The sequence below is a fragment of the Dipodomys spectabilis genome, unplaced genomic scaffold, assembly GCF_019054845.1.
Source record: "Dipodomys spectabilis isolate Male_0828 unplaced genomic scaffold, ASM1905484v1 ptg000034l, whole genome shotgun sequence".
Lineage (NCBI taxonomy): Eukaryota > Metazoa > Chordata > Mammalia > Rodentia > Heteromyidae > Dipodomys > Dipodomys spectabilis.
This window is the reverse complement of record NW_024870711.1, coordinates 5071086-5647801: the sequence shown is the minus strand read 5'-3', so window position 1 is coordinate 5647801 and position 576716 is coordinate 5071086. Positions and strand designations below refer to the sequence as shown.

The 576716-nt window shown below is 39.3% G+C and overlaps 8 protein-coding genes and 1 pseudogene across 9 annotated transcripts; 2 read left to right on the top strand and 7 right to left on the bottom strand.

Annotated features, from left to right (window-relative positions):
• The first annotated feature begins 183473 nt into the window (after positions 1-183473).
• Tpk1 (thiamin pyrophosphokinase 1) lies at positions 183474-421419 on the top strand. The gene is made up of 9 exons (XM_042677185.1): positions 183474-183555; positions 183753-183808; positions 222353-222424; positions 263247-263316; positions 288890-288962; positions 313214-313309; positions 335174-335320; positions 361236-361347; positions 420546-421419. Exons 2-9 carry the CDS (start codon positions 183766-183768, stop codon positions 420662-420664), a joined length of 732 nt encoding a protein of 243 aa, XP_042533119.1. The 5' UTR covers positions 183474-183555; positions 183753-183765; the 3' UTR covers positions 420665-421419.
• Positions 421420-443689: 22270 nt separating this feature from the next.
• Positions 443690-458749, top strand: Nobox (NOBOX oogenesis homeobox). Its single transcript, XM_042677100.1, has 13 exons — positions 443690-443837; positions 445584-445651; positions 446860-446995; positions 450733-451278; positions 451563-451669; positions 451964-452070; positions 452320-452408; positions 452644-452875; positions 453206-453540; positions 453784-454046; positions 454460-454645; positions 456728-456786; positions 458632-458749. Exons 1-13 carry the CDS (start codon positions 443690-443692, stop codon positions 458747-458749), a joined length of 2394 nt encoding a protein of 797 aa, XP_042533034.1.
• Positions 458750-463411: 4662 nt separating this feature from the next.
• Arhgef5 (Rho guanine nucleotide exchange factor 5) lies at positions 463412-488570 on the bottom strand. Of its 2 annotated transcripts, none has more exons than XM_042677265.1 (15): positions 488517-488570; positions 478616-481682; positions 478076-478133; positions 477599-477663; positions 477124-477380; positions 473476-473636; positions 472743-472895; positions 472367-472496; positions 472113-472187; positions 471638-471727; positions 470194-470351; positions 469413-469574; positions 467535-467605; positions 465287-465391; positions 463412-464612 (listed from the first exon to the last, which is right to left on the bottom strand). In XM_042677265.1, the coding sequence occupies exons 2-15, from the start codon at positions 481668-481670 to the stop codon at positions 464455-464457; spliced, it is 4698 nt and encodes a 1565-aa protein (XP_042533199.1). In that variant the 5' UTR covers positions 481671-481682; positions 488517-488570; the 3' UTR covers positions 463412-464454. The 2 variants fall into 2 exon arrangements, with proteins under 2 accessions (XP_042533199.1, XP_042533198.1); XM_042677264.1 differs by having other exon boundaries at positions 488474-488550.
• Positions 488571-514095: 25525 nt separating this feature from the next.
• Positions 514096-514947, bottom strand: LOC122105930 (olfactory receptor 2A1/2A42-like). The gene has a single exon (XM_042677223.1). It carries the CDS (start codon positions 514945-514947, stop codon positions 514096-514098), a length of 852 nt encoding a protein of 283 aa, XP_042533157.1.
• A 10957-nt stretch (positions 514948-525904) lies between these two features.
• On the bottom strand, positions 525905-526814 carry LOC122105844 (annotated as a pseudogene).
• A 5642-nt stretch (positions 526815-532456) lies between these two features.
• On the bottom strand, positions 532457-533393 carry LOC122105843 (olfactory receptor 2A1/2A42-like). Its single transcript, XM_042677099.1, is given in 2 exon segments — positions 532457-533303; positions 533305-533393. Coding segments are annotated over 2 exon segments (936 nt in total).
• An 11534-nt stretch (positions 533394-544927) lies between these two features.
• On the bottom strand, positions 544928-545860 carry LOC122105842 (olfactory receptor 13). The gene has a single exon (XM_042677098.1). The coding sequence runs from the start codon at positions 545858-545860 to the stop codon at positions 544928-544930; it is 933 nt and encodes a 310-aa protein (XP_042533032.1).
• An 8813-nt stretch (positions 545861-554673) lies between these two features.
• LOC122105841 (olfactory receptor 2A2-like) lies at positions 554674-555603 on the bottom strand. The gene has a single exon (XM_042677096.1). It carries the CDS (start codon positions 555601-555603, stop codon positions 554674-554676), a length of 930 nt encoding a protein of 309 aa, XP_042533030.1.
• Positions 555604-572855: 17252 nt separating this feature from the next.
• Positions 572856-573788, bottom strand: LOC122105940 (olfactory receptor 2A5-like). Its single transcript, XM_042677239.1, has one exon. The coding sequence runs from the start codon at positions 573786-573788 to the stop codon at positions 572856-572858; it is 933 nt and encodes a 310-aa protein (XP_042533173.1).
• Positions 573789-576716: the final 2928 nt, after the last annotated feature.

The following is a 576716-nucleotide window of genomic DNA, read 5'->3' as shown; positions in this document are numbered from 1 at the left end:
TATTCACTTGTTCTCCTACATTGATTAAGATTATGCATTTGTCAATGATATATAAAACTAACTAATGGGCCATCTAATCTCACTACAAGAATCAATTCTATTACCAATGATCACCAGGGACAACAATAATCAATGCGGCTAACTGTAAAATGGATGGAGAGAGTTAGATGAGTAGTTTTATCTAAGACAAATAAGAAAATCAGGCAATAGGCAACTACAAGACATAAAACAGATTGAATAGAAAATAATATCTGAAATAATTGTCTTATTGAAGGCCATAATACTTTGCACATTAAATCATAAACTTGGGTATCTTGACGTTATATCATAATTAATGGATTTATATTATATAATGATTTCTTTATTTTGCACCAGACTCCTCTTAACTAAACCATCTGTTTGTGTGTGTCCATTGTGTGTGTTGCTTGAACTTGTGGCCTGGGCACTGTCTCTGAGCTTCTTTTGCTCCAAAGTAGTGCTCTACCACTTCAGTGCAGCTCCACTTCAGCTTTCTGGAAGTTAATTGAAGTTAAGAGTCTCATGGACTTTCCTGCCCCAGTTGGCTACAAAACTTTTTTCTGATCTCAACCTCTTGATTAACTGGATTACAAGTATGAGCCAGCAATGCCTGGCACTATTTCTATTTGTGGTACTTAGGAATCAGCCAGTTTGAAAATGAATCAACCTCTGACCCATTTTTTGCCTTTTTCCTGGATATTCAGTAGCTCTTTTAGACCATTATTAGTTCACATTTGACTTTTTAGTATAATTCTGCATTTCTTGGCCAGGTTAAGATGGAGCAAATCTGAAGAGATGTATCAAAAAATACCAGAAAGTTTTCACTTAATCTTCATGCAGGCCTAAGTGGATGATTTTCTTGAAGCCCAGAGGTAGTGAGGGAATGATCAGGCATCATCTATGATGCAATGATGGTAAATGGTATAAAGTGGAAATTCTCACTGTGGAAATCTCCCTCACAACATATGACTTTCAGCCACATTCTGTCTATATTTTTCTGCCTTCAGTTTTCTTTTCCTCAAGAGCTAATTTTAATTCCTCAGTATTTTCAGTGACTCTTCTTTGTCTGAAAATACAATCCAGATTTCCTATCACACAAATATGTAAATTATCTGACTATACCTTACCTACCATAATTCCCCAGTCAGCTCTCAAAACAAATCTCAATCTCTCTCTCTCCAGTATCATCATTTTCAGTATACATCATACGTAGCAGCTACAAATATTTGCTTATGATGTTTATGATCATGATGTTTAAATTGCCTTTTACATCTTCACCCCCAATCCGTTCATTTCTCAACTTAAATAAAGCTAATTTCATTTCCATCAAAACATTACTTTGTTTTCACAACAGTAATTTACCTCATGTTGAATTCTTGCTGATTTCATATATTTAGACAAGATAGTATTATAACTTCCTAAATAATTTTATTGAGTAAATAAAGTATCGCTGATATGCTGCTTCCCAAATGGCTTTGTTCATTCATTCATTCATTTTGTTTATTTATTTTCTATTCTGGAACCATGACTTGGCCTCAGAGCCAGCTAATCTCTTTCTTGGCTGTCCGGTTCTCAGCTGTTCTTGGCCACTTGAGCCAAACCTCTAGCCCAGATCTGAGCTAGTTAACTGGAGGTGGAGTCTTGCAGTTTTCTGCCCAGCTGGTTGAATCAATTTTCTCGAAAAAGATATTCAATGTGCATAGTTTCACCAAACCTACCTTTTCTATGAACATAATAAGCTGCAAATCTATAAACAATTTTAGAAACTGTCAGAAGAGAGGTCTAAATGAATATAGTAGTGGCTATATAACCTCAAAGATTGTTTTCCATATAATGTCATTTGACACTCATCAGACACCGCCCAGAAACGTTGCAGCTGGCCATGAGTGATAGCGTACAACACAGCTGTAATAATGTTTATCACTTCCTATTGGCTAAATGAAACTACAGTTATTAATTTAGGTATTAATTTATTGGTGAAATGTCTTCTTTTTTAATTACTTTAGGGCCTTAGCTCAAGGTATAATGACACCAGAAATCCTGCAGTGTTGTTTGAAAATGTAAGATCAAATAACAGACACAGAAAATACATAAAAGAAAACAGCTCAAAGGTAGACAAAAATCCGTAAGCAGAAATTCCCTGGGAATTTGAATTGTCCACCGAGATGATCAAAGCGTCCTTCATGGAAAAATTCTTTCTCTTCAGTTTTTCATTTTTTTCTCTTTAAACACTGGATTCCAACCTTATCTAATTAATTATACTGAGTTTTTTTTTTATCAACTACATCTTCACATGTTTCTGCTCCTTTCCTACTACTTTTCAACTGCCTTTTCTTTTGCTATACAATGGCCATCTTCATAATTCTACAATATAGAGTCCCTCTGTCATGCTGCAATTCAAATGTGCCTGCTTTCACTGTATTTGATGTCGGTATAATTTGTGGAGGGGAAAGGCAAAAACAAATCGTTTAAATAGGGATACAGGTTGACCCATTGCAACAATGAGATGTACAAGTCATTATGTCAAAAAGGAATTTTACAACTTTGTGGGGGGTGGGGGGAGGAAGACTGGGTGGGGGGTCAGGGGGAAGATGGGAAGGGATGGGAAGGGGAAACAAAGGAGGAGGCAACAATGCTTGATAAGGAATGTACTCATTATCTTGCTCATGTAATTGTAACCCCTCAGTACAGTATTTTCACAATAAAAAAAATAAGAAAAAAATAGTAATAATACAAATAAAAAATGTGTTAAAAATTAATAGAGCCCAAATTACTTGCAATTGTTAAAAACTCACTAGAGATGTAAGGTATTTTTATCTTACAATAGAAAGCATCTATTCTAGGATAGAAAGCATCTGTTCTAGGATAGAAAATACATTATGTGTGTTAAAAATAAGAGAATGTTTTAGGAATACAGAGAACTATGGATGGAAAGAGTATCTTCGAATAACTGCTCAAGTGCAGCAAAGATAGCAGAGTGATGAATAGCAGGGAATCACAGGTCAGACAAGTGTTAGTATTCAAGTCAGTGAGGTGAAGTGTCTGATCAGGCTGCCTGGCTTGACTGCTACCATCGAAGGGCCAGCCCTTGGTCCATTTTTCTTTTTCTCAGTCCCTTTGGAACTGACCTTCTTCCCCTGGTTATTCCAGAAGCATTCTCTTTAGTCTCCATTTTCTTCAGAACTGAACACCTTCTCTCATCTCCAGTGACCTCTTCCCTGCAACCTACATTTCTGGTTTATCGGGGATAAACAGATCTTTCCACCCAGAGCCATTTGATTTCCCTGGAGGGAGAAGCAAGTCCTTGTTTACTCAATGGAATGAGCCAATAGTATTTTCCAGAAAACTTCAATGGTACTTCTATGAAGAAGGTCAGTCATTGACATAGAAAGGGTCAGATTCACCATCTAGCTGCAAATATAGGTATGTTGTACAAGGCTGCACACAAAACACAAGGGTATAGTATAAATTTCAGTTGATCATTACCTGTCCAAACATGCAGATCAAAGATTAAAAGCAGATAAAAAATAATATCAGATATGAATACTTACAAAAGAAAAAATATTGCTGCATTAAGACCCCTGAAGTCTGAAATCAATTCTTTAATGAGATTCTCATCCTGGAGTAATGTTATTTACAGGAGGGATTTATTTTTCCTTCTAGTAGTCTATTTTAATGCTAGTGTGCACAGATAGCTTTCTATGGATATTCTCACATATTCTAAGGAATAGAATGATGAAATGAGCATTTTGAGTTACAGATGTAAAATATCAATTTATAGACTTTAAACATTTGAGTTGACAAAAAGTAGGTAAATGTAATAAAGCTATAAAAATGTTCAATTCTGCTTCAGGAGGGCCTGCTAGACCCTGGGCAGATTTAGGTTTCTTAAAAACACACATTGCCAAAAATCTCTAAACTATATAATTTAAGAACAGAGATAGCTTGGTGCTGGTGGCTCATACCTGTCATCCTAGCTAATCTGGAGGCTGAGATCTGAGGCTTGTGGTGCCCAGTCCATGAGACTCTCATCTCCAATTAACCACCAGAAAAAAAAAGTGGTGCTGTGGTTCAAGTGGTAGAGCACACACCTTGAGCTGAAGAACTGAGGGCCAGTGACCAGGCCCAGTGTTCAAGCCCCATCACCAAAAAAAAAAAAAAAAAAAAAAAAAAGGAGCACTGAGATAATTTGAGTACTGGAATGAAAACTGAATATTAGAATCAAATATTTGTGATATCTCATTTCATTGGATACATTCTAATGATCCATGAGCATATCTCCAAGTATGAATAACTTGGCTTCATAAACTTATTTTAAGAATAATTCACCAAAGCACAATATTTCCTTTGTTTTAAACCTAGTATTACTATACTCCTGGGCATCTCAATTTTCAACTCTGTCATTCACTGTGATTTAATAAATTTGCTTTTCTAAAAAAGGCCTGGAAATTTTAATTACTTCTCTCTAGCTCTGTGTGCAATTTCAACAACTCTCAGGAGGTATTAGTGACTGCTAAGAGCAAAGACATGTCAGGTCAGGAATACGTGTCTCCTCGTGTAAGGATGTAAGATCCCAATTATAACCCAATCCAGACCACAAGTCACTTCTGTACAAAAAAGGAGGATCTTAAAATTAATGGCAACATAGTCTCTTACTTTCCCTACTAAGTATAAAATGGAATTTGCAAAGATATCTTTTAATAAGAGAGAAGGTATCTATTATCTCTGATATGCAAGTTCCCTCTATACTCCATTGTTCTCTTTGAACAAAGTAAAATTTAGTTTCTTCTCGTGTTTTCTTACAGAGGGACACTTGCCTTATGCATTGAGCATCAAAACTGCTTTTCTTTTCTTTTCTTTCTTTCTTTCTTTCTTCTTTTTTTTGGTTGGTTGTGGGGCTTGAACTCGGGGCCTGAGCACTGTCCCTCAGCTCTTCAGCTCAAGGTTGACGCTCTAACACTTGAGCCACAGCGCCACTTCTGTTTTTTTGAATGGTTTATTGGAGATAAGAGTCTCATGGCCTTTCCTTCCCAGGCTGGCTTGGAACCACAATCCTCAGTTCTCAGCCTCCTGAGTAGCTAAGATGACAGGCATGAGTCACTGGTGCCTGGCTTGCTTTTCTTATGTAGCTGAAATAAGTACCACTTTGTAACTCTAATCACCTAATCAAAACTGTTGTCCTCTGCTACTCTACAGGTGGAAGTTTCCCATATGCTCTTATAGGTTATTTTTGTCCTGAATTTTTCCATTCCACTGTAAAATGGAAAATTACAGTTTCAATGTACATGTTCAAGGAGCTATAAAAACATATAAAATCATATCACTTATATAAATATGTAAAAATTATCCTAATATCATACACATAATGAACTATGATCTCTAAAATTTTTAAAGACCTAGTACATGAATGGTGTTATTTACTCACTGAACACAGAAGAACATCCAGCAGTAGAAACCTACACCATTGATTTGGAAGTGGGATGGTGTTTTGCTTTGATTCTTTTTGCTGTTCCTTTGAGATAGGATCTCACCCTATAGATAAGGCTGACTTCAAACTCACAATTTTCTTTCTTCTTCTCTCTCAGTGCTGGAATCACAAGCATGTGTCAGAAAAGAAATATTGAAGAAGCCCAAAACGCATCTGAATGTGCTAAGAGATTCCAGTCCCACTTGGAAATGCTATGCTGCAGTTAAAGTTCTGCCTGTAGGTGATACCTTGAGGATAAAATGGTCTCACCTAAATCTGCCTCAAAGACACTAAAGAGCCCAACTCTATTCTCATCATCAGGATGATCAAACAAATGCTTCCAACTATTTTCGGTCACCTGAGTATAATACGAACTTAAATAATAGTCTTAGAAAGAGAGAACACAGGAGTCTGAGAACATGGAAGTGAGTTATTAGCCATCTTCTAACCTCAAATTATGAATCTCTGCTCCAGATTAAGACCTTATGTTTCCATATTAAAATGCTAGCTTCCACCTCACTTGTTTCTGATTATCCTGGAAAATATCCTCCTTGGTTTACTTCTCTTTATCTCCTACCTGCTATCAGATTATTCAACCACAGGTATTTATTCAACTATAGATGATTGAAGCTTTTCTAGGTGCTCTTATTCTTTGCTAAACTTTTTGAACACATGAAATATATTTATGCCAGCTATTTTAACTGTACTGTTTTAACTGTACTGTTTCACCCTAAAATTGATTCTTCTTATTATTGTAGATTGTGTATCTCTGACACTTTGTAAAGCTAGAAATCTTTCATTGGATGTCAGACATTGTAAATTTCCCCTTTTTGAAGCTAGGAATGTTTGTATTCCAGTAAGTATTCTTCAATTTCATTTGGAACAAAACAACTTCACTTTGAGATAGTTTGTTCTTCACAAGTCTTGCTTCTTATGGGGTCATAATTACAAGTCAAGGATCAAGCTACCCTAATACCGAAGCAAGCCGTTTCAGAATGCTCTATTCAGCACCTTGTCAATCATAGTTTCCTGTTGTGGCTAGTGAGAAGAGGCATTATACACTGAGCTCCTTCTCGGTAAATGACCCTGTCTCTAATCTTCTTGATGTGCTTGTTGTCTCCCAAGCCTCAAGTGGTTTCCTCATAAGAATCCACTCATCGGTCTTCAGCTTGAATATGCAAAGGGGACCCTCTGTAAATTTCAGCCATTTGCACTCTGCTTGCCCTTCTTGTCTCTTTCTCTTCCCTCCTCTTCTCTCTTTCTCTTGCTCTGCCTATTCCTCCCACTCTCTTTCTTCTCCTCATTTAGTTTATCTTCTTTTCTCTTACACCTGTCGTGTCACTTTATCCCTCACTCACTGTCTCAAATCAGGGTCTCCAGTAGACTCTTCCTGGGTTTCATTTCCCCACCATAATGAGGGATTCGGCTCTAATTCTGAGCTCAGCTAATCACCTGGTTTATCTCCCTTGTTTCCTATTTCTCTAGAATCAATCTTCATCATTACCTAATTGCCACTATCTCAAAAGCCATTGTTTACCATGTTATGTGTCATTTTATTCTTTTATTCTTTTCTACAGATCCATCTTGGCTAGAGGTAGAGGACTGTTGTCATCTTGGTAAATACTGAACTGAATTACAGTGCAGTGTAATCCAACGCTAAGTCTAATGATCAGATTGATAACGTGAGGCAAATTATTAAATGCATAGTAACCTTCTGGACACATTGGATCACACCTATAATTCTAACTACTGGGGACTGAGATGCAGATGGTCACACTTCAGGGTCAGCCCAGGATAATAATTCATGAGATTTCTTCTCAATGGAGAGCTGTACACTGTGGTGTACATTTGTACACCATAATATATAAGAAGCATGTGTCTGGGCAGGAATTACAACCATGGATTTAATTTAACCTCCATAAAAACAGATTGGAGTTGTAGCTTAGTGGAAGAGAGCTTGACAAGCATATGGACCTGATTTCAAACTTTAGTACTGCAAATCAAATAAAAGTAAAATAAATCGCAACTCAACATTGTGGACAAGCTAAGATGCTAAACCAAAAGATTATGAATCATTGTGTCATGGAATTATTTCAGATCTGTCCAGGACTAAACTTCTCTCTATTGTGGCTGTCTTTCCTAACTAGTCATCTGTGCTTCTAACTAAAACTTTAGGGTTCTCTTATGAAGCAGAAGATGGAAAAATCGATACTATTGGCAACAAACTTCAAGCTATAAACTAAAAAATGAATTAACGTATCATATGTGCTCTGCACATATGCTTTATCTTTTCCAAAAAATAAATTGTTTAAAAGTTTAAAGACAATTAAAAAATTCCTAGAGATCATAATAAATAATTATTACGATCAAGGGACTTTCATGCATTTCTATATATTCTTTTCCTCTGCCTAGTACTTGGTGATTCACATGAAGTTTGAGGGAGAAAACAAACGTGACAGGATGGATTTTCTGCCTTTAATCTACTGCGAGTTTTGTAAAAAGAAGTTCCTGTTATCTTCCTGGGTACTGTAATCACTCCTGTAATCCTTTGTTGGATTCTGCAGACCGGGTGATTGAACAATTAGTGTCTCCTTATTTCATCACGTCCTGGACAAAATGAATCCAGAAGCTGAACTAGAGAGCCATGCCTTCACAATCAATTGGATGAATTGCATGAATATTCCAAATTCTAGAAAGATCTGTATATGGAGGTTTATCAGTCCACCTAAGACAACAATTAAAGGTGTATCATAGGTATGTGTGAAGGAAATCATGTACTAGACAGAGGCTGTTTTACTTTTATGTAATTAGAGTGTTTGCTGGTAACATGATCTGTCCCAGGTTTCTCTGACAACTGCCTTTGTACCAGGAGCCCTTTGCCAGTACAGGAGCTCTTAGATACAATAAAATGTTTGTCCTTGTTTTATTAAAAACCTTCACAGGCTTGAAATCTCTTTCTACACATGTTGAACAGTCTGGTTAGTTAGTTAGAGTTTAAGAAAAGCCAGTCTGCCTCACATTTTCTGTTCTCCCTGAAAAATCCGAATCATATTTTAGTCAGGATATAACCCCAACAAATCCCCAATGTACAACTTTTAAGAATCTCACACATTGATTGTGAATTCTACTTGGGGAAAGCATGCTTAAAAGTTTTGGGGTTTAGAATCAATGTGGAGCTCAGTCAAAAGCACACGTCTTTTCGTTTTGTTTTTGTGTTCCATAGAACAAGAAAAAGGGAAGGGACTTGAAAGGAAGTTGCTGTGTCTCTGTAGTGTACACCAGAATGGAGCCTGGGAATGGGGGAGGGGAGCAGAGAGACTCGGGATACTAAGAGCTTGACTTCTCACGGGAAGAGAGAGTACAGTCTAAAGCGGTAGCAGGGAAATATTAAACCAACAAACTACATCTTTGAAAGAAAAGATGTGCCTCAGGTCTGGGAGCAGGGAGGGTTAGGAGAAGACAATTTGAAATTTGTAGCTGAGAAAACACATCTGTTCTGCTGAAAGTTTTCAGCTTTCTAGAGCTGAAATCTTGAACCATTAACAAAGAATCAATCTTTTTCATTTAGAGAATTTCGCCATAGCAGAGACAGATTCCCTTGACCCTGGCAAAAATAAGTCCTTTTTCCATTGAATTCAAGTGCCTATTATTAGCTTTCATACTGTTGAGATGCAATGTTTTATGTGCTGTGAGAATGAGCTTAGATCTTTTTTGAGAGAAGGCTGTGCTGTGTGTCATCTTTATGTTTGAGATCAACTGTGGTGGCTCTGTATTACCAACCCTCAAGAGTCAACTCTTTTTATTCTATGTACTCAGTTTTTTTATTGTTTGTTGCTTTTGTGGGCCCTGGGGCTTGAACTCAGCGCCCACGTGCTGTCCTTGAACATTTTTGCTCAAAACTAGCACTCAACCATTTGAGCCATAGCTCCACTTCTGGCTATTTTGGTAGTTCACTTGGAGATAAATGTCTCATGGGTTTTCTTGCCTGAGCTGGCCTTGAACCATGGTCATTAGCTCTCAGACTCCAAAGGAACTAGGGTGACTGGGGTGAGCCAAGGCTACAGCCCAGGCTATTCACTCTTTTATAAAATAGAGTATCAAGATGATTTTTCACCTATTATTTAAAAAATAAAGAAAAAACCCACAGTGATCCACTTTTGGGCTTTCAAGTTCCTTGTCTTGGCTCCAGCATTTACACATTAGATGCCTTTGGATGGATCCGTAACCTCCCAAGTTCTCTCTTTCCACATTTGTAAAATGGGGTGATGGTCATTGTTCACTAACTACACACATAGACACCAATTGAGTCCAATCCACACTAGAGCTGAGAGAGTCCACAAACAGATATGTCTCCTAGCCTTAAAACTTTGAAATTTAGTCAGTTCTACTCATCGGCTTATCTTTCTCCCAAGGATTTTGTCAAAATAACACAGTAGAGAACTCTTACGAGAGTTCTCCAAGATCTTACTGGCTTAATGCATTTACTTATCTATTTTTGTTCATTGCTAATGTAAGTATCATCATCATCATAGTTATTTTTTTACATTTAAATAATTATGTATGTGATATGATTTCATATGTATCATAGAGACACAGTGTAAGGAAAATGGAGTGTGTTAGGCTTCCTCACTATAACTTCAAAGAGCTCCGAGCCTGCCCTTCCCAAAAGACGATGATTCAGCTCATTTGGTGTAGTCATATAACCCTGAGTTAAGCCTCCACGAGCTACCTTAGGTAGTCTTAAGGCTGTATTTGGCCAGATGCAACTTTTGTCTACTAGGAGTATCACCAGGCACATCTGAAATAATCTGTGAGTCTAGGCTGTTGAGATTCTTATGTACAGGATACCGTTGGGCGACAATGCTGTATGCTGCTGCTACTGAATCTGTAAACAGGATATCCTGTAGATAAAGTATAGGCCACCATTTCTATTTGCTCGACATTTTCTTTGGCCTGCCCAAATCCACAAAATAGCCATATACAAATAAAATGCTCATTCTTACACACTAAAAGGTTGCTACCTTTGACAGTGCATTCAAATTCAAGATGACTTGTCAGTTGTTGGCACCTGAGTTTCCCAGGGAAAAAGTGAGTGCATAAATTGAGGGAAAATACATACTTTTGGGGAAGGACTCTGAAGTTATTAAGTGAAATGCCATTGGAGCTGATAGTTGTATGAAAACCCATTCATAAGGTGTGGTGACTTGTATTTGAACAACAGAAGCATATAAAGCTTTTTCAAAATAGATGTGGCCAGGAAAATGGAGTTGAGGCTGGTTTTAAGCAATGGAAATTCTACTAAAGTTTTATTTACCTTCACCAAAAGATCAAGACTTGCTGCTGGGTAAGAATTAAGAGACAACAAGTTTAAGTTTATAGTTTCTGTGTGGAAATTTAGCCATCAGTGTAAATTATCAGCACTCTTGCCAATGTCATAGTCTAGAAGTTTCCTTAGTGATCAGAAGTCTAGTCCATGTACTTGCAACACAATGCCAAGATTTACATTTATGATGCTATATTTCAACTGAATACAGCAACACTATTTTTTCATTAAATTGAACACAAATGAGGCCAGATAAATACAACAGAGAAATCATCACTATCCCAAGGGCAGGGCAAGTTCAAGCTTATTTGAGAAATTTATTCCAAATGTGATAAGTTATCCAGCTGAAGCTCTTTTATCTAGATTACCAAGTTGAGATTTTAGCTTTCTTATAAGCACCCAGAAGGGAATTATAAGACACACACTGAATAGACAAGTATTTTTCCTCCAGGAAATTGCCTGACTTCCCTTTAATTAAAGATGTTTTTTTCTCTTAGAAAAAGAATCGTATTTCTGATTTTATATTTTCCTGCATCAAGCAAGGGACTTGTAATGTTTAGCTTCCGCAAGGGAAGTATAAACTGAAGTAAACACAGAGAAAGTTTTACATCTTGACCCCTGGGAGAAATTGAGCAATGACTGTGAATGAGGGGGATCAATCATTTAAAGCCTGAACCTATTTAAAAATTATATTACATGTAGCAAGCTTCTTGGTTTGAGAAGGGTGTGGCATATTATTTCTGTTGATTCCAAATGTATTGAAGAATACTTGCCTCATATAGAAATATTTCCAAGTGGAGTAAAGGTTTTCAACAGTTTTCTTTAGATCTAGCAAAGGTGAAATCTGTACATGAGTACAACACTGTGATTGTACATCGAGAAGGCTTCTTCCCTTTGATAGAGAAAATATTAGAAATTTAAGAGAGAGGAGATTAAAACAGAGATTTTAAAAGTATCTTGAAATCTTATAGATCAGTGAAGTAGGAGTAATATATTACAACTAATTGTTCATCTTATATATTAGTCCAGAAAACTTCAGGTAAGAATATGACATGTGATCTAGATATCCTAATTATCACTATCATAACCAGATATCTTCATGGCAATTTTTTGGAAAACTATTCATACTAGACAAAGATAACCTAAGTCCATCAACAGATGAACAAATAAAGGAAACAAGCATGTGTATATGTGTGTGTGTGCTTATGTATGTCTGTATACATACACACAAATTAGAAAGTTAAGTCATTAAAAAGAAGAAATCCTGCTGCGCATTGGTGGCTCATGCCTATAAATTCAAGAGGCTGAGATCGGAAAATCATGGTTACAAAGCCAGGCCAGGCAGGAAAGTCAGTGAGATTCATATCTCCAAGAAACTACCAAAAATAAAACAAACAAAATAACAAGAACCTCTTGTTTCCATTTCTTTTTTTTTTTTTTTTTTTTTGGGTCCGGTCGAGAGGCCTGAACTCTGGGCCTGGGTGCTGTCCCTCAGCTCTTCAGCTCAAGGCTAGCGCTCTACCACTTGAGCCACAGCACCACTTCTGGCTTTTTTCTTTTTGCTTATGTGGTGCTGAGGAATCGAACCCAGGGCCTCATGCATGTAAGGCAAGCACTCTAACACTAAGCCACCTTCCCAGCCCCTTGTTTGCATTTCTTTATGTACATTTTGATAAAACAGCATTTTATATGATCATATGCACATAGCTATTGAACATTTGTGTTTCTCTCCTAAGAATATTCTCCTTTTGTCTCACTGTGTAAATGTTTAGAGTCCTATGTAATTTATGATTTCCAAGTATAACTTTTGTCTTTTACCATCTAGTGTGTTTACTTGTAGATTTATAGGCACATTCTATTTACTACAAATGAGGGAATATATGCGACCTATGTTTCTTTGGATCTAGTTAACTTTACTTAAAACAATTTTTTCCCAATATTTTCTGTTTCCTTATGAATGGTGCAATATCATTCTTTCTGATAAAAGCGTAGAATTCCATTGTATGTGTGTGTGTGTATATATATATATATACACACACATATATATGTGTATATATATGCACACACACACACATATATATATATATGACATTTTCTGGATCCATTAATCTATAGAGGTGCATCTCAGTTGATTCCATATCTTGACTATGGAAAACAATGCTGCAAGAACATGGTTGTGCTGGTAGCTTTAGTATGGTGGTGTTGTGATCTATTGGATAAATGGTAGCAGCTTGGTATTGGCACAAGAATAGGTCAAAAGATTATGGAATAGAATAGAAGACCCAGAAATGAACCCACAGACCTACAGCCACCTAATAGTTGATAAGAAAGTCAAAAACACAGGATGGAAGAGAGACAACCTCTTCAACAAATGGTGCTGCATAATTGGCAATACACATTCAGAAACTGAAGCTAGATCCTTATATATCACCCTGCACCAGAATCAATTCCAAATGGATAAAAGACCTTAATATAAGACCAAATACCATAAAAATATTACAAGAAAGGTAGAGAAAACACCAGGGCTCCCTGGCACAGGTTGAGACTTCCTAAGTAAAGATCCAGAATCACAACAATTAAAGAAAGACTGTATAAATGGGATTTCATTAAACTGAAGAGATTTTTCATGGCAAAGGATATAACTAGCAAGATAAATAGCTCATAGAATGGAGCTATGCATCATACAAGGCTTCATATCTAAAAGATACTTAGAGCTCAAAAATTTAACCCTTCCCCCAAAATAAACTCTCAAAGAAACAACAACCCAATTAATAAATAACTTAAAGATTTCAAGACAAACTTCTCATAAGAAGTAGGGAGGGCCAATAGACACATGAAGAAGTGTTCATTATCTCTGGCCATAAAAGAAATGCAAATCAAAACAATATTGAGATTCCATCTCCCCCTAGTTAGAATGGCCAATGTCAAGAAAACTAACAATAAGAGATGCTGACAGGGATGTGGCCAAAGGGGAACACTAGTACATTGTTGGTGGGAATATAAACTTGTTCAGCCTCTCTGGAAAGCAGTATGGTGGTCCTTCAAAAGGCTAAACATAGAGCTTCCTTATGATGCAGCAATTCCACTCCTCAGCATTTATCCACACTAAAGCTACCAACACAACCATTGTTCATTGCAGCATTGCTTACCACAGCCAAGACATGAATCAACCCATAGACCTCTTAGTGGATGAATGGATCAAGAAAAGGTGATTTATTTACACAATGGGATTCTATGCTTCCATCAGAAAGAATGCTATTGCACCATTTGTAAGGAAATAGAAAATCTCGGAAAAAATTATTTTAAGTAAAGTCAGCCAGATCCAAAGAAACTCAGATTGCATGTTTTCCTTCATTTGTAGTAACTAGAATGTGCCTATAAATTTACAAGTAAACACACTAGATGGTAAAAGACAAAAATTACACTTGGACATGATAAATTACACAAAACAACCGGCATACAGTGAGATCAAAGGAGAGTATTGTTAGGAGAAAAACACAAAAGTTCGATAGCTATGTGCTTCCAATCATATGAAATGCTGTTTATCAAAATGAACTCCAAGAAATGGAAACAAGAAGCTCTTGTTATTTTGTTTTGTGTTTTTGTTTGTTTGTTTGTTTGTTTACTCCAGAAATGTGTGCCAAATGAATTCCACATGCCCTCTTGCTTAGGCTGGCTCTACTTCTCCTAGGAACTTTCCTCTGCAGAAATTTCTGGCATTGAGAACTTTCCAGAGTCTCTCCTGTATCTCATTTCATTCTTACAATTTCATACAATACACCCTCAGGGGATGCCTATAGGAAATGTAACCTAGCTGCACATGGCTTGGCCTCTGAAGGCTTCCTTTGAAATCTGTGTGGAAGTTTCCAGGAACCCACAATGTACTCATTCTGAATTCTTGTAAATCCAGCATCAGATGAATGATGACAAAAATCTACTCAAATGATGGCTGGGCCTCATAGATCATGACTGATACAATCTCTGAGTTTCTGGGTTGCTGAACACAGTAAAATAAACACTGCTTTTTAAAAGCACCAACAACTTTATAAGCAGTGTGCTCCATAGAGCTCTTCTCCTAGGGGAAAGTCCTTTAAGTGATTTGCATGAGTGGAGTCCAGCCTATTCCTGAGAAGCTCTCAACAGAATTATTTTATTTTTCCTGCAGGGAAGTACTCGGCTTCTTTATAATGGATCGAATATCTTCAGTAGCTACCCTTTCCTTGGCCCTAACTTTACAAGCACATCTTTTCTTAGCAAACTCTGTGTTTTTATACTTTTCCTCCCTGAGTTTTGCTTACAATTTTCTATAAACCTGACTAAAAGAAGCCAATAATATCCACATGATGGTCTGCATAGTAAGTAGCTTTTCAAGTTCAGAAAGATACTAGATATTTACACTGAAGGAGTGAATTGAAGAAAGTGGAGATGGATGCTCAGTCAGTCTTTGTCAGTTCTGTCACCCATTCTCAAAGGTGAAGGACTCTTGGCGATCTGTCCATTTGGTTTATCATTCTAAAAGAGAGCACACACATCTCCCACCACCTGGCTTAAATTGCTTACTTGCCTAAGCCTAGATAAAAAAAAATAGCAAGTTAGAAATCCTACAGATACCAAGTGGTCTAAAGAAAGTTGCTAAGACACAGAGATTGATTTACTTTAGATGAGCTATTCTTAATATTTCCTTTGTGTTGCATAAATTCACAGGAATGTTATTAATTGAATGGAGTTGATAGTTGATAGAAAAAAAATTTTTCAGCAGTAATAAATGTGGCCCAGAGCTAAATTAAGACATCCTCTCGCTACTTTGGGCATAACATTTTTTCCGAACAGCTGGTTTCTGTTAATAGGCGCATTCTTCCTGCAGAGCTAGCAAATTTGTAATCCTCATCATGCTAGCTGGGTAACTGCCCCACAGCACATAATCACAGAACACATTCCCGTTGCTTTACAAGGCTGTTTTTTGTGGTGTTTTTTTTTTCCTTTTGAAGTTGTACTTTTGGGAGACACACCATCTATTTTGTACTCTAGTTCCATGCTTTTCTTTAATTATAGCAGCTGATATTTATGGTGAGGAGAAGAAGATAAAGCTAAAGGTGTACAATTGCCTATTTAAAATATATGTGCTCACAAATCTTCAAAATGTGAAAAGTTCTCTTAGCTAGTAAAGAAAGGTACTTCAATTACAGAAGTATCTCCAAGTGCACAATTAGAAACTATTTTAGGAAAATTAGACCATGACCATCCTAGACTCAGGATTTTACAGGCTCTGCTCTGCCCCAAGAGCAAGATGCAAACCCCACTGCTCCTTCAAGATTTCATCAAGAATCTTCAAAACTTTATTGGGACTCTGAGCCTGGGCGTTGTCCCTCAGCTCTTCAGCTCAAGGCAAGTGTTCTGCCACTTGAGCCACAGCCCCACTTCTGGTTTTCTGGTGGTTTATTGGAGATCAGAGTCTCACAGACTTTCCTGCCCAGGCTGGCTTTGAACTGTGATCCTCAGATCTCAGCCTCCTGAGTAGCTAAGATTACAGGTGTGAGCCACTGGTGCCCAACTGCCTGGGATATTTTTTGAGCTTTAGACTTCATAGTAGTTAATGCTTCTAGTCATACTTTGATAGTAGAAGAGCAATCACATCTCTTTACTTAATTCACCTAGTAAATATGGTCCACTGATCCTCTGTATCGATAGCTATTTCCTGGTTTGTTTGAGTTAATTCCCTAGGAAAGGGGTTACTTAATTTTAAAGACATTCAATGACAATGTATAGGTGGACACCGTTTTTATACATAGGAAGAAAAACTTAAAGGAAAATTGAAAATGGACAGGTTAAGATGATACTAAGCAAAATGAACCCTATTACACAAGAGGTTTTATCTTTCTTGCTGTTATTTTAATGTTCTTATAATGTACTATGTGATTTTTTTTGTTTCTTTTGTATGTTCTTTCTCCATGGCATAACTCCTGTTGTCACTGTATTTGATTTCAATGCCCTGCATCTTGTATATACATTTTTCTAATATGGGAAGGGGAAGGGAAATAACAAAATGCAGAAATAAGGATACAGGTTGACCCATTGTAACAATGAGATGTATAAGACACTATTTTGAAAATGAACTTTACAACTTTGGCAGGGAAGGGAGGAGTTGAGGAGGTGGAGAGGGAAGGGACAGTAGCGGAAAATCAAAGGAGGGATAACAATGCTCAATAGGAACTGTACTCATTACCTTACTCATGTAACTGTAACCCCTCTGTACAGTATCTTTACAATATAAATATATATTAAAACATAAAAATAAATCCAAAAGCAAAAAAAAAAGAAAATGGATAGGTAGATTTAGTTTTACACCTAGGAAGGAAAACTCCCTTAAGTGGAAGTTGAAGGTATATATTCATTAACAAGCAAAACAATATGTTTTCAGCCATTTAAATAAAAAATATAGTATTATTTTTAAACCTATAGGAAAGTTTTGTTTTGTTTTTAAATAACAACCTGGAGAAATCAGATAGAAGACAAAACAGAATAGAGACACACCCATCTTCCTAATTACACACAAAGCCAATAAAAGTTTGTTCTGAAGTATATATAGAATATTGAGTGTAGAAATTTACAGAAGACTGTATCAAATTTTCTTGAAAAACTTCAGACATTATTCGGATAGGTTGCTAGTTTTGTTTCATTTCTGCTATTGACATATGTTCCATATTGCAATTTCTTTTACATCCAATTCTGGAAGAGCAATGTCTATGCAGCTCACCCCTCAACTCTTCTTTTTTGTTTTGGTCAGTCATGGGGCTTGAACTCTGGGCCTGGGCACTGTCCTTCAGCTCTTCAGCTCAAAGCAAGTGCCCTACCACTTGAGCTACAGCACCACTTCCGGTTTTCTGGTGGTTTATTGGAGATAAGAGTCTCACAGTTTTTTCTGCCTGGGCTGGCTTTGAACCATGATCCTCAGATCTCAGCCTCCTGAGTAGCTAGGATTACAGGCGTGAGCCACTGGCGTCTGGCAACCCCTCCACTCTTGACCTTTCCTATAGAGCAGTTTTGGAGGAAAACCAGGGTACTACAGACCTCCCTGTAAATAATTCATCCTGCTGAGCCTCCACCGGATCCTCACCAGCTCTAGTGAGTCTTCTGTTCAAGCATATTGATTTCATAGAAGAAATAGAGGCTGCACCTACTCTTTATTGCCAGGAATCAGTGTTTCTATGTTCCATCACTTCTACATCCAGAAAGAGAGAGAGAGAGAGAGAGAGAGAGAGAGAGAGAGAGAGAGAGTGAGAGAGAGAGAGAGCAATCATTTTAAGCACAAGTTATGGACTGAAGGAACTTTGCCAGTCATTCTGTCTAGGTCCTTTCACTTCACAGCTGCTACAGCTGAAAGCAAGAAACTAGAGGACCAAGAATGTCTATATCACAACCTATTAATTCTGTCCTTTCCTAAAGAAAGGTGTGTGTTGTTTAGGTCTTTCCTTCCCTGGCACTTACAAACTTCAACTCCAGCAACTATCCTCCTCCCATCTGAAATGTATAATTAATGTATTCCTTCCAACCGGAAGCTTTTGTTACACTGCTTATGCCACTGTATTAATCATAAATCCTTTAAAATATAAGCAAGGAAAAATATGACCATTGCCTTAGAGTCTGATGCTTTGCTTTCATATTATAGATAGTCTGAAGTTAGGGGGACTCTCCTGCCAGCTGAAAGATGGTAAGGCTGCCTTATTTACAATTACTTACTAATTTACACATAGTCAAAAGAGAATGAATGCCAAATGGGGTGAGGTATGCCTGTAATGCCAGCAGTATGACAGCTGAATCCAGAAGAGAGTAAGTTTCTGGTCACCCTGGCCTACACAGTAAGACTCGTAGCCTCAGAAAGAGAGAGAAAGAGAAAGAGAGTTCACTAAGACATAGTTGAATACCATGAACAGAAACTATCTCTAAATAATTACATCAACTTATAATTATTTGTTCAAAATATTGAGACAAGAGGTCTAATTATGAAGAAACAATAAGCTCCAAATTTCTATGATATTTCTCTCTGTTGAAATAAAGAGTCGATGAAAGATAAAAATACTCACCAAAAGAGGACTTCAGTGATACAAATAAAATCAAGAGATGATATCAGAGCAGATTTTATAGTCTTACTAGTCCAAGGAAAGGAACCATGGGTCACATTTATCTTCAACCACTTTGGTTTATTGGAGAACATTTTTTTCCCGTTAGATCCATTAGAAAACTATAAAATTTGACCATGCTAATTAGTGGAATACAGTGTTTCTTGAATAATGCTCCATAATAGATGATAATTATAAGGCATTACTTTGCCTGAACAGGGATAAAATAGAATGAAAACTGTTGCTTGCAGTGCTTGTCATGATGAAGTGTAATGTTGGGTCTATAGGACACTTTTCCAAAGTTCTCAATATTTCGCACATGTATAGACAAAGAAATCAATGGGACCTTGAACCATTTCCAGGCCTACTCCCAGTTTCTTCATTTGAAAATTTAGTGTAATAATTCATAGCTTCGGAGATTATTACCCTTGACAAGGATGAAGTACTTTTCATGTGCAACTTAATGGTTGTGTGTGTATATGCATACATATATCACTATCATGGAACTTTAGCAGACCTGAGATCTAATTCACTATACTTTTGTAGCACATTACATCTGTGTCTTTTATTTTTATCCATTTCACTCTGGTTTGGCCAGCTAGATTATCTTTAAAATTACAATTTAATTTTTTATTACCTCTGCAATGAAGTACATTAACCACGTAAAAAGTCAGAACACAAGTTTACTTATGTTAAGAAAACTAATGATCCTCTAAAGCAAAGCAACATCTTGTGTTTGTTGTTGTTGTTGTTGTTGGTTTCTTTTCCATAGTCAATGTTTGATAATTGCTGGTTATGGGACTTAATAAGCTCATGGGAATTAGATCTGCCTTAAATTTACAGAAAAATACCATTTTGCTGCATATGCTTTCCCCTTTCCAAATAACTTTATATAATGAAACTATTTTTGTGCACTCATCTCGAAAATTATTATTTTGAACACCTTCTGTGCACTTAGCTCTGTGCTTGAATAACTGCCAAGGTTGTCAGTGATCACCTATGAACTGATTGTAAATTTAAAGTAGAACAAACAGCACTTGACACAACAGGATTTTCAAGATCTTTAGACTCTGCCTCACAGAAATTGTTATTAGGACAAGGTCAGTCTCCACCATGCATGGACCATATAGAAGATGTGTGTATGAGAATGTGGTCAGGAAGCAGGCTTCCACCGTGACTGATTCAGTGAAATGTGTCTCTACATTCCGGACTAAAGGATGGGAAGGAGGACAGGAGAGATGCTTGAAAGAACCATACTTAGTGTGTGCCATTGCTATTACAACTTGTAGAAATCTGATGATGACCAAATCTGTAATTCCTATCACATATACTTCATGTGAAATGGAATTCTGATTCATTTTCTTTAGGCTAAATGGAAGAATGATGACTCAGTGCTCTTTGAGATAAAATATGCATCTCCACTAATAATATACTCAAGTGTTTATGAATATCCATGAATATTTCCTTACATTTTCTCCCTAATTATTTCTTTGGGAGGGTGCGGTCATGGGGCCTGAACTCTGGGCCTTGGCGCTGTCCCTCAGCTCTTCAGCTCAAGGCTAACACTCTACCACTTGAGCCACAGCACCACTTACAGCTTTTTTTTTTTTTGCTTATGTGGTGCTGAGGAATCGAACCCAGGGCCTCATGCATGAAAGGTAAGCGCTCTACCACTGAGCCATCTTGCTAGCACCTCCCTGATTATTTTTTATCTCTGTGGTTACAACATACTTCCATCATTAGGGACTGCTTGTTTTCTGAGTGACATCCTTTACTAAAGACATAGGGTTCAGTGATATTATGTCCCCTGGGTTGCAGTGATATTATGTCCTCTGGGTACCAACATTAACCTGCTTATTAAACCCAGCTGAAATTAGCCCTGAGCCCAGTATACTGGCATACAGCAAATACACAGAGCCAAGGAGACTCTTAGAAGAATATTACGGAAGATAAACATTATAAGCATTTTGCATAAAGTTGAGAAATTCTGTTCTTGCAGATACTTGGTTTCACACTCCTCTCCAAACAGATGTAAATAGGAAAGATGTAGAAGAATGAAATTCCCCTTAACAGGACCCTACTCCTCCATATGTGGTCAAGGCTTTGGCATGGTACATAGGACTCAGAACTCCATGATCTCTACCTCAATATGAATATGACAAAAGGATTTCTTTAAGGAATCATAGTTAGAAACACCATAAAATTACTTCCTTTGTATATAAGGAGCAAATAAACATAAAAATTAGTGTTTTATCCCCCATTACAGTTACTATTCCTTAGTCTCATTTAAAGATACATATGTGTACCCCAAACATGAGTGCAGGAGGCACAAAAATATTATTAATATTATTATTATTATTTGCTTAAGACCTAAAATAAAGGAGGTGAGGATTTAGCTAAGTGGAAGAGCACTTGTCTGGCAAGTGCAAGACCCTGACTTCAATCCTTAGCTCAGAAACAAAGCCATAAAATAAATCCCTAGAGTGACATATCACGTGGCATCCTTTCTCAGAGAGCACTGAAAATAATCAACAACTGTACATAGGTTTGTTGTGTTTTCAATCAGTCATCTTTGGTATCAAACTCAGTTCCCTATGCAAATAGTTTCACTATTCTACAACACCACAGTCAGAAAAAAAGTATTCAGAATATTTAATTTGAACATTTTCATGCTTACTCTATCATTGAAAAATAAGAAAAGATTTTCCAAATTGATTTGTTCATTTTAATGTCCTATATTCCAGTTATTTCTGACCACCTTGGCTATCAAAAGCATACATGCATAATCATTTACTTTAAACAAAACGAAGTACTTATTTTTTTTACAGAGACACTCTGATAAGCCTCTGACTGTAAGTCATACTATTTCTTCAAACGTTTATTCAGATTTTCAAGATTATAGTTGATAATGAAGCAGGTGACAGAAGCCTTGCTTTTACCATTTTGAGAGTTGATTTCCTCATTAAAATGAAATCGAAAGTTGGGTGCCCAAAGACTCAGAGCTGGAAGATTACAAAGCATGAAAGTAAGAATGACATTGCACCATTTGTTAGGAAATGGAAAGACTTGGAAAAAATTATATTAAGTAAAGTAAGCCAGGCCCAAAGATACATAGGTCACATGGTTTCCTTTATTTACAATAACTAGTATATGTCAGAGTCAAGTAGAAAAGGTCAGATAAGGTGATGTTAGGGGAATGAACCCCAAGATAAGTATTCAAATGTTTTTTTTGTTTTTTTCTTTCATGCAATTGTTTCTAACATATTTATAAGATGATTTCTATGTTGCTTTGTATGTCCCTCCACCACTGTATAACCCATGTTTTCGCTGTATTTGATGTTGGTATAATTTGTGGAGGGGAAGGGCAAAAACAAATCGTTTAACTAGGGATACAGGTGGATCCATTGCAACAATGAGATGTACAAGTCGTTATGTCGAAAAATGAACTTTACAACTTTGGTGGGTGTGGGGAGGATCGAGTGAGGTAGGGGGGAGTATGGGAAGGGATGGGAAGGGGAAACAAAGGAGGAGGCTACAATGCTTGATAAGAAATGTACTCATTATCTTGCCCATGTAATTGTAACCCCTCTGTACAGTATTCTCACAACAAAAAAAATTTAATAAAAAAGTAAGGATGAAAGAATGAAAAAGAGAGGCAGATGAGAAAATAAATACATAAAATTTTAACATTAAACATCACCACATCGAAAGTTGTATTAAATGTAATTAGTCCAATGTTTCACTTAGAAAGCAGAGGTTGACAGATCAGGAAAAATGAATCACATGCTGCCTTCGCATTTCAAATTGCAATATGTAATGGAAAACGTAAATAGGTTGAAGTAAATATGTTGTAAAATACATGTACCACTTTTAGTATGAGAAGACTATACTGCCGAGATGAATACCAGGTGGAGTAGGCTTCAATATATGAGGTAATGTCAGCAATAATATGTCAGAAACATAGCAATTGTAAATGGGTGTACATTATAAAAGAGTTCCAAATTAGAAGGTTAAAATGAAGGAATTTTTCAAAGAAATAGACTATCAAAGGTAGCATTTAATGGGAAAATTGAATTGAACATCTATCAAAACTGAAAGATTTGTATAACATTGTCTCTGTCTTGGTAAGTCCAACATTTACTGAATGATACACCAAAGTGTACTGTGTACAAGCTTTCTTAGTGTCCATCCTTCATTTATCTATAGAAATTGTAAAAAAAAAAAAAAAAGAAAATTCTGGAAGAAAACACAAGGTGCACATGATTTCTGAGCCATCAATTCTATTTAACAATCAAGGCAAAGTTTGGCACACAATTTTTCAAAAGTTTCAAAAGTGGAAGGAACAGCAAGTACCATAACCTATCAATGGTGTAATGCCTCTCCCCCAAGACAGAAATATTCCTCATGAATATAGATTCAGAATTCCTTACAAAATGCTGCAAATTAAACCCATTTTTTACTTAGTGGATGCTGTGCTAACTTGTGACCAGATAGAATTTGCCAGTGAATACTAAAGTAGATGAGGTATTCCAAGGCCTACTGGGTGATATAAATCACCCAGAGAGAATAAAAGGGAACATGCATCTATTTCAAAAGACACCAGAAAAAAAAGCATTAGAAAAAGCCAGCACCAATACTTTACCAACATATGTAAATTTTGTAAGAATTTTAGGAAAGGTTTTATTCTTAAAGCTAATGAAAAACTACCCCTCATCCTATGACTACTGTAAAAAAAGAGAATTCATTTTATGTTAGGACACTAATAACATCGTGCTCTGTTGTTATAAAATTGAAACTAAACACATTTGGAATATGCTAAAGAGACAAAAGAAAAAGAAAAAGCCAGCACCTATTTGTGACAGAAGAAAAAACTAGCACTCAGCAAACTAGAAATTAAAATCATATGTAATGATATACAACTAACTTGTTTCCCTCTGAAACTGGAAACTAGACAAAGATGTTTTGTTCTGTAGAAACATTTTGTATACTTGTATGTATGGGGGGCGGGGATCATTTGTTGGGCCTGAACTCTGGGCCTGGGCACTGTCCCTCAGCTCTTCAGCTCAAGGCTAGCTCTCTACCACTTCCCACATTTTTTGCTTATGTGGTGATGAGGAATTGAACCCAAGGCCTTATGCATGCAAGGCAAGCACTCTACCATTGAGCCACCTTCCCATCCATTTCGTATACTTTCAAAGGTTCTAGCTGATGTTCTAGACAATGAAGAGTCAAAGTATCAAAGCTAAGAAAAGCAGACATACAATTGTTTCCATCTGCTAATAATATAGTTGTATGTAGAGGAAATTCCAAAGACTCTATGAAATTATCCTGAGGACAAGCAAGGGAATTCACTTGTTTCCTAAGACCCTAGTTGCAAAAATTGGAAAACTCTAGTTTAAAAGTAAATCCATTGAAGTAGTATCATAAAATATTAAATATGAAGGAATAAATGGGATATAATAACCTCAAGAAACTGCAAAACATACTTGAGATAAGAAGAACTTAAATAAATGGTCATCGTTTTCATGGGTTTGGATGTTCAGAATAACTCAGATGGTAAATATTCTCAAGGAGATCTACAAGTCAATCAAAGCAGATCTACAAATCAAAATCCTAATAAATTTTTTTTCCAAATTGACCATCTGGTCATGTATGGACACAGTGAATCTTGAAGAAATATTTTAATTTACTTGATTGTAGAAATGGTTTCACAGGTATATATGACTGTCAAAATTGATAAAAAAATACATTTGGAGTATATAGCACTAAATGAAAGACAATTATAACTCAATAAATGAAATGTAATGACAACAGAATCACCTAGCTACAAATGTAAACCAGTTAGCAAAATCTCTAATTCATTATAAAATATAAGGACTTCTAATACAGAACAAACCAAAACAGAAATTCTAAAGCCAGGAGCCGGTGGCTTACGCCTATAATCCTAGTAAGGAGTCTGAGATCTAAGGATCATGCTTCCAAGCCAGCCCAGGCAGGAAAATACATGAGACTCTTATCTCCAATAAACCACCAGAAAACAGTGGCACTGTGGCTTAAGTGGTAGAGCACTATCCTTGAGCTGAAGAGCTGAGGGACAGCACCCAAGCCCAGAGTTCAAGCACCAAGACTGACAAAAAAAAAAAAGTAAAAAAGAAAAGAAATTCTAAAGAGCTTGAACTAATAAATTAATTTGCTTTAAAAAACTCTGATCACAAGAAATATGAAAATATTAAAGAATAGCTGCATTTGCAAATGAGTTTGGTCAATCCTGAGAGGAAAAATATAATTCAAATACTAAAAGAATACTAACAAGAAGCCTCAGACCCCAGTTCACTCTGTGAATCCAGGATAATTCAAACAGAAAGCAAACATCAATAGTAAGGAAATGAAAAACAAACTCAGTTTTGCACACAGTGTGGAATTCTTCAGCAGATTAATTGCAAGACAGTTTCATTTGTTTTGCTGTTTAGAAGTAAAGTGGATCATACCAAAATAAAGTGTATTCTGAGATTCTAGAAAGAAAAGATATGATAATTTTAGATTACTGAAATAATCATTACTCGCTATGGAAAAGATATATGGAATCCAATGTTTTATTATTTTTTAATTATCAAAATAAGCATTAAAGAAAAGTCCTTACCTTCTCCAATAAAGACTATTTTCAAGTTCTCTTGGTACCATTTTTTAATGGGAAAACATTAGAGGAATTTGAAACTAGCTATTTTGGCACTAATGTATGAATTAAAAACAGTGGTATTACAGCGAGAGTTCATTTATTTATTAATATTAAATTGAGGATATAATTTATTCAATAACAACTACTGCTAGAGGCATACAGTCACTCCAATTAAAGGCAACTAACCTCCTGAACATAACAAATTAGGAATTTTATTTATAATAGAAATCCAAAGTCGTATATAAGCCCTTGTTAATTAACTATGCATTTTGGATTTCGCTAGAATAGAATTTGTTCTGACACCTGTAGCATTTATCCACTCCAATATATTATCTCACATAGAAATAGTCATTTACTTCATAACTTTTGTTTATGTAGATTTCTTGACAATAATGAGTTTTAATGGCTTTTAACTTGGCAAAATATGCCCGCACTTTCTCTCAATATTGGTAATTTTGGAAAAGTTGGAAATAGTGTAAAATGATTAAAGTACATAAAAATATTTTCCATAAATTGTTGCTGCAAATATACTGAGAACCATTTCTCCGGTTTTCCATGTATGGGGTAACAGGCATCCATAATAATGCCTGGCCCCACTTTTTCTTTAAAATTAATTGCTGCTTTTCCAGTTTGAAAACTTACTTTGAAATGAAAATTTCATTTCTGTGATTATATACAAGTTTTGTCATGCCAGATCAGAAATAAATGTCAATGAGAGTCAAAGCCAATAATATGTCAGTCGTTGTCAATAGAACATTGATAGAAATATAATAATCACTGGAATGTGTTATCAAAGAATTTAAGTGAATAGAATTTTTTTGACAACAAAATGCCTCGTAAAGAAAAAAAAAAGAACTCGGCAAGTGAGGATAAGAGCTTTTATATTTACTGAGATCCATCCTGAATATTACACAGTTACTTAAGGACAACATTGAGTGTTGGATAAAGCAATATTTATATGTGTCAAGAGGCAGGGTAAAATGAGTTCCTTGTACCGTTCAAAATCCTTCATAATAAAGGATGGTGAACAGCTAGAGCCCTTTGCTGGGCTAGTAATTTATATTCATGAAGAAGGTGCACTCAGCAATGATCATTTAATTAACAAATGTAGAGTATTCAGAAAGAGCAATGCCACTCTCCTTATGGCAGACTTGTCATGCCATACCGGTGCCACTGCGGAGGTATCATAATGTCAGATAAATCTTCAGGTATCTTACACTTTGTGCATTGCAAGTCATTTCACTTGGAGATAAAAACCACCATTTGGTGCAATTACCTCCCTAAAATCTAATTCTAGAAGGCAGGCGGCCACTCTTTTAAACATTGAGAGGTTTCATCACTAGTTTGATTTCCCAGGATGGGAAATGTGTTTCAATGTTAAATGCAGCTTAAAATCAACCCATCTTTGGGGAAGAGTTTATGTGACAGTTTCAACTCCTAAGTAGATGCAGAGCAATAAGAAAATGTGGTCACCCTACTATGTTACTGGTCAGATGTTTTCAACAAGCTACAGATGTAGGGTCATGTTGTATCATTGGATTGTGAAGCCAGTCATTCATACAAGGTCAGCAGAGGTTTATGGTGCACATAAGACAGCTACTCAAAACCCTGAAGTACTGGCTCAAGTTTATAGTTCATTTCACCATGAGCTGTGTGTGTTCCTCGTAACCATAATACATCGAATTTTCCATTGACACAAAACACCTTACAAGAGGAGGGAAATTTAAGATCACATTCAAATTTATTATTCAGCTCAGGAGTCAATAATGTGTTTGCTTAAAAAATAATATAGCAATGCTACTGCACTATATGTATAGCATGTGTAGAATTTTCTGTTTGTAAAAGGTAGTCTTTATGAATGAAATGGATGCTTTTGACATTTTTATTCTGTTATTGTTTCTTTTTATTCATGTTTCTTTGCTGTGCTGAGAGCAGAACTTCAAGCCTTGACATTCTAGCATAAAGCTCCACCCCTGGCCTAAGCCAGGTGAATTTAAACAGACTGAAGAGTATGCTCTGGCCTAGAGAACCACCAAAACCAAAGCATTTAACCACTATCTAATAACTTCATGTATATTTTTTTATTCATTTATGTTGTGGAGTGGGGGATACAGCCCAAGTCCTCATGTGCTAGAAAGCACTTTAACACTAAGCTACACTGTCAGCCCCCTACATTTACTTTTTAAAGGCTTTACCCAAATATTCAAAGTGTTTTGATTCTATTAAAAAATAGAAGCATATTCTCAAATTCAGTTGTTTTTGCCTTGAAATTTTACCTGTTAATACCTTGCTGAAGTAAACAAATCATAATAGTTAAGAAAGAAAAGGTATAAATAGGAGGCTAATTATGTTTAGGTTCTTTGCTTTAATTTCTGAAACCCTCAAGATGCTGTATTTAAATTGAATTGACTTCCATAGTACATAGTACACACACACACACATGCAAAAATGGCTTAGGTGCTGCAATTGTCTTTGAAATTCAGGATCTTGCACTTGCCAGGAAAGAATTCTTTCACTATCATTATGGCTTCTGCCCTTTTTGCTTTAGTTATTTTTCCTCGGGGGTCTCTTGTTTAAGCCTAGACCAACCACACTCAGCCCACAATCATCCTTCCCCTGTCTCTCAGATTTTTACAATTACAGGTGTCACTATCATCTCTGGCTTTTTAAGGTAAAATCTTACCAATGTTGCCTTGGGCAATACTCCCTATCTCTACAAACCAAGTTGTAACTGTCTTTTGTACTCTGAGTAATCACTGAGTCATAAGAAATTTCCAAATATGCAGTGATGTATTCTCATACACTTCCAGGGAGAAATAGATCTTTATTTTGTGCAAATTATCCTCTCATACCTCTTTTTTCCTTTCATGTACAATGTCAGTCCAAATATCTTTCAATCAGAAACCAAGGAATATTGTTATTTACTATATAGCCCCCAAAATGGAGGAGAAAAAAATAATATTTACTAGAAGACCATTAATTCCACCTATGAAATTTAAGAAAATAAAAGCTTATCTCCCTAGATCCAATGTGATCCCAAAGGAAATTAAATAAAAGGTAGTAGTTCACTTTGATGAACAAAGAAATCACTGGAGAATCAGTTTTTCAAAATGTTCACATCCTTTTGTAATTTAATAAACTCAAACCAATCCCATTTCATTTTAACTTTGTTTCTGTTATATACTCTAAGTTTGACAGTGTGGTACTGCTGTGTGTCTATTTTTAGAAAGCTCATTGAGATATATAATATTAAACGTGGACACATAAAACTTTGTAATTTTCCAATTTTTATAAATTATTAACAGCTTTCCTTATGATTTTTCATAACCACCTTTATTGCTCATAAATTATGGGCATTGCGGTATTTTCCATGCGTACTTACTGAAATAATCTCATGTTCTACCCTCATGTACCACCTGCCTCATCATTATGACTGCTCCCATTTCTTTTTTTCCTTTATTTTATTGCCAATCCTGGGGCTTGCATTTAGGACCTGGGCACTGTCCTGAGTTTTTTGTTGTTGTTGTTCAAGGCTATCACTCTATCACTTGACACACCGTGCCACTTCCAGCTTTTACTCTTTATATGGTACTGAGCAATCGAACCTAGGGCTTTGTGTATGCAAGGCAAACACTCTACCACTAAGCCACAATCCCAGCCCCTCTTATTTATCACTTGTTTGGGACAATCTAATTTCCCTGGCTTTCTCAGAGGTCTTGGACCACTGAGAGTCAACTGTAGCTGCCTGAGGCTCTCTAACTTCCATGCAGACCAGCTTGTATCCATCCACTTAGTTAACTGTTCTAAGTTCTGAGCAGAAAATAAGAATACATTTTTTACACCTGGAAGCAAATTGCCAAATTAAGTTCTGAAAATATCAGGAAGACAATGGCCTGTCTCCATAGACATTTATGCTTCAAAAAGTATGGTGCCTAGACCCTGAAGACCATTCTAAGTCCTACAAATCAAAGACACCCAAGAAATGTGTTACCACATTATGAAAGTTTAACATGAGGGCACAGGACTTTTCCCATGTCTTTTAAAAGGAACAATTTTCCTCTCCTTTCTTGGGATGTGGCCTTCTAACATTCTATCATTAATCTATGACAGTATGGGGTCACTTGTGTTTAAGAGTTTCTACTAGCTTTCCTTGTAGGCTAAAAGCAGTGAGAGGTAGCCACGTTATTTACTGTGAGAATATTGAAGAGGTTTCTGATTTAGAGCATATCACATGTCCATTCAGGATAAAATTAACAAAGGAACATATCACACAAGGTGCTCAAGTAACAAAAATGTGTGAATAAACAACTGTGTTGTACATCCTTGAAAAAGGTGATGTGTGCAATGTCATGTAATGTCACTTAATGCAATGCTATGGGACCCTGTTCTCCCAGGAAAACTTTTAACTCTTAGCCATCACTGGGAAAGAAAATCCAAAGAGAAACCTTTCGGGTTCTGCCTAAGTGTGAATTTGGAATTCTCAAATATACAGGGTTACAGATATAGCTCCTAAAGTCCCCTAAAACCAGTTCTCTTTTCTTCTAGTGAAAATAAGCTTTCACAATAAGCATCTTGCTTACCTTTCATAGGATCTTCCATTTCCTGTATTTATTGTTTATTCTCTAGTCAGCAATTTAAAATTTTAAGAGGCACTTAAATTTTTATTTTGTCTTTTTAATATATTATTAATTTTTTGTCTCCTATAGTGCATTAAAAGTTAATAGAGTGTAATTGTATTCTTCTCTGTTTTATCTTTCTTGGGCCTCATGATTGTCAGACAAGAAAGGGCACAGGGGTACCAGGTGCAGGGATCAGTCTGAAGGCTGCGGGGCTGGAAGATTCATAGGAGAGCACAGCAGGAGATAAGCAGGTCAAGCATAGCCAATCACGCTGACGCCATTAAGTCATTTTAAGGTCTATGTAGGAAGAACAATAGAGAGGTCAGTGTTTTTTTAAGTTTCATTCAGCAGTAATTTCAAACTAAAGCTATGGTTTTTAAGTTCCTCTTTCACTATACATTTATTTTCATGACAAAAAAATTCTGCTCCTTCCTAGCTTGTCATTTAGTTAATTTGTTATATTTAATCATAGTAGAAACTGTTAGATGCTTGTTGGGGTCACTTAATTCCATTTAGAGTATGACAATACAAATTCTAGTCTGGTTGGTGTTTGGTTTTGGTGAAGACTGAAGCAGCTCCAGTGTTTGCTTTTCATTTCTCTTTCCTTTTTACAGCAGCATTGTTGCATATGATTTTTTTTTTCTGATCCAGTTCAGAATTTGGGATGAATTGTTGGGCAACAGTTCCTTCTTTTCCTTTGTGCTGGGAAAGTAAACTTCCTGAGAACATAGTATCATCAGTAGAAGGAGTTGGTAGCTTGTGGTTCTCTACTGCTTCTGTGGTTCCTCCCTACAGTTCTTCCTTCTCTTTTCCTGTTCACCAGTATCACTTTTTGTATCAGCCATTCAGGTCCATGAACATTTAAGACCCTTCCCTGTCTATACTTCTGGGTTAACTCTGCCTGTTAGGCCTTCTTTGGTCTGATGTGGATGTGTCCTCTTCATCCAGTCCGCTGGTCTCAAGGCCATTCTGACCATCCAGCTTGCCTCTCCATAAATTAAGAGTGACAGTAGGTATCAATAGGTCCAGAAATAGCTCTGTTGCTATTACTGTAATAGATTTCTTTGGTGAAGTCCTTGCTAATCTGGATTTTGAAGAGAGCATGAAATGAAATTTGGATGTAGACAGACAATTAACCCAAGACCGACCAGAATTACACATAACAACTTTTAAATAGAGAGTTCACATGAAACAATTTCATTTTCAACAGGGCCTCACTCTCTGAAGATAAAATGCTGAAGGAATCTACAGTGAATTGAGGAAATAGTCTTAAAGAGGACTACAGTAGCTTTACCTAAAAGAGCTCTGTGTTTTGACCAAAGGTTTGGGCACCAAACCTCTCAAATTAGGGAGAGAGAGCTAGAAACAAGAAATGTCTGAAGATAGCATGAATTAAAGAGATGTAATGATTGACCTCTGGTTCATGGAATAAGCCCCAAGCTTACATTTTTCCCATTGTGTGGAATGGACATTAGCATAGATAACTGAAAAAACACTGTCCCTCAACCATATCCATGTCTTTATGCCCCAAACCTACAAACGTGTTCCCTAACAGAGCAAGTGACACCTTGCAGATGTACAGATTTTTGAGACTGGAGGGATGATTGGGAATTATCAGGGTTGGTCCCGTAGAGTCACAAGGAACCTATGAAGCAGGAGCAAGAGGGACCCCGTTAATGAAGGAGATGTGATAAATGAACCAGAGAGACTTATGAAGAGGAAAAAGAATTAAAGACGTAACAACGTTGGCCTTGAACAAGAGTCACGGAAAGGGGCAGTCTCTAGAAACTCAAGAAACCCAGAACAAATTCTTCCCTAGAACCTCCAAAAGAAATTCAGTATGTTGCCTGCCCCTTGATTTTATCCCTGTAAGAGATATTTTTGACATCTTACTTCTGAAACCGTGAGGTATGTTTCTGTTATTTTATGACACTACGCTATTGACTTCTCCGCACCAGCAATGGGAAAGCATCACACATGAATTCACTGCAAGCTACCTTCCTCCTTTCCCCGGAACTCAGCTCAACTTTAACTCCTAAGCGACTCTTCCATCTAGCTTTCTGACCAGCCTAGCTAAGTAAACCTTTCATCCCGTTTTCCTCTAATGTGAGAAAGGGCTTGCTTTTATTCAATCCTGAACTCTAGCACCCCAAAATAGTGCCTGGCATGTGATAATAAGTACTTTTTGAATATACTAATAAAAGGAAGTAACTCTTTAAATGACTCTATCCATCTCTAACATGATTTTTGTGGCTGAAATGACAGAAGCAGCTCTTCTAGAAACAGGGAACATCCCATTGCCTCTTCTATGGTCATTCTACCAAGATCTCGATCTATCTCAAAATAAACTTACGTTGATTTCTAACATCCAACTATGGTTTTCTCCTACTAACTACCAAAATAGAAATAGTGATACTCCCTTCTTCTTAATATTGGATTAATTAAATTTTAGTGTTTCTGTTCCACATATATCTCTAAGAATCCCATCTATGTGTCTCCCTTTGCTGTCGTTTGATTATGCTCCTTTGTTTTGTCCTCTACACATAGCTAACATTCAGATTTGCTGTTTTCTGACAAGAACACTCTAGTGCACTCCATGAGATTTGGTATAGTCAATTTAAAACCTATGTTTATTTTAAATCTTATATTTCTATTTTCATAAACACAATTCCAACAATCACAGCCCTACATTATGAAAAAGCCATAGTGAGATGATTTTGTGCTTTTGCAAATGCAATGCTTCTCCATAAGCCAGGCTTGACTCAGCCTTCAAAATCCACCTCAAAGTCTGTCTCCCTTGCAAAACATTCTGTCACTTTCATGACCTGTATTGGATTCTCCTTCATGTCTAACCCTGTGATCTGGGGATATTTACTTTCTGTTGTACTTCTCTCATGGCTCTGAAAGGTTTTATTTGCATGCCTACATCCTCTGCACTGAAAACTTTTTATTATATTTTTTTTCCTTTTTTTTGCTTTCAGATGTCTGGCATAGTGCCTGGCCTATATTAACGCCAAAACAGAAATGTGGCAAACGAATCAAGTCAAGTTCACTAAATTATATCCTTGAAAATAATGGTATGGCAGAGCTCTAAAAATGTCTTCTGAAAGGGTTCCAGAGCCAACTTGTATCTTTTCATTCTTTATTATCAAGTGGTATTGTACAATATGGGTTAGAATTATTTTAAAACAATCAGCTGGAAATTGGTGCTAAATTTTTCAGCACAATGGAGCTAATATAATGCCCAGATGATAGCCATGGTGGTGAAAGCATAAAATGGGGAAAATCAGTGGGTCAGTAGCAATGAGATGATGACCTTGACAATGACATCGCAGCTTCCCTCCAGCCTGTGGTGTTGCATACCCTTATGAGCAATAATTGCACAGAGTCTTACCACAACCGCTCTGCCTTCCCTTACTTTATGCCTGATCCACAGCAATCCTGGTCAAGCTGTTGAGACTTCCTAAAGTGGGAAGTCTTAAAGCTCCAGTGCACATAACACATAGAAGATTTCAATATGTTCCAACCCTTATCATCCACAGTGGGTGCACTGGTGAATATATACTTTGCACAGGCTTTTCCTAGTTCTTGCTTACTCTTCCCAGTCCCTCAATCTTCTTCCCTTCAGACATTCCCATGTAATAAGCTACCCTTTACATGTCCCTGTTTCAGTTGATGGTTTCTAGCAAAATCCTGACCCAGAAAGCTGGTATAAATATGGACCATACAAGACCAACTCTTTGGATGGACTCTCTTGGAATTCTGCACAGAAGTAACAGTGGAAACACTCACCAGCACATGGCAGCCAATGCCAAGAACTTAGCCTCCCACACATGGAAACTAGAATGGAGTAGACCCAATAGATGAATGCAGGGACTGGCAGTAAACAGTTTGGGGTAAAAAAAAAATGTTGAAATGTTGTAGTGTTGGTTACTTTTGTTCATTTCTTTAGGAGTCTTGAAAATAGGCTTAAAATTAGTCCACTTCAACTTCAGATACAATGCACAGGTCAAAAAATTTATAAAAGCAACTACTGTCCCTTGCAGTCATAAAAAAACACGGCTGAAAATCATACCCCACCCATAATTGTACAGGGAACAGATTTATTTAAAAAGAAATGGCTCAGGCCCTAGCTGAGAGCTTCACCACCGAAGTTCTGGGCCCAGGAGATGAGGCTGCTGGTGGCTGCCAGTGAACAAAGATTCCTGAACCACCAGGGAGTGGTTCAAGTGGTTCCCTCCTCACCTTCAGCCCTTCGAGTCAGCACAAGTGACTCCGTCTCTACTGCTGGACAAGAAAGGGCTGGATGTCCTGACGCCCTGAAGGCACTCTAGCAGAGCAAGTCCCTGCTCTAAGGTGTTGTCCTTTAGCGTCACCCGTGAGAAACTCAGTTGCCTATAGACCAAAAGTGGGAGTTAGGTCACATTACAGCCTCAGCAGAGAAATATAACCCTCGCTCCAGACAGAATGAGCATTCAAGGTTAGAAGACATGGCTCCGCATTTACATACAGAAATCTGTGGATAGCATGGTGTAGAATCTTTTTTTGGCGGAGGGGGGGGAGAGGGGACACGGTCCCGTCATGGGGCCTGAACTCTGGGCCTGGGTGATGTCCCTCAGCTCTTCAGCTCAAGGCTAGCGTTCTACCACTTGAGCCACAACACCACTTCCAGCTTTTTTTTCCTGCTTATGTGGTGCTGAGGAATCAAACCCAGGGCCTCATGCATGCAAGGCAAGCGCTCTACCACTGAGCCACCTTCCCAGCCCCCATGGTGTAGAATCTTAATGGCATAGCTCTAGGAAGTACTAGAATGTGAATACAGGAAAGGATCAACATAAGAAGGCTCCCCTATGATTTGGCAATTAGTGTCCAGGCAAGGACACTTAGCTAGCCCTAATACGTTTCTGAGATCACTCTTTGAAACCTAGACATACTATTGTCCTACAACAAGTATTGTGGACGTTAGCAAAATACTAACAAACAATTTGGTGGTGCAAAAATACTAGAATGGATTTATGACTCAATATCAGAAAAACTGCTCTCTGATTATATTTCCAAAGAAGATCCAGAGAACAAGTCCTTAGCTAACACAATAAGGAAGACACAGGGGATACAGGAGGATTATATACTTTGAGGAGATTGATAATGATTGTCTTCTGTAGGCTGCAAAGAACTAAGTAACAGTGTAAATCATGGCTTTACTGGCATGAACTAGGCTGAGAGTCTAACTGGCAGATTGCAATGCAGGCCATTATTGTAATGGGAAGAAAGGCCAGAGCAGTAATACCCAGAGTACTTTAACCCACAAACATCTGTCTATGAAAGCTAATAGACTATGATACTCAGAAGGATTAAAAGATGGGAACCAATTATTTGTCTTGCTTAAGAAATCTGAAGACTTCTTTAGCAGTGAGCATCAGCCACCAGATAGAAAACTTCGGATCTTGTTTTCAAATCTAAGCGACTTCAGAGACCCAGACTCTAATAACCGATGGAGTGGCAATACTTCCTTAAAGAGGACACTAATGACATCTCAAGTCCAAAACAACACCAATGCTCCAATCTTTCCTCAAAACAGCAACAAGAAATCTGTTAGCTCTCTCCTTTAGTAACTGCACCTAAGGAAGGAAATAAATATGCAAACAATATGAAGGTTGTTGTTGTCTGGTGCCTGGAATTTCAGAGGACAGTCTAGCTGGATAGCTAGAATGAATAGTAACTTAAGGTAGCCAAAGGAGAAATAAAATTCTTGGCCAAGACTCCCCAGAGAGTCAATGGATCAAAATACTCATTGTATCATCCTTTCCCTAGCCTTCCAATGTGTAAGTGGGATGGAGAGACACAAGATGTATCCAAATCTTGACTTGTTCCGCAGAGACTCTATAGGGAGAAAGGACCCATGGGAAATCCTCACCATGTGTTCTATCCTCTATTCAGGGTTAGAATGTGCTGTTTTACTTGAAATAATTAAGGAAAATTCTACCTCATAGAAATTTGAATTAGGAAAGGCAGAAGTATTTTTATAGCCATTTAGATCATTAGATTGTTAATCTGTGATACTATACCCAACTAATGAGTAGTAGCCATTAAAATATTAGTCACCATGTGAAATCCCTAGCACATCAATGCCCTTTTTAATACTTAATAACTTTGAAATCTATTGGTCTAGCTTATGCCTCGAACGGATCTTTTATTCTCCACGCTTGATTTTTTAGAACATCTTCTAAATGCTGACAGAATTTCATGACAGACTATCCAAGACCCACATTCATTAATATTACCACCAATCTCCTCAGGAAGATCCTTAAATATTGAGAAGCTGTCAACCTCCAAGTGACAGTCAACATTTCCCAGAATTCTAATCGTTACTTAAGTACTTGAAATTTGTCCTTCCCAACCAAGCTTGTCAGTTGTTTTTTCTTAAAGTCACCTGAGTTGGGATCACCTTAGTTTGTCTATTAGCTGGGTCACATTGCAAGGGTAGAAATTATTTTTCCTGGAAGTGACTTGAGTTACCCTGTCAAGTTACAAGTTACAAGTCCCTCTCCTGAGAAAGTCTTTGTAAACCGACAGAAGTAAATGCAACAGAAGTACTTCATGCGTCCATCCTGTCTCTTCACAAAAAGGAGTTAAGACACCCATGGAATATGAATGCAAGAGTTTATGAAAAATTGCTACGTTTCCAAAGGTGAAACGTGATGCATGGATTTGAGGACAGTCTTATCAGGACAGTCTTATCGAAGACTTTATTCATCTTATCTGAGACCAGGGGGGTGAAGAATAAGAAAACCCCAGGGTTGATGCAAGGCTTTGATCTGCATGCAGCAGAAGCTCTGCCCGCCGTTGCCACTGCATCACTGCTATAGATAGTCACACACTGAAAAGCACCAATAATGTGTTTCATCACAAAAAATGTTTGGGGACCATAAAGACCTCACAGAGGGTCCTAGAATCATGCTCTTTTTAAGAATTACTGCCCCTCTGCCAGTAAAGACTAAGGCTTGTGAAGACCTCAAATACAACCTTCATAAAGGACCAACACAGAATAACGATCAAACTCTTCAGCAAAACTTTTTGAGAATACAAGCCTAGAAGCAAAGGAGATTCAGCCTCAGGATTCCTTTCCAGCTATCATCGTCATTGTAATGAGATACCTGAGGCAGTAATCTTATTAGAAGAAAATATTTAGTTTACAGTCAAAGCTCCCAGGAAGACTCATACCAAATGGGGGTTGGCAATGGAAGAAGCTAGTGTCTAAGTGAGTGATCATGTCTCAAGCCTGAAACCAGAGAGGTGCATCCCAGGTATCAGGTCTGCTCTGTTCCCAACAATCTTCTGACAGAACTCAAGGGATTACACCTATGTTACCTAGTGAACAGAGAACCTCCGGAGTGTCCTACTACTTCCCAGCAGCGCCATCTATGGATAGAACCACTGCTAACCATAGAACTTTGTGTGGTGTAGAGAGGGAGGTGTCTCAGACTACTTTCTTAACGCAAAAACAGCTAAGGTGAACACAGCCATAGGTCCTAGTTGACAAAAGGAAAAGTGATGTTGAGAAGAAGCTAGTTGTAGCTGTTTGATTAAGTGCAATGAATCGATGAACTTGGGGAATTCACTAATGTATCCCCCATCCCCAGCCCATGCCCCTTGGAGCCATGAACTGCCTGGTAAATAGACTTCCAAGCTCAGCTGAGATATTACCCTAAGTCCCCCAAGGGTCCCATGCTAAGTAAACTCTAGCCTGAGTCTAGTAATGGTTTCTCTTCCCCAATGGGCATGTAGTTTCCAAGGCAGGGAAATATATCATTGACTTTCTAAAGTGTCCCCACAGCAATGGCCTTGCAATAAGTCTTAGATAGATACTTGATTCACTGTTTTATTGACATAAGAAGAAGCTGGGTTAATGTATGCAGCGAGCAGTGGAGGAAATCACATCTGAATAAAAATGGCATAGGCAGAAGTCCTGTTTGCTGAAATAATAGAAAATTTCCCCACTTTGAAGAGAGGGTCATTTGTATGGCAAAGGCTTTTAGAACACCAATCAGGCAAGATCATATTTTTATTTTAACCACATTTTTACCATTTTAACCACAGCACTGGATATTCTTAATAAAGAATCCCAAAAACTGAAAAGGAAAGGAGTCAAGCTACTCCCAATGGTAAAGCCAAAAGAACATCAGCAGATTTCCCGGCACAACCTCTCAATGAAAGGAGGGTACAGAAGAATATAATTCAACCCTGAGACAGCAACTGACCATCCAAACTAGTATATCCAGTGAAACTACCCTTTGTAATTGAGGAAGAAGTGAAAACAATCCATGATCCACAAAACCTAAAGGAATGTAGGAAGAACTTCCAAATATACTTAAAGAATTTCTATCCTCAAAGGAAGAAAAGTAAAGAAGAAAAATAGCTAAGGAGATTAGCACAGCAGGAATAGGAAACACATATCATAAAAACCAACAAAATGACAGGGGAAAGCAGCATATCTTTCAACATTAACATTGAATGTTAAATGATCTGAACTTGCCAATTAAAATAGTATAGAATGATAGTTTGGATTAAGAAGCCAAGATCCATTTATTTGACACCTACATGACAAAGAAAGATTCACAGTGAAAATATAGCCATAGAATGAAAGGGTGGGAAAAGATTTTCTAAGCAAATGGAACTTATCCCTCCCACAACAGGCAGAAGAAGTAGCAATTCTCTCATCTGATAAAAAATAGGATTCAACCAAAAATCAATCAGAAAAGACAAAGAATCTTACTTCATCTTGATAAAGGAAGGAATGTATAAAGAAAAAATTACAGTTGTTTACATGGTTCAATAAGCAAACAAACACTTTTGGATTTACCTTCACAGATAGACTTCAGCATATTAATAGTGAAAAACAAAACACCCAACTCCTGGGTGGTCATTGGTGGCTCATACCTGTAATCCTAGCTACTTAAGAGGTTGAGATTTGAGGACCACAGTTCAAAGCCAGCCCAGGCAGGAAAGTCCCTGTGAGACTCAAAAAAATTGGAAATGGAGCTGTGACTCAAAGTGTTTAGAGTACTAGCCTTGAGCAAAAGAGGTCAGAGACAGAGCCCAGGCCCTGAGTTCAAGCCCCATGACTGACAAAAAATAAACACTAACACACTCAATCTCACCAATAGATAGGTGGACAAAGCCAGAAAAAGAAAAAAAAATCAACCAAGAATACTCAAAATTCAGTAACACTCTAGACTAAATGAATTGAGAAGACTTTTACAGAGCACGTATTTCATTCAACAACTGTAAAATAAACATTCTTCTCAGAAGCCAATAGGACATTCTCCAAAACAGATAATATGTCTTTTTCTGTTGGTCTTGGAGCTTTACAGGACATTCTGTCTTAACTTTAGCTCAAGGCCGGCACTCTACTACGTAAGCCACACCTTCACTTCTAGCTGGTTAATCAGAGATAATAGTCCTGGAGTTTTCAGCCTGGGTTGGCTTCAAATCACAATTGCCAGGTCTCTGCCTAATGAGACCTCGTATTACACGTCTGAGTTACTGACACCCAAAAATAGATCCCATTTAAAAACATAAAGCAAGACTGAACAAATATAAGAAAATGCCAGCAATTTCCTGTGTTCTCTCAGGCCATCATGGAATTTAAGTAGCATCTCAAAAGACACTACAGAAAGTACAGGAAAACTTGAACACTGAACAACACATTACTAAACAACATGTGAGTCATTAAGAAATAGAAAGGAGGAATCAAACAGTTCCTGGAATTTAAAATAAAAATCACAAAGCCGAGAGGAAATCTGAAAAAGTTAAGGGTGCCTACATAAACCAACAGAAATTTAGAGATGAAAATTATCACTTGAATGTCACAACCAATTGTTAGCAAATTAATCTCTCCACAAACGAAGACAAGTAGTAAGAATTTCATCTCATAATTCTATGACTCCATCAGAAAGAATGACATTGCCCCATTTGTTAGGAAATGGAAAGGCTTGGAAAAAATTATAGTAAGTGAAGTAAGCCAAGCCCAAAGAAACATAGGTCCCATGGTTTCCCTTATTTGCAATTACTAGTATATGTCTGAGTCAAGCAGAAAAGGTCAGATAAGGTGATATTAGGGAAATGAACTCTAGGATATGTATTCAAATGTTTTTTCTCTTTCATGTGATTGTTTCTAACACATTTATAAGATTATTTCTTTGTTGCTTTGTATGTCCCTCCCCCACAGTATAACCCCTGCTTTCACTGTAGAAAAAAAAAAAAGAATTTCATCTCATAACTTCATAGTTCCCATGACAAACATGCCATTAGTTCACACATTTTGACAATTTAAGTGTCATAACCTTTTGGTTGCATTTGGATTTCAGTTTGATGAGTCCTGATTTCTAAATGTGATTAACTTTGTTTTCTTCCTGTTGAATTGATATAGAGATTTTGAGTACTCTTAAACTTGAATATCTAAATCCAGTAGTAATGGCATTTTGGAATTTTTCCTTTTGCCTTTATTGCATGTCATGTAATCTTATTACTGCTTGAAAGACTGTTTTCTTTTTCTTATTGTTTTGGGCTATAGAGTGTTAAAACGATGGAAGCAGTTGTTTAGAATAATAACCCTTTTTAAAGAAGTGTAGAAGTTTTACTCCATGAAGAAAAGTAATTCTGAAGTTTTAATGATGAATCCATCAATCATACCAATTATATTGTTGCTTGAATCTGCACTGCCAGAAAAACAAAGCAGAATATTTCTCCAAATCAAATTTTAATGAATAACAAGTTGATATTTATTACATTTTTATTGTGTTCCACTAGCCTTTAATTTTAAACTTGAACTTGATAGAGCATGTACTTAATTAATAACTAAGGGTCTTCCTCAATCTAAAAATGAATTTTATTTTGTTTAATGGATTACCCTGAAACTCAAAGCTTCTGTTTTCATAGTAATAATGCCATTTTATAGTACATTCATAATCCATAAGGATAGAAACCGAGATAATTTAAGAATTTACAGAGCTAGGAATAATAAGAAACTGTCATTTAATGTGGCGTTTGTCTTAAAAGACATGTTTAAAACATTTGAACCACAGTGACCTTAAGAACATACTGATGAACAAACTGACCTCTTCAGAACATACCGTTGACCTCTGGCTGTGAGAATGTGTTCTGTTAGTATTGTCTCAGAGTTCCTTTACGTTCTTGCTTACAAAGCATGCCTTCACATCTTTGATCACTTGGAACAGTGACGTGGTCACAGGTAAATCAGTGTTTTTTTTTGGTAAAAGTGATGTGCAGAGGGGTAAGGAAATAAGTACAATTCTTGTCAAATACCGTCACCCTCTCTCTTATTTTCTCCTGCCATCCCTACCCATTCCCCACCCTCCACTCCCTCCTCCCCCAAGTTGTAAAGTTCATTCCCTACATAGTGTCCTGTGAGGATCACTGTACCCACTTCTTTTCCTTTTCTCTTTTTTATTTTCTGGTCCTGGAGGGCTTGAACTCAGGGCCTGGGCACTGTCCCTGACCTTTTTTCTCTCAAGGCCAGAATTCTACCACTTGACCACTTGAGCCTCAGCCCCACTTCTGTTTTTTTGTTTTGTTTTTTGCTTTTTTTGGGGGAAGCAGGTTTTGGTAGTTTATTGTAGCTAAGAGTATCATGGATTTTCCTGCCCAGCCTGGCTTCGAACCTTCATTATCAGATCTCAGCCTCCTGAGTACCTAGGATTAGAGGCAGGAGCCACTGGCGCCTGCCTAATCCACTTATTTTTCTGTCATTTAGTCTGTTGCTGTCAGCCTTAAGCTTCCTGTTTTCCAGATTTTCAGCTGACATTTTATCAGTTCATCTGTGCAGATGAAATAAGGCTGTATCCAACTCAATACAAATTAAAACTATGTCACCCCTCGCCCAGAGACCTATTCTGTTGCTATTATAAAGGTGTCCATCTACTGTCATGAATAGGCTGGTTCTAGTTCATCCCTGAATAGATGGCATTGATTCACTAAAGCCCAAAGATGGGTGACCTTTTTAAAAAGAGATTCCCACTGCACGAGGTATTTTACAAAGTGACAAGACTTCTGTGCCTTCAGCTGAAATCAGTACCATTTAAAATGAGTGTATATCTTCAGGAGAGTGTTGATGATGTGGCTTTCAAATACTGCATTATGTTAAATGAGAGATATCTTTAATAATTTCATTTGTGCTTTTTTTTCTGGAAGGAGGGAGAAATAAATAATGTGAAAAGTAAAATGCCACAGCCTAAATGGAAATTTAAACCAGCAAAGGGATTAGAAACTTAAGCTATTGATTGATATTGCTTGATTGGGAAGCTGAAGAATGCTTTTGGTTTCAGGGGTACAGAAAGCAATGACACGATGGATGACCCCAATTGGGATGTAGAATTAAGGCAGGAAAGTGTACGTGACTTAAAGGCAAAAGATGTGAATTCTATTCCCACCACCTGTGTCACCTGGAGAAAATCACTTCCCTTCTAAGGTCTAAATTGCCTCACCACCTCCCCTCCCCCTTAATGAATAGGTTGAATTGAAAACCTCAAAGGTCATCTTCAAATCTGAAACTCTGCCTATCCAGATCAATATAGCATGTGATAATACTCTACAGTACTATGAACAATGTAAGCAAAAGTCTCACATGGATTTGTTCACAAAGTATTTAAGTTGGTGATGTATAAGAAGCATCATCACAGTTACCGAAAATGCCATGTTTATAAAACGAAATCTGAGGTTAACAAATCTTTGAAACCTTCCAGTAGAGGGATCCTGAAAACCAGCAAAAGGCAGGCACAGAGGTGCAACCTGAGCTAGGAAGTTTAGAGTGGTAAGCATTCCATTCCCTTTCCAGTTCCTTGTATTTCAAACCCTTTAGGCTCAGAAGGATGACAAGAAACATGAGAAGTCACGTTTAGTAAAACAATTCATGCCTCATGGTTTCCATAAGAGCTACTGGATCTGACAGCAGGTAACGCTGCCACTGATTCTTAATTTGCTAACACAAACGACCTTTTTATGGTCCCGTGTTCCCTATAACTATGATTCTTACCTCTCTCACTTAAAATCTTCAGATCCTATGTACTTCAAATAGGAGTAATTATTTCAGTAACTTAAAGGGATTAACTGGTGATGAGAGTAGGTCAGCCATTAGCGGTGAGTTCTTATACAGAGGTTTCTTCGAGGTAGGCTCATCAAAGCTATAATGATCACATTGAGGTGAATCTCACCTCTGTCAAAGTGAAGACTGTCTCGACTTGGCATTTGCGAACTGTAGCAAATCGCTCTGCTCCTGGGACTTGCCAAGTATGCTCTTCCATCCTTAATGCAGATACACACAAGTAAGCCACACGAGTATTTACTCTAGTATACAGACTATTCTGATTTTTCCTTTTTACAAGTTTTTTTATATGCACACATAATCCAAAGGCTCCCAAATTTAATGGTACCACAATTGATTTTAAAATTCAAAGTTTAATATTAAAATCAATATGTGTAATATTGTTTTATTTCCTCTCTTTTCTCTTATGCAATGCATCTCTCTCTCTTTTCTCTCTCCCTCTCCCTCTCCTATATCCATTTTGAGTGAATATGAAACTGTACCCATTTGAAGAATGCAGAAGTGGGCATCACTTGTGGAAACTGTCAAATAGACTGGCTTCTAAACCAGATGGGACAGTTCATGAAAAGAGGAGGTGACTGATAGATATTACTGCATGTAGTTAAAGGGAATAAGGTTCTCAGTGAAGTATCAAAGACTAGGTGTAAACAATGAAAAAAACTGGAAGTACAATTAATCATAGTGAAAGAATAGAAGAGCTAAGGTTGTGGTTTCTAAGATGTTACCTTTTTTTTTTGGTCGGTCGTGTGGCTTGAACTTTGGACCTGGGCACTGTTGCTGAGCTCTTCAGCTCAAGAAAAACACTCTATCACTTGAGCCACAGCGCCTCTTCAGGTTTTCTGGTGTTAAATTGGAGATAAGACTCTCATGGACTTTCCTGCCTGGGCTGGCTTTGAACCATGATCCACAGTTCTCAGCCTCCTGAGTAGCTAGAAATATAGGCGTGAGCCACTAGCGCCCGGCTAAGATTTTACTTTCTAACCACCAAAAGCATATATACCCCCTTTGGAGAAAATAAGTAAGTCATCCCAGTATTCTTCCAACTCATTTTCTTTTTTTCTTGTTTACATTTTTATTTTTATATATGCTTTTAATGTAAAAATACTGTACAGAGGGGTTACAGTTACGTGAGTAAGGTAATGAGTCCATTTCCTACCAAGCATTGTTACCCCCCCTTTGTTTTTTTCCCTACCATCCCTTCCCACCCCACTTCCCCAACTCCTCCTCCCCCACACAAGTTGTAAAGTTTGTTTTCAACATAGTGTCTTGTACATCTCATTGTTACAATGGGTCAACCTGTATCCTTATTTCAGCATTTTGTTATTTCCCTTCCCCTCTCCAAATTAGAAAAATGTATATACAAGATGCAGGGCACCGACATCAAATACAGTGAAAACAGGAGTTATTCCATGGGGGAAGAACATACCAAAGAAACAAAAAAAATCACATGGTACATTATAAATAAATTAGAAACAATAGCAAGAAAGGAAAAAGATATTGTGTCCCTATCTTGGGGTTCATTTCACTTAGCATCTTCTTATATGGTCATATGTTCATAGCTTTTGACCTTTTCTGCTTGTCCTAGACATATACTAGTTATTGCAAATAAGGGAAACCATGGGACCTATGTTTCTTTGGGCCTGGCTTACTTCTCTTGATAAAATTTTTTCCAAGTCTTTCCATTTCCTAACAAATAAGGCAATGTCATTCTTTCTGATGGAGGCATAGAATTCCATTGTATAAATATAACCACATTTTCTTGATCCATTCATCTATGGAGGGGCCTCTGGGTTGGTTCCATATCTTAGCTGTCTGAATAATGCTGCAATAAACATCCAACTCATTTTCTTTCACAGTATAATTTGATCATGAGGTGAACCTCAAATGCACAAATTTTCTCTGTAAAGAGTCAAAACAGTCTCAGTTACATGTAGAAAACTCTGTATATGTTATATAAAATATGGAAACACAGGTGGGCACGGCTGAATTCATTTTCTAGCAAAGGCGATGGGCTACACGGTGCATGTGGGCTGTCATTGGTGGATATCCTTTCTAGATAGTCTACAGAATGACAGGATGGCACCACGTTGAAAGAATTCATGAGCAGAAGAAGACAAGAACCTTGGACACCCCAGTGAGATGTCAGAGCCCCCAAGGTTTCTCTGAGGGGTCAACCCAAGCCCAGAGCAAAGAAGTGACTGCCATAGACTGTTGTATCTGTCTCGCAAACAAACCTTTAGCCCTCGAGATTGTGTAATCTATCAGAATTTTAGAAAACTGGCCAGGTTCGAGTAACTCACGTTCTAATCCTAAATACAAGGATGAGAGCTGAGGATTGCGATTTGAAGCTAGCCTGGGCGAGGAAAGTCCATGAGTCTTATCTCCAAATAACCACCAAAAAAAAACTGTAAGTGGAGCTGTGGCTCAAGGAACAGAACACACACACACACACACACACACACACACACACACACACACACACACACACACAGAGGGGACAAAGAGACAGAGACAGAGAGAGAGAGACAGAAAGACAGAGAGAGAAAAAGGAAAATTCTATAAGGCAATGTAAAGCATAACTCTACTACTCACCTCTCATATTTGGTTCTATTTTCATCATTACAGATAATTCTTAGACAACTGCAAAGTTTCAAGAATAAATAGTTGAAGACAGTTGGTCTTCAGCAAAATTGAAATGTTCATTGACTTCGGATACTTGCTAAATGAAATTGATCTCAATATCTACCCAGACTCTCTGCAAACCCTTTAAGAAAATCTTATCTAACATTATATGGAAAGTCATATTATGCATTAATCTGGCCAAATAAATTTAAAAGTATATTTCAATTGACTCATGTGGGGATTTCTTTGAAGATTCTTACTGGAAGAAATTGCATGAAATAAACAGAGCAAGTTAAATTATTGGCACAATGAATGAGAAGTCATAATTCAAGAGCAAAAATCAAAGACAAGACCCATATTTGATTAAAGTGCCCACAGCAAGTTTCTCTGAAATTGTAGAAAGAAATAGAAATTTAAATGTCTGGAAATAAAGGAAGATAAGAAATTAGTTACATTACAAATTGGAAATAGTTTGGTCTTAAAATGTGTACTGTATTTCCCATTTTAGTATTTCTAGATCATTATGTCCCCTAAAAATATTTTACAGGACTGTGTTTTGTTTCTTGAGTTTACATCGATTTTGAGTTTTGCATTGCCTGGTATTACCTTCTGTGTGCCTTGCAGGAGGATTCCACATATACAAAACGTTGTCTTTACAAAAGCTACAATATCAGAACATTGCTTTCTACGACCAGCTAGTCCCCACCTCCAACCACGAGAACATTGCTTTCTTAATAAAACCCTAAGAATTGCTTAATTGTAAATGGCTTTCACTCCAAAATATCAAGCTTCACTGAATCTTTGAGCAAATGTGTAATTCTGTAAACTAAAGGATTTCTACTTGAAGGGTGAATCTTGTGCTTTGGCTGACACTGAATGGTGATGGTTATTCCAGGTACTCAGCAATAGCCAAGACGGTTTCATCCACAGGCTTTTCTCCATGGAGAGCCCAGTTCCCCAGAGGCACCACTATTGAAGAGAGTAAGAAACTAATTAACATAGAAGTCGATGGAAATCCATGCCCTCCACATTGGTGCTGAGATCATGAGAAGATTTTTTCTGAATGCCTTATGGAGAGACAGGTCTTTCTCACACACGCAACCAAGGCCCTGCTCCTTAGCAGGAAATGAAAAATGCTTTTCTACTTTCCTCTTTGGAGTTTTGGAAGATGGAACTCTTGTCTATTCAGTAACTCAAAGTTTACAAATTGAAACTTTGTAAGAGTAATTTTAGATGGTCTGGGCCAAGTTATTGAATGTACTTCATACTGCTGGCATGTTATTTTATACTTCTCAGAAAATTACTATGAAAATTTAAATTTCTTAAAATCTCTTCCTTATTCCCAAAAGGCTTTTTAACTATAGGACTTCAGGAATGGTTAGATTAAGTATGTGCACAGATCAAGCGAGAATCAGGACTGCAGCCTGCATGAGGCAGAAGAGCGCTAGTGTGACATACTTGCAGAAATTGGCGTCTCAGAACTGATTGCGAAGTGACAGCTAATAAAGGTACTCTACATCCTCTAATAAAGAGGACTAATATCTGACAAAATGAGACCCTTACCACTATTTGATCTACAGTTTAGGGAGCCATTCTCTAATTTGTTCATTTGAATCATAAATTTGGTGTCCCAGTTGAAAGAGAAAATAAAGTGGAGCTTTGTTAAATGACTATATCTATTTGGAAATAGAGTAATTTGCTATACAGAATGATATAAAATTTCTTTATCTATTTCTAATACATATTATGTAGGCATTTTCAGAGATATTAATCTTTACTATTTATTCTGAAGCATGTAGATTTTATCATTATTATTTGTTTTACATTTTCAATTCCAACAAATTACTGCCAATAGAGATGAGATCAAGTAAATTATCGGATTTTTTTATCCAGCCAGATTACTACCAGCTCATATTATTTATAGGAAAGTTACACTAGTGTAAATATTTTTAGTAAATCAAAAACATAAGAATCACAGATAAAAAGATAAAATATATGTTTTTGACACATCAAAAGCACTCATAAACTAATAAGGAAAAAATACAATAGATCAAATAACATGAAAATGTTATTCTAAAACGCACACTCAAGGATAAGCAGAAAACCCCTCAGTAGATGAATAGATAAAGAAAATGTAGTATATGTACACAATGGAATTCTATGCCTCCAGCAGAAAGAATGACACTGCCCCATTTGTTAAGAAATAGAAAGACTTGGAAAAAATTATATTAAGAGAAGTAAGCCAGACCCAAAGAAACATAGGTCCCATGGTTTCCCTAAATTTGCAATAACTAGTATATGTCTGAGACAAGCAGAAACAGTCAGATAAGTTAGAAATGGTCGGATAAGTTGATGTTAGGCAAAATGAACCCCAAGATAAGGACTCAAATGATTTTTCTTGCTTACTATTGTTTCTAACATATTTATAAGATGATTTCTTTGTTGCTTTGTATGTCCCTTCCCCACGGTATAACCCTTGTTTTCACTGTATTTGAGGTTGGTATAATTTGTGGAGGGGAAGGGAATAAACAAATTGTTTAAACAGGGATACAGGTGGCCCCATTGCAACAATGAGATGTACAAGATGTTATGTCTAAGAATGAACTTTACAACTTTGGTATAGGGGAGGAGGGACAGGGAGGGGGAAGCAGGGGGGGAGATGGAAAGGGATGGTAAGGGAAAACAAAGGAGGAGGCAACAATGCACTCATTACCTTGCTCATGTAATTGTAACCCCTCTGTACAGTATTTTCACAATAAAAAAAAAGAAATAGATTATAAATGTTGAAAAGATGATAAAGTTCATAGTGTTAAAGAAAGGCAAATTAAAAGCACCCAAATTTCACAAGTTTTCTAGTTTATTACATAGTTTTAAAATGGCAATAAATTAAAGGTATTCTTATTGACATTCTTAATTATAACTTAAAGTTAAATTTGATTTAAGCTCTATTGTTACTTCTCAGACACCTACTCTGGCACATATATTCATTTATTTATTGGCAATAAGTAAATAAACATTAATAATCTCTCAAATGGAGTCTTTTTATAAGGAATAATTACCACACATCTGTTATATTCAAAAACAATATAATCAGTTTGTTCAAAGTAGAAGCATTCCTACAGGACAAATATCTAACACACTATTAATATGTAGAATATGTAGATGTTGAAGATGCATACACAGAATGAGATTATGTAATGAAAAAGATGTATATTCCCTTTCAGCTCCAAATTATTCTTGAGGACTTGCAATGAAGTGCATTAACAGAAGAGATTGAATCTTTGGTACTTGAAAGTCATTGAAACATGCAGATAAGAATGTATCCTCATCCACACAAGAGGACCTGTGCTCCATAAATGATAGCTACTTCATTTCAAGAGACTTCTCTCCTTCCTTCACCTCCCCTAAGTCTTTTCTTCTGCTCGTCTTTGACTCTGGGACTCCAGGGAACATCTTGAAGGAGTCAAGTGAAGAGGTTTGCTGCAGAAGCCAATCAAGTTATCCCTAGATGGGAATAGAGTTTTCAGATTCTTAAGTGGAGAGTATCTCCAAGGCATAAAACCTGTCTTCTTAAACACTCTTTCCTGTGATCAACTAGCTATTCTTTTTCTACTAATAATCCCAAAGGATTTCCATGAATCAGAACTGCAAATGGTTAGCATATGGAAGGGTTCAGAGTCACCAGATTATTACTTCAAATTCTGGTCTTCACATTTCTATCCAACTATCTTTAAAGCTGCCTCTGCGTATTCTTACTGTATCTAATTGATAAGTACTACTCACCTTCAAATTCCACTAACAGCAACAAACTTGCCATCTCCAGCCTTTACCTATGCTATACTGATGAGAGAAACCATTTTGTTGTCTTTTCTATCCAAGATTGCCTCTTATCATAGTACACATTATTTAACTACCGTTGATGGCAGAAAGAAAAGCGCCCAATCAAATTTTAACTAGTAATAATATAAATAGAGTCTGCACATAAACATCTTTAGGAAAAAAAATAAATAGAAAATAAATTATCTTTTTTTCTCCATTTCTCATCTTGTCACCTTAATCATTTCCATTTGATTCTCTGTCCTTGTCACTGAGTTTATCTTTTAATATGATTGCCATATGGCTCCAGGGTTTACTTAAGTGCCCCCATACTGTTCTCCGATGTATAATATATCCTTCAATTTGTTTATCACAATTAGTGCAATAGAATGGAACTCTCTTGAGAGAAGACACCATAACTCACATATAACTTTTCACTACACTATGTACAGTTAGGGCCTCTTTGTAAGTACCTGTGGTTGTCAAACCATTCATAGATTATTTTATCAGGATGAAAATATATTTTCATTTTTCATCACAGCTTGAGAAACTTGAGTTGAAATCACAATAATATACGGGATGCTTGAATGAGATAGACCAAGAGAGTACACATAGATTGTGTGTGAAACTCCAATGCGTTCAGCTCATATAGCAAAAAGTTTGAGTGTGTGCATGTGTGTATGTGTGTGCGTGTATGAGTGTATGTGGGCTTGAACTCAGGGCCTGGGTGCTGTTCCTGGTGCTTTTTTGCTCAAGGCTAGCACTCTATCACTTGAGCCACAGCACCACTTCCAGCTTTTTGTAAGTTAATTGGAGATAAGGGTAGCATGGACTTTCCTACCTGGGCTGGCTTTGAACTATGACCTTCAGATCTCAGTCTCCTTCGGAGCTAGGAATACATGTGTGAGCCACCATCACTCAAGCCCAAAGTAATTTTTCAAATGAGCTTTGAGCTCAAGCATACCAGATCTGAGGAGGACTGTCCCACCTTCTAATTACAATATGTGGGCAATATTACTTAACTGATAAATATAACTTTGCACATCTATCAAGAGGATAATAAAATTTCATACCTTTATTTTAAGGTGAGAGAGGGATTGTATGTGCAGAGTGCCTGTCAACTAAGAAAAGAATGAAGGAGATTTCTTCTACCCTTTCCTTTTCCCCCATTCTTTCCTCTAATACAGCTCTTTGAAGAAAACTGATGTTATGGAATATTTAGAAGGAAAATATCAGAAGGCGTAAATCAAATCAAGGATTCATTAAAATTCATTATAAAAGAATTGAGGAATGAAAGACGGGTGAAGACATTTGAAGGAAGTTTAAATGTAAAGAATTTAAACACTTAAAACACAAAATAACACTATACCTCGCAGGGCTCCACTCCCTTATCAAAAAGTGAACGATTTGAAGTTCTTCGGTATGAACTGCAGAACTGTTCACAAAGATAGATAATAACCAGGACTGAGCGGGATTTCCTAATGACCAGTTCAGTGCTCCGAGAAGAGGAAGGGCAATGACCCGAACCTTTGAGAGCTGCTTCTGTATTTTAATTTACATGGCCGAAGTTTAAACTTCATTTGTACGACTCCCATCCCACCGCCCCTTCGTGTTCTCAAATGGCGTGCCTGGCCTGGCGCGCGTCTTCAACCCATGCTTCCTGTGCTCACAACCACTCAAAACTGCTTGGAAATCTTTCATCCTACATCCCACCTTCGGCCGAATTCCCCACCCCTCACAGACTTCCAGTTCTTTCTCACCCGCTTCCTGCACTCTAGAATATCCTGACCATTTCTGGGTCATTAATTATCTCCTTTCTTTTTCCCCAGCCAGCATCCCTCCAGTGCTTTTTATTCTTTCAATTTTAACCAGGATTTCATGATGTGCCATAAAGTTATTTCTTTTTATTTTTACAATCATCTCAAACCCATAACCAAGGGTTTCCAAAGCATGGACAGCAATACCATCATCAGTCTCGTAATGTTTCTTCTCTGCTTCCAATACTGGGCTGAAGAGGTTTCTTGGATATGAAATCTGCAAAGCGAGGAGCCTGGTTACACTTTAAATGGTGCTATTCCAACCTTGGTTACTATTTCCAAGTCACTTTCATTTCTTTCATTTGCATCCTCAGAACAGTATCCACTTTACATATCACATTGAAATGGAGGCTCCAGGTAAAATTACCTGTCCTGCTTCCCCCCTGCCCACCAACTCCTCTGTTCTCCTGGGATGAAATGGTGTTACACCCATGGAGATTAACTCCCCACAGTATTCTCTGCATTACAGCTCTTCTGACGCTTGTAAACCTCTATTATCTCCCCCTTCAACTCCAACAAGAAAGTGTATAGTTTAGAAACATACCCAATCCATCTTATTTTACAAATGAGGTGACAGTATCTTTTAAGTCCTCTCTTCGATGCTTTTTCTATTCTCCATAATCCATTGTAATGAAACATTATTTAATCATAAAGAAGAATGAATTACCTATAATACTATCATCTGGATGTATCTGAAAATCATTATATGAAATGCAAGAAGGCAGACACAGAACAACACATATAAGATTTATATAAAATTTCCAGAATAAGCAAGCTCTAATAGATAGATTGTGTGCGCAGGAGCTGGAGGGAAACCTGGATGGAAAATGGCTTCTAATGGATATGGATTTTTCTTTTAGTCTGAGGACCATGTTTTACAATTCACAATAGTGAATGTACTAAAAACTACTGAATAATAAACTCCAAAAGGATAAATAGTAAGTGAATTGTATTCAATATATTAGTAAAGTTCTTATCTTAATGAAAACAACCAATAGAAAACTAATACCAGTATATTCTGACTAGCTGTATATAACATTGGTTCTGATTTTCATGGACAGATTTCTGAAGAAATTACAGCTACCAAGAGAGCAACGCATAATAGGAAATGTTCAATACCAAACATAGCTACAATACCTCATTCAATAATTTCCTGTTGACTAATGAATCCAAGTAATCATAAATAGCAGATGAAATGTAAAAACATCAAGAGCATTTCATTTTATGTCTCTAAGTCAGTTGATGAAATTGATATACCATATGTTAATTGAGCTTCAGAGACAGGTTATCATTAATTTTCTATTTACATTTTCCTAGACCAAGTTAAAACCATTATTTTAAATTGGATATAATTTTAAATGGTAGAATATAAATAAAGTGAGATGTCTGAAGAGGTCCTAAGGATTTACGTTAGACTGATGTAACCAAATAAAATTCTTTATGAACATTAATAAGAAGATACAGTTCCTGGATATGAAAATTATAATGAATTTAAAATAAACTTGTATCTCATTAACATTCAAGTGTATACTTATTCATCTGAGAACTGTTGAACGTGCATTGTATTCTAAACACTGAACTGGGCTTAGCAAATCACTAATGCTTCTTCAATACTGCATCATTGATTCAAGATGGAAACTAATGAAGTATTCATTTGTGGCCCTTCTTAACTGAAGGAGGACACTTGTCCTATAAAATGAACATCAAAACCTCCAGGAGGATGAGGCTTGTACTCAAGTGAATCGATTTATCCTTTAAAAAACGGTTTCATGTTCCTCAAGTCCGAATATCTTGAAAAAGATTTTTAAAATTATACTGGTCACAGTTCTGCCAGTAGGTTGAAATGAAGAGTTACCTTTTGATCAGGGAAGCTTATGAAGTATTCATTCATCTAACCTCTGTGATCAACTCCCTTCCCTTTTCCACACTTGTACACTTGCTCAACATGGGGTTTAAATAGAATTATTTTTAGTTTACAAGATTTCTTCCTCCCTCAAGTCTCTTTTTTAGTAAAACCACAGCTCTCTTTTGTGGGTGAAGATTACATTTTCTTTTTGTCTCAGTTATTGATAGAATAGCAGAGTCCCTGAGCCCAAACCAATCAAATACTCTATTTTTCTGTGTTAAGGCATATTTTCCTCAGGGATTGGATACTTTAATCATACGAGAACCTATGAAGTAAGGTATATTGTCTTTTAGTGAGGAGATTCATTTGGCCATCAAATACCAGTTCTGTGACAAACACTCCACATATACTGCCACCCATGTGGAAAGTTTATTTCAATCCACAAGGAAGAGTTGGAGCTCATCACCAATTGAAAGAATGATTTGTAAATTGGAAGGTAAAGTCAGGTATTCCTGATGAGAAAAGGCACCCGACCCTCATTTCGTACCAAGTGTCTTTCTCTGTGCTTTTGGCCCAGATAAGAAAGAATAAAACATACAATTAACCAGTGAAATAAAGCACAAAGAAAAAAACAAGGGAGATGATTTTAATACAATTTTCTGGTCATAAAAGCAAGAGTGAGTGAGGGATTTAATTTTTTTAAGTTCCAGGTATATTTTAGACATGAGACCCTTGTCCATTGTATGGCTAGTGAAGATCTTCTCCAATCCATAGGCTTTCCATTGATCTTGCTAGCTATGCCCTTTGCCATGCAGAAGCTCTGCAACTTCATGCAATCCCATTTGTCCAACCTTTCTTTGATTTGTTGTGTTTCTGGGTCTCTATTAAGAAAATTTCGGCCTGTGCCAAGGAGACCTAGGCTTTCTCCCATTCCATCCTGTAATGTTTTCAGCGTGTCTGCTTTGACTCTGAGGTCTTTGATCCATTTGGAGTTGATTCTGGTGCAGGGTGATATATAAGGATCTAGCTTTCGTTTTCTACAAGTAGTTAACAAATTTTGCCAGCACTATTTACTGAAGAGGTTGTCTTTCTTCCATTCTATGTTTTTAGCTCCCTTATCAAAGATTAGATGGCTATAGGTCTGTAGTTTCATTTCTGGGTTTTCAATTCTATTCCATTGGTCCTGAGGTCTGTTCTTGTGGCAGTACCAAGCTGTTTTGATTACTATAGCTTTGTAGTAGAGTTTGAAATTTGGTATTGATATTCCTCCAGCAAAGACTTAAAGAGAAACTTCTCTGAAGAGGAAAGAAGGATGGCCAATAGACACATGAAGAAATGCTCAACCTCTCCAGCCATAAAAGAAATGCAAATCAAAACAACATTGAGATACTACCTCACCCCAGTTAGAATGGCTATAATCAAGAGCTCTAATAACAACAGATGCTGGAGGGGATGTGGACAGAAGGGAACCTTACTTCATTGTTGGTAGGAGTGTAAACTTGTTCAACCACTTTGGAAAGCAGTATGGAAGTTCCTCAAAAGACTCCACATAGCGCTCCCCTATGACCCAGCAATCCCACTTTTGGGCATTTACCCAAATGATCACAAACAAGACCACACTAAAGCTACCAGCACAACTATGTTTATTGCAGCATTATTTACCATAGCTAAGATATGGAACCAACCCAGATGCCCCTCAGTAGATGAATGGATCAAGAAAATGTGGTATATATACATAATGGAATTCTATGCCTCCATCAGAAAGAATGACATTGCCCCATTTGTTAGGAAATGAAAAGACTTGGAAAAAATTATAGTAAGTGAAGTAAGCCAGGCCCAAAGAAACATAGGTCCCATGGTTTCCCTTATTTGCAATAACCAGTATATGTCTGAGTCAAGCAGAAAAGGTCAGATAAGTTGATGTTAGGGGAATGAACCCCAAGATAAGTATTCAATTTTTTTTTGTTTTTTTTCCTTTCATGCAATTGTTTCTAACATATTTATAAGATGATTTCAATGTGCTTTGTATGTCCCTCCCCCACAGTATAGCCCCTGCTTTCACTGTATTTGATGTTGGTATAATTTGTGGAGGGGAAGGGCAAAAACAAATCATTTAACTAGGGATACAGGTGGACCCATTGCAACAATGAGATGTACAAGTCGTTATGTTGAAAACAACTTTACAACTTTGGTGGGGGGGTAGGGGGAGAGCCTGGTGGGGGGAGAGAGGGAGTATGGGAAGGGATGGGAAGGGGAAACCAAGAGGAGGCAACAATGCTTGATAAGAAATATACTCACTATCTTGCCCATGTAATTGTAACTCCTCTGTACAGTATTCTCACAATAAAAAATGAAAAAAAGAAATAATTTAAAGAATGAGGACAACGGAAAAAGATGTTGACCTAAGTCTCTTTGGAAATGAATGGAGAGAGTAAGATTAAAAGGAAATATGTATGCATCAATTCTTCTCACTAATAAAGTTGATTTTTACAAGAAAAAAAAGCAAGAGTGATATTTGGTTTCTGGGAAAGACTGAATAACAGGGATCTCACTGTCTTTCTTTTTCTTTTCTTTTTTCTTGAAGTACTGGAGTCAGAGGTACTGGTGATGTTCAGGGAAAGGATTAATCCTCAACAGAACCATTCAAAACTAAACTGTGATCTGAAGCCCAAATTGATTTGATAACAATCTAAAAAATACTGATGTTGATAGAATGAAGCACCAGTAAATATAAATGACTTCTATACGTGTGTGTATGTGCATGTATATATATTTGAGACTCCCTCCTTCTATCCAACTGAAGTTTTGTAGTTTTGACTAGCAGCATCTCAATCCCTCACCCAATTCTGCTCATCTAGATCTATAAGATCAATTCTTTCAAATTTTTTGTCCAAATAGCTACATAGGCCCATTTTTGTGGTGTTTTTCTAATGGAAGGAAAACATCTGGTGTCCAAGGTTGGGAGAATGGGAGAATGTTCCTGTTTCAGGAGAAAGAATGTTGACTGTAAGTGGTCAAAAACAGTAAAGTTTTGGGGTTTTCTTTTCTTTTTCTCTCTTCTTTTCTTTGGGAGAGTGTTCTGGGATTTGAATTCACATACAAAATGCGGTGATCTATCACTTGAGCCACCCCACCAAGGATTTTTTTTCTTTTTCTAATATATATTTTTTTATTGTAAAGATACTATACAGAGGGGTTGCAGTTACATGAGTAGTGTAATGAGTCCACTTCCTATTGAGCATTGTTACCCCCTCTTTTGTTTTTCCCCTACCATCCTTTTCCTCCACACCTCTCCAACTCCTCCCCCCACATACACACACACAAAGTTGTAAAGTTCGTTTCAACATAGTGTCTTGGATCTTGGATATCTCGTTGTTACAATGGATATATCTTGTATCCTTATTTCAGCATTTTGTTATTTCCCTTCCCCTCCCCAAATTAAAAAAATGTATATACAAGATGCAGGACACGGGAATCAAATACAGTGAAAACAGGGGTTATACCATGGGGGAAGAACATACAAAGAAACAAAAATAACCACATAGTATATTATAGGTACATTAAAAAGAACAACAGGTAGATAAAATTTCTTGTGTCCCTATCTTGGGGTTCATTTCGCTTAGCATCAGGTTATATGGTCATATATACATAGCTTTTGACCTCTTTTGCTTGTCCTAGACATATACTACTTATTGCAGATAAGGGAAACCATGGGACCTATGTTTCTTTGGGTCTGGCATACTTCTCTTAATATAATTTTTTCCAAGTCTTTCCATTTCCTGACAAACTGATTTTCAAGTAACAGTTATTCCCAGACCCATCTTCAGACTGTGATCCTTCCACCTAAAGCCTCCTGTTTAGCTTGGATGACAGATGCACTCCAACCACCATATTGGTGGAAACGGCATCTCACTAACTTTTTACACTGGCAGCTCCACATCTTGATGCTCTCGATTTCTACCTCCTGAGGAGCTGGGATTACAGGTGTGAGGCGGCAGGAGAGAATCAAAAGGATGATGGAATTGTTCTGTTTCATAGCTATCGCTATCAGATTATGACAATGTGTTTGTTAAAATACAAAGTACTATTCATCACAAATAGTATACACACACACGTTTGTAAGATAAAATACTTTCCAATAGCCTCTGTAATAACAACTTCATTTACATAACTTTTAAAGTTTTACAGATCTCTTCTGCTTTTGTCTCCGGCCTTGCTTCATTGCTCACTAAGCCACAGCAAGGCACTTATTAATAAACTAAGAGCTTTTTAGCCTCCAGCTATTTGATTTTCCATCAACTTCCTGGAACACTTTTTTCCCAGGGTAAGGACTTAGCTGATCCCTTGTTAATCTTCACAATTCAACTTGTAATATCAACTACCAGAGATTCTCTTTTTATTAATGATTGAACATTGATTGGTTCCCTATTCACTTCCCTGAAAAGCATTATCCTGCTCAGCTACTTCATAATAATGATCAAAAGTTCAAAAATACCTTGCTTATTCATCTATGTTTTACTTATTTGTTGTGTGTGTCCACTAGAATATAAGCTCTAGGAAAGTATTTTTTCCCACAAAGAATAAAACCTCTGCACTTGTTTTATACAAAAAAGAAAAGGAGCTTTAGAGCATTTGGTATTTCTAAAATGAAGTCGACTTCTAAGTAATTGATAAATAATTATAAAAATGGCTATTGAACAAGATTAAAATCTCCACAGTAGCCCTATGGTCTATGGTTCCGTTACAATTTTGTTTGAATACAGCCTCAGACATTAGCTCACATAGTACCTTTGATCTAAACATCTATGCACTAAAAGTTATCAGGAACCACATGAGTGTGCAGGAGCACACTAGATGTTTGACCAAGGCATTGAATAACTGTTAGCAATCTGCCTAGGCAAAAGCCTGTTACAAATCTGCACCATGATATAATGAGGGAGTCTGCAAGACAGGATTCTACTGTCAGCTCTGCAGGTCACTCGCTCCTCTATCACATCCATTCCAACCCACTTTCTACAGAATGAAAAGCTAAGCGACTTAACTCCTTATGTTTAAATCTAACTGCTCAGATTCGCTTTTAAATACATTTAGCGCAGAATTTCACTGTAAGATGGTTTTAATAACTGGAAAGGCTAAACCTTGTCTCTCTGCAGGTATAAAACACAATTTTTTGTCTTTTTAGGTTTCACAATGCAGTAGTACATTAACATCTTTTTTTGTTTTTAAAGAAGCAAAATCCATCAACTATCCCAAATTAAGTCAAATAAATAAGCATATGTGTGTTTGTGTGCAAAACCAAGCAATATGTTTTCAAAACTGAATAAAAAAGTATGTGTGTTCATATACTGAATGTGTTTTCAAAACTGAATAAAATGGACATTGTATATCTTGAAATCTTCTAGGTTGAAGAAGGTTTCATTATGCAGGATGAAAATTTTAAAAATGTTTTGAGTGTTTTAAAGACAATTTATATCTCAGTGACATTGTTTTGCTTATTATTACTATTAATCAAGAGCTCAAAATGCATAACTTTTTTACAACAAACATCTCTGTCATAATACTTTAGCTTAACAGTTGTATGAAATTATTCTTTGACCTCAACTGAAGAGGAAAAAATGAAGCTGATTATAGATTTTCCTGTAGCATGATGCAGGATTATGAAGAGGCAAAAAAGTTATTGTTTAGAATGAGAAAGCGACTGAAATAGACTAATACTTTAACCATAAAATACAAAGCTGTAGAATTAATTTAGCACTTAGGACAATGTAGAGAGACAGTTGAAAGGAACCAGAGTCAGTTTACCACCTGGGTCCCCATGGATCTAATTTTCTGTGGAAACTAGAAGGCTTGCTTCATTTAGAATAAATTTTCACTTTTTAAATTTGTTTCCTTTAAGTATTGTGTCCAGTAAAATTGAATTTCTTAACTCCAGAACAAAGCTCTTGCTTTCATAATTAGCAGCATCTCCTGATTGCTATAACATCAGAATGAAGTCAACTTCAATGACAATGGGAGATTATATTATCACTGAAAATAAATTGTTGAGTTCCTCCCCCTTTAATACAGAGTATTTGTGTAATTATGACTATACACCTGAAAAGCAAATCTGGAAAGGCAAGACTGTAAATAGTCAGGGTGACACACTGTTGAAGACAAAGAAGATTCTGACGACATAGAGACAAGAGCTTGAAGTCCTTAATCCTTGACACACAGTTGGGCAGGATCTGAAGTCCAAGTAAAATAATAGTCATAAGAATAAATAAATAAATACACAAACAGAGCCACAATACAGTACATTCTAATAAAAATCTAATAACGTATCAAGTTAATCCTCCTTGGTCGAATGGGTTCTATGTAACCTTCGAAGCGTGATTCCTGGTCTCCAGGCCCAGGCCCAGCTGCACTTGTTACAATGCAGATGCGCGAACTCTCCAAGAGCTGGTGAATCTGACTTCTTATTGACAGCGCCTGAGGTAAGCTTCAGCAAGCTTTCCACTTTATATTTACGTTTGCTCAAATTTCAGAGTCTCTCATTTCATACAAGAGCCAGTTTTGTGGGAGCAGGCGCTCCTCCATCGCTAGTGTGGGCATCTATTTACGCAGAACAAAGGAAACTGCCCTTCCTGTATCCTGGGCACCCCCTATGGGGCTCCCGGACTTTTCTTGCCAATAACATAGATTCCTTCCTTCCAAGTACTCAAAAGCCCAAAGGTTAATGAGGCATCTCATTCATATTTCATGATTGCTGTTTGCCTTTCTCTGCCTTTGGCGCAACACAATGGAAAAGCGCAATCAATAGACTCATATCAGATACTTTTAAACAATTAGAAGATGCCAGAAAGAATCCAGAGATTCCTACTGTATTTAAAGCAAATGGCCTCGACTCATAAATGATCCACAGCACTAATTCTTTCCTCAGAAGTTGCCAGCGTGGAAAGGTAGACATATAAACTTTAGGAATGAAGAACAGTTGCCAATTTCTTTTTCTTCTCTTTTCCTTTTCCATTATACTAGTCTCAATATTCAGCCTGTTTTTATAATGTCTTCCCTGCTCTGCATCATTGAGGCTGTTCGATAGATTATGCATAAATACTATTCAAGGCATTTTATTCTTAGGCTAATTGTTCATGCGTGGCACTGGGATGGGAAGCAGGAGAAATCTGATATGCATGTCTTGAAAACTAGTATCTAACAAAAACCTTCAAGTCTCTAATCTTTGGTACATCTTAGAGCTCACTTACTGCAAGCCTTTGGAGGAGACTTCATTATTACTCTTGTTTATATTCCATCTTTTCTATTGACTTTTAACTCTCCATATAGCACTTGATGTACATTTTAAAGGTTGATTTATATTAGTCACAAAAATGACTATCAAGCACTCCAAATATTTTGCACACATTACTGCTAAGCCTTACAGTAGTATTTTTTAGTATTTTTAGTATTTTTATTTTTAGTATGTTTTCTTTCTTATTGCCCTCTAATAACTGGTTTCTTGTGTTTATTAGTCATTTGCACAGTTTGGGAGAATGATGCATTTCATTTCCCTGTTTATTAATTGGACTTTTGATCTCTTGGAAATGTTTAATTTTTGGAGCTCTTTATATATGCAGGATATTAATCCTTAATCTGATGAATAAGTAGCACAAGATTTCTTTTGATTCAGATCATTGTTCCTTTGCTGTGCATAACTTTTGAATTTGATGCAGTCCCAACTGCTCTTATTTCCTGAATAGTCGTTCAGAAATGCATTATCCATGCTTTTTCCTTCAAGAGTTCTCCCTGTGTTTTCCTGTAGCAGTTTCAAAGTGTCCGGTCTCACATTAAGATCACTCATCAATCCATTTTTGAATTCATTTTTTGTACAGTATAAGAAATATGGAGTCGAGTTTCTATCTTCTCTATTGGGATTTTCAGTTTTCCCATCACCATTTGTTGAAGAGGCTGTCTTTTTGCCAATATATTTTTTGGTATCTTTGCTATAGATAGGTGGGCTTTTTTCCCTGGATCTTGCCATTTTTTCCATTCTTCCACGCTGTTGTTATTTAGGTACCATGCTACTTTTGTTACTACATCTCTTCTCTCTCTCTCTCTCTCTCTCTCTCTCTCTCTGTTTCTCTCTCTATATGGATATACTTCATTTCTTCAATATATATTTGAAGTCACATATTGTATTGACTCTAACACTGTTCTTTTAGCTAGGATTGCTTTGGTTTCCTGGAGCCTTTTGTGCTTCCAGATGTAGGTCTCATTATAGAGGTGTTTCACTCCCACATTAGGTTTAATCTTATATATTCAGTTTTGTGTAAGGCTATTGTGAATGGTATTGTTTTTTGGCCTTATTTTCACAGACTACATTGGCAGACAGAAAGCAAATGTTCTTTGTATGTAGATTGTGTATCATCCTATTTGCCAGATAGTTTAATTACTCTTAAATGTTTTTATGACTTCTTTAGGGTTTTTTAAAAAAAAACTATAAATATAGAAAACTGTAAATATAAAAATATAGGATCTTGTCATGTAAATATAGAAATATAGGATCATGCCAACTGCAAATAGGGATATTTGACCTCTCTTCCTTTTTGTAATGTTCAAAATTTTTCCTTCAACTCATTCCTGATTTTAGAGAAAATGGCTTGTTTTTCCTCATTAAAGATGATACTGGCTATTGGTTTATAATAAATTGTCCTTTACTATGTTGAACTACAATCATTTTCCTAATATTTTCAGAGCTCTTATGATGATGGGCATGCTGAATTTTTTTTAATTATCTAAGTAATTTTTTCCCTTTTTTCAGCTTTTGTTGCTTTTAGTTAGTTTTTACAATTATTGGTTTGCCTATTTTGAACCATACCTGTATTGCTAGAATGGAACCAACTTGATAGGGTATATGATCTTTCTAATATGTTATTGAGTTCATGTTCTAAGTTCTAAGTTCATGTTTATGGCTATGTTCATCAAAGAAATTACTCCAGAGTTTTCTGTTTGGGGTCCATTCTTTTCCAGGTTTGATATCAGAGTAAAATTGGTTGGACAAAGGAGTCTGATTGTGTTGCTTCCCTTTTTGGACTGGTTTGAGGAACATGTTAGATCTTTAAAGAAAAAGAATAGAATTTAGAAATAGATTTGCTTAGTCTGGGCTATTCTTTGATGATAACTCTTTACTACCACTTCATAGATTATTTAGGTGCTGTAATTCTCTTAGCTTAATGTGGTAGGATATATATCTCTGCACAATTTCTCAGTTTCCTTGCCTATAAAACCTTTTCTTTAAGTTTGAGCAAAATTATTTGGAAAATGTAGCCTTAGATCAATTTGAAAATATTTCTTTTTTGAAAATGGAGTACTAGTTCAGTAAAAACTCAAATGTTCTGCTGAAAGTCACACAGCTGTCAGAGGCAGGGCTGAAATTAAAATAAATCTGACTTGAAATTCAATTTCCTTTTAATTAGAATAAAGTTTGTCTTTCTGTTTCCCATCGTTTAGAGGTAATGAATACCTGAGACACACCCTTAGTGATGTTCTACAAGTAAACTACACATAAATTATACATAATATACCTTTACCCTTTTGTTTTAGTTTAATCTTTTAATTCATGCTCCATGAATATTTACGTATGAAGTGCTAGTTTATTCACTTGAATTATATTGATATATACTTACACAAACATATGAAAATCAACCTATTTTCCCACAGTTGGGCATTTATGGTTTCTACAGTATAATTGCAAGGAATATGGCAATGAATAACCATATATCTACAAATGTACATATGTGTACATATCTACATGCACACATACATCGATATTCTTCAGTTTTCAACTCCTGGAAATGAAGTATATAATTAACTGTTGGCTTTAAGGGTTATGAATCTTGAGACTTATTAGATATTTCCAAATCATTCTTCAAACTCATTGTGCCAATTTATATTGTACCACTTTTATATGAGAGGGTCTAATCTTACAAGTTTAAAGTTGTGGCTTGCCTTTGCTTTTTTGTATTTTTTTATTGTAAAAATACTGTACAGAGGGGTTACAGTTACATGAGCAAGGTAATGAGTACATTTCCTATCAAGCATTGTTACCTTCTCCTTTGTTTTTCCCCTGCCATCACTTCCCTCCCACCTCCACAATTACACTCCCCACTCACCCCCACCTAAATTATACAGTTCGTTTTTCAACATAGTGTCTTGTGCATCTCATTATTATAATGGGTCAATCTGTATTCCTATTTAAGCATTTTGTTTTGTCCCTTCCCCTCCCCAAATTAGAAAAGTATATATACAAGATGCAAGGCACTGACATCAAATACAGGGGTTATACCGTGGGGGAGGAACATACAAAGAAACAAAAAAATCACATGGTACATTATAAATATATTAGAAACAGTAGCAAGAAAGAAAAAAACCACTTGTGTCCATTTCCCTTAACATCATCTTATCTGGTCATACGTACATAGCTTTTGACCTTTTCTGCTTGTCCTAGACATATACTAGTTATTGCAAATAAGGGAAACCATGGAACCTATGTTTCTTTGGACCTGGCTTACTTCACTTAATATAATATGTTTATTGTGTTAATAAAATTGTTTTGACTTTGTCATTTTGCAGATGACATCCATTAAAAGAAACATGCAAAGCAAACTGAACACATTGGTATAAAATTAGAATTGATTTAAAAATGATTTAAAATGATAATATAAATAACAGTGGTGTGAATAAATATTAAATATCTATTATGGGATGTTTTACACAAGTGGAATTATGAATTTTATTTGAAAATTCAACCAAATGAATTGCCAAGTCGCATCCACTTTGCATGGGTATGGTGTATATTATACTCAATTCCATGATAACTTCTCTTTTATTTATTTATTTATTTAGCTAGTTAATTAGTTATGTATTTATTTAGGTCAGTCATGAGGCTTGAACTCGGCCTGGGTGCTGTCCCTGAGCTCTTCATCTCAAGGCTAGCTCTCTATCACTTTGAACCACAGCAGCACTTCTAGTTTTCTGGTGCTTAATTGGAGATAAAAGTCTCACAGATTTCCTGGCTTTGAACTGTAATTCTCATATCTCAGCCTCCTGGGTAGCTAGGATTACAGGTGTGAGCCACCAGCACATGGAAACTTGTTTCTTATGACATTGTATAGTACATACTAGTTAAAGATGGCAATCATTGCTGATATTGTACTTATTAGCTAGAAAATAGAGACAAAACCTAGCATTTTTGTAAGTTGGGAATGTTATTTTAGACAATTTTTATTTACTAGGTTTCAATAACTTTCATATGGGGCCATTAAATTTCTCATTTTAATCCTTCCTCTTTTGTTCACTTTTTCAAAAGTCTCCAAATCTAATAGTCTATGATCTAAGGAAGGTCAAGAATTCACATTTCCCTTTAATGGGCAATTAGGTTTCCATGACTGTGAACTTTCTATTGAATCCTAGATTTCTCTCAAGTCGTATTCAGTTGGGCTTTTCACAGTCTGATACTGATTTTTCTTCTCCTGGGCAATATATCTTTTCATGTAGGAATGCATTAAGTGGAACAGAGATTCAAGAAAAAAATTGAATTTTTGCCCATTAGATACTTAGTTTCAAAACTTCTACACAGGAAGTAGTGCTGTGGCTCAAGTGGTAGAGCACTCGCCTTGAGCTGAAGAGCTGAGGGACAGCACCCAGGCCCAGAGTTCAGGCCCCACGACCACCACCAACAACAACCAAAAAAAAACCTTCTACATATATTCTCGGTGTCTTTCATAGCAAATGAACAGGGTTAAGTCATTGTCTCTTAGAATTAGATTTTATATGGAAGGTTAAGAGATTAAAATGGCAAATGTTTTTGATAAACATGCCCACAATGTGGAGAGACAAAATATGAACATATTAAAAATAAATAAATAAAAGCCCCTACCAACACCCATGTGTCTTTATTTTAATAAGTGTTTTATTATGAAAATGCTGGTTCAAAGGGGTTACAATCACATGAGTAAGGTAAAGAGTACATTTCTTATCAAGCATTGTTTCCTCCTCCTTTGTTTTTCCCCTACCATCCCTTCCCTCCCATCTCCACAACTACATTTCCCACCTGTCCTCCTCTGCCCCCCCACCTCCGCCTAAATTGTAAAGTTCGTGTTTCAACATAGCATCTTGTACATCTCATTGTTGCAATGGGTTAACATGTATCCCTATTTAAACAATTTCCATGTGTCTTTAAAGATGGCAACCCTTGCATTTGCTATAGTTCACACCTTACAGGCTGCTGTTGCTGATTTGTCAACAGAAATGGTGGCATGAACAAAGCAAGGTGAGAATCCCAACATGGAGATTCTCTGTGTGAGGACAGGCTGCAGGGGGGCCCATCTCTGAAATCCTTTAACTGGTATATTTTCCCTGCAGATATGCTCTACAAATGCGCTATGGCTGTTTGGTGAGCCAGAAAACTTGTTCTTAAGTCAGTTCTTTTGCATATAGAAATTCAAAGGAAAAAAAAAAAGCAGAGAATGACAGTTATCTGCTGGACCCTCACCAAAGCCCCAATTTTGAAAATAAATTATGTATGAAAGGCCATCCAAAAGCTTCTCCCAAAAGGATTTCCAAGGTGTTCCTATAGGAGAAAATTAAGTTTTCCTCAAGATCTTCCCCCAAATAAAACTGTAGGCCCAGAAAAATTCACTTGAGACTCACACGAAACGTTTAAAGAAGGAATAGCACCAATCCTGAATATTCTCCTAAAATACTGAAGAGGGAAAATTTTGCAACGCATTATATGGGGAAACATGATTTTGGACCCAAAATCCTAGCTTTACAGAAAAGATGGCATGGTATCTCTCACGACATAGATGCAGAGTTTCTAAACATTTCAGTAAATTTAACCCAGAAACATCTAAATGTATAAAATATTCTAACCAAATATTTCTAGTGGTGGTGTTAGTGGTCTCTCTCTCTCGATCTCTTCTTTTTCTCTTGCTCTCCAAAGTGTGTGTGTGTGTGTGTGTGTGTGTGTGTGTGTGTGTGCGTGTGTGTGTGTTTCCGTGCTGGAAGTTGAAAGCAGGATATGTAAACACTGTACCATTTGAGCTATGCCCCAGGCCTTTTAATCAAGTTTTTGACACCAGAATTTGCTGTTGCCTTTACCCTATACATAAAATAAAGTTATTCTCAAATAGTAAAAAGAACTCTTGTATACCAACCTACTTTGGAAAAAAATTTCACTCAACTGAAGAGGGGAGACACTTACAAATGCTGGAAAACAAGCACTCAATTTTAAAGATGAGTATCTCATACTTGGCTTGCTTGCAGAAAGACCTGAAAGATATCATCTGATTTTTTTAAATATAGAAATACTTCGTATTAAAGTAGATTGTGTTGTTAGCAGATGTAGCTTTGATTTCAAAAACCCATTTGATTTTTTAAAAAACCCATTGTTGTTTTAGTTTTATGACTTTTTTTTTTTTAAATTTTATTTTATTTTATTTTATTTGAGAACATACTGTACAGAGGGGTTACAATTACATGGGCAGGATAATGCATACATTTCTTACCAAGCATTGCAGCCTCCTCCTTTGTTTACCCTTCACCTCCCTTCCCAGCCTCCCCCCTCCCTCCCACCCAATCATACCCCCCCTGCCCCCCCCACCGACATTGTAAAGCTGGTTTTGACATGACTTTTTGTACTTCTCATTGTTGCAACAGGTCCACCTGAATCCTTAAATGACTTGTTTGTCCCCATCTCCTCCACATGTTATACTGACATCAAATATAGTGAAAGCGGGGGTTACACTGTGGGGGAGGGACATACAAAGCAACAAAGAAATAATCTTATAAATGCGTTAGAAACACATGCATGAAAGAAACAAAAACATTAAAATACATATTTGAGGTTTCGTTTTCCTAACATCACATTATCTGACTTTTCCGCTTGACTCATACCTATACTAGATATTGCAAATAAGGGAAACCATGGGACCTATGTTTCTTTGGGTAGTTTTATGACTTTTGTTACCAGTATTTACTTCTAACACCAACAAAAATTGTAATTCTTCTGAGAAATGAAGGGGTGTGTGTGTGTGTGTGTGCTTCAATCTCATAGGCATTGTGAATTGTGAAATCCATTATTTTCCCACCTGACTTAACTCCTTCTAGTTTTTATTTTCAATTAAACCAACATAGGAAATACTTTCTATCTCATGACACTTTGCAGACAAATTCCTTCCCCCCAAAATGTTTATGATTATATGCTTAAATGCATCTCTGTTTCCACTACTAACATAGATATTTGTATAAAAGAAAGAAAAAATTTCCCTTCTCAATCATATTCTACAACAAATAAAAGTATGCACAGAAATAAATATTTCATCACACTGGAAAAAATGATAATCTGTGAATACAAAGTTTTAGAGAGAAAGCAGAGCCATGCAAACTCAAACGTGATTGTGAGACTGCAAGTTGGCACACTTTAAGGAAAAATTATTCAATTATCTTGTGAAAGGAATCATTCACACCGGCAATCAATCAGAAACTCCAGCGTACCCTTCAGCTACTCTCCTAAAACAGAAGCTACTAGCCAAGTGTGGCAATACAACATTTTAATTCATTAAAGTTAAAAAGAATATATTCAGAAGTAGCTGGTTGCTGGTAGCTCATGCCTGTAATCCTAGCTACTCAGGAGGATTATGGTTCGAAGCCAGCCCAGGCAGAAAAGTCCATGAGACTCATCTCCAATTAACTATACCTCAAAACTGGAAGTGGAGCTCTGGCTCAAGGTGGTAGAATGTTAGCCACAAAAGCTTAGGAACAGCACCCAAACGCTGAGTTCAAGCCCCATGATGGACAAAAATAAATAAATAAATAAAAATAGAATATATTCAATAGTAATGATCAGACCTAGATTCATAATTTGGTGGCTAGTTCTAAACATCGCTATGTAGATAACACACACACATATGTTCACACATATATAGTTAATTTTAGATAACACACATATATATAGTTAATTAAAGTCTGGTTAAAAAGTAGGTTAATTAAGAATTCATTTTTTCTGCCAGACTAGATGCCTTGCAAGTGTTCAATAGTCCACGTGCATACCTGCTGTGATGCAGGAGGATAGAAATGGAGAACATTTCCATCACAACAGAAACTTTGGTCCAAGAGCACTTCCTCAGCTATTGGAGGACCAGGGAGACAGCCCCAACCTGACACCAAATCTGCTGAAATGCTGTTCTTGGACCTCGAAGACTCTAGAAATAAAATCTGCTATCTATAAGCCAAAAACCAAAAGGAAAGTCCTGAGCTATTATATATGCTTTTATAGATATGTTTAAGCAGATGTATTCATGTGAGAACTGTTCAGAATTCTAAAAATTAATGAAAAGAGTGCAATACCAATCCATGAAAGAAGAAATTTTGACCTATTCAAAATATATAAACATAGATAGATAGGTAGGTAGGTAGGTAGATAGATAGATAGATAGATAGATAGAGTAGACTCATTCAACAACATGACTAGGGCCAGACACCATTGGCTCACGCTTGTAAGCCTAGCTACTCAGGAGTCTGAGATCTGAGAATCATGGTTCAAAGCCAGCCCCAGAAGATAAGTCCTTGTGAGACTCTTATCTCCAATTGACCACAAAAACCAGAAGTGGTGTTGTGGTTCAAGTGGTAGAGTGCTAGTATTGAGTACAAAGAGGCTCAGAGATAGCATCCAGGCCCTGAGTTCAAGACCCACAACCAACAAAAAAAAAATGACTAGGTCTATAAAAATTTAATTGATAGAAGAAATTTTCAAAAGGCATATAGAACATCTTACACTAAGCAAAAGGAAAGAAATGTACATATCACCCGTTGTGTTGTCAAAGTTTGTGTTGCCCAAGCTTTATAGACCATGATAATGAGAATTCACCTTGTGAAGGTTAAACTGTGTTTGCGATTTTAGCTAAGTATCACTATTCCACAATATTGTGAAATTTATGTCATCGCTCAATCTCAATAAAGAAATAAAAAGGTATATACACCCACATAAATATATGCCTTTCAAAACTTTTAAAAGTTTTGGAATTAAAAAATTTAAAGTTTTTGGGCTGGGAAGGTGGCTCAGTGGTAGAGCGCTTGCCTTGCATGCCTGAGGCCCTGGGTTCGATTCCTCAGCACCACATAAGCAAAAAGAAAAAAGCCAGAAGTGGTGCTGTGGCTCAAAGTGGTAGAGCACTAGCCTTAAGCTGAAGAGCTGAGGGACAGTGCCCAGGCCCAGAGTTCAGGCTCCGTGACTGGACCCCCCAAAAAAAAAAATTAAAGTTTCAAAATTTTGAAATTTTAAATGGCCACATTGAATTGAATGATAGATTGTTTATATAAATATTTACATATACTAAAATTACCAGGAGAAACTAAGAAATGGCATGTGCAAAATTCAGTCCAGTCTTCTGGGTTGGGGCCCACAGGGGTCTTTATTGAGATTACTACTTGGAGTTTCAGCAGCCCTGGAAAAAGCCTTGTTAGCACTAGTTGTACTTTCCGTGTAAGCTTTGTTTTATCCTTGTGTCTTGCAACTTTCAGTATCAAAGGGATTTTGAACATATCACACACTGAAGCTTGTTACAATGTCTCCTTTTGTTACCACTTTTCTCTATTTCTTACAAGCAGTGTGCCACTGCTTAGAAACTGAAGCAAAAACTTTCTGCTGTTCAGTTTTTTGCTATTTGTTCCCTGCCCCTTAAGTATTAGTTACTTTACCTCCAATTTAGTATTGCTATATTTCAGTCTGGATTCATAGCCTAATTTGGTACTTCAAAACTCAAAATGATTATTAATATGTGCTTCTCAATTCAGGGTATAGTATCCTTCCAGCCAAGTGAGCAATGCCAATTCAGCAATCTATTGTTTAATCTCTTGTCATCCAAATATTGACCCTTCTTATAGTGGAGCATCATTACAAGAATCAACAGCACTTAGGATGCACAAAGTACTTCAGAATTCTCTTTGCAGACTTTATTATTCTTCTACAAAATACTGTTGAGGGTATTTCATTCATATTTTAAAATGCTCTCTTTGATTTACTTAACTAAACCTTTACCCAGTCTCTCTAATTCTTTATTAAATATAAATTGTTTAACATCCTGCTAGGATTTCAAACATAGTAGTAATGTGTAAAAGCTTGCTTGAAATTATTATTTGAGTATTCCCATGCTGATTTTTCAATTACTATATTTTTCATAAACCTATTTTAAAACAAGTTATATATTTAAGCATGCCAGATGGATATTCTAGTTATTTTCAATAATTCATAACTTTTTAAAATTATTTAATCTATTTTACTTTAAATTATAATGCCTAAAATGTACTGTGATTCAAAAATTAAATACAAAAAAGAACAATCCAAATTAAGCTAATAGAAAAGTAAGCCTCAAACATTAGGTCAGTTAACAAACAGGTCTAGCCCATGTAAATTAGAGGAGGGAAAAGAAGTTTCATAATCCAAAGCTATAATCATAGATTTCCACTGTATAATCATTATACTTTTCTCTTCTAGACACAGTGAAATTTATGCTGATTCTTTGGGGCCAGGAGGGGGGATGGTGATAAATATCCAATTTTGACATAAAATAAAACATTTTGCTCACTATAGGTACTATGTAGTTTTAAGTGGCTTACATTGAGGGACTGACAACTTTGACCTCATTGCTACTTTCAAAATATGATACCAAAGTAAGAAAAAGCTGAGAAAGTGAAAATTAATTATTCCGTAATTTAGTAATTCTGCAGCCAGAGGCAGGGCTGAGAAGCCAACAGAGGTTTTACAGGCTGAGGCTGCCTAGTACAGGCCGGGGCCACACACTTTTGTGCCCCCTATCCGTTTAGAAACTCCAGATTTCTGTAGATCCGTGGATGGTGAAGACTGGCAGTGTCAGGCTGACCACAGGAAGCTGTAAGTCCACAGATGGTGAGAGGGGTGGGAAATGCTGGAAACAGGAACTCCTCAGGGCTCAGGGCTTAGTGCATAGGGACTTTCAAAATACTAGTTTGTCTATCTTGTGATGGAGCTAGCCATTAAAGGAAGAAGAATGCACACTTGATGACTAAATAAACACCTAACAGACCATCCATGTAGCTGTCATTTTTGTTCCTGAGTCCTCAGCCTCTGTTTCTCTCCAGTGCTGATCAGCATATACTTTACTGAGAGCCCATTCTTTCCCTAACCTACACAGTGATGGTGTTTTGATACCATGGGACAAGAATCCCAGAGAGGCAGCGACAATGGGTACAAAATACCTGGGCAAATGAAAGCACCCTTCCTTCTTTAGACTGGGAATATGATTTCAGATTGTATTGATCCTATGAGCAACATGACTATCTTCATCTCCAGAGAAATCTTCTGAGGGCTAACGACAGAGGGTCTAATAGCTTCAGACTATGCCAGTTGGAAGGAAAGGCAGCTGGAAAAGTAGAGTGATGAAGGGGGAGGGAAGGGAGAGGAAGAGGAGAGGCAGAAGAGGAAGAAGAAAGAAGGGGAAGGAGGAGGAGGAGGAGAAGGAGAAAAGTAGAAAGAAAGAAGGGGAAGAAGAAAGGAGATGAAAGATGAGAGAGAGAGAGAAAAAGAGAGAAAGAAAGAAGAGTTGTGAAGAAGAAGCCCAGAGAAAGCTCAGTAGCATTCTGTTCTTGGCTCATTGTTCTATGCTCCAGGCTACAGTTCTGTGTGATCCTGTTAAATGTTGTTTTGCTTTAACTTAAATATCCTCTGAGAATTTCAGCTACTTAGAGCTAATATAGTTCAAGGATATGTGGTGCTTGTTAGATATAGCGAGAAATTAAGTCTGAGTGGGACTAGCCAAACTATGAAACATCCGAAGAGAATTTCTGCTATTTAGAGAGAATATAGTTCAAGTAAATATGTGGAGATCGTTACATATGTTATAGAGACAAAATGTAAGTAGGAGGAGAGCTTGCCAGATTGCTATAAATGTACAAAGGAATTTTAACCTCCTACCATATAAAGTGACATTAATGTGAGGGAGTGTGTGTGTGTGTGTGTGTGTGTGTGTGTGTGTGTGTGTGTGTACGTGTGTGTGTGTGAAATATTGCTGAAAACTACAAAAAGAAAGGCTTTGAGAAAAAACACATTTCTAAATGTATTCCAAAATTAAGAGGAGGAAGGGAATGAGGTGAGTGAGCGAGAACTTTAGGGGTGGCACTGCTCAAGGTGCACTGCATTCATAAACTGCCTTGTTAAATGGACACTCCTTTGTAAACTATTTAAAGGTAATTTTTAAAAATATTAGAGAAAATAATAAGATGGCAGGATCCTCCTCCTCCTCCTCCTCACTTCCTCCTCCTCCTCCTCCTCCTCTTTCTTCTTCTTCTTCTCTCCTCCTCCTTTTACTCTTCTTCTTTCTCCTCCTCCTCCTCTTCTTCCTCTTCTTCTTTTACCCTTCCTCTTCCTCTTCTTCCTCTTTTTCTTCCTCTTCCTCCTCTTCTTCCTCTTCTTCCTCCTCTTCCTCTTGTTCTTCATCATCATCATCTTCTTCTTCTCATCTTCCTCCTCCTCCTCCTCCTCCTCCTCCTCTTCTTCTTCTTCTCCTTCTTCTTCTTCTTTCTCCTCCTCCTCCTCCTCTTCCTCTTCTTCTTCTCCTTCCTCTTCCTCCTTTTCTTCTTCCTCTGCTTCCTCCTCTCCCTCCTCCTCCTTCTCTTCTTCCCTCCTCCTCCTCCTTCTCCTCCTCTTCCTCCTCCTCCTCCTCCTCCCCTCCTCCTCCTCCCCTCCTCCTCCTCCTCCTCCTCCTCCTCCTCCTCCTCCTCCTCCTCCTCCTCCTCCTCCTCCTCCTCCTCCTCCTCCTCCTCCTCCTCCTCCTCCTCCTCCTCCTCCTCCTCCTCATCCTTCTTCTTCTACTGCTGCTGCTTTGCAGGTCCTGGGGCTTGAACTCAGGGCCTGAGTGCTGTCCCTGAGCTTTATGCTCACAGCTAGCACTCCACTACTTTGACCCACAGATCCACTCCTGGCTTTTTTTTTTTTGCTTGTTAATTGGAGATAAAAGCCTCACAGTCTGTCCAGCACAGGCTGATTTCAAACCAAGAGCCTCCGATCTCAGGCTCCTGAGTAGCTAGGATTACAGGTGTGAGCCACCAGCACTTGTCTAGAAGGCAGTTTTTAAGAGAGGTAGAGAATATTAGACTTGTATTTAAAATTGAATTGCACAATAACAGCATTGCAATGAATAAAGAGCAGCTATCAAGTTGGAATCAGTGATGTGGAGAATCCCTTATTTCCTTCACACACAGCGATCATGATGGCAGGTCCTTCCTGTGGGTGTGGGTTCTAGTTCTTCATCTCCAAGGATCCTGAGTCTAGATTTTCATATGTAGCTCTATTTAGGGAGGCAGCCTGTATTGATTCTGGGCTGTTTACAATGAGGCAACAAGAACTCCAAGATAAACACAGTTATTCCCAGAATCCTGTATCTTCTTTCGCACCTCCTTTATCTGAAAGATTCCCCACCTCCTTCTGATGATCAGCATTCCAGTACATCTCCAAAGAGAAGAGCCTCTTCCTGCCTGCAGAGCCTTAACACAAGAATCCACAGCATTCCAATTCAGTGGGACTCTTCCTCTCGCTGTGTCTCCTGGAAATACTCTTCCCAGCTTAGACAAAAGGCTCTAAAGATGAAGAATGCTGAGTTAATGGAAGGAGAAGAGCAATGTTCCTGAGAAAGTCACTACAAGTGAGGGAAACAGGACACACGGTTACAACCCACCTAGCTGACAGGGTCCATGTCATCTCTCCCTAATATTACTGGCAGAGATTTACGTGCACATAGTGGGTCTTTCTTCCCCGGCGTCTCTTTCTCCTCTAGGGCATCTCTCTTAGTGTGTTTTCTCATTCATGATCCTTGAAGTCAGGGCTTTTGGAAAGGTGGGTGATTCTGAAATGTCCAGACTCAGAGCTTCCCAAGTCAGTCACCAAGCGCCTCCCACTTTCCCTCGAATTCTGGTGCTCATCTCCCACTCCACCCTGCAGACAGCACACAGCATGGGATTTTAGGAAAAGCATCAGAGACAGAAATAGTCTTTTGTCGGTGATATTTCATCTGATGTTGGCCTAGATGGACAAAAGGAATTTTTAGAAGTGAAGATGGAAATAGGCAAGGCTAGACACAGAGAAGAGGAAAAGCTAGACTCCACACAAAATGCTGAACAAATGCTTCCACATCCCACATAATGTCTCATCACACGCTAGACAAGTGGGCTGCTTTGCTGTTGTCTTGAATTATTTTCACAGTCTTGATAAATACTGCATTTTATATACGGATCAGCCATCTAATTGGAAAAAAAGATACTTATCCCTTGAGACATATGGGTAATATATTAGTTAACACTTTCTCCTACAATATTCTTCCTTTTGTTGTAGTAGTCTCTTGTGGGAAACATATCAATTTTTTGAAAGCAAGCATCTAAGCACCCTTATACACAAACACACATACATCAATGAATTCTAGCCCACAACTTTCTAGCTTATACCCTGTTCTTTTCCTTCAGGTTTGATCTTTCCCTAGTGAATTGCTTTCCATTTGTCTTGATTAAAACTCACAATATTGATTTCTGTTCTTTCTCAGAAACCTGCAGTATATTAATTCTATTTTCTGTGAAATTAGCCATCCCTTCTGGCACCGGGTAACATTTAGGGAAGTTTTGAAATCTAGCATCATTAAGTAAACTCCTTTTAAACCTTTGTGTGCCACATTTAATTCCAAAAGGAGAAGAAAATACACACACACACACACACACACACACACACACACACACACACAAACACACACACACACACACACACATATATATGCATGTGCACATTTTACCTTCATTGTGTGCCTATAACTTGTTCTTGGTTTATCGAATAAAATGATAGTAATTAAGAGTCCTCTATGGAAAGATAAAGCTTTAATGTATGTTTTCCTTTGCAGTAGGACAAAATGAAGAGAAACCTGCATATCTTAAAATCAAAGCATACTTGATTTTATTGGGTAGCATGTACTGTGGATACATTTATTTAGCCCTCAATATAGTTCTGAGAATTGACATTTAGCTAATTTCTTAATGTAATGCAATGAGGTGAAATTTGACTCCTGATAAGGTATGATTCTTCTGCTAAGGTACTTTCCACATTTGGTTCAGATATTCAATTCAACAACTATTTAGAGGAGTCATTTATTTGCCACCCACACTGTTGGAAGGAAGTTGGGGATACATTGATGAGCAGATAGTCCCTGTCCTCATGAATCTAAACATCTGTGTGGAAGACAAGTCATTAGATCATGCTCATCCACATTCAAACCATCAGACGCAAAGTCCTTCAACGGAGCACCCTTCCACTTGACAGCTGACGGAGCCTTTCCCAGCCATGTTGCTTTCAGTTTCACAGGAAGATGTGGTCCTCCTCCTGGAAGCATCTGCTGCCGCCTGATGAAACTGTGTTGCATGTACAGCGCACGTGCTCTCAACCTTGAGGAAGAGTTTACCTCTCCATTACCCCAACCCTGTCTCGCAGCTGTCTCCATTATTCCCTCCTCTGTCTTTGTCACCCCTCTTGCCTTTTTCCCCCTTTCCTCCTTTTGGCCAATTGATTTGTCCCCTCCAGCCAAGAAGAACTCCAATATCCCCCCCACACACACAAAATCTTTCTCAAGCTACACACTTTTCTTTATACACATTTAACAGATGTTAGACTCACCTTTATCCTTTCCACCTCACCCCTCGCCCCGGTACTCACCTCACTTCCCTATTTTTTTCTTTTGGTCAGTTGTGGGGCTTGAATTCTGGGCCGGGGCGCTGTCCCTGAGCTCTTCAGCTCAAGGCAAGCGCTCTACCACTTGAGTCACAGCTCTACTTCCGGGTTTACACTAAGTTAAGAAGTCCCAAGGTAAGGTCATGTCTTATTAACATTCTTGTTTCTCATTACTTTCTACAATGTCTAGCAAGAATTATTTGAATAAATGCATGCATGGCTAATTAGGTGGCAGAAACTGGCACGAAGAGAAGACCGCAGCAGGTGTTGCTAGCCTCCATCCTCCTCCACCGCAATGAAATACAACGAAGATACAGATCTCATTTTAAAGCAAGTCTCAGGTACAATAGCATATTAACACAAGAAGGGCACTCCGACTCTCAGAATTTCTCTCCGACAAACTTTCCAACCCATGAAAACTTTGAATAGGACAGAAACTTTTTGTATTACTATGAAAAGTAAAAATGGTTTAGCTGAAATAAATGAATGCATTTATGCAACGTAGTTTTCGTTCTGAATTATATAAAATTCCACTTGCTTTTTTAAATTTTGTTTTGATTCTGAACTTACATCGTAAGCAAGTTCCCTATCACTTGTGCCATGCCTCCTTCTCTTTTTGCTTTTGTTTACTTTGGGGTAGAGTCTCATGGGGCACACATAAGATGATGACCCGCCTACTTATGCCTCCTACATAGCTGACATTACAGGTGTGTACCACAAAAGCCATTCTGTTGTCTTGAGACAAAAGAAATGTGTGCAACAAATAATTATAAGATTTTGTGTGTGTTTACAGGCATGTTCTATGAAGTTTCAAATATATTCATACTTCCTGCTCCACTAAAATACCTCCAAAAATGTCCCATTTCTTTAGGCCTCTTTTCTGCTCTTCTCAGCACAATACCAGTTAAACTTGGGTAATCAGATCGGCTAAGTCAAAAATCCTCAATCTTGCTCATTTATAGGAGGGCTTAATTTTGTTTCTGTCTTTCAATAAAGTTGTTCAGCTCCAACTCCTTCTCAAACCCATTTGATTTAAAAGTCCAAGGAACTTGCTGTGGAACCTAAGGTTTAAAAAGAATGTATGCCCAGTAGATGAATGGATCAAGAAAATGTGGTATATCTACACAATGGAATTTTATGCCTCCATCAGAAACAATGACATTGCCCCATTTGTTAGGAAATGGAAAGACTTGGAAAAAATTATTTTAAGTGAAGTAAGCCAGGCCCAAAGAAACATAGGTCCCATGGTTTCCCTTATTTGCAATATCTAGTATATGTCTGAGTCAAGCAGAAAAGGTCAGATAAGTTGATGTTAAGCAAAATGAACCCCAAGATAAGGATTCAAATTTTTTTTTCTTTCTTGCGATTGTTTCTAACATATTTAAGATGATTTCTTTGTTGCTTTGTATGTCCCTCCCCCACAGTATAACCCCTGTTTTCACTGTATTTGATGTTGGTATAATTTGTGGAGGGGAAGGAAAAAAACAAATTGTTTAAATAGGGATACAGGTGGACCCATTGCAACAATGAGATGTACAAGTCGTTATGTCGAAAAATGAACTTTACAACTTCCGCGCTTGGGGGGCACGGGGAGGGGGGGAGGTTAGGCGGTGGGGGGGGGGGACCGGAAGGGATGGTAAGGAGAAACAAAGGAAGAGACAACAATGCTCATTACCTTGCTCATGTAATTGTAACCCCTCTGTATGGTATCTTCACAATAAAAAAAAAAAAGAATGTATCCCAGGAAATTTTGATGTTCATTTGTATAGGAAAATCCCTAGGCTGATAGCTATATCACAGTTTTGTAGTACTTCACTTAGATAATTTCAATTAGAATTTACTGCTGGCTGATAACATTGTTTGCATGGTGATAATATACAGCATTTCACAGTATATATGAGGTGTTCTTTGACCAATGGTTTCCAAATCATAATTTGGAATTCATGACAGTGAGAATGCTGTTATGAATAAACCAGTTGAGAGAAACAAAAGAAGTCTCCATAAAACATGGAAATGTTGAAGGATGAGTTATTGAATACTGTTTGTCCTACCCAACTTCTCTCAGTTTCTGTAGTGCAGATGAGCAGGGAAAAGACAGAACACAAGGTAAATGTAAATATTCATAGGAAGAGAGGTTGAAAAAAAGACCTTGAAGTCATGTAATCCTAGCTACTTGGAAGATTGTGGTCTGAGTTCAGATTGTGGCCAGTTCAGCTAAAGTGTTGTCTAGGCTCCATCTCAACCAGCACAAAAAGCTGGGTGTGATGTCATACATCTCTCATCTCAGCTACTCAGGAAGTATGAATAAGAGGATCATGGTCCAGGCTAGCTTGAGTATATAAACAAGACCTAATTTAAAAAATAATAAAAGCCAGGTGCTGGTGACTCACCTATAATCCTAGCTACTCAGGAGGCTGATATCTGAGGATCATGGTTTAAAGATAGTCCAGGCAGGAAAGTCTGTGAGACTCTTATCTCCAATAAACCACCAGAAAACCAGAAGTGGCACTGTGGCTAAAGTGGTAGAATGGTAGCCTTGAGCTGAAGAGTTGAGGGATAATGACCAGGCCAAGAGTTCAAGCCCCAAGACTGACAAAATGATGATGATGATGATGATGATGATGATGATGATGACGATGATGATGATGATGATAAAGCAAAAAGGCCAGGAGTAGTGCTCAAGCACTTACCTACTAAGTGCAAAGCTCTTGAGTTCCAACTCTAGTACTACCAAAGAAGAAAAGGAGAAAGGCTGAAGAGTAGAAGTTGTAGGTGACACTATCGCATAAGAAATTGAGTTTCCTTTTCTTTCATGCATTTGTTTCTAACGCATTTATAAGATTATTTCTTTGTTGCTTTGTATGCCCCTCCCCCACAGTATAACCCCTGATTTCACTGTATTTGATGTTGGTATAATTTGTGGAGGGGAAGGGGAAAAACAAGTCGTTTAAATAAGGATACAGGTGGACCCGTTGCAACAATGAGAAGTACAAGTTGTCATGTCGAAAAGGAACTTTACAACTTTGGTGGGGGGGGAGGGGAGGATTGGGTGTAGGGGTGGGGGAAGGCTGGGAAGGGAGGGGAAGGGGAAACAAAGGAGGAGGCTACAATGCTTGATAAGAAATGTACTCATCATCTTGCCCATGTAATTGTAACCCCTCTGTACAGTATTTTCACAATAAAAAATAAATTAATTTTTAAAAAAAGAAATTGAGTTTCCTTTCTTATATAGGAAGCAAAAGTTGCAATGGAAGATCAGGCTTTATGTAAAACAATACTCTTAATTTCCATTCACTCACTTCTTCCTTCATCTATGAAATGGGGGTGTTTTTGTCATTAAATAAGAGATAAAAGTTAAGAAAAATCTGATACCTGTTATAATTGTCCAGTCTTTAATTTCAAAGAGCTTGTTGATCTTATTTTAGAGGCAATATATATATAAAAGAGAGAATAATCATGCTATGGTATAATCACTCAATCTCATAATTTCCTGCAAAGCTTGATTTTCTTGATTTCTGCCACTGCTTACATCTTTGGGCACAACATGATGTTCTATTGAATATGTAGGTAATGATTTCTTCTCTTCCATAAAATTCACCAATGGAACGGCCACTGATTTTACCTGCTCCTAAATTTCTTAAATGTTTAAATCAGAGCTTTAGGCTGAATTACTCTGGTTACAATAGGACCATAGCACTAATCTGTATTATTCTGATTATAATAGCGGGGAGCAGCTTTTTATATCTGCTGAGTGGTAAGATTCTGTGCTGCTGAATTTGAATTGTAAAATCCTCCCAAACACGCCCTTTTGAAGCACAGGTCTCTGAAGATGGAGGAAATGAAATGAGTTTCCTAATTTATAGTCAGTATTATGATGCACAAGGTAACCATAGCTTTCAGGTAAGGAAAGTGGGAACTTGACACAGCAATTTAGAATTTTTATAGTTAGTATCATTTCCTTGTTAATGGGCCCATTGACAATCATAATATTGGGCCATAAAAGCTGGCGTTAACTTTCCATTGCCATTTCCAAATTTTCAACTTCTATGTTTTTTTTTTCTTATTCAAACAGTCATTGACTGTTACAGCCAAAGAGGATGTTAGATACCACTGAATTCAGGAAGAACAAAGTGACATTTTCCATCCAACTATAAGGGTGACTTTATATCCACCCCCCCAAAAAAAATCTTACCTTTTTTCTTCTTTTCTTTGTTCTCCTTCCATTCTCTATACTATTTTTATTCATTTTTTTCTCCTTTCAATAGTTATGCATGATATACAGTGAAGTACCCTCACCTAAGTGAATTTTATATATGTTTATGTCTACATAAGCAGTCAAGATAACAGGAGATTCTGAAAGTTGGTTTATAACCCTTTTAACAAAAATAACCCAAATAGTCACTATTTGGAGAAATTTATCACAGACTGCTTTTACTTGTTTTGGACCTATCTATCTATCTATCTATCTATGTATCTATGTGTCTATCTATCTATATTGCATTGCTAGAATCCTAGTGTCTATGGCCTGCTGTGACTATAAGTCAAGCTGTTCTCAGTATTCATATATATGTATTTTGTTGGATGCCAATACTTATTTCTGCTAAGCATCTTTGAAAGTGTTAAACAACTAGGTTACAAATTGTATTTTGTACATTTGTGTGTGGAACTGCAAAACAGCTCTCCAAAGTGATCAAACTAATTTAAATGCTCATCAGTAATATATGAGCTCAAGTTGCTTTACATCCCTACCAATACCTAGCTAAGTGTTCATAAAAAATGTTCATTTGTATGTTCTTAGGGTATGTAGGCACCTTCTACTGTTCATGCGATTCCTCATTATTTTATGCAAATGATTGCATGTCCTTGTTTTTTATACCCAATGCCCTCAAAGGATTTTGAGTGTGTCAGCTACTAATCACATTTCTGGTCTCAGAAAATTCATTTGGCTGGCCCAGCACCACATGACATGTGACACAGGATGAGTTACAGCTAAGACTGAGCTACTGCCGTCACAGACACCTGCTCGTACACCGTCTTCTTTCTTGCCTCAGCGTTGCTTGACAATTCCCCCTTCAAATACATGTATCCAAAGAAGTGCAGCCCTAACTTGGTCTGTGTCATGGCACCTTTGCTCACTTCATCTCATGAACAATAGATGAAAAGCCAAAATTCAAATGTGTCGCAAAGGAGGGAACATGCGGGGTCAGAAGACAGAGAAGAAATCAGTAGGCCAGTCTCCAACTTCCACAACCTCATTCAAGGAGGGAGGAGCCTCCTAGCAGTAAGAACCAATGATTGCCTTCCTGCCTGTTGCGTTAATACCAGATTCGCAAGCTCTTCATAGAAGAGTGTACTGATTAACTGGCAGGCATTTCTCTCACAGCCTCCACTGTCTTCATCTATGCTTAAACAGCTGCTTAAAATCAGAAAAAGATAAAGAAAGTCATGGCATCAAAAATGATATCAATTAAATTAGGCAAATGCCATTAATGAGAGCAGGATATTATGACAATAATTCTGAATTTCTTCCTTCATTTTCTCTTATATAAAATTAGGAGATGGGTCTGGGAAGGTGGCTCAGTGGTAGAGTGCTTGCCTTGAATGCATGAGGCCCTGGGTTCGATTCCTCAGCACCACATAAGCAGAAAAAGCGGAAAGTGGTGCTTTGGCTCAAGTGGTAGAGTGCTAGCTTTGAGCTGAAGAGCTGAAGGACAGCGCCCAGGCCCAGCAGGCCCCATAACCAACCAAAAATAAAAAAATTAGGAGTTGCTTAAGTTATTTTCAAGATCCCCTTCAGCTTAGTAGTCTATGAATAAGTTAAACATAAATATAATTTTATGAGCGAGCAAACACATAAGCAAACCCAGAGTTTATTTATGAATATCTTGTTCAGAAAACAGACTTAATTATATAATACAGAAACACCTGTCAAATGATGAACTGGCATTTCTGTTCATTGGTCATTGACAGGAAGTTGATCTTAGCTTTTCTTAATCCATCAAACTCCTTCCCCCTCCTTTTCTGTCTTCCAAAGCTATTTGATTAAACAAATTTATGCTTAGTACTCCATACAAAGACATGTTATTTTCCTACAGAAATGCACTGTATCAAAATGATATATTCCTAACTGGTTTATATGAGAAATATGAGATCAATTATTATGCTATACAAGAGAAGAAATCTAAAGGTAATAAATCCATCTCAACCAAATAATGTAAAATCATATTTATAGAATCAGAAATGAAATTAACATTAGTCATCTTTCCACCAAATGACTGAGGCATATTTCTTTTCCTAAAGTGATTTCAAACAGTAGAATAAAAATTCAAAAAGAGCATTTGGGATTTCTCCTACCTAAATGAGAACAGATTCTATTAAAAAATAATGATGAGCTTAAAATTACTGCTGAGTGTTTTGATTTGTTTTGACAGAGTAGGAATTACAGAGACAAGACCTTCTGTACTTTACTTAGAAATCACCTTTTCCCCTTGTCATATGACGATTCATGCTTTCTTTAATTAGAAATTGATCAAAAGCCTAATAAAGCTTGAAATGTGATAGCACTAAAAATTCCTTTCCCAAAAGCTGAATTCGATCCACTCGTGAATTTTCTTCTCTAGACTCACTGCACGTCCCCAGTGCATATCTGAACAGAGAATGAGATGGAAATTCAAATTAATTTTCTTTATATGGTTTCTCACTAAAAATCTTAATTGCTAGGTGTATCTCTGATGAGTAGGTCATAGTAACTGAAACAGTGTCAGTAATCACCTTGTGCCGAGAAAAATGAATAAATATGAAGATATCTTTGAAAGCATTTCCAGAGATTTATAGAGGTGGAGGAATCTAGGCATATTGCAGACAAATAGTTCATGCAGTAGGCCCTGTGGCTTGTCATTGACTCAGTCCCAAATCCTCTACTGTCCTTTTTAGGAATGAGACAAAAACCAGGAGCCAATAAGTAGATTGTTAATAAGACACCACGGAAACAATAAGGGAGGGAAAGACTGTGAAGTCAAATTCATACTTTAATAGCTATAGATGATAGTGTGAGGGTAGTGTGGGAAGCCTCTGGGGTTTTTTCCGTATATTTTGATGGAGATTTCATATATGAAATACACACAAGCACGCACATATACAAGTACACGCACGCACTCATGCACGCACGCACACACACACACACACACACACACACACACACACGCACCTGAGCTCATGCACACATGCATCGTTGTCTCAGACTAAGCAGAAGGAATAATTGAGAAGGAAGCAGGCATTCTTGATGTTGTGACCTAGAAAACTGCATGGCTTTGAAGCACTGGGGGACCCAGGAAACATAGTCTAGGTCTGTGATATTCTGAGGAAATGGAGGAAAGGTGACTGTAGAAGTTGTACCAGCTGGAGTCATAGAGATAACTCCAATGAAGCAGAGAAAGGCAGATTCCAGGCAGGGCCACTGTCACCATCTCTAGAAGCATAAAGAGGTTTTCAGGATATAAGACAAAATTGAGTCCTAGAAAGTGGTATCACTGCATAAGGATGGAGGACTCTTTATGAAGCATTGTGTGGGGAGGGGGCTGGAAACTTCACTGCCTGGGACTAGAGAAGAAGGAAGAAAGCAATGATGCCATCCAATGGCAGGCCATTTGTGTATTCTGAGAATATTTACAATATTCTTGAGGACTCTGGGGAACAACAAAAGGCCAGATAGAATGACATTTTCTTAGCTAGAGATCTTGTATAGCAAATGGGCGTAAAAGCCAGTGATAACTCCCCATGTTCACAGAGCTAAAATATCCAGTCATGGGAATGTACATTGGCAAATCCGTTCTTACAATATGTTACAGTATTTATTGAAGTAATGTGTGGGTATATTTAATGATCCCATAATAAAACCAAAAGAACATATACTGTCCTGTAAGAGGACAATTTAGTTTATAACAGCAAATTTTTGAAAGCAATCTTGTGTTCATTATTTGATTATTGAAAAAGTAGAGTAGATGCATATCATAGAACACTGGGTAGCATTCAGAATGAGGAATTAATTAATTGTGCTTAACAGCAACATGGTTTAATGTTAAAAGTGGAGTTCAGAGAAAATACACATAAAGCAGTGACAATAGCTAATACCCAGGACAGTATTATATGTCAGACACTGTTCTCTGCACTTTACATTTATTAACTTATTTGCTCCTTGTTAAACCACTGTAAGATAGCTGCCAACATTGTCCCCTGATAGGTACTCACCAGCTATTTGAAGAAACTGAAACACAGAGATTAAGGGACTTGTTCAAGGTCATATAGAAAATAACTTATTAAGAAAATATTGAGTGACTGCCCACCTAGCTCTAACTACAACAAGATATTGACATCTTGTATAAATAGAAGACAGGAGCCAGACACCAGTGGCTCAGACCTGTAATCCTAGCTACTCAGGAGGCTGAGATCTGAGGATCAGGTTTAAAGCCAGCCTTGGCAGGAAAGTCTGTTATCTCCAATTAACTACCAGAAAACCAGAACTGGCACTGTAGCTCAAAAGATAGAGAGCTAGCCTTGTGCTGAACAGCTGAGGGACAGTGCCCAGGCCCAGAGTTCAAGCCCCATAACTGACCAAAAAAATAGACAGGAACCACCTTTGGGTCAAGTAATTATATTGCAATTTCAAAAAATATGCAACCTAATATGAGAACAAATGCTACGAAGATGCATTTGTATCTACTAATATATAAAAGCAATGACCAAACTCAATAGTATGAATGTCTACTTGGGGTAGACATGAAAGTGAACTCTGCAAGAGTGCTAAGAACACATATTAAAGAAATTATAATCTCTTCAACAAAATGATGCTGTGGTACTGAGAAAACTTGATACCCACATTCATAGAGTAAAACTAGTCCCTAGTCCCTTCTTCCACTTCAAAATTCAAATTTGTTAGGGATTTAACACAAGAGTTAGAACTATGAAATTACTATAAGATAGCACAGGTTAAATATTTCAAGACATTGAAACATTTTCTTCAATAGCCTATCTTTTATAAGACTCCAAAGGAAAGTGTGTGTCTGTGCGTGCGTGTGTGTATGCGCGCACGCGCGCGCTGCATCTTGAACTCAGGACCTGGAAGCTGTCTCTAAGCTTCTTTGGCTCAAATTTACCATTCTACAACTTTGAGCCACAGCCACAGAAACTTCTGGCTTTTTCTGAGTAGTTTATGGAGAGACGACTCTCACAGACTTTCTTGCTCAGGCTGGTTTTTAAGTGTGATCCTCAGATCTCAGCCTGTTAAATAGTTAGGATTCCAGGCATAGTGGAGTATAGAATAGTACAGGATTACTGGTGCCTAGCTACAAAGGATTATTTTTTTAAGACAAGAACCCCAAACACAGGAAACAAAGGCAAGCAATGGACATAGAATGACATCAAACTGTAATGGTTACATACATCAAAGAAAATAACAGCAAAGAAAGAATCTACAAAATTGGAGGAAATATTTTCAAACCATAAAATCTGACAAGGGATTGGTATCCTAACTATATAAGGAACTTAAAAATGTTAATACCATAACAATGAACCAATTTTAAAACTGGAAATAAATTTTAGCATTTCTCAAATCATATAAAGGGCAACTAGACATAAGAAAAAATGTTTAGCATCATGCTAATTGAAATCAGCAAGAACAGAAGCACACACCATTTGATCTTACTACATGAATGTAGAATCTATAAAGTCACTCTCATTTTTTTTTACTAGGAGTAGGGCTTGAACTCAGGTCCTCATCCTCTCACTTGGCTTCTGCTTTTTTAAAAAAATAATTATCTTTAAGCAGTTGTACAAAGGAATTGACATATAACAAAGCCATTTATGAATAAAATATATTTGATCAGTGTCACCACTTTCAATATGCTCACCTGTCCCTCTCCTATCCCCCTCTTCCTTAACTCTTCTTAATTTTGTAGAATATTCATTTGTTCTTGACTGCATTTCCCCTTTTCTCTTCATTCCTCTACCCTTTTTCTCTTGACCTCATCCCACACCTAGTGAGTACTAACTTCCTAGTGTTTCATTTTGCTAAACTTTGATTTTGGAATTACACTATTTGAGGTCTCCAAAACTTTGATGTTGGAATTACACTAGTTGATGTCTCCCTTGAATCTACCATAGTTCAGTTAATATATTTGTATATACTTGCATACCATTCAATGCATTTACTTATGAGTTTGTAAGTTAAATCTAGCTTCCACATATAAGGGAAAACATACATCCTTTGTCTTTCCAGGCCTGACTTGCTGAACTTAACATAACTTTTTCTATATTTTCTAATGGATGGGTAAAATTCCACTCAGGGGCATCTGGGTTGATTCCATGTCTTGGCTATAGTGAATAGTGCTCGAATATTATAAGGGAATACTTTGTAAAACTTTACGCCAATACATTGGAGAGCCTGGCAGAAATGGAAGCATTCCTAGAGGTCATCAATATACCTAAATGTAGCTAACAAAATATAAACCAATTAAATAGACCCATAACAAATAATGAAATTGAAATGGCAATAAAAGACCTCCTATCCAAGACAAGTTCAAGACCTGACAAATTTGCAGCTGAATTCCCTAAGTCTTCTTTAATGGCCATAGATGCAAAACTTCTCAAAAAAAAATTCCAGCCAACTTAATTTAACAATTAAAAAATCATAAACTATGATCAAACAAGATTCTTCCTACAGATGCAAAGCTGGTTCAACCTATGTAAATCAATAAATGTAATAGAACATGCCAACAGAGTAAGGTTAAGAATCACAAGGTCATCTCAATAGAGGTAGAAAAAGCTTTTGACAAGATTGCTTGGCATTTTCACTGAAAGCTTTTTTACTTCAGGCCTAAATTTCCTTGCTGATTACATATAAATTAAGACTAGAACAGTGGTTGTCAGAGTCTAGGAAAGACAGGTAGGAAGTTAAAGGTTGGACTTGGTAACCATTGAAAAAGAAAAAAATAAGATCTGGTGGTCTTTTGCATAACACAATGAGAATAAATAACAATAACTTATTACATGCTTCAGAAAAGCTAGAAGACAGTGTTCTATACTTCCTTACCACTAAGAAACAATGAATTTTTTTTTTGGGGGGGGGGTCCAGTCGTGGGACCTGAACTCTGGGCCTGGGTGCTGTCCCTCAGCTCTTCAGCTCAAGGCTAGTGCTCTACCACATGAGCCACAGCGCCACTTCTGGCTTTTTTCTTTTTGCTTATGTGGTGCTGAGGAATCGAACCTAGGGCCTCAGGCATGCAAGGCAAGCGCTCTACCACTGAGCCACCTTCCCAGCCCCGAAACAATGAATTTTTGAACACATAGCTATGATTACATTGATTTAAACATTACACAATGTATAACTATAACAAAATATCACACAGTATTCTACAACCCTGTCAATTTTTTTCTTAGCTTTAAAGTATTGTTAACTAATGAAAGTTATAAAACTTTAAAAAAAAAAGAAAAGAAAACTTGAGGAAAAGAGAATACTTCAATACTTAATTAGACACTACAGGATAGAATCCAATAATGCCATGTGGACAGACTAAAAGTTCATATAAAATATCACTCGAGGAAAGAGAAATTCTTTGAAAACCACTTGTTCAGAGACGTGAACCTCTGAACAAGTGAGAGAAATTTGCAACTGAGAGTACTTCTACTTTCCCACCTTGATCCAGCTCATCATTTACTTCCATGCAAACATCTGTGGATTTGGGACATTAATAATATCAGACTCAGTGCTTTCCTATCTCCTGCTGAATCAAGGTACCTGTCATTGTACAACAGAGGACATGGCTCAGGTCAGCTCAGCACTCCAAGGCTTTGTAACAAAGACACTTCCCTTAACCTCTATGGGCCTCATTATATTGCCTGGAAATGTATGAAACTGACCCAAGATGACCTTTAGGTCTCCTTCAAGCTGGGAGATTTTGTGTCTCTAAGACATTACTTTAATGAGCCACTCTAACATTTTCAGAACCACATTGTCCCGAGCAAGACAAAAAGTGTTTGGCAGCAAGTGATGAGTCCAGTAGAGAGGTGGGAATTGCAAGTACTTGAAGCAAAGTTAATTTTTTCTATACTTAATTTGAATTATACCTTGCATATTTACCTGTGTCTTGTATCCTTTGTATTAGCATATGTTATTTGTACAAAATAATGAGTTTCGTTAGGACATTTCCATATTTATTTGTAATCTTTACTTAACTCTATGTAGGTGAGCTGGCTGAAAACAGGCTATTTGGGACTCCATACCATTCTGCTGTACAGATTAGAGATGAAAAACACCTAATTGTCTTCTGAGTCTGTTTGGAAAACTAATCATGACAGAAATAAAAGCTGATCCATGTCATAGAAATTGAATTCAGACAAAACAAGTTTTTATTTGCTAATTTTGGCAACGCTAAAATTTGAGCTCAGTGCTTCATGTTTGCTAAGACAAACTATCTACTACTTGAATGAAGACTCCTAGCCATTTTTTGGTATGGTTATTTTTGAGGTAAAGGCCTTACTTTTTACCCAGATTGGCCTGGACTAGATTCTTCCAGATCTCTGCCTATCTCTGCCACCCTGTCTCTCTCCTTATCATGTGGGATTATTAAGGCAGCAACTTTTAAAAGAGTGTAAATCAAAAACTAAAAGTACCATTAGCTACAGAAATATATCGATTGTACCCCGGAGTTTTAGAAAGCAATGACAAAACAAAAATATGTAGTCCTATGATTAGCTATTAAAATGTAATGCAGGCAAAATTTATAAGTCGAAATGCCATTCTACTTAAGAAAATATCACCAATGGAAAAAATAAGCATGCTTCATCGCAACCTACAAATTACATTGTGTACTTCCAAGTGGAGACCACGCAGTTGTTCCCTGTGAAGAAAGAAATAGCCACATAGATTCAAAAATAGAAAGTTATATTTACACTTGAAAATTGAGTTATTTAGGCACTTTGAAGAAGATTGGCAAAAAGCAGCTATGAAATAGCTATTGGTGAGTAGATTATTAAATTGAAATACATACTTAAACATGTTACCATTGGAAAATGGGAACAGAAGTGACATTAACTTTTTTCCCTTTGTTCTTTTTTCCTTCTCTACAACCTAAAATTTTAATGAATACATAGCACTTTGTCATCATTATATAACATAAAATAAAGAATATCATAAAATGATTCAACAATATTTAACGCAAGACATGGCACATGCCTGTAATCCCAGCATTCTTGAGGCTGAGACAGAAGGATCCTGAGTTTGAAGCTAGCCTGAACTACAGGGACTCTATCTTAAGTCATCAAACAGCTATTGTGATCTGCTGCTAGGATTATCCTAGACATGTACAAATTATTACAAATGAGGGAAACCATGGAGCCTGTGTTTCTTTGGGTCTGGCTTACTTCACTTAAAATGTTTTTTTCCAAGGTTTTCCATTTCCTTACAAATGGTGTGATGTCATTCTTTCTGATGGAAGCATAGAATTCCATTGTGTATATATAGCACATCTTCATGATCCATTCATCTACTGAGGGGCATCTAGGTGGTTTCTATAATGAACTCTAAAATATGGAATCAAGAGGGTTTATTTGTCTTTTGTTTTCATTTTTGTTTTAATGCACTGTATGTAGTTATTTCCTTTTTTCTTTCATTTTTTTTTTCTCCTTTGGTTTATCTCCTGTTGTCACTGTTTTTGATTTGGGTACCCTGTGTCTTATATATACGTTTATCTAATTTGGGGAAGGAATCTGGGATAACAAAAGTATAAGATGAAGGACAAAGGGTGAACCAAAGCAACAGTGATACTCACAAGACACTATGTTGGAAGATGAACTTTACAACTTGGCGGAGGGATGATAACATTCCACAAGAAATGTATACATTACCTACTGATCTAACCGTAATCCCTCTGTACATCACCTTTTTTGTCAGTCATGGGGCTTGAACTCAGGGCTTGGGCACTGTCCCTCAGCTCTTCAGATCAAGGCTAGTGCTCTACCACTTGAGCCACAGCGCCTCATCACCTTTATAATAAAATTAAATTAAAGTAAAAATAAAACAGATCAAAAGACACTTAAATACCTTTTCAATTCATTACCGTGATGGATAATTGCTGGCTAGAAGTTGCTACTCACAGCCAATAAACTGAAGACCAAACTAAAGGTACTTTTGATTTAAATGAGCCAATTTTACCTGCATTTGCTCATAAATAAAGCTGAGTCATGTGGACTTGTTTCCTTTCTCTAAATCCCAACCTCAATGTCTCTTTGCTAACTTTAATTAATCATGACAATAAGTAAGTTGATAGTTCATTCACTCAGTAATTATGAAATAGCAAGATCGTGCTGTACACGACTCTACTGGTCTGAATGCAGTTTCTCCATTCAGAATGCCTAGGCCTAAAACACTGATGTAAAAATTGATTGGAAGGGGAGAAAATACATAAAAACCAACCCAGCCCCTAGATGTCAACTCCAGGAAATCCTCACCTGATTATTCTCAGAAACTGACTATGGATTAAGAAGAATGAAGAAAGGGTAGATGGGGAAGGGTACGTGAGAATGTTGAAAGGAGTGACACTGATCAGAATACATATTCATAAACTCTTTGCTAAATGACAACGCCTTTGTATAACTACTTAAAAACAACATTTTAAAAATGAGTAGATATGGATCATTCTTACTAATATAAAGGACAACTCACATCTATAAACCAGAGAGGAGAATGAAATAAACTGGAAAAAATCTCAGTAGGGGTTGCGAACATTCAAAAACAATCTAAAAAAATTAGGAAGCAATAAAGGAGGCATAAATTCTAAATATGAGACAAAGTCATTGAAATAAAAGGAAAACAGTGGGTAGTCATTTGAAGACTAGAACAGATATAAGTGAAGAGAGAATTGGGACTTTGGAAATGAAAAAGACCCTTCCTTGTGTATAGTATAGAAAAATAAATAAGAACACCGTGGAGTGTACTAAGAATTGGGGGACAATGCGAAGTCACAACATTTGTATACAGGTAGTTTTGGAAGACGACAGGACTAAAGGAAAGTATATAAGGACACATCACTTACAATTTACAAATCAAAAACAAAACTAGTTAAAAGACAGATACTGATGTGCAGATAGCTAAACACAGTTAAGTCTTTTAGATCTACACTGCGACACATGTAGTAAAAATGTCAGATTATCAAGTATAAAACCCACAAAAATAATTTTTAATCACTAGGGAGAAAATTGATATTCTCTATAAGCAATAAATAATAGACGTAAAAGCCACATGAAAAAAGATGCTGGAAGGCTGTAGAAAAATAATTTCAAAGTATTAAAGTAATTTGGAATATTAAATGCTTAAGCAATCATACCATCCTTTTAAGGAAAGAATAAAAAAGCCATTTTAGAAACAGAAGGGTACAGAAAGCTCGGCAACTACAAAATCACAAAAGGTGTTTCTGCTTAGGTCAGATGGTTTCAGAGGTGAGTTTTACCAAATCACTGTTATTGAAATTGCCTTCAGAGGATGAAAATAGGAAATCTATCTAGTCCACTTTATTAAACCCCTGTTAATAGAATACCAGAAACCACTGTGGAAAGAACTCAGTAAGCCAATTTTCTTTGTAATGTTTAGAAAAATAAATAGATGAAATTTATAAATTATTAATAAGTCAGATCCAAGTGAGTGCACATGTATTACGATGAAATGGAATTTATCTCAAGTATGCAAGGACTGATTTAGCATTAAAAATGATTATGATGGTTGGGTGCAGTGGCTCACACCTATAATCCCAGAAAAAGATAGTAGGCAAAAGACAGTCTAGTAGAAAGTAAATATACAATAAGTATATAACTCAATGAATAAAAACATGAGATACCAGTTCTCATCCATTAGTAATGGAAGTGGTATTGTACCATGTATGAAAGTGGTATTGTACCATGTGAGGGAAGTTACAGAAAAGAGGAATTCTCATAGAGGGCATGTGGGAAAAGTCATGCCAGCATGCAATTCCTCAGAATCTAGTCATATTTTAAATACACATTAAAGTCCCAGGCATCCTTTTGAGATCAATAAACTTCTCTTCAGCAGACTTCCTCCAAAATCTCTGAACATGGTCACAAGGAAGCATATACAAAGATTCTTGTTACAACCTATATTAATAATGAAAATAACACAAAGAAAGGATAGAAATCTAATTGCCCATAATCCAATCACAATATTGTAATGGCAGATTATTACACAGGGATTAAAAAGAATAGATTTATGCATACACATAGATTGAATCTGTCATGATGACAACTTACAAAAAGCCAATCCAAAATAGTGTACTATATGTGACATACACATGCATAGATACATAAAACAAACATGAAGCTAGTGTCCAAGTGCATGTGTCTTCCTTTTTTAAAGAACGAAATGCAAATCAAAGCAACATTGAGATTCCACCTAACCCCAGTTAAAATGGCCATTATCAAGAAAAACAGATGACAACAAATGCTGTTGAGGATCTAGCCAAAAGGAAACTCTTAACAAACTGTTGGTGAGAATGTAAGCTTGTTCAATCCCTCTAGAAAGCAGTAGGGAGGTTTCTCAAAGAAACTAAACAAAGGGCTAACCTATGTCCCAGTAATACCACTCCTGAGCATTTATTCAATAGTATAGAAACAAGGTTACAGTGAAGCTATCAGCACAATTATGTTCATTGCAACACAATTCACCATAGCCAAAAGAAGGAATCAATCAAGATGTCCCTCAATAGATGAGTAGATGAAGAAATTGTGATATATATATATATATATATATATATATATATGCAATTTTACTAATGCATGAGAATGACAGTGTGCCATTCATAAGAAAATGAAAAGACTTGAAAAAATTACATTAAGTGAAGTAAGCCAGATCCAGAAACACAAGGGTTGCATGGTTCTGTTCACCCGTGGTTGCTAGAATGTACCTATACCTCTATAAGTAGACATGTTGGGTGGTGTGCAAGTGGATACAAATGAATTAACGGAAGTAAAACAGACTCTATGGAGAGCTCAAATAGTGTAATCACAATTTAGAAAGACGAGGTCAATGCCTAACCAAATCACTAAGCTATGGATCCATCCAAGAAAGAGGGAGGGGTCAAAGGGGGAGGGGTACACAAATGAAGGGGGAAGAGGGAGAGAGTGCAGTAAGAATGCATTGTATATGCCACAAAATAAAGAGATATAAGGGAAGGGGAGGTTCTAAGGGGCGTGAGAATGTTGAAGGAGGTGACACCAATTAAGATGCATCGCATTTATAAACTGCTTTGTTTAAGGCACTTCCTTTGTACCACTACCTAACCATAATAAAACAATTTTTAAAAAGAAAAGAAAAAGCAACTGTGAGAGAGTTTATTCCAAGATCAAAACTGTGGATAGTTTTTTCTAAATCTATGATATTTCTTTTAAGGAAAAAATATACCAATACTTATAGTTTACAATAAAGTATCAACATTTATCAATACTAGTTTAAAAATGTAAGAGATTGTGTATTATTCTTTACCATCTCTTTTTCTTTAAATGTCTTAAACTCTTAAAAAATCAATTGTATAACAGGCAGCAGAAGTCAGTGATAAATAATTGAAAAAATCTTGGGTCATCATCTATACAAACGGGGAAAAGAAAACAAAGTCATAAGTCATTCAGTTGAGGAATCTGGCTTTGCTTGTCAGCTATAGCTTGGAGATATCTAGAATTTCTTTTTTATATGGCAATGTAAATTAGAATGATTAAAGCTTCAAAACAAAAAATAGACTTTGGTTTTTACTCTATATAATTCCCATCTGAAATATTTGTTGACAACACATATACTTGAAAGAATTCTTTTGGTCCCTATAATCAGGCCATGAAGTTTTCCCCAAAACATTTTGAAGCAAAAATCAGATAGAAGGCCTTGCTCTAATGGCACCATTAAATCGTATAGCACTTTGTCTGGTACTTACAGTAATACTGAAAATATTTCCTCCAGACCCATCAAAACAGAGCTGAGATATTATGTTCATTCAAACAAATGTCTTACAATTCATATCTAATGAAAATGTTCTCGAATATTGTTTCCCTCTCTCTTCCCTCATTAATAGATTTTTAAAAGAGTGAAAAATACTAACTGTTGCATAATTTGAGAAGGTTTCCAGCATTCTAGAACCAGATGTGAGTGATATACCAGAAGTGGACAGGAGAAATTAATGTAGACTTGGATAACACAGCATTGCTTAATACTGTACAATAGCAGATCTGGGATTTTTTTTTACTTCTTTGATTTTGAAATTATTGGATATTTTTATGAACTTTGCCAGTGAAATAATTCTTTTTTATTACTACCCATATCCTGTGGTTTTATTTCCTAATAAAGAGACATGTACTGTTAGTGTTGTCCTGGAATGTAATTGATTTCTGAGAGGTATAATTTGTTACCTGGGAAATGGTCTTTTTGAATTTCTATAAAATAAGGCGTGGATGAGTGAACTACTGAGAAAGGCTGCAGTGTCAAAAAGTAATAATGGAGATAAAATTATTTTCCTTATATTAGCATTTGATAGCTTTTAGCTTAATTTACTGAGCTTTTTAAAACTTTCATTAAAATGGTATTACTCAATGGAAGACTTCAAGCATTAGTGTGATGGTATTCAATATTTTTCTTCTCTTATGATTACGGCATCTGTAACTTTAGTTTTGGTCTTTTTTTTGGAACACTATGTGGATAGCTATACATAGGGTGGTATCGAGAAAATAGAGATTTAACTTAAGTATAAGAATGCAAGGTCTACGGAGAAGCAAACATGGGAAAACAACCTATTTACTAAGGGCTTTAGTAAAGGGCAAAACCTAAGCATTATAAAATGCACACAGATAAATTTCAACCTGGACAGAAAAGATGTCATCAACTGACATTGCTGCCTTCCTTATGAGTAAGATTTTCCTCGACTCCTCTCCACCTTCCTGACCCCCAAATTCCAGTTGCTTCAACTTCAGTTTCATATGCCCAGAAAGAATCTACTATCTCTTGTTATGAAGCTAAAACAAATCACAATTTTAAAAACATCTTCATAGTTCTTTGATCTCCAAGACCACACCTACACATTGGCTGAATTCTTCAAAAGTTATATTGAGTTTTTGTCCAGTTTTATAGCTTTTAGCATAGTAACTGATTGTTTTTACTTTTTTGGTTTTGCAGTTATTGGCTGCCTTGATGGACTTTGCTGGTGAAATAATTCCAATAGTTCCAACTAGAATTGTTTTCTTCTCCTTTCTGGTCAAGGTATCTCTTATTTCCTTTTCCTTATCACTTGGAGAAATGGACACTGAATGAAGATAAAGATTTGAACATTTTAATTGTAACAGATAAGCCAGGACCTTTTCAAATCTATCATTTGATCATATCCTCTAAAGAAATATGAGTTTATTTGGGTATCTCTTCACAAAATAAGAAGACAAATATCAGATAGACAGATATGTATGTATGTATGCATGTATGTATCTATCTATCTGTCTATCTAGCCATCTATCTATCTACAAATCTACTATTATTCACCACAACTTTTGAAGACCACTGACACCCCAACTTTGTGTAATTTTGTCTCAAAACTCATCTGGCAGCGAAGTCAGACCTGAGCAGGAATGAGTCCTCAGTTGCCTCTAATAAGCCTCTCAGTAACTTGAATCAATAAACATTATCATGCTGGGTGCCAGTGGCTCATGCCTGTAATCCTAGCTACTCAAGAGGCTGAGATCTGAGGATCACAGTTCAAAGCTAGCCTGGGCAGGAAAGTCCATGAGACTCATATCTCTAATCAACCACCAGAAACCCAGAAGTGGTGCTGTGGCCCAAGTGGTAGAGCTTGCCTTGAGCTGAAGAGATGAGGGACAGCGCTCAGGCCCAAAGTTCAAGCCCCATGACAAACAACAACAACAACAAAAACAAACATAATTTTTCCTGTTATTTTTAGACTAACTCTATGGCCAGAAAAATGTTAAGAGTTAAATGTTGGGTAACCTGGAAAAGAGAGGAAAGCATTTATTATCCATAGTGTAGAAAATGGAGTTAATGGATGAATTCAAAACATCTTACTACAAGTTATGAAATCTCAATGTTACTCTATATGATTTAAGGAAAGTTCAAAAAAAAGCTAAAATAGGTAATTTTATGATAAAACTGGTGACAAAAAACACTGGAAATAGGGAAATAATTTCAGAAAATGAGAAATAAATAGCCTACTGGGCGCTGTTGATGGAGGTTCTGACTGTAACAACAAAAGCACAAGTAAGATAATAATGGGATTATTTTCCATCATGGGTTTATCAAATTGCATGTCCAACAAACCAATCATATTTAGCTTTCTGCTTTCCAAGCAATGGATGAGCAAGAAAATGAGACATTGCTCAAGTACCAAGGTGAAATGGAAGGAGGAACGTTCCACTGTGCTCTTTTCAAAAGACAGCCAACTAATACTGGATGCTTACTTCATTCTCAGAGTGAGGCTAGGCAGTACTACTCTTACTTAGCATCCCAAACATTATTTTTGATACCTACATATGAGTGTATATAAATAATATAAAGGACAGCAGAAAACTCCTGAAATGTTGATTAGCAAATAACTGAAATGCTTTATGAACTATAATATGTGGATTTAGAAATATTTATGATGGCCGTGTATTAACAACAGGTACACCATTATGAGAAGTTGAATTTTCCTGCCTTCTCTTGGGATCTGTTTGCATCACAGTTAACATGGGTGGAGAAGCATAATTGGGAGACAACGGAAAGGGAGATGCTATGGATTTTTGTTAACAAGGCTTCTGTATTATTGTGAGGCTAAACTGAAGGCAGCCGTGGAGAAACATAGAGGGGTTGATCAATTGGCTCATAAGAAACTGACTCTTTTATCCCCAACCTTGTCTGTTTATGCCATTAACTATGTCTAATATTGTTAATGTGAGATCACAGTTGGTAGAACATTCTAGCACATTTTCTACACCATATTAGATTTTAAGGAGGCTTCTCGATTTTCACTTATTTTTATAGAATTTTGTTTGTATAGATGCAGCCACAAAATGGATTATTTTGGCTCTCTGAATTTAATACACCCACCCTTGATCCCAATTGCTTTTTGGAGAACTAGAAATTTTTTTAAATTTATTTTTATTTCCATAGTCTAAATGCAACTCTGAAAAATGAGCTTAAACTTCACAGCTTATTTTCTAACTACATGAACTTTTTCCTTTTATATTCAGAGGTTTAATGAAAAATATGAAATCAACTTCATCTTTCTGTAGTGAATATTTAAACGCCATGCATATTGGGTGACAAACACAAGCAAGAGTTAGTCAGTTGCTCAGGTATAATTCCAAGTGTTTGGTATTCAATGTCTTCTCCAGTCGCTGAAAAAAAAATTGAGGTAATCAGTTCACCTTAACAAATTTTAAAAAGAATTTCTAGCTTTAACATTGCTGAAGATATGGTGAAATGAAAATACCTTCAGTGCTATAGATGGTCCTAGTTGCTATCTGCTTGCTTGTTTAAGTTTTTAGTTGGTTGGTTTTGGTGACACAGGTTTCCTTGTATGGCCCAGGGTTGGCGGAAACTCCAGCTTCTCCTGCCTCCAACTCTCAACAGTGAAAATGACACTGTGCCTCACAATGACCAATTCATTGCAAGATTTCTTTTCTTTCTTTTTTTAAAGAAAATATTTATTGAAAATGCTAAAAATGAGATTTCTTAAAGAGTAATGAACAACAGATATTAAAATATATTAATAATATATTTTAATGTTAAAAATATTCATCTATCAAGTATATTAATGAAAGATAGACTATGATTTAAAGATATTTAGTGTATTATGTGAAATAAAAGCATAGCAACTGTTGACCATCATGACAACTGTAAGTGAAAGAGCAAAATCATGAGCTCATACAAAGAAGGAAGACAGAAGGGCTGGGAAGGTGGCTCAGTGGTAGAGCGCTTGCCTTGCATGCCTGAGGCCCTGTGTTTGATTCCTCAGCACCACATAAGCAAAAAGAAAAAAGCCGGAAGTGATGCTGTGGCTTAAGTGGTAGAGCGCTAGCCTTGAGCTGAAGAGCTGAGGGACAGCGCCCAGGCCCAGAGTTCAGGCCCCACGACCGAACCAAAAAAAAGAAAGAAAGAAAGAAAGGAAGACAGAGCCTTTCCTGTAAAGAACAACAAAAATATTGCCTGTGGACTTCTCTACATTAATAAAATTACCCATCATAACTTTAGACATATTTTTGTATTTATTGCATGCTCAAAAGAGTGACATACTTGACTTGCATTTGGTGACCTCAAGTCAAAACAATGAGGTTATTAAAATTCACTTGACCCCAGGTCCGGAAGGTGGCTTAGTGGTAGAGTGCTTGCCTGAGGCCCTGGGTTTGATTCCTCAGAACCACATAAGTAGAAAAAAGCCGGATGTGGCGCTGTGGCTCAAGTGCTAGGGCGCTAGCCTTGAATGAAGAGCTCAGAGACAGCACTCAGGCCCAGAGTTCAGGCCCCATGACCGACCAAAAAAAAAAAAAAAGAAATACACTTGATCTGTCTCTGTATATTTTAAAAAGTTACTTACTAGATCAGTAAACCTGATTTGTGACTAAAGGAAGCCCTCGGGCAAATAATTTGTTTCTTAAGGTGAGGGGTTCATCAAAGTCACAGGTGACCTGTACAGTGGATCTTAAGGAAATGTTCAGGCACCCTTAGGGTTGAGTTCCTATGAGACGCTCCAATTGCATGGTCACCAGTCACTGGTGGAGTCTGTGGAGCCTTTAAAAGGTAAGGTGTAGTTGAAGGAAGGGAGATCGTTGGGCAGTGAGCTCCTTCCTGCTTCTCCTTGTTTCCCAGACACTAGAGCAAAGTGCACAGCTGTGCTCCATCGTGTGCGTCTGCCCTGTCTCACCCCCCAAAGCAACAGGGCCCAGTGATCAAAGACTAAACCCTCCTATAAGTTGACAGCTCAGGTACTACTTGATGCTTCCTTCCTCAATGCTTACCTCTATCCTTCTGTATAAAATGTCAGTTTCATCATAACAAAAAAAAGTCCCCTAGTTCTCCAATGGTAGCGAGATGTTTGCTGGTATTAATATGGGGCTCCTTGCAGACCAACCAGTGTCTTGTATGAAAATTATGATTTTACTCTTTTAAAGCTACTCTCTTAAAGAGGTTGTTTCTCTCCCAGAATATTTGCTCACAAATACCTCCTGATACCTCATTAGGCACAATGTTGACTCGGCCTCATCTTTAAACCAATCATTGCTGCCAAGAATGAAGATAAATTGACTGACTTAATGTAATTAGAGATAGCCATGTGTACTTGGGAGCTTGGGATTCTGGAGGTCAGTAGTATACAAACTGCACAGCAGGGAAATTCAGAGTTTTTAAGAGAAAAATAAGAAGGGGAAAAATATGATAGAAATGTGAACAACAAACACGCATTCTATAACCTCAGGCATAAACACAATTCTAATGGGAATCTTAATTAACATCTAAGCATAAGAAAAAAATGCCCATGAGGGAAAATGATAAACTTTGTGGGATACTGTTAACTTCATACCATCTCAACTCTCTCTTCTCATCCCCTCTCCTTTCTTCTTCTCTTTCCTCTTTCCCCTTCATCTTGTAGTCCCTGCCTATAACTCTGAAACTGAAAACATATAAATGCTCCTCACTAGGTAGGAAGTACTGAGTCGCTATCCAGCTAAAAGATTGAGAAAATACTGACTTAAGTATAATGTTTGAAAAGAAGAATGCCAAGTTCTCTCTCCATATGCTTTTTTTTACTAAGTTTTTTATTGTGAAAATACTGTACAGAGAGGTTACAGTTACATGAGCAAGGTAATGAGGACATTTCTTATCCAGCATTGTTGCCTCCTCTTTTGTTTTTCCCCTCCCATCCCTTCCCTCCCAGCTCCTCAGCTACACCACCTCCTTCCCTGCCTAAATTTTAAAGTTCGTTTTTCAACATAGCGTCTTGTACATCTCATTGTTACAGTGGGTCAACCTGTATCCCTATTTAAACATTTTGTTTTTTCCCTTCTCCTCCCCAAGTTGTACCGACATCAAATACAGTGAAAACAGGAACAAATCAAAGAAAGGTTGGACAAATGGAATTAAATGAAGCTGCAGAGCTTCTGCATGGCAAAGGACATAGCTAGGAAGATCAATAGAAAGCCCACAGATTGGGAGAAGATCTTCACTAGCCATACAACAGACAAGGGTCTCATATCTAAAATATACTTGGAAATCAAAACATTAAATCCACCAACAACAAATCCTCAAAGAAATAACTGCCCGATAAATAAGTGGGCTAAAGACTTAAAGAGAAACTTCTCTGAAGAGGAAAGAAGGATGGCCAATAGACACATGAAGACATGCTCAACCTCCCTAGCCATAAAAGAAATGCAAATCAAAACAACATTGAGATACCACCTCACTCCAGTTAGAATGGCTATAATCAAGAACTCTAACAACAACAGATGCTGGAGGGGATGTGGACAGAAGGGAACTGCATTGTTGGTGGAGTGTAAACTTGTTCAACCACGTTGGAAAGCAGTATGGAGTTTCCTCAAAAGTCTTTCCATACGCTTATCTTACTGTGTCTTAACTAGTTCTCACCAAAAAAAAAAGAAAGGATTCAAGTTCTGAGGTGTTGAAGGCTGTTACATGCCTGCACCATGATTAGTGGTGGATGTGCTTTCTCTACGTTAAACACAACCCTCTCTGAATAGAACGTCACACATACTTCATTCATAATAGAAGAAAAGTAATTTGAAGTTTTTCCTATAACTCTGTCTCTGCAATTTCGTTTATCAACCATTTTTAGGATTGAAGGCTGCATCATGATTTCAGTCATCCTAGAGAGAGAGGAGTATAAAAGAAGCCACAGTTAGAGTCAAGGTGTCTATTCCAGCTGACATTACAAGGTCTCCAGTCCAACCACAATATCGAGGAGTAATAAGTGTTCGGTCTGCTATTCATACAGATTTACTCTCTAATTCTTCATACTCCCGTCACTTAACAGAACCGATAGGAATGAGTGCATGGAAGGATTTCAACATTGATTCACAAACATAAATAATTGGATGGATAGTCCCAAAGAAGAAAAATGCAAGTCAACATTGAACTCAAGACCCCAGTTTCAATTCTGGGATATTGGCAGAGATCAAAGATGACTCTGGTGGGAAACAAAATTGAAAACGTAAGGATTTTTGTTGTAGTAGTTTAGTCAGTCATGGGGCTTGAACTCTAGGCCTGGGCACTGTCTCTCAGCTCTTCAGCTCAAGGCTAGTACTTTACCACTTGAGCCACAGAGCCACTTCCAGTTTTCTGAGTGGTTTATTGGAGATAAGAGTCTCACAGACTTTCCTGCCTGGACTGCATTTGAACCACGATCCTCAGATCTCAGCCTCCTAAGTAGCTAGGATTATAGGTGTGAACCACAGGCTATGTGAAGTTGAAGTTTTTTCTATAGCTATATCAAATTTAGTGTTTTGTTTACTGAATTACTAAACACTTAGAGATAGGGTCTCTTGACACACACAAGCCAACACAGAGAATACTGAAAGAGGAATTCACCTCGTTTCCCACTTCCTGCAGCTGGCAAAGTCATTGACGTTCGGAAGGTGGATATATTTGTGAATAAAGATGAGTTCCACAACTTGGCTGGTTGTGAAAAGACCTAAGAAGAGAAAAAATTGGAGAACCAGAAAATTTTAAAAATGTGAAAAAGACATAACTAGGGGACCAGGAGAGTCTCCAGAAGAATCTATTGCATGTGACGTTTCTTGTAGTGCACCTGTGAATGCCTTTGTGGTATGTCTCAGGGTTAGCTGCATAGATGCTCCCCCACCCCACACCAGAAGTCCCTTTCCTGGATGCTTCCATTGAGGATGGGCTTCAAGCGAGATTTTTCTCATGAGAGTGGAAGATGGAAGGATGGAGCAGATGTTTCATAGCTATTCTTCTCTTCTTATTTAATCAAACACTATTCTAAATGCTGCTGTAATGAAAACTTCCAGATCATCAAGGTCCTAAATTAGCTCATTTGAGTTAATCAAAAGGGAGAATGTCCTCAGTATCTGTGACTTAATCAAGCAGAAGCCGTTTAAAGAAACGAGATCTTCCCTAGGGATCAGAGACCCTGGGGAGGGGAGTTGTTTAAAAGGAAAAATTGGGAAAAAATGTCTGTTTTGACGTGCGTATAGTTCACTTCTTATTACCAATATACCCCAACTCACCATGCAGACACGGCCGTTAGCAGCCTGCCGTTCAGCTCTCTTTCGACCATACTTAAAGGTTTCTTTGATGCATTTGTGAGGTCTGTGTGTAAAGCCCCTATACTACCAAGCCTGTAATATTCTTTGATCACCAAGGTGAGAGGCAAAGATCACACATAGGGCTTCAGAGGGTGCTCATGGGGTCCCACACACGCACCTGCGTTTCCAGCCTGCTCAGTGTCTCCCCTGCTGACTTTCTGCAACCCTTCCACTCCAGCAGGGGATGTTGAGACACCCTTGGAGGGAATACTGGCCTGCCTCACCTTGCAAGCTCGCTCCCTGGAATAAAGCATGTATGTCGTGGGTTAGGATGATGCAGGAAAAGAAGTCCGAACAGGTAAGTCTGGGATTTGGCTTTGGTTTATTTCCTTGAGAGATTTGTTGGATTACATCCATGGCTGAGAAACTCAAAAGACTAAGCTGAGAAGTTAAAAGAATAAGCATAGCTTTGACTTTCATAAAGCTTCAAGAGTATATTTTTTCCCTTAGAAGCAGAAATATAATGTCCATGTAAATATCTCACAAAGAATTAGACAGTAAGAATGACAATATACTGTTGGTAGACCAGATTTTAGGCCTAAGGACCAACTTTTAGTGGGCTAAGTTTCTGATTAGATAAATGTGATCTACCTTGAGACAAATGGCAGGAGCAAATGGAAATCTTCACTGGAGGAAGAAAAAGCCAAGAAAAAATTAACAGACAACGGCACAGGAGAAGTATTGCCATTACCAGACAGAGATTATAAAAGGCTGATGGAATGTGCAAGATACTTAAAAAGAAAACACTGGCAGAGAAAGACCAGAAAACACTGGCAGAGAAAGACCATGGCTACCAGTGGCTGGGAGCAGATACAAAGTTTCAATTACACAAGACAGTTTAGTTCTAGAAATATTACCAGTGCTGTTGCACAACATTGTGATTTTAATTAACAACACTGTATAGTATTTGAAGTTTTTAATAGTACAGATCTCCTGTTACATATTCTTACCACAATTTTCTCTATCTCTGTCTCTCTCACACTCTTCCTTATCTATCTCTATATGCATCCATCTATCTTAACTATCTACCTAATATCTCTGTCTATATATTCAACATAGACAATCAGCTTCAAGCAAGAATTATGATAAAAATTAAATAATCTAAGGACATTTTATTCAAACCAAAAGAAATGAAAAATTAGAAAGCAAGCAGGAAAAAATGATGCCTTATCTTCAAGCACAGAGAGATAGAACTTAAGATAATTTCATACTATAAACCCCTGGAGGAAAGTAACTGCCAGATTGAAATGGCATATATGATTAAAACACTCTCCATAAATAAATATAAAATGAAGTCTTTTCAAACAAACTAAGCTGAAAAAAATCATTAATAGCAGAATACATACAAGGAAATAAAAGGATTCTTCAGAAAAAAAATAAAATGACTGGAAACTGACAGCAGCACCTGGAAAACATGTGGATAAGTCTAAGTGAATATTAACTGACTGAACATTAGGAATAATGAAATGTCGATCGAAATAGGTACAACTCGCCAGTGCTAACTGCAATAAAGTTGTCATGGCTATAGTTTCAGATGAGGCAGACTCTCTCTCTGTCTCTGTCTCTGTCTGTCTGTCTGTCTATCTGTCTGTTTCTCTCTCTCTCTCTGCAGTATGGGGGTTTTGAACTCAGGTGCTCTTATTGCCTAAGGCCCACCTCAGAGGCCCTAACGTAGACTGTTGAGCTCAAAGTATACCAGAAATCAAGGGAGACACTTTTGTACTTTCTAAAGATAGTAAGGTCAATTCCTCACACAAAATATTTTAAATTAAGACTTGTAAGTACCTAATAAAGTGGCTCCAAAATATCTAAGGCAAATGTTCTCAAATAAAATAAAATAAAATTTAAAAAAAAATATCTAAGGCAAAAGATGACAGAACTGTAATAAAAACAAAAACCATGCAACTTCACAGTTATATTGGGAAATTTCATCATATTTGTCTCAAAGCATCAAGAAACATTAAGAAAAGAACCACTTGTCCAAATTGACATATCTAGAGCACCTGAATTACAGACTTTGCACTCTTTCAAGAATACAAGAAACATTTTCCAAAGTAGATGAACTATTAAGTCAATCTATTGCTTAATCAAAGTTGTATCTATTTTAAAAAGAAAAAGGTTCCAAGAAAATCTAGCGAGATGTAGAAAAGGATGATGCATCATAATCATGTTGGTTTTATCCCAGCATTACAGGACACACAAGTTCAAATTAATCTGTGAAAACTTAAGCAACAATTTAGCAGTTAATCATAAAGGAAAATGTATAATCATCTCAATTTATGTGAGAATAATTGATAAAATTTTGCATCAACTCAAAGATATTAACTTATAATACACTAGGCATACAAAGGTTATCCCTTTATCAGATAAAAGTATCTATAAAAATTCTATAACATAAATCAAATTAATAGTCAAATATTGAAAGATATTGACTTAAGACTGCAAACAATATAAAGATGTGTGGGAATAAAGCAAAACTGTTATTATAGTTAGATCATATGATCATGCATGAAAAAAATCAACATATTTCTAAATAAAGCTTAACAGTTAATGTGACTATATTCATGCGAATGTAACAAGATTATTGACTTTAAAGTCAATGCAAAAATAAATTGCACATGAAGTATTTTAACCATATTTACCTTCCTTCATCCTCTCTGCGGTCCACTTTCACTAATTCTCTCAGCCTGGACAGAACCTGTTTCTTATTCCTGTCATTCACTTGTTTAATCTTTGCTAATTGTTCAAAGTGGTTTTGCCTTGATTCTATAATGAAGGCTTTGTTGAAATTAATTTAACTAGAAGGAAAGGAGATGAGGGAGAGGGGAAGAGGGATGTCTGATCAAGGTATATCATCTGCATATATGGGCACGGTAAAAGAAAGCCCTTTTGTACAACTAATTGATTCTAATACGTTTAGGAAAAAATGGAATCCTACTGCAGGTGAAAAAATCAATTAGAATTCTGAAAAATGGGAAATTAAATGTTAAAAGGCAAAATATATTAAAATAGTACATATCATGTTCTTGATGTAGAAAACAACAATTTGGTCCACATTTCAACACAATTCTGATCAGAACTCCCCAATTTATTTTGTGTACCTATATATGTATTAATATCAGGGATTATAAGAAAAATATTGGAAATAAAAGGGCTATGTTTATAAAAGAATGGCAAATAGAAGAGCATAGTAGAACAGAAAGTTCAAAACAGATGTACAGATAAACAGAGATTTGAATTATGACAGAAATGTTATCACAAAGCAATGTTAGTCCACAGTCGCAGAGAAATAAAATTCCTTTTAGATATCGGTAGGAAGCCCTCAGATGAATTGTAACTCTAAATACAGAAATCTTTTTCAAGTGAATAATAGATCAGAATACTAATGCAAAGATTAAATTACTAAATGATAATATTGAGACTATTTTCATGACATTGAAATTAGGAAAGATTACTCTGGAAGGACACAAAAAAGTACTAAACTTAAAGATTGATGAATTATAGTACATTAAAACTGAGCCCTTCAACTAACCACAAATTGAATGAAAAATAAGCCAGAAGAGAAATGTGTAGGTATGTACGTGTGTGTTTGTGTGTGTGTGTATAATACCTGTAGCTTTAAAAGGATGACAGTTGAGATTCATATGTATGAAGAATGTATAATGAACCCTTCTAATTCAATAGAGGAAATGAGTATGGAAAAGAAGAGAAAACCTAAGAGAATTTAGCAAAACTTCAAATTATGAGCAAAATCCATGAGCGAGGCTCATTCCTGTGCTTCACTGTCTTTGGAAGGCTGAGATGGATGGAGGGAATCATGAATGAGGCCAGTCCAGGTCACGTTCACCAAGATCCCTTTCTTAACCCACAGCCGGGCTCGATGGCAGCCAGGTGAGATGGGGGGGACTGCAGTTCCAGGCTAGCTCTGGCAGAAGAATCCATGTGACTCCATCTCCCCAGAGAGATGCCTGACACCATGGTGCATAGTGTAAGCCCATCATCAAGAGCAAGAAGCCCTGAAGTAGACATGTCTTAGTACAGGCATTCACTTGAGGGAGAAGTGAGACCATAACCTAAAAAATGAGCAGGGAAAATGAGTCTGGAGGCATGGCTCAGCAGTAGAGCACCCATATAGCATGCATGAAGACTGAGGGCAAATGCCAGTATCACCAAAGGAAAAAAAAATGGAAAAAATTTTAAAAATCCAGATGACAAATGAACAGTGTCAAAAAATGTCAATTATTTTGATCACCAGAAAAAATACAAATGAAAATTACAAAGAGACAGATGATCAGAATTGTGACAGTAAAAAAAAAAAAAATGACTGATAATACCTTGTGTTGCAAAGTAAACAGAATTCTTAAAATCTGCTGCTGTCAATACAAAGGTTACCTTCCCTGGGAAAATGGTTTGAAGATATCTGCTCCGTTATGTACGTACATACCCTGAGACCTAGCAATTTTGTTCCTAGGTATTGTTGGGTTTTTAATATTTGTTTGAATAATTGTATCTAGCATGTACACATGAGGTGTACCAGATCAAAGATAAGTTTTTAAATTTATTATGCTTCACAACAAATATTAAACGTGTTGTTTAACCTCCCTCTGCTCATCATGTCCAAGACTTAGTAGCCAGGGAGCTGGGCACATACTCGTGACAACATTTTCCACGAGGCCAAGGGTGAAGAAATGAGCTTCTCGCTTCTCCTTACAGTATTTCCTCCTCATTGGAGACCTTTTCTATGTGACGAAAATGTCCCCAGAAGTCAGATAACAACCTGGTCATGTCAATCTCTCAGCAGACTGCGCTCGCACCTCCCAATTATGAGGTTTCCCTCAGAGCCTGCCCTGTAGCTCTAAGGTAGGGAAAAGAACATTTTTTTAAATCTTTTAGATCCTTCATTAGAGAAATGTCTGCTGTCTGCTAATGTACCCTCAAGGCACCTGCAAATGTTACTCAGATCTGAAAGCAAACTTTTCCTTTCGTATATTTGTTTGCTTGCTTAGGCTGCTCTACAAGAACACTGAGAATCCCATGGACATTTTATTTCTCCAGATTATGTATCCAAGAGAAATATTTTCACACACACACACACACACACACACACACACACACACACACACACACACACACCACAAAGACACTTTCAAGAACAGAAGTGTTATTAGAGGCCTTGCAACTAGAGATAAATCTAATGTCTACCGAGATTGGAAATAATTATTATAGTACAATGATACAACAGATCATGTGTGTGAAAATGAATGAGCCTCTACTACATGCCAGAATATGGATGATTCTCACTCATGTAGCTTTAAGCAAAAGCCACAGGCATAAAATAGCATATGCCTTATGATTACACTGAAGCAGACACTAAAACCAGGTAAGGTTCCGTGACACCACCTGGAAGTCTCAGTTTATTGGGAAGCTGAGGAAGGACGATCTCTTGAACCCACAAGTTTGAAACCCGCCGGGAAACACAGTGAGACCCCATTTCCAATCTCCAAAACAACAGCAAAATGAGTCCATGATGCTACGTGTTCTTAGGATGTTTACACTGGTAGAAAAATGAGAAGGGGAGGGACAAAATCAGGACAGTAATAGCCTTTGTCTTGTAATGGATAGTGACCTGCAGGAATGTGTTTATTTTGTCAACAGTGATCAAACACATTCAAATACAGTCTTTTGCTCTTTTGTGTTTCTCTCTGTATGTTTATATTCAACGCTTTCTTTTTTAAGGGCAAGTTCTCTTTAGGCCTCAGAGGTTCCCTGGAACACAGCTGAGAGGATCACTCAGTCCCAAGGTAGAAATGCATTATCAGCCACGTGCTCTTTTTTCTCTGTGTCTCCTCAGCTTCTGGCTCTCCTCAATTCACCCACGTCTGACTTTCTTTCAAGTCAGCTTGAAACAGTTAGACAGATGAAGGCATCAGAGTAGCTAACATTGTGGCTGCTATGTTCTCGTTCCTGAAGGCTCTTTTACATGACGATCACATACATGTTGGAATTCTCCCTGTGATTTCTCCCCTGTGAATTAGCAAAGAGCTGATGTCTTTAGCCTGTTTACATATATTGCATACATTTATTTTTTTCTGATCAATATTACCCATGCTATACCTTATGTTAAATATTTAAAATATGACCTCTGGCTTAGATATTTAAAACAGGCATACGAAAAGGCATTTCATTCCAAAGCCAAAAGACACTAATTCCAAATGTAAAGTTTTAACTTTCCTATGATGAAAACATTCTGACCACTGAAAGAATAAAATAAAACAATCTGACAGTTTTCTACACCAAAGGGACTCCAAGTGATAGCTAGTAAATTGAGAGGTATCTCTAATGTTCCAAAGCAATTTTCTAAAGCCGGAATCATTCCTTCACACACCTGCAAAAGATTCAAGAGCCCATGGGGAAGTAAACATTTACTTCAAAAATAAACTTTAAAGTTTGGAAATAAAAACAGACAAGCTGTTTTCTTGCATAAGAAAATGTGGCTGGAAGCTACCAGGGGTACTGTAATTAGACTTTCAAAGAGTAAAAATAACAGGTGACAATGTACTCAGAGACATTCAAACAAGTGAACCACTAAACAAGTGCAATTTACATCCATTAAACACAAGAGAAGTACAGAGGACTAGAAATCAGGAGGCAAGAGTTCCACTGGCTGAATTTCTTCCTTGAATAAGCACAGAAAGAACTTCTGTTATAAGAAAACAAGGTAAACATTCTCCCAAGGAAGTAACTTAGACATTACAATTATAGTCATTATTAAATCCTGCTGAAACCTTTTTGTCTCCTACTTTTGTGCTCCCCATTTTCCTCCCTCTACATTTTCTTTCTTTTTCCCCTTTCTCCTTCTTTTACCCCGCCTACCTTCTCTACCACGCTCTTCATTGTGCATAGTAGATTATTTTAATTGATCACCTAGTAGAGATGTTTATAATTTCTCCTTGGAAATTCTGCTAAATTAAATTACTTGTTTTTAAAAAAAATTGTCAAGATGATGTACAGAGGCAGTTACATAAGTAAGTTAGTGAATACATTTCTTGTTGAACTTGTTACTACCCCCCTCATTTTTCTCCCACTTTGCCCACCACCACCCCCTTAAGTTGTACAGTCCATTTCCAACATAGTGTCTTGTGAGTATCGCCATTGCATTGGTCCACCTTTTGTCTCACCATTTTGTTGTCCTCTGTCCCTTCCCTAATTCAGATAAACATATAGACAATACCCAGGGTACCAAAATCAAATACACTGACCACAGGGGAGAAACCATAGGAAAAAGAAAGAAAAAAAAAAGAAATCATGTTGTACATTAAAAGCAACAACAACAAATAAAAACCTCTTGTGTCCATGTCTCGGAGCTCATTTCACCTAGCATCATCTTACATGGTCATATGTACATAGCTATTGGACTATTATGTTCATTTGCTAGAACTGTCCTAGATATATACTGATCATTTCAAATGAGGGAACCATGGCGTCTAAGTTTCTTTGGGTCTGGCTTACTTCAATTAATATGATTTTTCCAAGTCCTTCCATTTCCTTACAAATTGGGTGGCTCCATTCTTTCTAATGGAAACATAGAATTCCATTGCATGTGTGTATTTGTATATGTGTGTGTGTGTGTGTGTGTGTACCATATATATATATATATATATATATATATATATACCACATTTTCTTGATCCATTTGTCTACTGAGGGGCATCTGGGTTGGTTCCATATCTTAGCTATGGTGAATAATGCTGTGATAAGCATAGTTGTGCTGGTAGCTTTAGTATGCGCCTGTTTGTGGTCATTTGGGTAAATGCCCAGAAGTGGGATTGCTGGGTCATAGGGGAGCTCTATGTGGAGTCTTTTGAGGAACCATGCTTTCCAAAGAGGTTAAACAAGTTTACATTCCCACCAACAATGCAATAGGGTTCTCTTTTGGCCATATCCCTTCCAGCATCTGTTGTTATTAGATTAATTGAATATAGCCATTCTATCTGGGGTGAGGTAGAATCACAATGTTGTTTTGATTTGCATTTCTTTTATGACCAGAGATGTTGAACATTTCTTCATGTGTCTATTGGCCATTCTTCTTTCCTCTTCAGAGAAGTCTCTCTTTTAAGTCTTTGGCGCACTTATTAATGAGGCAGTTGTTTCTTTGAGGATTTGTTTGGGGGGATTTAATTTTTTGAGTTCTAAGAGTATTTTAAATATGAGGCCCTTGTCTGTTGTATGGCTAGTGAAGATCTTCTCCCAATGCATGGGCTTTCTATTGATCTTGCTAGCTATGTCCTTTGCTATGCAGAAGCTCTGCAAATTATTTGTTTTTGTAGGTGTCCTCAAATGGATTTGGTTTCAATGAGTCATTGGTTTACATAAGAAAAATAAAAGAAGTTTTCTTTTTGTAGCCTAAAAGAATCATCCCTGGGTTTATTGGAATAAAAAGTCGATTTGTTAGTGAACAATATTTCAGGGTCACAGAGAAGGAACCTACTAGTGATTTTCTTTTCAGGGACACTGAACCAAACACCACCTCATTTCTTCCAGCTGCCCTCTAGTCTCCCTTGGGTGAGTATGTATCTAGAATGGCTCTGCTCTCTGTCCACTTTCTGAATGTTAAATTAGTTCCTTGGGTTTCTGATCAATAGTAATCAATCAATAAACACTTTCTTAGCATTAACAATATACATAGTGCCTTTGGAAAACTGTAGTTAAGAAAGATATAGTTTTTCTTCTTTTAAATTCAAAGTAGCAAAAGAGTGCATGTATGAAATTACATAAATAGGAGCAGATATATTACATTTAATTAATTCTATTTGTTTATACAGAAAAAATAATATACCTACTTGTGAGATATACAGTGTTATTATAATATGTTTACCATGTATAAGTATTGAATCAAGCTAATGAACATATTCATATTAATTACTTCTTTATCTCTCCTGTCTAACTGCAACTTTGAACCTTTTGTCTAACATTTCTTGAATCTTTCTACCACATCTTCTATTCATTAGTACAAAAAAAATTAAGAACACTCTGGGCTAGGTATGTGGACTCGAGACAATATCAAGAACTTCAGGAAAGGACCCTAATTTCCTAGCCTCAGGGATTTATCCTCTCAAAGGGAAGAAATAGAAATAAGCAAACAAGCATATTGAGATGGAGTGACAGGGGACTATGGCCGGAAGATGGGAACAGGAGGTAGAGACATGGCCGACTCTGGCTCAGTGAGACAAGGCTTCCTGACACAGGAAGCTCTCCAGGGGAAGGTAGAAGACACAATAGGAAAAGTTGATTTGGTCATTTGCTGGCTCTTCTTCTTCCACCTACCCACAAAGACTGGCCTTCTTCACAGTTCTCTGCCACATCTTCTTTATTTCCTACTCTAAATGCTCTATTCGAGTGATTTCTTCAGCTCGTGGGGGGGTAGGGGGAATAGGGCTCCAGAGCCAGGGCTGTAGACTTACCAACTTACCATTATTGTGCATTCACAACAGCCTCCACCACCAGAACTCCTATATAGAACCCAAACTGCCCTGAACTTCCCAGGGTTTTAACACATCTACCCTTAACTCAGTGCTCACCACTGGACAAGAATTTCAAGAAACAAATTTAGACTTAACTGTTCCATAGGTAACTCTTTCAATATGTTTCCATTGTTCTTTGTAAGAAGTTAACTTGGTTTTTTTCCCACAAGATGCTGAATGATCTGAACATCGCCTTTTTTCCCCCTCTAACCATGATTTATTTTTCTCTTCTAACCTCTCATTTCTGCCCAGATGTTCCAAATTGGACACACACTTACTTGTGGAGGTTCATTCCTCCTGGTTCTCTGCCTTGTCCCATTCTTCTCCTCTATTTTGTCTGGGAACAGACTTCTCATTCTCAGATGAAAGGCATCACTCCGCAGATGCAGGCTAGATCTCTACACCATGTGCTCCCCTTCAAGAGTCTGACTATACTAAGTTCATGCTTCCTTTCACTCCATTGAGAATGTTAGTTGGCTTCTACCACTATAACAAATGACTGAGATAATTGACTTAGAAAAGGATATTTTTATTTCAGTCACTTCATAGTCTGGAAATTTCTTCCCTTACTTCGGATGAGCTCAGTATGGCAGAGGGATATGAAGGAACAAAGCAACTTACTTCATGGCAAGAGAGCAAAACATCAAGACCAAGAGAACAGGTTCATATAGTATCTTTCAAGGGCACACTGCCAATAGCCTAAAGACCTCCCAGGCCCATCTCTCACAGCACACACCACCTTACACACCAAGCCTTAAACAGCTGGGACAGTCAACATCTGAACTATAGCGAAGAAAGTGACCATGTCTGTCTTCAATGATGTTCTGCCCCAGGAACTTGGCACATAGGACCACCACAGGTCAGAGGCAAGATAGAACAGGACTGTTGAAAATAAGGTAGAAGGGAATGCAGAAGACCAAAGGTTAAAGCAAGTGTATTCATGTGAACTACAGACTAAAAGCTGGCTAGACAAAGAGTGCACAGAGAAAGTATGTGGAAACTAGCTGACTGATTCAGAGGCAATGCTGATAAGTTTATATCTCAGTTGAAGCTGACATAGGTATTCACAATCTAAATGTCTTCCTCTCATTGAGATGCAGGTTTTTTAACCTTTGTGATGTTAAGGGTCAACCACAGGCCTTGCACGTGCTAAGCACACTGCTGAGCTACATCCCTCATCCTTAAAGAATCGGTTCTAAAGCTAAAGATCCATTAAGGACTCCTGACTACTTGTCCTTCAAGGTATTTTATTCAGTTGCTCATGTACTGAGCTCTTGGAAGGCTTCTTCTATCACCAGAATTAATACTCTGTAGTAATATGCACGTAGATGCCATAAAAATCTAACACATAATCAGTGAATCTAATGGCCCACACATCTATTGTGTGCTTTCTAGTTAGGTCAGGCATTTGTTCCAGTAAGTGATTATTCCTATTTAATAGGCTTAAATCAATTTACCCATGTATACATGTAGAGCAAAATAGAAATAGGCATCAAAAAGGAATTCTATTCTTGAAGGTTATCAACTCATTAGTGAAGTGAGTGCTTGTTATGTCTCATTAGATTCGTCCATTTGAATTATAACTCTTTGAAGGAGAACTGAATCTTCAATATTGCTATTATTCATAACCAGCTGATATTAGTAACCAATCACAACTGTATCAGTTTGGATGAGCCATACTTGAAAACTAACCAGTTCTTCTGTGCACTAATGTAGCATTCAAACAAGTGATCTCCTGCAGAGTGGCCTGAAAAAAATAGTTCACTGAAAATTGTGTTAAATAAAAATTTTTTCTTGTGTGTGTGTGTGTGAGTGTGTGAGTGTGTGTTCTTCAACAGAGAAGTTGTTATATTTATTTGGATGGAGCTTCAGTTTGATGGTAACAGAAAAATGATCAGTGTTCAATAACTGTGTACAAAGAGAGGTGCTCAAGGTAGCAAAACACTTGAAGCCTGTTTATCATAAAGTTTCTATCAAATTTCTTGAAATCTCTTCTCATGTCAAAAAAGAGGTGATGCTCCTAAGAATGTTTCTAAGGTGGCTCAACTCAACACCAGAGGTAGAATCCAATGCAGGTCCTAGCACATGACTTCAGGCTTCCTTCAGAGTCCTCTGAGAGGGTCTCCTCCGAAGCAGGCAGAGGAATAGAGAGCTACCAGCCAACAAAGTATCTGATCTGTAGTCTAGATAGGCTGCCTTTGATTGAAGATTGCAACCTTATCTCTTTAGTAGCCTGAATTCACTCACATTCTTTGCTCTGACTTTAAGATTGGCTTCATTTGTTCAATTCTTCTCTTAAAAGATTCTTCTCTTGAAACCCTAAAGTAACTTCTGCATTTCACTCAGTTACATAATTCTAGCATCAAATTTCCAGAATGCCTTCTTGAAAAAACCAAGCAACAACCACCTTGGTTTAGCAAAGTAGGTTCCAACTAAAGTTCTTTTCCACCTAAATCACAGGGCTGGAAAATATGGAGAATTGAGATAAGAGGGAGCAAAAAGAACACTGGGTTCTGGGGAAGGATCCAAGAAATATTCTATTTCCTATTATTTCAGTTACAGCAAGCATTTACTGTACGCTTAGAATATGCCAAGCACTGTGCTAAGTGCTAAGGTTGGGAGAAATTTGGAATGAGAAGCAAGCAATGTGCAAGATATAAAGATGGATATGATCTTGCTGCTGCTCCCGCGAGACGTAATACACAGCATAGGGAGGCCTGAGGCTGCCATGTACATAATTTCCTTGGGAAATCATGTAAAGCGAGTTGACTTCAAAGCAATTTGGCAATGGATTTTTGGTCCCTTTCCTCTTTTGTTCCCAGGCTTCTTCTACTCCCTATGTTGCAAACTGCTGACTGGCACTTTCTGACAGATTGGGAAGTTCCCAGACTGCTGGGAAATTGTGGTAAGGAAATGCAGAAAGGAGCTAGCATCCTCATTGGTAAATTATTAAGGGTTTTATGAACCCTGTGGTTGCCAGGGATAATGGCACTCATTAATTTAAATCATCTTCTATATTTTCCTACATAGTTTTCTTTAAATTTAATTTAAACAGCTGTCATTTGTTCTCTTGCATTATGGCTTCCCTGTCTCCCCTCCTGCAGATGGTGTTTTTAAGCAATGACAAAATGATATTAAATATTCAATCATAACATCTATTTTTATCACTATTTGAGTAGAATGATGAATTAACAGTGAAGAATAGCCTTTTACTTCCATGTGAGGAAAAAGATTCTCAAACCTATTGTCACAAGTAACAAGATTTTTCTTGAAATACCACATTCTTTGATTTCTTTAGGTCAGAGTTTGTTTCTTTAGGTCAGACTAAGTATGTGGTTATCTCATGAATTGCCAAACATGCTTTTGTTTTTTAGTACTCATTTAAGATTTCTAAGTACTCATTTATACCAGTAAAAACATAAACAATGAAAGCAAAGTGAGATGAGTGGAATTATATCTACTTAAAACACTGCACAGCAAATAATCAAAATGGTGGAGAAGAAACCTATAGAATGAGAAAAAATGTTTGAAAACCATCTATACCATAGGAACTCCAAAATATACAAGGACTCTGGCAACTTGGAATGTATTATTATCAGTTCGATATGAAGGAAGGCTTGAACCAACATTCCAAAAAAGAAGATAAACAATTCCCAAAGCTACCTAAGATGTTCAACATCACTAATCATCTAGAAAATGCAACTCCAAACCACAACAAAGTATTATCTCATAGTTATTAGGATGGCTATTCATATTAGTGAGAAGGAGAAATTGAAACATTAGTAACTTCTAGTTGGAAAATCAAAGGTAGAACCAGTATGTGAAGCAGTATGACAGTCTTTTCAAAAAGTAGAATTATCTGTATCTGATTCCAGTGTCCTGCATCTTGTATATACATTTTTATAATTTGGGGAGGGATATAACAAAATGCTTAAATAAGGATACAGGTTGACCCATTGTATTAGTGAGATGTACAAGACACTACATTGAAAATGAACTTTACAATTTCGGGTGGGGGGAGTGGGGAAGGAGGAGTTGCGGAGGTGGGGAGGGAAGAGATGGTAGGGGAAAAACAAAGGAGGAAGTAGCAATGCTCCATAGGAAATGTACTCATTATCCTTCTCATGTAATGTGACCCTCTGTACAGTATTTTACAATAAAAATATACATGAAAAAAGTAGAATTATCATATGATCCAGCAAACCTACTTCTGTGTGTATATACAAAAGAAATGAAAATGAGGCCTTTTAGAGGTAGTAGCAGTCCTACTTTTATTGCAATTTTACTCACAAGAATCAAGAACCTAAAATGCCCATTGACAGGTGGATGGACACAGAAAATGTTAGATAGATAGATGGATAGATAGATAGATGATAGATTGATGATAGAAATATATACTAACATGTATGTCATAAAATTATATATTATACACATATATATTACATATATAAATATATATGTAATTTTACTCAGCCTTAGCAGATCATTTCATAAGTAACAACTAATCCAGACAAGTTTATGCTGAAAGAAATGTCAGGCACATACAAACAAGTAGTTTGTAATCCTACTTATTTGACAGATCATAGAAATAAAGAGTAGAATGGTAGTATCTAGGTCTATATAAGGGACATGAGGACTTGCTATTAAGCTCAAAAATAAATTTCACTATGTAAGGCAGGTAAGGTCTAGGTGGATATTATTTTATCTGTTATTTATACAACACTGTGTGTATAGTTAAAAATACTGAATGTACACTTAAAAACTTGTTGGAAACAGATCTCATTTTAAGTGTTTTTGGCACAATAGAAAATAATAGAATAAAATGAAGATGGTCAATAGACCAAAACAAAATGAAAGCCAAACAGATCCCAGATATTGTGTCTACTATATAGGTGTCCTATAATAAAATATTTCTACGTAAAAGGGAAAATTTTGCTAGAAATAAGAATTTAGTGTAATACTATAAAACATTGTACACTATAATATACATACTTAATAGTTACATTTTTTTGATGGGCCTGGGGTTTGAACTCAGGGCTTTATGCTTACTAGCTAGATGCTATACCATTTGCACCACACCCTCAGAACTTTTGCTCTGGCTTTTTTTTTTGTTGGTCCTGGGCTTGAACTTAGGGCTTGGGTGCTGACCCTGAGCTTTCTTGCTCAAGGCTAGCACTTTTCCACTTTGAGCCACAGCTCCTCTTCTGCTTTTTTGATGGTTAATTGGAGATAAGAGTCTCATAGACTTTTCTGCCCAGGCTAGCTCTGAACAGAAATCCTCAGCTCTCGGCCTCCTGAGGAGCTAAGATTATAGGCATGAGCCACTGGCAACCAGCTCTGTTTATTTTTTAGATAAAGTCTCACTCTTTGCCGGCGTTTGGTCCATGATCCTCCAACTTACATGTCAAGCATGTCATCACTATACCTAGCAAGTTTGTTTATTTGTTTGTTTGTTTGTTTTTGAGATGGAGTCTCATGATTTTTTTTTGCCCAGACTGAGACTGGACTCGATCTCTGCCTACTGAGACAGGCATGAGCCACTGCTACTTAGCAATACATAATTACGTTTAAACAGAAGATACTGTAATGATTCTGTTGTCCCCACATACCATCACCCATCATTGAATGAGATGAAAGTAGAGATTCAATAAATTCCTAAGGATGAATAAGCATGAATATTCAAAGAAATCCTGTGTGAGAGAGGACAAAGGCTAATATCATAGCAGACCTGAAAGAGAGCTATCAACATCTGGGTTAAGAGAAGGAAGAACATGGGAGGAGAATGTGAGAATGGCCAGGAAGAGAATGGCTCCTACTGCAGGAGCCTCTGCGCCAAGAGGGAATGCCCTCAAGAGAAATGAATAAGCATATCACTGCTTATGAATCTCTGGTCCAAGCATGCATAGAGTTTTGGCTGGCTGATGGTGGTAAGGAATTCACCCTTACAAGCTCAGCTCTGAGGCATTGGAATTCTGTCCATAGGAAGACTGCTGCTAATGTAAGAACAGCCATAAAGACATAAATTCGAATGTTCAGTCCTCTTTCATCCACTTAATTAACTCTGAGACCCAGGTTACAGAGTGACCCTCTCTTACTTCTCAATTGTTCTGTCTGAACTTAGAGTAATAATATGACTACTGCATTTCTCCTCCCTGTCCAAAACAGAGGACATATATCACCTCTCTCTGTATTTGCATTCTCTCCTGCTGCGTGAATATTCACAGGTTTATTTTGCTCAGAGGGAATGTTTGTTCATCTCTCTGCTTACTTACTTAATCCAGGAGCCTCACTGATATATAAATTGAAATTTCCCAGGGGAAATACAATCTGTTGAGTTCTACCAGCTACAGCATTATAGCTGGAGAAATGTATTTAAAAAGTGCATTTTGCTATGAGAAATATATGCAACATCATGTGATAGGTTTGGTGTGTGTGTGTGTGTGTGTGTGTGTGTGTATGTGTGTGTGTGTGTGCGCATATGTTGGTTTTTTGGGGGGGGGATGCTCTACTTGTTATTTTCTACAATTCATCTGAAAATGAGCTCTCTTCTTACTGTCTTCTATTCAGAGGAAAAGAGGCAATAATCCTCCAGGAGGAAAATAGCATTCAGGCTCCCTTCATCTCTGCATCACAGACTTCTGTGGTTTCATTCTACCCATACCCAATGAAGACCATCTTATGCAGGCCACATTTCCCCTGAGAGTTAAGGTGGTATCTTTGTACCCTATCACCCACATCCACATCTCAGCATGCCAAAGCTGTATCTCTCCTCCTGTTTTTCCTGCCTTATTTTTCAAATGCAGAGACTGAGCTCCTTCGAAGTTAGAAGGCTTGCTCGTGGGACATAGCTAATTAGCAGATGTGTGACATCATTCATCAACCTAAAAAAAAAAAACACCTTTTCAAGATCTTGTCAAGTATACCTGTTACCCTTTAGGAAGCTCCTGTTCTAAAAGCTAGGAATTTCATCAATATTGCCCACTTTTGTTTATAATTTAGTGTTCTCTCTCTAAATAGAGTCCATAAAATGGAAGACAAACAGCAGTAGCTATTACAACCTATTACAGTTTTTGCGTTATTAAGCCAAATATAGGACAATGTGAATTACTTAAGATGAAAGGCAATTATAGTCTCATCAACATACAAAAAGCACAACTATCTCATTTTGTATGTGTGCCAGTAATGGGGCTTACAGTCGGGGCCTGGGTGCTATCCCTGAGCTTTTTTGTTCAAGTATAGTGCTCTACCAGTTGAGCAACACTTCTACTCCCAGCTCTATTTTGTCTGTGTGGTTAATTGGATCTAAGAGTCTCCTGGACTTTCATGGCTGGGCAGATTTCAAATCGTAATCCTCAGAAGTCAGTCTCCTGAATAGATAGCACTACAGGAATAGCCACTGGTACCTCGCATGGCACAACTATCTTAATTTTACATCTCTTCCTAGTCTTATATTTTGTCTGCGCATCTATATTTTAGAAGATTGTACTATGCTATTTATTGTATGTATATTTATTTATGTGTGCTGTTTTATTTCTCTTATTATCTTGTTAATTTCCTGTTCTTTACAAAAACTCATGGTACGAGGTAGGAGAGTGGTATTTAGCCTATTTATTTATTTATTTATTGTCAATTGTGGAGCTTGACCTCGGAGCCTGGGCACTGTCCCTTGGTTCTTTTGCTCAAAGCTAGTACTCTTTCATTTTGAGCCACAGCTCAATTGGAGACAAGAGTCTCATAGACTTTCTGGCTTTTAACCACGATCTTCAGATCTCAGCCTCCTTGGTAGGTACAACTGCAGATGTGAGCCACAGTTGCTAAGCAACCTCTCACTTATTGTTGGACACCGTTTTTCACTAATATAAATGATTCAGAAGAAAGTCCATTTCTACAAGTAGAAGCAACCCTTACACAGAACAATAAGTATGAAAAGAAATCTTACATCTAGTGAAAAAATTCAGTTCCAAATGTTCTTGCAAATATTGAATACTGTTTTGTCCTAGTATAATACACTTATTTTGGCATCACATGGGGGAAGGTAATTTAGTTTTCTTTGACACTGTAAGTTTAATTCCTTATAAAAGCAAAGTCAAACTTCAGCAAAATGAATCACCAGGAAATAGGTACTTGAACAGATTAGGGTGAGGTCAAAGGAAAAAGAGTAAACATTATAAGGAGAAGAGAGGGAAAGTTGAAAATGCAATGCTAAAAAAATTAAGAAGGGTGAGGGAAGAGACGTGTAGGGGAGGGGTGGGTGAACAGGTAGAAAGATGCTTTGTATTCATACCTGCTTTGTTAAATGCCAGGTCCTTTCTACAATTACTTAAAGATAATAATAAAAATCCATTGGGAAAAGAATTTTACTACTTTATACCCTATGAGTAAATATGTTCATTCTGTTTGGAAGAGGACGAGCAGTTATAGTTAGACTATTAGGTTATCCAGTTTTCCGTAACTAAGACAAGAGTAAGAACAACAACTTAAGCAGGAAAGGGTTATTTCAGATCACAGTTTCAAAGGTTTCCATCTATGGTCTGAAACATGGGTGGCTCCAATGCTTTGAGACAAGTTCTGAGGCAGGAACGTCATGGTAGAAGGCAAAGGTTGAGGCAGTCATGGTGGAAGGGAAAGATTGAGACAAACTGCTCACCACATGTGGACCAGAAAGGGGGAGAGAGATGGGGAAGGTTACTTGGGAAAGAAGGTATACTCTTTGGTTCTCAAGGGCACTTCCCAGGCACCTCCTTGTTCCAGCAAGGCCCAGCTTCCTAACAGTCCCTTTAACCATGAACTCAGAAGAGGATTCATGTCAAGAAAGATACAACCACTTGTGTCTCTATCTTGGGGTTCATTTCATTCAGCATCATCTTATATGGTCATATGTACATAGCTTTTGACCTTTTCTGCTTGCCCTAGACATAGACTAGTTACTGCAAATAAGGGAAACCATGGGACCTATGTTTCTTTGGGCCTGGCTTACTTCGCTTATTTTATAAATTTTTCCAAGTCTTTTCGCTGTTGTTTTTAATGTTTTTTTGTTTGTTTATTTGTGTCAGTCATGGGGCCTGAACTCCAGGCCTGGGCACTGTCCCTCAGCTCTTCAGCTCAAGATAGCACTCTACCACAGCCACAGCGCCACTTCCAGCTTTTTCTGCTTATGCTGAGGAGTCGAACCCAAGGCCTCATGCATGCAAGGCAAGCACTCTACCACTGAGCCACCTTCCCAGCCCTTTTTAATGTATTTTTAATGTACCATGTGATTTTTTTTTTGGTTTCTTTTGGATGTTTTCCCTCCCATGGTATAACCCCTGTTTTCACTGTATTTGATTTCAGTGCCTTGCATCTTGTACATACATTTTTCTAATTTGGGGAGGGGAAGGGAAATAACAAAATGCTGAAATAAGGATACATTGTAACAATGAGAGGTACAAGACACTATGTTGAAAAGGAATTTTACAAGTTAGAGGCAGGGGAGGAGTTGGGGAGGTGGGGAAGGAAGGAATGGTAGGGGAAAATCAGAGGAGGAGGTAACAATGCTCGATAGGGAATGGACTCATTAGCTTGCTCATGTAACTGTAACCCCTCTGTACAGTATCTTTACAATAAAAAAATATACAAAAAAGAGGATTCATGCATTCAGTTAAAAACCTCATGACCCATTCATCTCTAAGGCCTCACCTCTGAACCCTGCTACACTGAGGACTAAGTCTTCAATAGATGAGTCTTTAAGAACTATTTCAGATCCAAACCATAATACTTATTGTACACCTAGTATCAGCCAAGTATTTAATCTACATTATACTGACCCCTTGCAGTAAGGGAAGGACTATGATCCTACGTTGGAGATACAACAATAGAGAACCTGAGGCTTAGAGAAGTTCAGTAACTATGAGAAACCACCTGTGGTTATTTGACTTCAAGCCCATAATCTTTTGACATTTCACTCTCTCAAATACTATAATATACATGAATGTTTAGCAGTAGTCTCTTAACGCTATGAAGACGTAACCAAAAAATGGTTGATTTTTTGGTTTGATGACTTGTTGGTGAGAATAAGATAATGGAGACTCAAACTATCTTTGTGCTTTGGTCTGTTTGTGGCTTCGAGTCCAATAGTAGTGGTTTAACAAAGTTGGATGCTATGATATTTGGTATTTAGATGTTAAGAATTGTTATACCTTTTTGATAGAGAGTTCACCTTATTAAATTAAAATCTACTTTGTAATAGTACAACTACTCCTTCCTGCTTTCATGATTTTATCGAAAGACATTTCCCAGTCTTTTTTGCCAATAGTTTTGTTTCTTACAGATAAAAGATGATTACATCTTTTTATCCACCTAGTCACCTTATGCCATTTGATTTGAGAATTGAATTCAATGCCAATCTTTGGAAAATTTAAAGATATGTATTAGTTCTTGCCATTCCCTACCAAAAAATAAAGTTTCTTTTCTGTAACTCTTATTTATATACTCATGTAATAGGATATGTTTTCTCCACTTTTTTCCTGTTTATGGTAATCATCTTCCGTAAGCAGAATTTCTTGTCATAAATCTTCCTTAGTGCTAGTCTGATGGTAATAGATTGTTTTGGTTTGGTTTATCATGGAATGTTTTTATTTGTCCATCAATTGTGAAAGATAAATTTCCTCCTTAGAATACTCTTGGTTAGCAGCTGTTAACTTACAGTGCTTGAAATATGCCATTCTAAGGCCCCCTTGCTTTTAAAGTTTCTGATGATACATCTGCTGTTTCCCTATGTAAGCAATCTGATTTTTTTCCCTCTTACAACTTAACAACTTGCCTTCAGTGTTGACTCATTTTCTACTTTATTTTTCATCTGTTGACTTCAGTTTGACTATTATTCAGTTTTTATATTTATTTTGAGGTCTTTTCTCATGGCTTCTACTGACTTCTTTACTTCGATAATTCATCTGTGTTTCCCTTTATCTATTTTAGCTGTTTAGCTCTATTCTCTTTGAGCTCATTTCATTCTTTGTATTTAGTTGGAATTTAACTTTTTATATATTTTTCATTTCATTCCTTCATTTTTTGTGTTCTCTTTATGTTCAAATATCCTGTAGATGTCATCTTTCATTGAATATTCTTATTAACCTTCATCTGAACTCAGGATATGGAGCTAACTCCATTTTGCTGTCATATTCATTCTTTGTTGTACAATTGTTGATTTCCTGAAGTGTTGAATTTTCCTTCTTTGTCCTATTTCTGATATTTCTATATTGAATATTACTCATTTGAAGACTGTGGTTTAGGATTTTTGTACATGTGTGCTTGTTCTGAGGCTTGAACTCAGGACCTAGGCACTGTCCCTTAAATATTTTGCTCAAGGCTAGAAACTCTACCACTTAAGCCACAGTTCCATGTCCAGCTTTTTGGTGGTTAATTGAAGATAAAAAGTCTCACCAATTTCCTTCCTGAGTTGGTTTTGAACTGAGACTCTCAGATCTCAGCCTCCTGAGTACCTAGGATTACAGGTATGAATCACTGGCAAACAGCACCCAAATCATTTTCATCTCTATAATCTCACTGGTTTGGGCATTAGCTGGATTGTTGAGCCATTTCTGGGTATGTATCAGCTGTACTAACTTCTCCTGTCCAAAACCAAAAGAAAAAATGTTACATATAGTAAGATTCAACTGGTAGATCAATCAATACCAATCATGATTAATGTACTAGTGCCTGGGTTTTTTTGTGTACTACTGTAAGGGCGAGGACTAAGCTCTTAAGATCAGGAAGAGTTATGGAAGAAGTAAAATGGAAGGGGAATGTGTACAGGTATCTGATATACTCATCAGTAGGCAAAGAGTTTTGTTTTTGTAGAGGAAGGTGATACTGTCAAGACTTTCAAATGTGTACAAAAAGGAAGTATAAAAGAGTAAGGAAAAAGGAGGCCAGTGAGAGTAAACAAAAGGAAAAAGAAATAAGCATAAAAACAAAAAAATTCCAAAACAATTTTCATTCCTTAGTGAAGGTTAAGGTTTGTTGTCTGCTGGGCTCTTTTGTAGAAGTAGATCTGACTTTCCAGTTCTAAGTCATGCTCCAGGAGCTAGTTAGTGTGGTACTTTACTGGAAGAAAAAAACACCCTGACACTCTTAAATCCTTTTCTCTTCCACTTGCTCGTGCTTTGCTCAGGTTGCCCCAGGATGAGATAAAGTACAGAAAAATCTCTAACGCTGCTGTTTGAAGGAGAAATAACTTTTCCTTGCCCATTTCTTTTTAGAATGTCCTGTGTCATAAGAGACTTAGCAATTAACTACCACCTCTCAAGGATATTTGTGTGGCAGTCTGTGCCACTGCTGATGCTGAAATTTCCTTCTGACCCTGTTTCCTCAAACCCACTGGATCATCTGGGCTTGAGAGGGATTGTACAAATGACCAGTGAATAAAGTCATAATACTCAATACATATACCTGAAAATGGAACTAAGGAATCTGAGATGAGTAAGGATAGTTTAGATGGGTAAGGGAGGGAGGAGGACGTAAGGGGTGACACCGATATTGATGCATTACACACATAAATGGACATGTTCAATTGAAACCTATTTGTATAACGATTTGAAGTTAATTTTAAAATGAGAAGGTTCTAGTGAAGCCATATTTGTCCCGACAAGGAAAGCATGCTGTAGTAAGAATTCCCAAGGGAGTGTGGTCCTTGCCCAACAGAAACATATATTTAATCACACTTTCTGAGTACTTTTCCAATCAATTATTATTTTTTAATTAGAATAAAAATTAAATCTTAAGGTTTTACTGTAAGGTATCATTTATGAAATTCCCAAAGAAAACTTAATTTGCAAAGACACCTGGTTAAAAATAATTAAATAGCAGCCACATTAAAATAAAAACCAGCCAACTTGCTTTGCCCAGCCCCAGTGGGATCATGGGAATTCACTGCTACCACTCTGTGAAGCAGTTCCAGGTAGGAGCTAGCCATGTGACGTTTTCCTCTCATGGAACTGGGGGATTTCTGTTCTTCCTTTTGTATTGAGCTGGCTTGATGCCCTTAACTGACAGTGACCAGATGAGCCATAGTACACGGAGGAAAAGGGTATATTTGCAGGTTTGAGATGCTTCAAACCAAACCCAGATGTGCAGTTTTCTACATAGTTGAACTGTTTCACAAAGGTGCTGGGCACAAGGAGTCATGCTAAAAGAAAAATAGAAAAAGAAAAGCAAAGGGGGGGAAAAACCCACAAAGGATTCAGTATTTCCCTCAGGCTACAGCCACCACCACCACAAAGAACATTCTCTCCCTTCCAGGTTCTGTTTGAATGAATAAGGTTTGTTTTTTCCCTCCATATTTTAGAGGTTTAAGATTCAAGAGATTTGATTTCTACTAGTCTCTGTCTGTCTGTACTTTGCCTGGCATCCTGACTTGAGGTGAACTTTCCCATCTTAACTCCATACCTCCCATTGGTCCATGGATATATCAAAAGGTGGCTTTTGATGATCTACCATTTTCCCGGGAGAGCCTCCATTTCTTGCTGTACTTTTATATGAATGAGAATGGAGTTGGTTTGTTTTAAGCAATGTCACCAGAAACATGAAAAATGCACCATACTATGACATTACAATGGCTTCAGTGTTACCAGGAGATATGAGTATTTCCTCTCCATTATAGTCTTGTGACTCTGACACCAAACAAGTACACCATTGTTGACAGAAATATCATCAATATGGTATGTGGTCACCTCAACATGAAATCCATCTTCTCTCTCCATAATGCTAAGTAACAAGTAATCCATTTTCATTCTTTTCAGATTTCCCTGTGTAAACTTTCATATAAATTAAATAATATAGCATATTAGCTTCACTTGGCATGTGTCTAAGATTCATCAAACTAGCGCTATATATATATATATATATATATATATATATACACATATATATATATATTACAATTTCATTCCATTTTAATGATCAAATAATGTTATTGCATAGTGTGATAATTAATCCTTTTGTTTTGTTAAACAGTGATGATGAGCCAGGTGCTGGTGGCTCACACATATAATCCTAGCTACTCAGGAGGCTAAGATCTGAGGATCACAGTTCAAAGCCAGCCTGGGCAGAAAAGTCCATGAGAGTATTGTCTTCAGAAAACTGGAAGTGGCACTGTGGCTCAAATGAGAGAGTGCTCTCCTTGAGCTGAAGAGCTGAGGGATAGCACCCAGGACCAGAGGTCAAGCCCTACAACCAACAAAAAAAGTAAATAAAAAACAGTGATGATGAGATTTTTTTTTTGTTTGCATGTAACCCAAGATCATAATATGAATGCTAGAGAAGCACTCTACTACTAAGCTACATCATTATCCAGTGTGTGATGGTTAATCATAGGTCAGTTTGAAGGGTATCCAGATAGCTAGTAATATTCCTCAGCATGCTTGTTTACAATGTTTCTGGAGAGAGCCACATTTGAGCCGGCAGGTTGTGTAAAGAATATCCTCACCACCATCCAATCCCATGGCAGTCTCATCAGTTGAGGAAGTGTTGGGAGGGTGAGTTTGTTCTTTTCCTAGACAGTGGCACCTTTGCATCTGGGGTTTTCAGATTCAAACTGAATTGCATCACTGACTTTCCTGATTCTCCACTTCACATAAATCAGACCATGGTTTCCTTAATTTTGTGTGCCATTTCTTATAATAACCTCTCAGATACAATATCCTATCAGCTCAACTCCTCTATTGTTCTCACAGTTATACCACATTTTCCTTGCCCACTGATCTACTGGTGGACATTTGAACTACCAAACTTCACACTGTCATCGATGCTTGTATACATATCTTATAGTCATGTATGATTTCAATTCTCTTAGATACATACCTAGGGGTAGAAACACTGGGTCACATACTAATTCTGGATTCAATCATTTGAGGAAAGAGTACTGCTTTCCAAAGTGTCTCTAGCATTCATGGTTTCTGTCAGCAGTAGACACACATTTTCATTTCTCCCCATCCTCATCAACATTATCTGGATTTTCTTCTGGCCATCCAGGTAGATATTTAAACCTAGGTTAAAGATTTCATTTTCACTATATTCTCAAGAGGTGCCAGAACTGTATTCACTTGGACCTGAAGAACATCCATTGCTGTCTCCTAATGTTCTTCTTTGAAGAAGAAGCAATTCTGTTCAATTACAAAAGAAAATGTCAAAAGAAACATTTAAGGGCAAGGTAGCTGAAAAATAAGCATTCCTACCCAACATGTAGGCTTCAGTCTAATAACTGTGTCTCCAACTTAGATATCAACATGTCCTTATATGTTAAAGAACCTCATGGAGGGTCTTTACCTCAGTTGCAAAATGGTAATTGCCAAAGATGACCCTTTACCCCAGCTTCATTTCCTACTCTGTCATCGAAAGTCACTAGTGATGTGTTAAAGTTGATTCTCTGAACAGTCCTTCCACTTGCTTTCTAGGATTACAAAGCTATTTATTCAGTGCAAACATACTAATTGCAACACCTTCCCTCTGACAGACATTGATAGTGAGGAATGTTCAAGCTACACTTGTGAGTCACATCAAGAGCCTTGTCATCAAATAGCCTACTGCAGAGCGAGGAAGATAATCAATCAAATAATCACACAAAGACATGTAAGCCTGCACCTGGTCTAAATGCCAGAAATGATAAGTACTTCATTTCAAGATTGTAAAAGTGGTGGGGATTGGGGAAGTGGGAGTAAAGTAGTTATTTTTCAAAAATGTTCTTCACCATAAGCTGTTGAATCTATTTCTAATTTTTTGTGAGATCACACAAATAGCTCCGAGATGCAACTTCTAGGAGTCTAGAAAATGCCAATTCCTCATGTTTTAAACAAAAGCAGTTTTACTAAAAGTAAAACTCATCATGTAATAGATATGTATAATATATTGGCCTCTCTATAAATCCATCCCAAACAATGATACGTATTGCTATAGTCCTTGTTCCATGAAGTCTATTCTCTTTACATTTATTTTTTTTCTACCATCCTTCTGGCCTTGTTATTTTCTTTCTTTCTTTTTTCTTTCTTGCTTTAAGTTCTGCTTATTTATTCTGAACATTTTTGGTTGTACTAGGAATTTGAATTCAATATTTGTTAGACAGGTGCTTCCACAATTTGAGCCACAAAGAAAGGTTTTTTTTATGCTTCAGTTTCAGATAGGATTTCATGTATTTTTTCCCTAAGGCTGAACTTAAACCTCACTGCTCCTATCTATGACTGCCCATGGAGCTAAGATCATATGCATGTGCCACCTTGTCTGACTTGTATGTTGACAAGAAGGGTCTCTCTGATGGTTTCCCTGAGCCAGCCTTCAACTGTGATACTCCTGTGATATAAGCAGTGCACTATCCTGCCAGGTCTCGGGTGTTCATTTTTTTTTAAATTTTTATTTATTTTTTATTGCGAAAACACTGTACAGAGGGGTTACAATTACATGGGCAAGATAATGAGTACATTTCTTATCAAGCATTGTAGCCTCCTCCTTTGTTTCCCCTTCACCCCTTCTCATCCTCCCCCTCGCCCCCCCACCCAATCCTCCCCACGGCCCCCCCCTACCAAAGTTGTAAAGTTCGTTTTCGACATGACAACTTGTACTTCTCATTGTTGCAACGAGTCCACCTGTATCCTTATTTAAACGACTTGTTTTTCCCCTTCCCCTCCACAAAATATACCGACATCAAATACAGTGAAAGCAGGGGTTATACCGTGGGGGAGGGACATACAAAGCAACAAAGAAATAATCTTATAAATGCGTTAGAAACAATCACATGAAAGAAAAAAACATTTGAATATATATCTTAGGGTTCATTTCCCTAACCTCACCTTATCTGACCTTTTCTGCTTGACTCAGACATATACTAGATATTGCAAATAAGGGAAACCATGGGACCTATGTTTCTTTGGGCTTGGCTTACTTCACTTAATATAATTTTTTCCAAGTCTTTCCATTTCCTAACAAATAGGGCAATGTCATTCTTTCTGATGGAAGCATAGAATTCCATTGTGTATATATACCACATTTTCTTGATCCATTCATCTACTAAGGGGCATCTGGGTTGGTTCCATATCTTAGCTATAGTAAATAATGCTGCAATGTTCATTATTTTTAACACTTGCTTTATTATTATAGATGTGTGTGACACACAGTTCTGATCTCTTTTTGAATATTTGAGTTTTATGTGTTATTGTATCTACAAATAAATTGAAAGTTTATGTTTAAAACAATGTAATTCCTCAGAGATACAAGATCGGCTTAAGAAGAAATGGATATGATCCTTTGTAAGCGTATATCAAAACTAGCTTTCCTATTTACAGGCCTGAAGTTACCAACCAGAAAGCTAGACTTTCAAGCAGACCAAGTGGCTTTACCTGACTTGGGAGTATCTTAATGTTCACTGTATAAGTAATAAAAGATCTGAGGCCAGCAGGGTGCCGGTGGCTCACGCCTGTAATCTTAGCTACTCAGGAGGCTGAGATCTGAGGATCACAGTTCAAAGCCAGCTGAGGCAGCAAAGTGCATGAGACTCTTATCTCCAATCAACCACCAGAAAACCAGAAGTGGAGCTGTGATTCAAGTGGTAGAGTGCTTGACTTGAGTTAAAGAGCTGAGGGACAGCAGCCAGGCCCAGAATTCAAGGTCCAGGACTGACAGAAGAAAAAAAAAGATCTAAGGCCAGATGAGAACCTCACTCCAAACTTTATTATGATTATTGGAATAATCTTCAGTAAGATATATAACCACTCTGAAACTTGGCTTTCTGCTTTTAAAAAATCAGTGGCATATATCTTTGCAGAACTTTTAACATCTAAAACATTCTGAATATTGTCTAGAAAAAATACTATGGGAGAGTGACCTATTACATTATTACTTTGCTTTAGAATTCTACAAGGTATTTCCCTTTCAAGTACTAATTCCTCTTGACCAGAAGAAGGCAAGCAGACTGTTGTGAGCTGAAGGTTTTAAAATTTGACTTTTTAAGAAACCAAGCCCCTCTCGATCAGTCACCAAATTCTTGGAAGAAGAACTGTACATGGCAAAATTGGGGGGGGGGGGTTTCTTTTATGCAGAGAAGGGAGGATGGGAAGAAGAGGGCAGTGGTTTTTGGATAGATTCTTGAAGTCTTTAGGACAGGTGGTACAGGGATGTGAAGGGGCAGAGAGTAGAGCTAGTGAAGGTGAAGCCTCAAGGTCAGTAGGGTCTCTTCATCACCAGCCCACGCTAAGCCAGAGATGACTGCAGGGCACAGGACATCAGTGACAGAGTGGTAGTGGAGACCAGCTCACTGAGCTCACAGTGGGAGAAAAGGGAGCCTCAGCAGTGGTGGCAGACTGAACCTCTTCCCATGATGGAATCAGAAAAATGATGCAAGTGTAGGTCAATCGTCAGACTTCCTGCTTTTCTGTTTTAAGGTTTTTTTGTTTTGTTTTGTCTTTTTTTCTGATGGTGGATAACATAGGAATGATCTTATGCTTTTGCTAATTAAACAAATAGGATCCTAAATGGGACATATTTTTATATTCTATATAATGGAACTATGGAGAGCCAGGGTGTGTGTGTGTGTGTGTGTGTGTGTGTGTGTGTGTGTGTGTGTGTGTGTGTGTGTGTGTTTGTGTGTTATGTCATTATGTATGTATATATGTGTGTATGTGAGTATACATATATGTCTACAGATATAAATAATTGTGTATATATGAACATGCCTATGTATAATAAGTATTGGCCATTTTATTCTCAGAAGGTCTGTATTGCATTTCAGTCAGAACACTGAAATAATGCCTGATTTTGTGATCGTGTTATAATTCTGTCTCATAAGTCTATTTCAAAGTAAAATTCTTTGCTCTGAAGAACCAGTCTGAACGGCAGACACTCGGTTCTCCTTTGGTTCTGAGCTCCCTACCCCGATCTCTGCCTTTTGCTTTGTTTCTCCTGGTTTTCTTTTTTTCTTCTTCTGGTTCTCCTTTTAATCTCAATGCCTTTCTTTTCTTTTTGCTTCACCCACACTGTACTTCTTGTCTCCATCTCTTCTCTGTCCTGCATATCTCTGTTACATTAACTTTATATTCACCACCCCTCTTTTTCTCATTCTTCTCTTTCCAACTCTTCTCTAACTTTTCTACCTTTGTCTGCTACCTGCCTGCCCTTGCCATTAACCCCATTCCATTTCCGTGTCTTACACTGAATTGTTCAGAGGACAGTTTTCTTTAAATAGAAGCAATGATCTAGATCTCTTCCCTCCATTCATCCACAGGGGAACTCTTACCACTCAGACCACAGTAGGTAGGAAGTTCCAAATGGTAGCACCGAGTGTCCTATATTCTGGACAATGACTCTGAAATCTGCCGGGGTCTATAAAGAAAACTTTATATCTAAAAAAATTGCCTGAAATGTCCACAGAGCTCTTGTCAAGTAACTTGTTTTTCAGGCAAAAGAAAAAAAAATGGATTTGGTCATTATTAGCAGAAAATGTTCTTAGGGGCTGAATTTAAGAAGCTGAAAAAGGGACATATTCAGATTCAGTTTCTTCTGAGGCAAAACCATCACATCCCAGTATAATAAGATTCTGTATTAAAATAGCTGAAGTAGAAAAAGTATATAATACTCTGCCTACCTAAGTAATTATGACTCACAATTTCCTTTACTACTGCACCTTCCAGGCCTGACCTTGCTTACCCTTGGAACTTCTCTTCCAGAGGTAGAAAGAGCATCGTGTGGGCTGTGGAGAGACAGCAGGATTCCTGACTTCTCACAATGGTGTTGATTTGAATAAATGGACCTAATGTTTCCTTTTGCTCTTTTAAGGACTGAAATTATTTTTCTGAGAGGCTAATCAACTGGGACAGTAGAGTAAGTTAATATACGTGTGTTGTGCTTTTTACCTTGAGACCTTTCAAATAAATGCCTAGCAGGAACTTAAAAAGTGTTTTCTAATAAAACACCCCCATAAACTGAAAAAATAAAAGCTTCCAATGAAAAGAGCCAATGCAAGGAAGGAGAGAGATATAAGAGGAAATTTTATGCATTCCTTGTAATCTCTCCACACATTTTTTTAGACAAAGAGTATTATCATGACGACCTTATAATTAGGTACGCGGATATCGTCTCTTATACATTGTTATAAAAGGTCAAAAGAGATTTTCTTATATTAAAACTCATACCCACCTTTGCCTTGCCTGGTGTTTTACAATTATGAACTAATTATATTGGATAAATCTTGCTTTTTGTTAACTGAATATAATATGTTAGAAGGTGCAACTCAGATCAGATCCTATCTGAGCATTATTAGTATCCTTAGGAACTGACTTTCTACATTCATATGGCCAATAGAAATATGAGGAGTCCAGCAATCCCATACTACACAAAGAACAAAATCAACAAGTGAACAACTTCTTCATTTCAAGGCAGTGACAAAAGAAAAGGAGTAGAGCTCAGAGAAGAAGAGGAAGAAGCCCTGTAAGACAGAGTCCTGAGATAGCAGCAATTACAAGCTGTATCCCTGGCCAGGGGGCCAGGTAAGCATCACACACAACACACACACACACACACACACACACACACACACACACACACACACACACGCACACATACACACACACACACACACACACACACACACACACACACACACACAGAATGAATATAGCTTCCAAGACTTATGGGATATCATTAAATGAACAAATATTCTTTGAGAATTCTAAATGGCAAAGGGAAGGAAAAAGGCACATTAAAACGAAGAGAGGATAGGTGAGTGAGGACAGTCATAACATTCAATGTATATAGGTAAAAACAGAACTAGGAAAATTGGGGTAGGTGGGGTTGGGAGAGATGAGGAGATGGTGAAAAGAGTGATCAAGGTGGATACTCATAAACTGACGTGTTTGTACAGCTACTTAAAGATAATAAACATTTTAAAATAAACAAACTTATTGAAGGAACTCAGATAGAAATGTCTCAATTTGAGGAAGATGTAGACCTCCAGGTAGAAAACACCCAACGCCTGAGATTTGGCCAAGAACCATTCTCCTCATGGTGTGTCATGTTTAAAATACAAAAGTATAAGATAGAGAGAGAACTCTAAAACCGCAAGAGGGAAGCACTAAGACATAGGAAGACCCCTAGTAAACTAATAAGAGATGTCTTAGCAGAACACGTATGGATCCAGAGGGAATGGACTGGCACATTCAAAATGAAGAAAAAAGGAAGTAAAGGCAAGGGAAGGAATACCAAGAATACTACACCCAATATAACTATTGTCGATCTAAGTCTTTAGCCCACTTATTAATGGGGCAGTTGTTTCTTTGAGGGTTTGTTTTGGGAGGAATTTAATTTTTTGAGTTCTAAGTATATCTTAGATATAAGGCTCTTGTCTGTTGTATGGCTAGTGACTTCTCTGAAGGGGAAAGAAGAATGGCCAATAGACACATGAAGAAATGCTCAACTTCTTTGTGTTTCTTAAAAATGCAAAACAACATTGAGATTCCACCTCACCCCAGTTAGAATGGCTATAACCAAGAAACCCAATAACAACAGATGCTGAAGGGGATGTGGCCAAAGAGAACCCGATTGCATTGTTGGTAGAAGGGTAAATTTGTTCAACCATTTTAGAAAGCAGTATGGAGGTTCCTCAAAAAACTACACATAGAGCTCCCCTATGACCCAGCAATCCCACTTGTAGCCATACTGAAGTTACTAGCACAACTATGTTTATCGCAGCAGTGTTCACCATGGCTAAGATATGGAACCAACCCAGATGCCCCTAAGTAGATGAATGGATCAAGAAAATGTGCCGTGTGTGTGTGTGTGTGTGTGTGTGTGTGTGTGTGTGTGTGTGTGTGTGTGAATTCTATGCTTCTATGTGAAAGAGTGACACTGACCTATTTCTTAGACATGAAAAGACTTGAAAAAATCATATTAAATGAAGTAACCCAGACCCAAAGAAATATAGGTCTCATTGTTTCTCTTATTTGCAATAACTAGTATAATCTTAGCAGATGAGCAGAAAAGCTCAAAAGCCATGTACATATGGCCATATAAGACGATGCTAAGTGAAATGAACCCCAAGATATGGAACACAAGAAGTTTTTCTTTGTTGTTGTTTGTAATGTACTATGTGATTTTTTTGTTGTTTCTGTTGTATGTTCTTCCTCCAATGGTATATCTCTGTTGTCACTGTATTTGATTTTGGTACCTTGCATCTTGCATATGCATTTATCTAATTTGGAGAGGGAAAGGGGAATAACAAAATGCTGAAACAAGGACACAGGATGACCCATTGCAACAATGATACAAGACACTATGTTGGAAATGAACTTTACAACTTTGGGGCGGGGGAGGTGAGGGTGGGAAGGGATAGTAGGAGAAAAACAAAGGAAGAGATAACAATGCTGGACAAGAAATGTACTCATTACCTTACTCATGTAACTGTAACCCCTCTGTACAGCATCTTTACAAGAAAAAAAACTTAAAACTATTGTCGACAAATAAGGGAAATATGTATAAAGACAAACAGAAGCTAAGAACATTGGTTAGTACAAGAGAGGCCTTCTGATAAAAATGAATACTTCAGAATATCCTATACTAGAAGCCAAAGGATGTTAACAAACATCATGAAAACACAGAAAAGCATACCATACAAAAGCACAGCAGATACACAAAGAGAAAAAGAAGAGAGTCAGCCTCTATCATCGCAGAAAACTACAAACTAAAAAGACAAACAAGGAACAAAAGACTTGAGAGAACTAAAAAAATTACAAAATTAAATGGTTACCTTTACATATGGATATCAACTTTGAATGTAAATGTAAATGTAAATGTAAATTTCCTAATTAAAAAATACAAATAACCAGGCATGGTAACATATCTTGTATTTCCCAACATTTGAGGCTGACGCCTCAAAGATCATAATAGATGTATTATACATGATAAATATTTTTTAAATATTAATGAGCTATTTTAATCTTATTTTCACCTTACATCTTTTAAACCTGGTATGTTTGTATATTTACAAGTTCTGTCATCTCAAATTGTCTATTTTGCATATGCTTGGTAGCTAAATGTGTTGAGAAAATTTTTCAATATCATTATTCATCCTCAAATGTTTACTGTTTCCTTCTCAAGAACAATATTTTTATATATTTTTCACTTCCTACACGGAGAGTGATTCATAAAATTGTTGATCTTATTCAAAACTCATTGTGGTCTAAATGTATATTAATAGACGAATGAACAAAGAAACAATAATATGCATATACATTTATTTGACTATCATGTTCCCTGCATAAGGAAAGAAGCTCTGTCAATGGCAACAACACAAAAACAAATAAGACAAAGGATATAGTCTGGGTGATTCCACTTGCATGTGATACCTGGATGGTTAAAATTCATAGAGATAGAAAGTATTATGGTGAAATGCCAGAGTCTTAGAAGAAGGAAATAGAGGGCTTTTTTTTAAAGTAAGTTCAGAGTTCAAGTTCAGGTGATGAAATACTTTTAGAGATGAATAACAGTGATCTTACTAACTGCCAATGACTATAACTTGAAAATAACAAAAATAATACTTATACTGTAAATATTTTTCCTATAACTAAAAGGAAAGAACATTCACAACTACTAAATACTCCCTTTGTTAATTTTCAGCCTGTTGCTTTGAGTTAATGTCCTTTACTTTTGAAAGATTAGCTTGTGCATATTGCTTCATAATCATAGCTTAGGATGCATTGTTATGTTATTAATTATAAAATGACACCTTATTTTCTGTATAGTTGAGCAATAGGTGGTTTGTGTAACAATTAGTAGGTTAACTTTCACTTGCAATTAGCAAAGCTAGACCAACTGTGACTTCCAGCAGTGGATGAGAACTGGATTCCTGTTCCAAGGGTGGCTATGCTTAAAAAGGAAAGAAATAATTCACTTCACTGGAAAATGTGTTATTTTAAGAGCATAGCCAGGCACCAATGGCTCACACCTGATATCCTAGCTACTCAGGAGGCTGAGATCTGAGGACCATGGTTCAAATCCAGCCCAGGCAGGAAAGGCCGTGAGACTCTTATCTCCAATAAACCACTCAGGAAACCAGAAGTGGCGCTGTGGCTCAAGTGGTAGAGCACTAGACTAGCCTTGAGCTGAAGAGCTGAGGGACAGTGCCCAGGCCCACAGTTCAAGACACACAACCGACAAAAAAAGAAGACGACGAAGAAGAAGGAGAAGAAGAAGATGTAAGTATGTGAAATCCTGGCTTTCAAGAAGACAAACACTTTGTTAGTAGTGGATGAACAAAATGAATCTTTACCACATTGATTCCTATCAACATTACACTCAGCCTATAAAAATGGTGTGCATTAAAAGCAGAACATCAGTTGAATTTTTCTAACTTAGAAGACAATTAATTAGGTTAGAGGCATGGCTCAGATGGTAACGTGGCTGCTGAGGAGGCACAAGGCCCTGAATTAAAAACCCAGTACCATCAAAAAAAAGTCAAATTAAACAGAACATATTTACTGAGCATAAATATAACCCAGTATCAGAGCTCAAAGCCAAGCTAGACAACACTCAGTGTGGCGCACACGTGTAGTCCTAGAGACTCGGGCGGGAGGCGGAGCTTAGAAAGACTGCTATTTGAGGCCAGCCTAGGCACAAAACCTAGCAAGACCCTGTCTCAACCAATAGCGAAGCGTGGTGGCATGGGCCTGTCATCACAACGACTGAGTGGCACAAATCGGGTACTGTAGTCCCCACTGCAAACCAGTCAGACTCAGATGAGATAGGGGCCTACCAGTTATGAAGCCTTGAGTTCAAATTCTCCAGTACAAAAAAAAAGGAAAAAAAATTCAAAGCTAAAGGAAACTTCATATGTAGTTCTGACTTTGCCAGAGCTTCAAGTGTTATCTTGTTCTGAAGCAATGTGGTAATGACTAAGAGGGTCTGTGTTCAAATGCTCACAGTGGCCTTATTATTAACTAAAGCACATTCAAAGGAATTCAGTTAAACTTCTGAACCTCTGTTTACCCATCAAATGAGGACTATTTACTTTTCAGAATTGTCATGAGAATTCCACACCATGCATATGATATGTCTGACACTGACAAGTGGTCCCTTTCATTACTCTCCTTTTGGAAATTAAATTAAGACTTCACCATCTCCTAGACCTAGTGCAACTAAGAGAAAAGGCAGAGTTGTATTTTACCTTCTCTGTTAAAAACACAGCAGTAATTAACTAATTGTGGCAGTACTTCTATCTGTATGTCCTTCTATGACGTGAAGTCGGGGTCCAATGTATTCCCAGGTACGCTGACAAGTGACATAAATAGATAAGGAGTTCTGAGGTGAACAAGAAGACAGTGACAACCACAGACTATGCATGGCGGCACATGTCGAGGGCTCCAGAGGCCGAGGCAGGAGGATCACAAGTTCAAGGGGAGACTGGGCAACATGACTACAGCCAGTCCGAGAAGAAAAACAATGTGAACCATGATTTTGACAACAAGTTTCATGCTTTACCAAACTAAGTCACCAAGGCACAGATTGCACAGAGCCACTGAGCTCACCATCCTTACCTCTACCTGCTCCACACAGTTCATAGGCTACGTACACAGCTTCCCAAGATGCGGATGCACGGGGCCTATCACGGAGGTAGGCACTCCTGAGCATTAACAGGTATGTTGAATACATCCGTTAGAAGCCAGCCTTGTTTATGTACCATGTGAATGGGGTCTTTGGTCTCTGGCCTGGAATGATGTCAAGGAGTCTACTACTTTTATAGAAACAACTACATGTTGTTCTCGATATAAGGTTCACCTGTAGAAAGAACACTAGATCCCATTGTGAAGAACACTTGGGCCTCAAGTATTTCCTTTTTGTCTCTAAAATCACAGAGTGATCACAGCATCCATACAGAAACACTGCTACATGATATTTAAGCAGCCATATGTGTCATCCACACAAGGAAAACGTAGGAAAATGCATAACTAAGCCACTGAGTTTTTTTTTTAATGGCTCAAAGTAATGTAGAGGTTTGTAGTCACCAAGGTGTTCTGGGCAGTGTATTTATATCCATCAAGTCTTAATTAACTACTTAAATCAATACATGTTTAAAATGCTGGTACTAATTACTCTCTTACCAACTGAGAACTCTCAGAAAAGTTCTCCACAATGCTTTCCATGGATGGAAGAATATGGGAACAAGTAAGTATTTGTGTGTGTGTGTGTGTGTGTGTGTGTGTGTGTGTGTGTGTGTTTGCAAGATAAAACACTCGAAAACAGATCCTTGGAAAAGCAGAGCTATAACTGCATCCACCTCACTGTTCAATCCATTGATAACTCATACAGCACACTGTCCATGCAAAAATGCTATGATGTTACTTCTCTAGCCCAGTAGTACTCCACCTTCTACTATGAGGGTAAGCAGAGAGCGTTATCTCTCTTGCTACATTCTCCCTACAGCTTTCATTTAGCTTATAGACCTTGGTTCTAACTGCCATTTTCACTGCAAATTCTCTAAAATAGATATGATCAACCTAGCAGGAGCAGCTCATTGGATAGGTTACAGGGCTGCCTGTCATCAACACAACAGGACCATCTTTTTGATAGGTTAGAAGAGCTGACTGTCACCAACCCAGGAGGAACAATTTATTTGATGGGTTGGAAGGGCTGCCTGTAACCAACCAATTCATCAGGAACAGCCTATTTGGTAGATTAGAAGGTCTGTTTCCAGTGGATCATAAAAAAAGGGAGATCTGAGGATCACAGTTCAAAGCCAGCCAAGGCAGGAAAGTCCATGAGACTCTTATCTCCAATTAACCACCAGAAAACCGGAAGTGGTACTGTGGCACAAGTGGTAGAGTGCTAGCCTTGAGCTAAAGAGCTCAAGGATACCACCCAGGCCCAGAGTTCAAGCCCCATGACCGACAAAAGAAAAAAATAAGACATAGGTGTAAAATAAGTGTTACTCTCCCTTGTTCTTTCTTCCAATTTTAGGTACTGGAATTTAAACTCTTAAGTCACCCTTTTTTGCAGTTACTTTTGAGATAGGGCCTTGAACTTTTACTCTGGCCAGCCTTGGGCAGAAATCTTTCTACAGAGGATCTTCCATGTGGCTTGGGTGACATATGTGTCCCAAAATGCCTGACTAATTAATCAAGAGAGGGCCTCGGTAATGTTTTGCCCCAGCTGGTCTCTAACTATGACTTTCATGATATCTACCTTAAGAGTAGGTGGGATTACAGGCACAAGCCACTATTCCTGGGCCCCCTTTGGTATTACAAGTACAGTGATCTATACAAGTAACTGGATAGAGATAGAGCTTACATTTACAAGTAATTGGATAAGCATACTTAGTGCTGAAGGGCAGTTCCAGAAGCTCACTGATAGGCAGCTATTTACCATTCACTTGCTGGGTTCCGAGGGGAAGCATTTCACATTTCACAGTGTTGAGTCTACAGTGGCTAAGGTGTGGGCATCAGGATGTTCAGAGGTTCTTTGGAACAGTGTAACAGAACATGAAGAAGAATTTAAGTATTTTCACAATAAGAATGGACCTAACATTCTGTACTGACAATATCAAGTGTACATGAACTGCTCTACTAAAGCATAAAGACAATTTTGAAGGTAATTATAAAAGAAAGGAAAAGATCTAGCTTAAACATTCTTTTCTTTGTAATGCTAAAAGTGAAGGCAGATGAAAAACATAAGCCCCAGTCTTCAGGTCCAAAATGCCCACTTTTTCCATTTCTTTCCTCGGAATTATGAATCATTTCCTAAGAAGATCCTTACATCATTCTGCTGAATTTCTAGTCCTTCATCCTAAACAAAGTGCTAGCAAACTAAAATCAACAGCTTATTAAAAGGGTCATACACCATGCTCAATTGGCATTTATCCCAGGGTTGCAAGAACTATTCAACATATACAAATCAACAAATGTGAGAAACCACAACAAAATGGGGGATAGATCATATTACTGGGCTCATATTACTGAGTATAGCTCAATGGTCAGTCACTCTCTTGTCTAGAATATATAAGGCCTTATGCTCAAACTCCAATATGAGAGACAGAGAGAATCATATGATTGTCTCAATAGACACAGAAAACACAATTGGCCCAAATCATCCTTTTATGATAAAAAAAAAGTATCAAGAAATTACATACTATAAAGGAATATATGTTAACACAATATAGACCACAGATGACAAACCTATAGTTAAAATTCTACTCAATGGTGAAGTTAGGAGTTTTCCTCTAAGATTGCCAACAAGTCAAAGATGTCCACTCTTACCACTTCTGTTCATCCCAGGACTGGAAGTCCAAGCCAGAGTTATCAAGTCAGAGACTTGATAACTTGATCGCCAGGCTATTCTGAATACCCATCTATTCTGATCAAAGAATCTAAGTAGGGTCAGGTTGGACCAGAGAGTAAAATGAAAGGCAGACTGAAAGATAAGACATGAAAGTATCTACTTACATGCAATAAAACCTTAATTGGAGACACCATAAGAATCCTAGAAGAGAGGAGAATCTTAATATTGGTCTAGGCAAAGATATTTATTTTGAATATGACCCAAACTACAGACAACTAGAGAAAAAATGGACTGAAGAGATTGTATCAGTCTAAAACACTGCATAGCAAAGAAACAGTCAACATGGGGGGAGAATGGGAAGGGATGGGAAGGGGAAACAAAGGAGGACGCTACAATCCTTGATAAGAAATGTACTCATTATCTTGCCCATGTAATTGTAACCCCTCTGTACAGTATTTTCACAATAAAAAAAAAGAAACAGTCAACATCATGAAGAGAAATCTGGGGAATGAGAGAAAATATTTATAAACCATACATCTGATATATCCACAATATTATGGAATTCAAATAGGTCAGTATCAAGAACCAGTAGCCTATGTAAAAAATGGTGAACGTCTTTACAACATTCTTGCGAATGTAAACCACAGGTCTCTATGTCTTAAAGTAAGTACAGCTACGTAATACTCACATTAGCCATTTTCATATGTTGTGGTACAGAGAAAGAAAATACTTTCAAGTGTGGCCCTGCCATGTCCTGTGAGCTAAGTTATCTTTCTTCTAGAAAAGAACCATGTCTTTTGTTAGAGATCAGTTTAACTGTCCTCACCTAGCACCTCTTTAAATTTTTTAAAGAACATAAATATTAGTCTTACTGACTGGTTTTTAAGCCTCTGAAAGAGTTTCAAAGAGATGAGGGGGTAAAAGTCAGGGATTTTGTGGCTCATTCCATACCAAACATTAATAATAATAATTTTCAAATATATGCACTCCCTAGAGCTCACATTGAGCTTTCCCTTGAGTTTTTACAAACTCTGAGGCAGATTCTTTTCTTATTGTCAAGATAATAAAACTGACAATGAGAGTAATTCAGAAATTTGCCAAAGAATAACATACTTAACCAAGTAGAAATCCTGTAACACAAATAGCAAATTAAGTCCTCTCACTTTGAGACCTAATACCTTCTCTATATACCATCCTTTTTCCCCCCTTACTTCCACTCACTTTTTTGAACCAATCTTTTCTCTCTTGGAATATTAGGTCTAAAAGAACAGAATGGTGTTATACCACATCTCATGATATAGCTACTTGAATAAACTTAATTAAAAAATACTTATTGAGCATATACTACAGGCAAGGCATTCTATTATGCATCCTAAATTCCATATTATACATCTTCCCTGAGGCTATAGAAGTTTATAATTAACATCTAATGGCAATCTTTAGTAGAATGATGTTTTTAATAATACATATTTTATAGAGTCTTAAATGACTCAGGAAGAAATGAGGTTTAGTCATCACAATGGACCACTATGATGTCTTGCTAGCATACTTTTAAATTATTAAACCCATCAAACAATTTTGGTAACAAGATGCTGACTGTCTCCTGCCTTGTATGAACTATCATTGATCACTACTATAATTGGTTCACTATGTGTACCTGACCGAAGGCAGGTTTTAGAATTTGATATCTAGAGTTAAGTTTCCATGTTCAGGCTGAATATGTAAAAAGTAACTGCTGGTTGGTATTTATTGTGCATCTCACCAAGTGGAGAGAGACATGTTCTGAAGAGTGAAAGTCTCCATACTGGAGGAATCTGGTCTCTCTTCTTTCAGATCCTGAAATTCTTCCTGAGAGTTGCTCCTACATTTAAATTCCATTAAGTGAGCACCTGGGGCTCTTTGTTTGATTTGTTGTGGTTGATTTGTTGTTGCTGTTTTCTTTTTTTAATACAAGAATTGGGTTTTGTTTCTTTCCTTTTTGTTTTATATTTTGACAATTGTGGGCCTTGAACTCAGGGCCTGGGCATTGTCTTTGAGCCTTTTTGTGCTCAAGGTTAGTGCTCTACAACTTGAGCCACAGCGCCACTTCCAGGTTTTGGTTTTGGTGGGATTTTTGTTTGCTTTTGAGTGGTTAAATGGAGATAAGAGTCTCATGGGGACTTTTCTTCCCCAGGCTGGCTTCAAACTGCAATCCTCAGATCTCAGCTTCCTGAGTAGCTAGGATTGCAGGCATGAGCCACCGGTACACCGTTGATGTTTGCATTTTTTTGACATAGCTAAGCCCAGTTGAGTTTGTGATTTCTGATCAAAAGCCTCAACTGAAACAAACAGCCTGATCTTGTTATTGATCCACATATCATTTTACTTTTTTAAAAAAGCAGGAATACTTATTCAACTCATTATAATCCTACATTTTAAAAAAAGTCATAAAGAAGCCAGACTTGGTGTTCCATACTTTAATCCTAGCACTATGGAAGCTGGGACAAGATGATGAGTGAAATGGCATGAAATAATCACAGTATTTCTTAATGATACCTACATTGTCACTTGCATTGAAGACATAATTTCACAGAGGAAAACAAATTTTACTCTAGGAAGGACAATTAGAAGGATAATTAGAAAAGTATTTCATGTCAACATTCAAGCCCCCCATGATCCTGATTTTTACACAGGAGGGTCACAGACCCAGAGGTGGTTGGTCAGGTTCAGCTACAGCCATTATGGAGGTGTGCAACTGGACTCCAGGAAAAGTGTGCTCTTCCACCAACATACAAAATGAGAGTTCGGGAACATATAAGATGACTACTGAGGAGAACCACAGGACCAGACAGTAGAGGAATTACAGTATATGCAGTTCATGATATACAAATCAGTCTAAAACATGAATATTTCTAGTCACAGGGTGATGGAAGACAGTCTTTTCTACCTATTTCCAAGTTCACTGTGGTATGGGGTTGACAAATAAAATTTACATATATTTAGTCTGTAAACATGATTTGATTATCTTTATTTTTATTTTGTGTTAGGGCAATTTTGTTTGTTTGTTTGTGATAGGGTTGTTCTGGATGGCCTAGTCTGTATAGGCTATCCTATATCCTGTATGTAGAGTAGGCTATACTACTGCTTCACACTCCTTCCCCTAAGTACTGGGATTACAGTTATGTGCTATTCTGTACAACTCATCAAACCAAACAACTGGAAACGCAATCATAAATATGTGTTTTCCTACTTATTGTACGCTTAACATACTTTATAGATTGTTTATTATATTTATTCATGACACAATGCTATATGGAAACTAGAAGCAAAAAAACCCTACATATCCCTGGTAAAGTTTCACAGGAAGAAGACCATTTTAATAAATTATTCTAAAAAATATGATTATTTTCTAATGAACATGTAAGTGAAACAATGCTATCAAATATTACAGAGAAGTCAAAAAGAATCAAACATATATACTTAGCACTGGATTAGTAATGTTTGAAAGTTTATAATGTCTTTTTAATCATTTGATGTCTGAACTTAAATTGTGCCTGTCTTAGAAAGATATGTGCTGGATTCTCATGTTGAAATAGATCTTTGCATGAATTCACAGGCATTTTCTTTAAGCATTTTAGCTGAAAACCCTAAGTTTTGTTTAAAATAAACACTCAAGTGATTCAAAGATACTTTATTTAATATCTAAACCACCAACACATATTTATTGATATCCTGTTGGCTCAATATTGTACTAAATACTGAAAAACAGCTCTGAATTTAGGACAAAATAAACTGCTAGCTGTGTAAAAATATTTTACCAGTAAAGAAGATAATAAATATTGCATTACTCTCTGCTATTTATATGTGCGTTCCACCCACTCTAGTGAATAATGAAGGGGCTGTTAAAAGTTCGGTAAAAGATAAAATACTAGTGATCCTGAACCCCAATTTAATTAGGATCAGGCAGGATTTATTATGAGTATGGAGAAAGCATCAAGAAGTTTTAAGTAGTGAAGCTCAGTGGAGATTATCTATGCAGTGTGCATATCTATTTATAACCCCAGTGGGTTCTTTGAGCTCAACAAATAACCTTGTATTTTCTGTTGGCCAAATAACTTTCTCTTTGGGAAAAATAAGTAAATTTCCTAGGACAATACACTCATTTTTAAGTGTGGAAACTAGTTTTATGGAGGGTCAAAAGAGGCTATATATCAAGTAATTCCTAGTATATCTTTGAAAGCTATGACCAGCAGTTTGAGGAGTTGCACAGCGTCCTGCTGGATTGGTCATCCTTGAAGATCCGTGTTTTGCCCTGTCAGGGCTCCATTAACTTGTGAAATGGCAGTGATTCCTTTTGAGGACAATGCTACTGGGTTTTATCTCACACTAAAATAAAGTGACTGAATTATATGAGGGAAGCAGTTGACTCAGTCACATAAGAGACTTCTCTAAGAGGGCATGCACAGCCGGTCTCCAGAACAAAAGTGTCACTAACTAGTAGGACACCCTGTTTTTGCACGGCTCATCCAGGTCCATGCAAAACAATACAACAGCTTTTCTAGAATTCTCTTATAGAGACCAATATATTCCATTGAGGAGGAATTTGGATTTTAAATGCCATCTGTTTTCTTGATACCTAATTTATACCTTTTTCTCTAGAGAAAATTAGCATGAGTCAATGTACTCCAAGAGTTTACTCTGAGTATGGAAGATTTCCAGGAACTTTAGATGCAATTAATTAGATAGACACTCAACACTCTCATTTCTAAAAGATTCTGTTGTTATGTCAAAAGTGTCTTTCAATATTTTGCTGGAAATCTGGAACAGTCAGCCCTTGAATGTTCATTACAATCACAGAATAGAACTCAGGGGATTCTTTTCCATTTTATTTTTTACTCTTTGTTTGAACTTTTAACTAACCTATTTTTTTTTCACCCTACTCCCTTGCCACCACTACAGGGGTATTTATACAGCTGTTCTCCTCCTTCAGCTAGTGAATAAGGCCCTGATTATTTCAAACAACTTTTGTAATTAGCTTTCAAGAAGCAAATTATAATGTTATGTACTGTATCTATGATTACAATAAACTGTTCTATTTCATAACATTTCAATGTAAGCTTTAATTGGCAAGCTCCAGCAGTATGGATTGCAGGCTATGAATTCAACATATACATTAACGAAGAGGAAAAAAAAAACAAAACAGAAGAATGTTTGACAATCAATAGGACAAATACATTGCTGTTAGCTGGATTTGGTTTTTAAAAAGAAGCTATCTGAAAAGAACAAACAAACTTGAATTGCAAGGTTGTAGTTCTCTTGGGTACGATTCTTATGGTTCATAAGGGGTATGAAAACTGAGCAAACCCAATGTTTACGGCCAATAAGCCTCACAGGTGTGACCATGCTTTTCTGTTTCTTTATTTAAGGACTCACTCCACAAATAATTTAGCAAACACTTTGCATCTCTTAAGAAGTTGTCCAAGCATCTGTCAGAAACATGTTCCCTGAAAGCAGATGGGGAGATCCATGCAGTGGAGACTGAGGAAGTTTGGTGGACTCAGCCAGAGCTGAGTAGACATGTCTGGGCAACAGAATCTTCTAGACTCTCATCCAGAGATGGGCACTAGACTCAAGCAGATCAAACAGATTCCTCTTCAAGAAATGTTCTGCTTTCTGGATAGTCAAAAATGGATATGGAGTGCTGGAGACTGGGGAGGCCAAGCAGGATGATAGCCCATAGCCCATAGATGAGTTTGGCATGGCATTAGCTCACAGAGCTTTCTACAGCAATAATGAATGATCACAGCACCTAGATAGGAAGGACAACAGGCAACAAAGCTGTCACTGTGGAGGACCAACATCAGTTGGGACCATTAGGAGACTTAGCAGAGCAGTAAAGGCAGTTAAAGAAGTCCAGTTTGAGGATACGTTAAGTGCATAGGCTGAGGTTTTGGCTTTGTGTTTTTGGTGCACCTCAAATGAGGATTTAGTGAAAGTGGTTTATTTTGGAAGAGATTCTAGGATGCAACATGAGGAGGGGTGAGTGCTGGGAAAAATAGTGATGAGAATAGTAAAGATCAGGCTACTGCTTTGAACATCTGGACTGCATCTGACTCTTAGAACTTTTCACCTTTAGAAAGTACATAGAGAGCCAATGGACAGAAAATGTTTCAAGTGTATTTATCAGTTCTTTCAACTGTGGGTCACTGCTGAGAATTAATATCTATGGTACATTCAGTTTTCCCCACAAGTTATTCACATGGCTACAACGTGGTCCCAGATAAAGACAGAAGCTCACCTGTTGGCCTTCCAGAGTGGGTACTAGACCTATGTACAGAGCACCAAAAGAACCTGCTATGGTCACCAATCTTGTTGAATAAAGTTCTATGTTCTTTGATTCAGAAAAATAAAGGTTTAATTTTAAAAGCCAATTCAATAACAGAATAAGCCATTTTGTTTTTCCCTGACACCAAACTCCTGTCCAATTTCAAATACTTTGTCAAAAATGTTTTAAATTAAACAAAACTCAATAAAAGAAAAATAAAAACCAAAGAGAATAGGAAATATCTGGGTGACATAAAAAAGTAGTAACTCAAAACCATGATTTGAAGTTATATGGTCTGTGTGGATAATCAGATATTTGACAGCTTAGAAGTATAATATTGACCAAAGAAAATACAATGACCATTTTCAAGGAGAAAACTAGTCATCGGAATAACACAACAGGTCAACAAGTTCAGGGCTCTGAGTTCAAACCCTAGTATGGACAAAATAAAGAGAAAGAGAGAGAGGAAGACAGGGATGGAGGGAAGAATAGAAGAAGAGAGAGAAGAAGGGGAAAAGATAGGAGGTCATGGGAGGGAAAGAGGAGATTCCTACAAAGAGCAGTTCCAATTCCAGAGTTGCCTTGGAGGAAGATCTGGGATGATAGCTATGCCACAGGCCTAGGGGACATTCAGTTCATAATGAAGGAGTACATACAAAACTCCAAATCAACAGGAAAGTGGAAACAACATTTTGTACTAGAAGGATACAGCATCCTGCCAGACACATGAAAGGCACTGTGTGTTTGAACAACTTCCAGCACACCTGGGTTTTGACTGGGATCCATCATGTAATTGGGAGTGAAATTTCCCACCATTGTTCAGGCATTCTTAAGGTATTGTCATTAGGAGCATTTTCAGATTTGGGATTTGGGGATAGGGAGTTCCTCAGAATCATATCATTACAAAGGTAGTATGTATATAAACGTGTTCTACCACAAGGTGACACATATGAATGCTGTGAAGTAGCAAGAAGAACATCAGGGCAGAATCTTCACCCTTAAAAAACACAGTAACTTACTTCTTTGGAGAGGTATGACCAATTCAGAAAAATTAGATAACATCAAGAATTCCTACAACTCAGAATTGAGATTGAAGCTATGACCTAATTACTTTTGAGTTTCTTCTATTCTAAAATATATGACTTTCTGTAGTGTAATAGCCATTTGTGGCTATGGCTTTCAATTTGTTAGTTAACCTAATTCTGTTTTCCCCCCACCAAAGGACGTTTTGTCTTTGCCTTTGCAGTCTTAACACCATTGTTGTAAATGACATGTAGGGTGACCAGATGATTTATTACAGATGACATGATCTTGTATTCAAAGAATCCCATGGACTCCACTCCCAAATTACTCAAGCTGATTCAAAACTTTGGCAAAGTAGCAGGGTATAAAAATAAACCTCAAAAATCAATGGCTTGGGCTGGGAAGTTGGCTCAGTGGTAGAGCGCTTGCCTTGCATGCCTGTGGCCCTGGGTTCGATTCCTCAGCACCACAGAAGCAAAAAGAAAAAAGCCAGAAGTGGTGCTGTGGCTCAAGTGGTAGAGCACTAGCCTTGAGCTGAAGAGCTGAGGGACAGCGCCCAGGCCCAGAGTTCAGGCCCCATGACTGGACCAAAAAAAACCAACAACAACAACAAAATTAATGGCTTTTCTGTATGCCAACAATGAGAAAAGTGTGGCTGAAATCAGGAAAGCAACTTCATTTGTAATAGCCCCACAAAAAAATAAAATACCTAGGAATTAACCAAAGAAGTGAAGGATCTCTATGATGAAAACTTTAAAAACTTGAAAAAGGAAATCAAAACAAAACTTAGAAATTGGCAAAAAAAAAACTCCCATGCTCCTGGATTAGAAAGAACAACATCGTGAAAATGGCAATACTTCCAAAGGCTTTCTACAAATTCAATGTGACACCTATCAATATTCCTCATTCTTCAAGGAAAGAGAAGAGGCAATCCAAAAATTTATATGGGACAATAAAAGACCCTGAATAGCAATAACAACCCTTAATAGAAAGAACAGTGCTGGAGGAATATCAATACCAAATTTCAAATTATACTACAAAGCCATAGTAATCAAAACAGCATGGTACTGGCACAAGAACAGACCTCAGGACCAATGGAATAGAATTGAAAACCCAGTTATGAACCTACAAACCTATAGCCACCTAATCTCCCATAAGGGAGCTAAAAAACTAGAATGGAAGAAAGACAGCCTCTTCAGTAAATGGTGCTGGCAAAATTGGTTATTCACTTGTAGAAAACTAAAGTTAGATCCTTATATATCACCCTGTACCAGAATCAACTCCAAGTGGATCAAAGACCTTAGCAGACACTCTAAAAACATTACAGTATGGAATAGGAGAAACCCTAGGTCTCCTTGGCACAGGCTGAAAGTTTCTTAATAGAGACCCAGAAACACAACAAATCAAAGAAATGTTAGACAAATGGGATTGCATGAAATTGCAGAGCTTCTGCATGGCAAAAGACATAGCTAGCAAGATCAATAGAAAGCCCATGGATTGGGAGAAGATCTTCACTAGCCATACAATGGACAAGGGTCTCATATCTAAAATATACCTGGAACTCAAAAAATTAAAGCCCCCAATAACAAATCTTCAAAGAAACAACTGCCCAATAAATAAGTGGGCTAAAGACTTAAAGAGAAATTTCTCTGAAGAGGAAAGAAGGATGGCCAATAGACTCATGAAAAAATGCTCAACCTCCCTATCCATAAAAGAAACGTAAATCAAAACAACATTGAGATACCACCTCACTCCAGTTAGAATGGCTATAATCAAGAACTCTAATAACAACAGATGCTGGAGGGGATGTGGACAGAAGGGAACCTTACTGCATTGTTGGTGCAAGTGTAAACTTGTTCAACCACTTTGGAAATCAGTATGGAGGTTCCTCAAAAGACTCCACATAGAGCTCCCCTATGACCCAGCAATCCCACTTTTGGGCATTCACCTGAATGATCACAAACAAGACCACACTAAAGCTACCAGCACAACTATGTTTACTGCAGCATTATTTACCATAGCTAAGATATGGAACCAACCCAGCTGCCCCTCAGTAGATGAATGGATCAAGAAAATGTGGTATATATACACAATGGAATTCTATGCCTCCATCAGAAAGAATGACATTGCCCCATTTGTTAGGAAATGGAAAAACTTAGAAAAAATTATATTAAGTGAAGTAAGCCAGGCCCAAGGAAACATAGGTCCCATGGTGTCCCTTATTTGCAATTACTAGTATATATCTGAGACAAGCAGAAACAGTCAGGTATGTTGATGTTAGGCGAAATGAACCCAAGAGAAGGACTCAAATGGTTTTTTCTTTCTTGCAATTGTTTCTAACACATTTATAAGATGATTTCTTTGTTGCTTTGTATGTCCCTCCCCCTTTTTTCACTGTATTTGATGTTGGTATAATTTATGGAGGGGAAGAGAAAAAACCAATTGTTTAAATAGGGATACAGGTGGATCCATTGCAACAATGAGATGCGTCGAAAAACGAACTTTACAACTTTGGCTGGGGGGAGGGGAAGTGGGGAGTGGGACGGCGGGGTGGGGGATGAGAAGGGATAGGAAGGGGAAACGAAGGAGGAGGCAACAAGGCTTGATAAGAAATGTACTCATTACCTAGCCCATATAATTGTAACCCCTCTGCATGGTATCTTCACAATGAAAAAAGAAAGAAAGAAAGAGCAAAAGAAAGAGATAGAGAGAAGGATGGAAGGAAGGAAGGAAAAAGAAAGAGTAGCATATAAGGTGAGGATTGATTTTCGTTATAACTAACATTGAAAGTCATTTATATTGTCAATACAGCTCAGTATTATTCTTCAAAATATATTCCTTGAGACGTTCTTATGCATATGAAGGCTGAAGAAATATCAAATTTCCTATGAGAAACAAGTGAAGGTAAAGTGAGCATGTACTTATCTGACCATTCAAACCTTTCCACTACAGATGACTTGAATGCCTAAAAATCATTCGACATCTGTTCTTGTCAAAGTAACTATGCAATCAGGAGGCTAAAATGAGAAAGGTGGCAATACTCAGCTTGCCTACAAGAAGTGCCAAATTTGGTCTCAAAATTAAATAATCACAATGCACGCAGTTAGATTATATGATGTGATTTCACTCTGTTAATTAAAATAACCTGATTCTGAATATGCAGAATAAATTTTATAAAATATTTAGGATATAGAGACTTAATTTATGGTATATAATTTATACTATAAATGGTAGAACACATCTGAACCTGGAAGGCAATCAGAACTGTGGTTGAAAGCTAGCCTGGACAATAAGTTATTGAGACCCTATTTCATTCAACACACATGGCTGTCATACAGGTGGTCCCAGATGCATGGGAAGGCTTGCCTGCTAGCTAGAACATAAGATCCTGTCTCAAAACCAAAGTGCCTAAGGAGTACAAGGTAGCTCATAGCTATAATACTAGCTACTCAAGAAGCTGAGATCTAAGGATCATAATCCAAAGCAAATTTGGGCAGGAAAGTCTGTGATACTTATCTCTCTATTTAATCAGAAAAAACGTCAGAATGGAGTTGTGGTTCAGTAGTAGAGTGCAGGCTTTGAGCTTAAATGCTAAGAGACAGAAGCCAAGCCCTGAGTTCAAGTCCCACTGTAAGCACAAAAATAAAGTATAAACTCTGGGTTCAAACTTCAATAATGCACTCTTCCCCATAAAACAAGAAAAAAGCTTACATTTGGTGAACTAACTGCAAATTCTGAATGTACAAGAATTTAACATGAATTTAGTTTACCTATGAAAGAGATACCATTTGTATAGTATATTTATATTGAAACAAGATGGATTACCTACTAAGAATAAACTTGAATTACAAATAATTTTAAAGTATTCTTATGTAAGTGAAAAGTTTTAGTTATAAAACAGCATTAAAAGCTACCACTTTGAAAAAAACTTTAATAGCAGTTAGCTGCCAATATACTTTTTAAAGACTTAATATATTGCAGTTTTTCACTACTCAAGCTAACTCATATATTGCCCCTCCTACCATTGTGATGTAACTAAGATATTGATATTTTTGCCTATCACATTCTAGTCTGCTAATTAAGAATATTAGGAAAATGAAATTCAAAATAAACTGAAATGAAGAAAGAAATTCAAAATAAACCAGGAACAGCAAAGTTGAAATATAAAAATAGTTAACCTGCGAACCAAATAAGTGAAGAACTGTAACATAATTTTTTAAGACTCATTTTAAATGATAGATTACCCATGATTATTGCTGATGTGGGCTGAATTCTACAAAATATTTTTAAAATAGCAGAGAACATTCAAGCTACCAACACAGAATGTAAAACTCAGTAAATGCAGTAAATGCAGACAGAGTGGAATGCGGAACATAGAGATAAGGCATTAGAATAAATTATCTATTCTGTCTGTTATTTATCTTTACTTGGTGCTTTTAAATTAATTGTACTGAGCTAATGGAAACATGAAATTAGCATTATAAAGAGAACTTGAGACCTAAAGTGAGTAAATATTTATTGAGTGCCTCCCATTTAATGATAGCAGACAAAGTACTATACAGAGGGAGTATCTCAAGTGCCTGCAAAGCAATAATTTTAGAGGTTTTAAAGAGAGCATTCCAGTACAGTCCATGGGGGGAGAGGTCCTTAATTCTTAAAAAAATACATATGTGTGTGTGTGTGTGTGTGTGTGTGTGTGTGTATCTATGTGTATGTATATATATATATGCCATCTTCCTCCCCAAAACAGCTTAAAATTGCCAATTTTTGAGAGTTCTCCAAAAAAAAAAAGCCAGTAGACACCATATGAACTCTAGAAGCATGGCACAAACAGAAGTACTGCAGTACTGGATTTGAGAAAATCAAACACAGTCTTTGGCAATTAGAGAAGTCTTTAAGGAGTCAGGATTATTTGAATCTTATTTCAAATGACAAATAGAACTTCAATGTAGGGGTGTGGTAAGATTAGCATAGTTCAGATTACAGAAAAAATAGTGTGGGTAAATGTCTAGAGATCTGCAAGCCCAGAAAGCATATGGATAGTGTGGACATCTCCCTTTTGCTGACAGTGATTCATTAAATTCTTAGTTGGTTAGGAAGGGGTAGAAATGGGACATTCATTGCTCTCTCTGCCTCCCTTCTTTTTTCCCTCCCTCCCTCCCTTCCTTCCCTTTCATAGATTTTCTGTAAAGGAAATGATGACGTGTAGTATATTAAAAGTGGATTTAAAAACCATACAAGGACTGGAAATGTGGCTTAGTAGTAGAGTGTTTGCCTAGCATGCATGAAGTCCTGGATTCAATTCCTCACTACCACATAAACAGAAAAGGCCAGAAGTGGTGTTGTAGCTCAAGTGGTAGAGCACTAGCCTTGAGTTCAGAGAGGATCAGGGACAGTGTCCAGGCCCTGAGTTCAAGCCACAAGACTGGCAAAACAAAAAACAAAACAAAACAAACAAACAAACAGAAAACCCAGGCAGACCGGGATCAATGTAGGAGAAAGCTGCCTACTACTTACAGACCTCCAGGTTTTCTTGTAAAATCATACTAACAGTTGGCTGCTACACCATTTAAGTGAGACAGTTTATACAGAGCCTCTACTCATGGTACAGATATAATTTTTTTTTATCAGAAAGACAGAAGTTAGTGACTATTTTCTTGAGTTCAGATTTCTATTTAAAAACCTTTAGCAAGTGTTGATTTACAAGGAAGTGAGGGTACAAATCCCTCCAGGTCAGAGAACTCTAGTATTTATTTGTACACCTATACTTGTCCAAATAGAGTTGCTTATTGAAAGGCTCTGGAGTTGGGCTCTGTGAATCTTCTCAATTTCATCACTGTCTGTGTGACATTTGCAAAGTAATAACCATTTCTGTGCCACGAGGTTTTTTCATATGTGAAATAAAATTAAATGCCTCCTATAAGTGAGTCTTTGTTCAATAAAACTTTATAAAAAACAAGCAGTGGGCCAGGTTTGCCTTCCAATATACAGCATAAGACTATGGTGAACCCTATTCTAACAATAAGAACAACAACAACAATAACAAAAACATTAGCTGGATGATATTTAGAAAACCATTTAGCCAAGTTTAAGACTCACTTCTCCTTTCTGCTCTATCAGGCCAAAAGTATAGCACAATTGTGAAGACAAAGTTAAATGGTGTGTGCAGAAAGGTTTTGTAAATTCAAAGTACGGACTTCAGATTTTATGGTATAAAGTCTACAATTTGTAAATTATTTTAATAGAAGGTGGACAAGGTCCATTACTATGGGAGATCTATTGATCCCAGGGTCCACTGCCTTGGGATCTCATACTTCACTGATGCTTGAAACAGTTCCTCCCCCCAAATATGTAGAAATCTATGACCAGTCTCAAAGGCTTCCAAGAGAGCTGGGGATGCATTTTCCTGTAGAAAGGTAGCTTAATTTCCTAGCAAGTGCAAGGCTCTGGCTTTGATTCCAAATACCACCCAGTTTTCCCAAAAATTTTTATTACTTTTGACCTCTGAAACCAAGTCGGTTTTCTTTCTTCTTTCTTTGTATCCTCTAGGGCATTCTATTCTAGGAATAATCAGGTAAAGGCAGAAGTCATTGACATATGATTACTGATACATGGTGAAAAAAATCCAGAAATGGGAAATGTTTTTCCTTTACACTTACTTGTATAGAGACTTGGCTTCCTCCTTCAGCAAAAGGTTCACGGAGCATGCTGTGCACGTGAAGCAATGGACACTCTGGAGTCCACTGGCAGATTGAGGTGGATCCTCAAAGAAAATCTTGTGAGATGTACAAGACCTAGTCTCTGGTCTGTGTAGACAGGCCCATCATATTGATGTGAGTTGTTGTAGAAGATGAAACTCTCACACCTGTCATGGTTCAGCAAACAAGCAACCATTGAGCTGCACATTTAAAGATTTGATCAAGTTGAAAATTAATGCATGCACAAAGGCAGAGTCATGAGAGAACAATGTTTCACAAACTGTGCTTGTCTGAATGACAGCTTGTAAATATTTCCATGTCTACCTACAATGCTTCACTATTTAGTCCACCATTTTGTGTAAATCAGTTCATATTTTAAACCTATGTAAACTTATTCATGAGGAAAATTTCAGTTCGGTTCTATTGGTTATAATATCTTTTCCAATTAAAAGTCAAAATAAGCTGGGTGCTGGTGGCTCACACTGTAATCCTAGCTATTCAGGAGGCTGAGATTTGAGGATCATGGTTCAAAGGCAGTCTGGGCAGGGCATCTGTAAGACTCTTATCTCTAATTAACCACCAGAAAACCAGAAGTGGCATTGGGGTTCAAGTGGTAGAGTACTAGCCTAGAGAAAAAGGGTTCAGGGACAAAGTCCAGACCCAGAGGTCAATCAAGCCTCACAACTGACTCCAAAAAAATTGAAATAAATTTATAACTCTGTAAGTTAAAAATAATGAGTAAACCATGTTAGTTCTTATGTTATTGAAAATAAGTTCCGGGAAGATGGTGGAGGGAAGCTGGAAGCTAAACAAGCTCTCGCATAGAAAGCAATTTTAGAGTTCCAGTGAACAGTCCTAAGCCAGAGAATGACACCAAGTGTGCCATCACAGTACAGAGAGTTAGGCCAGAGAGGAAAAACCCAGGCAAGGACATATCTGAGCATTTGCCAGCAGCCTCCGCTGCTAACGGCCACAGCAGTGGTGACGACCGTTGGTAGCCACCATACCTACAACCCAGAGAGTCCGGGACAAAGGCTTCAGAAATAGCAGAAATAGTTGCAATAGTTGCAATATCAGATAAAATAGACTTCAAATTAAAATTTGTGAGAAGAGATAAAGAAGGTCGCCACATACTAATTAAGGGAGCTCTCCTTCAGAAGGATATTACAATTCTAAATATGTATTCGCCAAACAACAGAGCACCCAAATTTATCCAAGAAACACTACTTTCCCTCAAATCCCACATAGATCCAAAGACATTAATTGTTGGGGACTTTAACACACCACTTTCCCCACTAGGTAGATCAACTGGGCAAAAACTCAACAGAGAAACCGCAGATCTAAACAACTGCATAGAACAACTAGATTTAACATACATCTACTGAATATTTCACCCAGCAGCATCAGAATACATGTTTTTCTCAGCAGCACATGGAACATTTTCCAAAATAGACCACATTTTAGGCCACAAAGCAAACTTGTCCAAACTCAGAATCATTGAAGTTATACCTTGCATTCTCTCAGACCACAGGGAAATAAAATTAGAACTCAACACCAAAAGCCACCAAGGAAAGTCCTGTAACACATGGAGGCTGAATAGCACACTGCTGAATCACGAGTCGGTCATGGAAGAGATTAGAAAGGAAATTCAAATGTTCATGATATTCAACAAAAATGAGCACACAAACTACCAACTCCTCTGGGACACAGCAAAGGCAGTACTCAGAGGCAAGTTTATAGCTCTGAGTTCCTACATCAACAAATTGGAGAGATCTGAACCCAACAATTTAATGAGACATCTGAGCCTCCTTGAAAAAGAACAGCAAGATAAACCCAAATCCAGTAGATGGAAAGAAATAATTAAAATTAAATCAGAATTTCTTTAATTGTGAAAATACTGTACAGAGGGGTTAAATTACATGGGCAAGATAATGAGTACATTTCTTATCAAGAATTGTAAGCCTCCTTCTTTGTTTCCCCTTCCCATCCCTTCCTATCCACCCCCTGCCCCCCCACCAAATCTCCCCCCCACACCAAAGTTGTAAAGTTCGTTTTCAACATAACTACTTGTACATCTCATTGTTGCAATGGATCCACCTGTATCCCTATTTAAATGAATTAAATCAGAATTAAATGAATTAGAATGCAAAAAACTATAGAAAGAATCAACAAAACAAAGAGTTGGTTCTTCAAAAAAATTAACAAAATTAACAGACCCTTAGCAAATCTTATCAGAAAAAGAAGAGAACACACCCAAATAAATAAACTCAGAGATGAGAATGGAAACATCACCACAGAAACAACCAAGATTCAGAACATTATAAGGGAATACTTCTCAAAACTTTATGCTAATAAGTTTGAGAACTTGGCAGAAATTGACCTTTTCCCAGCAAATATTGACATGCCAAAACTAAACCAAGATGAGTTAAACCATTTTAACAGGCCTATATCAAGCATTGAAATAGAAACAGCAATAAAAGACCACCCATCTAAGAAAAGCCCAGGAGATGGTTTTACAGCAGAATTCTACAAGGCCTTCAAAGCAGAGCTCACAATACAGCTCCAACTCTTCAATGAAATTGAAAGAGAAAGTTCACTACCGAAAACATTCTATGAAGCCATCATAACCCTCATCCCAAAACCAGGCAGGGACTCATCAAAGAAAGAGAACTATAGACCTATTTCTTTGATGAACATTGATGCAAAAGTTCTCAACAAAATTTTGGCCAACCGACATCAACAATTCATCCAAAAAATCATATACCACAATCAAACAGGATTCATTTCAGGGATGCAAAGCTGGTTCAATATACACAAATCAATTAATATAATTCATCACATCAACAGGACTAAGGATAAGAACTACATGGTTATCTCAACAGATGCATAAAAAGCATTTGACAAAATCCAACACCCCTTTATGATAAAGGTTCTGGAAAAATTAATAATCCTGGAACATTCCTCAATAAAATAAAGGCTGTATATGACAAACCTACAGCCAACATTATACTTAATGGTGAAAAACTAAGCCATTTCCTCTTAACTCAGGAACAAGACAAGGATGTCCACTCTCTCCACTTCTCTTCAATCTAGTATTAGAATGCCTAGCTGCAGCAATAAGACAAGATGCAAACATAAAGGGATCCAAATAAGGGAAGAAGAAATAAAACTCTCCCTCTTTCAGATGACATGATCTTGTATTTAAAGAATCCTACAGACTCCATTCCCAAATTACTCAAGCTGATTCAAAACTTTGGCAAAGTAGCAGGGTATAAAATTAACCCTCAAAAATCAATGGCTTTTCTGTATGCCACCATTGAGAAAAGCGTGGCTGAAATTAGGAAAGCAACTCCATTCATAATAGCCCCACAAAAAATAAAATACTTAGGAATTAACCAAAGAAGTGAAGGATCTCTATGATGAAAAGTTTAAAAACTTGAAAAAGGAAATCAAAACAAAACTTAGAAATTGGCAAAAACTCCCATGCTCCTGGATTGGAAAGAACAACATTGTGAAAATGGCAATATTCCCAAGGCTATCTACAAATTCAATGCGATATCTATCAATATTCTTCATTCCTCAAGGAAATAGAAGAGGCAATCCAAAAATTCATATGGAACAATAAAAGACCCTGAACAGCAAAAATTATCCTCAACAGAAAGAGCAGTGCTGGAGGAATATCAATACCAAATTTCAAACTCTACTACTAAGCCATAGTAATGAAAACAGCACGGTACTGGCACAGGACCAATGGAATAGAATTGAAAACCCAGTTATGAACCTACAAACCTATAGCCACCTAATCTTCCATAAGGGAGCTAAAAAACTAGAATGGAAGAAAGACAGCCTCTTCAGTAAATGGTGCTGGCAAAATTGGTTAATTTCTTGTAGAAAACTAAAGCTGGATCCTTATATATTACCCTGCACCAGAATCAACTCCAAATGGATCAAAGACCTCAGAGTCACAGCAGACACTCTGAAAACATTACAGGATGGAATGGGAGAAACCCTAGGTCTCCTTGGCACAGGCCAAAATTTTCTTAATAGAGACCCAGAAACACAACAAATCAAAGAAAGGTTGGACAAATGGGATTGCATGAAATTGCAGAGCTTTGGCAAAGGACATAGCTAGCAAGATCAATAGAAAGCCCATGGATTGGGAGAAGATCTTCACTAGCCATACAACAGACAAGGGTCTCATATCTAAAATATACTTGGAACTCAAAAAATTAAAGCCCCCAACAACAAATCTTCAAAGAAACAACTGCTCAATAAATAAGTGGGCTAAAGACTTAAAGAGAAACTTCTCTGAAGAGGAAAGAAGGATGGCCAATAGATACATGAAGAAATGCTCAACTTCCCTATCCATAAAAGAAACGTAAATCAAAACATCATTGATATACTACCTTACCCCAGTTAAAATGTCTGTAATCAAGAACTCTAATAACAACAGATGCTGGAGGGGATGTGGACAGAAGGGAACCTTACTGCATTGATGGTGGGAGTGTAAACTTGTTCAACCACTTTGGAAATCAGTATGGAGGTTCCTCAAAAGTCTCCACATAGGGCTCCCTATGATCCAGCAATCCTACTTTTGGGCATTTACCTGAATGATCACAAACAAGACCACACTAAAGCTACCAGCACGACTATGTTTATTGCAGCATTATTTACCATAGCTAAGATCTGGAACCAACCCAGATGCCCCTCAGTAGATGAATGGATCAAGAAAATGTGGTATATATACACAATGGAATTCTATGCCTCCATCAGAAAGAATGACATTGCCCCATTTGTTAGGAAATGGAAAGACTTGGAAAAAATTATATTAAGTGAAGTAAGCGAGGCCCAAAGACACATAGGTCCCATGGTTTCCCTTATTTGCAATAACTAGTATATGTCTGAGTCAAGCAGAAAAGATCAGATAAGTTGATGTTAGGGAAATGAACTCTAAGATATGTATTCAAATGTTTTTTTTCCTTCATGCGATTGGTTCTAACACATTTATAAGATGATTTCTATGTTGCTTTGTATGTCCCTCTCCCACGGTGTAACCCCTGCTTTTACCGTGTTTGATGTTGGTATAATTTGTGGAGGGGAAGGGATAAAACAAATTGTTTAAGTAGGGATAAAAGTGGACCCATTGCAACAATGTGATGTACAAGTTGTTATGTCGAAAATGAACTTTACAACTTTGGTGGTGGGGGGGAGGAATATTGAGGGGGAGGAGCAATGGGTGGGGGGATGGATAGAGGATGGGAAAGGATGGCAAGGGGAAACAAAGGAGTAGGCTACAATGCTTGATAAGAAATGTACTCATTATCTTGCCCACGTAATTGTAACCCCTCTCTACAGTATTTTCACAATGAAAAGAAGAAAATTTCTTTGACCAGTGGTGGCGTGCAGTTCATAGTTGAGATGAGTGTTTGAGAGAGTGGTAAAAATTCAAGCAGAGATTTAAAACCACCTAATAGAATGCCAGAACGTTCAGTCTAGAAGGAACCTAAGAAGCCATGCAATTTAATTGCCATGGTTTACTAAGGTCCAGGGAGACTGCATTTCTCCCAAGTTGGCAAGATAAATCTGGAATTGGAAATTTCCTCCTTCTAATTTAATGTTCTTTACTGCACCTTACAGGAGTAGATTTCACTTTCAATACTTAATGACTCTGATAATAAATTCATAAATCTCCAATTTTAGGCTGAGTCATCTAGAAACTTGTGGGACAAATAATGATTCAATATGCCCTGTTCTTTGGAAGTGACATTAAGGACTTCAAATGACAATAATGAAATTCCTAGTTTCACTTGATACCATCATTAGCCTACTTTCCAATAACATTCCTTTCAAACAGATCATGGTATTTCTAAATAAGCTTGTTATTTCAGAACAATATGTGTTTATTCCTGTCACCAAAATATCAACAAACAAATAAACAAAAAGGACAGTTTTCCCCTCCCTAAATAAACAGACACCACTAACTTAGTCCTGTTTTAGTTCTGATATCCTGTTTTCATCTCCTTCCATTTTGGAATAGCTATAAAAGGTAGTCAGTTTCACTCACTGTGAGGTCTTCCCTTTTCTGTTCAGTTCAGGGAGGGGCTTTCTTTTTCTTCAGGGAACACAGACCCATCATGCCTTGACCTCTTCTGATCTAAGATGATCTATTTCCTATGGTCAATCTCACTGTTACATAGCTTCAAGTTGGCCACACTCCAGAATCAACCAAAATATGCCACTTACAAAATATATAATCTCACTCTCTGCAATCAACCTGAACTCTGATTTTGCACTGTGCCGTAAGGAAAGTAATGCGTCTCACAAGAAGTGTGTACTTACTTAGCACATGATTCTACCTTTTACAAGGAGTTTCTCTTTTAATTCCCAAACTGACCTTATGAAATATATAGAATAATGTTCCCCATTACACAGGAGAGATCTGAGCTAGGGTAGGGGAGGTGAGTATTGTGCCAGAGTTACACAGAATCCTGAGGTAGAGGCAAGGACCTCCTTTGGATTCTAAGGTACCACATTACAGGGATTTTTTTAAAAAAAAATGAAAACACCCTTTGACAGATAGTAAACCATATGGCATATCATATGCACTCTGAGTCCCAAGATTTCTTGGTGAAGGATGACCAGTCTAATGGAACACTGATTTTAAAAATTGTTTTAAAAATGCATCAACAATAGCTATTCTCTAGGCAGAGCCAGAAACCGGCAAAGCAGATCAGCAGAATTGTTCCACCAAGCAGATGTGGCCCCCACAGGCTGAGCTTTAATGAGCTTTCTCTACCATGTTATTTCATTAACCACCAGATGCATTATGCAAAAAAGTTCACTTTCACTTCTGAAATCCTGGAATTACAGCAGTTTCCAGTTCATTATCAAGCAGAACGGCTCTCCACCTTTACCTCTCCCACTGGCTTTTAGAAAGCATGCAATGAGAATGTGTGTGCCCAAGTCACAGGTCAACCCCTGAGAAGAATCTGAAGCCACTGAAATGATGAGATCTACCTAACTAAGCCAAACCCCCAGGCCTCATGTCTAGAGATTTAGACTCCTGTGTGTTCAAGGAAGGCTCCCTTAACCTTGAGGCTGATGACCACCCAGGTATGGGAATCAGTGCTTCAAGCACTGAGCTCAGAGATCATGGAGGAAATGTCTGCTTCCTTTGCTTCCTGCCTCATTCCCATAAAGAACAGAGCTCAGCTGACATTCTTCTTCTCCACCTGTTCTTTTTTGTATCTTGACATCTGTCCAAATGCTAACCTGTATGTTCTCCATTTAGATCCTTCCTGATATAAAATCACAAGTTGATTTCTCTGCAGACATTTCATTACCATGTACTATTTGCCTTTCAAATAGATTTTTCTGAACTTTTTCTGTCAATTCTCCATATTAATTTCCATAGAAACATCCCAAATTCTCATTTTCCGACCATTCACCTAAACCTTTAGCTCTGCCTACTTTGTTCCCCTAGCTTTCCTATTCCCTTCTGACTCCATACTGAATGCCCACTGGACTCCAGCAGAAAGAATAAGGATGACCAAGAAAAGAAAGTTATAATTAGTATGTCTAGGATAATCCTAGCAGATGAGCAGAATAGCTCAATAGCTACTTACATGTGACCATATAAGATGATGCTACACGAAATGAACTCCAAGACATGGAAATAAGAGGTTTTTCTTTGTTGTTGTTATTATTGTTAATGTAGGATGTGATTTCTTTTTTCTTTTGTGTTTTTCTTTCTTTTTCCTATGGTTTATATCTGTTATCATTGTCTTTGATTTTGGTACCCTGGGTATTGTATATATGTTTATATATATATATGTTTATATATATATACATATGTATATATGCATATATGTTTAGGGAAGGAAAAGGGAACAACAAAAGGGTGAGAAAAAGGACAAGGGGGAAATCTATGCAACAGTGATGGTCACATGACAATATGTTGGAAATGAGCTGTACAACTTGGGGGGGGGGGTTGTAGGGGAGGAAAAGTGGGAGAAAAATGAAAGAAAGGGTAACAAGTTCAACAAGAAATGTTACTACCACCTTACGACTGTATATCGCCTTAACAAAATTTTTTTTAAATAAAAATAAAAAGACACTGAACAAAATTTTTAAAAAGCTGCCTAGTTATCAAATTCTCTTCTACCTTCTCCCCTACCCCTTGTTCAGCTTTCCCAACTGGAAGTAAATAAATAGAACATAATAGTGGGAAGCTTTTGTAAGATCAAAAATGGAGAGAGGACCAGAGGACAGGTCAAAAAAAGCCATTATCAAGAGATTGATGCCTGGTATTTTAAGACTAGAGAAAGACTGAGAAAAATAGATGGAGGGAGCGAAGGAGGCAGATATTGACCTGGATTAAGAGTAGCAAAGAGGTTTGGGCCAGGCTGTCAGAAAGCATGAACCTCATGACCTCAAAAAAGTGTGATTATTTGTTGTGCTACGCTAGAAGTAATTTTAGATTAAGTGTTTGAAGTAAAATTCCTCATTTTGAAATAAGCAGGAAGCTGAGTCTCTTCACACTGATGGAGTAGGTGGTAAGAAAATAGAGTTGTTAAGCTGGTCAGGTGAGTGTTTTCTTCCTTCTCAAAGGAATGACTAGGTAAGAATCTATTCCCCTTGACTTCAAAATTACATTGTTGGCCCAATTCTGTAAGTGTCTACTTTGGGATGTTTATCAGTTCATATATGCTTCAAGCCAAGTAAAATTATTTAGGTGGCTTGCTCTTGGGGTTTCTTCTCTGTGAGTATCAGAAGCTGGCATGTTATTCTACCTGGGCACCTTTTCCCATGGACAGGACACAGAACCCTGACCAGAGGAGTCGCATGTAGAAGGACGACGGCATCATTTCTTTTGTAAAATGCTATGAAACCAACACCATGGCTACACATAAAGGCTTTCACATAAAACCATGGGGAGGTGGCACGTGGATCACTTTCTACCTTGGTGGCTAACTTTTACTCAATTTCCATTTACATGTCAGGCTGACTTCCACAGTAAAGTATTTTCTAACCCTTTCCAGGCATTGGATCTGGTTTTCTCATTAATGTCATAACCATTTTGGCACACTGTACAATATTCACCAAGTACAATGATCACCATGGTGTCTTTTGGATTAATCTGCCTCTCAATTACATTTGGAGCTTCTCCTAGAAGGGTAATTTTATTCCTCTCACTTACAGCAGTGTAGTGACAGAAAAGAAACTTCTAGATATACATTAGTACACCCAGTGAAAATGACAGTTCCAAATATTATAAAGATACACAGGTCCAAGATCCTAACCAGCACCCCTCCAATTTAAAATTCTAGCTCTGAGATTGACTAGGCAGAAACCCAGTTGCAAGATAAAGATACAGAAGATTTGCCAGCAGGGCTCATCAATATGTTAACTTTCCACCTCATAAGGGTGAAGAGCTCTGGCTTTAAAGTCAGACAGCCTGGAATTTACCAACTAATAAGGTTTTCATAAGCTACTACCTCTCCAAGATTATCTGTGAGCAGGGATAACTCTCACTTGTCTAGGTTGGCATAAAAAACAAGAAGTAAGTACAGTCATTTGACCTCATATTCAATAAAGTACTACCATGATCATTGTTATTATTTATGTAATTATCCTCCAGCAGGAGTTGCAAAATAAGGAAATACATTCCTTGGGAAAGTCAGTCACTAGAAATTTCAACAAATAAGATCTATCACTAAACATGCATTATAAAATCAGCAACGCTTGTATAAACTCAGAAGTGGAGACAAAGTATAGAGACAAGGTTATCTGTGTGCAGGATGTCCAATGGTCTTGTGTGTGTGTGTGTGTGTGCGTGCATGCGTGCACGTGTCATATGTAAAAGGAGAGTGAGATGGGAGAGGTGATCTGTTCATTTCATCCTGTACCCTATGAAATGAAAGCAATGACTTTCTGCATGTTGTGTGCTGAACTGTTGGAGATAGGGTCTATGAAGAGGTAGGGAAGGGTAAAAGAAGTCTCAAGTATGTTCTCTTAATCCAGTAAGATTGGAGTCCTTATAAGAAGAGAAAAAGCACAAAAGTAATTCACCAAGAAGGGTATGACAGAGGGCACAGCATGAAGCCAACTACAAACCAAAAATGGATGTTGCCTTAAATCCAACCAGCCACCACTATGATCCTGAATCTCAGCCTCCAGAATCACAATAATAATAGTAATTTCTGGTGTTTAAGCCACTCATTCTGTAGTGTCTTGTTAGGTCAGCCCTAGTAGAGTAATAAACTGCATGAATAGGAGGCCTGTTTCCTACAGTTTCTCCCTCTCTGGAAACAGAGATTTGGGGACCATCTACTCTTTTTTATTTTATTTTATTGTAAAGATGCTGTACAGAGGGGTTACAGTTACATGAGTAAGGTAATGAGTACATTTCTTGTTGAACATTGTTACCCCTTCTTTGTTTTTCTCCCACTATCCATCAGACCTTAGTTTCCTCTCTAAGTCTCACCAACCTGGTCTATGAGACATAATCAGACACTAAGATTAATGCTTAGCCAGATATTAAACACTGCGGTATATTACTTGGAACAGGAGCAAAGACAAAACTTAAAAACCACAAGAGGATACACTTGAATAAAGAAGCTGAAACACAAAATTATCAAGAGACTGCACAGAAGAGCTGAAAATTGCTAACAGCATGTTTTTGCATTGCCCTTCTAACGTTGGATTTAAGTCATTCACAGATGTACTTTTTTATTTTGGTCTCTCTTTTTGTGTGTGTATCAGGATCCGTGTTTACTTTCTCCCTTACCTTTAGAAAAAGCATCTGTTTGGGATTTTCTTGCGTTCCCAAGGCTACAGCTAGAGCCTGGATTAGCTGCTGCATGGAGGGACTGCCATGTGCCAGTGCTGGCTACCCCCACCCGCCCCCAAGCTATTACACTGCTGCTGACTGGGCAGGGATTCTGCTTTCCTCCAGCAGCAAGGAAAAATCAAAAAAAATGAACAGGATCCAGCCCACCTGTCTGTTTCTTCTTTAATGCACAGGACTCTTTTTTTCCAAAGCTGTGAGTTTCTAGCTGCCTGAAGGGAAAAAAGGAGTCATTAATGTCTTCACATTTTTTAATAATACTTTATGATTCTGCAGATTCACATACGGTAATTAGTTGTTGTCTTACTCTGTTTAGGTTGCAACTAAATAGATCTGAATAACTACTTCCACCGCCTAAAAAACCTGAGTTTATCTTCGTTTTCATTCATGGCCAACAAAGAATCCAAAACAAACCATCTCTCAGGCAGACACCTACCCTCTAATGTCCATTTCCTGAATAGTTGATGGAAGAGGGAAGTAGTGACAATTCTTATTTTCCAGAATTTCTCTTTTTGTTTTCTATAGTTTCTGATGGATGGTCCTGAACTCAGACCTTCTTCCTTTTTTTATTTTTCTTTTTAAAGCCCAGCTCTTCCTAGGCACTTAAAAAATAGAATAAAGAGATGGGCAACTTTGACATTAAATAGAAACTTAAGTCTTCTAAACATATCATCAAAACTTTTAAGGAAAAAAATAAAAACTTGTAAAGAAATCATCACATTCAAGGGTAGCTATCCAAGCAAAAATGATTCAAACTAGTAAAAATAAAAAATATGTTAAATATTGCTATCAGAATCAATTATCTGCTTATAACCTTGGTGGAGATTGTTTCAAATGGATTAGATTCCTACCATTTAAGAAGGGGACAGAGATGACACTGAGAAATGGTGTTTTGAAGCAATTATAACCAACTACAAAAAAATAGATCAAAGTAATATATCCAGTAATACATTGAAACCACTTTTGATTATTCTCAGTATTGCAATGCAAAAACATATGTTTCAAAAAAATAAAATGGTATAAAAGCACAAATTTAAGGGGTGGGAAGGTGGCTCAGTGGTAGCGTGCTTGTCTTGCATGCATGAGGCCCTGGGTTCTATTCTTCAGTACCACATAAGCAGAAAAAGCCGAAAGTGGCACTGTGGCTCAAGTGGTAGAGTGCTAGCCTTGAGCTGAAGAGCTGAGGGACAGTGCCCAGGCCCAGAGTTCAGGCCCTATGACTGGGGAAAAAAAAAAAGCACAACTTAAAACTAAAAGTAAGGAATGAGAAAGAATAAACATTACTAAACGATTCCAGAAGCAGATATTTGCACTACCAAGAAGACTAGAAGAAGAGCAATATTCTAAAAAGCTAATTTACAAATGACTTGAGAAAATTTTAGATTTTTTAGTTTCCAATGTCTGCTTAAGTGACAATAGTTAACCCAATATTGCACAGTCATGTTAAGTAGAAAGCTAACTAAAAGTATATAGGAGTTTGGGTCTAGATTTTTCCCCTTGATAAGAAATAGAGAAAGAAAAGCTATATGAATATTTCACATATATGGTTTATATGCAGAATTTTCTTTTCTGTTTCTTTCCTTTCCTATTGTGATTGAGTATCCTTAATCCAGATGTCAAAAGGCACAAGTGCACATGATATTATTCAGCACACATAAGTGTTCAGGCACATTGGTTATGTATTGGGGAACAGAAAACCTGTACTCCAGCTCTAGACAACCACAATCCAGCAAAAGGATGATTTCAACATTTCTAGTAGCTCTCCACTCCCACTCTCGTGAAAGTATCTTCACGCATAGTTGTTAATACTTTGTTATTATATCAAGAACACACCATACACTACTATAAATTAATGAGTTCAACAAGCTTGTGGGATGCAAGATTTAACATAAAAAAGCAAGTATCTCTATATAGTTACAAAGAATAATGTAACAATGAAATTAAGAAATCAATCCCATTTATGATTACATCAAAAAAGAATAAACTATGTAACAGTAAGTTACACATACATAATGCCAAACTTAAGACTCTGAAAACTGCCTACACTCTTGAAGTAATTTTAAAATATATAAATTATGGAAAATCTCTGACTTTGTAGATGACAAGATACTGGTAAATTGGCAACTCTCCCCAAATTGATCTACATATTTAATTTCTATCAGGATCTTTCAGCTGACACCTTCATAGAAATTGGTAAATTAATTCTACTTTGTATGAAATTATAAGGAATTAAGAATATCCAATTGAGCTTTAAAAAACAAGACCCAAACTTTCAATTTCAAAATTTAACAATGCAAAAGTAATCAAGAAGTCATGGTACAGGCATTAGGACAGATGAGTAGAAGAGAACTGAGTCCAGCAGCAAAATCATGTGTCTACAGTCAAGTGACTTTTTTGTAAAACTTTTGATCTAGAAGACAGGGATTAAGTCTACACTTAACAATTTCTCTACAGCCATGTGCCTTGACTCAAACTAATAGAATAGACGAAAGTAAAGTTTGCTGCAGATCTATTTGCATTTCCCCAAAGAAGAAATGCCCCCACTCCTTTAGCCTCACTATGCTACCTCAAAATTTTGAATATGTTTTAAGATAAGGTTGGTGATTCATAACTGAACTTAAATATAACTGTCCTAAGTTTGTCTGCCTATCTAGTAGGCTTAATAATATATATTTGCTACATTAAATTAAAAGACCTTCAAAGTGCTACCTAAGAAATGATAGCCTGGTGGGTATCAATGGCTCATTCCTCTTATTCTAGCTACTCAGGAGGCTGAAATTTGATGATCATGTTTAGAGACCAGCCTGGGGACTGAAAGTGCTTGAGACTCTTATTTCCAATTAATCATACACCTACAGAAGTGGAGATGTGGCTCAAGTAGTGGAGCGTTAGCTTGCACAACCCAAACTCAAGGGCAAAACCCAAGCTCTATGTATGTGCCCCCACCCCCAGCAGTGACAGATTGAAATCTTGTATTTGAATACCTTAATATTTTTCAGACATATTCATTATAGACAATCGAATGCTTCACTGATAGAGCTTCAACTGCAAATCTAGAGATGATAAGCTATTTAGTCAGCAATTTAGTGAGCATCTCATTACTTTTCTCTCAGCCAGGGACATGGAAGCTCACTCTATTAACCACAATAAGCTTGCTTTTAGCTTGTTTGCAGAGCTCTTTACTTGGAACATTGAAATAAAAACTGTCTTCTGTTAGCCTACAAATGAACTTAAATAACCAGAAGAATAAAGTAAATAAAATGTGCCTTCTATAGATGAGTTGGGTATTCTGTTCAGTTAAGTGTAGCTACTTACTAGAAACTGCTGGAGAATGAAAACTTGAGCGAAGAATTTCAGCTCATCCTTTTAAGATTGTTAAAACCTTCTCTCTCTCTCTCTCTCTCTCTCTCTCTCTCTCTCTCTCTCTCTCTTTCTCTCTAACCTCCTTAAACTGAGCCCAGGAAGGGATTATAAACAGCCTAATTTTTAAATCTATGTATCATATACAGTAAAATTTAAATGACCAAGAACTTTTCTGTTTAAAATTGGAATAAGTATGTATTAGATAAGTAAGATTTTATACGGCCAGCTCAAAGATTGGTGCTTCATACAGATGAAAATAATAATGCTTTGACTGCATTTTACAACACAATAAAATAACATTCAGAAGTGTCATCAGTTTTTAATCATGCCAATGACAAAATTCTAAAGTTCTAGAGGCTAATTCATTTTGTTATTTAACCACATGGACACACCCTCTTGTCTAACCTCTGACAAGCTGCTCCGCCTTTACTGGGAAAAGCTGAGTTACAGGAACTAATACTTCATTATTGGTAAATCCCGATCAAAAGGTCATCTTTGTGTTTAGGTGAAAGCAGCTTTCTGGTAATTTCATTTTCCACATTAGCAGATATGAACTGGACTAAGTGTAAACTCAAGAAGCAAATCAAATTATGGCTGACAAAAAATGCCCTGGAAACTTAATTTTCTTCACTTGTAGATAAAGTGATCCATCATAATTTTTCCAGCTAATCTAGAAATTTGGGGGACTAAGAGAAGTGGAAACATGAATAGTGGATATTGTGGGCATCTGAAAAATGGAGGACGTATTGTGAATGTTTCCTTGTCTACATTTATGCCCTTTCCTCTATTTTCATCATTATTCCCTTTAAATTAGAACTGCTTTTTCACTAGGAATCATTTCATCTGGTTCCACTTTGATGAAAACAAATGGTATTGTTATTCCAAAAAGATGTTTGTTAAAGTCCCAATTAAACATAGGTTGCATTGTTTCCTTCATTTGTAGTAATTAGAATGTGCCTGTAAATCTACAAATAAACACAATGGATGGGAAAAGACAAAAAAAAATTACACTAGGACATGATACATTAAACAGGACTCTATTCACACAGTGACACCAAAGGAGGCTAGTCTTAGGAGAGGATCACAAAGGCTCAATAGCCAGGGCATATTATTGTATAAAATAATGCTTATTGACATGAACTCCAAGGAATGGAGACAAGAGGTTTTTGTTATTTTACTTATTTTTGTTTTGTTTTTCCCCTTTATCACTATTTTTGATTTCTGTCCCTTTTTTTTGTCTTGTTGGTAAGTTTATCTGTTTGGGAGAGGCTATGGGGGAGCACAGAGATGGTGGTATAAAAGGTGAACAAATAGATACTAGACACTGTTGAAAATGAGGGAAAACTGGGAGAAAATGAGGGAAAAGGTGGCGTTGTTCGAAAGAAATGTATTCATTACCTGACTTCTGTAACTGTAACTCCGCTGCATGTCACCTTTATGGTAAAAATAACTTGAAAGAAAATAAAAATTGGAAAAAAAGAGTGAATTTGTGATGGTGAAATGTGGACAGTGACTCCCACCTCAGGGGAGTTACACACAGAGCCGCCTGCCTTGCTCTGCAATGCTCAGGGGCATGCTACTTGAGAGCAGCTGAGCATCTCACAGGAAATAATTCCTTCATCACTGGTTGATAATATGATAGCTTCTACCTCGCTGGGAGGAGGTTATCCTCAAGTCACACAGTTAAAGGCGTTCCTCCTTCAAATGTCTGCATTCCAGTTGAATCTGTCATTTGTTTGCACAGGGCCGAATCAAACAAACTCTCAGTTTACAAAGCCACTCAGCATCTGAAAATGTCTTCTTTGCAGGGATGCAATGAATGAGGAACATGACTTGAACTTTTTTTTTTTTTTTGCCAGAGGTAAAGGGTCTGTGTGGAGAATTTGCTCCAGACCAAAGCCTGACTCGACATTCCGACATTAAAAGTGTCAGGAGAATTGTACAAGATGTGTCCCGTGATTGTTTTCTGGGCCAGTGGACCTTCTAACTGTACTGTGTTTCAAGCATTATCCCACACTTGGAGGCTGTTACAGAGCAAGGAGACATGAAATGGTTGACACTAGAGGATGTAATGGGTGTAGTAAAAATAATCCATTTGTTTCTGTTATATGTATTTTAAATGTTTGGGTCATAAGGCCCTTGAGAATGTGCCGACAATCAAATTTCTGACAGGCTTCACACTGAAATTAGTTATGGGACATACACAGATACATTTTACCAACTTCCTATAACCTTACTACTTTGCTTTGACTGCACCCTAATTTAAGGGTTAAATTCTAAGTATTTTTTCAGTGTTTTTAAAAATAATTTTTATTGAGATTAATAATTACATACATTTTATAAATTTCACAGTATTGTTGGATAGTGAGATTTAAAGTTACAAACACATTTTAACCTTCACAAGGCAAATTGTCATTATCATGGTATATAAAGTTTGTGAATTCTAGAAACCTTGACAGTACAACTATTTCTTCCAAATTGGGTGATAGGTACATTTCCTTCCTTTTGCTTAGTGTAAGCTGTTCCCTCTAAGTATTCTTTAACAACTTTTTTTGTGATAAGGCAAAACATTTTATTTCCTTTATTCTAAGTAGCATTCTTTTTATTTTAAATGCATTTATGCATGATACCCTCCTTGTATGGTAATAGACAAAAATATGTGTGAATGGTTGTTGAGAACAATTGAGAAACAGTGAATAAGTGAAAGTATCACTTTTAGTTTTTCAATTTAGAATATAAACCAACATAAGATAGATGGAGTGATACTCTCTTGTGCTTCCTTAGAAATTTTTTCGTAGCCTTTCTGGGCCTCAGATTACCTACTCAGAAAAATGGGTGCAAAATGATTTATCAAAAGTAAGACACTATTCATTGAAATATACATCATTATTATATGTACCACTAAGGAAAACAAAATTTACCTGAAATCATAGAGATGGTTTATTATATCTTAAAAATTGTTGTTTTCTTCCTTTCTTGTTTTTTTTTTTTTTTTGGTGGGGGAGGCAATGTTGGTACTGGGAGTTATACTCTTGCTTGGCCTTTGCACTCAAATCTTGGAATTCTACCATGAACCTAGCTTGGCATTTCTGCTAGCTGTTTGGGGATTGAGAATTTTCTGCCATGGCTGGCTTCAAACTGCAATCCCCCGAGTCTCAGTTTAGAACTAGGATTACAGGTGTTAGCTACCATTACCCAATTAGCTGTTGCCTTTTTAATAGACATTTTTTCTGTGGGTGTGTGTATGCGTGTGTTTGTGTGTGTACCAATACTGGGGCTTGAAGTCAGGACCTGCATAATGTTCCTTAGCTTTTCTGCTCAAGACTGGCTCTCTACTACTTGGGATACAGCCCCATTTCTGGTTTATTTTGGTGGCTAATTACAGATAAGTGACTCAGAGACTTTCTACTCTAGCTAGTTTCAAATCTCAATCCTCAAATCACAGCCTCCTGAATAGCTAGGGTTACAGGTGTTAGCCACAAGCAATTGGTAAAATTGTTTTTTTGCTATTGAAAGTCCTTTTTAGTCTTCTTTTAGACACATAAACAAATTAAGTTTTTGATTTCTATGTGTACAATAACAGCTATAATTAAGCAGTCGATTAAGAAGCAATGAAAAATTAAAATGATTATAACCAACCATCAAGTACAGATGCACCCAAGGTTAGAGGTGAAAAACAGGAAATGTTCTTATGACTTCATGAATCATTTAAATCAATGACTGTCATGAAAAATCACTTACTTGTATAAAACAGGTCATCATGTAACTGAGGGAGCAAAATTGGACATACTAAAGGTAATCTAATTCTAAACTATAGAACCTAATAATACACTCTAGAAATTCTATACTATGAAGTTAATTGGGGGTATAATTTTTTAGTATAAAAGAGAAAAATGACTTGTTTTCTCAGCATAATTGTTGCAGGAGCTACTCTGTCAATCTGATATCTAGTACTTTTTTTAGATTCTTTGTTTTTGTACATAAGATCTATAAAAAATGTATAAAAAACTTCCTGATACTTCTAGATAATGATACTCTCAACTAGATTTTCTTGTTAATGTGGAAGGCCATTTACAGTGCTCTCTAATAGTGAGTTTTCCTTGTGACTGACACATAAGTACAACCTAGTATAATACTATTTGCTTTCTTTTCAGCTTCTACCAACATCCTCCTCTGATGGGTATCTTTAAAGAAAATGATTGCTCCATCTTTCCAGGTGTACAGACTTTAGGGCTTTCTATAAATATCATGGAACTTACTTATTCCAACTTGATGTACTCATCCTAGCCAACTGCTGCACTGAAGTGCTTCTCAGCCAAAAGAAGTATCTTTGGCATCATCGGACACGTGCTGCAGAAACTCACTTTGCAAGGTAAACAATACCAAATTATTATTATTATTATTATTATTATTATTTTGGTCCGGTCATGGGGCCTGAACTCTGGGCCTGGGTGCTGTCCCTCAGCCCTTCAGTTCAAGGCTAGCGCTCTACCACTTGAGCCACAGTGCCACTTCCAGCTTTTTTTTTCTGCTTATTTGGTGCTGAGGAATAGAACCCAGGGCCTCATGCATGCAAGGCAAGCACTCTACCACTGAGCACCTTCCCAGCCCATGATACCAAATTATTAACTTTCTGGTTCACTCAAGGAAATAACCCACTGGACTACCAAAGAGAAAAAATAAGTTCCTAGGTAAGAGCTCTCAATGGATCAAAATATTTATATTTCATAGTTCAATCCCGATCATCTATGTAGAGAATGTGAATCAAACTTGTGAAAAGTCATCACTTTTGTCGTCAATCATTAAAGACAGAATCAGCTATTGTCAACATTATATGTATTCTTGTCCATGAGAATGAGATGTAAAATTTATACTTGGAAAATCAACACACTTAAAATTCCTTGTCTTCTATATCTTAGAGCCATATGTCCTCTCAACTTGTATCTTCCTGAATTATAGAAGCCTTCCTTTAAATGACCTAGCCACACACCCTTCCTTCCAGAGGGAACTCTAGCATAGGGACATTGGGTCAGGGTCAGTAAATTCATCATGTGCTCCTCTGCTGCCCTCTACTGGAAGTATCAATAACTTTGTATAAGGCTGCCTGCCAGAAGGTAGATGGTGTGTGTGTGTGTGTGTGTGTGTGTGTGTGTGTGTGTGTGTGTGTGTGTGTGTGTGTGTGTGTGTGTGTGTGTATCTGTCTGTGTGTGTCTGTGTGTGTGCGCGCGCAGGTCCTGAGGTTGTCCCTGAGCTCTACTGCTAAAGCCTAGCGCTCTACCTCTTGAGCCACAGCCTTACTTCTGGCTTTTTTGGTGGTTAATTGGAGGTAAGAGTCTCAAGGATGTCCTGCCCAGGCTGGCATGATCCTCAGATCTCAGCCTCCTGAGTAGCTAGGATTATAGGCATGAGCCACCAGTGCCTGGTGCCAGCTGTGATTAATAATTGAAAAGGCATATGCTGATAAAATCGCTACTTTGGAAAGAAGAAATCACAAAGGTAACTTAAAAAGAATAAGGGGTATTTTTGATAATTACTCAAAAATTGCTACTTTGATCATTATTATAATATACTATTCCCCAAACATGATCCATTATGCTAGACTTGGCTGCCTTTTTAGTAGCTGAAAAAATTTCTGAAGATCTTGTTAGGACATCTTGTCTATTCCTAGATAAGTAAATGAGTTGAAACAAGTCATAAACTCCAACTTTCACTTAGGGTCCTAATCTTCATTTCTTTCTAAATATATCATTTTTTTTCCATTTTTATACTAAGGATTGAACTCACGGCCTCACAACTTTTAATCAAGCACTATATAAATGCCTCCTTTCTTTTCTGAGAAAAGAAGTTTGTTTTCTTCTTGTATCCAAACTAAAATGGAACTGATGGTCATTTTTCCTCCCAGTTTATAGTCTGACCAATTTATCTTTGATGAAAGCACAACTTTCCTAGTTTTCCATTTCCTTCCTCCTTCAACAAATATATTTACTGAGCATCCTCTACATCCTAACTACCTTGGAAAATGGGACTACTGTCTTCATGGAACTTACAGGAGATACAGAGATATTTTAACAGAAATAATTTCAAGAATAATTATTTAATTATGTTTTATTGGAACGATATCAAAATCAGAATAGACAGTCTCTATACAAGGTCATGAATGGATGACCCCAATGAATGGAAAAGTGTGCCTACAAAGAATGGGGCTACTGAATGTTACCCTTGACTAGCTATTCCCCTAGACCAGAGGACAGTTTGCCTTTAACAGTGATGCTGTTTGTGACCCAGCCATAAACAAAAATCATGAGTAATGCTACCTGCTCTCATTTGAACTCCTACCTTATGTATCAGGGAACCTTGAAACAATAATTGTGCCATCAAACTTTAGGGCTTGATATAAATTCCACGGGGCCCACATATTCTACCCTGATGGTTTTTTTTTTGGTCGGTCGTGGGCTTGAACTCTGGGCCTGGGCGCTGTCCCTCAGCTCTTCAGCTCAAGGCGAGCGCTCTACCACTTGAGCTACAGCGCCACTTCCGGTTTTCTGGTGGTTTATTGGAGATAGGAGTCTCACGGTCTCTCCTTCCCGGGCTGGCTTTGAACCGCGATCCTCAAATCTCAGCCTCCTGAGTAGCTAGGATTACAGGCGTGAGTCACCAGCGCCCGGCTTACCCTGATGGTTTTATCCCAGCTGTGTGCAACACCAGAGAAGAGACACTGTTAGATTCACAGGACATTCAGTAGAACCATAGGATAACAGGGAGACTTTAGTACTGGGGGTCAACAATTCTGGAGTAAAGAGTACTTTAAACTCGCAAACCAAAACTGAAGTCAAATATTATAGGATGCAGCAGGTAATGTAACTACCAGCTACCACAAAATTAAGACTCTTTAGGAAGTAAGTGAAATGGAAACATTCAATAACTTAAAAATAGTGATGTCCCCACAATACTTGGTTGACATTCAAGAACCATAAATATCTAATCCATGTCAGAACATGGGGAAAGGTAATGAAGAAACCAGGGAATGTCAGGGACAACGGAATTAACAGACAAAGACCCTAAGGCATCTATTCCTATTTCTACCAAGGATGTATCGAAGACATGGAAGACATATAACAATAAAAGAAAATAACAGACATCTAAAAATAATAGAACACTTCTCACATGGAAAAATGGAACAATGCATAGGGGTAATGTATCAGACAATGAGAATTTGCAAGAGAAAACTGCATTGAATTCCAACAACATGTATAAACTATATGAACTGAAGCACAGAGAAAATAAGGGCTGAAAAGAATGAATGGACTTCTATAAACTGTCTGACAGTATATCAAGGCTTAATGTGTGTGTCTTTCGAGTGGCAGGGAGAGGTAACAGAGAAAGGAAAATTTTAAATACTCAAAAAATCTACAAAAACCCAGTGGTTGGAAGCAGTGTGAATTTGATTCATACTCTAAATGCGTAGATTTGAGAAGCTGCATAAACTGCATCAAGAGTAAATACAAAGGAAATTATGCACAGTAGCAAGAACAATGCTGAAGATTAACAATAAGGAAGACATTTGAAAAAGCAAACGAACAAAGGAAAACTCCTGCACACATTCTGTGCAGGGGAGCAATGATCAGAAACAATGCAAACTCAAAGACAGTGGCACTCTATCTTTAAGACATGGAAGGGGATGTGAAGGGTAAACCAAAGGAGGAGGCTGCAATGCTTGGTAAGAAATGTACGCATTATCCTGCCCATGTAATTGTAACCCCTCTGTACAGTATGTTCACAAATAAAATTAAATTAAATTAAAAAAAAGACATGGAAGGGGAAGTACTCAATAAATTAGAAGTCTATACCCTAACAAAAATATAATTTAAAATTTAAGGTGAGTGAAAGATGCTTCCAGAAAAGCAGAAGCTAAGAGAATTCATCCCAGCAAGGAAAAACAAATCATTTGAATAGGGATACAGGTGGACCCATTGCAACAATGAGATGTACAAGTCATTATGTTGAAAACGAACTTTACAACTTTGGTGCGGGGGGGGGGGGGGGGGGGAGGAGGAGTGGGGGGGGAGGAGGAGTGGGTGGGAGGACAGGGGGAGGATGGGAAGGGGAAACAAAGGAGGAGGCTACAATGCTTGATAAGAAATGTACTCATTATCTTGCCCTTGCCCATGTAATTGTAACCCCTCTGTACAGTATTTTCACAATAAAAAAAAAAGTACTTCATAGTAAATGTTACTGGAAGTCAAACAGGCTGAAGGAACATCTTTCCAGATAGAAATTTGAGCCTGCATTAAATAGTAAAGAGCTTCACAAATGGAGGAGAATACATATAAAAGGATCACATTTCTGAGTTTACTTTGGCTTTTAAATACAGAATACCATTTGGCTTTAAAAATCATTAAAATTATAACCAAGTAAAATAATTGAACAAAATACCACAAAAGATAGGAACACAGAACTACGCTTTTAAAGTACCCTTATGTCGTATGATAAGTGGCATAATGTTATTAGACATACAAATGATACATTAAAGATACGTGGCGTTGATCTTTAGAATGTAAATCTGTAAGTAAAGAGGAGGAAAAGGTAGAATACTAAAAATTACTCAGTCAAAAATAACACAGGAAAAGATAAAGAACAGATTACAATAGAAATAAACCCAACAATATTACATGCAAATGATCCAAACATTCTAAGTGGAAGTTTGAGATAATCATATTGAATTTCAAAACTGCTATACTGTACATACATCTATATGTATATGTATACATACATCTATATGCCATTTACAAGTAATGAAATAAAATGTAAATGCAAACATAGATTAAAATAAATATATTCCATGAATATGTTATTACAAAATAGAGTAGATGTATAGAGATGATACATAATAGATATATCATCTATATCATATGTACGAGATATATATATATATATGTATATATATATACATATATATAATTTTTTGTCAGTTGTAGGGCTTGGGAAATCTCCCTGAGCTTCTGCACTCAAGGCTCGGGCTCTACCACTATTAAGCCCTAGCACCATTTCTCGTTTTCTGGTGGTCAATTGGAGATAAGAATCTCATGGACTTTTCTGCTCAGTCTGGCTTGGAACCACAATCCTTAGATCTCAACTTCTTGAGTAGCTCTTGATTACAGCCATAAGCCACCAATTCCTGGCTTATTGTTTTAACATATATTATATATTAGAAAATATTTGTGTCAGTCTTAGGGCTTCAACTCATGGCCTGGGCCACTGTCCCTGAGCTTTTCGGCTTACGACTAGCCCTCAACTATCTGAGCCACAGCTCCACTTCTGGCTTTTTGGTGATTAATTGGAGATATGAGTCTTAAAGACTGTCCTGCCCAGACTGGCTTTGAACTGTGATCCTCAGATCTCAGCTTCTTAAATAGCTAGGATTACAGGTGTGAGACGCAAGCACCTAGCAAAATTCTCATTCTTGCAAAGCCTAGATAAAATATCACTGTCTTTGAAGGTCTTTCCTGAGACTTACTAATATCATCACAGTGAATCTTGACTTGCTCTGTGACCTAATTATATGCTTACATGTCTTTTATAAATCTTAGGTAGTTCATTTTAAATTGTAGCCCCAGAATGTTGCTTGAACTCCAGCATTAAGAAGTAGTATGGGACAAAGAAAGAGAACATAACTACTCCTCTAGAAGGATGTCAAAGACAACTAAGGAGATGACTGTATTCAGGCTGTTTTTAAACAGAACATCCTAGGTCTAAGGTCACAGGGCCATAGAGTGGAAATATGGAAATAAAAGGCAACTTGAAGTCCTATGGCTTAGCTCAGAAGGATAATGATGCTAAGAGGAAGGAAAGAGGAATAAATCAAGGACTTTAGTTTTAGTCACTGGAACCAGAGATAATCATGAAATATTTCAATGGAAATCAGTTAAAGATGTTAGAAATACTACTTGACTTGTTGATGATGAAATGAAAGTTGGTATACATCTTGAGGTTGATCAAATGGTTTCATTTTCTCAACAAAAGGTGCCAAAATAGATAAGCTGTGGGTTGAAGACTTGAACTACCTATTGGCAACCTTAAGGGGAATAGGTTGTGTACAGAGGTATTTGTAACTGGGCTCAATCATGTCTTGTAGTGTTTCTCCAAGGCTGGAGAAAGATTGTCCTGCACTGATTTATCGAAGTGCCCAGAGCACAGTATGACATGTTTCAATGTCTTTGGAACATTCTGGATTTGGAGACAAAGGTCTTCTTTACTACTGGTCTTTACACGTTTCTTTAAGAGTACAGTGCTTTTCATTTTGGGGAAAATATACATGTAATTTGTACTTCACCCATTTCCAAGTAATGAAGGTAGATTGCAAGATGAGAGTGAGGGAAATGGGCAGCTCTTTTCTATCTTGGAGAAAACCCAATAGGCTTGGGGTTCAGAGTCAAGGTAGAGCCCTGATAAAAAATAAACAAGCAAATAGAATCAATAAGACAAATAAAGCAAGGAGATTATAAAGAAAGAAATCTTGTGCATTTAATCTCTTGTCAGACATTGAATTTCAGAATGTACAAGGAATTTAACTTAGAGCAAAAAAGACCCCATAAAACGCAAATTTAGAAATGCAATTAACATCCAATTCAAAATGTATCAATGAAGAATTTAGAAATAGTTTAACCTCAACAATCATCACAGAAATGCATCAAAGCCACAATGAGAAATCAAATGATATGGGAGGAGAGAGACAGAGACAGAGAGCAAGGGAGGGAGAAAGAAGAAGAAAGGGAGAGAAAGAGGGAGAGAGAAGGATGGAGGAGAGAAGGAAAGGAAGAAGCACAGAAGGGAGGGAGGGAGAGAGGGAGGGAGAAATGTTGGCAAGGGTGCAGAGAAGGGAAACTCTCACATACTGTTTTGGAAAACACAAAGTAGCATGGTCACTATGGAAAACTGGATAAAATCTCCTCAAAAAACTAAAAAGCAAAACAAAACAAGCCTATGATCTAGTAATCCCACTACTAGTATGTCTCCAAAGGAATGGAAAAGAGTCTTAGACCATTGCAACACGCTTGCTTACTGCACCCTTGTTCACAACAGACAAGACACAGAATCAACCTAGGTATTCATCAAGAAGAATGGATCCAATTAACTCTACAAACATAATTGGATAGGCTTCATTTATAAACCTTCTGAACCTCTATTATTTACAGCACCACATATAGAACTAGAGGACAGTGAAAAAAAGTCAGGAAAAGAAAAGACCACATGCTCTCACTTATACATGGGAGCTATAAAGTTGATCTCAAAGTAGAGAATAAAATAGCGTTTATTAGAGTAGGGTGCAGGGGAGAGAATGCTAATACAGGCAGGCAGTTGGATAGAAGAAATAACTTGATGCTCTATATATAGCACAATAGGATAACAATGGCTGACAACAATTAATTAACTATTTTGAAGTATCTAGTAGAGAGGATTTTGAATCATCTGAAGCCAAAGGAATAATACACGCCCAATTACATACACCAATTACTCTGATAGATTGCACATTAGACACATGAATTGTCACAATGTATCTCCTATACAAACATATGCATTTAGTAAGTCACTTACAAACAAAACTAAACATAACCAGATACCAAGTGTTCTTGCCAAGAATAGCTCCTCAGGAGGTTCCATATAAGGATCAATGTTCAAAGTGCCAAAGTATTATCAACTGTGCAATAAAAAGGTAAAAAATTTCCAAGGTAGTTACATTTTCCTGAATCTACTTCTTACTGTCCACCCCATCCTTACCCTCAGAAATAAGAGATAAACAAACAAACTCATCTTCGAAGAACTTTCCAACACAGTTAATAATACAAATAGATTATTCTTCTATTTGCATTTGTATTTACTCTGTATTTTCCCACGAGAGCATATTGTGTTTGTAGGAGGATCGGACACATCCATCCCAGGGGACCACACAGAGGCAGGCAGGCACAGGAGAAAGATTATAAGGTTTATTAGAGGAGCCATATTTCCCCCAAGAGGGAGCACATGGCCTCTGTCTACATCCAGGTAGCAGGAGGCTCTGAAGGGAAAGGAAGTGAGGTAGATGGGAGTTCAGGTGGGTCTGGGCAGAGAGAGGGAGGGACCAGTTGTATCATGGGAACTCCAGGAAGGGGAGGGGCCCAGGTCTGGGTGGAGCTGAGGACCAAAGGTCAGCATAATACTAAGTGTTCAATTTATTACCTTTACCATTTCCTCCCACCAATGTTAATTATTTCACAAATATTCACTGAACCTACATTCTGGCCATACTGTTGAATAAGATTGGGATTGCGGGGGAGGAGGGAAGCCGGGAAGGGATGTGAAGGGTAAACCAAAGGAGGAGGCTGCAATGCTTGGTAAGAAATGTACGCATTATCCTGCCCATGTAATTGTAACCCCTCTGTACAGTATGTTCACAAATAAAATTAAATTAAATAAAAAAAAAAGAAATAGTTGAATAAAACAGGTGTGATTCCTGTCCTAAAGAAGCTAGCAGTCTAGTAGGAGATGAGAAATCAAACAAGTAGCTACAGATTGTGATTTTTAGCTTTGACAGGAGAGCAATCCTAAAATGAGCTAAAGAGTAAGTGTGTGTGTGTGTGTGTGTGTGTGTGTGTGTGTGTGTGTGTGTGTGTGGAGGAGAGATGGGGGGCATCAGGTTTGAGGTCTGCTGTGAAAAAAAAAAACTGGAGAAGTAGAGAGACAGACTATTGCAAAAGCTTTCATTATGATGCCCAATGATTGTCTTTTATTCTGTAGAGCCACCATTTTTGGACAATCAAATAAGGTATCACAGCTCTCTGCACTGAAACATAATAATTGTTCAATAAATGTAAATGTTTTAAATTAAAAAAATTGTTTTTCGACATAACGACTTGTACATCTCATTGTTGCAATGGGTCCACCTGTATCCCTATTTAAACGATTTGTTTTTTCCCTTCCCCTCCACAAATTATAGCAACATCAAATACAGTGAAAGCAGGGGTTATATCATGGGGGAGGGGCATAAAAAGCAACAAAGAAATCATCTTATAAATATGTTAGAAACAATTTCATGAAAGAAAAAAAAAACATTTGAATACTTAACTTGGGATTCATTTCCCTAACATCAACTTACCTGACTTTCTGTTTGACTCAGACATACGCTGGTTATTGCAAATAAGGGAAACCATGGGACCTATGTTTTTTTGGGCCTGGCTTACTTAATATAATTTTTTCCAAGTCTTTCCATTTCCTAACAAATGGGGCAATGTCATTCTTTCTGATGGAGGCATAGAATTCTATTGTGTTTATATACCACATTTTCTTGATGCATTCATCTACTGAGGGGCATCTGGGTTGGTTCCATATCTTAGCTATGGTAAATAATGTTGCAATGAATATAGTTGTGCTGGTAGCTTTAGTGTGGTCTTGTTTGTGATCATTTGGGTAAATGCCCAAAAGTGGGATTGCTGGGTCATAGGGGAGCTCTATGTGGAGTCTTTTGAGGACCCTCCATATGGCGAACTTTACAACTTTGGTTGGGGTGGGGGGAACTATGGGAAGGGATGGGAAGGGGAAACAAAGGAGGCAACAATGCTTGATAAGAAATGTACTCGTTATCTTGCCCATGTAATTGTAACCCCTCTGTACAGTATTTTCACAATAATATAAAAAAAATCGTTTGCAATCTAGCAGATTAATCCATCTCATTAAGTCTGTTCATCTATAGTGGTATGTTTTTGCCACCTGAATATCAGGTTACTGCCTGTGTATAGGACAGCAGAAACCAGAGCTTGGCTAAGCAGTGAAGACATGGTTGTGCACCCTTCCCCATGGTCTTGAGCAGTGGAGCATGCAAACTCCTGATCCTCATGTTGTGGTGCGAGTGGCTTGACCGGCCCCCAGAGGTGTCTGCTAACACGGGACACCCAGTCCCAGGGGGACACAAGATGCGTGAAGAGCTCAAGCAGGCCGAGCCTCTGATTTGAGTCCGGAAACTGATAGAACCTGGGGCTGTGCAACAACCTCAGAGTCCCGCAGCTGTCCACTAACCAACCCCCAGAAGATGTGTCTCAAGAGGGTCGCTCTACCTTGAGATCCTCCTGGGGGTGAGGGGGTGTGTGTGTCTCTGCTTGTCTTCAGTTCAATGACCCTGTGACCCTTTGGCTTTCCCTGTGTCCCTGGCATCGCTGTTCCACCTCAAGCCGACCAGGAACCCAGCCTGGGTGCGGCGGCTCTGCCTTGGCGCGGGCTGCGGCCCGGACCGCGCGCCGCGGCAGGCACGTGGCTGCGCGCCCTGCATGCTCGGCCGGCCGCCTGGTCCCTTCCAGCCCGCACTTCTCGGGCGCGGGTGAAAATCCGGGTCTGGCTCCGGGTAGTTACCGACTGGCCCGGGATCGGGAAGGGCAGGCCCGGAGCCAGCAGGACGTCTGTCCGTCTGCCCGCGAGGCTTCTTCCTCCGTCTGCTTTCCTGCCCACGAGGCCGGCGTGGCCTCGGGAAGGGTCCGGGCCCAGGGCGGAGGCGGGCCGGCCAGCTTTCCCCCGAGCCGCGCCGACCGGCCGGGGTCGGGGGACCCGGGGAGGACGAGCGCGCCGGGGGCCGGGGGAAGTGGGCGGAGGAGGACAACTCGGCCCCGCGGGCGCGCGGGGTGAAAGCCGGGTCCCAGCCGTCACGGCTCCGGCACACGCGCGTCCCCGGGGCTCAGCGGGGCGAGGAGCGATCCGCCCAAGCCAGGGGCTGCAGGGCCGCCCCCGAGCCCGCCCCGGGGCCGTTCCCCCCGCCCGGGGTGCCCCGGCCGCCGAGGTTCCGGGAGGGGGCGGGGCCTGAGAGCGCGCGCGCCGGCGACTCGGCCCGGGCCGCGCGCGCCAGGCCGCTCAGCCGCGCGCCGAGCGGTCGATCCGGGGCTCCCCCGCAGCCCGAGCTCCCCGCACGTCGCCGGCGGCTCCACCCGCCGTCGTGTAAGTGCGGGAGGGCAAGGGAAGGGAGGGGAGGACGGCGAGCCCGCGCGGCGCAGTGCCCGGATGGGCGGGCTGGCTGGAGGGGAGGCGGGGGGGGGGGGCGTAGGAGGGAGGGGTCCCGCGAGCTCGAGCCCCCGCGGCGCGGAGTCAGGCGGGGGGCCCGGACCTGACGGTCGGTTCTCTCTCTGAACGCACAGGTCCTACCCCGTCATGGAGCTCGCCTTTACCCCGCTGGAGGCCCTGCTTCCCGCCGGTACGGTATTCCTCAGCGCGCCCCGCCGCGGGGTGAAGGGTTAACCCCCCCCCCCCCGCCGCGGGGGTGAAAGGTTAAAGACCCCCCCCCCCCCCCCGCGAGTTCACGGTGGAAAGGACCAGGACGCCCTCCAGTCCTGCGTCCCTTAACTCCCGGCCTCTGGGTGCGTGGCCCAGCCTGGCGCGTGCCTCAGTTTCCCTGATGGACACCTTGAACCCCGGCCAGGCCGAGGTGTGGTGCGGACCCCAGCGCGCACCGGGCCTGGGGGATGCACTTCCAGCCCGGGCGCCCACCCAGGAAACCACTCAGTCGTCCGCAAGGTGTCCAGCAGGTGCACCACTCACGCAAGGGATTCTGTGGGTTTTGTTGGGGGAGAGGCTGAGCCTCGAACCCAGGGTTCTGAGCTTGCCAAGCAGACTTCCCCTGCCAGTGAATTACACACACACCTGCAGCCCTGCCCCCGAAGGGTTAGTGTCCCTTCGCCCTGTAACCACTCGGGTGGCTCGAGCTCAGGATCTGGCTGCCTGGATGCGGGCTGACACTCTACCACTTGAGACCCTCCTTCTGCCTGGCTTTTTGCTGGCTAATTAGAGAAGAAGTCTAGTGGATTGTGCTACCTGGGTTTTGGAGCCTCTTGTGCAGGATTAAGGATTTATTTGTTTTAAAAACTAGACTTGGAATCAGTTGAGATGAGTTCTGTTGGCAGCCTTCTTTAACTTTTATTTCTTGTTTCTTGAATCTTTGTGCAGTGACTCAGGCGTGAACATAGTGCCTGAGCTTTTTTTGCTCACAACTAGCACTCAACACTTGAGCCACACTTCCATTTCCAGCACTTTTGCAGAATAATTGGAGATAAGAATCCCATTGATTTTTTTTTTTTTTCAGCCCAGGCTAACTTGGAACTGTAATCCTCAAATGTCAGCCTCCTGAGTAACTAGGATTATAGGCCTGAGCCATGAGTGCCTGCTGAAGCATTCATCCTTACGGCTAATAATGGACTTCTTTGTGATAAATTTGTAAGGTGATATGCATTTTTAATCAATGTATTTTTAGTATGTTTCCACTGAGAAGGCTTTTTAAAAAAATGTTTGTAATTACTCCTTGTAAATACATGAACTCAAGGGTCTTGTTTGATTGGATCTACATCAGGTAGTAATAGTGAAACACTTAAAGTAGGTGATGAAGATTCCTTACTCTTCATTGACTATGATAAATTCTTTATATGTACAGTCATGAATACCATAAGGACAAGGATGCATTCTGAGAAACCTGATCTTAGATGTGCCCATCATAATACCTTCACAAGGTAGATACCATGTCTTGAATCTCAATCTTAGGGGACCACTGTTGTGTGTGTGGTTCATTGCGGATGGAAATGTTATTATATGGTGCATAACTCCATGTTATTTTGCAGATTGAGGAAAACAACATTTTCTTTTTCCTTGGCTAAGTGGTGGCATATGTATTCTTGCAAACATTTACTTCTTTAGTTTTTCCCAAGTTAAGGAAAAGTGTCATCCAGTAACCTTTTGCAAGTTAAATTTCAGTAGTTGTCAGTTTTCCAGTAGTCACAGAACCAATAGCATTTCCCCAAATAAACATCTGATGAGGTGGACTGTTGACTTTTAGACCTGTTAACTAAAACCCAAGGAGCAGTTACTGATGGCTAATGTGTTCTGGATTTAAAGATTTAGAGACTGTGAGTGCTGCATAATACAGATCGCACTGAAGAATTAGAATCTTTGGGCTTCAGTCCTATCTTTACCATTTAGTAATGACCTGACCTTGTATTTCTGTTTCTTCATGTGTAAAATAGATATATGTCACAAGTTCTTGTGAGCTTAAATGAGTTAATACACATAAAACACTTAGCTTCAATAGCTGGAAGCTATTATTTTCAGCAGTAAGTCTGAAGGGAAAACAAAAAGTCAGTTTTCAGGGTCAGTGCTGAGATGGAAAAGTTTGGAGTAATATACCAGGAAAGGCAACTCTACTGCTTCTATGAGAGTCTCAGTGGGGAAGGCCTTAACTCTGTGAGTCCGGGCATTTGAAGCAGCACAATGGGGCCAGGCCCATGAGGAGCAGTGGTATCCTGTATCCCGTGCCCATTACAGATCCATGGAGATGGAATCTAGTTCTTCCCTGGTGGTTCTCAGAGGTAGTTCTTTTTGTACAAGTGAACGATGTAGAGATTCCTGACTCATTTCTAGGTCTGGTCTTAAAACAAAGGTCCCATAGCTCCCTCTACCCTACCCCTTTTCGATAGATAGATAGATTGATTATAGACAGATGACCATCCCTATCATAAACTTTTAGTAAATTAGAGTAGGAATGTAAAATGGTTACATTTTGAGTCCTGTGTATTTGTGTGTTTTGTTGTTTTTCACTGGTCCTGGGGTTTGAACTCAAGGCCTGGGATCTTGTCCCTGAGCTTTTATACTCAAGGCTAGTGCTCAACCAGGTTGATCTACAGCTTTGTTTCTGTCTTTCTGGTGGTTAATTGGAATCTCCAGTACTTGCCTGTTAGGAGCTGGCCTTGAACTGCAATCCTGAGGTCTGAGCCTCCTGAGTATTTAGGATCACAGGCCTGTATTGTATTGTCAAAAATGCTTCAGTAATTTTTTTTGGGGGGGTGGGGGGTTGGTGGCGGTGTGCTGATCCTGGGGCTTGAACACAGGGCCTTACTTGTTCCTTAGTTTTTCACTCAGGGCTCTCTACCAGTTGAGCTACACCTCCACTCCTGGCTTTTTGGTGGTTAATTGGAGATAAAGAATCTCATGGACTTTGCTGCCCTGGCTGGCTTGGAACCAAGATCCACAAATTACAGACTCTTGAGTAGCAGGGATTCCAGACCTGAGCCGCCAACACCCAGCAAAACACAGTTCTTGGTCACATTTTCCTAGCAATTACGTACATTGCTTAGGAATGCCTATAGTTTTCTGTTTTTGTTTTTTCCTTTTTTTCTGGTTTCTGGATCTGTGCCGCCCAATATGGCAGTGACTGGATAAGAAGCTGAAATGTGGTTTAGTCAGGGGGGATGAGACTCAAGGAGGGGGGCCAGATAGGTGAATGGGTAGATACTCAATGTGCACATGTGAAAGCGGTGCCAGGTTGCTTGTGGAGATGGGCTGGGTTGGGATAAATGGGGTGGGTATGATGGAGAGGTGACACTGAGCAAGATGCATTATATTCAGAAATTGATGTGCATATATATGTGTGTGTACATTGTGTAATGTGTATTTATAAAGAGATGGATTGATTGATTTGATTTTTTTTTTTTTGGGTCCCGTCCTGGGGCTCGAACTCTGGGCCTGGGCGCTGTCCCTCAGTTCTTCAGCTCAAGGCTAGCACGCTACCACTTGAGCCACAGCGCCACTTCCGGCTTTTTTTCTTTTTGCTTACGTGGTGCTGAGAAATCGAACCCAGAGCCTCAGACATGCAAGGCAAGCGCTTTACCACTGAGCCACCTTCCCAGCCCCGTGATAGATTTGATTTTTTTTAAGAAATAAATTTTCATCTCTTTGTGGTACTGTAAAGAAATTTCTGGCAAGCTACTGCAAAGAAATTTCTGGCCAGCTACTGCATAGGGATATAATAATTTGTTATCAAGACTCATCTAAAGAAAGTCTTAGACTCTAAGTAGTGGATTTTAGAGTTTCAAAGACTTACTCTATTTTAGTTTCCCACCCCGTCGTAATTCTGTTTTTTTCTTCAGTGTTCTAGGAAATGTCCTTTGTGTGACTGAGGACGGTTTCTTTGGTGTGTGACTCATAATTATTGATTCTTCCTTTTTATTGTCTTCTATTTATTTATAATGCACTAAGACTTAGTGAAGTATCTACCCTTCACTTTATATGTGTGGTGATAGTTTAACTTTTTCCTGAAATTGCTTTTCTTTTCTTTGTATTTGCTTTGTTTTATATTGGACTTTTACTTAGTTTCATTATATTTGATGACAGTTTTTTTTTATTCCTCTTCTTTGTTAATGACCAAATTGTTTCTTTTGCTTTGAGTAATATCTCGTCAACTTTATACGCCATCTTTTTCCACATCATCTCCAGAATCAACTTCTGTGCTTCTGTGGTGTTAGTCTCTGTCACACCCCTCCCTGTCTTTCTAGCATTGTAATAGCAATATGCTTTTAGAAACTGAAACTACTTAAATATAAGAATAATCTCAAGTCTTTTGGAAAACCAACTTGTAAATTGATACTTTGTCACATTGCAAGAAAGAATACTAATCTTTCAGCTGAAAGATTGGATTGAACCCATGATATTAACAATGCTAAAATGTTAAAGCTTAATATAAATGAGAAGAAAATCAAATTTCTAAATTTTGATATATGAACACCAGATGCCTTGTGGTCTTCTAGGAAAATACGGTGGATTTAAACAATGTGAGTTTGTTCATTAACTTTCTATCAATTGAATTTTATTACTTGTTTGTTTTTTTCTTGGCTAAATCCATCAGGAAGAGTTATTCTTGCTGGGTGGCAAACAGATGTTCAAACAAATGGATTTTGTTGGGAAATTATTCCTGTGTCTTTATCACACCATTGTCTTCTGAAGTATTCATTTTTCACACTGAGATAGTTTCCTTTGTTTTTATGACTTCTAGTGAATTTAAGCTTTTGATATATTCTTAGGTCATGTGCTAGAAGGTTTTGGCTCTCAGCTCAATTTCTCTTGAAAATCATTCTTCCAAAGCAGGAAAACAGCTCTTGAGGTTTCTTCCTATCTGAAGCAACAATGCTATGATAGTGAGCCCTATGAATGCATAGGGGGTCTCCTTTATTCTTAATCTTCCATGAGTAGTTCTTCCTGCTGGTACCTCTGTGGTGCTATCTTGCTTTTCTGCTTGAGCATGCCCAGGTAACTCTGCCGTACACAGAGACTAATATCATAGTTAGACAACTCATTATCAAAATCATCTCTATTTAAGACAAAGGGAAGGTTACATTTGTGTGTCTTTATTTTCCAAATTAAATAGCGTAGAAGACCCATGTCTGTTTCCTACATGTTTGCCCCCCCCCCCCCAAAGAGGAATCCCCATGAAATGCTTACTAGAGCCTGCTTCCCAGTAGTTTAAATGACAACATCTACAGGATATTGAGATTCCTAGACTGCAGGTCCTAGTATATCGTCAGAGGAAATAGTAGTGCTTTAGGACTTTTTACACACACACATCCCTAAAACCATCACCTCAACAAAAAGGAGGAAAATGGGATTGTTCCATACCCTTGATTTTACTTATAAATCTTTTTGTGTGGTGTTCTCAAACCTTGCCCAAGCTCTGGTTCTTATAAGGAATATAAACTCCCAGGTCACCCACTTCAGAGTCACTCAAAAACAAAATCTACCTTCTACTTACTTTTCCTTCTTTACTTATTTGTTGCTTGTACTCAGATCCTAGTGCTCACTAGGCAGGCACTGAAATGCTCAAGCCATATCTTCAACTGTGTTTGCTTTAGTTTTTCAAGTAGGGTCCTATACTTAAGATAGTCTCACTAATTACTCATTTATTGTGGCCTGGCTGACCTCCAGACACAATGCTGTTGATGTAGATTGCTGTTGCTGTTTCCAATGGGCCGAGCCCTCACAGCCCTTCTGGCATCACAGCTCGAAGAAACTGCTAGGGTGGCAGCCCTCTATGTTAAGTTTTGTAGCTTAACGGCAGGCAAGCGGGCAATGCCTGCTAATGTTAAGTTCTATCTTCAGTCATTGCCTCTGATGCTGTAGCCTTCTTGGGATCTTCTGTCAGGAATTGGATGAATGAAATTCACAGATAAAGAAGGGTAACTAGAAATATTCAAATATATTCAAAAGACAAGTATCTTGGCTGAAGACTTCTACTGCTCTATCTTGGTGTATATCTGCTCTGTCTGAGTGGCCCAGAGTCTTTGGGTTCTTGTACTCTGGAGTATGATCTGATTGGTTGCCCATATTGTAATTAGTTTTGGAAGGTAACTCTTTATTGGTTGGATCCCACAACATTCAGATAGGTTATTAATTTGTAGTTCAGGTTCCTTCTGCAAATCCTATACCTAAGATCATGAGAAAGTTATGGAAACTAGAAGGTGTTAGGGAGAACCATAGACAAGATGTTTGGTAACAATGTCTCCTTTGCATCTGGTTTTGACTTCTTAGGCTAAGATGCTGTCTGGGGACCCGGGATCCAAAACAATATTCTCTTTCACCATATCAGAGGACTTTTTCTTTACTTACATTAGTACTACAAGAAACATTCTCACCCACAGGAAGCTCAAAAAAATCGACTAGGAGACACAAAGTACAGTGTAATGGAGACTTCAATGGTTAACCACCGTCTTTCAGGATCTGTGAGGTGGACAGGAGCATGGGTGTAGCTAGAACAAGTTTTTCCTCCTCTTGGGGTGAAGTTCTCTCTCCCAGTTCCTCCTTGGCTGAGACTGTGGGGTGTTCATTCTTCTCAGACATTGCCTAAGTTTTACTATTTTCTTAGAAGTTACCTTTCTATCTCTCTTCCCAGATGTAAGTTGTTATTTCTTTACAGTGGTATTTTCTTTGTTTCCCCTTCATAGGTATCCATTCTCTGACATTCTTTGTGCTTGAGGATTTTCCAGGTGCAAGAACTTTATGATTGCATCTATGCAAGCAAGCTCCTAGTAATTATTAGTTCAAGGTCAGGTCACATCCCTAGCTTTGAAAATGAACCACTGATAATGATCATTTCTTATAGTACCAATGCAAATCTAAGCTGGGAAAATAGTCCAAGAATGGGACATAAGCAAAAGATATTACTACATGTCCTTTCAGTAGAACACTGTGTTTTTTCTAGTAGATCTTGAAGTGATAATATACAGGTGAACAGTTTTGTCATTCTTTTGATAGACCATTTTGTAACTCTGTAGCAGAAGTTAATATTTATCCCAATGATTCTTACTCTTAATACCACAGTTCAGTGGGGATATAACTAACTTATTTTTTTTCTTTCTTTCCCTCCTTTTCTTCTTCCCTTTCCCCCCTTTTTTCTCTCTGTATCTCTCTTTCTCTCCCTCTTTCTCTCATTTTTTGCTACTCAAGATTGAACCCAGGGCTTCAACACGTGCTCTACCACTAGAGACACACCTCCTTTTGCTTTTTTAATTTGTTTCTTAGATAGGGTATGGTACTTCTCTCTAGCCATCTTCAGACTGTAATCTTCTTACATGTGCCTCAGAGTGAAACGATCATAATTGTGAGACTCAATACTTAGCTCAGTATAGTTGATTTCTTCTCTGAAGAAGAGATTTTCTGAGCTCATTGTTTTATAATAGGGATTATTAACCATTAGTTTTATGGTACTCTTATATAGCAGTAATTCTTTTCATGGTTCTACCGGGATTTAAAAATACCTAACACTTGATTTTTGTTTTTAAATTAAGGTAAAGAGCTATTAATTTGTACAGTGTCCCCGTTAGTTCATGGATGCCTGAGTGCTTTGGTACTAGGTTTGGGAATATCTATTAGCAAATAGGTTTCAGTGATTGCCTGCAAGCACATTGAAATTTGAGCTAATATACTCATTAATTGATTAATAAAATCTCTGGCATGTATTAATTTTATATATGCATGAAAGTTATAATTTTAAAGATTTTGGAAATTACGCTTTATTGGTTGATTTCATTGTTAATTCAAAAGGTGTGTAATTAGGTCATCTTCTTTTGAACTTGATTTTTTTTTGCCTGTTAATGTTCTCTTACAGGCCATGGATATTGAAAGTTATAATTCATCTCTTAAAAATAACATAGAAGCCGGGTGCTGGTGGCTCACGCCTGTAATCCTAGCTACTCAGGAGGCTGAGATCTGAGGATCACGGTTCAAAGCCAGCCCGGGCAGGAGAGACCGTGAGACTCCTATCTCTAATAAACCACCAGAAAACCGGAAGGGGCGCTGTGGCTCAAGTGGTAGAGCGCTAGCCTTGAGCTGAAGAGCACAGGGACAGCGCCCAGGCCCAGAGTTCAAGCCCCACGACCGACAAAAAAAAAAAAATAACATAGAGCAAAAAATAAATAACGTGGAGCATGTCAACCCAGTATAGTGTGCCGTGGGCCTAGACGCATGGCTTAGATGCTTAATGCAATTATTACTATCAGTGAAAATCCATACAAGCAGAGAAGTAGCAAAGGCAAGGGCTTGCTCTGTTCTTATCTTCTAGGAAGGTGTGCATGATATTGCAAGCTGTCATGAAAATGATTGTGGGAGGAATTTCATCTACGTAAGTTCTTCAGGTTGGCTGGGTCACCCAGCAAACCTGTGCCACCTGGAACTTCTAGCTCATTGGAGAGGGAGCCTTTTTTCCTCAGTAGCTAATTTCAACCTGTTCGTTCATTAGCATGGACTGGCTGAGCTAGCACCTGGAAATGACCCAGACATGGCAGAAGGGAAGAAGAGAAAATGAACCTCCCTGGGCCTCTCTGTGTGAATCTGTATTTCCTCACCTGTTTCCTAAGGGAAATGAATGCAGCATTCAGTACTCCTACATTTGAGCAACACTTCCATGGTTTTATGCATTTCAGTTTTTGTAAGCTCATCTCCATGTATTGTTTTGCTTTCCAACTATAGAAATTATCTTTTCCCCACCAAACCTGGAAATGTTGCAGTGAACTCTGAATATTTTTTTCATTCCTTAACGGTTTTAAATTTTAGCATTTTAATTGCAATTTGGAAATAGAGTAGAAGGTAATTGGTGTAGATAAGATGCTCAAGGAGAAAGGGTGACAGGAGCTGATGTGGGATATCTGGGAACATTGACCTGGAACTTGAGGAACACAGAAGAGGCAGGGAGGGAGGAGAGGAGACACTAGTGAACATTCCCAGATGTCTAATGTTCAGATCAGTCCGGCAGTTTTCAAAACCAGGGTAGTTTGTGCATGGGAATCCTGGTGGCAACTTTTTATAGCTTTTGTTTAAAGCTATAAGACAGTTTATACCTCTGATTTTGGTTATCTTGAACCAAACTAAGAGTATCATGGGTATAATTGGTCTGAAAGTTCTCTCTTGACTATTATCAACTCACCTGAGGGAGTGTTAGGGGCTAAAACAGATCTATCAGAATATGCCTGTAGTAGCTCTTGTAAATGAAGGGAATCTGATCTCCCAGTGACATGGTTCTCTGGAAACAAGTGGTCTTTCTGAAGTATGCACTGGGCTGTGGCATTGGATAACTGTGAAAAGATTATGCACATAGCAGTATTGTATGCTTGAAACCTATCCTGAATTTAACCTCTCTATCACTGTTAGGAAGAGAGTTACTGATTCCACTTACTGGGCAGGAACAATTCTAGAGATAAAACCTTAAATTATACTTTTTCCCTTCCATTGTTTCTTGAAGTAGAAACAATGTTTAGTCAATCTTCTGGTTGAGAAACAGATTCATTTCTGTGACATCTAAGACTTGGAGCTGCTGAAGCACCACTTGATTGACACAAGAACACTGGAGGTGGCTGATTTCTGTAGAGAAATTTGTTCTCGCCCTTTCATGCAATTTGAAGCTCATAGGAACTGCTCAAAGTCCATACTAGGTTGTCTGTATTTCCTTTTACATAATAAAGGTGGTCTTCAATGGTTACTGAGAAATTATTTATGTTTTTAATAGTTTTTATTCTAAAGATACTGTACAGAGGGATTATAGTTACATGAGTAAGGTAATGAGTACATTTCCTATTGAGCTACTGAGCATTTATTGCAATGAGCTTTTTCAAAAGTTTTCTAATGTTTAGTCTCTCAAGCATTTAAAAAAATGAATTTTAACAAGACTTTATTATAGTATAACAGGGCTAAAGTATGGAGAAATAGAAAAGAGAAACATTTCCTACTCCCCATTCAGGAAATAGAAGTTAGTTTCATAATTGTGAGGCACTGGTCTTGAATGTATGGCCTCAGGCTCTTGCATGTTATTTTATTCATGGTTAACACTATACTACTGGTACCATACCTCCAATTTTAACAGCTTTCTGGTTAATTGAAGTAAGAGTCTCTCAGATCTGTCTGCCTGGGTCTGGCTTCAAACCTCAATCCTCAATCCTCAGCTTCCTGAGTAGCTGAGATTACAGGCATGAGTCACCAGCAGTTGGCTTTACAGTCTTTCTTAAAAGGAACTTTCTGTCACTCTGACTTTAGAGATGAGAATATGGAGGTATTTCCCAGGGTCAGGTATCTGACTGCAGAGCCTGAGAGACATCCACTGCACAATGGGGTTTTGTGTCTGTATGGATACAGTATAGCTGAGGTAATTAGTTTTACTTCTCTTTTATGAACCTCCACCCCATCTGGCCATTGCCTTATCCCATCCTCTGTACTAGCTCCCTCTTGAGAATATTTTAATCTCATTCTTGCTGACTAGGAACATGACTGTTATCCTGGGCCTGGAAGAGGTCTAGTATTTGGGAATGTATTTGGACATAAGTTTTAGAAAGAAAATCATTTCACAGTAAACAAAACAATCAGTCTGTTTTTCTTCAATGATGAGATATCGTTGGTGGTGGTTTGTGGCTGGTGCCAAATGCCACTGAGAGTGATTCAGGTAGTTGCTAGTTCATCCTACTGAGCTGTCTGTTACCTTGTGCTGTGTCCCACAGAAGCAAAATGATGATTACTGCAACCCTGAGCAGTAACCCCAAAGTTCTCTCCTAGGATGCATTATACATAGAAAGGAAGAATGGAGGGACTTACAAAAGGGCCATGCTAGCCTGGCTTCTTCCTTTATATTACAAAAGATAAACCTTCCAACAAGATCCATGTAGTTGGTTTTTATTTCATGTCATACTGGCCAGAACAAACTCATGCAGCCATTTCTAGAGACCAGTCACTTGGAAATCATGTTATGACTGCTTTAGACCATGAGAGGTCATCTCCCAGGGTAGATGAGGACATAGTACCACCCAGACAAGCTGAAGTCTTCTACACAGGCAGTGAGAGAGAATGGAATTGTGGAGACAGTAGGCAATATTAGCCATAGGATAACTTCCAAGAGTCTCTGACAGTATGGCACAGTTGGAATCATTGTAACCATGCTTGTAGCCAAGTTCTCTCTTCCTAGTAAATGTTTCCAGGATGTGTTTTCCATTTGTGATCTCATACAATGCAGCTCAATTCCTATTTTCTTCTTGAAGACTGTTTTTTTTTGGGGGGGAGGGGCAATACTCAAGGGCTCTCCTTTCTCCTTGGAAGTTTACTTTGCTCTGTCTTATGCCCATTGCCAGGCCTCTTGAACATCAGTCTCCTGTTCTGAGTCCCAGCTAATGACTGAAAGGATTCTCAGATGTTGCCTTTTATCCACAAGGATCCTTACTTTGTTTTTATTTCCTACTGAGCTGAATTATAATCCAACACTACTTTGTTGCTCAAAATTTTGTAGCTTTACACATCGGGAGTTGGACTTTTACCCTGCACATTTTGACAGATTCCCATTGGTTCTGGACATTTCCTAATTTCTGCCATCAGGGAGTTCCTCTAGCCTTACCTTGTGTGCTGCACCCTGTCCTGGCTATGGAGTTAACTACTTCATGGAGGCTTGGTCCCATTTGTCTCCATTGGCCCCCACTGGTGGAGAATGAATGGTGTTTTGAAGCTAGAATCTCCTTTGCTCAGTGCCACCTCAGTGGTACCTGTCCACTCATGACCCTATCAGGGCCGTCCTCAGGAAACACACAGATCTGTCTGTATGTGTATAAAAGAAATACGAATTCATACTGATGTCTTTAATACCAGAGTTGATCTTTGCTGTCCATTTTCATCTTTAATGTCTCAGGGTGGAGAGAAACCTAGTCATCAATGTTTACATATATGTTTACTTAGTTGTTCAACTCAAACAAGAAGTGCCATATCCCTTTGGGACATAGAGTTACTAACTGGAAGAAAAATTCTGTGTATAGGTTATCTATAATATCTAGTCCAAACACTGTTTTCCAAAGTTACTTTTAATGTGTTATGATTTGCCAAGCCAAATAGCTGTTAGAATTGTGTCAAAAATAGGAGAAAATGAAGGAAAATAGGAAAAATAGGTAGCAAATGAAAACATTAGGGCTTTTTTTTTTTTTGAGGGATTGTGTGTGAGCTGTTCTTAGAGCTTGCATCTTTGGACCACTGAATTGGTTGTGCAGAAATCTATATTTCATACTGTGTTCAAGCCTACCTTAAGAGACAGGTGAGATGGTATTTTCTATTTCTTTAATCTTGTGTATTACCCATGCATCATTAATCATCATTGAAACATGCAAGACTTGAAGGTGAATGTGCAAATATAATAAGATTAAGTATTTCATATGACAAAGACACTGATTTTAGTTTTATCCTTTTACTAATTGTTTTAAAATAATTAAATAACCTATCATTAAGTTAAAACGAAGTACCCTACCATTTTTCATACTCCAAAGGTAATTTTAGAAGCATGTTCTAGAATTTTTGCTGAATATCAACAATATAATAAATTAAATCTTTCCCTTACAGTGACTAAATTTCTGCTTTATTGCTCAGTTTCCCAAAAGAGGCTGTTTGTAAAAGATAAAAGAATACTTTTATTCCTGGTTACAAGTAGATAGCCATATTATTAAAACAATGAAGGCTATAAAAGAAAAACTTTAAACCCAAGAGATCCCGTATCTTCAGTACAGTATTTAGTTGTTTTTTTTTTGGGGGGGGGGGGTCCGGTCGTGGGGCCTGAACTCTGGGCCTGGGCGCTGTCCCTCAGCTCTTCAGCTCAAGGCTAGCACTCTACCACTTGAGCCACAGCGCCACTTCCGGCTTTTTTCTTTTTGCTTATATGGTGCTGAGGAATTGAACCCAGGGCCTCATGCATGCAAGGCAAGTGCTCTACCACTGAGCCACCTTCCCAGCCCCAGTATTTAGTTTTGAGTGTACATAGCAGTAACTGGAATGCTGAATGACTGAATTGTGGGTGAGGTACAAATAATTACAGTAAGACAAGGATGGGATTTCTGACTTAGGGAAGCATTTGAACTAGGAAGTGAGATGTAGTGATTACATATTTAAAAGAATTTCAATAAATATGGCCATTATAATTTCTTTGCTTCACATTTTCTTATATAAATCACAACTCACAGAACTAAAAAATAATTTCATTATCCAGGTATGGTAGCTCATGCCTGTAATCTCAGCTGCATCGAAGGCGGAGATCCAGAGGATTGAGGACAACCTAAGCAAAATTTTTAGTGAGATTCCATCTTCAGAAATAGACTAGGTGAGCTCAATTGTGCAGGAGGCATAGGAAGTCTGAGTCTGGCCTGGGAAAATGTGTGAGACCTTGACTGAAAAAATAACATAAAGCATAAATAAAATGAACAACAACAACAACAGACGACCAAAAAAGCCGAACGTGTCACTCAGGTGGCTTGCTGTCAAGCTTAAGTCTCCGAGTTCATACCCTAGCACTGTCAAAAGTAAATAAGAAAGGTAGGAAGGCAGGCAGGCTCATATTGCCTGTGCTTATTAATTTTAATTAGCAATGTCCATCTGCAGATCAACCAAGTCAGTATTTCCTGTGTAGTTTTAAGCTTAGAGTATATTTTCTCATGGCAACAAAGCTGCAGTGTTGGTTAAGGTCTTAGTCCAGCAAGCAAAACCCACCCATGTGCAGTGCACCAGAGTTACTGGATTTCTAGAAAGCTGGTGTGGTCCCTAGCCTGTGAACTTTTCACAAGAGGTGTGAGAGGAGGTCTTCAGACTGGAAGTGTAGAAAGTTGGAGACTGAAGAGGGCACCTCAACCTTGAAGTCACGATTAGAAGTCCTGACTTATTTTTGTTCATTTCTTTTCTTAAGGGTTTTTCTTATTTGTTTCAGTGGTTTTTGGAGGAGAATTCAGCTCAGTTATGCAACACTGGCCTAGATGTGGAGTTCAATCCCGAGAACTATGGAAAGGAGAAAACGGTTTAAGCAGTAGCCTTTACCCATGTAACTTCTAAACCCTCCTGATCACTTCTTTTATAATCTAACCAGTTTTGCTGTTTGGGCCTCATTTTTTGCATTAAAGCTCTACTTACTCAATAAATCACAGGCTGCATTGTAATATGGTAACTTTCTCCCCCTTCACTGAGTATTGCACATGAGCAATTGGAACTTTCAGTTTCTAAAAGCTAATTATAATGTGAAACTGAAAGCTGAAAGCTCCTGAAGAAGCTTGGAACCTATTGACAGTTTTTCCTTTGGAAATTACTTTAATTTCTTTTATCTTTGTTCAGTATCTGAACATGCTTTAAAATAAGACCTAATTTTCTAAAGAGCTGTTCTTTTTTCCCATAATGTCAGAAACCTATGTAGTAATAGCAGGCTAAATTTCCACTGAAGGTTGAAAGTAATTCTCTCTCTTTTTTTTAATGGTAACACTGTCAAGATCATGGTAGACAGATGCAAATAATTCTCGTGGGCTAATCTGTTACTATCTGCCAGACATAATTTCAGGTAGATTCAGTCTCAATGATACCTGATCATGCCAGGATTTTAGTTTAACATAATCTTTTATTGAAAGCTCCTGTTTTTGTACAGGTTCTCAGCACCAGATAGATTGAACAATGATTTAGGTAGAGGAAAGAAAATGAGTAGCATGGTAAATAGGCATGGTGGTCATGCTTTATTTAACGTTCTCTGTCTACAATTTCATCACCATCAGCAGCTGTACCAGCTTCTATCCAGCAGTGATATCTGTTTATACTCCCACAAGACAAAGCAGTATCAGTCCAAAGATGGCCTCAGGGTTACCTAACCTATGTATATAACTCAAGGATACATGGGTATATTGCAACAGTCCTTGGGAAACACAGACTCAAAGGCCTGTGGAAGTTTTGGAGAATGAGCTTAACTTATTTTCCCTTCACTGTGTGTGTGTGTGTGTGTGTACATATACATACATTCATATATACTTATAATGTATATAGGTATATACATATGTAGGTATATATGTATATATAGGCATATATGTATATACCTATACATATATACCTATAAAACATGTTTTAAAATGTAGATTCCTGCAGAGCCAACTTCTGTTGAATATCTATGCACTCATCATAGAGATGGTGAAGTTTCCAAGAATGACAAATAGGCTGAGTTTACTCCTGAGTTGAAAAGTTTCATGGTTTTCTATATGGGGAAGATTTTCTACAGTTCAAAGAAACAGTGTCAGAGGGTTTCTTCCAATACTTTTTACTTCAGATTCCCTTTTCCTTTTCCCCCTCTTGTCTCTGTAAATGGCTGTCTTGATAACACTGTGATCAGCCCTTGAGAGTACAAGATTTCCTTATTGTAAAGAAAATAATTACCTTAGAATGTGAGTACTATTTAAATGAAGGACTAGCAGAGCCCAAAAGTAATCAGAGAGCTGCAATTCTATTCTGGTTTGTTCTGACTATAGATTTAACCTGTGCTCTGGATGTGGTAACATTAGTGTCTGATGAAAAGATCCATCCAAATTCCAATGGCATTTCTTTTGTCTACGTTTTGCTCTGCACATCTGTATCTATACAAGAGGGACATTTCTCTTGTTATTATTCTCTGTGTCATTTTCCTGTGCATCATGACTTCTTGAGAAAAATTAGAGTTGAACTGTATAAGTGGTTGGATTAGACTGTAGTAATTTGATCCAAGGAGCCTGAGACACTAGCTTGCCTCTGCTCTGTCAGGTGAGGTAGGCTGCTCTCTGATGGTCTTGGGGCGGGGGTGGATGGAGATTCTGGAGAGAATCAATGTTAGTGAGAAGAGAAGTATAAAAGCATCTGATTTTTGTCACTGAATTTTTGAATAAAATTCTCAAAGAATAACAAGACAATGTGAAAGGTGATAATCTTTGAAATATAATACTAAGAAAAAGTCATCACATTTCTTTAAAATTGTTTGCTGCTATGTGTTATTAAAAGAAAAGACAATGCAATTTGCATGGAGGCCCAGAGATTTTTCAGGGATTTCTAGATTCAAAATAAAATCTTACTATGAAACTTTATTGTAATGTACAGGGGGGAAGTAACTATTTCTTTACTGTTACTGCAGACTAATTCTAAGGGAATGAGTATAGTTTCTATGACAATATTTTTATTTGGAACTTCCCATGAATGTGTGTGTGTGTGTGAGTGTGTGTGTTTGTGTGTTATATAGTTTATATTTCTTTATACCCGACTTAGAAACATAGAACTGAAACTTAAATTTCAGGAGGATAAATTATTTTAATAGACTGTCATCACCACAAGGGTAAATACCAGCTTAACATTTATCTTTTATAGTGAGAATTTTCATTACTATAAAATGTTGCACATAAAAGGAGTCTTGCAAAAATCTAATTGGTTGCTTATTAACAAACAAATTCAGAAATATGAAATTGCTCAACTTGATGAGGAAAGAGATTCTGGGTAGTTACCCTTTCTTGAATTTGGTGATCTTCACTAAGGAATAGTATAATGATATTCAATATATACAAATATTTGTTTGCAATTGCTTTAGAAACATTTCCTTTTTATTAACTTTAAATGGAATAATTTTGTTCTTTAAAAATAAACTTTGAAATTTAAAGTCTATTTTTTAACTTTTTAATAGAAATATTGGAGATTTTATGCTGCAGTCAGTACTTGAAATTTGCATAATGCTGATTGGTAGAGGTTGGAGGTAAAAATGCAAATTAGCCTTTACAATTAAACAAAACAAACCTGGTTACAACTTGATTTTTTTTCTCCTGAACTTGGACATATAACCTATAAAACTATGGGAAATGAACATATTCCAAAAAATAGAATTTTTATTAGAATGCCTCATACTGTAATATAATTCTTTTATGAGTGTGTATATAAGTATAATTTTGTATTAAATGTGAAGCTAGTTCAGTAGACAGCACTTTGGAGAGGGGAGACTGCTTGTGAATATGAACAAAGCTAGCTCTAAGCAAGTGAACCAAAGGTAACAAGGTTAACTACATGTAGTTCCAAGTAGCTTTAATACTGACAGCAAGAAGTTAGCTATTGGTGAAAACAGTGTGAAATGCAATTCTGCGCAGCTGTCTGATTTATCAGCCAGAACAAACCTCTTGTGTTTCAGTGTATTCCATCACTCTAGGTGCCCACTATTGACCTGTTCCATCTACAAATGTTTGCTCCCCACTACTGTTTTCTAGTTGTTTAGAAGTAAGCTAAATGAACCTCTTGCATTTCTTTTAAGTACTTTTTTTCATTTCTTCTGAGTTTGTAACCCTGCCCCCTACACACACACAACACTCTTCGAGGCATAATAATCAAGAGTGCCAAGAGTAGACAGTTTTCCTACTGAATAAGCCATTGTCCTCACCACCCACAGTCTACCTTTATGCATTAGCGCTATGGACTATAGAGACCTGTGTCTCATCAGATCCCTTGATTGGGTCCTAGTTATAGACTTTTCTAGTCTATTTTTTACATTAACTCATTCATCAAGCTATTAAAAATTAGTTTGTGAATATTTTTCAGTGATAATGAAAAAATTTTTCATTTTTTCAGTGATAATGGCAGATGATGATGGTGGTGGTGATTTGCCTCTCACTTACTCTCTACAAATTCCATTTTAACTAAGACTTTGTTGTGTTCTGAACCAGGTGTAGTGCTGAGTATTGGCTGATAGGAGTTTTCCTTCCTAGCTCTGTGATCCAACTGGCTAAACACAGGACCTGGCTAGACAAAATTGAGCACCTGGCTAGACAAAATTGGGCTCTAATAGAATTACAGTTCAAACATTTTAGCTCCCATGGGATAGGAGCTAAGAGAAATCTTTTATGGAAATGATGAAGTTGAGGAATATTGTGGCCTGGCACATGGCTGATCCAGTCACCAGGTTTTTCTTCATCTTCTGCTCATATAAAGGTCTACTTAGGCTGCTGTGGGGACATAGAAAGGGAGGAGAGGATCATGATTCTGACCTTGGGGGCCTGGGATAGAGATAGTAGCACAATGTGGTGTTTGCCAGAAATTAATGGAATCTACTTTCCACACTTTTTAATCCATGGGGTCAGAGTACTCAAATTGAGCATTTTGCTCTTTAAATATATTGTGAATAGTCTATGCTTGATAGAAAACAACCTTAAGATCTGCATTTTATTGGTTGTGGAATCTCCATGCTTAACCAGTGTTTACCCAACTGATTATAATTACATTTTCCAGTCATATAACATTTAATCAACTTAAAGATCCTATTTTGTGATCAAAGATGTGATTAATTCAGAAACTGTCATGTACCATCAAGCAAGCTTCAACTTTTGAGCTTTCTTCTCAAACTGGTATTTTTTTATATGTGCTTGGTGAGTGACTGAGAGATGCTTAGCCTCCGTTCTTAAAATAATATTAGTCATCCTTTCTAAAGCTGCCTTTTAAAGACTGTAATTTCATTCTTGACAAGGACATACGATTTCAAGTGTTGAGTTTTGTGTTTTGTACTTATTTGTAAGTGACTTTTATTACTGTTAAGAAAATTGGTGAATATTTGAATCAAGATAATGCATACTTCTAGAGTGGGCTTGATCTTCTGTTAAATTTGCTTCAAAATGGTATCTGAATGTGGTGTCATCATTTAGTATGACAAATTGTTGAAATAAGGGTTTTTAGTAGCATTTTAATATTTCATGGAAATGAGTAACCATAAAATGGGCAAAATAAAATAGCAATTATTACCTGACTTAATGGTTACTTGGACTATTAAGTCAAGATTAAGTGGAGTTTGGAGCACAGCATGATGATATTTAACTGCTTTTTGGAAAGACCACCTTAAGTAGGAAAAAAACCCCAGCTATTATATAAAAAGGCAGTATCAAGTGTTAGGGAGTTTTCTGATTTCAATGTAAGGTTTTTAATGCTTTTTTTGGTGTCAGATTTATTTTCTTTTTGGTGTACTTGCTTGTTTCAATGAGGATAAAATATTACTTTCTGTTTATATGCCTTTGAAGGAAAGGAATGTGCTGGCATTTGGCTTTTCCCTTGGAGCTCTGGTGGAGGGCAGGTGATAAACGTTTTAACACGCTCCCTGTGCATAGCCATTCCCTGGAGGTTTGTGTTATCCAGAGCTCCTAGGCCCAGTTCCCATCAGTCAATCAGTAAATAGTACTCGAGTCTTTAGTATTGGCCCCACACTCTGGAGACATTATAAAAGTTATGGAACTATCGGCCCTACCAGACATAATTGACATACAGTTCTGTTTTCAGCTCAACAAGCACATCCTGAAGTGAATAATTTTGTCGGGCTAGCTGCGACGAAGTGGCTATTTTTATTTATGTTGATGTTGGCACTGGAGTTTGAACTTGGGCTTCCCTGTCTCCTGGGCACTCTGCTTCTTGACCCAGACCTCTACTTCCCAATACTTGCTGGCTAATTGGAGATTATGAGTCTCTAGGATTTATCTGGCCTCAGTATTCAGGTCTCATCTTCCTATCCACACCTGGCTATGGAGAGGTTTTTATGAACATAATGGCATTAGCTGGTGTTTTCCTATTTATTCATATTTTCTTCTATTTTTATACATTCAGACTTTTTAAATCTTTGTATATTGCCTTTGTAGACGGGTGTCCACAGGAAGGTGCCATGACAGACTTTATCTTTCTGTAGGGAGAGGGGTATGCTAATTCAAGAACAATTGATGGTGGAGTTTCAGAGGTATTACTCTGAGAGAGCCACACGTACTACTCTGCAGTTCTGAGCTTTGATATGCCTGGGAAACTTGTCCAGGGTGAGATACCTTCTGTGGGCAATCATCTTGGAGGCCTGCAAGGGATATACTGTAGAAGACACCTGTGGCAGGTACTTGGTGAGACTGGCCTTTCAGCCTAGGTGCTGGAGCCTAGAAGAGGTAAGTCCAGTAGGTCCAGGGAGACAAGCCTTCCTTCTGTGTGTCCTGTCCTTCCTCTACTTTGGCCTGACAGAACCTCATTCTGAGGCAGCTTTTGAGGGAGAAATATTTACTGACCATAAGGAAGAATGGATTTAGAGCTGGAAGCCAAGAAATTGATACTCATACAAGCTACCAGCTTCTGAAAAATCCCAGAAGATGCGAACTGATACCTTTAGATACAGTCAGCAGAATCTATTATGGGATAAACAACCTAGTTACTTCAGTAAATAAATTGTATTGAAACCAATAAAAAGTCATGGAAGGAAAATAGTGATTAAAAGAGAATAGCCATTCTTATTTGAGTGCACAAGGATAAAAATACATTTTTGTGTATGGTTGAACTCGACCATTGTGGATATTTGATAACAAGTAACCTTATTTATTTTTAAGTCTGTTAATCATGTGGTGGTGGTATATATAAATATATTTTAAAAAATTATCTTTTTTTTGAAAATACCATACAGAGGGGTTACAATTACATGAGCAAGGTAATGAGTACATTTCTCATCAAGCATTGTTGCCTCCTCCTTTGTTTCCCCTTCCCATCTCCTCCCTCACCCCCGCCCCATGCCAAAGTTGTAAAGTTCATTTTTTGACATTACATCTTGTACATCTCATTGTTGCAACTGGTTTACCTGTATCCCTATTTAAACAATTGGTTTTTTTTTCCCTTCCCCTTCACAAATTATACCAACATCAAATACAGTGAAAACAGGAGTTATACCATGGGGGAGGGACATACAAAGAAACAAAGAAATACCTTATAAATATGTTAGAAACAATAGCAAAAAAGAAAAAAAAAACATCTGAGTCCTTATCTTGGGGTTCATTTCACCTAACATAACTTACCTGACCGTTTCTGCTTGTCTCAGACATATACTAATAATTGCAAATAAGGGAAACCATGGGAACTATATTTCCTTGGGCCTGGCTTACTTCACTTAATATAATTTTTTCCAAGTCTTTCCATTTCCTAACAAATGGGGCAATGTCATTCTTTCTGATGGAGGCATAGAATTCCATTGTGTATATATACCACATTTTCTTGATGCATTCATCTACTGAGGGGCATCTGGGTTGGTTCCATAGCTTAGCTATGGTAAATAATGCTGCAATAAACATAGTTGTGCTGGTAGCTTTAGTATAGTCTTGTTTGTGATCATTCAGGTAAATGCCCAAAAGTGGGATTACTGGGTCATAGGGCAGCTCTATGTGGAGTCTTTTGAGGAACCTCCATACTACTTTCCAAAGTGGTTGAACAAGTTTACACTCCCACCAACAATGCAGTAAGGTTCCCTTCTGTCCACATCCCCTCCAGCATCTGTTGTTATTAGAGTTCTTGATTCTAGCCATTCTAACTGGGGTGATGTGGTATCTCAATGTTGTTTTGATTTGCATTTCTTTTATGGGTAGGGAGGTTGAGCATTTCTTCATGTGTCTATTGGCCATCCTTCTTTCCTCTTCAGAGAAGTTTCTCTTTAAGTCTTTAGCTCACTTATTTATCGGGCAGTTGTTTCTTTGAGGATTTGTTGTTGGGGGATTTAATTTTTTGAGTTCCAAATATATTTTAGATATGAGACCCTTGTCCGTTGTATGGCTAGTGAAGATCTTCTCCCAATCTGTGGGCTTTCTATTAATCTTGCTATATGTCCTTTGCCATGCAGAAGCTCTGCAATTTCATGCAATCCCATTTGTCCAACCTTTCTTTGATTTGTTGTGTTTCTGGGCCTCTATTAAGAAAATTTCAGCCTGTGCCAAGGAGACCTAGGGTTTCTCCTATTTCGTCCTGTAATGTTTTCAGAGTGTCTGCTTTGACTCCGGTCGTCTTTGATCCATTTGGAGTTGATTCTGGTGCAGGGTGATATATAAGGATCTAGCTTTAGTTTTCTACAAGTGATTAGCCAATTTTGCCAGCACCATTTACGGAAGAGGTTGTCTTTCTTCCATTCTAATTTTTTTTATGTTAGGTGAAATGAACCCCAAGATAAGGACTCAGATTTTTTTTTTCTTTTTTGCTATTGTTTCTAACATATTTATAAGGTATTTCTTTGTTTCTTTGTATGTCCCTCCCCCATGGTATAACTCCTGTTTTCACTGTATTTGATGTTGGTATAATTTGTGAAGGGGAAGGGAAAAAAAACCCAATTGTTTAAATAGGGATACAAGTAAACTAGTTGCAATCTAATCTAAAAAAAGATTAGATTAGATTAAAGATTAGATGGCTATAAGGAAGAATTATCTTTTGAAGACATTTGTGGATTCAATTTTATCTTTTAGAGAAGCATGTGGACTTAATAATAGAAGAAATGAATACAATTAGTAATGTCTTTGTTGCTTTTTTGTTGAAAAATTCAAATAATGTGAGTTTATTTTTTCAAATGAACTAAAGAAGCTATTACTATGTAGTAGCCGCCTACCTTAGCTAAGTATGGAAGTTGTCAATCAAGAACAATGACCTGTCTTTAAAATAATGTAACTTTAAATCTTGTTCCTCTGTTTTATTTCTAATGAGCTGTTAGAAATTTATGACGCTGATAACTGACTTTTACTGAGACCTATTCCCTGGCCATCTTCATCTGTATATAGTTTGACTTGGTGGTTTACGGTATGAACAAGTCTGTTATACTTTATGGGATGGTTGATATTGTCTCATGGAAGGACAGAAAATCAGCTATTGTTTTCTACAGCCTTGTTGACACAGACATATGTTTTCTACCCGCAAGCCTGAATCTGTATCCTTATGACATGTTTACTGTTCCTATAAACTAGAGTATTCTTCAACATTTCAGAAATGTGACTTCTATGCTATGTATCCTCTGCTGCTTTGTTATTTATAGCATAAATGGAGGTGTAGATTCTGAGAAACATGCATATTAGAACAAGTAGACATTCCTAAGAGATATTTTAGATAGCAGTACTTTTACTAATTCTTGAATTTTTTATTTTTACATAAGTCTCATGGTTAATTTTCTGATGTTCCTCAGCTCGGTGCAAGTTCAACCTTGTTCATTTCATAGTAGAGAGTAACATATTATATTTTATACAGTCCCAATGATATGACAGAGATGATAAGGTTTGGCATTAACAACTACTGATGACACTTGAGGACAGGGAAAAGCTAAATAGAGTATGCTCTTTTTTAATTTATTAATTTTTTTCAATACTGTGGTTCAATCTCAGGTTCTCATGCTAGGTAGGTTAGTGTGATACTGTGGAGCCATGCATCTTGCCTTGTTTTTCACTAGTTCTTTCTTTCTTTCTTTTTTAAATAAACGTTCTCATTTCCGTCATGGGCACTTACCTAAGCTTCTATTCACCTGCTTTTCTGCTTTCTATTGTTTCTGATTTCAGAGTCATGTGCCTACCACATCCTGCTTTCCTCTCTTGAGTCAGAGACTCTTGGACTTTTTGCCTTGTCTGGCCCTGCAATACGGTCTGCCTAATCTCAACTTCCCTTCTAGCTTGGGGTGACATGTACATGCCTCTGTACCCAGCTGTGGATTGAGAAGGAATCTCATGAACTTTTCTGCTTATGCTGTCCTTGACCCATAATTCTATTCTCAGCCTCCCAGTAGGAAGGATTATAGGCTGGAGCCACTGGTGCTGGGCTTCTTACATTTTTTAAAAAAGACTTCACTAAATGCTTATAGGCCACTCCTTTTTCTACCTAATACCACATTGTTATTTGTGTGTGTGTGTGTGTGTGTGTGTGTGTGTGTGTGTGTATGTTGCCATAATTAATAATTGTGGAGATACGCTCTCCTGCAAGCTAACAAGTTAGTCACAAATTCTTGGGCACTGGTGGAAGTTAGGAAACAGTTTTATTTTTCCAGCAGTAGCAGTAGTCAGAGGATGTGGGTTTAGGGACCAGTTTCCCAGAATACCTTTTCTCTGGCATTGATATACAGATGATCAGATGATACTTACATGTAGTATGGAAGAAACTCAGTGCTTATGAACCTCTAGTTTCTTTTTTTGTTTGAATGAGAAGGAAATGCCCTGGAATGTAACATCTTTAGTAAACCTTTTATTCCAGATCTGACAATGCCTTTACCTTACAAACTATCATTAAAAAGATAGTCTGGATCAAAACTAGTCAATACTAACTTACAAGGCAAGCTGAAATGGTCACTTCCTCCCTCCTTCTCAAGACATGTAGAAATGTGAGAGTCCTGCAGAGAATTACCTCTCATCTGCATGACACTGTCTAGACTCACATCAATATCCTTCTCTTCCAGGCAATGTGATTATTCATATCTAAAGAAACTCAGTTCAAATCTGTTCAATTGGTCTCCTACAAATTTAATTGAGAGCCTGGGCAATAATATTCCAAGAAACTGGATGAGATCAACCTGAGATAGGACATTGATATTAGCTGAAGGGTCAGTAATAATACAGTAAGTTTTGGGAAGGAAACTACTGGCCTGAGCTGAGAGAGGGGTTTTGAGCTCTGCTCACCCAGTAGAGACACTATTCCCATTTTCACATGTGCATTGCTAGTGCCGGGATGCAATAGCTTGTAGCAGCCCACTGGGAATTGGCATGCAACTTAGAAAACCTCAGAGAACCAGTACAAGCAATTGAGATGAGGCATCTATAAATTGAGGTCCAGTGACTTCATTTTAGGTGCCAGAGTTAGGGATAATGTTTTCCTCACTGAAATAGTTTCTACTTTCTCTAAAGCTGAGATATACCTGGTATCGGGCTAGTAGTCTTTGAATCATTTCTGACAAACTGCGACTTACTGAGCCCTTCTCATTGATCCTACCCCTCAGTGGGACATATCAGACCAGAAAGTCACAAGGCATCTAGTATCAAGAGTTCCCAAGCAAGCTTATAGCTGCTATTTAAAAGCTATGCACCTGGTGGCCCTGGCAGGTGGGTGATGCGTCCAAAACCCCTAGGGATGCTTCTGGTTGGAGACTACTTTGGTCTGCCCAGTCCTCCAACTCACAAACTTTTGGCATAGACGACTTAGTGAGCTGTGGAGGCCAAGAGGTTGAGAGCATGCCACAGTCTGTCAGGCAGCTTTTCCCAGGGCCTTTTCTGTTGGGCAGCATCTGAAAGCAGAACATAGCAGAACACAGAAAGTCGACTTACTTAACAGACAGCTGATTTCCTTAACTGGTAGGTTTCAGAGTGGGAATCTGACCCAGTAGTCTGAGGCACTTTTACTGGGAAGACACTGGCAGGTTAAGGCTTTCTTTGCCAACACTGTTGAGAGTAAAGCTTCCGACTTGGGACTCCACAGCAACTTCCCCAGTGAACTATGACTGTCACAGACACAAAGACCTGACCCATCCCCAGGTGCCAAATAGTTCTTCTGAGGAGTTTAGTTCCCCCAAGAGGAATGCTGGACGCCTCACAAGGGAATGGAATTGGTTTTGCTGCTCAGGTATCTGGGAGGTGGAAAGAAGTGTTAAGAGAGCAGAGACTGTGTGGTAAGGACCAGTAGTCCGAATCGTGTTCTTTGTACTCAGGATGGCTGGATGGATTCTCTGGGCCAGGGGAGCAACCACTGAATTTAGTAGAATGTGATTCATGGTCTCCAACCTGTTAGCTTTTTTCTGTGGACACATGAGCTGTACGATGAATTGCGACAGGCCGAGGGCGAAGGGTTGGGAAACCATTAACACACTTTACATGTGCTTTTCTTCATCTGCATAATCCCTCACATAGACCAAAGAAGTAAAAGCATATAAGACTGAATTCTTACTATATATCCAGATATTTGGATTGTAGGATTGTAAAAATATTTGGACATATAGTAAGAATTGTTACTTGCTTTAGAGGGCGATGCATCTACTTCAGTCTATACAAATAAAATTGTTTTTATTCAAATTTTAGCATATGCAAGAATTTTCATTCACAGCTATATCTTTCTATGAGGTAATATCTCCCATGTAGTCTTTTTATTACCAAATTGCATTCTCCTGTGGAATGCTAACAAACCCAGATGCAATATTATTATAAACTACTATTATAATATTTTTTGGTGCCAGTACTAGTGATTGAACTGAGGACCTTGTATTCTTGCTGTTTTGCTCAACGCTAGTACTCTACCGCTTGAGCCACATTCTCACATTCTAGCTTTTTGCTATTTAATCAGATTTATTTGCCCAGGCTGGCTTGGAATTTTGATCTTTAGATCTGAGTCTCCTGAACAGTTAGAATTCTAGGAGTTGGCCACCAGGGCCCAGCTTAGATTAATATTTTTAAATAAAAGAACTCATCCAAGTCCACACTTTTGAAACACACCAGAAGTTCTGCTTGTTTTTGGTGTTTGTTTAGCTTTTGCTTGGGGCTCTGATTTGTGTGAGCAAAATGGCTCTGTTCTGCACTTTCTCTCTCTTACACTATTTGTTTTCACTTGGTATTTGTTTAGCTTTTGTTTTGGACTCTGTGTCTAACTCTGAGCAAAATTAGCTCTTTTCTTGAGAAGCACTTTCTCTCTCTCCCTTTCACTCTTAACTTCTTCTTTTTCTATGGATTCTTAAGTACTTTTTTTCTTTCATATTTAATTGTCTCTGAGATTAGGATTAGCACTCACCATCATCAAAGTAGCAGTCATGACCGAGTGGTGTGAAAAATTGCTGACTTGCAATTAAATTGCAATAGTTTCAAAAGATCAGAATCATGTATTAATATATCATTTGAGAAAATATTTTTAAAAACTGATAGAAGTTAATTAATACTGTTAAAATTTAAAAAGCAATCTAAGATACTCAAACAATAGAATCTTTAAATGAGAAAATCATCACCAAAATTGTCCTGTATCTCTAAGGCTTGTAGAGCAGTTAAGAAAAAATTAGCCATGTATATTTCTAAGTTTTTAACTAAGACCCTTAAAAGAGAAGGTAGATTAACAAGAGGAAAAGAAACACATTTATTAACTGAGTATATCCTGTATACGTGAGAGAAAACTGAAGGAAAGGGTAACTTGGATTTAGCTATTTGAGGTCCTATTGTATTTTCCACAAAGAACATTAAACTCTTGGAAGTGACAAGGCGCAGTAAAGGGCTGTAGGTCTGTAGAGTTGAAGTGTGTGTGGAAACTATTGGTAGTAGAGGCCAGTTAGTGATGATCGCTGGGTGGATTTCTCTGGGGCCATCTCCAGGCTAATGAGGGCTCACAGTCGTCACTTGTGATTAACATTTTGTCCTTCTCTCGTGGAGGACGATGGAGAATATCTTTATAATAAATTAATGTCCTAGTATAGAGAATGGGGTAAGACAAGAGAGCATTTCTTGAGTCTACTTCTCCCTGGCCTTCTGCTCAAAGACTCCTTTTATCAAAATGACTCATTTTGAAGTAGCATGTTCAGCTACCCTGACTCCTTTCATTTTCCTGTATATTTCTGTGTCATCAACAGCCCACAGGCAGTCGATATATTATTCTGGTGGGAACTCTCTTAGCTGATAGGTTCTGTGAACCACCTAGCCTTTCCTAAAGTCTTTCTTAGGTGAGAACCAGCGCAGAGAATTACATGAAGTACAATCATAAATAAGAAATCACCTCTGATAAAGAAGGGGCTGCTTAAAAGTTGAGCCTAGACATTTCCATAAGAAATCCTGTGCCACTTGGTAATAGGACCTCAGACAGGTTACTTTGCTTCTGAGAAGCCTTAGTTTTCCCTTTGGAAAAATGGAAAAAAAATAATATGATTGTCCCCCATAATTGGTAAAGCTTACACGCATAAGCACACATACAAGGCTTTGATTTCTAATGTTTCCTTGGCTTGTGTTCTTGGAGTTACTGATCACTTATTAAGCACCTTTCTCTGTTCCTGGTATTAGCGAGAGACAAACTTTTCCCCATTGGGCTTCCTGTAGAGTGGGGAGAAGTTCAGTACTGGATGCTGGATGCATAGTAATTGTGCTGTACTGCAACTGTGTAGTAAAACAGTAGCACGTGGGTATTCTTTTGGGACAGCAGTACCTGGGAAAATGGGAGGTCTAATTATTTCTCACTCCTCCCTGCTTCATCCATACCCAAAGGAGGAACTGCCAAGAGCTTCACTGACAGCTTGCTGTGTTGGCATTTGCTATTCACACATTAATGGCATAAATTTTATGGCTTTTATACTGATGAGCAGATTTAACCTGTCTTCTTATGATTTCATTCATAATCTCATTCATACATTCTTTCTCGCTTGCTTGAAGAGTCTTTGATTTTAGAAGCGCTAAGCTGCTGACTCATACAACTGAAAACTTGGATTGATTAACCAGCACAAGTTAAGATTGATTTTATTTTAATTTCAGTGTGTCAAATCTAAAGAAGAGGTTCACAACCTTACAGCTGTCTAGAACACTTTGACACAGTTCCAGGCAAGAAGGCCAATAATCGGCACATCATCATGGAGACTGAAAGCCAAACCAATCCTTTGAATGGTCTCAGCTGAGATTAGGGAGAGAAGAAGCTAGTGGCCGTTACTTAAAAATTGATCTAAAAGCCAGGAGCCTGTAATCTTAGCTGCTCCACCAACAGAGATCTGAGGATTGTCATTTGAAGCTAGCCCTGGCAGGAAAAAAATCCATGAGATTCTTGTCTCCAGGTAACCACCAAAAAACCAGAAGTAGAGCTGAGGCTCAAATGCTAGAAGGCAGACTTTGAGAGAAAAAAAAAAAAATGTCAGAGGCCAGGCCCAGGGCCTGAGTACAAATCCCAGGACCAGCAAAATCAACAACAACAAATCCCTCAATGGGTGTATTTTTCTCTATTATTACCACAACGCTTGATGAGTTTTCTCTGCCATTACCGCTTCTTCTGCATCCGTGATTCTGGACACTTTTGTGTGACCTTTGCACGTGGTGTGTTTTTCTACCCGACGCGCAAGTCTTCCTTGCAGAACGCTTAACCTGTGGCCTTGCACAAGTCATCTATCGTCCGTTAGTGTCAAGGATCTACCTACTGAATGCCCACTAGGTGTAAGTGTTTGCCTTCCCCCAATATGGGTTTTACTCTTAATAGTGTGGATTGCATCTGTGTAACCAAAATCCATTCATCAGTCATAATTTTGCTTGTTAATTTAAACCTGTGCATTGAAAAAAATCAGATAATAATTGCATTTTATTCAAACCTTTTAGTCACGTAGTGAATTATATAACTGGTGCTAATTAAGGAGAGTGTTTGGACCTACTCTGTAACTTGAAATAATTGGCATTTGTTTTCTCTCAAACTATTGATCATTAGAGCACATTGTCTTTTGCTTGAATACGTCCAGGTTAGCATAACTTGGACTTATTCTGATCATAAATATTGAGAGGAGATTTGGATCAAAATTCTCCTTAAGGAACATTTAAAACTGAAGTCTCTCTTCTATCATTATTTGTTCTCCATGTTGTTTTACGTACAGCCCACAAAGCTTTGAAGGCCACTATTCCTCACCCCATCTCACTGAACCTAAGAAGGCCTAGAAAAGGGTGCTAAGGGGTCACTTTGCTGCCTTGCTACGTCTCTTTGGTGTTCTTTCTGTTGTTGCTCATAAAGGAATTCTGTGATTTTGGTGTGTTTAGAAATGGGTTGATGTAGCAGGAGTTGCCTATGGGTAAAAGTTAGGTTGTGTTTATTTTAGAAGCATAATCCCAATTTACTTAGAGTCTGCCTGCAGGAAATGTTTTGATCTGACTTTTCAAGTGTGAAAACTATTGTGGACCCAGCTGTCAACATGTCAGAACTGATGTGATGGACTATAATTTTTTAGTACTTTATGAGAAATCCTTAGGGTTATGGCATTACATCCACAGTTTGCTAGGCAGTGATTGATTTTCTTGATTGACAGGGAACATAGTTCCTTGTGGTCCAGGTCAACAGGACTAGGGACAGGTGGTAGAGCAGCTTTGTATACAGTCAGCAACCCCAGAGTTTTCAGTGTGCCCAGAGAAAGAAAAGAGCTTCGTTCATTATGGTATTAGTGAGTATGTGTTTAGCAGAAAAAAGAAAATGGCTAATTTCATGAGAGTAGAAAGAACATATTTGTTATAGCCCTTCCTCCTTTTATAACCAGAAATATTTAAAACTTTTTCAGGCTTATCTTTCTCTTCCCCCATTACTCCTGGAGTATTATTATTATTATTAATTTGTAGTAGTAGTAACATGGATCTCTAGGCTAAGTGGATTCTTGTGAAGATGTATTGGGAAAATCTTGTTTATAATGAAAAGACAAAAGAAATAAAAACAGGAAGTATGGTAGTAGTAGTAGTAGTAGTAATGGTAGAATGTTGGTCTTGACCACAAAAGCCCAGGAACAGCACCAAGGCCCAGAGTTCAAGCTCCAGGACCAGCAAAAAAGAAAAAGAAAAAAAGAAATAGCAAGAGATTTAGCTGACCCATTGAGAATCTAAGAGGAGGTTTGCCATGAAGTCAAAGAAGCCTTCCAAGAATGATTTACTCTCATCAACATACTGAGATGTATTATGAAAAATAAAAATGGAGAATTGGCCATTGAATTGTGTAGCAAGAGGTCACACAACGCCACAGGCATTGTGTCCAGGGGGTAAGAATGATACCTCACTTCCTTGGTACAAGTTTTGCTGAAGATTCAAATGGAGATATGGGATGAAAGGATATAGAGACCACCTCATATATTTGCTAATGGTCTTTCATTAGCATTTTAACTTATAATTAACTCCATGCAGCTGGAGAAAGCCATATGTTCACTTCTGGTGGAGGCCAGAGAGAACTCGGGGAAGATGGTCTTTGCTTCGACTCATTTTACTTTCTTTGAACCAATTCATTACGTAAGACTTACAGTTCCTAGTCCAATGGCAATTCCATTATTTTAATAGGCTTTGGTATGGAATGTTTATTCAGAGCTTTTTGTAGTTCTGCTTTGTCCAGGTGTAATTTATTTCCTCAAAGAACAAATTGACTTGACAATTCTGATTTCCCTATGTACACTTAAAAAAAAAGTCTGTGCTTAAAACGGAAAAGTTTGTGCAATTTGAATATAAAGCTCAGTGCCCTAGAGTTTTGTTGTTTAATTGAAATGCTTTTTAGGGATGAGGGATTCATAGTAATGGTTTCAGGTTCTTTGACAAAATAGCTATTTGATGTATAGTGGCTGGCATGTGTTTTGACTAATATTGATTTTCTTTGAGTTCCAGTATTTTTTTTAAGAATAAGAGTGTATAAACCCTTGATAACTTGGCAGTGCATTTCAGTAATATATTTTTTATATTGTCGGTGGTATTTATATGTCCAGATAGGTCACTGGTATGTTATTTTTGCTTTAAAAAAATCTCATACCACATCGGATTTTTTTTTAAAGCAAAACCTTTTCATGTTGATTTATAAAAACATACAGATAGTTTATTATTTACTGTTTTCTTTATTCAAATACTACTTGGTTCATCATCAGCTCTTTTATATGTTTTTATTATTAGTTTTCTATAAATATTTCAGGAAATGACAATTAAAAAGATGAGATCATGATGAAGTAACAAAATGTTGTTATTTATGAAGATGTTATATCATCATTAACTAATACCACTAGGTATTATTTCAGTAGTTCTCAACTTTTATTTATTCTTTTTATGCCAGTACTGGAGCTTTGACTCAGGGCCTGGCTGCTATCCTTCTGCCTTATCACTCAAGGCTCCTGCTCTGTCAATTGAGCCACAGCTTCATTTCTGTCTTTTTGGTGGCTACTAAGCTATCACAATCTCTCCAACTTTTCTGCTTGGTCTAGCTTCAAGCTGTGATTCTCAGATGTTAGCCTCCTGAGTCATTAGGATTTGAAGGTATGAGCCAGCAACACCAAGTGGCTCTCAACTTTTATTTTCCATTAGACTGTTACTTCCTTCCTTTCTTAACATCTACGTACAGAAGCTAGAGCTATGTAGTCACTACATATTTATTCCCTGCACTGGGTGAATGCAGATGATGAAATGGCAAGAGAAAGAACTAACTCTAGGGAAGTTTTCCAAGAAGTCTCCATGGAGTGATCATACTCTGTCAACACACTGAGATGTGTTCAGCAGGATGAAGAGAGGATTGGCTATTGAATTTTATAATAGGAGTTCATCAGTGGCCTTGACAAGCATTGTTTCCAGGCTTCCACACATTTTTTACTCTCCCCCGCCCCCAGCCCCCTGCAGCTCTCTTCTCTTCCTCCCTCCCTGCCTTCTGTCTGAAGTGTGTTAGGTGTTTAGGGAGAAGTAGTTGGTTTTGCCATTTACCTGTATAAATATCTTCTGACAGAATTTGTATTTAATATGCTTGGAAGAGTATTTCCAAGTTAAATATTTTGTGAAGGATACTGAATGTAAAACAAATGGTGTGTAAACTTACTTTACCTCACACAGGTAAACTCCAGGTTTCCTTACCTGCTGCAGAGAAGATGAGGATGCCGGAAGTGCATTGTATGGTGGCACTCCTTTTTAGGAGAACTCATTCACAAGAGCTACTCCATGACAATGAACTGAAAGCACAAGCAGCCCCTCATGTTGATTTGCATAGTAAATATCATTAAATCTTATTTAAAATATATATAAACCTTTTGCTCCTTGGTTCAATGACTGTATTTTGAAATCATTGACTTATGAATGGGGTTGTAAACAGGGTCAACTTCTGTATATAATACAAACAGCATTCATTCTCAGAAATCTGAAATGAAAAAAAATCGGTTTTCTTGATAGTTTCTATATTCTTGTCCTTATTTTCTTAAATAAAAGAAGCTAGTGATAAGATTTTCCACATATAAACACAATTGTCTTTGCTTTCTTGGGTGATAAGGCGATTTTTTTTCTTTAGCTTTATTCCTCAGATCTCTACATACTTGAGGGCTTCTTTCATGAGGGTAAACAATTTATTCAATGGAGGCATTCCTAAATGAATTTTGCACAATAATTTTCATGTTTCCTTTTCTGTCCCCTTGCCCAAGCCTTTTTAAAAAATGAGCTTTTATTTAAAAAATGTAGTTTTAGGTTTTCAGAAAGTGTGAGAGAATCAGAGAGCTCTTTCATAGCCCACATGGACAATTTCCCCTATTGACATTCTACATTGGTATATTTGTTAGGACTAATAAATCAATATTGGTGTTGTGCCACTAGTTTATTCTTAGCTCCATAGTTTGTTCACTTTTCATAGTTTCTGCCTGATGTTCTTTTTCTGTCCCAGGATTCTTGCCAGCATACCATATTACATTATTTAGTTGTCATGGTCTATGACAAGGCTTTCTTTGTCTTCAGTGACCGTGGCATGTTTGAAGACTCTGGGTAAGGCCCATTGTAATTGAAGTTTATTAGTTTCTATTAGGGTTATTGTGAGTTTGAGGAAAGAATACCACAGAGATGGGGTGCTCTGTCATCCCTCTTATCAAGTGTCCATTCTTCCCTTGTTAAAAATGAGTTCAAGTTCAAGGAGGTAGTTTATCCTACCGGATGAATTCGGACTGTTGCTTTTGACCTTACTCCATGCTGAAGCAGAAGTTATTAGATATGTTCAATGTAAAGGTCCCCTCCCCTTTTATGTACTGTGCTTTTTTGTTCTAGCAGTACTGTGGTTTGAACCTCATGCTTACTGACCTGTATTATATTATACTTTTTAGAAAGAAGTTACCAGCTTTTTTGAGGGGTGGAGTGGGGATTGGGGCAGGGAAGGGATAGTAGGAGAAAAACAAAGGAGTGGGTAACAATGTTCGACAAGAAATGTACTCATTACCTTACTCATGTCACTGTAACCCCTCTGAAAAGCATCTATACAATAAAAATAATTTTCAAAAATCAGAAAAAAAAAAGTTACCAAGTATAGCCTACATCTGTGTACTCTTTTGGTGCAGAACATTCTTATGGCTAAATTTGTCTCTTCTCCCTGTTCATTAACATGACATTTTGTTCAGTCAGTCAGTATAGTCTCATGTATATTAATTTTTATCCTTTGTGTTGTGATCCAATTCTTCTTTATTTTATGGCTCACATGGTTTTAGTTTTGGCTGTCAGTTTTAGTTTTACCAGAAATGTATACAGCTAAACCTCATAGCATGTCACTAAAACTTTACACAAATTAACCTTGATTCTTTTGACCTGTTAGAGAAAAATTCAAGACAGAAAACACAATAAAAATAATAGGAATTTTATTAAAGAGAATATGAGATGCTTTGCAGAAAGCATCAGGCTGGAACAAGGCTCCAGAGCACCAAACCCTTTGTCTGTTGGGGATTTTAAGGGTCAGGAATAAGTGTGGACTGCCCTTTCTTTGGAGTGAATTCTGATGGACAACTTGACAGTTGTAGCAAATGCTCATCTGTGCATGCCTCAATTTGTTGGAACCTTGCTCTCAGACTCTAGCGATTGATTAGTCTCCAATTGAGTTCCTGGGCACTGGAGGTCTCTGTAGGGGCATTGCTCACTTTCTGTGCATGTGCACTTACTGGATGCACCTCCCTGATGACCAGGACATGGTATCACCCAGTTTGACATAAGGAACTGGATCAGCACTGTGATCAGCACGTTGATGAAACTCCAGGGTAGATCATCTTGGGGTCATACATCAATAGGCAAGGAGCATCCATGGGTCTGTCAAGAGGCTCTGGCATGGTTGCCTTAGCAACTTGGGACCATAAAAAGTCTGCCTGCCTGAAGGAGCTCCGTCACTTGACTGTTGTGACATACTCCTGTCGCTATGAGAAATACTCCCAAGTGGCACTGCCGAGTGCTCCAAACTCTTCTTTATTTCCCTCCTTTCATCTGGATGTACCAACACCCTTTTGTAACATGTAAATTGCTGATTCTAATTAGTCTTTCCCCTTCAAAGGGCCTCTCCTGTTTAGTGCAAGGCTTCTAATTTGACTTTATTATTTTCATGTCATAAACATGGACCTTTGTAAGTAATGAGGGATTTTGATCCAATTTGAACCATATACATTCTAGTCCACACATGATCAGGGATTCTTTTTTTTTATTGCCTATAATTAAAGCCACTTTGAGAAAGCAGTTCAAGGACTTCTGACTTAACGTTCGAGGAATTAAGATTAATCTGTTTTCTCCTTGTTCTTTAAAATGGAGTGCATCATGCATTTTTATATATAATGAAAAAGGTTCTATTGCTATGAAAACTGACAGCCTTCCAGTTTTGCCTGCATTTGTCTTTGAGATTGCCTAAGGACAATTGATTTTAAAAATTGTATTCTTCATAAAATTATAATGAGGAAGTAGTTCATTGTCTTTTTCTTAAATCTTTTCCTGTATTCCAGGAATAGCATCAATGTGACAACTTGAGAAACCTTTGAAATAAGACAAATTTATTTCCTTGCTTCTATAGTTAATGACTCTTCTAACTACCTCAATATTTAATGCCAGAGGTATGGTCCCCTAGCCGTCAGCGTCTTAGAGTGAGGTGGGGCTATATTCTGTTCAAGTTTCTGTACTGAGATACTCCTATACCTATACTGTTTAGCAACTATATTGGTTCTGGATTCCACTTTATCTATAATCTGTTGGATTAATAACTGTGAGGGCTTTCAGTATAAAATAAACAATACACTGATTTCATCTAGTGACAATTCCAGAGGGAACTAGATTAGAAAAGGAAAGACTATCAGATCTTATTCCCTAAATAACTTTATGTATTAGCAGTAGCCCTAACATATGTATTACGGGTAGACATAGCTAAATTCTAAATGATTAGTAATATCACTAATGAATCATAACCAATGCATTTTTTCATACTGCATACTGCCTTTGAAAACTGAAATGCTTTCTTAATTATTAACTTAAACTATTGGTTTAGCAAAATCATTATGTGGCTAATACTGTTTACCTTTACTATCAGTTTGTTCTCTGAGTCACAAAAATTCTTAGTTAACCTAATAAAAAAAATTACTAACAGGAAAAAGTTCCATTCAGTCATTTAAATTTCTGTACAATATTGTTGAGTACTTTCTTTGATAGCACAGTCTTTGTCAAAGAGAAAACAAAAACCAAAAAAACCATGCGATTATCCCAGTCACTGGCTTTTTACCATCAACATCTTACTGAGAACCTGTCATGAGCCAGGTTCTGAATCCCTTAAACTCATGCCCCAGCCAGGCTGAACAAGCAAATCAGTTAATGTTTTCATTCCTAGAAAAAGAAAGGTCTCCTTCATTTTACAACATTCCCTAGAAATAACATGTAAAAATTTTATATGTATCTTTTCTATTTCTATAGAAATTTCACAAAAGAATCCCTTTTGAACAACAAATACATGTTAATATGTTTTAGAAATTGTGGAATGTCAGCTACTATAATTTATTTATTTTAAAGCAGTTGTTTTCTGAGTTTTGATATTCCACTCTAAGTGTTCTCTTTATTTGTTTTTACTTCCTATAGATATAAATATGGCTGGGTGCTGGTTGCTCACAACTGCTTTCCTAGCTACTCAGGAGGTTGATATCTGAGAATCACAATTTGAACCAGTCCAGACAGGAAAATCTATAAAACACCTTTCTCCAGTTAACCACCACAAAGCTGGTAATAGAGCCATGGCTCAAGTGGTAGAATACACTAGCCTTGAGCATAACAGCTCCGGGACAGTGTCCAGCCCCTGAATTCAAGCCCCAGGTAGGCACACCCACACCTTTCCCCACCTCCCACATACTTTGTTTATCTTATTAATGTATCTTCACATACCTTAGTTTGAGTTCCTTTATAATAAGTAATGTGTGCCTGTCATGAGAATTTCATTTCTCTGTTTACAACTACAATGAGCAGAGTCTGGGCTTTTTCTGTGATTAATTAAGAGCCTCATAGACTTTCTTACCAGGGCTTCAAAATGCAATCCTCAGATCTCAGCCTCCTGATTAGCTAGAATTACAGGTGTGAGCCATTGGTGCCTGGCTTGATGGCCGGGGAGGGGGGGGGTGCCGGGGGGGGGGGGGGGGGAGTCTGGTCATGGGGCTAGTGTTCTACCACTTGAGCCACAGTGCCACTTCTGGCTTTTTTTTTTTTTTTCTGCTTATGTGGTGCTGAGGAATGGAACCCAGGGCCTCATGAATACAAGGCAAGCGCTCTACCACTGAGCCACCTTCCCAGCCCTTGAAAACTTTTTGTAACAGAATTAAGTAGCTGTTTTCCCCTTCTTTTCTTTTTTCATCCCTATTTAAAATGTAAGAATGTTTCTGTATTTTTACTTCTTAAGAATAGGTGTCTGTATCTGCTTCTTAATCTGCTGTTTACTAACTCTTCAGTCTCTAGTACCTTGAGTATAGTTTGTGTATTTTCATATTTTTCTTTCAGATTTCCACCTCTATTTTATGGTTCTTTTCACTGTTCAGTCTTCTTGCTTCTCTGTAGCACTCTGCTATTGACAGCACATTCTTAGAAATTCTCATAGTTATTTGACCTTTCTGGCTTTCCTTTGTCCATTTGGTGGCTCACTGACTTCACCTTCCTTCTTTGTTCTTTCCTCCTTCTGTCCTTTCCTTGAAGCAAATCTGTAGTTAGTCTCCTCTTTTACCTTCAGCAACTATTTCTACATGGGAGCTTCCAGATGTCCTTAAAGTACTTTGCTGGTCATTCCTGCACCACTGTTGCATACTTTCTGGGCATGTTGACTTCACTTCCATGGTATTTCTCAAAGACTTTGTTTAAGATTTGCTATGTTAGTGTTAAAGGGCCTTGCTTTCTAGACTTGTCCTTTAACTTACCCTAATGGCTAAATGACAGCAGTCCCCTGTGAGCTATTTTCATTGTCTGTTATGTCCTTAACTTTATTCTTTCAGGCTTCATTTTCTTTGTAAGAAGTTCAGAAGTCTACATCTCACAAAGGTTTTGGACATGACATCAGTCTTTATTGATATCCTACCCTTTGAACTCCTGCCTCCCATTGATCTGTTTATCTGGCACCCATCATATTCTTGTTTTCCTGAATTTTATTATCTCAAATGTAGCCTGTAATCTTATTGCTGTCTGTACTTATATTACCTAAGACACTATTGACACTGAATAATGTTAGCTCTGGATGATGGCATATTCTTTACGTTTCTTTATCTCCTTCTATGTCTAATAGTGAGATTGCTTTACAAACAATTAATTGGCCTTATCACCAAACAAACATTTATTTTTCATGAAAGAAATGAAGAATTCTTAAACTGAACTTAATGACAGATTTTTATCAGCTGGATTATATCTTGCTTTATACTATTTAAAGCTCATTACAAAAGAAGTGGAACAATTGCTTGGGAAGTAATTTTCCCTCATATTTTTTTAGTTTTCAGAGAATTGCTTAAGAATGTGGAATAAAAAAAATCACAAAAAGAAAGACCTAAGAGGCTTTTAAGGGTTTTGCACTGAGTTGTAGTTCAAGAATGGATAGAGATAGATAGAAAGAATGAGAAAGATAACAAGAGAGAGTAAATGTGAAAATGCATACCTTTAAGTCAACACCACTTGGTAAGTGATGTTAAGTTGGAATAATGCAATCCAGATGTAAAAGTAGTTATGAATATAAGTGGCTAAAATTTATGTCAAGCACCCTTCACCTGCTATGAAAGTTTCACCTAAATTTTTGTGATGAATTGTTTTCATAATAAATTTCTCAGAAGCACAGAAATAAACACACACAGCAAAGTAGGTCTTGTTAATATATAAGATTTTTTAAATGAAGGTATAGAAGGTAATGGCTTTAAATTTAGCTCTGTGTGTATTGAGAATCTGGACGACAAGGTTATGAACCCAAACACTAATTTAATTTTTTTCCATAGGAAATTTGAAGTATTGCCTTGTGATTCTTAATCAGCCTCTGGACAAATGTTTTCGTCACCTTTGGAAAAAAGGTAAACAGGTAGCCATTATGTTTCTTTACTATTTTACAGTTTGGGAGTGAATAACATAAATATTAAGTACCCTGGAAACTGACTGAAACAGCAAAAAAAATGGGATCAAAATGAGATGATCCAGTTATTGAATTATCAGAATAATTCACTATGGCTTCTCTGTTAATCTGGGTCTATATGTGATTTCCAAGGATTAAATACAGTATTTCAGAACTACTGCATAGGTATTAATTCTGAATTACCTACAAGAATTTGTTCTGCTATAAATATTTTGGCACCAGTGTCAGTATAAAGCATCTACATGCACGCTTGTCTTACCTTCCAATACTAGACTACATGTAAAGCAATCAGACATGAAATTAGAAAAACAAGGTATTTCCTTATTATGTTCTTGTAATGTTTGTGCTGAAAATATGGTTAAAAATAATATAATTTCATGGAATTAATACTTCTGGGATGTTTCATGTAAGAATGCAATGTTCCATGTAAGAAGCAGACCTTGTTAAATATTTAAATATTTTTGACTTTTATAGGATTAACTCTAGGCTAAAAATATTACTGTCATTTGGTGTTTTGAAACCCAGTATTTCTGAGTGGACTAACTGTGGTTCACACCTGTACTCCTAGCTAGTCAGTTGCTGAGGTCTAGAGAACATCCCACTTTAAGGTTATACCAAGCAGAAAAATCCATGAGACTGCCTCCAAAGTAATGAGTAGAGAGAGGAAAATGGGTAAATGCAGTTATACTACTCAAGTTACATATGTGAAAATGGACTAGGAAATTTGAGAAATAGTGGGGATTAGATCAATTCTGTTTAAATCTAGGGATTATAAAACGCAATATAGATAAGATGATAGAGATAAAAGGAAGTGTAGCTAGTGTTGAACATCACTGTAAATGTCAGAGATCATTGGAATTTGAGGATGGATATGGCTCTCAAAATTGTTCTGTGTGAACACCTTCCCATTCAGTAAACAGTTTTCTTGATAGTTTGTTATAAAGGAAAATCATAGAGGATCCATGCTTGAAGGGCTCTGCTTGTTTCTGCCTATAAGGTTATCGTACTACTTTAGACTTAGTACAAGTAGTCTGAGAGCTACATAAAATTAAAGATAGATCGGTGCAACAAGGTTCATGTAGATCTGCCATGTATCATGTTTCTGGGAGTGTGGTCTCTTAAATAAACACAGGGTGAGCTCACAGCCTTCTCCTGTCTTTTCCATATATTCCCCAGGACAGTGCTCAGAATGCTAACTAGAATGTAAACAGATGACCAGATTCTATGAAATAAGGTGTTTATCTAGAGTGAGTCAGTTTTCCCTTGAATACAAAGTTATTTTCCTTAGGCTGGTTAAATTCTTGATGAGCATTTTTTTGCCCTTGGTAGCCATCCCTGAGATCATACCAGCTTATAGGCAGCATACCCTGATTCATTTCTAGGAAGATGTCTGACATGGTCCTCTGACCAGGTACTGGTGGCTCAAGTTTATAATCCTAGCTACTTAAGAGACTGATCTGAGGAACATAGTTCAAATCCAGCCTATACAAAAACATTTTTTGAGATTCTTACCTTCAGTTAACCACCAAAAGGCCAGAGTGGATCTGTAGCTCAAGTAGTGAAGCATGAGGACAAAGTCTGGGCCCTCCCCCACTACCTCCACCACCAGTAGAGGAAGGAAGTTTGCTAAGTCCAGTGTGCATTCTTCACATGGTTTGAATTTGCTGGTGATGTTTGGAACAGACTGAATGGGGTGACATGGGGTGCCATAGCGTGAGATACTTGTTAAAGCTAGCAGGAGAGTTGCTGAGAGGAAAGATTCTATTTTTGAACATAGTCAATAGAACTGCACAATGGGAACTCTTTGGTAGAGATAGAGGTCAAACTGACACCTCGCTGTCTAAGTGTTTTTCATGAATGTGGCTTTTAAGGATTCATTGCCTCTGACTGCATGGATAGGTAGAATATCACATACATTTTCCATTTAAATATATCTAGACAAAGAGCTGCCACATCACCTCAGCTGGAAAAATGTCAGACTGCAGGATAGACAAGCTGATCTTCAAGGCATCTGTTGGAATAATGATTAGCCTAGTTATTAGCTTAACAATTCTGTAACATGGTAGTTAGACTTATCACAGTTTTATTGAGCCACTGAGTTAACACACTTGTGCCCTTTTCTGTCTTTTGTGCTTTGCACAACTTATACTTTGAACACATTTAAAAGAACCATAGCTTTGATGAGCAATTTGCATACTTGGTTCAAGTCCACTGAACAAAATCATTATGTACAAGCTGTAGTTTCTGTAAATAAGGCTGGTGGAAAAGATTTGTTTCAGTCACACAGAAATATGTGTGTGGGGGGGGAGTTGTAGTCTACAAACAGATTATTTAAATGACTATGATCTTTCATATATTGATAGCATAGGATGAAATACTTATTGTCCATAAAAGATTGGAGACATATTGTAGCATTCCCTTCTCCAAGATGAGGGCCTGTTTCTTTAGAATATTTAACCATTCTGGATATCATGATGTAAATATTAAAAGATTTAAGAAGTCTGATGTTACCTTTTTCCCATGGATGTACTTAAATGAGATGGCATCCCTTTGTCTTTTTGGTCACATTTACTAATATCTCTTCCTTTAAATTTTCTTGTTTCTTGTCAATAACTATTATCATAATAGCATTTATTTTCAATAATTACTCCATTGTAATTATCTCTTACATATGAAGTTATTCATTCAGGATTATTTAAGTGTCCTTTATGAAAGCTGTGCAACAGACTTGTATTACTCACATTCTAGAGAAGAGTAGATCTGACACACTGAGAATTTTAATAACTTATTCACATTCATGCCTGCAGTAAATGGGTCAACTAGAGATTTAAACTCAATGCAGTTGGGCCAAAACTGTGTGCTTGAGTAGAATGTGCCATATAATTGCTTACTAAAGGGGTGGGTAGAGGGCTTGAACTCAGGGCCTGTATGCTTTGTTCAAGGCTAGTACTCTACCACTTGAACCACAGTTCCCCTTCCTTCCTTCCTTCCTTCCTTCCTTCCTTCCTTCCTTCCTTCCTTCCTTCCTTCCTTCCTTCCTTCCTTCCTTCCTTCCTTCCTTCCGTCTTCCTTCCTTCCTTCCTTGTTTCCTTTTTTCTGAGATAAATAGAGTCTCATAAGCTTTCCTTCCCAGGCTGGTTTTTAAAATTTATTTTTTATTTTTTTATTATGAAAATACTATACAGAGGACTTACAATTACATGGACAAGATAATGAGTACATTTCTTATCAAGCATTATTGCCTCCTCCTTTGTTTCCCCTTCCTATCCCTTCCCATATCCCGCCGCCCTCCCCATATCCCTTCCTCCCCCCCCAAAGTTGTAAAGTTCATTTTTCTACATAACAACTTGTACATCTCATTGTTGCAATGGGTCCACCTGTATCCCTATTTAAACGATTTGGTTTTTCCCTTCCCCTCCACAAATTATACCAACATCAAATACAGTGAAAGCATGGGTTATATCGTGGGGGAGGGACATACAAAGCAACAAAGAAATCATCTTATAAGTATGTTAGAAACAATAGCAAAAAAGTAAAAAAAAACATTTGAGTCCTTATCTTGGGGTTCATTTCACCTAACATCAACATATCTGACCTTTTCTGTTTGTCTCAGACACCCAGGCTGGTTTTGAACTGGGATCCTCAGATCTCTGCCTCCAGAGTAGTCAGGGATACAGGTGTGAGCCACTAGCACCCCCGCTTTGTGTGTTGACTTTTTTTGTGAAAGAAGAAAATGTAGGTATTTGTCCCTCTGTGGGCCATGTGGCTCTGTGGTAACTTTTCAGCTCTACTGTTATACAAAAGCAGCCATAGAAAGCACACTAAATAACTGACAGGGTTGTGTTCCAAAAATAATAATATAAGAGCAGCATTGAACCTGGACTATAGAACATAGCTCGTTGACCTTTTGTAATCTATTTTTACTACTCAAAGTACTTCTACTTTAGCTGAGAATCTCTTGTTCTACCCACAATATTACAATTTTATAACTCTCTGTCTGGCTATTACGTTTCTTTTTGTCTTCCTCCTGTTATTTGATACCTATGCCATCTACTGATTTCTTTGATCAGTTCATTCACATATTTATCCTGTGTTGATTTTCATAGTACATTGGTTACTAACTACTTTTTTAAAAATATAGTTTTATTGTTACTATTAAGATGTTATACACAAGGGTTACCATTTCATAAGTTAGGTAATAAGTACAATTCTTTTAGGATAATATCACCCTTTCCTCCACTTTTCCTCATGTCCCCCCTCCCATCCCTGCTGATAAGTTTCACATTTATTTTCCCACAATGTATACTGAATACATCTTTTTGTATTTGTTCTCTCTCCTTCCTCCATTTCTGCCCCCCACAAAAGAAAGACAAGCAAACACCACCGCCAATAACAACAAAAAAGCATGTTTGCATTTTCTGGAATTTATTTCCTTAAATAGTATTTTAAATGTTCAGAGGAGTTAGGCCTTTGAGTTCCTTCCCTAAGACTATCCTCCTTTAGTGTGATGGTGTGAATGCCTAGAGTCTTGTATAAATTATAATGTCTAGTTGTATTTTAGGTCTAGCTTCCACATATGTGAGAAAAAATATATGCCATTTGTTTCTTCATTGCTACTACTGTTAGTTTAAGTAATGGCGTTTATTTTATGATAATTCCCTTCTGCATCTTCCCTATCTTTTCTAGCAGCTGAATTACATATTTACTCTGCTTCTCTTCTCTCACTCACATAAAGAGTTACCAAGTCTGCTAGTGGTCCTGGGGTTAGGAAAATTGACGGTGTGTTATTCATCAGCAGTCAGATCTTCACCAATGTATAATAACCAGTGTCTTCACTGTACATTTTGCTTGGCAGCTGTGATTGGAGTCAAGGTTCATTGTCTGTTTGAGAGAAGGAAATATTTATTACTTTGCAGACTGTGTCTGTGTGTGTGTGTGTGTGTGTGTGTGTGTGTGTGTGTGTACCTTGGCTTTAAAGCCTTTAAAAGGTTAAAGACTTTACAGGCAGGTATGTATTTGTAACATAATATGTCTGTGTAAAAGCTACTGCTCCCACATCTTAGACACCCTCCTTCCTCTGGGTAGTCAACAGATATTTTGACTGAAAACTGCGATCTGGTTTCTGTAACCCTGCAGGCACTTGGTACACAGTGAGACAGACGCATTCCTAAGACACTGTCACTGTTGTACTGAAAAAGAGGATGCCATCCAGAGAGCTCTCCAGGCATTGCTGCACCAAGTGCATTCATTGCCATACTCGCCTTCTCCAGTCTCATCCCATTTTGGCCCATCTTCTGCCTCAGTGCGGTCTCTTTTTGTTTTTCTTTCTTTCTTTTTTTTATTAATAATTTTTTATTGTGAAAATACCATATAGAGGGGTTACAATTACATGAGCAAGGTAATGAGTACATATCTTATCAAGCATTGTTGCCTCCTCCTTTGTTTGCCCTTATCATCCCTACCCTCCCATCCCCCCCACCCCAGGCCAAAGTTGTAAAGTTCGATTTTCGACATAATGTCTTGTACATCTCATTGTTGCAATGGGCCCACCTGTATCCCTATTTAAACAATTTGTTTTGTCCCTTCCCCACCACAAATTATACCAACACCAAATACAGTGAAAACAGGGTTTATGCCGTGGGCAAAGGACATACAAAGCAACAAAGAAATCATCTTATAAATATGTTAGAAACAATCACAAGAAAGAAAAACCACTTGAGTCCTTATCTTGGGGTTCATTTTGCCCCTAACATCAACTTATCTGACTGTGTCTGCTTGTCTCAACTCCCACAGACTCCACTCCCAAATTACTCGACCTGATTCAAAACTTTGGCAAAGTAGCAGGGTATAAAATTAACTCTCAAAAATCAATGGCTTTTCTGTATGCCAACAATGAGAAAAGCATGGCTGAAATCAGGAAAGAAACTCCATTCATAATAGCCCCACAAAAGATAAAATACCTAGGAGTTAACTTAACCAAAGAAGTGAAGGACCTCTATGATGAAAACTTTAAAAACCTGAAAAAGGAAATCAAAACAGAACTTAGAAATTGGCAAAAACTCCCATGCTCCTGAATTGGAAGGATCAACATCATGAAAATACTTCCCAAGGCTATCTACAAATTCAATGCAATATCTATCAATATTCCAACCTCATTCTTTAAGGAAATAGAAGAGGCAATCCAAAAGTTCATATGGAACAATAAAAGACCCCGAATAGCAAAAATAATCCTTAACAGAAAGAACAGTGCTGGAGGAATATCAATACCAAATTTCAAACTCTACTACAAAGTCATAGTAATCAAAATGGCTTGGTACTGGCACAATAAAAGACAAATGGGATAGAATTGAAAACCCAGAAATGAGCCCACAGACCTATAGCCATCTAATCTTCAATAAGGAGCTAAAAAAATAGAATGGAAGAAAGACAGCCTCTTCAGTAAATGGTGCTGGCAAGATTGGTTAATCTTCTTTTTTCTATTCCTTCTCTCCTTCCTTTCCTTCTCTCTGCCTTTTGATATATCTTATATGTCTTTTTTTTGTGTTAGTTTATCCTCTGGCAGAAACTGTTCACATATGCTCCTGCACATATTTGCAAATATACTATCATTTTTTCTGGCTCTTTCTTAATTGATATCAATATAATTTTGTATGAGTAATTATTATAAAGCTGATTACAAGCACTTATTCTTTTAATTTGTTTCTATAAGAATTAACCATGTGTAGCCAGTTTTCAATATATTAATTTCAATTTCATAGTACTCTGGCTATATTTGATTTCTTTATTAAACTGAAGTGAATAATAGCAAAACCACACAAAAGACTCAAGGATCACAGTTTGGAAAATACATATATGTATTTATTGCAGTTTAGAAATATATAAACATATTTAAATATTTTTAAATCTGTGTATTTTAATTACTATCTTTAAGTACTTGTGTGTTCATATAGATGTATATGACATCTTAGTTACAACTATTAATGTGTTTTCTGGACTCTGTCTTGGAGCTACATGTTATAATTTATTAATGAGTCACAAAATCAGTTTAATAGGGGTGATGCTAGTATTTATAAAAAAATGAAATTGGAGATCAAAAATGCGATGTCATGCACACTTAGATGCCTGTTGTTTCTTGAAACACCCACAGGTATGCACACACATGTTCATGTGTGCTGGGAAATGCATTTGGTCCTTAGGACATGAGTAATCACTGCCATATGAAAAATAGCCCCATCCGCCCCTCTGTGTTGGGTGTCCATCGCTCTGCTGACAAGGTGGAGTGAGGCCTCACTGAGGTCCTTTGGTTAATTATTGCATGGTTCTTGTTTACCATTGAGCCTATTGAAGCACACAACTGAAGCCAGGGCTCTCTGCTCCCAAATGTCAGTGGTTAGTGGCCACTTCCTGCGCTGCCCCTCCTTTTACCCAAGAGGATGAGAGGCTTTCTCAAAAGCCAAGTGGTTCATAAAAATACACAGATTTATAGGCTGTGGGGTGGACTCCTCGTCCACACATGTGCTGAGGCCTCTGTGGACGTTCTCCCTAGCCATAGCTTTTAACCTCACACTAAGTATTTTCTTATCTCGCAGATTATACATTCCAAAGCTTATTTGTTAAGGAACATTGCCAGGAGTCTAAATCTCTTTTCTATTAAGTGTTTTGTCAGAACAAATATAAAGCAAACATTTGAAAGCCATAAAAACAATAACTGAGTGGGAATATTTGTAACCTTTTATTTTAGAATAAGTGAAGTGAATGAGTCTCAAATGAAGTAGCTAGCTTCCAACCATCATTTCCCACAGTCACAGATCTGTATATAGAATCTTGTTTATGGAATTTTATAATCTTATGTCTTATGTGTTTTGCTTAATAACCACAATAGCTTAGGACCTTACGGGAATTTATGCTAAAATCTGAAGAACTTCGTATTTGAAGTGCATTTATAAATTCCGCGTCTTATTTTCATTGTAGTTTATATGAACTAGTTTTTACTTGATATGCTAAAAGAGAGTCATTTTTCAGGTACCAAGCTTCACATTTTTTCATGTTTGCAGTTACTTCTCTATTCAGTGATTTTGGAGCATGTACTGTGTTGGGCAGTGTGGAGACAACACAGTAAGGAAGACATAGGCCATGTTCTTACAAAATTGCAGTCCAATGGGAGACTGGCCCAGTTCCACTGTATATATCATAGTGTCCTCTGTACACACAAGCATGCTCGTGATAAGGCCTCTTTCTCCTCTGCTACTCTGTCTTCTCTGCAAAGGAGCACAATCTCAGAAGACCTCCTCTTTTATGAGCCTGGGATCTTATAGGCACTCTTGATCTTACCTTAGTCCTCTGTGTCTCCAATCAGTTACTGGAAGACATCCAACTATCCTTTGGAATCTTTGAATCCAATCAGAATCAACCAGTATTGTAACCCAGGATATGGGTTTCCCAATATGTACAGAAGACATTGTACTAGACTGTGTGTGTGTGTGTGTGTGTGTGTGTGTGTGTGTGTGTGTGTGTGTGATATGGGTTTCCCAATATGTACAGAAGACATTGTACTAGAGTGTGTGTGTGTGTGTGTGTGTATGTGTGTATTCTCTTTTGCCTGTAAGTCTTGAACTCAGAGCCTGGATGCTGTCTCTGAGATTTTTTGCTCAAGGTTAGCACTCTACCACTTTGAGCCACAGCTCCAATTCCAGTTTTCTGGTGGTTCATTGGAGATAAGAGTCTCATGGACTTCATGGACTTCCTCCTTGCGCTGGCTGTATCCTACATATAATGGTAAATGTGTAGAACACAACTCAAACTTATAAAAGTTAATGGAGATCTAACAGACTCACCCCTCTAATATTTAGCTTTTGAAATTATGACTCTTCCATGAAAGAAAAGTGTTTATGAGATATTATTTAGAAGATCAGTGTATCCAAAATACAGGTTTCTCTTCCACTTCTCTCTTTAGTAAGTTGCACAGGTGTGTTTTGACTTGCTCAATAGTGTGGTTTGCCTTCAGGAAGTTCTTGGGATTTCAAAAGAGGAGACAGTGGAAGATAAACATGTTTTTAAATTGTCATTGTATTTGGTTGTATTAAAAAAAATCATCTGGAATGCTATATTTAAGATGTGTCTGTCATCACTAGTAGGATCTTTCATTGGTGGAACATTATTGAACATATAACAAAGCTAGTTACAAGCCCAAGCGGGACTTGTTTCTTTGTGATTACTTAGCACATCCTATTTACAATGGTGTGTTTAGTATAAATTTCAGTCTATTTCCTGGGGTTTCTCTAGCAGGTAATTATGATACACTACAAAGGGATCTTCACATTCACTGGAGTATAAATCACTGCTAATAACAGCAGGGAAATAATTGTGGTACTGCTGTGAAATAGACTGAGTTTATCATGTTAGAAAGAGGAAACGAAATTTAAATTTAAAGAAATAAAAGGATGTGAGAGTTCATCACAAGTGAATTCACGATCTTAAAAAAATAAACAGAAAGATGCCAAACTAAAATGCTATATTTGTTTAAACTAATAGAATGGCAGGTTTCACTTATCCAGATGGCTCAGCCATGTCTCTGGGCTTCACTTTCTCTGATCTTCTGTGTGTTGATTTTATAGACAAATTATTCATTTTGTCTTTCTATTATGTAAGGATCTCAATTATCAAGGACTCTAAGATCTTTATGAAAAATGATACATTCTATCAGTATGTTTAATAGGTGTTTAGTACTAGATTCCAAAACTTGCTGGTTATATAAATACCACTTCATATGGTTATGAGATGGTGATTCTTTAGACTATTATAAGTGGAACCCCTTTTCTAGTTTTTATTGGGAACTTTTAGGAGAGATGTCTAATTATTTTTATCACATTGGTACCTTTTTATATCTTATCTTACAGAACAAAGCCAAAATATAACTCATCAATACTATAGATTAATCTGAAACTAGGATTACAAACCTTAAAAATAACCTATCATATTAAGTGAAGTAGATCTTTTCTTCTACTCACCCTTCTTTTGGCACATTATAAGTCATAGAGGTCAATCCCCAATCATAATAAAGACCTTAGTAAATATTTAGTCCATCCTTTTCTACTTATTCAGTTTCAACAGGAATGATGTTTTATATTCTGAGTTCTGGTCTTGATATTTAAAGACATTTTTGCTATTAAATTTGTACACACACACACACACACACACACACAGTTGGTTGTGGGTCCTGAACTCTGGTCCTGGGTGCTGTCCCTCAGCTCTTTAGGTCAAAGCAAGCACTCTACCACTTGAACCAAGTACCACTTCTGGCTTTTTCTGTTTATGTGGTGCTGAGGAATTGAACCCAGGGCCTCATGCATGTAAGGCAAGCACTTTACCACTAAGCCACCTTCCCAGCCCCAGTTTAAATATGTTTCTATGTAAGTCTCTATTAAACATTTGAAATCATCTTCGTCTTTTTTTTTTTTTTTTTTTTTTTTACCAGTCCTGGGGCTTGAACTCAAGGCCTGGGGACTAACCCTGAATTTCTTTTGCTCAAGGCTAACACTTTACCACTTGAGCCACAGTGCCACTTCTGGCTTTTTCTGCATAGTTTATTGCAGATAAGAGTCTCACAGACTTTCCTGCCCAGTATGGCTTCAAACAATGATCCTCAGGTCTCAGCCTCTTTGAGTAGCTAGGATTGTAGGTGTGAGTCCCTGGCACCAGCCTAACCATTTTTCAAGTTTTTGTTGTTGTTGTTTGTTTTTAATTGTTTGTAGATGTTGTTATTACAAATACCCTCACAATTCCCTTGATGCTCTTTTTCCCTTGGTGTTTCAAAAGGCCGAGTCTTAACTTCCCTCCCCTGGAAAGTGGGCTACCCTTAGGAACTCACAGTTTGAAGATCATTGTGTATGCGACTTCTGCAACCAGGTCTTTAAAAGACACTGTGGAATCTGTACTTCTTAGGCCCATTCTTGGATCACTAATGCCAGTGAAAGGCAGTTGCCATGTGGTATAGGACTCACGGGTCTTCATGGGGCCAAGAGCTGTCCTGTGAGTCCGTGCGGGCCACCTGGAGGGGGATGTGCAGGCTTGGCAGGCATTCAGTGACTTCTGGCCAGCCAACACCCTCACGGCCACTTCAGAAGACATCATAGGGTAGAACCACCTGCAGAATGTGGTTCCTCAGTTCCCAACTCACAGAAGCCATGAAATGAAAGAGCTTAAGGATTCTTTCCTTTTCCTTTTTCCTTTAGTGGTCACCTGATGGAGTGTTAAACGTAGTAACACGCAGCAATCTGCTCAGTTCCAATCTATTGCTTAGCTGATTGTATTTTTGCTAAAGCATCTGACACAGACCCCTTTTCAATTCTATACTTCTTTTCTTGCTGTCTTACTCTCTTGTTTGTTTTTCCTCTTGGGAGCTTCATTTAATCTAGCTTGGCCAAATTGCATATGTCACCTCTGTGTAATTGGCAATGGGCAATGCCATGGACAATGTCTACATGCATCATACATAAGTAGCATTATTATCCATTTGTTGATTGAGGTTATAATTGAATATGTACAGAAACTATTTCTTTTTAAGTTAATGTTTTCATTATTATCTCTAAGTAGTTGTACAAAGGAATTCCGATTCAACAAGTCAGTTAAATACAATGCATCTTGGTCAATGTCATCCCTTTCTGAATGTTTTTTTCTCAAATAAGTTGAAGATGTAGAGTAATACATATGGATGCAGTAGAAAATTGTTCATTAACTTTGCCAAAAAAGAAGAGACTAGCAAAAACCATTTCATTGTTATCATTCCCTTAGTTTCAAGTGTGTGTTTTTCATAACATAATTACAACTCTGCCTGTAACTACTAGCCAAAGAAAATTGTCGATGGCCAATTCCTCCTGCAGGTATTATCCACTCTGTCCCTTTCTACTGCTGTTCTTAATTTTCTTCAATTTAATTTTTAGCTACTTAAATACAGTTTATATAAATGTCCCTAAACTTTCATTATGCAGTTCTTGGTATCCTCTGCAGTTTTGGCACTCTCTCTTTGCTTGCTCTCTCAGCTCTCTGCTCGCAGATAATATCATATTTCCTTCCACTCAGCCTAGACAAGAAACATCCCCAATGTATGCCGCTCCCTACTTACATATGCACATATAAATGTTCATACATATACATACAAATATGCATCTGCAGGCTTATTTTGGCTTCATTTTAGAAAAACCAACCTTTGCATACTGGCTTCCCCCAATAATAGCCTACCTAAATTCCAAAACAAAGAGCATAACTCTAATTCTGTTTTTGAAATGACATATCTGTGACTCAGATACAATATATGTATTACTCAATAATGGATAAGCATTTGCTTTGTTTTCCAATCTCTGCCTCTATTAGGGGTGCTGTGTGATTGATTGCATATATGTGAATATGCATTTATTCATACATGTATATGTACATGAGTGTGTTTTCTTCCCATTCTGACTCATATTTCTATGACAGAGGCAACTGTAATCACTGGAATTATAGGACTGTAAAATGTATATTCTTAATAATAAAAACAGTTACGAGACTAAAGTCCAAGCAAAGAGCCTAACAACCCCATCCCTAATAACAAAACCCCATTAGCCTGTTCCCTGTGCTTCTAACAGCAATGTTGATAACTCTCATTTTTGTCAGTCTAAAAGGCAGAAAATGATACCCCCTTGTTACTTTAACATGTATTTGTACAACTACAGTGAATTTAGACATTTCTTCATATATTTTTGGTTCAACTGAATTATTTATACCATCAAATAAATTGGGGGGGTCACTTTAGCTTTTTTATTTAATCATAAAAGTTATTTCACACTATAGTGAATAATCACCTGTTGCCCATTAACATCTATAATTCTACATTTTTTGATTTTTTCTAATATTTTATATTTTATGCTAGAGAAAATTAATTAACTTTTATATAGTCCAATATGTCTATTGAGTACTTGCTTCCAATTCTGGATGAGAAAGCCTTTCCTAATCTTACACTCAGTTGGATACTAACTAATTGTCCCAAAAGACTTTTAGTTTCTTCCTTTTCACATTTCAATATCCCATACATTGGGAAATATCTCCATAAGTTATGTAAGGGTCCAACATCCTCACTCCGCCTGTCTTTGTAAAGAAAACCGTTTGTATTCCATATCCTCAGAAATGATGAACCATTAGTAAGTCTGATTAATCCAGTTCTCTTCATTACTTATTGAAATAGGTTAGAACAGGTCAATGTGTATTATCACGCATTTATAAGCTTAACAAAGTTACTTTAGCAGACTTCTCTCTTCAAACAAACTGGGTAAATGGAAGGGTCATGTTCTTGTGAATAAAAGTCACCAAGTTAGATTGATTAAATTAATATAAGAAAGCAAGCACAAAACTTTGACTGCTACTCAATATACCTACATGAAAACACCTATAAGGTATGCATAAAGTGTCAGTGCCCTTCAGAGTGCCTCAGCATCCTGTCCACAGCAGTTGCCACACAGCTCTTTCTCTGGCTGCTCTACAAAGGGGAAACACTAATTTGCTTGAGTGATTGTGACCTAAGGCTGTTCCATTGTTCAAATGTGATGGAGGAGTCCAGGTTAGAAGATTGCTTCTAATATTCTCCCCATGACTCAATTCCTCGTTATAGTTCTACCTCTCTTCATAATCACAGTGGGTTCTTCCTACCTCCTTCCACACTGTAAAGTGTAAGGGGGCAGATATGCTCCTGAAACACCCTTTGTAACACCGGCCTGCCTGCATCTGGACTCCTCAGTGTGGGAACAGCTCTTCTCTTCCACATCCACGTCAAAACCTTCAAGAATTCTCCATCCCGGCAGGCCTGGTGGTTTTCTTTGTGAAGTATAATTTTTTACCTCCTTGTAATTTATGATGGGAGAATTTAGCCGGCAGCAGTTTTTCAGACAAACCCTGATCAGGCACCCACACTGAGCTGATCCCGGAAGTCCCTTTTTGAACTCCATGTGTATGCCTAGCCCCTGCCTCGAAAAGTGCAGCAGGCACACAGCTCTTCTTTGCAGTTTAGGTTAAGCAGTCTCAAGGGTTCAGGCCTCTTACCCACCTCTCAAACTCATGTTTGAGCCTCCTGTTTTAAGCTTCCCTCCCAGGACACTGGTTAAGAAGAAGGGCCAGACGAGATCGGGCGCGTTCAGGGTGGTATGGCCGTAGATATGGGGAGGGAGGATGGGAAGGGATGGGAAGGGTAAACAAAGGAGGAGGCTACAATGCTTGATAAGAAATGTACTCGCTATCTTGCCCATGTAATTGTAACCACTCTGTACAGTATTTTCACAATTAAAAAAAAAAAAAAAAGAAGAAGGGCCAGGTGTTGCATCAATTCTTGCAAACGGAACAACACTACCTTACCAGTATGGAAACACCTCCGGTGGAGGGATCTCCTCTGATTGTCTGTAATCTCAGTGAACTGCAAACTCCCAGCTCATGGCTCATTCATTTCCTAATTTAATGAACATTTTGAAATGTCATGAATTCACAACCATACCTCAGGGGCTTAAGGATTCAGGGAGGAAGGAACCTAAGGATATTTCTTTCCATGAAATATATTGTTGGCAAGCTTTAAATCAAGGAGATAAATTTCCTCAGAAAATTATTCCCCTCATTAAAAATTGAATGCGCATAATGAATGCTTGACATGCTCTTCCAGGGAGAGCTTAAAAAATATTTTTAAAAAGAATGCTCTCATTAAAGTAAACTAAAAGTTATACTTTGCTTTGAGAGTAAAAATAATAAATACTAAGAAGAGCAAAGTACACGAAAATATGGCAACATCTGACAGTTCTGCCCAGCTTCCTAAATCTGTCACCTGATAAAAAAATAAGTTTTCATTCTCTTTCAACAAACTTTATGTTGGGTAGCATTATAGAGCTTCTCAGTATCTGAAGGCATGTTCACAAAGCAGCAGCTTCTATAAATGTTAAATAAAAAGATTAAAAACTTGGACAGTAACAAATAAAAAAATTAAGTCTTGCCTTTCATGTTAACATCAAGCTCCGAACACAGAAAGAGGGTGAGAGAGTATTCACAACAGTAAATAAAAATATTCCAAATGCGACATTAAAAAATTCTGCGTTCTCACTGGCAAAAGACAAAACAAAAATGGATTGCTGTATGGGGTTCTTAGGGTTACACTTGTTAAGTAAATAAAAAGCTATGCTTAAAATAAAAAAATCCAGAAGTAGTATGGCAAATATTTGTAATTCCAACATTCCGGAAGCTGAAACAGGAGGGCCATAAGTTAAGGCCATCCTGACCTACACGGGGAGTCTCTGTCTCAAAAACTAAATTAAAGCCAGGCACTGGTGGCTCATGTCTGTAATCCTAGCTTTTCAGGAGGCTGAGATCTGAGGAATCATGGTTCAAAGCCATCCTGGGCAGGAAAATCCATGAGACTCTTATCTCCAATTAACCATCAGAAAAACAAAAGCAAAATCAGAAGTGGTGCTGTGACTCAAAGTAGTAGAGCACTAGTCTTAAGCAAAAGAGCTCAGGAACAGTGTCTAGGAAGGGTGGGGGTTGGGGGCGAGGATCTGGGTGATGCAATCTGAACATATAAGCTAGATGCAGTGGTTAATACCTATACTCAGCAGCTACAAGAGACACAAAGATAGGAGGATTGTGATTTGAAAGCAGTCATGGTTAAATCTTAGCTAAATTCTATCCCCGAAACAGAAACAACTAAACAAGAAAATCAAGCTAGGCATGATGGTTCACATCTGTAATCCCAGTTACTTGGGAGATAGAAGCAGAAGGATCACAATACAAGGCTGGCTCTAAGAACAAGCTTTAGGCTCCTAACTGAAAAACGAAGCACAAGGGGATGGGCCTGTGACTGGCTGTACCTTCTGGCTTGAGAATCCATGGTAGGCTCTGCAATAGAAAGCCACAAGTTTAGGAATTAATTTTGTTAGTAAATCTAGCCTGCTATTTCAAGTTGAGATTATATTGTGGGCCATTGAAATTCAAAGTATAATTTTATCCTCTTTCTTGGTTTTCTGTCTTCATAGTGAACCATAAAACTCGTGTCACCCACAGAGGCTGAAGTATTTTTGTCTTTTGACTTTGTAACCAATCTTGTTTTTTCACTAGCTTTTTCGTCCTGTGGTTTTCATTAGATTTTCTGTATGTTTTTCTGAACGTTACCGGTATAGTTGGGAAAGAAAGTACCTCTAAGATCCACTGATAAATGAGTTTGGGACAGATAGCTGATAAGAAAGGAATGATAGTAAATTATTAAATATCTAAAATTAGTTTTCAAGAAAATAGTTCAGACTTTAGGAATTGCCTAGTAGTTCACATGGTTCATCTTTGGCTTTGACTGAACTTGTTTGACAGAGAAGAAATATGACTTTTGGAGTAAGGAAAATTGAAGTTTAGGAAGACCAGAAATAGGAAGTAACAAATAATCAATTCATGTTCAGGATATTTGTTGTGCTAGGATTTTGCCAGTAGAGATGGTTGCTCAGGACAACAGTCAATTTGGATGTAAATTTTAATGGAAATATTTGTATGCAGTTTACACAAGCAGTAAAACTCCACATTACTAAAATGTTCCCTCTTAGTTTCATTCTGTTTGAGTTCATTCCTCAGCGTTTTGATCTCATATGTATATTTTTTAAACTACTTTGCACATGTTTTTTTCTTTAAATGATATTTTGCTTAAAATATGGTTTTCTATATGCTCACTGTGGCATATTGAATGTGATTGATTTTTTTTCCCACCTAGGGGTCAGGAGATCTGATTTCATAGTAAACTGTTGGTTCTCTTAGCAAAAGACTTACTACTTTGGTGAATTCCTACATTTTTTTTGTAGCTTTTTATGTTATAAAATGTTCAAAAGTAGACCTATGAACCATTATAAATATCACTTTATTTTGGATAAAATCTTAGAAATATATTCATTCATAGTTTTTTTTAAGAATACAATAATGTGGTGCATGAGGATTTTGGAATAATTTGTTACAATGTATGCAAGAAGAATTATTTAAATTTAATCTTTTCTGTTATTTACACTACACTGTATTTTGCCTCTAAAATTACACAGTATACCTAATTCCATGTAGCCATGTGTTCAACATAATGACTTAATGATTAGTGGCTTGTCCATAAATTGTACATATCGACTTTGCTTATTCAATTATCCATTATCTATTTAAAATACATATTGCGTAAATTCAGTAGTCATGCAGATTTATATCTGAAGTCTTCTGTTGGATTTATGTGTTGTTTTCTCAGTAACCTAAGGCTTACTCGTAACTTAGTTATTCTCTGATAAGACCTGCTTTGATTGGTTAACATCGACCTTGCTGCCTCTGTACCATATTCACTGCCAGTCCTTATGGGCTGCAGAGTTACGACCATCATAAATAAAGCAAGCATAGAGAGAAGGAAGAGATAGAACAGACCATTTATTGTCTTGCATTTCTGGCTATCATCTAAATCACAATTGCCAGGGGAAAGTGGAATTTAATGGTCATTCTCAACAAGGTTAGAGATGGAATGCACATTTTTACTTCCATGTTGTGTTTTGTGTTTATATCACAATTTGGTTCAGAATAATGATGATTCCATAATGACATTTTTATTATTCAGGCTTGATGAATTGGATTGGGAACAGTAGTTTATTTTATCTTTCCAATTCACTGTGACTAACAGTTGACAAGAGTGAGAGACGCTAACTCTTGCTGTAGAGAGACTATGTTTAATGGTTTTTAATGAAATGCTAGCGTTAAAAAGGAAACATCTTTAGTCTAATTATGCCCCTGGCAGATGAGGCTTGCTCCTTCTAGCGTGGTTATCGGGAGCTCCATCTAGCTTTATTTTGCATGTATACCATGAGAATGACAAGTAGAAATACGTAAGATATATATTCAATAAGCTCTGTGTGTATTATGTGTGGGTGCCAGTGCTGGGGCTTGAAATTGGGACCTGGGCACTGTCCCTTAGTTTTTCCACTCAAGGCTAGTACTCTGCACATGAGTCACAGTTCCATTTCTTGCTTTTTGGTGTTTAATTAGAGGTAAGAGTCTTGTGGAGTTCCAGCATGACTGGCTTTGAACCACATCTTGAGTAGCTAGGACATAGATGTGAACCACTAGCACGAGACTTATTCAGTCATCTTAATATTACTTTCATTGTATCTTAACTGTAAAATCATCTTTTCTTTTCTTTTTCTTTCTTCCTTTTTTTTTTTTTTTTTTTGTCAGTCATGGGGCCTGAACTCTAGGCCTGTGCACTGTCCCTGAGCTCTTCAACTCAAGGCTATTGCTCTACCACTTGAGCAATAGTGCCACTTCTGGCATTTTTGTTTCTGCTTATGTGATGCGAGGAATCAAACCCAGGGCTTCATGGATGCAAGGCAAGCACTCTCCACTGAGCCACCTTCCCAGCCCCCAAATCATCTTTTTCAAGTCAAATCAGAAACCTGCAGACAAGAATGGACTTTCTTTTAGCTTTGGCTGCCAAGCCTTCCCTCTGCTCAGACGCTTCCCTTTTGCCAACCTGTTACCATAAACATAAATTACTGGAATTCTTGCTGATTTCTCCTGTTTATGTGTTGAAACACATGGTAGGTAAATCAGTAAGTGCTTTTTATTATATAAAAAGGCGTTTAAATCTGCATTGATGCTTTCAACATGTTTGAATGGAAGAAATCCATAACTACCTCATTTTAATTAATTTTTGAATGGATAGCATGTAGGGAAGATAACTATTTAGAGATAATGATTATTGCTAATGAAGTGAAAGATTTAATACCTCCATTGGAAATGGAGCCAATCCAAAATAAATACTCATGATTCTATATGCTTACTAGTTTGGTAGTTGCTAAACTGGTTTCTTTGTGTTCTTTGTCTTGACAGAATAAAAAAGAAAAAAAGAGATGTTTTATATGAATTGTCCTGTAAGTTTAATAATGCCTTATTAGATACTATTCTGCTAATAACGTTTTTCAAGTTTGTATTTGACTTTTTAAAAAATTAATTTACTTGACTGTTATTATAGAAGTTATGTACAGAAGGATTATATTTACATGAGTCAGATAATGAGTACATTTCCTTTTGCAGAATGTCTAACTTTTATAGACACTCAGATACTATTGGAATCAAAATTATGGAGCATAACTTGAAATATAATTATGAGGTATGAATTAATATTCTTTACATAAAACTTTTTAATTATTTTTATAAGACTTTGACTATTTACCCTTTGAGTAAAATATTCAGCAGGTGTGCAGCCATGCTAGTGTGGCCCATCTTTCTGCCAAGATAGGCTAAGGATAGATGCTTCTTGGCTTCAACAGACTGGGCAGTGAACAACCCTGGTTCTTAATTAACCCTTCATCTTTTTCCTACAGGAGAATACTCGTAGGACCCTAGATCCATGTTAAGAATAGCTCTTTTGCCATGATTTATAGCTATTGGAATATGTGTTAATTGATGATTACAAGACTTTGTTACTGTTCATTTTTAAGTGTTGTAGCAAAGAAGATTTAGTCATTGCCACCCTAATCTTACATGGGGTTTATAGTCATAATCTTGGTGTGTTACATGGTCTAGAATTTGAGGTCATGATCGAAAGAAATGTGTGATCACACTGCTCCTCAGTTCTTAGAGGTATTTTTTTCCTAGGACCCTTTATGATGTTCCAAGTCCATGATGTAAAATATTTGCAAAATATTTTCATATAACCTATGGCTGTCCTCTCTTGTACTTTAATCTCAAGATTAAAGAGAAAACACTATATTAATACCTGTTATACTCTTGTTTGTATGCTTTATTATATTGTAATAACAAGCAAAAATGTCTTCACATATAGTAGTTTTCTCCAAATATTTTCTACCCAAGGTTGGTTGAAACAATGAACAAGAAACCAACCATATTTACATGGCAGCTAATTAAAAAAAATAAGCTGATAGAGTTTCTCTGTTATCTTTCAGATAATTGGATTTGTTAACATCCATAGCAAGAGTGTAAGGACAGAAAGAAACAGTCAGAGAAAGTGTGTATTTGTGTTTTTATGGTTTATCCTGGAGCCCCCTTGTATTTTCTTATGTACAAGTCATGAGAACCATTTATCATGACTCTGGGGATCTTGAAGAATTTTGTGTCTTACACTTGTGGTTCTAGTCAGGAGCTTAACATGCCCCTGTTCCCTTGTTCTGTTTAAGGATTATACTTACATCATTTCTGTCATTGTATCCAGTATCCCCTTGGAATGGAAGTGAAAGTAAAACATTAGCAACCCCACTATTTTTACAAAGATGACAGATGCAATTTATAAATTTAGACAAAGCAAATAAAAGGAAGAGCCCTTCAGAAATACTAATATGTCTATAATTATACAGTGGAAATAGCCCCTTTGAACACCATAGAGGATTTTTCTCTTCTCTTGTCTTGGTATGTGAATGTACTTACTAAAAAAAAATTCATACACTAGATACAGTTCCCTCTAGATCTCATTTCATTTCACTTGATGTAATATTTTTTGAAAATTAATTCTCTGCTTTAGTGAGTCAATGTAAGCAGTACTTGGTGACTGTTGTCTGATATCAGTGGGAAGCAGGGGACTTTTTTTTGTCTCTAATACAAGCACCACTTTGACAGTGGCTGAGGACTGATTTCTGCTCATCTCTAATTTTTTTTCCTTAGCATTTTTTATTTTCTTAATTTTCCTTTACCATACCCCTCTGACATAACAAAAGGAAGAATTTTTGAAATGTAGTTTTATTATTTGATAGGTCTTAATCTCTTCAAGGACAGAAAAATTGACATTTTCATAAAATGTGCAATCCCAAGGATATTTACAAGTACTTATAGCTTCTTGAGTGGAAGAAATAGCTATAAATGTATAGCAGGTCGTCTAACCTTTAATTCTTGGGCATTTGAAAACTTAACAGATATGTAGGTAGATGTTGCTGAGCAAGGCAGCATCTTCCTTCTGGATCCTAACTGGACCCATTTGAACAAAAGAAAACATAAAAAGCAGGTAGCACTCCACCCTAAAAACTTCACTATGTTTATGAAGAGAACAGATGCAATTAGTAAATTGAGGCAAAGCAGCTTAAAGGAAAAGCCCTCCCATAATTGCTTACATCCTTCTCAAATCTGAGGCCCGGTAGTAGCTAAGACAACATGGCATATGCTGTAGAGGGGATGGGAGTGAGGCAAAGAGGAAGAAGTCATTACAAAAGCCATTGAAGGAGCATCTGTGGTGGGGACAAAAAGGTAAGCTGTTGGGGAGGTGCTTCTCTGGAGAAGTCACATTTACGATACAGTCTAAACATCAGAGGAATCTAGCAGGTGGGCTGGGAAGGCAAAGCCTCCCTGGCTACTTGAAATACCAGTACAGAGGCTCTGAGGATGGGATAAAGTTGGTGTACCTGAGAAGCAGAAAGAGGGGTAAAGGTTACTGAGTGACCAAGATGTGTAATTTCTCTATAAGTTACAATGAAATCTTCACAAGTTGTTTTTTTTAAGTAAGAGATTATTGATAATTTTTAGAGCAATTATTTGCACACACAATTATCCATTTATGTGCTACAGAAACACCAAATCTGACCTGGTGTACTATGCAGAGCAAAGCACACTTGGTTTTTAGTGCCTGGCTGCTTTCACTGATGAAGATTCCAAAGGATTGCTTGTCCAAAATTCCAAATTTGACAAGAACTCTCAATCACTTTCATGTAAGGGATGCCAGGAGCAGTTCATGTTTTGATGATGATGATGATGATGATGATGATTCACGGTTATGAGATTTTTCAAAGACTGTCTTAAGTGACTCTGAGCCTGGGGTGTAGGTGCTCTCAGCTTGCAGGCGGTGTTTGTCAGGGAGGGGTGGTAAGTGACTTGCTCAGCTGCACAGCAAGTCATACCTGCTTCAGGTCACCCACAGAGTGTCAGATATGGGGTTCAACTGGTAATTTGTGTATACATACCCAAAATTTAAAAGAAAACTGAACAAAACAAAAACTTAAGCCATTAAGTCATGAGGAATTCATTTCCCTTAGACATATAAAAAGATTGTGATTACAATAAAGAAGAGTATCTTGTAATTTAATAGAATTTTTGGAAAAATGTTTTTTCAAAGAGTACATAAAACCTAGTTTGGGGCATATATCAAAGCTTACTAGAGAAAAAACAGAGTATAGACTCTTCTATAATGGCATTGTTCATTGTAGTCTTCAGATCCTACAGTGTTTAAATTTGCATCAGTAGTTTAAATTTGCAGTGTTTGGAACACAACAGGCTCAGAATTAAACATTGCATGGTACACATCCAAAAACAAGGATACAACAGCAAAGAGATTAGGGGTTTGTCATGTTTTAGATGATGTTAAAATCTCAGTGAATTGCTTGTGCTTTGTATAACATAATTTGATGGATTCAAACTCTAGTTTAACATGAATAGTTAATATATCTTTTTATATTTAAAGGTATTCTTACGTCTACCCAAGTTCCAAACTTTCCAAAATATGATAGTGTATAAATGGTGGCTACTACAGTACCAACTTTTGCTGATTCTGTGCCCTATTGGCGGCTATCTGTAAACATTTCATACAACACAAGATTTGAATGATTGCTTTCTGGTCATTAATTTTGCTGACTTTAAAGCTCATGGTTTTATAGGAAGATAGTGTCTTAATACAACAGGTTTTTCAGTTTGGTTTTTGTAGGTTTCCCCCGCCCCCCAGCTAGCTTAGTGATTCCTGCAATGTGTTATACTTCCTTTTTTAGTCAAAATTCTTTATGAATGACTGTGTCAAATTTTTTAATTCTTTCTCTTTAGAAGGAAGCTTTCAGTGAATGACAAGATTCATGGATAAATACAGAAGAAGTTTTTGTTCTTAAGTGTAGAGAGCAAGGAGTTAATATATGTCCTACCCATCCTTAATAATTGCTAATTCCTGATCATTTCTTCTCCTCAAGAGTTCTACTCCATGCATATTCTTTCCCGGGGATTAATTGAAGGAAAAATAAGATTTCACCTGTTTTCCTCCATGAATACAGCATGATTTAAAATGATATCTCTAGTTCTTATGTGCTTGATAGAACTTAGTATAGAACTTAAGCCCTTTCCTTTGAAAGATGCTGGAGGGTGTCATCTAGCCTGTGTGGATTCAGCCAGATGTCCACGGAAGATGTGAAAACAGATGCTGTGATCAAACGTGACAGCAAGCCTTCCTGCTCTCTTTCTGGATTGAAACGTGGCACCATCTTTGTACCTACCCTTTCTCCTTCCCTTTTCAGATACATCTTCAAACTGAGTTGGTCTTTTTTCAATCTTTTCCTGTCTTTTGTTCCTCTTTCACTCAGCAGGGTCTCCACGTTGCCACTTTATTTCACTGAATTCTTAGAAGTGTTTTCTCTGGTTATTTTTTTTTTTATTTCTATTGGAACTCATCCCATTGATGGCCCTTCTTAACTCTGCCATCTCCCTTCGCAGGATCTCTGGTGTGATCCCAGCCTGCTTAAATTCTTTTTTCTGGTATTTCTTTCTCCCACCATGACCCTGGGATCATCTTGTCTTTTCTGCTTCTCTACAAATGCCTTCCGCGGCTGTCCCGGATTCTCTTCATGTACACTGCATCATGGGCGCCTGGGTGCTCTGCTTTGATGGGCACACTTGGCTCACTTTCTGAATCTGTGCTCTCTTGCTCTCTTGCGCCCTCCCCACACCCCTGGTTCTTTGATCTACTCTCTACTTTTCCATCAGAACTGACCTAATCTTCGCCCTCTATTCTCAGGTTCTTCTTGATGACTCCAGGCCAATACTGATCTTTCCCCTTTGAGAATTTCCAAAAATGTCCATTGTTGATATTAGGAATTGAGGTCTTGAGTTGTGCATTTTGTGTTTGTGTGTGTGTTATCTCCAAATGATGTATGTGTGTCTAGAATGGATAAATATAACAACAGCTTTTTCAAAGCAATGGTGAATACATGATATGCCCCTCATTAATATCCATTGACTACAAATCTTCTATAATGTAGATAATTTAAATGATTAAAGCCTACCTGGTTGCAGGTAGGCTTTATTATATCACGTTGCCTTTGTTTTTAGGATCATTTTCTTTCTCCACATTGTCTTACCCTGCTCATTATTACAGGTCAGTCAACAGACCTTATTTTTCCAGGTGGACTAGGAAGCAGCTCTCAGCATCACCAGCAACCTGGTCTTTGTTCTCATAATCATCATCATCCTGCCTATGGTATGGTGAATACATGTTTATGAGTGCTTTGATAATGACGAGTCCTCCTCAGTCTCTATGTCCAAGTATCCTATTTCAAAAAGCAGGAAAGAAAGGAAATTCTGAGATGAATTAAACCTTGTTCAGAAAACTTTCCCAAAACAGTAGGCTTATTAAACGTAGACAGAGCTTTATACTTTATTCCACATTAAAATATGTCATAGGTGAAAGAGATAGGGTGGAGATGAAAGGTAGGATTATAAGGAAAGTAAATACAAAGGGATTATGTACGAGCAGATACAGTATAGCGAGCAATAAAACAGACTACAGCTGTAGGACTATTTGGATTGATGACTGGAGAGGAAAAGAGAGTTAGGAAGGTTAAAAAATATTGAAATGTAAGAAATGTATGCATTATCCTGCCCATGTAATTGTAACCCCTCTGTACAGTATGTTCTCAAATAAAATAAAATTAAATTAAAAAAAAAGAAAAAAAATATTGAAATCCTGCATCTATGTATGAAGATGGCATAAGGAAACCCATTGAAAGCTGTTGGGAATAGAGGGGTGGAGGATGAGGGAAAGAGCAGAAAAGGCTAGTTAATCTGATTAAGGTATAATGAATACTTTTGTGAAATAGTTGGTGAAACCCCTTTAAACCACTAACATATCCTAAATAAATAAATGATAGGAAAGATAAAACTGGGTCTGGGGGCAGGGGTGACAGGTGGGCCGGCCGAGCATGAAGGAAGGTAACTAGGGTCAAAGTACTTTATATGCATATATGGAAATAGGACAATAAAACTTGTGCAAATTCAATAAATATGTGGGCTAAAAACTTAAAAAACTTCTCTGAAGAGGAAAGAAGGATGGCCAATAGACACATGAAGAAATGCTCAACCTCTCTAGTCATAAAAGAAATGCAAATCACAACAACATTGAGATACCACCTCACCCCAGTTAGAATGGCTAGAATCAAGAACTCTAATAAACAATAGATGCTGGAGGGAATGTGGACAGAAGGGAACCTTACTGCATTGTTGGTGGAGTGTAAACTTGTTCAACCACTTTGGAAAGCAGTATGGAGGTTCCTCAAAAGACTCCACATAGAGCTCCCCTATGACCCAGCAATCCCACTTTTGGGCATTTACCTGAATGATCACAAACAAGACCATACTAAAGCTACCAGCACAACTATGTTTATTGCAGCATTATTTACCATAGCTAAGGTCTGGAACCAACCCAGATGCCCCTCAGTAGATGAATGGATCAAGAAAATGTGGTATATATACATAATGGAATTCTATGCCTCCATCAGAAAGAATGACATTGCCTCATTTGTTAGGAAATGGAAAGACTTGGAAAAAATTATATTAAGTGAAGTAAGCCAGGCCCAAAGAAACATAGGTCCCATGGTTTCCCTTATTTGCAACTACTAGTATATGTCTGAGTCAAGCAGAAAAGGTCAGATAAGTTGACATTAGGGGAATGAACCCCAAGATACATCTTCAAATGTTTTTTTTTCTTTCATGCAATTGTTTCTAACATATTTATAAGATGATTTCTTTATTGCTTTGTATGTCCCTCCCCCACAGTATGACACCTGTTTTCACTGTATTTGATCTTGGTATAATTTGTGGAGGGGAAGGGTAAAAACAAATCGTTTAACTAGAGATACAGGTGGACCCATTGCAACAATGAGATGTAAAAGTCGTTATGTGGAAAAACGAATTTTACAACTTTGGTAGGGGGGAGGGAAGATCGGGTGGGAGTGGTGGGGGGAGGATAGAAAGGGATGGGAAGAGGAAACAGAGGAGGCTATAATGCTTGATAAGAAATTTACTTGTTATCTTGCCCATGTAATTGTAACTCCTCTGTACAGTATTCTCACAATAAAAAAAGAAAGAAAAAGAAAAAGAAAACTTGTGCAAATTGTTTTAAAAAGAGGGAGGGAGAAGAGGCACTGGCATAATGGGGATGAGTTTTATGAGTTTACATTATATACATGTATTGAGATATCACAATGAAACTACCTTGTTCAACTAACATACACTAATACACATGTTTAAAAAAACAGTTTTTAGTAAAGAGAAGAAACCTGATGAAATAGTAATTTACGTTAAAAAAAGAAAAGAAAAGAAAAGACAACACACTGAAAATGAAAAGTCAGTGGAGGGACAGCTGTGCAGTTCAGAGGTTTAGTAGGTAGGCGTCCTTGTTTGGGATGGGAGTCATGTGTTAGATGTATATCATTTCTTTCCTACTGTTTGGCAAAGGGGAACCTTACCAGGAGAAAAGCTAATAAAAATCCTCAAGAATTATTACCAGCAGTAGCTCCTGGGAATGCCAAAAGCAATGTGATGTGAAGAATCTCCAGCTGTTGGGACCAGTGGTGGTTCTGTTTACTTTAGCTTGCTTGCTGATCACACTGTCTCATTTGAGATCTTAAACACAGCCTGAATCTCAGATTGGTTAAAGTAAACTTGGAAATAAGAAACCCCTTCATCACCTGGACAGATCTGTGCTGTTTCGAATAAGATCTCACATACCTATCTAAATTTGAATTAATTAAAATGAATGCATTTTGAATTTTTTAAATTTTATTTTATTGTAAAGATGCTTACAGAGGGGTTACAGTTTCATGAGTAAGGTGATGAGTTACATTTCTTGTCGAACATTGTGACCCCCTCCTTTGTTTTTCTCCTACAATCCCTTCCTTCCCTTCCCTAGTCTTCATCATTCCCTATGCTTCTTTGATGGCCTCAATCTCAAGGAAGTGTCCATTTTGGACAGCATAGGATTTTGGATTTTTTTTTTTATTTTCACAAGGCATTTGACCAATAGAATGGTCAAATCTGTGAACACTTGAAATTAGGTGTAATACTAAATATGATTTAGATATGATATTAAATGAGCAATCATTTTGCTTCAATAATTAGAATAAAACGTTCATATGTTAAGCATATAACTTGCTCTTACTCTAGGGAAAGAGCAGAATGGCTGAAGAAGGGATGTTTCTCAGTAAGAACAAATTTCAAGTACTAAGTTTTGTCATTTTAGACACCTTCCTTAGGTTTCCCAGAATCCTCCAGTGGAGTTTGAATATGCATGTATGTATCCAGGCCACTTTTTTGTTACAAGATTTTAAGCACAGGAAGATCAAATCTCTTGGATCTGAAAGATCTGAGCCTTTGTAATTAGTGACATGGTGTGTGTGTGTGTGTGTATGTGTGTGTGTGTGTGTGTGTGTTCTGAGATTTTTACATATTTTCTCACAGTGATCCCTACTTTTTCTATTAATAACATTACTCCTTGGCATGACATTCCAAAACTCACTCCAGATAACAATATCCTTTTCATGGGAGGGCAGGAGATGGGCATTTTTAACTAGTGCCCTGAGCTTCTCATCAATAAAACACTAAAGTGAAGACCACTCTGACTATTGGCTTTTTGGGATTCATGATGCCACGGAGGCTTCTGATCTCCCCGAAGCACAGCCAGCATTCATCTACCATTAGAACTTGAGTACACCTTCCGAGGAGCCCGAAGCCTGACATTCAGTGCCCAGTGATTTCCCTTCTTTTATTTTTTATTTTTTCTTGAGGACTGGATCTCACTGTCTGTGCTATTAGTGTCACAGATGAGTTCACGCTGAGTAAAGGAGCCATGGCTAGATGTGAAGACTCCCTGTTTGGAGGGCTCACCTTGTTACTGCATTTATTAAAAATACTGTAGGGATCAATATTTCCATTTCAGTTCATTTCTCTGGCTATATTGTATTTCTGTAAGAGGCAACTTAAAAGATGATTTTGCTGGGCCTGGAAACTAATTGAAAGCAGGATAAAAGCAGGGCACCCAGCCCTCCACCCTTTGCATCTGTGCCCTTTGATCTGCCATTCTCTCCTGTTCATTTTGTAGTCATCTTGGGCACCAGGAAGAGCAGGATGTACCTATAGCCATTTTGTGACAAAAAGCAAACTGCCTTAGACAGGTAATGCCTTCTTATCCTCTTGCTGCAAAACTGCCCCAACAGAAGAGTACAGCCAAAACCCAGACCACCCATCGGGTTGGGAGGGAGACAAAGAGAAAGCTTCATCCAGGTCTGATCTGTGACTTTGGACTGTTGACAGATACCTTTTTCAGTCCCTGGCACAAATCCCTAAGGTCAATATCTGTTGCCCCTAAAAGAGCTGACCTGGTACTGCACCAGTCTTTCCTTGGCTGTTATGTAGGAAATCTTCTTTCTCAACTGACTTCTCCCTTGGATGATGGAGGAAGATAGTGGACAGGATTTCCTTGACCACGGGACTTTGGGCCTAGAGTCACTACCTTGAACATTTATTAGCCTGTATTATGTATTGTTAAAAGACACCGGAACACCTCTTTAAAATGTTTTATTTGCTTGCCTGTCTCTATGGAGGCAACATTTCTCCCTCTGTCGTTGAATTCTTAGTATTAGCAACTTATTGTTGGTTTTGAAATTCTAAAGATCAAAGATGTAATTTAAAAGAAATAACTTCTGAACTTCAGTAGGGGAGAAGATAACTACTGGTCATCATTAGATAGCAAAAGGTTATTTTCAAGTTAAAGACTTTTAAACTGAATAAATGAGTAATACAAATAAGGAGAGGTAGCTGGGCATTGGTGGCTCATATCTGTAATCCTCGCTACTTAAGAGGATGAGCTCTGAAGATTGCAGGCAGGAAAGTCCATGAGACTCTTATCTCCAGTTAATCAGCAAAGCACTGGAAATGAAGCTGTCTCTCAGCCTAGAGAGAAATAGCTAAGGGAGCACCTAGACCCTGAGTTCAAGCCCCAGTATTGATGCATTTGCACACACGCATGCGCATGTGCGTGCACACACGCACACGCGTGCGCGCACACACACACACACACACACAGGATAAAGAAGCAGACAACACTAAACGCAACTGAGTAACAATCACCAGCAACATGTACTGCAATGTAGGACTTGAAATTGCTTCAGATTTACGAATTCAGCAGTGAAACACACTTTGCATAATGAAATATTTATTTTTATCCATCATAGTTTCCAACTGCTCTCCATTTATCATGTTTACAAACAGCAGCCAACACATTTCTTTAACATGAGCCAAACATAATTTCCAGCTGTTCAAATGAATTCTTTTCAACTCATTGAAAACTGTCATCCAACAGCAAATCTCAGGAATCTCCTTTTACCTCTTTTTGCTTGTCCATTCACTTTTTTCTTTACATATTTATCCTCATGAATGAATGTGGCTTTCAGAGATACTTGGTGCTTTAGACATGAGTAGAAAAAATAAAAATCCATCCTTATAATATTTATCGTGTCATTCATCTGGTATTAATTTTATTCATGTGCCTTTTTTTAATGTGCCTTTTTTAGAGCTTGAACTCAGGGCCTGTACACTGTCTCTGACCTTTTTGCTCAAGGCTATCACTCTACCATTTGAGCCACACCTCCATTCCTGACTTTTTGGTGGCTAATTGGAGATTAGAGTCTCACAAACTTTTCTGTTTGGTCTGGCTTTGAACTCAGTCCTCAGAGCTCAGCTTCCTGTAGCTAGGATTACAGGTATGAGTTAACTCAAGCATGACTGCGTTTTTCTTTACTCACAATTTGAAAACACTACAAAAGCTTCCAGGCTTTAGAAGACAGAAAAACTAACTATAATATTATGTAAATTTCAAAATTGTCCAAATATGGAAATTCTGCTGTTCTGTAGAGTATATCACAATTATTTTTTATGTTGAGAATTCTGCCTGGTATCCTCATTGTATAATGGTAGAGACAGAGGCAAACTTTTCAAAACATGCTGAAATTAATAAATCTGACTGCGATATTTAAAAATATCTAAGGATTGGGGTCAAACACTGGTGACAGAACTTGCTGAGCCTGAATGAGACTCCGGCTTCAATTTCTAATATAAGTGTATTTATTCATTCACAAATCAATAAATGACTGGGACTAATTTTTTCTCTCTTAATTTTCTACCCTGAAACTTTATTGAATTAGATGTTCAGTTTTAAATGATGTCTGGTACATTAAGATTGTGTGTGTATGCATACACACACACACACACACACATCAGCAGCAGCAAATGGAGATAATTTCACCTCTTTCTTTCCTCATTGAAGACATTTTTCTGGCTAGGATTTCCAGTATTTTTTAAATTAATAAGTTTTTTTTTCTTGTGAAAATACTGTGCAGAGGGGTTACAATTACATGAGCAAGGTAATGAGTACGTTTCTTTTCAAACATTATTGCCTCCTTTGTTTCCCCTCTCTGCCCTCCCATTAACATCCCCTCCCCCGCCAAAGTTGTAAAGTTCGTTTCTCGACATAACATCTTATACATATCATTGTTGCAGTGGGTCCACCTGTATCCTTATTTGAAAAATTTGTTTTTTCCCTTCCCCTCCCCAAATTATACCAACATCAAATACAGTGAAAACAGGGGTTATACCGTGGGAAGGGAAACCATGGGACCTATGTTTCTCTGGGCCTGGCTTACTTCACTTAATATAATTTTTTCCAAGTCTTTCCATTTTCTAACAAATGGAGCAATGTCATTCTTTCTGATGGAGGCATAGAATTCCATTGTGTATATATACCACATTTTCTTGATCCATTCATCTTCTGAGGGGCATTTGGGTTGGTTCTATATCTTAGCTATGGCAAATAATGCTGCAATAAACATGGTTGTGTTGATAGCTTTAGTATGGATTTCCAGTATTATATTGAAGAGAAGTGGTTAGACAGGGCTTGTATATCTTCTCCTGATTTGTTTTTTCTTCTCTTGGGAGCAGTGTGGTTTGAATTCAGGATCTCTTGCTTGCTAAGACACTTAACACACATCCTCAGCCCTTGTGGTTGTGGTTGTTTATTTTGCTTTAGTGTTTTGTTTTGGGTCCCATACTTTATTTGCCTTAATCTGTTTTAGACTTTGATCCTCCTTCTGATATTCCCACATAGCTGATTACATCTTTGTGCACCTTCACAGCCCACTCATTGTTGCCATAGGGTTCTTCCTAACTTTTTCCACAAACTGGCCTCAGAGATTGATCCTCTCAATCTCTACCTCTGAAACAGCTGGCATTATAGATTTGTACCACCATACCATTCCTTTGAACTTGATCTTACAGGAAAAACAATTAGGTTTCACCATTGAATTTAAATAATACTAGTTGTGGACTTCTCATATGTTGCCCTTGTTGTATAGAAATACATTCCTTTCATGTGTAGTTTGTTGATGTTTTCTTTTTCATGGAATGTTGACTTTTATCAGATGCTTTCTTTTCATCGTTCATGTTTTCATGTGATATGACACACTTATTGATTTACATATGTTGAACTACCATTATAATCCAGGGGTAAGTCCCATTCAGCCAAGGAAATGATTCTTTTAATATACGATTGAATTTGGCCTGCTAGCATTTTGCTAAGGATTTGTGTATTTCTGTTGATCAGGTATATTGGCCTATAATTTTCTCTTACTGTCTTGTAAAGAAAGATCTTTATGGAGTAAATTAGAGTGTAAAGTTCTTCACCTGAACAATTGAGGGAGAAACCTGTAAGAGCTTCCTTTCATATTGACTCTATAGCTTACATAATGTTTTTGACTACCTCTTAGCTTTATCTTTTATAAACAATACCTTTTCTGACTAAAGCAAATAGCCTTTTAAACTTATTTTAAAATAGAAACTTTCCCATGACTTGATAAATTATATTTTAATGTTTAAGATTGGTTAAGTCTTAAGAATGCTCTACAATCACATAAATGCCATAAACTCCTCCGTGTTCTGCGAACTGAGATGTATAACAGATAAAGAGAGTCCTTGTTTACTATTTAAAACGCTTTGCATTAAACTATTCTTTGCTCCATGGAGCTGTAACTCTTTGCCTACAGAAGGCCCACTATGATATTTGGGTAATAATCTGTTAATTAATCTGTAATTAACCTGAATGCAGTTATTTCTGGTTTCCTAGGAAGCTGGTTCTTTATTAATCCTCCTGCTTTCCATTTATAGCCTTTACCTACTCAACTCATTTTTTCCCCTCTACGGGAAGGAAAATTAGCTTATGGTTATGCTCAGTTAAGTAAAGAATCTAAACAAGGTATAGGACTGTAATATGTGGAATTCTTGAATTAGCTAATGGTAAAGATATTTATTTATCAGTTTCTAATTATTTGCCATTAAAGTTGAATTGCTGAAAATAACCTTTTATTGTTGTGCTTTAGATTTAATGATCATTGTTTGTTATTTGATGAAGATAATAGCTACATTAGCTAGAAGGTCTCACTTCTTAAATCATATGTTTATATTCATATATACATATAGGTACAAAAATGTATACACACACACACACACACACACACACACACACTTTTTCTTGGCAGAACCCAGCATTGAATTCATGACTGGTACTTGTTAGGTAAGTGTTGAACTCTTTCACCCACACCATGGGCTCTTTTTTCTTTGGATTATTTTCATACACCTTTTCATGCTTTTGCTTGAGTTGACAACTGTCATATCTCTGCCTTCCAAGGAGCTGGTATAGACATGTTACCATAATGCCTGGCTTGATTTTGAGGTGAGGTAATAACTTTTGCCAAAGTTGACCTTGATCCATAGTCCTCCTGTCCATGTATCCCCAACATCTGGGATTACAAGTATGCACTGCCATATCTAGTCAGGTGCATACCCCCACACCTGGCTTGTTTGTTGAAAAGAGCTCTTGCTAATGTTTCAACATGTTTGATCTCTAATATTTCATCACATTCAGCCAATAACAGAGTCTTAAAAGAATAAGTGGCACAAGTAGACACTGCCTTGGGATCCTGCTGAAATGGATGCCATATATATATATATATATATATATATATATATATATATATATATATATCCACAGATTGTATTAGAAGTCTTGATGAATAGTCAGCAAGTCTAAAATAGAGGATATGTCAACACATGATCAAAGTCACCTTAGCTAGGGCATAATTATTTTGTTAATTTACTTGACTGTGGTAGTTGGATGGAATGCAGTGTCTTGGAGACAGACTTGCTTTTCACATGGGAAGTTTAGAGAACAGTAATGAGCAGTCTGCCTTTCCACTTGGTGCTGTGGGACCGGCAGCCTGCTGAGGCCTACACAGCTCTGCATGTAGACTGCTCTTCTCAACTGGGAGTGATTTTTGCCTGCCAGGAGATACTTGGCATTTGCAGGTAGATTTGTTTGTCATAATGAAGAAGCACTGTTGGCACAGAATCGATAGAGACCAGGGACACTGCTGACTACCCTACAGTACTCCAGACAGCGTCTCACTCCAAGACCCCATATGTGAATCATGCCAACGTGAAAAGCCCTGCATTCCGGCAGCATCAGTAATGACCTTTATTCACGAGAGATGGCATTTTCATGTTTGCCATTCTGCCCCTAGAGAGTATCTGGTCTTTGCTAAAAATAGACTGATTGACAAGGATGCAATTTTAGGGTTATTTGTTTTGTTGCTGTTATTGTCTTTTCATCTCGTACTTGCAGGAGGGGCACCTATTCCTGCTGAGCCCAAATGCAGGCAACTTTAATTGGTGCAAAAATTCATACTTGGATAGACATGCATATGTCAGCTTCACACATTCAAGACCATGGTAGTTTTCTGTTTTTAGGAGCATTAACAATTTTGTATGTTTGAGGCTTTATCCACATTTTAGAAAAATTTCCAAAGCCACATTAGGATGAATAGCCAGCTTGATGTTTGCCCATTTTCCTTAAGATATTTTGTAATGAAGTAGTCCCTAAAATTCAGCGTTGAAGAGGTATTTGATGATAGACTTTATAGATAAGGTCTATGCTGACTATATGTCGTACTCTATCTCTATAGTGCATTGCTAGGGGAGGAGATAGAAGATGGCAGGCAGAGGGAAAGGATAATAGGATTTACACAGAAATATTCACTAAGAGGTAATAAAAAATTGTCATTACATGACATAAACCAATCCGTAGGGCTAGCAACAGCACTAAGCATATAGATGCCCAATATAAGTACCACTTGATTTTTATTTGAAATAAGAATAATTTTGTGACATAGACTTGACTAAAATTTAAGTGTGCTCCACTCATTATCTGTGGAATATTAAAAATAATGTGAGCTTTCTTAGTAATTGCACATAAACATTCTATAAATAACAATTTCAATCTGAAGCCCTGAAAGAGTCCTGTAAACTGTAGTTAATTTCATGTGCATTTTAGCACTCCTGTGAGCAAAGTACATTATTGTTATCTCTCGAGGACAGCATATATTTCCATGAAATGCCTGACTGAAAGTTTTTCCACATGAAATAAAGTCTTGAAAGGGAAAACTTACTTATCCTTCCCTGCTAGCCATCCCCATGAACTCAGTGATCACAGTCCCTCAGGGTTCCCTGGTGATTGTATCTGCCGTTTATGGATGAGTACCTCTGCTTAAGGGCTTGCTGCAGTGCAGATTTGAAGAGTCATGGCTTCCAGGTCCAAATTAATATTATATGTATTGCAATTCTTTCTTGTTTCAACTGACAGAGACCCTAACTCAAAGTTGCATCAGTCCAGAAAGATATGTTAGCAGCTCCCATTGTTGGAAAGGCTTGTGGCTGGCTTGAGGGCCTGCAGTGGGAACTCAGATCTTCTCGTCTCCACCTTAATCTCTGCAGGTCCCGTTCTCATGGTTGCTATATCCAGCCTCTCAAACCGTATGGCAGAAGAGGAACTTACCTATAGCTTCTTTAGTCCTCATTATCTTTGGGTCACATCTCTATCTCTGAAAATCCATCAGTGCGGTGCTGTATTTTGTTGCATAGATTGAACTGTGGATTTGAGTGTATAGCCTGAGAGCACAAAGTAGAATTCTTGTGAAGAAAATTAACTCGCACACAAAATCAGTCTTGTCTTAACTCTATCTATGTCTCAGAAGCACCATTATAATGAATTTCTTAGACTATTCATTTTGGGTTTTTGTGTTGTTGGGGTTTTTTTGCTTTGCTGGGGAATCAGAACAGGATTTCCTCATCCTAGACAAGTGCTCTGCCACTGAAGTACACTCCTAGGCCACAAATGTAATTCTGTAAGTGTAAAACGTATACACAAAAACATACATATGATGGCACCATACATGTATTTTCCCTTGATTTCATTATTGACCAGTATTTTTAGCACCTCATGTATAATGATCACCAAAAAAAAAATCCCATTACTTCCTTTTAAATAACAAAAATATCTTAAACAGATGTTCTATATTTTTTCTGAAGTGTCTAAAAACTAGCAAGAGTGAACACCAGTTGTTCTTAAGGATAGTAGTTCATCAAATAAAATCTTCAGAGAGGGGCTGGGAAGGTGGCTCAGTGGTAGAGGGCTTGCCTTGCATGCCTGAGGCCCTGGGTTCGATTCCTCAGCATCACATAAGCAAAAAGAAAAAAGCCAGAAGTGGTGCTGTGGCTCAAGTGGTAGAGCGCTAGCCTTGAGCTGAAGAGCTGAGGGACACCCAGGCCCCACGACCAGACCCCCCCTAAAAAAAATCTTCAGTGAATCCTCACATCACGTACATTTCTCATTATGCATCATTTCTTTATATTGGGGGATGTTAATATAGCCAGAAAATACCTCTAGGTAAATTTGCAGATTTTAAGCAACATATAGTTCCAAGTTGTTAAAATGCTGTAGTTATGAAAGTTGGTCAAAACACATATCATCAATACAAAATAGGTTAGAGATTACATGAAAAAAATCCAAGAAAAACAAGTACTTCATGAGTCTAGATATATGACAAATCTCAAATATGCAGATTCATAGAAATAGAGAAAGACATAGGGGAAGTGGTAAGTTACTGTTTAATGGATATAATAATTAATACCTGATGAGTACGTTCTAGTGATCTGCTCTGTACAGTGGTGCGCCTATAGCAAATTACATTATACACTTGAACAGTTAAGAGGGTCAATAAGATCTTGTATTCTTATTATAATAAAAATTTAAAAAGAAGTTCAAGTGCCTAGTGCCTCTAGGAATGATGATATATATTGTATTATTGAGAAGGGCTGTCAGAGTTAAGCTGTGCTTCACTACAGTAATGATAACTGTGTGAAGTGTTACATAGCTTAGATAGATATCACCATTGCTCAGCATACGTATGTATCTACATATGTGTAATATATAGATATACACCAAAAAAACTTTAATGATATCATAGTAGTGACATTTAGTCATTTCCCAATAGTGTATTTTTTGTTGTTGTTGGCTATGGGGCTTGAAGTCTGGGCTTGGGCGCTGTCCCTGAGCTCTTCAGCTCAAGGTGAGCGCTCTACCACTTGAGCCACAGTGCCACTTCCTGAATCGTGGATTTTAATTGTTCCAGTTACTCCCTATTTGGGATGCACAATGATGCTGAGACTATGGATTCTGGGTTTTCCATAGCTTTTATCTCTTGGTAGTTGTCATATGTTTCCTTAGGTATATGAGACTACTGCCTATTTTACATTGAAGAGACATCTTTAGCAATTCTGACTCCTGATTAACTTTTGCCCTATTCTCAATTTTCTTATATTTGGTATATGTATATATATATATGTATTTTTTTTATTTGAGGAAGACTTGGCCAAGGATTAAACTTTAAAGCAATAGTGTGTAATATATATGTAATAATATGTATCTTTAAATACATAGATAAAACATATAGCTATCAGTACTAAGATACATACTAATATAATAAAAAGAACTACTTCTTTTGCTGCTCACATATTAGGGCCAGTGATCATCTGAGCTTTTGAGTTTCTTTCATAGTTACACATGATGGCACAAAGACTATCTTATATTCCCTTATAAATTTGGACAGTCATTTATTTAGTCCGCCTAGAACTTTTGAATTGGAAAGCATAAAAATTTGAAATTAGTGTAAATCTGCCAAACTGTCCCTCACCATTATCTTCTCATCTACAGAATGAAGATATTTCTCTCTCTCTTTCTCTCTCTTTCTCTCTCTCTCTCTACATACATATATATATATATACCCATATTATTTGCTATTTGCAAATTTTCTTTCAAATCCAGGTTTCAATACATACTTGAAAACAAATGAAAGTGGTTAAATCTTGTTAGTAAAATGTAAAAAGGAGTAGGGCACCTGAGAGAATGGCCTGTAGATGTCATCATCTTTGCAGTTTATAACATGGGCATCAATGTGGACACGTGTAGTTGCTCTACTTTGTATGTTTCTCTTTTCATAATTGCTCTAAGATATCAATTTAAATGTAGCTATTAGATATAACAAGCATTGTGAAAGATTTTGATGGTAACAGGAGCTTTACCTGAACTAGATGTATGAGTAAGCAGTTTTTCATAGATTTCCATTGAAATTCACCTCTCTTCCTTATCTGCCCATTTTGTCTGGTACTTTTTTTTTTGTCGGTCACGGGGCTTGAACTCTGCGCCTAGGTGTCTGGTACTTTTATTATGGCACTCATCATAGTCCACAGGTTGCATCCACTTCTGCTACCATAAATGTGGGCCTAGAATGCTAAATCTCCTTGCTCTTTCATCTTTCTATATTAGAGACTGGCAAGTAGTAGATATAAATGGGTGATTGTGTATGTGTATTTATATGTGTACATATGTATGTGTGTGAATGTATGTATATATGTGTATATATGCATAAATAATATATATATAAATATATGTATACAAATATATACATATATTTATTTATGTCATCTGCCTAGAGATCACTTCCGTTACATATTTGTGCTAGGCAAGCCTTCTGCCCCTGAGTTACACCCTAGTAGTTTATACATTTAAATGTAAATCCCACTGATCTTTGCTAAGCAATAAAATGAAAAATATTGGCAAATTCTACTTATTAGTGGTTAGCCACTAAAATCTACTATTTCTTGTGTTTTTATATTACTTCAGTGAATCAATTTTTATAAGAGAGCATCCCGTATTTTTGTTAAGTTTGTCTATAGAGAATTGTTTCCATGCTCTGAGGATTTACTGAGAGTTTACCATCTGTCTCTATTAATTAGTCTTTTCAATTTGATTGTTGTTTTATGCTAATTTTATACATGTGATAACTTCCTATTTTTTATAGTTTTGATACATAGGAAATGTGTATTCTCTATGTTTATAGAATTCTGAACTTGAGTACTACTTCTTCCAGTGATGATTGGCAAAGTCAATCATCCCTCTTACAAAATTTCTTACTTTTTTGTCTTTTATTTTTTATGAAAATTAAGCTTGTCTTTACTGAAAATACAGGAGTTTTGATTTTAGTTTTACTTCAGCAAAAGAAGACTAATGTTTATTGTTCCTTATTTTGGTATTTGATAAACACAATGTATAATTATTTAATCAGTATAATTATTTAATCAGGCTTTTGTTTCTATCTATATTATCCCTTAACTATTCTTTAAAAAATTTTCCTGCCTTTAAAACTTTAAAATTTGGAACTAAATTTTATATGAATATAACACTTCTTAAGCGTAACGCTGCTAACTGCACTATAAACATTCTTAAATTTGCCAAATATGTCATGCTTTTATAGTATCATAAAATGAAGAAGTAGCATAAAAGAGTAAGTTGTTTCTTTTGAATTCACTACTTTTCCTTGTCAGTAGTAAGGCTTTGGTCTGTGAGAGGTGGAAATTCACATAACATCCCCCAGGAAGAGAAAGAGTCTGATTTGAAAGCATTAGGGAATTTTTTTTTAATGAAAGACTGAATATATTAGCTGCAAGTATCTGCTGCAGTCCCTGAGACTGAAAAAAGAACCAAATTACACTTTTTTTTTTTTACAAAGAATCAGTAAGACTGTCAAATGACTAGATGTAATTGAAGAGAGACTTTATACATTGAAAGGTAGGTAGCATTGAAGAAAGAATGAGAGAAAGGAGCAAAGAAAAAAAGAAAGAAATAGGAGATAATAGAAATGAAATAATGAGAAATTTGAAGGACAGAATGAGATTGTCTCATTGTCTGATTGCTGAAGAGTGATGGGTAGAGAGACCTTGAGATAGGAAACAATTGAGCTAAAATAGCTAAGAATTATCTAGAATTGAAGAAAGACAAAGTTCTGCACATTTAGGAAACACATCGAAGTTCAGAAACCAATGATGTTAAACATATTAGACAGATTAGATACAGAACGGTTAGACTCTCAGCAGCCCTCTGGAACTGTCAGTGAACCAGTGGAAATCAGGAGCCAATATATTAATATACTGATGATGTTAAAATTAGTTAATTAACCCATTATTTAAAGTTAAATAAATACCTTTGCAGCCAAACAATAGTAATTACCCCCAAGAAAGTTTCCCTAACTGTTCTGTGAAGGGCGGAGGGGAATCAATGTAAGTTTCAGGAGGTGGCTAGCTCTGGAAAAAAGTTGTCTTTCTTCTTCAAATGCTTTCCTAAATTTTGCCACCTTGGTGAGTTGGTTACATTTGGAGAAAATTCCTTCTCTGGAAGTTGCAGATTTTTGTTTTGGCAACAATTGCATGCTACCTGTAACTTTATACTTCCTGAAACAAGTCATATGTCATTGGCTGCTTTTTTGGATAACAGATTCATCTGACATATTTTGGTTCAGATATCCAAGGAAGACACAAATACACAAGGAAAAGTACCCCCTTTGCTTTCCTCTTCCCATTTTAATTACTTATATCATTAATCTTTGTTTCAAAGAGTTAATTCCTGAATGTACCAGTCAGTTCTTAAAATGGACTTTAATCACAGGATCTTCTAGTCCTTTTTGTGATGTAGAAAATGTTTAACTCTGTCATGTAGTTGTATGATTTGTTTGTTTTACACTTCATAGTGTGAGGTCAGAGCTAATGCTACGAACATTTCTATAAAGAAGAGCATTTTCATTTCTGTGACAGAAGTGGCACCAAGAACAAAGATAGCATTGCATGGACTGAGGATACTTCCTGAATGCGTGATTAGAAGTGTCAAATCCCAGGGCAAAATCAATCGGTCGAGAGATTATAAAAACCTGAGGCGGAAAGGCAGCAGGTGTTGCTTTCTCGGCATTTCCGCAATTCAGATCTTTCTGAACATCTCCACACATTTTCACATGGATAACATGTTTAAATGATTTTCCACTTGTACACAAATCACAGTTTAAATCATTATCACAAATGATGTAAAAAATCATGAATCACAATTTAAACAACGGAATCCTCCTCCTCATGGGCCTAAGGCCTACTTCCTGTTATGAAGGAGGAAATGCACTTTCCAGGAAATATATAGACATGCTTGTTTCTCCACCATGTCTTCCTGAGCTGATGCAGAGGAACTGAACCAGTGCCCAAAGGGAATAAGAGTAGTGTAATTACTGATTTCCTTGTCTCCTGTTCTAAAGAATCAGCTCGTGAGCAAGAATATCACTATCCGTGTATGTCATAACCCAATAAGGTGGACTTGACTGTTCTCATTTCTGAGAGACTGCCTTCTTGTATTTATCATTTGCAAAACACGCTTCTGGACTTCCTTATTGACATGATTGTGTTCTTTCTCTTCAAAGCTCTTCTAAGAGCCTGTGCTGATGGAGGTGCCAACCGATTGTTTGATCTCACTGAAGGCGAGAGAGAGAGGTACGTTTTCATTTAGCCACAAGCCATGGCACCATTAATCAAAGCACTTCTTTTGTCTTATTGTCTTCTTACTAAATGAATACTGTAAATTTTCTTTTCAACTCTTAAACAAAAAAAAAAGTGAGAGGGAATAAATGTTGAACCATGTTTTATTAATTCTTCCTTTAATTGGAATCTCTTAGTAGAATTAGTTACATCTATTCTTACTCTGAAAACCCTTATTCTCCTACTTCGAAGCTTCATTAAATAGCATTATCAAATATTGATATTTGCAAGGACTTTGAGCATTGGATGCAATAAAACTTCAAATGGTAATTTGAGTTGTTATTCAGACACTTTAAATGAGTAAAATCTGGTCTCGTATAAAAGAAATATATGTTCTGTTGAAGATGTGGGATTTTATATTAGTGTTGAGTAAAGCTCTGTGTAATTTACCCTAACTTAATTACTTCAGAGATAGTTTATCTCTTAATGATTCTCTCTATTTATGGCCTGGCTATGTGAATCCTCTCATGAGAGACTATTTACAGATAGAGAATGGGTTTGAGGAAAGCAGATTTTAAATCTTATTCAGTGTGATCATATTTGTAGTCTGATCCCTTTGAAAGCACCAACATTTATAGGGCACTGTTAAGTAGACTAATTATAAAACATCCTTCCATCTTGTCACATGGGTTATTAAATATATGGAAATATTTTATGTTTTAAGAAATCACTTACTTGCTATAGAAATCAAAGTCAAAACATTATGATGTACCTTACCCGTAGGTGTAGGTATTTTGAACTCGTGCATTTTCTTTGTGGCCTCAAAAGGTTTAACTTGAGGTTTTTAATACCCGGGCTGCTCTTTGAAAGCAATGACTTGCTTCCTAGGAGCAGAGCATGTTTCCCTGGAGATCAGATGTGCTAATGCCTGGGGACTGAGTGTGATATCAAAAGTGCTGTAATAGTGACAGCCTAGGAGACTATTTAAATTCACAACCTATGTTTTGCTCTTTTATTTTGTAACTTTGCAAGTTCACCTGACAATATTCTCTAAGACATGACTCGGACAATGTGAAAAAATATCCAAGTATATGTTGTAAAAAAATGTCTTGAGCGTGTAGTTAAGATGCGGACATGACGCCCAGGAGGCCATGTTGTGAGTTAGGCACACTACACGTTCCAGGTCTCTAGCCTGCTTGCTGGCAGAGTCTAGTGGTGAGCATTATTTCTTATAAGTGAAATATATGCATATTTTATATAAGCGTCTTCAAATCATGAAGTGTTATTTTAACCCACTGCTTCCTAAATTGATCCACCTAAAATACCTTGGCGATATTAGAACTTGAACTCAGAGCATTGTGCTGGTAGGCAGGTGGTCTACCACTGAACCAGCCATTTAGCCCTTTTGTTGCACTGGTTATTATTGACATAGGCTATCACATATTGCCAAGGGCTACACGTGGATCACAGTCTTATTTTTCAGTTCCCACTGTATGTGGGATGGCAGGCAGGAACCATCATGCCCAGCTTCTTCTACTGAGATGGAGTCTTATAGGTTTGGCTGAAAGCTGGTCTGAAACCGTAATCCTCCCATCCTCACTGTCCCACTTAGCTTAGATTACAGGCACAAGCCACCAGCATCTGTTTTATATTATTAATTATAATTGTAAGGTTGGGCTAGGCACTAATAAGAAAGATAGCATGGAATACTTTTATTCACATGTGAAACAAGGAAGATTAGCAGATGTTAGGGAGTGAATGTCTTTAGGATTTTGCTACTATGATTGTTATTTTCAAAATAAGCCTTTTTAGCCAGGTGCCAGTAGATCATATCTATAAGCCTAGCTATTCAAGAGGCTGAGATCTGAGGATCGTGGTTCAAAACCAACCTGGGACAGAAAAGTTCAAGAGACACTTATCTCCAATTAACCACCAAAAAGCCAGAAATAGAGCTTCGGCTCAAGTTGTCTATATAGCACTAGCCTTGTGCAGTAAATCTCAGGGATACTTCCCAGGCTGTAAGTTCAAGATTCAAGACCAGCACTAAAATAAAGGGGGGGGAGGGGCTTTTTAATGTTTTCAAACACACTTGTAAGTAATCATGTAAAAACTTTTATAAAACATTGATCCATTTCACAATTTTTGTCAAAATTTTTGATGAAGTTCAATGGAACGATGTACTTTTCCTTGATTTTCTGGTTGTATTAATGATTCACCCTCTGGTGCCTTGGGACATGGTGGCGGGGGTGAAGGTAGAGTCTCTAACGGGGCATGAGTGGAACTAACTGCCTCCTAGGGGAGTTTAAAACTGAGAATAAATCTCATTAAACCCAAGCCCCAACCAGTAAAACTAATTGGATACAGGTGACTACACATAATTCCCTTTAATTGTATTTTTAAGAGAAGCGCTTCACAATGGAAAAGGAAAAGAATATTCATGAGTTTTAAAAAGCCAGTGCATAGTTTGTGGACCAGTATTTCCTTTGTTCTCATTCATTTTTTTAACAGCCATATCTAACAAGGAAAGCCCTGTAATTACACAACTAAACATGAATGTCTAAAGAACCTTCTCCAGTTGAAGGCAGCATGAAATACTCATGTATTTGGCCAGGAGTGAAGAGAGACTGATGCAGACACAGGGCACAGGTCTGTGGAGGGGTGGAGCTGAGCTGAGGGCAAGTCAGCGGTGGGACCTTTCTAATGCTCAGCCTGGGACAGGACCAGGCCCCTTGTCATGCCACATCTCTATACCTCTAGATGTGTTCATCATGCAGCCAGAAGCCAGGAGGGAGCCTGCAGAGGACCCATGGGGCTCCCAAGTTTGGGCCTTGGCTACCATCTGCCTCTACTCCTTCATAGATCCAAAGGAAAGGAATTTGGGCATTGTGGAAGGAGTGGCCAACAAGTGCTCATGGGGAGACCCAGAGCTGCGGGGCCGTCAGAGGCAGCATCCGAAAAAGGCACCAAGTTTATACGCCAGGGAAAAGCGTAATAACGGTGTAAGGGAGGAGGCTGAAGTGGGGGAGGAAGTGTGTAGGGATTGGGAGTAGGACAGTCACCTGGGATAGAGGCCATAAAGATGCCTTGAGGCGTATTCATGGATTTGAAAGGCAGGCTAGGACTTGACACACTGCAAATACAGTGCTGACATGCTCTGAAGCTCAGAAAGTCTAAGATGAGACCCTGAAAACACAGCTTAGAAAGGAGAGGTCTGTTTAACCTCTCTCACTGTCCACTTTCAAAATAATAAATCACTCACCTTAAAAGGCAAATGGCTTTTTTTTAAGACACAAACTCTTAGCATATATATGAGTTTCAGTCTATTGCAAGTGTCACTCTTTTAATGGACAAATTGTCCCATCTTTTTTTTGGTCAATGGAAACTTCTTTAGGTTTTATCTTATGTTCCTTTTTAAAAGTTATAATAATTTAATAAAAACATAATCATTGCCAGCTAAGATCTTATCCCTGGGCATCAGCTTCTGGTTTACATCACTTTTATTTTACTTTTTTACTTTTTGGTCAGTTGTGGGCTTACATTTAGGGCATGGGCACCGAGGTGTTTTGCTCAAGGGTAGTGCTCTACTACTTGGAGCCACAGTTTCACGTCCAATTTTTTGGTGATTAATTGATGATAAGAGTCTCATGGATTTTCCTGTCCAGGCTGGCTTCAAACCCTGATCTTGAGATCTCGGCTTCCCAAGTAGCTAGGATTACAGGCATGAGCAGCAGTGCCCAGCTACGTCCATACATTTGTTTACTTTGTTTACTTAGAAGTTCATACCAAAGAAATCATATAGTATGTGTACGTTTGTAACTGGAATCTGGGGATGTTAATTTGCCTTTCCCTCATGATTTATAATGCTGAGCCTCATTCCATGTATTTATTGACCCTTTAAATGTCTTGATCTGTAAATATTATTTATTCAGTAATTTTTATAACAAAATCCTTGATTTTGTCCATAAAATGTATCATACCTTCTGTATGAATCCTGTAACTGATGCATTAAACATTTCCACACAATCTTTATTTTAAAAAGTACCCTTTTAACCCATTGCAACAATGATAAGTTCAAGTCGTTATGTCGAAAAACGAACTTTACAACTTTGGGGGAGGGGGGGAGGAACGGGTGGGGGGAAAGTGGAGGGAGTATGGGAAGGGATGGGAAGGAGAAACAAAGAGGAGGCAACAATGCTTGCTAATGTACTCGTTATCTTGCCCATGTAATTGTAACTCCTCTGTACAATATTTTCACAATAAAAAAATTAAAATTAAAAAAGTACCCTTTTAACACATTTTAAGTATCCTGCACATTATTATTACCAACAAGAACAATATTGTGCAACAACTCTCTAGAGCTTATTCTCTTGTTTAACTGAAACTCTATCCATTCATTAGGAAGTTCTTGTTACCTACCTATTTTAGTTTCTGAGGACTGTTGTTCTCCAACCTGAGTTTATCAGTTTAACTAGTTTACGTACTTTTTGTCAGTGATTATCTTTTTGCATTTGACTAAGTTCACTTTCTGTAATTTTTTTAAGGCCATGCTAATGTCATAAAGTTTTATATGGCTTAATTCTCAAAGCTACTCACTTTCATCTATCAAGTTCTGCTTTGACTAAAAGCTCAATTTATTTCATTGTAAAAACAATAAATGGCAATAAGATATGTGTTAGGGAAGAAGAATAAAACAAACAAAAGAAAATCACCTATTACTGGTTATTTCCTTCTGAGTATCAAAGAGATGCTTTGAATCCCCCTGTTGTTTCTGCTCCTTGAATAGTAGAAAATGTGACTCGGTTTTCTCTAGTCATTTGTTCAAATAAATATGTTTGATAAATGAAAGCTGCCTTTTTCTTAGAAAACTGTGTAGGAATATTAGTATATACATGTTTGTTACTAAACGGATATCTGATTATTCTGTCACCCCTTCCCATAAGGTTTAGAATGATTTTTGACTGATGATGTTCACATTTTTGATAGTTTACCTCCGCTCTGAGCACTGTCAGGTTCTGAGTGGTATGTATTCAATCTGTACATCAACCTGAGGCAGGGTGAAGACCGGGTCAGGAAAATACAGAATGGGAGACCTCGGCCTTGACTTTTTCTTGAGCTGCTCATAGCCAGTGTGAAGCACTAAGGTGGCTGCCAGGTTTATGGGCTTCCACCTTGGGTTCTACAGCTCCTCCTGCTACTGACAGAAACTTAGGTTTGTCCTCTCTACCAGCCTGTGATAAAAGGGCCTTGGATGGCCTCCTAACATTCTTCTCCTAACTTCTTTCAAGAAGGTAAAACTTACCATTGGCCATATCCAGGACTGTGAAGCAAGTCCTGCCTCATTGATCGGAATAGTTACAGGCTACTGAGACGAATCAGCAAAGATGAAAAAGAATGAAGAGAAGCAGGGCAGGAGGTTCTGGTGGGCTGCTGTGGAGGAGACTGTTCTCAGCCTTCTCTGACTGGCAGGCACCGAAGGTTGAGTTTCGTAGTGACGATTTCAAGGGCATGGCATTTAGTTGGGCATGTATAAAATTATCCACTTTAAAAGAATACTGAGAGGTTGTTATTTGTGTGTGGCTGACAAATAATAACTGGAAGGCCAGTATTGCTCTTGTCCCATGATGAAATAAATCTTATTTCCATTTTGATGGATTATCTTAATGAACTTTCAGCCTTAGTTAATATTTGACTGATATCTGAGTTCTAAGGCCATTTATCTGAGGGAATGTTAAAAACAAACAACCATACAGAAAAGTACACAAATGCAAAGTCTTTAGCCCAGGGAAGTTGTACAGTGCATCAATAAATAGGAAATGGCCCTGCAGTAGCAATCCTTAGAATTCCTACCATCACTGTCTCCCCAGAAGATAAACACTATTTCACTCCTTTACTGGAAACCTTTGCTATCTTTTCAACTTTTATAGTTGAATTGTTATGTATTGAACTTTTACTATATAAATGTTTACCTGGGTAGGAATTCACAGAAATCTGAGTTTGAACATTAGTGTAGATTAATGATCACCACAATAATTGGTAAAGATAGAAAAAGATAGTCAAGTCCAAGAGTGTTAAAATCATACCAAAGCAAAGAAGAACCAACCATAAACCATAAAATTAATAACTCACTCAAAACACTCTATGGAATACATCCCCAATACACAATAGCTTATTTTGATCATATATATATATATATATATATATGTATATATATAATTTTTTTTCTTTTTTCCTTTTTGCTGGTCCTGGAGGTTGAACTCTGGGCCTGGGCACTGTCCCTGAGCTTCTTTTTCTCAAGGCTATCATTCTACCACTTGAGCCACAGCTCTACTTCCAGCTTTTGGGTAATTTATTGAAGATAGGAACGAGTCTCATGAACTTTTCTGTCTGTGCTGGCTTTGAACTGCAATCCTCAGATCTCTGCCTCCTGAGTGGCTAGGAAAGCAGACCAGTGCCTGGCTGTAATGGTTTTTTTTTTTTTTTTTGGTACCAGTATTGGAGTACTTGTAGAAGACTAACAGTCTGTCACAAGCCACAGCTCCACTTCTGGCTTTTTTATGGTTAATTGGACATAAGAGTCTAGGGTACTTTCTTACCCTGGCTAGCTTTCAACCATGGTTCTCAAATCTTATCTCCTGAATAGCTAAGAGCCACTAGCACCCTGCTTGATCATTGTGATTATTTAAAATGCAAATTTTAAACTTCTGTAAATGATAGTCTGTTTTAAAGTTGAGGTAAACTTTAAAAAAATAACACAAAACAAAATCCAAACTTTGGAATGATATACAGAAAAAATCCAAAGACAGGAATAAGAATGCAACATTTACCTGCTTTCAACTTATGTGCTAATGAATGCCTTTTATAATTAGATACTTACTTAATGGAATTAGTGAATATATAAATTACTGTGAATATATAAATAAAATGTTACTGTGAATATATAAATAAAACATGGTTTCCACATTAAAGAAGTCTACTGTGTAGAAGAAGAATATAAAAAATATTCGAAATTCTAGCTCAGTATGATATATTCTATTACAAAGCATTTGTAGAGAATGGACAATTAAATCAGAATAGAAGTATTAGAAAATAGTCAGAGAATATTAATGGTAGTTAAGAGATTAAGGCCATAGTGTGTGAAGTAGGTGTGTGTGTGTGTGTGTGTGTGTGCATTTAGTTTGAGAGGATAATTTTGTTTTCTTGGATAAAAATTAAATATAGTACTTTCACATTTAAAGATAACATTTAAGCATGCCTAACATCCCTTTTTGTTCTAGTCAAACAGAACTGTTTTCTAAACATGACACACGCTTTATCCTCTCTCCCGTGGCCTAGGCCTTTTCTCATGACAGACCTTGTACACATCAGCACTGCCCACGATCAGTTCTGATTGATTGGCCGTTCTGAACAATGAGTGCTTGTGGACCCTGTGCTGTGCAGGTCCCAGGTGGCTTTAATGGAACGTACAGCATTTCTTGTAGCCATGCTATTTGTACACCAGTAGTCTGCTAATGTTCTGTGAGCTCTCTGAGTGCATCCCATTCCTTCCAGCATCCTGGACTTGACATCTCTTACAGAGTAATATTACTTTTAAATCACAATGTTGGGGTCACATTTTACATTGATTTAGGGCTGGGAAGACTTACATCCTTTACTAGATTATAAATTTAGAGTGATCTAGTGCCTTTTAAATTTGCATAATACTTTGTAATTATTTACTTTCTCATTTTATCTTGTGATTTAGCTATGTGTAGATGTGTGTTATATCCTTCAAGATTTGGTGAACTCCTGGAAGACAGCAATCATAATTAATCATATTTATATGCCTCATACTATCTAGTGCCTGAGAATTTATTGAATTAATGATTATGCATTGATATCTTACCAGAGATGTCACAAAGTCTAAGCTATTTTTCAGCCAAGGACTACTAAGATATTATACCAGCTATTGGAAATAATTGGATATTAAAGAAAGGTTTGATAATTATGTATCTTATTGGTATGTATAGACCAGACATGAATTATATCCAAATTCATTATACACGTTAGCCTAAAACCACTTGTAGTATATATTACTCTTATTTCCAGAATGCCTTTCACTAGTTTTTTTTTTTTTTTTACATTCTGTCAAAACAAGTCTTTTAAAACTAAGATACTTTCTTTCTAATCCTTTGGTATTTTGAGAGCACATGTACTGGGAACCTCAGTGCTAAGTATGAGAGGCTGTGTGTGTGTGTGTGTGTGTGTGTGTGTGTGTGTGTGTGTGTGTGTGTGTGTGTGTGTGTGTATGTGTGTGTATACAATTGGTGACTGGGATTTCAAGCCTTTTAGACTCATAATTGCTAGGCAGGTACTCTACCACTTGACAACTCCAGCCTCCCACCTTTTTGGTTTGTTTTGATTTATTTATTTTTCAGATAGAGTCTTCTCTACCAGTCTTCCTACCAGTACCTCCTATGTAGCAGAATGTACAGTTGTTCACTACCATTCCTTACATATTTGTTAAGATAAGAATTCTAACTAACATTCTGTCTGGAATTAATTTCATTTAATTTGTCTGGATTTAACTTTTATCTCCTCCCTGTTTCCCCCTCCTAGTAGCTGGTATTATTTTAGGTAAGCACCATCATGCTTGGCCCTGGTCCTGTAAGACTTTTATAATGAAATGACAAATAATCTATTTGTTGTAGAATGAGTTGGTATCAAGTATTGGAGCATAAATTGTGTCCTCAATAACCTCTAATACACCTCTAGTATATGTGATACTTTATTTCAGTCTTCATGTGACTAGTTTTCTTACTATTTGGAATTTATTTTCATCTTTTTTGAGCATAATCAATTTAATTTCAATATTCTTCCATGTATGTAGGATATATGTAACAGAGTTGGCTTAGCAAAACCAAATGTCTTCGGTTCAGCTTGCTTCCTGGAAGCCTAGCCTTAGGATTAGGTACTTGCTTTGGCAATTTCTATTAAAAAAGTATTTTTGCAATCAAATTATCAAGTTCTGTAAGCAGGTCAACATTATTGGATCTTTGAATCAAAATGATGGAAGGTAAAAATGACTAGCACATTTAAAAGAGAATTTACAATCGTGTTGATATTAAAGCACCTTACACAACAAATTGTGAAGGCATATTTATCTGGAATTATCGATTGGGTTAGTTTAGTCATATATTTTGGTCTGTTCGTTATCAAATGGTATAAATCAGAGATCTCAATGTTAGCCATGGATAGCTATGAATCATCAGGGTCTTAGAAGAGGAGAGGTGTATATGGGAAAGTACTATGTTTGTCAGAACATGTATGAATGCCAAATAAATTTTGAGAGCAAGATCATTTTTAGCAGCTGCAGGAAGTCGGTTTACAACCAAATTTAATCAGAGGCATTGTTTTATATGTCCATTCTATTCCATAAATATATTTCTGACAGACCCTTTTCCCTTCCTGCTCTGTGGATGGAGTCTTCAAAAATAAATTACCTTTTAGTGATTTTTGCAAGAAAGACTGAGATTGTCAAAAGTTTTGAGTACCATGTGGCTCTTTTAATTTTATGTTTCAAAACAGTAGGATTGTTTTAGTGCTTTAGTATATTTGTGTACTTTAAAAAGATTATTGGAACATTGAGCTAAGAAGTATCATTTGGAGTATTCACATACTACCATAAATCCAATGTTTTGTTTTTTTTATTATTACGTTGTGAGTGAGTTCCTGTCTGTTTTTCATATATATGTGAGCACACACAGATGTCTGCTTGTTGACATATATCATGCTTCCTGCATGCTTTTCTTATCATTAAAATCAGGAGTTTGTATCATTGGACCAAGAGCCAGCAAGGTAACTCCAACTCTGGACCAAGTGGCATGGATTATTTGTTGACAGATCATTATAGAGCCCAGAATTTGAGCAGATGATGGGAATACAACTAAGCCAGCCTTGTCTTCCCATTGTTAGGAGACAAAAAAAAAAATGACAGCTAGAACTCTAGTCATGCAAGGACTAGTTAATAAATTTTATTGGAAAATACTCAAATGACAATGACTCTGTGACAGTTGCTTGAACTGTTTTCCTTAAAGATTTCAGTTTAACTTCTTAGCCATGTAGATGAAGAATAATTCAAGAATCTTAGCTATGAAGTAGGATTTAGATTACAATAATGGAATATTTTACCATCTTAATAACATTCTTATATCTATATTTATACATATAACAGGTTCCAAACCATACTTAGGTAGGAAGAATAATGAGAATAGGAGGAACAATTCCTAGTGCTCTATATCAAAATAAGGTGGGTATAGCTTATAACAATATTAAAATCACTAGAAGACTAGAATCCAAATCTTCCAACACAAATACCCACTAATTAACCTGGTTTGATCTTCAGTGAACTATCACACATTATTCTTCATAATGTTCTTAATGAGTCAGTTTAATTTTTTTAATTTTGATATTCTTAAATATTAAAATATTTTCTAAAGTTAGAATTAGAGTTGGATTGGATAGGAGTAAAAGCAGCCATTCAGGAAATTGTGGCCTGCCCTGCTTACAGATGGTATGTTAAGCTGATAAACCAAAGCCCAGCTAACAATGAAATGGCAGCAGGGGTCTACGAAAGAATGAGGAAGTGAGAAAGATAGATAAAATTATGAGGGAATCAGGAGGGGACAGTAAATCTGACAAGGTGAATAACCTCACAGAAAAAAAAAAAAAAAGATGACCCAGGAATCAGAAAGCCGTCTTCTGGACTCCAGTTCTCATTCTGTAACCCAATGCCCAGCTCTGTACCCCTGAGGAACATTCAAGATGTTCCATATGGGCCTACCACAGACAGACTCCTATCACAAAGACCTGCAGCCCTGTGAATGCACTTAACACTCCCAGAAAACTGAACCATGAGAGCTGGAGAGGACAGAAAGAGCAGAAAACAATACCAACAAACCAGATCAGTTCCAATGAAGTGGGAGCCATATTGACTAGACACAGCAGACAGATGTCCCCCTCAGCCTGAGCTGGTCCCGGGCCTATATAGGGTCAGGTCAGGGGGAAGGGTTACCGGGAGCTTGAGCAGTTGCACTCCAAGACTGACAGGTCCAATAACCTATTGTCCAAGTCCTAGCCCCTGCCTCTAGGAATTCAGGCAAGCCCATCACCTGGGAGGTGGGACTTCCCGCCTCCACCATGAAGGCAAGATGATGCTAGTTAAATCCAATACCCTGTCATCCACCACCTGGCCAAGATGGCGCTGGTTAGACCCAATCTCCTTACTTCAATATGGTAGTCATGGAAATGCCCCCTGAACTCCCTGGGAATGTTTTTCTGCAGCTCCCTGAGATACCTGTTTGTATACCACACTGTTGCTAAAGGCATTCTCTGCTCTCTTCCAGTGTTAGTATACTGTAACCTTGACTTTCAGAACTTAGCTCATGTGTATGTCTCCCAGATTTCTCTCCTCACAACAAGCAATTTTTTCAGAGCCAAGTTAGGAAAAACTGCTTTAAGTAATTCTTTACCAGGATGCCACATAATAGTTCCTGTAGGTACTTCAACTTAATCAGCTATGACCAGGTGATAACTGATAGTTGGTAAATAGTTTTAACATCATCACCCATGTTAGGTGGTTCTTCTTTATAAAGATAATTTTCCCACATATTCAGTTAACTCAGTAGTTGAAAAAAATCCTAAATAAAATAACAACATTTTGTTACTTGGATTTATGTTATGTTATTGTCAGACTTTCTTAACTCCATTAGTCTGTCAACTACTTTTCTAGTATATCTTTATCCAACATTTCCATTATCAATATTTATCACAACACACTAGAGTCATGTCATTGCATGTTTCCACCAGCCTGCAAACTCAAGGAAGGCATACACGTCTCTGAAATTTTACCTCTCAACCCCAGCAATGTGATTGGATTGCCATGTATGGAATAGTTAATGAAGAAAAAAGCAGATTACTTGTATTCAAGAGGAGAATCTGAGATTGAAAGCTGTCCTTCTAGTGTTGTTAGTTAGGGATCTCCTTTATTTTGTTCAAATCAGTATGTGTTCTGGATTGTAGGAATTGTCAGGTAATGGCAATAATACTGCTATGATAAATGGGAAGACTGGAGAATATAGGCATAGCTGTGTGTCTGGCTTCCTTGGAAGCCATGACTATATTCTGAGGACCAGTTAAGCTTGCACATCGGTGAGCTGGCACTAGGTACTTGGAATGAAGTCCCACCTGTCCTACTTTCTTGGATAGCATCATATGATCAACTGAACTGAAAGTCTGAGGGAATATCTGCTCATGTCCTTGTTCCTAGTGGTTATACTTGTTTCTAGAGAGGGATATGACTTCCTTCCAGCTCAGACCAGTCTAATTTCTGCACACACTGATAGAGGCAACCCAGTACAAATAGAAACAAAACTGAGTAGATCTGCATACATATTCTTAAATCCCACCTCAGGCTTCCAGTGCTATCTCCATGACCCACATATTCTCATAATCTCCTCTCTCTCTCTCTCTTTCCCCCTCTCTCCTTTCTCTCTCTTCTCTCCTCTCTCTCAACTTAATACTACTGTCTTATCATATAAAATGCCTTAGTTAGGAAATGTTTTCAATTCTTCACTATCTCAATTGACAGTAATGAAACTTGAATGGCTACCTCTCATGTAAGTGAGAAAGATAACTCTCATGTGTTTGAGACAATAACATTCCTCCCAAATTTTAAAAAATGTTGCTGAAGTTTTTCACAAGTGTATTGTTAAACAGAAGATTCTCTGTAACAGTGTTGCATTTTTCCCCAAGTAAACTCTTATATTCTACTCATGATGCATAATTGTCCTGAGATAGTTCATAGTTTAATTCTTTTTACATATTTTTTACTACTTAGGAAAAAATTCTCTTAAAGAAATATTACTAAGTCAAGCTTACATTGAACAACTTAGGACTTCGTGGCACTCCTGGGTGGGTTATAGTTCAAGAGGTTGAGGTGCTTAGGACAAGGTTTGTCTCTTAAGTGCTAGGATCTGAGGCCCTTGGTTCAATATATTTTTACAAAACTTCTTTGTTTTAAGATGCAATATTCCTATGTTTAATTCTTTCATTAACAATAATTCAGGCAGGCTTTTAGACAGGTAGCTTCAGGCTAGAAGCTCTGACTGTCCCGTTCTCAGTGGTGCTCTCTTCCTTCTTTCACTCATGCAGAATTCACTTCTTTATCACTAGCGGCCTCTAGTGTGTGCTCAATTTTCTCCCAAACCGCTGTACATTAGTTGGTTATTAGTGACTAGAGAGCAGTTCCATGACTTATGAGCAAGAAAAACACCCACAGTTACTGTCGTCTTAGCATTCTATCAGTTAGAGGAAGGACCATTTTTGCTTAATAGTGTAGTCTTCGTATTCCTATTAGCAGTAATAGGGCTTTCATAGTGAATTTCCTCCATGAGAAAGGTGCTCTGGAAAGCTTGCTTCTGATGTGCTGGGAGGAACAGTCCCTGATCATCCATTATGCTAATGCCTTTTAATGCTTCTAATAGGATGGGATTAAGTTACAACTCAGATGATAAAGCTTACCAAACAATAGAGGAAGGGATCTTATGCCCAAGGACTGGACTAAACCATTCATGTTTGTTTAATTTCACATAAAACTATTCAAGTAATTTTATATTTTATATGCCCATATATTTATATATGTATATTTATTTATATATGCATATATGTGTATATATGCCCTTATATATACACACATGTATGTTACTATACACACAAATACTCACATACATATACACGTGTATACATGCACACATGGAGAAAGACATAGTTATAGCCAACACAAGTTTCACTAGTTGTGGAATATGCCTTAGATGGAATGCTTGGAACCAAATATATTGAAAATATATTTGTCTCTAAGAGTTCTTTTACCACTCCTCTTATCTCTTTTTTTTCTTTTTTTTATTGTGAAAATACTGTACAGAGGGGTTACAATTACATGGACAAGATAATGAGTACATTTCTTATCAAGCATTGTAGCCTCCTCCTTTGTTTCCCCTTCCCATCTCATTATTCAAGTAATTTTAATACCATTCTAATTTCACATACAAAGAAGATAAAAATAGGTTAAATTATCCAAACATATATGATTTAGCAATTACATTTCTTTTTTCCTCCTGTTTCTTTTGTAGAGATATATCTTTCTGTATTTACTAAGCCCAACCCTTTTTAAGTTCAGTGTAATAACATTACTGGTTTTCGACAATGACCCCTTAGAGTCTTCTAAGTTTAGGAGTCAGTGAGGTGGACCTTTCTGCTCACTAACAAGATAAGGAGAACTTCTTCTACTGACAGTTACTTCTGACAGCAGTAAGTAGCTGTTCATATTCCTAAAACAGTTCCACTTCTCTGTGGACCCCCTTCTTAACAGCCTGTCTGGTACTCATTCTGATGTAACTGCCTAGACTGGGCATGCATCCCAAAGAATCAGGACTCGGTCTCACTCTAAGTGCATAGACAAGAATCAGGATCATTGAATGGGCCCAAAATACTCATGCTTCTCTTCCTGTTGGCCACCAATTCCAGATCCTAAAAACCTGCTCCTCATGACTGATAACTCATTTTGGTGGACTGCACATCTGAGGAAACTTTATCATCACTTGCAGCTTTTTGTAGGGATGTCTAGGACATACCCAAACAAACAAGAGATGAAGAGATACTTAGGACAAGGCTTGGGACTCCAGAATAGGAGTTTCTGTTATGCATGGATTTGGGGTACATCATACCCTTGATATGAGATGTAGTCATTCACCTGGAAGCTTATCTGTTGGTATTTTTGTTTGTTTGTTTTTGTTTTGGGGTGTGTATGTGTGTGTGTGTGTGTGTGTGTGTGTGTGTGTGTGTGTGTGTGTGTGTGTGTGTAAGCTCCAGTAGTTAGGCATGACTGCATTTGTAATTGTCCACTGCTGTTTAACTTACTAGGGATCCCTACTCATTCCATCCATCTAACCATGTTTTGGTGTTTTGGGGAACCAACTTCCAACCATCTGAAGGGTTTTTAGGCACTCGTCCTTCCTACCAGGGATTCCAGGGGTCCTAGGGAGCTCTGTAGCAGAACCTAGTATGAAGAGCAAATATAGAGCATTATTTTTTCACAAGACCCCACCTGGAGAGACAGGTTTTCTGATTTCTTCAGCCTGTAGAAGGGTCTTCATCTACATGTGTAGAGGTTAGTTGAGCACCTGACTCTTCAACCTTTATGGATCAGGCTTACCACATTGTTCTCAGAGCAACAAGGCAAGTTCTAAGAGACTATATTTCCATGGAGGCCAACCTCCATTCATTGCATGGCCTTTTCTATACTTTGTTAGTCAAAGCAGGCTACCAGGCTAATATAAATTCAAGTGGTAAAGAAAGAAATTCCTATTAGCGTTCTTGAGACAAGAATCTGTTACATTATACAGGGGTGTGTTGGAGAGGGAGAAATAATTATAGATGATTTAGGAAATAACCATCAAGTATAGAAAATGAGGGGAACTTATAAAACAGAGTGGTGAGAAAGGTACCTGAGAACAGAGGTTGAAGAGCCATGTTGGCTAATAATGAGTTACCCTGATGAGCTGTGCAGGCATAGGAGGGTATGTGTGGAGCAGTGGGTGATGCCAGCTCTCCCGGCAACACGGAAGAGGGCAAGAGAGAGCCCTGTAAGAACAGATGTTAAGAGAAGAGCTGCTAGATATTCCTGACAAATCGGGTATGAAATGTAGAAAAAAATGAAGTCTAGGTTTTCTGTAAAGATTTTGGATTGAACTGCAAAAAAAAAAAAATGGACCGTTTATTAGATGTCATTGGGAAAACTGTAGGAGGAGCAGTTTGGAAAGGGCAACACAAAGACTCAGGTGGAAGTCAATCCCATGTGCAGGTAGCATCGAGGGCATCAGTGCTGGAGCCTGCATGCAGGGAGATTTGATTTCAGAATCGGTAGGATTAGAGGGCATATTGAGGCTTGGTGGGATAAATGAATAAGTGCAGAAAGAAATCTGTGATTGAGCTGTAGGCTATAAGGTATTCCAGAGACAGAGACAGAGACTGACAGAGACAGACAGAGGGAGGGGGGAATGAATTAGAGACCTAGCAAAGAGAGAAAGAACAAGGATAGTGAAGTGGCGAAAAGAAAAAAGCAAGGAACTGTGATCCTGGTCTTTAAAGCTAGAGCATCCAGGAATTGTGAGTGACAAAATTGTGTTATAAGTGTCTAATAAATAAAGTATCATTGGAGAATTGGCCATCAAAGGTCGGTTGACCATTGGAGGTAGCAACGTGGAAGCATTTGGAGATGGAACGTATGAATTTAGGATAGGTAAAATAGTAATATGCTTAAAAGTTCATATCTTTGCTATCACCTTTTCTCTGTTTTGTTTTCCATACTTGATTTTATTTCCACTTGATTCAGAAACTATACATGGATGGAGTAATTTGTACTCTCCTCTCCCCTACCTACGCCTCCCCTCCACTTTCCTTTCCTTCCCTCCCCTCCCCTCTCTTTTCCTTTCTTATTTTTGCTAGTACTGTACTGGGTTCTTGGACTTGGGTTCTTGGACTTGCTAGGTAGCTGCTTTTCCCTTGAGGTACCCTTCTAGCTCTTTTTACCTTTTAGGTTTATTTTTTAGACAGAATATTGTATTTTCACTGAGTGCAGCCTCTAATCCTCCTACCTATAGTCTATAGTTTAGCTAGATCAAAGATCATAGATGCATGCCACCACAGCTTGCTTATTGACTGAGATAAGAGCTCTCTACCTTTTTGCCTAGGTTGCCTACAGTCATTCAAATACCTGTCTGCTAAGTAGCTGTGATTAAAGACAGAAGCCATTGCACCAGGCTTTATATTTTATTAATGTTTTCCCAACTACTCCTTTACATTTTATTAATAGTATGTAGCATCTAATGGGTTTATGATTTCCAGTTGACCTGTACCTAAGCCCTTATCATCTGATCCCATTCCTGAGGTGTACAGTTATCATTATTAAGTACTGTAGAGAACTTCTCAGGCTCTAGTCTGTCTTCCAAGACCAATGTTTACAGGTGCATATGTAAAGGATGGAAACAGTAATTACAAACAGAAACTGGTGAGTATAGAAAATGCAACAATTTTCTGTAGTGGAACAGTATATATCTTAAATACTTTTTCTGATTATTTTGATTAAATTTTTAATTCCTGCTCTGGTTGGGCTATGGGGTGGGGCAAGAGTAGAATGGAGATTAAAACACCTGATACTACAGAAGCTGCAACTAGGCATCTTATTACACTGGGCTTAGAGAACTTCAGAGGAACAGACAATGTATTAGGGACTAATGACATTTATCACCAGGGGTATTTATCGAATGTTGTGCATTATGTCTCAGATGAGTCACAGAGAGAAGCATGCGGCAAATCAGCAAATAGAGTACACAAATTAATCCCCTGTCATTGATCTTTGTTTTCATGTTTGTGAAGGGAAGGGATTACCATTAACATATGTCTATATTATATATAACATACATATATAAGATATCTATATCTGCATATATTTGGATCTCTTCATGTTTGTAAACAGGAAGAGAAGAAAGAGCTTTTGCTGCATTATAGATTGAGTTTAGCACGAGTTTTCTGAACAAGGTTATTTTCTAGCACTAAGCTGTGCTATCATTACCACCCTTTCCTAGGAAAATCACCCCACCATTTGCTTTCCAGCCCAATCCCCACTCTCGTTCCTCTCCTCATTCCTTCTAGCCTCTCTTAGAAAAGAAATAACTTCACTAAAGTACACAAGAGGAAAGTGACCTAATACTAAAGAGGAAATTTTTACTCATACAGCTTTTATTGAGTATATTCAGTATACTCAGGTCTGCTCTGGACCTAAGAAAGCCTATGAAGTCGCTATCTTGTCTTTTAAAGATTTTAGTATGTAAATACAAGGGACAGATGATAAATCAGCTCTGTCTTCTTCTGTCTGGGTGGCTGTCCAGACAGAATTAGGTTGTAAGCCAAAGAAATTTATGTTTTCATAGTTCTGAAGGATAAGAAATACAAGGTCATCCTTCCAGCAATTCTGTATCTGGTGAGGGACCTCTTTCAGGTTCCTACTACTGTTGTTCCTACTACTGAGTTCCATCTGGTATAGTGGGTCTGATAGGAAGTTATGCTGAATACTAAGATAATCTCCTAACAACGAGATTATAAAGTGTTAAATATTATTTGCAGACAATAGGGTTTGTTTACATTTTGTTACTTATTTATAACATACATCAGTCACAAAGTGACTTTTCAAACTTCACCCTTTTCCTTGAACATTGTGAATATTTCTACCATCCCAGCATGTGGCAGGATGAGGTAGGAGGATTGAGAGCTCAAAGCCAGCCTGGGCTGTAGAGAGAGACTTTCTCTAATGAAGCAGAAACAACAACAAAAATTCTTTTTTTTCATGATTTCTTGTATGCTTAAATTTTATTTTATTTATTTTGTTACTTTTATTATTGTTATTATAGTTAAGTATTTATACAAAGTAGTTGCCATTTAACAAAGCAGTTTTTGAATACAGTATGTCTTGATCAATGTCATCCCTTTCCCCAATTTTAAAATATGGCAAAATTAGGTTAATTAGGTTAATTGTATATCTACTAACTATATACAAAAATATTACAGATAATATATAATTAACATGCGAACCAATATATATGGCATGTAATACATAATTACCATAATGAGTTCATTAAAGCTAGGGTTCACAGGACCCATGGTGTGATGGATAATTGAAATTCTTAACCTGTTTAATGACGTGATTGATTTCTATTGATATTGACTTTGTTAGGTATGTGAACGGAAGTTTCAGTGACACAACACTTATGGTATCATTTATAATAGTCATAGATCATTTCAGGGAATTCTGGTTACTGTTGACTATTTTAAAGAAGCAAGAAAATGAAGAACATTATGTGTTACAGAACACAGCTGGGACGATTCCATCCTATTAAATCTACTGGATCATGTTTTATGGCATAGAAAGGGAGGGCAATAGGTAGTTTGCGCCCTTAAAATGGCTTTACCGGAACAATGCCATCTTCATTTTCCTCTTTTCCATGGCTGCTTTCATCACAACCACAGCTGAGTTATATAGTCATTCTGGAGACCATGACCCTATGGAACTTACCATGTCAACACTCTTTTTGTTTAATAAGTTTTTTTATTGTGAAACTACTGTACAGAGGGGTTACAGTTACATGAGCAAGATAATGAGTACATTTTTTTTATCAAGCATTGTTGCCTCCTCCTTTGTTTTTCCCCTACCATCCCTTCCCTCCCACCTCCTCAATAACACCCTCCCTACCCCCACCTAAATTGGAAAGTGTGTTTTTCAACATAGTGTCTTGTACATCTCATTGTTACAATGGATCAACCTGTATCCTTATTTAAAAGTGCCAGGCACCAGTGGCTCACATTGTATAATCCTAGCTACTCAGGAGGCTGAGATCTGAGGATCATGGTTCAAAGCCATCCCAGGCAGGAAAAGTCCATGAGACTCTTATCTACAACTAAACACCAGAAAACTGGAAGTGGCACTGTGGCTCAAGTGGTAGAGCACTAGCCTTGAGCTGAAGAGCTGAGGGACAGTGCCCAGAGTTCAAGCCCCATGACTGACAGAAGAAAACAACAACAACAAGAAAATAAAAGTGTGCTCTTCAGCCTAGCACAGGGTCTGTTGTGAAGAATGTTCATTGTCCAATTGAAAAATAGTATGTATGTAAATTGACACCTTGAAACAACTTAAAATGTATATCTGCAATGAATGGCTGAGATATTCTATAAATATAAAATATCAATCAGAGGAAGCTTTGTAGTATATCTTCTTTTGACGTTATTGATAGGTGTTTCACAAATCCTTGATAGGGGTGCTAAGGATAGGGAGCCACAAGAAGTCTCATACTTCACTATCAGGATTAGAATAATTTTGTCACACTGAAAAGAAACTCTGTGCATTGACCCAGGTTTGTAATTCCTGCTATGTAATCTGGAGAGCTGCAATTTGAGGCAAAAATTTAGACCCCGCACCCCCCCCCCCCCCGCCCCGTCCCCAATCTCAACCAACAAGTTGCACCTAGTGGTATGAACCTATAATACTAGCTACACATAAATAGAAAAAGCCAGAAGTGGTGCTGAAGCTGAGGCTTAAGTGGTAGAGTGCTAGTCTTGAGCAAAAGAAGCTCAGGGACAGTGCCCAGGCTTTGAATTCAAGCCCCAGGACTGGCAAAAAAAAAAATCAAACAATCGATCAAAAAGATCTGGGCATGTGGTTCAAGTGGTAAAACACCAACTCTAAAGTCCTCAGCCCAAACCCCATCACAGCCCCCCCTTTCCCACCAAAAATGAGGGGGGAAAGTATGCTCCACCTTGCAGACTTCCATCATGGGCCACTCTGGGAAGATGAGATCAAGACTCTTAAGAGATGAAACATCATCTCACACAGATGAATTGCTAGCCATTTCAACAGCTTCAGTGGCTGTTTAGAACTATTTTATCTTCTTATACTCAGACACTGACTTTGCCTTCATTTTAATTTATTCTCATGCTTACATTTGCTTTGCAAATATTATTAGTTTCTTTTTAGTTGTCTGATTATCATGTCCTCTTTTTTGTTTTTTTGTCTTTTTTCACTTTTCACTTTTTTCACTTCTGTTTTGTGTTGAGGTTGATGACTGAGCCAAGGTCCTAGCCTGTACCAGCTATTTTGTGGGGACACACTGAAGCTGTGTCCCAAGTTTACAAGTGGCGCTTTATCATTGTTTTTCAAAGAAAAATTAATCTGATCCTTGAAATAGTCAGAGTGAGCAACATGATCCATTCACCTCCATAATCTTCTTCATACTCACAACCATTTAATAAAATATTTTACATCTATTTCTGTCTTTATTGTTTAAAAATAACACCGTCAAAATAGTGATACGTATATTTTTCTAGTACTTGCCATTCTTTCTAATATGTGGGGAACATCCCACCTCAAATAGGAGACAGAGGTCTTACATGTAAAATGCACAACCTCCTAGACAGAGCATCGTGTGTTTTTTTTTCTACTTACTCTATTGTTGAACATCGATTTTTCCCCTTACAGTCTCTCATTCCCACCTTTAGTTCTGGGTGTCCTGGAACCTTTTTTAGGTAGGCAAGGTCCCTGAGAGAAGGGTAGGTTTCACTGCAGCCTGGTCAGCACACACTCCTTTGACAATTCTTTGTCTAGAAACAGTATTTTCATTAGTGAATCTCTGCCCATTTGGGACTGTTATTTTGTCATTGGTGACAAGTGTGGTAAGAGTTAAAATACAACATAAATGTCAGAGTCCTGAGGCGGCCCATTTGTGAAGAGGTTGGGACAACCTTTAGTACTAAGGATTCAAGCCCCATAGACTGAGAATAACAAGAGGTCCACTGGTGTGATGTGTGTCAGCAGCAGTCCCACATGGGATCAGTGGCTATACAAAGCCACATACTTACAGTCAGTTGCTTTGTGTAGTCAGTCCAGAGAGTGCTAAAAATAATCTTCATATATAAACTGTCATTTATACCATAGCTTAGCACCTCTCCATCTGTGAAGTGTTATCCAAAATCTACACCTCGTCAAAATGCCCAGGTGCCATGGTAACCAGCCCCTCAGAAAAATTAATTACAGTGTCAAAAAAGGACACATCAGGAAGTTTGAGAAACTACTGTGTTTTATGAGGAAAAGTTATAATTATTTCAGTCATCTCAGCATGAATACCAGGTGTATTTTTGGCCTGGGTCTTCTTAGACATCAGCATTTGTTCCAATTTGAATGCATATAGGTTACAAAATGATATTAATGGTAGCTACACTGAAGTTATCATTTATCTCCATAATTTTGTTTTTCTGTTTATATGTTATATGGAAATAGAAATGAATTTAGGTGATTGCTTCCTTTCATTATTTACTATATAACATAGGAGGAGATCTAATTCTCTCTCAGATGATGTGTCCTGAGGGGACAGTGCTCTCTCAGCCGCCTGTGTGTATCAGCTTTATTTTTCATTGTTATTTATTGTCAAAATCAATGTGGTATTTGGAAACTTCCAAATTGGTTCTACGTATCTGAGGGTCTAAAATTTGTAGCACAGCAAAAATCAGTTTTCTTAGGAAATCGCACCAGACAGTATAGAAAGAGAGCTCTGAGTTTGAACTGGCCATTTTTCATGGTAACATAGACCAGGCACTGGCCCGACAGACAAGCTCACAAAATACCTCTCATAGCAGATCCTTCCAGAGAGTAATGCTGAGGCTGAAGGGGTGGCTTTGTTGTATCTCTTCCAGAGATAATTCTCCCTTGTCCAAAACAGTATTCATTTCCATATAGGTAAATGGTGGGGTATGGAAGATTATAAAAATCTTTCAAAATGAGAGAATATGTTTAAAAATAAAAAAGAAGAAACAGTGAATGTTTGGTTATTAAAGGTTAGCAAAGCATAAGGCATAAAACATGTAAAGAATCAAATTGAAGGTAAGTAAATATAATATGCACAGAAGTTGGGGGGAAGAAACTTTTTAGAAAAATGTTTTAAACTGGACAAGGAGATGTAAAAACCAAGATACTTCCATTTCTTTTCCTGATTCTGAAATAAAATCTTTTTATCCTAGCTATACAGAGAATATTTGTGAAATGAACCCATTAGTGAACAAAAATGATTGGACCATACTCAATAGTTTATGTGCTACAATATGTATGTGTGTATGCGTGTGTGTATGCATGTACGTGTGTGTGTGTGAGTGTGTGTGTGTGAGTGAGTGTGTATCTGTTGATATTGTTATTGTTATCCTTGAGATGAATTTAGGGCTTTGTAAGCACCACTTAACTACCTCTCTAGTCCTTGTTTGTTTGTTTGTTTTGTTTTTAATGTTTTTATATTATTGTTACACTGGTCCTAAGGATTGAACTCCAGGCCTGGGCACTGTCTCTAGCTAGTTTGTTCAAGGCTATGACTACCACTGAAGCCACAGTTCCACTTCTGGCTCTGTGAGGGGTGAGGAGGACACGCACGCGCGTGCGTGCACACACGCACACACACACACACACACACACACACACACACAGGCACACTTAACTGAAGATAAGAGTTTCATGGACTTTCCTGCCCAGGCTGGCTTCAAACTGTGATCCTCAGATCTCATCCTTCTGAGTTGCTCGGATTACAGGCAAGCCACTGACACATAGCTGGGGTATATTTGTTTGCTTGTTTTGTTTTTGGCAGGATCTCACTATCACATAAATTTAGTGTCCTCCTGCCACCTGAGTGCTGAGATTCCAGATGTGGACGGACATGCCCAGTGTCATGCGTTAGGGATCTTTGTGGTAGAATTTCCTCTTAGCTTTTAGTCTAAAGAGGATACATAGCTTAAAGAAAAGTTGGCTGAACACAGCTCAATCCGATCTGGTTTGACCTAGCAAATGTTTCCAATTGATCTCAAAACTATTGAAAAAAATAAATTGTGTAAAATGACAAAGTTAATTTATATTTCTATACTCACTTCTGCTCATTTTATCCAGAGTCCATATGGGAACTCTTCTGAGTCTGACTTCTTATTACCTCTGTTGCCTTTATCCTGGCTTTGACCTTGATCCTTGACCTTTATCACCAGGACAGTTGCCCTTTGCTAGTAGCCTCTCATACATAAATGAAAGATAAGGAAAAAGTTGTTTTTGTTGATTTTTTTGTTCTCCTGCCTATTAAGTATAATGTGGCCCACAATGTTCTGCCACGTTGGACTGGTCTCCTTAAGAATTTCATGGGCTAAGGGCTGGGAAGGTGGCTCAGTGGTAGAGTGCTTGCCTTGCATGCATGAAGCCCTGGGTTCAAGTCCTCACTACCACAAAAACAGAAAAAGCCAGAAGTAGCGCAGTGGCTCAAGTGATAGAGCTCTAGCCTTGAGGACAAAGAGGCTCAAGGACAGTGCCCAGGCTCTGAGTTCAAGCTCTACGACTGGCAAAAAAAATAATAATAAAAAGAAATTTCATGGGCTTAAAATCCTAACCCTAACCTTTGCTATCGTAGAATCTTTGTAGGAACCTGTGCCTTGATATTTGTGACCTAGACTTGTCTTTGCATTCTGAGGCTTCATTTCTTTCCACCAGTAAAACCCACAGAAGTAAGGTGTCCCTCCCTCCAGTTAGGGACCTACACCATTAGGTAAAGATTTAGCACCCTGGAGACAGCATAGTACAAGTGTAATTGTTCTCTTGGATTAGAGCATTAATTAAATAAATGGATTCAGATCCACTTCTCATGTTAACTGAAGGGTAGAGTATGTGTGTAAGAAGGGAAATGAATGTTCCCTTGGTCATATTTCATACACATTTCTCTGAATCAGGAAGCTATTCTTGCAGAAATATTGAGAAATCTAGGACAGTTTATCTCTCTACATTTGAATATTTTAAATGTGAGAAACTCCACTAGGGCATATAAATATTTTATATAAAATCAATAACAAATAATGACTTATAAAGCTAGATTAATTAAGTAAATGAGTCATTTAAAATATATACCAGGGAAGTGAATTAACATGATTACAATACCATAATAGACACCAACACCTGGGAACCTCTCCGTATTGAAAAGTGTGATTCTTAGAGCATTTCAGCCCTACCCAGGGGACTTTTTATTTCTAGAACTGTGAACTGGATAGTTGGAAAGTGTCTTCAAGCTGAATTCCACTTGGCACAGAGTACTCAATCCTCATGATTATTTATGTTCAGTACCTCTCTACAGAGAAAGCCAGGTGGTAATGGCTCACAATTGTAATCCTAGATACTCAGAAGGCTAAGATCCGAGGATCATGATTCAAAGCCAGCCTCAGCAGGGAAGTCTGATACTTTTATCTTCAGTTAACTGCCAGAAAACCAGGAATGGCTCTGTGGCTCAAAGTGTTGAGAGCAGTAGCTTTGAGCAAAATAGCTCACGGATTGCACTCAGGCCCTGAGTTCAAACCCCACAATTGACCAAAAAAAAAAAATCTATTAGAGAGTTCTAAATTTGTATGAGAACAGAATAATATAAAGGTTTGGGGGCTGGGAAGGTGGCTCAGTGGTAGAGTGCTTGCCTTGCATGCATGAGGCCCTGGATTCGATTCCTCAGCACCACATAAGCAGAAAAAGCTGGAAGTGGCACTGTGGCTCAAGTGGTAGAGTGCTAGACTTGAGTTGAAGAGCTCAGGGACAGCACTCAGGCGCAGAGTTCAGGCCCCATGACTGTCAAAACAAAAAGTTTGTACATAGAGAGAGGGTAATATAAACAACAATTTACCAGGATTTTTTAATTAGAAGTTATAATCAATAGACTTCTTTAATATTTATGTTGAACAGGACAATTGTAGACTGACTACTGCTGGATGTTTTGGTTGGGTACAGGGAGTTTATCTTAATCACAGTGTATTGAAGTATATTGAAGTACTATTGGTTCTAAAATTTCTCTTTAGTTTGAATGTTTTAGTTTTCTTTGAAAACCTTACAATCACAGTTTTAAATTTTAATAAAAAAAATATGCCATCTAGTTGTCTTACATAATAATATTTCTTTCAGCTTTTTGCCCGAATTCATCAATGGAGACTTTGATTCTATTAGACCTGAAGTCAGAGAATACTACACTCTTAAGGTAAACTGTAAAGTTCCATACTCAAGATTTGATCATCTGATTGCTCTTCTTCTGATTTTCCTCTAAAAATCTTTCTGATTTTCATGATATATAAGTAGGGATTGAGAAGCTCATTGCTTGGTTTCTTTCATAGTTTGTTGTTGTTATTGTTGTTGTTGTTATTGCTACACAGATGGTCATGTGCATTAAACATGGGGATTTAAAATATGACAAATGGTAGTTCAATCTGGAGGAACCTCTGTCACCATTACGTAAGCATTAACAATGCCTTTACATATGTGTATGTGTGTGTGTGTATTAACTGAGCTCACAGATTAGACACAATTATAATATTCTGTTATTTTTTTATTTTGCACCCTAATCACTGATGTATTTCACAAACAATTATTGTGAGCTTATTTAATGAATATTCTTTATTTTACATAATCAGTTCCCAGTTAATACATAATTAAATTGCATCTATTTTTGTATATCAATCCCTGCTAAACACAACTTTTTAAATGAATTTTTTTGTAATAGTCATAGTTTTGTGGGCCTAGAATTGCAGAACCAAAGCTTTTCTTACATCATTTTTTCAAATATTCTTATTGTTCTGCTGTGAGTAAAACTACTCATTATGACTTGAGATTAATAACAGCCTGTGGTTTATTAAATTGTTCTTTTTGTCACTATTGTGCAAATCTTCCAGAAATCCTTGCCACTTAAGGACATACAAATGATCTAATTGGGGATGATATAATCATATAAGTATGAATCAAAGTAATTAATAATTCAATGTTTCACTGGTTTTAAAAGACAGTGCAGAGTTTTTAAAGCAAAAATTATAGCATTAGTAATTCTCATAGCCATATACCACCATTGGTGTTATTCAAAGCTGGCATTGGCAATTTACACACATTCTTTTAAATGGAACAGCAGGCAATGTGCTCATAAAATTCAATTCTTTATATGTCTTGAGAGAGATAAGATAAATTCAAAGAGAGGAAACTGTGTAGGAGGAGGGAAGGAAAGAGAAGATAAAGAGATGAAGAAGAAAAGCACAGTTTTAGCGGAGAAACCTTACGGGTGGCATGGTTGTAAAGTGAGTGCTGGTGTGGAATGCATATGCTGGGCTGGCAGTGAGTGCAGATCTGTGCACCTTCCATCTGCCCACCAGCTGATCTTACTTCCTTTCTGCAGATGAAGACTGTTCCCAAGTCAGTGTTTGATATTCATGCTCAATTACTTCAACATTGGTGTGTTCTATTCAGTCCCCATTGCCTCGCTTCTCATTAACTCCAGGCTTCAACCTGGTGGAGCTGGAAAACCTCAGCCTCTGCTTATGATGCACAGCTTTGCACTTGCATAGATGTTAATCGTATTTTCAGGAGCACAGTAAACAGCAGGAGAGGCAGGGACAGGCAGACAGAAAAGCAAATGAAGGTCTGGCCAGATGTGACTGATCGCCTAGTCTCTCCAGGCCTGATTGCTGCCTTGCCAAAATTAAAGGCAGCAGTGTGGTCATTCCTGTCCAGGATGGGGATGTGAGGGAGGACCAGTTCTCTTAATTTCTGGATGCATTAAAAATGGGAGTCAGAAGCAATGCGCAAATGGCTCCCACTATAATTCTAGCTACTCAGGAGGCTGAGATCTGAGGATGGCAGTATGAAGCCAGCCCAGACAGGAATGTCTCAGAGATTCTTCTCATCAATTAACCAGCAAAAAGCCAGAGGTAGAGCTGTGGTACAAGTGGCAAAGCAACAGCCTTTATCAAAAAAGTTGAGCTATAGAGCCCAGGCCCTGAGATCTAAGCCCTAGTTTCAGCACCAAAAATAAATAACAAAATGAAGGTCAGGGATAAAAGGAAAATTTGAGCTAATATATCTTGATGATGTTCACTTATATTTCATGATTTAAAAAAAAATCTTAACCTGCAAGTATTACAATGCAAATGTAATCATTACCTTACTCATGTAACTGTAACCCTTTTGTACAGTATCTTTGCATTAATATATATTTATATATATATAAAGATTTAGTTTAAAAGTAAGATTTAGCTGAATCTTTTGCTGATTGAGCTGTATGTTTGATGTAGTCAATCCCGAGTGTTGATTGAACTCACTGCTTTTGAACTGTAGAACATGTTTTTAGAGGACACAGATATGACTGTTAATGTAGTTAATGTGCCCTAACAACACATGGTGAGTGTTTGATTGTACTTTTGATAATGATGATTACCACAAGTGAATGCAACATTACACATGATTCCTATGAGCCATCATCTCCTACCTCAACATTCCTTTAAGTCGTCTCCACTTCCCCATAAGCCCCTCTCCCAACCTGGTCTGGGCTTTCAGTGAAGGTGGAAAGTACTATGCAGTGTTGTACCTAGTGAAATGGAACCAGGTTACTTGAACAGAAAGGTGGGGTTGGGAAAGACATTGGGAAATGGTGGATGGGGTGACATTGGTCAAGATGCATTGTACTCATAAATTGATATGTTGAATTGAAACCCCTTTGTACAATTACTTAAATTAAAATCCTCAAAGATAATAGAAATATGAAAGAAATAAAACAAATGATAAATGTTTATTAAAATCACTAAGTAGATTGTTCACATAACATTTAAGCAAGTTCATGGTTAAATGTTGCAAATGGTGTGCAAGCTTTAATTAACTCTAAAATTTTGCTTTTCTTTCTGGCAGCTGTAAAATCACCAGGCTTTTCCTTTTGCCTATTTATCTTAGTCCTTCCCTGCCTGATTTCCTAATATTAATCCAGAATGAGAAATAGCTCTTATAAATGTTCCCCTTGATAATTTAATTTTGTTTTCATTTTTCTGGGTCACTCAAGCCTTCTTTGATTCAAGGCTGAAATAATCTATTTCAGTATTTATGATTATTTCATCCATCATGGGTACATATATTTCAGTTTTCTTAGAAGTCTGGGGGAAGCTGTACTATCTCATTTAATTCATGATGGTTCCTCATTTCTGTGGTTTGTGAGTCTTCATCAGACATAAGAAAAAGAATTTTAAAGCTTGATTTCTCAATGTTTAGGAAGTGAAGAAATTGTGGTATTTAATCAGTGGCTTAAAAAGTTATGGCATAACAAGTTTTGTTTTCCCCACAAATGTATTTTAAGTAGTGATTACAATATACTGTAAATATAATAATAAAATTATAGTATAATATAAAATAGGGTATGAACAAATCAGTATGTTGAGCCTACTGTTCTGATGAAGCACAGGGGTGTGGCCAACCACCTTGTAGGCCTCCGGGAGCTCTAGGGTCCCTGTCTCTGCTCTCTACAGGAAGAATTGGGTTTGAAACTTGAACATAGCTGTACTTAATTACTAGGGATTCTCAGCAGGTGGAAGGTTCAGCCTTTGTTCCTGTATAGGTAGTTTGTTTCCTTTTAGTACCCCCAATACTGTGAGAAGATTCAGGGTGGGGACCAAATTCATTCCCACTGGTGCCTCCACCACATTTCAGTTCTGGGACAGAAAGAGGAAAGCTCCAAGTGTCAGGCCAGACCCCAAATTACTGAAAGCTGATAAAAGTTTTAAATTATGTAGAAGCTATTTATAGGTTATTGGAATAAGGTGACATAGATCATCAAAGAACAGAGGTGGTTTGGTAATAGGAACTAGCAAGGGTATAGGAAACCATTATTTTGATATTGTGATCAACACAGGCTTTGTTCCAGGGTTCTTAAGTCAGGAATAGGAATCTAGGTTGAGCCTAAGATTTCACCTTCTCAGCCAGTCCTTCTACATTCTGGAAGAACATTTATTGGTGATGAAACACAAGAATTCTGCCCCAAAGGTCCTGGTTGAACCATAGGTACAACTGTAAAACTCCCTGAGAAGTCATGAGCTCCAGTTTAATGGCAGCGGACACTAGCAGAAAGTCTGAGTTAATACTAAACACTAATGTTGTAGTACAGACATAAAATTATTCTAGGCCATGAGCTAACTCTAAAACTATAAACTAGGAGAAGAGAGAAATCCCAGGCCCAACATTGTTTCTGCCTTTTATTGTTTCTTTCTGAAATGGGGGGAAGATAGTATTTAAGGGAAATTATAGGAAATATTTTTTATGTATTCATTTTTATTGTAAAGGTTATAGACACTAAGGATTACAGTTACATAGGTCAGGTACTGAGTACATTGCTTTTAGGACAGTATCATTTCTTCCCTCGTTTTCTGTTTTTCCCTCCTGACCTCCCTCCCCTACAAGGTATATAGCTCATTTTCAACATAGTGTCTAGGGAATATCATATCACTGCTGCATTTGTTCACCCTTTGTCCCACCATTTCTTTTTTTTTTTTTTTTTGTCTTTTCTTTTTTGGTACTGGGGATCGAACCGGATGTTGCACTTGCTAGGCAAGCGCTTTGCCACTGAGCTACATCCCAGCCCAGCCCACCATTTCTGTGCTTCCACATATCCTCCCCAAAATAGATAAACTTAAATATGAGACAAAAGATATGTTACTTATTAAAGACTACCTTTTATCAAACAAGTGTCTCCCCATCCTTGTCCATCTATCTGTCCCTCCCTCCCTCTCTTCTTCCTCCTTGTTCTCCTCCTCTTCTTCTTCTTCCTTGTCCTCCTCTTCCTCCACTTCTTGTCTTATCTTTGTCTTCTTCGTCTTCTACCTCTCCCCTTTCTACTTCTTCCCTTCTCCTCTTTCCTCTCACCCTCTCCTGTCCTCCCCTCCTCTTCCACAACTACCACAGCCGCCGCCACCTCCTCCTCCTTTTCTTCCCACCCCTGTCTCTGTCTCTCAACAAGGATTTAACCTATAGCCCAAGCAAACCTCATACTTGAGATCCTTCAACCTCAGCCTCTCCAGTGCTGTCATTACAGGTATGCACCACCAAGCCTGGCTAATGTTTCTTCTTGCTGTCTAACCCTAGCAAGGCTGTACTTGAATTTTAGAATGGTGTTCTCAATGGGCAAGATAGAGTAACTAAACATCTTAAGCCAGTGCTGTCCATTAGAAATTAGAAATGCTATATAGATTATGCCATCAGCAAAGGGGATACCACTTATATCTCTGCCTGATGGCTGATACACGTACAACTGAATTTAAGATAGGTTTTAGGAAACAAAGTTGTAATATAAATATAACTTTCTCAAAGTCATCAAAAACTGACTTTTTGTTAACATTTGAAAAGAATGTATGAATGAAAAGAATGCCTGAATGTTTTATGAATGGATTACTTGTGTTAAGGAGATAGTACCTATGTTTTAGTTTTAATTTAAAGATGAAGACACAATTCTAACAACTTAGAGAGGGGTGGATGGAGAATAGAATTCTAGAAATAGGTAATAGTGAAATAACTAACTTAATAAATAACTAAATAACTTAATTGATAGTATGCATTTTAGTGTGTACTTTTCTTAAGTAATAAAGTTACATTGCTTTCTTTAACTGTACAAGTTATTTGTGAATTGCTATTTTACATTTATGAAAGTCTTATTACTACATCTGAAAACAAATCCTGTTTTATAATATTGACTTCTTCAAATGCTGATAGCAAATGATCAATGATATGTATATAGAAATACTGTAGAAACACTAAAGAGCTATATTAAGCTGATAATATTTTGTTTTGCTTTTTAAAACAAAGTGAAAAATATGTATTGTGCTTATGAGCCTTTTGAATCTATGGTCTCTTGTAGTACTTTTGAACAGTATTTCTATTCAGTTCATTTTCATAAGTATGTAATTTATGTATGTAATTGTAATTCATAATCACAGTCACTCAGAATATCCTTTTGAATTTGATAAAGCCTCCAGTTCGATTCTATTTAAATTTCATAGAATGTCTGCATTAAAAATATCTGCATTAATCTACTTAATCTCATGAATCTTATTATCTTCTCCTCTCACAGTGTCTCTTTTCCAGTTCTTCTCAGTCACATGCCCACTAATTTTAGATACGGTAAAATTAATTTAGATAAAAATGGCAAACTGGACTGTTACAAATTGTAAAGAGTTATTAACACACTTGACTATTATGGTGGATATAAGAAACTATAAGAAGTATAAAGCTTAACTTTATCTTTCCATAGATCTCTTTTAATAAGTATAAACAAAATAAACAATTCTGAGTAGAGTAAATCTTTGCTTATGCCTGAAAACTAATTAACGTATGCTGAGATATAAAGCTGTCAGGGAGGGAACTGTACCCTGGCAGTTTCCACTGACAGCTGAATGGCAGGTTCTTCACTTGATATTCTTACGCTGGCTGTCTAACCTTTATTAGCATCTCACCACGGGAAAGAAGAGACTGCCAGGGAATATCACGTGCAGGTACCTCTTGAATGTACCTTAATTCTTACGCCTCCCTCAATCATAGCCCTTTCAATTGACTTGAATGCCATCTATATTTTTCAGAGCCCATTTTGTTGGAATTTATTTAACATACTTCAGGCATTTAGAAAGGAGGAGCCTCTGTCCTTTACACATGAGGAATCCCAAGCCAGGTGCACCTGCTCTCCACTGTGCCTGTCCCCCTTTCCTCGGGCCTCAGTATTACCAGCTCTGTTCTCCAGGGCTCATATACCTTGCGCCCTCATTTGTCTGGCATCCGGGACCCACCCACCCATCCTCAGGTGCTGGGTTTTCCTTTCTTTGTACTTGTTTTCAGAGCTTGACATAAAGGATCATCTCAAACTTTTCCTCTCATCTTGTGTCCTAGGAACAAGTCATCTTCTGAAGCCACAAGTCCATGGCCATTCATCCTGGCGTCCTTGGTAGTTAGAAGTTTCTCATGACAGTGCATCTGAGGCAGGATCAAATCCTTCTTTTACAATTGGCTTGAAAGGCTTTCCCTTCATGATGCTTCATATATGTATTTTTTTCTGTGCTAAGAGTTTTTGTGTGTGTGATAAAGCGTTTGTGACTTTTGACATTCCATTTGCCCCTTTTGGGAACGATATCATTTGAAGGAAGTCTTCTCTGAATAGAATTATATCCTAGTACTTCTAAAATGTATTCCAGCCAAGTATGTCTATCTACTACCTGATAATTCCTAGTGGAGTATATTGGTTTCCAACGAGGCTAAAATGTTTCTTGATTCTTATAAGCGTGTTTCACAGTATAAGAAGTTTTCCAAGAAAGCTGTGTAGACTTTTGCTCTTTAAAATGTGCAGAGAATATAACCCATTCTGAAAATAATAAAAGGTGTTTTTAGGTTACTGAAAATATATTGTATGATATATTAATAATGGTATATAATTATACATCTGTTCAAACTCGTACAGTGCATGACACCAAAAGTGAGTTCTGTTGTGAACTGTGGACTTTGAGTGATAGTACAACGTCATTCTAGCTTCATCCATTTAACAAATATACCATTCTGGTTGGGGGGGCGGTGTTCATATGAGAGGAGGCTCTGGATGTTTGATGGCAAAACATATAAGGGTTATCTCTTAATTTTGCCATGACCCTACTCTAAAAATACTCTAAAAAGAGATTGAATTGCTCGACTTAAGTTGATCATACACACCTAAAAACAGTAAACTCAACCAATTTTAAGTGCCTCCAAGATCTCTGTTTTATATATACTTTCATTCATAAGTTCATCCATCTTTAGATTTGCTAGAGTTGCTAATATCTGTGTCTCACAGATAAATGTAAGCACAAGGAGGCTGAGTATTTTACCCCAGGTTTTACAACTAGAAAAGGTAGAAGTGGGATTCTTTCCCCAGAATCCAAGTGACTTCTAACCACATTATTTGTACAATTTAGGCATAGTGAACCACTGATAGTATTTATAGAAAATTGTATGCCTATGGAAGGCACTATTGATCATTGAAGACTCCAGAGGTCTGCTGAAGTACAGTCTTACAAGCAGATCCTTCTGAGAGTAGCAGACTCGAAGCCTGCTGTTTGAATTGGTTCTGCATGCTGTTCCACCCAGAATTCTGACTTTGCTTTTAGGAAAGAGACCAGCATTTAAAATCTCATGGTGTTCTGAAGAAAGACACTTAACTTCCCTTAAGAGACCAGGTGACTTTCTTGTAGAAATGCTACTATTTTATCCAGTGTTCTTATATTAGCTTACAGTTTGGGACTTCAAAGGCTGTTCTAGATCTGGGCATTTTTTTTACATTTGGTTCAAAAGCAGATTCGCAATAGGGTTAAATGAGATTCAGATACGCACACAAATACACATACATAGGTATGCATGTATACGTATATATTATATCATATATAATGTTTGTTATATATACATATATAAGATATACATGTGCATTATCTAGAAAACCAGAGATTATGTAAGGTAACATTCTTATCATTCTTTTCAAGGAATCATTATTTATAGACTGATTCATTTGGTGATTTGAAAACAAAAAAAGAAGACAGTCCTTTCTATCTTAAAGAGTATAACTATTTGTAGAAAGCTGGTGATTAAAATTAAGTGAACAACCTAGCATTTTATATAAAACAATAAAGTGGAAGCTGGTTATTTTGTGATTATATTTCTGCAGGAACAAAGATGTTTTTCCCTTTGACAAGATGTATACTTATTACCTTACTTACATAACTGTAACCCCTCTTTACATCACCTTGACAATAAAAAAAGATGATTCTCGTGCCTAAATCAAGGCACATAGATCATTGAAATTCTAGTTGGCTTTATCTGTTGCTCTTGGGAAATTTGAGCTCAGTTTGTGCTAATTTTAGATCTGTAACTTTGATTTCAAGAATATGTGTCATTTTGCTCTGTGTCTCCTATGCCCTTAATCTGCCAAGACATTTCTGATTACACAGCTCCAGTCCATTCGGTTTAATGAACAATTTTGGAACCTCATTATTAAAAGCTGAATATATTTGGTTTTGCCAAGACACTTAAAAATTCTACATCCTTTTACCCCCCTCCCATGTATTTTTAAGCTTCTGTCTTCATATTCAAGAAGAAAGGTAACCTCAGCAAGGAATAAGGAAAAATAAAGTGCATAGGAGCTAAAACTTTCAAACTCAGTAATATTATTATCACTGATTTTAAAAAAAATTTATATTAGTAGTATTCTAATACAACAGGCTAAGAAATTATATTTCATATTAATGAGCCACCTTGACATCTTCTTTCTTACCCTGCTTGTTGATAATTTGTTCCATTACTGTCAAACATTTCTTTAGCCATGAGGTCCCTAACTGCCTGAATTACGTTCATTCCTTACCCTGCTTCCACTCCAAGGTCTTCATTACTCTTTGTTTCCTCTCTGCTGGAAGTCATCTTTCCCTAATGAAACTGATGACTAATGGAAACCAGGTAAATCAACTGTACTAATTCACAGTAAGCCATTCTTAGTGACTTGTCCTTCCTATGGTTATCTTAAAAAAAGAAACCAAAACTCCATGATTACATACATTTTTACAGCTTTCTCAGAAACCATTCTGGAGAGAGAGGTGTGTTAATATAATATAATTATTTTCGTAGTAATTTTGTTTCTAGAATTAATTTGTAGAATTTTTTTAGAATTTCTAAAATTAGAAAAAATGGAAATAAACATTTTGACAGACATTCTCTTTATCATAATAGTATACTTAGTAGCATGAAAGAAATATCATGAGCCGAGCAATAGAAACAACCTTTGTCTATTAACTGATGAATCAATGAAGAAAATTTCACACATAAAATAGAATATCATGCAGCTGCACCCCCTCCCCCCCCAAAAAAGAATTCTGTCATATATGACAATATCTCTAATAGAACTAGAAGTCTAACTAGAACTATTAATAAGTGATATAGGACAGGCACAGAAAGGCAAGTTATTAGATAATGTAGTTGCTCTTATAAAAATTGAGAGTAGACTAGTGGCTACCCAAGGCTGGGGAGAGGTGAAGAGAGGAAAGGGAAGAGTTTGTCAGTGGGTACTGAATTGCAGTTAGAAGCAAGTTCTGGTGTGCTATAACACCATCGTCATCATAGATAACAGCATTAGATTGTGCATTTATACAATCTAGATCGAAGGAGTTTGAAAGCTTTTACCATGACAGATATGTTTAACATTATTTAAGCATTACACAGTATATAGTTAAATTAAAGCATCGCATGTCAACATGTCACTTCCATTAATATGTATAAGCTTTATGTTTCTGTATATTAGATAAAGTCAAGTTAGCTAAAATGTATGATGATAAATACAGCCTGGTAGTGAGTTAGGGAGACAAAGGCAAGGGAAGATGATAGGTAAAGGCCTGTTGTCACTGTCACATGACCATAGGCATTGCTCAGCCTCCCTCTGCATGGAAGCTGCATGGAGCCATGGATCAATGTCTGTGCCTTTGGATACTGAGACAGTTCAACAAAGCAGAAATGAAGTCTAACCATAGGAATACTTTTCTACTTAATCCTTCCAAAAATACCAACTTCAAATGAGCTTGGCTGAATATCAAGCACAGTTGAATATAAGCACGGTGATTTGAGTGTGGAATTCGATCACTTCGTTTTTTCAACTTATTTCATCTTTTAGAATTTCCATCTACTTAGCAAGATGATAATTCCATGACTTAACTAGTGATAATTAGACATACCTTATGAAGCAATCATGGAAATTCCAAAGCATAATTGATATAGCAACTAGTATCTCATATTACATGATCCAAAGGTTAATTTGTATTATTGTCATTTAGTGTATGAAAGCAGTTAATTATCAATACAGCAGGGTTATAAATTGGGTACCTTTGAGATTAAGTGATTGTTTAGAGTAGTAAGCTTGTATTCTATTTAAAAAGCTTAGTTTATTAAGAATCTTAGATTTTATTACCTACATTTTGTAATTAATTATACTCCCTGAAGACTATATTCAGGTCATTGGAAATAATTTTTCAAAGTGAGTTTTCAGGTCTCCAGGAGGAAATAGTAGTTCTGAATTTGTAGCTTTGTAGACTCTGTCTATCAAGTTACAGCTGATGGCCCAGAATTCCATAAAATATCTGCAGTGCAATCTGTGCAGTTTTGTTGTGTCCTGAGTAGATGAATGGATACTAAATGACTTGACCCAAAATGAGCAAGCTAATAGCAAACTTGGAATATTTTCACTAGAGTTAACTGCCTCTTGTTTTATAAAGCTAGATCTCTTTTAGGATATAGTGCATGAAATAGCACTTAACATGTCATTACAGTGTTCATTTTTTTGTGTGCTGTTGTTGTTTGTTTGTTTTCAGAAGGCTGGCTTTGTTTTCCATTAAAGAGTTTTAGAAGAGTCAGCATGGTTTAACCTGATAGGTTTTATGTGTGCAAAATGTGAAAATTCATTAACCCACATTAGGGAAATTATTGGCAACTAGTAAATTAAGTAATCCAGAATGACAGTATAATGGCTTTTGCACTGGTCTCTTGAAATTAGGTTGATTATTTACTCTCATTGCCTTTCAATAATTTATTTCAGATGCCAGTAAATTAAAAATATTTTTATAAACACCCATCCAAAGTTCTATGGAGCATAATAATGATACTTTGGTCACCTTAGTAGCCTGTCAATTCTTCTCAGACTCTGAGATGCACATTTGCTATGTGACCTCTATCTCATAATCTCAGGAGCTATTTGAGCTATTTGACTTCATGTATTAGCCCCCTGAAGACAGAAGCAACTATGTGCTTCTGAGGTTTTGTTGTTTTTTGTTTGTTTGTTTTAATAAGTTTTTTATTGTGAAAATACTGTACAGAGGAGTTACAGTTACATGAGCAAGGTAATGAGTACATTTCTTATCCAGCATTGTTGTTTTCTCCTTCGTTTTTCCCCTACCATCCCGTCCTTCTCATCTCCTCAACTACACCCTCCCACCCCCCACCTAAATTGTAAAGTTTGTTTTTCAACATAGCATCTTGTACATCCCATTGTTGCAATGGATCAGTCTGTATCCCTATTTGAACATTTTGTTTTTTTCCCTTCCCCTCCCCAAATTATACCAACATCAAATACAGTGAAACAGGGATTATTCCATGGGGGAGGGCATACAAAGCAACAAAAAAAATATTTTTAACTCCTAGTCTTCTTCCTCATATTGAATGCTTTGACCATGATTAGAATTCAGTTGTATACACTGTAAGTAGCGGTAGATAAGCATAAGAGTTTGTTGATAAAGTTATCCTGCTGTGATCATTTTACTGCTCACAAGCTAAGAATGCTTTTGCCATTTTCTTAAAGGTTGATAATTTAAAATGGATAATATCTAATACATGTAAATAATATCAATTTCAAATTTCCATTTTATAAGAAGATAGTCATTTTCATCCATCTGTGGATACTTTAAAATTGTGAATGCAGAACAAAATAGTTGGGAGAAAGGCTTTATGGTCTGCAAAGCCTAAGAGAATTCCTGTTGGTTCCTTTACAGAAACGTTACTGATCCCTGACCTGGAGGGATAATTCATGGCTTGTGTCAGGCCTTTATCGGTCACTGAGTGTTGGCTACCTGCTGCACAGTGTGTTAGTCAGCAAAAGGAATTAAAGGAGGAAAGACTGATTTGGGCTAGTGGATTCAGTAACTCGAGTGCTGTGCCAGCTGAATTCCTTGCTTTGGGCCTGAGATCCACAGGAAAGTATGACATTGGATACTCTCATCATGGTGGCCTGGAAGGGTGGGTGAGAGAAGGAGAAAGGGGAGAGTACGGAATGGTGGGGAGATTGAGAGACAAAGAGGGGCACAGGGAGGAAGAGAGAGAGAAGTGGGAAGAGAGAGATCTTGAGAGAAAAGGCAAAGTATCCTTCAAAGGCATAACACTAGTGGCCCTTCTTCCAGCAAGGCCATACGTCCTCAAGTCTCCATCTCCAGCTAGTAGCTGGAGACCAAACATTCTTCTCACGAACCTGTAAGGCACCTTACATGTTTAACCTTAACAGTTGGGCTCTTGTATTAGGTGATTCAAGGTAAATAGTGGGTAAGTTGATGATGTTTGCAGCTTACAGCTATGTCCATATTGTAATAGTTACAAGCTGCATTGAATAAATAAATAAATAATTTTGTTATTAAAATAAAATATCGCAGTACTTCCTAGATAGAACTTAATGCTCATAACAGATATGAACTTGATTTACATATTAATAGTTTTTAAATAATAAAATTATTTGATTAATTTAAAGTATTTACCATTAACTTCAGTGTTTGAGCTTGTTTCCTTTTTGAAAAAAAATTGTATAGTTATGTATGTCTCACTGAGATAAAACTATTCTTTAGATAATTTGTGATTTTAGAATGTTAAAGATCATTTATTGCAAGCTTTTACTTTTATATTTGCAATATGAGAAACTGAGCTGAGTCATTATCATTATAAGCCATATTCTGAAAGATATTCATTGCTCATTTTCTTCTTATGCCCTTGATACAAGTTTGATTCTTGTCATTTGTCTTTCTGGTAAGAATTAAATTAAAACTCATTCAAAAATGTCCTGAATTATTTATGCGGTATGTTATTCTACTGCATTTGTAACCATCCATGTACACTTACATTTTAGCTTCCCTGATCAGATGTTAGCTTTGTTAATATTCATATATTTTAAACCTTATTTAAGTGCATGTAAAGCAGTAATATCTGTCACCATTTGAAGTACTAGTTGTGTCCTATAAAAATATTGCTTAATTTCCTCAAGGCAGCTTTAGTATATCATTCTTGAAAATGTAACATCAGTGTTGGTTTTCTGTATCTGACTCATTTTGTGAATTAGAGAAACATACATAATTCCTCTGTGCAAGGAAATGGTTTTAACGTGGCCATTATCTGTCTATCTATCAAACTCCCACTGACAACCGACATGCCACTTGCATACAGTGCCTCCCAAGGCATCTTCCCTTCAGCCTGAAGAAGCTGTTTTGTACATCTAATAAAAGAAAGCTTGGCAAACAAATTTTGGGGTTTGGGATAGGGCATGCTTCATGGCCTTGAGCAAATGCGCTAACACAGTGACCTACAGCCCTAGCCCTGGAAATGAAGTGCTTGCTCTCATATGATGTGTAGACTTCAGTTGTTACAGAAGATCACTGCCTTCTAGGGTCAAGTACTACTTTGATTCAAGTAAGATTGGTCTCCTCTTTCTCTTCCTCAATCTCCTGAAACAATAATAATAATAAAATCATGTTTTCTTCTCACTATAAGTTCCTAAAAATCCTGAGATATATTTTTTGCTTAATATAATACTTTTTAAAGCTTTTAAATAGATCTCTGGTTTTGCAATGGGTTGTGGTTGTATAAATGCTTAAGGGAAATGAATATGTGGAAGAAAACATGCAGCCTATGTGTCTTTGGGTCTGGCTTACTTTGCCTAGTATAATTTTTCCTAAGTCTTTCCATTTCCTTACAAATGCAGCAATGTCATTCTCTCAGGTGAAAGTGTAGAATTCCATTGCATATCTATATTACATTTTCTTGATCCATTCATCCACTGAGGGGCATCGGGTTGATTCCATATTTTGGCTGTGATAAACAATGCTGCAGTGAGCATGGTAGTGCTAGTGGCTTTAGTGTAGTCAGGTTTGTGGTCATTTGGATAGATGCCAAGGAGTGGAATTGCTGGGTCATAGGGAAGCTCTGTGATTACTCGTTTGAGGAACCTCCATACTTCTTTCCATAGTGGTTGAATAAGTTTACATTCCCACCAACAATATAGTAGCATTCCCTTTTGGCCACATCCCCACCAGCATCTTTTATTATTTGATTTTTTTGATAATGGCCATTCTAACTGGGGTGAAGTGGAATCTCAGTGTTGTTTTGATTTGCATTAATTTTATGGCCAGAGATGATGAACATCTCTTCATATGTCTGTTGGCCATTCTTATTTCGTCTTTAGAGAAATCTCTCTTTAAGTCTTTGGCCCATTTATTAATTGGGTTGTTGTTTCTTTGAGGATTTGTTTTGGGGAAGTGCAATTTTTGAGTTCTGAGTATATTTTAAATATGAGGCCCTTGTCTGATGCATAACTAGTAAACATCTCCCATTCTGTTGGCTTCTATTTATCTTGCTAGCTATGTCCTTTGTCATGCAGAAACCCTTCAGCTTGATGCAATGTGCCTATAAACCTATAAGTAAACCCAATAGTTAATAAAAGACAAATAATTACACCTGGACATTGTTCAATAACAGTCTAAACCTTCACACAATGAGAACAAAGGAGGAAATTCTTAGGAGAGGATCACAAGTGCTCAATAACTATGAGCATAGGATCATATAAAATGATGCTTATAAAAGTGAAATCAAGAAATGGAAACGAGGTTTGGTTTGGTTGGGTTTTGTACTGTTTTCAGTTCCTTCCTTCCTTCCTCTCTTCCTCCCTGCCTCCCTTCCTTTCTTTCCTTTTTTCTTTTGTTTATTTTTTCTGGTTGCCATTTTTTACTTCTGTACGCTTTGTCCTGTATGTAAATTTTTCTGATTTGGGGAAGGGAAGGGTAAGCCCAGAAATGGTAAGACAAAAGGTTAAAGCAGTAAAACACACTAGATACTATGTTTATGTTAGAAATGAACTACATATCTTGGAGGGAAGGTGGGGGGTGGGAAAAACTGTTCAAAAGGAAATACATTTATTACCTGACTCATTACCTGTACTCATTACGTACATTTCTTTTCTGTCTGTTACCTCTTGCCTCAGTTTTCTCCTACTTTTCCTCCCCCCACCCAAGTTGTACAAATCATTTCCAACATATTGTCTTATGAATATCACTGTTGCATTGGTTCCACCCTGGTGGTTTGTCTCACCATTCTGTTGTTCCCCTTCCCTTCCCTATTTCAAATAAACGTATATACAATACGAGGGTACCAAAATCAAATACAGTAACAACATCTTAGCAGATGAGCAGAATAGCGCAATAGCTATGCACATATGGCAATATATTGTATCCTTATGATCCCACTTTCCCCTTCGCTCTATGCTGTTTAACTTTCCCTGGCCTCCCAGTGTTCCCCCTTAAATCCCTAGACACAGACCTGTGCAGGGCAGTCACAAACCTAAATATGAACCTACCTCATACTAATTTTCATTTCAAAATGCAGATAAAACACAAAATTCAATTTTTAGGCTTAGTTATTTTCTTCTCCTTTGGATTTTAAGACAGTTTTTGTTACATATACCCACACTGACCTTGAACCTGTAAATTCTCCTGGTTTAGTCTCCTCAGTGCTAGGATTATAAAGGTATGCCCCCATGCCAGGCAGGTGTTTTATCGTTAAGCCATATAAATGCATCTATTCTCTATCCAAGATAAGGTTAGGGATAAGGATTCTTTATATTTCAAGCAATAGAAATCAATTGCAGTCAACAACCCTGGATAAAACAAAGGCTTCTTTGTTGTGTCATATAACTGAAACCAATAGAGCTTGGCTGTTGAGGCTCTGTTGAGCTGCTTGAGGAATCTCCAGCCATCATGGCTGTTCTGTTCTTATTCTTTCCTGCATAGTGCTGGCTTCCTCCTAGGGTTCCACTCTGTGGACACATGCTGTGGCTCATCTCCTGTGTGTGGAGTTACTGAATCTCATGCTGCTCTGCTGGGGAGCACAAGTCTCTTCTTGTTCTTAGACACATGCAGCAAGTCCTGTGCCTCCTTTGGCCTGCAGTGTGGCATGTGCTTATCTCCAGACCATTTGCTAGAGATAATAATATGAACTGTGCTAATTGTCTTCTATTAGTCTTGGCACTTTGGAGTATCATTTGGGTATCTGAAAAAGACAGAGGAACTACATACCCAAAGGGCGGGCAGACAGGTATAACTCTGGGAGAAATAAAAAGACTTAATATCTTCATATTATCAAGTCAACGTCTCCTTTTCAGGTTTCCATTTTCATATTTTTTTACTATGTTTTTAGCACTAATATAAGAATAGCTTACAGTTTGATATGTTTGGGGGATAAGTGGTCAGCTCCAGTCCTCTCATGTTAACATCCAAAAGGATGAAAAGCCACAAAGAGTATGATAGTCAAGTACAACCTATTTAATTTTAGATTTCTATATTTTATTTAGTTGGTTAGCCTTAGTTTGGTACAAGAGTGTTAAACAGCTTAGTTAACTTTTTATGGATTGACAAAAGTCTTTTCTTTATTCGTTTAGCCTAACAAGAGAGATGCCAGTCTGACTGAAAAGTGTCCACTATTCTATATTAGCTATTGTTCACTTTGGAACATCTGACACACAGACTTTTAAGACCAAACACAGTGTTCCTTTCACCATCCTCCACAGCATTCTTCCAACCTCCTTCCCCCCAGCAGAGCAACGTGCACCGCACAGCTGTTCACATATGAGGATTCTGAGGATTCTGTATATTGCAGGGGTCACAGTGCTGACTGCCAGCTGGTTACAGTACCTCAGCAGTGAGCAGTGAGCAGAGAGCAGAGTAGATTTGCCCCCAGACTCCTTAGACTGTGCACCCTGGTGTGAAGGGACCATGAATAATGTTTCACTGCATTCGATGAGGAGTGATCCTGTGGGAAAGAAGAGAAAAACAATTTTGAGCAGACTGTGAGCAGTCTGGAGTACCAAGCTCAAGCCTGCTCCTGCCAGCCCAGAGAAGTACATGACGTCATACACTAAATGGTCTGACCTAAATGGTATGGTGTTACCAAGGAAAAGGTGAAATTTTAAACAAGACTCAAATAGAGAAGAAAGTTGTTCCTTTGTCTTGCTATGTAACCCAGACTAGGCTGGAGCTCCTATAATTGAAGATCGCTTCCAACTCACAGTCCAACGGCTTCTGTGTACCCAACTGCTAGGATTACAGGCATGCACTGCCATACTCAGCCTAAAAACTTTTTTATATGAACAGCATCCTTTCCATATTCCTCAGAAGGATCCTAAGGAACTGGGCTGGAATACAATGAGAGAGTTGGAGTTTGCTGGTTAGGTTAGGCTTTGTAAATAAACAGAAACTAATAGAAAACAAAGAAGAAACTAATTCTATATTATTGGAAATACAGAAGAGCTAAATATTTAGTGCAAGTTGAGGCTATATGGCATATTTGAGGATACCCCTGGCTGTTCATAACTTCTGGAATAGCTAGAAGGAAGGAGCATAAGATAGAATACATTATTTTGACTTTGTGTTAGCCATACCCACTTGCACTTCCTGTACTTTTTATCTTGATGTGGACATGAGGGGGATGGCAGTTATGATGGTGGCATAAGTGGTGGTGGTGATAAAATAATAGTGATGATTTGATGGTGGTGATGGTGGTGGAGGTGTTAGTAATGGTGGTGATGATAGTGATACAGTGGTGGTAGTGGTAATGGGGTGGTAGTTGTGGTGGAGTGGTAGTGATACTTGTAGAGGAGGTAGTGATGGTGGTGGTGGTGGTAGTGGGGTTGGTGGAGATGATAGGGATGTCAATGGTGATAGTAATACACGTAGTGGTGGTAGTGATACCGATGGTAGGTAGTAATGGTGGTGGTAGTGATGGTAGAGATGGTAGGGATGGTTGTGGTGGTGGTGATGGTAGAAGTGGTGATACTTGTGCTGGGGCTGGTGATGGTGATGGTGGAGGTGGTAGTGATACTTATGGTAGTGATGGTGGCAATGGTGATGTAGATGGAGGTGGTGTGGTGTGATAGTGGTGGTGTGATGATGACAATATTGTGATGGTCATGGTGGTAGTAGTGGTGATAGCTGTGGTATGATCGTGGTGTTGATGGTGGTGCTGGTAGTGATAGATGTGGTGATGTGGTAGTACTGGTAGATGTTGTGGTTAAGGTGATGGTGGTAGTGGTTGTATTGATAGTAGTGATTGTGATGCTAGTTTCGTGGTGATGGTGGTGATGTAAATTATTGTTAGTTGTGTTCTAAGAGACTAGAGATAGAGTCATCCTCTTGGCATTGTTCTTTCTCTGAGTAACTATTCAGTTTTATAAGCAACCAATTTATTTTTTCCTATACTCTTTCCTCTTAATTACTTTGAGCTTTTATTTTTTTTTCTGTTTATTTATTAACATAGTAGTTATTAACATAAGTAACATTTTCCTTAGTAAATAGTGTTTTTGAAGTTCTCATATTTTACATTTATTTAATACCTCATACCTCAGGGCTTATAGGTATGTATATATGAATATACATATAGTTTTATATGAATGATCTAGTATGGAACCTTTATGAAATATTTATAATTGTTATTGCTGCCATTTTTCTCTCCGAATTTCAGTTTATCTTAAATTATAGCTTTTATAGCTTGATTTATCTCTTTTCTGAGCCTTCATTACTTACAGGATGTGTAAGTTCCTTTGCAAGCTTCTAACTATTATATTTCTTATGTTGCAGTTTGAGAATAATTTCTTTGTTGATGAAACTAGGACCAATGCTATTGAAATGAGAAAAAAATATAGCAATGTACTTGTATTTGTAAGTTCTTTGTCATTTTTGACATACTTCATCTTGAGAATTTATTTCCTTACAGAAGAAATTGCACTCTAATAGTTGAAACCATTTATAATAGTTAATGCTTTATGGTACTTTCTCAGTAAAAGTGTCTTCTTTTGCAGTTTTTTAGATATATGTTAATTTAATGTTTTTTTGTCATTGTTGTTAGTGTATTTGGTGAGAATGTGCTTTGTGAATACAGTGGCTTACCTTCCTTGCAGTTTCATTTTCTGTAGTATTAGTTATTCAAAGCCAATTGCAGTCCAGGAAACATCAAATGAGAACCTCCAATAATAAATAGTTCTGAAGTTTTAAATTGCATACCATTCTAAGTAGCATAATAAAATCCTGTACATTTGTTCAGTCCTGTCTGGCATTTTCTAGGTATTCTCAGAGTGTAGAACTAAGGCTAGTTGTAGGAAACTATAGTGAGGTACACTTCAACTTGATAACACAATTTGAAAGAATTTTAATAGAATATGCAAATATCACATGTGGGCTAGTTATAAATTTCCTGTCACTGGAGATTTGTACCAATTTGTACCAATTTAAGGAATCAATTTGATTGTCCACTAAATGTTTAGTGTATGCTAGGCACCAGGGCTACAAAAATGAATCAAACTTACCCCACTCTAGTAAGCAACAAGTGATGCAAAAAATATTATGAACTTTTTTAAATGGACAAAAGTATAAAAGTAATAAAAAATATAAGCTAAGTAACCACCACCTATTACCCAGTAGTTCAGGATTCCTGTAGTCCTGTCTCATTGACAAATGGTTGTGAGTTGTTTTTTTTTATTCTCATGTTTATATATACTCTTAACAAAAGTTTTTCTAAATTACTTATATAAAAGGCATTAACATATATTAAATATGTACATCAGCCACTCATATTCATGTATTCTTCATCTGAGAAGACCACCATAGATTGAATACCTGCCCATCAATAAAGAACATAAATAGTCAGATGCTAGTGGTTTACTTCTGAAATCCTAGCTCTTCAGAAAATGGTGACCTAGAGATCTGAGACTGATTGTCAATACTGTTTTCCTCTTCAGTGATTTTTGTTGTTGGGTTTTTTTTGCTTGAAAGTTACTTACATGACCAGGAGGCCCACAAGTACCTAACTTTATTTAGAACAGTGCTTATCTTCAAACACTCAGAAATTCTTCCATCTGTCTTAAACATGACAGTTGAGTTTCCAAATATTTGTGAATACATGAAAATCTTTAAAGGCCACAATAGTTATTTATTTAACCATGTGCAAAAGTAACATTTATATGCTTGGGTTTTTTTTTTTCATTTTATTCAAAGACTTACAAAGTTAGAACTAGTATCTTCCTTTGAAAGAAGTTCTACATATGGCAATTTAATTTTTGTTGTTGTTGTGGGCTCTGTCTCTAAGCTCTTTTTGCTCAAAGCTAGCACTCTACCACTGTGAGCCACATCACCACTCTCAGTTTTCTGGGGGTTAATTAGAGATAAAAGTCTCATGGAATTTCCTGCCAGCGTTGGCTTTGAGCCATAATCCTCAGATCTCAGCCTTCTAAGTAGATAGAATTATAGGCATGAGCCAACAGTACCCAGCTAGTTTACTTTTAAAAGAAATGTTCAGAGTATATACTTGGTTTTTGTTTTTTGAGAAGGAAAATGAGGGGCTGGGAAGGTGGCTCAGTGGGAGAGCGCTTGCCTTGCATGCATGAGGCCCTGGGTTCGATTCCTCAGCACCACATAAGCAAAAAGAAAAAAGCCAGAAGTGGTGCTGTGGCTCAAGTGGTAGAGCGCTAGCCTTGAGCTGAAAAGCTGAGGGACAGTGCCCAGGCCCAGAGTTCAGGCCCCAAAGTTCAGACCTCCCCGCCCCCCCCCCCAAAAAAAGGGAAGGAAAATGATACTTCAGATTTGAGCTTCTAGGAGCATGAGCAAGTTGAAAGTTACTGTGCAGTTGTCAGCAATAATAAATCCAACTTTTTGAGCTCTGAAAAAGAAAGCTAATTAAATGCTTTGATTATGTATGTATTATAAAATATGAAGAAGCTTGAGATGTGTTCTGTAAGGATTTTTAATTGTTTTAGATCTATTGATCTAGACATACTCCTTTATCATCTATAAAATTGAATATCCAGAGTGACGGAGTGGAGACTGCTTCAGTTCCAACAGAGATAAACTTACTCCTCAAGATCCAGGCTCCCTGATCGAACTCCATTGTGGGGAATGTGGATTAGCCCCAAAATCTAAATCAAATTTCAAATGTTTATACTACCATCAAAAAGAAAAGAACACTTAACAGATAAACTGAAGATTCTTCCAGAAGTAGGCAAGTTTTTTCCGAGAATTTTTCAACAGGCAAAAAGAAAGAAATGCTACTTGTTTTTGTCTGTTTTCCTCCCCTCCCCTGCAAAAAATATATATTTATTTTTATTTTGTATTTACTTATTTTTTTGGCAACCCTAGGACTTGAACTCTGGGCCTGGGTGCTGTCCCTAAGCTTTTATGCTCAAGGCTAGCACTCTACCACTTGAACCAAGCTCTACTTACCACTTGGCTAATTGAAGATAAGAATCTCCTGGTCTTGCCTGCCTGGGTTGCCTTGGACCCATGATCCTCAGATCTCAGCCTTTTGAGTAGCTAGGATTATATACAGGTGTGAACTACTAGTTGCTAAACTAATACATTTATATTTTGTTAGTATTTATTGTATTTATGACTTTATTTTCTACTGGACTATCTTAATATCTGGTAGATTGTGTGTTTATGTGTGTGTATGTATATATCTATATATATATATACATATATATCTATGTATACATATATACAAATATATGTATATACATATAGCTATAACTATATAGATTTATAGATACATAGATGTATCTTGTTTAGCGTGATCTTTCTGTGCTTGCTGTTTTAAGTGCTTTTTACTTAAATATTCAATTTGAACAAGATATTTTATTCTCACATTTACTTATTCTCTTGGAAATTACTCATATCAAAGTCATTAACATTTTAGACATTTAAATATACAGTCAATCACCACAACCATGTACTCTGCATCTGGGAATGTCGACCATGGAATGAATACACATGTATGTTACATTCACCAATAATTTACCAAGCCATAGTGTTCTAGCCCTTTGCTGATATGCATTTTTACAAATATTTGTGAGGTTTTATATTGAGCGCAGTTAAAAGAATACATTTTTGTCTGTAGTTTCTTTAAGTAGGTGTACATAGGGGATTCCGTTTACCAAGTCAGTTTGTAAGTACAATGTCCCTGGATCAATATCACCCTTTCCATCATTGTCCTCCAACTTTCTCAACCCCACCTATACCCTCTGTTTCTGTGGTCCCAGTTTCCCATGTGTATATTGAATTTAATAACTGTATTTGTCCACCTTTCATCTTTCCGTTTGTCTGCCACTTCTCCCTGTGACCACTCAACATGTTGACAAAACACATTCCAGCTTCCTGGTAGTCATGTTGTTAAGCTAAAAGAATGAATTTCTTTGGCTCAAGAAAATAACCAGTTTTTGATCACTTAGCACATGCTATAGAGTACCAGGCTCTGGAAACAAGGACAAATGGACATTCCTGTCCTCAGGCAACTTTCAGCATAATGATGTTCCATTTAGTGACAGTCTCTTGTCTTCAACCCTGATAATATTCCTCCATAAAATGGCATATGCTTATATCTTCTTTTTTAGGACTCTTGGCCTGAGACCAATCACTTCTTTATGTCCTTGCTTAGTGATTGTAGTAAATTTTGATGTTCTTTTAGGGTTAAGAAAGTATATGTCGACAATCTTGTAAAGATGACAGATATATCTTTTAGAGCATAATATATCTCTGAATGATGAGATATTAATTTGTTCATTGGTCACTACAGTGTAGGGCAGTCATAAATGAATAAAGAACAGGTTGAGCTCCGCACATTTAAAGAGACCTTGAGGTAAAAGAAGAACCTTTAAATCTAACAAGAATGGTCCTTAGAATAATTTAAGAGGCAGGATGGGTGTATCATATCCTTGAAAACTCTTTGACTGGCAACTTTATATACTAGATTATATTTAACTTTCCCTTACTCAGCTGTTTGTCAGAGTCCAAGAATTGTTTTATTTCTGAATTAAGAAGTCTGAAGTCCCATCGTGTCTGCTTTTACGTACTTTTGCCTTTGTACGACATTGGAGGAGACCATGTCATTTCAAAAATGTGGTTTTGTTAGCTGCCTGCAGTCACTGGTGCCACCGAGTTGGCCTTCTTGCGACTTTCTGTTTATGCTTTCGCATTTTCCAGGTGGTAAAACTATCTGTTACACAGAAGGAAAAGAACTTACAAATTTACTTTATTAGGTCCTAAAAAGAAAAACCAAGGTACAAATGTAAACAGGCATGGTGCTTTCTACCACTTTCACATAGGAAAAATGAGGCTATAAAGGAATTTTATTGACAACTGACCAAGGTTTTCATAAAATACAATGTGTTATCATTAGTTCAATAGTACTATTAGTTGTTCCATGTAGGTAAATTTATGTGGTCTACTTAAAGATCTTCAAAGTTTTTTAAAATGTTTTCATTTAAAAATTTTACTATGAATATAATTTATTCTATTTTTACCAAAGTCCTTATGTTAGTCTTGAATATCATCATATCAGTGTTGTTTACATACTACTACTATAGTATAATCTATACTTTACTTAGGGTAAAAGATTATCATAATCAGACCATGATAGCAATATTGTATCATCATTTCTTAAATATCCTGTAACATGCAATTAAAAGGATAATGATAATGATTTTAAGAACAGGGCAATAATTCACACATAACATGTCTAGTGATAGTTCATCTTTACTTTCATTGCTCTTGATCTTTTTCATGAGGCTGAAGTTTTACTAATTTTTACTTTTTCTGTTTCTTTACTAAATAGGGCTGTGAGCTCATTTCAACTCCTGATCAAGACCACACTGACTTCACCAAATGCCTTAAAGTGCTCCAAAGTAAGATAGAAGAAAAAGACCTTCAGGTAAGAAGTGCACTGGTGCAGTGGCTAATGGCTCTATTGCTAAATTGTCAACGATCCTGTTTAAAGTTTTTACTTACCTGCCATGGTTATTCACTTGTATGATGTGTTTTTTGTATTTCTGTCAGGTTTGTTGTTGTTCTATATACCAAACCTGTACTTAGCTGGAAAGATATTAATGTGTGCACAATATACAAAGGTCACAGATAGAAATACCTTACAGTAACAGGTAGGTGATCTAGACTGTATGTAAAGTAGTTCATACTGAGAACTTACTGTTGTCCCAACCTGGCAGCTGTCCATGTCTACTGAAATAGTGCAATGCTGAGCTAAATGCATTTTTGTAATATATGTGTGTAAATATTATATGTGCAAAACAAATAATGCCTTGGTTTTGCCTATGGGCTATAACTGCAGATTCCTCTGGAAATCAATAAAATATCAACTTTTATTCATTTATTTTGGGCCATGTGGTCTACTGCCTTGCATTTGTGTACTCTTTAGGGTGTTCAGTAATGATTTCCATCCATCATCCAAATACTTAATGAAATTAGTTAGCACACAAGAGCACATTTTAACTGTATGTTTTGATCCCTGTGATGGTACATAGAATTTTTTAGGTCTTTGTTTGAAGAAGATCTATAAAATTAAAACTGACACAATGATGATAATTAACTGCCCCCTCCCCCCCAGCAAAAGCAGTAAGTTAATCTGAAAGGTACAATCAATTGTGTAATTTTAACTCCAAAATTCTAGGACAATACCCTGTGAATTGAAATACTTTTAATAGTTACCCAAACAGAATTCAGTCATTCATTTCAACAGCTCTGCCTTCAAGCAGAGCTGTCAACTCTCCGTTCTGTTTCCTGGGTGTATCTCAGCTCTGTGTGATAGTCTCTGTCCTATTCTGCTTTCCCTGTCTGGGTCCTGCCGCTTCAGCAGGCAATTACCACACATTTAAGGTGTGGAGACTGAAGATAGCATATCACTTCCCCCTGAACTCAGACTTTCCTCCATTATGCCTTGCCTGCACTTGGCAAAGGAGGATGAGTGTATCCTAATAGTTTTCACTCCAGTGAGGGGTGGCATCAACCCACCGAGCTCATAGATTAGCTAATACAGAGTTGGCAGGATGGTATAGGCCTGGGAGAGATAGCTCTAACAAAAATTTACTCCCTAGCAATAAAGTTTACCAGAGATTTACTCTAGCATGTGTTTTCTAGGTTGAGATAGTAAATCCTTTCCTCTGTTGAAGAAAAACCTTATTAACTCTCATAATTGGCAAGCAGCTCAATGTGCAAACTCAACAGAAGTAATTGAGGGAACATTTCTCATCTCTGTTGTAGCTTTGCTGAAGCAGACCAAATGTATCATGCGATTTTCCTGCAATATATTTCTGTAATTTAATATTTATTTAATAAGAACTGAAAATAGCCAATTGAGAGTTATCCACTTTATCTCTGTAGAGCTGATTTTGAGTTTTCTTAGAAAAAGAATTGTAAATCTTCACAACTCTGTTTCAGTTTTCCTATCTTTTCCATTAGAAGTAAGGAATACTTTTGAGTGAGCCTCATTTACCGTGTCTAATTGAAAGTGGCCATAATAAATTGTTCAGTCATTGAACCTCTGAACAAATAATCATAAAGCTCAGGAAGACCCTTGTCTAGATAGAGCCCCAGGTTATCTGAGGAAGGTATGATCTAGAAGAAAAGAAAAGGAAAGAAAGCCTGACAGGGACATGAGAGGAAGTCCTGAGTACAGGGGCAGTGGGAAGAAACTGAAACGGCCTTGTACTCCAGCTGTGCTTAGTCACAGCGGAGCCTGAGCAGAGGTGAGAGGACTGGGCTCCAGGGTTGTCAGGGAAGAGGGTGGACTGGGTGGCATTGTGTGCCTGAGGTGGTCACTGCTGGGCGCTGGCAGCTCACTACCCACTGTAGCTTCTCAGGAAGCTCTTGTTTGGAAGCAATGTGGAGCACTGGCCATGAGGTAAGGAGGCATCTCTGGAATGCTCTGAGCCCGGTGAGTCCTGTAACCTGTCTTGTACCAATTGCTTTCCTTCCTCTGAAAACCTGCTGCACGTCCTCTTCTGCCCTGCCTTGAGGTGTTTCCTCACATTTCTCCACTCTGCCGGAAGCTCTGTTTGCCCATCTCTGTGCCCAGATGATGCATGTCAGGGTTGGCTTGACTTCCTTAACGATGGCTTAGGTCAGACGCCGCTGCTCGGCATGCACCTGCCACCCTTTGTATTTCCTCTAGAGCACTCTGTACACTTTTAATCATTCCGTTAGTTATTTCTAATTGTGACTCGAAGCCTTTTATCCCGGCTCTAGTGGACAGCCTGTGAAGCTGGGGTCAGATATGCTCATTGGAGACTTAATGGAAGTCGTTTGCAAAAAGAGGTGCTCTGTGAACGTTTGGCACATATTGCATTCCATGGGAACACACAGGAGAACAGAACTTGATACAGTCAGGAGAGAGGCTCAGCAGGAAAGCGGCGGCGTAATAAACGTTTAGGCATAAGATGGTGAAAGGGAGAAGAGAATTTCAGAAATGCTGCCCAGTGCAGAGAGGACCAGAAGCACTTGGCAAAGGCTGCAAAACTTCGCCTCCATCCTTTCAGTATCCCAAGTGGCCCTGGAATTAAGCTGGCAAGAGGCAGAGCGATAGGAGAAAGAATACACATTTTCTTTTTCTTTATTCTTTTTGTCTGTTGTGGGGTTTGAACTCTGGGCTTGAGGGCTGTCCCTCAGTTCTTCAGCTCAGGGCGAGTGCTCTACCACTTGAGCTACAGTGCCACTTCCAGTTTTCTAGTGGTTTATTGGAGATAAGAATCTCACGGACTTTCCTGCCCAGGCTGCCTTTGAACCACGATCCTCAGATCTCAGCCTCCTGAGTAGCTAGGATTACAGGTGTGAGCCACCGGCGCATACACATTTTCTTAATACAAATTTCACAGGGTACAGGAGCCATGCAAAGAAATAAGTCCCAAAATAAAACTTAAAGCTAGTTATTGACATGCCGGATGGAACAAAGAATATTAAATTGTGAAGAAGCAACTAAATTAGAAGGGCAGGCTTAAAAGACAAGACCAAATTTTGTGTGTGTGTGTGTGTGTGTGTGTGTGTGTGTGTGTGTGTGTGTGTGTGTGTGTGTGTGTGTGTGTATGTGGCACATGCACACATGCCAGCATCAGTCCTAGGGCTTGAACTCAAGGCCTCATGCTCTTGTGTGACTTTTTCTCACTCAAAGTTTGAGTGGGCTACCTGCTTGCCGATCCTCAGATCTCTGCCCTACTCAGGTCTGGGTGCCTCTACAGGTATGAGACATCAAACCAGAGCTATTTAAACAGCTCGGTACAGAATTCTTCGGGTTTTGATCTCTCCACCTGAGGATAAGGCTGTTGCCTCTTCCACATGAGAATTTGGTCTCCTGTTTCAAGAAAAATAAGATCTTTTGTTATCTGCTAGTTGTAAATTCTTTTAACTTAAATATTCAATATGCTAGATTGGCATAATTTGACCTACCAACTCCAGTAAGCTGATACCAGTAAGCTGAAGCAGTTTACTATGGAGACTAAGGTGATTCGTGGTGTTTTTTTTAAAGAAGTAGAGTTAGAGAAACTGAAGGCTACATTGCTCAGTTCATTCTCATTGAGACAGAAAAAGTGGTTAAGGTACCCTTCTTTCTCACGTGGTTCCATTTTCTGTAGTTTAGTTATTCATGGTCACCATGCTCTGAAAATATGAAATGAGAATATTGCAGAAATAGTCCATTTCTAAGTTTTAAATTTTACACTTTTCTGAGGAACATGAGTACATGTCCTTTCCACTTTCTCCTGGTGTGGAGTCTTACCTTGGGTTCATGTTTCCATGTTGGGTATGTTACCTTCAGGGTTGAGTTCCTGGTTTGCTTATCAGCTGGGGGACACTACGTGGTGTGGCTCCTGTCCAGGTTACTTGGTACGGAAGCCTAATGCTGCGCAGTGTCTACTCCATCAATTCACTCCTCTTCTTATCTCAGAGGTATTGGTTCTCTTCCAGCATCCGGAGAAGAAAAGTGTTAGTCTGACAGGAGATACTTTGAGAGACTCCATCTCATAACTTTCGTTGTATTAATCCCTTACTGTGATATTAATCTCTTAATGTGCCTAATTTTTAAATTAAAATTTTTCATAGTTCTATATGAATAAGAGAGACATGAGCAGTTGTGCAGTTTGGGGCATCCCCTGGGGATCTTGAAAGCTATCCCTGCGGGTGACTGTGAGTGATGACTGTATATTAAATCTGAGGAAATGTAGTTTCTCTCACCTTCCATCTGATTTTACATTAACCTAGAAGGATAGCATTGTATTTGATTTTGAGAAATAGCATGAAAAAATAAGATTAGAAAGGAAAATAATACAGTATTCCTACTATAGATCCTCCTACCTCATATGAAATCATGAAGATATTAAAAAATTTCTTTCCTAAAAAATATGTAAACAGTATTAAATTATCTTTTATGCTTCTCTTTCTCTAACAAGACCTATCAAATTACCATGCATTTCTGGTTTTCTCCTTATTATGAATGTCTGATCAAATTATACTCATAAAAATCTTACTACGGGATAAAATTTTAATTATAATAAAAATCAATAAAATACTCAGTCCGCAGTATGCTAGGAGATATATTATGCAATATGTTAGAACTTTGTAGAATTTGGACTCAGTTTTCTTCTTTGCCTAGAGGAGTTTAATATCTAGAACATGAAATTAAAGTTTGCCAAATTACCTCTTTTAAACCTTACTGTCCTCAACTTGTATCCTGCTTGATTCGTGATACTTGTTGATGATACTCATGTGAATTATAAGCCACAAGGTTCACTGGAAACATGAAAAGCTGTTTCTCCAATCTCCTAAATATCTAACACCCGTTGTCTTTAGAATAACAGAGGTGATTCTCGGTCCAGTGCCTTAAGAGTCTCTGAGGAGTGAATTTTATAGAATCAGTTACTTTCATTGATGGTTTTTTAAACAGAGACTTTATCTTAGACAAAATTGGGCAGAAAAATTTTCCTTAATTTTTGGAGATTGATGTAAACCTATACCAACTTCTTTAGCTTAAAACTCCTTATGGGCCTGGGTTGTCTCCAGTACTGCAAATAAGTGTGTGTGTGTGTGTGTGTGTGTGTGTGTGTGTGTGTGTGTGTGTGTGTGTTTAGCAAATCTCTTTTTTTTTCAGAAAAACAGTTTACTTGAGAAATCTATTCTGGGTTTCAAATGTGCTGTTACTGTAGATCTAGTGTGATCGTTTAAGGCAAACCACCAATGCCTTTTATGGGACTCTCACCAGTAACATGCCCTCAAAAGGTTTACATTGTGAGTCTCTGTTGCCATGTTCAGGTGAATGTGTTACATAAAGCTACATTGTGGCTAGAGATTTGATGGTGTTACACAGTGAAGACCATCCTGATGCTTTCTACCTTCCCTTCTTCTCAAGTTCCAAATTTCAAAATGTGATAGGACTTAGTCAACAGAACCCGTCCACCATCCAAGTGCCCATGGCTACACCTGTAGTCCTTGCTACTCAGGGGACTGAGATCTGGAGAAATGCAGTTCAAGACTAGCCTTGTCAGAAGTTCGGTAGACTCCATCTCCAAAATAACTAGCACAAAGCAGGGCTGGAGGCATGTTTCAAATGGTAGTGTGACAGCTTCGCAATTACATGACCTTGAGTTCAAATCCAGTACTGTCGGAAACAAACAAACTAAACCTTTTCCATGATGTGTTCTTATCAGAATGGGCTTGAGAAGTACTAACAGCTTACTTCTGTATTCTCTTCTTGGCCTTTCCAAGAAGAGAATTTCCATCCCCAATTGCTCCCCAGTGCTTCCCTTGTTGATACGGTGTTTTATTTCATCTACCTTCTGTTCTCTGCTTTGTTTTCTTCTACTTTTGCCACTGTTTCTGTGTCATTAAATCCCTAATTTATACCGCTAATCCTAAACTCCAAAGCCATATTTCTACCCACTAAGTGGAAGGCCAGAGGAACTTTATTTCAGTGTCTAAAACAAAATTCATCATCTTGTTCACAGAATCTCATTTCTTTCTCTGTATTTCCTATCTAACTCCGTGGCACTACCATCCATCCACCTGGCAGAAACCTAGCGGTGGTCTTATGTTTTACTCGGCCATCCCCTCAGCAATCAGTCACAGGTCCTTGAATTCCAGACTTACCTCTCTTGAGCCTGCATTGTTCTTTGTGGTCTGTGCAGTTCCCCTGCTACTGTGTTAATCCAGATATTTGTCATTTCTTACCTAGGTTGTTTCATAAGTTTCTGTTTGCTCCTATAAGCCCAACCTCTATATTTTAATACATATACATATTCATGTGTATGTGTATATGAATGCCACATATGCAATTTGAGTGTACATATGTGTATATATATTACATATATACTAATAGCTTACATATGCTATATCTCAAATTTTTTATTGTTCCCCATTGTTATGTATTCAGTACATATTCATTCAATGAATAAATGGATTTACAGTAAAATCAGTGCAAACTCTGGAATGCATTGCAGCTAACTTCAGCTAGCACATAACACTCTGTTTGACTCTTCTTGATGTCATTTAATTCTCCTGAAACCTGTCACTAAACTCTCTAGCTTCCTCATTTCTGCTAATTGTGATAATGAATACACGTGTTACAACAAGTAAAAGTCCTACTTTAAACTACCCTGAAGTGTTCGTCTCTGGAACATTATAATTAGAGATTAGGTGTTCAAGGGCTTGGGGTAGAGCTGCACGGTGGTAAAAAGATATTGAAGGTTGTTTTTAAGTTTAATTCTTTTGACCTGTAAGATGAGAATACTAGTCTAACAACAGATTGTTAGCACTTACCCTATGCAAAGAACAGTTTAAGAATTTTGGCAATAGTTGTGGTGGATAGAACATGTAATGTGTGTTCCTTAACTCTTGTGAACTTTTCCAGTGATAGATTTTGCTGAGTGAGGATGGATTAGAATATGTTTTTAAAAATAACATAAACTATTTTGTTACCGTTTATTGACCAGGTTCTTGGACTCTCATTGTAGAATTGCTTCTTCGGGACACATCTTAACTGTATAAGAGTTCTCTTAATATCAGACGTTGAATGAAGCAAGGACTCCTTACATGTCTGTTTGAGAGAGTGCTTAGGCTCTTCCCTGCAATCCAGTGAATGTGAAGGTTCTGTGTTGATTAACACATCCAACAGAAATGTGAGTTGCACAACATAGCCATCTTCCACATTTTGGTTCTTGGGGAGAGAAAAAGTGAAACATTTTTCACCTTCTTTAATCCCAATAGACACATCTTGTATCTACATATTACACAGGGTTAAACAGCTACTCTTCTTTAGCCATCTAAACATAATGTCCCTCTAAGACATACTAGAAAGCTACTAGAGATCTTCAGTTTGACAAACTTCTTTGGAGTAGCCAGTCTTCTGAAGTCTATATGATGTGTTTCTGTGACTGAGTCAGGTAGCTTCTAGCCAAATAGATGGAAAAACATATGGGGTAACTGTTGAACAATTCACATTATCATAAATGCTGTAGCTTGCCTTCAGAATAGATCCTGCTTTGGTTTTGATTACTCATCACTGTTTATATGTAACCATTCTCTGTTCCACACTTAGAGTTTTCATTAAAATGGAACATTTTACACATACACACAACACACACACACACAACACACACACACAGAGTGAAACTGAACTCACACTGATGTGATCAACCCTTCTATCACCACTCTTTCAAGCAGTACGGCTCCCACATTTTTTCCATCAGTTTCTGCCTCTGTCTTTCAATCCTTCAGGATCAGTTTTCCCTGTAGCAGTAGTCACAATCTGACCTATTAGACATTTGGGAAATTTGTTTTCCTTTCTCTTTACTTAGAACTCAAGTTTTACAGACAGGGAATTGTGCATGCTTGTTCTTAGTTATGTCCTCAGTACCTAGAGCAAACCAGGCACATGTGGACATTCCTTAAAAATGTATTAAATGAATGATTTGTATAAATTTGGAAAGATTAACTTGTTTTTAGCAAACTCTTATTATCAAATATTAGTAAGCCTTCTTATCTAACTTAGTGTAACAAGATTCTTTCCATTACACAAGATTCTGTCCCACTGCAACTGAAAATATTTATTTTGGCAGCCCATGAACATATCAACTGCTAGATGTGTTCATATATTATATCACCTTACATAATATGCTTATCTGCTAGTTTTATCGACTAGTTTTATCATCCATGACTTTGGTAGGATGTAGGTTGTTATGTGATTAAAATTTGTAGACCTCATAGAGTACCTTTGTGTTTAATAGAAACTCAAAGGAATTACTTATTTAGGTTTCTTTATAATCAATCGTGTCACTTAAGACAAAACTAGAAACTACAGATGATGATGTCTGTAAAAGACTGCATGGTCATGCATGGTGACTTGCATCTATAATCAATCTCCACTACTCAGCAGGATGAGATCTAGAGAACTACAATTCCAAGCTCACCCCAACAAGAAGATCACAAGCCCCCATTTCAACCAATGAGGTTGGTGGGGTCGTACATGCCTGTCATCCCTGCAAACAAGAAAAGTAAGCAGTGTCGCAGTATCAGCTCCAGAGCCTGTGCTGCAGCCCTGACCAGTGTAGGAAACTTCTCAATAAAGTTGCTTCTTTATTTAAAAAAAGAAAGAAAGAAAGAAAGAAAGGAATGAGAGAAAGAAAGAAAGAAAGAAAAAGGGAAAGAAAGAAAGAAAAGTAAGCAGGCAGATCATGATTCACATCAATCTGTGCCAACTAAAGCACAATGGGCTATGGATATGGATAAGCTTGTCTGGCTCCTCATTTAACCCTAGTAACTACTTTGAAATGGACTAACAGACCTTGCCAAAAAATAGCCAGGTGTGAAAAAATAGCTTGAAAGAAATGTGTACCTAAAAGGAAAAAATTTAGAGAATTCTGCATATTTCATACTTACCATCAGCCACCAGTCCAGAAATAAAGATCTAAACACTTACACTTCAAAATCCAACTGATAGCATGTTGGCTGAAAACTAGACAGAAATGAGCTCCTAGTCAGGATCCTCCAAGACATCTAAAGACCAGCAGCATGCTGCTTCAATATCTGTTGCCACAATCTCCTTGGTATTTTAGGAAATCATGTAGAATCCATTCTTCAGCTCCAAAACTGAGCTTTGTTTCACTGTAAGGGTTTGGATGAACTTCAGCACACAAGGAAGGAAAAGGAGCCGGAACTCATCTCTCTTTGGTAGCATGCTATAATCCCACAATCTGAGGTTCATAATGTGTCTTAACTTGACAAGCTTTTAAGAATTACTTTTAGGTGCTTTAAGAAAGCTTAGCCATAAAAAGATGTGTATTTGTAAAGTGAAATAGAAAAGAAGAGGACAATAATATATTTATGTTATACTGGCCCACCTTAGCATGCTGCTTGTTTTGTTTTATTATTTGTTTTGTTTTGCCTTTGAGACAAGATCTCCTATAGTACCTGCTCTTCAGCTCCTTAATTGTTATATTAGAAATTCTTGAACCAGCTCTTTTATTTCCCATGGTCTAAGTTATTTTGTAAAAGTTGAGAACTAAACAAGTATGAGTTATATAGAGGCTATTTCATGAGCCCGTGCCACTGTGAACTTGATGATAATCAATCTTGTCAACTTCCTTGAAAAAATAATGACAGCAGTACTGTACAATTTCCACATCAGCTCTGTAACTGAAGCATTGTAAGAATTCTATGACAAGTTTCACTACCTTTTATTTTTTTCTGTACTGTCTTACTGAAAAGAATATCGCATGCTTAAACAGATATTTTTGTATCAACCTCTAGAATAGATAATCTATCTCACTCTCTCTCTGTCACACACACACACACACACACACACACACACACATTCAGCTGTCCATAAACATGTCTACATATACCACTGCTTGCCTTCTAGTATATATCTAGCATTGTTCTCTTTTTTAACATTCAAACCAAGTACTTTTATGCACACATTTTGAGCCTAGTGTTGTGCAGTCTGTTTTCCAGACAAGGCAGCAAGGGAAGAAAAAGATTTCTGGGCCTTGAGTATAAGCAGATTGTTTCCTACATCATTTTAGAGAAGCCTTCAAAAGGGGAATTCGCATTGGTGTTTCTCCTTTTTCCTAGAGATCAGAAATCTTTTTTATAGTGCTGTGCAACAAGAGAAAATAGATAAACCCAGTGCTTTGAAGTGACTTGGGAGATGTTGCTATGGATATAAAAAAGCTTACTACCTTAGAGGCCATGGCAAGCTAATCCATTCCCACCAGAGGAGAAGCTTGCTTTTATAGGCCCCGGGACAAGGGTTAAGTTTATCTGCTTACCAGGAATCTCAGCTTGATGACTCACTTGCCAGACAGAATTTCCCTTCAGTGCACAGGTACAGATTTGATTAGTGTGGAGCGGTTCTGTAGAAGTCACACTGGCCTTATGTGAGAACGAGAATTTTAGTATGAATTGCAGCATTGAGAATATGCGGGAATTGCAAGTGGATTAAGAAACTGTGTCTTACATACTTTTGTAAGAATAATGTATATGGAATAAGACATCCTGCATGTACTTACTAGACTGTACAATTTATCTCTTAGTCTGTTTCCCTTAACAAGGTATTCTAAATGTGACAGTACCTGCATCATAATCATGACGGCTCACAGTGATGAAACTGTCTATATTTTTAAGAAATACAGCTTATGAATATTAAGAAATTATGGATATTGATAAATATTGCTTATGGAATTAAGTCAAACTGAAAAGGTGAAAATGGTTTTGCTCATCATGGATATATATGTATATATAGGAACATATATATGTATATGTATTTATATGCATATATTGCAGTGATGATATTAGTTGTTAACTCAGGAGGAGATCTATACCTTTATCCAGCTATCTAAATAAATTTTCATTCGTATTAGATAATGAGCCTCAGCCCCTCAATGATCCTTCTTACTCAGAGAAGATGGAACAGTTTCCACCCTTGTGTCTTTGGAGCTGGAAGGAGAAAATGTTTTCTGTTTTCATGATCTTTTGCCTTTCAGTAGCAGTTCTGCTTAGCATTCCATGGCCAACCTGTTCTTCCATAACAGAAAGTAGCATGCTAGAATCTAGATGCATACAGTAGAAACAAGGTAGTACTACCAGCTTTTCCCCTGAACCTGTCTTCCCTCTTAAACACACACGCATGCATCTACCTATGTATATGTGCATATATATGCATTTGTTTATACACACACATACACACATATACTGTGTGTGTGTATATATATGTGTGTGTGTATATATATGCATATATATATATATATATATATATATATTCCTAATATGAACCAGCTGGGTCAAGATAGTTTGAAACACCCAGGAAATAGGGTGTTTTAACTTGTGTAATTAGCTTACATTAGCCATATTTTAATTAAGTACCCTTATCCATATCTACTAGAGAACTTCAGGTACCTATAAAGTTGACACCAAAGATTCTGATTTTTAAAACATTCAAAGGAATACATTATTTCAGAGAAAAGGTTAATTATTGAACCTTAATTATTGCCTTGTATAGATTTCCTGAGATACTCTTAGGTATCTAATACACTTAGCAAAATAGAAAATAGCATTGTGAATAACAATTTTGTATAGGTGTATTAGTTGTTGCAAACTTACTGCATTGTGATAATCATGCAATGTTTAATAACACTGCGGTTGTGGTTTTAACATTTGCCTTTGGCATTAAAATATAGTCCAACTCATATTTACAAATCTAAGTGTTAATGACCAAGTGCCAAATTTGCAGTCAAAATGCTCTGTTCTCCCTGGAGATGGGAAGAAGATGATTAACATAAACGACTTAGTTGTCTCAGATTGCAGAGTCTAATGATTGCACTTCAGCAAGTCTGACAGATACCTATTATTAACTGGACAGTAAAAAGTGAAGAGTTACAGGCTAGCATTGAAAAAACAATGCACCAAAATATTACGGATAGCCAAATCTAATTCATCCAGACTTGGAAAGCAAGCATTCATGTATCATTTTAGACAAGAAGATGCAACGAAGTTTTTTTTTTTCTAGTGAGGCAAAGAAAAAAATGTTGGCAAGTGAAAATGAATCATTATGATATGAGAAGATACAGGATATTAAAAATGGATGTAAATGCAGAAATACAGATCATCTGTGACCAGAGCATCTCTTCATGAGAGTTCTTGTGTTTCTAAAATGGTCTGGAATATATCTACCTGGAGAACATAAAGAAAGATGTCCAGGTTCCATTTTCTGGACCTGGAGAAAGGGAAATAGTGATTGTTTGTGTCCTTTCAAATAATCTACTTCAGTACAGCGGCCATATGTGTTAGCAAAGTTTAGCCAGAGTGAAAAATACTTAGGACCTTTTAAGTAAGATTTTAACATGGTGCTTTTTAATTATTTCTTTCATTTTGTACCAGTAATTTAGATCCAGTGTACAACATTTGTACAATACCAGTTGTAATATCCTTTTAAAGTATGCTTCTAAGTAGCTCATTGTTTCTGAATAGGATGCGACTTACATTTTCATTTCTTGCCTTCCACTAAGCATTTACCATGTCAAAGCTCTGCCAGGTATTAAGAATATTCCAAACCACAAATAATGTAGCACTGTAGTTCTCATTAATTCTGTAACTCAAAGGGATACCTTAGAATTATGTTTTACTGGAAATATCCACATCTCTTCCCAGTGTGAAATCTGGAGAATACTATTACCTCCAGCAGGTTTTATAATAGACATGATATTTATTTTTACAGATAATGATTTTATGTAGTATTACTTACTCATAAATACTTCTTACTTTTTTCCTCAAAGAGTTTAATTTTCAGCAGAGACAAAATGAATAAAATCATTAAAAATACATGAGGATGTGTTTTATTCATTCTGTTCAACTCTTCTTGCCACCCATTTCCTGATATAGAGGAAGGTAACTACGTGAGAATTTGCTCCTACTCTCCCTTGTTTTATTTACATCAGATAGAAAAGACAATGCATTTCTACATTGTAATTATATCCCACTTGTTTTTGTTTATACTGAAAACTGTCCTGTACCTATTGATCTCATTGTTATGACCTGAAAAACAGTAGTTGGTGAATCTAGGAAGTGTTAGGACTTAAGACATCTTTGTAGTGAATGACAACATTATTACTACAACCAGCCTTGACATGTTTAACTACAAGACTCAAAACCTTGTCCAGAATAAATGACAAAAACATTTAAGAATTTGGGAGTGAACTCAGTCAGTATTCTATTCACTACCATGACCCATGTATATGAAACTAAAATGCTGTCGAAGGTTAACACAGAAACACATCCACATCTTAGTAGCTTATGCAGAAAAAATTTCTGGGATCAAGAAATGGATATTGTAGTCAGTTTTGTTACCTTGTTGAGGGGTTTCTTACAGACACTCTTTCATCAGTAGGTAAGGAATTTGAATCTCTAAGTGATGGTAATCCACTAAAGATTTTAGAACAGAAAAATCACAAAATAATTTACAAAATAAGGTAATAGTTTTCAAACTGAATTGAAGGATGAAAAATCTAACCACAGTAATCAAAGAACCAATTATAGTGTTCTTTGAAGAATAACACATCAGTGATTTTCTCCATCAAAAATTTGAGAAAGGAATAAGAACTTTAGAAATTAGCTTTAAAGTGTATCCTTGGTTTGTTTTTATGTTTTGGTTTTGGTTTATTTGCAGGAGTTTGTTGTTGTTTCTTTTGGTTTTTGTTTTTTTGCCAGTTGAGCCCATAAAGCAAACAAACATTTTATGCTTGTATGAGCCACTACACTAACTGATGTTGGAAAATGCAGATGGAATGTTCTAACTCCTAAAAATTTACAGTGTTTTGGGTGAATGCTCTGGGGTTCCTATACGTGAGACAGTGTGTCAACAGTGCTACAGTGGGAGTCTGATAGGACGGCATCAGCGGATCTTCTCCACTCTGCCCTCTCTGTGCTTTCTGACATCTAAGGATACAACATTAAATGCACAAACCTGGAAGAACAGAATCTGCTGATCCCTGGACCTTGGACTTCTCAGTCCCCTGAACTGTGACAAATAAATGCTGCTTATGCTTTTTGAGCCATAGATGGTCATTTGTCACAGAAACCTGAGCTAAGATCACATGGTGATCGCTTTTCTTAATGATGCTGTGCTTACAATCTAACTATATGCAAGACTATTCAGAAAGAAGCCCATGCTTAGGTAGTAGAAGTCTCCTAAGAAAATACAGTTATCAGTATGGAGAGGAAGGGAAAAGGATGGTCCAAACATTGAGGTATGAAATCACATGATGCTTCCCAGATCTAAAATATTCCTAGGATGTGAATGGGGGCTGAGTGTGGAGGACATAATTCATGAGATGGTATTGGTAGAAGGAGACTGGACTCTTATAGATCTTGGGAAAGGCAAGGCCTAATTTTAAGCAGAACATTAGCAAGAAAATTTGCTCTCACTATCAATCAGAAAACTGCTTGGTTGCTATAGAGACAACCCTGTAGGTAAGAAGGCCGGGCAGCCAGCTAGGAGGGTGGTCCATGGGAAAATGCTGATGCAAATTAAGGCTGTAGCAGAAAGGATGAAGTAAGAATGATTTAAGAAAAATCTGGACTTTTTCTTGGGCTCAAATGGAAGCTTCCTCACCTTGCCATTATCGGAGACACCATTTGTTCCTCACGCACACAGGCTTACACTGAACTTACGGTAAAATGAGTCCTTGTTGAAATTGTAGTGGGTCCCTGAGGGCTGTCAGTGTGGTTGGTGTAGTGTCCTCTTACCATGAGCTTTTCCACTTTTTTTTTTTTTTGGGGGGGGGGGGGTCGGTCATGGGGCTTGAACTCTGAGGGCGCTGTCCCTCAGCTCTTCAGCTCAAGGCTAGCACTCTACCACTTGAGCCACAGCACCACTTCCAGTTTTCTGGTGGTTTAAGTGGAGATAAGAGTCCCAAGGACTTTCCGGCCTGAGCTGGCTTTGAACTGCGATCCTCAGATCTTAGCCTCCTGAGTAGCTAGTGTTATAGGCGTGAGCCACCGGCACCCAGCTGAACTCTTCCACTTTTCTGGTTCTCATTGTATTTCAGCTCAAACTCAGGGATTGATCTCATTAAAACATTTGTTTTGATTTTGGCCTTTTACATTAGAATTTTTATTTATTTATTATTTGGTCGATCGTGGGGCCTGAACCCTGGGCGCTGTCCCTTAGCTCTTCAGCTCAAGACTAGCACTCAGCCACCTATGCCATAGCGCCACTTCTGGTTTTCTGGTGGTTTATTGGAGATAAGAGTCTCATAAACTTTCCTGCCTGGGCTGGCTCTGAACTGCGATCCTCAGATCTCAGCCTCCTGAGTAGCTAGGATTACAGGTGTGAGTCACCGGCGCCCAACAATAGTCAGGACTGTACATTTTTTCTGAGCTTGTTTGTTTGAATCTGGTGCTTTATACTTGAGCCACACTTCCAGTCCAGAGTTTTGCTGGTTAATTGGAAATGGATTCTGTCGAACTTTACTGCCTAAGCTGGCTTTGAACCACCATCCTCTGAGTTCAGCCTCTTGAATAGCTAAGATTACAGGTATGAGCCAATGTCACCTGGCTAAATGGTTTTTTTTTTTTTAATTTTTTATTGTGAAAATACCGTACAGAAGGGTTACAATTACATGGCCAAGGTAATCATGTTTTTAATTTTAAATTACCACATGATCATTGGACATTACTGGTTTGTATCAGTTTATCTGAACTCTTGCCCTCAAGCATACTTGAACAAGTTGTTGTTTTTTTTCATAACTTTCTTGAAGCCTTCTATAATACAATAAAGACCTTTAAAAGTTATGGTTGGGCACTGGTGGTTCCTGCCTGTAATCCTATCTACGCAGGAAGCTGAGATCTGAGGATCATTGTTTGAAGCCAGTCCAGGCAGTAAAGTCCATGAGACTCTTACCTCCAATAAACTACTCAGAAAAAGCCAGAAGCATTCTGACTCAAGTAGTAGAATACTAGCCTTGAACAAAAAGAAGCTCAGGGACAGTGCCCAAGCCCTGAGTTCAAGCCCCAGGATTAGCATACCAAAAAAAAAAAAATTAAAAGAAGGTTGTTAAGAATGGTGTCTAAATGTTTGTAGACCCCAGTGTTTAATTGAGGTGAGTGGGCTATGCTAATATTAGTTATAAATTTCCAACAGTAGGGAACATATATCTTGGTTAAAATGGCATAGTACTGATTTATGCCACTATTCTTGGAGAAATTATTTATAATGTCCCATTTTACTTCACAGTGTCTTACTTTGTACATTAAATTATATGATCACCTTATCTTTCAGGGAGAGCCACAAGGAAATTGTCCATTTATGCATCCCTAGAATTCAATTTATAACAAGTAAATGTAATTAAAGTCTGCTGACAGCCACTGTCCTTCCTGCACACCTGCCATATCTCAGTCTTTTTGAGGTCAAATGGAGAAAAACCTGTCATGTGGCTCCTGTAAGGTTTATACTACTCTAATGGAGAAATGAAATTGCTTCTTCTTCTAGTGTTACAGTCTCTAACTTGGCTGTCATGGCACTGGTAGGACAGATAATACAAATACAAGTTTCCCTTTACTTTTCTAAATAAAATGTATAGTTATTATTGGATTGTTAATGTTGGAAAACCAAGAACCACACGTGGAACAGCAACAACAGAAAAAAAGGGAATCCTGGAATATTCCTGAGTTTAGTCCACCTCTTTCCCTAAGTCACTAGTAGAGGAGTATGTTCATCAGACCTCCCATGCATTCATCTGAGACTTTGAGATCTTTTTTACTAAATGTGATAGCATATGAAAAGCCAAAGGCAACTCCTATTCCAACCCTCTCCTTGTTAATATGAAAGGACTGTTTAAAATACCTTGACTTGAGGAGAGGACATATGTGAATAATCAATTGGAACTTTTTTATTTTTTGCATTTCCTAAACCTAAATAATCTGGTGTCATAAATATGGGCATTTAACTCAATTTCTTTGTCTTTTTTAAATTTTATTTTATTATAAAGGTGATATGCAGAAGGGCTACAGTTACATAAGGTAATGAGTACATTTCTTTTTGAATAGTGCTTTGTGCTTGGTAGACAGGTACTCTACCACTTGAGCCACATCTCCAGCAATTTTTTTAGATAGAGTATCATATTTTTGGCCTAATCTGTCCTTGAATTGTGACCCTCTGAATCTCTGCCTCCTATGTAGTTAGATTTACAGAATGTTCAACTCTGCCCAGCCTCACCAATATATATTATTGAAAATATTCATCAGGAAATAAAAAATTTAAAACCACAATAAAACATAACCTCAAACCTGATAGAATGGTTAAACAGGTAAAATATTTAACATGCTATTAGATTATGAGTAATATTAGAGAGAAAATTTAAAACTAGAAATGGCAGTATGAACTATTGGGATGGAGAAAGGGATATTTTCTTAAGTAAGCCAGTGAAGGAAGAAACTAGTCAAGTGAATATCTGAGGATAATACGTTCCTATTTAAAGAACAGAGAGAATGAAGTCCTTGAATTAGGAGTGGTACATGTAGTCAAGAAATAGAAGAGATGAAAGAAACAAAAACATTAAAATACATTTTTGAGGGTTCGTTTTCCTAACATCACATTCTCTGACTTTTTCCGCTTGACTCATACCTATACTAGATATTGCAAATAAGGGAAACCATGGGACCTATGTTTCTTTGGGCCTGGCTTACTTCACTTAATATAATTTTTTCCAAGCCTTTCCATTTCCTAACAAATGGGGAAATGTCATTCTTTCTGATGGAGGCATAGAATTCCATTGTGTATATATACCACATCTTCTTGATCCATTCATCTACTGAGGGGCATCTGGGTTGGTTCCATATCTTAGCTATGGTAAATAATGCTGCAATAAACATAGTTGTGCTGGTAGCTTTAGTGTGGCCTTGTTTGTAATCATTTGGGTAAATGCCCAAAAGTGGGATTGCTGGGTCATTGGGGAGCTCTATGTGGAGTCTTTTGAGGAACCTCCATACTGCTTTCCAAAGTGGTTGAACAAGTTTACATTCCCACCAACAATGAAGTAAGGTTCCTTTCTGTCCACATCCCCTCCAGCATCTGTTGTTGTTAGAGTTCTTGATTTTTGCCATTCTAACTGGAGTGAGGTATTTTAATGTTTTTGTTTCTTTCATGCATGTGCTCTAACGCATTTATAAGATTATTTCTTTGTTGCTTTGTATGTCCCTCCCCCACAGTGTAACCCCCGCTTTCACTATATTTGATGTCAGTATAACATGTGGAGGAGACGGGGACAAACAAGTCGTTTAAGGATTCAGGTGGACCTGTTGCAACAATGAGAAGTACAAAATGTCATGTCAAAACCAGCTTTACAATGTCGGTGGGGGTGGGGGGGGTATGATTGGGTGGGGGGGAGGGGGGAGGCTGGGAAGGGAGGTGAAGGGTAAACAAAGGAGGAGGCTGCAATGCTTGGTAAGAAATGTATGCATTATCCTGCCCATGTAATTGTAACCCCTCTGTACAGTATGTTCTCAAATAAAATAAAATAAAATTTAAAAAAAAAAAAAAGAAATAGAAGAGATGAAGGAACTATGGGTGGAACCCAATGAAGGAGGGAAAAAAAATAGAAGGTGAAGCGAGAGCAGGGTAACCGATTATCAAATCCCAAAGATTTGTAGCTCCTAATAAAATCCATGGGAAAACTTGGGGGACTTTGAACAGAATTTCATTTTAGCTGATTATTTTCGTTCCTGTATTTAGAACAGTCTAACAACTGCCTGGAGGCAGTTGTGACTCGAGCGAGATGCCCTGTCAGATTTTAAAGGCTTGGTCACGGCCGTGAAAAGCAGAGACATTCTGCTCAGAAACTGAGAGTTGAGCTGATAGAACTTTTTGAGGGGAGAGTAAATAAAGATGTGAGAGGAAGAGGGGAGTGTCCAGCATGGGCTGGGGCTGTTGCAGCTGGTGTGGGGGACATGACTGAGGGAAAATCACTGGAACTTGAGATGACTGCTAGATTCCCACCCCCACATGTTAAGTCAACAGTTGGAGTTCCAGAGGCATTGGGACAAATCAGATATTCATATCTTACTCATTTATCCCCGAGTTTCTTCATTCAGTTCTAGCAATGAACCTTCTTAGAAAATATCAGGAGCCATGTCTTAGAGGCCTTGCTACCATTTCTTCTGTGAAGCACCCTTATACCTTCATTCCCCCTGCCTCAGGATGCCATGTGTGGTGAGCTCTACCTGTTTTGAGGTCTTTACTGCTAATCTTTTCCAATTTCAATGTTTCCTACTCTTGCTGGCTTGTTGAAAGGTGGGACACATTCCCAGCCACCATTATTGAGCTCCCTTTCTCTGTGTTATTTTTTTATATATATTACTTTTTCCAATTTCTAGCTAATAAACTAAAAACCATTTTGTGAGGTATATTTTCCCTACACTTCAATGTCAGCCACACAAAGGAACAGACTTTTGTGTTGATTGATCTGTTTTTCAAATGTAGGATATTCTGCACACATGGAGGTAAATATGTGTTTTTCACATTTGTCATTAGCTTATAAATGAAACTAACAAATTTATCAGACATATATCTGAGGTAATAAATTTGACATGTTAAACTATTCAAGAGCTATTAAGCTATTAGAGCCTTTGCCAAATAGAGACAGTAGTCATTTGTAGAAATTAGATGATCTTAACCTCAGTCTCATAATTATGTTCTTGCCTCTTGGTGTATTTATCTTGAGTTTTCTTCCAAATGTTTACATCCTTATTGGAAACTCAGTCAATGCCTGTGGTCCTCTCAGTTAGGAAAGCTACTAGTATCTGTGATTCATGGGCCTCTGAAAGGAGATGCACAAGAATATCAAAGGTTATTAAGGAAAAATAATGCATGACAGAGTGATCTTATAAATAAATACACAGGGCTTTGGTTTCACATAGAAAAGGCATCCTTCCTGCAGTCTTCATACGGTCTCTTTTAGCAAGAACACCCTGTCTCAGTGGCATCATTGTCTCAAATATAAATTTAGCCCTGTAAAAGACTATGAAAATAGGCAGGGATGGGATCTGTCCCCTTTCTTCCCTCTCTGTGACTGTTACACCCCACTCACAGCTAGCACTAGTGAGCTGCTCTCCCCAGCCCTCCCTACAGCTGCCATTGATCTGCTAATGTGGTTAATCAATCTTGCTAAATATGTCCTGTAGGGAAAATGAGTAGTGATGAGAAGTAATCTTGCTGCTTCTTTCCTCTGAAAAATTCAGTGACTGATTTACAGATATTGTGTATTCTTCATGATATCCCATTGTAGACGATGGGAATTAAATTTCAGCCTTAAAGGTTATGGGCTCCCTCAAGGCCTAGAGTATTGTAATGAAAAATTGAAGACCTGTAAAGGGGGTTCCAGAATCTGCATAGTGAATAAACTTATATCAATTTTTTTCTCCTGTTAATTTAGGACTCTGTGAATAGAAATGTGCCAGTATGCTTTTCAACAGAGCTTTAAACCTGTCTCTACATTTTATATGCAACTTGTTCTGATTTATTTCTCTTTAGTATAAAGTCAATTTGCCTAGTTTCCTGAAGATATGTAGTGTCCCTCAGATTTACCCAGCTGGATTGGAGTAGGTTCCCTGTAAGACCTAAATAGAATACATTTATCTAACTTGATACCTCAAATAGAAGTTGTGCTTTGACAAATCGAATTATATATACGTTCCCTGTATCCTTTGAAGGTGAATAGACACCATGATTTTGCCAATGTACTCAGAATACTACGTGCTTCCTAGAATGAATTGTCTTCCTTGGGCCATAATCCAATTCTTAGAGTTACTAAGAGTCTATCCGAAGATAGTCTCCCATTCCATAGATGTGTGGTTTGCCTGTCTTAAAATACTCTTTTTACATGAAGAATCTTATCTAAAATTAGAATTCTCATTCTCTCTACACATTGATAAAGTCAGAATAAGAAAGTAAAGATATCTCCTGGTTCTTCTATATATTTGGTGCTTTTAATGGAATCCTGTTATGATTTCTGTAATCCCACACTATGACAGTTCATCTATTTGGTCCTTGCCTAATGCGTCTTTTTTTTTATTTTCAGTATCTTTATGTATTTATTTGTCTTACACAGAATTCCAGAGTTAAAACCATCCAACCAAATAAATAAACAAAACATTGCCTTTGGACTTCAGGGCTGACACCACTTATTATTTCTCCAGAAATTGAAACATCAAATTGTATTGATGCTTGTGTAAAATATTATATTTCTAAGATCCTGTCATTTTTATGTACTATATGTTTTAAACGTTTTTTAATGTAATACTTTGAAACCTAAAAGAGCCTCCCTATTTTAAAGAATTTCTATCATATGATAGAATGATTATGGATGTCAGTTTTCTTAAATATTTTAATTAAGCTCTTCTATCCTCCCAGTTTTGTGATCAATACACCAGCTTTAAACCACCAACCAATATGTTATAAATCAAGAGACATCTGCTATAAAGGATGCACAAATGTATTGCTGCAGGGAGAGGCGGGAACGACTTTCAATGTGTTCTCAAAAGTAGTGGGGCTTCACACATCACTCTTCTCACTTTCCAGTCTTATTCCCCCTGAACAAGAAACCTACTTTCTTCCTTTGAACAACAGAAATAATGTTCACTTTCATGATGGCTTATCAAGTAAAATAGAGTATTGAATGCTGTGTGTAGCTGTTTGATGCTGTTTCATTAAATATTTAAGTGTGTGACTCCCAGTTCTCCCTGCCTTGCTCAGGTTGATGTGATTGTCACCCTCGGTGGCCTAGCTGGGCGTTTTGACCAGATCATGGCGTCTGTGAATACCTTGTTCCAAGCCATTCACATCACTCCTTTGCCAACAGTAATAATCCAAGAGGCATCTCTCATCTACCTTCTCCAGCCAGTAAGTACAAGCAAATATAACCAGCGCGTTGCTTTTGCAAAACGTTTAGCTTTCGAGTATACTCAGAAACATTGACTTTGCCTGTGCCTGTCACCTGCAAGTACTGTAGATCTGATTTCCTTACCTGTGGCCTATTAAGGCCACTGCTCCAAGTAAAGTGAAAAGTTTTCATGTTATTGCATCTAGAAAAGAAAGAAAACCTGCATAACTTTTAAGTGACTAAGAATAGAAGTTAGCACTTTGGAATCTTGAGCAGCTGAATATGAATGACACTTGAAACAAACCTCAACAGGGACACACAAGGCTTGGCAAATATTTCAAATAGGATTCTCATGTGTTTAAGTGCTATCATTATAATTGGAAACTGGATTGGATTTTGTTTAGCACTTAAAAGGAAATCTTTAGCTTTTGCTCTTTATAGCTTGCCTGATTATTAATTGTCATCCCTCAAGAAAACTTTAATGACAGTACCACCCACTTCCAATGACAGACACCAAAGAGAATTTTGTACTAGTGTACTGAATAGAATTCTTACTGAAGAAATGAATTTTATAGAGTTTAGTTCAGTTTTTTAAAAATTACCTTTTGTATATACAAAAAATGTGTATGTTGTATACATGTGTATATAACATTTAAAATACATATGTATTTAACTCATATTTTCTTGATCTGCTTATCCATTGTAGGGCATCTATACATGGAATTTATTTATTCATCTAACCATTCATTTATTCATTTATCCATCAGGAAAAAATAATATTTTGTTATTTGCAAGGAAAGGAATAGACTTGGGAAAAATTATGTGAAGTGAAATCAGGCTCAGAGAAATAAATGACATATTTTCTCTTATATGTAGAAGCTAGTCCTAATTATAAATATATGAAAACATATACACGGCCATATGCACTTATTAACAAATTCTCTAAAGTATGGTATGTTCAGGGGAGGATTCCAGTGGTACAGCTTCTTTAAGCAATTAATGTACAGTTTAATAAAATGTTTCCAGGAAGCTGAAACATGTTTTCTGAGATAGAGACTGAGCTTAAGGCTAGGGGAGCAGACACATGGAGAGAGGAAGGGTGGGCAAATACAGTAAACACAGTATCCATGTGTATATGTGAAAAATAGAGCCAGGCAGGTTCACTTGAGGAATGGATAGGGTTAAGAAAAATAGGAGAGAATGATGGGAGGGTTGACATTGATCAAGATGCATTATATGCATACACTGACAGATTGACTTGAGACCCCTTTGTTCAGCTATAAAGATAAGTTAAAAGCATTAAAAAAATCACTTGGCGAGGTATTTGAGAAGATAGTGTGAGGCAGAAGATCACGTAAGATCACACCCTCTTACCTCTTACCTCTTACCTCTCACCACCTCTTGCCATCAGGCTGACACTATATATATAGCCTTTGCCTCTTTGCTGTGCTGTTCTATGGGGGTCTTCTTTCTGGAGAGACACTAGCTCTACCCCTTTTTAAAAATAATCCCACTTTTAGTGGGATAAGAAAGACAGTAATGCATGTATAAAAACCAGATATACCCGTTTTTTAAAAAATAATCCCACTTTTAGTGGGATAATGAAAGACAGTAATGCATGTATAAAAGCCAGATTAATTGTATTTAGAGGATTACAGTATGAATGGGTTTCATATAGCATATGATGAACCTAAGCACTGTTACTTGTATAATTTGAAATAAAGCTAATTCTAAAATGGCTTTAAGGCTATACTAATATTATTTCACAGAAGTGATTCTGCATCCTAGAAATAGAATATAAGTCATTAAAGGGCATACTGTTTGGGGTTTTGTATTTTTTCCATATGACTTTATATAACATATTATATGTTCTGTGAGCACTAGAATGAAGGAGGGTACACGGTATGGATAATGCAGAAGATACTGAGGTTTATTGTTGCTTGGGATTAGAAGCTTAATTGATTCAAAATGAAGCCAGTTTAAAATATTGTGGAGTAGCCTCAAGAAAAAGTCAGGCATGCTTCAACAAATAATGACTTAAATTTTTTGAATTTTTTTCTAAATTAATATTCACATCTCACTGCTGAGTCAAAAGATACATGTACATCTACCAGAAAGATGTTACTTCAGCTTTATAACAATGATGTGTAAAAAGCATAGCAGATACTATACAATAGTTACAATGTCATGGAGTTTGACTCAACTCTTTCTATTACAGTACGTCTTCTCCATCATGGGGTTAATGGGCTAAATTACAAATGACAAGCTCTTAAAACAAGTCACAGCCCATAGGCCAGTAATTATCCATGACCAATGTGTAACATGGCGAGTTGGTGTGTGTGTGTGTGTGTGTGTGTGTGTGTGTGTGTGTGTGTGTGTGTGTGTATGTGTGTGTTATACATATATAGTTCTACTCTCAAAAACATTTTCAAAGAACATGAATCTTGGATGTACTATGTTACTATAGTTTCAGTCTTAATTTATTTTTATTATCTTTAAGTACAAAGGAGTTTCTGTTTTACATGTCAATTTGTGAGTTTAAATCATCTTGATCAATGTCATTTCTCCCATCATTCTCCCCCTTCTAGCCCATCTTCACCTTCCCTTCAAGTGACCTAATTCTACTTTTATACAAGTATATTGAATATTATGATGGTATTCAACCACCATTCTTCTCTTCACTCGTCTACCCCTTCTCCGAATTAAAAAAAAACGATTCTGAGTTCTCCTAAATTACAACAAAATTTAAAAGTGTAATAATTTCTATGATATAAGCTGATTAAATAAGATCACCATGAAGCTTTGCTATTGTTCATCTCAAAAAATTATGATTATCCTGAGTGTTAGGTTTGTAAAGAATGTCTTTTACAATCTTCTTTATAATCACTGATTGTCTGAATGTAAGATATTAACAGAAGGAACAAGCCATCTTATGGGAACTGTTGTATAAATTTTTAATTTGTAACTTATAAGAGCTCTAGTTGTATGTTTATAATACTGATGCTAGTTGATCAGGACAGTCCTAGATGTTGGATATAAGATATACTCTCCTGATCTTTTTGCAAACTCTCCGTACCCTTTCATCATCTTAGAGTTTTCTATGATGGCCCAGTGTTTGTTTCTCAGAATCTGCGTGCAAGACTCTTCTGTGACTAGCTTGTATAAATAAGTAATCATCATGCATTGATTAGTTATTTTAGTCTTTTTGGTCTAAGCTGTATTTCTGGTAACAATTTCACTGGAAGTCATATGGCTCAAATTATAAAAAAAAAACATATATATATATATAGGTTTTATACTATATTTCAGCATATTTCTATTTTTATGCTCTATACGGTTTCATGTTTATACTATATTTCAGTGTAATGAATTTCTATTATATAAGAATAGAGTTGAAATTTTAAAAACATATATACACACACACACACATATAGATAAATGTATAGGTTTGTCTACATTTCAGCATATTTCCATTCCTGTAGATCCAAATGTCATTATGAGGGAAAACTTTCATAGACAGCATTTGTTTTGAAGAAAATAATCAACTCACCAGTTTATAATGGGAAATTAAAAAGAAGATGCATCCTGGCTCTTCCTTAACAGTCAACATCCCTGTTCTGCTTTCAAGACTGCTTTCTTGTACTTGTACTAAGATACCATCACCACTTCTGAGAAGGAGCCATTATGCAACAGGTGAGAGGCACTTCTGACATAAAGCATGGCTGACAGCCGTGGCCAGGCTGTTTGTGCTGAAGAGTCGCTGCTCTGAGCCTTGTTGCTCGTGCTGCCCCTGCAGACCTCCGAAGGCTCTGAATCTCACATACACACTTTCTCATTTTCTGGTCCTATGCTTTCTCAAGAGGACAGAAACATTAGCTTCTGTACACTGAGCATAAATTATCTTTTATCTCCAAGTTTTATGGCAGTTTGTAATACAAGTTAATAGGATTTATGACCAAGAAATGAGACGTCCAGGAGTTAACAAGGCATGCCTTTTACATTGTCCTAAAGCTGTGGTGAATTCTAGCCGGAATCCCAGGGTCTGACGAAGGGAAATGTTGTTACAGACTAGACTTCTGTTCTCTTCTTCTCACTGGAACACATTTCCAAATTTGTGGTGAATATGTCTTCCTTGTGGTCTTGGTTCTGTTTTACAGCTGCTTATTTTTCTCCTGGGTAGATTAATTACTAACTGTATAAAGTGTTGACATCTTATGCAGTATTCATTTATAATTCTGAGAATTAATATGATAAAAATGTTGAGTCTGATAGATAGATAGAAGCTGAATATTCATAACATTAATTTGGCATGCAAAAGGGTTTCTGCAGAGGACTAAGACTTCTGGTCTGTGTCACACACACACACACAAACACACACACACGTTCAACAAAATTCCCTCCGTGTATCAGAGGTCATATTCTCAGTGTGATTAGGAGTGGATCTCAGAAGGTTCCTATTCTAGAGAATTTATAAGTGATCATGCTGTTTCCCAATTTTAATTTCTTTCTTTGGCATAATCATTATTATTTTATTCTTCTCCTCTTTGTTGTTCTTATAATTGCTGTTGCTTGGCCTTTTATAATCTCTCGTGCAAATTACATATTAGCAAAGAACCAACAGTGTAAATGGTGCCGAAACCTTAGAGATATTTCACGATGAGCTTCACAGAGACATTTAGGTGATAGTCAGCTTTAAAGCAGCCGTAAGATGCAGTGTGTCCTAAGGGGAAAGGAGTGAACATAGCTCCACTGGCCACCCCTCAGCCATACCGCACACATGTTCTTTGACCTTGCAGATTCTTTCTCTAACAGATTTATAGAAAGAGATGCATCAGCAAAAAAAAAAAAAAAACTACATGAGCCTTCAGTGATTCCACAGCAGTAAGAAAAGAATTATGAAATTTAATCTCCATGGAGACTGTTTTAAAAACTCACTTGAACATTGGCCTTTTATTGTCAACCATCAGTGACAGGGAATCGGTTTTGGAGACTTGATGTCATCCATTTGTTCAGGTGAGACTGGAGAAAAGGTGGCATCAGCATGTGCCTGAGCTCTGTCATTATAATTTATCATAATCCAGTTCTGGGTAGCGTAATGGAATATTGGATCTGGGATGTCATCTTTTCCTTAAACACCCCTCCCCCCATCCTTCTTGGCAAGGTCACAAGTACACTGTGTCGCGTATACTTAGTTCAATCGAGCATTCCTTCGGCATCTTGCACTGATTGAAAACAAAAGGTTGCCAATGCAGTACCAATGAACTGTGAAGTGAATTGAGTGCTACCAGCAGGGATATGAAATGAGCCTCTGGGAAGGAGATTGGCACAAGAGAAAGTTCATACAGAGAGCCTCACACACTTTCCGCTGGGATGTACTGCTCCTCAGCCAATTAAGAGTTTTTCATCCTAAAGTTAGGGGCATTTTGATCTCAGCTGTTCCAAAAAAAAATAATTAAAATGAAGAAAATGGGAAAGTTTTATACAAATAATTCTAAACTGGGGTGTGAAAGGAATTAAACACATTAATCCAAACTCTGCATTCACCCTGCATATGTGGAACCTCTCCAGGGAATGGTGCACTATGCCTCACTCCCCTCCCCCCACCGAGCACACACATGTAACATGCAAGTACATACCCATCCCCCAAGAACCACATGTCTTCCAATTTTGCTGAGAAAATATGCTGAGACCTATACTTCAGGTCTGTAGAGGTTGGATATTACTTCCTTTAAAAACTATTATCCTTTATGTCTTTCAAAATCCCACTTAGTCCTTCTTGACTAGGTCATTATGAGAATTGTGTTCAATGCAGATGTCTACAGAATAGCGTAACCATGAAGTTTGTAAAAATGCTACACGTTCATGAAGCAAGTTGGGGGGGGCGGTCGGTCTAGACCTAAATGATAAATATATACCAAAGCCTGCACTTATCACACATGGAAATAAGAGAAAGAAATTGATTGGCATAGGATAGGATTAAAGATGATCCCACTTCTACCCTGTCTCCTAGAGCACACTGGGAAATGGCCTTTATAGTACTAAGTAGATAGGATCATCTGGGTGTTGATGACATACTGAGTTTAATATTTCAGATTACCAAAATCTCTTGACTGCCATGCATCATTTCTAAAATAGCCTCTGGATCTGAGAGGCTGGGAAGTTTCCAAAGGCAGCAATGGCTTTAGGTTTTATACAGTACTCAGTTTATGAAGCAGCTTCATTATTGTCTCACTCGATTTTCCTAGCAGCCCTTTTTAAACCAGTAGACTCTATGCCTCTTTTTTTCTGTTTCTCAGATGAGAGAACTCTGCATAGAGTAGCATTCTGAGTACATGGCAAATCAATTCATAGTCCTGTATAGCTACATATAATTCCCCGGGCTTGCTCTCCAATTTGTGTTGGAAGAATTAATAAATAATAATTAATCATCTGTCATTTCTTTCATTTTCTCATTTAATAAGATATTTTGGAGATCATTCTTTCTTTGGTGATGGGGAGTGTCCTGGTTCTTTTACTATGGATACTTGGTTGAATGGATGTATTTATATATATTCTACTTTATCCTTGTGTACCTTGTGAAGTGTCATGGTAAATGGTTTAGGTTCTGGGTATGTTAAAAATCCATTTTAGTGATACTAACTAGACACTGTTGAAAATGAACTATACAAGCTATGGGAGGAAGCAGGTACAAGGAAAAAATACTGGGAGAAAACAAGGGAAGAAATGACACTTTTCAAAAAGAAATGTACTCATTACCTGACTTATGTAACTATGGTGCCTCTGCACATCACCTTCCTGTACAATTTAAAAAACAAAGTCATAAAAAAATGTATTTCAGCCAGGAGCCAGTGGCTCGTGCCTGTAATCCTCACTACTCAGGAGGCTGAGATCTGAGGATTGTGGTTCAAAGCCAGCCCTGGCAGGAAAGTCTGTGAGACTGTTGCCTCTGCTTAGCTACCAAAAGGCCAGAAATGGAGCTGTGTGTCAAAATGGTAGAGCACTAGACTTAGGAACAAAAACTCAGGGACAGCGCCCTTTGCTATTCACCCTGCCACAGTTCTGGGTCCAGTAACATGATTCATGAGTTTAGTATGATGCCACTTTTGTAGAAAAAGAAACATTTAAGAAATGTGTTACAGGGTGCTGGTGGCTCATGCCTGTACTTCTAGCTACTTAGGAGGTTGAGATCTGAGGATCACAGTTTAAAGCCAGTCCAGACAGGAAAGTCCATGAAACTCTTATCTCCAATAAACCACCATAAAACCGGAAGTGGCACTGTGGCTCAAGTGGTAGAGTGCTAGCCTTGAGCTGAAGAGCTGAGGGACAGCACCCAGGCCCAGAGTTCAAGCCCCATGACTGACAAAAAAAAAAAAAAAGAATGTAAGTGCATGAAGCAAACATAACTAATAAAAATACATAATGCTCCTGTAACACAGAATTAGGTTTCCCTGCTACTTTATGTAGCATGTAAGTTAAGAGTCTGAATGGGAGGAAATGAATGGATGTGCAGAGTTTTCTCATCAAAAGGGAAGAGTGTTCTCCATTATAGCCCAGAAAGTGGTGATGACACCTCAGATTGTATCCTTCCTGGAAAAGGGCATTGATGATGGAAGATTCCAAAGTGATTCATTGTATATATGTTGGCCTTTCCAATTGTCTTATGTCAGGAAGCCAATTTACCCTTACTAGGAACCCTCAAGGTAAAAGGCACCGAGTGTAGAACATTGGTCTTATTTTATCAGGCAAGTTTAATGTACAAAAACGTTGCTCACGGAAGAGTGGAGAAGGATTGATTTTTCTCTTGAGTGATGCTGCCCATTAACAAGTGGGAAATCTTTGAAATTTTGAAAATAATAATTGAAAAGCTGTGAATAGACCTTTATATTTTGTTCAGAGAACATTTTCCAATACACAGTATTTCAGGATCATAGAAAGCCTTTTGAAAAATAAAGGATGATGAGCAATTTTTTCATGTATTCACTCAGCCAACTTTTTTTTATTCTTTTAAATTTTATTGTCAAGGTGATGTACAGAGGAGTTAAAGTTACATAAGTAAGGTAGTGATTACATTTTTGTCTAACTTATTACCCTTTCTTTCATATTTCTCCCTCTTTCCCTTACCTCCAACCCCCCTCCCAAGTTGTACAGCTCATTTCCAACATAATTGTCTTGTGAATATCGCTGTTGTATAGGTTTCCCCCTTGTCCTTTGTCTCACCATTTTGTTGTTCCCCTTTCCTTCCCTAGTTTAGATAAACATATATACAATACCCAGGGTACCAAACTCAAACACAATGACAACAAGGGATAACCATAGGGGGTACAAACACAAAAGAAAAAAGAAATCACATAGTACATTAAAAACAACAACAAAGTAAAACTCTTGTGTCCATGTCTTGGAGTTCATTTTGCTTAGCATCATCTTATATGGACATATGTACATAGCTATTGAGCTAATCTGCTCATCTGCTAAGAGTATCCTAGATGTATACTAATTATTACAAATAAGGGAGACCATGGGACATATATTTCTTTGAGTCTGGCTTACTTCATTTAATATGATTTTTTTCCAAGTCCTTCCATTTCCTTACAAATGAGACAATGACTTTCTTTTTGATGGAAACATAGAATCCCAGTGTGTGTGTGTGTGTGTGTGTGTGTGTGTGTGTGTGTGTACATACATACATATACCACATTTGCTTGATCCATTCATGTACTGAGGGGGCATCTAGATTGGTTCCATATCTTAGCTATGGTACTAATGCTACGATAAACATTAATTGTGCTGGTGTAAACTTGTTCAACCACTCTGGAAAGCAGTATGGAGGTTCCTCAGAGGACTACACACAGAGCTCCCCTGTGACCCAGCAATCCCACTTCTGGGCATTTACCCAAATGACCACAGACAAGGCCACATTAAAGCCACCAGTTCAACCAACTTACTCTGGCAAGCTTATCTTAACCAGGCATCTTGATAGAATGGGGATAAATACATTGTACTGAAAGAACTAACATCTCATCGCCAAATAGATCAGTGTTACAGAATAAGATAACTTCAGTAGTTAAAAATATGTATAGAATATTATGCGAGCCCAGAAAGCAGTATATAACATACTGCAGAAAGGCCTGGGAAGGGCTCTTGGAGGCTGGGTTCTAAGCTGGCCCTCCCATATTGGCAGATGAGCGGGGTTTGCTAAGAGTGAAATGGTCAAAAGACCCCAAGGGGCAGCCTGATCAAAGGTGCACAGTAAGGAAACTACACTTTACCCGGAAAGCCTGTGGAAAGCCAGATTTCTGGAGAAAAGTGATACGCTAGCTGATGAAGGTAAAGAAAGAAGACAAAGAAGCAATTAGATATCACCTCTTAGGGCATGTGAGTGATTTCATAATTCAAATGAGATACTTAACTTGTCAGGAGTCATGGGCCCATTTGAAAATGGACTTGAAATCTGTGAACATTTTCTTCATCTAAATATACATTTAGTAAATTTGTATATATGCTAAAAATGTCATATTTATGAGTTTAAAGAATGAGTTTATCCATAGACTCTCACTTGGAAAATGACTGTTAGAGACATTTATCAGTTAAGCATGCAAAGTGTTCATGAATAGGAACTTCAAATTGAAGTGTGTGTGTGTGTGTGTGTGTGTGTGTGTGTGTGTGTGTGTGTGTGTGTGTGTGCGCACGCGCACGCGCGCACGTGTGTATGTGTTTAATTACCAAATGAGGAAACAGCTACCCTCTACAATAATGTGAAAGTAATGATAGTGGCTGATACTGAACGAGTACTAGTGATCCCATGGATTACTTCTTTGTTTTGTGTTAATTTGTTTAACAAGTTCACCACAGTTTCATGAAGCAGATACCACAATCCCTATTTCTCAGATAAGAAAGTGATGCCTAACTAGTTACAGCTCCAAACCTAAACATGCAGAAATGGTCAGTACCAGGCATTACGACTGTGTGGGGCCTGCTCAGCCCTCCTCATTACCAATTCCTGGGAAAACAAAAACAGTTACAGCTGCTTTCCACGGTAGACACGCAGTCTATTGGTTGTAGACCAACTCAGGGTGAAGACTATATGGTCTTCCTTTACAAGAGTCTATGAAGCAACACAAGATGACATACACCTTAAATATGAAAGCAGTTTGGATTCCAAACTGTCATGTGTTGATGTGGTAAGCTTTAAATATCAAATACTATGTTTTAAATATCAAATACTATGTTCTTTCGCAAAAAGAAAATCAAGGATAAATGTGTATTATTTTTACCAGGAAAAAATTTTCCCGTGGATTGTTGTTTTTTATCCTTACTTAGTTGAACAAAGGAATTCAACATGTCAGTTTGTGAATACAAGGCATCTTGATCAATATTACCTCTTTCAACATTTTCCTCATCTCTCCCTACCCACCCATCACCTTAATTTACCTAATTCTACTTTCACATATGAACATCGATCAGGATTATTATTTAATAAAAACAAAATCATACTGAATTATATATGAAAATATGACATTTCCATCTAGCTCATCAAAAGTTAATTCTTGACAACAGGGCTTGCAAACAACAGAAAATGTTTGCGTTAAGCATTTCTTTTTTTTTATTTTACCTTTTTATCTTTTTGTAATTCACAAAGATCATTAATTCTAGGTTTGTCTCACACTGTTATTTCTACAATGATTATTTTTTTCATACAAATGAGCTATTCTCCCTATATATGCCTCTGTACTTTGACTTTTTATAAGCTGTAACCAATTCATTATCACATATGTATATACTTTAAGAGCTATAAACTTTGTTTTGCAAATTTCATTTTTATTAGAGAACAAAAAAAATCAGTAACAAATATCTGTGGATTTGGATCTTCAACTATTTTTATTTTTATTATTTAGAAAGAAAGGGAAAAAAATCATTGCATTTATAAAGGTGATGTTTCCTGCAGAAGAAGTGAATGTTCTAGGGAACATAAAAAAGAAACTCATTCTGCTAGGAAAGTAGAAAAACAAAACCCAAGAAGAAAAACCAAAAAAAAAATCTTCCATCACTTTGTAAGGGCTCATAAAAATGACTAGTGGCTTTCAAGCATCATTCATCGGACTTCCATTTTACAGGAAAAGAAATCTCATTATCCACTCCATATTCATTTGAGTTTTAAGTGCTTAGAGGATTGTCGTAACCTAGACTCAGGCTCTGCCATGGTAAATCTTGACACGTCTCAGTGTGGCAGCTCATCTTTAGCAGCTAGACCTGCAAGTGCTCCCCAATACGGGGCTTGATGGGCTGTGGTGTCCTGATTCTTTCTTTGTTTTTCCCCAGCGCTCAGCTCTTTTTACTGTTCTTAGCTTTTACACCTTCCTAATTTTAAAACCACATTACTTTCTTATTCCTGAAAAGACATCAGATGAACTTCCTGAGTGGGATGCATATGCACTTCACCACACTCAGTGGGCTGTGGAACTAGACTCCTGCACTGTCACAGGGCATCACAGCCACCTCGCCGTCGTTGGACTCTACTAGAGGAATTATTTGGAACTCTTTTTCATATACCCATTTGTTTGGGCTTTAGGAGAAAGGACTCTAAGTGTATGTGTATGCACACACATATGCATGTGTGTGTGCACATGTGTGTGTGGGGGTGACAATATCTCACTGTATAGCTCAGGTTCTTAAATCTGTGCCACTATGAACATCTGAGAATGGGCACTCTCTTTTAACTTTTTTTCTCAAGGAAAGCACACTACCACTGTAACCACAGCTCTGCTTACAGCTTCTTTTGTTTTTGGTGATGGTGGTTAATTGGTAAAAAATCTCATGGACTTTTTTGCTTGGGCTGGCTTTGAACCACTGATCTTCAAATCTCAGCCTCCAACATAGCTAGGATTATAGGTGTGAGCCACTGGAGCCCAGCTATGTTTTAATTTATTAATATCTGAGAGATAGCAGCAAAAATGTGCTACTCATCTTTCAAAGCACAGATGCCATGTGTATCACTCTTGCTTTCTGAATGAATTTTTCACATTAGTTTAAAATATGAATGAGATCACTTATTAATATTCAAAGGTAATGAGGCATCATTCCTCTTCCAAGAAGAGGACCATGAGGAGAAATTACTTTTAATAGGGGGAAAAACACCTCTTAAGGAAAGGAAATTTGGTTAAGACAGTATTTACAGGGCGAATCCTAGCTAGCCTCCATTGAAACTGAGTTCTTGCTATGCTATTGCCCAATATTTATTTTAAAAAACAGCTATTTTTTTTTAAAAATTCATAGTGAAATAATTCACTGATAATTTTTAATTCCCACACAATTACATTTTTTTCTCAACTTCCTTCAGCTCTGGTATCTAATTTAGAGTGAGAAGATAAGAAACTCCATTGGAAAATATGTCCAAACTAAAGTAGTGCTGTAAAGTGTTTCATTTACAGGAATGGTAGGATGTAATGTAAAGCAGTGATGTGCTGGTATTTTTAAGTCAAATGGCAATTTATTATTTTTTCTTTTATTCATTCTCCTATTCCTATAAAAAGCTCTCTACTCATTTAGTTGGTCTAGATTTTCATTTTTTGTTATCTTCAAGTAGTTGTACAAAGGGGTTTCAAGTCACTGTGTCAGGTTATGAGTACAGTGCATCTGGATCAATGTCTTTCACAACAGTTTTAAGTTATTGGGAACATGACAAAATCCCGTTGCGCATCTTGGCCTTGGGATAGAAACTGAGGCTGGCTGTGGGTAGTATGGATAGAGAGAAGGAATAGTATTTCCTGCAAAAGCACTGTATAGACATCAGAACCTGCTTTCTACTTCTTGATTCCTCTATAGGTTATCTGACAAATTAGAGAAGATAATTAAATAAGAACAACAGAACCCTAGCACTGTTTGGCTATCTGAAACTATAAAACTAATTTCAGTGCTCATAATGAGAGATACATCTGTGATAATAACTAGAAGAAGGTACAGTCTCTCAGTGGTACTTTGATAATCTATAACAAATAACTGCTCTGGCATCATGAAGTACTGAGTTCCATATTACCAGTGTTTTCTCCTCCATCCCCCAGAAGCAGACCATGTCAGAAGCCAAATCAAAATCGAAGGCTGTGGTGGAGAATTGTAAGAGCTGAGTCTGATAACCGAGAGCATTCTAGGATAACTCCTGGTCCTCATGCTTTGCCTGCATCTTCTAGCTAGTGGGTAGGCACACTTGCAGGTGTGGATCTTCTGCCTATCCCTCTTTGTCCTCCCTCAGGTGAGGGCTGATTTTGTAAAGTTACTAAAATGCTTGAAGTCTGGATTCCAAAGTCCAGTTTTCTGCCCAATGTTGCATTGATAGTCAGAGGTGAGGTGTTGCCAGGGGAAGGATTTCAGATGCCATTCATGGCATTCTTCTTCCCACGTCAGTTCACAGGCCCCTCCAGGTTTCTCTTTAAAACATTGTGAGTCTGCAGTGATGACACAGCCCTTGTTTTCACTGTGCTGAATGTGCTAAGAGTGTGATACAAAGAATAATTTACCTGAGCTCAAAATCCCATGTTCAGAGCACAGTATCACACTGTATGACAGCATTGAGGAGCAACATTTATGTTTTTAGTTCTAAGCTCTTTCACTCTGGATGAAGCTACCAAATAAGAATTTTTTATGTACAGCGTAATAAATAAGGTAAGTGACTATTTCAAGGTTACTTATCATTTCATCACTTTATACTTATACTTTTATATTTCTGAATAAAAGTAACTGTTATAAACCAAATTAAAATTCATTAACTAGGTTAAAATTTGATTGTGATCTATGAACTTAACTCTTAGGTATATTATATTAAAAAATTTAAAAAGGGCTAATATACTTACTTTAGTAGAAAGATTCAATGTGTTTTAAAAAGTTGAATTGTTTAGAGTTAGGGCACTGATATCACAGTATTTATATATGAATTTATATAATGAGTAAAATGGTCTTCCAGTTACAGCATTAGGTGAACAAAAAGGTTCGTATACTTCCCCCAAAAAAATCATATTCTGATTTGGAATTTACAAATAAATAATCCTTAGAACTTGAAACCTTTTGCCTTCTCAAGAGAGAGATTGAACAAAACAGTCACTTTTTATAACAAACTATGTCATTACAGTAGGTTAGCGGACAGTGTACGGGACCACGTTTGTGAGGTTGTCACGCAGTCAAGGCTGGAACAGCTGCCCATCCCTTCAAGTTCTCTGTTAACTGCTGATGCTGGCTTGCTGTCACTGTCGATTGCCCTGTTCCACACTTATATTTTGAGCTTCATTACAGACTGTAATCATCTTGTTTTCAGTAGTCTTATCTCTGGATACCTGTCTTCTTCCTTATTTGCACCAGTCAAATTTGTGAGGGAGTTAGTTCTCTACCAAATAACTCCTATTTATTAAATATGAACTTGGAAAAATCATATTATTTTCCTCTTAAGAAGAAACTAATAATACTGGAGACAACAAAGACATGAACTATGTCAGAGTTTACAGCCACAGGCAGCATTTGCCTTGGTGAACTGAAAGCAGCAATGAAGGGGCGACATTATCCCTACCCTGCTTGACTCTCTGTGGAGCCCGTTGGTACCCCTGTAGTCTCTGCGGCACACTTGTTATAGAGCTCTCTCTTGCTTGTTTTGTACATCTTTTTATGTTAATGCCTCTGAGCAGTTGAACAGATTAGATTTTACCCATGTAGTCATTGAGGTTTCCAAGTTGTTTTAGGCACTCCTGTTTCCAGCGCAGCCTTTCCAACATTGCCTGGTGCTCATTTGTTTCAGGCAGCTTAAAAATAAAATGGGCATAAACTGGAGGCTTGTGCACAGAAGGCCTGGAAGTCGTGTATCTTGCACACTGCGTTGGCTCCTAGAGATTTAAGGAAAGGTGCATTCGCTTCTTTTTCTCCTGGGATTCATTCATGGAGGTCTGCTGCCGTTCTCTCAAAAAGTTGGTTGTGTTTTCCTTTTAAGGGACCAGAAAAGAGAATTAAATGGGGCTTGAGGAAGGCTTTAACAGTAACTATGAGCGAAGGGACAGTTCCAGACAAGTCTGTAGGCCTACCTCCCATGATAGCTTTCTTTAGCTAATTAGTAAAACACCTGTGTGAAATTTCTGCCAATTACCAAGTGGGTCCACTGTATTTGTACACTCAAGGACCATATGGTCCTTGGACTAGAGGACCTAGTGGAGCTGGAGCCCAGGACTCCATTGTTTAATTGCACACGTGTTCAGTCAGACCGTGACTGAACCGTCCTCGGTGATATGTCAGCCCCTGCGTCCTCATTTCAGTCCAGATCCCTGCTCAGTAGCCCTCACCCGTGCAATGTCTGCGGGTCTCCCTGTCTTCACGAGGCTGCCCGGGTTGCTGCACTAAGCAGGTAGCTGTCTTTGGAGAGGGACTAGGGAATTTTAAGTTTGGAGGTTGTTGATATAGCATCCTTCCTTCTTAGGTACTGATTCTCTTTGTGGTTTCTAGTTTGGAACAGAACTGGCTTTGGCCCAGAAATTGGACAAAGAATTTAACTTTTTGTTCATTGATTTTTCCTTTGTCTTATTATTGTTGCTGATAGTTCGGACTCAGGGTCTTATGCTTACTAAGCAGGAATTCTACTACTTGACCAAGACCCCAGTCTTTTTTTGGGGGGGGAGGGGTCCAGTCGTGGCGCCTGAACTCTGGGCCTGGGCGCTGTCCCTCAGTTCTTCAGCCCAAGGCTAGCACTCTACCACTTGAGCCACAGTGCCACTTCCAGCTTTTTTTTTCTTTTTGCTTATGTGGTGCTGAGGAATCAAACCCAAGGCCTTATGCATGCAAGGCAAGCGCTCTACCACTGAGCCACCTTCCCAGCCCCCCCCCCCCAGTCTTTTTTTTTTAACACTTTTTTGTAAAAATACTGTACAGAGGGGTTACAGTTACATGAGCAAGGTAATGAGTACATTTCCTGCCAAGGACCCCAGTCTTTTTTTGTTTTAGTTCTTTTTTTATTTTACTTTATTTTTTAATTGTAAAAAATACCATTCAGAGGGGTTATAATTACATGGGCAAGATAATGAGTATATTTCTTATCAAGCATTGTTGCCTCCTCCTTTGTTTCCCCTTCCCAACCCTTCCTTCCCCCCCACCTTGACCCCACCCCACCACCCCACTCCTAGCCAAAGTTGTAAAGTTCATTTTTCAACATAACGACTTGTACATCTCATTGTTGCAATGGGTCCACCTGTATCCCTATTTAAACAATTTGTTTTTGCCCTTCCTTCCCCTCCACAAATTATATCAACATCAAATACAGTGAAAGCAGGGGTTATACCGTGGGGGAGGGACATACAAAGCAATAAAGAAATCATCTTATAAATATGTTAGAAACAATCACATGAAAGAAAAACATTTGAATACTTCTCTTGGGGTTCATTTCCCTAACATCAACTTATCTGACCTTTTGTGCTTGTCTCAGACATATACTAGTTATTGCAAATAAGGAAAACCATGGGACCTATGTTTCTTTGGGCCTGGCTTACTTCACTTAATATAATTTTTCCAAGTCTTTCCATTTCCTAACAAATGGGGCAATATCATCCTTTCTGATGGAGGCATAGAGTTCTTTTTCAGACAGGGGCTGCATTTATTTTGCATTTAGAAACACTGGGTACTAATATCCATCTCCAAATCTTTGTGGGATTCATTGCTCCCTCTCATGTGACAGTTCTACTCTGCTTTGGATGCATAATTGTGGGCCATTTATGATGGCTTGGTGTGAGAGGATTTGCCATCCCTGCAAACAGTCAAAGAACTCGGTTCAGGGCAGCTTTCCTATCTTTTGTACCTTTTCCTACCTGCTTGAGGCAGCAGCAACTTCTTCCCCTTTTTTTGCTAGCCATCTTGCTGTTTGCCAGTTACTCTCATTCCCACCATCTCCTCAACCCCAACTTCTCACAGGTATAGTGAATTGATGGGCTTTGGTTTGAAGTAGCACATTAACTCTATGGTGCCCAATCTCTGAGACTTTGATCCCTTCTTCACTTTACCATTTGCCACTGAAGTTAGAGAAATGTACATTTCATTCTGTACTTGCTAGAAAAGTCGTACATTTTCCAAACTTTACAAAGGTCCATCAGAATCCTTGCCAGACTGACACAAAGCCCTTCGTTGTCCACCAGGTTCCTATAACCTCCCAGAGCTTCCATTTCTAGCATCTGGGATTTTGTGGGATTTGGGAGACTAGTCCTTACCATACATGCATGTGCACTCTGGCTCCAAAGTCGGGAGGTCCCGCAGCTCCACTGGGATGTGATCAGTCCCTCTCTTCCTGCACAGGGCTTGTCCTTAGAATTGGGTTTTGTTGGAACTGAGCCCTTGTCACTGAACTGGTGTGCAGGGGGAGGGAAGTGGCGAGGAGCAGACTGACAGGCTGCCTTGCAGAGATTCTAAATGTTCTCAGGGATAAGAAGAATTGAGCCTTTAAGAGGAAAGAAAGAGCCATTTCTGAAGGACTTTGTGGTGTGGGTGAGTCTACACATGCGAAGTTCCTGGGTACATCAGCCCAGCTGTTTCTATTCTGTTCTCACCACGCTTACTCTTTCGGGCCTTAAAGCTACAGACATGGGAGGAGAAGCATGCTGGAAGTCCAGCTTTCAGAGGAACTCTGCTCCCTGGAATTAGTCCCAGGCCTGATCTTCAGCTTTTTAACCCTCTTGGAGACAGTTCCTTTATAGACTTCTAAGGAAGCCACTAGATGTGATACCATTCACATAGTCCTGAGTTCTGAGTCATGTGCCTTCCAAATGGCACAGCAGCCATGTTGTCCAGTGAACCTCGGTGCTTCTGTCATGAAGTGACAGCCATTGCCTTGCGTTGTGACGGTTCTGCATTACATATGGATTAAATTGTTTATGATGCAGGACACAGTAGTACTGGCAACAAAATAGCTAACGTATTGAAAAACGAATCCAAATGTTCCATGTATACTAGGAAACCATTACAGAAACCGAGGTTTTGGAAAGTAATTGAGACATGGATTTTGTCCAGGCAGCACATGGTGAAACAGCACTGGTCCCTAGGAGGGTAGATGACGACCTCTAGGCTGATCCTTGGAACCGTGGTGCTGGTGCTCATGTACTGTGTGACAGTCACAAATGAGCCACGGCTTAATAAATAATTACTAAAATTCAGAAGAATTATTTTTATTCTCTCTAAAGGGTTGCATGTATATATTTTCATATATATGTATTTATTGTTTTTTCTTCTGTCATGAATTTGTATTATACTGTTCCCAGTTCATACCCATTTTGCTTTTGTCCGGTATGGAATACTCATGTCAGGACAGGCTTACTTGTGATGAATTAAGTGTATGCTAATATTCGTAGAGAGAGGGCAAAGAGATAGGTGACATGTCGGTAACATCTGGAGCAGAGCTTTCATTGTTACTGTTTTTTTGTTTTTGTTTTAATCATCCCAAAGACTTTCCTGTAGAAATTAAACCCTAACAACATCCGTGCTGCGCTGGTTTTTCTCAGCGCTGGTTTTCAACAATGAAAATGCAGTACTTTTCTTGTCCAGGTCTGGAAGAAAAAAGGGCTATCAGTTTTTTAGAATCAGATTTATACTTTAAGAAAGTGGCTGCCACTCTGTGATTTCAGGAAAGCTGGGTATCAGGGAGCAATTTTCAAAGAATTGAAAGCTGGTGCAGGGTTATGAATAAACTGTGAAAAGCTCTGACCTTCCCTGTCAAGTGATAAGGCCATAAATATGTTAGTAAGTCTGCTTTGTTGTGAGAACCTGCTCTTGTCCATCACAGAGGGGTTTCTAGAATACCAAAAATGGGTGACAGCAAACTAAACAAAAGGTTTTGTATACAAAAACAACTAGAAAATAGAAAGTACAAGGCAGAGAATATAAGGCACAGTAGTCTGGGTTGTTTCTGAAATATGTCCACAATTGGGATTTTCTAATTTTCAAAACTTAATGTCTACATCAAATTTAGGATAACAGTTTGGTATGTTTTTCCATGTATTTAAGTGAGGACAGTTTAAGTGACTTTGGGACTGGAAGTGGATGTTTCTAATGCTCTTTTTCCTGTGTGGCAGAATGATTCTGAAATGTTGGTCATTTTGTTTAGATTTTTAAATAACTACAATATCATGAGTCTGAGTCTTTATAGTGATACCGTACAATATTCTGTTTGAATGTTTGTGTTATCTACCTTATTGCACAACTATTCGGAAACATTTCCTCCTAACTCTCACCTTATTGCGCAACTATTAGGGAATATTTCCTCCTAACTCTCAGATTTCCTTTCCTTGGTTGTTTAATCTCAAGAGATGGAGAGAATAAAGAAAGGTGATATGTTTTTGTTGTAGTAATAGTTATGATTATTTCTAGAGGGAAAAACATTAAACATTGTCATATTTGAACAAAAGGTTTTTTTAATTCCCAGTTTTTCTGTTTTATGACTAGTTAAAGAGGTAGAAAGGGTCTGAAGGGGGGAAATGGAGGAGGCAGCAGAACACAGAGATGAAACAATACCAAAAAAAGCATTTGTGGAAATCTGTACCCAGAGATCTCTTCAGCAGAGACACAGAGAGAGAGGGAGACAGAGAGATGGAGGAGAAAGAAAGTATCAAATCAGAAATTATTTCCTGGGGCTGGGAAGGTGGCTCAGTGGTAGAGTGCTTGCCTTGCATGCATGAGGCTCTGGGTTTGATTCCTCAGCACCACATAAGCAGAAAAAGCTGGAAGTGGCACTATGGCTCAAGTGGTAGCGTGCTAGCCTTGAGCTGAAGAGCTGAGGGACAGTGCCCAGGCCCAGAGTTCAGGCCCCACAACAACAACAAAAAAAAGTTTCCTTCCCAATTTGGTCTGAAAATTTGTGTGACCCTAATCTTATATGCTAGAATCCTAATCACCAGTGTGATCATGGGTCATGAGGATAGAAACACCACAAGGAGGATTAGTGCCCTTAAACAGAAGCCTGAGAGCGAGCCTTGCCCCATCCCCCAAGAAAGGCCTAGTGAGTAGTTGCCATTTATCATCCAAAGGCAGCGTCCCCTCCACACACTGACTCCGCCCACCATGGTCTTGAGCGTCCCAGCATCAGGGCTGTGAGAAAATTAATTTTGATGTTTGTAATTCATCAGCTTATAGTATTTTGTTACAGTATACCAAGTGGCCTCGCTTTTCTCCCTCCTTTTCAAGTGAAATACTCGTTATTTTTTTTTGTAGATAATAAAATTTGACCACCATGCTACTTTACAAAATAAAGAAAAAGTTGTTTTCTTTTTAAACTCTTTCACAATATCCTGTGTTACAAACAAGTAGAGGGAAAATCTTAGAAATGGAGCATTCAATCAAATATCATCAACTCTGCTACTTTCTCTCCAAGCAGAAGCAGTGCCTGGAGATTTTTATATGAGAAAATGGAAATGATCGCCGCAGTGGTCTGTTTTAGAAGACATTGTACATAGCTTTATTCAGTACAAAAGCTGAGGCTGGGCAGAGTAACTCCTGCCTGTGATGTCATATCCTTAGGAGGTGGAGGTGGCAGGAGGTGCAGGGAAAAGAAGTTTTGAGGCCAGCCTGGTCAAAAATGTTAGCAAGACTCAATTAGTAAGTAAAAAATGACAGACCATGCCTGTGGTCCCAACTACACAGGAGCCATAAATAAGAGGATTGTAGACTGAAGCCAGCCTCATAGGGAAAAAAAGGGGTAACTTTAAAAAAAAAGGAACTAATGCAAAACAGGACTAGAGATACTAAGGTTATAGCTAAAGTAGTAGGGCACCTGTCTAGCAAATACAAGGCCCTGGTGGGTGTCAGTGGCTCTCACATGTAATGCTAGCTACTCAGGAAGCAGGAATTTGAGAATCACATTCAAAGCCAGCCTGGGCAAAAAAGTCCCCTCACAAACCAGAAGTAGAGCTGTGGCTCAAAGTGGTAGAGCACTAGCCACAGCACCCAGGCCCTGAGTTGAAGTCCCATAACCAGAAAAACAAAATTGCCTCCCATGAAATCTATTCATCTACTCAAATTAGAAGAGTTTTGTTTCATAGCCTTTAACACCTATTTCAAGGGGATATTTTTTTTCTTTTTGCTCTAATTAATTAACCAATCAACTCTTCTACAAACAACATCTTCCTTCCCCTATGTTATAAATCCAGTAGGAAAAAAATAGCAAGCCCTTTTCTTTGAAAAAAAATGTTATTATCTTTAGAAACATAATATGAACCCATTTGATAGATCAATTTAGTAGCAAAACATTTTCTGACACAGTTAAAGATTGTAGCAGTTAGAATTTATTTCTCCTAGCTGAAATATATAGAGAATTACCATTTAACTCATAAGCTTTAGCCTTTGCTTTAAAATTCCCCTAGATTAAGGCTGGAGAAATAGTGCAGAAGTAGACAAAATGCAGGCAACCGGCTACCGGCTCCTATTCTGGTTAAGGAGCAGAGAATTTATCTGAAGCAATTTGAAAACTCTTGAGATCACTCTGACTCAAAAAATACATCCTTCAGTGTGACCTGTCCTGTTTTCACTGTTAGAAATGTTTACTTTCAGGATAAATATTACCTTTAGAAGTCATCGTTTGAAATGTCAATATCTTTGGAGGGGCCAAGAGTAAATTTTTGACAATTTTCAGTAGAGCACTCTGCAGATTACTTTCTCTGAGTAGAATAAAAGGAAGGAAAGCATAAGGGTAGGGCAGAATACATTGTAAGAAAGTATAAATACAGAGGTAAAAGAAATAAAGGATGACCATTGATTTCTATCAGTTTTACTGTGAAATAACCCAGTGTGAGGAGGTTAATAAGTAAATGAGCTTATCATTGTAGAATGTTACTGAGACCAATAATACCAATGATATTTTGACTTCTGAATAAGCAAACTAACTCTGCTAACATCAAGAAGGTTTTCTTTAGGATAATAATTTATTATTAACTGATAATAAGAAAGGTGTAGTTACTCCTATCAAAAAAACCACAGAAATTACAAGGCTTTGACCTAAGGTTATTGAATAATTCCCAAAACAAAAACAAACCTGACTTCAGAATGTGAAAATACTAAACCCAAATTCTATAGCTATAGGAGATGTGTACAAAGTAACAACCATTCTAGGTTAGGATTCTGGGTAGAAAGTCAGCAGGTTATTTGTGAGTATATTTGTGTGATATAGGGAGATTTTATGGCCAAGGACATTAGGGAAACACTTAATTCAAGTAAACAGTTGTTTTATTTATATGTTTTTCCCCTAAATCATGGAACATAGTAGCATAAGTGTTACAACTTCTAAGAGAACAAGTCACTTAGCAATTTTTTTCAGTTCTCTTTGATCATGGGACTAGTATTGTGTAGAAAGAACTTTGGAACATTATCTAATGTTATTTTAAACCCTGCAATGCTATCTAAAGATAATATAAGAATGCATTTTCTAAAGGAAATACCTTAAATTACATATACCTGCATATATATTGCACACACGCACACACACACACACACACACACACACATCTGTAGCATTGATTCAGTACAGGCTCAAACAAACCTACTACCACTGCTATTTTGATTCTGCATTTACAGAGCAGAATCCAGGAAGCCCACAGGTTTCCCCGTTCTGAGGTCTTGCAGGTGCGTGCTCTCTGGGGAGACCATCTCTGGGGGGTGCTTTCAGTGTTTTCAGCAGTCCCCAAACAGATAAACCAGCCCATGTCTTATAATAATCCACATAATCCACATCCTGATCTCGGCTTCTTTCACTTTTGTTTCCTGCAGGCTATTTAATTTCTCAAATCGTTTGTTGGTAAATTTTTTAAGTTCATGGACAAAATGAACAAAAGATGAGCTTCCAGAGTTAGCTTTACGTTTAATTAGTCTGCAGCAGTGTTCCGTTCATACTGGGTCTGGCTGTGTCCTAGCTATTTTAGCTGCAGTTAGCCACAGGGTGCAGATTGAAAATTTAGAGCAATTTTATGAATGATTTTCCACCTTATAAACTATCCTTGGCATCTGTTCTTTGAATTTTCTATACTAAGTAAAGAGGTCCTTATGTTATTTATGTGCACAATCCTTTGTGGATGAACTTGTTAATTTGGAATGTATTTTCGAGAGATCCACTCTAAGGTATCTTTGCATAAAAGCTGGCACAGTTATTGGATTTAAAAATTTAGAGATATAAACAGAATCCAGGCACCTCTATGTGTGGTGTTTTTCAAAAACAAGACCTAGGGTGAGCTTTAATCTTTTCTCTCTTGTTTGGCAGTTCTTTGCCTAGAGGAAGAATAATATAAAACAAGGTGACAGTGACTTCTTACCCTATGGCAGGTATCTATTTATATGTATTTTGCTATAGCTTGGAAAAAGCCTAGGGAAAGTGAGCCCATGATTCTGTCTTCTCAGCATTCTCAGAAGCATGATTTTCACTCCACATGGTGTTCAACATCCAACATCGTGTTACCTTTAGCTGAATTATACTTTCATACCTCATTAAGGTTGTTAGATATGTTCAAATAGCCACAATCGGAAAAGCAAACTGTGATTCTTGTTTCTTCTTTGCTGTGGAGAACTGCCTTTGACTTCAAAGAGTTCTCCCAGCTCAAAATGGAACAGTGAAATGATTCATGAGAGTAGATGGAAGGAAATGATTAGTTCATATGCCTCTGGTCTGCAGCAGTGACATAAATCCTCAGAGAGGTTCTCGACTGTCAGGTCGTATGCTGCCTGTGTCAGATCACATACAGGCCAGCATATATTATCAATTGAGAAATCTAAGGCATGAACAAAACTTCCTTTCTACGGTTGTTCATTTTTTAAAGATGTCAAGTAGGCTTGAGGACAGAGGAAGAAAACATGATGCTACTCCAGGTTAACCAGAAAAGAAAAATTTGCATATTTATAAATACAAAGACCATTCAGGTAGGGGAAACACTTTTTTAAAACAAAACAAAGAGAACAATGTTAATTGATTGTAGGCTAAGAACAAACCATTCTGTGACTTCTCAAGTCTGTAAACTAGTTTATTCCCAGAGTGAAAATGTTATGGTCTGTTGGTTCTTAGAGTAATAAGGAAGGCAATGAGTACCCAGCAAGTCTAGATAAGAAAGTGTACCAGTGTGCCATTTACATCAGTGGTTTTATAACACCACTTGTCTCTCTGGGCTAATAAAACGTGTGATGTTCTGTTTGCTGTATATGATATAACTTAAAGAATCTTTCCATAGGGAGTTAATATCCATCCGTTGAAAAAAATATTTCCTCCTTTTTTTTAACATACCTAGAATGTCAAACATACCAATGAATTTAGCTGGCCACTACCACACTGTCTAAGTCAGGCAAAAACAGGTTTAAAAAATGAACAATCAGGAGTAGACATTAAGTGGAACATACTGAAAATGAGACAAGTTAGAAACATGGGAATCTGACAAGCAATGAAGAAATAACAACAGCATTGTCAGGTGCAAAGGTCTGGGACAGAGACTCCTACTCTTCCTCAACTGCTGTCTTGTGCCTGAGTACCGCTGAGTGCCCGGGAGCCTCAGGTTACCTGTCAGTTGTCGGATAGTGTAGTATTCGGTGCTGGTGCTCCAGGAGCACAGCCCTCAACAGGAAACAGAGTCAGGCTCCTCCTTCCTGAAAAGCCATCACCAGTGCTTATCCCTTGCCAACTGAACCAGACACAATTCGAAAAAGATGAGAATTTCTACAGTCCGCTCTGTCCTCAGCACCTCTCATTGTAAAGGACAGTTAGGTAGTGTGACCACCAATATTTATCATTTAGGGGTGATCATTTGCATTATATTTACAAGTTCTGTCTTCAGGTATACTTTCTTCTATGATGGAAAATGGTAGAATGGAGAACGGGAGGGAGAAACAGAACTCAAGTTCTTGTGGTGCACAGTCAAGGGAGGGCAGTTTAGGGAACTACACACAAAGCAATACAGGCAGCTTGTGCTATGAGCAAAATAAAGTTTTCTTTCTAAAGGAAAGGGCAGAATAGCTTATAATGTTTGATGAAAACTTGCTTAGGGAAAAAAATAGTTACTTAGCATGCTTATTAGATGATTTCTTTTTTATATGGGTGTGTGTGTGTGTGTGTGTGTGTGTGTGTGTGTGTGTGTGTGTGTGCGCGCGCGCACGTGCGTGCGCGCGCCAGCCCTGAAGCTTGAACCTAGGACCTTGGCACTATCCCTGAGCATATTTTCACTCAAGGTTAGCACTCTACCACTTGAGTCACAGCTCAAGGGTTTTTTGGTTTTGTTTTGTTTTTGACATTTCCGTGAGTAATGGAGATAAGAGTCTCGTGGACTATTCTTCCCAGTCTGGCTTCAAACTCAGTTCTTAAGTCTCAGCCTCCTGTGTAGCTAAGATTACAGGCATGAACCACCACCACCCAGCTCATATGTTTTCATAACAGAATGGAAATACATTGTGATTTTATTTCTCCCTAGGCCTCTCTTAATGTGGTGGAAATGCATAGAAGAGGTGGATTTTCAAGGTATTAGCAGGATTATCACTGAATTCTGAAGTTCTGTGCCCCAGTTTTCAAGCAGAAATTTTCCCTAGGAAGCACTATCAATACACTTGAACAGTGATGGTTTGTGGCTCTAGAATTCTTTTCACGTGTTTAGCATAAGGAATGGCTGCAGCCTGTAATCGGCATGTGTGGAGTCATCCACCTGTGTGCTCCTGGATACATCTCAGCTCTTCAAGCTTCTACTATCACATACGTAAAACTAATCATTGACAGTAAGCTACCATGGACCACTATTGTTATGATTAAGCCAGGTGGAATTTTCTAGGATTCTTCAGCATGCACGAAGTCAATTTTCTTTAGGATTAAGTGTGGTAAGGCACACACAGATCCTAGGATGGCACGTGGATACTGCATGTGTCCAGTGAACATTTTACCCTGCCTGCTCTTCCTCTTTCCTCCCTAATGAGCACGCCCCTCTCTTGCAGGGAAAGCACAGATTGCGCGTGGACACTGGGATGGAAGGCAGCTGGTGTGGCCTTATTCCTGTTGGACAGCCTTGCAAGCAGGTTACGACAACAGGTCTGAAGTGGAACCTCAGTAAGTAAACGTGCTCCGTGAAGGAAGTTGTTCTCCATACAAACCTAGTAGTAAAGTGGCTGGTAGCCCAGGGCAAAGCCTGAAAGGAAACTGCCGGAGGTGCTAGCACCAGTTTACATTTCCACGAGCAACCTTCCCGTGTCCTAATCTCTCTACTTTCACCACAATTGGTTATTTTTCTATGTTCTTTATTTTTGGTTTGGTTTTGTTACTTATAGTAGCCTACTTTATGTAAACAACATCTCTTTGAAGTTTTGATTTATGTTTTCTGATAACAAATGATCTCTAATTTACTTTGTATATCTTCCTTGAAAAACTTTCTCTTCAAGACTCTTCTCATGTTTTGAGTGGGTTATTCTCTGTTTTACACGAAGTTGTAAGAGTCATGGCTCTTGAGTCTTTGTAAATATGACTTGTAAACATGTTCCTATGCTTCTTGGCTCAGATTTTCATTTCTCAAAACTTACTTTGCTAAATGAATTACTTTTGGTGCAGCCTAATTTTTCTTTTATGTTTCATTTTATATGTCATATCTAAGAACTTTGCCCAACTTCCTTCATAATTTCGTCTACATAAAATATACTCAGCGTTGAAGTGGTAGCTGTGATAACTAAAGTTCCAAGTTCTTTTCATAGGAAAACCTTTGAAGTATCACAGATTAGCTGATTCTATTAAATATTAAAATGTTTCCCAACTATTTTGAACCATATTAGAGTTCAGTTATACAAGAACTGTCTAATTTGAAAAGAACAGAGAGCGAGAGGGATTTGTTTATGAACTAAATGCTGATTCAAGGGGGAAAAAAACTATACCACCACTAGACATTATGAAATGAGTTGACTCTAGTGTCTTTACAAATGACATTAATTTAATAAAAAATAAAGCCCACTGATTGAACGCCAGAACAATCATCCCCTGATTAACCAGTACCTCTAAGGTGGCACAAGAAAAATATGGGACTGTGTCATCTTCTGTAACATGTGAAACACTTAGATTTCCACATGGAAATAAGTATTTTGAAGATGAAAGGGTGGTTTTTGAAGTTCTTTCTATGAGCCGCTGCGGAAACAATTAGAGAAAACCTGGAGGTATTTTGAGGCACATGTCTAGAGACTCATCACTTTGAAAGGGCAGTAAGAAGTATCTCCTCCCGTGCACAGTAGTGTGTGACAGCTTTGAGGCTGACTCTGACGTGAGCTGGCTCCCATTAGGTTTTTGAAAACCTAAAATAATTGCTCTGCTTTTACAATTCCCTTTATTTCCAAGGACCTAAACTAGACAGTGGTGTCCCTTCTCCTGGACTTAGCAGTGTATTCGGGGTTGCTACCAGAATGGGAGGAGCGCTGAGCAGAAGAGGAAGAGCCACAGGGGCAACTGCCCAACTTCATCATCTCTCCATCATAGGGAAGAGTCACAATATAAGTTATGATCCTTTGGGTGCTATAGAATATCCCTCCATCATCTGTTCCCACATCCCAATGCACATCCCAATCCTGTCTAAACAAGGTTTCTCTGGAAAGGGGGAGTTTGGCATAATGAAGGTAGGACTCTTAATCTTCCTGCCTGTGATCATTTTTTCCTCTGCTTAAATGCAATACGTTGTTATTTGTTTGCATTGTTAATGGATGTTTCGACCTTTCAGATAGTTATTTTCTCTACATATTTATGAGATCTAATTTTGATATGCAAGTATTTTCATAGAGCATGCAAAGCAATAGAGTTAAAACACAGCTAGATACCAATTCTCTATAGGTAACAAAAAGTATGTTCAAGAGTCTTCTAACCAACTGACAATAGGAACTTACTGAAACATAATAGAAATATGTGTGAATGATGCTGTGTGGGCTTGAAGAAAAGTGGTAGATTTTTAGCATAAGTGGGCCTCTGCTTTACTCAGTGCTACTACCTGGGAAAAGCAGGGTCCCAGGACCCTGCTTGATCCATTGTAAATTTAAGCATCCAAGCATCAGCTTAGAGAAGAAAAAAGGAATAACTTGGTCAAGGGGTGCTAGCTTAGAGAAGCAAAAAGGAATAGCTTGGTCAAGGGGTGCTGGCTTTTTGGATCAATGACAGTAAGCAATTGCTTGTGGGGAAATGTTATAATCATCTTCACATAGCCTAGGGCTTGATTTTTTTTCCCCCAGTCCAACCTGTTTTGAGATCTGATGCCAGAAGTTCTTAACATAGTCTGATTTCATCTGTGATCCATTTAGAGTCTCTCATATTCCAGCTTTTATGAAGCAGACAAACTCTGAGAGGAGATTGGATAAGCTGTAGACATAAACACAATGAAGAATATTGTTCTATTCTAGATTGTGTCTTTCTGAAGGATCCTCAGATACTTTGCAAATAATGTTTCAGGCATATAAGACTAATGAATACAGACTGTTTCAAACTAGGATTAAATACAGTTCATTAACTCATCCCCAGTTCTTTTTCTACATTTTAGAATTAGAACCAGAAATGAATGATTATTTTTCTTCTACTCAGCCCTTGCCCTTTTGTGGTGCTGCTAGAACACAAAGAACTAACAGTAATTCACTATATGTCACAGCTATCCTATTCTACTTTCTGAAAACTCCCAACAATCTGACAACATGCATTTTTTATGGTTGAGTCTGGGCATTTAAATATGAAAACAATTAACGTGCATTTGTAGAGAATATGACAAATGGGAGTTTGTGTGCAGGTCAATTTTTCACAGACCTGCACTGAGGAACACTATTATAACTCAGGTTCACCTCCCAAGTTGTTTGAAGGAGTTGATTTCCCGGTATTTATGTGGGCAGGTTGACTGATGAGAATGACTGGAGTGGAGCTCAGGAGTCCCCTTCTATTTTCCCTCCTCCAGGTTTCATTTTTGTGCTGATTCAGATGTAGGCTCTGTGCATTCAGCCATTCAGTTAATATATCAAGACAAGAAAGCAATAACTTTGGTGATTATGTGAATTGTAGAGAAAGATTCGAGGGGTGTTGTGAATAAACTTTTACTATGGGAACAGCACACTGGGTATAATTTTCTTCTGGGCCCAAATAATCATATTTTGTATTCCAGAATAGCTTTTCATGCATCCTGCCTGTTTTTTCTCTGTGCTTATTCCTATAGCATTATGCTTCATATTGATGTGCAATGTCATTATCTTCATCATATAGATGAGAAAACTGAAGCATAAGATGCTAAATGAATTGTTCAAGTTTATATTTTCTAGCTGGGTCCTTTGTGTGCACAAAAAAAAAGATTCATCATATTTGTTTGTGTAACCTATTTTCAAAAGCTTTGGACATGGTGAATAGCCGGTCTCAGCGTTCTTTTTCTAGATGATTTTTTCCCCAAAATTGGGCAGGCTGTAAGTGAAGGCAATAAACACCTTAGCAATTAAAATCATGTCATAAGCTTTCCACTGTGTGAACTGCAGATGCTAGTATCCATGAAGATTGCAGAATGTGTAATTTAAATGTAACTTCGGTTCACTGTGATAACTTATTTCTGGGTGATTATAAACCAAATGTTGTAATTCATTATGGTTTTCAAGGAACTTGTGGCACAAATTCAAGTGGAAAAAAGATGCATTTGGCCTTCATAAAGAGGAATAAATGGTTTCAACAGGGTATTTGAATGCCTAGAGATTTGGAGGTAGAAAAAGGAAAGAAAGAAGAATAGTAGCAGGGCTGCAGTGGTTTTATTACAGGAGGGCTAAACTATTTGGCAGGGTTTTCAACAGTGAAGAACCACTTTGTTCTCTAAGTTGTCTGCAGGCCAAAATGTGAAAAATCAAAATCTTTTAAGAACAGTAGGTCTAAATTACAGTAAGGAGGAGGTCCAGCTAGGGAAATGCCCAGTACGCAGGAATAAAGAGCTATCTCTATATCTATATATTTTCATACATATAAATATATGAACATATTCAAAGCTAATCATGAAGTAAATATCTGCGTATTAATGAAGTATATTTTGCTATACTTCAAGGGAAAATCAAGGTAAAGAGTACCTGGAGAACAGATAACTTCTTAAGCTAATCACATATACAAGAAAACAACACAGTATTTTTTTTCCTCTTCCAGAGAAGTTGCAGAATCAAATTATCAAGAGACTATAAAGACTTCTGGCTTTCAGGAGATGTGGCTGAAGTTGTAGGGCATATTTGCTGGGCAAATATGAGGCTCTGAGTTCAAACTCTAGTACTTCCCCCTCAAAAATAAGAGGAAAAAAATCTCTGGCTCTGAGATGACTATCAAGTATCCAAACAGGAGAAAAATAAATGCTTTAAGCCCTTTTGCAAAATAAATATGTAGAGACTAATGCATAGCCTACAACTTGTCTTCTTTGTAATTTCTACCCTGAGATTACCTTTAAATGTAGTAGAAAAATGCAAATATTTGTGAGTTAATAATGTAAAGGAAAGATGACTATAGAATTTAAGTTCTTACTCTAGAACCAATGAGTTTTCTGGCACTTGGAAGTTACTTGGATGTTTATCGGCACAAAGATTGATGAATGGTGACTATGATTTCCTTCTGTTGAAAACTGTGGCTATCAAAGTCAGAAGCAATTGAGTCTATATCATACATGGCAGGTGCTTAATTTTCTAAGGAGACCTTTTTCTCATCCTTAGTGTCCTCACAGCAAGGGAAGTACAGGATGAGGATCAGGGGCATTTGTGTGGTAGCTGTCTGGAGTGGATGCTGGCCTAATAAACCTTGTGAGATGTAGTATCTGTATGACTTCATAGTATCCCTGCCATCCCAGCTGAAGGCTGTCTTCACCTGAGCATCACAGTAAATCCAGGACTGAGACATCTGCCCTGAGATAGGCTTGAAGCTCTAGTTGTAGTAGATCACTTTTTGAGGACTTATTGTGGGGTTGAGATTCCCCAGCCACCTGGAAAAGCAACATTACTCCTTGGCTATCTTCTCAACTTAAGGCAAGATTATACTATTTTAAGGCTCTGCCTAAGAGTCTACTTAAGTGCCAAAAAGTAAGTTGTATTGGCCTCTTTCACTCAACTGTTCTCTGAACCACATTTAATCACACGCTAATTTCCAGCTATATTCTTAATCTTAATTTTTCTCTGTGGATGTGTGCATCTTAAAGGAAGAGCTTAGTAAAATAAAATTATTAAAGCAAGAAGGCTTTCTGGTGTTTCTATTGGCTACAAATGATAACCAGTTGTTATTTTAAACCATTTAGAAAGGTATTACTATACACTCTGCTAGTGAAAAATCAAGGAAAGAGAATCGAGTTGTGGGCAATTTAAAGTTGATATATAATTAAGGGAAGAAGAAATTGAAGTCTGTAGTGTTTCAATTCACTTGTATCTTACCAAAGGCTGATTACATAAATAAGAATAAAGAATCTTTATTTCCTCTTTCCTAGCATGGCAAAAGCTAATTACAAATGGAATTAAGTACATAAGAGTAGTCTCTAGACAGATGCAGTACTAAAAAGGAGAGTGTTGTAGGGACAAAGTGAATAAGGACCACAGTACTGCTAGCAGTCTTCTCCCTGATTTGCTCTTCCTGCAGTTATGAATAAATATGAGCACAATTCTCCCATTACCATTCAGTTTTCTCTCTTTGAAAGGATAACTTTATACAAATGATCTCCATGTTTTGCACTAGCATATCTTCTTTATTCTTAGTAGTAGAACTGTGGTATTTTGGTCTTTCCTCCTGAATCTTACTAACAGCCTTTGAGCTCCAATGACATTCCCTCTGTAACATATAACCCTGATGTGGTATTCCCAGAATATGCTCTCCTTTTAATATCTCCCCTTGCTTCGAGGGCCATTTCAAATCATGCTGTTCATGAAGTTTTCTTTATTCAACTTCATTTTCATTTATTAAAAGCATGAAACTCATCAGTGTATGTGGCAGGTAGCACCATTCTTTAAATGCACTTCTTACTCGCTTTACTGCAATGCATTTGCCTAAAGGGTTTGGTATCCGTCATCAATATACTCATCAGGCAGATTTTATATAATTAACAACACTTTTTTAATGAGCAAGTGCATTTTATCCACACGAATTCTGTAATGGCACAGAATCAATTGCACTATGGTAAAAGATAATGAAGCAAGTGTTCCTTATCATCAACCTTGAAAGCAATTAGAATAATGAAAGGTAGGTTGAATTTTGACTTTGGAAACACTTGTAGACCTTGCCAGGAGTAGATATAGTTTAAAGTGATGTTCTATTCAATGTGAATGTGATGAAAGACAGTCACCCTGTGTGGTGGGAGTGGACGGGAGAAGGTGAAGAAAGGAGCCACATAGGAAATGACAGTGGAAACATTTGTGAGAACCTTCACCTCACTGGAAATTTTGAGTTTCAAATGCATCCTCTGCTCCCTCAGGTCCTTTTGTCTGGCTCATTTCCTTACTATTTGGAGCATGAACCATGGTCTAAAGTATTCCATTTAGCTGCTACGTTTAGATATGGAAAATCACACACACACACACACACACACACACACACACACACACACACACACACACACACACACTCTGATGTCAGGTGTCCTTATATAAACCTAGGCTAATGAATTTGATCTTCTCATTAGTGAGTGCTTTGCAGAAGAAGGAAAACATTAAAATACTTTTTTAGCTTTCTTTTACTCTTTCTTATGGGGCAGTTGTAACAATATAAAAGTAAAGAAGTGAGCTCATGTTTCTTCCAATTATTTTGTATCTTTTATCCTCTTAGCTAGGTTGTATGTTTAGTTTATGGACCTTGAGATTTGGTTCCCCTCCTACTTAGCAATGTCTTTAAACTATATACTTAAATAACACAGATTAATAACAGGGCTCCTTTTCAAAGTTAGTCCCTTTTCGTATGTAGTCCTCACACATTTTTTTTTTAGCATTATCCACTAGAAAAAGTAATTGAGAACGTGGCTACTTAGCCTTGGGAAACTGTTATATTTATAGGTGAACCTGAAATAGAGTTCTTGGAAAGCACAGACAGAACAGGTAGCTGGGCTGGAAAAGGAAAAGATTATGCCAAGTACCCAAGAAGCCAGTTGCCACTGAAAGGACTCATAAATTCGGCCAGATGCTAGAGAGATTACAGGGGTTGCATTCTGCTGAAGGGATATTTTGGTTACTCTTGACAAGGCAGAGAAGTAATAGCACAATAAGAACAGAAAACAGATTTCCATTCTTACAAAAGCTAAAAAGACTTGCGTGCATGCCGAGAGCGTGATGGAAAAAGTGTTACCACGTTTTCTAAAAGAAGCTGATCAGTGACGCAGGACGTGTGTCCAAGATAAAAGAGAGCTACATACGTTGAAATCTCATGGGAATCAGTGGAACCTCAGAGTTCCAAAAGCTGGAGGAAATGTGACAGTTGTCCAAGGAAAGATTGTAAGAGGAAATTCAGTGAGGGAGACCCTCTGAAGGTGATCTACTTAGCTCTATCTTGAATTTAGAAACTAGGATAGAAATGGAAATGTTGTTACCTATTAATATGAAGACAATTCTAGATGCTGACACTTGTGGTAACAGACACAAGTCTTTACCATATAACAAACCACAACATAAGGGGCTAGGACAGTGGGTTGAAATCAAGGTTGAAGAAGTTTAAAACACTTATCAAAGAGAATGGATTAAAAAATATACTGTTGAGAGTAAAGGGGGAGAATGATAGCAAAGGTGACACTGATCAAGATGCATTGTACTCATAACTGACATGTTGAATTGAAACCCTTTTAAGCCCAACTATATGAAGGGCAAGACTTGGAAAAAATTAGATGAAGCTAAGTAAGCCAAAGAAACATAGGCTACATGGTTTCCCTAATTTGTGGTAACTAGAATGTGCCTATAAATCTACAAGTAAACACACTAGATGCTAAAAGACAGAAAATACACGGGACCTGATAAATTATACAGCTCTCTAGACATTCACAGAGTAAAACCAAAGGAGGATATTCTTAGAAGAGGATCACAAAGGCTCAATAGCTGTGTGCTTATGATCATATAAAATAATATCTATTGAAATGAACTCCAAGAAATGGAGTTTTTGTTTTCTGTACCTTTTTTCTTGTTTGTAAGTTTATCTGTTTTGGAGAGGGCAAAGGGGCACAGAAAATGTGGGACAAAGGATGAACAAATGTAGCAGTGGTACTCATTCTAAACATTATATTGAAAGTGAACTATATAACTTGTAAGATGGGTCAGGAGGGAAAAACTGGGAGAAAAATGAGGAAATCAGTGACACTGTTCAAAAAGAAACATACGCATTACCTAACTTATGTAACTGTAACCTCTCTGTACATACATACACACACACACACACACACACACACACACACACACACTCACACATAGATGGACAGACAGACAGACAGATCAATATGTAGATAGATAGATCGATAGATAGGTCCAGTACCAAGCCACAGCATGAACTAATTGTTGAACTTCAATAATTCCTCAATTCAAAATTTTTCTGCTAGAAAATAGTATTGAAAAACTGAAGACAGAGTCGATGGGGACTGGTATAACCCAGCTCACAATTCCCAAGCATGTCTCTAGCAGTTGTAATTAGACCTAAATGCCCTGTAGGCAAATATAAATACTCGTGATTTTGATTCTTTTGTTCAATAAAACCATTAAAATTTCACCTAAAATAATACCTCTCACTTCTGACTCAGTAGGCTTCCATAGGTTGAAAAGAAGGCTGTAGATGAGTGTCGGGAAGATGGCAACTTGTGTACCTGGTCTGCAGGTGATACATTATATATCCATTATCTAAACAGTCACTGTTTTTAATGATTTACCATTTAATTGCTATGGCAGTCATGAATTATGTAGCGTTTTGTAGTTCAAATTTTATAGTTAGCTGTGTTTTCCGTTTAATTTTCCTATGAATAAATGTTTACTAAATAAGGAATGACCCACCAGAAAAAAATGAGAGTGGAGTGCCAGCAGATTCATTCCACTAGCACCTAAACCATCTAAAATTCAAGAGAGGCGCTGTGCTACTGAATATTCACCAACAAGTTAAAGAAAACAATTAAGCTTTTACCTTGAAGTCAATAATTTTACTTTTAGCATTCCCATTCAGAAAATGCTCCCCTTCTTTGCTTGGTCTGATCTGTGTTCCTTCATTTTTGTTTGTATGCTGTGTCCAGCTGATCTTATTCTGACCTGTAGTTCTAAGTAAATGTCATTGCTTCCCAAACATGTATTCTTTTAGCTCCCTTCTCTGACTTCGCTGCATAGAAATTCCTGCAGTATAATCTGCACCAGAAAATAGACCTCCACCTGCCTTATTTATAACTTTTCCCTACTTTCCAGTAGAGAATTGGGTACAGAGTTGTGGAAATGGTTGTTGAATTAATGTCTAAGAACTTGTCTAAATTATCATGACCATTACAAAAACACAAGCATGTTCAATCCTACTGTCAGCAAACATCTTCACAGTTACTCAGACCAAAAGCCATGTATGCATTCTCCCTTTCTCTCCACCCCTTTAGGGTGAACCTGGTTCTTCCCACTTCTGACATTCTGCAGAAGTATCCTAATGGATCACTTTGTTTAAGCATCTTCATAAAGTGATCAAAGCCATCTTTTGAAAGCTAAAGCAAAACAATGCCACTAACAACTATGGTGCCTTTTAATGAACTTCTTCCATACCTACACTAAAATTCATGGTACTGTGCGTGTGTCATCCAGTCTAGTGCAAATCCCCTGGACCTTTTTGGTTCCAGTGTTAGGACTTTAGGCTGAGTTTCTGCTTAGAATACTGTTCCTCAGGACCTCTGGTAGACCTTGCACACTGTGCTATTTGAGTGTCAGCTTCGATGTTTCTTTCTAGGGGCACTGTTTATAGGGCTCGTGCCTAAATGAACATCCACTCCTCCCTTCTCAAAGATCTCCCCAGCACATTACCCTGTTTTACTTTCTTCACTGCAGTCATTATGCTTTGAAATCTTAATAAATTATGCTTCAAGAGAGCAGCACTAGCAGTGCCGTTCTCTGTTCTCTCATCAAGAATGCTTCCTGAACAGAGTAAGTGCTGAGAAAATGTTTGCTGAGTGCTGAGTCCCTTAAACAGATTCCTGTAGCACACTGACTATGCAGGAGACACAAGGTTTGTCCTGAGACATAGGCCAAAATCATTCTGACAGGGTTGAGTTTAGATGACAAAACCTACAAGTAGCTTATCAGGAAAGAATGGCTAGCTTGAGCCATGGCCATGTACACCTCACGCTTGAACTTGAACCGCATGATTAGGAGTGGAAGTCTAAGCTGCTTTTCTCCCAGGAAGAAACAAGAATAATGGACTCTATGGATCTAAGCAAGTTAAGATGGAGATGGGTACTGGGGCATGGCCAAGAGACTTAGCCAAAAGCTTATGGATATAGATGAGGAGCACAATGAGACAATACTTAAGATGTATAATTCCTTTCTGTATATCGGACAGTATGACTCGCTATGATATCCTATGAGAGATCTTAAAATGGAAGCCTTAAAGGAACTCTCTTCATCATGATGCTATAGTCTGCTGTGCCCCAAAGTACTATTCCTTGAATTCAAGGATTTTTCACATCTGGGAAGCCCATTAGCTGGCAGTGGGCTTGGGACTTCAATCCACAATAAAACCAAATCCTTTATTCTCTTACATTCCTTGTTTTCAGAGTCCTGCATTGTTCAAGGTCAATGGTCCATTTATCTAATGTCCTGAAATACACATCTTTAATTTTCTAAAGCCCACTTGTTTGCTGCACTTCTTCAAAGCAACAATTTTGTCTTAAAGATGTCCCCATAGCTCCAACTGGATGTGAACTTTCATTTATCTGAATTTTCAGAGTAGTTCTTGGCTGTCTCTTAAAGACTATGTTAGCTTTACATTGTAACATATACACATTGCTTAAATCCTTTTCCCTTAACTAGTTGTGAATTTTGGAATGAAGAGGGAGATGAGTTATCATTTCTGCTAATTACTAGGCACTGACCTGTGATTCATTTCTCTGAGCCTAAATTTTCTTTTCTCTAAAACTGAAATGATGAGAAACTATGTCACAGGACTATGGAAAATATCAAATGAGATATTCTCTGCTCCACAGTTCGTGGTACAGAGAATAATCAATATATATTGTCAACAGTAATGATTTTCATTATCTTCAAAATATCAGTCCCAAGAGAAGTCACAATTAACACTTCCTAAGCAACTTACTAAGGATCTAATTGTGATGACATTCTTAAAATGTTGACTGTCATGGAGTCAATAAATAACTGTAGTACGGAAAATTCAGCTGTGAATTTAAGCCTATACCCTTAATTAAGAAAAAGTTAACAGTGGAAAATCACTTTTGAGGCTTATAAATAGGAAATTGGATTTCCTAATGGGTAATTTAAAATACTCTGGAAGCATAAATACACCTGGAGCACTCCAGCTCTAAGTTGGTGACTCAGAGAACAAGGGCACAGAATCCTGAAATAAGCAACAGCAAATGGCCACTTAAGCTCTTAAAGAGTAAATTGCAGAAAATAAATTAATTCATTTAAATATGCATGAACCTCCAGAGTGGCAAGGTACTGAGTGCTTTTCTTCTGTTGTGTGTGCTCAGAAGTATTAATAATGGCTCACTTTGTACCTTATACCTTCGAGTGGAACGAATCCCAGAATCTTTTGCCTTTTTCAATTGTTTCTAAAGCAATTTAGATAATACAACAGGAAATTGTACTCCGAGTACATGTTAACCTCCTTGATTAGTAAATATGAACAGTTAGTTTATCATAGTTGGATCCCTGGGGGAATGGAAAGTGCTTCCGATTGCATTGTTAGAAAAGGCCTTTACAAAGGCTGACATACTTTCTGAAACTTCTTAAAAACTTGGATTGTTAAGATTGACCCAAGTTCTCTGATGTGAGCTCATAGCAATTAAATTTCTAATGATCCCTCTACTAGATAGATAGTACACCATAGGGTGTGTTTAGAATATTTATCAGAATTATTACTCAATTATTTCCAGCTCTCATCAGATTTTTAATTTTCATCTTGGGAAATACGGACACTAAAATACTGTTATTTTATGTCCTCCCATACTTAAAAACAAATTTTATGGTAATATAATTGAATAAATAAAGGAAAAAGGGCCAGAGGGAAGAAGCAGTACATACCACAAGCAAAAGCCAACTATCAACAAAAGGACTGTAAGACTCAAAGCTGTATTCCTTCTGCCTTGTTAAAGGAGAAGGATTGAAGGAAGTGGTGTTTGCCCTGCAAACACTGATTGTTAGGGCAGCTTTCTTTTATCACAGAATTTCATTTTGATGCCAAGGCCAGGTAGGGGAGCTTGGCAGCAGAGCAAGAACTAGAACTGAGGAGACCTGAGCAAGGGGATGGATAAAGCTTAGGAAAGGATTTGGCAGCTCCACCTGAGGATGAAAATAACCAGAAGTATTGCCAAGAACCATCGAAGGAGGATGGCAGCATGAACATGGAAAAATATTAGATCTAAGTCTGTTGTGATACTCATGCATGTCTATGTTCATCTATTACAGTGATTTCTATTTTGCCTTAGGGCTATGAATAGGATAAGTAAGATGTTTTCTTTCTTAAGTCTGGCAAAACACATAGTTGTTCTCAAATGCTGTATAACCTATGGATAGATGGATATATCTCTGTAGATGAATATTGCTCTTGAAGTCAAAAGTTCATGGTCTGTCAACTATTTTTTTTCCTATTGGTAAGTGAGAATGTGTCACAATTACAAGCAGTCTTTTCAAAACTATAAAAAGAAAGCAAAAAGGAAGGGAGGAAGGAAGAAAGAAAGGAAGGAAGGAAGGGAAGGGAAGGAGAGAGGGAAAGGAAAGGAAAAGAGGACAGAGGAGAGGAGAGGACTGGAGAGGAGAGGAGAGGAGAGCGTAAAGAGGAAAGGAAAGGAAAGAACACATTCCCTTGCTTGCAAGGGTATATGCTGATAGGTCCAGGAGCACTGATGGATCTGATGTGTGCCAGGAAGAGGTTGTGAAGAAAGAGACAAAGAAAATATATTAGAGAAGGAAGATAATATATGCTGTACAAGCAATGGGAGAATTTTATCTCTAAGTAGTTGTACAAAGGAGTTTGCCATTTAACAAAACAGTTTGTGAGTAAAGTGCATCTTGATCAATGTCACCTCTTTCAACATTCTCATCTCCCTCCCAACCTACCCCTTCCTCCCTTCCTTCACTTTTCTTCATTTTGTAGGATATACATTGAATTCTTTTTTTTCTTCTTTCTTTTTTTTTTTTGCCAGTCATGGGGCCTGAACTCTGGGCCTGGGCGCTGTCCCTTAGCTCTTCAGCTCAAGGCTAGCGCTCTCCCACTGGAGCTACAGTGTCATTTTTCTGCTTATGTGGTGCTGAGAAATCGAGCCCAGGGCCTCATGCATGCAAGACAGGCACTCTACCACTAAGCCACCTTTCCAGCCCATACACTGAATTCCTGACTACATTCTCTCCCCCTTCTCTTTATTCATTTGTCCCTCTCTCCATGACCCCACCCCATTTCTTTCAAGTTCATGTTTCCTGTTAATTCATTTTGTTCAACTTTGACTTTACCCTTCTAAGGTATTACACTATTTGAGTTATCCCTTGAATCTATCATATTTCAGTTAATCCATTTGTATACACTTTCATACCACCTAACATTTTTACTTATTAGAGTGTAAGCTAGTTCTAGCTTCCACATATGAGGGAAAACATGCAACTCTTGTCTCTTGTCTCTTGTCTCTCTTACTTCATTCAACATATTTTTTTCCAAATCTTTCTATTTTGTAACAAATGATACAGCATCATTCTTTCTAATGGATGAGTGAAATTCCATTGTGTATATATATCACATTTTCTTGATCCGTTTATCCATTGAGGGGCAATTGGGCTGATTCCATACCTTGATTATGGTGAATAGTGCTACAGTAAACATGTAAAGCTGATAGCTTTACTCTGACCTTGTTTATGTTCTATTGGATAAATGCCTAGGAGTAGAATTACTGGATCATAGGCTCATTCTATGGTTTTGGTTTTGGGGTTTTGGGGTTTTTTTTGAAGAACCTCCATTCTGCTTTCCAAAGTGGTTGGACAAGTTTACATTCCTCCCAACAGTATAATAGCATTCCCTTTGGTCCCATCCTTACCAGCATGTTATTGTTTTCTTGATTAAGGCCACTAGAACTGGGGTGAAATAGAATCATTTGATTTCATTTGCATTTCCATTCTATTGAACATTTTCTTTATGTTGCATTTTCTTTATGTTGAGCATTTCTTCACGTGTCTATTGGCCATTTTTCTTCTTTTTCTGAGAAATCTCTCTTTAGCTCATTAGCCCATTTATTAATTAGGTTGTTATTTTGAAGGTTTAATTTCTTAAGGTATATTTTGTATACTATTCCCTTGTATGATATCAAGCTGGTTCCCATTCTTTAGACTATCTTTTTAGATTATTGGCATTGTTCTTTGATGCAATCTCATTTTTTTCAGTGCTTTCCTTGATTTGTTGTGTTTCTAGATCTTTACTCAGAAATTTTCTACATGTACCAAGGAGTCCTACTATCTTTCCTATTCCTTTCTATAATAGTTTCATGTTTTCAGGTCTTACAATAAGGTCCGTGATCCATTTTGAATTGATGCCCACGCAAGGTGATATATAAGAATCTAGTTTCAGTTTTCTGCATGTGGATATCCAATTTTTCCAACACTATTTCCAGGCTGTATTTTTTAACTCCCTTATCACATATTAGGTGGCTATAAGACTGTGGATTTATTTCTGAGCCTTCTATTATGTTCCATTGATCCTCCAGTCCATTTTTGTGTTTTCATTACTATAACTGTGTAGTAAGTTTGAGGTTTGGTATTGTTATACCAAATTTCCCCTGCTTTAGCTACTCAGGGTCTTTTGTGGTTCCATATGAATTTTTTAATTCATTTTTTATTTCATTGAAGAATGATGTTGGGATTTTGGCAAATATTGCATTCAATTTGTAGATGCAATGGGAAAATTTTTAAACAGAAGAATAACATTGTCACTTTGGGGCTTTAATACCAACGATTGGAATCGTATGGGTTGTGTTAGAGAAAATACAGTAAATAGAATACTTTTTCTTCTGTGAAATTAGACTCTGGGAGACAAGAACCTTCTTTCAATGATCTGAGGAAACAATTAAAGGAAGCATTTCTTACTCTACAAAGATAACATCTGTTGAGCACTTTTTTTAAGATAGAGGCTACCTTTGTTATAGCAGTTCTATTCAATGTTCAAGATTCCACATTCTCCTTCTATATCAGCTTGTCTAAAGGACATTCTCCTCTTCAGATTATGAATGATAGTATTACTTTATTCTTCCCAACAAACATTAAATCAGATGTAGTAGCCTTTATTTCTAAAATTAATTTTTTCCTATTAATCCCAACACTCCTGATGACTCGGTGGTTTTTGGTTTAAGACTGATCACTTGTATATAAGAAAAGATATAGGTTGGGAATGTGGCTTAATGGTAGAGGGCTTGCCTAGCATGCATGAAACCCTCGGTTTGATTGTTCAGTACTACATAAACAGAAAAAGCCAGAAATGGTGCTGTGGTTTAAGTGGTAGAGTGCTAGCCTTGAGCAAAAAGCAGCTCAGGAACAATTCCCAGGCCCTGAGTTCAAGCTCCAGGACTGCCAAAAAAAAAACCAAAAATAGAAAGAAAGAAAGAAAGAGAGAGAGAGAGAGGGAGGGAGGGAGGGAGGGAAGGAAGGAAAGGAAGGAAGGAAGGAAGGAAGGAAGGAAGGAAGGAAGGAAGGAAGGAAAGAAGGAAGGAAGGAAGGAAGGAAAGAAAGATATAAAGTCCAAATGTGTATCATCCCAATTACATCTCCTCTAGCTACCCTTTCAATCTGCTATATCTTCCCCACTACCTGTTGGCTGCAGAATTTGAATACATGACATACACAAAATAAATAGGTTAAGATGTTCTTCTTTAAAGCTACTGATGCTTCTTTAAAAGCATTACTAAGTTGGAAAACTAGATCATCAAGAACTTCAGTATGAAGTATTATTCCACATATTTCCACATTGCTGGTGATTAAATTGCTTTCTGAAATGCCCTGTGAAATGTTTTCCTAATCAATGAACATGAACCATCATCAAAACTAGAACTCCTAATTCTGAGCCAAAACAGTTGGAGGCCAACCAAATCAGGACCTTTAATAAGGTTTCTAAGGAAAAACTATCAATCATACATTTTCCCTCAGTAGTTGTGCATATATTATTGAAATTTTTAACAAAGTTTTTATATTAAAAAGCCTTGTAAGAAATTTGAATGGTGTACATATTAGCATGTAGTATTATCTAATCAAAATTTGATTCGTGAGGGTTAATCAGCTAATATATTCATAATTTTAATCTTGCTAACAACTCTGAAATTGGCTGATAATTACTTTAGAATTAGAGGCTGTAATTTGTACATTGGTAATGTGTATCTGATCACCAAAGTAATAACAATAATAAATTATACTTCTATTTTAGTTGAGATTATGATGGACAGCTATAGTAGAATATTTTCACCAGAACTGAATATCAAACTTTTTCCCGTTATATTTAAACCTTTCTGAAGTTTCTGAAGATTCAAAGCCATCTTTAACACTTCACTAGTCAAGGCCTAAACATGGTTTTATTTTAGCTAAATTTGTGACTAAGCAAGTCTTGCCATCATTTTTGCCACAGCAAATTTTCTTTAGTAGATTACCAAACCAAGCTTAAGTAGATTGCCAGTGTTTTATCAGCCACTTGAAAGCCCAAAACTTGGACATGGAGCTTTATCCACATCCATAGTAGGCATCTGATTATATAACCAGAGGCACCTCAGACAGTTAATTCTGTTGCCCTGAGATATTTCTAATAATGGGTTTTAAATCTATGCAGTAAAAGTAAGTAACTTAGGTTAACACACAGGAATGTATCCATTTTCTAAAGTTGTGGTATTCTTTCCTCAATAAAATTTACATGCATTCAATAAACATACAAGAATTTGTTTAAAAATACATGTACCTTTCTCCAAACACATAGCCGCACGCGCGCATGCACACGTGCTATAATTTGAATATGAAATGTCTCGCACAATCTCATATATCTGAGCCCTTCTTTGGCAGGTGACAGGCTTTGGGAAAAAGATTGGAAGGTAAAGGCTGCCCTGGCTTCATGAATGGATTAATACACTGATGGTCCATAAGTGACACTGAGAATCTGCCATGGGAAGATAGATCTTGTCCCCAGACTCCCTTTCTCTGCTTCTAGTTATCATGAGATGAGTAGCCTGTGTTACACATGCCTGCTGTCTTGGTGTTCAACCTCACTTTAGGTACAAAGCAATGCAGCCAGCTGACCATGAACTGAAATCACTGAAGCCAGGAGCCAAAATAAACCTTTTCTCCTTTGTTTCTGCCAGATGTTTTGTCATGGCAGAAAGTTAACTAACATCATTAAAGTCACATTTGAAGTCTATACGCAGTAGAACTGATTTTTTTTTTTCAGAGAACTGCTATGGAGATTTTTTTTTTGTCTGACAAACTGTTAGAGGCTTTAGCAGAGATTACTTGCCTGATAACTTTATAATAAATTAGTCCACAGGTTAATTACCTTCTTTGCTACCTCTCAGTATATTATTTGAAGCAAATGCAAGTGTAAGAGTTGGTTCTTAACCCTGGATGCACAATGTAATCACCTGAGGATCTGTAACAGATACGGGTGCCTGCCAGGGGCAGGGGAGTCAATTTACTTGGTCTCAGGTATAGGCTCAGAACTGAGATCTTTTCAGTCTCTTCAGGTATTTCCTGTGCAGACAAGACAGAGCAGGGCTAGAGAGAAAGCTAAGCTGCCCTCTGCTGCGTTCATGAGCTGGTCACACAGGAGGTACCTGACATGGGTGCTTCTGGAAAAGGGGTGTTCCACCAAAGTGAAATATTTCTAGCTTTTCCTGTTATTGACACATACTATTCTTGAGCCTTTAATATTTTCAGTCCCATCATTCTCCAGAACCGAATTCTCAAATAGGTCCTTGATTTAAAACAAAACAAAAAAAATTAAGAGTTCTGTTCATTGGATGTTTATGATATGACACCCTGTGATATCAGAAATAATAAAAGCTCAGCATTTGTGTAAAACACTGTTTTGGATCCTAGAACACAAGGTTGGAGGTGGACAGCTTCTGTAAAGGGGGGAACATCTGTTCATGTTCATAAGCCACACGGTGGTGGCAGAAATCTGTTCCTGTGCAAAGCCCTTACATTCTCCGCTGCTCTCCAGCCTGGCACCTCACACACGACTCCTGAATAGGGCAAAGTGATTTGTGCATGCTGGAAAATACAAACTGGCAAGCATAACAGTGATTTACATGTCCATCACCAAATTATTATTTGCCAGGGAGTGGGCACAAAGATTAGTGATTTCTTGTGTTGACATGTACACACAGTTAGTTTCCTGGTAGCATAGCGAAATATATCCACTTGTTTTCTTGGAAGTAAGGAAAAATAGATTACGTGCCATCAAACAACTTTGACTTCAGAAAAGTAAAACGTTATTTAGCAGAGTAAGCAATTCCATTCCCCTAAAACTCAGCCGCTCCAAAAATCCATAAATCCCTCCTATTCTAATGCAGACTTACTGTCCTATCTGCTTTAAGGGATACCATTCTGCAGCACACTCAAACCGGAGACACAGAGAACGAGAGTAATGCCATCACTTTGACAGTTTATTTGTTAGTTTTCTGATTCCAGCTGTTGCCCGCAGGGCTTTGAGAGGTCCGGGGCCTTGTTGGATTCCTTTCAGTACTTCAACTCCTGGATAATTGAAAAATAGAATCACTGTGGTCAGCTTGAGGTATTGTAGGTCAGGATTGCTATATTACTTCCTTCCTTTTCTCTTTGTCCAGAACGCCTCTCTGCTCTCTCATCATTCCAGTCTGAAACAACTGGCTCTGCATGATTCCATGCTCTTGTCACTGCAGTCTTGTTGGCCACATGGACGAGAAGCTTGAGTGGCTGCTTGAAGCAGGCAGCTCTATGCCCCAAACAGAGAGGCCATCTTCTCTCTCCCCTGTCAGCTTCACCGGGTAACAGACTCAGACAAAGGGCAGGATAGAGTAACCATCTCCAGTGGCCTGAGTGACCCTCAGCTAAAGGAGTTCAGCAAAGCACCAAACATAGCATACATAGCCAAGAGGGCATGGACCACAGGGAGCATGGGTCTCTTTAGCAGACCAAGAACGACTTTTCCTATATTGAGAAACTCCCTCTTGGACTCAGCAAGAAACTGCAACCCTTGCTATCCCAACTCTATGCATTTTAAGATTCATCTGAAAAATCACTCCAGCAGATATGCTGTTGAATGTCTAATCAACTGTGACTTCTTTTCTAGACTAGGACTTTTACTTTAAAAAAAAATAATGTTAGGCACCAGTAGCACACACCTGTAATCCTAGCTACTCAAGAGGATGAGATCTGAGGATCACAGTTCAAAGCCAGCCCGGGCAGGAAAATCCACGAGACTCTTATCTCCAATTAACCACTAAAATGTCAGAAGTAGAGTTTGTGGCTCAAATGGGAGAGTGCTAACCTTACACACACAATAAAAGCTTAAAAACAATGACTAGACTCTGAATTCAAGCCTTAGGACTGGCATAAAAGAAGAAGAAAATCATCATCATCATCATCAAGTATATGGGAAAGATGGTTTGGTCATATGGCATGGTGTGAGCTGTTTTCTTCCTGCTGGAGTTCTCCATTGTCATTAGTGATATCTGCAAAAGATTAATCAATCAGTGAGTCTAAATGGAATAAAATGAAGGACTGGGTTTGAGGACCAGGACCCTGACCTTTCCTCTTTTTTAAAATACTTTACCCGACTTACAGCAGCTTCTTGCTTGTGCTCAGGATGGCAGGCTCTGGCTGCTGGACAATCCATCCCTCCTTACCCCTTCTTCCTTACCTTTAACAGTCGTTAAACTTGCCTCTCTCCCAAATAGTGTAACTCCTGTGTTTGGAGGTGAAATTTAAATATCCCAGAAAGCATTCCTTTGGTTGAGTCACACCAAGAGCCACAGGAATGATTTATTATACATCATTTTATCAGTGGAACATTTTTCCACTTCAGGAACAGACATGTACTTGACAATAAGCCGAAGTAGATACCGCTGAATAAACAGCCTAGTTTCAGCAGTTCAGCCTCTGTAGGGCCTAATACATTCTAAGGCAACTTTTAATTAAATTAGAAATCGGAGTGCTGTCCTGCAGTTGTAAAAAGAAAAAAAGTCAGCCACTGCACAATGATTTCTGTTTAGGATGAATGTGTTTTGTAGAGCTCATCTGGATGTTTAGCTAGGCTGGACAGTGACAGCAAGACTTATGAGCCAGGGATCATTGTTGGACCTGTAGTGCCATCTACAGAATGGATTGAATAGTGTACACACCACCTCCCATGTGTGCTTCAAGTAATGTAGCCTCAGAGGAATTAGTGTGTGTGTGTGTGTGTGTGTGTGTGTGTGTGTGTGTGTGTGTGTTTAGACTTGGTTGTTTCATTAAAAAATTGACAAACCATTATTTTATCATTCTTTAACATCTGTAAGTTAGCCTCATAGAGAAGTTGTTTTATTATATCTTAATCTATGCTGAATTGATTTGGTTGGTGCCTATTTTTTTCAGAAGCTCATTTGATAATCCTTTTAGAATATAATACTTAGCTTCCTCATTAGATTTTTAGGCAATATTGAATGGGCTATTAGTTTTATTATTTACATATTTATCTCTACTGTGCATGTGTCTCCCTCAGACAGAACATAATCATCAGGAGGGAAGGTCTGTTTTATATTGGAAGCATAGCATGGCTGAAGTGACAGAGTACCAGCTATGAGAAAAAAGTAGGTAGCCAGAGCTCAATGGCCTGAGTTCAAGGCCCAGCACTAGAGGGGGGGAAAAAAAGAAGATGAGAGAGAACCCATGCAAAGCGACTTGGAAGAGGCTTTGGCATTTTCAGAGGAGAGCAGAGAGTTCTGAGACAGGAGGGCGTGCTGGGACTGGGGTGGGCAGAGGCTAACAGCAGCTGAGGGAAACTCGTAGGTCGTGACAGGATATGTGTGTTATTCTACCAGAGTGAAGAACCGTGTGGGTTTACCCAGGAAGTGATCCATGATTTACATTTGGAAAAGATGGCTCAGGCAGAGGTGTCTTGGAAATTACACCTCCAAAATATTTCTGGAATCTTTCTCCTCATTTCTAATTCCAATATTCCTGCCCTCGTTTTGTCTCTTCTCTAGCACCGTCCACTGGGTTGCCTCTTTCCAATGATGTCCTTTACAAACCTGTCAAACCGCCCAATGCATTCTGCTGCCCTCCCACTCAAATCTCTACTGGAAGCCCATTACCCGTCCACCGGAGGCCTGAGAGGTTGAGTTGTTTAGGGAATGCTCCGCTTTTGAATATTCATTCCTCACTATGCTGTGCCTTGTGCTTTTAATTGTAGCGACAAAAACAGCTTGTAACCAGGCTCTGGTGGCTCATGCCTACACCCTAGCCACTCAGGAGACTCAGATTTGAGGATCAAAGGACTGAAGCCAACTCCAGCAGAAAACTCCATGAAACACTTATCTTCAGTTAACCAGCAAAATGCCAGAAGTAGAGCTGTAGCCTAGTAGCTCAAGTGGTAAAATGCCAACCTGGGTGAAAAAGCTAAAGGACAGCAATTAGGCCCTGAGTTCAAATCCTAGTATATTCTCTCTCTTCCTCTCTCTCTTTCGCTCTCTTTTTCTCTTTTTTTCTCTCTCTCTCCTCCCCCTGCCCCTTGCTTGCTCTCATACACCTGAAGGGCCTTTAACTCCCTGCACTTCCCATACCATTTCTACTTCCTATCAATATTACCCATTCATTCATCTGCCAATATGCTCTCCCTCTTCTGAGCCAACTCCCCATTGCTTAAGAGTGCCTTTCTCCTTGGTACTCCAACAATCCAGAACTCATCTTATAATATATGCCTTTAATATGTTTAATATTAGTGTGTTTAGGAGTTTCATGTGTTCTGTTTAGGAGTTTAATATGTGTAGGAGATTTCCTATTTTTAAAAAAGCAGTATATATGAGCCACAATGCTTCTAGTACACTGACTGGAGATCTTGGATAAAGGTAGCTTTGTGGATTAATGAGACCATGTTCATCAAGTGGGGATCTAGCACTGTATCATGGCACTTAGCAGAGACTAGGTCTGATCATCTTCATTCCTCTCCTCTCTCCCTTTTGCATTTAGTGATGTCTTGTATGTAGCACACACACATACTTCACAGTCAGTAATCTGCATCTGTGCTTTGCAGAGCACTGTCTGATTCTGGATCTGCCTCCACTGGGCTTGGAGTCTAGTAGAGACCCTGAGACAGATTCACAGCAGAAGGAGCAACTCTATAAATGTACAGAATGAAAATGAGGTGGTCCACAGGAAGAGCTCAAGCCTTCATCTGAAAAAACAGTCTTGCTTTGTTTCTTAAGAGAAAGAAAGGCTGGAAAACAAATTTGCATTACTAAGTCTTCATTATTTTTTTTGCAAAATATCCTGCAGCATGCTTATTAATGTATTAGGAAATTTTCATGAATAAATGACTCTCAAGTCACATCTCAAAATATGTGAACAAAGTAGTATTTTTCCAAGACTTTCTGCATACTTTATTTTGCATGGTACCTTCAAGAAATTATATACATATGTATATATATATGTATGTATATATAATTGGGTACATTTATGGAATTGATGTTCTATGAATCCTATTATCTCCTTAGATAATTATGCTTAACTGCTGATGAAGGCATTAATCTATTTTAATGCAATAAAATGTCTTTAAATGAATTCTGCTTTCATCATATCTCAATGGTCACATCATTTTAAAGCCTCTAAACATGTTTATGAAAATTAAGAATTTACAATAGTAAAATCCATTCAAGTTGGAACTTGTGCATAGACATTTGGATTCTATTTTAATTGATTTACCATTACATGTTCATTATTAAGTTTCCAAGCAACCTGAAAGTATCTGGTTGTTCAACATTCAAGGCATAAGGGATTATCTTTTCCTCCCACAGAAGAAAATTGAAAATCCAAGTTCTAAGAAACATTATTTCTCATCTCCAGAAGGCTGGCAGTCACAGTGCTTCAGTATGATGTGAAAGATACAACAATCCCTGGAATTGGCGAAACCCTTCACGTACATAAATGAGGAAGGTCATGAGTGGTGACATAATTGTTTCATATTCTAGAAAATGTGCAAGAAGTGCTTTAGGAGAAATCACTCTCATTCATTGAGAAGTATTCACAATTTAAGGTGGAGTTAAACTGGGCCTAAGGTTTTAGGGAAGATATATAGGTGAATAGAAGAAAAGAAGTGTCAGGCTCTGGTAGCTCATGCCTTTAATTCTAGTTACTCAGGAGGCTGAGACCTGGGAATTTTGGTTCAAAGTCAGTCCAGCCAAGAAAGTCTGTGAGACTCATATTTACAGTGAACCATTAGAGAGCCAGAAGTGGAGCAGTGGCTCAAGTGATAAAATGCTAGCCTACAGTGAAATAGCTCAGAGACATCGTCCAGGCCCTAATTTCATGTCCCAGTACTGGCACCCACCGGGAAGGGAGAGAAGTTTCAGATGCTAGCAGCTCATGCTCACCCTATCTATTCAGTAGCTGAGATCTGAGGATCACAATTACAAACCAATCCAGACAGACAAATAACCCACCAGAAATAGAGGTGAGGCTCAGCTATGAGCAAAAAAAATAAAGGGAAAGCTCAAGGCTCTGAGTTCAAATCCCAGCATTACCAAAAGGGAAAAGGAAAGAAAGGCAAGAGAAAGAAAACAAACATTTCTTTTTTCTTTTTTTTATTGTAAAAATATCGTACAGAGGGGTTACAATTACATGGGCAAGATAATGAGTACATTTCTTATCAAGCATTGTTGCCTCCTCCTTTGTTTTCCCTTTCTGTCCCTTCCCATACCCTCTCCACCCCCCACCCCCCCCCCCCCCCCCCCCGCCACCCGATCCTCCCCCGCCCCCAACAAAGTTGTAAAGTTTGTTTTTCAACATAACGACTTGTACCTCTGGAGGCAGAATAGAGAAACGCATGTGGAATCTGGTAATGGAACAAAGTACCTTCACTTTCTACTTGAAATATTTTGAAACCCAAGTAATTATCACATTACTTAGTCTAAAGATAGATGGGTCAGACACACTAGTAAATGTCATTTTTACACTATTTTATACATGATGGTATTGACGAAAGCAGTTGTGTCTGCATCCTTTGTGTGGAGGACAAGATCAAACTGTGTGGCAGGAGAAGAGAGGAGACCGTGATCTGGAAATACACTCCTCAGCCTTGACAAATTTGCAAATTCCTCGACAATGTTATTAATTAGGATGCTATTGTCAACAGCAATACATCTTTTTAGCTTAAAAAATGATTAAAAGAAGCAGTTATTTCACTGGAACAACTTGAGAGTTGATACACTTTATGTCCCCCTACCCATGGCATCCCTTTGTCAAGTGAGTTTAGCTGATTATAAAATTTAAAGCATGCAGGGTAATATGATATCGAATTTCCCACACGCTTTTGTAGCTTCATTAACCAATTGAGCAGCTAGGCCAGCTTCAGTGGCCCAGACTTTTTAACTATTCTGGCTTGCTTCTCTGGGTCTTTATACCTGATTACAGTGAACTGTGCAATTTAGAACTTGCTAGATTTTTATACTTTAGCACCAAAATAAATTTGCTATCCCATCAGTGTTATATTAGTTTTTCTCTACTAAAATATTTTACAGAAATATGCGTATAAAGATTTGACATTCTATTTTGGAGCACATGAGGAAGGAGAAGGAAAAAAACCTTTATCACATGCAGAATAAACTGAACAATTTTGGTGCTATAACTTCCTCAAACAAACATTATAAAATACCTAGTATCATTTTCAAATTAAAGCCTGGGGAAAAAATCACTTTAAGGAATCAAAATAGTTACATAGGTTAGAAAGTGTATTGACTCCTGAAATAAGAAGTAAAGCGAAATCAGTCCTGTATCTAATTACTGAGGTGTGATCCTGAGTGCAAGCATGTACACACATATGCACACAGAGAGAGAGAGAGAGAGGGAGGGAGAAGGAGAGGGAGGGAGGGAGAGGGAGAGGAAGGGAGGAGAGGGAGGGATGGAGGGAAAAGAGAGAGAAATGTGTAATGTGTAAGATTGTGAAAAGGGAGGCCTGATCCATTTCCAAGTAGAGTTAAAAGGAAGGTCATTATTGTCCTGTCAGTAGCCATCTTTAGTGCATTTAGGGTGGTTTATGATGAGCTCAAAGAGGTGCCATAGAAAATCAATACATAGAAACTTCAATGCTAACTCTAATCATGAAGAGAATCTGATCTAGAAACCACTAAGATAAAGCCTGGTAGGAAAAATAAAATAACATAAAAGCAACAAACAGGAATCAGAAGGTGATTGAGGGGCATATCTATCCCCCTGAGCAGAAAGGAAATGAATGGAAGAACAAGGTAGCTTTTACATAATCATGCATATTATGTGGTTGTACAAGCCAACAGAATATGCTTTAAACCACAAATCTCAAGAATTAGCAAATCAAAGATTTATGCCTTTGCAAGAAATGTGGCATGTGTCGTTGCAGTAAAACATCCTTCTTTTTACCCCTTTATATGCATGTGATGTGATGAAGAAAGAACATATATTGTTCATTTAAATGAAGCCTGAGCAGGCACAGCCCATGTACATTAGATAATGTCAGAGAATTCTAATTACTCTCAATGTTTCTGTGTTAAACTGATTTTGAACTGTTCATGGGTGGTAGTTACTGGAGGCTGTGATTAGATAAATGGATGCAAATGGTAATTACAACTGATGAATGATTGATGATTCATTTTTCACTCTTGGAAGCAGCCTATGGCCTCCTGAAAGTATAACCTCTAACCAGCGGGTAAGCATCTATTTAAAATGGTGATGCCAGTTTCTCTTGGGCTGACTGGATATGGATGGGGATAGTATGTGGTCTAGGAACATGGCCATCTTTTCTGTCCTCTAGCTTCCCAATTCCTTTTGACTCTCTTGGTCAGATTGTTATTAGAGTGAAAGGGCCAGAACGGGAATCTAAGGTCTCACCTTAAGGAGTAAGGAAACCCAACAAATAGTACTTCTTTATTGGTTCCTCTAATACCCATACTAAAAGTACCCATACTAAAAGCAAGGTCACCTCAGGGTAGAATCCCAGCCTTTGTGTGTGACTTGAAAACCAGTGGCCTACTCTTTAAAAAGACTTTTGTGGTATTGTATCTCCTAATTTCAGTGCATAGATTAAAGGAATTATCTAATGCTCTTCAGGTAACATGGAATGTCAGTATCTCTCTATAAAGTTGTGTGTGTTCATCAGACTTTCTGTCACTGTTACAAATAACTTCAGTGAATGTTTAAAGGGGAAGAATGCATCGCTCCACAGTGGGCTGGATCCATTATGGTCATGAGGTGAGATAGAATGTCATGGCTGGGGAGCATTGACAGGAAGTACAGAAACAGGGTGATTGGGGGGAAGTATGGCTCAAGACATACCCCTGTCCACACCCCCCCACAAGTGGCTCCAGTTCCCCTTGACACGACACCATTATAGTGTAAGTCCATTAATGAAGTCAGAACCCCATGTTCTACACTTCCCAAAAGCAAACCAGCATGTAATAAGAAGAGGAATCAATCCTATATGTAGTTACTGAGGCGTGATCCTGAGCACAGGTATGTACAACATACATGCACAGAGAGAGAGAGAGAGAGAGAGAGAGAGAGAGAGAGAGAGAGAACGTGTATTGTGTAAGATCATGAAGAGGGACACCTGAGCTATTTCCAAGTAGAGTTAGAAGCCTTTTTGTGTATAAACCATAACATTGTATGTGCATTGGCGGGGGGAGGGGGGGGGGCAGCGGAAGGAAGGAAAGGGAGGGAGGGAGGGAGAGAGAGGGGGAGGGAGGCCTTCAGACTCCTAAGGACCTGAGTCAAAAATATGAAAATATTGAGTACCTTTTAGAATGAACTGACACATTTGTCAAGCCTATTTTCTTTTCTTTCTAAATTCACCCCTAACTTGAATTTTAAGGGCTTCCACGGTGATTCTGTAATTCACCACAGGCAGCTGTTTTGGTCAGACTGGTGACAGCCGAAATCTATTAACACTAGTTTGTACTCTGTTCCATATAAAATCTACTAGTATGGAGGAAATTTGTTTGGAAAACACTAAAACCACAACAAAATGCATATAGAGGTATTTATATGTACCACAACAGTAGAAATGTCAACTTTCTATAAACCATGAAAACCTCATTTACTTTAATTAAATCCATGGTATTCAGTATACTATATGCAAAGGGAAGTTAGGCTGAGATAGAGCCTTATGGAATAAAAAAACCCACTAATCAACTAGGCAGGAATCTAAGCCAGGTACCAAGGCAGACTTTTTGTTTTGTTTTAGCTTATTGGATTTCTTAACCTTTTAATGTGACTCTGAAGAGAAGGCTGGAGGCAGGCTTCTCTTGTCCCTTGAATCAAAATGTCAATTCTGTCGGAATGTGAGAAATTGGAAAAGCAAGACTGTAAGCTGGTCAGCAGTTTCAACATATATGCCAGGATTATGAGAAGTTCAGCTCTAGACTTGCTCAATCTTACTGTGAATGACCCGACAAATTGTGTGGCAAAGTTGGAAATTCAACTTGGGAAGAATAATAAAGGATTCAGAAATCCACAGTATATAAATGAATTGGAAATGAAGTACTATTTTGTTCTGACGCTTCAAAAAGATGTTCATTTACCTGGATATGAATATGTTTAGTTTCTGTCAAATATATATGTATATCATGCCAGAGCTTCATATTGCTCAATTTCTTTCCAAAACTTATAACCATAACCAGGTTCAAGAAATAATAAAAAATAATTCTACCTTCTGCTCTGTCACTGATTTTAAAGAAAGAAACTACTTTAAAAGCATGGTAAAGAAATCTATCTCTATCCTGTTCAGCAACTGGCTACATTTCTCTTTCCCTACACTCCAACCCTTTCCATTCCTACATTGTTTCAGCTTTAGCTTATTATCAGAAGTATTTTGTACAACAGCATGCAAAGCTTGATTCATATAACTATTTCAGGAAACAATGGTATTAGTTTGATCTATTATAAAGAAGTTATACCCATAGTCCTAAAACTTAGTTAAGATGAGGATCACTAAGGAACCCATGCCCCATGACCTTTCAGAGTTACTGCTACACAATACTAAAAGAGGTAGAGGGAGGAGAGATGGTCTTTGGGGAGCCTATGGGTTCTCTATCTCCCCACACACACACACACGCACACACTGTCTCTCTTAATTTGTATTGTTTTTTCTTTTTTTTTTTTTTTTGGGTCCGGTTGTGGGGCCTGAACTCTGGGCCTGGGCGCTGTCCCTCAGCTCTTCAGCTCAAGGCTAGCGCTCTACCACTTGAGCCACAGCACCACTTTCGGCTTTTTTTTTTTTATTTTTTGCTTATGTGGTGCTGGGGAATCGAACCCAGGGCCTTATGCATTGCAAGGCAAGCACTCTACCACTGAGCCACCTTCCCAGCCCTGTATTGTTTTTTCAAATACCAAGTACCATGAAATTCATTTTGTTTAGCGCCTGTTCTGGGCACACAGCACCATTTTCATTAGTCTAGCATTTGCTTTTTATCTGACAGTGACTATTTTTCTCTATGTATCCAGAAGCATAATGAATTCATTAATTAGCTTCAAAGCATGCAACCACAGAATCCTGCCAGCACTGGTGGTTCATGCCTATAATCCTAGCTATTTAGGAGGCCAAGATCCGAGCATTGCACTTCAAAACCAGCCCAGGAAAGTTTGTGAGACTCTTATCTCCAATTGACCACCTAAAATGGGAAACAGAGCTATAGCTCAAAGTGGTAGGGTGATAACCTTGACCACAAAAGCTCAGGGACAGTGCCCAGGCCCTGAGTTCAAGCCCCATGACCAACAAAATAATAATACATAACCTTTTCTTTTACAAACCTATTTCTCCCTCCCCACCATATCCAGTGTACCCCTTCCACATTATCCAGGGGAACCTGTCTTTACTGTGGACCAACAGACCCATGAAGCTGCTTTCTGAACATTTGTGCAAGTCTGTCTTCTTGAGCCTTGCTTAGAAATAAAACATTTTTCAGAAGATTATTGAAACAATAAGAATATCGCTATCAAAGGATATTTAGGATGATTTTAGGAAGGCTGCAGAGATGACAAGAACCTCAAGGATAGAAGGGAGGGAAAGTCAAACCTGGACACAGCTTTTCTTCAGACTTCTGCATTGTCTGTGTTCCTCTGAATGGTAAACTTTGAATTCTTCCTTTCTTGCTGTCGACAGCAATCTCATTGATCTGGGAAAAAGCAAATGGGACAGTTAAGATCTCATTGCAGGTTGGAACAGCCCCTGGATTGATGAGCAGTCCTGGCAAGGCGGCCGAAGAAAAAGGGACCGTGCTTTATATCTTATTGAGCAGAAGTGTGTGTGTCCAGTTAGTCTGCACCAGGCCTGGAAAGAGCAGGTGTTCATGTCAAGGAACCTTGCAGCTAAGGTTTTGTGCTTCAAAGGAGGTCATGAAGCCAATTGCTCTGAATTTATCACCATGGAATGGTTGATTATTCTTCAAACTCTATGCTAGACCCTCACACATTCTGACATCACAGTGCAAGTCACAAAGCCAGCCCTTACACACATCTCTCAGAGCTGTGATTCCAAACTCAATAATATGGCACTGTTCAGGAAGTTTCAGTTTAGATGATGGGAAGATGTGTGTGTGTATATTAGTATATCTCATTGTTCCTCAAACTAAATACAAAATAAGAACTAAACTTGAACAGCTGGGTAAAACAGAACTAATTTACAAATAGTATTGGGTGACAATATATACACGTAGTCCCTACAAGATATGTTTAGAGCAAAAATGTCACAGAAAAGTTACCCAACTAGAAATGTTAACAAGGACAAAGCTATTGTTATGACACAAAGCTAAATTCACAATGATCTTTGTCCACAGAGATATAAATGATTAGTTGATGATCATGAGAGTAATGAGAGCCTAAGCATTTATACCAAAGTCTACAAAGTGTGAACTTCGGGAATATACAAGAAGCTGACCAGCATAATATACATAAATGTATGGACACCAACATATGTGTTTTGAATATTTGTTTGTGTGTGTATGCAGTACACAAATACTAAATGGATCTTACAATTAAAACCTATATGGTAACAGGATAACTGAATCCCTTTTTGTTGTTGTTGTTGTTGTTGTAGTTCTGGGATTTCTTCCAGAAAAACTTTTTTTAATTTATGAAATGGATGGCTGCATACTGTGGCTCCTTTCTGTAATCCCAGCTATTTGGGAGAGGGTGATCAGGAGAATCACAGTTTAAGACTTTGCAGCAAAAAAGTTAACAAGACCCTATCTCAACCAATAAGCCAAGCGTGTTGGTATATTCACTGTGACCCCAGCTACATGGGAGATGTAAGGATGATCTTTATGAGAGGCCAGCCATGTGCCAAAGCAAGAGACCCTGTCTGAAATGTAGAAACAATAAAGCAAGGTTGCGACCAGAGCTCAATTGGTAGAGCTCCTGCTTAGCACCTGGCTTCAACCACTTCCCCCTCAAAAAAAAAAAAGTACAAAATTGACTATTAAGCAAAGAATTCAATTTCTTCTCAAAAATATGAAAAATCGTACTCTACCTTCTGATTCTGTGTAATAAAGCAAATATCATTTATAAACTGATTACATATCTAGGAAGTAAAAAAACAACTAAGAAATTATTAAATCAAAAGGTAAGCTAGGCGCGCTGTGTGGCTTATATCTGTAATTCTAGCTTCTCAGGCAGCTGAAACCTGAAAGATTAAAGTTTGAAGTCAGCCTGGGCAGAAAAGTCCTGGAGAGATCTCCAATTAACCAGCTAGAGCAGAAGTGTGGCCTAAGTGGTAGAGGGCCAGCCATGAGCAAAGAAGCCAAGTGAGATTCAAGACTCTCAGCAGGAACTGGTTTTTTTGTTGTTGTTGTTATATTTATGTATACTACAAGAATTGAGGGAAAAAATCCCTGTATTTCATGAAGTATGATAAAGCTTCCTAAGAAAATGCTTTTGGATGTTTACAGTCTACAAAGATAAGTAACCTGAATTAATGTTTAATTAGCATGTGCAATCTTATTTATTTGTGGGGTGCTGTGTGTTGTATATGTGCGTGTGCGTTTTGTACTGTTCAAACAACTATGTATATCTATCTTCTCAAATCTTTACTTCCTTCAGATGAAAACATTCACTGTTACACTTAGCTTTTTTTAAGTATTTATAATCATCTCACTGTACAACAGGTCTCCAACGTGTTTCTCATCTGAATAGAAAAGGTCAGTCATATCTTTTGTTCCTCCTTACTCTCTCTGCCTCTAATAAATAATATTCTACTTTTACCTTCAATGAAATCTCTTACTTTAGGCTTTCAAAGTGTCCATCAGCTGTTTAGTTTTGTTACATTTTATTACCTTTAGCTATACAGAGGAGATACCATTGAACAAATCTGAATATAATTCGCCTTGAATGATACCACCCTTTTTCATCCTTCTCCCCACACACAACTCTATCCCTCCACTCACTTTTCTTAATTTTGTAGGATATGCACTGAATTTTATGACTACATTCTCCCCCTCTTTCCTTTCCTCATCCCTTTGAAAGACTAACTCACAGTTCAACAAAGGAAAGGTGTTAATTTTTTGTGCCTGACTTACTTCACCTACTATACTAGCATCCAGCTCAATCCAGGTTGTCGCAGATGTCAGGATTTCATCATTTTACACCTGGCTGAATAGTATCTGTTGTCTACCACATTCCTTGAATTTGATTGAGTCTCTTAAGTTAACTATTTTAGATCTCCTGTAGACATCTGCATCTGTAGACAACTCTTGCCGATTATTTCCGGTACCTTATTTTGTCTGGTCTGTCTATCTGGAGAGGTCCTGACACCGTGAAAGTCCTGTTTGTTGGAGTATACAGCATGTGCACTGAAGGATCGTTGGTTCTCAGCTTCATGCCCTGGCTTTCTTCCTTCCTTTTCTTCTAAGCAGGCTGTTTACTGTCTGGGCCTCCGCACTCATCACTGCTCTCTAGGCAGTAGATGAGGCCCTCAGTGCAGGTTTGCCATCAGTCCAGGGTTAGTGTTTTATCCCAGTTTCAGCAGTAGAAGGGACCCCAAGACATAGTTTGTTCCCCAGTCTTCTCTTAGTATATTGTTCCAGGTGAATTAAGGGAATATCTTAAGAGTAGTTGCTCTTTGCAATCCTCTCCCTGAAGTTAGGGATCCTGTTACTGCCCTGTGCTCAGGCGTAGAAGGATTGTGCCAGGCACTTGGCCTGACCGTAGCTAGACTCCTGTGCAATGATATGACAACCACCTGCCTCTTCTTTCCTCAGAGGTACAATGAGCTGAGTTGGGAGAGGTCTGGGGAGCTTCCTGCGATGACCATGATGATTACTTGTGCCAGAACCCAATGCCTGTTAAGAACACTTCAGTGTACAGGCAGGACCAAGACTCCACGACCATGTTATATTCTCAGATGTTTACGGTAGTAATACTTTATGTGACATAATTTTTCAGACTCAGTAGGCTGAGTGTCGTAGCTTATAGGTTGAGTCATCATCTGTATATTTTCTCTGTTAAGTTGTTACTCAAATCTGTGTTGAAAATGAACTATACAACTTATTAGGGAGGGGGGTCAGGAGAGAAAAACTGGGAGAAATATAAGGGAATTGGGTGGCCTTTTTTTTTTAAATGTAATCATTGCTTGACTTATGTAACTGTAACCCCGCTGTACATTACCTTTACAAGCTGGGACACCTTTACACATATCTAAAGACATTGTTGGCCGTTAGTAATTCAGATCCTTGTCTCAAGTACTGGTAAGAAGAGAAGCTACTACACAGCCTTCAATGCCCAGGACACTCCCCTGTAGAAAATGCATATGTATGCCCATCTAGCTACAGTATCCAAGTTCCAATCTTCGTCCAGCCTTCTTGCTAACAAATTAGGAATTCCTTATATAATCTGCATACCAGTCTTTTTCGTGGATATAGATGCCTTTTATGTTCTTAAAACTCACCTTTAAAGAATAAAAGTCTTCAATTGTAATGAAATTCAGTTTATTGACTTTGTCTTTTATAGAGTATTAACTTTTTTCTTTTATAATTATCTTTGTCTTCTTTAGTAAATCTTTGGGAAATTGTGGTCTTAAACTTTTTTCTATGTTTTCTTATAGCAGTTTTATATACTTTGCTCTTATAGTTAGATCTATGATATATGTTCAGTGGATGAATGACAAGGCTCAAGCTATGTATCTTTTGCATAATGCTATCCTATGATTCCAACAGACACTGTGGAAATCAGTTGTTCATATATACATATGTCCATGTCTGGAATTTTGCTTGTGTTCTGCTCTTTATACTATCTAGACTCTATGAACTATGCATTTATATCCTAGTTACCATAGCTTTATAAGTTTTGAAATCAGGGAGTGTGTCATCTAATTTTGAGCTTTTAACAACATTGTATGGCCCATGGACACAACATCTCTTTCCATTTGGCAAGGACTCTCATTGCTCTCAAAAGGGTCTTAGCAATTTTTAGTTTATAGTTCCTGAATGTCTTTTGTGCACCTTAATGCAAATTGCTTCCCCCCCTTCTTCCTCCTCCTTCTCCACTCCCTTTATCTCTTCCCTTCTTCTCACTTCTGCTCTTGCTTCCTACTCTTCTCTTTCTCCTCTTCCTTTTTCTCTTCTTCCTGCAAACCCTCCTCCTCCTTGTCTTCCTTCTTCCTTTCTTTGTTTTGTTCTTTTCCAGTACTGGGGCTTTATGTCTAGGCTTTAATTCATGCTGGGCAAATGCTGTCCGCTGAACTACATCCCCAGCCCTTGGTTTGTTGAGACTGGGTGTCACTATGCAGCCTAGGCTGAGCTTGAACTTGTAGTCCTCCTGTTCTGGCTGCGGAGAATTGTAATTAAAAGCTGTACAGCTCATATTTCTATTTTTTAATAGCTAGGTTGTTTAGGTTTTGATATCAATGCAATATTAGTTAACATACGAGAGGAATCAAAAGTATTTTTATGTCTTTCTGTTCTTTTTTATGGAAGAATTGAAGGGATTATCAAATGAAGCCTTTGTGCTCAACGTGCTTTGTCTTTACTTTTTAATCAAAAGTTATTCTCCAACCCAGATGCCCCTCAGTAGATGAATGGATCAAGAAAACGTGGTATATATACACAATGGAATTCTATGCCTCCATCAGAAAGAATGACATTGCTCCATTTGTTAGGAAATGGAAAGACTTGGAAAAAATTATATTAAGTGAAGTAAGCCAGGCCCAAAGAAACATAGGTCCCATGGTTTCCCTTATTTGCAATATCTAGTATATGTCTGAGTCAAGCAGAAAAGGTCAGATAAGTTGATGTTAAGCGAAAGGAACCCCAAGATAAGGATTCAAATGTTTTTTTTCTTTCTGGCTATTGTTTCTGACATATTTATAGGTTGCAGCTTTTATCTGCCTGTATACGAGGTTTTTACATGATGCCAAATATTGAATTATAAAGCATTTATTGTTTGTACAAATCATCTGACAAACATACTAACATCTGACATTTTATATATTTATACTAAATCATTTAATGAATGTAATTAAGCATTCTATAAATTTAAGGGTGTCTCACCTTTCACATGTAACACGCCTTGAAGTTTTTCCTTCAGAAAACCTGATAGAATGTCTTATACATGGAATAAGGAACTCACTTGCTAATGCTTGACTAATTAAAGAAACCCTAAAGTATAATAATTAACCTTAAAGTGTAATTATTTCTGTGAAATAGAAAAGAGGATTTTAGAATAAATATTGCTTCTTATGCTTTTGGCTAACTTTACATGAGCTGACAATTTATTAATGATTAATTATTGAGTCCTGGTTTTTTGAAGATTCCCATCTCCTTGAGAAACGTTGGGAGCAAATAACAAAACAATATCAAAATGAAAAGCAGGGTAAAGCATGTATTAATAGCGCAAGCCTATCATCCTAGCTACTGAGGAGGCTGAGATCTGAGGATTACAATTCAAAGGCAGCCCATGCAGGAACGTCCATGAGATTCATCTCAAATGAACCACCAGAGATCCAGAAGGGAAACTGCAGCTCAAAAGGCAGAAGAATCTCAAGGACAGCACATAGGCCCTGAGTTCAAGCCCCCAGAACCAGTAAAAAGAACAAAATCAGAACAAAACAGATGGATAACATTCTTTTTTTCAACGGACTAAACTTGAAAGTGCCTACAATTTGTTTTCTAATGCTTTAAATTGTGCCCAGTGTGATGATAAAAATTATACATTTCATACACTTTATATATATATATATATATATATGCATGTATATGTATACACCACACACACGTTCTTCACACACATAACATGTATAATGCATACACTCTACAGTTGACCTACCCAGTTAGACTTTGGAATAGATATTGCTACTGACCATGTAAGACACCAATAAAGTGGCAATAAACTGATAAAAGACCAATCAAGAAAAAAAATCTTAACAACTAGTACTCAGAGGATGGAGCATTTTTAAGTAAAATCCAAAAATAAGCTTCTGCTTACCAGAAGCTTTACTTCCCAGACACTGGCACAAAGCAGAGATGTACCCAATGGGGGTTTTGGATGTTTCAGATACACATGTCTGGACCTGGATGCAGATATAGACAGATAAGAAAGCACATAAGACCTGTGTCCCTGGCTCATACATTTCTCTACTGAATAAATGAGTTTATTAAAGAGAGATTAAGAAACAGAGCTGAGAGGTGTGATGGATTTTCTCCAAAGAGCTCCAGTCTTCTTGGCACTTGCTAATGAGCATCTCTCCCTACCAGTTGGTCGCTGGCAGGCCTCAGGAGGAAGTCTGCAGGTGTCCAAAAATGCAAGCCATAGTGCCGGAGGATAACTTTGACCATTAGTGGAAAACTGCTGATCAAAGTCATAAATGGACCAAAAGACTAGGTTTTCATAGAAGTTGATTCCACAGAAAAGGAGAAACTTAATTTGGCCTGAAAAAAAAGATCATTGATATTCATTACAAAAATAGCATTTCGTATCTGAAAAATTATTGAAATGATTTATCAGAACTGTAAAGCCCAGAGCAGCCTTTCACAAGATATTTTATTAGAGAAGGTGTTTGACAATACCTCTTCAGTCTAATAAAACAGTCCTCTGCTTTCTATATGTGGTATACATATTATCTTTAAAATATTCCCATGCCAGTAGAAACCTGAGATGTGGAGGATCATGGTTTCAAGCCAGCCAAGGAATAAAAAGTTCATGAGAATCTTAACTTCACTTGGCCAGCCAAATGCTGGACTGGAAATGTGGCTCAAGTGATAAGAGTATCAGTCAAGCAAGCCAGCTGAGCATGAGGCTTTGAGTTCAAATCCCGGTAATGGCCATATATAGTTTTGTATATTCATATACATAAAGTGTATGTTTGCAACTATCTATATAAAACTATTCATGAAATGAATATTTATAATTTAGATAATGATTTTAATAATATAATAATTAAACCGGTGAATATATATATATATATATATATATATATATATATATATATATATATGTATTTACTTAGGCTCATTTTTCTGCAGGGTTTGGGGTGATAAGAACTCTTGAAATGCTTTCTAATGAAATTCCTATTAGGAGAAACCCAACAAGCTCCTTAGTAGTAAGCATGCGACCACCTTAGCATGAAGAGTGGCTGGCTCCACACTGTCTGCTATGTGGTACTAATACTTTCCCAGAGGCTTGCCAACATGTAGCCTTTCAAGGCCACTGGGGCATATATGCAGATAGTAGCTCCAGAAAATATTTTTGTGCTTCATTCCTATTTGGAGCTATGTTACATTATTTTTCCTTAAGGACATTTTTTGTGTCCTGATTTCACTCTAGTTGACATTATTCTGGCTATGTTCACATGTTCTTAAACCTTTATTTTCATGTATTCTCACACATTCAGGATAAGACCCTTTGCATGGTCTGCCAAAGTGTGGCTGTTCTCTAGATCAATAAAGTTACAATCCTCTTTTTGTGTGGAATTATATGCCAAGTAAGCCAGTGCCAGCTCTCTTTAGAATACTGAAACCATTTCCTAAAGATAAAAGTCTTTAACCCAAATTGTTACCCTCACTCCATGGAAAAATAAAACACTCCAGCGAACTACAGTAATCACACAAAAAAATGCGGTTTTATGAACCCTTGACAAAAGTGTTTTTTTTAATCCACAGCCTCCCATGCCCAGCATGTGCCATAAATATGCACATGAAAGTTCATCCTATTCCTAACCACCTTTCCCCAACCTCCTAAAGAACTCAAGGATGTTAGTCAGGTATTTCTGTTTTGAGTCTTGATTTATGAACTCTTCCTTGTCTGGCCAGGTGCTGGCCACATCCCACAATTCATAATCTGTCATCAGGAGTAATGGCCCATTTCCAAAGGTGAAACGTGACAGTTCTTCCTGCATGCATCAGATAAACAGATTGTGTGGCTGCTCAGTGGTCCATCAGGAGTGGGCTGAAGAGCGCATTAACCTTTCAGCACACCCCTATTTTCTCTATGGTTCTTTTCTTTTATGCGCTTCATTTGTCTTCAGAAGAGGCAGGCCTGATGAATAACACAGCATTCGATCACTAGTGAGCAGATTACTCAAAATCCATGGAGGTGAGGGGGCTATGGTACCCTGTAAATTTCCAAACAACCCTCAAATCTTACATTATGAAATGCCTTTGGAAACCCCATGGCATGAAGAGGATGATTGGGGTTTTTCTTGTTGTTGTTGTTGTTCTGTTTTTTTCTGTTTTCTGGTTCTTGAATATCATAACTTTTTTTTCTGTGACATTGGAAGATGAGGAGTCCTTTGCCTTCCATTTGATTGCTTAGACCTTTTCTTATTTCTAACATGACAGTAGGCTTAGCTGCATTCTAGGGCTTAGCTGACTGAAGGCTTTAGGAGGAAAATCGGTCTTAAGAAGGCTTTAAGTAATGTCTCTGTCTCATTCTGTGAACTCTGTGTCTGTGTATATTTCTGTAATCGTTCTCATGTCTGAGGTTGGTGCAGTGCTGAGGAGATACTCCATTCATTGGAGTGGCATGGGTCAATCCAGTCACTAAGCAGGAATACAGATTTGTGGATGACCTTGAAGAGAGGCGAAATAAGAGAAGGCACAGGATGTTGCCAGTCACCAAATGCCATGCAGATAAATTCATTTCCCAATAATATAACAACCATGGGAGTTTCAGATTGATTCAGCCTCACCAAAATTACTTGTGAATGTACATGGGATACCATAGGGCTAAAGGTCTTGAGACCACCGATAAACAACACAGGAAATGAGGCTGAATTTGAGAATGCGCTGCTAATGTCAGATGCTTGTGGAAAGAATTACAAATCTTGGGGACTGACTAGAGTTTAGTTCATGTAAGATCAAGGACAGCCCTGCCAGGTTCTCTGAGTATAAAGAAAATGTTTTTGTTCAATAGTAGTCACTATCAAGTTATTTCAGTAAAGTAACAGGACAAATGTGTGCCAGCTATATATTTTAGTTCTTTGCTTGAGGAGGGGGAATGACACCAGGATTTGAATTCAGGGCCCTAAGACTACTCAGTTGGTCCTCTACCATTTGAGCCATGCCTCCAGCCCTGCTTTATGCTGGTTATTTTGGAGATAGAATCTTGTAGACTTTTCTTATAATTAACTTTATACCAAGAACCTGAGATCTCAGCTTTCTGAGTAGCTAAGATTGCAGGCGTGGATAACTCCTGACATATCACTATGTCAATATCATAACATAAACATATTTGCATACAAAATAAAAATGTACATTACAGAAAATTTACTAAAGTATATAGTTCAAAGGTCATTTAGTAAAATCACTGTGTCTCTGCCATGAATACTGTGTGCATCTTAGAAGATGGAAAGGGAGGGCAATATGTTTTGTACTACTCTCAAAACAAGAATGGGAACAAAGGTACACAGTGGCCTTGAATACTTGTCATGTCCCATGTTCTGAAGACCAAGCAGAGGGTGTAGGTGTTAAAATCATATGACATGTAATCTCTGCCCTCAACAAACTCAAATCTCCCTGACTCATCAAGATGAAATATCTAAAACTAGTCCGTAATCAAACACAAGCAAAGTGCAACTAACAACATATTTTTCAATGACTCACTATTTGTGCAAGCATTACCTTCACTGAACTCCACCAAAGTAAGCCCTGAATCTATTAGAAAGCAGACCTAACACCCCAGTTTCTCTGTTTCCTGACAGCCACTGATCTTTCCTGTGTCGGGATTTACTTATCGTAGACACTTCATAAGAATCGAATATGTGGATATCGTATCCTGCTTTTGACCATCAGGGGAATAAGGTTTCCTCACATTGTAGCATAAAACCACACTCCATTCCTTTGTCTGGCCATACAATATTCTGATGTGTAAATACACCACATTTTGTTCATTCCTGTCAGTTTGCAGATGTAAGTTTTCATTTGGACTATCCTGAGTAAGGCTGCGGTGGATGTATTATAGGATTCCTCACGAACATGTTCCAGGTTGGAGTACAATTTCTGGGTCCTGTGGCAATTCTAAGTTTCTGAAGAACTGTCAAACTTTTTCCACAGGAGCTGCTCTTTTTAATATCCTCTGCAATCATGTGCAAAGGCTCATTTTCTTCCATATCCTCACCGACCTTTAGGAGGCTGAGATCTGAGGATTGTGGCTCAAAGCCAGCCAGGCAGCAAAATCTATGAGACTTATTCCAATGAACCACCGGAACACTAGAAGTGGAGCTGTGGCTCAAAGCAGTAGAGAGCTAGCCTTGAGCAAAAAAGAGCTCAGAGACTGTGTCCGGGCCAATTCAAGCCTTCAACCAACACACACACACACACACACACGCGCGCGCACACACACACACACACACACGCATGCACACACACACACACACACACACACACACACACACACACACACAGCTTGCATAGTGGGTCGGAATTGGTATCTCAATGTAGGTTTTATTTATAGTTCTTTTTTTTTTAATTTAATTTTATTTTTTTGTGAACATACTGTACAGAGGGGTTACAATTACATGGGCAGGATAATGCATACATTTCTTATCAAGCATTGCAGCCTCCTCCTTTGTTTACCCTTCACATCCCTTCCCTACATCCCCCTCCCCCCCACCACTCAATCCTCCCACCCCCCCCCCACCAACGTTGTAAAGCTCGTTTTCGACATGACAACTTGTACTTCTCATTGTTGCAACAGGTCCACCTGTATCCTTAAACGACTTGTTTTTCCCCATCTCCTCCACAAGTTATACTGACATCAAATATAATGAAAGCAGGGGTTATACTGTGGGGGAGGGACATACAAAGCAACAAAGAAATAATCTTATAAATGTGTTAGAAACAAATGCATGAAATAAAAAAGCATTAAAATACATATCTAAGGGTTCATTTTCCTAACATCACATTATCTGACCTTTTCCGCTTGACTCAGACATATACTAGATATTGCAAATAAGGGAAACCATGGGACCTATGTTTCTTTGGGCCTGGCTTACTTCACTTAATATAATTTTTTCCAAGTTTTTCCATTTCCTAACAAATGGGGCAGTGTCATTCTTTCTGATGGAGGCATAGAATTCCATTGTGTATATATACCACATTTTCTTGATCCATTCATCTACTGAGGGGCATCTGGGTTGGTTCCATATCTTAGCTATGGTAAATAATGCTGCAATAAACATAGTTGTGCTGGTAGCTTTAGTGTGGTCTTGTTTGTAAACATTTGGGTAAATGCCCAAAAGTGGGATTGCTGGGTCATAGGGGAGCTCTATGTGAAGTCTTTTCAGGAACCTCCATACTGCTTTCCAAAGTGGTTGAACAAGTTTACACTCCCACCAACAATGAAGTAAGGTTCCCTTCTGTCCACATCCCCTCCAGCATCTGTTGTTGTTAGAGTTCTTGATTCTAGCCATTCTAACTGGGGTGAGGTGGTATCTCAATGTTGTTTTGATTTGCATTTCTTTTATGGCTAGGGAGGTTGAGCATTTCTTCATGTGTCTATTGGCCATCCTTCTTTCCTCTTCAGAGAAGTTTCTCTTCAAGTCTTTAGCCCACTTATTTATTGGGCAGTTGTTTCTTTGAGGATTTGTTGTTGGGGGATTTAATTTTTTGAGTTCCAAGTATATTTTAGAAATGAGACCCTTGTCCGTTGTATGGCTAGTGAAGATCTTCTCCCAATCTGTGGGCTTTCTATTGATCTTGCTAGCTATGTCCTTTGCCATGCAGAAGCTGTGCAACTTCATGCAATCCCATTTGTCCAACCTTTCTTTGATTTGTTGTGTTTCTGGGTCTCTATTCAGAAAATTTCAGCCTGTGCCAAGGAGACCTGGGGTTTCTCCCATTCCATCCTGTAATGTTTTCAGAGTGTCTGCTTTGACTTCGAGGTCTTTGATCCATTTGGAGTTGATTCTGGTGCAGGATGATATATAAGGATCTAGCTTTAGTTTTCTACAAGTAGTTAACCAATTTTGCCAGCACCATTTACTGAAGAGGCTGTCTTTCTTCCATTCTGTTGTTTTAGCTCCCTTATCGAAGATTAGATGGCTATAGGTCTGTGGGTTCATTTCTGGATTTTCAATTCTATTTCATTGGTCCTGAGGTCTGTTCTTATGCCAATACCAAGCTGTTTTGATTACTATGGCTTTATAGTAGAGTTTGAAATTTGGTATTGATATTCCTCCAGCAGTGTTCTTTCCGTTGAGGAACGTTTTTGCTATTCGGGGTCTTTTATTGTTCCATATGAATTTTTGGATTGCCTCTTCTATTTCCTTGAAGAATGAGGTTGGAATTTTGATAGGTATTGCGTTGAATTTGTAGATAGCCTTGGGAAGTATTGCCATTTTCACGATGTTAATCTTTCCAATCCAGGAGCATGGGAGGTTTTACCATTTTCTAAGTTCTGTTTTGATTTCCTTTTTCAAGATTTTAAAGTTTTCATCATAGAGGTCCTTCACTTCTTTGGTTAAGTTAATTCCTAGGTATTTTATTTTTTGTGGGGCTATTACAAATGGAGTTGCTTTCCTAATTTCAGCCACACTTTTCTCATTGTTGGCATACAGAAAAGCCATTGATTTTGGGGGGTTAATTTTATACCCTGCTACTTTGCCAAAGTTTTGAATCAGCTTGAGTAATTTGGGAGTGGAGTCTATGGGATTCTTTAAATACAAGATCATGTCGTCTGCAAAGAGGGAGAGTTTTATTTCTTCTTTCCCTATTTGGATCCCCTTTATGTCTGCCTCTTGTCTTATTGCTGTAGCTAGGCATTCTAATACTAGATTGAAGAGAAGTGGAGAGAGTGGACATCCTTGTCTTGTTCCTGAGTTAAGAGGAAATGGCTTTAGTTTTTCACCATTAAGTATAATGCTGGCTGTAGGTTTGTCATATACAGCCTTTATTGTAATGAGGAATGTCCCATGGATTCCTATATTTATAGTTCTTTAGTAAGTGATGTTGATAGTTTTGTCTGCTTTATGAGCCAGTTGTTTGTTGACTGGAGTGGGGGAAAAAAGCTTATTTATATTCTTTACCCTTTGAAGAGTTCAGTTGTCCTTTTATTGTGGATGTTCTTTACATATTCTAGATACTTTTCCTATGTCAGATATACCTTTTGGAAATACTAATTCATTTTGTGTAGGTTTTCTTTTCACATACTCCTTTGATCTACAGAATCTTTCACTGTGACTCAGTCAAATTATTCTCTTTAGTTATGCTTTTCTATTCAGAAATTTTCACTACAATAAGATTTTACATTTTCAGGTTCTTGCTGATAGTCATTCATAATTCAGCTAGCCTTACCAGTGACTGTCTCACACACGGGATGCTGCATCTGTTTCCCGGGCCTGATGTTGCAGGTGACCGCAGCCTTTGGAGCTTTAAACAGTTCACATTCATCTTCGTAGAGTCCTCAGGCACTGAGGTCCGCAGTGGTCTCACTTGGTTAAAACTCCAGGGTAATCTCCTTGCTTTAAGGTCAGTTGATTAGAAAGATTACTCTCATTTGCAACCTAAGTATCCCGTGTGAGGTAGTTAGGAGGTGATATCTGTGGACATCTACAATTCACTCTGACACAGGTGACCCTACTCGTTAACACATAATGAATCTATAAGTGCTAGGAAAGAGACAGACTGTAGGTAACTCTGCTCTCGTCTCTACCACTTCTTCAGGTTGTAGCACAAATCATAACATGGAAAATATGTAGAATGTTGATTTCCAATGAGTCCGCTTTGTTGCAGCTAAAACCAAACTTTCTGTCATCATTCTGGAAGGAAACAATTCCGAGATCTAGCTTTATGAAGGGGAAGCCATGTGAAAACTGGCTTTCTAGAACTGTGATGCATGACTGTGTGCTTTCCAAATTCTTTCTTGGCAGTACTAAGATTTGAACCCCAGGCCTCATGCTTGCTAGGCAGGCACTCTTACCAGCTGAGCCACTTCTGCAAATGCACAGGTGTTTGCTACAGTGCAGTAGAGTGAGCATGGACTCTGCCACTAAGGAGATCTAACACCAGGCTCACCTTGGCCTACTTTATTTAAAAATAAAGTCCACTGGAATCAGCTGTCTCTCCCCAAACTAGATTGTGTTGAATAGGTTCAAAACTTTGTATGGAAGCATAGCATATCTCAAATACCTCTGAAATGTATATTGATACACTTTATAAATGAGGGGGGAAAATGTGTCCTTAAAATATCTAAAGTAGTTGAAAGACACTTAGCCATACTGTTTACCAAATGATAACACCTTTAGAAACACATGTTAAAAGCATACATTTTAAAATCAATTTGTTGGTGTGATGTGAGAGATAAAAGTATTTTCCCTACTTATTGCTGTTAGAAGCCACTACAAAGACAGTGACGGTGAATACTGTTAGGTTTTTCCTTTGATTCAAAGTAAAGTCAGACAGGCAGACTTATTTACCGCAAAGCTTCTGATCTCTACTCTCCTAGTCCCATTTTCTTGCCTAAGTAATCTATCGCCACATCTAGACAGAGGGGAAAAGGCTGCAATCTAACGATAAATAGAGTAGCATGTAGATGCTCCCGGTAATATACATAACATCTGAATTTTTCTATCTCTATATGCATCAAGGTGTCTTTTTTGTTCTGAGATCTAGGTTGTGAAAACCCAAGATTGTTATTAAAGGAGGCAGCAGGCAATTTAGGAAGTGCCCTGTCTCCCTGTGACAAAAGCGTGCAGCTAAGCATAGTAATTTATGTTGATAAATTGCAGCTGTCAGAGTGTCTGAAGTGCTTCATGGGGTATGTTTCTAACTTTTTCTTGTTCATGAATTCTGATATATGAACTTCTATACTAAATAATAATAATAATAATCACAGAAAGTCCCTAAAGATACTCCCTAAATTGTTATGACCCAGTTTGGGTCAAATTAAACAAAGGTAATATGATAACAAGATAATGATGGCTAATATTTGCACTATTCTTTCCCCCAAGTCTATATAGAGCTTCAGATAGAGTGAAATATTTAAGAAATGGGCCATTATTTAAGAGTGGAGCTCCTAAGAAAAGAAGACACAGTGTCAGAACAATGAAGAAAATGGTTTCAAAGCATCGGAGAAAGTTTGAAAGGGTGTGGGGAGCCATGACCACAAAACTAAGAACTACAAATTACTAAAAGAGTGGAAAGGGAACAGAAACGACAAAGGTTAACTGCGGCCTATGACATCATCACGCTTGCTTAACAGCAGCAATAACAACCACAATAACAAGTAGTAGTTACAACTGTATTCAAAGTTCTGATGCTGAATCAACCTGCGCTTTACTCCCCCCTCCCCAAGATATGGTTTGCCCAAAGATAAAAATACTCTGGTAGACAGACAAAAGAGAGAAAAAAAGAGAATTAAAACATAAATGCTGCAGTCCTCAAAGACACCAGCAAAACTGGAAGAGTAGAAAAAAAGAAGTACAATTTAAGACAATGACAGTAGTAAACAGTATTGTCAGATAAAGACCCGGCAGTAGTACTTGGAATAAAGATTAACTAAATGGATTAAAAGGAGAACTTCTTGGCCTTAGGAAAGCACATTCCCTGAGAGTGAAGTAACAAAATCATATGTATTTACATTTATTATAAATATAGAACAGGTATACCTAAACTTACATCAGACAAAATAGATCTTAAGTCACAAAACAGAACGAAAACAGACAAGGAACATCACTACATAATGATAAAGGAGTCAGTTCATCAGAAAGATACAACTTGTAAATACATATGTGCCTCACAACAATGTACTTAAATATATAAAGCAAATATTAATATACGAAGGATGAAGAGGACTTGTAATATAATTGTAATGTGGGAATCCTGTGCTTCACTGTCAACAATGGAGGGTTCATCCAGATAGAAAACCAGTGAGGAAACCACAGAGTTGGTGAACATACCCTCTGCTCAGTAAAGACCACACACAGGATATTCCACACAGCGGCAGAGAGCACATTCTTCTGAAGCACACAGAAACCTTTCCATAGGTAAGGTCATGTGTCAGTCCACAAAACCAATTTAAGAAGACTGAATAACATTAAGTATGTGGGCTGACCATAATGGATGAAACCAGAAATCACTAATAATAGGAACTTCAGAATACAGGCCAATAAATGAAAGCTGACCAACATATTCCAGAATAACTTGGACAATCAAAGGAGGGCTTAGGACAGAATAAAGATTACCTTGAGACAAATGACATGAGAACACAATATACAGAGCTTATAGTTTTGAATTCTAATGTGACTATTTAATGTAATAACTGCATATGTCAACAATAGAAAAACACCATGCACAGTATTGCAGCTACTATAGTTCCAGCTACTTGGGAGGTGGAAATGGGATTACATTTCCAAGCCAGCCTGAGCAAGAAGAGGTTAGTGAGACCCTATGTCAAAGAACAACCCATCTAGATAGTGTAAATATTCCAAGATTAGGGTAAAGCTGTAAGCCAATGGGTGGCTTCAGAAGTCAGAGCTATTTACAGTAAAGTCATTGAGTAGGCTCATTTCCTGGGTTAGTTCTTGGAAGGAAGGGCTTGGCTTCCAGGCAGGTTTCTGAAAGTTGTGAGTCAGAGTTCTGTCTTTGATAAGGTCTTTCCATTGATCACGTTATGTATTCAAGTCTTGCTACTTTGTATTTTGGTAACTTAAGGTGACCTTCCTATGTAGTTTAAAATGACCTTCACTGCATATAGAACCTGGTAGAGGAAGGAGACTTGGAGGAGTCAATAATGAAATAGCTAACAGAAAATATCCATTTTCCAAAATGTGGAATATCCAAATCCAATATCCAAATATCCAAAATGTAGAATATCCAATATCCAAAATGTGGAAATAATACATAAGGAATTCAAATGGAATTTAAGATATAAAATAAAGGGAAAAATTAAAAACTGGCATCATAACAGCTAGAGGTATAGTTCAGTAGTGGAGCAAGTATTGTGAAGCCCTGGGTTTGCTCCCAGCAGCATGGGGAGTGGGAGGGGGGAACTATATTATATTATTTTGAACCTTGGGATAGGTTAAAATCCAGCTATTAATGTGTTCAAACCAGTAGACTAAGGGATAAACAATTTATAAATGACATGGCATGAGCTCCATAATTTGAACATTTTGAACTCAGGCCCATGTAGAATAAATGAGTTGCCCAACTATATGCAGCTCTCTGGGCCTTGACTTCAATCCAGTGTGCTTATATTTTCATTCAGCCAGTATGTCAATCATGTGTCAAGTTTATTTTTCACATCAGAAATTGCAAAGTTCCAATGGTGGCAGACATTGGCCTGGCACACAGAAGTGGTAGAACTACAAGGTATCTATCTATTACCATACTTAGGCTTATAGGAAATTATGAACTTATAAATTCATAAACATGGGATAATATGGCATAAGGCATGATAAGTACTATGATTAATGGTATATCAGAATGTGGGATTATTTTTGTGCCAGTCTTGGGGCTTGAACTCAGGATGGGGCACTGTCCCTGAGTTTTTTTGCTCAGGGCTGTTGCTCTACCAACTTCAGTCACAGCTCCACTTCCAGCTTTGTTTTTTGGTGTTTAATTGGAGATAAGTCTCACAGACTTTTCTACCTCGGCTGGCTTCAAACAGCTATCTCAGACCTCAGCCTCCTGAGTAGCAAGGTTTACAGGTATAAGACACTGAAATACAGCTAGAGTACAAACATTTTGAGGATTGTTCCTGTCCTAGAAATTTCCTTCTTCCTGTAGCATATTTGAGGGAAAGTTTAACTAGTGAGAGAAACACGGACAGGTAGCACAGCATACCTTTTACTGTCTTCCCCAAGCTTCTGGGATTCTAAGGTAGAATAAATGAGAGAAGCAGTATCTTTCATGTTGGTATTTGAGGTTCATATAAACCATAGGACCTTTCAAGACTCCCCAGTTTTAATGGAGTTACTCAAATTGGCAGTTTAAACTGAGAAAAGACCTAGCATAAAAGTGAAATAGGCTTCCTTCCTTTTAATAAAATTCTTTGCTCATAACCCAAGGCCTCTGACTTCACACATCTCCTTTAATTCTAGTAAGAGTCCTGCCAGTATTCATAATGTCAGAGTGCTGAAGCAAGGAGCAGGCAAGGCCGCTACCACAGCACACAGGAGGGGTCAGCAGGGGGAGGCCTTTCACCACTCTGCGAATGAATACCACTTATTCCTGTGCTTTTGTTTTTGTTACAACCATCACCTTTTTAATACACACAAAGGATTGCATATTGCAGGAATTTTCAAAATAAATTTTATTCCTAAAAAGAGAATAACAAATGCAGTTACCAACTAGACATATACCTCCTCCCTCTGACCTTACGAATTACTATCATAGATAACAACACGTAGGAATATCTGTGTAAGCTGTAGTCACTTGGCCTTTTTCAACATTTTCATAAAATGTTAAAAAATTTCAAGAGAGTATAAGGAAGCATCCTAAAATGGCAATTCAATCAACCCAGTAAATGTTCTTATTCTCTTTTTAAGACAGACAGCTCTTTAAGGTGTGGTATTTTTTTTTCTTTCTCCTTCTATTTATCATCTCTTAAATATCATAAAATAGCTACACTGAAGGAGGAACCTAGGCCAGAAGTTAATCTGTTTTTTTTTCTATATTCTTGTTAGTTGAAATGGTCTCTTAACTGCTTTCAGGCTGAGTAAATCCCTTTGTACAGTGGATTTGTGGCTAAATAAAAAAGAAAGGAAATTCTTCCCTTTTAGCTCCTAAGAGATATCACATACCAGACACATCTTTGCAGCTTTTCACATGTACCACATTTGAAGGTTGAGCTACACACAGCTAATTGTACTGTTAAAAATGTAATGTCTCTGGCTGTAGAGTATACCAGTATACCAATGCAGGGGTTCACTGAAACTCTGCATTTGAGGGTCATTAGCTTACGTTACCAATCTAGTAAATATCTAATAAAATTCAGTTGATTAAGACATAAGATTTGGGCTGGGAAGGTGGCTCAGTGTAGAGTGCTTGCCTTGCATGCATGAGGCCCTTCCTCAGCACCACAAAAGCAGAAAAAGCCACAAGTGGCGCTGTGGCTCAAGGGGTAGAGTGCTAGCCTTGAGCTGAAGAGCAGTGGGACAGCGCCCAGGCCCAGAGTTCAGGCCCCACAACTGACCAAAAAAAGAAAAAGACAAAGACTTTTTTAAGAGGAAAGGTAGCTTTTCTTTGCATTTAACAACTTTTTTCTAAAATGTTAAACTGTTAGGCCAACAGAGGAAAATAAAGACAGGCTGGAGCTAGGGGCTAGTGGCTCATACCTATGACCCCAGCTACTCAGGAGGCTGAGTGCCAGAGAACTCAAGTTCAAGGCTAGCTTGGCAGAAAACTTCTTTAGACTCCATCTCCAACATAACCAGCAAAAAGGAGGTCTGGATACATCTCAAGTGGTAGAGTGCTAGCCTAGTGAGCACAAACCTCTGAGATCAGCCTCATGGAGAAAAAGAAAAACGCTGTTGAAATGGTAAATTTAGTAAATAGAGTAACTTGTGCTTCCACTTAGAGGGCAGAAGCATATTTAAGTCATGAGTGATCAAGCCCTCGCTAGTGAAACACAGAGGAAGTTCCCAAGAAGGCACATGAGGACACAGTAGAAATGGCTGAAGTCTTCCTGACAGCTGCAGATTGTTCATTCCTCTTCCCAGGTAGATGATCAGGAAGGACTGGGTATGCAGAGATGACTCCTTCCTTTGATAAGGAAACAGCATGGGACACTATTGTTTCTTTGGACTTGTTTTCCAAAGCAAAAGACCTCTATGGAATAAGGGCCAAAAGAAAGAAATCTTGTCAGTCAGGCTATTGAGTAGAACTAAACCACCCAAGGACCCCAGTCCACAGATCTGTGACATGTACTGTAGGACATACCCCTTCTGTGCTCATAGGAGGCCACTGATGTCACTTCCGTGTCCAGTGATGAGTGGGAAATAGGACGATCCAACCCTAACGGATGAAGAATTAGAAGCTCAGGGCCTTCCCTCAGAAGTGAAGCTGCTCCAAAGCCAAGACAAATCAGCTGTGACTGGAAATTCATCAGACGGTCTCAGGTCCCCAAGAACAGAGCAGTGGAGTGGACCAAAAGCTGAAGAGGAATCTTGGCCATGGCTCTCATTTTTCCAAATGGTACAGATGTCGGACAAATAAAGGAAGCATATGCTGCGCCACCCTTCAGGTTGTCTTGGGGAAAAAAAAAGTGTCCTTGATTAGAGCACAAAAGTAAGAAGTCATATTTTTAACCATCAGGAGAGTAAGATAGGGTACCCATGCAGTAATTGAACCAAAATGAATAGGGTAGACCTTGCATATCAACAAGGAACAGACCTTATACATATCAACAAGGAACTACAAGGACCCAAATTAGGGCAAAACTCAACAAACTACTAAATACTAAATATCAGAACTGGCAGCAAAAAAAGAAAAGGGAGTTACGCATGTTTCATAATTACCAACCTAGATACTTGCAGAGATTGCTTAGTTATTAAGGGAGAACATGGGGAAGCTCTTCCTGTACCTACATCTTGTAATTTCACAAGTTTTTTTTAATTAGTCAAATTATAAGATGCTTTCTTGAAAATTAATTGGTCTATATTTGTCCATATTGTACCAAATAAATATAACTTCCTAATCTAAAGGTTTGACGTAATGTTAGCTAGTAAAAATGAATAGTACAACTCAACTTTTGGAGGATGATTTTTTTTCAATAGAAAAACTTGCCATCATCTAAGGACTACACCATACATGTTTCTACATGAAAATTTTGTGATCATACTGCTTTTGGAGTAGTTAATGGCAAAGTTCCTGAAAACTTTAATTTTTATTTAGTTACAAAAATTGCTTTTGCATCATCTCTAATAATCTACATATATGTCCTTAGAACAGTAGATAAAGGCTTTGTAGTTTTCTTCTGTCCCACAAAATGTTCTTCCCATATTGAAAAGTACAAGTGGATTAATTGATTTTTTTCAACTTTGATTTGTATATGTTTATTACAGATCTGGCAAAATGTTTTTTACTAAAAGCCAAGCATTGAGCTCCACCCTACCAACCAAAAACGATTTGTTCATTTCTTCTTTACCCCACATCTAGCCCACCATTATTACTTAATACAACAGTGGCTAGCACTAACAAGGTCCTACAGTGTTTTACATTGAAATCGCTGCATTTCCAAATAACCATCAGTACAGAGTGTCTCATTTAAGGACTTTTGTTTGTAGCCCACACACTGTAACTGACTCCAAAATCACTGAATCAGAGTTGGCCTATTAACACCAGTCAGCCTTCAATAATTAGTATGCTTTAGCAAGATGTACATATTAATAAAGCCATGTTTTCAGGTACTTGAAATATTAATATGTAGCTTAAATGATTTAACTTTGATCAGGTTATCCAATAGTAGTTATGGACCTTCCCAGCTGGGAAGAGTAGTAGATGTGGAAGTAGATGTGGTCTTCAACCAGAAGTCTGAGGTTCTAATCCCATGTTCTCTGGGCCATAAGGCACCTTGAGTTTGTTTTCCTGTAGTTAGATATTAGATCAATGATACTTGAACTACATCCTCTAAAGCCCTGAGCCATTGTCAGAGGCCAATTTGCCTTGGTAAGCCAGTAAATCTAAGTGGGTAGAGCTCTGAGCTCAATTTTGTCTGAATTAACCCACTGAACTTGTTAACGTCCTTTCGAGAGCAGAAATTCGGTGATAATTTAGGTTAGAACAAGTCATATTTCTGCTTACAAGGAACTCATAAACTAATTGGAAGAAAAGGATATTTGAGCATTGAATTATAAGGCAGCATTATCCATGCCTGTACTGTGAGTGGTAGAGTAAATTGGCAAGGAGGTTATAAACTTGAGGCTGGGATAATATAATATGCAAATACTTAATGCAAAGAAAGTTCATCAAAATGAGAAGTTCGGACTATCATCAGGAAAAGGTCCATGGTATGAATATTAATAAATGGATTGATTATAACTAGAATGGTGGGTAATATATGAATTCTAAGTTAAAGTAGTTTGTTTCTAAGAATGGCTAATATACTTGTGCACATTAGAATATTCATATACTTAGATGCCAGCTATTCCAAATGTGAAATATTATCATTATATATATCAGTGAGGGGGAAATTAAAAATGAAAATAGGCCATGATGAAAATATATTATGAGCAAGCATATAATATATACTTTTTGGTTGTGGACAAAGCCCAAGACAGTACTTTATTACCTTTAGTATAACAAATCAAATCTGTTAATATTAAAAAACATTTGAGCATAAATCAGATTCTGCATTTCTTAAGATGGTAGTTAGACTCACAAAGTAAAATTCTGGTCTAAAAAGAGTCATATGACTGAAGGAATTCTGCTAGATAGGAAAGCATCCATCTACTATTTCTGTGCTATAAGTATCTTTCAATAAGGCAAACAAATGCCAACATGAGCACTGACTGCGTTTCCATTTTCAGAACCTCACAGAGTTTCAGACTGAGGTTTCAGAATGATCATCTGCCACTAACATCCCACCAACGTCCATAGGGACTAGTAACGAAGAGTGACAGGAACTCTGGAGAATCCAGAGTTGACTGATTCCTATTCCAGCTGGGAGCATCACTGTGGGGGATGACAGGTCCGAAGTTGGGGATCACAGGGCCATCCAGGTTACTGGGAAAGTGCTTCATGAGAGAAGTGAGCATTTCACCACCAGGAGGCCCAGGGGTGGTGGAGAATCCATTTCTAAGGTAACTAAGCTTTGCTCATTTCTCAATGTATTCAGAGTTTTCTAGTTTTTCCATGGTGGTGCAAACAGGAAGGCTGTTACTGCTGTTGTTTGTAGTGGTGTGGTTGGGTTTGAGGGGGCTACACGTACATGATCTACTACAGTTACTTTGAAAACTCTCATTGTAACCCAATATGTGAGTGTCTTGTGTTCAGAGTCTGGGAAGTTTTGTCCGAAGTAATCTCTTTGACCTAAGGAGCCAGGACCCTTCTCTATATGCCTTATTTGAAAACTCTATGTTATCTTGATTCTGTCTTTAATGTTTATAAAAGTATTTTGAGAGACGATAAATAGATATGCTTGATCATATTTACCCAGTTGCAGTGGAGGCATGTATTTTGAATTGTGAATTTTCCCCTTTATACTTTTGCATTGCTCTGCACTTTACATTTTCAATAGCTGCATTGTATTTCATCAGACTAACATGTGACATGCACTACTTAGTCTCAGATTGGCATTGAAAGTGCAAGAAATCTATTTTTAAGAATGTCGGGAAGCATTTTTGCGATGTGACACGAGGGGCATACACACTGGCTTGTACAGTGGATGCGCCAGACCTTCCTTCCCCCATTGTCAGAGCCACTCGACTTTACTTCCATGATGATCCTCTGATCCACAAACCGACATGGGACATTGCTTTCATGGTTTTCTTACCATCACCACCTTTGCCTATGCCCCATCCAACAACGTAACCCAGATCCTTCCTGTAACATAACATAGCCAGTGGAAACATCGTTACTAAGATGAATAGTGCCTTTAGCAATAGAGTATATACACATTTTCTTATAGAGCCAAGTTGTCAGGTGACTAAGGTATAACTAGGTCATTTTGTAGTCAGGTAAATGAGACCAGTTTAAACCAATCTTATTCAAAGGAGTCATGCCCAGCAAAGCAGGACATTACTTCTCCTACCTCACCCATTTCATTCGATCTGAGGAAGAGAAACCACATCCTGTGCCACTCCTCTGCCCCTCCTCTTCCCTTAGAAGACATTTAAGCCTTTACTGCCGCATACTTGGCTTTTTTATTTGCCTCTCTGTTTGAACTTATCTGACGTGACTATGAAATTCTCAAAAAGCATGGATTATGTCTCGTTAGCTCACTTTGAATAGGTGTCACTTGCCGGTTGGAGATGGATGAAAAGTAATTACTCCATGCTACCTCGCATATTCTTCTCTTCTTCACTGTTCAATGCCATTTCCATGTGTTTGATATACTTACAATAATCTCTACTGACATTTGAAGGACAGAAGTAAATGCCACTTTAAAGCTTCCTCGGTGAAGACGAAGATGATGATAATACAGATTTCCTACACTTTTCTCAAGAAGTCAAAGCCCTTCACAGACATTAACTCATCCATCTGTACGATCACAGTATTAGAAATTACTGGGGATGGGTCCTATTAGCATTTTTCCAATAGATGCTAAGGTCACCTGGGAAAGTTTTAGCAAAGGTGTGGGGCATTAGGTCTGTTCTCCAGGGTGGGGCTGAAGCCCAGCTGCACCAAATGCTGTCCTGTTCTCAGCCAGGTGGCAGCACAATGGGATGAGAAGTAATCTAGAACTCGTTACTGTGTGCAGGCTGCAGTTCTCACACTAGTGTGAAAGATCTCAGGCAGGCCAGCGCCCGTGGGAGACAGTACGAAGCCCCACACGCTGAGAGCAAGGAGCCCAGCTCAGAGCACTCCTGATAGTCCACCACCCCTCTTCACACACACACTTAAACCCGACTGATACTAGCTTCTCCCCAGCAATCTTCACTCAGATCTACATAGATCATTTATTGCTCTGTGTGAGTGCCAGGCCTAGGGCTTGAACTCAGGGCCTAGGCACTCTCTGTCCCTCAGGTTTTATGTTCAAGGCTAGCACTCTACCATGCAAGCCACAGCTCCACTTCTGGCATTTTTACTGGTTATAAGATAATAGTAAGATAAGGTATGAGTCTCCCTAACTTTCCTGCCCAGGTTCCTGCAGCCCCAGCTCTCAGGGTCCTGAGTAGCTATGACAACAGGAGAGAGCCGTCAGCACCTGGCCAGATCACTCATTTCCCACAAATAATGTCAGCAGGTCATAGTTTATGGATTCTGGTTATTCTTTTGATTTCATAACTGCTGCAAACTCTTCCTTTTTCCTGATGGAGCTCTGTGTATCCCTTTAACCACAACAGCAAGTACTAAGTAGGACATGCCAATGACATAACATCAAGAAATTATTTTATCAAAAAAAATCGTGGGTTTTATTTAAGAAAACTAAGCATCGGGAAGAACCGATGTTGGGAGACATCTTCTAACTGGCATTATTAGTTTTGTTTCCTCCAAGTAGCACCATTATCCTGGTCTCATTGTTTTGCAGACAGCAGTCCAAGTCATAACCCAGAAAATGTAGAAAAAGAATAAGTGGATGTCAGAAGCCTTCTAATATCTTCAGCCCCAGTCCAAGGTCAAGAGAGATGTGAGGGAGATGAAGATAAATGGAAGCACTTTCAACCAGCATCATAAAAACCCCTGCATGGGTGAGCTGGAGGAAGGCTTCCTAGTCAGGGTGGAGAGCGGGAAGTGCTCACCTTCGACCTAGCTTATTAGGGTTTGGAGACATAAAGCCCCAAAGTAAAGCGCAGATGAGGCTGTTAGCAATAAGTTTAGTCTTATCTTCTTCCCAGGTATTGGAAGTTGGAGGTTAATTTTCAGGTCCTCCTACATCCAAGAAGCGCCCACAGGAAGAACTCAGTCACATCCCAGGCTGGGTACTTAGCACCAGGCTGGGAGCTCCTCCAATGTGAAAAGCACATATATCTCCATTTGACACACATTTTCTTCAGTTCGGATTTATCTTGTACACTTCCCATCAGTGAGCATTTCTCCGTGCCTGCTATTGGCATTCGTTCCGCTCTTAGGAAAGTAAGAGGTGAACACCAGGGAAGTGCTTCCTTTCATCAAGGTCTATTTCTTTCCCTATTCCATGCTATTCTTTTCCCCCAAAATGCAATTTGTTGTGTAGTGGTTGTTCCGGTACCAGAGCTTGAACTTAGGGCCTTTTACTCTCACCCAGCTTTTTGCTCACATCTAGTGCTCTACAACTTGTGCCATACTTCCAGTATGTCATTTTGGTTGGAGATAGAAGCTCTTGGACTTTTCTGCCCAGGCTAGCTTCCAATCAGGATATTCAAATCTCAGACCTTCTGAGTAACTATCATTACTAGCATGAGCTCCCAGCACCAGACTCAAATTGTAATTTAACTACTGGAAATTTTCTAACTTACAAAAGAACTTTGTGCAATAAGATCTGTGAACTTTCCACTGAGACTTACCAACTGTTTTTTTCAACAGTGGTATTTCTGTTTTTCCTATGTTTACTTGGATTTTATTCTCTGAATTGTTTGGAAATAACATGAAAATATACAGGCTAAAATTCTTTAGCATATATCTCCTAAGAACTAGAACAGTCTGCCACACAATTACAATGTCATTATCTATCCTGACAGAACATTGTTCTTTATATGTTTCTATAGTATAAGAGCTAAAACAAATCATCCATTGGCTTTAGTTGTAGTGTTCGCTTACGCTCTTTCCTCTGTCATGGTCTTCCATGACCTTCACAGTTTTAATGAGTTCACAAAGCTGGTTTGTCTGCTGTCTCATATTTTTTGTCATTTCCCTCTGATTAGATTCAGGTCAAGTATTTCTTTTGCAGAAATCACCAGTTAGCATCCTATCAGACAGCATGTATCGTTTTTTCTTTTATTGATGATGTTCCTTGATCATTTGGCTAAGATCACTCTCGTACTTGTTTTTGTTTGAAATGAGAAGGCATGTGTATTGTGGTGCTTCGGTGCTATGGCAATATCCCGTTCGCCAACAGCATTTTAGTCAGTGATTGAACACCATTCATGGCGTTTTCGCCCTGACCCAGTCATACACGTGGCTACAGGCTACATTATGGTGATGTTTTGGCATCCTTTCCTATAGAAGTTGGTGTCTTTTGCTAAAAGAGATATTACTACGCCTACCTTTGGGAATTCTGTGCCACTGTGAGCATGCATGTGTGCCCTCTTGCTCCCCTCCCCCTCCTCCCTTCCTTTTGTCTTAAGGGGTTGAACCCAGGGGGCTCTCCTTGTTAGGCAAGTGTTCTAATGCTTGAGCCATATCCCTAGCTGGAGATTTTTTTTTATGATTATTCAATGTCTTACAATGGTTCTACTTCAGATTGCTCCAAATTGTCCCAACTTCTCTGTCCTTGTGACGTTCCTAAGTCCAGCTTTGAACACTGCCTCACAACTTTGTGGAACAAGATGTTTCGAACTCATCCTATACACTATGCCTGTCCTAGACTAGGATTCCAAACCGCTTTGGATGTGTTAGGGAAACAAGCGAGTCACTTGAAAATAGAAAAGAGAATTCATAATCCAGTCCCTGGCAGGTAAAGAGTCAGACACAGATGAGAAAGGGACATTTGAGGGGAGACTGGAAGGATACAACATGCTGAGAAAAGATTACGTTTATTACAGGAGGGGACCCATAAGATTATTTCATGGAGAAAGGAAATTCCTGGCTTATCCGAGGAATAGCAAGTTGCATGGAGGGGCTGCCAAACAGGAAGTGGTCAGATAGTGAGAGCCGTCCATACAGTGCCAAGACATGCAGGTGGGGCAGGACAGGGTGTGTTTTGTTTTGATTTGAATATTACCTGACCTTCAGTTAGATTCCATCATTTATTCTTTCTCATAGGGATGACCTCACAAGATATGGGATCTAGAGGACTGGGAAAGAGATTTAGAGGAAGGACTACAATCGGAAGATTATCTGTTACAAGTTCAGGCGGGAGTCTTACTTTATATGCCTTACAAAACATATAGTATACATTCTCTTGGTAATTTTAGGTAGGTTTGTTTAGGTGCTACATTTTCAGTTGTCTTTTCAACATCTTGTGTTTTTTTGGGGGGTGGGGGGGAGGGCACATGCCTGTGTGCGTACACACACATGCATGCACGTGCCAATAGTAGGGATTGAACTCAGAGTCTTACATTCTCATATGGCGTTTTGCTCAATGCTGGTGCTCTACCACTTGAGGCCCACCTCCACTTATGCCTTTTTGCTGGTTAATTAAAGATACAGTATCTGGGATTTGTCTGCTCAGGCTCTCTAAACCAAGATCCTCAGATCTCAGCCTCCTGAGTAATAGGTGTGAGCCTCCAACGCCTTGCTTAACCACTAGGATTATAATCTAATTGGTTTCCTGAAGTTTAAAAGACATCTGTCACCATTTCTACTTTAAAGTTAGAAGCCTACTGTCCATTGGGCTGGGACTCAGGAAGCCACTCAATGGGCACTTGGACTCTAATCTTGGACAGAGATGCTATCTCTATTGTTCACGTTATTGCGTGATTCCCCACCCCCACCCCTTGCCCCGGACCATCACTGGACCCTGGCCATGGAGCCATGGAGTATGTGCTGGTGTGGTTGTTGCCTCTGTTTAGAAACTTGATCTCACCAAGCCCAGGAGCCTGTTACTCTGAACTACGTATCAGGGAGACATTCATGTGAGATTCACTTGGTATCATAGAATGATGCTGCCCTTTCATGGCCTCAGTTTTGCATTGGTAAAAATGTTGACAACTATGAAAATGAAGTAACATGGATTTAATACAGAAACCCTGTGAACCGGTAACACTGATTTATCTATCATCCTGTAAGCCCGGTTCTGTATTTTGAAATCGTCTTCTCAAAATTTCCTCAGAAAGATGGCAGGCTCCCTCTAGTGGGAATGAGAGTTGTAACTGACTTTTTTTCCCCCTGAGCCACATAACTGGGTAAGAGAAAGAAGCAGCTTCTGCCTGACAGTGTGGGCTCTGTGGCATTTCTTTATTTTTCTATTGGAATTTTGCCAAGAAAAACATATCAGCCATTAAGAGCTGTTGCAGGAGAGCCAGGTTTTCGGCCGCTGGCTCCTCCAAGAGTGAAGGGCGCTGACTTGTTAGGAAACAAATATGTGCTTATATGTGGTTATTGTATGTTTATTTTTAAATTTATAAAAACATAAACTCTGATTGCATAAGCCTGTAAGGCTTCTACTTTGGTAACTAAGTCGTTTAATGGATTACATCTTGGCTTGCCCTCATTTTACAGCTCAATTTGACTTGCTGAAAATCCCACATCTCAAAATCTGCTCTGACCTTTGCACTCTCAATTTAATGCACAACAAATAAGCCAGAGTCACTGTGGCTTTTCCTCATGAGAAAAAAATAACCAGAAGCCCTTGCTTTAGTAGATTGTAGGCAATTAGCTTTCCCCTATCACTATTTATGAAGCTAAAACTATATCTTATAGGGTCTAATAACTTACGTAAAATCATTGAGGAAAAAATAAAGCTGTACTGGGGAAGGAACAGAAGTAAGCACATCACAGAGGTGAGTTTTAGTTTTATAATTATTACATGAAAAGAAAGAAACTTCTAATGAAGTTTACATTAATGGCAAAATACCCTCAAATGGGAAATGGCGCAATTAACTAACTTCAAAAAGAACGATGGTAGCAAGTTCAAAGTCTTCCTCATTTATTTCACCTATTCTAATTTTATATATCTGCTATTGAAGTATGGGAACTTAATTGCTTTCTGCTAACTGTTGACAAAGTCAGTCTACTCTGGAGCAAGGTACCTCTCACTAATCTGCGTGCTCCTTTTTTTCGACAGCAAATGATGAGCTTGGCTTTGGAACGCTGGTCAGTACCTCTAACACCTATGACGGGTCTGGTGTGGTGACTGTGGAAACTGATCATCCGCTCCTCTGGACCATGGCCATCAAAGACTAGCCTTCCCCACAGAGTCCATCAGCGCGCCTCTGCCTTATCTCACCTGCCAAAGGCTCGTTGCTCAACACAACGGTTCATCCGGGTTCACAGAAATCAAAACTTCGCTAGGGGAAGCCACCAGTTTGAAAGAAAATAACAACTGGAGATGGAGCTAAGTGGCAGAGAGGATGCTTGCCTAGCAGGCAGAAGCCGTGGGTTGAGGCCCTAGCAATGCAAAACTAATCATCATCATCATAATTGTAAAACACTGATAATGTTTAGATCATCCAGATAACACTATAGATAACAGATCTCTTTACAGTGAGGGAAAACAATTATGTGTCATGAAAGTGAATGAGCTCTGTTATATTCTCTTGGAAAGATAGCATGGATCATTTCAGTATAAAATTCAGAACTATTTTTTTAATCATTCCATTTCTTGGAAAATTGTCTTTAACTGTGAAACTAGGAATTAAAAACCTGTGCAGTTCCTCTTGGAGTCCTAGCACTTGCCAGTGTGCTTGTCAGGAAGGGCTAGCAGTGAGTATCTCTAATGCTGTCCTCTTCTATGGAATATGTATTATGCTTTATCTTTAAGAAAAAGTCTTCCAGATTGGTGTTGCAGAGCTGCAAGGTTTCACTCTGGTTTTGTAACTCTAGCACTGTCTCTCAAAAATAAATTGAGAATCAGCCAGGTGCTGCTCGCTCATGCCTGTAATCCTAGCTACTCAGGAAGCTGAGATCTGAGGATCAAGGTTCGAAGCCAGCCCAGGCAGAAAAGTCTTTGTGAGATTCTTATCTCCAATTAGCCACTCAAGAAACAGATGTGGTGCTGTAGCTCAAGTGATAGAGCACTAGCCTTGAACACAGAGAGACTAAAGATAGCATCCAGGCCCTGAGTTCAATCTCTATGACCAACAAAAATAAGGAAAGAGAGAGAGAGAGAAAAAGAGAGAGAGAGAATCATTGACCTAAATTGTTAGATTTGGAAACAGTACATAAGTACAGAGGCCATAGTGAATGATACATGATCATTCATGATGCCCTACTCACAGGCTAATACCCAGACTCAATGTAATTATGCTATGCTTTAGTGGGTTGACAGCCATTACCACTTAGACCAGAAAAGTTGGGAAGACAAAAATATATATATTTTTTTAACCTACCTCAGACTGAAAAAGTATATATACTGGTTCATCAGTCACAAGTGCTTTTACATGATCCGCAAATGAGTCTGTTTGTCGATATGGATAAATGAACATGGAATGCGGAGATACCAAGGCCTGTAGCCTGTGTTCTGCCCTGGCCACCACCCACCTGGGTTACCTGAACCCATCTCCTCGGCTGTAAAATGGAAAGGGTTGTACCGACCGCATCTGCGGCAGCCTTCCACACGCAAGTTCTAAGTGCGGATGCTGAGCAGGTGCAGGGGAGATAACACACTCAGTTACTGACACCGTGAGCTTGCGCAAACTGGTAAACATGCATTCATGTTGCTTTTTTGAGACACTCCTTGTATCTTCTTCCTAACCTTTCCTCCCCAAATCACTAGATCACATCTTGCCAAATACGCCACTCTTTACGCACTGCAATGCCTGAGTCTCAGAAGGACAATGACCAATAATGGCTTTCATCCTGGTGCTACAGCAGGGTGAGGCTCAGATTGTAAATAGAGAGTGAAAAGGGATCAAGTGAACTCGCATACAATTCTCAAGATTCATCAGAGATGATTTTTAGTTATTTTATGCCAGTATATGTGATACCAAAAACCTGGATGTCAAATAAAAATATTTCCTTACAATATGCATGTCTGTGGTCAGCTCCTAAGAAAACAATCCATTTTTATCATTTGTATTTCATTATGACTAAATTCTCATGATCAGTGTTTCCAAATTTAACATACTGGCTCAAAGGATGATTATTAGGCATATAATTCATAATCTTGATTATGACTTAAAATCTCTCAACTGATTTCAGATAGCAATCAGTGCTATTAATAGGTCCTTTCCCAATGAAGTGGGGAGGGGGTGGGGGAGTCAGATCACATAGACCAGGGGTTTATACTCATCTCATTAGACCCCTGTTGCTTCATCTATAAAAACAAAGATTGTGTGACGTATCTGTTCGCCTTGTAGGAGTCTTAGAAATGAAGGTAGGTAACTTGCACAAATATATGCCAGGGGAAAGACAATAGAGAGAATAACTACCACAGTGAAGAAAGTGAGAAAAGAACTCTGAGGATTAAGAAGAGACAGGAGGGGGTCGTATCTGCAGTGCTGCAGTTCCACTTGTAACTCCTGCATCTTGGCACAAATTCACTTGGCTGTATCTTCCATTCACATTGCCGACAGCTGGTTGGAAGCCAAGTAAAGAACGGTGGAAGCCCAGGCTCCTTCACTGAGCAGCTCCTTTCAGTATGAACCTACAGCAGAGAAACTCCTAAGACCTCCAAATGCTGCCCCAGACAACACCCACCGCAAAGGAAATGGCAAGGAAGGGAGTGGCCACGTCAGCGTGCATTCTCAGCACGGGCTATCCCTTCTGGTTCTGTTCTGGTTCACTGGCAGGTGAAGCTGGCATAGTTTCATCCCCAGTTGCAGAAAACCACTTACATATTCATCATGAGAAGTGACTTCATACCATTTAAAAGAAATAGGTCCAGTGGGTGTCGGTGGCTCACGCCTATCATCCTAGCTAGTCAGGAGGCTGAGATCTGACGAAAGCAGTTCAAATCAAGCCCAGGCGGGTAAGTCTGAGAACCTTATCTCTAATTATACACCCAGAAGCCTGAAGTGGAGGTATGGCTCAAGTGATAGTGCACTTGGGGTGGGGGTGAGGGGAGGGACACTCAAGGACAGCATCCAAGCTCTAAGTTCAAGTCCCGGGACCAGCACATAAGAAAGCAAGTAAAAAATAAATGGAATAGGTCCATTGTTTTAAATTTTCATTACCAAAGAATGCCTGTTGCATTTAAACTAAAAAAAACTTTGAGATTTTAATACATTTTAAAATATAAAGTCTTTCTCTGTGTGTGTGTGTGTGTGTGTGTGTGTGTGTGTGTGTGTGTGTGTGTATCTGAAATATTTGTGAACTCCAGGTGCTTTGAAGCAGATTCTATGCCACAACCTCAGAACTTTGCTGCAGACCCTGGACATTCACACTCACAGAAGGAATTCTCCTAAAGCATCCAGTAAAGTGTTAGGTACTGCTTGTTATTATGTGACTTTTTCCTTGGAACAACCAGATGATTTCCTATTTATATGCTCTCTCACTTTAACAAGTTTTTACTGTGTGTGTGTGTGTGTGTGTGTGTGCACACACGCACTCGCGCGCATGTGTGCACACACACTGGGCCTGGGGCTTGAACTCAAGGCCTAGGCGCTCTCCACCACTTGAGCCACACACACACTTCCAGCTTTTTGGAAATTAATTAGAGGTAAAAGCCTCACAGACTTTCCAGCCTTGGCTTCAAACTGCGATGCTCAGATCTCTGCCTTCTGAATAGCTAGGATTTACACATATGAGTCACCAGTGCCTGGCCATCTATTAGTTTTATAGTATCAACATGAGCCTGTGGCTCAGTACAGTTTTCAAACAAAGAGGAATGCTAGCTGAGCCCAGCTGGGGCCCAAGAATAAACTACCTTTGACCCTTTTGACTTCAATCAGCCTCTTTCCCTGGGTCATGTTTATAAATCTGAGTGAAACCCAAAATATCAGTAGGCTACCTAAATGGCTGATGAGAGAAAGCATGCTGTGATGCTACTCTTCAGGCACTGGGGAAGAAATGAAAAATGATTGCAGTCCAGTGGTTGCAGCCACAAGTGAGCTTGCATTCATGCCTTCCAAAGCTTTGCTTGGATTGCTGGAGTCAAGCAGCAATTGAAGTGAAGACAGAACACAGTGGAGAATAGACAGCAGAGGGCGCTGTGGTGGTAAGCAGATATGGTCTGAATGGTGACGTTTTTACTAATGGGAAGCAAAAAATAAATTTAATCTGTGACGCACATAAACACACACAATGAAACGAGCCTGCAGTATATTCTAATAATACTATCCTAAATTGGAAAACCACCTAGAAATAGATTTTAGGTGGAAAAGCATACCTTGGGGAGGAGCAAAATACCTAACGGTACTTTCTCCAAGTAATATGTGTGTGTGTGTGTGTGTGTGTGTGTGTGTGTGTGTGTGTGTGTGTGTGTGTGTGAGGGTTCTGCACTGAGCAGACACTAATGTCATAAATTTAGTATAATAACCATGTATTTTTTTAAAACCAATCCCTTGTGAACAATAACATTGAAACCGTGAAGTCTTCCACTTGTGAGATGGCCGAGCATATAGAACAGGTACCCTTCCCTGCCTGTGCCAAGCTTTCCCAGACTGAGCCTCAAAACTCATCTCGAAGTAGTCATCCAGGCAGACAGGATCCATTATTCTGTACTGGCTCAGAGCTTATGTGTGAGTTTCCCAGTATACACAAAACCGCTCTCTAACCCAGGAGAGAGCTTAGAGCCATATCACTGTTAATGGTAAGTAAATATATAAATGGATCAAAGGACTTACTCACTGTGGACTAAAAGCCAGGGCTTTGTGTACAGTGAAATGAAAACTTAATCTATCCCTGTGAATAACCTGAGAAACATAAACTGAACCCTGCGAACATCTCTCTGGCAAACCAAGAAACAAGGTAGATACTACAGAATGACTATTCCAAAGGCTGAAAAGGGCATAAATAATCAAAGAAACTGGTTAAATAGATTACAAACCATATATTTAGTTTTTAAAAATGCCTCCAAAACTCTAAAGACTTAGTGAATAATAGCCAGATATTTGTTTTAAAAAAGAAACTGTGACTAATAGTTTCTATAGGACTTGAATGACACAGCTACTTGTATGCTCAGTTGTTTACATTCTAATCCTCTCCTAGAATATAGAGCATGCACCTTGTCCTGTCACCTGCTCTGCCAGCCCCTGACTCCTACCACAGGGCCTTATCTGCAGCAAGAGTTCAGTGACAAGGACAACATGTGTAGGGCCATTGACACCAACCTCCCTCTGCCCTCCGTACCCTCCCCTGTGCAGAGGGAAATGCTGCAGGCTTGCCTAGTTCCTGGAAACCATTATGCTTTGCTTCCTTGGTCCATACTTCTCCAGTCTTTAGACACACAAATTCCTCTGTCCTACTCCTAGATTGGACAGTTACAACTTTATTCTCTCTCCTATCTGAAGAGGGACATAATGTTTCCCTGGGACACCCTCCAAGACAAACACTGAACAAGTCCAAAAGGAAATGCAAAAGACCATAGAGTTTTAAGTTGTTTGAAACAGATAGATAAAGGAAAGTGAGAGCCACAAGCAAGCAATGACAGGAGTTTGGGCTGCAAGAATCAGGGACAAGGGCTGGGAAGGTGGCTCAGTGGTAGAGTGCTTGCCTTGCATGCCTGAGGCCCTGTGTTCGATTCCTCAGCACCACATAAGCAAAAAGAAAAAAGCCGGAAGTGGCGCTGTGCCTCAAGAGGTAGAGTGCTAGCCTTGAGCTGAACTGCTGAGGGACAGCGCCCAGGCCCAGAGTTCAGGCCCCACAACCGGACCCCAAAAAAAATCAGGGACAAAGTAGATGTGAAGAATACAGTTAACCAGCCTGATTAACAGAAAGCTTCAAGAAAAATAAATAGAAGCAATAAGTATACATATTTTTCCAAGTTGGAAATCCTGAAGATAAGATGCTCAGGCAGGACCTAAATGAAGACAGAAAAAAAAACTGTGTACTATCTTCAAAAACATTAAGATTGGTGGGTGCTGGTGGCTCACACCTGTCATCTTAGCTACTCAGGAGGCTGAGATTTGAGGGCCATGGTTAAAAGCCATCCTGGGCAAACAAAGTCCATGAGACTCATCTCCAGTTAACCACCAGAAGACCAGAAGTGGCACTGTGACTCAAGTGGTAGAGAGCTGCCCTTGAGTTGAAGAGCTGAGGGACAACGCCAGGCCCAGAGTTCAAGACCCACAACCAACCAAAACAAAAAATTTTATTAAGACCATACCTCTCAATCCTATTCCCTTCATTTGTATTTAAATCTACTTGTTTCCCAAGCCCTTAATGTTCATATGATACTAGCATAAAATCATAAAAAGGGATCTGGTCTCTAACCAGATTACCCAGACATAACCTTATTATTTGTATTTTTGAGTCAGTATTCTTTAGTGATATGAATAAATGTATAAATTGTAGCAACCTCACTTTTGACAAAACACTAAGCATACAAAAGAACTAGTTAATTATTTAAAAAAAATTTGCCCCTCAATCTTTATATCAACTTTTAACTCACCCTGAAAATATTTGTAGAACATACCAGGAAAAAAAAAGATTTTTATCTATTGTGAAGACATTTCTGTTCACTTGTCCCATATAGAAACTACTCTGCCTTACCCCACTACATCTTATTTACTGGATATCTCCATAACTTTAATGTCATCAGTTGTGAATTTTAAAATCTACCCATCTCTAAAATACTAAGCCTGTACTATGTCTTTATGAGCAAATACGTGAAGCACTTACAGTAAAGGGATTCTAAAAATAAAAGTTTTAAGAGTTTTCTCTTCTGATGTTCTAGAAAATACTCAAGTTCCTCTTAACCTTCTCTCCTATATCAACTTCATTAATTTTAGAAATAGGACTCACTCCACCTTGCGTTCCTATTCCTGAGAAATCTTCCTTCATCCCAATGGTCTACACACTCTGCTCTTTTTTTCCACTCCTTAAAATTCAAGGAGGCCTCCACGAATAATAAGGTGAAGAGAAATGGTACCGAAAATTATTGGAATCCCTTTTAGATGGTGAATTTATTATGCATATTTAAAAATTGACCTTTTAGTCCACGTTTTTATTCAATTCTATGGCACAGACATGAGCAACAAGGCCAGTTTGAATACTTGCATGCTGGTAGCTCTCCACAAATGAGACACCTGACTAAAAAGTCAGAGATTAAATCATAAGGAAGCAGATAGACTCTATTTTATGGCTAACTGGAGGTAAGCTAAAGATACTTTCAGAGGAAAGTTTCACGTGAAAAGAAAATTTTGCCTTAAATCTTCAAAAGGGCATATGCAAATCATTTTTAGAATTCCTTCTCTAAATTAGATATTTCTAGTAATTACCTACCCATGGAAGTACAGAAATAACGAGAATCACACTCATGGTACTGGTCTTTATTCATCCCTGTTTGAGCTGCTCACGGAAAGCAATGAATAGCGTCTGGGATCAAGGGCATAGCATAAGTGAATTGACTGCAAAGAATGAGGAGTAACGGGCCCCGGGTTGCTGACAGTTCCAATTCGTCATCGTCTAGCCTGTCCAAAATGTCATAAACTAAAAGCCTGCTGTAGGCTTCAAGGGAGACATGCTTCACTTTGTTGAAAACAATCTCCCTACAATGTCACCATCTAACATCGCAGGAATGACCCATTCCCTCTGGACATGGCAAGATCTCTGAGAACAGAAGTGCTCAGCCCAACGCTAGATGGTGAGCATCTGGCCTGAACACTTTGGTTGAGTAATTCTCCAGGAAATCCAAGCATGTATACCAATATGAAGTTGGATGAAAAAGGTACTGACTGGTAAAAAACAAAAAATCATCACCCAAAGCAATCTTAGTTAAATCTTAAGTCATATTAATTTATAATTGTGTCCTTATAGCCAACTTGAACACTTTACTGCTGTTTCATCTGCTCCCCAGGTTTTCAGGTTGAACATACACAGCCGGCGAAGTGTTTGCTCAATGAAAGTGGGCAGACAGCCTGATGCCAGAGGCTCCTGCCTCTAATAGCTATTAAAGAAACACATCTGGGGCTGGGAAGGTGGCTCAGTGGTAGAGTGCTTGCCTCCCATGCATGAGGCCCTGGGTTCGATTCCTCAGCACCACATAAGTGGAAAAAGCTGGAAGTGGTACTGTGGCTCAAGTGGTAGTGTGCTAGCCTTGAGCTGAAGAGATGAAGGACAGTGCCCAGACCCAGAGTTCAGGCCCTGTGACCAGCAAGAAAGGAAAGAGAGAAAGAGAGAGAGAGGGAGGGAGGGAGGAAGGGAAGTAGGGAGGGTAGAAGAAAGAGAGAGATCTACGGACTGGAGTTTGAAGCCAGCCCTGTCAGGAAACTCCATGAGACTCTTAACTCCAACTAGCTATCAAAAAAGACACAAGTGGATCTGTGGCTCAAGAGGTAGGGTGCTAGCCTTGAACAAAAGCTCAGAGTAAGTGCCCAGGCCTTGAGTTCAAGCCCCAACACACACACACACACACAGAGAGAGTTCAGATAAAAGAATGCAAGTAAATACTGTAACAATGAGATGGCCAAGACACTGCTGAAAATGGGAGACTTTAGGGAGGTGGGGAGGGAAGGGATGGTAGGGGAAAAACAAAGAAGGGGGTAACAATACTTGATAGGAAGTGTACTCATTACCTTACTCGTGTAAGTGTAACCCCTTTGTACAGCATCTTTACAATACAAAATATATGTTAAAAAAGAATGCGGGTAAATTTCATTTTCCTGGTTAGGGGGGAGTTGCACAGTCCTTGACAGGAACTATCCTTGTGCCACCTTGTAATGAGTTAACTTTTAATAGACAGATAATCCAGTTAAATGGGACGTACCAGATTCACATACTGTCCTTAAACACAAGGTGGACTGCCTGCTATAAACCAGACTCTTGGGTACAATAGTGCCTTCACAAGTCCACCTGACAATCAGGTGAAAAGGAAAAGGGCCGGGGGATGGGGGAGGGCTCCACGTTACGTCAGCTAACTCCTCTTCACGCAGACCTCTAATTCTCCTCCTGTTCCCCACGGTCGTTTAGTAACCCGGTTCCTACTTCACTGGGAAAATTGTAGCAGTAAACGATGAACTCTATGCAGATCTTGCCTTTCCCTGTCCACCAGCACCTGACTGCTCCTCCCGCTGGTGAAGATACATAGACTAGCCGCACTCCCTTCCAAGCTGGCCCATTCCACTGCACACACTCTCTCGTTCCCCATTCCCCATTCGAGGACATCCTGCGACCTGCTCCTCTCTCTCCTGCATCCCGAGTCATTCTTGTTTGTGTAAAAATGGCCATCTTAAAAGTATTCTGTTGACCCTACTTCCCTATTAGCTACTGTCTATTTTTTTTTCTTTTTTTCCTTTCATGTATCTGATTGTTATTGTAAAAGCGATGTACAATTCCATAAATGACATAAGGAGTACATTTCTTTTTGAACAATGTCATCCTTCCTTCTCTCTCTCCCAGTGTTTCCCTCCCGTTCTCACCCACAAGTATAGTCGTTTTCAACATAGTGTCTAGTGAGTTCCACTGCTGCATTTTTCACCTTTGTCCCTCCATTTCTGTGTCCCCTCTTACTCTCCCAAAGACAGATAAATGAGCAAACAAGACAAAAGGAAAACAAAACAAAAACATCCACAAAGAAAAAACTTGTCTCCATTTCCTGGATTCATTTTGATAACTACTCTTTTATATGGCCAGAGGCACGTCGACATTGCACCTTTGTGCTCGTCTCCTACGAGCAACCTCCTTTAATCTCACTGTGTTGTCAGTGCCTCGAGACCTGTGCCATTTATTATGTCCCAGTGTATTTTTTAACCACCACCCAGTGTGTTTACTTGTAGATTTATAGGCACATTCTAGCTACCACACATGAAAGAAACCATGAAACCTGTGTTTCTCTGGGTCTGGCTTACTTTGCTTAATAGAATTTTTTCCAAGTCTTCATTCCCTTACGAATGGTACAGTATCTTTTTTGTTCTGATGGATGAATAGAATTGTATTGTGGACTAGGCTCCTTAAGCAATGGTCTAGGTGCATTCTAGTTTCAATGCGAATCCTTTAGTTTCTCTCCCTCCTTCACTCCAGTGAAGTCTTGGCCTTCCTACTCCAACACAACCACTGCCTGCCCGGATGCCAGTGACAACCCATATTGCCAAAGCCAAAGGCCAAGCCTGCCCCCTCCTGGGCCTGGCCTATCAGCTTGACCTTTAATACCAAACACCCCAAGCTGTCAGTTGTCCCAATGCTACTCCCCACTCACTGGCTGGTCCATCTCCATGTTTGTTTTATTGGTACCTCATTTTTTCCTCCAGTCTTTTACTCTAGGATGGCTTGTGGGCAACACCTTCTGTTTTTATTTTCACTGTGTCTTCTTTCTCTCTCTCTCAGTGATCTCATCTAGTGCTTAAAGCCTTGAATTATCCCATGGCATCTCCCTGCGTATATCTAACATTCTCTTCACATCCACGTGTCTAACGCTAAACGTCTGCTCTTCTCTCCGTCTCCACTCTTCCACGTGTCAAGTGAAGGCGTCTCCAGCCGTTCATATCCAACTTCTTCAGTCATCCCATTCCTGCCTCCTCCCCCTTTCCTCTCTCTCCCTCATTCTCGTTTGCGCTCTCTCTCTCTGTCTCACTTCACAGCTCTACTTTCAGAGGCTGCTTCAAACCGAACCACGTCTCATTATCTCCACCATGATTGCGCTGGTCCAAATCACTCTCATGGGAATTTCCCCAACAGCATCCCGTGGTCTCTTGTCTCCACCTCACTCCCATCTCCAGCTCCTCTCCACGCAGTCTAACCGTGAAATTTCCCCACACAAAACCCTCCGTGGCTGAAACGAAAAGCAAAGTATTTACAATGTGTTAAAATGCCCCAAGCACTAGGTACTGATGGCTAAACCCTGGAACCTAGCCACTCAAGAGTCTGAGATCTGCAGATCACAGTTCAAAGTTGGCCCAAGAAGACAAGTCTGAGAGACACTCCAATTGACTCCAATTAACATGAAAAATGATGGAAGTGGAGGTGTGACTTCAGGGGTAGACTGCTTGTACTGAGTGAATCCAAAACTAAGCAAGACTACAAAGCCCTGAGTCAGTATCTGCAAAGAAAAAAGAAGGAAGGAAGGAAGGAAAGAAAGAAGGAAGGAAGGAAGGAAGGCAGGCAGGCAGGCAGGAAGGGAGGGAGGGAGGAGAGAAGGAAGGAAGGAAGGAAGGCAGGCAGGCAGAAAGGAAGGGAGGGAGGGAGGAGAGAAGGAAGGAAGGAAGAAAGGAAAGGAAGGAGGGAGGAAAGAAAGGGAGGGAAGGGAGGGAGGGAGGGAAGGAGGGAGGAGAGAAGGAGGGAGGGAAGGAAGGAAGAAAGGAAGGAAGAAGGAAGGAAGGAAGGAAGGAGGGAGAAAGGGAGCTCCCTAGGGAGAATGAAGGGGAGGGAGGGGAGGGAAGGAAGGATGAGAAGAAAGGAAGGAAGGGAGGGAGCCAAATAAGACTCCCTAATCTATAGGCTTAATTTATATTTTCTCTTGCTTCACTCTGTTCAAATTTCTGGAGCCTCCTCATTTTTTCCACAAACACACCCAACCACATTCCTCCTTAGGGCCTTGGATACAAATCAGGACTATAAGATTCATCAATATGGTATGTGAAAGTGAATTTTCCCCAATGGCACTATATATAAATAATGATGAACAAAATAAGACAAATAGGATACGATGCCATCCTCATCTCTCGGTTATTCCTCCCCTAAATTAAAAAAAAATCAACCACACGTTTCAAATGAAAAAAAAATCCCAATGTAAAATACTCCCTGACAGAATAGCCACGCGTCAGGCTTCATTCAGTCATTAGCCGGACTGAAATTATTCCATGCCCATTTTTCTGCAGTTCTGGCAGCAAATGGATAACCTCGGGCAATTTCAAATTAGCACCCTTTAAAAAATGGTTCGCTAAATTAGTCAATTATGAAATCACCTCACCCAAATGATTAAGCTCAACTTGCATTTCAAATCCATCACCTGTTTTGACTGTCTGCACAGAGCATTACCCTAGGATTGTTAATGACCATGTTGATCAGCCTGTGTTTTCACACTTACATAGCATGGTGGGCCGCCAGGGCCAGCTGGCCCATCGCTGCGCTGTCAACCAATGGGAAGGCTGACATTTCTATGATGAGAAATAGCTCTGGCTCCCTCTTTAACAGTGGAGACAGTATTTAAGCCTGAACAGGAAGTCCAGTTATATCACCTAGGTCATTTGACATGAGGAGAGTACGAAGGCCTTTTTAGCAAATAGCTCTAGTAAAGACTAGCTTCCGTGCTTCTCTGGCACAACAGCCAGGCCAATTCAAGGACAACCAGTTCAGGCCTGGCTCGTTTCACACCCAGCTAGTTAGTTGTGAAGCATCCCTTCTTTTTTTTTTTTTTTTTGGGTCCGGTCGTGGGTCCTGAACTCTGGGCCTGGGCACTGTCCCTCAGCTCTTCAGCTCAAGGCTAGCGCTCTACCACTGGAGCCACAGCGCCACTTCTGGCTTTTTTCTTTTTGCTTATGTGGTGCTGAGGAATCGAACCCAGGGCCTCATGCATGCAAGGCAAGCGCTCTACCACTGAGCCACCTTCCCAGCCCAAGCAACCCTTCTTTAGGGTTGCTTTAGCCATGTTCTTTACCCATGCTCTTTACCCATGTTCATATATTCCTTAACCTCCAAAGTAAAGAGGAGGAGCCAGGTATTTTAACTTCCCCTCATGAGAACAGATCATCAGAAGGCTTCAGTAACTCACCCAAGGTGAGGGACAGAGCTAGAGGACTTCCAGGCGCCTGACTTCAAGTCCCCTGCCAGCACTACAGCACCATCATCATCTCCAGCCCTTGCTCCCCCAACAAGCTCCTTGCTCTTCTCCAAGTTTGACCTTTTTCCGATCAGTGGATGGAGGGAGGAAGGCCAACCTCTGTGTCACATCGGGTTGCCTACACGGCTCACTCCTGATCTCAAGCTCAGGTCCAGTCTCATGCTACGAAGTCTTGTATCTTTTGTCCCCTCCCTCCTCTCCTGTCTGCTCACCGCACTCCAGCAGCAGCAACAGCTTCCAATGCTCTAACTTCTGCTTTGCCCCACAAAGTCTTGGCAACGCTGATCCCTCTGCCCAGGAGCTGCCCTGTCTCTGCTCCCTGCACCTCCACTCGCATTGCTCACTGAGGAAGCCAGTCCCAGGACTTCACCGAGGCCTCCCCTGACCTATCCCAAGAAGAAGGCGGGCACACAATGGCCTTGATTGACCCTCCACAGTGGAGTGTCTAGTGTCATTAGGACCTAAGCCTGAAATGACTACACCCATAGAACCCCACCTTCACCTTGGGGAAAACAGTGCATTTGATGAAAGCACCCTGTGGTAAGACTCTTCGTGAAGTGGGCATGCCATGGAGCTCTGGCCCAAGGGGAAAAAGGGGCTGTTTGTGGAAGGAGGTGCATCGGATTCAACATTGCATCATACTATCCATTCAACAGCATCCAGAAGACTTTCTTACAACCTAGATGTTTCTACAACTCAAAGTGGATGGATCGTTTTCCTTATTTCATGTGGTTCCTTTCTGATACTGGCTACAAAAAAAGTCAAATGAATAAAAATAAAATTGAGATAGGATCCCAGCATGTAGCCTAACCTGACTTCAGACTCTCAATCCTCCTGTCTCAGCTTCCTACGTGCTGGGATTACAGGCGTGCTCCATCATACCCAGCTTCAGAAAATAACACCAGGTACTTGTATTCCACTCTATGGTGTCACAAGCCCCTCACTTGTAAAACTCTCCTCTGATACAGAGCAGTAAAGATTTCTTCCCTAGCAAGTTTATTCCAGAGGACCCCATGCCTGGGCTAGAATTGGCAGGATTTTATTTTAGTTCCAGCTGGCAATGAGTCCTTATCATTCTTGCCTCCAAATTGTTCTCAAGAGCTAAATATAGACTTACATAATCTCAGAGCTGGAAACAACTCTAGAACACATTGAATCTGGTGCTCAAATGATTTTTGTTATATTGCAGCAATATTTGCAAATAAGAAGACTCTACATACACACACACACACACACACACACACACACACACACACACACACACACACACACACAGTTAAGTGTTTTTCATAGCCCTAAGGCAAATGAACCACTTCAGATAATTCTCCAGCACCCAAATAGTTGATTAGTGGCCATTTATTTGCTCATCACCGAAATATACACACAGCAGAAGTTCTTCCACCAGGGGGCAGCCAAACCTTACTAAAATAGTGTGTGTGTTCTAATTTCATGCTGAGCTGGTAAAAAGTTACTGCTCTGTTTTCTTTACTCAATGCAGAGGGCACAACGTCTGTACACTCTATGAATGTATCTTAATATTGCTGAGAAAATTGGAATTGTGACAGAGCAAGCCCTCAGAGTAGAGGGCTGAGTGCTACTACCCGCGATAGGCCCACCGAATCAATTGCAATAGGTTGGCTCCATTTATGCCCTCAGAGAAGGCACAGTAAAATTCCCAGTGATCATCTCTAAGGAGAGATGACAGAAGAGCAGGTAGTCTCTTCTACAGAAGGGCCAAAACCTTGGAGAAGCCTTTAGAATGACAAGTTTGCATTTCTTGTGATCCAAAGGAGATAGAACTCAGAGAATCCAAATGAGACTGACTGAAAGGAGATTAAAAAAAAAAAAAGGACTATACTGTTCACATCGCTGAGCTGAGTGCATAAGCCTGATTCCCATGCACCTGTTACCCGATAAATGGGAAGCAGCTCCCATATTTACTCAGCTTTTGTGCGGGGCTCATAGTTGCAAGGATAGTCTCTTGATTTGTTCGGGAAGCACTGAGCTTTCCGTCTAGAGACCAGGGGGCAGGATAATGCTATTCCTTACTCAAGGTCAGCCAGAGATGCATGCTTTTTTTTTTCTTAGTGTTTAACAATCTTGTAAATCTTAGGACAAATTTATGATGCAGAATCCTCCCCAAAGAAATGGCACTTTCTCACCTCTGAGCCTCTGATGATTTACTACAACCATTTTCTCACTCAGAGGTCAAAGAATCAAGGAAATTGAGGCCTGCCTCTTCACGTTTAAATTAAAATCTACAAAGGAAATTTCAAGGTGAGAAAAGACATAAAAACCACACTAATGTATAAAATACATGGCAAAGAAAATGTTATCACACTCTTAACAGAAATCTATCGGTGCAGACTCTACTCTGGGAACCATATTTTTGTTTTGGTTTTTGTCTTTTTTCTGCCAAAGGCCATTAGAGCACATCATTTGGGGGCACACAACATGATGCTAGGGGCTCACCCCTGTAACCCTACCTACTCAAGAGGCTGAAATCTGAGGATCCTGGTTTAAAGACAGCCTGGACAGGAAAATCTGTGATACTCTTATCTCCAATAAACTACTCAGAAAAAGCCTGAAGTGGTACTATGGATCAAGTGGTAGAATGCTATTCTTGAGCAAAAGAAGCTTGAGGACAATGCCCAGGCACCAGGACTGGCACTCTCTCTCTCTCTCTCTCTCTCTCTCTCTCTCTCTCTCTCTCTCTCTCTCTCTCTCTCCATATGCATACACACACACATACCACACACACACACACACACACATGGAAGATGTGCCGTGGACAGCCAGTGAGAAGTATTGTGTCAGGACTGCCATCTACCAAATGATTTCACAGTCTCATAATCTTTATAGAGTGCATGTGTAGAGAAAGGTAGTGCACATATTTAAAGCAAATAAATATGTTTAAAGTATATAACTAATGTAATATGTAAGTAAATATATTTTTAATTATTTAATTCCATTAATTAAATATAAGTGGGGTTTTTTTGGTATTGGGGAGGGCTTGAACCGAGGACCTCAGGCTCTTGCTTAGCTTTTATCACTCAAGGCTAGCACTCTAGGCCATAGTTTCCCTTGTAGCTTTCTCCTGTTGACGTGGAGATAAGACTCTCAGTGATCTTTCTGTCCAGGCTGGATTCAAACCTTGATCCTTACATCTCAGCTTCCTGAGTAGTTAGAATTACAGGCATGAGCCAGCAGATAGAAATATTTTAGAAAGCATATAAAGTATCAAAAAACTGTGAGATAATTTCCAAAGGCTAATATAAGTAACATTGGTGTTCTTGTGAAAAATATTTAAAGAAATAATGGATAGAAATATCTCTTAATTTGATGAGAACACTAAACTTATTTATCCAAGATGCTAAATAAAGTCCAAGCACAAAGCTGCATAAAGGTACAGTAAGGCACATCATCGTCTAAGAGTTAGACTAATAGCTTAGTGATAAGAAAACATCACAAAACCTGCTACAGAGTTGCAGAGAAACAAAGGTAAGAATAATGCAAATTTCTCCTTAGGAACAATGAAGACAATGAAAGAGCAGATCAACACCTTTAATACATTCAACAAACAGTCATCATCCAGAATTCTATCCCAGATCTTACTCTCAAAGGCCAATACTTCTAAGACATAAAAAGCTGAAAGAATCCAATACCAGGTGTTTACTGCAAAAAAATGTTAAAGGAATTCCTTTAACATGCAAAATTGCCTTATATGAAAATCTGTATCTGTCCTGAGTACTAATTTAGTATTGAAAATAAGTGGACAAAAAATATATATTTCTTAGCCAGGTGCCAGTGGTTCATGCTTGTAATCCTAGCTACTCAGGAGGCTGAGATCTGAGGATGGAAGTTCAAAGCCAGCCTGGCAGGAAAGTCCATGAGACTGTTATTTCCAATTAACCACCAGAAAACTGGAAATGGCACTGTGACTCAAGTACCCTGAGCTTGCCTTGAGCTGAAGAGCTGGGGGACAGTGCTCAGGCCCAGAGTTCATATATGTGTGTGTGTATGTATATTTATATATATATCATACATATATATTATATATATTCTTATATATGCACACATATACACACACTGCTTGACTAATACTTAGCTTTTTGAGGAACTGTCATGTTGATCTGTAGGTATGCAAATCAATACACAAGAAAGATACCTCAGTGCACATATATATACATAAATATATATACACACACATATATATGCACTTACATATGTACAGACATACTATGGTATATCAATCAGCAATAAAGAAAAATGAACAATGTCACTTATAGGAAAATGGTTAGAAGTAGAGATCATCATGATGATTGATGTAAACCAAAATAAAAAACACTAATATCAAAGGTTCTTACTCATTGGTGGTAAAAAAAGACCTAAAGTGATGATGATGATGATGATGAAGATGATGATGATGAAGATGATGATGAAGATGATGATGATGATGATGATGATAGCAATGATAATGGAACATGAAAGTAAAAGGGGACTTTTCTAGAAAGGAGATCAGTAGGGGAGCAGGAAAGGAAGGGATACAGAAGAGTGAAGAGGATGGAAATAAAATGAAACCCATCAACCTGTTTGCAAAGGGGTGGAGCGGGGACGGGAAGAGGGTGGAGAGGGGAAGTGTGTGCGTGCATATCACGATGCACCCCTTCCTGTAACAAATGTTACAGATGTATGTGACTTCGCAGATAAAATTAACATCTGAGAAGAGAACTGATGGCTGGTATCCAACGGAGCAATGGAATGTGGAATTTATAATATATGCAGGAAGAGAACGTAGAGCAGCACGAAGGCCCCAAGGGGGCCTGCAGAAGCACCTGCAGAGAGGCTCCGATGTGTGCAGGCCTAGCAGGCTTGGTGAAGGCAGGCTGGGGCACGTTCGTTCAGCCTCTGGTGGATTCTCAAGGAATCACCTTAAAAAGTAAGGTTGTAAAACCGTAGTATAGCTCACAGGTCAACAAGTGAGAGTAACACTGAATTTATACGTATATAGTTAGTAAAAACATAAGGCAAAGCAGGGTGGCCAGTGGCTCACGCTTGTAATCCCAGCCACTCAGAAGGCTGAGATTTGAGGATCATGGTTCAAAAATGAGGTGGGGCAGGAAAGTCTGTGGGACTCTCATATCTAATGAACCACCAGAAAACTGGAAGTGGTGCTGTGGCTCAAGTGGTAGAGTGCTTGCCTTCAGCTGAAGAGCTGAGGGACAACACCCAGGACCAGAGTTCAAGTCCCACAACTGACAAATAAAATAAAAAATAAGGCAACCCCTCCCCCAAAAAAAACCCAGGAATCAAGAACAGATGTCGCAAATAGCAAGACGATAAATGTAAACCCGACTACATCAATTATTTACATTATGTGTAAATGTCCCAGATACCCTAATGAAAAGGGGTTATCAGGTAAGTAAAAGAAGCCAAATAAACTACTAATTGTCTACAAGAATGCCACCATAACTATGAAATTGTCTGACAACATCACTGAAGATGGTGCCAGAAAATGGGCTGTGATCCTAGCTCTAAATTTTTTATTTGAGGGGGGGGGTCCGATCATGGGGCCTGAACTCTGGGCCTGGGGGTGTCCCTCAGCTCTTCAGCTCAAGGCTAGCACTCTACCACTTGAGCCACAGCGCCACTTCCGGCTTTTTTCTTTTTGCTTATGTGGTGCTGAGGAATCGAACCCAGGGCCTCATGCATGCAAGGCAAGCGCTCTACCACTGGGCCACCTTTCCAGCCCCCTAAGCTCTAAAATTCACAGCCGCTGGTGACTAAGAATTTAACCAAAGAGTGATTCCAAAGCAATGTCCTTTTATTCTCTACAGCAAACACAATAATTTCACACTTTATCTCTAGTTCCTGGATTCTTGTCAAAATTCCTGATGAATAGTTTCGGGAAGCAACCAAGCTTAAAAGCCTTATCAAATGCCTGTTAGAAGCAGACAGTGAATCACCAGAAACAGCAACGTGTTCCATGAATCTTGTTATTCTTTCTCTCCATCGAAAGGCCTGAATTCTTAGTTCGTTTATTAGTTCGACAAGTAGACGGCATTTATAATCCAGCTAGTAGGCCATCGAGGTAGCATGCATAGTGAAACAAACCTGTTCACCTCTTGTCTCCATAAAACTGAAATGCCACAGAAGAGACAAGATATAAAATGAATTTAAAAAGTTACATTTTTCAGTAATAGAAATGATGAAAATTGAGGAGGCAGGTGTTAAAAAGATAACACAGCCACAAGAGTCGGCGCTGAGGGTAACCTTGAAACTAAGCCCTGAGGAGGGTGAGACCCGGGGACCAGAATAACCTTGAGAGAGGAGCTGTGGAAATGGGGGGAGGAGCGCTTAGGCTGGGACAAGTCAGGTAGGGCTAGAGAAAGTGTGTCCTACCAAAGTGTGGCCTGTGGGGCTTAATGTACATTTTAAGACTCTTGAGTGTGTGTTATGGTATGTTTATGATGTGTGTGGTATGTGTGTGTAATGTGTGTGGTGTGTGTGATGGGGTGTGTGTGTGTGTGTGTGTGTGTGTGTGTGTGTGTGTGTGATGTGTGGTGGGGGTGTGTGTGGTGTGTGTGAGTATGTGTATGGTGTGTGTGTGGTGTGTGGGGTGTGTGTGTAATGTGTGTGTAGTGTATGTGGTGTGTGGTGGGGTGTGTGTATGTGTGGTGTGTGTGGTGTGTGTGTGGTGGGGTGTGTGTATGTGTGGTGTGTGGTGGGATGTGTGTGGTGTGTGGTAGGGTGTGTGTGGTGGGTGTATGTATGTGTGGTGTGTATGTGTGGTGTGTGGTGGGGTGTGTGTATATGTGGTGTGTGGTGTGTGTGTGGTGTGTGGTGTGTGTGGTATGTGTGTGTGTGGTGTGTGGTGGGGTGGGTATGTGTGTGTGTGTGTGTGTGGTGTGTGTGTGGTATGTGGTGGTGTGTGTGTGTATGGTGTGTGGTTAGGTGTGTATGTGTGGTGTGTGTGTGGTGTGTGTGTGGTGTGGGGGTGTGTGTGTGTGGTGTGTGTGTGGTGTGGGGGGGGTGTGTGTGGTGTGTGTGTGTGGTGTGTGGTGGTGTGTGTATGTGTGGTGTGTGTGTGGTGTGTGTGTGGTGTGTGTGTGGTGTGTGGTTGGGTGTATGTGGTGTGTGTGTGGTGTGTGGTTGGGTGTGTGTGGTGTGTGTGTGTGGTGTGTGTATGTGTGGTGTGTGTGTGTGGTGTGTGTATGTGTGGTGTGTGTGTGGTGTGTGTGTGGTGTGTGTGTGGTGTGTGTGTGGTGTATGGTGGGATGTGTGTGTGTGTGTGGTGTGTAGGGGGGTGTGGGGGGTGTGGTGGGGTGTGTGTGGTGGGGTATGTGTGTGTGTGTGTGTGGCGTGTGGGTGGTGTGTGGTGGGATGTGTGTGTGTGGTGTGTGTGTGGTGTGTGGTGGTTTGTGTGTATGTGTGGTGTGTGTGTGGTGTGTGGTGTGTGTGGTGTGTGTGTGTGTGGTGTGTGGTGGGGTGGGTATGTGTGTGTGTGTGTGTGGTGTGTGTGTGGTATGTGGTGGTGTGTGTGTGTATGGTGTGTGGTTAGGTGTGTATGTGTGGTGTGTGTGGTGTGTGTGTGGTGTGTGTGTGGTGGGGGGGGTGTGGTGTGTGTGTGTGGTGTGTGGTGGTTTGTGTGTATGTGTGGTGTGTGTGTGGTGTGTGTGTGGTGTGTGTGTGGTGTGTGTGGTGTGTGGTTGGGTGTATGTGGTGTGTGTGTGGTTGTGTGTGTGTGGTGTGTGTGTGTGGTGTGTGGTGGTGTGTGTATGTGTGGTGTGTGTGTGGTGTGTGGTGTGTGTGTGGTGTGTGGTGTGTGTGGGGGGGGTGTGTATGGTGGGGTATGTGTGTATGTGTGTGTGTGTGTGTGTGTGTGTGTGTGTGTGGTGTGTGTGTGGTGTATGGTGGGATGTGTGTGTGTGGTGTGTAGGGGGGTGTGGGGGGTGTGGTGGGGTGTGTGTGGTGGGGTATGTGTGTGTGTATGTGGTGTGTGTGTGGTGTGTGGTGGGATGTGCGTGTGTGTGTGGTGTGTGTGTGTGGTGGGATGTGTGTGTGGTGTGTGTGTGGCGTGTGGGTGGTGTGTGGTGGGATGTGGGTGTGTGTGTGGTGTGTGTGTGGCGTGTGGGTGGTAGCGCACCTGATATCCCAGCTCTGTAGGAATTGGTATATGGATCAGGTTCTGAGATCAGCCCAGGCACAAATGAGAGACTTTAATCTCAAAAATAACGAAAGCATTATTCCCATGACAGACTGGTGGCTCAGTACTATCATGCCAGCTCCTCAGTAAACTAAGGTCTGCGAGGCGGGGTGAGGAGAGGGCGATGTCTAAAGCGAGCCCAGATGGACAAATCCCAGACCCTTAGCTACAATTAACCAGCAAAAAGTCAGAACTGGAGGCATGGTCCAGGTAGTGGGACCAAAGCAAAACACTCCTTGCAAGAACATGGAGAGAGCTGATGTTCCTGTGGGGGTCGAGAGAGGGAATAGGAATATTCTGACAGAAATCGGGGGGTTTGGGCTAGGTGGGTGGGAGTGAGATGAGGGGTTGGAAAAAGTGTGAGAGACCTATGAGCCGCAGTTAACACAGAAGCAATGTTTGAGTTCAGATCAGAAATGAGACATCCTAACCAAACACATGCACCCGGTGGGGTCCAGTCTGTCTGTCTCTCCATGCGGCGCTGGGCCCTCTGGGCTCTGCCTGCTCTGCCCCCAGGCCGCCTGACCTAACTCGGGGTCACCTAGGCAAAGGCCCGCCCTCCCTTACATGCGTCCACACCAGCTCAGCTCCAGAAGTAGACAACTGCAGGTCTTTTGCAAAATGAAGACTGGGTCTGGCAGTCTATCCAGTTCTCTTGCTGCCTTCTGTCCAACTGAACGACAGGTTGAACAGGCTGAATTATGTTCCAGTAATCAGTCTAGCCTGCTATTGTTTAATTTCTCTGCCTTACTAAACCCAAGCATCCTATTTCGACATCCCTTCCTCCTCCTCTCGCGCAGGGAAGAAGTCCTGCTGGGGATCTCACCCTTCGTTGCCATGGAGAAAAGCCATTTACAGAGAAGGATAGGTTGTTTCCAGCTGGGAGTGGTTACCGTGATGGAAGCAGCTCTAGAAGTTTGTCACTCACAGGAGTCATCTGACCTCGCCATGGGCCTACCTTTCCCATGCTCCTCACAAGACCTGGAGCGAACCAGAAATGCAGGAACCCAAGAGAACTGTGGAGCTCAGGAGGTGAACCCATGCTCTACAGCTCAGCAGAGCCGCCAGGACTGTGTGTGGGAGAAAAGACAGAGATCTCTTGTCCAAAGTGCATCCTGTTTGGTTCCAATGACCCTAACATATGGATCATTCTGGAAAGTCCATCAAACCACCCACAGAAGCGCCACCGTGCCATCATGCCAAAGGAGGAGCAAAGACTTTCTGGGGGCACCGCTTGCTCCCCCAAAGCTGGCCTGCTGGCCTGCTGAGCTGCTAGTTGCCAAGTTTGACCTTTCCAGATCATACCTTCCTGGTGTGCTCTGGTCAGCCTAGCAGACATCCTGTGGAATGAGCAACCCCTTGCGGGCTTCACACACAAAATAACAGGGCTCCCCGGTCCAAGAGCAGGCAGGAGGAAAAAGCCTAGAAGAGAAAGAAAGAATGTGGAAGCCTTATGGTAAATTTGCCTTTTAATATTTAAAAATGTATACGTTAAATTAAAAGGGGGTTTTCTCCCAGCATCTGGAGAATAGTTAGAATGCTGTCACATGATAAGTTGTGGAGACTGAAATAAGCTAACACTATGATTTTTAGAGTACCTTTTTGGAGGAAGGAGGGCTCAAAATTATACACGGAGTGTAGGAATCATGTAGAAGATGTGAAAATAAAACAAAGAGCTGCTCCAAATGGCTAATAACCAACATAGTTATTTGAAGAGAACATTTCCTACTATTTCTAATTACTCTGTATTTGCCTCATTGTTTTTTTGTTTATTTGTTTGTTGTCAGTCATGGGGCTTGAACTCAGGGCCTGAGTACTATCTTTGAGCTTTTCTGCTCAAGGCTAGTGCTCTACCATTTGAGCCACAGCTCCACTTCAGGTTTTCTGGTGTAATTGGAGATAAGAGTCTCATGGACTTTTGTGCCCAGGCTGGCTTTGAACCATGATCCTCAGATCTCAGCCTCCTGAATGGCTTGGGTTATAGGTGTGAGCCACCAGCACCCCACTGGTACTTTGGGTTTAAACAGGAATAGAACTAGGACAGGGGTGAGAAATATGCATGATTACATAGTCCCACACAGTGTGTGGCCCGGTTGATCATTATCTCAGTACTGGTTTTGCAAAGAGGGGGAGGGTCTGGAGATGTTACTATTGCTGCTGTCACCTGAGGGAGCAACGCTCCGCTGAGATGGTTGCCTATGCTTCAGGATGCAGTGACAGTGACATTCAGCGTGTGACCATCTTCATTGAGGGCAATATCTGGCCTGCTTCGTCCTATTCTTCCTGGAACCCAAGGCAATTGATCACACTGGAGAAGGAAACCCAGTGTAAAGCAGGCAAGCTGGCTCAGGGGTAGAGCGCTTGCCTTGCATGCGTGAGGCCCTGGGTTCCATTCCTCAGCACCACTCAAGCAGAAAAAGCCAGAAGTGGCACTGTGGCTCAAGTGGTAGGGTGCTAGCCTTGAACTGAAGAGCTGAGGGACAGCGCCCAGGCCCAGAGTTCAGACCCCACAACCAACCAAAACAAAAAGGAAAAAAAGAAAATGAAGGCAGGGGAGCTATGCCTCTCTTCAGCTTTTAGTTAATTCGTGAACCTAAAGAAGGAGGCAATGGTTTTTGGAAAAAGTAGCTTCTAAGTACTGAACATGTGAAAGGAATCAGATGGGTCTGATTGAGGCGATGGAACATAAATAACACAGCACAGAGAGGGGAATAGGAAAGGGAGAAAAAATCCACAATTTTACCTACTTTAACTGAGATGGGCTGCACAGACAAAAGAGTAGGGGGGTGGGCGTGAAGTACGGGTAAGACTGACCAAAATAGAAGGGAAAGGAAGATAGTCTAGGATGTTGACTCTCTCTGTGGCCTGAAGGCATGAGCAAACACAAGCCATTCCGAGGGAAGACTACACCATGAGGCAAAGGTGGTGAGGAGACCGGAGGACTGTGGGAAGCCACAGTGAAGACAGGGCCAGGTTTTGGGTGGAAGTTGATGTCATTCTGTAGTGAGCAATGCAGCTTGGAGTGCTGACGCAGGCCAGAAGAGACTAGAAAGGATAAAGGGCCTCTGAAGCAGGCCTCTTAGGGTTAGTAAAAGACAGATCTGAAAGCATTCTTAAGTCACGCAACACAGTGGTGGAGGTTCGTTATAAACAGTAGCTATAGCAACACGTCATGCATAGTCACCATTGTCCTTAGCACCACCAAAGCCTGACTGCTTGGAGCAAGGTCATTCGAAGATACTGTCGAGTGCTAGTAGCTCACGCCTATAATCTCAGCTACTCAGGAGGATGAGACCTGGGTATTGTGTGTCCAAGCCAATCCATGCAAGAAAGTCCATAAAACCCTCTGATCTCCAGTTAGCCACCAAAAACCTGAAGTGGAGGTGTGGCTCATCCTTGAGCTAAAAGGTCAAGAAAGAGTGCCAGGCTCTGAGTTCAAGCTCCAGCACCAACACACACTGAAAATGCTATTTGGCTGATTCCGCCAGGACCTGCCTATGCCCTGCCCACGCAGCTCCTATCCAGCCAGGTGTCCTTACTTCCCCTCACAGCAACCCCAGAGCATCCTTTCCCAGGGGTCCCAAAGGGAACCCCAACCCCCTAGTGGAAACAGGTGGGGCCTGACGTGTCTCTACCATTAGCTTTTCTGTACGGGCCCACAGTGCATATCCAGTCACCTGACGATTTGTCTTCTTCAGACCCTAAACATGCCCCAGCCTTTCCCCTTCCGTCCCGTTGCTTCTCTTCTGGGCCGCATCGTGACAGCCTTAGCCTCCTCCCAGGCCAGGGCCTGTGATGTCCTGCCCAGGTCTTCCAAATGACCTGCTGCTGCTGGCATTGGGGTGTGTGGCAAACACAAGGACACATTACCTGGTGCTTCTGCTTTGCAAAAAGGATCTGTCAGGCATAGTCTTCTTCTTCTGTCTCCTGTTATGGAGGGAGAAGGAGCAAGGACCAGGAAGGCTTATTTCCCTTGCCTGCCTCCGTTTTATGGCTAGCTCTACATGAACAGGAAGCCAGGGCCATTTTCTAGGAGCTCAGACACTTGCGTTCTGGCTGTGTCACACTCATATCCCCCAAAGAAAAGGATGTTGGGAGAAACGGCTCCGGAGGAGGGGTGGCAGTGGTGTCTACTACAGTGAGCATCTCAGTAAAGGTGCAAAGGTCACTCCCCAAGACCCACAGCCCTCTCCTCCGCCCCCCCTCCCATCCTTAGGATAGTTCTTAATTGACTTTGTTTTTGAAAAGTCTGAGTCTCAAGCTCTGATGTATACAAATCACCTGAGGTGGGTTTTTTTATATATATATAGATATTTCGGTGTTTTTCCATGGACTCACTAAGACTTTGGGAGTTGGCAGGAGTGAGGGGTCAGGGATGGGGACTGAAAGGATCATTTTCAACAAGTTCTCTATGAAATCTTGATTCTGGGGGCTTTAAAGAAGACTCCTGGGGAAACAGTAGCTCAATGGAGATAGAAGTCTCTGGGGCTTGCATTTCAGAGATGAGGGGAGGTGAGACATCGGGGCAGGCCAGACTGGAAGGGTCTTATTCTGTCTTTATCCAGGGATTAAGGGGGTCCTCTTGGGGGGAGGGGAGAAAGCTTCACAGTTCATAGCTCAGAGATGACCCTCTCCAAGAAGCCCCCATGGTAGCCCAGGAAGAGGTTCCAGAATAACCCCCTCCACAGGCACTTGGAACTCACCCCTACCACATAGCTTTGATGTGACTCATCCAATTGCCAGGAAACTTCTGGGGGCCAGGCAGTCATTTCACCATAGGGCCTGGCGTACAGTAACGACTGACTGTTTCCCTAGTGTTGAGCCTGGAGACCTGGTGTGTTCCGCTTACAATACGGTCCCCACTTAACTCCCCTCTCTGCCTGCTGCCACAGCATCCAACGCTTTCAGAGAAACGGGGCCTAAAGTGTCTCATGCCATCCAAAACCAGAGGATAGTCTATCATCAGAGGAACACGAATGAGGGCCCAAATGTTCACCCTACTCTAGAGATACCCCCTTATCATCCACGTGTTCCGGGGTTGCCCCTGAAAACCATTTAGGGCCCAGGTAAATGTCCCAGTAGCTGATTATACAGCATAAAAGCACCGGGTGTCCAGAGTATCTCAGTTCTAGAATGAAAACACCTGAACTCGGGTCAGGACCTCCCCTCCCTCCCCCAGCTCCCAGCACCTGTTTGGAGCCCGGCCTGCCCTCTCTCCCCAGCCTCTCCCAGCAATCAGTTTACAATTCTGTATTTTTTTCCTTATAAAGAGGCTCAGACTCATCCCACGAAGGATGAATCATATAAATCCACCCCTGTTGGCTCTCCCCCAAGACGACAACTTCCCTTCTCCCTCAGAGACGGAAAGTGAGCTGGCTATCAAATGAGAACAAACAGAATAACCAGATCTCCACTAGCTCCTGCCTGCTCCCTGCTCCTGCTGTGTACCCCGTCCTGGAGACATGCACCTTCAGCTGCGCAGTGCGGGCCTCCAGTCAGTGCAAGGACTTTGGGGGGGAACTGGGCGGGGGGGGCTCATTAACTCTGAGATTTGGACCTAACCAGGAGACAGGATCCCTCGGTAGGGGATTCCAGAAGCCTCCACCCACGATCCACCCACAGGGCCTCAACCAGGTGGAGTCATGGGGTGCCTGCGGGGCTGTAGGAGGCCAGGGGTCGACCTGGCCCAGGGAGAGACCCCGGCCACCTTGGCGTGGGAGGTGCTGCAGGTGCTGTGCAGAGCTGCGCCTGGGATGGGCTGGGCGTTGGGGGGGGGGACGGGTGGGGGGGGGGTAGGGGACCCTGAGCGCACTAGTGCGCATGCTCGTGCCGGTGTGGACTCCGCACACCTGTCCGCCCCGCAGACTTCATTAGGCCGCGCCCGGGGTCTGCGTCCTGGGCGTGCGGCTGCGGTGGAGTCCGGGCCATGGATCCCACGAGGAACCCCTGCAGGAAAGCGCAGGGTGAGCGTGCACAGGGGGTCGGGCTTGGGGGGGAGTGGTTGAGTCTGTGGGGGCCTGCGGCCACCCAGCTGCCCTAACACCACCGTGGAAGAGGCTGGGAGTGTGGCTTAGTGGTAGAGCGCTTGCCTAGCATGCATGAAGCCCTGCGTTCGATTCCTCCGAACCACACGAACACAAAAAGCTGGACATGGTGCTGTGGCTCAAGTGGTACAGCGCTAGCCTTCAGCAAAAAGAAGCTCAGGGACAGTGCCCAGGCCCTGAGTTCAAGCTCCAGGACTGGCCAAAAACAAACGAAAAAAACACAAAAAACCAGTACCACCATGGAGGCTGGGTAGGCCGCTGGGCTGTGGGGGAGAAGGGGGATGGCCACAGGACTCTGAGGGTCCAGTCAGGCTCCCACTAGAAAACGCTGGGCCTGAGCCCCCCAGATAACGTCTAGTTTTGATTGACGAGCACCTCTTTCCAAACCAGGTGATAGGTGTGTCTTCATGGAGTACGGACTGTGTACCCGGTTTATTTCTATGCTAAAATCTCCAAAAATGCTGCAAAGCTACGCCCGCAACCCCTCCCCGCCCCCCTCCGTCCAGGCTGCTGTCTCTTGACCCCTAACCTGCTAGGAGGTCTGCTGGCCTCCACCAGCGTCAGACTGGCTGGTGCACACACTTCCTCTGCTTGATTCCTCTCCCAACGACTCAGTCCCCTGCATTATGCATTGCTAGAGAGCCGGTTCTAAGTGAGGACGGTCGCACGGCTCCTTTACAATAACCAAGCCTCCGTAGTCTCCAGTTGGCATTCATTTCCAAAAGTCTTGGAAATGAAGCAATTCTCTTGCTGAGCATTGGGGAGGGGAGCTGGGAAGTGCGGTGTTCGATGATACAGAGACTGAGAGCAGAGTGTGTGGCCCTGCGCTCTAATAACTCACCCTAACATCCTGACTTCTTCATCTGATAGGAGTGTTTTCATAGAACATGAAACAATGTATTCATCTGTAAAAGGAGCTAACTTACCCTCATGTCTGGAGCAGGGTTAGAAAGAAAGCAAGGCTGGCTGGGAAGGTGGCTCAGTGGTAGAGCGCTTGCCTCACATGCATGAGGCTCTGGGTTCCATTCCTCAGCACCACATAAGCAGAAAAAAGCCAGAAGTGGCACTGTGGCTCAAGTGGTAGGGTGCTAGCCTTGAGCTGAAGAGCTGAGGGACAGCGCCCAGGCCCAGAGTTCAGGCCCCACAACTGACAAACAAAAAGCAAGGCAAGTTTTGAGGATGTATAGAGGGGAGGTTAGTTTGTGATGGGCTCCTCTTGGGTTATCAGTGAAGAGAGGTCTGACCTAAGGAAGAGAGAGCATGCATGAATTGCCAGACCAAAGAGATTCTGGGAGGGTTAGAGTGGTTCTTCCTAATATCTCCCCTTGAGTGTGCATGCGTGTGCACACACCAGTCCTTGGGCTTGAACTGGCCTAGGCACTATCCCTGAACCAAGCTCCACTTCTGTCTTTTTTTCTGTCTTTTTTCTGTCTTTTTTGGTAGTAATTGGAGATAAGAGTCTCATAGACTTACTTGCATGGGCTGGCCTTGAACCGAGATCCTCAGATCTCAGCCCATTACATACCTAGGATTACAGGCATGAGGCATGGGCACTGGGCTGGTAGTTTTCTTAAGAGTAGGGACTGTGACTTATACTTCATGGTGGTAGAGTTTGGGACCATGATGACCCGTGCTTTGGCCAAACAATGTGATATTCAAAGGCAAGATTGTGCCCTAAAAGTCCAGCAATTATTTATTTATGCATTGTTGTGCTGGTCCTGGGGCTTGAACTCAGGGCCTGAGTGCTGGCCCTGAGCTTTTTTTTTTTTGGCTTGAAGTTAATGCTCTACCATTTGGATCACGGCTCCATTTGGTGGCTTTACCTGGTGGCTAATTTGAGCTAAGAGTCACACGGGCTTTTTTTTTTTTTTTCTCTTGTTTTTCTTTTTATTTATTTATTATTGTGAAAATACTGTACAGAGGAGTTACAATTACATGGGCAAGATAATGAGTACATTTCTTAACAAGCATTGTAGCCTCCTCCTTTGTTTCCCCTTCCCATCCCTTCCCATCCTCTCCCTGTCCTCCCACCCAATCATCCTCCCCCCCTCCCCCCGCCCCACCGCACAAAAGTTGTAAAGTTCGTTTTCGACATAACGACTTGTACATCTCATTGTTGCAATGGGTCCACTTGTATCCCTATTTAAACGATTTGTTTTTCCCCTTCCCCTCCACAAATTATACCGACATCAAATACAGTGAAAGCAGGGGTTATACTGTGGGGGAGGGACATACAAAGCAACAAAGAAATCATCTTATAAATGTGTTAGAAACAGTCACATGAAAAAAAAAACATTTGAATACATATCTTAGGTTCATTTCCCTAACATCACCTTATCTGACCTTTTCTGCTTGATTCAGACATACTAGATATTGCAAATAAGGGAAATCATGGGACCTATGTTTCTTTGGGCCTGGCTTACTTCACTTAATGTAATTTTTTCCAAGCCTTTCCATTTCCTAACAAATGGGGCAATGTCATTCTTTCTGATGGAGGCATAGAATTCCATTGTGTATATATACCACGTTTTCTTGATGCATTCATCTACTGAGGGGCATCTGGGTTGGTTCCATATCTTAGCTATGGTAAATAATGCTGCAATAAGCATAGTCGTCACATGGGCTTTTCTGCTCTGGCTGGCTCAATCCTCACTGCAGGCCTCTATCTCAGGCATTACAGGCATGAGCCCCCCCCCCCCCCCCCCCCCCCCCGCACCAGCTTGTTATCCCTTTGATCACCCTGTCTGGGCGTGACTCTCCGAGCCTCTGCAGCAGCAATGCCTGCACTCGCTCTAGAAACAGTTTCCCACATCTGTTTTGCTCATCCCACTCCCAGCAGTCGTTCCTTAGAATTCTCCAAAGAGGTGCCAGTCCTCTTATCTCACACCCCAAATGTCTAGAATAGGACTGAGGAGCTGTTCCCCGGATTGTTCTCATACCCTGAGCTAAGTGCCCATTCAGAACTGCTGGTGTTTGTTTCCATCTTCCAAACTGAATCAGCTCATTGACACACAGTGTGGCGCATGCAACTCCCAGAGGGAGACCTGACTGTATGATTCCCATTCAGTAGGTGAGCAAATGCAAGTTTAGGATCCAACAGGAGAGCCTTTGCCGAGCAGAAAGTGGTACTTGTCAGTGCCAGCTTCTTCTCTCTGGGGCTGAGGACAGTGGTTGCTGCTCTCCGCAGGCCAGGAAGCTGGAGGCAAAATCCTGATCCCTGAGCCTGAGCCAGAAAAAGCACCTCAGGGCTCAAGCCTGCATGCTGAGGACACCCCGGGTGAGGAGCCGTCACTCCTCAGTGGCAGCACAGGGGAGAAGCTACTGCCAACGGCCTCGGCAGATGTGACCGGGCCCAAGGCCTGGGCAGCGTGTGTGCCCCCCAGATGCCACGCTGTCTATGAAGACCAAACCCGAACTACATCCAGGCCTCTACCCCCAGGGGAGGATTGCTCCTTCCAAGAAAGAAAGGTGAAAACAGTGAAGAGGCCCATTTCTCCAGTCCCTGGCAAACAGAAAAAGCCCAGTACCATGGGCCTGGGTGACCCTGACTCTGTCGGTGCCACCCACAAACCAATACCTGTAGGCTCGGGCTCGGGGTCCGGGCCGGGCCGCCTTCACCTGGCACACCTCCTCAGTACACTGGCCCAGAGCAACCAAAACGCAGAGCAGAAGAAAGGACTGCCCGAAGTGACCTGCCAAGTTCGAAAAAAGACTCGAACCTTGTATCGCTCGGGTAAGTCCCCCACCCCTCCCAAAGTTGAGGCGAAAACCAAGAGATGTGGGAGGAGGGGTCACCCATGGGAAGGGGGAAGAAATGGGAATCGCATGCTTTGTGAGGCTACCATGTGTGTCATGTCATTCCAAGAGAAGACAGAGAGAAGGAAGGTCTGGCCGGTTGGGAAACTAACCGAGCCTCAAGGTTTTGGAGGCTGGGGACAGTGGATCTCCCTGCAGGAGACAGCCCGGCCTCTCTCCTTTCCTGGCACATCGCCACTTGCTGCCCATTTCTCCTTGCAGACCAGCTGGAGGAGCTGGAGCGAGTATTCCAAGAGGACCACTACCCGGATGGGGACAAGCGCCAGGAGATCGCGCAGACTGTGGGAGTCACTTCCCAGCGCATCATGGTAAAGTGGGCCAGCTAGCAGGTTAGCTGGGGTGGTGGCAAACGTTCCTTTAGGGCCCAGAGTATATGCTTAGTTTCCATCTGCATGGAGATCTGGCCGGGGAGACAGAGCCATGTTTTCCTGCCCATCCACAGAGCCACAGCCTTGGGCCCTAGTAGAGCAAGGCTTCATGAAGATCTTTTTCTACAGCCACACGGGCAGAGGGGTGAAATGGCCTCCCGTGGTCACGTAGCTCAGTGTGACAGGCAAGAGCCTGTCTCCCATGTCTCCTGTTCCTGGGTCTGTCTGCTACAGGTATGGTTCCAGAATCGCCGGGCAAAGTGGAGAAAAGTGGAGAGACTGAACGGGAAAGAAAAGGAGGATAATCTGGCAGTCCCTACCCCTGCCAGCGGTCAGTGCAGGTGAGAATTTCCTTCTCCTCCTCCTCTATTCACCTCTGGAGGGAGGAAGCTGAGTCCGCACTGGATGCTGAGGTGTGGAAGGGGAGGATGAGCGGGTGGGCCCTGCGTCTCTCGGGGTTGGTGGTGAGTGTTTTGAGGGTCCTGTGCAGTGGGGACATTGCCCGTGGACGCATCCCTTTCCCTGCACGAGGACTCTGGTTTAAACCCAGAAGCCACCAGAACTGCAGTCTTCCTGCTTTCTACCTCCAGCTCCACAGCAGAACTCCCACCTCCTCCCAGGCCCGTGGACACAAAGCCAGACCCTGTCCCTGCGGGACCCCCACTGGAGACCTTCCCGGGTGAGCCCCCCCCCCATCAGCGGGCCCCCTGGGGAGAGGAGAGGGAGGAAGTGGGAATAGAGCATTCTTGCTCCGTAGAGTTGGAAGTGGGCTGAAGCTCTTTGGGGCTCTGGGCCAAAGGGGGGTTCCTCTTGTGGAGGGACGGGACCCCTACGCATCACCCCAGTGAGAAATCCCAGGTCTCTGTCTCCCCATCTTCTCATCCATAGAGACCCACTTTGCCTCCTCTCTCTAGAGACCCCCATGCTGCTGACTTCTGACCCGACTCTCGCCACCACTCGGCCCAGCGATAGGGCACTGAGGGCAAGGGTGACGCCCCCACTCTCCAGCCCCCCACCTATTCAACGGACCAACCTTCCTTTTCCCTCGGGGCCTGTCCCCACTTCCCAGCTCATGCCTCTGAGGACAGATGCGCCCAGCAAGGGCAACAGCCACACAGATGGGCCTTGTGGTTTATGGGGAACAAGGTAGGGAAACTGAGGGAGGAGGACACCCTGAATCATCCCAGGGCAGGTAGAAGGTAGAGATGGGGAAAAGAGCCACCCCAGGAGGTGGAAGGGCTGACGTAGATTTACATGATGGGGAGGAAAAGCGGTGAGAGCATCTGGAGTAAGAACGATCTAGAACATCAGAGCAATAGAGCAGAGACAAGCGGAAGAGTTAGAAGCAAATGAAGGACAAAGGGGAGGCCGCCATGGTATTGCAAGTTAGGGTGAGCACAGAGACGGGGAGTGGAGTGAGGACAACAGCACCTCCTTCCTGTGTGCCGTCTCACTAAACCTCTCTGTTCCCCCCAGCCTCACCCCACCACCCACTGGCTCATACCTGGAAGACTTGGAGTCTCAGGACTGTAAAGGCAGCAGTCAGCTGGGGCCCTTCCCATTCTCTCAGCCCCCGCAGAGCCAGCTCTTCCCAACCCCTCCGGCCCAGTTTCCATACCTCCCCCCCTTTCCTTTCCCCTTCCTCACACCCAATTCACTGGCCTTCCCGCCGCCACCACCACCGCTGCCACCCGAAGACTCTCTCTTTTCCTTTCCTTGTGGTCCCAGTGGGGGCCCGCCGCAGGGCTACTTCCCAGGCCCCCCATCAGGGCAGATCTTGCTGCCACCACCGCCACCTGTTGGAAATACAGGTGAGTTGACATGACAAGTCACCTTGGTGACTGGGGAAGGTGGGCGTGGCAGAGAGCCTCAGCATCTGGAAGGCCACTTGGGACCATGGAGCCTTTCTGGTCCTGAGGGAGAGCCCAGTGCCGGCGGATGGCCCCCATTTCCAAAGGGTTTCTCCACTAGGAGGCAGGACTCTGTCTGGGAAGACATGGAGGTTTGCTGTCCATCATCCTATGCAGTGACTCCTGTGCTCTCTGGCCCCACAGGTGCAGCGCCTTGGAATGACCCCTGCTTTCCAGACATGCCCTTCTCTGGCTTGTCTTGCCCACCTGCTCTGGGATACCCTCCTGGAGGGAATGGCTTCCTTCCTGATCTATTCCTCGCTCCCTGTGCTCAGACCATGAGTACACATCCTTCTTCAGGCCTTAATGGGTTGCCCGAAGAAGCCAGACCAGAACCAGGGCCTTCGATCAGCAAGGCCCACATGAAGCAGCCTCCCCCTGCCCTGGACCAGCCAGTACCTGGAGAGGTCAGAGAGAGAAACAGGAATAGTCACGTCCCCAAGTGGGGGACCAAAGAGTGAGGAGAAGCTGCTTTAGTGGGGCGAGACTTTGTATAGTCACTGAGGCGCTGGGGGATCTGCTGGCTGGGTCAGGACTTGGTGGTTTCCCTGATATGGGTTTGTCTTGCTAGGTTTTGGTTGGGAAAAAAATGTGGTCCATTCCTTTCCCCCGACTGAGGAAGGAAGGAGGGGTGTTACACTGCTGAATGTGATAGCAGCTTCTGTTATTTTCTTTCTTTGTGAGACACTGAGCCAGTGTCCATGGAAAGCAATAAAGCCACAAACCCTTGGGTTTTTCTGTATGATTACATGTCTCCCCATTGGGCTGATAAAAGGCTCCATTTAAAAAAAAACCAAAAACATTGGCCCACTCATTGAAGGCAGCCCTGGGAAGAAGTCCTCCTATTCTTCTTAAACCATATTGTAATCCAAAACCCAGCCCTGTGCCTGCGTCCGACCTGGGAAGTAGCCCTGCGGCGGGCCCCCACTGGGACCACAAGGAAAGGAAAAGAGAGAGTCTTCGGGTGGCAGCGGTGGTGGTGGCGGCGGGAAGGCCAGTGAATTGGGTGTGAGGAAGGGGAAAGGAAAGGGGGGGAGGTATGGAAACTGGGCCGGAGGGGTTGGGAATTAGAGCCCCAAATGGAGAAACCTCAGGGTATTTGAGATGGAATCTCAGATATTGTGATCAGTGATCTGTTTCCTCCAAGATTATTTCCGGGAGGAGGATAGGAAAGAGAGGTAAAGTGTAAGAGGGACCTAAAATGGTGTGTCAGGTGGACTGAAGTTCTCAGATGCTCTAGCATCTCCAATCTCTCAGATCACAAACCTCACTGGACTGGGGTGGAGGATTCATAGTTCCTTCACACACACACACACACACACACACACACACACACATATGTGGATGCATATATGGTTGTATACATATGTATATATGGTTGTTTCTGAGATACAGTATTATAATTTCTCCTGGGCAGGTCTTGTAGCTATACTCTCCTCCCCACCCCCCCACCCCCTCCCCACCCCTGCTCTCTACCTTCTGAGTATCTGGGATTACAGGTGTGAACCATCACCAGCAGCAGGATCCATGTATTTTTTTGTGTGTGTCTACCATCCTGCTATCAGAGGCACCAAAAAAAAAATTTTTTTTTTTGTCAGTTGTGGGCCTGGGCGCTGTCCCTCAGCTCTTCAGCTCAAGGCGAGTGCTCTACCACTTGAGCCACAGCGCCACTTCTGGTTTTCTGGGTGGTTTATTGAGATAAGAGTCTCATAGACTTTCGTTGCCTGGGCTGGCTCTGAACCATGATCCTCAGATCTCAGCCTCCTGAGTTGCTAGGATTACAGGAGTGAGCCACCAGCGCCCAGCTACCAAAACCTGACCCCAAGCCTGGCTTGCTTGGGGTGAGTCCACATTGAACCTCAGCACCTCCCTTGTCTGGTGTGGTGGACAGCCAAATTGGGCAGATGACAAACTTGGTAGAAATATTAACTATTTCTTACTGGCTCTGTGCTTAAGATCTTAATGTAAGAAACATAAGAGAAGAAGAAGGTGGGTGCACAAGCATTTTGAGAGAGAGAGAAGGGGTAAACAGACAGATTTGGAAAGGACTGGAAAGAAGAATACTGAGTAGGGACTGTGTGTAAAATAAGCAAACGTTGGGACATAGAACAGGAAAACAGAAATTTACTTCGGGACAGATCTTATTCTAAGCAGAAGAGAAAAACTAGGGCATAGGTCTCAAGATGGAAAAGTGACATAACATTCTAAGGTAAGACGGAACAGGTCGTGAGGGGAATGGGAAAGAAGTGGGGAGAAATAGCCTGTGACACTGGAAGTAGAATTGCAAAGCAGAGAACAATGATGGGTCACGGGATGAACATGAAAAGGGGGAACACCAGAGCACAGCTGCGGTGGCCAAGTGGCGTGTTTAATGACAGAGCGGTGGAACTGAGCGAGCACAGTGTGATTTGCTCAGAGTTTCCCTGCCCGCCATGTTGTGAAGATCTGCTTTCCCAAAAGCAAACGGTGCTCCCAAGTCAAGGTAAAACGGAATGAGCTTTGTGTACGTGACACAAAAATTCTGATTGGTTGAAAGATGACACGGCCTTTGCAGAAGTTTGGTGGCATTATGGGAACAATAAATCAGGCATCTGGTGTGGAGTGTGGTATGGACTCTGTGTCCTGAGCACTTGTTTTTTTTCTCTACATCAGTGTCCTGGAACCGTGCACCCCTGGATTCTAAGGGTCCAGTGACCATACGTTAGCATTAGAATGTTAGCTTTTGGAACTGCGTTCTTTTTCCCTGTTCTTCCCTGTCTCAAATTTGGTTAGGCCCTTGTGAACCAATGTTTTGAAGGCTCTTGTAGCTGGCACTCACTTTTCTATTAGTATTTTCCTGGAGAAAAAGCATTTCCCGCATACTGGAGAGCCATTGTTTACCACTTTCTACTTAGACCTCTGGGCAAACACGTTTTGGCCTCTTCTAACCTCCACCCCTTACCGTTGATGTCCCCTCTTCTAACAGTGCGGCCTCAGGACCTTGGGGCTCGGCTGTTGGCCAGAGCTGAGTCCTTACTGGCCAACTTCAAGAAAAAACAATCGATTTCTTTAATTTTGTAAAATTTCATGACAAAATTTGTTCCACTAGATGGCGATCTACTGCTGGTTTCCTTATGGTCCCTACAATAGTCTGGTAGTTTACAGCAGGTGGGCGGGGTGGGGGGGGGGGGGAGGAGGGAACGCTTCCTCAACGTGCTCCCAGGGTCCCTTTCTGTTAACTCAGACTCAGCTTCATCACTTGGATGGTTGCTTGGTTTTCCTCAGTGCAATATGGGATGTTCAGTTAAATGGGAATTCCAGATAAACCATGATGAACGTTTTAGTATAAACATGTCCTAAGCAATATTTGGGTGTCCTGTATTTGTGCTTACTAAATCTGGCAATAGCACTTTGCTAAGGACACCTGTACCCCGAGAAAGGCCCAAAGGTAGTCTCCATTTGTCTTATTAGCTTTATCACCCATCAGGCTTCTGAGCAGTCCTGGACTCATTGCTGGAGCTTGCTAGCACCTCTGCCCTCTTGCTTCTCTGAACTTCACCCCTACTCACAGCACTCTGAGTCTTTATAAGGGTTCCATGCTTGTCTAAAAACAGTCCGTCTCCCCTTCTAAAACATTTTGGGTTCCTATTTTCCATTTTTCTTGGTCGAATATTTTTCCTCAGTTGCTTATGTAATTTTATGAGACAGACCTTCAGAATTTATTTTTAAATGTCTATGTAAACATTTGCAGAAATAGAACACAGAAAGGGAATAAGCTACAAAAGGCAATGTGGCTTTTGCTGCGTGCATTCCAGGTTTTAAATAGCCTCAATTAACAGCAAATCTGACTCCTTAGAAGTAAAGCACCTCCTATTCACTCAAAAACATTCTTTAACTCTCCCTCCGGACTAAAATGAAAATAAAAATGGTGATTTTTTTTTCCAGTCCAGAAGAGAGTTCAGAGATTCAGTTCCTATAAAACTAACAATATAATACCTTCTCATTTGAGTGTTATAATGAAGCACTGTAAATCCAACTGGGATTTACAGGCACTGAGAGTTCTAGACAAACTCCACTGCTTTCTGGGGCCTGCCTGTCTCATAGGGAAGTCTGAAACACGAATGATGGAGACAACATAGGCCCATGCTCTGCTGTGCGGTCTGGCGATGAGAGCCAAAGGTGTCAGAAGCCCGGAAGAAGTCATGGCAAGGGGGCAGTCTTGAGAAAGCTTTGGAATCTAGGCAGAGAGCCAACCAGCTCAGAAAGAAGAGTAGCATTTGGGTATGCAGGGAAGGGAAGAACATTATTTCAGGCAAAAGTTAGAACAAGTGTAATACCATGAAAATAGAAAGATTGCTACTAGCAAGTAACTAGGCCTCTGAGCAGAAGGGGAAGAGGAAGCTGGTGGAAGAGATGGGAGGGGCCAGGGTGAGGCTTGAATCCAGTGCCCAGGTATTAAGACTGTATTTTAGTGAATGCAGGCACTGGCTGCTCTAACTCATGAACATGTCATTCCCAGATTCAAGCTTTTGAAAGACAAGTGGAGAATGAGCTTGGGAGGGTCTAGAAAGGAGTCACAGGGATACGATCCCAGGCCACTGAATTAGCCTGAGAGCTAAGCAGGGTAAGGTAGGGTGAGGTGAAGCAAGCACAGACGTGAGGGGTATTTAAATAAGAACCAATATGACAAGGCAAGAAACTTAGAGAAAAGGAATAAGCAAAGAGGAAGAAAACAAATACCTTGGTAATTAGGAAATGCAGCCATGAAGTTCAACGTATATCCTACAAGATTAAGAAAATTGAGGGAAGAAGGAGGGCAGGGAGAGATGAGAATGTTGAGAGGGGTGTCATCGATCAAGACGCATTGTACTCGTAAACTGGTTTGTTGAAAGGTAATGGAAATATAATTTATAAAAAGAAAAGCCATAATTGAGGGGAAATGTTATAATTGGGAGAAACAATAGAGACAGTGTGTCTATGTTGATGGTGAAATTCCCATAATTACCTGGGTAGGTGTTTGATGGAGGAACAATGTGGAATCGGAATCTATAAGGGAGAGAAGTATTGGATGTTGGTAGTGGGCTTATTTGGCATCGGAAACAATGGTGAAGTCAGGACCAGCAGAGCATGAGAAAAGTAGTCCACAGACAGACAAACATGTTGCTTTTAATACAGAAACAGCACCTGTTACAAAAAGAATGAGGCAGAAGAAAGGGGGTATTGCAGTGGTAGAAGTCGCTGGAAGTCGCGTTGGATGGGAAATGGAGGCGTTAGGTGCCGGAGAGGAGGTTGGGCAAGAAAGCATGCAAATAAAGATACAATCATTCCAATCTAGAGAGGAGACACCAAGGTTCCAAGGATTTCCCAAAGATGCCTCAGCCCCATGTACAGAAAAATCTTCCGGGCTCATTTTTGTTTCCTCTTGCTGATGAGGAGTCTCTTGCTTTGTGACTGCCAGGCTGCCATTTTATAAACGGAAAGCCTTTCTAGGTGAAAGGCCAGCCAGGAGATCCATTTTTGTGTGCATATCTGTTTCATGAAGCCAGGAGTAGCTGAAATGGCTTTCCTACTTTACGCAGAACTTAGTTCTTTGACAAAATAGTGACTCTGATGCTAACCATTCATTCAGCACTCATCATACGGCTAGCTCTCTGCTGGATAATCTCATCACAAAACAACCTTGTAAGTATTATCCACTGGACAGATGGAAGTCTGAGACTTAGAGAAGACATTTCAATATTTCCCAGACTTACAATAGGTGGAGATTTTGGAAAGGATTTCAACCTGGATCACAAGGTCTCAATTTCAATAAGAAAAAAAAATCTATTGATAGTTTTAGATAGAGAATAATGGAAGTCAGAAGGCTGAGCAGAGTGTAATATCACAATGGCATAAGCTACAGTAGAGGAAGGAATGAGGATCAACTCCTCCCATGGGCCCTAGGTCTATGACTAAATAATATAAACATTCAGGACTATTCAGTTTGACTTAAAAAGATACAGAAGTGGGAGAATGGAAATATCTCATAAGAGAAAACAGGAAGACTGCACGCTCTGAAACTGGAAAGGGAACTGGTATGAGGACAGGGAGAGAGGGAAGTGAGCATGTATATAGGGACTGTGTGAGAAATCCAGGGAAAGGCTGGGTGCTTGTAGCTGGATAGATGGTTTGGCAGGGGCCAAGGTTGTAAAGTCAAGCCTGACATGATTGTAGAACTTTCCCTGAAGGATTACACGTGGGCAGATGGGGAGGGAAGAGGCAAGTGGGAAAGTCAATCCAGTGTGTAGGAATGAAGTAGAAGCATTAAGCTAGTGGTAGGGAATTACGAGGGAATTCAGGGAGAAGCAAACAATGGGAGTGATGCTATGAAGAGACAAACTAAATTTGGTTAGGAGGGGAGATGCCAGATGGTGTCCAGGTATCTGGTAGTGAGATTAGAAAGTTCAGAGGTCTAGAGGAAGACATGGCTTCTGCCCAATCATCTTGCAGTGTCACCTGCATCTGATTTGCTTGTCTCTTCAGCTCTGTGCCCTGGTCAGGTGACCTCAAGTCCATCCACCCATCAGTCCATCCATCCATCCATCCATCCATCCATCCATCCATCCATCCATCCACCCATCCCACCTGCTGTAGTTTTGTGATCTGAGAATGGAATCTTCTTCCTACCAATGCTGTGGTCCTTCCTAGTGCTTTCTCACTTTATCGCTGCTTACATCATCTCTCTTCCATCGAATTCTGTCCCCTGAGAGCCTCCCCCCCCCTCCCCTGATTCCTGCAACCTTGTCCCAATCCGTGTATTATCCAAGACACAAACAAGCTTCTGTCTTCCACAGGCCCCTTCAGAAGAACAATGACAACAAGCACTCAGCGTCTCCAAGCACTGCTATCTGTGCACTTCATTACGGAAACATATTGCCATGTACAGAACACATTTCAGTCTGGTTTGATTTGGTATTTTTCTTGTCTTTTTTTCTTTTTGTAGGTCATGGGGCTTGAACTCTGGGCCTGGGTGCTGTGCCTGAGCTCTTCAGCTCAAGGCTAGCTCTCTACCATTTGAGCCAAAGCACCACTTCCTGCTTTCTGGTGGTTAATTGGAGATAAGAGTCTCATGGATAATCCTGTCTGGGCTGGTTTTGAACCTCCGTCCTCAGATCTCAGCCTCCTGAGTAGCTAGGATTACAGGTGTGAGCCACTGCATGTCTGATGATTGGTTTCCTATAATTGTGAATCATTGAAACAGATAGTAATCAAGTACATTTTCATATCCAGTGAATTAGTCCCATGAACTGTGACAATTGTGTTAGCTGGGTGTGACTCTGTGGAAGAGCTCAAGCTCCAGGGTGAGAGGCTCTGGGGTCAATCCCAGCACCAAAACATCAACAGCAAACCAACAGATATCCAAAAGAACAAATACCTGAGGTTTAAAGGAAGAGTGTTCCATTTGTTTATCTTAATTTGTTTGTCTTAATGTCTTAACTGAGATACTCATTCATCTCTGTTTGCTTCTCATTTGTTAATTCCAGGCTTATTTCAGGAAGTCTAATCTTTCTATTGTCAATTCTATCTTATCTAAATATCTTCTAGTACTTTCCTCTTCCAAAATCTTGGTAGTTACCTTCACACACACACACACACACACACACACACACACACACACACACACACACACACTTGAAATTCTGTAGTATTTGTTTTAATAGGCCTGGCTTGTTGCTAGGATATGATTAATTGCATCTTGACCCTTCATTCTAGTCAGTTACCTGGCCCAGCTCAAGTCTGCCTGTGCCACCTGCTTATTAGCGATTCCACACGTGTGGCCGCAGCTGCCTAGTCATATTCTGTTTGTTCAATCTCTGCATCTCAGGGCAAGTCCCAGTCACCTGTCAACCTTTCGTGATGATCGCAGAGTCAGCAGATCCCTCGCTTAACTCCCAGCCCTGAATACACAAATGTTAAAAACTGTCCTGGCTAGCTTCTGGGCTGGGTGACAGAAGGCAAATCTTTTCCCTTCTCCAAGTGGCATGAAGCATCTTAGACACAAAGAAAGCTGCTAGACACAAGGGACTTAAGGTTTCTTCTTTAAAAAAAAATTTGTTTTCTAACGATAGATAATTGTCTCCTTTCCAGCCCAAGTTGATCTCAAAAGGAAAACACTCCACGACTAGCTGGAGGCAGAGGCTCTCTTCTGCTTTGCTGTCTTGTGACCCTTTCTCCCTCAAACTATTTGCTTTATGATGGTTGTCAGTCTGTCTTGATTGGCTTACAATTCTACCTCCTCCTACCCAGTGGTCTGTCGCTCTCAGCCACCAGTCCCTGAAAAGGTCTGAATTTTCTGCCTGGTGTTCAGGTGCTCTGGGCCTGCGAGCACAATTAACCCAGTGCTCATCCTCACTGCATCCCCCTCGACTTCCCTTCACCATCTCCATTGTTCAGAGACAGTCTCCACTCTGAAAGGCTGAGGTAAAGGGCCAGGAAAATACACATCTGCCCATGGGTGCTCCTGAAGAGCTCTGTGGGCCTGGCTACTCCTTCCTTCCATCTGACCTCAGCCCTGGGGCTCATGACTCATTCCCAGGCAGAAGGAGCAGCAGGCGCCTTCACCCTCACCGGCTCCACAAAAACCATCTGCAGCATCCCTCCCCCAAGCTCCTCTTCTCCACAGACTCCCAGTTCACAGCCCCCGCTGGAAGAACCAATTCCTCATGCACTCGGCCTTCATTTCTTTCATGGCCTCCTTTGTTTATTTTTGCAATTTTCCCTGGGAAACTGCAGATGGGTTGGATAGTCTTAACAAGGAAGAAGTGAAGGAAATTTCCACTCCATAACTGTCATTGAAAACAGGCCAATCGGAAAAAAAAAATGAGTGAAAGACTATTAAGCATAGCAATAAATAAATAAATGTTCTAAATTTAGGCAAGACGTGTGTTTGAATCAGGACAGGGTTTGGCAGCTGTTTCTCTTTAGCTTCTTTACCTGTCACCTTCAGCCCTTCCACACGCCTCATTTCAAAAGAAGGCTGAACTGAACTCAGATACAGGTTAATCACGCAGCTCCTGAGAAATGTTTACAGCCAGTGTAGATCCAGGGTCACTAGTCTGTGTCAGTGATACAAGGTATTTATAGAGTGGTCTCCTAAACCAGGCATACCCAGGCACAAGTGTTTTGGATGTGACTGGGGGAAGGTGGGAGGGCCCATCATGCTAAAATGAGGAATTCTTCATGTGATTCCACAAACATAAAGAACTGATGATAAAGGTGACATCACTCAAGATTCATATTTAGTGATATGACAGCCCCTCCCCCCCCAGCATGGGTAGGTCCACATGGAGTCAAAACAAGGGAATCAAGCTTATATCCGAGAGATTAAGTGTATGTACACCCACAGGGAAAAGTTCAGCTAATGTAGTTCTTTTAGACCTTTAAAGCCTAAACAAGTTCTTTTTTTCTTTTTCTTTTTTTTTGGGGGGGGGGGGGGGAGGGATTGGTCATGGGGCTTGAACTCTGGGCCTGGGCGCTGTCCCTCAGCTCTTCAGCTCAAGGCTAGAGCTCTACTACTTGAGCCACAGCACCATTTCCGGCTTTTTCTGCTTATGTAGTGCTGAGGAATTGAACCCAGGGCCTCATGCATGCAAGGCAAGCGCTCTACCACTGAGCCACCTTCCCAGCCCCAAAACAATTTCTATCTCAAAAAAAAAAATTCAAGGGGCTAAGGATAAAGCTTAGGGGAACAGTGCTTGTCTAGCAAGTGTAAGGTCATATGATCATCAAATGAACACAGAGACTACTCATGCTGTCTGTGCGATTTTTAAGTATTTAGAGATATCTCTTTTATTATTTCCGCGGTACAAAGTTAATAGACATGGTAGCTGCAAGGCCAGCCGGCCTCTGATCTTGGATTTTAGGACTCTTTCCATTCTACCTGCTGCCTTTCACAAGGAAGATAAAACAGCTGCAAGGAGATCTTCACAACAGTTCGCATCAGAATGGAAAATCACGAAGGGTTCTCCACACCCAAAACAGACTGTACCTGTACCTTCTGGGAAGAGAAGAAGTCTGAATGGATTTTCAGCACCCATCATCAACTACTTCTAGTTCTTTCCACAGACCTCTGAACCCACCACGAGCAGAATAACTGTCCAGATCTTAGAGGTCATGGAACAAAAGCCAGCAGCTGCCAGACCCTGGACATCATCTTGGCCTTCCACTTCAACTAAAGCAAAAGACTGGAACCGTCACAAATCCCATGTTTTGATCCTTGTTCTATCACAAGGAGCCTGAGAAGAAAACAGTTGAAGAAGAAGTGCCAAGTTTATTAGAGTGAGAGACTTACCACCCTCACGTTGCCACCAAGAATCACAGGTCTCAGAGCTGTACACACAGAGCTCACATCAGGAAATAAGGAGACTCTCTAGGGAGGAGAGATACCTTCGGGGTCACTAGTTGACCTTCCCATGTGATAGACAGGCAAATCCCCTGAAAACAGAGTCATGCATGAGACTTTGGTCAGCTCTGAGTCTGCTCTCCTGCAGTAGGAGATATTTGCAAACTACATGGCATTAGCAGTAAAGTTCCATGGCTCAACCGCCATGGTCCCCTCCCTAGCTTGAGAAAAGGAACCCAGAATCCAGTGTGAAGTTCTTCAGTATAGCCCTCCGGAGAACAAAACAGAGAGGGAGTGCCTGGGTGACAGGGCCTTCTCCTGTCTCCTGGTGCTTCCATAGGAGTGGGTGTTTTGTAGTTTTGGGGGCCACAGATGTCCTCTGAAGCAGGTTCTGTGGCCAGCCGTTTCCAAGACCAGCTTGTTCTTATGCTCGGAAGATCGCTCACAGAGAACAGCTAGGCTTGCTGCTCTACAAGCTGCAGTTTGGCCGTCTTGACTCGATGGGCCTCCTTCAGGTTCCGTACACGGACCTCTGCGTTGGAAATGAACTCCACCTGTTGCAACGGGAACCAGCCTCGCTCCCCATCTGACAGTCTCATTCCTTCCAGCCAGCCTGTGAGGGCAAGGGGAAGTGCAAACAAGAATTATCGAGAAAATTCCCCAGGCCCTGCTACATTCCCTAGGCCTCCTTCCCCCAAACTTTTCTACTTTTCTGCATCGTGAGGCTGAACAAACTGGGATGGTGGTGGGGGGGAGGGGGGGAATAGGGAGGGGACTAGCCGGTTTCCAGGATACTAAATGGAAGTGTTGTGGGGCTGATGAGTTGGACAGCTGCCCATTCCCGAGCCTTCCCCCACTGCTTGTAAGTCATGTGGTGTCACCCCCGCAACTACCCATGGATACCAAGACAGACCCTGGTACTTCCCTGGGAGTGAGGTTGTTGCAGATGTTAGTCTTAATGCTAAGCTTAAGGCCATGCTAGAGGGAAGTGGCCATTAATACAATGCAACTTGTGTCCTTACAGAAGGCAGGAAATTTGGACAGAAACAGGGAGAAGATGGGGAGGGATGGGAGGGATGGCGCTACAAGCCAAGGAAACCTGGCAATGACTAGACCAGACAAGAGAAGAGAGATCTTCCAGAGGCTCCGGAAAGGGCAGGCCAACACCTCCATTTTGTCCTGTTACTCCAAGCCACGTGCTTTGTGATGCTTTGGTTCGGACAGCCCCGGGTGATTCGCGCTACCTCTGTGTGCCGTGCCCAGCCCGGTCCTGGTGGCCCCTCTTACCGTCATTGCTTTGCTGAGTCACCATCACCACGTCCGCCTTCTCCAGTGCTAACTCGTCATTCTCTCGGGGCTTGTAGGCTCGAAGGCACTGGACTTGTGGGGAATCTTTGGAAGGAAAGAGCAAAGGAAAGTGAGGAGGAGCTGGAGACTGGGAAATGGGTGATGGAATTGCACCAAGAGGTTGGGAGACCTTGAGGTAAGTTCTTGTCTGCAGACAAGAGGTGACAGGAACAATCTTGTAACAGGAACCCAAACAATATATGCTGTGATCACCTTTAGTAACTCATCACTACAAACACTTGACATCTAACAGAAGAGCCATCTGACCCAGGATATGTTCCCTCACCCTTTAGTTTTGTCAATGGGTCCTGAACACTTTTAAGACTGATGGTCATGTATCCCTTCTCCAATTGCTTTATGAATGTTTGGTTAATGCGAGACACAGCTCTTTCTCCAAAGGGAATCATTCATGGTTTATTCTGAGTCAAACACAGGGGCCCTGACCCAGACATATGTATCCAGGTTACCCCAAATAATGTGATCCATGGTAGAAGAGATTGCATGAACTTCTAAAGTCATGCATGAATACATTGGGTAAATAGTCTGTTGGGGACATCAGGTAGGCAGCTCCTAGGGGAGTGAGGAAATATATCTTCCACAGGTTTGAGATGTTATTCTTAGCTTCAAGATTGGTGGACACAAGTGGTCTGCTAAGTTTAATAATACATTCCAGAAGGGTTACCCAATAGTCTCAGGGATGTGAGGTCAGATAAGAGGTGGGTAATAAGAGGCTATTAAGGGGACTCAAGGTAGCCCCAGATAATTGTGGCTCCTGATGCAACATTCCATCCCAAGAGTCTGGCCCATCCATCAGGGCTGGTCAATCACACAGATGTGGGAAATATCAATTCAGAGCTTCTCCTAGAAGACATCTGAGCTTGTGAATCCTTCACTTCCTTCACAAGGCCAGAGGTGGCCCTGGGAGAGACGTGGCCAGTGGAAATCCAGCCTGACCTAAGCAAGGAACTCCATGCCCTTGGTCGTCATCTGCAAACGATTAAGATGATCACTGATCGAAGATGACCAGGATGATACTGAGGAAATGCCAAGGTTTCTGTTTATATACTTTTGTAAACCAGGTAATATTCCCATGGATATAAAGTTCAGAGTTCAGAGTACGGCTGTCCTAGTGGCATTCTATCTGACCTGGGCTTATGACTCTTTTATTTCCTAACACTACCCTGGTTCTGACAGAAAACAAATAGAGTGCTGCTTGTTTGTTTGGTGGTACCAGGGTTTGAACTCAGACCCCTGTGTTCATTATAGTTCTTCAGTCATCCTACCAAACCTTTTGGATTTAGATCTGTTTTTTTCTTTTTTCCAGGTAGCATCTCTCATTTTTGCCTGGCTTGGACCATGAGCTTCCTGATCTTTGCTTCCTGAGTAGCTGGGATTACAGGTGTAAACCACTGAGCCTGGCTAGAAAGCTGCATTTGAATTTTTACCTTTTTTTCTAAAATGTATTCCCATCTGCCACTCCCAATACTGTAATGAAGGAGGAAGAAGATGAAGACCCACCGGGTCTGAAGTCCCTGGTGGAGAACGGAGTGAAAAAAGTCTCCTAGTTCCTTGTGCAAGGCTCCTTGACTCTTTTTAGTCACTAAAGCCCACAAGTCCTTCTGAGTTCTTCTCTTTCTCTCTCTGTTCATACATACTAGGGTACCATCAGTGACAGGTATGAGGCCAACAGGAGAGGCAGAAATCTATCTTCCTGCACACAAATGCACCATGTGGGTGACACAGTGGCTGGGGGTGCAGGGGTTAAGTGGCGTTGGCCATCTTGGTGGGAAGAGCTCCATCAGGACAAATCTGTGTTGCTTCTCTTCCTGTAACCCCCACCGGAACCACACTGACTCACTTGCTTCCCCAACACCTTCAAGAAGGTAACAAGGTAAAATCGAAGCAGGACAGATTTAAGGGAACAAATATATCTTAGAAAGAGAGAGAAAAAAAAAAGAAAGAAAGAAAATCCATCTAAGGCGGGGCAGGTCTAAGGCCAAGAGTAGTTCTAAGAAGTGCTGAGGTCCTAGGACCAGTGTTCCACCCTGAAGTTCAGAGGAAAAGCAATGCACGGAGGCTTCACACAGTGACCACTCAGCACCCTAAACCACTAGCCAGGAAGAAACCCCTGGGCCCTGCTGTTTCATGCCATTCTGTTGTTGTTGTCGCCCAGGTTTTTTTCACTTACCGTAACACTCCAACAGGTCCAGCTCCTCTCTTGGCATAGCCAGGGCAGAGATCCACCGGAGTTTTTCACTCCTGAGAAAACAAAGAAGAGGCTTAGCTTCAGTTGGGTGGGGAACGGGAGGGGGGGATGTAGGATGAGCACCAGCTGTAGGGAAGGAAAGAGCTGGCCACAGACTTGTCCACTTCAAGGACATCCAAGACCAAAGTCAAGAGGATCCTGCCTCGCTGAGAATACAGGACAGTCTGGAGTTGCATGTGAGTCTTGTCACACTTTCCTTTCCCGCTTCGCTTTCTAGGCTTCTAATGACTCCTGGTATCTTCCCGTTGGGGACCTAATGTGAAATGCATCAAATATGCACATGCAGATCTTCTATTTTGGAAATTGTGCCGAGCAAAATATTCACCGGAGTTTGGATTTCCTCTGTTGCTTTGGATGATTCTGGACAACCCTCCTCTTCTCTCTCCACCTCCCTTCAGTCAAATGTCTGACATGACAGCTACTTCGTGATAGACACAGGCCCACCACTTCATTGTTGCTGCTAGTGGGACCCTGGTCTACTTGGCAATCATCTAAGGATTTCAGCATCATCTTCACTTTTGCTTCCAAAAGTGCCTCAGTCATTGAGAGCAGATACTCTTACTCTTTCAGGAAGATGTGATCCAAAGCATTAAGCAAAGTGCACAAATCTGCATCTGACTATCCAGGACACATAATATCTGCACACAAAGGCTCGTGTCAGCTTCTCTGCTCCATAAATAAAGATAGGTACAGGGCCAACAATCTCACCCCAGAGAATCTTCCAAAGGCAAAAACTCCAAAGTGTTTACCACATGAGAAACTTTACATATTTACTGGGTTGAACTGCTTAAAAAAAGACTCTTCTTCTATCTTCTATCTTTTGACAACGACAGTACAGTTATTTATATTCTATACTCTATCTATCTATCTATCTATCTGTCTGTCTGTCTATCTATCTATCTGTATACTATACATCTACTATACCATAATCATAATACTACAGGTATAATACTAATTGTAGAATAGATATAATACAACAAGTGTTGTGTACCAAATTTTATAGGTATACTTTACCCTCAAACATGGATGCACGTACATGTGAATGTACTAATTTTCTATTACTGTTGAAAAGGTAAGAAATCATCTTTCAAATATATGGATTTCAACAGAGGGCTGAGTTGGGAGTTGGGAGATGGGAGGATGGCAGGCAGAAGGCAAGGTGTCTCTTATTCACACAAGCCTTGGGTACTGAAGGGTCTCTGGCTTGCATGAGTGGGCGTTCATTGGTGGATACAGTAATCCGAACCCTTGCTCAATCCATGTTAGCCCATGTCTTCCTGATATGGCACACACATCCTGTCTCTTTCTGAATCGAGGATAAAAGCAGATGCTAAGTCTTAATGACAACTTCATCTCCTCTCCCACCCCTAGACCTCAGCAATTTGCCTATTAGTTCTTGGGGTGCACGCTTCTCTGTGGTTGCTCCTAAGCCCCAGGGGGCTCCCTTAGTGCTCAGGCCCTTGTCTGGACTAGACAAGTTTTCTTTTTTGTTTCTTTTCTCTCTCTCTCTCTCTCTCTCTCTCTCTCTTTTTCCAGTCCTGGAGCTTGAACTCAGGCCCTGGGCACTGTCCCTGAGCTTCTTTTGCTCAAAGCTAATACTGTACCACTTGAGCTACAGCACCACTTTCAGTTTCTTGTTTGTTTGTTTATGTGGTACTGAGGAATCGAACCCAGGGCTTCATGCATGCTAGGCAAGCGCTCTACCACTGAGCCACAAGTTTTCTGCCTGATCTCACTTCCTTCCAGGATGCCCACCCATGACCCCCATAACCTCCCCACCCCCATCCAGCCCCCTCTCACTGAGTCTCAGTGCTGAAGAGGAACTCCGCTTGAGTGCCCTGGGCATTCTGCCGCAGGAAAAGGCGGAAGAGGTTTTTGTGTGGTCCATGCAGCTTCATTTCACACTTTTCCCCTCGGATGGAGGAGAAGGGAGCATGGTCAAATACCAGGAACCGGCTGCCCCTGAAAAATACAAGTGTTTCCAATGTGATTCCCAAGGTTCCATGCTTCATTCACCCCTATATTCCTTTATTCAAACAGCCTAGCTTTAGCAACTGCAGCGTGCAAACTTCCCACAAAAGCCACATGATAGTCCTAACCGGTCCCCAAGACGGTAGCTCCTGGGTAACAGACTTGTTGCCTGGCTGGCAAACCATCTGTGTAGTGCAGGGGATATTTTGCCACCATAAAAGGTTGCAGAGAGAAAACCAACCAAAGTTTTCTAAGTTCCAGAGTCAAGGTCTGAAATTAGCCCAGTATTTCTTAGCTAGTAGTTGAATCCAGCCCCAAAAAGTCAAAAGTGGATCCGTTTAACAATATGGTGAGATAATTTGGTGTATGTGGCTCACTGCTGTGACAGTACCCAGGTCCTGTCGCGTGATCGCATGCTATAATTTGGCAGGATCCCTTTCTTTTTCTCTTCTCTATGCAATGACCTGGCTCCATGAGTCAAGCCATTGAGAAGAGAAGCGAAGGGATCCTCTAGGAACAGGACATTTGACCTTTCAGTGTCTGCTTCAGCCCTTCCCTCTGGCCTCAGCCCACGCTCCTCTGGTACCCAGCCTCCCTCCCAGTCACTGACTCTCGAGGCCGGGACAGCAGCAGACAGTCGTTGAAGAGGTGCAGGTGGACTGGACGCGTATTCAGTTTTCTTCGCAGCCCTGGTGAGACACTGAACTCAAGGGCTGTCAACTCTCCACTCTTCACCAGCCAGCGAGACTGCGAAATGAGAGGGAATATCTGCAGGGTGGGAAGAGGGACAAGCCAATGTCACAAACACGGTAAGCAGGAACTCCTGTTCCATCTTACCCTCCTTACCGATCATGACTTCCATATTTCCCAATTGCACAAAACTCCCTCTTAAGACCCTCTTTTTTTCTCTGGACCCTCTAATGACACTGCCCACTGGTGAGTGGGTCTGATATTTACATGCTAGGGCAAGTGCCAGGTGCCTGTGGTCCAACAAGGAGAGTGAAAACTTATAAAAGCCAGAAGTGGTGCTGTGGCTTAAGTGGTAGAGCACTAGCCTTGAGCACAAAGAAGCCCTGAGTTCAAGACCCAGGACCAGCAAGAGAGACAGAGAGAGAGAGAAAGACAGAGAGACAGACAGAGAGAGAAAGAGAGAGAGAGAGAGAATGTGAGAGAGCTCCACTTCAGAGGCTGAGACTGAAGATTGCAAAAGTCCAGTTTACGCATGTTAAGAAACAGGCAGGGCACAGCAGGATGTGTTTTAGAAGTCAAATGATCAGGGACAGTTGTGCTATCTGGACCTTCGTGATTATGACTAGAGACAAGAAAATAACCATCAGAGTCAGATGTGGGGTTAAGAATACACAGAGTCTGTGAAGCGCTAGCCTTGAGCAAGAGAGTCTAGGGACAGCACCCAGGCCCTGAGTTTAAGCCTCACAACCAACAACCCACACCCCAAAAACAAACAAAGAAAGAACACAGAGAGCTAAGAAAGGGCTGCAGGGTACCCTTCCTGAAGGGTCCCGAAGGAAGGTAGAGATTGGGAAATAACCTGGCTAAGTGGGCTAGTGTTAAGACTATGAACAAGGGATTTTCTGTCCCTTGAAGGGAGGTAAATATGGTATCTGTTCTAGTTGGAGAGTATTAGATATGGAGCCTGTTCCTTTAATTCAAATGCAAAGTGACCTGATAAGATAATAAATGATTGAAACAATCCCCACAGGATTCTTCTTTGTCTCATTTCTCAAATGTACTTCCCCCTCAGATTCCTTTTATTGCTTATCATCTTTCCAAATTTACTTATGCCCATACACACAAATAGGGATTTCCATCCTCTACTTTTACACCAAAAGTAATACAATATGCACACCGTTCTATTTCTTCCCTGAATAATATGTCTAAGAGACCAGAATGGGCATTTTCATGTTTTCAAAACTAGAACACAAGCAAAAATTGGAAGGTTGGAGGCTGCGGGGGTAGTGTGAGACAGATGACTGTCCACAGAACCTACTGAAAAGGCATGGGAAGAATGGACAGGAGACCAGAGATCAACTCACTTTGCACTCGAACTCAATCTTCTGGCTCAGGTAGATCAGCTCCTCCGTCCGTCGCATTCTCTGGACATTGCTATTACAGTCTCGGATCAGCTGAGGGTTGAGTGGGGTGAGGGAAAAGGAGGAACACTGTGTTAGAGAGTCTTGACCTAGGGGTCCCAGCAAGCAATCAGGAAATAGGTGTCACAGCTCCACTCTTTCCCGGCAGGCTGGACTGGAGTAAAGGCAGGACCCAGGTCAAGTGCTAGGACACGGGTGGTATGACTCCACAGTGCATTCCTGGCACAAGAGGGAAGGTGGATGGACGCTCACGTCCCCGATGTGGAGCAGAACTGCTCTGCAGGATAGATGGGAAGTGAGGCAGATACAGACAGCTGCCGGAGCTTCTCCATGAAAAGCGTCCCTCGAGAGTCCTGGGCCTGGAAAACTTCCCTGTGAAAAGGAGGAGAGGAACCCAGTGGTCGCAGAGGCTGCTCACCTCCTCCAAGGCATGGTGTGCCTTCGTGGCCTCTGCTTCTTCTGAGGAGCCGGGCTGTGATCTCTTCAGGATGTTCTATGGAACACACGGCAGGTGAGCACCAGGGGGGAGGAAGGAATGAAGAGGGGAGAGACTGGTTAGTGGAGAAGCTCACATCCCCCACAGAATGTGAAGACACCAAAAGAGAATGAGCTCATCCCTTCGCCTGAAAGCTGCTCAGGAAGATCGGCCCACTAAGGAAGGACCCGGCATACCTGAAGCAGCAGCTTGAGGCGGGTGATGCGCTGGAAGGGCAGAATCAGGAAGGACTTGAGGGAAAGGCGTTGGCAGATGGGGTCGCTCTCCAGTTTCTCCAAGACTTCCCGGAAGCTGCTGTTACTATTCCTGCATGAGCAACAAGATTCAGGGGATTCAGGGAGGCTCCGTAGAACAGATGGAGGGTGGAAGGTTTGTGGGACATTGGAGGCTGGAAGGAAAGGTGAGTGCTGATACTCAGGGGCCGAGGGGACGTAGGACACGGAGACCCCAGAGCGAGCCCAAGAACACATCCTCTTAGCACCATTCTCTGGGCTATGAGGATTTCCACATCACCACAGGGCACGCAGGGGGACGGAGAGAGACGAGCCTCACATTAAGCTTTGGAAAGTGCGCTCCTGATAGGTCTGGTTGGTGACATAGGGCAGGTAGACCCGGCGGAAGTCTGGAGCATGGCTCAGGACGACGTCGCACACTTGGAAAGAGAAGATGTTGCTCTCGAAGTTTTCTTCAAGGTCTGAAAGGAACCTGAATGGTATGGAAAGAAACCTCATTATCCTTGGGGCCTCCACTCAGCAGCTGGCTGAAGCCTGCTGTGCCCTGAGCGAGTGACTTCCAGCCAATCACCAACTGCCTCCCCTTAGCTCAGGTCCCCTTGCTGTCCACGCACTACAACTCTCTCTACGGCTGCTGCTAGTTTCCTCCTGATCTAACTCTCTGATCTGGGAACTCTGTTTCTTACTCTTCTTGTGCCCTGTTCTGATTCTCCAATCTTTGTATGAGGTAAACACAGTGGCATGCTCAAACCATGTCCAAAACGTCAACCCAGAAAACATTTCTCATTTATTTATGTATTTGTTAAGGGATCTCTCTCCTTCCTTCTCTCCCTCTCCCCCCTCTCCCCGCTCTCCCTCTTTTCGTTCTTCCCACTCTCCCTCTTTTCGTTCTTCCCACTCCTATACCATACGAGATCACAGAGGGAGCAGAGACCCAATTTCCATGCTCAATGATGGCAACACGAAAGCTTCTAAGGAAGGCCAGTCCCCGTAAAGGCCCAATGCCTAACCACAGAACGGCTGCACATGCAGCAGAGGTGAGCGGGTCTCACATGGTGCTGACGTCCCGCACATCCTGCAGACGGGAGAAGAGCCACTGGTGGTCCTGGTTGGAAACAATGGCCCGGATTTGGGATGAATGTTGGAAATGGTCCACAGCTATGTTTAGACTGCGCAGGTACGAAGCCTCTGACACGATGAGCTCGAATTTTGCCTAGGGAGTTGGAAAGCAGGAAGAGTTGTGGAAAACTTGCCTCAATTCCCTGGTATCTGCTAGCCACAGAGCAATATTTTAGGGGGGAAATTTTGAACAAGATAGACCCCTTAGAACTGAAAGCCACAACACAGACTAACTTGATCTGGGAAGCATGGAAAAGAGTATTTGAGTATGGGGGTGAAGAACATGGGAAAGCCCCCAAAGATGTATTAATGCAAATATGCTTTCAAGAAACCTCAATAATACACACACACACACATACACATATGATAACTATATGTGGTTGTGGATATGTGCATTCGATTTGTTATACAGCACCGTAAAATCACGGGTAAACTTTTAAAATGCTCACTAAAATTTGCTTCTACAAAAAGAAGCCTAAATTAATTGGGCACTTTTTAGACTCAAGCAAATAAGACGTACCAAGAGATGACACCGGAGAGACAAACAGACCTGGAAAGGTATATGAACACTATAAAACCATAGGAACTTAAGGCAAAGGAAAACCTTAAAAAGGGTTAATGAAAAAAAGTAACTTGACTCGATTTTTATTTAATGAAGATACTTCTGAGCATAGTGGGAGGAAAGACTGGAAGGAGCAAAAGAGCCTTTTACAAGAAAAAAGATGTTGCCAAAGATGAGATGAGAAATGCAAGCCTGGATAGCCATGGGCATGAAGAAAAGTAGACCAATTCATAATTATTTACAAGGAAGCTCTGGACAGACTTAGTTTGGAGGTGGAACAAAAGTCAGAGCCAACGCTTTGGTTCTTGAGTTGGGTAACAGGGTGAATGATTAAGTCATTGACTGAACCGGGGTGCTCTGAAAAAGGAATAAAGGACTAAGGACATGAAGATGATGAGTTCAGATTGTGGTTTGGGGAGAAATGGAAAGGCGCAGGATATTCAAGAACAAGATTATATAGATAAGAGTGTTACGGGAAAATCCAGCACTTAAGAACTCGTTTGGAGGTTCCAGCAGGGGGCGCAGTAACTGATGGCTATGATGGTGGGCTCATGCTTTCCGTCCAAGGGTGTGGCTTCCGTGGTGTGTGTGTGTGTGTGTGTGTGTGTGTGTGTGTGTGTGTGTGTGTGTGTGTGTGTGTGTGTGTGTGTGTGTGTGTGTGTGTGTGTGTGTGTGTGTGTGTGTGTGTGTGTGTGTGTGTGTGTGTGTGTGTGTGTGTGTGTGTGTGTGTGTGTGTGTGTGTGTGTGTGTGCAGTGACAGCGTCCAACGACTCTACCATGCAGGGCCACTCAGCCACATCACTGAGGATGCATCCTCTCGGGAGTGCCCACTGGCTGTGTGACTGACTCAAGGTGGCTCATGTGGCTTCGCTAAACCTTTTTCTTGTTTTATGCAGCTGTAGTGACTTCCACCTAAAAAGATGTGACTGTCAAAAACGAAGATGAGTTTGTGAAAGTACTATGTAGACCCCAAAGCCTCTAGTGTATGAAATGAATATGTGCATCATGACTTAGAGGTCTTTCTTCTCACTTTCAACAGGAGTCTGGTGGCTTCTTATTTTTCTGAAATTGCAGAAAGAGAGAGAGAGAAAGAGAGACAGAGAGAGAAGGAGGGAAGAAGGGAGGGAGGGAGAGAGAGAGAGAGAGGGGGGGAGAGAGAGAGTCCACATCATCATCTCCCATTGGTAATATGAGATGGGTTGGTGATTACTCAAAACACATTTAAAAATGTGATTAGAATAGGGGCCTCAAGTCTGAGCTTTAAAAAGCTTTTAAGTGCGTGTCTGTCTCTGTTTGAATTGAGGAAAACACTGTTTATTCTTAAGTCTTTATGGCCAAAATGGTCTTCCCCCTCTGCTTCTAAAGGGAGGGGGGGGGGTATGATGGTAGTATTTTTCAAACCATGCACCATACATTATGGTAAGCAACATTTGTGTTTTCCATTTAAGCCACAGAGCACTGCTGAAAGGGAAGCATTGCTATTCTCAACCGACAGATCAGGAAAGCTGAGATTCTGTGAAGGTTTTCGACTTGTCTAAGCCTTCACAGCTACTACATGGTGAAAACATGGCAGTGATTTCAATGACTCGGTACTCGATCTGCCTGATCTTAAATTAAAATGGCCCTGAACTTTGAACGCAGAACTTATTCTTGCTAGACAGGCATTTTACCACGAGTCATGTCCCAGGCTATTGTTTTGGCAGTTATTTTTCAGACAGGGTTTCACCAATTACAGACCTAGATCTTTCTACCTGTGTCCTTTCAGGTAGCGAGGATTGTTGGCATGCACTGTCATGTCTAGCTTATTAATTAAGATGGGCATTATCTAAATATTTGGCCTGGACTAGCCTAATTTCTGCCTCCTGAATATCTAGGTAGGAGTACAAGTGTCAGCCACTGGACCTGGCAGTATTGTTTTTCTTGGTAATTACTATATGCTAAGTATTTATCTGTTTTTTTTTGTTGTTGTTCAGCCAATAACTCTTTGTTTCTCACTTTTACACATAAAGAAACATTGACTTAGAAAGATCAAGCAATTTGGCCCAAGTTAAATGGCAACTATGAAAGTGGGTTTCACCCTAATTACTTATTCTGCTGCATCTGATTGCCTTCCTGAAAAAAACAAGTTCCACCCATATTTCAGACAAATCTGGGAGTATGAGATAATCTCTAGGCAAAACTTACTAATGATAGCTAGGCAGTGATGGCTCATGCCTATAATCCTAGCTACTCAGAAGATTGAGATCTGAATGAGGATGATGGTTGGAAGACAACCCTGGGCAGAAAAGTCCAGGAGACTCTTATCTCTGATTAATCAGAAAACGTTAGAAATGGAGATGTAGCTCAAGTGTAGAACACCAGCCTTGGGCAAAAAGGCCAAGAGAGAGTTCAATGTTCTCATTTCAAGCCCTAGTACTGGCACAAAAACAAAACCAAATAAAACTAATCAATGAGAATGGCTTAGAGCCAGACAAACAGCCTCTCTTAAAGTCTTGTTTTTAGAAGTGATAACCAAGAAAGGCCTTTGTAAAGCCTTTTTCTAAAGCCTTTCTTAGGTCAGTGGATCACAGCACCACTTCCAGTTGGTCTGCTTGCATATACCCAACAAAATACCTGCTATATATCTTGATTGAAGAGGAAAATTTTAGCCTAGCTTCAAATCCTGGGGGAGGAAGAGGGGTAGAAATTTCAGTCTACCTTGAATCAATCAGTGCTAAAGTTATTTCCTACTCTTTCCCATACATGCAGAGATGCAGCATCAGGCAGGAGCCAATGTCCCATGGCGTAAGGAAGCGGGGATGAGAGACAGTGCTGGCATTCAGAGAGCAATGAGCGTTCTTCAGAATGAAGAGGACTGATGACTATGGTTGACACACATATGTGAGGTGAGGGTAAGTGGGGATAACCCGCTCTTGGTGGTGGGGAGGAGAGGATGAAAAAGGTGAGTAAATATGACTTTGCAATCTTATTCTTTATCCCTCCTCCCCCCTCCTCCCCCCTGCCCCACCCCGCGTGGTACCTCTTGCAGTTTTTGGTCTTCGTGGGTCATGGAGAGCAGCACAGTGCTGTTGCGTACCACAGGGATTTCCTGCCAGAGGGAGCCACTGGAGGCCACGGAAAGGCGCTGCAGGTAGGACTCAGAGGTCGACACCAGGGACTTTCGAGGTTGCCGAGGGGAGGCGAGCCCAGGTGCCTCTGTCACGCTGTCTAGCCGCTGCTGGCTTTGAATCTCCTGGTTCAGAACAACATCGCTATACTCCTGGTAAAGTAGCTGGGCTGCAGTGGGGAGGATGTGTGGGAGAGGGCAGGTGAGCAGAGGTCCCGAGAGAGACTGAAGCTGCCAGCTGCTGCTGACCTCCAGCCCTCTGTCTGAGGGACACCACCACCTCCCACTGCCAGCCCTGAGCCTCTGTGCCGGCTTGGACAGACACAGCTCTCCCCCTTTCCCCGCCTTCTCCCCACTGAGTCCTTCCAATTGCTTTCAAGATACTCACAGGAGTTGATGAGTTTGGAGCAGCGCCTTGAAAAGCCTCCCGTCCCCTCCTTCAGTCTCTTCTCTCTGTGGGGTCAAGGGAAGTTCTGGGTGCTTGCTGGTCATGAGATGCAAGACTTCCAGGTGTCTTGGCATCAGGAAGTCTCTAACCTTCCTGATATGTAATTAGATTTCAGGATGAAGCTCCTGGGAGCGGCTCGGGGTGGTCCCCTGAACCACTTGTGGGTAATTCATAGCTCTACTGGTTGTCCTGTGTGACTTTTACATGGGCATTGGTTTGGGGTCAAAGGATTTAGAAGGACAGGTATCTCAGATTCGGGGAGAGTGCAGGGTAGCTTCCTACCCTAGAATCCTGATGTCTCTCTTTCCAGGTCCCGGTCAGAAAGTTTACTAACTAAAATCCTAATTCAGCATCTTAAATCTTGACATCCTAAGTGAGGAAAGCCTAGTGTGTTTGTTAGGAGAGGGGGCAACTCACCGAAAAACTACCGTGTCAGAGGGGCCGGGAGATCTTCCCATGGAGGGACTTCTCGAATCTGAAAGTGGAGAGATGGGTGATGGAAAACAGAGCTTTCAGAGGAAATCAGAGCGAAAGGGAAGAAGGTACAAGGTAGAATGGGAGATGCAGAAAGCAAAGGAAAACAGAGAGAGAGAAGTGCCAGAGAACATTCTAGGAGACCAGAACCTGCTGTGTCCCCAACCCTGTATATCTGGATGGGAACGGGACAAAGAGAGACACCCCAATAGAGAACCACTGGTGAGCAGGCAGGTGTGGAGATAGAAGAGGCCAAGAGAAAGAAGGCCCTGGTCAACAAAGAGATGGAGAAGTACAGGAGCCCAAGGGAAGAACATCTCGATAAGCTCAGAGACATACAGGGGGCTTCTGTGTTGTAGAGTGTGAGGAGGACGGAACTACAGAGGAAACAGTAGGGACCCGAGGGGACAAAAGAGGAGATGAGGTAGTTAAGAGCTGGGAAAAACCTGACCTCACCAAAATGTGGCCTCCATTGTTACTCACTTGAAGCCTCGGGCAAGATGGAAGGTCTGCGCAGGCCTTGCCGGTTCCAGCCCTTGTGCTTGCTGGGGCCATCACCAAGAACAACCTGTCCACCGCTGCCACCACCGCCCTCCGGTGGCCTCCCTGGGTCCCGCCTGTGGGGCCAGCTGGAGGCCTTCTCCAGCTGGGGATGGCTGGGCTTTTCTGGTTGTCCTGCTGAGCCTAGGGTGGACCTCCTCGAACCACTGGCTCCTTCCTGGGGAAGGGAGCTTTGTAATGGTCCTTTGACGGGGGCTTCTGCCTCAACCTTACTGGGGTTCTCTGGGGTCCAGGGTGTGGTAGGGGAAGAGGGGCTCAGCATGTTTGTCATGTTGCTGAAAGCTAGGACTGAGGAGGCTTCGCCTTGATTCCTCCTTCTGGGAGCCAGGGCCTCTGCGGACCTCCCTGTGGCTGGGGGCCAGGAGGTGCGTCCAGCAGAGGGGGCTGCAGAGACCGTCCATTCTTGGCCAAGGGGTGTCTGTGTGTGTGGACCTGAATTCAGCAGTCCGGCCTGCGAGCTCTTGCTCCGCACCCTGGACTTTGGAGGCAGTGGGGGTGGATCATCGGCAGGATTCAGGATGGGAACAGGTGGCAGAGGCCTGTACAACCTTGAGCTATGGGAGGGAGAAACGCGAGGCTGGTGGGACTGGGGCGAATCGGGAGTTGGGGGTAATGGCTTGTTATATCTCAGCCTAGCGGGGACAGAGGTCTGAGTATGGTGACAGTTGTCTGGGGTAGATGGCAGGGGTCGGTGTCTCCTTGCCACATAGGGGTCGGGAATTTGGGGAAGGGGGCCTTCAGGGGGTCCATGGAGCCCTGAACTCAGGGCCATTGGAGGATGGCTGTGTGGCTTCAGTGTGGGGACCTCATCGTGAACACGGCCTCCTCTGTCCACCACGGGGGCGTGGGTGTGCCTCTTCTCTAGGGGTGGAGGGGGCAGAGGCTCTTGGATTCTCCTATCCATGGGGGCAGTAGATGGAGAAGCACCACACGCCGGTGAGCCTGTGGCACAAGCTGAATTCTGCGGGGAGCCCCAGGGCTGGCTGCGGGGCGTCTCTGCGTGTGAAGGGTCCCGTGTCTGCGTGGACGTGGCTGTGGGGTTTTCGGAAATACTGCTGCAGTCCCTGCCACTTCTCCGGTTCTTTCTTGGAATCACAGAGCCATAGATGGCAGGCTTGGGGGGTCTCTGAGGTAACTCAGAATGAGAAAAGGATAGGGACCTGCACCCCAGGTCTGGAGCCTGCTCTGTCCTTTGGGATCCAGGGAAAGAGTTGCTCCTTTGGTGTTGGATAGTCCCAGGGCAGGTGGCCGGGGGGCCACACCAGCTGACCGCATGGGAAGCAGCATGGGGGTCTGCCGCGGGCTGGGCACGGAGGGCAGCCAGAGGAGTCTCGGAGGACGCTTGGGCAGACGGGCTGTGGGTCAGGAGAGAGGCCGTGGGGGTCTCCTTGGGAATGGCAGCTGGAGATCCGGAAGGTGACACGGCAGAGACTGCAGCAGGTCTTACGGGAGCTGAGCATGGGGTCCCTCCTGGGATAGATATGTCAGCAGGAGCCAGCTCAGTCCTCTGGCTAGACATTGCCCCCTTCTTCAGCTCAGCTCCTTCAGAGCCATCGTGAGCTATTCGATTGTCCAGTGACCCCCCAGGAGCAAAAGAGCCAGGCAGAGACATGGGGTCGGGATGATGGGCTAGTGTCTCCGGTATAGGAGTCAGAGCTCTGGGAGACAGCTCCCCAAGCCTTAGATCTGCCAGGGTACCAAGAATCTGAGACAAGGGACAAGGAGTGTCTGGAGAGAAGCCACCCGAAGAGAAGGCCTCAGGCGTTACTGGAGTCGCTCGGGAAGGACTATCCTGCTCCTCCTTCTCTTCTGGGCTTCTATCTTCTTCCATTGCTTCCTGCCCACCCCCGTCCTCACTCTCTGGCTCCTCCTCACTTGATCCCGCCCCTTCCTGCTGCTCCTCTTTGCCCAGGAGACCCTGATCACCTTGCTCTCTTGTTATTTCCTTCCTTTTCCAAACTAATCTTTGATTCTCTGCACACTGGAAGTCTACCCTCCTCGCTTCTTCTCCCCTCAATGTCCTCTTCCCTTTTTCTTCTTCTTCTTCTGGGTTTTCCTGACCCTGAATCCTCTCTTTAACCTCCCCATCACACCCACCATAATTGAGATCTTCCAATTCCTCACTGAGCCCAGCTCTTCCTCCGTGTCCTCCTCTCCTCCCTTCCTGGTGTCCCTGCTGGTCTCCCTCTTTCCCATTAACCTGCTCTACCATCTGTTCCTGATCCCTCCAAAGTCCATTAGAACAAAGATTCTCTCCCAGCAATCCTTGCCCCTGATGTCCTCCTTGCTGACCATCCTGTGTCTCCAGCCCATGGGCCTCCTGTGGACTGAGAAGCCCTTCTTGCTCCTGACTCTTCCGTACCTCCTTCAACTGCACAGCAGGTCCACTGCCAAAGACGCAGGTCTGGTTGGTCTCTGCAAGTTGCTTTTCGGAGAGAGGCCAAACTATAGTGTGAGAAGAGGTGTCTGCATCTCTGTCTCCTTGTCCAGTTCCTAACGTCAAAGAAGAGAGTTCTGGCTTCAATTCCAGCTCCACTCTGCTGCCCGGTTCTCTGGCTTCTGAGACCATGTCTGGCCATTCACACTGGACAGAGCGGGCCCAGAGCCCCGAGTGAGCTCTTGTCTTCACTCCGCTGTCTTCCAGACTCTGGGGTACTGCCTCCTCTGACTGCTCCAGAATGTCACGGTCCTCAGCCACAGGGATTTCCTCTTCAGCCTCCACCTCTGCAGAGCCTTCCTCAGGAAAAGAGGGTTTACGCTCAGCAACGCAGTCATTCACGTCTCTTAACTCTCCCAGCTGGCTCACCAAGCACCTGCGGCCCTCTGTCCATTTGGAAGATGGATCCTGACCTTTGTGACCTTCAGGAGTCAAGACTGGCATCTGACTGCTCCTCATGACAGCTTCAGGGATAATTCTAGATTCTTCTAGAGAATGGATGGGAATAGAGGCTCCATGTGGAGGCTCCTCAGCCTCCATCAGGGCTGAATCCTAAGGAGGAATACAAGACAAAGATTTCTAATGTCTGCTCTGCTTTTAGTGACTACACAGGAGAGACCATTTGGTATTCTTGACACAAAAAGGTACAACAAAACAAGCAATATAAACTTCTCATTTAGTTATTCATTAGCACACATTTACCTAATGACCCTTTTAAGTGGAGGGTGATTGGTCACAAATGAGACCAAACATGTCTTCGTGGAGCTTGTAGCCTTGTAGGGGAAACAGATAATAAGCAATTCCATCAGAGCGTAAGACCACAGGTAAGAGTGCTGAGAATTCCCAGCGGTCCTTACCCTCCAGATTCTATTATGTCAACATCTGCTTCTCCCGGTCGACTCTCTGGACACTGAATGACTCAGCCTGACATTACTCACAGACGGTGTGTGACACACCCTTGCTTTAACAGCCCAGAGAAGTAGAAGCAGAATGGCACCTTCCTTCTACACCATGGACACGGGAGTAAAATAGGTCAGACAATTACAGCCAACATGAAACACAACTATAGATAGCTGTTTCAACTCCTTTACACAGGGTCTATATTTGACTCGATTGGGATTTTTTTTGTAGTATCTAGCAAAGCCTTGTTACTAATGAGTGATTTGATAACAGCTGTTATAAAGGGCAGTGACAACTAGACTTATTCTAGGTAAGATAGCCCATAAACTGTGTTACCTTCATTATCTGACTCTTCTCCTTTCTCTGACACTATGGAAACTTCCCATTACTTCCCAAGATCCTGGCTTTCCTGCTTCTCTTCCCATTTCCAGTAGAACACCCCATATCCAACATGGAGAAGATTTTAGAAATCATCAGCAAGGATTTGCTTAAATTTCTTACAAACCACCCACATTTTCCACCCTTTGCCTTCCCTCATTTTTCAAGTTCCATTTAACTCTTTCCCCCTTAGCACGTCACTTTAGGGGTTTTATGCTATGGTTCGTGCATTTCTCTAACAACTTTAATTTCTCTGCTGGACCACTCCATCAGTTTATGTTTTTCTCATCTTTCAAATCTTGTTGTGCCTTTCCACTGTCTTCCCATCCTGACATCCCACCTACCTCCTCTTTGCTTCAATAGGCAAAATTGTCTACTAATTGTCTAGTAATTCTAAAGAAGACTCTGTGGATCCTTAAATCTGAGTGGCTGTTGCCAGTATTTAACATTACTGACATTAAGAATACTTTCTTCTTACTGATGTAATGACATTTTCCTGCCACCCGTTTTAGATTTCTGATCCTTCATCTGAGTTAGAATAGACTTATCTTTCAAAAAAGTGCCCATGAGACTCTTATCTCCAATTGATCACCAGAAAACCAGAAGTGGAGCTGTGGCTCAAAGTGGAAGAGCACTAGCCTTGAGCAAAAGAGCTCAGGGACAGCGCCCAGACCCTGAGATCAAGCCCTACAACCTACTCCCCCCCACAAAAAAAAATGGCAAATTGCATCTCCCTTCACTTCCCCTTTGTAGCATTTATACAACGATCATTATGTGATTACGCATGCATTTTCATGCATTTTCACTTCTTGTCTATTTAAACCTACCCATGACAGGTTATGTGAGGTGTCTTATTCAACTGGCACAGCACTCGGCCCATATTATGTGCTGTCTAAGCATTTTCTACATAGAAAATAAAATGCTTCTTTCCCTTCTGGCCCCAGGGTTTCCATTTCCTTATCAATTACCAAGTCCTAGTGATTTACATCCTAAATATTCCATGAAGTATTCCACTGTTTGTCACTTTTGTGGTAGAAGGTAGAAGAAGGTAGATTGTGTTCCATCCTTTTCCAGCCCACAGTGGTAGGCTCAGCCTGGGTGTGGATTTCCACACAGCTTGCTCCATTCCAGCTCACTCTCCATGCATGACCCAAGCGAGCTTCAAAGCATCACTTCAGTTTCAATTCTTCAGTAGCCTCAGACTGACTTGATGAAATGCAAATCATCAGCCCAGGTTTATGCCCACATCTCCTGCCATCTCCTCCCGTTGCCTCTACCAGGAGCTCTCAGCTCCCAGGGCTGTGCTATGAGGACTCAGACACTGTCTGAAGCTTAGTTGTTCCTCAGCAAAGATGCATTACATGATTGAAGGAAAGTAGACTATTGAGTAGCTGGTGGCTACTCACAAGGCTAAGAACTGAGGATCAAGGTTCATTCAAAGCCAGCCCTAGCAGGGAAGTCCATGAGACTCATCTCCAAGTAACCCGCAACAACCTGGAAGCAAAGCTATGGCTCAAGTGATAAAAGAGTGCCAGACTTGAACAAAAAAGCTTAGGAACAGTGTCCAGGCCCTGACTTCAAGCTCCAGTACTGGTATATTCTCTCTCTCTCTCTCCCTCCCCCTTTCTCTCTTTCTCTCTCAAACACACACACACACATACAAGTTAAGAGTGTGGTTCAATTTTTAGTTGCATCTTTTTTTTTTACTCTTTGCTAGTTTTAAAATAATTGTAGGGAACATTTTATCTTGTATAAAGTTATATATAAATGTGTGTGTATATATATATATATATATATACATATATATATATACATTCACATACACACGTTAAGAGTGTGGTTCAATTTTTAGTTGTCTTCTTTTTATTCTTTTCTAGATTTAAAACAATTGTAGGAATCATTTTACCTTGGATAAAATTATATATAAATGTGTGCATACATACATACATGTACACACATATGTGCGTGTGACAGAGAGAGAGACTGAGGGAATCCTAAGGCTAGAACTCAGGGCCTGGGAGCTGTCCCCTAGCTTTTTTCCTTAAAGCTGGTACCATTAAGCCACAGCTCTACTTCTAGCCTTGGGGTTTGAATTTAGGGCCTCACACTTGCTAGGCAGGTGCTCTACCATGTTAGCCACACCACCAGCCCCATTTGTTTTAGTCGTTCACCTAGGCCAGCCTCAGGTCTTGACCTTCTGACTTCTGCCTCCCATAGGGCTGGGATTACAGTTGTGTACCCTGCGTGGCTTGCGATGTTGAGTCTCACTAAATTCTGCCCAGGCTGGCCTTGAACTGGGATCCTCCTGATCTCTTCTTCCTAAGAAGCTAGGATGGCAGGTGTGAGCCACCTCCCCCAGCCTTTTTAAAGATAAGGATCTTTGAAGAGTAGGATCTTTAAAGGGGAGATAAAGTATTTTCTAATGAAATTAAATAACATTTAAAAGTTCACTGCTACCTGTAGTGGTCATTTAAATGTAGATACGATTGACCTAAGAAAGAATAAGTATAAGGTAGAGGAAACATTTTATAAGGTAGAGGAAACACTGGTGACAAAGAAAACTTTGCTCAGTTTGCAAATGAAGAAATGAGATGTCAAAGGCCTCAGACATTTGCTCAGATCCCCTATGCAAATGGTACCGGGGAGCCTGGATCAAAGTCCCTTGACGTAAGTCTGTTGTAGGTACCCAGAAGTCTAGCTAGAAGATAGATCCTGGCCTTCTCCATGCTTCCCCCAGCCCTGCACCTTGTCTGCTCTGGTTTTATAGTGGATGCCCACCAGAATGCTCCTGAGCCACTGCGCATGCATATACACAACACACACACACACACACACACACACACACACACACACATGAGTGAGCCATCTTTACAGTCTGTGTGCAATGGAGCCTGACCTAACCACACAGGCAGGTCCTGGGCCACGCTACAGATGTAGTATGTGACAAGTTCTCCACCACCCTACAGACACAGATACCATCTATATGGGACAAAGAGGTAAGTCCAACAAGTATACTCAAGTGGAAGGACTTTTATACCCTTGCCAGTCAACTGACAGTGTGATTTGCTCATCTTGTCCTTAAATACAAAATAATAATAATAATATCTGATTCAAGTTAACACATCTCAACAACACGTGAAAGAACCCATATGCTCACTAGATACCTTCTGAAACTTGCCTCCTACCTGCCCAGCAAGGCCTTCTCCAGAACTCTGTCCTCTGCCCTCAGCAGAGCCTGTATTTTTCCAGGATTATCCTCCAACATCATTGTTTATCTTTACATACCATGTGCTACTCAGATACAGTTAGTTCTGATGTACAGACAGTGTCTGTGTCTGCCTCTACAAGCTCTACTCACACTGTGTCCAAGTGTCTACAGTCTGTACACACTTGGAAATATCAGTGGTCACCTGTGTCCCTACCAGGCTCCCTAAAGAGAGAACACACTCTGTACTCTGGGCTTGATCCTGACCTAGTAGTCATCCTACTGCATTTAGGCATGACACAGCTACAATGTGACAGGAAATCTGTAAAGCACAGTCTTACTCACTAAAGGAATTAGAGAGGAATTTTTTTTTTTTTGCACAGCCCATTCCGTTAGAGTATAAACATCCTCTTCTCCAGAGGTGAGTAATGGCTACAGTTCTGAGCACAGGCAGAGACAGAGTGAGGTATCTTAGTGATGGCAGACTTCCTCCAGACCTCAGGCATTTTTACATCTGTACAACCCCAGCAACCTATGGCTTCTTACAAGACAGTCTCAAGTCATCCCTTAACTGTGTGTAGCACAGCCTGCTGTCTCCCTTCAAATCAAACACCATAGATAGTGTCCATTTCAAGTCATCAGGCATAAAATAGTATCTCGAAGACACACCCATCCCCACTCATGCAACTTAGTCTTTGAACTGACTTATATGCTTATGAGAACCTTGCTTCTTGAATTTTCTAGAAAAGCCCATTTCTAGTACTCTTGACTTAGAAACACAAATCACGGAAATACTCTTGAGATCGCAATACTTCAGAGTTTACCCTGTACAATCTTTACTTCTGTCTAAATTAGGAAAATGTCTTTTACCCCCAGCCAAAAAAAAGACCTTCTCATTTTGATTTAGAGAAGGAAATCACCACGTCTAACTTTATTAACTGTTGGAAACTACCACCCCAATACAACAAGGCGATCCACATCATGTTGGTTTTCTGGACCACTGATTGCTAAGACCTGTGTCTACTCCATTGTACAGCCCAGCGAAGATCCACATTTTTTATCTATTCCCTAATGTCTGAAAACATTGTATCATCTACTGCCTCATCAACCACATGGTCTAAAATCATGATGCGTGGCGATGCTGATCACCCACAAACTACCCGTCGCCCCGGTGCCATCCGCAAGATGAGTATGAGTGGCCTGTTTGTGTCCTTCACAGAAAGGGACACCTTGTTCTGGTCCACCTTGCAGACACCTCAGTGTGACCAGCTTCTGTTCCTTTCACAGACACCGTCAGCAACTCAGCCTGTCTATACCAGATGCTGAAGGTCATCTGTGTGTCACACCACTGGCAAGTAACACCTTGGCTACTCAACCAAACAGCCCCGGAGTAAGCCTGCACCACACAGCGACTGACCAGTCCAGACACCACTAATGACATCTTCTTGTCTTTCCCACAGACGAGGCATCACATGGCCACAGACAACCACAAACACATCACGGTTAGAATCAGCCACAAACCTGAGGAAACTCTTGACTATATCTGACTTGCTGTATTTCTCTGAATGGAGGGATTCCTTCACATTCCTCCCGGTTTGCTCTTTTCCAGTTAGACAGCTCCTCGAGTCTTCCATTCCTCCACACACACTCTCACTGGGAATGAACACCCCCTGCCCCCTTCCCAGTCCTCCATCCCAGCCCTTTCCACGGCTGTGGCTTCTATGTCAGACCCACACATAACTGGTACCTATTCCACTGGGGCCTAGCCTAGGAGCCTCTTCATATTCCAGATGTAGATCAACCAGGAAGTCCAGGAAGAGGACATGTTGGGGGCTGTTTGGCTGGGGACTGGGGTTTGGGCAGAGGCCAAGGATACCAGAGCAGGAGTGCAGTAGGAGAGCAAAGGAAGAAGGAAACTCAAAGGAAAACCACCTTCTCTCCCTGGTGTGTGGGGCCTGCCCTTCCCCCTCCTCTGTCTGACAACAGCACCGGCCAGAGTTCACTTCTAGGTAGACAGAAGGCCAAGACTGTCCTGGAAATCCAAGTTCCAGGAAGGGAGGGAGGGGACTGAGATCTAAACAGGAACATCACCACTACCTCCCATCTTTCTTATAAATCATGCTGAGAATTAGGGCTCCGAGAGTGTTTCCTTCTACCCTCATCTCTGCCTCCAGCTCTAAATAGCTCCCCTTTGTACATCTTGTCCCTAAGTGAAGAATGCAACGTTGTGACTAGGCTGTGACTAATGTGAGGCTGGCCAGATACAGGCAAATGGGGAAGAGGTGGGCAACGGGAACAGGAGTGGCTGTTTTGGGGGTTCCTGGCCTCTGCTCACGGGGGAGAGCGGGGTGTTTACATAGACGGGCACGTCTAGGCTAGGTAAGATGCAAAGGAAGGGCCGGGCCCAGGTACAGAAAAAGCAAAAAAGAAAGCAAGCAAGGAAAGAGGAAGACGGCAATTCCAACTCCAGGTGAGGACTCCAGGTGCGGAGTGAGTCTTAGTTATTCCTCGGGCTAGAGGGATTCGCCCCCAGCGGGGTTCAGGGCTGGAAAAAGAGCCCCCCGCCCCCGATTCCGATTCCTTATTTTCTTTAGGTTCTGGGAACCATGATGGGGCGCAGCGCCCATTTCCAAGGCGGGGATCTAAGTTGGAAGAGCCCCATTCCCCACCACCCCCTCCAGACGCAAACCCTCCCTTCCAGGTCCCCTCCTCCTCTTCCTCGGCGGGGTCCCCAGCCCCGCGGCCCCTCGCCCGGCCCCGCAGCCCGGCCCCTCCTTTCCCGAGCCTGCGCCCTGGGACCTGGCTGAGGCCGGTCCCCGGGGGAGGCCTACTTTCCCCTTCCTTCCTGTCCCGGCCTCACCTCCGCCGGGCTCCGAGGTGGCCCGGGCGGCCCCCGCGCCCACCTGGTCGGTGTCACATGCTGCCTGGGCCCCGGCGTCCGCTCCAGGTCCGGGTCCGGGTCCGGGTCCGGTGCCCCCCCTGGCGCGCGCCCGCCGGCCGCGCTCCCCAGCCAGGCCCGGCCCCGGGCCGCCGCGCGCCCCACCCGCGGCCCGCCCCTGCCGCCCGACGGAGGGAGGGAGCGCGGCTCCCGAGGAAGTTTCAGGTGAGGAAACAGGGACACACCTTCCCGGGGGAGGGCCGAGGCCCAGCCGGGGAGGGCCGGGCCGGGCCGCGGCCGGGCGCACCGCAGGCCGCGCTCCGCGCCCGGGAAGGTGCCGGGATCGAGTCCCCGCTCGGCCGGCCGGCGGGCGGCACCCGACGGGGCTCCAGCCACGGGGATCCCACGGGCCAAAGCCGGGCTGGGTGCGCCCCAGGAAAGTTCTGAGCCCCCGCGACCGGCCTCGGGGATCCCCCCCAGCCCGGGCCGGGGCCGGCCTGCGCCCCCTCCCCGCGCTGCACCTGCCCGGCCCTGCGCGCCCGCCGCGGCCGGAGGTGCGCGTCCTTCTTCACGGCGAGTTCGGTTTCTATTAGGAGACCTGAAAAGTTCGTTTCTCCTCTCCGATGTGGGGTGTTCACCTGGCCCCCTATAAATCAGGGGACCCCCCCTCTCCTCCCTTCCCCCCTCTCTCTCCTTCTCCTTTTCTCTCCTCTTTTTCCTCTCTCTCCTCTCTGTCACTCAACGGCCCTATCTCTGCCTCTGTCTCTCCACACCTCTAGCTCTCAGCACCCCTCTGTCTCCCTGAACGCTTTCTCTCTGTCTGTCTCTGTCTCCTTATTTCTGTCTTTCTCTCAGCACTTCTTATTCTCTGACTCTCTCTCTCTGTCGGTCTGTCTCTGTCTGTCTCGCCCCCCCCCCCCCACACACACCCATTGGGCATCTCAGACACAACATATATCCCTGTCCTTCCTCTAGATAACCTGTTTTGCTTTTGTGTTCCTGAGTTCATTTTAAGAGGAACGAGTGTATGCTCCCTTTCTGTTCTTTCTAGTATTGTGTGTGGGAGTCCCTAAACCTGTCACTTTGGTCTCTGTTTCTCGTGCCACTTGGCGTGTGTGTTGTCAGTGTCAGTGTCTGTGTGTCTGTCATTCCAGAACCTGATTTGTCTCATTGTTTTGGGAAGCACTGTGTACTGTTATTCTGGAAGGCCAAGCCAGAGAGGATGTTTCTGTGTGTCCCTCTAACCACTTCAAAGAATGCCTAAACAGTCTCAAGTACATGCATGCATGCATACACACACACACGCACACACACACACACACACACACACACACACATACACACACATCTCCTTAGAGTTACAACAACTTACTTAGAGAAAACAGAGGTTTTTGTAACACTCCCCAAACACATTCAGGATTCCACTGTAATAAAAGTCAAGTAGACTCTCAGTGGACTGGATGTGAATTCTCTTCCTTTCTTAGTAGGGCCTGACCATTACTCATTTTGAATGAGTAAGTCATAATGACAAGGGTAAAGACAAAGAAAGGTGAACTGATCAAAAATAAAGTGTTTTGTAATAGGAGCTGTAAGATAAGAGGGAATAGCAAATGGACTCTGAAATTTAAAGATTATTTTAATTGGAGACAATGCTTCTGAGACTGCGGTTGTGGGGTGGGGCAAGGACAGGAAACTGTCCCGTGTTGTTCCAGGTGTAAGGATGGAAAAATTACCATGACATTTTATCAATCATAAGGTCACCGGCCTCATCTGTGGGGTTTCTACTGTCCCCTCTGATGTGTTCACGCTGCCAGATGGCACATTCTTACTTGGTTGCAGCCAATGCCACGGACCCAGTGCTCCTTCCTTGAATACTTGGCTCTTGAATACAGGCTCTTCTGGCTGGCTTTTCGGATCCCATGAGACACATTTGAAAATGCTTTGGAATTGAGTTCATTTTCTAGTTTGGATGACAGTGCTCTCTCTGACACTCACGTGTACATCCACCCTGCCCTGGTCATTGTGATATTTAGTTATCTTGTTTTGGACTCATGAACCTATTTTTTCTTTCCTAAATTTTCAGTTCCTCATGGTTCTTTCTTTAGCCTTCCCACAAGTGACACTAACTTGAATTCAATTGCCTCTTTTATGGTTTCTTTTATGCACTTACTATGTATGTGTTCCTACAAAGACCTCTATTACGTTTGAAGACACAGGCAGCAAAGAATGGCAGCAAAGCCTTGTAAGTGTTGGGCGGAGAGTGAAGGTGGTTCAGGTTCAGGTATTTTGCTAAGGCACTCTTTCTCTTATAGATGGGAGCATCATGGAGAAGGAGAAGGCTGAGCACCTTCTGGTGAAGGAAGTGGACATAATGTCTTGTAGGTCATGCAAGCCATCAAGGTAGACTGTTTTCCTCTAGAGCTGGGCCTCCACTGAAGGACTGAAAGCAAAATCATGATGTCATCAGACGAGAAGGCTAGGAAAAGCCACTGTGGTTGTGAATGGAAAGTGGATTGGAGTGGGTAGTGAGATGGAGATGCAAGCACATTGATTGGATGAATATTGCAGCTTTAGGTGGATATTAAATTCTTATAGGTGACAAAAGATGACACCCCAAACTCATGCTGGAGCAGCAGGGGAGAGAGGGAGGGAGGAAATGGATTGGAGTACAGTCATGACTCTCAAATCAGATGTTAAAAATTGGCTATTGAAGACTAGATGGATATTTAAGTTGTAGAGCATTTGCCTGACAAGGATGAGCACCAGACTCAAATATAAGGACCACCAAGAAAAAAGGCTGAGACATGTGTGTGTGTGTGTGTGTGTGTGTGTGTGTGTGTGTGTGTGTGTGTGTGTTGAGGGGAGCTTTGGATAAAATGATTTGCTCTCAGAATATTTATTTTGAGTATAAGAGACAACTTTCCTAGGTCCCTATCATGTCCCACCTATGACATCAGGATCTTTGTGTTTTTGCTTCATTTCCAGAAAGATTAGCTGTTTTGCTGGTTGCCTTGGGTTTGCATGTCACTGACTGATCTCTGGTCACTGGCTCCCCACTGGGGGAGCGAGGATTTCGGATTTATAAGCCAACTGATTGAATAGGCTCATTAAAGATCCTTTCCCAGAAGGTCAGCCACAGGGGTCACTTGTGTCTTGAAGCCAGGGATTCAGTCTGTCTGGTTTCATGGAGACTGCCCATTTTATTTTGTTTTTGTTTTTGTTATTGTTGTGTTTTTATTCGGTACCAGAAAAGTGGGTAAACCCTTTGGGTTACTGAGGAAGGAAATGGTCTGCTTGGCTTGTTACAGGAATATATATATATATATATATATATATACATATATATTACCTTAAATATTTCAAAATTCAAAGATGCTAAGTCAGATGGGTTGAAAGAGGATGGGAATTTTGGAAAGCAAGGAAGCTGAAAGACCATGCTGATCTTACCCAGGCCTAGGATTGTGGTCATTGGAGAATCACTTATAATGAGCATCCCAATGAAGGGTGCAGAGTGTCTCAGGGTGAAATCTGTAGTGCATGGGCATTTGAGTTCTCAGGCAGGCGTGGGATCTCTGCATGAGTCCTTCAATGCCAAAGCATTTCAGCATCAGCATCTGCCCTAATAATATTAAGACAATCAAGGGAAAGAGGCTTCGTTGTAGATCACTAGGCCTGGGCTGGAAGGACATTAGAAAAAAGGAGTGTAAGGCCAGGGAGGTGAGAGGCAGAGCAAGTTTTCCACACTTTCCTTAGATAGGAAGTATGATCTACAGACCAATGTCTTGGATGAACAGAGACCCCAACACCTCAATAAAATATACACTAACCAAGGTCAGTGGCTAATTAAGAAATGTGTGTCCCCTGGATCACTTTTGCTTGCTTACACAATTGTATTTTACCCATGGTCTTTTACCAGGATGGTCACTCAAGTCATTTTAACACCCCCCAGCATGAAAAATCCTGCTGTGAATCTTCTACCCCTTATGTACCATGTTCTCTTGGGTATAAATATACAAGGTCAGAATTCTGGGGTTGGAAGACAGTGTTATGCTGATTTGTTGAAATGTCTGGGTGATTTCTCCCTAAAGTGGTTGAGCTGGCTCTGTGCTCTGTACAAGAATCTTTTTATTCCCAGCTCCCTGGCAGTGCGTATAGCATGTTTTGATTCATTTAGGAGCTTCAAAGTGGTATTTCATTGCTGTCTAAATTTCATTTTTCTGGTTACTGATAGGCTTGAGGATCTCTTGGTGTACTTGCTGACATTTATTCACATTGCCAGTGCCATTTTGCCCATTTGTCTATTGAGTTATTGTCACTGGCGCACAAGCCGTTAGTGTACAGCAGTCCCCTCACCCAGTTCACCTGTCTCAGTTTCATTCACTTGTGCGCTAATGTGATCTGTAAACACTAATGGAGTAGTGCAAAAATGAGCAACCTTCAAGATTTAAATTGTGTTCTATGCTGAGCAGTGTGATGTAACTTCATGCCTTCCCACTCCATCCTGCCCAGGCTCTGAATCACCTCTGTTCAGGGCATTCATACTGTATACGCTACCCACCCCTCGGCCATTCTGCCATCTCAGGGACCAGATAGCTGGTCATGGTGTCACAAAGCCATGTTCAAGGAAACCTTTATTTTCCTAGATACTGGTTTCAAAGCACAAGACTGGGAATGCAAAGAAGCACCAGGACATACAGCATGGAAGGACAGCCCAACTTTGTTACTATGTGAAGGTGCAGTACATAGTACAATGGTGCGTACAGGGTACTGTAGAGTATAGCAATTATCTACTTCACACTTGTAGTGTATTTGGTATTGTGGGTAATCTGAAGATAATTCAAAGTGTCCAGGGGATGATTCTATGTTTTGCAAAGTCTTCAACACCGTGATTTCCAGTATCCACTGGGAGCCTTTGAGGGATTCCTTTGTAGTTTCAGTATTAGCTTTCTGTAATTTTTAATCATTGAAAACATTATTTGAACAAAAACATGTCATTTTTTTCTACACACTAATTTGTATTTCTTTTTTTGGCAGTACTTAGGTTTGAGCTCAGTGCCTCATACTAGCTCGGTAGGAGCCTACCACTTGAGCCATACCACCTGTCTTCTTTGCTCTGGTTATTTTATGGGATATTGTCTTCAGTTTTCATCCAGGCTGACTTGGACCATGATCCACCACCTCCCCACATAGTGTCAGCAGCTGGGGATGGAGAGTTCAGCACACAGCCAGTAGGAAACGTTTCATGGTCACAGCATAACACTGTCACCTAGGTATTGGAGGTACTGGAAGTGAAATGGCCTGTATGTGTCTACCAAGCCCTGGCTATCTGCACGTTGGACTCGGTCAGTGCTAAATATGTCACACAGACATTTTTGTCTTGCTGTTATCTCCCGAACAGTAGAGTGTAGCAACTATTTACATCGGATTTACATTGCATTTGGTATCATAATCTGAAGATGATTCCGAGTATACAGGAAGAGGCACATAACTATATAAAACTATTGTGTCATTTTATATAAGGGACTTGAATTTCCAAGGATTTTGGTATGCTGGAACCATTCCCTATGGATATCAAGGAGCTGATTCTATATTTCACAAATTCTTGTACTTTCTATTCTTACTTTTCTTTGCCCTATTTTCTCTTTGCCTTTAATCTTATCCTTTTATGTATATGTATGTTTGTATACATGCTTATGTATCATGCTTATTTTTGGTATCAAATGAGAACTACATGCACTCAAGTACATACTGAGAAATACATAGATAATTTGTACTAGCTCTTACATTGGAAATGTAGGATGTTAGGGCTCAAGGCATTCCTAAAGTGAAAGCCACATGTATCTTGCTCTCATTTTTATATATGTATCTTTTTTTTCTATTTGGAAATTTGAATTATATCCCTTATTTCTCCTTTTATCTTGTCTCTCTTGGGATAAAAATCTCCTTCTATTACTGAAAAACAGGTTGGATACTTTGTTATGGCCTCTTCTTCCAATGAACATCCTAGAATCCAAAAGCTGGTAATAGCATACTCTTCATTTTGAACACAAAAGTGATGCTAGTTCAGCTCTTAATGGTCTAACTGTCCTTTCCCTTTGCCAATAGCAAGTTGTTAGCCTGATCCCTAACTTGGAGCTCTTGATGTCTACGTCTGGAGGGGCCTTATGCCCGTTTCACTATCACAGTCTCCAGGGACTGTGTATCCCTCTTCCATCGCATGTGTTCTCCTTTTCTTCTTCCAGAATCCAGTCAGACTGAAGCTTCTCCTATCCTTGATGTTGGACCTAGAGTCTCTGGTTGTCACAATGGCCCAAGGCTTCCTGTCACTCTCCCCTTACCTCTCCTGTGGGAGCAGAAGAGAAGATGTGGGAGTAGAAGAGAAAGGGGGCAGTGGTCGGATGGGGACAGCTGTGTTGTGCGTGGTGTTGATTCCTAAGGCACAGAGGTAGACGATAGAAGAGAGAAAATGGAAGACAAAAATGAAAAGGGCCAAACTGGGAGATGCCATACTTCAACAAAAACATGCTTCTGTTTCGCACACAGATATCCCTGGTTCAATGGCTCTCTCAAGAGGTGACACTGAAATTGTTATGGCCTAGTAGCAAAACACTGAAAAACAAAAATGAAAACAAAATATGAAACCAAGGAGTTAGGTGGCTCAATCCTGTCCTTTTAGAAATGACCGGACAACTCCAGAGGGTATGGCACATAAGATCATCTTCCTAAGTCCAATTAGTGGCCAACAGGAGCGAGACATCCTCGCAGTCACTCAGACCACGTGCCATGATTGCAGAGCCTTTACTTCAGATCGTCTGCATACCTGATCTCATTTCCTATGTGTCAATTAGTGGTGGGATGTTTGTTGCTGTGGGATCTATAAAGATAATTACATCCTGGGCCTTGTCTTGAGAAGAACTTGGAAAATCTAAGTGGAAATGGGAAAATAAACACCAGAAAAAGAAATGATAAAAAATAATTTTCTACATTGTTCTTTGATCAGCCCAAAGAAGGCTAAAATAATGATGTCAGAGGACTGCAAAGGAAAGTACGAGATCATTGTGGGCTGGGGTGGGTGGCTGCAAGAAAGGTGTGTCTTTGAGCTGAGCTGAGTATAAAGTGTGGGTGGGTGGAAGAGGGCCATGTGTTTCCATTGCATACATTTCCACAAGCATCTAACCACTCTTCCATTCCCAGGCTCCACCCCCTACCCAACATACCCGTGACAGGTAAGGACAGCATTTTGGAAAAGGAGGCCTCGGCTCAGGTATGTACGGGGGTGGAGGGAGGTATTATTATTACCTGGAACAATCTTCCCTCTCTAGATCAAATCAGCTAACACCGGAAAGGTTCTGAACAGCATGTGTGTTGGAAGGACTCTCAGGAGCACATGTGTGGATTTGGTCCTCAGTGTTTTGTATTTCAGGTTTTTCTAAAGAAAATGTGAGTGTAGTACTTGGCAGAAGCTAGAGCCCCATCTTGTGGAAACAAATACTTCAGAGCTCAGGCTTTTTCCTTCCAAAACTTTGAGCTGTCCTACATGAATATCAACCCAGAAAGACATTCTTGGTTCTAAAATATTCTTGGAATGCACAAGCTATGTGGACCAGAGCTTCTGTATGTTGATTCTTCAGTGGCTCAGTTAGCATTCATTAGCCAAGGCATATGTTTTATTTTCAAAATAATCATCCCATCAACTTAGAATCTAGTCACCTGACTCTGATGCATGTCGTTTAGGCTGTGAGTTGTCAGAGGGATCTTTCCTTCTTTGAACTTGTCAAAGTGACTACAGTCATTGCTTTCCTTGTCTCTGGTCTTGTCTGCCTGACCTTGTCTTTAACTGACAGATAGCTTTCATGCACACAGGACTTGGCTAAAGCAATTGTATTGGGAACTCGAGAATTTAGAGTTGCAGGGATCTAATCAGTCACGTCTGAGAATTTTTTTAAAAAAAAATCAAGGCCACTAAAAAAAAAAATCCTTGAAAACATATTTTATTTGGAATCATAAAGTACATTGAACCAGGGAGTAACTAGCGAGCTTGGGGTTGGATAGTCTTGCCTGAAAGGCTCTTTGTCAGTTGATCCATGCTTCCAGTCCTTTTTGACTTTAGGTTATTTTTCAGAAAGAATTTCATCCATTTTGCCTGGGGCTGGCCCCTGACCTTAGTCCTACCTACGCCTTCTACAAAGCTGAGGTTACGCATGTGCACCACTACATCTAACTTGTGTATGGAGATGGGATCTCTCCAGCTTTTTGCCTGGGCTTGTCACCAGCCCCCCTCTCTTCCCCCTCTCTACCTGCCTTCCAAGCAGCTGGGCTTACAGGAATGAACCACGGTGGGCAGAAGGCCCATGAGACTGACAGGTGCGTATTCTACCCTGCAGTGGATGGGGAAGGAAGGGAAAATTCCAGTCTTCTTGATCTTTATTGTCCCTCTCTGTATTATTGTACAATCTTTCTTAATTAATCATCTCAATCCATCTTTGATATTTTGCATTGATACAGAAGTGATTTCCCCATGGAGCTTTTTTTGAGACTTGAAGCAGCTGCCCTCAGAAGATGAGCTGGAATTGTTTTTTTTACCAAGTTTTTAAAAAATCCAGTTCATTTTCAAAGTAGTTTAGTTGGCCTGTTTCAAAACTTAAAAGTACAAGGCAAACATTTCCCTCCACACAACTCCCCAGCTGTCCTTTTGTCTTCCTTGGAGGCAATAATTGTACAAGTGGTTCGTGAAACATTTCTGGAACTATTCAGAGATATTAAGAAACGTATTATATCCAAGAGGGTCAGGAAGCTGTCTTGACTTTGCATTTTTTTCACTTGAAGTTATTCACTAATGCTTGTTCCATGGCATTATAGAGTTTCTTCATTTTTCAGCAGCCCAAATTATACAAGCTTCTAACCAGGATATGCTGGTTTGTGAATGTCTTCCCAGTCTCTAACTTCTTGTCTTTCTTATGGGTCCCTCTAGAATTGTTTTATACCTATGGAAGCACATCCACATGCAGTTTATCCACTCTTCCTTTAATTCTTGCTTTCGTCAACGTATTGTAAGGATCTCTCTATGTAAGATATAGAGAAGTGCTATGCAGCATTTTCTTTGTTGACAATCACCTGACATTCCACCGTATGAAGATACAGCTCTTCATTGTCTCCCTGTTGGTATAAGTTAATGTAAATTTATTTATTATTGCATTCTTGTCATTTTTCTGGAGTCCTGGAAGAATTTTAGAGACCAGAATGATACCTCAGAATCTGGTAGTATTAAAAATAGGAGAAATCCCACCCTCTCTTACTCTCCACCCTCTTCAAGTATGTAGAACTCAAGCTTATCAAAACAGGCCATGGGAGACCTGCTGTTACAGCCCCACCAGTGTGTATGTACACATCTTCCAGTTAAGTTCAAGAGTGATTGCAAAACAAAAGTTCCTCTTGCTGTTGAATTTCTGAGACTATGAAGGCAGGAGGGAGAAATGGTAGCAAGGCTTTGGGTATCTATAAAAATATACTCTGGCTTTGTAAAAGGGCAAATACACCCCGTGAGCCATCTTACTCTCTCATTGGCATTACTGTGGCCCACTAAATAGTTGCTGCTGCACGTGTACCTGCATTTCAGTGTCTTGTATCTGTCAGAAAGGCATAAACATTTGGGTATGGCACGCTAGATGTCTTCTGCATGCCACACCATTTAATCTCATATTTTGACTCTTCGCCCACTTCATCCATTACTTTGCTTCCAGTGTGGTGAAAACACCATGAAAATTACAGGGCAGATAGCTGGAAATGCAGCCTTTCCCATCATCTGCCTTTCTTAAAGAACTGGTTGCCTGATCCCTGGTCAGATCTGATTTTCTGGGAAATATGGATCATACTTTTATCTAATTTGCTTCTCCCAGATCTAATTCTGTTGGTCCATATTATGGTTCATTTAGTATGTAAGTGCTACATAAAAATTCTTCATGCTTGTATAGTATAGACTACAGTGTTGCATTTAACAACCTCAGTGTTTATTAATGTCAGGTTATTTGTGACATTTACAAATAGCCTTTTTTCATACATATGAGAATATTTATGCTGGATAAGCTTGTGGGATTAGAATTAATACCTCACAAGTTACAAATTTTAATTTTTTGTCTTGTGTATTGATTGTGTGCAATATGAAATCTTGATGTATTTGTATAATGTGAGATGGTTAAACAGAGCTAGTCAACATCTGTGCCGCCCCATTCAGTACCTTTATTTGTGGTAAGATCTCTTTAAACCTGTTCTCCAAGCATTCTGAAAGAATGGAATGTATCATTATTAAGTATGTCACAGTGTTCAGTAGATCACAGGGATGATTTTCTGGATTCTTCCTTTACTTTGGGCAAAGATTCCTTCAGGCTACAGAGGGGAAGGGAATATATTGTTTATGCACCTGATTTCTAAAGTCAATTGGGATTTGTTTCCCATACTTACCTGTGACCCTTCCAAGTTCTCTTTGCCTCTGTCTCCTCTTTTGTAAGTTGAGTGGAATAAATGTAATAAATTCATAGAATTGTAAGGAAGTAAAGACATTCATATAACCCAGCACTGATAGCATGTAATACTGAAACTTAATAAGCTCTTCTTAACTGTCATCTGTTAAAATGATTGTTTATCAGGTGGTAGCCAAACATGATTTAAAATTTCCCTCCCTGGTAGAAATGATATCACAACATCAAATGGAATGTCCAAAACTGAAATAAAAGGGTGTTCCAACATCCACAATGCCTGTGCTCCCAGGTTAATTACAATGGTAAAGGTAAGGGGATGATTGGGTAAAATTACAGACGTATTTGGGGTAAGGTATTATTCTGCCTCCAAAGGTGGAGAGAGCCTGGCACTTGCTACCGTGTGGACAGACCTAGGGGACATGATGCTTAGTGAAATTAGCCAGAAAGAGGAAGAAAATATTACATGATCTCATGTCTATGTGGAATCTAAAAGAGGGGGAAAAAGTCAAATATATGGAGACAGGGGATATGAGTGGTTATCACCGCCAAGAGGGAGGAGAAGAAGTAGGGAGATATAAGTCAGAGGAAGCAGAAAAGCAAAGATATAGGAAGAATGATACAACATGAAGATGGTAGCTAATAAACCTGTATTGGGTTCAGGACTCTCATCAGCCGGCAGGAGCCGTGTTCTGCTGGCAGGATGAGCAGACGGTGCTGGGCAATCCCTGATCCCTGTGCCACAGAGGCTGCACACACCAGTTTCTGGCATCTGCAATTTGATCCTCCTCCCCTATCATTTACAATTGTAATTGTCTTCACCCTCAGCCAAACTTTTGGGGAGCTCCCTGCCTGATACCATCCTGGCATTCCAAAAACCACTGCTTCAGTAACTCTAAATAACTATTCTCTGTATGCTTAACTAGTCAGGGCGACATTTCTACCCTACTCGATCATTTTCCTCTTGGTGATCATAGAGTAATAGAATGCTCTTGGTTATTAATAGCTGTCACTAAGTACATAGTAAAAGCAAGAATCGGGGAAATTTAATGAAGAATAACTTCTTACCCTTAACAGAATGAAAGTACTCACGGCTGATGCTAATGTAATATGCTACCCCGAGGAAATGGAGACTTGGGAACCATAGTGTTTAAATAAGAGTATTATATTTACCCCTTGTGAAATGTGTACATTCATAAAATGGGATGAGACTGAGAAGTAGTCATCACCATGGTGATAAATGAGGTTATTGCCTACGGTTTGGCCTGTGATCATGCAGCAGATGGCACACAGCATGTAATTAGTAATAACACTATTAATATTATTGTTGTTAAAATCCTTTCTTTTTCTCTAGTCAGTTGCCTTTGCTTCAATCTTTCCACACACACCTAGTGCATATATGCAGGGTTCTCCAGAAAAATAACACCAATACATGTAATTCTAAGAAGAGACTTACTAGACTGGACTCCAAATCAGCAGTAGCATAGTTCCATGGTGGCTCTCTGTAAACTAGAAACACTGGAGAAGTTAGAAGCCTCAGAGTGAGGGAGACGCTGATGAGGAAGACCCAGTGTGTGCAGCTGGAGGCTGCAGGCCTGAGAAGGCCACCGGTGGGTGTCTGCTTTCGAAGGCTGAAGAACCGGGGTCATAGGTGACAGTAGTAGAACATGCAGCCTGCCATGGATAGCATAGCAGGAATAAGAGGTATTTCCCCCTTATTCTGCTCTGGTTCCATCTGCCCGTGTAAAGGGGGAATTCTCCCCATTCAGCTTGTGGACTCACATGCCAGCATCTCTGGAAACATCCTCATAGGCAGATCTAGAAGCCAGCTCTGCCCATTTTTCAGGCATCTCCCAATCCAGTCAAGTTGACCACCAAAATTAACCATTGTACACACCAATTAGAAATTAAGTGATGATACTTACTCATACTCTGCTAGCATGTTTGTGTAGAGAATCTCAGAAAAACAGGTATGAGTGGTAATCGAAAGCCCAAGGCAGAGTGAAAATGGATTTAGTTGAATTTTTCCTGGAACTCATGCCTGGATATGTGTGTATCTAATCTGACTACAACAATGATAAAACTGATTATAGGACTTGGTCAATAAAAAATCCATTAATCCCCAAGCCTGAGCAGACATTCAGAGATATTTACTATTAATACAAAGAAGTATAGCTGACAGGAAACAGGCAAATATGAGATGAGAGTAGATGGACGTGTTAATAGGCTCTATGCTGTCAATGTAGTATTTTTAAAGAATATTGATGTGGGACTGGCTGGGAAGGTGGCTCAGTGGTAGAGAGCTTTCCTTCTATACATGAGCCTCTGGGTTTGATTCCTCAGTACCACATAAGCAGAAAAAGCCAGAAGTGGTGCTGTAGCTCAAGTGGTAAACCTCTAGTCTTGAACTGAAGAGCTGAGGGACAGTGTCCAGGCCCAGAGTTCAAGCCCATGATGAACAAAAAAGAAAAAAGAGTATGGCTGTGATTTTATGTAGTAATTATCCATTAATAATATTAATCTTATTAATCATTTAAACCAATGTCTAAATCAATTTAAGCCAATTATTAATATTAATTTTATCAATCATTGCCATTCATGATATTAATAATTGTTTATTGTCTGCATTATTAACTATTGTGTACTGAGTGGTGAATATTTGTAGCTCATCTCGTGATTGACTCATGATTACGTTTTGACCATTTTTTAAAAAATAGTGACTCATAAAATTAGTGGGAATTGGACTTTTCAGAATTTGTTAGTGATCAAGTATTGTGAATTCAGAATTTGTGTGCAGGCTTGAATATGAGGTCAGACATTGGTGCAGTGGTGGAAAGGTTATGATGGGCGTGTACTCATGCATGTGAAAACATTTAACAACATAGATAGATCCCCTTGAGCTGTTTATAACTCATCCCTTCTCTGCTATGAACGTAACAATCTACTTACTAATAGAAATCAGAAAGGCCATGCCTGAGATGCCTTTGGAGTGGAGAACTTGCTATCTGCGCCCTGCTTAGCATTTGTCACATGGGAAGTTGAAAATAGAGTGACCATTCATCAAAAAATTAACTTTTAGCAACATAAAGAATTGCTAAATTCCTAAGAGGTGAATAATGGAAAATGTGGGAATGAAATAAATCAGTGAAACTTTTCATTTGACAAGTCACTGTAGCAATAAATGACAGTCAGATCACTGGTATTTCTGTGACCTGGCAACATGTCAAGCAATACTTGGGATTTTGTGCTGAAGTCCTGAATAACATTTCCTCAACCTACCATGGCACAGAAATCAACAGTGTGCTGGGGCAACATTTTTCTAGTATGAGTGCCAGACAAAAGTAACTTGAGGCTAAACTGTTCAACTTGTGCCCACTGCCTCTGGAAACAAATTTTCTCCAGGGTAAATGTAAGGAAAAGGCTGTTTTGATTAGACCCTGGCTAAACTGTAGTTAGTACATAGTGCAGACATTAGTGAGATGCTATCCAGAGAACTGGGTGATAAGAACATAGCATTGCCTTCTGAGAAATAAACATGGGAAAGCCAGTCATCCTGGCTTGGAAGAGCTGGAGCAGGAAGACACCATAAGTAAGTGAATATCTGGTCTTTCATGTGTACCCAGAATGCCACTGTGTGAGGCAGTGAGGAGGAGTATAGTTAGCCCCCACAAGTTCCCACGGAAGCTAAGAGGTAAAGAGCAGTGTGCATGGTAGACAGGGGCTGTCATTGCTTCTGTCCTGTGTCTATGCAGGCTGGTCATGCGATCAGTGGCTTCAGTGATCAGTGGTGGACAATCCTAGACAGGGAAGTCTCCAGCTACCCACCTCTGCTCTGATCCCGGGTTCACCTAGCAACTGCTGGATTCTCATTAGATTTCTGGTGCAGATATTTTGATGGAGGGCAAATGTGGTGGTCAGCAAAGTTCTTGGCTGATTTGGCAATTCCGTTTTAAGGTAAATTCATTCCATTTAGGCTTATTTATTCTTCACATTTTAGTCTGGCTAGTACAACAGAGCTGAGAAATGTGTGCGCTAAACAACAATGTCCAAAATCTGGATCTACATACAATGTGAGAAGAGGCTCTGGACCTAAATCACTTCATTTCAATCCAGTGTGAAGATGACTATTCTGAGACTCTCCCTGCAACCTAGAAGAACATCCTTCTAGAATCCCTTCACTAGTAGCAAAAAATGACAGTTTTACTTACAAACATGACTGATAAATTCTGATATTAGCAAGGCACACGAAAATTCTAATGAATATTGTAAATCCATGATATTTGGCCAGAGCTTATGTGTACTTTTCATAATAATTCTAAATAAAACTGAAAGTACACCAAAATTACTGTGCTTTGCCAAATTTCTCTAATTAATGTACTTGCTTATTTTCAGTCAGTTTGATACCTTATTTTTCTGAACTTCCAAAGACTGTAAAAGGAAAGTGTGATAAACAAATGCAGCAGTGATACTCACAAGATACTGTGTTGAAAATGAAGTATACCACTTGTGGGTAGGGATAGGAGAAACGGGGAGGGAATGAGAGAAGGGGTGACATTGTCCCCAAAGAAATGTACTTATTACCTGACATAAGTATTTGCAACCCCTCCATACATCATCGTTGTACTGCTACAGTTTAATGTGTCTAGGGCTTCTTGATCGGACTCACCCTTCCCATCATTCCCCCAGGAGCATTTCACATTTCCTACTTCCTTTAGGACATAGGTACCTTGAGCATTCTTGATATATTTGTTCCCTATTTCTTTTTTCATCCATATACCTGCCTCTCACTCCCTCCCCTCCACCTCTAACCTACAATCTCAGCTTCTGTTACTAGTTTCTGTTGTATGAAAATTTTATATTCCATACAGTGTTCACTGCTATATATATGCTGTATTTTAGCCAACGGAATCATGTATGTAAGCATATGCCTCTATGAGAGGTTATATTTGCAGTCTAACTTTTATATATGAGAGAATAAATGCACCCTGGGCCTTTCTGGACCTGGCTTGCCTGACTAATGCTATTTTCCAGACCCACCATTTTCCCTGGAAATGACAATTTTATTCTTCCTGATAGCTGCATAAAATTCTTGTGTGTGTGTGTGTGTGTGTGTGTGTGTGTGTGTGTGTGTGTGTGTATGTGTGTGTGTATCTTTTTAAAAATACATTCACCCATCATGGATGACTATTGTGTGCTGTGCTGTGCTGAGCACGGGCATCCACATGCCTTCTTTTGTATCCTGAGGGCAGTCTTTGCTGTTTAGCTTTTGGAGGAATCTCCACATGATTTCCATAGTGGTTACACTAGTTTATATTCCCACTCACAGTATTTGGTGCCTTTTTACCTGTATCCTGAGGGGCAGTCTTTAAGATAAATGCCCAAGAGTGACATTGCTGTGTTTAGCTTTTAGAGGAATCTCCACACTGATTTCCATAGTGGTTACACTAGTTTATATTCCCACTCACAGTATTTGGTGCCTTTTTACCTGTATCCTGAGGGGCAGTCTTTAAGATAAATGCCCAAGAGTGACATTGCTGTGTTTAGCTTTTGGAGGAATCTCCACATGATTTCCATAGTGGTTACACTAGTTTATATTCCCACTCACAGTATTTGGTGCCTTTTTACCTGTCTCCTCACCAGCATTGGTTCTTATTCATATTCTGGATGATGGCCGTTCTTACTGGAGTGAGATGGAATTGCAGTTAAAAAAACAACTAAGGAGTTGTACAAAGAGGCTTCAAATTCATAAGTCACTAGTAATGAGTACAATACAATGGGCAATGTCACCTTTGCTTCTCTTTCCTTCATTTCCCCCTCCCATCCCTACCCACAAGGTACATAGTTTATTTTTACATTATATATATTGATTACAATGGCTGCATTTGCAACGTTGTTTTGGTTTACATTTCCTTTATAACCAGAGATGTTGAAAACATAAAAATATTGTGTTGTGAAGATGTGTGTGTATATCTATCTATCTATATATATACATACATATATCTCTTTTGACAGTCTTAACTTCTCTAGTCCTTCATATTTCCCTTTTGTGGATTTCTGATGATTATTTGTAGATTAAAAATCACTGTTTATCTACTATAAAGCCATAGTAATCAAAACAGCGTGGTATTGGCATAAGAACAGACCTCAGGACCAATGGAATAGAATTGAAAACCCAGAAATGAACCTACAGACCTGTAGCCATCTAATCTTCGATAAGGGAGCTAAAACAATAGAATGGAAGAAAGACAGCCTCTTCAGTAAATGGTGCTGGCAAAATTGGTTAACTACATGTAGAAAACTAAAGCTAGATCCTTATATATCACCCTGCACCAGAATCAACTCCAAATGGATCAAAGACCTTGAACTCAAAGCAGACACTCTGAAAACATTACAGGATGGAATAGGAGAAACCCTAGGTCTCCTTGGCTCAGACCGAAATTTTCTGAATAGAGACCCGGAAACACAACAAATCAAAGAAAGGTTGGACAAATGGGATTGCGTAAAGTTGCAGAGCTTCTGCAGGGCAAATGACATAGCTAGCAAGATCAATAGAAAGCCCACGGATTGGGAGAAGATCTTTACTAGCCATACAACGGACAAGGGTCTCATATCTAAAATATACTTGTAACTCAAAAAATTAAACCCCACAACAACAAATCCTCAAAGAAACAACTGCCCAATAAATAAGTGGGCGAAAGACTTAAAGAGAAACTTCTCTGAAGAAGAAAGAAGGATGGCCAATAGACACATGAAAAAATGTTCAACATCCCTAGCCATAAAAGAAATGCAAATCAAAACAACATTGAGATATCACCTCACTCCAGTTACAACGGCAAAAATCAAGAACTCTAACAACAACAGCTGCTGGAGGGGATGTGGACAGAAAGGAACCTTACTTCATTGTTGGTGGGAATGTAAACTTGTTCAACCACTTTGGAAAGCAGTATGGAGGTTCCTCAAAAGACTACACATAGAACTCCCAGCAATCCCACTTTTGGGCATTTACCCAAATGTTTACAAACAAGACCACACTAAAGCTACCAGCACAACTATGTTTATTGCAGCATTATTTACCATAGCTAAGATATGGAACCAACCCAGATGCCCCTCAGTAGATGAATGGCTCAAGAAAATGTGGTATATATACACAATGGAATTCTATGCCTCCATCAGAAAGAATGACATTGCCCCATTTGTTAGGAAATGGAAAGGCTTGGAAAAAATTATATTAAGTGAAGTAAGCCAGGCCCAAAGAAACATAGGTCCCATGGTTTCCCTTATATGCAATATCTAGTATATGTATGAGTCAAGCGGAAAAGGTCAGATAATGTGATGTTAGGAATATGATCCCTTAAATACGTATTTTAATGTTTTTTTTTCTTTCATGCATGTGTTTCTAACGCATTTATAAGATTATTTCTTTGTTGCTTTGTATGTCCCTCCCCCACAGTGTAACCCCCGCTTTCACTATATTTGATGTCAGTATAACTTGTGGAGGAGATGGGGACAAACAAGTCGTTTAAGGATTCAGGTGGACCTGTTGCAACAATGAGAAGTACAAAATGTCATGTCAAAAACGAGCTTTACAATGTCGGTGGGGGGGGGGAAGGACTGGGTGGGGGGGAGGGGGGAGGCTGGGAAGGGAGGTGAAGGGTAAACAAAGGAGGAGGCTGCAATGCTTGGTAAGAAATGTATGCATTATCCTGCCCATGTAATTGTAACCCCTCTGTACAGTATGCTCTCAAATAAAATAAAATAAAATTTTTAAAAAAATCACTGTTTACAATGGATGAGTTTCTTTGGAAGATAAATAGGGAGATAAGAAGAAAGGGAGACTTAATGAGTGCATTCAGATTCTTTGAGACCAGGTATCACATGATTCAAAAGTTCGATTTCATTTATATGACTTGGTTGTTAACAGCATTCCTTGGGAATAAAGAACAAGTACCCTTGTTCTTGCAGTTCTTAGGCAGTAAACATTTGTTGAGTGAGCAAATGGCTACATAAATACAGATGAATGAGAAAATGCTGAAATATTGCTTTTGACTGACCATACATTTAAAGGATTTGGGTGTTGTGTCTTGACCAAATCTTGCATACTGTAATTCTACCAAATTAAAGATAATTCATTCCATAGGAAGAACAGATATTTTGATGTTTAATGATGATACTTGTAGAATCTCTAAAAAACATTAAACCATTGAACACTTGAAAGACATTTCCTTTTTTTTCCGACCCTACATTTTATTTCATTTAACATGATACTAAAACCATTTTACTCAAACTCAAACTGAGCAAAGCATTGGCAGAAGTGAGGGGAGAGACTAAAAAAAAAAACAAATTAAATATAAACTTGATACAAATGTAACATACAGTTATTGCTTTATGCATGAGATAATACTTTTTATATGTAGGTCAAGCTATTTAAAATTGGAATATATTTCTTTTTGGTGGTATTGGGGATTTGAACTCTAGACCTTATATTTTCTAGGATGATGCCATACCTCTGAACACACTGATTTGCACTGGCTGGTTTTTTTATCTGTTTGTTTTGTTTTTTGTCAGTCATGGGCCTGAACTCTGGGCCTGGGGTGCTTGCTGTCCCTCAGCTCTTCAGCTCCACCATTTGAGCCACAGCACCACTTCTGGCTTTTTCTGCTTATGTGGTGCTGAGGAATCGAACCCAGGGCCTCATGCATGCAAGGCAAGCACGCTACCACTGAGCTGCCTTCCCATCCCTGCACTGGCTGTTTTTCAGGATCCACTTTTGCTTCCTGCCTGAGAGAAGACCTCACTTCAATCTGCCCAATTCTACTCTTTCCTCCATCTCTGGGACCACAGGAATGTGCCACCCTACCCAACTTTGGGTGTGAAGCGTGGGCGAAGGGGACTTTTCTTCTCTCCAGGCCTGTCACCACAATCCTCCCAGATTCAGCCTCTCATGTAATAGTTTAAGACAATTGGCACACACCACTTGGCTAACCTATGGATGGAAAGGGGAAGTGGATATCTTGCAGACTTTTCTGCCCAGGCTGCCCTCATAGATATGTCCTCCTGATCCATCTCCATGTCCCAGGTACGCAGGATTGCAGGCATGAGCCAACTCCACCCAGCAGAAAACCAAAAACTCTTGACATACTGTCTGATGACTAATAAACAATGTGGCATCACCATGGTTTCAGAGAAAATAGCTAAGACTAAAACCTTTATTCTTGAACAGACTTGTCAGTACTAGATGGAGTCTACATTTTAAGAAGTAAAAGTAAAGATTCAATGAGCTGGCAATATTTCCTTTTCAATGTTTTGGTTATGAGTCATGCATGCAAGTGTTTCTGAATTAACAGCTACTTTTAAATTCTTGGTTCGACAAAGTGTGGAATGGTTTACTTGTAAGCAATAACAACTATCTGTTACAAATTATATGTTTAATAAAACCTTCCCCTGTCTCCCGGTACCTGTGTGTCCCTGTTCATTTTCCTGTGTCTCACTGTTTTGTTGTCTTTATCCTAATATTTCTTAACTTCTTTGGCTCTCTTTTTTAAACACTTTCTCTCCATTCTCAATATTTATTACTTCTTTCCTACAGTTTCAAACTCTCTTCACTGCTTCCCCTTGCATCTCCATAGTTTCTCCATAGTTAAAAATCTACATGAGAAATCTGTGTTTGGCTTAACTGTTTTGTAAGCAACCTGAGAAATGCTATCAAATAACTCACAATAGCAGTACTACCTGACAACCCACTTATCTGGGATACTGACACATTCTCTCGATTTAATAAGACTAATAACACCTACCAATTTGGGCTCCAGAGTCAATTACATCAGAACTTGTATTTATAATATTCTCTTAGACTGAAGAACTCTTTTTACAGGATACCTGATAAAACCATGACCATATATTGTGACTAGAACTTGTACTGACAGGATATTAATTTGATTAAACATAAGAAAGCACAATACTTGTAAGCACCTCACATTCTTCTGGGGACCAGATTCTCAGGAAAAGAGAACACTGAAAGACACTGCAGTGTAGCAACAAAAGAGTATAGGGTTAAGAGTCAGACGTACCTTGACTTTATCAGCTGCAGGACCTTGAGTGAATATCTTAAATTCTCCAAGCCTTGATCTCCATTAGTTAAGAAGAAAAGCTATACTGCTTTATGAATTGAATTGAGAACTCATTGAGAGGCTACATTTTATGCATTGAACACACACCCGCAGTGCACAGTGAACACTTACAGCTGGGATCCACTATAGTCTGTCTTTAGCAGCTTCTTGGAGGGCCCCTAACTCTGGAGACCTCACAAACCTGGCGTCTCCAGTGTTTGCTGTTGGCCCTGATCATCATTTGTGGCCTTGGCCATCATCCTTTCAAAGCCACTGTTGCGGTGTTCATTCTGAAGGTGACCTTGCAGCTAAGTTAGTTGCTGTTCTGCATTTAACTCTCCATTCCATAAAACAGATCTAATTCTATGCAGTTTAACTCTGAATCCTAATATTCGGTGTCTTCACATCAGCCAAGGATAAACACAAAATAAGTTGTGCCTGTGCTGAGTATATACAGAACTTACATTTTTAAGGTGGAGGTCTCTCTCCTAAGCTGCTAGGCTTGTTCCAAAATCCTGTCTTAAATACTCAGCTCACCTCAGCTTCCCAAACAGCAGGAACTACAGGCAGGCATGACTGACCTTGATGGTACATCTTTACTCTTGTCATTTCTCAAGTGTACATCTTGATAACAGCTATTTACTAGCACTTACAATATATCAGATATTACAAGTAATCTAGTATGGGAAGGGTGTGCATGGGTTCTATGTAAGAACTGTGTCATCTTACTCAGGGTCCTGAGCATCTATGGAGCTGTAGAACCAACCCTCCATGGAGGGCCAAGAAGGGATGTATATACTTAGATGTTCAAAGAAATAAACATTACCATTTCCTAACGGATTCCCATGCCAGAAAGATGATCTGCATATGTTTGAGAGAAGAATGAATTTCCTCAACAGGGCCTTTTGTGCATCTGCCAACAAAAGACAGCACAGTCCACCTGCCTAAGCAGTTTATGGTGACATAAAATCAAACAACCTTGTTAATGCCCACCTTTGGACTGAAGGCTCTTGGAATGGCCTGGGACAAGAGTCCTGTACCCTCAGACTCTGTGTGGGGCTGTAGAGTCCCAGCTCCTGCGCCTGAGCAGCACAGTCCTCAGGGAAAGGAGGGTTGAACCTGGTTGGAAACTCTGGGGACTTAGTGGAGGTGGAGGGCCTGAGCCCTGCGATCCCTTCCTGCCTCGTTCTGTTCTGCTGCTAGGAAGAGCTTGGAAAGCAATCGCCCTTTCCTCTTTCTGTTCCAACCCCCTGCAGGACACCCAGAAAACACAGACTGCCCCAGAGCGCCCCTGAGGCCGCAGCTCTCATTATGGTTCCCTAACTCTTGGCATCATTTGAATCTCATGATTCCCAGCGCTGCTGCCATCTCGGAATCCCAGTGGTTCGGGTGGACCTGTGAGGCCCGGGAGCAGTCAGTGAGCTCCAGCATCCGCCCAGTGGCTCAGCTTCTCCTGCCGTGACCGGAGCCGCGGACAGAGTGAGATGTCTGAATCCTAAAAAGAAGATGCTATTGGCACCGATGTGATGTGGGCGGCCTGGGGCCGATTGTGGAGTCCAAAATGGAGCCCAGATGTCCTGGGAGGCTTTTTAAGATGTGCCTTAAGGGAGGGAATACGAGGCCACAGTCCCATGCAAGTGGCCCCTCAGACCTATTTTCTGATCTCTGTTGTGGAGTTGAGGGTTTGGGATTCTGGGATCAGGGACTCCTTCCTGGGAGGGAAGGACAGAACGGGGAATTGGGGAAACACAGACACAAGCCCCACAAAGGCAGCTTGCCACATGAACCTAATGCCTCTCCCAGGGGCAGAGGTATTTGATTTAGAAGGTGTTCACGCTTTTCATGTTCTGAAGCTATAGCATAAATCTGAGAAGAATCTTTTGTGCACTTAACCCATGCAGAAATATAGTTGCCTCTGCTCAGACATCCATGTAGAGGCAGAGAAGACACACACACACCTCTAAAGACAAGAAGTCCTCTTGATCATGTGAAAAGCCAGTAACTCAGAAATGTTTATCCCTCCTCATATACAAGTGGCCTGCCACTTATATAAGTAAAACTCATGAAAGCCCATGAAAACTGTAACTCCAGTGGACTGAAAAATTCCCTTCCATATTAGGAAATGTCCTTCCAGGGTAATCAAGACAAAAAGGTAAATAGAAAAGTTTATACTGCCAAACAAACTAAAACGTAGGTAACATTTCGTCTTTAATCATGTATTTTTCTGATGGCATATAAAAATTGTCCGCTTAGAGTCATCAGAGTGAAACTTAAAGATATATAAACAATAAAGCCTCCTAGACAGTTTTGCACAGTTGGTGAGGCACAGTGCACAAGAACTCCATCTAGATTCCTCCCACCATCGTCTATTGTCTCAGCCACAGCTCTTGCAAACACATCCATTTTCTCAAATCATATTTTAAAGTTAAGCTGTTTTCTTTAGGAAATGTGGATTCTTTCCTGTCTAAATACAAACAGAGATGCACTAGGCCTATCTTTGTTCTGGGTCTTAGTAGAGCCAAATGTTCATGTTCAATGAAAACACCCTTTATTCTCAAATTCTTGGTGCTCTGGAGTCTTGTAGACATCCAGTGCTTTCAGTGACCTGTGCAGATAGAAGAGATGTGCCAAGACAACCAATGTCACATACATGGGCTCTAGGAAGCATGGAGAAGCTCACCCTGATACAGAAATCCCATAAAGAAGGCATTCACTCAAGACACCATCACTTGTGATAATCAGCTTTGTTTATTATATGATCATGGTTGGTGTTCACTGATAGATGACTATACATTGTTGTGCTTATGCTTTGGGCACCAGACTGCCTAGGTGAAAGTTCAACATGAGCCACTTTCTAGCATGCAAGTGTGTACGCCCAACTGCTAACTGGAGCTCCTTCATGGATATGATGGCTAAATAGAATGGACTATGTCAAGTGCTGTCACTTTGTAGTGTGTGTCATTTGGTAAGTGATCAAGCAAATATTGCATGTTACTATGAAAATCTACTTTGTTTTCAGTTATTCAAGAAGCCCTTTCTGCCTTCATTTATACACAACAATGAAGAGGTATTAGCCCCTAACTGAAGCGCATACCCATTCTTTCCAGTGAGTCTGATGTTTATGCTTAAGGTGACATTTAGATTCAGGATATTAGTGGTCAGCCTAATCTCCAGACTAGAGACGAATGATATTCAAATGCAGTCGTGGTATTTAGTAGGCACTATGTGGAAAGGAGCTATGCAACTCGTGGGATGGGAGGGGTCAAAGTGAAGGGGTGACATTGTTCCCCCCAAAAAAGAAAGGTACTCATTATCTGACTTACGAAATGATAACCCCTCTGCACAACTCCTTCATAATACCAATAAAATTCTATTAAAAACAAACGTTATGGATAACACTGAAAAACTTACACTGTTTGTCTAATAAGTGGAATCAATTAGAATCATCCCCTAACCATAATGGATGAGTAGCTAGGTATTGACTCAAAACTACAACTTGTAATTTGAAATATACAATATTCTAACAGGTAAATAATATACCCTTGGGATAACAAATTACAGGAGCTATGAAAAGACATAGATAAGGAGACCATTTTCAGAGACAGCTTATACACATATAATTCCCAGTTCAACATTCAAATATTTCTGAAAAAAAATCTTAGAACAGTCCAAATTGCCCCATTTCCCCCTTTGCTAGCCAAAAGAGAACCACTCACCACCAAATTAGTAATTGTCACTGTTCCATTATGTTCAGTATGGCCGTGTACTGTTGTCTTCTAGATTTTCCTTTAGCCATGTTTTCCTTCACACAAGCTATGTGTGAGCTCCCTAAAAGCAGTCAGTGATTCTTAAATAAAATTTATTGATACATGCAATGCAAGGAAATAATATCTCGAGTAAATTCCTATGTTGGAAAAATAAAACTGGGATAATGGAAAATGTGTGGCTAACTTTGGCCAAAGCCTATATTACTTACTTATAAAATATTTTTTTTCCCCGCTAATGAAAAAAAGGACAGGCATGTTGTTGTACCACTAAAGCAGAGATCAAGAAGAGAGAATTATAAGGACATCACCAATAAAGGGCTTCTTACGGTAGCTACTAACTACTTGGATGAAGTTTTAGCCAGTGTCAATAACAATAACAACAATAACAACAAAAAAAACCCTTAAGAGTAATATATCTCTAGGAAATGGAAACAAGAGGGTTTTCTTTGTTAAAATGAGTAATATCTATCAATACAAGCATGATTGGGTTTTTCCTTCTATAAATAATCTTTGAAATGCTGAAAGGAGGCCAGTTGAAGGTGTTTTCGGTAGTGAAGGTTTAGGAACACACACATCATCTACTGATGGACCTTCTTCTTAGCCTTCCAGATATTTGTTGCACCAGAGTTACACAAGCACGGAAGGCTTCTGATAAAGAGTTACACAAGCACGGAAGGCTTCTGATAAAGAGTTACACAAGCACAGAAGGCTTCTGATCAAGAGTAACACAGCACGGAAGGCTTCTGATCAAGAGTCCTGATTTTTCTTCTTGAAGTTTTTGTATTAAACTGAATCTCCTTTAAGACAACTCAGCTTTACATTGTTAGGCTCTGCTGTCTAAGCTAACTCAAAATGGATGTCTGAGTGATGGTAACAAATGTGAATTGAGGTCAAAACACAGTGAAAACGTGATTTAACCGATCATGCATGTCCCTACCCCTGAGGTTTATCGTTTACAGTTATTTTATTCACTAGCTTAGTTCAGTGTGTATTTTCAGATAATGATTAGATGTAATTATAAAGGATCTATATTAAATTCAGAGATTCGGTTTGATTCCAGTACCTGATGTAAAATATATCATAAAAATAAACATACTTTAAAATTAAAAAAAGAAGCGGAACTAAGCTTTTCTGGATTTGGGCAGTGATTGGGCACTGAGAGTGATTCAAATGTCGCAACTGGGAAGGAGTTTCCTTGCCCAGCGCCCTCCTCAGGGCGCCCTTGACCTCTGCGTTCCTCAGGCTGTAGATCAGGGGGTTCAGCATGGGGTTGAAAAGCTATAGAAGAGGAAAAGGATCTTCTGCTGCTCCTCGGGGTGCCTGGACTTGGGGGCCATGTACATGACTATGGCGCTGCCAAAGAAGAGCCCCACCACGCAGAGGTGGGAGGAGCAGGTGGAGAAGGCCTTCCTGCGGCCTTCCCCTGACCCGATCCGCAGGATGGCCAGCAGGATGCGCGTGTAGGAGACCAGCACCAGGCACAGGGGACCCACCAGGATGAACACACAGGCTGCAAAGATGACTACCACATTGAGCCTGATGTCAGCACAGGCCAGCTTGAGCACTGAGAGGATTTCACAGAAGAAGTGGTTGATTTCATGAGGCCCGCAGAAGGGCAGCCTCACGATGAGACTCACATGGACCAGGGCCAGGAGGAAGGCACATGTCCAAGAAGTGACAACCAGAGAAACGCAGACTCTCCAGCTCATGATGACAGTGTATCGCAGTGGGTGGCAGATGGCCACGCAGCGATCATAGGACATCACCACCAGGAGGAGACATTCTGTGTGTGCAAAGGTCAGAAAGAGAAAGGTCTGCAGTATGCATCCAGCAAACGAGATGGGCTTGGCGGGATGCAGGAGGTTCACCAGCATCTGGGGCACCGTGTTGCAGGCGTAGGCCATGTCCACGATGGCCAGGTGGGAGAGGAAGAAGTACATGGGGGTGTGCAGTCTGGGGTCCAGACAGATGAGCCCCAGGATGATGCCATTGCTCAGTAATGTGAAGGAATAGAAGCATGAGAAAATTCCAAAAAGGACTATATGAATCCTAGGTCCAAGACCAAATCCCAGAAGGATGAATTCTGTGACCATTGTCTGATTTTCCTCCATGGCACTATGAAAATGAGACTCAAAAATGTCAGATACAATTCTTTTAAAACATCTTCTTATTATGTCATACATGTTAGATGTGTATAGATGTGTTAACAAATACCATTAGTATCTCAGTTGATTAAATTAATAACGTTTTTCATAATAAAATTTAAATTGAGTTTTTCCACAACCTGATTGTTTAGTCTAAGGAAAATATATTGCTAGTAATGGCTGAGAGTCATTAATAGGCATGCAATTATGCATGAACAAGCCATGCATATGAAGTAACTATGATGCTTGTTTCTGCATTCACTTATGCACTTCTAGAAGAGAATCATTGAGTAGCAGGAAGAGTAATGGAATAACTTTTAAAAGGAAACTGGCCTCTGAAGAGAATTGCTACTGTTGAGTATGAATCACAGAGTTTCTCATAATATTTAAATGGTAATGAAAGTTCAGAGAGTATTTTACAAGACTTCCTCCAAAGCAAATCACAGAGCAGCAACTTCTGTGATTAACATCATTTCTCTATGGACAAACAATAGTTGTGGTCAGGGATGGAGCACATTTGGCACATATTCTACATTCTACATTTTGTATATGTATTTATATGCATATATGTATTTATATACAATGTAGAATGTTTGGAAACGGGCTGAGGAAGAAAACTTGGATACCAAGAGATAATTATTCTCCAAAAAATGTACTCATAGATATGTACATATGTATGCTAAGTGTTTATTCTTGTTTCGAATATTGGAAACTGAATTGTGATAACTTGGCAAGTGGATAACTGGGTGTCTCACAGAATTACTACTCAGAAGATTTTCACCTACATTTATATTATTGTGAACACCTTGAATTTCATCAATACTGGCAGTCCAGAATTACAAGTGTCACTCTCAGTACTGTTGCTCAAATGTGTTTCCAAAACTCTCAAGAATTTGGAAGCCGACTAGGGGAGGTGCCTGTGTAAAAGCACACAGACATGATTTTCTATGCACTCTCTAGACAAGTTCCCCTTAGTAAATTTTATTTTTCCTGAATGGCCACAACCTAACATGAAACTCAGGAAGAAATACGTGGAAGCTGTTGTAAATCTAGTTCTTAAGTCATGTCTTTAACACAATAGCTGAGATCTCAAAGACAACAATTTGCTATCTCACTGTGAGAAGCAGTGGCCAACCTCAGCAATAAGACTCATCACACACCATAGAAGCCGATGATAGAACAAATTGACACATGGATAGTCCCATTTGACTGTCACTTGACTAATATCTGTGTCAACCTGTTAGATCTCTGCTACTCTGATGAGTTTAGCTGTCTGTATTGGATCTTGGATTAGAGTTTTGTCAATAAGCCACGCTCGGGTTCTGGTTTCTTTTACAAACATTCCTCAGACGGGGTAAAGACTGCATTGCTTTAGGCCACTCCCTGTTTTACTTTACTAGTCCTCATGGACGTGGCAAGAAGTACCCTAAGGAATGTGCAGTAGGAGACAGCATTGCATTCTGAGTAAAACCCATAGGCAACTATACGAATGATAATCAAGAGGTACAAACCAGACCATACCAGGAAACAGGACTGGAGATTCTGGGGCGTTTAAAAGCCCACTCCTGCTCTTTTGATACACGTTTCCACATTGAGGGCAGGACAACTGGGCTTAGTGGTACAACATGGTTTTATGAGGGTCCTATCTGGTGAAAGAACAAAATGACATGAGTAGTGAACAACATGGAGTGTAAACGGAACTGCACTCGGTCATGCGTACACAAGGACCTTTAGGGAACAGGAGACACAAGGATCCTGGTCACCGGTGGGTGAACATCTGTAAGTCTACATGGTGGTTCTGGTTATCAGTGGTTATCAATAGCCTTACCGAATAAGGCCTCCACAGAGCTTTTCTTACTCTGATTGCATGTTCTCCAATCAAACATAAGGGAATAGCTCCTTTTCTTGTGCAGAAATTTCTATAGAAAAGGAATATATCACAGCAGAATTCTTTGCTTCTTTTATGATTACATTCTGAATGCTAAGTAAGTGTGCACTTAGAGATTCTGCCTTCTGTATTGTCCTATTGTGCTATTATATAACACGATGAAGTTCTTGGACAAGATTCCCAAAGTTGGATGTAAAGGTGAGGACAAAATCCTGGATCAATGGAACCTCTTTTAAGCAACATTTGGGGAAGAGATATAGGTGCCTTTCCAGGAGTAATAGAGGAGATTACTATTTATTGAAAGGAACCAAAAATCATTTTGACATGAACATGATCTAAAGTATATATTTCAAGCATCCTTACACATGACAAGATGATTTGATGTTAGGTGAATATTAAACATTTCTGTGGAAATTTAACTTTTAAACTATATTTTTATTTAAAACATATATATATATATATATATCCTGTATTTTATTTAATATATACTTACATATATTTTAAAGCATTATTTTTGGGTCTGGTCATGGGGCCTGAACTCTGGGCCTGGGCGCTGTCCCTCATCTCTTCAGCTCAAGGCTAGCACTCTACCACTTGAGCCACAGCGCCACTTCCGGCTTTTTTCTTTTTGCTTATGTGGTGCTGAGGAATCGAACCCAGGGACTCAGGCATGCAAGGCAAGCACTCTACCACTGAGCCACCTTCCCAGCCCCTTTTAAAACATTTTTATATGTGGAAATATATATAGGAAAATATTTGGGTCTGCTTTTTTTGATAGCTAAATATAAATTGACAAAGTCAGACAATATTAGGATAATTTCTAATGTGAAAGCTCCATTTTTCCACCCTGATTTAGCTCAATGAAGTAAAATAGACTTGTTTATTTCATACTTTTGGAAACATATACATTTGTCAATGAGAAATAAATAAATGTAAACAATTTTTAAAGGTACTTATATATTGCTATCATACCTGATCCACTTTCTTCCTCCATAATTATGCCAATTTCAGCCCCTTTTCCTGTAAGTAACAAAAAAAAATTCATTCTCGGTTATCTGTATTACCAACAAAATCATAGTCAGGTGCTGGTAGCTCAAGTCGGTTATCCAAGATCTGAGGTTCACGGTTTGAAGCCAGCCTAGGCAAGAAAATCCATGAGATTCTGATTGTCCAATAACTTACTTTAAAAAGCTGTAAGTGGGGGCTGAGAAGGTGACTCAGTGGTAGAGTGCTTGCCTTGCATGAATGAAGCCCTGGGTTCGATTCCTCAGCACCACATAAGCAGAAAAAAGCCAGAAGTGGCGCTGTGGCTCAAGTAGTAGGGTGCTAGCCTTGAGCTGAAGAGCTGAGGGACAGTACTCAGGCCCAGAGTTCAAGCCCCATGACCAACCAAAAACAAAGCTGTAAGTGAGGTTGTGGCTCAAATGGTAGAGGGCTAGCCTTGAGCATGAAAAGCTCAGGGACATGTCTAGGCCCCAGGACCAGCTCAAAACAAAAACAAATAAATAAATAAAATCTTTATACTGTAATAATATGAATCACAAATGATAAAGATAAATTAAATTTAGGATGTACATTTATTTTTCCCTTAGTTTGTGTGATCTCTAAATATTTAATATGAATTAATAATAAATTTCCACAGGTCTAGTTTGAGGGGAGAAATGAATCCACATTACAATACATTCAAGTACCAAATGTAAACTCCAGGCAATTCAATGTATATTAAAGAACTGTGAGTTCAGAAGTTAAAAATGGGAAATTGTTAGCCAGTTAAATAATTTGACAACTCTAAAGATCAAAAGAAAATGACTAAGAAAGAAGTCATTTCTTGACACACAGACTTCACCAGAAAGTGCTCCTGTACTTCAAATAGTAAGTCTCAAGATTTGATGAGCTCACAGGCACTTTGCTCATTAAGGCCATGAGTAAAGCCAAACTGGAATTCTTATTCCATAGTGCAGCTCAGCTGCATGGATGTCTACTTACAAGTAACAAGAAATAAATGAGAAGAAAATTTCCTGTGTATATGGTTATAAGCTGAGACTTTGCCAAGTTATCTTGTGGAGCAAGGATTGATAAGATAATTGGCTTTCTAAGTATGTATTCTATTTTGAACCATAGAGACAAATGGAGGGCCATTTTCATGTGATTAAAAGTGCATTGGCTAATCAATTAAAGATTTGTAGGGAGTAGGTAATACTTAAAGTGCTCTGTGTGGACATTGTAAGAGCACAAATTACAGCAGGTGCAGGGTCCTGCACCTTGAAGATTTTATTGTCAAAATTGCTTTAGGATGAAGAAGAAACACAAATTAAAAGTTGGATTTAAAATATTAAAAAGTCCTCTAAAAAAACAAATTCCAAGAATTACTGGATCTTACCTCCTTCTCCCAGTTTTCTACGCTAGTACCTAACACCTTAGCATCTCTTCTATTCTTTTTCCATCCTTACCTCAAAGACTTACCTTCCAGACCACTGGAAATCTACTATGTACATGTATTTATTGGGTACAGTCCAGGCAGCTGATACGATCTTCAATGCTATATTTAACAACAACAACAAAAATATATATGTAAGTGTAAGAAATTGATTTTGTATCCATTTGAATTCATGATCCATTGCAACACATATGATTACAAATTTAGTATTTAGTTTAGTTGCACTGACAAACATTCAAATCATAAAATAACCAATCTATGTTAATTTTCCTGTAGCATGCCACCATAAAATAACACTGTAAAATTTCAAGTAGAGAAATTGTTCAACATCTGTTATCTAAACCTTTAATATAAAAATTCCTTACTATCTTTAGTGCCATCAGTCCCAAATAAACCTCTCAAACATTAATATCTCGCTACCAAAGAAGTAAAACTTGCCAAATCCTAAACACATTTACCCAATTTCAATGTGTACTATTTATCCCAAAAATATTCATGTAGAGTTTCAAAGATGAGCATGTCTAGTTCACATTAAGATAGTTTATTTTTACTCCTAGTACTGAAATAGTGCCAGTAATAGAGTGAACGTTAACCAAACACTAGATGCTACCATCTGGCTGGAAGGACAGATGGCAGAATAAAAATCAGGTGACCTTGCTGGTTCCGACATGTGGACTCCAGACTCTGAGAAGGGGAGGCAGCTGCAGGCTGAGCCCCAGTTCTGTGTCCTCAGAGCTATGGAGCTGCAGAACTCTCCCTTCCATGTCTGTCCAAAATGCCACAGAATACAGAGGACTGACATGTTTTTCTTTGAGAGCTCAACCTATTTGGCAGGTCTTGAGGGATCGGTGGAGCCTGTGGGCCCTGAGACATTGCATGCTATCTTCTCCTGGGAGAAGAGACAAAGCAGTTGTATTTTTTAAGGTGAAGTCAGCCAGACCCAAAGAACTATAGGTCCCATGATTTCCCTTATGTGCAATAATTAGTATATCTAGGATGATCATATCAGATGAGCAAGAAAAGTTCAAAAGCTATGTACATATGACCCTAGAAGGTGATGCTAAGGGAAATGAACCCCAAGAAATGGACACAAGAGGTCTTTCTTTGTTAATGTTGTTTTTAATATACCATGTGATTTTGTTTGTTTCTTTTTTTGTACGTTTTCCCCCTATGCTATGGCCCTGTTGTCACGCCCTGCATCTTGTAGATATGTTTATCTAATTTGGGGAGGGGAAGGGGAATAACAAAGTGCTGAAACCAGGATACAGGATAGCCCATTGCAACAATGATACTCACAAGACACCAAGTTGGAAATTAACTTCGCAACTTGGAGGGGGGGGAGAAAAAGGGAAGGTGGGGGAGGGAAGGGATAGTAGGAGAGAAACCAAGGAGGGGGCAGTAATGCTCTGCAAGAATTGCACTCATTACCTTACTCATGTACCTGTAACCCCTCTCTACATCATCTTTGCAAGAAAATAAAATTAAAAAAAAAATCCCCAACAAGACACACAATTAGAAACCAGAGACCACCCCAGAGCACACCTCTGGGACCACGGCCGTCGTTATGGCTCCAAAACCCTTGGCATCCTTTGGATCTCATGAGTTCCATCCTTGCGGCCGTCCCAGTCTCCCATCGGATGGTTCTGATGAGCCGTGAGGACCAAGATTCGTGCTGAAGTCCTCCTGGTACCGACCACAGCTTCTTCCTGCACTGGGGCAGAAGAGGGAAGATGAAGCCCTTCCAATCTCTCTGACTGAGCCGTGCCTGAAGCTGTGAAGCTGATGCGGTGGTAGCTGGTGTGGGTGGCCAAGGTGGGGTCCGCGCATCCCCGCAGAAGCTCCCGGGGCCGCCGCAGAGAGGCTCACACAGGCCCATGCGCGCTCCGTGCATGTCAGCCAGTGGGTGCATTCTCTGATCTCTGCGCGGGAAGGGACGGGGTCCTGCACGCTGTAAATTATGGTGATAAGAATTCAATGTATAGCCTACAAAATCAAGAAGCGAGAGGGAAGGAAGGGGTGGATGGGGCAGAATGGGGTGAGAATGTTGAAAGAAAGGCGACATTGGTGAAGAGGCGTTGTATTCATAGAGTGCTTGGTTAAATGGCAGCTCCTTCGTACAACTAATGATAATAAAAGCAAAAAGTGAAACTAAAAATAAATTGTTTTTAAATTACACATGAAGATGAGGCAGCCTTTTGTTTTTCTAAAAATTGCAGGATGAAAAACAAATAGAAACAAATGATAAACCTATAAAAATAAACTAACTCAGAGAACAGTTTTACTTTAATTGAAATAAAAACATTCCCAAACATTTACATTATATGACAGCTCATGGAAAGCATGAAATTGCTTTAGAGAGGTAGAAGGACCTGAAAATATATGCGAACTAGGTTCTATAGACAATAATCTTATATAATGATGAACGTGACACATCTTTGGGGATATAAAATGGAAAAGAAGAAAGTAATCCATAAAGAAATATTATATAAGAATGGAAGAAAGACAGCCTCTTCAGTAAATGGTGCTGGCAAAATTGGTTAACTACTTGTAGAAAACTAAAGCTAGATCCTTATATATCACTCTGAACCAGAATCAACTCCAAGTGGATCAAAGACCTCGGAGTTAAAACAGACACTCTGAAAACATTACAGGATGGAATAGGAGAAACCCTACATCTCCTTGGCACAGGCCAAAATTTTCTTAATAGAGACCCAGAAACAACAAATCAAAGAAAGGTTGGACAAATGGGATTGCATGAAATTGCAGAGCTTCTGCATGGCAAAGGACATAGCTAGCAAGATCAATAGAAAGCCCACGGATTGGGAGAAGATCTTCACTAGCCATACAACAGACAAAGGTCTCATATCTAAAATATACCTGGAACTTAAAAAATTAAATCCCCAACAACAAATCCTCAAAGAAACAACTGCCCAATAAATAAGTGGGCTAAAGACTTAAAGAGAAATTTCTCTGACGAGGAAAGAAGGATGGCCAATAAAACATGAAGAAATGCTCAACCTCTCTAGCCATAAAAGAAATGCAAATCAAAACAACATTGAGATACCACCTTACCCCAGTCAGAATGGCTATAATCAAGAACTCTAATAACAGATGCTGGAGGGGATGTGGACAGAAGGGAACCTTACTACATGTTGGTGGGAGTGTAAACTTGTTCAACCACTTTGGAAAGCAGTATGGAAGTTCCTCAAAAGACTCCACATAGAGCTCCCCTATGACCCAGAAATTCCACATTTGGGCATTTACCCAAATGATCACAAACAAGACTATACTAAAGCTACCAGCACGACTATGTTTATTGCAGCATTATTTGCCATAGCTAAGATATGGAACCAACCCAGATGCCCCTCAGTAGATGAATGGATCAAGAAAATGTGGTATATATGCCTCCATCAGAAAGAATGACATTGCCCCATTTGTTAGGAAATGGAAAAGCTTGGAAAAAATTATATTAAGTGAAGTAAGCCAGGCCCAAAGAAACGTAGGTTCCATGGTTTCCCTTATTTACAATAACCAGTATATATGTCTGAGTCAAGCAGAAAAGGTCAGATAAGTTGATGTTAGGGGAGTGAACCCCAAGATAAGTATTCAAATTTTTTTTCTTTCATGCAGTTGTTTCTAACATATTTATAAGATGATTTCTATGTTGCTTTGTATGTCCCTCCCCCACGGTATAACCCCTGCTTTCACTGTATTTGATGTTGGTATAATTTGTGGAGGGGAAGGGAAAAACAAATTGTTTAAATAGGGATACAGGTGGACCCATTGCAACAATGAGATGTACAAGTTGTTATGTGGAAAAACAAACTTTACAACCTTGGTGGGGGGGGAGGAAGGATCAGGTAGGGAGAGGTGGAGGGGAGTATGGGAAGGAATGGGAAGGGGAAACAAAGAGGAGGCAACAATGCTTGATAAGAAATGAAATCGTTACCTTGCCCATGTAATTGTAACTCCTCTGTATGGTATTTTCACCATAAAAAATTTAAAAAATTTAAAAAAACAAATATTATACATGAAAACTCCACACCAACTAAAGCTTAGGAACATTCTCGCAAACCTAACACCATCAGCATCCATTGGTATATAAATCAGACTTTTCCATATTCTTTTTCATAAACTGATTTTTATTTATTTTATTTTATTATTTATTTAGTTTTTTTTTTTTAATTTTTCTGTAGGTCGTAGAGCCTGAACTCTGGGCCTGGGCACTGTCCCTCAGCTCTTCAGCTCAAGGCCAGTGCTCTACCACTTGAGCCACAGTGCCACTTCCGGGTTTTTTTCTTTTTGCTTATGTGGTGCTGAGGAATGGAACTGAGGGCCTCATGCATGCAAGGTAAACACTCTACCACTGAGCCACCTTCCCAGCCCTCCATATTCTTTTTAATGTAGACTGAAACGACTCTTCATAGCATTTACTACATGAAAAGAACATTGTAAAAATGATAGCTATATGTATGCAAGAACTCAGAACACACATGACACAAACAGTATTAGTTGAAGTAAAAGCATTTATTTTATATGCAGACCTGTTTCCTTTCATTGGACCTTTATAACATTTAAAGAACTTGTAGAAACTGATCTTTTTCTACAATCTCTGAAGAGTTCTTGCAGTCACTGCAAATGTGATGTAAGTATTAATATTTGCCCAGGGACTGTATGACTAATAGGACAATAGGATGTCAAGTGTTGTCATATGGCGGTATCATTCAGGCATATTTCTTTTAGAAATTATATATCAAATCATAACAATTGTGAACACTAAAAGTCAAATCTGTATGTCCGTTTGTTGGATAGAGGGCTGTTATTTTGATAAGACTCTAAAAATTATCCACTGCGGTTCCACTCAGCTAAAGAAGCATCAAGGTCAAATAGCAAATTTACCCTCTACTGTTTCCTTTTTAAAAAATTTTATTGTAAAGATGGTGTACTGAGGGGTTACAGTTACATGAGTCCGGTAATAAGCACATTTCCTTTTGAACAGTGTCTCCCCTCTCCCTCATTTTCTCCCAGTTTTTCCCTTCTCAACTTCCCTCCCTCCAAAGTTGTGTAGTTCATTTCCAACATAGCATCTAGAGGGTTTCACTGCTGAATTGTTTCACCCTTTGTCCCACCATTTCTGTGCTTCCCCATACCCTCCCTAAACCAAGTGAACGTATATCCAAGACAAAGGGTATAGAAATCAAAATGTTCCACTCAGTTCTGTGATTGTCAAGCAGTGGGTCTTTCAGATCCTTGGAGCTACAGTTCCTTCTCCATCACTTTTTCCTCTGAATGTCAGCTTAGAGTCGTCTGTTCTCTAGCAGATAACTTGAACAAAGATACTGACTCGCATAGCTTCATTCTAGGACTTACCTGAGCCATATCCCAGTGCAAATGAGAGCAATCTTTATTATCAACTTCTTCAAACTCTGTACGTCTGTAAAAGTAAATCACATTTTATAACTCTACACATAAGGAATTGTGGTATAGGACAAGTAACCTCTCATTCATGATCTTTGATCCAGCAGGCTTTTATGGGAAAGCTCTGGTTGATACCTATCAAGCAATCAACAGATCCTCTTTCACTTACTGAACACATCTAACTGTGAGATAAATATCTTTCTTGATTATTTGCTATACTACTGTATATTGATATACTACTGTAAGTTGTGGTTAATATAGATGGTTAATATAGATGGTATGTATAGATAAATTAATATAGATGGTATGTGCAGAATTCTAAGTTCAATATGTGCTACTGCTGACCTTTTTCATGGGTTTGTTACAATGGTTACTCATCAAGTCTGTCAATGTGTAGAATAGAGACTTGATTACTGATTAGAGATGTTAGATTTTCTTAAATAACTCTTACTTTATTTTCACATTTAGAAATCCCCTCCTCAGTGTCTCCATTTCTTTGAAGCAATTATGAGCTGAGTTGAGTACTTGTTAGCCTCCAGCCAAAGGCACAAACATTTGATGGATGAATCTAAAGTTTGCGCTCAAAGTGACGCCTGAGAAAGATTCTCTTGGATATGGATAGCCATCCTAATTTTAGAGTAAGATTAAAAAATAGATTTTATAGATGACACCTTGAAATACAACCTAAAATATATAGGGAATTACACGGATTGCTGATTGTCAAGTAGACCAACTACAAAAATCAATCCCCAACCACGGCTGGATACCAAGTTAGGTACAGTCTGTGTGGGTATTGGATTGTACCAGGGTAATAACGGTAGAGTGGACAAGAGTGGCTGGGGTTGGGGCATCATTGCCTTCAGCCACAATCTTTTCTACTTTCACATCTTAAGACATAACTCAGTCCCACCCAGTTGGAGGATGGGATGTATCCAACTTGGGGGCCAATTACATCATTGCATTTCAAGTATATTCAGTTCAGTGGGGGAAAAACATACGCTAACTTTTCACAGAGAGCCAATGAATGGAACCATGCAGAACATTTCCTGCTAAGGAAGCTGAAGGGAACGCTGCTGTGCCTCTGAAGAGCAGATCGAGGTGAGATTAGTGAACTTTTCTGGGGTTAGGCAGTACCTGGGCACCAAGAGTACAGGAGACTACAGAGGCTGGTGATTCAAATGTCACAACTGGGAAGGAGTTCCCTTGCACAGCGCCCTCCTCAGGGAGCCCTTGACCTCTGCATTCCTCAGGCTGTAGATCAGGGGGTTCAGCATGGGGTTGAAAAGCTATAGAAGAGGAAAAGGATCTTCTGTTGCTCCTCAGGGTGTCTGGACTTGGGAGCCATGTACATGACCATGGAGCTGCCAAAGAAGAGTCCCACCTTGCAGAGGTGGGAGGAGCAGGTGGAGAAGGCCTTCCTGCGGCCTTCCCCTGACGGGATCTACAGGATGGCCAGCAGGATGCGCGTGTAGGAGACCAGCACCAGGCACAGGGGACCCACCAGGATGAACACACAGGCTGCAGGATGACAATTTGATTGAGCCTGATGTCAGCACAGGCCAGCTTGAGCACAGACAGAAGTGGTTGATCTCATGAAGCCCACAGAGGGGCAGCCTCACAACAAGCATGGCATGGACCAGGGCCAGGAGAGAAACACATGTCCAGGAAGGGATGACCAGAGAGATACATACTTCTCCAGTTCATGATGATGAGAGTATCGCAGCAGGTGGCACGCAGCGGTCATAGGACATCACCACCAGGAGGAGACACTCTGTGTGTGCACAGGTCAAAAAGAGAAAGGTCTGCATTATGTATCCAGCAAAAGAGATGGGCTTGGCTGGGTCCAGGAGATTTATCAGCATCTGGGGACCGTGCTGCAGGTGTAGGCAATGTTGGCGATGGCCAGGAGAGGAAGAAGTACGTGGAGGCGGGCAGTCTGTCCAGACAGACGAGGCCCAGCATGACGGCATTGCTCAATAAAGTGATTGTATAAAAGAGAGAAAAGAGGCCAAAGAGGAGCATCTGCACCCGTGGGCTAACGGGAAAGCCCAGAAGGATGAATTCTGTGATCATCGTCTGATTTTCTGCCATGGTACTATGGAAACGAGACATAGTTAATGGTGTGACCATTGTTTTAGAACGTGTTTTATGTACTTATTATTTTAAATGAATTTTATGTGTATGAGAATTATTCATAATCACCTGTATTTTAATTAATGGATAAAATCTGTCTTACTGAAGATTTAAATTGTCTTTCTCTCTAGAACTTAAATGTTTAGTTTATATTCCAGTTTTCAGAAGTGCAAATTATCAGCAGTGATCACACATCTAAACTCTGTGTAGTTGGACAAATGCCTGTGCCTTCCCAAAGCTCTCAGAGCTTTTCTAGATGGGTCTATTAAGTACTTACATGAAAATACCTGTTGTTAATTCAACCCTTCATGTTTGTAACACACACTAAATACTTCAGATTCCAAACCGAGTGATGAAAATGAAAACCAAAGCTACCTCCATCAACAAGAACTTCTATATGCTTAATAAGTAGGCAAGAGGAAAACAATCTACTGCAAAAAGTGAGAAATTTAGTTTAAATATTGCTGGACAGATATTTATATCAAGAAATTAGTGTTGAAATACTTCATATGCTAATGGGTGGTTTGCTCAATTGATTAATTTGGTGTTGGATGTTGGGTCCCTTTTGATTTTTCAATAACTCATGGTGAAGTTCAACATGGTTTATAGGATAAATATTTGTTGGCACCATTACATTGGTAAGATCACTAGAAGCTGAGATACTTTCCCTTAATTAGGTGGAGGAATTGCGTTTACTTCAGCTGGTCTCTCGTTTACTGTCATCATCACCAATGGAAATGTCAAGGAAAGTTCCCAAAGGAACCTGTCATAAGAGAAAGGATTGCATTCTGAGAACTTTTATGAGAATTCTTATAAAGTACATCCGAAATAGATGAGAAGAATAATCTAGGAGCAAACACACAACAATATCAAGAATCAATTTGTAAAATCCTGTCATAGGAAAAGGCAATTTGATGTTAGGTTACAATTCAATTTTGCTATGGTCCAAAAGTTATCTGAATGTCTATATTAAACATGTGGGGCATGGAAAATACTTGGCTGTTGTGTTATTTTTATTTATTTTTTTATTTTTGTCGGTCATGGGGCTTGAACTCTGGGCTTGGGGGCTGTCCCTCAGCTCTTCAGCTCAAGGCGAGCGCTCTACCACTTGAGCTACAGCGCCACTTCTGACTTTTGTGTTTTGAAGCTAAACAGAAAGACAAAGTTTAGAGACCATGGTAACCTCTTAGCATGGCTTGCTTTGCTGTCCCAGTCTTGATTTACTTTATGGAAGTGACATAGAACTCTATTTTATATGCCTTGCCATAACAACATGTATACTGAATGACAAAGATACAACTATTTCATCTCTGTGATCTGTATTATGGTAATATTTAAAATAATAACTTTAACCTTGAGAGTAACTCAATGAGTTTAATGTTTCTGTTTAGGACATACTTTAAAGTTTTTATTTGCTATCTCTATGACCTATCTAATATTAATTAAAACAATCAAATGAAAACCAAACAGATTAAGATTCTAGGGGTCTGGAAGGAGGCATGGCATGGCTCTACATTGAAATCTATTTCCGTTTGAAAACTAAATTTCAGACATTGTGATATGCATTGACTAATGCATGATGATACATTAATTATACATCAGTTCAGTATTTAGGATAGCATGAATTGTTACCTAGTTAACAAATAAAATTACTTTTTCTAGGAAAGAATTTGTGAAAACACAGCACCAGAACTTGATCCTGTATTTCCAAAATGTAAATCTAGTAATTGATGAAATGTCATATCTCCAGCCCCTCTTTCCTAATTTTAATATGCATTTTACCTTGGTTGACAAGAATTAAATTCATAATGTATAAAATACCAACAGACATAACTGTTCTGAGATATAGCATTCCTCCAGAATACCCTCTACTATAATGAAGTTTAAATAGAAAAATTATTTCAAATAATTCATCTACCCTCCCCAACCTGTCATACAGCAGGAGTTCTCTACATTCTTGGCATCATCATTCCTAAATAAATCTCCCTCACATAGGAATTCTTCCACCAATGCAACAAAACCAGCCAACTTCTAAACACTTTCCCACAATCTGTTCCTCAAATACGCTTCAGATTGTTCCTTCTCAATATTTACATAAATGTGAACGATGACACAAACGTTTAGTATTCACAGAGAGGATTTACTTCTCTTCTTGATACTGAAAGAACAAGGTGCAATCACAGGGAAAGGTAACCAGGCACTAGCTGCTACCCCCTTTCTGGGAGAAGTGATGAGAAAATAAAATGATACACCCTTGTTAGTTTCCACATTCAGACTCAAGACTCTCAGAAAGGAAGCGCCTGGAGGCTGAGCCATGGATTCTGCTCCGCTGGGGTTTCTGTGGGGCTGTAGAACCCTTGCTTTCTGCTCCTGACTGAAAAGCAGAAGAGTCCTCCAGGGAAAGGTTTTCTTCTCCCAGGGCTCAACCTTGTTGGCTCAGCAGAGCAACTGGGCCTTTAGATACCTCACATGCCTCTCTCTGATGGGAGGAAGAGACAAAGCAATTGTCTTTTTTAAAATTTCCATTCTTATTCCCAGTAGGACACACAGTTAGGAACAGACCTTCACAGAGCGAGCGTATCTGAGACAATAGCTGTCATTAGAGTTCTAAATGCATGGCCATGATCTGAATTTCATAACTCCAAATGAGGGGTGGAGATGCGGTGGGTGCTGATTAGGGAAGCCTGGGGCAGATGGTGATGGTCAGTGTCCCTAGGGACTTATGATGACCTGTCATAAGTGGCCATTCCCCTAGCGCACACCTTCCCTTATCCTCCATGCCAGTCAGGCTGAGGAAGGATTCTCTGGTTTCAGTTTTGGAAGGGAAACATGCTGAATTTAGCTTTTTGTCTTTTTGATTGAACGGTTTTGTCTTAAGTGTGGGGGAGGGCTCTTGAGAGACCACAGCCTTAACTGCTCCCCTCCAGCATTAACATCGTAATATGTGGGCTTTTGATGTGCCCAGAATATGCACATCTGCAAGATACGAGATACCTAGTAACAGAAGGCCTGGCCCCCTCATTTTAGATCGGCCCTGTCAGAATTCATATTTCTGCAGCCTCCCTCAAATAAGTCTCTGGCAGAAATCATATCCTACAGTGAGGATCTGCGGTTTGCACTTGCTGACAAGAGTAAAGATTAGGCCTTTCCAGTCAGTGACAGCTATGTCCACGGCACACACCAGAGACAGTATGAGCCCAATGACAGGGCTCAGAATCATATAAATCTACCCAGAGTTCCATTGCTATCCTTTTCAGTGGTCAAATCCTCCACTTTCCACCCTCTCACAGAAAACAAGGGAATGAATACCTTGTACATGGCCACTTGGCTAGCAAAAACATGGTTATGGCACATCATAGCTGTAGGGTTTAGCAATTTGGCACACTCCTTTTGAGTGACCCACACTCTCTATCCTCTATGTGTCAGAAAGTAATATGTGCCCTCACCATTTTTTATATTCAGTACTAAATGCCTCCTCTGAAAACGTCTGCCATTCCTCCATGCTCATTGTGAATGAAAATAAATTTGTAACTCAGTGAGAAGTATTTAGGAAAATTAACCCAGAAGAATTTTTTTACAAGGGTTAGTCCATCTACAACGGTATAGAAATATAGAAACAGGATGACTGCTGGTGCTATAATTAAGAGGAATTGACAGCATCAAAAATTCAAGGGGTATATTTTTTTCACCTAAAGACTGTAACATGAAATATGTAGCATGTAACTGAAATATGGTGTGTATGTGTGTGTGTGTGTGTGTGTGTGTGTGTATGTGTGTGTCACTGAGGGCTGTTTTTAGAGAAAACGCTATAAAGAAACAACAGTACTGTTCCACTCAGTTGGTGAGACACCAGTGTGAAATGGCTTCATCTCTCTTGTGTTCCACTGATATTTGCCTCTCTAGCTCCTTGCTGTGGTCCCCTTCCAGAGCCTCCTAGATGTTCACAGTAACACTTCTTTCCTGTGAACACATCCACTTTTTCCACTTTTTCATTCTAGTCAAGATGCTTGTCTTACAAGCTGTAGATCCTTTTCTGTGTCATAAAGACGCTTCACATGATTAGTTCTGTGTATTAGCTGGACTAAATCTCCATGATCAATGAGAATGACCTTTGTTTTCCACTCCCTGTTGGTGTTCCTATAAATTCTGTGACTTTTCCCATAGGAGTCACTCTTGAGGATCATCAAAAGTCATTTGTGATCTCCAATTACCAGGCTATTAAAAATTTTCCTTCACATTCTATCTTGGGAAACCTACTCATGTTCTTTTTTGTAACACCAATATTGATACACAACTGTACATCGTAGTTAAATGTAGAGGGATTGAGAACTACACTGTCTCCATAACAGTCAAATATCTATTAATTCTTTACATGCACATATATTAAATAAATAAATACACTTACCAAAATAGGTGTTCTTCAAGAATTTGTTAGGTTGATTATAGGAAATGGACCACATAACGTCCCTTAGGCCACTTGGTATGTGATTAAAAATATTCCATTTTACTACCAAAATCAGTTTGATTTTGGATTCATATGCCTGTCTAATTAAGAGTTGGGTTGACTTCTTGTTAAGGTCCAAATGTAGGGCATACTTTCTTTAAAACAAATCGGAAGTTTGTTCTTATGATGGCACTAAGAATGTTATCTGGAAGTGAGTGACCACCCCTATCTTAGGGTAATTTAAAAAGTGGGTTTTATAAGTAACATTTTGACATAGGACCTAAAATATATAGGGAATTACTCTAATATTTGGTTGTCAAGTAGTCTGAATCAGCAAAAATCAATCCACAAACAGTTCGATACCAAGCTCCATACCAAAATTCACAATTAATCTTTCCTATTTCAGGGACAGGACGTTCATTGGTAAGAAATAATGCAATCTGGTTAATAAAATTAGAAGCTCTCTTGGAAAGATGCAAGAAAACAACACATAGACATATGGTCCTAAATCTACCCAGAGATTTCTCAGACACTCATTTTCAGGCTATTCAAGGAGAGAATGCCCAGCTTTCCCTCTTTGTTAGATAACAACTAATCAATACACTGCTGAATTTGTAACTTGTAATTACGCTTTTCAGGCTCTCCACTAAGCCTACAAATTAAACTCATTAACATGAGTTGATGATTTTCATATAAAATGTATTCATATATGCAGCACAAAGAGTTGAATATGTCTAAGCAATTCTTGGATCAGGCAAGTGCAATTTTGGGTAATGGACAATTATGTAGCTGGGGTTGTATTATTATTAGTAATTATTATTATTCCTTCCAAAGCTTACATGTTTTCAGTAAGTTTAAAGTTTAAAAAGATTGCTGAAATATCTTCAATTTTTACACTTAGCAACTGAATTCAAATATTAATTTCATAGCTGTGCAATTGAAGAAAAACTACAAAATCGTATTTGATAAACTTGTATCTCATAGAAAGTAAGTAGACTGAACACATTAAAATTTACTCCTGCTTAATGAAGAGAGAAGGACATGCTTGTGTCATAAAAAGCACAGATAAGATGAGAGTGGCCATGCAATTTAGTGGAATCTAGCAGTAACTGGGCACTAAGATGGCAGGCGACTACTGAGTGTTGATGGTCAAATGTCACAGGTGGGAAAGAATTTCCTTGCACAGCGCCCTCTTCAGGGCACCCTTGACCTCTGCGTTCCTCAGGCTGTAGATCAGGGGATTCATCATGGGGTTGAAAAAAGTATAAAAGAGAAAAATGATCTTCTGCTGCTCCTCAGGATGGCGGGACTTGGGGGCCATGTACGTGATGATGGCGCTGCCAAAGAAGAGACCCACCACGCAGAGGTGGGAGGAGCAGGTGGAGAAGGCCTTCCTGCGGCCTTCCCCCGACCCGATCCGCAGGATGGCCAGCAGGATGCGCGTATAGGAGACCAGCACCAGGCACAGGGGACCCACCAAGATGAACACAGAAGCTGTAAAGATGACTACCACATTGAGCCTGGTGTCCGCGCAGGCCAGCTTGAGCACTGAGAGGATTTCACAGAAGAAGTGGTTGATCTCATGAGGCCCACAGAAGGGCAGCCTCACGATGAGAATGACATGAACCAGGGCTAAGAGGGAGCCACATGTCCAGGAAGTGATAGCCAGGAAAATACAGAGTCTCCAGCTCATGATGACAGTGTATCGCAGTGGGTGGCAGATGGCCACGTACCGATCATAGGACATCATCACCAAAAGGAGACATTCTATGTGTCCGAATGTCAGAAACAGAAATGTCTGTGTTATGCATCTAGCAAAGGAGATGGGCTTGGTTGGGTCCAGGAGGTTCACCAGTATCTGGGGCACCATATTGCAGACATAGGAGATGTCCACGATGGCCAGGTGGGAGAGGAAGAAGTACATGGGGTTGTGCAGTCTGGGGTCTAGACAGATGAGCCCCAGGATGACGCCATTGCCCAGTAAAGTGATTGTATAGAAGAGAGAAAAGGCCAAAAAGGACTATATGAATCTTTAGACCAAGACCAAATCCCAGAAGGATGAATTCTGTGACCATTGTCTGATTTTCCTCCATTTCACTATGAAAGAGAGAATCAGATAACTATAACATACAGTTCTCTGAAAGCACCCAACTCTTTAAACAAAATATATTTTGTTTATTATAGTGCTGATTTCAGGAATGTTAGAGACTATTGCATTTGTTACTAAAGTCTTTGTTGGTGATTTTAATTAACAATGAAATATTACTTAATAGAAATTTAAATTACACATCTGTCCATAACCTAAATGGTTTAGGGACAGAAATATATCAGCAGTGATTAGTTCCTTACCACTATTGACATGGATGCAATGAATTACTAATAAATGCAAACAAACAAAATAATCAAGGCACGTAATTTCTCTCAGGGATTCTCACATGCAAGTTTGTAAAAGAATTAGTACTATCATTGATAAGTGAGTGATAAAGAACTTGGTCTATAAATTGCTTGTATGTAAAATTGATCAGTTTGTCTTTTGACCCAGGATTGCAATTTCTTCAGTGCATCACATTGAAATCCATTGTGATTTCTAGTGTAAACACTGATGTGTCATTAAGGGGGAAAAAAATTCACCTGGGCTTCGCTACCTTCCCACAATTTGTGGGAGAAATGGCACTGGAGTTGGCCAGCATTTAGTTTACTGTCGTTAGAACCCATGAAAATGTCAACAAATGCATGTATTAAGAGATGTGATTGCATTTTGAGGAAGACACTCCTATAACCTGTATACTACTAATGAACGTAACAACTTACAGGTAGAAATGACTTACTATTGAGAAAGTTATGACTGGAGAATTTGGTGGGCTTTTGATACAATCTTGAGTTAAGGGCAGCAGAATTTGGCTAGCAAGATGAACTCAAATGCAGTTAGTTTTATGAGGTTGCTATGTGGAGAAAGAGTAGGAAAAGATGGATAGAAGTCAACTTGGATTATAGAGGGTGGTGTAGCACTTGGTTATACACATCACGCCCTTCAGAGGAATGAAAAGAGGAAAGCAAGGAGCTAGCACAAGAATCCTGGCATGTGATGAATGAATATCTATGTCCAGAGAGATGGTTTGGGGGAATAGTAATCATTGGGGGAATAGTAAAATTACCCAGGAGGACCGCCGATTACATTCTTCTTACTCTGATTCCATGTTCTCAAATCACCCACCAATTCCTTTCCTTGAGCAGATATTCTACAAAGAAGGAATGGAACAATTAGAAAAATTCTTTGCTTCTTTTTCACTTAGATTTTAAAGAAATGGACATTTGGATATTTTGGTTTATGCATAGTCATAATTGTGCTTTTAGATAGCATGATGAAGTTCCTAAACAAAATTTCCAAAGTTGGATGCAAAGGTGAGGAACCAATGAAGATAAATGGAAGCCCATTTTAGCAAAGAAACAAATTCCTTCCTACCAAGTGAGATGCCTGCTTTTATATGCGTTATTGATAAATGATCAGATCATCTTCACATGAAAATAATCATATATATGTATATGTATTTATAAGCTCTTCTCACATGACAGATTAATTTGATGCTAGGTTATTATTAAAATTTCTGTAGTTAGATACTGTCTCTAATTTCAAACACAAAAACATAGGACAATATTTGGCTGTGAATTTTGAGAGCTAAGTGGAAAGACACATAAAATGGTCAAAGTTCATTAGTATATATATTTAGCATGGCAACCTATTGTTTCACTATTGATTCATTTAAAAAACCTTCATTTCTTTCACATTATCATCAAGTAATACATATTTCCTTAATGACAAATACATAGAAAACATAAACAAACACTGAGATATTGTTGTTGCAGCTGATCCAGTTTCTTGAAAATATAGTCTACTATAATTATGCCAAGCTCAACAACTTCCTCCCAAAGGAAATAATTACTATGATTCAGAAAATTTCTGTCTGTTAAAAATTAAGATCTTTATAATTTGATGAGAAAACCTGAAGGATTCACAAGGCATGAAACACTTGAATTGAAGAATAACTACTCTTGTTTCTATTCCTTGGAGTTCATTTCAATATAAATCAGTTTATATGTGATCCTCTCCTTAGAATATCCTCCTTTGGTCTCACTGGGAGAATGTCAAGAGTCCTGTATAATTTATCATGTCCAAATGTATTTTTTTTGTCTTTACCATCCAGTGTGTTTACTTGTAGATTTATAGGCATATTCTAGTTACAAGAAGGTTTTGGTTAGTTGTTTTTTTCTTTGTCGCTGTTTTTAGTTTCTATGCCTTTTGTCTTGTATGTCAGTTTATCTGTTTGGGGGAGGGGGAGAGGGAGCACACAATGCTGAGACAAACGGTGAACACATGCGGCAGCGATACTCACTAGACACTATGTTGGAAATGAACTATACAACTCGTGGGGGGGGGACTCAGAGAAAACAAGGGAGGGGGTGACACTGTCAACAAGAAATGTGCTCTATACCTGACTTACCTAGCTGTAACCCCTCTGTACATCACCTTTAAAGTAACAATAAAACAGAATCACTACTCTTACATATTTATTTAGTTTTATTTGATATCAATCTGGCATAGACAATTATGTGTTAATCAAAGGAAAACCAAACCGATTTTTTATTTTTCAGAAGGTGGAAGGAGGTTAAAAGGTGACTCCCCACCGAGCTAGATTGCAGTTCAGTTTTCGAAAAGTGGATTTCAGGCAGTGTGATGTTCTTTAATGTTCGTATGTACGTAGGTATGGCTTCAGAAGCTAAAATATGGCAAATTAGTATCTATAAATTTGCTAAGGAAGAAGCCATTTTTAGAAGATAAAAACCTGCCCTTGTGAAAGTCTCATCATCAATGCTTGCTTCATGAGCAAAGGATCAGAAAAAATAAGGTAGACACTGAATATAAACATCCTCTTAAATTTAGAGAACTATGTCGTGTTTTTCATACTTCACTGGACTGACTTCCAACACCGCCTTCTCCTCATCTTTCCATCCTCATCTCAAAGATTCACCCTGCAAACTGCAGACAATCTAACATGAACACCTGTTTATTAAGTACAGTCCTGATGCCCGAGAATTGTCTTTAATGTTATTCTCATTGAAAAAAAGAAGACTAAGTTTACGTATTATTCATTTAGCTTCATGTTTCTTGAAAACATATTTCTTCTTAAATTTAGCAAATATTTGGGCATACTTAGGAAGAATTAAATTCATCATTTACAAAAGAATGAGTTTTTGTAATTTCCTGAAGATGTAACATTATATCCTAACATACACTCCTGGAATTACCATTAAATAGGAAAAACGATTTCATGGATGGCTTCCAAATCCAAAACACAAATTCCTTATCATTTTTAGCATCAGCATTCATGAACAAATGTGTGTTATAGGGATATTTCTGCACAGGAGAAGGAACAGTAACCCAATGTTAAATATTTGATGTGTCTGTCCAGTGTGCCACTAATGCCACTAATTTTTCCAAAACTATTCATGTGAAGATATGGATGGTGAGGAAATACGCTTAGCATTAACAGAATTTATATCTTTTCCCGATCCTAAAGTAAACCAAAGCAGTCACAGTGAAAGTTCACCTAACACTAGTTGCTGAGGCCTTGGGGGGTGGAATGGATGGTAAAATAAAATGCAAGTGCCCGCCTTTGGACTCGAGGATCTCAGGAGGTACCTGCAGGCTGGGACATGGGGCTTCTTGTCCCCAGAGCTTCTGTGGAGCTGCCGAACCCAGGCTTGTGCTTGCCTGCCAGGCAGTAGCATCCAGAGGAAAGCTGTCTTCATTCCTGGAGACTCCACCAAGCCCTTTCAGGACCCCATGGAGAGGCTGGCTGGGCCCCGAGACACTGTGCGTGCCCAGCTCTGCCGGGAGGAAAAGACAAAGCGGCTGTCCTATTCTATGTCGACCTCACCTCCTGTCAGACACACGATTAGAAAACCCAGACACTCGCGAGGCACCCGGCTGCTCTCATTCTGGGTCTTGGCATCATCTGAATCCCGAGATTCACAGCCTGGCTGCCACCCCAAGCCCACTTGATGAGAGGCCAGTGAGGGTCGGCTCCGCGAAGGTCATTGTGACCTCTGCAGCCACCTCTGCGGCCTGGCTGCTGGTGATGCCAGGCGGGCCCCAGAGCAGCAGCAGAGCGAACAAGGCGCTCTGAAACCCATCGGATGGCCTGTGAGGCTCCACGGGTGTGGGAAAGCACGAGGCAGGGGTGGCGTGGGGATTATAAGATGGGCCAAGGCGTCCCGGTGGGGCTCATTAACACCTGCAGGAAGCAAGCTCTCCTAAGTCACAAACCTCTGTGGCAGGTCACCTTTTGGAAATCTTCATTCGCTGGGAAAGAGGAATGGTGCAGGATTCAGGGACCCTGCTCTCCTGGGAAGATTTCCCCAGGCAGCCCAGAGAGCCGGCTGCCGGTCCTGAGCTGTTGGCTGGTGTATTCTCCTCCTTTCCTTTTCTGTGTCTAAAGGAAAGTTAGGAACTCCATAGGAGCTCGTGGCAATACTGACACACTGAAGACATTATGTCAGTGCATGCTCTGACCATTCTGATAGCACAAAAACCCAGAGGACCTTCGGCCAGGCTACCCTGATAGGCCAGCATCTCACCTGTGCTCAGAGTGTGCATTTCCATGATGGGAAGAAATACACATTCCCTTAGAGAAGTCCCCTTCACCCCTCCCTGCCCCAAAAGTGCTCCCTGTCATATGCCAGGTAACCTGTAATCACTTTGTCTCACACCCAGGTGACCAGTCACAAACATAAGTAATCTTCCTGTGAAGCCTTAATAAAAATGCAATTCAACGGGGCTGGGAAGGTGGCTCAGTGGTAGAGCGCTTGCCTTGCATGCCTGAGGCCCTGGGTTCGATTCCTCAGCACCACATAAGCAAAAAGAAAAAAGCCAGAAGTGGCACTGTGGCTCAAGTGGTAGAGCGCTAGCCTTGAGTTGAAGAGCTGAGGGACAGCGCCCAGGCCCAGAGTTCAGGCCCCACGACCGGACCCAAAAAAAAAAAAAAATGCAATTCAGGAAACTTAAACAATTCTTCAGCCTCTGACAAAAAGCAAACTTTGTGAGAGCACCCCTTACTTGTTTTGGTTGCTGAGTTACCTTAACAGAGACACAGCATCTGCAAGGATATAGGCTTTTGTTTCTATGCCCACCCCTCTCTCTGGGTGTAACTTCTAGAATAACACTGCCTATGAAACCCTCTTCCATTTAATTGGGGTGGTGACTGTACCAATGGGGCATGTGGACAGTTAGTATATCTCTAGTGGATTTGGAGTTGAACCCAGAGTTATAGCTGGTCAGCCAGAAGCACAGGCCACAAACTTGGACTTGTTGCTCTCTGGATGGGGAAATGAGCCCTGGAGTTGGTGAGGCCTGACGTTAACTTCAGGTAAAGTGCAAGAAGTGAATTCTATTAGAGAACATCCAGTTGATGGCAGACACCAGATGACTGATTTCCTGGTATGTGGGAAACCCTCACACATCCAGTCAGTAGCCAAGTGTGTGAGCCTAAAAGTAGGAAATTCACCTTCGATTGTGTCCATCTCTGATAGAACCCAAACATCCTGGCTCTCTGCCAGTTCTCACACAGACTGTGCCAACAGCACCACTCTTCTCGTAGTTCCACCACATCAGACAAAGTAAGAAGCAAACAATGACAACAGGTAAAACAAAGCAGAAAACAGCGTAGCAAGTCATGAAATGATGCTGTCATGAAATTAGAGGTCAGGGCTGAGGCCTCACCAGACAGCTTACTGCCCTTACGCTTTCCTCTCCCTTTTTTCCATGCACCATAAATTTAACAATGATCCTTTATAGTATTACTATGTAACCTGTGGTGTGATGGCCGCTATATCAGCCAGCTAAAGAAGATGATTAGAAATCTGAATGTCAAAACCTCTATCACCTAGTCAGATCTACCAGTCAGGTTTACTCAGTTGAAAACAGTATTTTTTACACGTCCTTCAGAAAACAAGCCATAAGGGAGAGGTTCTGGTCTACATTGCATAACATGGCAAGATATTGGGGCCAATAATGAAGATGATAATGTGACCACTGCATATTCCAAAGACGGTACGAACCCAATTACAAGGGTGTACAGAGTACCATTCTAATCATTATTATGGTTTACAGTTCAAACTATTGGATCTTCTTTCAAGGAAAGAGGAAAAATAATACCCTCCACATGGCCACCAGCATGGTGCACCAGAGCTATAGGGTTTAGAAACATGGCATACTCCTTTGGGAAGGCTCATATTGCTATTCTCTCTGTGGCAGAAAGTAATACACATCATCCTTTTTATACTAAGTACTCAATATCTTCTCTGTCTTTTTAGTTGTGCTTCATAGGTTTGAGCATAGGGTTTCACATATACTTGGCAAACACTCTACCTCTTGAACTACACTTATCGGCATAATACCTTCTGAAAAACATCTGCAGCTCCTGTGTGGTCAGTGTGAATGAGATGTGATTAATTATTAATATTCATTCTGGAAGAAACTTTTGTGAAAACTGTGTATATCTAGAAATACAAGAAACCAATGAATGATAACCCATCTTATGTCTGGCATACTGAAATTTGATTCAATGCTACTAGTCTTTCATGTGGTATTTATAAAAAAAAAAATCACCTAAAAGATTGTAATCAATTCACAAAAAGTGAAATCTGCATCCCTTTTGCTCAGTAGAAAGATATTTTTGAAGACTATGTGGTGAAACTTCTACTCTATTTCCACTTTGTTGGTGAGGCGATGGTGAGAAATGACTCTAACTAGCGTCTCTTCTGACACGATTTCACTGTTCTGCTCATGGAGCTGGTCAACAGGGAGAGCCTCTCTGTCCTTGGAGCCACAGGTCTTGGGAACACTTCTGCCTTTTCAACTTTCACTTTGAGTTAAGCTGTTCTATTTAGCAAATGTAGATCCCTTTCTGTCTTAGTTCTGGATCAAACCTGAACTAAATCTCCATGCTCAGTGAGTACAATCTTTATCCTCAACTTCTCCACATTTTGAGGTTTTCTTAAAGCCCAGTATGTCCTGTGCCTGCACACAGGAGTCACAGTTCAGGAAAGCTAGCATCCCTTGAGTCTAACTCTGATCCATCCACCCAGCTTTATAGAGCACAGAGTAGAGAGCTGTGATACACATTTGGTTATGAGGAAATCTTCCTTCACTTAACACAGGATAGTCTTCTTTATTTGAGAAGACATACATAATACATAAATATACTACTGTATATTGTGATTCAGTACAGGTGATTTGGGTGTCAGACTTTCTAGGTAATATCCCAATATGAGCTACTTGCTGGAATTATATGTGTATATCTATAGGTATATATATATATATATATATATATATATATGTATATACACATAGGTATAGTTATAGTCAGTTATATAGTTATGTATATACACACATATAGTTATACACACATATATACATAGCCTGGTCACAAAAGTCTATGAAACTCTTATCTCCAAATAAACCTACTAAAACATAACCGAAAATAGAGCTGTTGACTCAAGTGGTAGAGTACCAAACTTGAACCAAAAACAATACCTCAGGAATAGCATCTAGACCCTTAATTCAAGCCCCAGGACCAGCACACACACACACACACACACGCACACACACACACACACACACGCACACACACACACACACACACTTAAATAAATAATAACCATAATACATAGATTATTTCAGAGTTCATATGAGCAATGCTGTAAGAGAATGACTGGGTATTATTAAAAACAATAGAGGAACTTTTGAAGTGACAATAGTCCCATAAAAGAAAAGAATTTAAATTGCTAGAGTATGATTCACATTTGAGTCAATGCAACTATTTAAATGGTAACTACAGTCTAGAAAGTGCTTTATATGACTTCACCCAAAGAAATAGCAACTTTTTGTTCCTAAAATTATTTTTGATTGACAACCAGTGTGGGCACTAATGGAGAACAATATGATTTTCAGATTTATGTATACAATGTAGAAAATTTTGAAATGGGAAGGAGGAAGGAGACAGTGGATAAAATTATCTCCAGTGAATGATATAAAGGATATTATGAGTCGCAATATTTCTTAGAAAACATATACACTCATATTATATACACATGATAGCATTTGAATTCTGAGTTATAGTAGATACATACATCACAGAGGTATCAAAACAGGACAAGGAAGAATGAAGAATCACTTTTCTGTGATTGCAACCTATTCAATAATCTGTTTAAAATGTATCAGACTCACATGCTTTGCTTCCTGAGCACTAAAGAGCACCAAGCATTGATGGCACTGTGCTCATAAAGAGTTTATTGTGAAAATGTGCTTTGGGAACCTCCTGGCAAAAGATAAATGAAAAGGGAGACACAAAACCTACAAAACCTCTAAAAATAAATCTGAATGAATTATGGGGGACTGCGACTCTCTCCAGCTTTATTACATGACTACCTGACACCTTAGTCTCTCTGCTGCCATCTTTCCATCCCTGTCTCAAAGACTCACATGCAGATTATAGAAAATCTAATAAGTGCACATACTTATCAATACATTCGAGGCATCTAATTAACCTTTAATGCTATGTTCAGTGCGGGTAAGTATATGACGTAGATACACTATGGCAAAATTAAATTTGTAATCTATAAAATAACCAACTCATGTGATTGTTCCTAAAACTCAGTAGGACACCATAAAATAGCTTCGTTTAATTTTCTGTAATAGAAAAATGATTTAAAGTATTGTATCTGAACCCATAATGTAGTAATTCTTTATTTCTGTGTTTAGAATCATCATCCCAAATACATCTTTTTCACATGGATAGTTTTGCAAAATGAAAACAAACAAAAAGACTAGTCAAATGCTCTATCATTTCACCCTCAAATATGCCACTCTCATTCTCAAAACTGTTTTCATGGTCTGTGAGTGGTGAGCATGGATGTTTCCTATAGACTTCATATAGATTTCACTTCCCTTCCTGATATTGCTAATGTGGTGCCAGTGACATCGTGAAAGTTAACCAAACACATATTACTACAGCCGGTCTGGGAGGATGGATGGTAGAGTGACAGCAGGTGGTCCTGTTGGTTCCCACGTGGGGACGCAAGGCCCTCAGAATGGAAACACCCACAGGCTGAATAGAACACGAGTTCTGTTTCCTCATCGCTGTGGAGTTACAGCATTCTTGCTTCTGTTTCCAACTGAGAGGCAGCAGGTTGCTCAGGAAAGGAGTTCTACTCTCGGAGGGTCTAGCTGGCAGCTCTAGATGGCTCAGTGGAGGTGCAGGACCTTGAGACACCACGCATGCTGGGAGGAAAGGTCCCTGTGTGCTCTCATCCCCAGCAGGATACACAATTAGGAAGCACAGAGGGCCACAGAGCGCACCTCTGAGACAGCAGCTCTCATGAAGGCGCATCCTTTGAATCTCATGATCCCTAGCATTGCTGCCATCCCCGTTTTCAGATGCTTGGGGTGGACCAGACAGTGAGGCCCTGATGTTCACACCCTGGTGTGATGTGGACCCCTCCAGCTGCAGCAGAAGTTAGAAGACTATATCCTGACGATCTATCTGATTTCAAGCCACACGCCAAGCTGGGAGCTGCTAGAGAGGGCTGAGGTTTCCCTGGGGATGCCAATATAAGTCCCTCTTAGCTCATGATCTTCGAGATCCCAAGCCATGGATGCAGGTACCCCATGGAAATAGTCTCTCACCTTTGTCTTGAAGAGGAGAAAAATCTGAGTTTAGTATATCATGGTAGGGAAGTTAAGAACGCATGCAAGGTCCTACTGGAAGCTTCCTGCATTATCTAGATTGAAAACACTTGAGTTTTACTTCATTACTTTACCAGACACAAACATGCCAGAGTTTTATTTTGAGTATCTCCTATCAATCCATCAATAAGTCATGCAGTTTCTTACACTGTGATCCCTGCCTTGCTAGTGTTATGGCTAGTGTTATGTGTAAAACCTGTCATAGTTGCCAATTTGGGGTGCATTTCAGCCTGTGCTGAGACTCCATGTCTGAAGAAGAAACACTTTGAAGGGTAGCAAATAATGGCTCCTTGTTATTAGAACGTCTTGAGGCATTAGTCAAATTTTTTCCCATTTTATATTCCAGCAATTCCACAGAGAATATGGAAGTCAGGGAACTAACACATAAGAGAAAAAAAACATAGAGGCAAACTCAAAAAACATTTATAAAAAATAAAAGACACCTTCAATTTTTGGCAGATTTCTATATTCAATATCATATGATCATCAGTTATAAGAGTTAAGAGCAATTGAAGATGAAGTAAATATAAATGTTTATGGTACTAAACTTTAACCTTGGAAAATGCATCATTTAAAACTTATGCTTTTACCACATATGAAGCTGACACCATTTTTACCTGTGTAAGTAATAATATCTGTGTTTTTTTCAGGTTTCTTTTTATTTTTAAAGCTCTAACACAGAAGATTTCATATTGGTTTCATGTATATTCAAGAACAGGAAAACATACAGAGAATATTTGTAAATAGTACATAGTAGATTTGTGGTAATACCAGACAATGATATCCTAAATTCCACATTGGTTTTTAATCTAAGGTGCTAAAATTGAATGAGTTTATTTCTTTTCTTTTCTTGGTTTTGTGCTAATCCTGGGACTTAAATTTAGGGACTGGATATTGTTCCTGAGCTTTATTTGCACATTTGAGCCACAGCTCCACTTCTGGCTTTTTTGGGAGGTTTAATTAGAAATAAGAATCTCACAGACCTTCATAAACTTTCCTACCTGAGCTAGCTTTGAACCATGATCTTCAGATTTCGGCCTCCTGAGTTCCTAGTATTACAAGTGTGAGCTACCAGTGCCTAGCTATAAATTTATTTCTTGAGGAACTTATTGAGGCATGCTGATTCATGCTGAAGGAGATGATTGGATTCATTACCTATAATCCATCTGCCACTGAAGAGTGGAGACAGAGACCCTCATGTTCTACAACCAAATAGATTCTCACAGGCACCAAGCTGGGCTAAAGTGCTCAAAGCACCTCCTCTCTAGCAGCTCACCTTTAAAGGAAGAAAAATCACTTGCCCTAGTAACGAATTTCTAAAAGCATTCTCAATGAGTCAATCAAGATCAAGATATCCTTGGTTCAGGAAATAGAAAATACATGTATGAAAAAAATCACATGTTCAAGTAAGTTTGGAAAGCAGAGGCTAAAACCTAGGGTTATTATATATTTTTTAACTAGAGAATTTTTACAGCTCTTGCTCCACTAATAGAAATTGTAAGGAGGGGCATGGGACATGCAATCCTTTACAACATAGTTGAAGATAAGAAGTGTTTATCCCCTTCAGGGATGAACAAAACACTTGGAAGAGATCAGGAGCTGGGCCATTTATTCAGAAGCATCAAATAAAAGTGGCACCACGATTACATGAGTATCGTTGCTGTGAGTAATACTTGGGAACATAGATTTCCAGAGTACAGCTCTCATCGTCCGACTCAGCCCATCAGCAGCTCAGGTCTCGGTAATGAGTACATTCTAGGGGAGTCTTCGTGCTCCCAGTAGTTACAAGTCCGGATCCGTGTTAGTCATGGTGCTGTGCTCCTCTTAGCAATCGGCCTGCATTCGGAGCACTCTCTTCAGGCTGGTTTTCACTTCTGAGTTCCGGAGACTGTAGATGAGCGGGTTGAGCATGGGGTTGAGAAGGCTGTGGAACAGCAGGAGGTATTTCTTCTGCTCCTGAGGTTTGCCGGACCTGGGTCCCACGTACATGATCATGGCCGTGCCATAGAACAGCCCCACCACGCAGAGGTGGGAGGAGCAGGTGGAGAAGGCCTTCCTGCGGCCTTCCCGGGACTGGATCCTCAGGATGGCTGCGAGGATGCAGCTGTAGGAGGCCACGATGGAGGAGAACGGCCCCACCAGCACGAACGCCGCCCCGGCCAGGACCAGGGTCTCATTGGTGCGGGTGTCGGCACAGGCGAGTTTGAGGACAGCCATGATTTCACAGAAAAAGTGGTTGATTTTCTGGAACCTGCAGAAGGGTAGTGGTAGAAGGAACCCTAAATGAACCAAGGAGAGAAGGACGCCGACGGTCCAGGAAGCCGCGGCCAGGCCGGTGCACACTCTCCAGCTCATGAGCGCGCAGTAGCGCAGCGGGCAGCAGATGGCCACGTAGCGGTCGTAGGACATGGCCACCAGCAGGAGACACTCTATGATAGCGAAGGTCAGGAAGAGAAAGGTCTGGATCATGCATCCAGCAAACGAGATGGGCTTGGCGGGATGCAGGAGGTTCACCAGCATCTGGGGCACCGTGTTGCAGGCGTAGGCCATGTCCACGATGGCCAGGTGGGAGAGGAAGAAGTACATGGGGGTGTGCAGTCTGGGGTCCAGACAGATGAGCCTCAGGATGACGCCATTGCCCAGCAGGGTGAAAACGTAGAACAGGGAGAAGAGGCCAAGGAGGACCAAGTGCATCCTTGGGCCGCCTGGAAATCCCAGCAGGATGAACTCTGTAATCTCTGTCATGTTGCTTTCCATATCCCTGTGACCGAGGAAATTGAATTAATTCATTAGTGTGGTCTAGGCGAAGTGTTTAAGCACACCTTTTTGATCCTCCCCCCTTTTTTTAGGATAGTAAAGTGATAAGAGAGAGTTGTGGTGAATTCTTGTGTCGCTTAATGAGTATTTAAATGTTATTTGAAAACCCTAAAGGAAATGATGTGCATATATTTAATATACAATTTGTACAGTGTATATACTTATGTACATATAAGAATGTATATATATTTACATGCACATAAATGCTACATATCTGTGTTTCTTTCATGATGTTTTCAATATTTTAATGGAATCAGTAATCTTAAAATAAATGTATTATCTCATTTAATGTACTACATAATTTTGTTTTAATTCAGTGAACTAAATCAGATTTTTTTCAAATGAATCCTGCTTTTCTTCATGTATATTATTCAGGTAGTTCCCCTTCTTTTCCAGAAACAATGAACTCTAGCAGATACACCAAGGTTTCAAAACTCCATCAACTTTAATTTGAATTGGAAGGTTTCATGAAAGGCAGAGTATGCTTAGGTTAATGGAGCATTGGAGAAATGTATTTTGGGTCCTCTCCCCGTTCCCCTGTGTGTCTGCCCACACTTCCCACCTCTCCATAAACAACCAGTGCCTCACAAAACCTCTTCTTAAGCCTGAAGACTCAATTTTATCTTGGAGTCTTCTTATTTACTCTTTAAGTGTCACAATGAATATTTAGAAGAGAATGTATCTGAATGACTGAACAGATGTGTAACAGATGTGTTTTCATGTGCTACGTACACACAAAAACAGAGTGAATATCATTGACATACTGTACAGAATACAGGCATTGTCTCTTGCAGGTGACTGACAATAGCTTGTCTTCTCTAAAGACATTGAACTAAATCATTCTCCTAACTCTATACTGTTGGTACAAAAATAATGTATCCTTCTTGCTTTGTATTTATTCCTGCCTTTTACATAAATTCAAGTTGTCTGGGAGATAGTAGGCATGAACAATAGTCCTCAGTTTAAGTGGTCATAAAATTAAAAGTTCAAGGCTGCTAAAAAATATCAAAATTCTTCTTCCACCATTTCAATGATAAGTGGCATTACTCAAATTGATGAAATATAAAATAACATGCAAATATTATTGATTTTCTAAATTTATAATACCAGTATTTTTAGGGTATAGATGTCAGTGATTATACTCTGAGCTTTTACTCATTGTTCAGACTCTTGAGGCATTATGAGATTATGTATAATAAGTAAATGAGTAATAAAAATCATTTCTACACTTATACAACACTTTAAATCTTTTTTTAAAGTAAAATACATGTTCTCCCAGTGCCAGGAAATCATTTACACACACACACACACACACACACACACACACACACACACACACACCCCTTACTCTTCACCTTCAAAATTCCATCAATCAGAAATGACCATTAAAATGCTGATTATAAGAATACAATATTTGACTAATCTTCTATTGATAAACATTCATGTATTTTACTTAGACCATCCTATTATTTCAAATGGCCAGTGGGCAGAACTGGAGTATTAAGAGAGAAGACATGCTCTTTCGCATGATATTAAAGTGTACTAGTAAAGCAAACAAGCAGTGACAATGACACCAAATGATATTTGGCCAGAACTTACAATTAGGAAACCCGGGTATCTAGAGGTGACTGTTGCACATGGATACCGGTGAACCTTCATGCAGAAAAGACAAACATTTCTATCACATGGCTGAATGCACTGATGGTGCTGGAAACCTTACTGCTGGTCTCAGAATGGCCAATGACAAATTCAAGTTGTCTTTTGGAAGGGCAGTCTTTATTAACTTATCCTTCCCCAAATGTCACGAGAGCCTTGTGCTACACATGAGAAAACAACCAGAATGGTTTCTATAGAGACAAGAAGAACTCAATTCCCATTCTTCTTCTACCCCACAGAGAGTTGCATCTGTTTCTGAGGAAGCCATATAGTTAGATGTTCAGATGTTAAGGCAATAAAAGGTAATACCTTTATGACTAAAAGGACATAAATCTAAAAACTCATACTCTAGGATTACCATGCCTTTATAGATACCTCAATATGTAAATTTGTTATACGTTCATAATTAATTTTGTTCGTCCTGGGACTTGAACTCAGGGCCTGAGCACTGTTCCTAAGCTTTGGCACTCAAGGCTAGTGCTCTACCATGCTGAACCACAGAGCCACTTCCAGTTTTCTAGGGGTTGATTGGAGATAAGAGTCTCATGGACTTACCTATCTAGCCTGGCTTCAGACTATGGTCTTCAGATCTCAGCTACCTGAGTAGCTAGAATTACAGACATGAGCCAGTCCTGGGACTTGAACTAAGGGCCTGGGCACTGTCCCTGAGCTTCTTTTCCTCAAAGCTAGCCACAGAGCCATTTCTGGCTTTTTCTGTGTATGTGGTACTGAGGACTCGAACCCAGGGCTTCATGCATGCAGGGCAAGCACTCTACCACTAAGCCACATTCCCAGCCTTAGTAATTTTTTTTGTTTTTTTTTTTTTCCCTTCTCAAACATTTAGGAAACACTTGGGAGGTAGGAAGAATTATATTTGGTTATTGTTTGACAGTGAAATAAAATCTAGACACAACTGCCTTCAGCCATAGTTCTTTCAGTATAGTCTATTTTCCTAAGTACTCCAAAGTCAGTAATGGAACAAACTTGAATATTAAGGCCTAAGCCATTAGATCACTTTAAATGGACCTTCCTTCCATCTTGAGCACAGATCTGCAGATGTTTGGGCCCTCTTGTTTGGGAGGTGGAAGCTTTGGGGGCATCTATCTGAGTAGGAAAAGAATGGATGAAGGCCAAGGACTGTGTGAGCCTTACTGTTAAGTACTTGCCTTCTTTGATCATGTATTACTTGGCTCTCAGGGGAAAGACAGAACCCTGGAGATGCAAAGGGCCTGCACCTGTTCTCTCAACTCTCAGGAATGGTAATGAATCTATGTGTTCTTTCAGAGAAGGCTTACACTGTTATTATACGGTGTACGTAAAGAACAGCACTCTCCTTTTGCAAGGTGTGGTCAACAAACAGCTCCTTAAGCCCTCAAGTCATAGGTAAATGATTTTTGAGAAGTACATTTTGGGAACAATGAATCTCTTGGCAATGTTCTGTCATTTCTGTTGAAGCTGGTGTGATGTGAAGCCAGAAACCAACCATAAACAAGATGTCTTGATAGCCTCTGTATAGGGCCATTAAAATGGCCAATGTCATGCAGCTAGAAAATGCAAATCCATACATTGAATCTATACATCTATACATATATATATATGTAATCATAATAAATCATCGCTTTACTCAGAGCGAGTGAAATGGATTGGTGACCATCATCATGCCACCAGTGGAATTATTGCTTTCCTTGGAGAAAGATATTAACGACGCAGCTTGGTCTCTGCTAATGAGCGGACAGACACTCTGCAGCGCAGAGCAGCAGAGCCAAGCAGCCTTATGGACAAGCAGCCAATGTCACTGGGCTCTTGAAAATCTTTCATTTCTGTTGCCATGGATACTGTATTGGTTGCCCACTATGCAGTGACTGGATTGGCTTAGCAGCGAGACTGGCTTAACATCCTGTATTGTGTTGTATAGAATCTCTTCTGCAGTAATATCTGGTTGGCAATAATATGGGCTACACAGATCCTTCTTTCGTTGTATTCCTGCCATGTATCTGGTTCATGCTTCCTTCCACTAACCCAGAACAGGGTCTAGGCCCAGAATCCATTTGACAATTTCCAGGAGTCCATGCTCACGCTCACCTCAGGCTACCTTCTCTTTACAAATAGTGAGTAAGTTAAAAACCAGCTGTGATCACCTTCAAGTTCCAAATAATTGATCAAAATATGTACCAATATATCCAGCTCAATCTTCCTTGCACCAAAGATCTTAACGTGAGACCTGAAACTTTGAAACTAGTACAGAAATATAGGAAAAACTATGGAAGATGTACGCCTAGTAATTATTTTCTGGATAGAATTCCAATTGCCCAAGAAATAAAAATGGAAAACTAAAAACGGAACTACCCATGACCCTGACATACCATCCTGGGCTATATGAAGACAATATCAGTATCTAAAGTAAACACCTACAGATCTGTGACTGTTGGAGCTCTCTTCACAGTAGGCAAACTATCGAATCAACTAATGTGTTCAACAATCAATGACTGGACACACATTTATGCACAATATTAGTCAGCATTAAAGAAAAATGTATCTATGTCATCTTCTGGGAAATGAATGGAACTGGAGATCATCATGTTGAGTGAGATAAACCAAATTCAAAAGTGCTTGCTCATTTTGAAAGTCTAAACCTAAAATGATGATGGTGATGGTAATGGGGAAGAAGTGGAAAAGGCTGCTTCTATCTAGGAAGGGCTCAACCAGTAGAAAGTGAGAGAGAGACATAGGAGGGATACTGATGAGTACAGAGTATAAAAAATCCTCCATACAGATCAATATACATATACGTTCATCATACCAAAAGCTATTTGGGGAGAAGGAAGAAGAGGAACAGAATATGGTAGAGGGAGTGGATTTGTTTACAATGCACTATGTGGATGGATGGAAAGACCACAGCAAAACCTCTTCATGTTACAAATGAGAGCACATGCAAAATTAAAATAATAGAGATTAATTTGCTATGTTGTGTCTACTTTGTGCAAATGTAGTGCCTTCTGAGATCCTTCCATCCACCCGTTTCTAAATACTTGATAAGCAATTACACCTGAGCCATATTCCAGACCAAGATTCACCTGTTTGTAGCAGTAGTTTCTATTTTTAAATGCTAGTTAATAGTCAATAAAAATATCGCACCATTTATTTATTCTATTGTCCATGGGCATTTGTGTCATTTCCAAGTTTGTCTGCTGTGAATGGGGCTTAGTGTACATGCAAGGCAAGCGCTCTACCACTGAGCCACTTTCCCAGCCCCAGTGTACATTCTTTTTACACACATTTACCATGATATACATCAAGTATGGCATGACGAAATCATAGAATAAGTACATATGTGATTTTTAGCTAATATTGACAAGTGGCTTCCAACGAAATGGTACAAATTTAAACTTCTACCAACATTAATAGTATTACATTTTATGATTTTCAGTCCAAGTCTCTATCTCCTCCCCACCCCCCACACTTACTGAATTGTCTGAGTCTTTTTGTTATAATTTAGTCCTTTTACATAGTTGGGCAAAGTGGTTACATGGTTACAGTTTAACGTGTTAGTTTATGAATACAGTACATCTGGATTGGTGTCATCCTTTTCATCATTCTCTCTCATCTCTCCCAACCTTACCCTTCCATTCTTCTAGTTCCATTTTCACATATATATACTGAATATTTTCACTTTATTCCCCCTCCTTCCACTCTGGTCATTTGCCCTCCTCCCCTTGACCTCTTCACACACCCCTCAAGTATCAGCTTCTGGTATTCATTTTGTTAGATTATAAATTAGTGTTCAAAGGAGTTATACCATGGGAATACTCTACTGCACATGTCATAGCCAAAATATGGCAACAGCTGGTTGCCCTTCAATGGATAAATGGATCCAGAAAATATATACACAATGGGATTTAACTTATCCAATTGGGAGAATGATGTTGCATCATTTGCAAAGAAATGGATGGACCTGGAAAAATTATGTTAAGTAACTTGGACCAAAAGAGGCGAAGGGCACATGTTCTCTCTTATGTGTGGAAGTTGGATATAATTTATAAATCTATATGTAAGCATGTACAGGGTCACATTCATGTGTACACAGGCACATTAACTGAAGCATGCGGTGTGGTACTTGGGAAGTCCACCTAGCAGGCTAGGTTCATCAGCAGCCTATAAGTGTTCCTCATAAAGACAGTACGCTGAGCTGTGCTGAAATACATTCTGAATAGACGCATCATCTCTCAGATGGTAGCATGCATAGACATTCTTAAGTTAAATAAATAAAGTCCAACTTTGACTTCCTGCTAAAGGAAACTTAACCTAACAAAAGGGCATGAAAGTAACTCTCTTCACTGAGCTTCCTGGGTTTGGGATGGATGAGGTACACCATTACCCATCTCTCCCTCCTGGTCTCTTCTAGGCATCTTTTCTTTCCTCTGTGCTTTGCCAAGCTCCTGTTATTTCCTGTCTGATCTGCCAAGCATGCTAGTTTTGTCCACTCATAAACAAGAAAACAACTATTTTCAGCTTAGCTTAGTACTTGGCAGAACTGCTTTTTTGTGTGTGTATTGACCTTTAGTCTGCAAAGTTGCTGAATTAATTCATTCTGATTTTTGCAGATTTTACTAAAAAACACAATATTAAATATAATTAATATGATATAATAATATAATTAATATGATATAACAAATATAATATTATAATAATGACAATAATACTATGATATGTAATTGGCTAATATAACAATATAATGATAATATAATAATATAAAATCTCTATATAGGAGCATGATGGGTTTTTTTGTTTTTTTTTTAATTTAATTTAATTTTATTTGTGAACATACTGTACAGAGGGGTTACAATTACATGGGCAGGATAATGCGTACATTTCTTACCAAGCATTGCAGCCTCCTCCTTTGTTTACCCTTCACCTCCCTTAGGAACATGATGTTTTATAGCACAATTTTATTGACTATTTTCTGAACTGGACTATTTTTCTTCTTCTTTATTGCTCCTGAAATTCCACTACAATGTGACATAGAAAAGGCAAGAGAGGATTTGATTTAAACATATTTGCTTTGTTGTTGTTTTTTGTTTTGTTGTTCATTTAGTATTGTTAGTATTGTTATTTAGTATTGTTAGTATTGTTATTTTTTGTTTTCTTGTTATTTAGTATTGCGGTTGTTTTGTTGTTTATTTAGTATTGTTTTAGTATTGTTGTTTTGTTTGTTTTGTTGTTTATTTAGTAATGTTATTTAGTATTGCTGTTGTTTGCAATTGTTGTTGTTATTTAGTATTGTTGTTATTGTTTAGTATTGGTTTTGGCGGTATTAGGGCTTGAATGCAAAGTTTCCTGCTCCCTCAGCTTGCTTGCTTGTTTGGTGCTCTGCCACTGGAGCCATGCCTCAAGCTCTGCTTTTTGCTGGTTGAAGACAGAGACTGGCAAATGATTCTGTCCAGGCAGGCTTCAATCTGAGATCCTCTGGATCTCAGCTTCCTGAGCAGTAAGCTACCAGAGGCTGGTCTGTTCCTTTATCATGTGGGAAAAAGCATCCAGTCTTTAATAACCAAGTATAGTTTTACCTGAGATTTTCTTAACAGTGCTTTCCATTGAAACATTTAACTGTTTCCAATTCGTTGAATGTGTGTGTGGATGGAGGTGAGTAGTTATCATGAAAAGGTATTGGAAATGTCAAAATCTTTCATTATCTGGGATGAAAAGTTATGGTCCTTCTTTTTTTTTTTTCTTTTTGTCATTCCTGGAGACTGAACTGAGGGCCTGGACACTGTCCCTGAGTTGTTTTTTCTTTTTTTTTTTTTTTTGTCAGTCATAGGGCTTGAACTCCGGGCCTGGGTGTTGTCCCTGAGCTCTTTAACTCAAAGCTAGCGCTCTACTACTTGAGCCACAGCACCACTTCTGGTTTTTCTACTTAAGTGGTACTGAGAAATCAAACCCAGGGCTTCATGAATGCAAGGCAAGCACTCTACTATTAAGACACATTCCCAGTCCAAATTATGCTCTTTTATTCTCCTTCAATAGTCTGACTTGCATTCTAAGTGTCAAAACTATCCTTTACTTTTAGGATAAATCTGGTTTGGTCGTGGTGGTTGATTCTTCCTTTGCTGGTTGGATTTCGATTCTGATATTTGTAAAGGATTGTTGGATTTACATGTGTAAGGATGTTGGTCTATGGTGTTTATTTCCAATGGTGTATTTGATATCAGTGATACCTTCTAGAATGAGCCGAGAGGTATTCTGTTCTAATTGTTTTTTTAAAGAAATTGTTGCAAAGTAATAGTGCTACTTTTTCTTTAAAAAATTTACTTTTAATAATCTAAAATTTTTACCACTATAAAACTGTGGTTCATAGTGTATTTTATAAGTTGTAAATTTATTGACTATTATAAATCTGTTGCGATTGTTTACTTATGAGAGATTTGGTAGATTGTGTCTTTCTAGCAATTTGTTCTTTGTCTAAGTTTCTCATTGTTAACACACAATTAGAATTCTCAGCATTCCCTTCCAATTCTTTTCTTATACATCAGATGGATGAGTATGAATGTTCCTTTACAACTCTTAGTATCTTCAGAACTTGGACTTTTTCAGCTGTTCATTTAGCTAAAAATTTTCAATTTTGATGATCCTTCCTAAGGAAAAAAAACTTGGCTTTGTTGATTTTATTGTGCTGTTATTTCCACATTTATTTGTAGCCATATGAATTTATATATTCCATATATTCTATTTGCTTTGGCCTTAGCAAGCTTTTCTTTAAATGGCTTTTAAAGGCTTAATTAGTTTTCCTTTAACTTGAAACAAAAATGCTAAGAAATAGGTGCAAACAAGCAGGTGAAGCTAATTCCACCCTCTCCCACTCTCTGAATAGGAGTGACTCTCATTACTGGAATTTAATCTGGAACCTGGGTTCAGTGGAGAGAGTCGACAGAAGCTAGTGAAAATTAAAATGTATATTCCTCCTCTATTTTCCGAGCTAGGATTTGAGCAATTACTATTCTTATACCAAGCTTCTAATGGAGGAACATTCCCAGGCTTTTGCTTCAGCAAGCCATGTCTGAAGAGAACAGTCCTGTTTGTTCCTCTGTTCTTCTACCTGCTGCCTATTTGGGCTTCTTCTGCAAGGCTCTGTGAAAGGCTTCCTTCACCTGGGCATTCCTCAGGCTGTAGATGAGGGGGTTGAGCATTGGATTAAATAGACTGTGAAACAGTGACAGCATTTTCTCCTGCTCCTCTCGTTGGCTCGACTCTGGGACCATATAAACCAGCATGGCTATCCCAAAGAAAAGCCCAACCACACACAGGTGGGAGGAACAGGTGGAGAAGGCCTTCATACGGCCTTGCTTCGACTGCATCTTTAAAATGGCCCAGAGGATGTGTGTGTAGGACACAAGCATTAAACAAAGGGGACCGACTAAAACAAAAACAGAGGCAGCTAAGAGGACCACTTGGTTGACCTGGGTGTCAGCACAGGCCAGTTTGAGGACTGCCAAGATTTCACAGAAGAGGTGATTCACGTTGTGGGGCCCACAGAAAGGTAGCCTCAGGAGAAGAAATGAATGTGCCACCGAGAGGATAAACCCACATGCCCAGGAAGCGACAGCCAGCCCGGTGCACAGCCTCCAGCTCATGATAACAGTGTAATGGAGGGGATGGCAAATGGCCACAAACCTGTCATAGGACATGGCTGCCAAAATCAGGCACTCCGTAGCAGCAAAAGCCAAATACAAGAATGACTGCACTGCGCACGGAATGAAAGAGATGGTTCTTCTGTGGTTGATAAGGTTTCCCAGCATCTTGGGGACATTATTGGAAGCATAGGACACGTCGAGGACGGCCAGGTGGGAGAGGAAGAAGTACATGGGGGTGTGCAGTCTGGGGTCCAGACAGATGAGCCCCAGGATGACGCCATTTGCCAGAAGGCTGAAGATATACAACAAGGAGAAGATCCAGAAGAGGAGCACCTCCATCCCTGCACTGAGCTGCAGTCCCACCAGGATGAACTCTGTGACCCGTGAGTGGTTGCCTCCCATCCCTCAGTGGCCGTCTGTCAATGAAGGAGGCATGACAGAATCATCCGAGCTAGAGGACCAAAGAAACTGGATTTATTCTTCTCAAAGTACGCTCAGAGAAAGGCGATTTGCTTGTTCTTTCAGACAGCTTCCCAGTTCTATCAATCCCTTTTCAACACTTTATCTTGAAATACATCTAGATATATAGAAAACCGTCAACAACAATGGGGAAAAAATAAACATCTACCTATATTCAGGTAAGTTTAGATTTCTTTTTTGTTCATCTTATACTTTCTCCTTACTGTACATACTTAATTTTTGAACCATTGGAAATTACAGGGTAGCTATGTACCCCCATTTACCTATACATTTTTAATTTTTCACCAATTAAAAAATATTCACTTACCTATTCGTACTAGGTCAGTATGCTTAATGTTTACATATTTCTTTTTTTTTTTTTTGGTCCGGTCGTGGGGCCTGAACTCTGGGCCTGGGCGCTGTCCCTCAGCTCTTCAGCTCAAGGCTAGCGCTCTACCACTTGAGCCACAGCAACACTTCTGGCTTTTTTCTTTTTGCTTATGTGGTGCTGAGGAATCGAACCCAGGGCCTCTGGCTTGCAAGGCAAGCACTCTACCACTGAGCCACCTTCCCAGCCCATGTTTACATATTTCTAATGTCCAATTTTCCCATCTCCACCCCAAAAGGATCTGATCCAATCTGTCACATATCATTTGTACTTAGTCTCTTGCATCTGGAAAAGTTTGCTCCACCTTATTTGAGCCTTTTCACACCTTGACATTTTTGGGGGGAGGGTCAGTCATAGAGCTTGAACTCTGGGCCTGGGCTCAAGCAAGCCTGTATTGACTTGGAAAATATATGTATCTTTCAAAAATTCTGGAGTTATATCACAGTGTGTGTATCCTCTGGCCTCATGCCTGGGCCTGTCAGAGGTTTGTAGTAGAGTCGCAGATCTCTTCAATGGACAGGTTTTCTTGCCTGTGTACAAGCAGTTCCTATAAAGAGAAAGGTTGCATTTTACTTGAGGCTCTCTAGCCTCCATTGGATAGACTATTGGATAGGCAGAGTCTTCTCTAGTAAATCAGAGGGACTCATAAAAGTAGCGTCTTTGGGTACCTGTTACATGCACATGCTTGGTCAATATAACCCTGAAAAGAAGTTTTATATCCTCATGGAGATACAGGGAATCCTCAGGATAAGATCAAAGATGAGGCGGCATTGATGCTAGATGTCAGTTAGTTAGTAGAGATGGCATTTATTTATAGGCAGGGGCTGCCTCTCATCAGATAACAAATACTATCATACCTTATACTTCTTTATGTCTCATAAAAAGTAGTCTAGTTTTTAGATAAAACAGACACCCCAAATCTATTCATTAATAGATTATCGGTGGTGACCGATAATTTTTTCAGTTGAAGATTAGTGGTGCATATATAATATATTCCTAACAACTGATCAATACATTCTTTCTACTTTTAAAAAGTCTCCTATTAAAAACAATGTTTTCAATGAATTACTTTAAATAGACATAACAACATGGATTTTATTATATCAGTAATTAAATAGCCACATTTAAATGTATTGTTACCTATAGTGAATCAAATGATGACTTTACAATCGGAATCTCCTCATCTATGAATGTTGCCTTACTTAGATAAAGAGTCTTTTCAGATGCAATTATCTTGAGATAATCTTCAGTGTCACGAATGGGCCTAAATTCCAATGCAAAGTGTCCTCTTGACATGAAGACAGAAGGAAGAACTGAGCTACAGAAGGTACACAGAGCCTGAGGAGCCATCATGGAAATCAGAATGTGAAGATCACCAGAAGACAGAGGAGAGAGACATGTTCCAAGAGACCTGAAGCATGAACTCCTCACTCCAGACTTCTAGAGGACTCCACAGCTGTCAAGAAATGTACTTCTATTGTTTTAAGCTAAAACATTTCTGAAAGTTTTTCCACAGGAGCTATAGAAAACTTAAACGGTATCTCCTACCTGCTTTGAACCGATGCTTTGGATCTCTAAGTATGAAGATACCAGGTGTGTAATGAAGACACAAGACTTACAACATTTTACACTCACAGGACTCTAAATCCATGGAGAGGGGTAAGTTATGAGAGAGTGTTTCTTTGAGAATACTGTTTCCTCAGAGCAGAGATGAAATCACAGACTACTTTTGCTAAATGTACTGCATTTGGGAAGTTTTCTAGATAAGTGAACATAAATTATTTTTGCTACAGTTACAGAGCATTTTCACAGTGTACCAAGGGCAAAATTATAACATCAGTATTATACATTTTAGTTAGACATTATTGGACAAAGTAAGTAATATTAACTTTTAATATCACTTAATATTAAATTAAATGAGTTACATTTAATTTCTGAGTAAAATGCATGATATTATTATTATTGAAGGCAAATCAGTTTATCACTACCCAGTAGGAATATTTATTTCTTAACTTTTTACTTTGTTTTTGTGTCTGGATTAATAAACACTGTTATCTTCCTCATCATTTCCATTTTGTCATTAAAACTAGACAACATTAAAATGAAAATAGATTAAAATCCCTGAGCAACTATCACATTTGAATAGAGAAAAAAATCACAAGAATGTTTAAAACTTTGCATTGCCAATAGGATAAAAACATAGCAGCATATTTCCATAACCAATCTGAGCAATTTTTCACCCAGACAGTACTACAACTCAAAATATTTCTCCAGCTTTGGGCTTGATTCCTTTTTCCTACTCTGTAGCAGATCTGGCTGCTAATTCATTCTCTCCTGACTTTGTGACTGGAAAAAATATATTAAAAAGGGTGAGACATTGGGATAGTTCCAAAAACAGAAATAATTACATGACCATCTTACCTTTTATACTGATTCAGCAAGGTAAAGATCTATTGTGAATGGTATTAGGATTTTCCTTGTGATAAAGGTTTTCTGGGCCATCAATGCCTTTAATTAGCCTAGGTAATATGAAAAATTTTTTCATTAGCTTGGTATTTTCAGAGCCTTATTCAAAGACAATGCCTAGATGTGCTTCTAATTCTCAAATCTCTTCTCATTGAGATAATTAGCTAGTTCTTCTTTTCAATTTGTTAACCACATTTCTTATTATCATCAACATGTTTAACTGGGGCTTTCATATAGCCATAAAACATACCTTGATCAGGTTCACCCCTTCCCTCATTCTCCCTAAACTCTCCTTTGTCCTTCCCAAACCAATTTCAGCAAACTTCATTGGTGCATTTTCAGAAATGTACATAGACCCTGGATCATATTCAGCCTTGTTCATATATTCAGTTTGCCTTCTCCTCCACACGAGTTCCAGGACCCTGCCCAGGACTGTTGTACATTTAATTTTCATGGCATTTCAATTGTTCGAAGCAGGTTTCCATATGTATCCATAATATTTTAATCAGATTATCCCTTTTGCTTAGCTTACTCTCCCTTTCCCCTCTCCTACAATCCTCTCTCATACAGCGACTTTTCATAGGTTTCATTTCACTATCTTCATTCACAGATGCCGGTATTTGGGTATTCTTCCCCCTCTAACTCCTCCCACCCAATCCCCTCATGTCATTTCTGACCACAACCACTAGGTGGAGAAGAGTAATGCTGAGGAGTCCTGGGGCTCTCCGCCCATCCAAGCTTAAGTTCCCTGATATGACCTAGTGTAGTGACTGCTTCCTAACTACCCAAGAAGTACACTCAGAGTCAGGAGGGGAAAACACATAGAAATGTCAGTTTTTGAGTTTGAATGCCATACTATCCTTGCAGAAAACGACTTTCCAGCTCCAATGTGTCTGTGCAACAAAATAAGATATAAGCATGAGATTGGGTTTTTTCCCCAAAGAAAATAATTTAACTTAGAAAGAAAAATGTAAATGAGGTGAGAAATGTACCTCCAAAATAAATACAGAACTCTCACGTGCCCTGGATGAAATCCGTGAAATGGGAGGACTCACTGGAATTGATGAAACGTCTTCAAAGAACCCCAGAAACCTAGCTTTTATTTTACCATCAGAGAGAGAAAAAAATATTTATTGCAGAGTTTCTACTGAGAGTTCAATTTCCCAGGAGTATTGTAAGATATCACAGCTATTTATCTTCTCCCTGAGGGTACAAGGATGTTCTGAATCCCCCCCCCCCCTGGAGAAGAGCAACAATTACCCTTTGGGGAAAAATATGGGGTAATGTCAGGCCATTGTTGACATCAGATTACTTCTGCACAAACTTCCAGGTATCCCTGGGGTAATAAACTGAAACAGATCACAAAGCACAGTAGCAGTACTCTGAAGGTTCCTATGGTTCTGGGACTTCATGCCACTCTGCCGTCTCCTGCGAGGTAGCTGTGTGAGAGGCTGTGGCTCTGAGATGGCTCAGGGGTCTGGCCACCCAGTACCGACATAGGTCTCCCATGCCAGGTGTGTCGACTGGCACTGGGACATGAAATGAGCAAGGAGAGGCAATAGCAGCCATCAGAATCATCCCTGCTTATAGAAAACGAGCCAGGTGCTTTGTTTACACTATATTATTTGAATCTACGCATTATTTCCATCTTTCAGACATGAAGGCTGAAGTTTAAACACACCGTGAACAACTTATTAAATGTGATCTAAGGAACCTATGAGAATTGCTGAGCATCTTTCAAAGGGTCTGTCGGAGCTAATGCTGCTTCAAAATAATTTTTAGACACTTTTGCCATTTTTAACTCTTATTCTCCTATGATCATTCATGGAAATTTCCCAGAGGCTAAACAATACACAATATTGTAACACATGTGAGCAAAGGCAAATAATAAGCAATGTACCTTTCTACAATTGACTCAAACTCTTAATAAAAGGTAAAAATGCAAAACATTTACTTATTATACTAGCTCTCATAAAATACCACTCCGTTTCATAAGGCATATTATTTATACTAACCTATAAAAAAGGCTTCCTAAATACTAGTCTTTCAATAATGAACTGAAAGCAAATCTTTAACACATTCTCAGGGCTAATTTTGTTCTATGGTAAATATCAACTCACTCACTGATATAGATAAAATATAATTATGTCCTTCATAATTTTTTAGTTTAAAAATGCCCTCAGAGCAAAACCTCAATCATTTCACCAAATGATAAACTGCTAGTCTCACAGGGGTCAAAAGTGGAAACAAATGATCTTTGTTTATTTGTATTTGTTGTCTATGACTTCTGCAACAAATTAAGCAAGACTTAATGACCTAAACCAATGCACATCTACACAAGAAGACCTGGTCATTGGATTTCTTGCAGCTCAAGAGTTCTATGTCTTCTTCTTAATTTTCCCTAGATATCTTACCTATATTTTAACCTACTGTGGAGAGAAGAAAAATGTATATTCCAGAAGAGGCTAATCTGTGTTATTTTTTAATAAAAAATTATATCACTAATAGATGCTTACTCCTCTGACCTCTCTATTGTCTAGGAAACTCTCCTCATTCAAATACTCAGTTCTCATTCTAGATATTGTTCCAGGACAATTTTAACTTTTTTTTTCAATTTTGTTTCAAACGTATCACCAATTCTTCAAAGCATTCATGGAGATTTTCTCAATGATTACAAATCCCAAATTCTGTCTCCTCTGTGATAGATCAAAACACTTAGAATTAGCAAGAATCGCTCTTTACTTAAATAACTCTTTTTTTTTCCCTTTTGTTTTGTCGATCGTAGGGCCTGAACTCTGGGCCTGGGCACTGTCCCTCAGCTCTTCAGCTCAAGGCTACCACTCTACCACTTGAGCACTACTTCACCACTTCCGGTTTTGGCTTTTTCTGCTTATGTGGTGCTGAGGAATTGAACCCAAGGTCTCATGCATGCAAGGCAAGCACTCTACCACTGAGCCACCTTCCCAACCCTTAAATAACTCTTGAGTTCAACTTTTTATTAGTCATCTTTCCTACAAAGAAATGGATAAGAGAAAATAAATTTCATTTTTTTTATATCTGGAAAGATCTAAGGATAATTTATGCATATTCAATCAGATTTGCATAATTAGCACAATTTTCTTTCTTGTGCTGAGGACAACTTAATGACACTTAACACAGCCTACTGTGGATAGAAAATCATCTGTCTATTTTTACATTTAACTTTGAAATAATTACAGCAAAACATCACCTGTGGGATGTTGTAGATTTCTTAGGGATATTGCTTTTGATTCGTATTTCATATTCTAGTGAAAATAACTATTACACATACCCATTGCTTCATCTGTAGTGAAGAACCTTTTACTGAGGATGATCAATTGTGAAATAGAGTTTTCTAAATACCACTCGTGACTAGAACTACAGCTAAGTCTAAGTATGCTTTTAATATTGGGTAGTTTCTGGGACAAAATGCTTCCTTCACAGGTCTTGAATCATTTCTTCCTCTTTTTCCTTTCTTTTTTTTGAACTCCTCTGAGGTAGAATTTCGATGGTGGGTTAAAGAAGATAAAATAATTCAAGTAGTAATAAGAACACTGCTCATGGCTCCTTTCAACATTGCATTTCTCTTGTGTATTTTTTCATGCTCATGAAGCCAGAAAGAAAGAAGATGATGTGAAGAAGTCAGCAGTCCAACTCAGGATACAGGCACACAGAATTGCAAGGAAACAGTGTTCAGGAGGCCTAATGTGTCTTGTGGGAATTCTGAAACAGTATGGAACCTGGAGCGGCAGAAGGGGAATAGAAAGCTTGTAGAGATTTATCACCAGGGCCCTAAAAGAATCCAAGAAGAGAAAGGAGAAAGCAATCAGTGAGTCTTTATCATTTGCAGCTGTGAGCATTCTAGTTAATCCGTTCTTCCTGTCTAGAAAGTAATGCATAAGAAAATATTGGCGAAATACTATTCTTTGGAACTGGATTCCAGTGCTGACATGCTCCAGGTTATGTTGTATTTCTTCTAGCATCAACCATCTCCAGAAATTTCCTCCTGGTTTTGTAATGGCCTTTCCCTTTGCTCAGGTGTTGGAGAATTGAAATGCCCCCCTCCATGTGTTTTTTAATCTAATGTTTGTAATACACTAGAATGATTAGATACTGTTTATGTCATGGAGATACACCAGGGACACAGATGACAAAGACATCTGTTCTCCTCCTGCTCCCGTGCCGGGGCTAGTAGAGGAGAGACACCCCTATTTCCTTCCATCTTGAGTCTCAAGACTGCCTTGCCATCCTCTCTTCACCTTTTCTGTGGCTTGATAGTCAGAGTACCCTTGTTTTGAGGATTCTGATGTTCTTCAACCAGGAGAACACATCTCAACAGGTGTGTCCTATTTTCTTCCTGCTTCCTCCATTACTACAAGATAAGTAAGTCTTGTATTTGAGTCTAATACCAAGTGTTTTTGAAATTTTCTTTTCTTAAATTACTCTGTTGCATATTATTCAAACTCTATTCCACAAATTTCCCTCCTAGTGTTCTCAAATTAGAATTTGCCCTATTTGCTGAGTCTATTCTGTTAAAGGAAATGCAGTCTTATTTCGGTAACTATATATTTTATTTCTTAGTTTTACATTTACTCTTTTAATAGTTTTATTGTATTGGGTCTTGAACTCACTCTCACTTGACTTATTTTGTTCAAGGCTGATTCTTTACGGTTTGAGCCACACTGCCAGTTCCTACATCTTGTATTTTTTAAATCAGTAATTCATCACTTATAAATTGGTTAATACAATAACAGATAAAAGACTGGAAAGATATAGCTATGTTTTAATATAGCCTTAATACTTGTTTGATAGCCAGGTGAAGTGACTCATGCCTGTAATCCTTGGTACTAAAGGCTGAGATGTGTAGAATCATTCTTTGAGGCCAGTCAAAGCAAAAAGAATAAAATACTTCTCATCTCCCCCAAAATGTTGGCTATGGCAGAATTTGTTTTTCATCTCAGCTGTGTGGGAAGGATTTCAGTCCAGGCCTGGAAATAAATACAATATCCTATCTCAAGAAATAAACGTAGCTAATAGAGGTAGAAGTATAGCTTAAGTAGTAGACTTCCTTTCCTATAAGCATGAGATCCTTAGTTCAAAATACAATCTAAAACAAAAAAAAACCCTCCAAAGTGAAATGAAAAACAGTTTGATACTACTCAGGCTTTTTGAAACTATTCAAATATGCAAATATGTTTAAATATAGCAAACAAATATGCAAATATGCTTAAATATAGCAGATAGCATATCCACTCAATAATGTTTATTCTAATTCCCTAATCTCTTTTTACTTATATAAAATATGGCTCTTAAAGGAAGCTAAGAAGTTTTCATTATACATAGAGACTGTAGTCATTATGGTTTTAAACAGTATCATATCTTGAGTGTTAGTTGGATTTCTGATACTGAAGAGTGGCAAACTTTGCCCCCTAGAAAGTTTTACTTCATTTGAGGGTTTCAGGAGTGTAGCTTGTGCACTTGAGCCACTAGGCAGATAAGCCAGTTGACTACCCTCTAGCTATTACCCACTTCCTTGCTGATCCTCTCCAGATTTTCTAAAGGGATTAATGCTTAAAGCTATCAGAGAAAGTGGCCTTCACTCTGAACCACAGAGGATTAAACCATCATGAATCTAAGCCAACCATTTAATTTCATGTTCTCTGTCAGTGAGTGGTTTAAGGATTCAGTGGCCATTTGATTCAGTTCTGTCACAAGGAAATTGAAACTAAAGGAAATGTCTGCAAAAAGAAAGTTCTCTCTCTGCTGTCAATCTTAAATTTACTGTGACTTTGAAATGATAAATCTTACTTTTATTCTGTTGTTCTCATAAATATGAGATAGTTTATGGCATGAGGATGCCTGCTATACTTTCTAACTAAACTAATTTAAACTTTTTCCCCTGCTAATTTTAGTGTTGAAGACCAATCTTTAATCGCCTTTATTCTAAGATCAATTTAGTAGCATTTAGATAGATAGCTTCTACCAAGACCACTAGATGCCATGTTTTATTATGAGTGTGTCCAAGAAGAAATGAGTCTGTAGGCCTTTTCTGTTAATAAATAGTTTATGTACTAAAGAAAGATAGAATGAATTCACAGAGGATGCAAACAGTCAAAAGAACCCAAAGAGAATATAAACAACTGAGCAAAGTAAGGATGACAATAGAGAATATGAACAAGAAATCCAATAAGGATAAAAACTAAATGCTTCCTTTCCTGAAATCAGGAGTTAAAAAGCTCAGTAAGTCAACTAATAAACCATGTAAAAGTGTCTCCAGTAGAATAGATCAAACTAAAGACCAAATATCAGACTCAGGAAAAACAGACATTAAAATCAGCAAATAATCTGAGAAAAAATTGAGAGGTACAAGTGGACAAAACACACTTCTGTCACACTATTAAAAGACCAAAAGTAAAAATAATGGGCATAGACCAAAGGGAAGAGATATAAGCTAAAAAAATAGAAAACTATTTTCAATACAATAACAAGAAAATTTTTCACAAATGTTAAGACAGAAGCAATCATTCTATAACAGGAGGCCTTTAGAACAGCTGATAAAAATATTAGAAAAAAATCAAGCCAAGATAAATCATAGGTAAAACATTAAATTTTAACAAGGAAAGATACTGAAAGTTGAAAGAGAAAATCTAAATCACATTAGTGGTATTCCCATCATAATAACAGCAGATTTATGACCAGAAACCTTAAAAGTAAGGACATCATGTAAAAATGTTTTTGAAGAAATGCAAGTAAACAACTGCTTATCTAGATCAACCTCCTCAGCAAAGCTATCATTCATAACTAAGCTACAGATAAAATCCTACCATAGTAACAAAACTTGAACAATTTATGACTATTAACCAACACTTCTAAAGATACTCATTGGAATCCTACACACCCAATAGAAAGATAAATGTAACCATCAACATAGGATAGGAAATCCAACTAGATGAACAGAGAAGAAAAAGGAACACTATAAAAACAACACAACCACAGGAATTGCTGCATGCCTCTCAATAGCACTGAACATTAATGATCTCAGGTTTTCAATCAAAAGACTTAGAACAGTGAATTGGATTAAGACGCATGACCTGAACGTTTGTTGTCAATAAGAAGAACATCTCACTGACATTACAAACATTTGCTTAAGATGAAAGGTTACAAAAGAAATTACCCAGCAAATAGGCTTTGAAAGCAGGCAGGAATAGCTACACTCAGATGATAAAGGAGATTAAATTAAAATCAGTCAGAAGAGACAAAATAAGGGCACTGAACATGAATAAATATTAATGAAGAGAACCAGCCCCTGATGGAATCAATGCTAAATTCTATCAGACATTTAAAGAAGAACCAGCATGAAAACTCTCTCTGAACTTGTCCATAAGATAGAGATAGAAGGAACTTTACCAAATTCTTTGCATAAGGCAGAGAGGTACACAACAAAAGAAAAGTATTATAGACCAATCTCTTTAATAGATATGGACAAAAAAACTCAGCTGCTAGAGCAAATATGATTCCAAAACTGGGCGTAGCCACCCTCAAAGGCTAGAGAGGGAGAAGGGAAGGTAGGGACTTTGTCCATTTCCAGAAGGTGAAAAGGATGCACTGAGCGCATTCTCCTAGACGGAGCAGGAATTGGAGGAGATGAAATCTCAGACCACGTTAAACACAGTGATTTTAGGATCCCAAACAACTCTTCACAGGTTTGAAACACACAATTAGGAAGTGTTTAGTAGTTTGTCCATTCCCAAAGGCACACAATGAATGTGCTCAAAAGTGAATTTAAGCCAGGTGGCATTGGCTCACTCCTGACCAGCACTCTGCATTTATAAACAAAATCGATTCAATATACATCCAGGACCAACATATTGATCTTTAAATGATCTTCATCGTAGGGGACAACTTTTTCAGGCTTTTGTGATTACACCAAACGTTTGCTCATCTGTATTCCTGCATTGCAGTAAACATAAATCCACACATGAAAAGTGTTTTCTGTGTGATGTGTCTTGTGTGAGACCAAGAAGGAAGACAAGGGCATGTCAGTCATCCTTCCTGCACAATTTCTTAGAATCTGTACCATCAAAATATGATTTACACCACTGGGCCACCTTAAGATAAGGACTCAAATGGTTTTTCTTTCTTGAGATTGTTTCTAATATATTTATAAGATATTTCTTTGTTGCTTTGTATGTCCCTCTCCCACAGTATAATCCCTGCTTTCACTGTATTTGATGTATTTGTGGAGGGGAAGGGGAAAAACAAATCGTTTAAATAGGGATACAGGTGGACCCACTGCAACAATGAGATGTACAAGATGTTATGTCGAAAAACGAACTTTACAACTTTGGCACAAGGTGGGGGGGCAGAGATGGGAAGGGATTGGAAGGGGAAACAAACGAGGAGGCAATAATGCTCGATAAGAAATGTACTCATAAGCAGCTATAGGTCTTTAGATTCATTTCTGGGTTTTCAATTCTATTCTGTTGGTCCTGAGGTCTGTTCTTGTGCCAGTACCAAGCTATTGATTACTATGGCTTTGTAGTAGAGTTTGAAATTTGGTGTTGATATTTCTCCAGCGCTGTTTTTTTCTGTTAAGGATCGTTTTTTGCTATTCAGGGTCTTTTATTGTTCCATATGAATTTTTGGATTGCCTCTTCTATTTCCTTGAAGAATGAGGTTGGAATTTTGATAGGTATCGCACTGAATTTGTAGATAGCCTTGGGAAGTATTGCCATTTTTATGATGTTGATCTTTCCAATCCAGGAGCATGGGAGTTTTTGTCACCTTCTAAGTTCTGTTTTGATTTCCTTTTTCAGGTTTTCATCATAGAGGTCCTTCACTTCTTTGGTTAAGTTAATTCCTAGGTATTTTATTTTTTGTGGGGTTATTACGAATGGAGTTGCTTTCCTGATTTCAGCCATGTTTTCTCATTGTTGGCATACAGAAAAGACATTGATTTTTGAGGGTTAATTTTATACCCTGCTACTTTGCCAAAGTTTTGAATCAGCTTGAGTAATTTGGGAGAGGAGTCCATGGGTTTCTTTAAATACAAAATTATGTCATCTGCAAAGAGGGAGAGTTTTACTTCTTCTTTCCCTATTTGGATCCCCTTTATGTCTGCATCTTGTCTTATTGCTGTAGCTAGGCATTCTAATACTAGATTTAAGAGCAGTGGAGAGCATGGGCATCCTTGTCTTGTTCCTGAGTTAAGAGGAAATGGCTTTAGTTTTTCACCATTAAGTATAATGTTGGGTTTGTTGCTTTGTATGTCCCTCCCCCATGGTATAACCCCTGCTTTCACTGTATTTGATGTTGGTATAATTTGTGGAGGGGAAGGGAAAAACAAATCATTTAACTAGGGATACGGGTGGACCCATTACAACAATGAGATGTACAAGTTGTTATTTTGAAAAACGAACTTTACAACTTTGGTGGGGGGAGGGATCTGGCGGGAGGGCAGGGGTAGGGTATGGGAAGGGATGGGAAGGGATGGGAAGGGGAAACAAAGGCAGAGGCAACAATGCTTGATAAGAAATGTACTCATTATCGTGCCCATGTAATTGTAACCCCTCTGTATGGTATTTTCACAATAAAAAATATATGATTTATAGCTAGGTGCCACTGGCTCACACCTGTAATCCTAGCTACTCAGAAGGCTGAAATCTGAGAATCACATTTCAAAGCCAGTCGGGGCAGGAAAGTCTGTGGAATTCTCATCTCCAATTAACCACCAGAAAACTGGATATGGTGCTATGGCTCAAAGTGGTAGACTGCTAGCCTTGAGCAGAAGAACTCAGGAACAACGCCCAGACCCAGAGTTCAAGCTCCACAACACACACACACACACACACACACACACACACACACACACACACAGAATTATTTGTGAGAATTGTGACTCTTGTTGATAGTGTAAACTTGAATTGTTTAGAGAACTATAGATTGCTGTGGCTTTTTGTAATATGACTCTCTTCTACTCTATACTTTATATTTTATATTTACACATACACCTAATATTCAGCCTACACTTGGAAGTTGCCAAGCATTTTTATATATTCAATATATGTACACCTACATATATATCAATAATATAATATGACAACAAATACCTTATATCATTTATTAGTAACATATATCAGATGTAAATCAGAGGGTTGAACATGGAATTAAATATATCTATGTAGAAACATACATGATAACTTCCTGTGTAAAGAACCTTCCAATTATTAGACCTAGTTTGCATACATGTAGAGAGCTGTGATAATTCATTTCACTTCAATGTTCTTGTAATATTTGGCAGTAAGATAGAAATGGTATTTCTGAATTGTATATGATAACAGCACAATAAAATTAAGTAGAAGGACAGATGGCTCTTGGTTTACAGGCTTCTCATCATCACGTGGCTATAACACAGAAGAGAAGATCTGTAGGTATTTGTTAAACCTATAGACTACATTCTGCTTCATACTTCAGCAAAATGTAAATGAGACATTTCCTATTGGTGTCACATAAAACACTCATGTGAAAAAGTCTCACAGCTATTTGAATTCTCACAGATTCCTTTTATAAAATAAGAGGCACATCAAAAATAAACCTGCAGGACATTTTTTCACATAAATTCATTTCCCAGTTGATCAGGTCCATTATTTTATGAAATCACTATCTAATTTCATGAGGTGGTAGAAACTTTTATAGTTGGATCTCTTAAACATCTATTCCATTTTAGAATTTAAACAAGAATTCAACACAAATTGCATCAAAATAAATTATATTTAAAAGATTATTAAAGTAACCTAGGTCTATGAAAAGCAGTCCTCTGGCATTAACAGGCAATGATGATTGAATTTTGAATAGTGTTCTTTTATTGCAGTCTGTCTGAAATTGTATAATAAATAAAGAGTCAATTGTCTAAAAAGAAAAACTTGAGACTTACAACTGAAAATGAGACATGTCAGTTATGAGCTGGGTAATGCTCTATCAAGTAGCTGTTAATTGGTGTTGAAACTTTTCTCTTCCAAGAAGATCCACGGAAGCAAAACTCAATTGAGAATGGATTTCTGTCATAAGAGTCCCTGTTATTTTATGCTTAGCCCAATTACTTCTCAATATGGAAAAAATCCATCACACAAATGACCACCTGCTCCCTTCCTGGAAAGAGGAGAGTTTCCTCTTAGGGCTTTCCACAAAGGTTAACTCATGACAAGACGCAGCCGCCGTTCACCAGTCACTGTGGAGTCCGTGAACACAGAGTGAAGAGGAATGGAATGATTTCCAGGGCAGGACCCCTTCACACACTGAAGGGCCCAGCAGCTCAGATTTATTGTGGCTTCAAATAGATGAACTGATATTTAGGGAAGAGAGAACTCATATATAATTCTCTCACCCTTTCTAACGTTGACTTAGGTTTATGTGCTACCTAATCCGGACATCCCTCGTGTATGCATAGATATATTTATCATGTCTCCACTAGGAATAGGATTCACAAAGTACAACCAGACTCATAGGAGCTATGGGAACAAAATGTCCTGGAGCCAAGAAAGTGGGTAAAATATCCCAATGGGGCTTGTTATTTTGTGGAAATTAACTAGAGAGAACAAGCAAGGAAGGAATGTTCTCCACAGGAAACAATGTCTACTCTTTAATTTCTTGTGATTTTGAGCATAAGTGGGAAAGGGCAAGATCCCTCTAGTGCTGTGACTACTACAACTATTTTCTCTTCCTCTTGACAAAGAAATGAACTGACCTGCTATAATTTCAGAGACGATCTGAGGATGCCTTTGTGGAATAAATGTTTCATGTATTCTTTGATCAAATTTATTCTCATACTCAAATATAGAAAAGTCAGGCATAATTCATTACATTAGTGGCTTTGCTTATATACCAACCAACTAGAAAGTAATAAACTAATTTTTCTGTCTACAGAGTTTCACCTGTGGGAGACTTAAAACATACTTTGCTCCATCTAGTCTGTTCACTGTTGCATTTTTTGTAAACTGTATACTTCCATCGTTATTTCATAAATTTTCCTCCTAATGTTCTTGGTCCAGAATTTAGCTTATCTGATGACTTTTTTTCCTCTTTCAGGAAATCCAGTCTTATTTCAGGGACTGTATGTTTAAATTTTAAGGTATTTGATTGATCTTTTTGTCATTTTTATTTTTGTCTTTGTCAGTCATGTTTAAACTTGGGGTCTTTGCACTTTCCCTAAGCATTTTTACTCAAAGCTAGTGCTCAGCCACTTGAGTCACAGCGCCACTTCTGGTTTTCTGGTGGTTAATAGGAGATAAAAGTCTCATGGACTTTCCTACCCAGGCTGGCTTTGAACTGCATTCCTCAGTTCTCAGCCTCCTGAGTAGCTAGGATCACAGTTGTGAGTCACCAGCACGTGGCTCCGTGACTTCTATTTTAAGGCTCCATCTGTTGTTTTCTGACTTCTTTTTCTTCTGAATTCCTGAGCCATTGAAAATAATCTCTATGCCTTAGAAAAATCTCTTTACACATTTGAAACATACAGGTGGGAAGCATTTATTAGTCTGCTCCTTCCTGAAGGCACACAATGAACATCATCAAAAGTGAATTTATATCCTAGTTGTTGAAATTTGGGGCTGTTTTGCTTGGCAGCTTCAGAAACGGAACCCGAGGGTCATTCTATAGACCCAGTTCTCCTCCAGCCCTCTTTCACCTGGTGGATGTGAATCTGATATGAATAGTTTATGATCATACTCTCATAGTGCTAGTTAGCCTAACGAAGAGCTCTGCACTGAGAGCTGGAAGCTGCCTGTGTTGCTAGGGCAATGCCTGGCTTGGGTGCACATTGTTTATCTGCCCTTCAGTCGCAGATCCTGATTGCAAGGAACATGCCTGTTCTCTGAAGGTATTTGAATCCCTTTATTTTCCTGAGAGGCTAGCTGAGCCCTCTCAGGCCAGTCATGAGCTGCCTTCTCCTCAGGAAATAGACTAGATTTGTGGGCATGGTTTGACATTGAGAACAGCACCAAGGGTCTCAATGAGGAAGGTTGTCACCTTGAGAAAACACACAGCAATGAGACCATGTGATAGAACAGACGGCCTGCGGATAGAGGTGCTCCCTGGGACTCTGGCTGCACGCGGGGCACTGAGGAAAGACTTCTACTCTCACTTGAAATGATAATAACCATCCCACAAAGATCAATGAAGCCATAAATCTCACCATTTTTTTGTGTCTTCCAAACTTTGTCCTTATTGTCTGGAAATTGGCATTATTGAGCTCCAGGACTAAACTTTTCCTACTGAAATAGAGAAAGAATTATTAGGAACCTCTCCTGCTCAAGTTAATAATCGTTATCTATAGAAATCATAGATAACTTTCATCTATAGTTGACAAGTTATCTAATAGATATGATTCTCTCCTTGACAATATTCCCCTTCTAAAGAAGCTTTGTCTTTTTGCCCTTTTCTTTCTCAAGCATTTTAAAGCTCACACCAAGAATGAATAGCACCTTTGAGGAATTCATAGGTTTTTTTCTTTATTTTCTTTTTTCTTGTGAAAATGCTGTACAGAGGGGTTACAATTACATGGACAAGGTAATGAGTGCATTTCTTATCAAGCATTGTAGCCTTCTCCATTGTTTCCCCTTACCCTCCCTTCCCATGCCCCCCCACCTCCCCTCCACCCCCCCACCCCATGCCAAAGATGTATAGTTCATTTTCGACATAACATCTTGTACATCTCACTGGTGCAGCGGGTCCACCTGTATCCCTATTTAAACAACTTGTTTTCTCCCTTCCCCTCCACAAATTATACCAACATCAAATACAGTGAAAACAGGGGTTATACTGTGGAGGAGGGACATACAAAGCAACAAAGAAATATCTTATAAATATGTTAGACACAATAGCAAGAAAGAAAAAATCATTTGAGTCCTTAACTTGGGGTTCATTTCGCTTAAAACCAACTTATCTGACCTTTTCTGCTTGTCTCAGACATATACTAGTTATTGCAAATAAGGGAAACCATGGGACCTATGTTTCTTTGGACCTGGCTTCCTTCACTTATTGCCCCATTTGTTAGGGAATGGAAAGACTTGGAAAAAATTATATTAAGTGAATTCATAGCTCTTAATTCTTTGTTACCCTCTGAGTTCTATGGCCTGTGCTGTCTGTGATTTTTTTTGCTTTCTGCTTTGTTGCCTGATCAGTACTCTGTATTTATAAACAGAATCTATTCAATAAACATTCAGGACATCATAAATCAAAGAAATGGAACTGTCCAGCCATTTTATGCCCATTGCAATTCTCATAGAGAACATATCTTCTCCCTTCAAGACTTCTCCCAGACATGGCATCACCTTGATCTCTGCTTCCACACCACCCTTTTTAGGGCCCCTTTGACCTCGGCATTCCTCAGGCTGTAGATCAGGGGGTTCAGCATGGGGTTGAAAAGACTGTAGAACAGTGAAAGGATCTTCTGCTGCTCCTCGGGGTGGCTGGACTTGGGGGCCATGTACATGACCATGGCGCTGCCAAAGAAGAGCCCCACCACGCAGAGGTGGGAGGAGCAAGTGGAGAAGGCCTTCCTGCGGCCTTCCCCTGACCCAATCCGCAGGATGGCCAGCAGGATACGCATGTAGGAGACCAGCACCAGGCTCAGGGGACCCACCAGGATGAACACACAGGCTGCAAAGATGACCAATAGATTGAGCCTGATGTCAGCACAGGCCAGCTTGAGCACTGAGAGGATTTCACAGAAGAAGTGGTTGATTTCATGAGGCCCACAGAAGGGCAGCCTCACGATGAGAATGACATGGACCAGAGCCAGGAGGAAGGCCCAAGTCCAGGAAGTGACAGCCAGAGTGGTACACACTCTCCAGCTCATGATGATAGAGTATTGCAGGGGATGGCAGATGGCCACATACCGATCATAGGACATGACCACCAGCATGAGACACTCAGCATGAGCAAAAGCCAGGTACAGAAAGGTCTGCATTATGCACGGAGCAAAGGAAATTGTTTCTCTCTTGTTCAGAAGGTTTGCCAACATCTTGGGGACATTGTTGGATGCATATGAAATATCAACAATGGCCAGATGTGAGAGGAAGAAGTACATGGGGCTGTGAAGCTTAAGATCCAGCCAGATCAGCCCCAGGATGATGCCATTCCCAAACAGAGTGAACATGTAGCACAACGAGAAGAGGCCAAAGAGGAAAAGCTTTGTCCTGGCGCTGACTGGAAATCCCAGAAGAACAAACTCCGGGACCCATGTCTGATTCTCAGTCATGCCCTCGTGACGGGACCTGCGTTGGTCTCTGCTGTGGCACTGCGATGTATGCTGCGAAGCCAAAGAAGATATGGATTAGATGTCAGCTAGGCATTGTATAGGAACTGGAGGGTCTGTATTGTGCACGGTGGAGTGCCTCAGTCAGCAATCACTTCAGAGTCCTGACAAATCATTGAATCCCCAGTAAGGCAGAAAGGTTTTCATTTCCTGCCTATATAAGTTCTGTCATATGCTATGTTTATTCTATCGAATTTTACTTACCTTGGATTTCAAGATTTACATTTTTACTATCATGATATGTAGTTTGTTTTTCAGAATTACTAAGTACATCATTTTTGAGATGGGAACATTGCCATATATCACACACACTATTTTTTGTTAATTTATTGTTTTCACATTTTGTTACTAAGCTCTCTTCATTATTTGGCTTCCTTTTACTGTATAATTGCAGTAGGCTGCACATAATATACACGTGATACATGATCAAAGAATAATTATAGAATGGAAGGAAGGAAAGAGGGAAGAAAGAGGAAGAGAGGTAGGGAGGGTAGAGAGAATGAAACTGACACTTGTAACATTAGTTAATGTTTCCGTCAGTGTTTATTAGTTTTGAGACATTAGTAAATGAAGATAATATTAAAATTTATAGTTCCTGATGTTACCTTGGAGAAATTGAACTTTTATTGCCTCTGTAGGCATAAGCAAAAGTGACACCATTAATCTTGTTTCTTAAAAAAAGACCCATAAGCATTTAGACAGAACCCAATATGATGAATGAACAGACGCATGGTTGGGTGGGTTGATGGCACAATCAATGGATAAAAAGTAATTTAGAAACAACATTGGAAGGGTACATCCTGTATTCTAATCACCTCTTTCAACTTTGGTATAAAGTTGTCTGGCTGCTATTCTACCAACTACACAGCTATAAGAATGATGGAAATGTAAAACCCAGACCTTCCACAGTGTATCCAAATATTAAATGGTGAATGAGGCAGCATCAGTGGGCAGTCATGACTCTATGTCTGCAGACACCAACCCCTTTGCCCATAACTTCACCTGAGCTTCGTATTCGGTGTATTGACTTATGGAACCTTCTTTCCTCCAGACCCAGCTTCTCTAAACCATCATACATTTTTGGAGGAAAAAGACCTTTCATTCCCTGTGGTACCACCCCTAAACTTATCTCAGGACTATCACCAGGGACTGGGAAGATGGCTCAGTGGTAGAGTGCTTGCCTCACATACATGAGGCCCTGAGTTTGATTCCTCAGCACCACATAGATGGAAAAAGCCAAAAGTGGTGCTGTGGCTCAAGTGGTAGAGTGCTCGCTTAAGCTAAATTGCTGAGGGACAGCTCCCAGGCCCAGAATTCAGGCCCCACAACTGACAAAAAGAGAGAGAGAGAGAGAAATATCACCAGATCTAGAGGAAAATACTCATCAGAACCAGGGGTGGCCTCCCTGCTCCCAGTGGCTTCTGACAAAGGGACCTTCAAGTGTTGAGTCCTTGCTGCTTGCCTGCCTCAGGCTCATGCAGGGATGGGGCTGGCTCAGTGGGAATACCAGCGGAGCAGGTTTTATGTCTGGGTCTCTCCTCCAAGCTCCCCCCCCCAACCTCCTCAGACATCTGAGTGTCCCCAGGGGACAAGGATACACAATAGGCAGAATCCTCGCCTAACAGAAGAAAAGAAATAGTGTTTATTATTCTGTCTCTCTTTCGTTGGGCCCTGGGGACAAATGCACAGAAGAAAAAGATCTGCCAAGGACTACTGTAATACCCAGCAGGAGCCACACACATGAAACTCTTGCAAATGGACAGACTTGTGGGAGCACAGTATGAGTCAGACTTCCTGAGCATTTGGATGGTGGTGGGTCTGGGGATTCACCTTCTTCCTAAGATAGATGGTGTGGATCTCAGAGGAGCAGACCATCGGCCTACGGGATAATGGCTTCAAATCCCCATGGTTCAGATGTTGATAGATCATAACACACAACCAAAAACAAAACACTTCTTTACTAATTACTTTTTATAGAAGTGTCCACTTGAAATATAAGGAGGCTTCATTACAGCATTTCCAATTTTGTGCTTGTGGCATGCTTTCAGCCCATCTACCATGGTCACATTCCTCCTTTGTCTCTCCCCTTTACAAACAGCGTTTGAAGGGTTTGTTACAACATCCTTCAGTCCTTTTTGCTTCTCCTTCCAATTCCTCATGTTTTCCTTCCACACAGTTCATCGTCATCGTCGTCATTTTAGCTCCCTAGTCCATAAATGAGAGGAACATACAGTATTTGGCTTTTTGACCTTAGTTTATTTTTGACAACATGATCATCTCCAGTTGTACCTATTTTCCAGCCAATGACATGATTTTATTTTTCTTTATTGTTAAGTAATATTTCATGTTGTTTGTATGCACATGTGTATCATAGTTGCTTTTATACATTCATCAGTGGTTGGGTATCTGAGCTGATTCCACAGTTCAGCTACTGTGAACAGAATAGCAATACACATGAGTAGGCTGATACCTTTCCTGTATGTTGATTTACTCTCTGTCAGCTGTATGCCTGAGAATGATATGGCAGAGTCATAAGGAAAGGCCTCCTGTGGCTAGAAGGCCTAGGTGTGAGATGGATCGGCCTGTAGTGACTAGGTCATGCTGACTTGTGCCTTGATGTAAAAAGAAACACCAGAAAAGAAGGATGCTGGAGAGGGGTTTAGAGGTCCCTGTGTACTGTGACAGAGCATAGACTTCACTGTAAATGGTTACATAATGTGGCTAAATAACATGATCACAATGACTACCAGTTTATTCATGTGAGGACCGTTTGAAGAAATAGGATTGGACACAGTGAACCTCAGCTCTCTGAAGAGTAAATGTTTCTAGAGAATACGTCTGAATTAAGGTGGCAGGCTTGGAGATGAGTAG

Coding starts and splice junctions, on each gene's coding strand:
- Tpk1 (XM_042677185.1), top strand. CDS start 183,766: ATGGAGCTCGCCTTTACCCCGCTGGAGGCCCTGCTTCCCGCCG. Junction 263,317..288,889: donor ACTGAAGGCGAGAGAGAGAG/GTACGTTTTCAT, acceptor TATTTCTTTCAG/CTTTTTGCCCGAATTCATCA. Junction 335,321..361,235: donor TCATCTACCTTCTCCAGCCA/GTAAGTACAAGC, acceptor CCTCTCTTGCAG/GGAAAGCACAGATTGCGCGT.
- Nobox (XM_042677100.1), top strand. CDS start 443,690: ATGGTTGCCTATGCTTCAGGATGCAGTGACAGTGACATTCAGCGTGTG. Junction 452,071..452,319: donor CCTGCCAGCGGTCAGTGCAG/GTGAGAATTTCC, acceptor TTCTACCTCCAG/CTCCACAGCAGAACTCCCAC. Junction 452,409..452,643: donor CCCACTGGAGACCTTCCCGG/GTGAGCCCCCCC, acceptor TCCTCTCTCTAG/AGACCCCCATGCTGCTGACT.
- Arhgef5 (XM_042677265.1), bottom strand. CDS start 481,670: ATGGAGGCTGAGGAGCCTCCACATGGAGCCTCTATTCCCATCCATTCT. Junction 472,497..472,742: donor CGCACTTTCCAAAGCTTAAT/GTGAGGCTCGTC, acceptor TTGCTCATGCAG/GAATAGTAACAGCAGCTTCC. Junction 467,606..469,412: donor CTCTTCAGCACTGAGACTCA/GTGAGAGGGGGC, acceptor TTGTTTTCTCAG/GAGTGAAAAACTCCGGTGGA.
- LOC122105930 (XM_042677223.1), bottom strand. CDS start 514,947: ATGGAGGAAAATCAGACAATGGTCACAGAATTCATCCTTCTGGGATTT.
- LOC122105842 (XM_042677098.1), bottom strand. CDS start 545,860: ATGGAAAGCAACATGACAGAGATTACAGAGTTCATCCTGCTGGGATTT.
- LOC122105841 (XM_042677096.1), bottom strand. CDS start 555,603: ATGGGAGGCAACCACTCACGGGTCACAGAGTTCATCCTGGTGGGACTG.
- LOC122105940 (XM_042677239.1), bottom strand. CDS start 573,788: ATGACTGAGAATCAGACATGGGTCCCGGAGTTTGTTCTTCTGGGATTT.